The 576716-nt window shown below is 33.6% G+C and overlaps 6 protein-coding genes across 9 annotated transcripts; 2 read left to right on the top strand and 4 right to left on the bottom strand.

Moving 5' to 3' along the window:
- The first annotated feature begins 21973 nt into the window (after positions 1-21973).
- eya (eya transcriptional coactivator and phosphatase 2) lies at positions 21974-40898 on the top strand. The gene is made up of 13 exons (XM_085940052.1): positions 21974-22002; positions 28396-28577; positions 30888-31062; positions 32124-32280; positions 33079-33253; positions 33945-34038; positions 36067-36238; positions 38212-38301; positions 38481-38574; positions 38638-38761; positions 39172-39294; positions 40457-40578; positions 40717-40898. The coding sequence occupies exons 1-13, from the start codon at positions 21974-21976 to the stop codon at positions 40896-40898; spliced, it is 1719 nt and encodes a 572-aa protein (XP_085796178.1).
- A 9240-nt stretch (positions 40899-50138) lies between these two features.
- Positions 50139-65244, bottom strand: GAA1 (glycosylphosphatidylinositol anchor attachment 1). Its single transcript, XM_085961181.1, has 12 exons — positions 64923-65244; positions 64646-64719; positions 62484-62603; positions 61969-62128; positions 61353-61541; positions 59829-59943; positions 59499-59589; positions 57580-57799; positions 56632-56958; positions 54029-54293; positions 51905-52082; positions 50139-50378 (listed from the first exon to the last, which is right to left on the bottom strand). The coding sequence occupies exons 1-12, from the start codon at positions 65095-65097 to the stop codon at positions 50286-50288; spliced, it is 2007 nt and encodes a 668-aa protein (XP_085817307.1). The 5' UTR covers positions 65098-65244; the 3' UTR covers positions 50139-50285.
- Positions 65245-65547: 303 nt separating this feature from the next.
- Positions 65548-102815, top strand: pds5 (cohesin associated factor B pds5). Its single transcript, XM_085961180.1, has 22 exons — positions 65548-65801; positions 68532-68621; positions 74948-75148; positions 75708-75892; positions 77776-77983; positions 78800-78968; positions 80223-80451; positions 80814-81046; positions 82611-82785; positions 82922-83162; positions 83767-83985; positions 84130-84271; positions 87421-87514; positions 88708-88891; positions 89169-89396; positions 90442-90579; positions 91022-91241; positions 92634-92752; positions 98546-98689; positions 99618-99782; positions 101118-101240; positions 102568-102815. The coding sequence occupies exons 2-22, from the start codon at positions 68541-68543 to the stop codon at positions 102682-102684; spliced, it is 3615 nt and encodes a 1204-aa protein (XP_085817306.1). The 5' UTR covers positions 65548-65801; positions 68532-68540; the 3' UTR covers positions 102685-102815.
- Positions 102816-110616: 7801 nt separating this feature from the next.
- On the bottom strand, positions 110617-184994 carry LOC147078083 (clavesin-1). The gene is made up of 6 exons (XM_085961193.1): positions 184726-184994; positions 144747-144944; positions 132767-132988; positions 125521-125714; positions 114429-114545; positions 110617-111226 (listed from the first exon to the last, which is right to left on the bottom strand). The coding sequence occupies exons 2-6, from the start codon at positions 144922-144924 to the stop codon at positions 110972-110974; spliced, it is 966 nt and encodes a 321-aa protein (XP_085817319.1). The 5' UTR covers positions 144925-144944; positions 184726-184994; the 3' UTR covers positions 110617-110971.
- An 81705-nt stretch (positions 184995-266699) lies between these two features.
- Positions 266700-288722, bottom strand: DNAlig1 (DNA ligase 1). Of its 2 annotated transcripts, none has more exons than XM_085961179.1 (13): positions 288548-288722; positions 287963-288157; positions 282649-283807; positions 281399-281602; positions 278562-278646; positions 277589-277748; positions 274554-274744; positions 273259-273529; positions 272613-272775; positions 272326-272489; positions 271010-271251; positions 268336-268482; positions 266700-267440 (listed from the first exon to the last, which is right to left on the bottom strand). In XM_085961179.1, the coding sequence occupies exons 2-13, from the start codon at positions 288101-288103 to the stop codon at positions 267308-267310; spliced, it is 3060 nt and encodes a 1019-aa protein (XP_085817305.1). In that variant the 5' UTR covers positions 288104-288157; positions 288548-288722; the 3' UTR covers positions 266700-267307. The 2 variants fall into 2 exon arrangements, with proteins under 2 accessions (XP_085817305.1, XP_085817304.1); XM_085961178.1 differs by having other exon boundaries at positions 288573-288722.
- Positions 288723-292330: 3608 nt separating this feature from the next.
- On the bottom strand, positions 292331-562433 carry Rhp (GTP-Rho-binding protein rhophilin). Of its 3 annotated transcripts, none has more exons than XM_085961190.1 (17): positions 562092-562433; positions 533992-534919; positions 338512-338628; positions 330125-330252; positions 311003-311156; positions 303792-303933; positions 302647-302738; positions 301843-301992; positions 300347-300505; positions 299943-300021; positions 298015-298162; positions 296378-296530; positions 296152-296279; positions 294879-295819; positions 294287-294439; positions 293965-294003; positions 292331-293797 (listed from the first exon to the last, which is right to left on the bottom strand). In XM_085961190.1, the coding sequence occupies exons 2-17, from the start codon at positions 534802-534804 to the stop codon at positions 293582-293584; spliced, it is 3612 nt and encodes a 1203-aa protein (XP_085817316.1). In that variant the 5' UTR covers positions 534805-534919; positions 562092-562433; the 3' UTR covers positions 292331-293581. The 3 variants fall into 3 exon arrangements, with proteins under 3 accessions (XP_085817316.1, XP_085817317.1, XP_085817318.1); XM_085961191.1 differs by having other exon boundaries at positions 562096-562433; XM_085961192.1 differs by lacking the exons at positions 533992-534919; positions 562092-562433 and adding exons at positions 390008-390229; positions 427765-428050.
- Between the last annotated feature and the right edge of the window lie 14283 nt (positions 562434-576716).

Here is a 576716-nt window from a genome sequence, read left to right as displayed (position 1 = left end):
GATGAGCTTTTGAGACCTAGGTATAATTTTTCTAAAATATATAAACCACAACGAGCATTTTGATTTTAGCATTGATCGCATTGACTGTGTGAATCGCTACAAGATCTCTTTGACGTACCTTCGTTATTTTATATATTACCTATGTACGATCGTAGATTAGGTATAATAGTAGCAGTGACGCATACAGGGGGGGGGGGTCAAGGGGCCTTGGCACCCCCCAAAATTATCAGAATGATTTTAAACATTGAAATTGAAAGCCGATAAACCATAGCTTTGGGCTTATACAAATAAAAACACGCCAAAAATGATTTGTAATTCTCCAGCACTCTTTTTAGAAAAAATTCTTAGATTTTAATTTCTAACACAAAGATTTCGAAACACTAATGTCAGGTTTTTTTAGAAACCCAACCCCAATGGAACTGTCAAAAAATTCTCGGTATCCACCCGAATTCCGGAGTAGTATAGGTCATGGCTGGGGAGGGCTGACAGGGTTCTAGCCTGGGGGCCCGGCGTGTCGGGTTGACCAGATAAGTGAGATAAACACACATCATAAATTAGCTTTAATAGCAAAAATAGGCGCTATTATACTTCATGCCCATGAACATTTTCAATTATATAATTGTGTAATATATTTTTTGATTATTATGTGTCGATACTCGACAGCTTCATTATTAAAGTAGATGTATTAAAAATAGCCAATAATTCACTGTATGAGTACCCTTAATTTGAACTAAAACAAAATTTACGTTAATGTAGTGTTTCACACTGCCTTTAATCTTGGCGGTAGGTAGGGGGCCCGCCAAATATCCTAGCCTGTGGGCCCGTTTCAGGATGTAGGGACCATGGTGTAGGTACACCGAGTGCAATAGACAAAAGGCCGATAAACGAGAAATTAGGCTGTGAAGAAGAAAAAGATCCTATGGGGCTAATTTACATTATCCTCCTTGGCCCCCCCCAATATTAAATCCTGGGTGCGCCACTGAATAGTGGATATAATATATATAATAAGTACTTATATAATAATATGTATTATTCAATTAGCATTTTTCACAATCCACGTAGATATAATGTAGAGAGGGTTCAGAAGAAATTCTCGAGACTCCTTTATTTGAGGTTGTATGGATACTACCAGTGGCTTTGTCCAACTGTATTTATAGTCTAAGATCCAACTAATTGACTTTCTCTAAGGTATGCTTACATACTACAGTCTGCAATTTAGAAGAAATCTTTATTTAGCTACGTATTTTTTCGACGTATATGAGGTATAAATGAGAACTCTGCCATTCTGAGCAGTGTTGACCTGTGTGTCCCCGATAACTATCTTAGAAATAGCGAGGAAGGTGCAGAACCAACCTGCCACTGGTGTTGCCAATTGGAAGGGCGATAATTATGTTCAACCAAATTTCTTCGGGTGTTGATATATTCTACTTGCGCGAGGGCGAGTTTAGGTTCTCGCTATTTTATTAATTCTTAAAATAGGGTCTCCTTAGCAAATTTTGAACTTCTATAGATGTATAATTGTATTTTCACTGCTTTTGTATGTTTATATTATGTTCTCTTTTTATATTTTCATCTTTATCGATTTTATTAGGTACCTACGTTTTTTTCTAATGTTTCACGTCATGCTGTGAACGTCTTAAACTTATAATTTGTAATGTCACAATATGTTAAAAATAAATTGAAATTGAATTTGAAAAACCTATCTACTCGTAAGTACTATTATGATGGTCTGACATTTATGTTGACACAAATTACGGGGTGGATTGTACCTACCACTATGGAGCGGAGCACGGAGCACTGGAGCAATAGGATTTTACCCGGAGCACCGAAAATTTGTAGTCTTCCACTACTCCGGATGTTTTTTTTATTATTAAATTTTCGTCTTAAAATCCAATGAAAATACTAGTATATTTTTACACTTACTGGAATTATTTGAAATATGGCAACGCTGCCGAGTGATAATTAGTAACCCCACTTTTTTGACAGAAGGCAAACAATGAGAAACGATTTTCTGTAGGAATTTTGTTAAATATAATTAATAATGAAAATGACGATTATTTTAAAACTACTTTTTTAACATTTGTATAAGTCCAAATAATACTTTACTTTAATAAAACTTTTTACCCGGAGCGGAGCCGGAGCAAGTATTAGGTCCCGGAGCGGAGCAACTCAAAAAAGGGTCTGCTCCAACCTGTATTTTAACGCGTTTATGATGGTGGCACTGGAAACAGTGAGAACAAAAATACGACTGTATCAACAAGCCATTGCCAAGATTAGCGACACTTCCAAAGTCAACCGGCTCGTCATTATTTTTATAAAATATTTTCTGAGTGTTGTTCCACGTCGACTTTTATGTCCTCGCTCGTCAAACGACGTTATAAAACAAACCAAAACAAGATGAAGAGAATTTTAAATACTAAATGCTCGGATCAGCCATGACACCAGGTGGGTGCATGCTGCATCTTAGTGACAATAACATTGTTACTGAAACAAGTCATTAAAATTCAGTGACGTAAAGATGACACGTACGAATCTTTAATACTTGGTCCAGTTATTAAAATATTTCGGTCAAATAATATATATTTATATATTCATTTTCCACGTTTATATACACGCTATCGTCACATTACTATTAAAACCTCGTAAGTCTGTTTGAGAAGAATGTTGAGGGGAAGGAAAAAACATAATAAAAACAATATTTTAAACCCCTCTCTAATCGATGAATCTGCTAACACGTCTTGTTGTGACATACGAGGTTTTAGTATATCCACGTTATCGTCACATTACTATTAAAACCGCGTAAGTCTGTTTGAGAAGAATGTTGAGGGGAAGGAAAAAACGTAATAAAAACAATATTTTAAACCCCACTCTAATCGATGAATCTGCTAACACTTATTGTGACATACGAGGTTTTAATTCCATATTTGAAAACACGAGACTTACGAGTTTTTAAAATATTCGATAGATGGACAGCATACTAGTCTAGAGAACTGAGGTTTTGATATGATTTAAAATGTTTTTTTGTTTAAATTTAGTCGAACAAACTTAATTTTTCCATAATATCGGACTTACGAGGTCTAAATAGTAAGGTGACGATAAGCAGGTTACGTGTAAATTGTACCTACGTAAAACATTTCACCGTGGGACAGTTCGCCGTGAGCTTTCCATCGGAAAGAGATGACCGTATACTATACGGTCTCCAATTTTACTAGATTCAATATGGACATTAATTCAATTTTCATAGCTGATTTTGGCAAAATTCATAAATTCAAGAATGAAAACCAAACCTAACCTAACAAATAATCCAGTATATCGGCTATTTTCAAAATATTTATTTGCTGCTGGCTTCCTGTAAAGTGTAATTAAATCGACAAGAACCGTGTTTTATTAAATTTAGACATGATTTTTATGTCAGTATTATACGACCGAAAGAGGCTGGACGGTCTTTAATATACGGCCATATATTTCCGATACAATATTTCATAGTGAAGTAAGTCAGAAAATTCCTAAAGAACATGTTAAAAATCCTATAAATATGGGGAAACATTAAAGTGTAGGTACTTAGTAACTTTTAAATAAATGTACCTACTTGCGTTTTACCACGTTAGTGCCTAAACTGTTTTACAGAGTGCAATTATATTATTAGGTCGAGTACCTATGCCCTATGCCCCTCGGCGCTGGGATAAAAATGATGTAGGTAGGTACTTAATAATATATTCTAAAAATATTTGTTTTACATAATATATGTAATATCTATTCATTTATTTTTTACTAGATATGTTAATATAATTGAATATCATTTGATCTCATTTAATGCGAGGTAATCAAGCAAAGAGGCGTATCAGTATAGTAAAAAGTGCAAAAAAGGTGCAAAGTTATAAAACGTATAGGTACCTACTATACCAGGTAGCTTTTTATAAAATTCCGGGATATTGTGCGTCCCTGGTCAGCTTCAATCGGGATCCTGGACAGGGACTATAATTCAACTCCTACGGAACGATTCCGGCCAAACGGGGACATTTGGCTGGCGACTCAAGCGTCTGTCCGCTTGCTAGAAAACCTAGATGCATTAGCTAAATTAATTCAGTAATGATTTACTAGTAATTACCACTCCGATGGTGAAAAATTGACTACTCGTAACCCACTTTCGCGTTAAAGTTGACCCCTCGTAACCAATTTTTTGGCCAAAATGGACTATGAATGCCAACTTGTTCAGATTTTCAATACCTACCTATAATATGTTAACTCAAAATTACAGGAAACGTCATAAAACTGATTATAATAACAAAAGTAGTTACCTCGTAACCATAATGTACCTATAGGTGTTAACAGTGGCGGCTCGAAGACTCGAAGAGAAGGTGGTGGGGCCATTAATTATTAAATATACATACCTGCCTACTTTCTCATATTATCCTACATTATGTACTAAGCAACTGAAAATAATATGATTTTATTAATGAGGAAATGGGAAATTTTTCAGCAGAAATAATAATATAATCATATTATGATTATCTGAGTCGCTATAATAATTATTATTAGATTTATAGATAATAACCATTATCAGGTTTTGAACAACGACATAGAGCGAGCGTTTTTACTCACTCAAGGGTCATTCGATTCGCTCCTCAGTATGCGCATACTAACGCTAATGCATTCACATCCTTTGTAGAACGAGATTTGTACCGCGGCGACGGGATGGGACTGAGTGACCCCCGGTCAGCGAAAAATAGACGCCATAGCTTTCTTAATTTGTAAATAGGCGTCGCCATGAAATAGGGTGTATTTAATTGAATTAATTATTTTAATATCTCTATAAAATCGTGACGAGTTTACATGGATAAAATAAATTAAAAAGTTCAATTAATCATGTAATTAAGTTGGTATATTATGACAATGATAAAAATATCGGACGTATATTTTTGACATGATGATGTGGGGATGGTCCCTACGAACCCTTATTACTTTGGACGCGGAAGACGCACACGGCGCGTAATGACCAGGCGGCCGATCGATGTAATTAACGTGCATTTTAAAGGGGGCAATTAAAATCTCATTATCTCTTCAGCAGCGAAAGCGTTAAGGTAGAACCGCCTTAAGTTACGAGGAATCAACGTTACGAGGTGTCAACATAAAATATCTTAATTGCATTGTAGAATGACGCATTTTAAAAATTGATAGCTCGTATGTGACGCTTTTGGCAGTTTTTTCGAAGTTTTTTCAAAATTTCAAGATTTGCAGGAATTAAAAAAATTGGAATACCTGTAGAATGCCACGCATTCTATGATAGTCTCCCTCATCAAAATAAATCAAACTGATTGAAATGGGATTGAGAGGTTCCATTTAGTATGAACTGTTTCTTCGTATCATAGAATTAAGCTTCTTTTGTTGTATATTGTAACCTTGTAAGATATATTTTCGTCAATAACTTCTATGTTTCATGAAAATGTTAACATTATCTGATAAATAAAAACGTTGTTTCACTATTTAAACATAGCGTATTTTTGGTTTTGCTTTGTTTTCAATACTTTTCGTGTTATTCAGTTTTAATGCTCCCCTGTAAAGTAGCGAAACTGGGTTACGAGTAGTCAATTTTTTACCATCGACTCATTGGTTATCAAACAATGTGTCAAATATTTTGATAGAATCCATCACTAAGCTAGACGCGATTGTCACTACCGACAGGTGTATGAACCGTAAGTACCGCCCCGTCACGTCAATTAGTGAAATGCTTTTATTTTGTTTCTCTGTTTGTTTTCGTGTCTCGTTGTGCGCGAGATGTTGAGTGTAAACACGCCGGCCGAGACATCCAGCGTCTCTGAGACAGCCGTACACTAGTTTTAACTTTGATTTATTTAAATTTAGACGTCTCCCGATGGCTGACAGACCGACTTTTAACTGCTCAGTTTGATTGGTGTTAAATGGGAGTTTGTTGGGCGTTGAAATGGCGTTTGAATCGTTTTTTTTACGCCAATGATTGTCCATTTAATAATAATTAATTGTATCTCCCCTGTTATATCAGATATTTATTTTTCTTCTTTCACACTCTCACGCCTCAGCATTGGGGCATAGGGCAGGGAAAAGTTTACGCCACTTCCCTCGATCCATCGCTAACTCTCGCGACTCCCTCATTGCCAGACCTGCAGCGCGTATATCACTTTTGTAGTACCGCTGCAGGGTGAGGGAGGGCCGGCCACGGCGACGGAACTCTTGAGGCTGTGCCATAAGGGTACAGAGTGTCACCCGGAACACATGTCCCAACCACGTAAAGCGTCTCTTCGTGATTATTATTATACATTTCTAACTAATTTACTCTCCGTCGTAGTTGATATCCAACTGATCCAACCACTATTACACTTACATACTAAATTAATTCCGACTGTTACAATATGTGTCACTCGTATTTTCAGACAGCCAGTTTCGAACATTGGTTGAACACGCGTAAAAGTCCTGGGAAGCCATCTCCATTTATGTTAGACGAGACACTAGGTAATACGGGGCGTTGCGTGAATAACTGGATCCAATGATAATACATACATAGGCAATGTTCCTTGTAAGGTGTGCGCGTGTGCGCGCGCACACCTACCAAAATGTGTCCTCACACATGTTTTCATCCCCCGCACAGTCCTCTCACAAAAATATTGTAAAAGAAAGTTTCTTTTGCCAGATTTTAGTTTTGCTCGAATGCAAAATATAAAAAATGCTCAGATGCGTTGATGATCCTCACACACAATAGAAAAATTAGAGGGAAAACGTTGCATATAGGTATGAAAAAGTGGGAATAATATACCTACCGATTATCCCACAAATTAGTACAGCTTTAGCGCCGAGGTAAAGGTAAACGGTAGATAATGATGAATGTATCAAATAGAAATTAATGGTTAATAGTTTTAACGAAATGTTGCTGCATGTATTACGAACAAGTTACCGCATTTCCTTAGGCTTAGACTATCGCATTTCATTCGAAGACTTCAGTGCCACGGCCTGATTATAGTCTGCGTTGGATTTGACTGACCCCGTGTCGCATCTAGATGTAACATTGACAACACGTTGAAAACCAACGTGGTCATATCAATGGCCATGTCGTGAACATGGAAAGTTCAGGGCGTTTGGGCTCATCTCTCGGAGGGCACAACCAGGGAACTCAGAAATAATGGGAACTGAAATATCTAACGGGTAAGGCGATAGCAGGTAACCGACTCGAGTAAGGAAGAATCCGGGTTAAACTTACACACGTGTCAAGAATGCGTTGTACGTCGAATACTGAAAACTGCTCTCGGTTTATGCATTTACGCTCATTTAATGTTGGTGTATTACAGACACTATTGCACGTGCATAATGCGTGCTTCATTTTCGTAGGACACTCACAAATTCAAAAACCCTGCATCAATATGCGGCGTATTGAATATAGCCTATCGGTATTCTATTTATTATCAGTTCTGTGGACACAATCAACTTCAGTTGCTTACTGAAAATTGCAATAGAAATCATCCCTGTATGCAAGAAGTTTTACTGCAACTGCAGTTTTTCTTTGACAGCTATCAGCCAAACTTGAATAGCGTCATTAGTTCTAATTATTAATAGCAAGTTCAATAAACCCGACATACCTACCTACTTAGGTATATTTCATCTTTCTAATTATACACAATGTTATGACAAGACGTATCATTGGCTATACGTGTAAATAAATTCAATATATATTATAGTACCTAGTATCAAACGGCACACTAATACGACTGAAATAAAAAAGACACTATGAAATTCAACAAAAATAATACACATTACTATATTGTGTCTTATTTGTTGAATTTTAGTTCCAGGACAAATCAACTTCAATTCGCTAGGCTAAACTGTTAGCAGCATTATCGTTAGGCCCGTTTCAGACGGAATACCGGTGTCGCACTCGTATATAATAAGGATGCCTTTGTATTCGAATAAATGGGCCTTTGTATTATGTTTATGAACGCCCCAGATCTAATGAGTCAACGCGTGTCCGGTACACTTTTCCGTCGGCCGCTACATTCTCAAGCCGCCGATACACTCGTTTTTATTACCGCAGCCAGTTTTATGTTCTAATTTATAACGCGAAATTATGCGTTGACTCATTAGATCTGAGGCGTTCATAAACTTAATACAAAGGCCAGTTTATTCGAATACATAGGCCTCCTATATTATATCAAGCGCGACACCGGTGTCCCGTCTGAAACGGGCCTTATATTAAATATATGAGTATTACCTATATTATTATTTATTATCTACTACCATTTCAGCAATTTTCCAAGTTCAGCATGTATTTTTTTTTTGTGATCACCGTTCTAAACAAAATTAAGCCACTCTACATTCTACAATTTACATAATATATTTTCTAGCTTCTTGCAGTCGGTGAATTTCTCTATTTTCCCCGTCAACTAAAATTCTATCCAATACTACGTTCTGTAAATAATTACTAGCAAACAACAACACTAATGATATCAAATAACTTTTTCGTAAATATTTACATGTTATAAATAATGATTTACCTGCTATTCTCGTGCGTAGTAAACTCTAATTTTAATTTCTAAACTAAAACATGAATGAAATCAAAACTGTATTATGTAGTTATCGGTATCGGGTTTCAAAAGAAGTAACAGGATAACATCTCGGTGGTGGGGTGGATACATCATCCCAATACCAACGAGATGAGCGTGTATGACAAGTCTCTTTAGTACTCGCATACAATATTATTTTGTCTTCAAATAATATTACTACATTCATAAATAGAACGAACTGTGGGCGTGACGGACCGGATTCTCCAATTTCAACCTTCACGTATTTTCTGACAGCCTGATACATATTATTTTTTAAAAGGTCATCCACATGGGAATTTTTATTCGTTTTATTTGAAAAACTTAAATTATTAACGTTTGATTCATCATTGGGATAATAAAATTGTCTACTGCTCGATAGGTATATCATTCCTAATTACTGCAAGATACAGTTATATTTCAGTGATATGAACTTTACTAGGTACTTACATTTCAATATGCATCAAATCAACATACCTACAGTTTCTCATTTCTTTAGTTTCTTATTAGCAAAACTGTATATTTTTATTTTGTAAGTGAGACCTACCATTTGATTACAATACCAATGCAGTAAACTTTGTAAATACCTACAACTAGAGTTGGGTGGGTATTTCCCGAAAAAATCTTAATCTCGAGATTCGGGATTTCCCGAAATGATGAAATTTTGAATTCTCGAGATTCGAGATTTCCAGAAAAGAATTCTCAAAAATTCTCGAGATATCGGGAAATTTAAAAAAAAACTCTAAAAAATCCTAAAATCAGTTTAAAAACAGACGAATTCCAAAAAAAAAAGATTTTTATATATTTATGTAAGAAGACAAACAAATAGAATTAGGAAAACAAAAAAAATCAAAACATTACTTATTAAAATAGAATTTCAAAAAACACAAAATTCCCTGACGTCGAAAAATTGCGCTCATTTTGAGTCGATGTTGGCTTAATTGTGTTTAATGCCCCCGATCAGTCTGTGAACGTTTTATGTTTTCTGTCTACTTTTTTCATATGGAAAAATCGTTTTTCAATTAATATTTGATAACAAAGAAATCCCGATTCCCGAGAAAAGATTCTCGAAATCCGGGATTTCCCGAAATGTTAAAAATTTCAATTCTCGAGATTCGGGATTGAAAATCTCGAAAATCTCTCGAGAATTCCCGTCGGGAAATTCCCGAAACTCAACTCTACCTACAACAAACGGGAACCTAAGCTAACCTAACCTTTACCACGATAATTAGGTTTTGCCTCCATACAATACTTTTTAAAATCTTTAACACAGATATTTGGTCAAAATAAAGTTATATTCAGCAATTGTTTCAGTATTTTTTCCTCATGAAGAATACCAAAAATATTAATATCTACCTATTACGTATGTTTTGAGTTTTGACCTATTGACTCCGCCAATATCCGCTGTTTTGTAAGCTGGCCTGAATATGCAGCCACCGTCATAGTAAAGCAACCTCCTGTTATTAAATAGCTGTTGCTATGTTTTTAAAATTTTAAATAAATTTAATATACCTATATATAATATATATAACTATATATGAATGTAGTTTTAGGGGGGCCCCACCGTATAGGTATAAATAAATTCTGTGCTATCTCCCAACCTCTATCTCTAATACCTCTATGACCCAAACTCTTCAAACACTTTCTGCCGTCCATTCAAAAATTCAAAAGTAACCCTTAAAGCCAAGAAGGGTCAATACCTAGGGGCGGCAGATTATATGAAAGTATGGTGAAGCTGGCAAGTATGGTGAAACAGGCTGGTAATCAATTTGCGGCAAAATTTCCACGTTAACATTATATTATATGGGTACGTTATAATGACCAAAGTAAATTGTGTCACTACATTTCAAAATCAGCCAAGTCCACCTTTAGGTATTTTTTTACTTTTTTGTGAATTTCTGAAGAACTACTGCTTTCTTACATTTCTGCATTATCAAAATGGGGAATTTATTCATTTTAAATATTCTATAAACGAAATAATATAAACTTTCACCCTTGTGACTGTGTATTTGAGAAAACAAAGAGCTGTTTTTCTCCCATTCATCTATCATGGACTGATAGACTGATTTTGAAATCTAGCGTCACAATTCTCCGTGATGCCCTGCATTTTTTTTGTTGCGTCGCTATTTCTCGTAAGTTGTCGGCTATTGTTGGCCTGCTTCATTCAGTTGTATGAGAAAACCGATTCCTTACCCCTCTTTTTATTTAATACCTCTATGGTCAATACTCTGTAGGTATATAGGTACTGTGATAAAGTTATCTGCATGGCGTTTCATTTCAATTCATTCAAAAAATATTTATATCTTATTCCATCACTTTATTTATGTACCCTACCTCTGTGCATAAATATGATAAATTTTATGTGTAAATAGGTACCTAAGTATAGACTTTTTTAGAACCATTGTCTCCCAATTAACCAATATGGAATTGCAGAGATTTATTATAAGGTAGCAGAGTAATGAACGGATACTTCAGAAATGGAAACGTATTTCAGAAAAATAATTACAATTCATATCTTTCATGCCATTTTTGGCATGGTTATCAATATTGTATGAAAGGAGTATAGAAAAAAGGCTACGCCCATTGCAAAGACTTAGAAGTGAATATATTAAGGCTATACTTCAGTTGAGGCATGGTCTAAAAAGATCGTGGCTAGGCGATGCGCGGATTGTGCAAATGACGCGTGCCGAACGAAACATAATTTGTCATAAGAATCCAACATGCGTCCATTTAATGTTATGTTTATTGTTATATTACTAATATTAATAGTATATTCATTGATACGTTTTCTTTTTTAAGTACATACATAAAGTTTTTTAGGATCTTTACACGATTTAAGAATATTTTCATCCGACGCCATGACAAAACAAATCGACGTGCAGACACCTCGACTGTCGGTCTCCAATTGGCGACTAGTGAGAAATTTCGCTGCACCTACTGTTGAAAATTATTTGCCGTTTCACTGAAGTACGCTCTTAAGGCGAATTCTTTGCCTCAATTTACGATCAAATGTGACTTCAACGCCATCTACAGGCATCTACAGGCATCTACCATGAATTTCTAAAAATGTGTTACTAAAAACTTTCGTCGATCGCAACCAGATGGCAATAAAATATAAAATAAAATATTGTGTGTCGCCACATATTAAAAATCACAAGCTTGATAAAAATGCATTTAAATTTATTATATATTTACTTACCTATGTAAAAATATTTACAATTAATATTTTCCCCATAAAATATTTACAATTCTAACATATCTATTTGATTTGATTTAAAGTGTTTATGATTTTTACATTTTGTTTACCGTAGTTTTTTTTACAGTGGCAATACAAGGGTATCCTGTCCAGTCAATGAACCAGATTTTTTTACGTTGTCAATACGAATTAATATAAATATTTTTCTACAGTAAAATTCATTTATAGTAGTAAATGAACATTTAAGTACAAATGTTTATAAGATTGAGTTTAATCTTGTACAATTGACAATTACATCGAATTTCTACTAGAGGTGGAATAAAAGAATGATATGAAATGAAAAGCAAAACAAATGCCATTCGAATTATTATTAAACAAAATAAGGAATATACAGTTGTACTTGGTTATTACTAGGAAGGTTGGACCGGCTGAATGTGCTCGTTATAAGCGGTACTCGTTATATCAGAGAATAGGTATTTTTATTGTCGGCGAAAACAACAATTAGACACTTAACTAGTGTCATAAACGTAATCTGTCCCCGGCGGCATCCTGTCCGATCGGATTTTATTGCTTAGGATCGAAATGTCTTTAAACGATCAACACATTACCAGTATTTTAGCTCGGTATATCCGATAAGTATCTCGTTATAACAGTGAATAAAAATGTACGGAGAAAATCATATACCAAATGTCAACGACTGTTTCCTCATTACATCCGAGATCTCGCTATGTCCGAGATTGTAATAACTGAGTTCGACTGTAGTTATAATTATGACAATGTCGATATTATATAGACATCCCAATTCATTTCGTTTCAACCATGTCCGATCCTAATGGGTTCATATGGGCCTCCACAGAGTGGACGGTTTGTATTAACTAACTAACTATATCTGAGATAAGAATAAAGTAAGACACGCAACGAATTGAATAAAAAAGAAGTTGGAGGTAAGAAAAAACGTAAATAAACATGCGAACAAATCTTGATAAGCAAACCCAAGGACAAAATAAGTGACAAATTAAAAAAAAAATTGTAAAACGTAAGAAAAAAATTTAGAATTTGATGTAAGTGCACCACTGATTACATAATATTTTAAGAAAAAGACAGAACGTTATTTCTTTGAAAAAATCTAATGTCGATTTTAAAGAACAGTGCAAGATAAAATAAAAGATAGTTTTATTTATTTTACCTATAAATGTGTAAGTGAAATGGATTTGGAGATATAAAAAGAAACCTTATTGGCCCAGTGGTTTCTAGGTGTGGACTTTTGTAATTCCCTGAAGATCTCGAATAAATAATTAAAAATTATCAACACCTATACCATATTCCTAGGTATCTACTATGATTGAAAAGTAGATCTTAATTTTTTGTATTTATGATTGCTTCATAAAAAAACAATATTTACGACTTTATGATGTAGCAGATAAATGAGCAACTAAATAGTGATCCAAATATTATGAAATGTTCAACTATCAAAGCATCACGGCATAAAATTAGTAATACCACGGTTATACACAATTTATTGTACCTACCTATTGTTATAATTTTCTTAGTTCATTTAATCGTTTTTAATTTAATTTATTTTCAAATTCACCTCTTATGTGTTCATTCACTGAATTGTTTACCCTATATTTTATGGAGACTAATAATAACTTCTATTTTCTACATACTAAATTATCAACCTCCACTTTTTGACAGGACGGCATACAGTTATATAGGCACGTAGATAATAATTTTAAGGCCGTAGACAGGAATGAACGTTTGATGGCCCAAATATAGTACAATAATATGTATTTAATTAAAATTAGGGTACAAGTCGGTTATCCTGGATACAGCGGCAAAGACATTTTGAAAATAGCCTATATACTGGATTATTTTTTAGGATTACCTAATCTAACTTAAACTAACCCAAACTAACAAATAATCCAGTATATCGGCTATTTTCAAAATGTGTTTGCCGCTGTATCCAGGATAAACATATGGAACAAAAGTTAGTGAAGTGGAAGTTTGTCGAGGCTGTTTTGATCGGGTTAATTTGTCTTTGAATAATATTGTGACTAGAAATTTTAACAATTATTATTATTTTTAACATTGTATATTGTTCATAATTTTCGCGAATACCACGTGAATAGACGATTTTTTTTTACTTATAACATTTTAAACACTTAACATAAATATGGATAAATTGTACAGTTACTAGACAAAGATTAAATTTGATGTGTGTCAGAAGTATCTTAGGCATTTTCGCTCGTATGCTTTCTTTATATTATTATGAAACTGTATTTATTTTAAAATCGCTTTATAAAAGGTAGGTACGTCAAAACAGTAATAAATATCTGAAATAATTACACAACACTATTTCAGAAAGTGGAGGTTGATATATGTAGTCCATTGACATATGCTCCAATATCGCTAACAAAAATTATTGACAGCAGAATTAACACAGTTTTTGTCTTCGTACCTGGCGAACCTTTATTTTCAATGTATGTGTGTGTGTATGTATTTTTTAATCTATGCAAGTACTGTTTCAAAAATAGTTCGATTTATTTCCGCGTTAGCAGCATATGTCGATAAAGTCTTGTCAAATATTCATTTTATTTACAATCGATTCGTTAATATACAAAAATACAAGATTAAATTTAAATAACTAGCCTAAAAATTATTAAATAATATTTTTAATAGAAACGCTAATCGTTTTTTGCGATAAATTAAGTCTGAACCGAGATGTTTCGATTTTAATTGCATGCTTTCTAACCTCTAAATCGATGTTTTTTAAATTTGAAAAAAAAGATATAAGGATATAATAAATTCCAATTAACGTTTAGCGTTTCCCTAGGTAATAGATTTACGTACATTTTTATCGTTATTTTGATAATAAATCTTATGTCATTCATTCTTACCACCCGATAGAAATGTACCGAATTTGACACGTATTTTTGGTATATAGAACTCCACGATACATCTTAATTTTTTATTTTATTTTTCTCATTACTTTTGAATATATATTTACCGATTAATAAACTTTTCTAGCTATTTTTCGATAACAACTTTACCTAGAGACATCACCTTAACATAAAGTTTTGTGAAATCAGAGAAACAGAAATTAATTCAATTCAAATCAGTCGCCTACTAATTAATACAACCAGTGGTTTATTAAACATTTAATTTATATTTATTTCTTGTTTTAAAGTTTGGACAGAAAGATTTTGTCAAGGTGCTCCAATATTTATATATATCTATCTATGTATAGTTCACTATGCAGTTTCTAGAATCTTGGATACAAACTAGGCATAGATACTGCATGGGTTTTGGGGGGCTACAGTACCTAATTCCAAATGGACACACTGCCTAATTCTCTATGAGGTCTCGCTAAAAGGCCAAAGAACACGGGGAGTGTCCGTGCGATGCGCGTGGCGTGTGAGGCGCAAAGCAAGTGCCGTTTAAGCCTTCTGTGACGTACGCGCAACGCGCATTTCTTGCAGTGTGCTCGCCACAAATAGTCACGGGCCAGCTCTGCACATTTATACTATTATAAGTACTAGCTTTAATAATTATTATTAAAATTTCAAACATGAATAATAAAAGGTGAACAGCCAACAGCGCGAAAAAATGGGAGGGGTGATTACCATTTTTATGGTGGTTTAAAAATATTCAGTCGTTCCAGAGACCCCACTCAAAAAAACATTGGAGATTTATTATATCAAATTGAATAAGTAATACATTATTGGCAACATTTGGATTTTAATTCCTTTTATTCTCTGCGATGGTTGATGTTCTCTATTCAAAATCAGCCCACTCTCTATCATTACTAGTGTCATTAAATTTGATTACTTACGCATTCCCAAAAAACAAGTTTGTAAAATCCTTTCCGATCCATTATTTTATTCGACGTCTGTTTAAAAAATCAAAATGCTCCGATAAATCTTTGTTTTACAAGGCGGTTTGATTGTTTTCATTTAAAACAGATAAAAATCGGCAGCCATTACACTGATCCCATTTCTTTTCTCATTCATTTGTTTTATTTTATCAACTTTTCCCCCTCTCGTAGACAGTTTTAGATGCGTTTACACTATTCAACCAATTTGGATATCTATATCGTATCGTAAATCTACCTACTCGTTAACCTTTTTTCTCTACATTCACATTGTATAATATGTACCTATACATATATTATATACTGAAGCCAGTGAAAGCATTCTAGTTCTTCTTCTTCGAGTGCATCCCTTCAGAAGCTATGATATTATAAGAATGTACATATGTATATATGTAATTTACTTAATATGCGAGTTTTAAAAATATAATAATGGTGAATATAATAGGTACCTAGATATATTTTCATTGCTTTATAAATAGATGACCCCCGTTTCTCGGTGTACGTATCTTGCCCACCACTTGTAGGTATTTCCCTGTTTTTTAACAATAATGGTAGGTATCTTGTAATTGGCAATTCCATATTTGAAAAAGTAGCACAATTTAGGTACTTAGGAACTGGGATCTCTGAAAAAAATGATCTTGACACAGAGCTTGCCTGTCGACTGAAGAGTGGAAATAGAGCGTTCTTTGCATTGAAGAGCATATTTGGGTCCAAACTGCTGTCCAGAAAAACGAAATTTCGGATATACAACGTGATCGTAAAACCTATAGTTCTCTACGGATGCGAAACCTGGAGCATTACGGAGAAACAAGAAAAGGCTATCCAAGTATTTGAAAACAAAATTCTCCGAAGAATACTTGGACCAATCAAAGAGGACCAAGGGTCCATTCGTAAGAATGCCGAACTTTACGAGTCTTTCAAGCCGGAGTTCAGAAATATTCTGAGGGCAAGAAGGCTGAGATGGGCCGGTCACGTTGTAAGGTGCGAAGAAAGCAGAGCTCTCTACAGGGTCTACAAGGGAGTCCCAGTGGGTATCCGGCCTCTAGGCCGACCTCGGAAGAGATGGTCGAACGCCGTCAGCAGGGATGCAGCGAAGTTGGGTGTGACCGACTGGAAAAGAGAAGCTCTAGACAGAGACGCCTGGAGGGTGGTTGTGCAGTCGGCCATGGACCTAAATGGATCTTAGCGCCAGTTTAATCAATCATCATCTTCTAAATGAGGGTCATTAAGAGACACCTAGCTAGCTGAAGATTAATCATTCCTCGAGCAAGTAGGTACTTGGGATTTTTAGAAAGTGACCCTACGTTTCGAGGAGGGTGTCGGTAGGTAGGACATATTCATGATTCATCTTGAATGTCTCCATCGACGTGATGTGGATCACTCCATGATTTTTTCACTTACGTGATAAAATTTATGAGATATTAATTGTCGTATAGGTATTAATTCTTCCGTATTTATATGGGGTTAAATAAATCTATGGTTTAAATCACAGAACAGATAATAAATAGAATACCGATAGGCTATATTCAATACGCCGCACATTGATGCAGGGTTTTGAATGTGTGAGTGTCCTACGAAAATGAAGCACACATTATGCACGTGCAATAGTGTGTGTAATACACCAACATTAAATGAGCGTAAATGCATAAACCGACAGCAATTTTCAGTATTCGACGTAAAACGTATTCTTGACACGTTTGTAAGTTTAACCCGGATTCTTCCTTACTCGAGTCGGTTACCTGCTATCGCCTTACCCGTTATGTATTTCTGTTCCCAATATTTCTGAGTTCTCTGGTTTAAATGTAGAAAATCGTATGGAAAGGAAGGCGAAAATTTGGTTCACGGCAACATTGGTAACGTTCGGTATCAACCGGGGCGAGGACGAGAATTGGATGTTAGCCACTTGTTCAACCTATTATGTCCATACTTTGACTTGAATTGAAATTGAAAAACAATATGTGTATTTGCCAGACCCATGATTCGAACCTGGCCGAAAGCGTAAGTCGCTCAGCCATCGTTGGCGATGATGATACTTGAATCCAATTAATGGAAAATTGTGGGTTCTCTTCCGTCACCAGTCTATTTTATTTGAAATGTTTCTCAGTTTCCGAATAGACCAAACAGGATTTTAGGGAGTTTAAACTCGTGTTTATAAATTCTGCGACGTTTGTAAATAAACAAATTAAGGATAAAATGTGTAATCGTACAAATGTCAGAGAGCGGTGGCAAACAAACAAAAGACAATGCCAGGATTTTTAATTGAAACATGACTTAATTCATTTTTCCACGTTACATAATTACAAAGCTCACTCCTCCACCAGCGCAATTTCACTCTTGCCAAAGCCCTCAATAATCAAACTGGGAATAATGATTGAGGAGTCGCATATTCACGTGTCGCTGTTTTCATTTAGTCATCTTTTAACTGCTCATCTATTTCATTAAATTTGAATCCATTGCACGGTTCCAATAGGCTGAGATATGGCCCCCACAAGGCGGAGAGGGCCTGGGGAGGCGGTATAGCGATCAACTAGTTAAGTGAAATAAACACACCAAAAATGTGCTGTAATAGCTCTTTAGAATATTAACATCTTAAAATACTTGAGAAGCAATTTGACGTAATACGATGATTAAATTATAATTCACATGCAGAATTATATTTTATAATTTAGTATGTTTGCTATTTATCCAATATGGTGAAGGGTCACATGTTAGGTACTTGACTACCACAAAATGGGGTCACGACCAGTGCTTCATGATATGGTGCTGAGTAGGTACTGACGTGGATTTATTTAAATTTAAAAAATACAAAACATCGCTAAAGATACACAGAATACCATAAATTGTACCTCGCGGAACCCGAGGTTCCGCGGAATTCCATTTGGGGAACACTATTGTAAAACATCACACTGACCCTAAACTTGGCGATAGGTAGGGGGACCGCCAAACATCCTGGCGTGGGGACCCGCTTCTGTGTGTGCCATGGGATGATGTGGTGGCTAATGATCCATCCTCGTAAATAAACAAAGATTTCTCATAAACTAAATCACAAGCGTTTTAATTTTAAAGGGAAATATGCAGGTATATTTATATAGGTAAGCACTTCCTGCAGAATTATTATTGTAGGTATTTAAATTGTTTTCGAGAAGCAAACCAGTTTTCCAATCCGTGGTTTTGGGAAACGCACGTTTTTTGCAGAAATTAAGAAACCTCTGACCACGTTTTAAGAACTTCCCTTCGACGAAACCATACAAGGTAATTCTAGTTATATACCTACCTACCTACCTGCAGATTTCTTATTTGGCTTCCTCAGTTCACCTCTTGTGTTTTGTTATAAAAAAAATAAGACGAAACCTCGGATTTGCACGAAATCACGGATTTGCACGAAATCAGAAACTGTCATCAGGAAAGAGGTCGAGGGTTAAGAGCCATCAGTCCAGTGATGCCAACCTTACTATAATTATTAATAGTACAATACTTACTATAATTTTAATTCTGCGAAAAATTTAAAATACTATAATGTTACGCCAAATATACCAAAATACTATAATTTTAAAGGATTCAAGACGAAAAATGTTCCTGTACTGTATATTTTTTAGAAATACTATAATTTTTACGCCTTTGTACTAGGTATAATCAGCATAGAAAAAGATGGCAACACTGCATCAGTCAGTAACTCTAAAAGGAATTAGGGAAAAGAACTTGCTAAAAACTTAATATTATGAGTATGGCTATGGTTAGGAATTATATATATTATGTATATTATATTATAGTCTGCGGCAGGGATGGCAAATAGGATTTGATCGGCATGCCAAAATAAACCGGCTTTTTTTTAATTCGTGGCACGTGCCATTAGTTTTTAGGTGTACCTACCTACACATGATATAATCTAAATGATATTTATTGAATATAAAAAATAGGTAGGTAGGTACATTGGTAACAATATTTTTTATTGAATATATAAAAAATGATACACATAAAATAAAATAAAATAAGGAAATAAAAGGTAACTATTTATTTTTTTGGCGTGCCGTCGAAAACTTTTAGCGTGCCAAGTTGGGCACGCGTGTCACGTATTTGCTACCGCTGGTCTATGGTTTCGTCATTTTGCAGAATATTTTGAACGATTACCATCTCTATAAACTCTGTGATGGAGAGTGCCAACTCTAATGTATTATTAGGTAGGTATCTACTATTTTCAATAATTATTATTATTCGTTATCTATTTTCGATTAATTTTAACAGTTTCTACGTGTGCGTACGTTAAAATTATTTGCGATATTACATCCACAGATAATATTTTCAATATAACCCAACCTGCATACCATAGATAATAGACATTATTCTTATAGAAAATACATAGTGCCAACCGCTAAAAACAACACGCGATTTTGACATAAATCGAAAATGTATAGATAGGCATGTAAAAAATGATAAAAAAAAGTTCATTGCGTCATGCAGGTGTCGATGCAGTGCGGTACAACGTGAGGTAACCTCATTGTTGTTCTGGTGATTTCGGCAGAGACAATGTTCGTTTAAAAAGGTTCAAAATGTGCTGAGGGGTGGGAGCATCAGACTGATAACATTTTAAACTCAAGAAAAACGATATTAACCAAAGAGATTGGACTCTCTTTGATATTAACATTTTTTTCCCGTAGTGGCAGCTTACTGTGACGTCACGTGATAGTTCGCGACGTGCAGCATTATAATCACAAAATACAATACAATCTTACCAATTAATTCATTGTTAGCTCAGCTGAGCAACATAAAATTTGTAAATATATTAAATTGGACACGTTAGTAGAATAGTTCCATTTTCCATTACAGGAAAATTCGAAATAAGTAGGTATCTACGGTTATTCCAATGTTACAATATAATACCTATGCCGACACCATAACTGACTAGCAGCACTGTAAATAGGTACTTAATTACTCAATTAATAAGGGCCATTATTGCAATGTAGACGGGGGTGGTTATTTTTCCTTAATTTTAGAAGGTGATTTAATTTTTTACATGCTGTATCCACTAGGTAAAAGTATCAATGAATGATTTGTACCATAAAAATAATTTTACCTATTAATTTGGTTGTTTTTCATAGATATTATTATAAACATTTGTTTTGATTCATTCAAAGTTTTCTTTGATTTATGTGTATTGAATTTATTAAACAATAAAAAATACTCGAAAATACCTAAAGACAAATTTATCAATGAATTGCATCTCTGAGGATAAAAAATGGCTGAGGTGAAAAAATAAATTGGCCTCCTCCTTACTATCTTTTTTAAATTTTTTTTATACAAAATTTAATTTATTAATGCCTCAATAAACACGTCATATTAATCATATTAGGATAATGCAAAATGTTGTCATTACGAATATGTCAACACGAGCCATTGTCTTACGGTTCATTATCCTCTGGCAGCGTATCGTTTTTTAGGCGTTATAATTCTAAGAACTTTCCGGTATGGTCCTTAAATCTTCATGTATGGTGTGGCGCGAATAAAATGTTAACTTTTTTTATGAAATTAATGTTTTTTTTTAATAAAAATAATTAAGAAAATACTGTCACCTTCTTGATTTAATCAGTACGATCGCAAATGTTTTTCGTCTTCTTCTTTTACCTTTTCTACAGCTAATGATAATGGACTTTTCCAGTTGTCTCACCCCCCCCCCCACCATTACGAATCACAATGCCAAAGAAGTACGATCGCTGGACAAATCTAGTCATCCAGAATAATAGAACACGTCTGAAATTTATGAATAACAGTGCATCATTGGCTATTTGCAGGTGTATTGCTATCATTTGCAAGTTGCAACAATGCCCGTTCTAATCCTAGCAAGCAATACTAATACAACCGCGAATCGCTTTTGCCGTACCCATAGTGTCACTGTAAAATGATTTACCTATACGTAGGTACATGGCGACCAAAGACGAATCACACAGGACGAAGGAGGAGCAGTGGACTAACTCTAGGTTCTCTTCTGGCATCCGCAGCACGTGGCCGAGCTAGGTCCAACGTCGCTTCTTCACTCTCAGCGTGATTAGAGGCTGCTTGGTGGGTTCTCTTATCTCCTCGTTGCTCCTAAAGTCATACCACCCCACCGCACTCCCAGTATCCGTCGCAAATATCTGTTTTAGAAGCTCAGTATACGGTTGCTCTGAGTCTTCGTAAGGTGCCATGATTCGCTACCGTAAAGCAGCACCGTCAGAATGCAAGCGTCGAATATGCGGCATCTGGTTTTGACCGAGTACAATCGTGAGTCTTAGACATTCCGCTTTGAGTTAAACGTTGCTCCAGCCATTCCTATTCGGATAGCGACTTTTCTGCAAAAGGTCTTTCTGCAAAATGCCATTTCCCGTGATGTGCACCCTCAGGTACTTGAAGCTATCGATGCTCTCGATTTTTTGTCCTAATCAGAGGGAAATCTGGATCAGGACAGGTGCTATTACACAAAACGTTGGTTTTCTTCGCGTTGATTTTCAAACCAACGCGAGATGAGTTGTTATGTAACCTGTCGATTGTCTCTTGTATGCCCTCGATTGAGTTGTCGAATAGGACAGCGTCATCGGTGTATTCCAGGTCGCATAGCTTCACCGTGGGAGTAACAGGTATGCCTCGGTCGGTGGTATTGACTTCCGTAGTATAAAGTCAAAGAGGATGATGAAGAGAAACTGTGCAAGGACACAACCCTGTCTGACTCGGGTCGCGACCCCGAACCATTCCGTGACAGTCTATCCAATTCTCTATTCTCGTGCAGGCATTTGATTATGGCAATGATCTTGGGAGGGATCCCGTATGCTCCCAGTATCCTCCAGAGGGAGGGGCGGTGTGGACTGTTATAACACAATGTTTATTAATAATCAAGACTATGTTTATGATAATACTGTCAATTGTAGCAAACATGACATTTTATAGCCATTTCTCTATACAACATCGCTATGTAGTGATACTGATTATAAAATATTTTATTTTATTTAAATTATTGTAATACTTTCAATTTGATCAGCGCTGCCGAACTCACATTGTACCTGTATGCCGGTCCGCTGTTTTTTTTGGCTAGGTATATCTTAATTCTTTTTGTTTATCCGTGTTTGTTTAATATTAATAATGTGACAGTAATCTCTCCTGCCACCCTGTGCGGGCCAATAAAACAGTAAAAAAATATTTAAAAATTGAAAGAAAGAAAAAAACCAGTCGGGCACGGATTCCCGTAAAGATTTATTTTTATTACTCTTTCACAAAGTTATAACGTTTTTATTATGTGCCCCTTTTGTTTCGCTTTTGTCTTTTGTGTGACATTTTTGTTTTTTATATTTATTTATTTAGCATTCTTTATTTATTGCTGCTTATAAACTTATATTCTTCTTCTTTTTCTAAGAAATGTGTCGTGGATTATACAGATACGACTTTAGAACGGGTATCAGTGCCGTGGAGACGGGACACCTATAATAATAGATATACTATTCACTATATTATAAAATATAGATACAGTCGAACTTGGTTATTACGATCACGGAAATAGCGATATCTCGAATGTAATGAGGATACATTCGTTGACATTTTAGTTTATGATTTTCTTCATACATGGATTAAGTTTTATAACGAGCTACTTATCGGGTATACCGAGCAAAACTGTTAATGTGTCAATCATTTAAAAACAATATTTTCGATCCTAAGCAATAAAATCCGACCGGGCAGTTAACAAGACCCGATGCCGCCGGGATCGGATTACATTTATGACACTAGTTAAGTGTCTAAGTACCTAATAATTTTCGCCGACAACATAAGAAAAAGTATTCACGCATATGGTTGAAATTGCATGTGAAAAATCCAAGCTTTGTGAAGTTAGTAGGTACCTCCCAGCGTCGGCGGCTCACCACTTCATTACAATAAACAACTTATTTTGCAGTTTATGAATGCCATGCTTGTTTCGTAGATTTTTACGATGGTTTTCAGATTTTTTATGTTTTTTGCTTAAATAGAACGTGGCGCAAAAAATGTTATATAACGCGTAATGCTTATAACGAGCAAATTCAGTCGGTCCCATCTTCCTCGTAATAACCAAGTTCGACTGTAATCACTTAATTTAGTTAGACATACTGGCGATTTATTCCACAAGCGCAGGAGGCGCCTCCTTAAACGCGTATAAATGAGACTCAAAACCCCCATAAAATTTTAAAATTAGGTACCTACTCTACTTTTTTGTCTTTCGGATTTAGAATTCGAAAGAGATTTTTGTTGCGACAAAGTTCGCACTAATTTATTGTCCTCTGCCGGCTACGTGTAAAAAAAAAATAGAGATTTTTCTACCTTTAAACCTAAACCATTATCATGACTAAAATTAAAGATTTTTTATACCTTCATCCAGAAAAGGCACAAGTCTATTTACATATTATCAACTGGTTACGGCTGAATTATATAAATGGTCAAATGGAACTAGTGAATGGCCAGTCTATTATGCCGGATCACACATTATTATTTATATTGTGATCAGGGAACTCAGAAATAATGGGTACTGAAATACCTAACAACGGGTGTGGAGTAACAGGCAACCGATCTCGAGTGTGGAAGAATATAGGATAAACTGAAACACGTGTCAATAATACGCCTGTTATTTGTTTTGACAATTTCGTTTTATGCACCGGCGCTCATTGCATATTGGTGTATCTGAAGGTTGCAACACACACTATTGCACGTCTATAGGTAATGATGTGTGGTTCATTTTCATAGGACACTCACACATTCAAACCCCTGCGTCAAAATATGTAGTCTATTGAGGATCCGCTATAGGAATTATATTTATTAATCTGTTCTGTGATTGTGATGTAAGGGAAATAATTCTAAACATTGTTAATATTGCCATCAGTCAACACAAAATTTATCATTTCTTATCAATCGACTGTTGCTACTCGTAACTATAGTTAGGTATGTCATATATCAAAACCGCACAGTTACTCTCCATCTCTACTCTCTAGTTTAATCTCCAATAAACTTAAACTTAATAAATCCAACAATATACATATAAGTTATATGATAGAACAGGTCTGTCGATTAGAGCAATATATACGAAAACCAAGTGTATAACCTACTTAATATAATTTATTGTTTTCAATGATTCCCCAGCCTGGTACGCCAATGGCTTGTTGCCCCTGTCAAAAGAGATGAGCCGTTTTTTATTGTTATGTTTGAGATTATGTCAAATGGCCACCTACACTAATTAATTTTTATATTAACTTAAATTCTTTTCTTCACCTACCAGTTTACCATACAAATCAATGCATATTTTAATAGCTCTAACAGTAATTACGATTTCATTAATATCGACAGCAAACCGTTTTTTTTTTGTTTTTCTTACCGTCATCTTGCGTGGGACAATTTTTGGCATTAAATAGCCTATATTACATGTTTTAAAATTGTAAATAATGATAGGTACATGGTACCTACATTGTACATTACAGCATTGATTTTTAAAATTTGCGCAATGATTTGATTATTAAAGTTTTGTTAGTTTTTTACTTTTGCAGTGGACTGTAATTTTGAAGATGCTGGTTGGTCTGTAATCTAGGAGGGGGGTTGGTTTAACCAGGATGCCAGACACTGACCTTTTTATGTTGAGAGGGCTGGCGCGCGCTGGAGCCGGTTCAGTGTTCACGCACTCACGCACTGATAAACAGCGGTTCGGAATGTCACTCTCACGGTTTCACTTGGTTTTGGGATGAATGATGATATGACAAGTTCAGGATGGATGATAGACGCGACGTTCAAACCGTATCAGATTTAGCGCAACGAAGGTCGAATAGATGTGTTTTGTCTGATTCACTCTGTGGTTAACAAGCCTACACACGCTCGTTGTCCAGATGTAACTGCCTGTAACGTCGAAAGGGTACTCGATGGACGAATCACCCTATACGCACAGCGGTCTACGAACAATTCACAAGTGCCAGCGACGGCTAAGCTATAATAAGCCTGCACGCGTCCCCTTTCTTGATGTCACTCAAGCTAATTAAATGTTATTCAATCACGGTCGACTGAGGACCCGAAATTACTTGTTGCCTGGTCTTGTACAATAATAAGGGATTTGAGGTAGGTGGGGAAATAAGGAATGACGGCCACCACAATTGGCCCAACCAGTAATTATTATTTTAGTATTTATTAACATTAGATGAGAACATGATCGATTTTAATCTCATGGCAATTTGGAAAAATATTTTTCCCCTCGGCAATTAATTTATTTCTCAAGCGCCGACCTATTGCTGATTTGACCCCCTGCACTTAATTAAGTCCTATAGTCAATTAGTCAACAGTAAATCCAAGTCTGTACACATTAGGTATGTACTGCCCTTCCAAGGAAGAAGGCAGTAACTGACACTCACAAACTTTCGAGATAAATGACATACTTACTTAATGTGTTATTTAAAATTTTAGTACTGTGAACGTGAATTAATAAAAAATGGTTATATTTTTTATTAGTAGGATGTTAAAATACAAACAAAGTAATAATAAACAAGCAGTAACTGCAATAAATAGGTACAATGACTGCCTTTTTGCTAATAATTTAAGAAATGTGTATCATTTTAGCAGATGTCCATTTTTTCACTAAGGATTTTAACGGTATTTTAGTGATAATACTGATTTTAAAGTGAACATAATATATAGCTTTCAAAATTACCTAACGGATGACATTCTCATCTCAATTTCAATTTCACAAATTTTGCGAGTTACTGCCTTCTTCCTTGGAAGGGCAGTGTAGGTATGTAACTACTACGGATGTACTTTTTAAAACGTGTATTAGCTACGTTTACATTTTTTACGGATGTTCCTATTATTAGATTAATTTTATGGACCCTAAAAATCATTCCCGTTTTAATAGTTTTCATGGCGGAATCATAGATATCAAATTTCATGAAATAATAAATGACATCATCTATTTACGGGTTCTATTTTAGTATCACGTTTGGTTTTATGAATGTGTAGATCCTTTACCTACAATTTAAAGGTTTATATCCATATGAAGCAATGTTAATCATTTCCAAATATTGTATTAACTACACGACATCTGTGTACCCATTCTATAATTTTCGTAAGACTGAGTACCCCTCATCAAAAAAAAAAATGCGTATACTTTAACACTCAAAATATAATTATTTTTTCCTTTTTTAGTACCTACATAAACAAAATAATAATAAACGAAAAATAAAATTCATTCATAATAAAATATAGACACTTAAATAAAAGTTAAATAACATCCATTATAATCAATGAGAAGATTGAAATTGTTTATGTTGAGAAAGATCATCATAATTTGGTTCCCTGGTTGTTATTTTTGTAATCTGAGATGCGGTTCCACATCCAAAAGCATGTTCATTTTTTTTGACTTAATTGAAAAAGCAACTTCAGATAGATATGAAGTTGGAAAAGGCTAGATGTATTTCAGGACTTTCTCTGTTAAAACTGGATACACATGTTGCATTTGCAACCAGATTGATATTAAAGTACACTCCTTATATTTATTTTTCAAGAATCCGTTTGAAGCTAATTCCAACGATTGCTCTTCTTCTGCATGCGATAAACCTTCTAGCATGCATGTTGTATTGATGTCGTATTAATGCTTGTTGCACCAGGCGCAGCCAAAGCCCGGTGCAGCGCGTACCCCCACCAAACTCCTCCCGTACCCCAGGGGGTACGCGTATCACACTTTGGGAAACACTGAATTCTACAGTGATGTCCCTAGACAACGCCAAAATGCCGCTTCATTTTTTATACAGTATTTTTTATCATCCTTTCATGACTCCAATATTTAAGAAATGTGTTGTATGGATACATTACCAACAAAATATATCTACCACTAAAACATACAAAATTAAATTTATAAACATTTTTCCCCAAGAGTGGGGATTTTTTGACGTTGGTAGTACAGTGGGTTCTTATATGTCATTTTTGCAATACATTAACTTGCTCTATCTTGAGGAATTAAGAGCGATCTGTGTCGTTTTTCTTCTTCACAAATATTGGCAACATTTGTAATGATATTTTTAGCCTGAGATGGCAAAGGTTTAGGCATTATTAAATCGATAATCGATATAACGACGGCGCGACGCTTCAATACAGACTAAAATCATTGACCAGGAGCAGTAGGTGGGACGCTTTGTGAGAGGGGGATGCATTTTTAGTTTCGACTTCGAGTTTATATATATCAAATGGTTCTCCTAGATTTGCCGCCCTCCGAGTAACTGCCGCCCCCAAGTGACCCTCAATCTGCCTACCCCCACGGGACGTCACTGATTATCTATTACCTGTCGAAACCAAATTTTATATTCTTGACGTCTCTACAACTTTTACAAAGTAATTCAAGAAATCATTTTCTTTCTTTCCAGATCGTCATCTGACCACAGCGCGAGCCCCTGCCCGAGCCATCCAGGATCTGCGAGAGGCTCTCCCTTATCGTCGTCAATCTCCATCCTGCCAGACATTGACATCCACCCCGCGCTTCTTTCGTCATCAACTACGATAGCTCCGACACCTCTAATCCACTGTTCATTTTCATCTCTATACCCAAACCCACCTTCTCCATTGATACACACCTCACTATCTTTACTTCCCCCGACGACAGGCATTTCTTCTTCATCACTGTCGAACTCTTGTCCACTGTCTTCTTTACTATCCCTAGCACCTAATTCGTCATGCTTAGATAATATAGATCCCAATCATCATTACCAAAATTCCCATTCATTGAACCAAAATCATCATTCGTCTTCTTCAACGTCCAGTCTTTCCCCATCTCTCGCGCTTCACCTAGGGTCTCCGGCTTCATCCTCGTCTCTATGCTTGGCTTCTTCGGGTCATCATAATAGCGGAGGACTTTCAGTGGAGCAGCATCATCACCAGCTACCATCCAGCGAGGGGCTGTGTGCAGCAACTACCGTGGCGTGGTTAATGAATGATGCGTCAGGTACATAATTGTTTTGTTTCCCCATTAAAATTGAAAAAGAACTCGAAATCAATCAAAGGTTTAGCAATAATGGTGAAAATTATTGATTTTTTAATGCTATGTCTACCTATACAGCTAGATTTTATTCATGTTCAACCAAAGCTGGTCCAAACTTATGTAATTATATAAGATTTTATAATCGTAATCAGTAAACTTCTGTATTGGATTAGTAGACAGGGCACATGTCTCTAGATCCCTAGGTGGCTAATAAATATTCTTTTTAAAAAAGGGTATCCAAGAATTCTCAGGCGGTGTGGACCCACAACAAATCGAATAGCAAAATGGGAAAAATTATCAAAGGCACCGAACCCTTGGGAGAGACTTGTCCTCTTCACCATGGTTTCCCAAACTAAAAGAGCAAATATTGAGTGGGCCCTCGCCACTGTATACATGAATTATAAAAAAAATAATAAAAAAATAATACTTTTATTATTGAAAACCAAGTGCAGCCTAATATGAACGTACTGTCTGAAATTTCCAGTCATTTATCACTGTTAATAAATAACTTTGACGACTATTTTGGGGAAGAGATGAGAAAAGTTTGATTCGTTGCGTTGGATTTGTAACCCATTTCAAGACGACTTACCAACTAGTATGTCAACCAAAGCAAGTGAAGAACTCATTGATTTATCAGAAGATACGTCACTGAAAAATAGTTTCAATCGTAAACAGTTAACGAAATTCTGGCTCTCAGTTGTTGATAATTATCCTTGCCTGTTCGATGAAGCTATGAAAGTCTTCCTCCTCTTTACTACCTCATATCTATGTGAAGTCGGATTTTCAGCTATGGTTAACATTAAAACTAAATTCCGAAATAAATTGGATATATCAAACTCACTGCGATTAAAAGTAACTAAAGTTGAAGTTGATTGTAAAACTGTAATGAAGAAAAATAAGAAACAAATACATCCTTTCCAGTTGAAAGAACTTTGTAAAAAAACCTTGCAGGTGTAGGCATTTAAGTAATATTTTTTTTTTTATTTAAGTTGTGTTTCTTATTTCAACAGTCTTTTATTCATATTGGTAACACTTATAAAAAATATATTTTTTATTTCAATTAGAACAAAAGACAGGATTAAATAGTTCCACGACTCGCCACTAGGGAATCTGAGCATTACCAATATTTATGCCCTCTTTTCTCTAAGACAGCTAAGAGGTGGGTCCCAAGATTGGAAATTTTTGTTAGATGGGTCGGAGCCCAGTTAACTTTGGGAACCACTGCTCTACACGTATTATGATACACAATTTATTATCGATTAAAAATGTAGTGTATTAATTATCTAACATAAGATCACTCCCACTCCGATGGGTAGAATGCGCAGTAGCAAGATTAACTGATTTGTCGGTGAAATGCGTGCCTTCATGTGATAAATACACTATACTTACCGATATTATAAAAGATGGGACTGTCATCCTTCCATCATCTCACCTGTGAGAGTGAGATGACTTCATTGGGTAGGCCAAATATCATACCTAGCAGTGGCGAAGGGTGGAGGTAGGCTGTTAAGATCCGCCATAAACAGTGCACATTAAACTTTTTCAGACATAGATATTTGTTTTCGTTGAAATAAGACTACAATTTACAGATAGTGTTGGTTAGTTTTTAAAATTCAATTAAACCCTGAGAAACCAAGCCATAATAGATAATAGTCAAAAAATGCATGTATATCTATAAAATATCTAAAATTATGCAATTAAATCATACATAACTTTGAATATTATATAAATAGACGAATATTTTTAATTTATTATAGTTTCGTTTAGGCAGGGCTTAATGAATTTAAAAAAATAACCAACAATATATGCAATATGTATTTTTAATCCAACGAAAACAAATAATTATGAATAAAAAAGTGTGCACAATTTTGTCGTATTGCCCAAATTAGACCAAAACTATTATGGTTTCGTTTAGGCAGGGTTTAATTGATTTTTAAAAACTAACTAACACCATCTGTAAATTGTAGTCTTAGTTCAATAAAGACAAATACATATGACTAAAAAAGTTTAGTGTGCACTATTTATAGCGAATCTTAACAGCCTACCTCCACCCTTCGCCACTGATACCTAGTCAAAAACAGTAAAATATCCGACTAACTAAAAAAACAAAAAAAAGTGAAAAGAAGAGGACCTAAAATGAGATTGTTAGACCATTTACTTATTAAGAGATACACATCCTTAAAACTCAGGGAGTCAAGGGGGTTTCATAAGAGACATAAAACAATTATATTTGAAAAATTCAAAATATTAAATTTTAGGCTGGTTATTTTTCAGGGGGTGGAGGTGTGAAGAGTGAAGTTCGCAGCCCTGGAGGTAGCGGTGCAGGTGGGGGTGGGGGAGGCGGCGGGGGGAACGGGGTGGTCGATGGAGACCCCGGAGGACCCCTTTACTGCAGCGACCCGCTCTCCCCCACTTTTGAATCAACAGCTGCCTACAACTACTATCAAAGGTGAGTTTGTATGATATATTTTTCTACCAATTAAGTAACCACACACTCGAGAACCACAAAGACTTGCCTCAAATAGTAGGAAGTCGCAGACTAAGTGTTCATTACAGGGGCTGTTTGGATATTACACTGGAACATGTGGAGGTGCTGCACGTCCATCAATCCGGCAGGGAAGTTGTATGCTGGGAATGATGGCATGGGTTGCTTTATTTTAATGGATTCCTGCGACTTGATGCAGCGTCTTATGGTTCTCATGTGTGCGTAGCATAAAGCACTGTAGATTAGTATTTCGACTATTGACTTGTTAATGAGCAATGCACTTGAGGAATAAAATGGGCCCCATAAATGACCCTGCTCACAGGTATCTGGATCTCCTCATACATTTCATTATTCCGTAAACAGAGAAATACAGATGAATGTGGTTAAAAAAATTACCAGCATTGCAATAGTGGTGCGTATTGCAAATACACGTTCATGTCTTTACAGCATTGTCTTTCTATTGCTCAAATTTTGCAACATACATATAGCATGGAGTTGATATATGAATTTTGCTTACATTGTAAATAAGCATCCTCGACTATCAACTGAAAGGTTGGTGTTTCACAACTGATCGTGGCTGTTGATTTTTCAATCGACTGTGATGGTTTTTGTTACACATCAGCCGAATGAAATTTCTGTACCTTACAGTAAAAAAGTTTCACTTCAATAGTTAGTAGACACTATTTAAGTACTATGTTAGATAAAGCAACTGCTGGAATAGAGCAGTTGGGGGAACTATATTGAAGTATATACTTATTGTATTTTTTTCTTCTTTCCCTAGTATGCAACAGTATTCACCCAATGCCGCTTCACCATACCAGTTGAACCCGGCAGCTTCTTTTTATGGACAACCTCCTTATAGCGCTTACACTACCTCTACTCCTAGTTCAAGGTAAGAATCTACTGTAGTTATTTTTATAAAACTAATATTAAGAGTACCAAACTGAATTGAATTTCAATATAAATGAATTTGTATTTGAAATAGCGTGAAAATTGGCCAACTGTCATTTTCTTCCAACCCCCAGATCATCATGCAAGGTGCCTGCATCGTACTTGGGGGCATACAGCAGCGCGAGTGCTAGTGCGGCCAGCGGACTCCAGTCGGGATACGGTTCTCCATATACCAGCCCATACAGCGCCCCATTTCCTACAGCTGCTCAAGGATTCACAGCACCCCATCAGGTAAAGTTACTATAAACAAAGACAAAGTGTAAACTATTTTTTTCAAATCGCCACAGCCTACCTCCACTATGACAGTTTGGTTAGGCAGGGTTTTTTAATTGAATTTTAAAAACTAACCAGCGCCATCTGCAATTCGTATTCTTAATTCAATGAAAACAAATATTTAAGTAAGTATGACTTGCAAAGCTTATTGTGCACAATTTATGTCAGATGTCAACAGCATACCTCCCACCCTGTGCCACTGATACATAGATATTCTTCAGTGCGCTGTGAAAATTTTGTAATTCATTTAAATACTATATTGTGTCATGAAAAAGGTCTGTTTCTTGTGAAATGTGTTCTTGGTTCATCTAGCAAGCAAGCAGAATTATTAATGAATAGATATATTTATTAATAGTCATTAAAATGGCAGAGATTTTTCTTCCTATCTTCTCATTACCCGGTTATTTAATAAAACCAACAACCGAATCTGTGGGTTACATGAATATAACTAAAATATCGTCGCTTAAGAAACAACACCGCGGAAGTCAATTAATTAAAATTTTCAGGGGCAAACAAAAACCGTCTCAAAAAATTGAAAATTGATACCTTTCAACTTATTTTTTTTTGTGTTTAGTTAAAAAAACGGTTTTTGTTTGCCCCTGAAAATTTTAATTAATTGACTTCCGCGGTGTTGTTTCTTAAGCGACAATATGCATCCTTTCATACCCAATGATGTCATTTTCATCTTTCCACTTTCTTGCTCGCTAATATTGTATAATACAGAATAGGTACTAATGAAATCTGTAATCTTTGCAGGCATTTCTGACGCAAGATTACTGCTCGTATGGCGCAGGATACGCAGATAGTGGCGGTGGAACGGCACCACAATACACAACTCCTTATGCAAGCTATCAAAATTACCCGCCTTATGCAGTCAGCCCGCCCAGTTCAGCTGGCAGTGCCGGATATCATTTGGCATCTGCATTACCAGGTAATATATAATTATTTATTACTCAAAACGCCATAATTATTGGTTAGATATGTAACCAGACCTGCAGGTCTATTCTAACATATCACTTAACATCAAAAAAGAGCTAATTATTTTAAATATATCACATTTATCACTTTACATATTCTGGTGTTGACCGTCTGAACTGTCAAAAGGTAATATCTTATAACAGACCCTCACTTGGCCTTGATAACTTTGAAAACGAGACAGAGTATGTCAATTTTACTTATTGGGAATAGAGACGCAAGTTCCAACTGTTTTGCTGCAATCGCAATGACATGACTAATAAAATTGTAGGTTATGTTGATAAATCTAACGTGTCAATACAAAATTCTTGTGTTCAGCTCACTACCGACTAGATGGCACTGGTTCGGCTCTATCCGTTTGTATTCGGTCTTATCCGCTTGGGTTCAGCAGTACGAAAATATCCGAATTTGACCGATATGTCTACCAACCTAATTTTTTGCCATATTACGAATTAGATATAGCCGCAGCTAATCGTGTAGTGTAAAGAGTACCTTCCGTGCTAATTTGTAACAATGAAAATAACAGAAATATGCTAAAGTGATAATCGTTAAGAATAGACCTACTGAACGTTAAAGTATCTCTTATTTAAATATGCAATATTTCTTCTTCGAGGGTGTGTTTATAAAACTATTAATATTGTTTCCAGAATCTCCCTCATCAGGGTTACCCTCGTTGAGCGATACTAGCCCCCTCTCTCCTGTCAAAAGCGAATCTAGTCGAAGATGCAGTGGTGGTTCAGGGTAAGTGAATCGTCAACTTTATCCATTCTTTTTAGTTAACATACACGATAGTCATTTCACTTAAAAAATTGGTTGTGTGTTTTTGGACAACTAAGCTGACTCCAATCCAACTCCAACCTGCCGCGGGTGTTCAAAATGAGGATCATATCCGCAATAAATTTTCTATCAGAATGAGATGACCGTATACTATAAGGTCTTATTAATTCAATTTTCATGGCTGATTTTGGAAAAATTCATGAATTAAAGAATGAAAACCTAACCCAACCTAACAAATAATCCAGTATATCGGCTATTTTCAAAATTTGTTTGCTGCTGGCTTCCTGTAAAGTGTAAACCGACAAGAACCGTGTTTTATTTGGACATGAATTTTATGTCGGTATTATACAACCGAAAGAGGTTGGACTGTCTTCAATATATGGCCATATATTTCCGATAAAACATTTCATGGTGAAGTGTAATACAGCGAACAGCATACATACAAGTTTCCAGACATACAATAAATTATATTATCTCTATTCCACCCATGTTTGGATCGTGGATGATTCTCAGGAAATCATTTGCAGACGGGATATCTTTATTATTGGTCACAATCCTGGAAAGTTTGACAGTTCTTCGAAGATTTCATTGCGATCTTTTCCACGACACCTATCCACGCCCACGGTGGCCGCGCGGCATAAGCGTTGGACTACAAAGCCGTGGGTCCCAGGTTCGAATCCTGGGTCTGGCAAGTACAAAAAAAATTGTTTTTCAATTTGTGTGTGTCAGGGTATGGACCTAATAGGTTGAGCAAGTGGCTGACATCCATTTCTCGTAAAAAACAAAATCTGTCAATACAAACCTCCACTCTGTGGAGGCCCATATGATCCTATCAGGATCGGACATGGTCGAAAAAAAAAAAAAAAAAAAAATTATTCGAATACAATATACATCTTACTGTTGTATAGTAGGTATATAGAAATCGTATTTGTAATTACATTGTGAATATGTTTTAAAAGATACTTACGATTCCATACAATTTGTTTCATAGAGGTTTCGCATAGAATTGTTTAGCAGGTATTCATTTGTTTTTAAATTGACAATATATTTTTCTTGTAATATCTAATGTTAAAAGTTCTTTGATATTCATACAATAACAGTATAATTTTAATTGTATAGATATCTCGGTTGACTGACATCTTAGGGTGAGAAATATGCTGAGATAATATCAAACATTAATCACCATAATCATCCGTTATCCGCAAATCCATCGTCATATTATATTGTGAAATAATATAATCCAGCGATTAACCAATGACATATTTTCGTATTCTCTATGCATGCACGTTTCAAAAAGTCTTAAATAATTTATTAAAATGTGTATCGGCAATTCAATAATACAATATTTACCATGTTGGACAATCGGCGAATTTTTCTGGCGGGGATTCGAGTTGCCTACACTCTAGGATCAAGAGTAACCAAGATGATAATATTTCACGAATCACAGCACGATATATTGCACTCGCGGTGGGTACATGGAATAAAGCTGCTGAGAGGCAAAAAATCTTGAGGGATCTTTCAGAATAGAGAGAATGAAATGATTGTATAAACGAGGCTTAAAGTTTTTTCGTTGCTCTCTGAGACATCCTTACACACACAAATCATACAGAGACACTTTCAGATTTGGACTCACCTGCACCTAAGCGATATTAGGCGCATTGCACATTAAAATTCGACTCTACACCAACATAGTCATAAATCAGAATTGTCAAGAATATTGCCTTCACTCTCACGTACACAGATGCGACTAGTCGAAACGTTAAAAACTCATCTGTCAAAATATTCAAGCCAGATATCATTGCATGTCTGACAAAAAAACAGTGATTTGTATTGATTAATAAGGAAATAAAATACTCGTGGAAATAATGGGTACATTATAAATATACCAATACACACATTGTTGTACAATTTACACAATAGATTAGCAAGCGTTAATCTTTAATATGGAACAAAAAGATTAACGAATGAATTATAAAATTCTGATTTACTTAGGGATGGAGCAACGAAAAATAGCAGAGGACGGGGTCGTCGGCAGGCCGCTGCTTCACCCTCGCAACCGCAGCCGGAATCTTCCACCGAACGAGTCTTCATTTGGGACTTGGATGAGACCATTATAATCTTCCATACCTTACTCACCGGGAGCTATGCGACGCGTTACAATAAGGTGAGAATTTTGAAACTTGCATTGCAATACCATCACAAAAGAATCATAGTGGATACTTACTTACTTCATACTATCATGTTCTAGGATCGGAGCATAGTTCAAGCACTAGGTCATGCTATATTCTTTGATTCATTGACAATGAGATGTACCAATATTTTATATTATAATATAATATAAGCGTATCATAAATATATGAAAGTTAATGTGAAATAAAGGTTACTAAAATTAATAATACAATGTGCTTCAAGTCATTTCCCATCGCAAATTTATTTGTCGCAAAATTAACACCTTTACCGTTTGTATCTGTCAAAAACTGCAAGCATTTTAACACAACTTTAGATTGACTCAATCAGCCAATTCCATAGATATAACTATTTTAATTTGCTATGAATGGATGATATTATTTTATTCATTACTGCATACACTTCATTTCAGACGCGAAATATGTTCAATCAATAATGAAACCAAAGTATTGCATTTATAAAGCAAATGCATTGGAAAGGATAGACAGAAAAATAACCGAACCATTATTATTTAGAATATTTAAATGAACAAACAAATGAACAATAAATATTAATGAAATATCATAAAACAAGTGTATAGCAAACATTTTTTAATGCACTGATAAACCACACCATTGAGTGTTGTAATACAAAAAGCTTATAAGACTACCTCTAGGTATAGTAAAAACACCGTAAACTCTCTGTTTTATCTTTATTTCTGTTAGCTGTAACATAGGTCAGAACATTCCGAAAGTATTAACTACTACTGTACGACAACATTATTTAGGCTACAACAGGAAGTCGCTCTTATCGCATATAGAATATTTCACAGTGTTGTCATTTTTTGAGAAAACATATCCCGCGAAATTAGGTTTTAAGTTTATATCAATTCTATTCTCAGTAAGTTTATAAGTAGGTACATTAATTTATAAGTCTAATTATTGTTCAATAAATATCAATAGATTTTTTTTTTCAAATAATTTCACCTCTTAATTATTACTATTATGTTAATTAATACAGCGTAATTATTGAATTTGGAAGGAAATGTATCATTGAACCCACATTAACTGATAATATTGCTGCAGGTATTTATTAATTAAATAACTAGAATACAAATTATGAGTAAAAAAGTAGAAGTGAAAGATATAACATATTCAATATTATATTGATGACCCAATCACATGTTTTATAATTTACAAATGATGTCTTTATATCGTATTTTTAGTAAAATTGTTGTAGAAACACATACTGTGAAAATAATTTTCTATAAATTAAATTATATCCACCTTAAATAAATTTTAAAACAATATGTACCTACTTATCGGTTTAAAAATTAGGAAAATAATTAGGAAAAAATAGGACAATTCATTAATTAACTAATGATCATTTATACTTAACTATTATACGTCTAACAATATTAATAAAATATATTACGATACACATAACTTTATAATATACAAACATAATTTCCAGTATTTGGGGAAATATTTCTAGTATTACAACACTGAATTTTGACATACCTGACAATGACAGGAACCCGTAATATGGGCTTGTTGAAAGTATTGTATAGGCTCGCCTTTTAAATACGACTCTGTTTCTTCTTCGCAATAAATCAAAAGTTTACTGATAATAATTCGAACATCATTTCGTATTGTTTTAGACATCTTTTGAATATAAAAAGCTTCAAATTACGTAAATTGATAGATGCGTCCAATACGAAGTGTCAAAAATGTAATGAAAAATTTGGGGGCGTTCCTAATTTGAAACCGGAAGTTCGATTAGCTGTACGTAGTTCACAGATTTGCCACGTAGCCAAGATGAAGTTGCCGGACAATATGTCATTAATAACAAATGAAACACTAGTTATTGTTTATTGATTTAAATAGCAATTTGACGACCATAGAAAAATTATAACAATATTATTTACTGCTCGCTGCGCTGGCAACATTAATATTGAATCATATTTTTCAGGATACCGAACGAGTCGTGCAACTAGGATTCAGAATGGAAGAAATGATTTTTAGTATGGCCGATTCGCATTTCTTCTTCAACGATGTAGAGGTAATATTTTAGACACTTCTGATACTACATCTTATACAATATTTTAGTAGTGGGGCTCTGCCTCCCTGGCCACCTTCAACAGGCCAAAATAAACCCTGAAACTTGAACTGGTTGTGAATGTATGTTATAGTTTTATTAATAATTACTAGATATGTGACTATTTTTCTTTTACCTTTCAGGATTGCGATCAAGAACACATAGATGCTGTATCGGCTGATGATAATGGTCAAGACTTAGCCTCATATAACTTCCAGGCGGATGGCTTCCACGCTGGTGGAAGTATGGCAGGCGGTGGGAGCCTTAACCCCGGGGGGATCCAGGGGCCTGTACCCGGAGTCATCGGTCCGTCTGGAGGGCTGTGCGCACCCGGACAGCAAGTCAGAGGGGGTGTTGACTGGATGAGAAAGTTGGCGTTTCGATATAGGAAGATTAAGGATACTTATAACAATTATAGAAACAGGTACGATTATTAATGTTTGTTTGACAATTCGTAACCTAACAGTGTTGACGTTAACAAAAATTTTGAGTGCACCTGTGACGCGTGTAAGAAAAAGGTCATTCTAGATTTGTGGTGGGCAACCTTATTGCCAAAAGTGGTGAAATATGCATGAAGTGTAGCGAATTTAAGTTTTCTAGTTTCGCAGTGGTAAGTTTTACAAATACGTTTGACTGACAAAGTTTAGTGTGCACTGTTTATGTCAGATCTTAAAAGCCTATCTCCACTCTTAGTTTTAGTTTAGACAGTAAAATATCATTGATGAGCTGTTGAACTTACGATGTGACAAAATTTAAATTTTATAGGCCAGACAAAAACTGCTCTATAAGCACATTTCACATCACATATTATTAATATTGACTTTTTTGTTTTAGTGTGGGAGGATTACTAGGACCAGCAAAACGCGACGAGTGGTTGCAATTAAGATCGGAAATCGAATCTGCAACCGACAATTGGCTCACGCTTGCCTGTAAATGCCTCAATCTTATAAATTCAAGGTAAATAATTCACAAATTGATTACACAATAATGAAAATCGTTAGTCCATCTTGTAAATTCCATTTGAATGAAAAATCAGATACTTCTGCATAACATTTTTGGACCAATGATGTGATATCTAATCATTTAAGTGTATTAGTCACGAAGTGATCCAGTGCTGCAAACGTATGGATCTAAAAGTACACAATATTATGTCATTTCTTAATCTTAATTTTCCATGGAGTTCATTCAGAGTTTTTGAGTCATAATTTAGTAATTTTATGTTTAAAATTACTATCCGGCATGTGAAAATTTCTGCTGCAGAATTAACATCTTGCCACTTAGCTAGGCATCACCCAGCTGAATTATTTATGTTTTAGCGATCAAATTTCAATGTAAATCAAAAACTAAGTAATTTATCAATATTGGTGTAAAAACCCCAGGTGATTACAGCTTTTATTCCTTATATATTTTGTTGCAAACTTTTATGTTTTGCTTGTGTTTGGTTATAAAAATAACCTCTGAAAGTTGGATGAATAAACAAATATAATATTTAAATAAAATTCTTGATAATATATTGGTTTATTTATATGATATTGTTATCAAAGAAAACAAGTGTCTTGAAAAATTGCTATTTTGTGTGTGTTTCTTTCCTTACCCTCGTAATAAATCAACCCACAAAAACCGTGTAATTAATAATATCCATACAACAGAAAATTTTGCAAATCTCATTCATTATAATATCTCAGCTGTAGTTGTCATTTTCTATAGATTTAGCTGTTTATTTAATTTTTTCAATTTCGAAATTCTATTTCAAATGAAAATTAGACAGCATTAATTACTGTTTCATGAAAATATTTTTTTCTTGTTTCTAGAAAATATGTTCCTTTTATTTTGTTAACTGTCAATTCATGGTGGAACTGCATTGTATTGTTGTTTAATTTAATAAAACGCATTTTTTTTTTGTAGTACTTATTCCACTTTTAATCAATGAATTAGGACCGGTTTCGTCCGCCTCAGAGGGACATTTTCAACCTCTGAGGCGGACGAAACCGGTCCTAATTTATTGATTAAAAGTGGAATAAGTACTACAAAAAAAAAAAAAAATACGTTTTATTAAATTGAACAATGAAAAATATTCATTAAAATATTAATCCTAATAATTTCAATGTATTTCTTACAGAACGAATTCTGTGAATGTGTTGGTGACGACAACTCAACTAGTTCCTGCCCTAGCCAAAGTACTACTCTTTGGTCTCGGAGGAGTCTTTCCCATTGATAATATTTATTCTGCTACAAAAACAGGTTTGAAACTATTTATTTAATATATATATCAGGATCCAGCTTTTGTCTTATGAGTCAGCAATATTGTTGATTATTGATTTTGGTTAAGAGCTTAACCGACAATTCGAAGTATTCTAATGGATGAAACGTTTTTTTCAGGCAAAGAAACATGTTTTGAGAAGATCAAACAGCGGTTTGGCGAAAGATGTACTTACGTGGTGGTGGGAGACAGTCAAGAGGAAGAAACGGCAGCCAAGGCCAAGAACTATCCCTTCTGGAGAATATCTGGTCACTCCGACATGGCGGCTCTGTACAACGCACTGGATATGGGCTTCTTATGATCTGCTTTCGAATCTTTTCTTCATACTATTTTATATTCTATCAGTTGTAATATTATGTCATCCACCGTTACGTTATCAGGATATAATTTTGTATAACTGAAATTATTTACAATAGTTTCGGTAACACACAACTGAGGAGTTGAGGAATAAAGGGATCCAAGTGTAAACGTAACCGGATTGTGTAGATCGACTTTAAAGTTAAATATTATGTGATTGTAATTATAAATAACTGTTTTCTACATTTTATAAATGGCTTCTGGTTTTCAATTGATCCATTCAAGAAAATGTTAAAATCAATGTTAGTATTTGAAGAGGCAATTTGCAAGTCAAGCTAAAATAATCAAATAAGATACATTGTTGATAATATGAAAGTAACAGAAGATCATGCATAAACGGCTTATAACTTTTCATATAACAGTTATATGTTTGAATTCTTTTCCTGGCATAAATTGATATGTGATTATGTGAAAACTTCTCCAAACTCTTTGTCAATTTATGTCATTGTACTCCTTTAATCCTCAGCCACTCAAATCATTTAAAGTCCCAAAATTTCTACTAGTTTCAACGAATACGATTTACGCTTGCGTAAAACTTAGATTTATTTTATGACTTCTTTTAACATGCGTATTGAATGACGTGTTGAATGTAATAGTGAACTTGAGATTGTTTTATTTGTCACGTAAAACCATATAGCTCTTCTTCATCTTATTCAAATGTATACAATAAAAATGGATATCAAGAAATTTTTAATTGAATATAATGAATATAATGAATCTATAAAACTATTGCATTACATGCAGCAGAAATTGATTAACTAAAAAATTAATTTATAGATAAATAATGTGTAAAATATAGATTTAAGTATTATTATTATTATGTATTTCCTATCTATTTTATGTGATAGCATTTTGCAGAAGAAAAAAGTTTACGATATTATAAAATTATTATTTTAGTATACTTATTATAAATGCACATTAATTAGTTAAAAAGATTATTTTGTGTTTATGTTTATGCCAACAATAAATACAATTAAAATTAATATTTAACAGTACAGTTTTTTTTTTTCTATTCTCTATAATATTTTAATAACTATTAAAGGCCAAATATTTTGTAAGATAATTTTTCAAATGATATATTTTAAAAATATTTCGAATTATTGTAAATATTAGAATGAAATTAATAAAAAAATTATATAGGTAGCTCGAAATTATCATAATTTATATTATAGTAAGAAAATCTGTATTTTGAACACTTAGGGGCCTATTTATAGTCATGTTTATGTTAATATGTACGTGGGGTTTTGCGTTATGCATTCCTTATTATGGAGTGTCACTTAGACTCATTCCAGTTTCAAGTAGGTACCCATTTTCATAAGTATGACTATGCATTGGGCCGTTAGTAAACTATTGAAATAGAAACATTGCTACTCCAAGAATTATTTACCCCCTCCCCTGTTCACTGTTGTATTTCACTTTCTATAAGGAAATGGCCAGAATCAAATTACTTTGTAAACATGTTTTAACAATATATCGTAACACCATTTCTATCAAGTTGAGTAAAAATTACTTTTTGCCATCAGTTATCACAGCTGTGTATAGTTTTGGTCTCATTTGGGGGTCGTCCATATATGACATTATGGTGGGGTGTAGAAAATGTGCCTACACAAAACCAACAAACTCATACTATATTACTGTACTTGTTTTTTAATGAATGGGGGAGGATTAAATATGTGACATATTTCAGACAGGGTGTAAAAAAATTATGACGATGGAGGGGAAAAATAGCAAAAATTAGTGTAATGTCATTTATACCGGCATCACAAATATTAGGATTTCATCTTCAAATTCAATTAACTTTTAATTTATAAATAAACCACACTTACAGCAAGTTAGAACTGGGTTGATATACATATTATATATATCTAACTGTGTAATTTCAATTTCAAAATAAAATTATATTTTTTCTATTCTAAATACAAAAAAGTACACGCACATTTCCCCATCGTTGATTTTTTTAAATATTCAAAATACAATAAGTCTTACAGTTTAACATAATACCTAATATTATAGTAAAATAAAACATTTTTTTTATCAAAATCATTTTTAATTCAGCACAAATGGTGATTATTAATAATATCCGTATACATATAAAACATCTATTCTTTGTTTAAATTATATAAATTCTACTACTTACCTATATTTTCATTACTTACTTCAGAAGCAGACACTAATGTGATACTCTATCATCGTATTTATTATTAAATTTAGAAATAATTTTTAATCATTTGGGAAACTGCATTAAATTTCGAAAAAATCTAAATACTTATAAAAACTATTTTTGGTGTTGAAAGTTATTATCATTTTCCACTTTAATTGTCAAAAAAATAAATATTATCAATATAATACCCCGTTTACACGTGCATGGATTTACTGTTGACAGTAAGTATTATCACGGCCATAACAAGAAAATGTATATTTAAACATGTATTATCCTGCAGTTGCAAGCTTGCGTGTATGAATCAAAAAAGTTTGGAAGCTTCTGAATTTTCATGCGACAGTAGGGATTTTTTTAATCTGCGCCTGCGCAGTAGAACGATAGTGGCGAATCTGCCAGCAAAAAACGAACTATACTCATCTTGAGGTTAACCGATTTTCACTACCTGTCAAATAGTACCACAAAATGACAACATCGCGTTTCGCTTACTCTTGAAGAATGAGATTGGAGAGACAGTCGTCACTTTTACGTGTAAACAGTTATTGTCACTATAGTTTAAAATACGCACTATTGCTGCCAGTAAATCCATACACGTGTACAGGTGCTATAATTTCAATTTCTTCGTGTAATGTAATATACAATTAAAATAAAATCTATTGTAAATTTCTTCAAATAAATTTTTCTATTATGGAAAATAATCTATTCTATACGTACCTTGAAAACTGTAAATAGTGTATAATTAAAAGAATCAATAAGTACTTTTTATTAGAAGTTAATAATTAATAATTACATTAATATTTCTCTTGTAATAATTAAATAAATATGTATGAATATTAATTAATTTGTGAGGTCAAGGACAAGAGATTATTTTTTGGGTGTATGCTTATGTGTGTGTTTTCTGGCAAATTTTAAATATTCTAATATCTGAAAATAGTTATTTTAAATCTCGGTTAATTTTCAAAAGCAATATTTAACATTGTAATAATCATAAAAAACTGGGAAATATCAAATAGATAAAATATGCTAATATCACTATCGACTTGGTATTAATAACATCAACTATTTTTATACGCACTAATTCCAAGTGTTACCAGGCATTAATCAATTTATCTGTAGGTAAAATACTCATTGTACAATAAAAATAGTTGGCTGTATAGTTTCTTTTAAAGATATCAGTAAATTATAAATGAGTAATGTTTATGAATTAACATATTATATACTTATATATCGTGGTACTACCAAAAGTTGGTAAGTTTTGAAATCATGTTTTGGAGTAATTGCAATTTGATGTTTGGCATGCCCTTTAAAATCAGGCATACCTACTGGTAATTTCTTTCTGCTTTATGTGCATGGTCTATATTGGATGACCTTGATTTTTTTTCTACCATAAATATTAATTTATGGACACATAATCCGTTGTTAACTCTAAAAACCTAAATTATTATCGACTTACCAACTTTTGGCAGCAACCCAACAATGATATGTACCACTACAAATTATTGCCGACACAATCGTTGATTTTTAAATTGCATATCTACGAAGTTCAGTTATTCACTTTTGGTTGATTTTCATTGTACCTATGTATTTGTTTATTTAATTATTATTTCTCACAATCAAAATGATTATTAGAATGCCTCGCGACGTTTACCTATTAATCTATAGGAAGGGTATGTGTGTAAATGTAAATAGTATATTATAAAATGAATCTGACGATTTAATAAATTAAAAATAAACACTAATAACGTATTTTATTACCCTGATTTCCCTAATATATAATTATGTTATCTACTACAAACATCAAAAGGTTTTTTTAGTGATTTGGTATATCGTCATTGCGCCTGCAAAATCCGACAAACATTTTTTTTTGCGTTTTTACATTTTTACGCTATGTGATAGAATGAGACGCGACGGACGGGCCTGTAAAACCCGTTTTCTAATATCAACGCTAGTTTAGAAAAATGCAAAATAAGCTATGTATTTTCACTTAAAAATGGCTTGCAAAATACGCTATGAATATTCCGGTCACATATCGCATTTTAAAGTAAAAAAGGTTACTATTAATTGCGCCTGTTAATGACACATGACGGAGTTTGCACTGACCTTTGCTTCAGAATGCGCCTTTTACTACCAGCGCTAGTGCACATAGCGGATTATTTACGTTTGTCGACAAATAATATTTAAGCAATAAAAAAGTGTAAAATCACATTACAATGCGCATTTTTTGTGTTTACTTAAAGAGTGTTAATTTTAAAAGCCCTGTAAGTAGGTAGGTTATACAACTTTACTGTTTATTATAATCTAATGTAATTTTCTTGATGTGCTATAATAAATTTGTTTAATTATTTATCCATCCTACTCTGGATATTTTTATTTCCCCTTCACTCGATAATTATTACTTATTTATATGTCAAATTTTGGCTGGGAAGATAAAGGTTTGTTCGATACAGACTATTGGCTTGGTTAAAGATGTTTTACGCATAGAATTAATATCATTAAATTATGCAATTATCATTTTTTAGCCGGGGCAAAATCCGGTATGTCTAAAATACCCGTTAATTTAAATCCGCTATGTACTGCCTCAACCACAAAACGGATTTAAAGACCCAAATAAAACAAGCTATGTGCCTTTTACCCACAAAAAAAAATTGTTACGACTAAAGTGTTAAATATTGTATTATAAAATATCATTTATACTGAATCCAAAGTAATTATCTAATTTTCAGTTTATTTGCTTTGTAAAAAACGTGAGGCATTGTTGAGTAAATCAGTTTTTTCCTTCTCCTGAAAAGTTGTGTTTTATTACATAGCGGATTTTGCAAGCGCAACGACGATATATTAGTGGTTTTACCTTAAGGCTTAATTACACCAGTAGACTCGCAGATCCAACCAGATTCAACGATCGTCGACTTTAAATAGCAATTACAAGGAATGATTCAACTACCAACTCAATCATGTTGACATCATGTTGACGCTTGATTTAATTGGTTCATAATAATATACGCTCAGTTGCTAATCTGAACAATAATAATAAGTAAAGGAACAAATGAAATTTAGAGAAGTAATGAGTTGCTGATTGTATTTTTCCGACCATGTCCGATCCTAATAGGATCATATGGGCCTCCACAGAGTAGAGGTTTGTATTAACAGATTTTGTTTTTTACGAGAAATGGATGTCAGCCACTTGCTCAACCTATTAGGTCCTCACACACAAATTGAAAAACAATATGTGCACTTGCCAGACCAGGATCCGAACCTGGGACCCACAGCCAGGGGGATGAAAGTTCCATACAGCGAACGTGACCACCTAATACTCAGTTTTCAGAATAGATGGTAGCACGGTCACACACGAAGTCGCATAATACAAGGCCATTTCAATGACCAATCAGAGCTCACCCATGGTCCAGCCAATCAACATTCGAGCTTTCGATCAGTCTTTTCAAATTTCATGTTATTTCATGATATTTCCAAAACAAAAGCAGTCGTCCAATATTTTTCGAGTTGACATAATGTCAAGTTTCAGAATAATATTGCTGTTCGGCGTTTTTAAACCATATTGATAAAAAGGTTTTGCAATCCGATGGCTGATAAAATAAGTTAATGGGTAAGTCTACTTTTATTATATTAGTTTATAGGTATTATACGCTTGTATGCCCCTTGAAATTTCTTTGCAGTCGCATCGAAATAATGATTAGTACCTACTGTTATATCCCGGGACCTGGTGGCTAGCACGGGATGTTGGTGGGACCCAGGATTCACAAAAAATTAAAAACTAAATTGGTATTTTTCTCGAATTTTATTTGTGTCACTCTCCGAGTCGTGAGGGCCGGATGTACCCTTTGGCTCGCGGCCATAGACTGACTAGCAGTGTTGCCATCCTCCCCTCACATACTCCTTATTATTAATTTAATACAATAATTCTTATGTGCTAAGTACAAGTTGAATATTTTGACAGTTAATCAAGGAATAATGGACGTACGTACGCCCATTGTTGACTAGGAAGTCAGGTGACATGGTTATACCTAATAATTAATTTTATCTATCGGGAGAGGCCCAATGATCATGGGTATGACACTACCTATTGTAATTTTCACGTTTGCAAATCTACTAAGGCAAACATAAAAAATAGTTAGGTATATAAAGAAGATTATGTTTGAGTAAATTACGTACCTACCTATAAAAAATGTCTATATTATATTTGCGCATTCTTACAAAAGTGTAAAAGGCGACCATTGTCATTTTATATTTTGAGATTAAGTAGATTTTAAAATTATTGTTTCAGAATCTACATCAAATGTTGTCGATCGTTGGGGTTTTGACTGCGAGAATAACAGAAAGCGAAGAAAATTTATAATTTAAGTTTAATCCTAGATTATTATTAGCTTTGAATGCTACGTACGGCATTATTTCAGACAAAATTTATCAAAAAATTTATAATGAAACACAATATGAAATAATTAAGAAGTCATCAATCTGACAGGAAGTGCTGACAAATAATTTCCATGGTGGGAGTGCCTTACTATATTTATCAGTGGCGAAGGGTGGAGGTAGGCTGTTAAGATCTGCCATAAACAGTGCACATTAAACTTTTTCAGACATACATATTTGTTTTCATTGAAATAAGACTACAATTTACAGATAATGTTGGTTAGTTTTTAAAATTCAATTAAACCCTGAGAAACCAAGCCATAATAGATAATAGTCAAAAAATACATGTCTATCTATAAAATATCTAAAATTATGCAATTAAATCATACATAACTTGGAATATTTTATAAATAGAATAATATTTTTTATTTATTATACTTTGGTTTAGTCAGGGCTTAATGAATTAAAAAAATTAACCAACAATATGTGTAATATGTATTTTTAATCCAACGAAAACAAATAACTGTGAATGAAAAAGTATGCACAATTTTGTCGTATTGCCCAAATTAGACCAAAACTATTATGGTTTCGTTTAGGCATGGTTTAATTGATTTTTAAAAACTAACTAACACCATCTGTAAATTGTAGTCTTAGTTCAATAAAAACAAATACATATGACTAAAAAAGTTTAGTGTGCACTATTTATGGCGAATCTTAACAGCCTACCTCCACCCTTCGCCACTGATATTTATTGGGTATTTACTAGGGTATTATTATCTGTTAAATTCAGGCAGCCTTCATTATATAAATGTCAAATTTGTGTTGTTATGTCAAATGCAAGACATGACGATTCTTGGCAATCTTCGACATGATTGTGCCCCAAAAATAGGAATTGTTTCACATCGGTCACGACTCAAGTGACTTTTCTTGATCATGATGGTTGGCTTAAGAATCTGTCGATATAATTTGAGCTTGACCTTTATAATTTGATGCCCCTCGGGTATCACAATATGACAGCATTGTCCAGCAGTTGTCCACTCGTCGAGCAACATATCCACCCCATTGCCATTTCGTCTGCTTAGCGAATCCTATCATGTCGCATTCTCTCGTCTGCCTCCTTATCCATTGGTTTCTTTTGTGGTTTTTCCCGCTTTATGCCCAAAATGCACCATCCCATGCCACGTTACGTTACTTGTAATTTCTTGATTTCTCTTAAATTAAGAGTCCATGTTTCATCACACAGCAGCACACATTGGTTGAACACTTTACGATCAAGATACAATGGGAGGTTACTTTTGCAGATACTCTTCAGACGCCCAAACACACTCCATGCCAGTTGATTCTGTGAGTAATCTCATTAAAAATACTGCTAGTTGAAATTTTTGGGTTTCTATAATATATAGTTTATTTTTGTATAGAATCACCTATGTTTATACAGATATTTGTTACAATTACAAACACAATATTTTTTTTAAAGGTGTCATTAGTTTCTCATGTTCAAATTTCACTACAACGTCGGCTTACTATGCAAACAGTCTGTTTTAGAAAAAATGTCAGAGGTTTGCATAGTAAGACGACGACATACAAATTAATTCATGATATTCGTGTCAGTTGTCTTATAGGTATTAGGTTTAGAAAATTATTCATTTATAATTAAATTGTTTTTATAAGTCAACGTACAATAGCATAATATAAAGTCTTTGCCATTGCTATATTGTGGGGTACTGCCAAAAGTTGGTAAGTCTCGAAATCATGTTATGGAGGAATTGTATTTTGAAGTTTGACATCCCTCTAAAATCAGGCATTATGCTAATTTCTTTGTGCTGTATGTACATGTTCTATATTCATATTGGCTGATTTTTTTTAGCATACATATTTATAATATATAGACACACAATGCATTGTTAACTCTTTATACCTAAATTATCGACTTGCCAACTTTTGGCAGCAACCCAACGATATACCTAATAGCGCCTGTACACGTGCATGAATTTACTTACAGCAATAGTGTGTATTTTAAACTATCGCGATAACTGTTTACACGTAAAAGTGCTGACTGTCTCGCCAAATCCATTCTTCAAGAGTAAGTGAGACGCAATGTTGTCATTTTATAGTACTATTTGACAGGTCGTGAAAATCGGTTAATCTCAAAATGAGTCTGAGCGGTGAAGTTCATTTTTTTACCGGCAGGTTCGTCACTATCGTTCTACTGCAGAAGCGCAGATTTCAAACAAATCCCAACTGTCACGTGAAAATTCAAAAGCTTTCGAAATTGTTTGATTCATATGCAATCTTACAACTTCCATGATAATACATGTTTACACATACATTTTCTTGTTATGGCCGCGAAAATATGTATTGTCAGCAGTAATTCCATGCACGTATAAACGAGTTATTATATTCTAAAATTATTGAAAAATCTGTAAAATAATATAAGAAAAGAAAACACTATTTTTTTTTTCCAATAAATTTTAATCAGTTCATATTATTATTACCTTACAAATAAACTTAAATTAATAATAAAATTATATTACTTTTTGTTTTTCGTATAAAAAAATAAATAAACACAAAAATTCATATTTTATTTACTGGAATGATATAGTACCTAGATGTATCCCATATTCATCAACACATTATTTGAAATCTCTCATCACTTCCTTGTGGTAACACCATGGTGATAAACTAATAAACAAATTCTAATTACATCTTTCATTAAAAACCATTAAAGCAAACGGCAAAGTATGGGATATAAAATAGAAGATAAATTAATAATCTAAATTTTAGACTAGGTATTTGAAGTATCTCTCTTTAATCAGTTCTGGCATTCAGCGTCTGCCAGAATAACATCCATATTGGGAACAGGATTGTGGCAAAAATGTTGAATAGCCAGTTGCCGTAAATCTGGAATGAAGAAACCCAACCATTAGACATTAGATGAATCAGTTCCAAGATGAACATGAAATCGAAAACAAAGTTTACCCGCAGTCTACCATACCTAATTACAGTGGAACCCCGATCTACGGATCTCACATAAATCGTTTTTCCGCACGGATCGTTCATTTTTGAAAGTCCCACCAAAGACCCATAAGAACAATGTTAAATAATCTCACATTAACCGTTCCCCGATTTATCGTTTTCCTCAATCTATCGTTTAAATATTATGGTCCCGTCACAAATATTCTGGCGAAATTCACATCTTGTTTTTCAATATGTGTTTGGACTCAGAGTATGGACTGGTATATTTGAGCAAGTGGCTAAATTCCATTTCTTGTATAAAATAAAAATCTTTTGATACAACCTCCACTCTGTGGAGATCCATATTATGATCTTCTTATAATCGAACAGGATATAAAAAAAAAATAAGAATAATATGACATCTATGTCTGATTGTTTCACCACTGCAATTGTTATATAATGTAATGTTAATAATATACTGTTAAGAGGGAAATGTTTAAACAGAGCTAACTACTGATTTTCCAAAAAAACAATTGTGTGTCATATTATGTTTCTTTCGATATCGTTGCTAATTTTCTACAAACATGTATCCCAAAAAACACAACTTTTCAGGAGAGACAAATAACAACTTTATTCTCTCAGTTTTAAATTCAGAAATAAATTTTCTTCTATGAAATATGCATTTAGTATAGTTAAGCCTCAATTACATTGAGCTTCTTTACGAGCTGTTTATTGGCGAATTTAATAGCGGGCGATTCAGCTACTGCGATTTGATGATTACACACAAAACTTTCCATTCGCTGAGAAGCCACAAGCCAGTGACTATTTTGACGGAACGTAGTTCGTTTTTTTACCAGGAGGTTGGTACTGCGCTCTACTGCGCAGACGCAGTAGGCCTACACGCCGGCGTGTAGCATGTAAAGTTGACCGGCTTTCAACTTTTCTCGGTAGAGTGTTTACAACCTGCTTATTAGCTTATTCGATGATTACACTGGGCGACTTTACAGGCAGATTGTAAATTCGCCAATAAACAGCTCGTAAAGAAGCTCAATGTAATTGAGGCTTTACACATATTTTCATGAAAAACATGATATGTTTCTTCAATCTATTGCACTACACTTTCGACCGAACAGTCATATTGTCGAATATACGTGAATGCGTTGCCACTTTACTGTGAATCATTCCACAATATTATCGCAGTAAACACGTATCTTGACTTACGAGAAAGAACTCCAGTGTAATCATCTGTCTGAGTTCAATATTCTGTATACTTACAAAACACGTAAGATACGAATATGTGTGTATTCAAATTCTGAATTCATTACATCGAACAACTCAAAACTGACAAAAATTGAGATACGTGTTTGTAGAAAATTAACGACGATATTCAATGTAAATAAAGAGATGAACGATTTGGTTGTCAAAATAAATATGAAACCCGCATACATCAAAATAAAAAATCTCCCTCTTACCATTCCATCGACAATGGAGAACATGATGGCCTGCTGTGATGCGAAGAACGCTTTGTTGACGAGTGTCTTGACACTTTCGTCAGGGAAAGCCATCACCGAGTAGACCAGCACAACCAAGCAAATAAGGACGAAAGGATGGACCAGAAGCCACAGTACTTTGTTTATAAACGCCTTAGCTCTGGAAGAAAAATATTTAACATTAAGCACATAAGTATATTAATTTAACGTTGTTAAATTATACCCCGTTTACATGTGCATGGATTTACTGTTGACAGTAAGAAAATGTATGGGTAAACATGTATTATCCTGCAGTTGCCAAGATTGCATGCATGAATCAAAAATGTTTGGAAGCTTCTGAATTTTCATGCGACAGAAGGATTTTTTCGATCTGCGCCTGCGCGTAGAACGATAATTGCGAACCTGCCGGCAAAAAAACCAACTACGAACGAATTTTCAGGTTGACCGATTTTCACTACCTGTCAAATAGTACGAAATAGTACCATAAAATGACAACATCGCGTTAATGAATGAATTGGAGAGACAGTCAGCACTTTTACGTGTAAACAGTTATTGTCACGATAGTTTAAAATACGCACTGCAATGCGCAATGCTGCCAGTAAATCCATGCATGTGTACAGGCGCTATTATATTAATTATTGGTTACAATTATTATTAGTCATATTAATTAAAATGAAACACAATATAATATAGGTAAGTAGTAGGTACTTCTTCTTCCATAGCGCTACAAATCAAATCAAATACTGGCCTCCTACACTGACACGATATTCAGTCCTTCACCAGCGACAGATCCCTGATGTCTTACATCCCTCCCCACATTGTTTCTCTTGTCTCGGTCTTCCTAAGGGTCTTTGGAATGCGGATTCATTCATTGCAGATTGTACCATCTAAGTCGGAGCATTTTTATATGTATGGATCCTTGTATAGATTATACAGTTCATCATCGCGCCAGAATCTCCATACACATTCATTTACTGGTCCAAAATCGACCCCTTAGCGATGGTGCCCACAGAACGCGTCAGGCGCCGCACTCGCGCAAAATTTCTACAAGTGGCGCATAAATCATTGAAAATACAACGTAATCAAATATGCCAGCGCCCACTGGATATGGCGACGCATTATACGCGCGCGCCGCATGAATCATCGTTTTTTCGCGAATCACCGCTTCTCGGCGATACGAATGAAAGAAAATACAATGGAGTCCATTCATTGACCAAAACACGCTGCGCGAGGCATTGTCGATCGACGGGCGGAAAGCAATTATTTAATTACAGAGAAGTCATTGTTTTATTTTATTGCGTGTTCAGTTTATCGCTGGTTGAAGAATGTCGTCGTAAATTTTAATTACAAGCCCCGAAATAATATAATATTTTTATTGCTTTGTTATGAGAGGCGCTGTAATAATATTTATTTTGTGCTGCTTGGGCCGCTTATAACATAGGTGAAGGGTAATGCGCGGGAAGAGACGTGTGATTATGGTTATGAATAAACACTGCATTCGCCGACTTCGCGCGCCCGACGCGTCTGTGGGCACCATCGCTTAGGGTCAAAGAAACATATATAATTTTTCTCTACTGTACAGGAGACCACAAACACAAATAAATTTTCATTCCACTGACACAAGATCTTTTATCCGTTGAATGTTTTCATAGGTCTCACCTGAATTAATATGTTACTTTATGTACAGTATCACACATAACTCAAAATTGCAATAAATTGAGATATATTTCTTTGACACTAAGGAGTCGAAATATAGTAGATACACATAATTTAATAACACTTTGCAGATGACATTATAAATGCAAAAGTCTCAGCCCCTTTTCAGGATAAGATGCTTGAGCATGCAATTGAAAGCCACAATGAAGGTTTGAACATAAATGTCCCGAAGACCAAAGTAATGTTAAATTGTTAGGTTGACTTGAAACAGGTCATCACTGACAGCATAAAAATCAACCAAGTCAAACATTATGTCTATCTTGGACAACAAATGTCTTGCTTGCAAAGTAAAACACGCATAGACCGCATTCGAATGCCCCATTATGCAATGGCTAGAAATGAAAATTAATCCTTTTTATCAAAGATAATAATATAAAACATGTACATTACCTGGAAGATGATTTTCCTCTAATGTCAGCGTTAAGAGCGATTGGTGAGTAGACGGCAGCCAAACAGAAGGCCAACGAGAAGTTGTGCATTGCCAGTGTGATAAGAAGTGTTCCCAGTTCCAGCAGGGCGAGAGTTAGCAGTAGTCTGGCCTGCCCGACCCCCATACACGGCAATACTTTCGGCAGCAGTACTGTCAACAAAGCAGCGGCAATGCAGAAACCATAGAAGATGGACTGTTCTGACGGAAGTTCAAAGTGTTTTACTCCTGAAATTAAAAAGTATACCTTTGCAATATGTTGTCATCTATCATGGAAAAGTGGGTATAACACTGAAGGACCATGTTAGAAAATAGCGGTTAAGTACACAGTAAGACAAATGTACACGATGTGATAAATGTCGCCAAACTATTGAAATGTATTTCCAGTTAGTTGACAACCACTGTACAAATTCCATCATACAGTAGTAACAAAGAAGCACTAAATTTCCACAAGGGTTGGGGGTGAGGGTCTCAGAAGTCGTTAGATCGACAAATTGATTTAGCTGCATCAAAAAGCCATGTAGGGTTAGCTAACTGTGTCTTCATCCCGTAGCGGATTGACCCAGGCTGAAGTGAATAGGGTAATAATGAAATTATGACAGAAAATGTTAAAAAAAACCTTTTGGGAATATGCAAATTGAGTTTTTATATGTGAAAATGGAGCTGAAACAATGTAAAATGTCCGATTGCAGATTCATTTGTGGCTAAATTCTCACTTGTGTTCTTAAATGTATTTGCCAGAGTTGCACTGAGATAAAACAATATACAACATACATTAGTGTTAAAAGCCTTAAAGAAGTTTTTATACAATGAACCATCATTATTTAGATTAATAATTACATAAAATGTCAAATAACAGTTCGAAACGAAGGAACATACTGATTAATTGCAGTATAAAAACGGGCAACCAAATTCACCATTTTGGAAAGGGACGATTTTGCATAAACAAATATCACGTGGTCTGTACGTGCGTATAAACTTCGTGGGTGTTTGTAATTTTGTGTATTTTATGTTTGTGTATCACACAATATCGGCCATATTTGCCGGCCTTTCTACTTGCCGTGATTTGTAATGCTCTTTCCTTCTTTTTTTATTCGTAGGTTCGAAAGTAAGTGACATTAGTAATTTATTTGCAAACAATGTATTCAGCACAGAATATTAAGTTATGTATAATTAACAAACTAACAGCGTATATCAATACATTTCTTGATAATGGGCGCCGCAAAGAACCCAAAACATCTATGAAAGAATGAAGAAGAACACACAGAGTGACAACCCAAAAATCAACTACGATAACAAACAACCTTAAAAGTCTCGTGCAATATATTAGCACTTCAACCATACTAAAAACGCTATTAAGGGTTCAAAAACAAAAATGAATACTCATTCTTTTATGGTAGGTAGCAGTGGCGAAGGCTCCATACTAAGCGATTATTTAAAACTTACCTTCTATTTTCAAGTATTTAATTTATATAAATAAATATCTATATTGTAGGACATTGTAGGTTATAATAAAAATATTCATTGCCATCTATCATCGTTATTCATAAGTAGAGCTTTTAATTTAGTCATGTTTCGAATCAAAAATAAATGACGGAACGTCCAACGTGAGTGCTATTTTTAGAATTATTTCAACGATAATCCAAGCCGAATTTTCTACCGCAATTCAGTTGCCAACTTCATGCATGTCTGCGTTTTTGTTCGAGACTCGGAAGCGTTAACAGACAAGCTTATTCGAAATGTTGATTTGTTTATTGTCTTTGCTTATCTTTAAAAGCAAATAATAAATAATAAGGATGATTAAAAAAAATAATAACTATTGTGTTCGATCACATATAATTTATAAATTGTTATTAAAAATAAATATTGTATTAATTCGCGATTATTATTTAGGTTACTTCAGTCATAGACAAACATAACATGCTATTCACAGTTTATGTCATTTTGACATTTCAAAGCGGTGGTAAAGGTTTATTTTATAATACAAAATTCATTGTGTTACTGTGAATGTGGATAAATTATCTCATATTGTACCAAAATCATTCGCCAGTGCTTTAAATATATAAGTATTTATTAAATTGTGTAGTGTCCCGGTAGAAAATGTGCGAACCATTGCATTTAAAATTATCAAAGCTTGACCTTCCAAGGGTTCATTTAGATTTGAATACAGCAAAAAAACTTATATTAGACATTTTCACAACAATTTATAAATGATAAATATTTGTTTTTAACTGGCAGTTATACATTAAACAAACTTTTTGGTTGGCGATGCGTATTGTTTGGTAAAGAAAGTATGCTTGGAATTCTACTGCCATAAGTGATTTAAATAATTTGACAAATTCAGCGGTGAAACCTATGACCAGTGTGTCGTTGTCATTAGTGTGCACCTATTCATCAGTAGTAAAATCGTAAGTATTATCTTCTCGTAAGTTACCTGACAAGTGTGCTCTTTTTCTCTGATCTCCACAGCTTACCTCTTTCCAAAAGTCACCCTTCGCCACTGGTAGGTAGGTAGTTAAAACTCGCTGTAGATAAGTTCTTTACTGGTAATAAAAAAAGATCTTACCAATCTCAGTGATATATTGTGGGGAGCACATAATAGCGTATCCAATGGAATGGGTCACGAGGTAAGTAATTCCGATATTTAACAGATTGACATTGCTGGTCGGGTCTTCAATTTGATCTGCATCCTCTTTGGACTCATTAGCATCTTCAGACGCATCGTCATTCTCATTTTTAGCTTCATCATCAATATTGGTGTCCTTTTTGTCTTTTTTTGGTGATTTTTCAGGCTCCGTTTTCGGCGAGTCTTGCTTTTGAGTCGTTAGCCAAAGCGAGAATGCTCTGATGAACAGGGTGCCCGCCAGAATACCCAACGGCGGCATGTATTGGCCTGTAATAATAAGACACCATTTACTCAAATAAATGAATTATATAGCGTAACCATTGATCGAGCGAGTCAATAAATGTCAATTGACGGTGGTATGTATGACAAGATTGTTCACAGAACCAAACTGGCACAGAGTATATTTGGGCACCTACATAGTATCTTCAAAAGTGATCTCCCATTGTGTCAATCAATGTGTGTTACCAGTGCTTAGGTATATGTGTAAATCATGGATTCTTACTGTAATAAAAATAACATTACAAGTAGCGCAACGTGGCATGGAAAGGTGGATATTGGGCATAACGCGTAAAGACAATAAAAGAAACCGATGGATACTTTATGATATACCACTCAGCACTTATCAAGAAATTCCATCTCCTAGTTTCACTCGTTCATTCAAAAGTGGCCATAAGACATAAGGTATCAATTAATAGCCATTCTACATGTCACAGCTGCAATGTTTTGTGATTATGTAGTGTAAAAGACGGAAGCATGGGTCAGCGTGTACATAAAAGAGCGAAGGAAGCGGTATTTCTGTAGATTGCCACTAAGATATCTGGTCATAATATAATGGTTGGAAAATCTATTGATTCAGAGTATGTACTTTCAAACAAAAACATCACTTACCAATGGAAACAAAGCGATCAGTAGCTGGTCTCAAATAGAAGAAGAAGCTCTGATGGAATCTCTCCAGTAGATTGTTGAGACTTCTTAGTGTTCCTTCGAGGGCGTGGGCAGCTCTACCGCCGCCACCGGACCCTCCTCGACCCGGTGTCGCGTCGATACCTTCAAGTGTTAAGGCTTCAATGCCGTAGCGATGGAATAAACCATGGTTGCCGGTTGGAACCTGCGGGGAAATTCAACATGGCATGAGATGAGCCAGTTGCCATGACTAAATGGTAATATAGCAATTTAGCGCATCAAAAGAAATTATGCTTGAATCTCACATTGCTGCATAATATTATTGAGCCAGAATTTGGGTGGTAGAATTTCATTTTTCAATGGTTTAATTTTTAATACATGCATTCAATTCTACACAATTTAGGTGATAACTACATATGTCTACTTTCACACCATTATCAACATTAGTCTTGATCATAATTTATAAGTCGTACAGATTTAAAAAAAAAAAATGGTATATTATGTTGATTTTGGATTAATGTGATGGGTATTTGGAATGTTTTCTTCTCTCTTTCCACTTGAATAGGGATTAAGGGCAGACGTGCTTAGCGTGGGTCAAAATGGACCTTTTTTTCTATTTTCAAAGCATGATCCTGGACATACCTTAAACGTTGTAGATAATCTATTTATATAATTTTTAAGCCTTATTATCCGTTATATTTATTTTAAACATTTGATGACTGCATAAAGTATTTTTATTACATAAAATAGTATTCTTTTAAACCTCTAATGTTTTAGAATATGGTCATATTTAAGTACATAAATGTGGTGTTAAGATTTTTTACATTTATTAATTTTTAAACGCATTTATAAAACCATCAGTATAATTTATATCGACATTATTATAGTGAAATATTTACGATAAAAAATTATATTGATAATCTCTGTGATCCCAAATTTGACAAGAATTAGGCATTTTATTATTCAAAAAATGGGCAAGATTAACACATTTGAAGATAATTCTAAAGATTCTCATTATAAGCTATGTCTTTGACCATTCAAGTGTGATAAACATCCCACGAATAATGATTACTTTATAATAATTATTGACCTAAGAATAAGGTAGTGTTTTTTTGAAATATGCCATTTCTTTTGGCATTCCCCAGTGGTTAAGCTACACCATACGGCCGAACCGTTTTTTTTTTTTAAACGGTACATGTTCAAACACGCACGTTAACATCATTTTACTCCCTACTTCAATTATAGTTTGTCAATTTATGGCTACGGCCGTATGTTGAAGCTTAACCACTGGGGAATGCCAAAAGAAAATATTATCGCTTTGTGCAAGTAAAAATTATGGTGTCTGAAACAGTAACTGTGATTTTTACAACGTTTTTCTTAGCTCGTATTCTTATTTGTCCGGTACAAATCTTGCAATCGATTTTTAACTAACTTCCCGACTAGCTAGACATTTGAAACTTTTAGAATATATCAGAACAGGATGCCAATGCATTTTTTTAATACTTTTAGCCATCTTAAAGTAGAATTGAATTCATTTTCAGTTAATTCTATTTTGTATGAAAAGTTATTTCGACACCATTATCGGTTGCTAGGGGTCTGGGGACTTAGCAACTAAATTATTAATATATACATGCGTTACTATGGAAATCAATATGACATGTCAAGTACAAATTTTTTTGATCGTTTATGCTAGTCAAGTCAAGTTTATATGGTTCAACAGAATTTAAAAACATTGTATATAAAAAGATATTTTTATCTTGTAATTATTTTATACACAAAACATGATTGTCATTGGATGAGTTTTTATGGTTTATATGAGCGAACATCATCATCAACTAAACCCATTTAAACTTCGAAGTCTCCACCGGATTACGACTCAACACGCCTATACTATGTACACTTACTCCGGTAACTTGAGTGGTGACCATTCCAAGAAGTGTGCTCAACGAATTCAAATAATTTTTCCACGGTCCATGATTTCCAGCCCACGAGTAACTTAAATGTAAAAAGAAAAAATATTGTACACATTAATTACCATAAAAAAAATTGCAGAATTCTAGAACGATTGGTACAACTCAACAACAACGAAATAATAAAGCAGTCGCCTGCAGGTATCATACAGTCAATATTATCAGTAGCTTCTAAAGATAGAAGTGAGCACACAAAGAAGAATTTGATAAAATTAATAATAGATAAATGATAGAAAAACAAATTATTGACGATAAAGTATTTACCTGTTTTTATAAGCATGATATACGTTAGACTTGATGCACATCTTATGAACCAAGTTTACAAGATCCAGATTAGGGAGCTGACCATTGAGGCCTTCCACTTTTACTTCAATGTATTCTGAAAAGGCAAAATGAGGATCTGAGGATTGAAATGATCACACGTGACTACAAGCGCATATTGATGGCCTAATGTTAATATCCCGTAAGTACTTTTTACAAATTGTGCAGGCAGCTAAAAAAACTAAATATTTAATATCCCGCATCTGACTGTTAATTGCACACACATGTTGGAACTACATAGCATGCCAATAACCCGTAACGTAAGAAGACGTAAAGCAAAACGCCTAATACAATGATAACATCTAATAAAATGTAATATATTATAAATTATATAAAGATAAACATCCAAATTTGTTATAATTATTACATACTGTTTTTCCTTTTAAATATTTCGAAAGTGACATCGAATTCAACACATTTCATGCGACACGCTTGACAGCTTAGACGCTCAGAGGCAAGTTACGGGCTATTACAGGTTTATTCCTGCAATGTTCCTTTTAAATATTTCGAAAGTGACATCGAATTCAACACATTTCATGCAACACACTTGACAGCTTAGACGCTCAGAGGCAAGTTACGGGCTATTACAGGTTTATTCCTGCAATGTTCCTTTTAAATATTTCGAAAGTGACATCGAATTCAACACATTTCATGCGACACGCTTGACAGCTTAGACGCTCAGAGGCAAGTTACGGGCTATTACAGGTTTATTTCTGCAATGTTCCTTTTAAATATTTCGAAAGTGACATCGAATTCAACACATTTCATGCAACACACTTGACAGCTTAGACGCTCAGAGGCAAGTTACGGGCTATTACAGGTTTATTCCTGCAATGTTCCTTTTAAATATTTCGAAAGTGACATCGAATTCAACACATATCATGCAACACACTTGACAGCTTAGACGCTCAGAGGCAAGTTACGGGCTTATTACAGGTTTATTCCTGCAATGTTCCTTTTAAATAATTCGAAAGTGACACCGAATTCAACACATATCATGCAACACGCTTGACAGCTTAGACGCTTAGAGGCAATTTACGGGCTATTACAGGGTTATTCCTGCAATGTTCAGATATGGGAAATTACTAATATGGCTGTATCATTTTTGTTAAAATAACTATAGATATGGAAATTACAGTATTTTTGTTGTTTTATTATGTCAAAAAGTCATTTTTGTCACATATGTCAGATACGGGGTATTAACATTAGAACATCGATATGTAATCAAGATGAGTAAATCGACTTTAAAATTGAACATGCGGTTGTAAATTCTACTCATTATCATTTTCAACATTCTGTAAAAAATCCACGCAACATGGCGTCATACATTAAAGTCCGTAGAACATTTCTTCGAGACTACTCCACCATGGACTTACAGGTGGCCAGGAGACCTATGAGATTTTTAGGATGACCACGACCCAGAACATTAAAATGTCTAAAACTTAACGATATGATTTATTGACTTACTAAGCGCCAAAGAACTCATCTCCAGGTTAATAGCAGCCTGAATAGCTCCAGCACGCCCTCTCAAGTCTCCGGCCTTGAGACAAGAAGTGGAGTCGGACTCTCCATGGTAAGCTTCCAGCCACGCCTGAGCACCCAACTGCTCATGTTCTGTTACCAGGAATATCAAGTCTTTCGCCCAGTACTTACGAGCTACAAATGAAATAGATTTATTCATATACATACCTGTCTATTGCATTTTTGTATTATGTTTCTTTATTTGTGTTATAAATCGCATATTGCATCAAACATTTACTACATACTTCAAACATGTTTGATACTATTTATTCATACTACTATATATTTTATTTGGTGGTAAATATAGTACTTTATAAAATTTTCAATTTTATCAAATTTAATATCCTTTCCCACATTACATAGCTCCTTTTCTATACCGACCACATAGTATTGACAATAATAAATTAAAAAATTCTGTGCTTGTACTTGATAAACATGTGGGCGTAAAACAATTTCTAAATGTGGTGAATATATCTTGTGATAAACACATTTTGTAGATATTATGAATTTGAAAATAATTTATTGTAAATATCGACGAAAATAATACATCAACATGACTTACTTCTAGCAAATTTAGCAAACGATAACATCAAGGCGATACCGGCATTGGTATTTTTGTGTAGCGAAGAACCAGGACGAAAAGGTGAACTCAAAACTAGAGCTTCAGAGGAAGCAGTCCTGCCAGCACGAAGAATCCCATACACATTTTCTCCTCGGAATGTCTAAAAGTAAATAACTTAGCTGTTTGAATTTGGAATAGTATTTAACTGTTGACGAAATTCACAATGAGTAACTGTCAATAACATAAATTCAGTGATTGCCTAGATATCAAATAAGCCAACAGTACTGAAATGTCACAGTAATAACCGAATTAAAATTAATTATTTAAAACAAAATTTACAGTAACTTACTGAGTCATTCAATTGTCAAGTAAATTCATATGGTGTCAAATTAATTTTCAGCAATAGTCAGTGATTTAACTGTTAAACTAATTCATAGCAATTCATTTATAATCAATACGGTTGTATTTTAATTTAGACGATAGGTCATTCGATTCGTTTTGAGAAAGTCACCAACCTGTCCTTTCCCCATAGGATAATTCAGCGTGAAATTATGCGTATAAACATCCAAATTGAGTTGATGCATCTTTGCCGATAACCATGGCACTGGCATGGAATCTTTGGTGGCATAGTTCTCCTATAAAAGCAAAAACAATATGTAATTAAACGTGTTCTAATACAATTAACGGCATGTAAAATTATTTGAATGTGGGGTTCTAATGTACGAAAGTCTACGCGTTAGGTTCAGGCGGTTGCATAATGAAAACTACCAACCTCCACTTTTGACCATAGATAGACAATACAGTGTTGAAAATAATGTTGTAGAAGTTTCTAGTCACACGATTAAAAGACCAATTAGACCCACGAAAACAAATGGCCCGGTCAAAACAGCCTCAATAAAACTGTTCACACCACTATTTAATACAATATTTCATCCGTATACCAAATCGCGTATTGAAAAAATGCGTTTTAAATCTCTTCATAATAAATGTAAACACAGTTAGAAATATCTGAAATAATAATACAATACAATAATTTTAGGCTGCTTTGTCAGGACTATTTTATTTTGTTAATTTGTGAATTAAATGATTAAATATTTTTACAATAGTTGTCTATGGTCAAAAGTGGAGATTGATAGTTTTTATTGAATAACGGCCAGGAATCTAAAGGGTAGGCTTTCATACATTAGTGCCGAAAGTACTACTATAGTCCAGGGAGACCTTGGCAAGTACAAGCACTCTTCCATCGTGCTTTCCTTTTTCATTTATCAACCTCCAGTAGGTTACATATTGTGAATTATATGCACAAATAGCACATTTGAGTGCATGCCAACTTCAGTATTGGGTAACTGCTCCCGAGACATTCGCAGTCATAAAAAAAAATGATGCTTCACATCAAACGTAGAGTCCCGTGATACGCCCGATTAAGATCGGTTGTGGTGCGGGGCGGGGTTGGTGTAGTTTGGTTTGGCAATAACTTCAATGTACGTATTATATTTTGCCATATCACAGTTCAATAATGTGTCATTTTATGATCTCAATACTATATGGCTATTTCTTTCCGATACAACAACTTATGGTGAACTGCGGTACGAACAACTACATACGTACAAATTCCTGAACATGCCTCCAGTGTTAGCTGGTTTTTGTCGTCACCATTGAGCCACCGAAGTCATGGTTTTCAGGTCCTCTAAATGAATGTTGGTGCATGATCATCCGCCGGGGTATACATCCATTACCATCTCATCTCAAATGCTATGGTTTCAAAAATCTGACAATCGGCTTATCAATCAATTTATGGTACAAACAGTCTAACTTCATTATTACGAGGAAGATGTGACCGACTGAAATAATCTGAAAACCAGCTTTAAAATCCCCGAAACAAGCATGGCATTCATAAACTACACAAAAGAAGTTGTTTATTGTAATGAAGTGCTAAGCCGCCGGCGCTGGTAGATACCTACTGACTTCAAAAAGTTTGGATTTTTACATGCAATTTCAACCATATGCGTGGATACTTTTTCAATGTTGTCGGCGAAAACACTTTAGGTACTTAAACACTTAACTAGTGTCATAAACGTAATCCGATCCCGGTGGCATCGGTCTAGTTAACTGTCTGGTCGGATTTTATTGGTTAGGGTCGAAAATGTTGTTTTTAAACGATCGACATAGTTTTGTTCGGTATACCCGAGAAGTAGCTTGTTATGAAAGTGAATAAATGTATGGAGAAAATCATGGTAATTGTGCCGCAGAGGTGGACACGAGCTTTTATAATTTTTTTTTACGAAAACAGTTTATTCCATGTACTTAGACAATTATAATAAATACCTTTTTCTGTCGGCGCATCGGCTTTTGATCCAATAATCGTTAATTGAAAATTTTCATACATTTTGATACACCATTATCACAAACCAAGATTATATGAGGTAATATTAGGTTGGGGTAGGTTAGATTAGGTGAGTTATGTTAAGTTAGGTTAGGTTTGGTCTAAAAAGAATGCTATAAAATCTCATGTCCTCCTCTGTGGCACATTTACCAAAATCATAAACTAAAATGTCAACGAATGTTTCCTCATTACATCTGAGATCTCGCTATTTCCGTGATCGTAATAACCAAATTCGACTGTACTTAGCAAGTGATTGTAAGTCTTGTTGACATTCAAAGAAAATTATTGTTTTACCTTAATTTCTTCTTGAAGTTCTCTAAAAAATTGCTTGGCTGATCCGTCATCTATCAAGTCTGATTGAACCAAACCTAGAGAAAAAGAATAATATTATGTTATGTATTTGTAAACTCAAAACGTTTAGGTACAGAGGTGGCAAAAAAGAAGCAAGATTTTCTGCAAGGTAACCCTCATGATAACCCAATGTTTTCATTAGATTTTTTTTTGTGTAGGAATACTGAATTTTAAAAAGGTTTAAAACAAGATAGGTATAACATTTTTTTAAGTGTCTTACCAGGTAGCAATGCATTTTCTGAAAAATAGTTTCCATTGTTGAATGATTTATGGGCGAGGAGACAAAACCAGACGTAACCGATGATGCATAAAAGGAAACAAATAGGTCTGTGGAACTTTATGATCAAATGAAGTATTTTACTAGGTCCTGCTTCAGGATCCGACAAAAGCCCCATGGTTTACGTAAAATCAACGCCACCGAGAACTAAGATTTTGTACGATCCAAATTGACAGCCTATTAGAAGCGAAAAAAAAAATATTTCTATTTTTTTATTTTTGTATTATTTTGAAGTCTCTATAGGTTTTAATGGTTATGTTGCGGCACCGGCTGTCAAAAAAAATGGTAACTGTTTTATCATAATTCCGAAACTTTTTTACCAACATAACAAAAATAATGCTCGTTGCCAAGAAATGCTGCACTTCTATTTTGTGTTATCACAGAAGATTTGCATCATTTTGTGACTATTGATGCAGCAAATAGTCAATAGAAATCATTGCGTACGCGTATTTTCCCCGCGGATTAGGTAATAAGTTCTCTAAACTTGATTGAAAATAAAATCAAAGCGGCAATGGTATTACCGATGACCCTGAAATGACAATACCCAACTTGTCGCTATCTTCATTCTAATGTTTCCAACAAGTTCGGCGTCCGCTTTGCGTGCTGTGTTTTTGGACACATTTATCCAATATTTTCTGTCTTAAATCGCTGAATTTTAAAGAACAGTGCGGGCGCATGCTTGATTTTGTTCATATTCACAGTGTTATGTGAAATTATTAACCCATGATTGCTTGGTGAAAGTTATTTTCGTGTTTGAAATTTAGGCGTAAACATCGACTCTTACGAAAGCCAACACACTTCTGGGTCTATGATTTTTAACAGGTAAAGTTGTTCCTCCGTGTGCTTTTTATTAATTTAAATGCTCAAATTAGATTAAGTGTGTCATAATCTTGAAATATGCGGTGATATCGTGTCCCCAGTGTTTTGTGAAACGTCAAATTTTCCATTTGTTTACCATGAAATTCGTGTCAAATGGACGGTTCGTATTGCGACCATTTTAAAGACATAATTATGCCAGCCGAGATCAGCGAAGCGTTTGTTATTTTACTTCTTTATCGTAAATATGACAGGCACGACACGGCGATGGACTGAAATGACTCTCGATCGCACATTTCACGGTTCACTAGTTTCTTGAATGTTTGTCTTATTTTACAAATGTCTTGGCATTTTGTTGACATAAATGAAAACGTACGTGCTTATAGGTTAATCGAACTCATTCATCCTTCTATATTCTATACTATCGAAATCGATTTTAAATCCTAATTGCAATCATTATTCTTTCTATGTTGTACTTGCCCACATTAAAATGCTTTTTATCGTAATTTGGGGCCATTCGTTAAACTGAATGTTCAAAATATTGAACACCATTGTTTTGTTTTTATGAGATCATTATTTTTGTATATGTATCAGTTTTAATTGTACAGCATATAAGCACTACCATTAGTTGATTGTATCAATTTTACAACATGGGTATACTTAATTGTATAACATACACATTCATTAGTCATATTTTGTATATAGGTCAGTTTAGAAAAATGCATTGTAAATTACATTCAAATCCAATCGATGTGATAAAAGTTACCACAGCTTATTTTTGTGGACACAATGCTACAGGCACATGCTAAATATTTGTATAGATGTATATTTTAACTCTAACAGTGCTAAATTCTGTCAACACTTGATATAAATGATAAAATGAGCTTTGTGGAACATTGATGATTGCATATAATGATCACAAACACCTATGACTAAAGAACACACTGTCAATTCATACTCCAATTCAACACCCTATACTGTCTTTCATATTAACATAACAATGTGTAGATCACTATTGTAGCATCAACCAACCCAACAAGAGGATTGTAGCTGTAGCATTGATATATCGGTAATTTTATAGTAGGTACTCCCTATCGTCAGAAAAACCTCATGAAATAAGCCTGTAAGTCACATTTGTTTATGTAGAAATCACAATGACTGTACTTTACACTAATTTATACTGCATAAGATAATAGCGGCATGCACACGCACGCGCGTGAAAACGTAGTGTGCGTGATGTCGCGTAGCAAAGATCGTGTGCCTAAAGTTGCATAGCGAACAGCGGAAAGAGTGAGGTTAGTCGCGTCCAATCTTTCACGCGTGCCACATGTCAAATCGTTTTTTAGCGACCCTTACACGCACAATCTTTACCGCGTGCTCAAGAGCGTATGCGCCAGATGCATTATTAAGTTCTGAAATGTTTTGATGTAAATATTCTGAGAATTTTATAGATGATTACTGTTAATATATAATATTATATCCTTTATATATCTATTATAAACAAATCAAGCTACAATACAAACAAACAATAGTTTTTTATGAAAAATACACATGATTCGATCGATGACAGCCGCAAACACAATAATAGCCGACAGCGGGAGGTTTGTTTTGTCCATTGACAATTTTGCTCCAGTGTAGACAACCTGAAGGAAAATAATTATAGGATTGTAATAACATTATTTTTGAGGGACAAAAAAGTTGAAAAAGGTCCAAAACCATTAGTTTATAAAACAAAACTTAACATAACCTATTCTAACACAAAAATAAATGAAAACCTTTTAACGTAAAGCGTGGCCGTTTCGAGAACTACAATATTGACAATCCTTTCATAATATATCGCAGCGCCACGACGGCGGCCATGACACTTTAACTGATAATTTTCGCACTCTATGTCGCAAAGCCCACTGCAAGCGACGGGGCGATGCGCGCACAGTTTTCATTTGTTTTTGGGTTACAATAGGTTGTGTTAGGTTTTGATTTGGTTTTAAATCTCAAACGTCCACAACCAACAAACCTTATTTCCTGGATCAGGGACTATTTCGTGATTCGTTCTGCTGCTGCCCTCTCTCAGAATTCCATATCCATAGAAATATATATCTGACTAATCATAAAAGAATTCGTGCATGTGGTATTTATTGTTTTTTTCTTCGAAAAAGTTGAAAGTAGGTATATTATGTTGTCTATGATTTATATTTTTGACAATTCAATGCGTGTGTTGGCCATTCTGCAAGCGTCTTGGTGATGGCTGAATTCTGACAACCGCCATTGTAACATATTCGTCCTGTCCGTCAACTATTATTATAAGTACATTGCATAAATTGGTTTGGAATACAATTATTGTGATTTCTACGTCATAAAAAATGTGACTTATGCGCTTTTTTTTGACGATATGGAGTACTATAACTTTACCGAGATATTGTTTATATTTGCTTCATCCTAATTTTGTCTGTGTTTTTTGCGTTCATAGTTTTTGACATTTAATAAACACTTTATTATTTCACATTGCATTCGCATATGTCTGATAGCTGCTGCGAAATAAAATCTCATTTGGTTTTATAGGACGAAATAGGAGAAGCCTACATTTAGCAGATATTTTTCATTATTGATGTAATATGCAACAGGTTAATTCTTTGAGATTATAAAGCTAGCTGGTACAGGGGTGCTGATTTACGTGTAATCACTCCTGTTTAAAAATAAGAGAAGTGTTTGTAAATTATATTGTTTTTCTTTTGGCAGGTTGGCAACATGTCGGATATAGTGTACCCGCAGGGTTGCCGCCCTGTGACTGACGACCTCGGGCCAGATGAACTCGTTCGCCGACTAAAGGTACAGCAATAAATTCTCTTACAATAATAGTATAATTTATTATTTTACATGACTATTGTATTGTCCCAGAGGTGAGTGTGCTTCAAGAGAGTATTTGCTGATTTCATCATAAAATTAATCAGATTCCGGTGCACAATTTTACAATTAATAAGGCTTTATCTACTGGAAAAAATAATGTGTACAAAGGTTGTCGAAGAATTAAAGATCTTTATTCATTTTTGGCGACGCGGTTGTTATATTTCTCAAAATATGGCAGCTCTGGGGTGTAGCGTAGACTTCCCTCTCCAGAAAGAGTGGTGAGCCGGCTTGGTAGCTGCTTCAGTATGACCTTTGCGTCCGTTTGAGATGGACGCTCCGCTGTCAAATCCCGCTGCCTACGAGATGCATTCAACCATTCAGTTTCTCAACCAGGAGGGAGTCCACCCTGTTGAAATGCATCGTCGTCTCACATCCAATTATGGTAATGTGATGAACCAGCGGAATGTCAGGAAGTGGTGTACTGAGTTTTCGAGTGGTAGAACGTGTGTTCATGATGAGGGGAGAGGAAGACGGTCCTCAGTTGGTGACGTTTTGTTGAAGAAAATCAGTGATAAAGTCCGTGAGCTCGCAATTTTGATCCCAGACGTCAGTAAGTCGACCATATAAACGATTTTGAGAGGAAAATTGGGTTGTGCAAAGGTGTGCTCGTTGGGTGCCCAAAATGCTGACGGAAGCTCACAAACATAATTGTGTGAAAAGCGCTTGGGTCTTTTTGAACCTTTTGTCCTCCGTCATTCTACTCACTCATACCTGGCGCCGAGATATTTCCATCTTTTTCATCACCTGAAGCAACATTTGGCCGGAAACGAGGACGTGGAGGAAGAGTTGAGAACATTTGTGTGGACGAATGTAAGCGAATAATTTTCCACCGTGTTCCACCATCGTGTCTCCGCAATGACTGCCATCACATATTTTTAGCAATATTAAGATGAAACGCCATAAATAGATTGTTCCCTACGAATGATCGGTAATATAAACATTATATATGTAAATAAAATCAATGGCACGCGTCTGTCTTCGATGTTCCTGCTTCTAAATTTTGTGGTTATTATCATAATTTTACATACTGGTGTGCACGCGCATGGATTCGCTGGCACCAATAGTGTGTAAATTGAAATGAAAATGCTAAAATGCCGATTGTCTCGCCAATCTCATTCTTCAGGCGTAAGCGTCATTGTATGGTGCTATTTGATAGGTTGTGAAAATTGGTAAACGTCAAAATGCTCTACGCGTTTGTAGTTTGTATTTTTCTGCCAGGTTCGCCACTACCGTTCTACTGCACAGGCGCAGATATCCCACAAATTCCAACTATTGAGTGAAAGCTCAGAAGCCGAAGAACTTTGTTTATCCACGCATGCAATATTGCAACTTGCATGACAATATGTGTTTACACATACATTTTCTTATTATGGCGTTAGTACATACTGTCAGCAGTAAATCTATTCATGTGTAAACGGGCTATTAGCACCTGTCAGTGAGTGGAGTGTGGAGATCAGAGAAAAGGAGCACACTTATCAGGTATACTTACGGGAAATAAGAAGACAATTCAATATTACACTCGCATTTAAACTGACAATAATGACTGTTTGATAACGTGACATAAAAATTATTTTTGTCTATGACTGAACTAAGTAACTTAAATAATAATCACGAGATACAGTTATTTTTTATTTTTAAAAATAATTTATAAATATATCTGATTGAACCCAATAGAAATTATTTTTTTAAATCATCATATTTATCTATTATTTGCTTAAAACGGTAGTCGTCGACAATAAACATATCCATACAGAGTTTAGGCTGTTCGCCTATCGCTTATAAACTCCATACAAATTTCCAGACATGTCTGACGTCATGTAAGTGTCGGGCCATAAAAAATAGACCTGGGATTATTTCTCTTCTAAAAATACAGTAGGTAATTAACCAGTATGTTTTATTTGTTAAATTTTTCATATGAAGACGAATGAACTATATATTATGTACGCTTTGCTGCATGTAATATATCGAAGTTGCTAAACCTGGAAGGTGTAAGGGAGATTTTAGAAAAAAAAAATATTTGTTCGGTTGGTTAGGTTATTGAGAATGTTATCTTCAGCGTCACAAAAGTGTATTAGCGAGGCTGTTCTAACATCACTCAACATCCAATAAGTGATATATGAGATAAATATATTTCATTTATCACTATGTGTTCAGGCAGTTAATTTTATTATCACAAAAAGTTAACAGTCAAAAGTCTTTTTATCTTTTAACACCCCCTCTCTTGGCTATGTTAACTTTTAGAGCGAGATAGAATATTTCAATTACATATTGAAAATTGAGATGTGAGATGCGACTATTTTGAAAAATAATTTACGTTACTGGTAACGGCCGCCACCTCAATTTATAATTCCCTGCGAACTGTCAAATATCAAGTGGCGAGTAGTAACATTTATTTTTAATAATATATACTGCAATGACATGACTAATAAAATTGTAGGTTATGTTGATATGTTCAATTGTTATTTGACGTTTCAATACAAATTTTCGGGGTTCAGGTGGAAGAACCATAGATATGCCTGCACAAGTATCTCAGATAGGAGATGTATTTTACGCACAGGCATACCAACTTAAATTTTCATCATGTTACGAATTACCAATAAATTATGGTAGATAACTGCCTTTTGTATTGAATTGCTTCCGTATTAATTTGGACCAATAAAAATAAAGGAAAAGTTTTACCGTGTTGGCTGTTAAGAATAGCTTTGCTGCAATACTTATTCTGGTACGAAGTTACAACTTTTTTTCAGAAGGGTAGTTAGTGCAAAATGTATGAAGAAACCAATAAATTTCTTATTTCAAATTGCTCTCTTATACAGTTGGAAATCATCACTTGAGCTCTTCTGGCTTGGCGCTTTTGATATCATGGTCAGTGCTTCCCATCTGATTATTGGACAGGAGCACATTTGTGATCAAGAAGGGGGTGGGCACCTAGTTTCACAACAAAACTTCCATAATTTTACTACAATTTTACTAATAATAAATTGTGTATTTTTAATCAAACAAACAGCTTTTTTGACGATGTGGGCACCTAGTTTCACAACAAAACTTCCATAATTTTACTACAATTTTACTAATAATAAATTGTGTATTTTTAATCAAACAAACAGCTTTTTTGACGATGAATATGAAGCAAACAAAATTGGGCCTGTTTAGAAAAATATTACTTTTTATCTGAATTTACAAAAAATATAAGAGAAATAGGACTTACTTGGCGTTGGATGTAGTGACATCAATTGGCTAAAATAATAAATGAAAGCTCGACCGGTAATGCACTATACTGCATTTTCATTTGTTTTGAAACAAGTGAGTCACTTTTTCATTTGTTCCTTTTGATTCTTTCATTAAACATGAACTAGCAGAGCCAGCTGCCTCGCTAGACCTTGCAGGTTGCTTGGCGTCCTAATTAAATAGAAATAAGTCTAGTATTTTAATAAAATGATTTAAAAGTCTAATCACCATGAAACCCATTGACTCAGTACGTTAATTACTTTATGTATTGTACGACAACATCTTCTTGGCTACGTGAAGGAAGGCGCTGTTATCGACTAAATGGGAGGAGCTTGTTAGTTTATAATGGAAGTGCGGTTAAAAATGGGAGGAGCATTTTAGTTCACGGTTTTAACACGTAGCCAAGAAGATGTTGTCATAGAGTAGTTGGTAGTTTGGATAGTCATAGTTTTTTTATAAGAATGGATTTTTGCTTAATTTGTCGTACATTTAGATTATTGCAGTACAAATTATACGCTTTGTTTGTTCAATGGAGGAAGATCCCATTAGATTGAAAAAATGACTAAAAACTATTTCTCGTAAAGATATTACCACTCTGGTGGGGTGGGTCCATATGCTTTGCTTAGGGAGCAAAAATTTTATTTTTAAATTAGTAAGTACTTAATATACTAATGACTAATTTCAACATGCTTCATTTATTATTTAACAAATTATCTGGATGAGGAAATAAAAATGTTATTATTTTTATCACGTAAAAAATGGGGAAAATATAATTCTCATCATAAGTGTAAAATTGAATTGATTTTATTAACTATTAACGACATTACCATGGAGTGTCTGGCTTCAAACAATCCGGCATGTAACATGGATTATTCCGGTATTTTATAATAATATATCCTATATGATCACACGAAAGTCAAGAAAATGTATTCTAAAAATATTAATTATATTATGTAGTAGGTACTTACTTATAGTACCCAATTATGGCATAAAAAGGTCATAATTGACTATAATTATGTATTTTACTTAGAGGTGATAAAAGATAAAATAGCAAACAACATGCGTATTGTCATTATTTACAATATTAAATAAGAAGAAGCATTAAGTATTGCAATTTAATTATTATTAATAAATATAAACATGACATAATTACTTAATGTACTTTCCTATATTAAGTCTAAAATTATTTATTGATAGTAGTATTAAAATTCTCCATTGTTATTCGAATTTGTCGTAATTAAGTATGGTGCCTTTAGCATAGTGGTCTATGTGCATGGCCGTGAAACCCAAGAGATGCAGGTTCGATTCCAGCGGGATGGGGTGTCTTACTTTTTCAATTTTCTATTGGTTATAATATATTTTCTCAGAAGAGTTTTCAAAATTATGGATGTTCAATAATAATTAGAATGTTACATTCTTAAATCTAGTGAATTATTCGTTGAATATAAAAATAGTTAATTTTAATGTCTTCATTGGTTATTTATGCTAATAAAAATGTCACATTGTTCAATGTTTTCTCTGAAATTCTAAATTTTAAAATATACTGACACATCAAAGTTTATAATCGGTTTGCGAAAGAAAATATGACGATCAGTCTTCTATTAGTTTGAGAGCTGATGAGTTCCAGTGTCATGTTTCTAGACTATATCGTCTCTGTTCTGGCAGAACACACTAACTGGATAATACTAGTTTTGAGTAATTTGACTTTGAAGTTGTAAAAACGTTTGAAATAATGGTCTATCATGTAAGTTTATTAAGTGATCGTAGAAAGGATGACTTTAAAATAAACACTGTTTATATATTAAGAAGGTTTCCAGACGGTAAAGTTTGAAATGAGGAACATTTTGGTACTAACTCAATTCATGTCATTTTTTCGAATTAGTGTCTTCTGCCAGAACAGTAACGATATTTTCGTAGTAATTAGTAAGGAAATATGCAATTATTTCTTGTTAAAACTCACACTTACACCTATGTGCCAATATCATATTTAAATAGTTTTATAGAATAATATTTGTGATATGAGGCATCTAATTCCAAAAAGCGATAAGTCCACATTTGGTCAAAATCGAGAAAAAAAATACGCACGTATTCTTTGTATAATTTTACACAATATGTATTGATCAATAAATTCCAAAACGTGACATAACCCTATGAAAAAAACATATTTTAAGTCTCGATTTAATACAAAAAGCGCCAAGTCCGTGTTTCATATTATTTAAAGCTTGGTTGATTTCGCGCGTGTTTAAGTCAACCAATAAGGGAACGTTTAATATTGAAAAGGGCGTCTCCCATGCCGTAGCATCTGGTAAACTCATGACAGTGCCACGGAAATATGTGCCTTATGCGGAGTAAATTAAAAAGTGAAGTACAAATAGCGCTAGGTCCAATTTTATTTTGCCTATATTTATTACATTTAAGAGTTTATCGGCTGAAAAAAATTGCCATTTGGTTCTAATTTTGACATAGAATACAACGAAGAAAATAATCTCACGCTAAAACAAATAATTGAAGCTTGAAACACAAAAACGTTGTTTCCCGAAAATATTGAATTGTGGACTTGTCGCTTTTTGTAATTAGACGCCTCATATATTGATTATATACCTAGAAAGTATTAAGCGACATTATAATTAATTTGCGGTAGATAGACGGAAAGACGCGAAATACTATGGCGACGGATACAAAATGCGTTTTAAAAAATGCTATATGTCCGATTGTGTAAAGTTTTAAAAGATTATCTTTGATTCAAATTGAAGTAATTTCAGGACTCCAAAAATCGAATAAAAGTGCTAAAAAATAAACAAAGTGTCCTTTAAAAAAAGAAATTAGTGTGTACTCCAAAATGTTTTAGGATAATAATATAAGGAGATAATTAAAAATAGTTCATGTTTTTATTTTTTGCGAATATTCTTCCACAAAATAAAAGTTTTAATTAGTAGTAACTAAAGAATACTACAAATACTGTATCATACACAAATATACTGTTGTGAACCCCTGATCATAATGTATAATCTGTATTGCAGACTTTGGCCCACACCCTCCAAGGTTTAGGGCAGGATGAAGGGATGTACCAGCAGTACATACCCCTGGCGCTGCATCTGGCCGAGGAGCACTTCCTCTGCCACCAGTCCAGGGATGTCCAGCTGCTCATCGCCTGCTGCATTGCTGATGTGCTCAGGGTTTACGCCCCGGAAGCACCTTACAAGGAACAGGATCAAGTCAAGGTATTTAAAATAGGAATTAAAATTCGAGTAATTATGTCTGCTTTGATCATCTGTCGATGATAAATTTACATTTTATTTACGATTGAAAACGATTGAGAAATCTTATAGTATTCGCTCCTCTGCGACGAGCCCGAAATGTCAAGGATAGAAGGAGGAAGAACATGCGGTGAAAACCCAAAAATTTATTACGATAACATGACAACCGTGAAAGTCTCACACATTATGTTTTAGTAATATGCAATTTTGTCATATCTGAAATATCACATGCCCCAACAGATTCACAAATTATTGAAAACCATTACTTACTGTGATATTGATAAAATTGATAATCTCTGTGACCACAAAACAATAATTAATAACCACTTTGTTTTGCCATGAATAATGTTTGATAAGTTACCATAAAGTAAACGAAGAAATGGTAAAAGTCCTTGAATTTAAATATAACTGTTTTGTTTTTCGTTTGCTGTAAATTTTCTGTGAACCTGTCTTCTGAAATATATAGATCGTTTTATTTTTCTACCTTCATCATCATCATCTATAATCCCTTTCCTCTTTGCAGACGATATTCCTGTTCCTCATCAAGCAGCTGTCTGGTCTGCGTGACCCCAAAGACCCCGCCTTTAAGCGGTACTTCTACCTGCTGGAGAACTTGGCCTATGTGAAGTCATTCAACATGTGCTTCGAGCTGGAGGATTGCCAGGAGATATTCTGCGCCCTCTTTGCCCTCATGTTTAAGATTGTCAAGTTAGTAATAATTGATTTTGTTACATTTACACAATATATTATTTACCTACCCAGAATGCTGGAAGACCTACCATTAAAGCATTAACGCAGACTTTGTTTGCATCCTTGAGGGCAAGAGAAGATCTGGACGGCTGAAACTAAGATGGCTGGCTGGATTGCGCCATAGGGGATTTGAGAATTCTCAAATTATTTAAATATACTGGGATGTGAAAAGTTTCTAAAGGAGACCATGGCCCGTTTAAGAGTGTCGACCCAAAAACGATGATGGTTCGCGAAAATCTATATAGTTATGTATCTTTCAAAATAATCATGTTTCTTTCTTTGTTAAACTTTTGAGATATAGACTCTCAAAATGGTGTTTTATGTCAGCTTAATCTATAATCTATGATCTTAATCTAGAATCTATGCAATCACATTTAGCGTACTAAAAATATAAATTATCTCTCAAAAAATTTAATATGTTTATCTAATGTGTATTATTTTGGTTGTTGAGATGTGCGAATGAAATTTAATTTAATTGTTCAATCGTTTTGGGTGTTTCGAAAAGGCGAGTTGGCAACACGCGATGTGCATGATGAAACAAGGCAAAAAATCAGTCGGAGCAATTCTTATTGGGTGGATAAATGGTAGAATAAGTAAAAATTAAATGACCATTTTTGTTCCTTAGCAAGCATAATATGCTGGTTCTCCAAAACATTTACGACATATTATTAACTTTTTCGGGGAATGGTTTTTTCCACAGAACAGATAATAAATAGAATACTGATAGGCAATATTCAATACGCCGCATGGTGAAGCAGGCTTTTGAATGTGTGAGTGTCCTACGAAAATGAAGCACGCATTATGCACGCGCAATAGTGTGTGTAATACACCAACATTAAATGAGCGTAAATGCATAAACCGAGAGCAGTTTTTAGTATTCGACATAAAACATATTCTTAACACGTGTGTAAGTTTAACCCGGATTCTTCCTTACTCGAGTCGGTTACCTGCTATCGCCTTACCCGTTCCCTGGTTTTTTCCCATTGGGTCTTTGCACTGGATTAGATAAACTTTGAATAAGGAAGGAAAGAAGAAATTTTTGGTAGCTCTACCAACTCGGCCACCGTGGGTGCTGTATAAAATAGCTTAATATGTAATACAGTAAAATATAGTATTGATGAATTGGCAAAAATTATTTATGTCAGTTCTTGTAAATGTGATAAGTACACAATAGTCACTTTTACACTACTATATAAAAGCATGCATATAACAGATAATGTAATACCCCGTTTACACGTGCATAGCTTTACTGTGCACAGTAAGAAAATGTATGGGGAAACATTTATTATCCTGCAGTTGGCAAGATTGCTTGCATGAATCAAACAAGTTTGGAAGCTTCCGAATTGTGATGATTTTTTACGCGAAATGGCGAACCTGCTGGTAAAAAACGAACTACTCATTTGAGGTTAACCGATTTTCAATACGTCCTGTCAAACAATAGTAGTATAAAATGACAATGTCGCGTCTCGCTTACTCTTGAAGTATGAGATTGGAGAGGCAGTCAGCACTTTTACGTGTAAACAGTTATTGTCATGATAGTTTAAAATAAGCACTATTGCCGACAGTAATTCCATGCACGTGTTCAGGCGCTATTAAGTTGATGTGATTTTTTGATATTATTAGAAAGGTTTTGCCCTTTTATACAGGGGAACTTCTCTAGTTTGCATGCATATAATCGGTACACAAAGTAATTAAAATCAATGAATATGTGGACTGTAAAAATAAATCGGTAATTTTCTTTATACGCCTACGTACCAGTCTGAAAAATTATACATAAATGTAGCTTTCAAATATTCTGTAAGTGGGTGAATGACTAAGAATACGAATGTTTCTTTCTGCAGCGATGAGCACTCGTCGAAGGTGAAGTCGTTCATGCTGGACGTGCTGTGCCCGCTGATCACGGAGAGCGATGTGGTGTCCAACGAGTTGCTGAACATCGTCCTCATCAATCTGGTGGAGCCCAACAAGAAGGAGCGAAAGAACGCCTACTTCCTCGCCAAGGAGCTCGTCGTCAAGACCAGCGATACACTCGAACCCTACATTCAAACCGTAAGAAACATTACCGATCTCATTAGGCAGGTGACATATCGGTTTCATCAGAGTTCTGGCGACAAATAATATTTTAATGTTTGCATTGGTTATTGGAATAGATTTATGGACACAGCTTTCCGTATTTTTCTGTATGCCTAATCGTAAAGCACACGGTCCTACAAGTTGCAACAAATTAAAGACACACAGCGCTGCAAGTTACCGTGTTCGCGATGTGGATACTAGGTCGGTTTGGCTATGTCAGATGTGCATAGCATTGCCTATGCAAAGACTGAAATGTGAGGTGAAATATCAACATTTGAATGGTGTTATTATAAAACTTACTCGAGATTGATTGAGATTTTCTTCAGACTATTAACATTTAGCCTTTTTTTAAATTGCTTAGAAACTGCCGTCACACAAATGAAGGTAAGAAGTTCTTTTGGGTTAATTTACCGCTAAAAAGTCTCATGGTCGTGTTAAGGTGCATTTAGACCAAGCGAACGAATGTTCATTCTTCCCCCACTCCTTGCCAAAAAGCGTTTACGTCGAGAGAATTTCGCTGGAGTGGGGGAGAATGAACATTCGCTCGCTTGGTCTAAATCAGGCCTTAGGATTGGTTGCAATGTACAAAACTTTGAATCCATTACATCACTTGTTCCTATGGTAACAAGATGGTATCAGTTTCAAAATAATTTAGTGGAATATACTCTTTAGATATTCTCAACTGGGCTATTGTACCGTTTCGAGGGTTGTATATATTATGTAAAAGCTTGTGGATTAAGCTGACTTATTTGTTTCATGTATTTAATTATTGTTGTTTCTGTTTGTCTACAGTTCTTCAACCATGTTTTGATCTTGGGCAAGGAAGAGCGGATGCTGCCCATCTGCAGCAAGGTGTACGAACTGATCTACGAGCTGAACCAGTGCTGCCCCAGCGTTCTGCTCTCTGTCCTGCCACAGCTCGAGTGCAAACTTAAAAGTGCACACGAAGTTGAGAGGCTTAGTGAGTGCTTACCTACACTTACCTACTCACCCTGCTAACAAGCTTATACCGAAAGAAATATTTAATGCAGGATTATTATAATCGGAATATTGTTTCTTTATGTCAGCGTATTCTGCGAATTTTCTTTTCATTTTGCCACTTTTCTTCAATATATTTAATTTGAATGTGGATTAAATGGAAAATCTTTCATTCAGACATGCTCAATAACTATGTTATATTTTTCTTCCCATAAAATGTAATTTTCACTCCAATCCAAGTTGATGGAAGCTTCACTAATTTCCTGCCAGGTGAAATCCAAGGGAACAGGGGAAATCCAAATTTAAAACAATATTAGAGTAGATTTATTGAAACAGTTAAATCCATAGATTATGTTACCTGATTTTCGTCCGAGAACATATCGTGGGTATTCTGCGAAAAAGCACTAAGTCAAAATTTTGCTGTTTTGACTTAATAATGAGGTAATCTTATTAAGAGTACGCTCTATAGTCTACAAAAACACACACAGTCATATCTATAAAACTGGCGAAGATAATTTATGTTATAAGTCAAAAAGACATACATCAATTCAGAGAAAAGGCACTAAAGGGACTTAGTGCATTTGCTTCTCTCATTCTCAGGCTATATTCACAAAATTCTGCGTGCGAAACTGCACTAAGTCATACTCAAAGCAATATCGCAGAAAGGAATTTGCCTTTTATATATATAAAACAAGTTAAGACCGTCCAAACTTTCAAACTCGATTATTTCAAAACTAGTATTTTTGACTTAATGCTTATTCGCAGAATACCCACGATATTGGTAATCGTCAATTCAACTGTCACCGATCGTCGACGGAGTTGTCTGCCAAAATAGGAATTATTCTACTTAGGCCGTAAGTCTAGGGAATTCAAAATGACATGTCACGATCGTGGGAGGCGATCGGGGCAAAAGATATTTAAGGAATATTTAGACGAACCATCACAAATAATCATATGTCAAATGTGCAAGTCATTTCTCTCAGTTGTCGATCTATTGGTTTATACAAACTGCCTTGTTTAATTTCAATCTGCCATTTACAAAAAAATAATTTTGCTCTAGCTAGCAAATGAACCACACTAAAAACATAAAGAAATACTATGATAGGACTATAGGATGTTTTAATTCTAAATGTTAACATTTTCCTTTATTATAGTCTAACTCTTTGGTTCTTTACACAGTGTGAATTAATAACATTTACTACATATCAAAGCGGTATACTGAATTTTATTATTGCAGGCGCTGTTGCACTACTGGCTCGCATGTTCTCCGAGAAAGAGTCGACGCTGGCGCGCATGTACCCACCACTGTGGCGAGCTTTCTTGGGCCGTTTCAATGACATTGCTGTACAAATCCGCATCAAGTGTGTGCAGTACTGCATGCACTTCCTCGTGCATCACCCGGACCTGCGCAAGGACATTACAGACACCCTCAAGATGAGGCAGCACGACGGGGAGGAACAAGTCAGGTATATGATGCACGCCTCACATTGATCCACTTTGACAACACCAGCAATGTTTATTGACTTTTTCACCAAACTCAGATGATTGGCCTTGCGAATAATTGCAAATATTTACACTCTCTGAGGTATTTCAAATTTCATCAATAAATGCCTACCAACTTTGTAATTTAAGTCAACTGATGATTTATAGCTGAGTTTGAATCCCCTTTTTTGTATCATTGACTAAGGCTAAAAAGCATTACGTCCATGTTATAAAGACGAAAACTGCAAGATGTCTACTTCCTAGAAGCGGTCACAATTATCCTGATACTGTTTTCTAGAATTCAACAAAGTAATAAAGATAAAATAATATTCCATCTTCTCAACAGATATGAAGTGGTAATGGCGATTGTGTCAACGGCTCAGCGCGATTTCGAAGTGGTCTCTCAGTCGGATGACCTTTTGGACTTTGTGAAGGAGCGCACCCTCGACAAGAAGTTCAAGATCCGCAAGGAGGCCATGGCCGGCCTCGCCATGATCTACAAAAAGCACCTCATGGACCCCAATGTGCCGCAGGCCACCAAGAAGGCCGTTATGTGGATCAAGGATAAAATACTCCACGGTAAGCATCATAGCAATGTGTAATAAAAATGTGCTTGTATCAAAGCAGTTATTTTAACTCCCGTGTCTAATTTGAAGCAGTGGGGTATAGGAATAGGAATAAACAAAATATTTTTTTTTTTACTTGTGTCGCCTGCGAAAAAATGGATAAACTAGCCCTACTGATAAAATGGTCGTCCATCAGTGTCCTATTCTTCTTCTTCTTCGATGGCGCTACAGCTCAAGTCGAGCCCTGGCCTCCACCGCTGTCCTCCAGCCGGAACGGTCCTCCGCACGTCTCTTCCAGTTCCTGATTTTTAGCAGCTGGTTGGCATCTTTGTAACATTATCACCCCATCGTGTGCGTGGTTTTCCCACTGGTCTTTTCCCCCTGGTTTTCCTTCGAGGATCTTCTTCGGTATCCGTGACTCAGGCATGCGCTGGACATGGCCTGCCCAGCTTAGCCTCTGGAGTTTTATGAAGTTGGAGAGTTTTGAATCTTGGTATAAGCGGTATAGTTCCGTATTGTACCTAATTCTCCACTCCCCACCATCATTCATGGGTCCGTATATCCGCCTAAGGATCTTTCTCTCAGTCCTATTCTGTGTGTTAAATTTATAATATGCACATTCGGATTTGTTTAGCTAAAGAATTCTTCACAGAACTCTGCATTCGGGCCTTAGTTCTTTGACTAGGTCTTGCATTTAGCTTGCAACAGATCTGTCATTTTTCATTGTATGTATAGTAAAGTACATAACATGATGGCTTTAGGCTTAGGCCTTCCACTCATGGGAATATTCAAAAAAGACTGAAACTAAAATACCAGCCAGTATCTAGCTAATGTATTTCAATGGCGGCTCGCTGACGGTAAGACTGGAATCTCTGTTTCAAAACGTTCAAGACCGAAACCGAAGAGACGCGACATGCCAGTCTCCCAGTCTCAGTTTCGAGTCGCCCATAAAACAGTGGTGCCAATATCAGTAGATTCGATGAAAAATCATATTTTCTTACCAAAATTGGTAGCACTGAACTGAACTGAACAAGCAATAACAAGTCAAAAGTTAAAGATGGGCGAACCGATTTTTAATTTAAAATTTGTGGCAGAAGTTGAAAAATCCCCTGCCTGTATAATTACAGGCTGCCAGAATATTCCCGTAAAGATATTACGGAAAAAGCTTGGAATGAAGTAGGAAAGACAATTGGTTTTTAACAGGTTATGAGATTATTATTTCAAGTGGGTTTTAGTAGCGCCGTGTACGAAGCATCGGTCATTGGCCAGTTTATGAGTTCCATCACCAACCAGTTTGTCGGATTTTAGTTTATTCATGAGCGAAAGGCCTTAATGACGCTGAAATGTAATTATTTTATTAAAATTCTATCTAAATATTTGCAATCTTAAAACATATTTCAAATGTAGGTTATTGCGTCATTATAACTGTTGACGATTTGGCAGATGATATGCTTCTAAACCTTAAGACATCGATGGAATGCATTTTGCAAACCCACAATCTATAATATTTATAATATGTACGTACATACAATGCAATGTTGTTATGAAAATATGATGCACTACTATTTTTTTCATAGGTTATTACATGACTACAATGGAAGATCGCCTCCTGGTGGAGAGATTATTGAACACTTCCCTTGTACCGTATACCCTCTGCCCTGCCGACCGCATGAAAAAACTCTACTATCTTCTTGGAAACATTGATGAGAATGCCACTAAGGCTTTTGTCGTTTTGCAGAAGCATCAATTAGCGTGAGTTATCTTTACTATTTAGTGATCAGTCTAGGCTATGATGTAAAAACAAATTATTATTTGACACTAGTGTGACAAACTTCATTGTGTATCCCATTGTACTCCCAGTATTCTTAGAATAATCATCTTATTCCAGTGTAAGGAGGAGTGTAGCGGAATGGGTGGAGCTTCACAGGCAACCGCAGACGGCAAACGTGGTGAAAGAAATCAAATCGCGAGTCCATCTAATCTCGAGCAAGTTCCTACCGGAGCCCGTTAAGGCTCAGGAGTTCCTCAGCAAGTTCTCGGCGCACCTCAAACAAGACATGCAACTCCTCAAAGGGATGGAGGCTATTTTGAGTCCAGACGTCAGTTGCGAGGACTGTGTCAAGACAACCGTAAGTCTATATCTCTACATGACCAACTTATCGAAAAGGTAAAACTCTTCTTCTTTTGTGGCACCACAGCCTGGGGCGCTCGCAAGTTTTGTAAGCCATCAAGGTACTGAAATCTTAGTTATTCCCACAACCCGTTTTCCTTCTGGACCATTAAACCAGGGGCATTCTGTCAGAGCTTATTTATAATAAATGAATACACTAAATGAATTTTACTTCTGATATGACGAATGTTTTAATACATAATAATTTATTTCACTACAACATAATTAATATGAGATAATGAAAAAAGCATCTAGAGATTTGATAAATGATTTGAAATAAATAGCTACATTATTTTCCTCAGTGTAATCTTTCAATGAAGCATTGCAGTGCGTACCATATTTACCACTGTAGTAGCACAGTGAAGTCATATACTCTGTAATGATTATTAACTCAACCATCCAATATGAATAGTAGATACAAACACGGCAGTTTTATCAGTTTGACTTTAACAACCAATTTTTAAATGAATCCTTTGACTATACCTACCACATATTTTGTCTTAGTAGTACTTGTTCGCGTAATATTACATCAAACTTAACTTGCTTTATGAAAATTCTACTAGGCTTACGTTCTGAAGAAACTGGGCCAGCCAATCATGACCAACCTGTACTACAACACGGTGAAGATGCTTCTAGAGAGAGTCAGCTCCGTTATGATCGACAGAGAAGCTTTGAAGATACTAATTTCGTACGTGGAGGACTGCCTGCGAGGTGGAAACATCATTGACGAAGCGTGTCTCAATCCCAACACGGCTGGACTAAAAGGACTTAGACTCTTGGTGGTGAGGCTTCCTGTTTAATTCATTTTGAGAAACCATTCTAATCTGCAATTAATAGTTATTGAGTGACCTTTAACAGTTTAGCGCAGCCATTCTCTCTATAACTCTCAGCGGTTTAGATAAAATTTTATGTGTAATTGTTCTTAGATGCTGTCATATGTATTCCCGTCACACTTCCTGCACGAAGACATTCTGCAGCACCTCCTATCCATGTTGGAGATGGAAGACGAATCGGTTGCCCCACAAATTCTCGCCACACTCACCTTCCTCGGAAAATATAAACCACTCAGTAAGTAATGTCAAGATAATCTCGACCAACATAAATTGTACAGTGCTCAAATTTAGAACTAATTTAATTACAGTATTAACAAATACTGTATAGAATTCCAAATGTTGTTATGTAACGTCCTCATTCAGAGGGTAACTACCTTATACTGGTGTTCTTATACCAGTGGCGAAGGGTGGAGGTAGGCTGTTAAGATCCGCCATAAATAGTGCACATTAAACTTTTTCAGACATACATATTTGTTATCATTGAAATAAGACTACAATTAACAGATAGTGTAGGTTAGATTTTAAAATTCAATTAAACCCTGAGAAACCAAGCCATAATAGATATTAGTCAAAAAATACATGTCTATCTATAAAATATCTAAAATTATGCAATTAAATCATACATAACTTTGAGTATTTTATAGATAGAATAATATTTTTTATTTATTATAGTTTGGTTTACGCAGGGCTTAATGAATCAAAAAAATGAAGCAAAAATATGTGTAATATGTAGTTTTAATCCAACGAAAACAAATAACTATGAATGAAAAATTGTACACAATTTTGTCGCATTGCCCAAATTAGACCAAATCTATTATGGTTTCGTTTAGGCAGGGTTTAATTGATTTTTAAAAACTAACTAATACCATCTGTAAATTGTAGTCTTAGTTCAATAAAAACAAATACATATGACTAACAAAGTTAAGTGTGCACTATTTATAGCGAATCTTAACAGCTTACCTCCACCCTTCGCCACTGTCTTATACACATAAATTGGAAGGTTTGAACCCACATCTCGATATCGATTAATAGTTTTGACAATTAAGCTACTGACCCAAGTACTGTCCATGCTGATATTTCCTAATAAGTACGCATCGCATCTGAGGTCTTTTTCAAACTCCGTCATTAACCCTTTCTAAGCGTTACGAATCCCGACTTAGTACAACAGTGCGCGTTGTTATTTCAAGCATCAATAAATCGTAATAAATGTCAGTCAAACATACACAAATAGAGTAGTAAAAAATCGGAGTCAAGTTCAAAAATGATTATGACAGAACCTAATATTTTATGTGACTCTAAAAATAAACATTCGTCGCCTAAAACTGATAAGAAATCACGAACAAGATTTCTTCATTGAAAAAATGCCGGCTTACTCGAGCGGCGCCATGACACTTACGAAATGGTGCTGGACTAATGCGTCGATGACAGATTAACAAGTGTAAGAACAGTTCAGTATTATAGTCTACGGCTACGATTTCGACAAATATGTCATACACATAATGAATAATAATATGGTTTATGATTTTTATGAGCATTTTTGTTGAGTGTGTTAAAAAAATATCAGTCATAAATAGCTCATTTTTATAGCATCCAGGACATCTCAAACTGTGTAACTTTTATTTGAACTCCCATACACATTGCAGCACTGCAGGTCGAGTATAAATAAATCATCCTTGAGAACTACTGGCTATTTGAGAGTAATGTACTTACCACCAGTGCCTGGTTTGTACCTACCATTGACCCCGAACTGAATGGAATCGAATGACACATAGTTTATAACAAAACGGTTTATTTTTCGAATACCTATTAGGCTATTACAATTCGTAAAATATTAAATTTCAAACACTTTTTGCACTTCTAAATGCTTTATAGTCACCACAATTTTATTTTCAAGTTCATTTGTTTTTTTTTTTATTATATTACTTCAATAACCTGTGGGTCTATTCTATACTTATCGAACACTAAAGTGATAAATAGTATCAAACTTAGGGTAGGTTTGTATCAAAATATTAGCACTTATTGTAACAATTACACGAAGTTGGTTTTTATTGTTGCAATAAGTGCGATATTTCAACAGCAGCAAGATAGGTGCTGTTAAAATATAGCACTTATTGCAACAATAAAAACCTACTTCGTGTAATTGTTACAATAAGTGCTAACATTTTGATACAAACCTACCCTAAGTATGATAATATTTATTACTTTATCACTTTAGCGGTCGATAAGTATAGAATAGACCCACTGGTACTAGAATAGGTAATCTCTTATTTTATTATAATGACATGATAGTAAGTAACTCGAGTTATTTTCGACTATAAATATAAGAAGAATTCTCCATAAAAAAAAATAGTAGTCATGAATCAAACCCTTTTGAATAGTGTTACGAAAAAAATAATTCTCAAGTGTCTGTCTCACACCAGCAGACGATGATTTGCCGCGCAGTGTATAAAAATTCAGTAGCGCGGGACCTGATGTAGCGTAATACGACAATTTCCGCATTTATGCGGGAACGGGCATCTGATTGTTCGTGTCTTTTCTTTATAAATGGCTGATAACTAGGGTAAATAAATAATTTTTGTCTGTTTCACCTAATTCTATAACCAGAAAATAGTATTTAAAAATGTTAATCAATGATAAACAAAGAGACATATTGAATCGCGGACTCCTAGGTATATTTAAATGACACCTTGTTCAAATTATTTTCCGAAACTATTTACTCGCGGATAATATAATAGCAGATAGGCGAATGAATGCAATCTCCAAAAGCATTCCTTTTGTAAAAATATTTTGTAAATTCACTTTGATCAATGTAAATTTCGAATATTCTATTTAACAGTTTACGCACCAAATAGTTTTTCAATCATTAAAAAACAATATAACTTATTATATCGCAAACTCGTATCGTTACAAACACGTCAGTCAAATGTCTTCGACGCACATGCACTAAGAAGCGATAAGACACTATATACGCGGCAAATTTGAATTGGCCCGATGACTGATATTTTTTTATTCAAGACACGCTCCCGAAAAATATTTATTTAAATTAGATAGAACAAAAGTTTAGGCTATCCATTGACAGATGTCAAGAGAAGGATGATTTCTGAATAAATTAAATCAATGTTCGAATTATTCGCGCCTGGCCGAAAGGAGTACTAGGCAATCGAAAATCGAAATGACTTTAGTCAGCTGACGCGCGGATGACTCGCGCGTATAGGCTGACTAAAGTCAGTTGCCGCGTTAGAAAGGTTAATAACAACCATTTTATGCAATTTTGAATCAAGTTAGTCAAATTCTTTACTTTGATTCAGATGCTGTCTGTCTTTTTTTCTGTTTTTTGTATGTTCAATATTTTTTTTTTATTAACATCGAGTTATTATTTTATAGATGAATCGTGCCCCACTCTCTTCCCACGACTGGCAGAATTATGCAAAGCTTATGCGGAAGTCGGTACACCAAAACAGGCCAAAAACGCCATCAGGTATATGTTGTTACAACATGTTTATATACTAATTACCGAGTACAATGATGGAGAGTTATTTCCTCACTGCCGTTTTAAGGTCTGATTACACTCCAGGTTCGACGACTCATGCCGACCGTCGTGAGCAATCTTCAACCTTAAATGTCAATTTTAAACAATGATTCGGCTACCAATTTTTATCATGTCAACGCTTGGATTGATTGGTTCATAATATACGTATATCGTACTATAAATGTCAATGCAAACTATTCGAGATTACAATTAGACAAGACTGCTACCAAATTGGTCATTCATATAAACTCAAAGTAAATACAGTAAAACCTCGTTAATACGAATTCCATGGGACCGAAAATCGAAAAAAAATTCGAAATATGAAATGTATGGGGGGAAAATATTAAATTTTTTTTTGATTTTCATTCAGATTCATTTCAGTTTCCGATCATAATATGCCTACCAAATTTTAGATACAATTCTTTCAAATTAAAATCTGTGCAAATACCATGTCAGGATTATTTGTATTACCTTCAAAAAATAAGTAATTTTTGATGTTTTAAGAAAAGTCTTTCACAATTTGCAATGACTGACTGACTCATGAAATAGTGTCCTTTATACGATTATTATTATTATTATGATTTATTGAATATTTTTATATGCCCAGGACTCTGAAATCATTTCGAATTATGAAATTTGAATTAAAGGTATGGTTTTATATGAAAATAATGTTCAAGGGACTTTTTTTCGCGAAAATTTCAAATTACGGCGAATTTTAAATTATCAGGGTTCTTGGTTCTCACTAATGAGGTTTTACTGTATCACAGAACAGATTAATAAATAGAATTCCGATATGCTGTTCCCCAAAACATTACATTTTTATGCAGGACTTTGAATGTGTGAGTGTCCTGTAAAAAAGAACCACACATTATAGACGTGTAATAGTGTGTGTTGCAACCTTCAAATAGATCAATATTGAACGAGCGTCATCGCGTAAACCGGAGCAGTTGTCAGAATGAAGGACAAGCGTATTCTTTACATTTGTTTAAGTTTAACCATTTTCTTACACACTCGAGATCGGTTGCCTGTTATTTCACACCCGTTAAGTATTTAAGTTCACATTATATCTGGGTTCCCTGGTAAATACAATTAATAATAGCACATACATATTTTTGTAATTTTCAATCAATTATTTTTCGCAGATGTATATTTGTAAACATGGCAGACCAGCACGACACAATATTCCCCGAGATCCTGGACACATTGAAATCCACCCTCACCCCATCGTCAGAACACTACCGCACGGCCATCGTCACTCTGGGACACATTGCCTTCAATCTGCCAGACAAGTATCCCGTTCAGATTAAGAACATTGTCTCCAGAAAGGTACGACTATTTTACATGCCAATAACTTCATGATTACTTCACATATTGAACAAAACACTCTTTCTCAATGAAAATGTAGCTTTTATATTATATGAGCTTATGCAATAGTTTGAAAACCACTGTGCTGTAAGATAAATCAACGTCAGTGTCCTATTTCATGTTATGATATAATCATACACCCTTAATTGTCATCTCTCTAGTCATATGTGGTGCAAAATGAAATCCACACAATATAAGATGTCTAAATATGTGATTGAATTTTTTTGTTATGTTGCAGATTGTAAAAGAGCTTCTAGTAAAAGAAACACGAGAAACAGAGAGCGGTGAGGTTTCGGAGGGAGACTGGTGCGCGGAGGCAGACCTGCCCATGGAGACGCGCTGCAAAGTGGAGGGACTCAAGACCATGGCTCGCTGGCTTTTGGGCCTCAAGAGGGACGAGCTCTCAGCGCAGAAGACCTTCCGAATGCTCAACGCATTCATCCTGCACAAAGGAGACTTACTACAGGTATTATAGTTTCACTTCATTGTTTGTCAATATTGTTGCAGTATTGTATTGCTAATCGCTAATATGTAAAGTTCTTTGGAATTGGAAGACCAATGTTGGACTTCTGAATGTTGCCACTTGAAAGTTACTTTCCGTAGCGTCACCAACTTAATACTGCTCAAATTACATGAGCAGATTCACCAATCGTTGTGAGCGATCATCAACCTTTAGCAATTACACACAACAATTCAGGTACAAATTGGATTGTCCCAGTGCTTGTTTTGATTGGTCCATAACATATCATATTGTACCTATTACCACAAGTCAGAAAATGCAGATACAACTGAACTTGTATAGCAGAGACTTGCACACGTCTGAACAAATCACATATTTTTCATTGTGTTTTTCAACGACATTGTTCAAGCGTAAACTGACAGTCTTCAAGTATACTTTGCCATTTACAGTAAAACCTCGTTAATACGAATTCCATGGGACCGAAAATCGAAAAAAAATTCGAATTACGAATTATGAAATGTATGGGGGGAAAATATTAAAATTTTATAAAAAAAAAAATTTTTGATTTTCATTAATTTCGTTTCCAATCATAGATGTCCCTACCGAATTGGGTCATAAAATGTTAGGATTATTTTTATTACCTTCATAAAATAAGTAATTTTTGATGTTTTAAAAAAAGTCTCACAATTTTCAACAATTGGCTCATGAAATAGTGTGCTTTATTACAATTTATTGAATATATTTAGATGCCAGGACTCTCGAAATCATTTCGAATTACGAAATTTGAATTAAAGGTATGGTTTTATATGAAAATAATGTTCAAGGGACTTTTTTTTCGGGAAAATTTCGAATTACAGCGAATTTCGAATTATCAGTGTTCTTACTAACGAGGTTTTACTGTAGCTGGCTTTACAAAATCATGTTCTTAGCGGTTTCTCTGGTAACAAAATATGAAGCTTCATTTGAAATGCAGGCTGTTCACATGTTGAGTGTTATAAACAGGGGAGAATTAGCAACATTTGTTGACAGTGTTTTTGTAATTGTTTTGCAGCAAGGTCAACTGTCACGAGCGGAGATGTCTCATCTACGGCTGGCAGCAGGAGTAGCCATGTTGAAAATCTGCGAACAGAAAGGAGTCGGTGACCAATTCACCGCAGACCAGTTCTATAATCTGTCACAGCTCATGGTGGTGAGTTTTACTCTTTTATCGTCGTTGAAACTAGAAAATTGTGTAACTCCAAAAACACTACTTTACAGGAGAGACAAAAAACATTATGGTTTCCTATACAAATGTATGGTTTTGGAGTGAAATCATCCATGATTTAACAATGATACAATTTTTCTGGAATTATAAAATTTGCAAGACGGATATATATTATCAACGGCCACTAGATGGCATTCAAAGTCAATTTTCGATTAAAACGGAGTTACACAATTTTCTAGTTTCAACGACGTTATGTATATTGAATGCCAAAAAAATATCCCCTGACATTGTTTCTCTTTTTACACAGTGTTTTATCTGTTGTAAACCTATTTGTACGTGGAATTTACACATCCTTCATTACAGGCAATAATTTGTTTATGCATACAATGATAAATGACTAAAATGCCATCCTTATCTATTTCATCAGGACGAGGTACCTCAGGTACGTGAAGTGTTTGCCACGAAGCTTCATAGGGGCTTGTCAAAGGGCATCCCCAACAAATGTCTCCCGCTGGATTTCATGGGCGTGTACTCGCTGGCGGGTCGCGAACCCGACAAGCGTCTCCGAGCCCTCGTGCGCCAGTTCATGGTCGCCGATGTCACTCGCAGACGAGACTATATCAAAACTATCACCGTAGGAACGCAAGGTTTGCAATTTTTACTTTTCTAAACTTTGTTAGGTCTGCAAAGTACTTGCTTCTATTCTTTATTATTATATGTAATATCTCACTCACCTAATAGATCATCGTTTACCAAATGGGTTCTGTTAGAGGTGCATATTATTTTTGTGTGAAACGATTTTGATGAAGAAGCCTAGCTAAAAATATTTCACTCATACTTAAAACTCTGCTATACGAAGCGGTACAGTTTATTTATTTAATGAAAAATCGACCATTACAGTCACAATGACTTAAAATGCAGAAGATATGGGAAATCATTTTTGCATTCAGATATCTATTGGGACATGAAGTAAAGTTCTGATGGAAAGTTTCAACTGTGGCTAGACATATTGTGTACTTGATATATTTTCTGGATCATAAATTTCCATTAACTTGTTGACCGCGGAGCATTTAAATTACTAGTTAATCACCGCATTTAAATAACATGCTATTTATATCGAATGGCCAATTAATTAGTGTACAACAGGTATGCTGTCCGCGTTGAAAGGATTAATAAACTTTTTCTTGGTACATATTCTAAAATTGTATATTTGCTGTTATTTTCATAAAATTAAATGATTTATGTAGAAACTAACATTTTTTGTTGTAATACTAAGGCCCTCCTCCCACGGAGCAACTGAAGTCCAACGGAACTAAAACTAAAATTCCAACCAGTATCTAGCCAATGTATTTAAATGGCGGCTCGCTGACGGCGAGACTGAAATCTCTCAGCTTCAAAACGGTCGTGAAGAGACGCGACATGCTAGTTGCGCGGTCTCTGAAGTTTCCAGTCACCGTAAAACAGTGGTACCAACATCATTAGATTCGGGCAAAAATCATATTTTCTTACCAAAATTGGTAGCACTGCGAACAAGTGTCATGCTATAAAAACCATTAACAACCCAAGACATCAAAAGTACAAGATAAGCAAAATTGAAATAACCTAATTGTATTCGAGTAAACGCAGCAGCGTGCGTGTTGTCGGTTTTTGTACAAAACAGCTGATGGTCCAGTTTGACAGTTAGAGGTTATGTGATTTTTATTTCAAGTGGCTTCAGTAGCGCCGTGTGCGAAGCATCACATTGGTCAGTTTATGAGTACCATCACCAACCAGTTCCGCCAGATTTCAGTTGCGCCGTGGGAGGAGGGCCTAATGCAAGGAATTCCCATCTCAGTCTGGGTTCCAGAAAACAAATCTCTAAAGCACAAGTTTGAAGTCAGCTACAAATGAATCTGATATGCATAATGACACACTTTAGTTACCGTAGTATTATATATATACATATCCTTTTTCAGCTTCACTTTCATAATTATGTACGTAATCTCTTTATGCTTAGAAAATGGTTTTTTTCATTGTCTTTGGTTTGTTACTATTTTCAGTTGAGAAAGCAATCGGCCAGCTTCCACATATACTTCCCGACTACATGCTGGTCTTCTCTGTTCCTATTCTTGCTCACGATCCAGCTTTCGATAGATTTGACAGTGTAGAACAATTAAAAGTAAGTCAGACAACGATTAATATGTACTGCATTGTAAATATGATCCGATAATTGGGAATCACAAGAAAGAGGTGAGCGAGACAAGTCGATGCGTCAGGAGCCGTGTAAACTTTCTTTTTTTACCATATTCGATCTTAAGAAGATATATTAACCTTTCTAACGCGGCTACTGACTTTAGTCAGCCTATACGCGCAAGTCATCCGCGCGTCAGCTGACTAAAGTCATTTCGATTTTCGTTTGCCTAGTACTGCTTTCGGCCAGGCGCGAAAAAATCTAATATTGATTTAATTTATTCAGAAATCATCCTTCTCTTGACATCTGTCAATGAATAGCCTAAACTTTTGTTCTATCTAATTTAAATAAATATTTTTCGGGAGCGTGTCTTGGATAAAAAAATATCAGTCATCGGGCCAATTCAAACTTGCCGGGTATATTAGTGTCTTATCGCTTCTTAGTGCATGTGCGCCGAAGATATTTGACTGACGCGTTTGTAGCGATACGAATTCGCGATATAATATGTTATATTGTTTTTTAGTGATTGAAAAACTATTTGGTGCATAAACTGTTATATAGAATATGAGAAAGTTACATTGATCAAAGTGAATTTACAAAACATTTTACAAAAGGAATGCTTTTTGAGATTGCATTCATTCGTCTACCTGCTAGTATATTATCCGCGAGTTAATAGTTTCGGAAAATAATTTGAACAAGGTGTAATTTAAATATAAGAGTCCGCGATTCAATATTTCTCTTTGTTTATTGTTGATTAACATTTTTAAATACTATTTTCTGATTATACTAATAGGTAAAACGGACAAAAGTTGTTTATTTACCTTAGTTATCAGTCATTTATAAAGAAAAGATATGTTAAGTAAATAAACATTTTCACACAATTGAAAATTTCTGTATCGGAAAAATTAAAAACATTTTGTGATAGCATATTGTGTGTGGTCGATATTTTGTCATTATTTTAAAATGGATATCCCTGGTAATTTGAGCGATGAAATGGGAGAAGCAATTCATGATCCTGATTCAGATTATGAATTGAGTGAAAATGAGTACTACGATGATTCAGATACTTCCAGTGCCCCATCAGAAAGTGCTGCTGCCGCCGCCTCTAATTTAAATGTAAATCGTAATGTTGACGATCTGTCTTCGTGGACTACTGGACCTTTCATACCAGTTGTTCACGAATTTGATGATTTCTTTTCTGGAGTCAGCCCGCACACAAATTTATCAGATAGCTCTAAAGAAATAGAATTTTTTGAGCATTTTTTGAATTCAAATATAATGGACAGAATCGTAATCGAAACAAATAACTATTATACAGAAGACATTAGAAGACAAGAACCATCGCCGAAATCACGAATGCATAAGTGGGTCAACACAGACGTCCCAGAAATGTACATTTTTTTTGCTGTAAGTATGTTGATGACTAGAAATCGTCACATCACAATAGAGGAACATTGGTCAACCGATCCACTCTTATCCAGCCAAATGTTCGGGAAAGTAATGCCAAGAGACAGATATACTTTGCTTTTGAGGATGTTGCACTTTTCGGATCCCAATACTCAAATTCCTGGAGATAAATTACATAAAATTAAAATTCTGATCGACCATTGCCGAGAAATATTCAAAAAAACAATGATGCCGCACGAGAACTTATGTATCGACGAAAGCATAATTGTTTTCAAAGGTAGATTGCTGTTTAAACAGTACATTCCTTCAAAACGCCACCGTTTCGGCATAAAAATGTTCGTTCTTTGCGATGTGATGACTGGTTATATATTAGATTTCATAATATATTGCGGGGAAGGAACAGATATTGTCGATGAGCAGGGACTTGGCATTTCGGGAGCTGTGGTAACGACATTAATGAACGAATATTTCGGTAAAGGTCATACTATGTGGACTGACAACTGGTATTCAAGCCCAGACTTATTTAAACATCTTCACGAAAAAAAAACAAATGCTTGCGGAACAGTCCGAAAAAATCGAAGAAATATGCCAACATTTAGGAAGCTCAAGAAAGGAGAAGTGGAGTCAAAAAATAGTAGCTCGCTATTGGCTATAAAATGGCACGACCGGCGCGAAGTCCATATGTTGACTACATTGCACAATGATTCATTTACACCCACAGGAAAATTCAATAGGCAGACCGGAGAGCCTATACTGAAACCTACATGTGTTATCCAATATAATAAATGTATGGGATCTGTAGATAAAGCTGATATGATGTTAAGTACACTAAGTTGTATGCGAAAATCAATAAAATGGTACAAAAAGGTGGCTTTCCATATCATAGATCTGTTTTTATTAAATTCATATATTCTGTTTAGTACTATCACAGGCAAAAAAACAGGTCTAGCTAATTTTCAGTTAAAAGTAATCAGGCAAATATTTGAAAAATATCAAGTTCCAGCCACATCCCGCGCACAGCAACCCGTCGACCATCCACTGCGCTTATCAGCTAGAGCGATGGCAAAGCATATGCCGGACATAATTCCTCCCGCAAATAAACGGATAAATCCTTGCAGAGTTTGTCATCTTTGTGCGAATACAAAAAAAAAGCCGAAAACCAAAAAATATTCCAGATACATGTGTTCCGAGTGTAACGTGCCATTATGCGTGTATCCGTGCTTTAGAGAATACCATGAAAAGGTGAACTATTAAAATATTTAAGTGTTTCAAAAATACTAAAATGACCTACCTACATATCAGACGATGTTGAAATTTATAAATTAATAACATTTGAAACTATGTGGATTATGTGTTCTGTTTAGTGAATAGTGTATTGTCATGTTATCAAAATAAACCATTAATATTATCAAGTGGGGTGTAAAAAAGGATTTCTCATAATTTATTAAGGGGGGACATGCTCGTCGAAGGTCAAAATTGAGTTTTTATTGTATTTTCAAACCATGATCCTGGACACTCCTTAAACGTTGTAGATGATCTATTTATATAATGTTGAAGCCTTATTATCCTTTATAGTTATTTTAAACATTTGATGACTGCATGAAGTATTTTTGTTACATAAAATAGTATTCTTTTAAACCTCTCGCTCTAATGTTTTAGAATATAGTCATATTTAGGTACATAACTGTGCAGTGGTGTTAAGATTTTTTACATTTATTAATTTTTAAATGCATTTATAAAACCATTAGTATAATTTATTACGAGATAATTTTTGTAAAATATTCACGATAAAAAATTATTTTGATAATCTCTGTGATCCCAAATTTGACAAGAATTAGGCATTTTATTATTCAAAAAATCGGCAAGATTAACACATTTGAAGATGATTCTAAAGATATTTATTATAAACTATGTCTTTGACCATTCAAGTGTGATAAACATCTTATGAATAATGATTGCTTTATAATAATTATTGACCTAAGAACAAGGTAGTGTTTTTTTGAAATACGCCATTTCTTTTGTCACTCCCTAGTAGTTAGGCTACAACATACGGGCGTAGCCATAAAATGACAAACTATAATTAAAGTAGGGAGTAAAATTATGTTAACGCGCGTGTTTGAACATGTACCTAACCAAATTTTTTTTAATTTTTTTTTAAACGGTACATGTTCAAACACGCGCGTTAATATCATTTTACTCTATACTTCAATTATAGTTTGTCAATTTATGGCCACGGCCGTATGTTGTAGCTTAACCACTGGGGAATGACAAAAGAAATGGCGTATTTCAAAAAAACACTACCTTATTCTTAGGTCAATAATTATTATAAAGCAATCATTATTCATAAGATGTTTATCACACTTGAATGGTCAAAGACATAGCTTATAATAAGTATCTTTAGAATTATCTTCAAATGTGTTAATCTTGCCGATTTTTTGAATAATAAAATGCCTAATTCTTGTCAAATTTGGGATCACAGAGATTATCAATATAATTTTTTATCGTGAATATTTTACAAAAATTATCTCGTAATAAATTATGCTAATGGTTTTATAAATGCGTTTAAAAATTAATAAATGTAAAAAATCTTAACACCACTGCACAGTTATGTACCGAAATATGACTATATTCTAAAACATTAGAGCGAGAGGTTTAAAAGAATACTATTTTATGTAACAAAAATACTTCATGCAGTCATCAAATGTTTAAAATAACTATAAAGGATAATAAGGCTTCAAAATTATATAAATAGATCATCTACAACGTTTAAGGAGTGTCCAGGATCATGGTTTGAAAATACAATAAAAACTCAATTTTGACCTTCGACGAGCATGTCCCCCCTTAAGTGGTCTGGGATTACGGTTGCATTAACTCTGAAGTTTTGAACATAATTCTGTCATCGACGCACTTGTCCGGAGCCGACACGTCAACAAAATGGCGACTGAAACGTAAGTCACACGCTTTTTGTATAACGCGGCTTGTTCGTCATTCTTTATCATAATCAGGGCACAAATGTTTATTTTTAAGATCGTTAAAAATATTACGACTATTCATAATCACCGTTGAACACTTAAAATATTTTTGATGACTGTATTTGTACATGTTTGACTGACATTTATTGTGATTTATCACAACTTGAAATCATGACGCGCTCTATTGTATTAAAGCGGTATTCTTGACGCTTTGAAAGGGTTAACAGATTTTTTTTTTGTTTTTACGAGAAATTGATGTTACCCACTTGCTCAACCTATTAGGTCCATACTCTGGGTCCAAACACATTGAAAAACAACATCTAAATTATTTCCCAACCCGGGACCTACGCCATTATAACCACTCGGCCATCTTGGCCGTGTAAACACTAAGCGATATCGAATAATGCTAACAACCATGGTCAATATACAAGTTAGTGTCACCTACTTCTTGCGTAAATGGTATTTGTACACCTCATTTTAACAGTGGCATCTCTTCACTGTACATATTTGTTTAAAAATTTATTGCCCCAACTTTTACAGCATTTTGGAGTCTTTTTTCCATAAAGCCCTTCTGCACAAGTGGTAGAGTGGGTAGCTTCTATTGCCGTGGGTCATGTACTCCAATCCCGCATCTGGTAAATTCACATGTTTTTCCTGAGCCGTTCCTAATTGTTCGAGCAAGTGCTTAACATCAACGCCAGATTGTGGAGATACTGAAAAAAAACATCTGTATTAAATCGAAAGGAAAAAGGGCATAACCCTCGGTTTTTTCAAAATAGGTTTTATTGCATAATAATGTTGTACACTACTAAATACACGTTGTGTCCAAAGGATGTAAGCTGCAGATGCCGATTTATTATCTAAATTTAGCTTCCTGTTTTTAAAAAAAGAAGAGGGACGTGACATGGGAAAAACGACTTAACCATCATTTTTGTTGGATTTTTTTTTTATTAACTCAATAATATCAGATTAGGGATATATAAACCAAATTATTAATTATCATGCACGTCAAGGTTATGTCTATTTTTCATTTTAACTTTGACCGAAAACTATAACAATAACGTATTTGTGCATCCTGTTAAATTTAATTTGTGTGGATTACGCCCTTTTTTCTTTCCACAGTCGAAATGATAATATTTTAATACATTTGAAAAGTTAAGTATCATTCCAACTTTGTTTTCAATCGACGTTTTAGGTCTAACCAACAAAATAACAAAAAATTGTTATGAATTTATGTTGATTATTGATGTCGTATTGTAGAATTTTCAAAATGTAAATTTTTAACGGTTGGCAAAGCATATCCTTTAATTAAGTAGCTTGATATGTATATAATTATTTCATTTGGAAATAACTATGCTGTTTTTAATAGTTGTCGAATGATCTTTTGTTTGTGTTTTAACAGGTAGTGAAACAATGCCTCTGGTTTATCCTGGAGCCTTTGATAATGCGTAATGACTTCTATTGCTACGGCTTCTACAAAAATCTCATAGACCGAATGAAAAATCACAAAGACGCAATCAACGAAGAAGACGAATCAATGAATTACGTATGTTTCGTTTTATTGTACTTTACATGTATCTGTAGTTGTTGCTGGTTGACATATTACTGTCACTGCAAATATCATTGTAGATTCCACAAAAATGCCATTGTTGGAGTCGAATTGAATAAATAAATTCTAGCTCTCAGCTTGGTTGATTATTAATATTTTTAATAACCTAATGATGGAGCCAAATGGGCGGGCTATTCACAATTCTATATTATGCTATGTTATACTGCCCCCATAAGCAAAAAGGCAGTTATTTGCCAAAGTCACATTTTGAGATAAAGAGACATTAACGTTTTTTCTACTTTTCTTAAAAAAAAATTTTAAAATGTTAATGAATCATTTGATATATTATGGTATAAGCAAAAACCAGAATATTTTCAATCGATGCTGTGTTTTTACTTATGAAACTCGTTATAATGTCTTTTTATTTAGAATAACTACCGTTTTTGTGAAAAAAAACGAAAAACAATATGTCAATTATTATACTGAAATAAATTTTATACCGCTTTTGACTTTATGTCAAATGGTTCAGAATTTCACGTAGAGCAATATCTATAGACTAATTCAATTTGTGATTTTTGTCGAAAAGCTGCCTTTTTCCTTATGAGGGCAGTATACCACATCAGTGATTTATGAAATTATAATCGATTTACCACAATAGGCGGCCAAAAAACCTTAGTAGAATTATAAATTATAGGTCTAAATCACCTTATGTTATGTCATTACCTGAGTTATATTGAATGTGTATACATTTTTGAATTAGACATTAACCTTTGTGGTCTCAAAGATGGTACAATTCATAAATTGTATTGGCTGTTTCCGGTGACAATAGCTACTGAATAAAATTTTTTCCTTAATGTTACGGTGCTTCTGTATTCACTTATTATGATAGTTTGTAAGTTTTATGTTGGTTCTTTGTCTTGTCCAGAGATTGTGGGCGATCTGTGACCTGGCGATGAGCATTATCTGGTCGAAGACGACGAACTATGAAATGAAAGAGTTCCCCACGGAGACCCGCATCCCCACAATGTACTTTTCGCAGCAGCCAGAGTTCTTCGTCAACACGAGAGTCTTCCTGCCGCCCGAATTACAGGTACACCTCATTCTCCACACGTTTTGATTTTATGAACTATAAAATTTGTCTTCTTTCTGTGCTGTCTTCAGGCAAGAAATGTGTCTTCGTCCTGTAAAGCGGGATACCTTCTGGGTGAGAGCGCAATGCAGAACTTGAGTAATACCTCGTTAATACGAATTCCACCTGACCGAAAATCGAAAAAAATTCGAATTACGAATTACGAAATGTATGGGGGGAAATATATAAACAAATTTTTTTTTTTTATTTTCATTAGTTTTGTTTACGATCATAGATGTGCCTACCAAATTTCCGATAAAATTCTTTCAAATTAAAATCTGTGCATATACCATGTGTCATTAATCCATTAATTGAAGTTACGAAGTAGCTGGAATTATAGAAAAACAAGCAAGATTTTTTATTTTTCCAATTTGTCAGCACAATTGTTTGGCATTGGTTCTCTATTCTGTTCTCTAACTATGTGAAAATCCAATAAACAATCAACAATTAAATACCTACAACCCTGAAACATGTGAGTTATTGTTGTTTTAATGGGTCAAATATGTCAGGATTTTTTTTTTACCTTCATAAAATAAGTAAATTATGATGTTTTAGGAAAAGTCTGTCACAATTTTCAATAACTGGCTCATGAAATAGTGTACTTTATTATGATTTATTGAATATTTTTATATGCCAGTACTCTGAAATCATTTCGAATTACGAAATTCGAATTATAGGTATACATAGTTTTATATGAAAATAATGTTCAAGGGGCTTTTTTTTCTTGAAAATTTCGAATTATCAGTGTTCTTATTAACGAGGTTTTACTGTATCTGGATTAACTAAGAGGCAATCCATGGACTGAAACCGTATGCGGTTTAGATCCGTGTGCCATACTAAACTTATGATTTTTGTTCATGAAAATATATTTTCACTAAATTTGTAAGTGTATGGTATAAACGAATATGATCAGATGCTTATAATATACTTTGTGAAAATATATTTCCATGAACAGAAAAGATAACCTTAGTATGACACACGGTTCGAAACCGTATACGGTTTCAGTCCATGGATGGCCTATAAGTCACACCATCCAGAGTCGCTAATGTAGCCCGAATTAGTTGGCGTGTCTAGTCTTTGGTGGACTGTATCTCAACTAATTTCGTTCCCCTTTTCAATTAATCGTTCCATATTTAAAATTTCTCATTTCCTTAGTTTAGGTAAACTATTTTTTAATTCTCAAACGATGACAAAATTATGAAAACTGTATTTTTGTAGTGAGTGAGAACTTTCTAAATTTATTAACTTCAATTCAACATTGTCTGATTTGCTAACGTCTCGTGTGTTATGTTCCAGTTCCAAGCGATGAAAAAGAGTGGTATAACATTTGCAATGATGCAGGCTACAGAAGCATCACGAGGGAAAAGAAAAGCCAAACAGAAACCTGAGGGAACAGGACCGGACGGAACAGATGTCATGGTATGCATTTGTAATAAATCATTGAACTGTTTGCCAATATCCACTCCTCATATTTTGCAATATCTTATTTACCGCTGCTCAGTATTAATTGACAGTTTACTCTTGAAAAAATGTTGATTTCTGTGTATAACCAGATATTACAAGATAGTTTACTATAGTTGCATATTTAAAAAAAAATATATTTTTGAGACAAGAGACAACACCAAATCTATTTAAAATTATTTAGAAATGCTCTGTTGTAATAAATGTGTTTCAATGTGTAAAAACAGTTTCATTAAAATCTACATCATTTTCTCATCTACATTCCGTGTTATACGTAATAAATTAATTTCACTGTGACATCCTTCCATCTATTTACAAGCAGCAAACGGAAAGATCCAGAAGCATCGATGCTCAGGTATGTATCTTCTTCTTTGACCTGCTGATCTCCTAAATATTTTGGAATCTGTCTCGTTTAATTTATTTTAATCGTCGGCCATGGCAGTGTGATCGCTGACGTCACTCCCTTGTACCCCACATCCACAAACCCTTACTCCTCACTATGTATGATGTGATGTAATTCTTCTTCATTCATCACAGATGAGTATTTTGTTAAGAGCGTACTTCAGTGAAACGGCAAATAATTTTCAACAGTAGTTGCAATGAAATTTCTCATTAGTCGCCAATCGGAGACCGACAGTCGAGGTGTCTGCATGTCGATTTGTTTTGTCATGGCGTCAGATGAAAATATTCTTAAATCGTGTAAAAATGACTAAAAACTTTACTTATGTTCTTAAAAAAGAAAATATGTCAATGAATGTACTATTATTATTAGTAATATAACAATAAACATAATATTAAATGGACGCATGTTGGATTTTTATGACAAATTATATTTCGTTTGGCACGCGTCATTTGCACAATCCGCGCTTCGCCTAGTCACAATCTTTTTAGACCATGCCTCAACTGAAGTATAGCCTTAATGCGTAACTTATGTAGTATCGAGGGATTGATTCTGTGTTCTGTCCGCGACACCCTCAGCAATCATCACCAGCATCTGTATATAATTAACACAATCACTGCTGACCTTTTATTACCTTTTAATTACCACATTTAAATAACACATTAATTATATCTATTGGACAACTGCTCCAAACGCGCCAGTCCCGGTGTTAGCACTAAATGAGTTATTATGTATAAGTATTTGACTCCAAATATTGAATCAAAGTCCATGTAAATATATAATATGGAATCCCTGTCTTATTTAAAGATGGTGATTTACCTTACCTCATGATTAATTATGTAAGCTACGCTAAAGCATTACGTAATATGTCATTTAATTTTCCAGCCGTCAGAGGCATCAGATACCCAAATCCAACTTCCCGGCCTGACAGACACAACGGAAACGGACACCCTAGACGGGGGCCCCCCTAGCAAAAGACAAATGGTGGAGTTGGAGGAATGAGCGGCCAGACGCAGCCGCGCCCACCCCGTTTGGAAGCCTAATTTGGTGCTGCCCAGAATCTATCCTTTCCGCGATGCCGCTCTGACCTCTTCCCTCTCCCCGATCTCTCGAACTAAGGCGAGACCATAATTATTGTGTCAACACTTAATTGTTTAAGATGCGTCAGAGTCGTGTGCGTTTTGAAAAATGTTATGTCCAATCGAAGGTACGCGTGTAATATTTTTCAGATTAATTTTAGGACTAGTCAGTGTTGCTACCGGTCAGTGTTTTTTTTGTTTTTATTGCATATTTTTACTATGAAATTTCTTAAATTTTGATTGATTTGATCTGTTGGATTTTGTTTTTTCATCTGATCTATTTTTTTTTTAATTCTCATAATTATAAGAAAACGTTGATTGAAAGTTTATTTATCAAGAACAAAATGATTTTATTTTACAGTAGAACTTCGATCATCTTGATTTCACTTTAGCTTTGTAAAGAGGTTATAAGGGAAATAATTTATGAAAATAATAAAGTAAAGCAGGAAGATTTTTTTATTTTCTTTCAGTTTATCTGGATTTCCTTCATCCTCAATTAGTCCATATAATCGAGCTTCTACTCTATTAGAATCTTATAAATATAGTGTTGTTTATTTTTGATACAAACTATAGATTTTATTTGTGATTTAGTTGTTGACTTTCTTATTAAATCAATTTCGTCAGAGATAATACATAATTATTATAGTAAAAGTATGGTAACTTATGTCTTTGACAGCCATCGTCAACTGACTACAACAGTTATATGTTTTGTGGAAGTAATTTTCAATTTGGATTTTTTCAATCGATTTTGTTTTCAAACAGAACCAAATATAATTATTTTTACTCTTCAAATCTTCAATGGTGATATGAATTTTGTGAAGAAGAATGTATAATTTGGACATGGTGAATTTAATAATCCGAAGTTTGTATGCCTCATATACTAAATTTAGATTTGGAGTGAGTATAAATATAAATGTATTCTTTTGAATTTTAATATTATAACATTTTTATAATTAAAGCATATTTTTTATTTATGTTTTTATATCACATTATTATCTGATATTAATAGGAAGATTAGAGTTTATTACTTTTGTAATGAATGTACCAAATTAGTGAATATCATATAATATTTAAATTGTTGATTTTACTCACCTCTAGCCCTCTCTGTTGGCAATATAAAAAATGGTACACAATCGTGAAATCATAATTGACATTGATGACGAAATATTTTTATATGTTAACTCTCTTACATTTATGTTTGAAATTCCATACATATATAATTAGTAGTACTGTTAAAGCAATCATTGTAAATTTGTGGGTAATGCGTTAAAACACATTATGTATCAGTGAAATTATTCATGTGTTATTTATGTATATTTTGTCGTAATATTAATTTGGAACACTGAATGATTTGTTCACATAGAAACGTTTCATTTTACAAAACTGTCACAAAATAATTTTCATTTGATTATTTTGAATTGCACAATAAATTCGCATGTTATTTTTGTCTTTGTTTTGAAATATCAGTGGGAATGTTTAGTACATATTGCTATCATGGAAAATTAGTCTTGAGCTAGTTTAGTGACAGTTTTGTATGAAATCAGTTTCATTCAAACTTTAATAAAACACTGATCGGACGGCGGCACTCTTTAAAATGAAAACATCCACTCGACACGGACGTAATAAAGAATTTACAAATAATTATAATTTACTTAAGTGTGTTTCAAACGAGGCGTCTATGATGAACATTACGACTTACCTGACGGAGAAAAGTGAAAAAATGTGCGTGTTTTGTAATATTTATTTAAACGTAAGCTATATTTAATTATATTATAATTACATCACTGTACGGAACTGCTCGGGTGAATCGTGAAGGAGTTTTACATCAAGACTGGCAATTTGAACCATCCAAAGACCTGTGTTTATTCATCACCACCATAATATCTCTGATACCGTATTGATAAGAATATATTGTGGAATGAACCACAGAAATTTTACTATAGAATGTTGCGGTACATCTCCCTATCCTTGGCCAGTCTTATTAGACCACCGACACCTTTGACATTGAGCCACATATGAAAGGTATTAGATTTGGCCAAGTGTATCTCTGTCTGCCTATTTTGGAAGTCACTTACACGATGCGCAGGCCAGAATTAGTACTGTGTAGTGTTCTTTAGAGTTACTACTAATTGAAACTTTTATTGTGTGGAAGAATAATAAAAACACAGAATGTTTGATTGACCGGTTTGGTCCAATTGTTATTGGCCCAGAAGAGGAGCTGGTGTCTCCGGTATTGATCTAGGTGCCTCTGATATTGGTCTATGTGTCTCCGCTTCTGACATTCGGACGATGGTATTGCACGATTGCAAAGCAGACCCATTCGGTAGAATATTTTGAGCGATTTCACCAAATTCAGTTGTAACCGTTTGGTATTGTTAATAGGTGGTTGTGAAAGCTCGAACGGTAATGCAGTTTACTGCATTTTCATTTGTTTTAAAAATTAGATGAGTCATGCTTTCCACAACAATAATCTCAAAATGAACAGTATCGATTTGAAATAACAAGGGAAACATTTCTGTTGTCTAATAAAATTTAAACATGTGACGGCGAGGCCACATGAAAAGATTGAAGGTTAGATCTGCCTATCACTGATCTACATTAAAACCTTTTAGACTTGCACTATACCGGCCACTTTTATCTCAATGCAGTCCTGGCCAATACATACAGTGATAACCGTTGCCATTTGAAATAATCAGAAGCCTATTCATATTCGACAGTGATGTTATGAATTTAGTTGTACTTCAATTACCGGAATTATCATTTATGGCAGTCGATGATATGATTCAATTCAGAGGGATTCAACTGGTGACACATCCAACAATCTTTCATCTTGTCTTATATTCGGAACAGTGCGGTATTCGATTGGAATGGTTCAGTGATATCACACCACTCAGTTAATACAATATTATCTATACAAAAATAAATTTGATACAATGTGTATGACGAACACAGGAATTTGCGATGGTTATATTATTTATACGACTATTAATAAATGGCGACGTATGTTTTTAGACTTGCGATACTAATTGAATTGCAGTGATTAAAACACTGTTTTCCGAATAGAGGAACTGTGGGCGTGTGATACAAATGCTAAAATTATACCCTGTCTTGTCATCGAGTGATTGCGGAATCTATATTCAGACATTTTATGCAAAATATGATTATATTGTGCGATATTTGAATATTAAAATTTTTCATCGGAAAAGGTGTGACAATTTACGTAATACTCCAGTCCACTCGATGGTCTTGGTTTCAAAATCGGTCAGCTTCTTGAATTACTATTTCGAGGTAATCACGAAACAATTGTGCGTTTAGGTCTACAAATGTAATATGTTGTTTTTGGTAAATAATAAGAAAGAGCAAATGTCGAAATAAAAAGACCAAACACATGAAAATTATTAAAACATGTTTAAAGTTGGTTGACAAATACATAATTTGGGAACACCTGATCCAAAAATATATATTGCTGTACAGGACTCGAACCTAATAGATAATATATAGGTATATTTTAGAGGTGTCACCAAGGTTTATTTAATAAAGAATGTTACATTCTTTAATCTTGTGAAATATATATTGAATAAAAAAAATAGTCTAATAAACAATGGCGGCTGATGAATATAACCGACCTTCGAACCAACATCTGGTTTAATACAAAAGGAAATGGATTTGATAGTATAATAAACTTACACACGATGGAAAAGTACTTCGTGAATCAGAATCATAAATCTCAGGATAACCGTTAGTTGGCTGGCACATGTTTAGATAATGAATATGTGTCCATCTGACAATCTATCACCATATTCTTTGCTTCATTACTGAGGATGGTCACCACTGAAATTGCATACATTGCCAACAATCTCTTCCCACCTAGAGCGATCCTGCACTGATCTTGTAATTTCAGTCGCTCCATCTGGAAGACACATTCTCGCAATCTCCTCCGTTTGACGCTGTCAGAGTTTCTCTCCAGACTATATACCCTTACCTGGCTGGCACACATTTAGATAATTAACAGGGGTCTACCTGACAATCTTGGGTAATAGATAATTATTATGCTTAAATTATGCTTAAACAGAGATATAATTTTTCATTGCCTTTGTTGACCACAGGTAGCGAAGCTGATCGATCATTGGTTTTTTATGAATTCGTGACGGTCTGGTGTTTGTATCACACATCCATGGTAATTGTTTGTTTTGTATCGGTCCTATGATGTCGAAACGGAGCTTAGTGTTTATCGAAGTCCTATTTTTATTGTATGTTGTGTATTTACAGTTATAAGTATTCAATTATTGTTTATTTCTGATAATTATACGAGCGCTATGGCGGGCACTGGTTTTAAATTATGTATACTTATGAATTATAAAACCAGTTAGTTGGTTTTCCCACTCCTATTTTTCAATCCCTAAATCAATAAATAACTGAAAAGAAGATTGTTGACTATATGCTTGCCTTTGGCAAAAAACTCGATTAGTATTTTCAATAATTTATTCAGTTGAATATTAAAATTAATGATTCTTTGGCATCAAAACATTATTCCAAATTGGGAATAAAGAAAGGCTATCTTTTAATTTTAGTATTATCTCTGTATGTATTTATTATTTTTATATATTATATTATTGACAATAACAATCATAAATTTGATTATTAGCCAGTGTTGCCGTAGGGCGAAATGAAAGAAATAGATATCACGTAGAATTTATTTAATTGTCTTTGCTCATAGGGTCATTTTTGTAAACGAATGTCTCTATCACAGTCGCCTTACGAAATGTAAATTGTTTTTTATTTTGTTTGATTTGTGTTTATATTATTATAATAGTGATGTATACATTTTTTGAAGAATAAATGAAAGATGTCAACTGTCAGAATACATTTAATAAATTTATTCTTTAGCTGAAAATGCATTTTATTTACAACTCAACCAGAATGTAGCTGTAATATGAACTAGATTTATCTTAGAAGATGTTAGTGTTATGTATACAGGCGTAGCCAAAACAAAAGATCGAATAATATCACTTGACACGACTGCAGCATGTCTCATTTTGTCAGCATGCTGTTTAGGTATGCTGTAGAGATCTGACAAATAGTGTACATTTTATCAATAATACTTAATTGTTTTCATAGAATTAATAGTACAAATTGCAGGTAGTCATGGTTAGTTTTTTAAAATACATGTTACCCATTCATAAACCCAACCATAATAGATAAAAAATATTCTTCTATTTGTACAATATCTAAAAGTATGTATGATTCGAATCCTGGGTCTGGAAAGTACACATATTGTTTTCAATTTGTGTATGAGTCAGAGCATGGACTTAATAGGTTGAGCAAGTGGCTGACATCCATTTCTTGTTAAAAAAAAAGATCTGTTAATACTAACCTCCTCTCTGTGGAGGCCCATATGATTCTATTAGGATCGAACAAATGGTCAAAAGAAATAAATACAATGTAATAAATCATTTTTCCCCCCTTTGTCAAAAAAAACTTCAGTTCTTCATTCTTCACTTCCCAAAGTTCAGTCCAATTCTCGCGGCAAATCGTCTTGTTCCTTTTCATAGTGTTAGAGTCTATGGCTGAATGTCTTCTACTGAGTAACCACTGATCAACGTATTTTGGAGGAGTGTCAAAAGTGGTCTGACGAGTTGGATGAACAAAAGTGCCGAAACTTTTGGTCTTCAACGAAGCTCTTATTGCGGTAATAATTAGATTCATTTGCGAAAATTCACATTCACTTGAAGAAATGGTAATAGAATTCAATGCCTATATCAAATGCAATAATTTTTCAAGGTTTTTTCATAAAAAATACTGTGAAAAAAGGTGCCGGAACGCTGTTACACCGCGTAAGATGATAAAAAAGCCCTGGCTTTCAAAACATGTAATGATAGTAAATATTCAGTCCTTAATTTACCACCCCTAAGAAACGCATGGCCTGCCTACCCCCACGGCACGTCACTGTCTATATGCCACATTTTGGTAAGTGAATGCTTATGTAAGGACAACTAATACAAGACTGGGAAATTGGTTGGTAGGTATTAAAAAGGAAAATTAATTTTAACTTATTTTTTATTAAATGTGCCATTTCTATTACATAATAATATAATTAACAAAAAATATATCACTGTATTTGTAAAAAAATTAACTACATCACACACACGCGCGCACTTCATTATAATAATCAACTCATGCCGGTATAAACTTTATCAGAACATTTTTTGTAAAATTCAATGTATTATTTTCTTGGCATGTGTTTTAAATATATCACTTTTATTTATTTCTATGGGGCAGAGAGAGCGTATTTTTGAAAATAATAATATATTTCTAAACAATATTTCTTCTTCATTACAATAAATATTCAAACAATCACCTGCCAAATTTGCGTGGGATACATTGACAATTATTATTATATGCATATACTACTCGTAATATGTATTGAGCTCAATTTGACTGTAGGTTCCATAAAACATGATATTGACAGAAAAAAATATTTGCCAATATAAACTATTTAAAATAAAAATTAAACAGTGCACGGATACTATCAAGAATTATTTTTGGTAACGTAGGTCCACCTATGGCGTTTATAAAAATATAATTGTTTAAATTCATTTTAATACATATAGATCTGTGTTTTGAAAATAAAAGCTTTGTGTGAAATTTAAAATTTATTACCAAAGATGGCAGTGTTGGTCAATAGCCCATTTGAGGAAACAATACAATAAAAAAATATGTTTTATTATTCATTAGTCAATACCATTCAATAAGGAAAGCCCTAGCTATCTATGGGAAAGCCATAGAAGTTTTGATTAAAATTAATTATTTGCCTTCATTGGAACACATTCGTTTATTTAAACAAATCGATAGTATTACGGAGATATTAAGATCACGAATATTGTCAAATTGATTAAAAATATCCAATGAATGGTTTGTTTCATAAAAATAATATGATTATAGTTTTGAAAGCAATTTACTTTTCACCAATAACTCAGAAACACTCTGAAACATTTTGACAATAGAAAAAAGACAACAATTTACTTATTAATAGGTACAGTAAAATGGTAAAAATGTCTTTCATGAAATAAAAAATAATGCTATAAAATACAAATAGACCTGGAAAATCTAAAACCATTAATATTAATGTGGTTTTACCGGTAGGCGTGTACACATAAAATAGCATTTCATGAGCCTGATAATGAGACGTCTCAAATTGTGGTTATTGAAAGGCTTGTGTCTCGTCGGTCAGTATAATTTTTTACTGTCAGTATTACCTTACCATTGAAATAGAATTTTCAAATAACAAAAGCAAACAGATTCCATAGCTTCCCGCCACACTGGGTAAAACAAAAGAGCGAATTTATGAAATGTTCATAGAATTCCTAATATATTAATAATCCAAGTTCATAGTATGTGTTGGAAATATTTTTATTGTACTGATTTATTCGCTTTTAGTTTGTTTTGTATTTGATAACTACTTGTAGACTAATTCTAAATAAATATTGATGATTAATGATAATTTTCAGATGTGTTCACTATAACTAGGTATCTAATAATACATATAAAAATAGTTAAAAAGCTTAGTGCCCATTGGTGTTGAAAGAACAAATTTAGCCATAAACAATAAAGAATAATGAATATAATTTTTTTATAGAAGGAAATAGGGATAAGTACTTAATTCCTAAAGTACAAAAAAATGTATTATAATAACACAAATAAATGTTATTTATAACATAGCAACATCTTTCTCCCAAGGCTAATGGGATATTGATAATAATAATAGACATTTGGCATTTTAAATCCAATGTCACTGTTTTTCATTGGTGATATCTACACAAATTGAATTAGTAGGTAGGTATAATTTTTTTTTATTAAAATATGAATTCGGTGAACTTTGAGCAAAACTTGAGAATAAAATCAATTTATTTTATGCATAGGAATGTACGTGAAAGAGTTTAGAGGATTTTTAGTTCTATAGATGGCCGTGACTAAAAACTCACAACACTGACGATCTTAATGTTATGTCTATAATTCGATTGTATTTACTGTGCCACAAAAGTCTATGATATATTAGCAAACACTTCACTATAGACACATAAATAATAACTAGCGTTATGAGAAATTTTAAAAGCTATCCGCATGAAAGTTTTTTTTTTGCACCAATAGCCTCAAACCTTTTTAAATCGTATTCTAATAACTATTTCAATACACTAACACTCCGAATCAGATCAATCGACCTGAAGCTTTCTGAAGCTTCCAATGATTCCGGTGCCTAATTCCTCCTTCATGTCTCCTTCCAAGTTGAGTTTGCTTCTGTCGACGTCCATGGACATCTCGTCGAGAGCGAGGATGATGTCGCGCTTTTCCCTCAGCGTCTTCTTGAACTGGGCGATCATGTCGGCCATCGGGACTTCTCCGCCGTACTCTTTCGGCAAAATTGATATGTCTATTTGTTCGGTGAGATCATCAAGGGTTTTGTGGACCTGCAAAATAATAAACATATCTATTATTATCACTCTCCAACAGCAGCGATTTTCTCTGACGCGGGACTGGTAACGCAATCGATTCGTTAAACAATGTAAAAGGGGCCTCAGAACAGTTCAAACAAGTCATAGGTAAATTATTAAAACATAAACCTTAAAAAAGGCATAAAATATTACCCAAAGCATAACAAGATTCCTGCCACTACCATTAAAGACGGCCATAACATAAACACTATTCTTTACAATAATGCATTCGTTCTTGTATACAAAAAATAAGCCACTACATCAGTCATCATATATATATATAATATATCTTAGCGGTGTAAATGAGAATTCTGCCATTCTTGGTAGTATTGACCCGTGTGTCCCTGATAACTATCTTAGAAATCGGAGGCACCAGTTGTTTTTCTCCCAAAGTGCAGAACTAACCTGCTTTGTAATGCCAATTGGGAGGGCAATAACTCTGCTCAACCAAATCGCTTCGGATGTTGACATATTCCACCTACGTAATGATGAGTATAATAGGTGAGCACTTGTTTATAAATCCTTAAGATAGGGTCTTCTTAGCTCATGCTGTGTTCTTCCTTGTATCTAATTTATAATTTTTGTATTTTACTCTTTCTACTGTTTATTTCTTTTTTAATAATATAATACTGTTTTAATACTATTTCATTGTTTTAAAATGTCATGTTGTGAACGTATTAAATGAATACTTTGTAAGGTTCACTATACGTAAAATAAATAAAATTTGATTGATCACACTTATCTTCAATTATAGTTAATTTTAGTTAGAGCAAGATGATTCTAGGAAAGAGATACATTTATGTTTGTTAGGTACGTTGGTAGTTGAAATTTGTGTTTTTTTTATCATAGGGGTCCTCAAATTCAAGAAATTCCTTGGGTATTCACATATCTAAGCCTGCCATTGGTATCCAATGCACATTTACACTAACCAGTGGCGGTTTTCCATAAAGCAGACGATGCAATCACATCATCAGAAAATACCAAAGTCTAAAAAAGATACGTATTTTTCACTATCCAGGTGTACAAAATAAGGGTGTTATATTTTTAACACCCTGTGGTATTTTATCGCAAAGGAAGCTTTCTCGCAATGGGACTTCCAAACATAACAGGACGACGGGCTTCTACGCATCTAAAACCGCAGTGACGTCCCTAGACAAAATGCCGCCCCTAGGCAGTGCCAAAATGCCGCCCCATTTTTATACAGTGTTTTTTATCACCCTTGCATAATTCAAATATCTTAGAAATGTGTTGTATGGCTACATTACCAACTAAATACATACCACTAAATCTAATTCAAATGCCATCTCTACTTCAATAGACAATATTGCGAGTCCACGGTTTCAGTTACATTTAAAAATACACCTGATAGCTTTCAAAACTCGCGAATGACTGGCAAAAATACTTAATGATAAATTAATTAGTAAGTACTTATGTACCTACGTATAATTCAAGTATAATTCGCAAATCTGCACGTGTCATTGCTGGTCATCAAGGACGTGACCTCCAAGGATAACGGAAGAAAACTAGATATCGCGAACCCGACAAAAATTAGGTACAGTCCTGTTAAACCTCTTATATGGTTATTATTAATACATTTTGTTTCCAAGCAGTAGGCTACATTTTATAATGGAAAGATATTTCCGTTATTACTAAGTTTAGATACCTATTTCTACTCGGTTTGCCGCCCTTCGAGTAACTGCCGCCCCAAGCGACGCTTAATCTGCCTACCCCCACGGGACGTCACTGTAAAACCGCCGCTGGTGCCAAGAGAGAATAGAAAGCTTACCAAAAGAATGAAAAATAATAAATGATATCTTCTTTATAGTAGGTATTTAAAAGTAATTAATACGCAAGAAATTCTCAAAACAATAATTAAATTTATTTACCTAATGAAAAAAACTGGATTTTTAATTCTATTTTATTTATCTACAACTCTCTAATTGACTTAATTTAAATATATATTATAAACTAATAAATTTACAATAATCTTTTGATAAAGTTTTACTATTTGTTTTTTTTTTTAATTTTATATTACGCAAACGTACATTCGATTAATTTAATAATACCATACTTCCATTTTCCCATGGGATATAGGTAAAGATTAGTGTAAAAAAAAATATCAGGATATTTTAAACCAGTGGTTCTTAACCTTTTCGAAGTCACGATGCACTTTTGATTATAACGAAAAATTGCGGTGAACCAAAATCAAACGGTCAGAAAACAAAGAAAAATATGCGGACATAACTTTTACATAACAGTCAAAGAAAAAAAATATTAAAGAAAAGTGAAATTAAAAAATACAAACTTATATGGAAAAACTGTAAATAAAATTACCCTTAACAAAATGGAATTTATTTGATGTGAAAATCGATAAAATTAATGTGATACCTGAGCTTGTCGGATTTTGCAGATTTCAGAAATATTGGGTTGAATATTTGACATAGCTACCCTTAATAATTCTTCGTCTAAATTCGTAAGTCTTTCTCTTCTTTTAATTTGTACTTTTATTAGTTATTGTTGAGAAACCGAGCTCGCATAAATATGATCTTGAAAATTGTAACAAGATTTTCAGTACCCTTAGAGAGAAATCCAAAATATCTCCATAGTTATTTCAGAAACTTTAATTTTTAGAGTACGATCCGTTGACAAGGCGACCAATTCTTCTTCTTCTTGGTACAAAATTTCACAACTCGGTGTATCAATTGTAGCAAATGGAGTCGGTCAAATCCAGTCATAATTTTCTAAATTTAAGGAAGGAAAGTAAAATGCAATCTTTTCTTCCAATAAAGTTAAATGTTCTCTTATAGCGGTTCCCTTGGCAATGTTTTCGTTAAAGTCGATTCGGCAAAATCGAAATCACATTAGATCTTTCGTCGGCTTTCAAAATTTCGCAAAGGACTTTTTCAGTTTTCACTATTTCAAGGATTTTTTCTGCTTTTATCATTTTTTTCGCGGTGTACTTGCAACAAACTAGCGGTGCACCGGTTAAGAGCCACTGTTTTAAACATTCAGTGTGTGAAAATACCTACGCGTATTTTTAAGATTCTGGTAATAATTTCTGACGGAGATGTTAGGCCTCACGTGCTTCATGGAAAACTGCCACAGGTCAAGGTTTTACTATACCTAATTGAATTTCTTTGATTGCAACTTATCAGTGATAGTGGATGCAGTGACTCACCAAAATTCTGTTCTTCAGCTTGTCGCTGAGGATGGAGAAGATGAAGTCCAGCAGTTTCTGGGCATACGAAGGAACGTTGATGAAGTGCGTTTCTTTGTGTCTCATGGGTGTGGAATTCTGAAAAAAATAATATGAAAAGTTTTAGAAGCTAATAATAGTAACAGTGATTACAAAATTGCTAATATTCACTATATTTTTATGCATCATCTTCAATTAATACTTTTTTAAAAGATTATTAGATACATACATGATATCAATACCTACATTTAATGGAAAATACAATAGTTTGTAAGTTAATAAAAAAACAAGCGCTAACCACCATTGAAATAAAGTGAATGGGACAACTAGGCGTCAAGACAATTGGGCGCCGCACTGTCGAATGAAATAAATAGACGTTCATTACGATTTTATACTGAAATTAAATTAGGAATTCAATTTCTGTCAACTACTTAGTAGTTTTAATTCATTTTGCTCTTAACTTAATGTTTTTTTTATTGCGGATTCAGAATAATTATCATGCCTCAGGTTTAATATAAAAATAAAATAACTTTCGTCTCGTTGGAACTTAAACACATGCACAATTAAATCATTATTCATCATTGTGTGGACATTTTAAAATCTAACACCCAGTCTGGTATGTCCATGTTTAAAATGTTCTGGAATCTTTCCTTAAAATCATCGTGGAGGTTCTGCAAGTGCTATTTATTCTGCAAGTCCATACGGGACTCCTAGCATTCGAGTAGTAAATAGTATCTCAAGTGGTGTCGTGTCTAAATTCCGTCGGATTTTTATAGATAGAATTTGTCTGCCGTCGCCCTTCTAGATTTCCTTAACGCCCCCTAATTTTCTTTGAGCCTTCTACTGCCCCCTGAAAGCCTCCAGCGCCCACAAGGGGGCGTTATCTTTGAGATACTAGCACTTTGAGAAAGACTGTGTTAAATAATGAAAAAAATACTCGTTAATACGAATGAAAGATGAAATTGAAAATTTTACTTTACGACAAACAGTTTCCTGCATTGTATTAAAAGTACCTATAAGCAATAACTATTATTAAGATAGGAATTCTCAATTTTGCTACAATGCCTGACTATACCAGTGGCGAAGGGTGGAGGTTGGCTGATAAGATCTGGCATAAATAGAGCACACTAAACTTTGTCAGTCATACGTATTTGTTTTCATTGAACTAAGATAGTGTTTGTTAGTTTTTTTTTAAATTCAATTAAACCCTGCCCAATGCAAGCCATAGTTGATTTTTTTTCGACCATGGCCGATCCTAATGAGATGATATGGGTCTCTACAGAGTGGAGGTTTGTATTAACAGATTTAGTTTTTACGAGAAATGGATGTCACAGCCACTTGCTCAACCTATTAGGTATCCATACTCATCCACTCATTCACAAATTGAAAATAATAAAAACGTACTTGCGCCAGACCCAGGATTCGAACGTGAGACCCGCGACGCTATCGTGGGTGTAATAGAGTTTATATGCAGTTGTAGATAATAGTCAAAAAACATTCGTCTCGCTTATGTATGGTTTGAGCAAGGCATACTTTTAGATATTTAAATAGATAGAATTTATCGATTGGTTTGGTTTAGGCAGGGCTTAGTGAATTTAATACAACTAAGCGACACCATCTGCAAAATTGTGTGTTCTTAATTCAACGAAAACAAATAAGTATGACTGAAAAGTGTGCACTATTTTTGTCGGATCGCCCATAGCATACCTGGTTTGGTCTAGGCAGGGTTTAATTGAATTTTAAAAACTAACTAATGCCATCTGCAAATTGCAATGAAAACAAATAATTATGACTGAGAAAGTTTATGTTGAATCTTAACAGCCTACCTTTATCTTTCGCCAGTGCTATAGAAAATAGACGGCGTTTTAAGGAAGTAGGTATCTAATAATAATTAGTATTGTATAACACTAGATAATAAAAAAAACCCGTTAATCAACACACTTGTTCATTAAGTTGGTAGAACACCCATCTATGGAGACGTGTGTCTGGGCATAAAGATGCATGCTATGCCTTTGATCCAATACAATTAGGGAATCCAATCCCGAGCCAAAATTCTGATCCCGGGATTTCGGGATTATAATTTGACAATCCCGGGATCCCGGAACTGGTCCCGGGATTGGCATTTTTTTCCATTGTTAATATAAAAATTTTATATTTACAAATAACATTGATAAATTCGGTCAAAAATAAATCTAGTATAATTTATACTATTTAAGACATTTATTGTTATATCTTGGAAATAAATAAGTTTAATGGAGTAAATAATATTGTAATATAAATAATAATGTGAATTTAATATGAGATTGCTGTTTTTGATAGTAAAGACATAAGAATGGATTAGCGAGATTTAAAATAGTAAAGCAAATAATCATGGCGTACTTATGGCCTTTCCGCTTCATAAATCTAATTAGTCAGCCAAATATGAAACTGCCGTAAAACGTATGATATCATGGTGGAATTACTTTGTTAAAAGTGCGAAGCATTGTTTTTTCCAATCTTTCTCATTTTTAATAATTTATGTGAAAAAATTAAATGAATCGGCTACCTACACATGTGTATAAATCTAACTTCATTCAAACTCAGATTATTTCTAATGTAGTTATTTTTTGACGATGGCCGCGTGGATTAAGCGCCGGTCTATATTGTCGAGGGTCCCAGGTTCGAATCCTGGGTCTGGCAAGTTCACATATTGTTTTTCAATTCATGCACGAGTCAGAGTATGGTCCTAATAGGTTGAGCAAGTGGCTGACATCCATTTCTCGTAAAAATAAAATCTGTTAATACAAACCTCCACTCAGTGGAGGCTCATATGATCCTATTAGGATCGGAAATGGTCAAAAGAAAGAAGAAAGAGAAGTTATTTTTTATTAAAAGTATTTTTTCTGTTATATTTTCGCTTTTATTTTATTTTCCATAAAAATTGATAAAACAATCAATCCCGAAATCCCGGGATTATGTTTATCAATCCCGGGATTCATAGGTATCGAAAATAACTCGGGATCCCGGGATCCCGGGATTGGAATCCCTAAATACAATGACCTAGTAGTTTTAGCGAATGGCCAACAATATTTCTCGTAAAAACTCAGTTATTATTTCCTTTACGCTGTGGAGCATACATCAATTGAAAATGAGGGAAGTATTAGTATAGGTACCGATTGCATTGAAATGCATAGTAGTCTGACGAATCGGCTGTTATGAAAAAATAGTATGATCGCGTGTTTCGACGTCCATTTTTTATTCAATATAACTTTGGTGGAGGTTCGTATAATAATATATTAGACAGGGGCGAAGCTGATTATTAAAAAAGTTAATAGCAATAAATTGTTTCGTGTTAAGTTTAATTTCCCGCCAATAGGTATAACAGGTTTCGAATTTTTTAATATACATCAGCTGATAAAATGATAAATACACTTTTATACCTGCCACAAAGTAATATTTTCTATAAAGACGATGTCATAAGCCTTGGTGACCGCCTAGGTAACAAAAAGTGAAAGTTGACAGGTGAACAACAGTGAACAAAATGAACACTCGCTGTGCCAATGAAATAAAATAATATAAAAAATAAGATTTTTATCGGTCGTAATTATTATTGATATCGACGGTATCTACCTGTGTATTATACGACCGATTAGTTTAGGCGCATTCGCGCAGCGATTTAATTAATGTTAATTAACTGTTAACTTAATAATTAACACATGACGCAATCGATTACTCAAAATATTTGAAAGGGGTCTCAAAAGAACACAAACTAGTCGTACAGTTAATTACCCTAAATATAGTTACTCATAAAAATTTTCTACAACTAACATAAAACAGTTTATAACATAACGACACAAACTCAGCCTTGCATCTAAATCATATCCATCCTATTATAATCCACTAAAAAGCGCAGCCAATGGTAGTTGGGACTCAAAACCAGTCATTGCCTTGACCAGCGTGACATGTTCATTGACTTACTGATTCTCAATATTACCTATACAACTAACACGTTAGTCAATAAGTCAAAGATATGAAAGCAAATTACCAATATGAACCATAAACAATAAGTATTATACCGTATTTGTGTGTTATAATTTATAATATTTAACATATACGCGTAATATAATTATGATGACATGGTTATAAAAGCATGTACGCAAATTTTCCATATATGCACCCTTATTGTAATGACTAATGTATGTAGAATTAATTTCAACCACAAAAATAATCAATAATGCATATTGTGTATGTGCCAATGCTTAAGCGAATACGCGCCGAGATGTTAGCAGAATACAACAATAATAATGAACGCAACGTTACACGTTAACTAGAGTTGGGTTTCGGGAATTTTCCGACGGGAATTCTCGAGAAATTTTCGATCCCGAATCTCGAGAATTGAAATTTTCAACATTTCGGGAAATCCCGGATCTCGAGAATCTTTTCTCGAGATTCGGGATTTCTTTATTATCAAATCTGTGGCCGGGGTGTAAAACTACATTAGTCAAAAAACAACATTTTTCAGGAGAGTGTTTTTTGTGAATATCTTTTTTTTTTCAAGAAGCTTTGCTATTCAATTAATTTTTTTTCAGTTTATAGTTATTTTATATATAATGTATTCATAAGACAGTATGAAATATTTAAAATAAAGTAAATAGCTGACTTATGTGTATATACACATGAGTTTTTTTCTTGTTTGTCTGACTTATGTGATTATGGCCAATTATTAGAACATTAAAAAATATCATAATAATAATGAAAACATTTGATTTTTATCAAGGAATACCAGATTTATTGAATATAATTAATTATTACAAAGAGGAACCTAATCTATTATAACAAATGTGAGAAAAAAAAGAACCAGGAGATATAAAAAATAAAATTTTACTTCAAAAATCCACCAAGATACAAATGAAACACAAAAAATACATAAATCATTGAAAATGAAATATAATTAATATTTCTTCTAGTTTTCATGTTTCCACTAAATCTGGATCAATATCAGGTATGTTGCTGGAGGGCAGTTGATGATAAAACTTATGAGATATAGTTAGAATTAGCGGCAATAGAGATATAAGGTCGTTCTCTTGGCTAATAGGTAAAGGAGCGTTGGTTATCTGAGGAAAAGTTAGATCAGTTGTTTCCATCCTTTCTGGAACACCTCGCCGTCTTAAACACAGTATTTTGAAAGATTCTTCTTCTTCTAGGCTTGGTTTGTAATAAACAATTCCGAATTTTTTTGTATAGGTATCTCAGCCAACGAGCATCGTGCCACTTAAATGGGTTGCCAAATTCGTCTTTCTTTCTCAGCACAAGTGAGCCTTTCAACAAACTGGAAAATTCTAGAAAATCAGATTGTATCATTTCAACGACTTCAAATCTATTTCCGCACGATCTGACTAGCTGAAACCAATCGTACGGGTGGTTAATTTGACTAATAATTTTCTTTTTCTTTTGTTCAATCATGGTCCGAATCAACTTCCGAAGTCTGTGAAATTCCTCCCTGTAGAGAATAGATACATAATTCTCAGTTTCCGCTTTGTACATATCGAAAAAAAATTATGGTTAAATGTTATGGCAAGAGTATAGTGACTTTCATAAGATGGAAATTTATTTATGTGTTTAGAAACTTTCATCAAATTTTCATCGCTCCATTTATTTGAAAGGATATGCTGACCTAGATTGTCAGTGGTTTGTGTGCCACCTACAGTTGCTTATTTTTTTGTGGCGACAAGATTAACAAAAATGTCTATTTCACCAAACGTTTTTGGAAAACAACCCTTGCATACTTTAATTTTACTACCTTCAATATCCAAAGAATAATTATAGGATTTTAACCAAATTTTTTCCTTACTGGGATCCTGAAATCCAGGTCGGTGACTGGCCGTATTTTGAATGGAAATTAATGACGATATGTAAGCACTCCTTTTGTCATGCTGTGTAAGATTCAAATATTCTTCAAAAAGCTTGGTGCGATGAATTTCTATGATTCGATCTTGGCACAACTTTCTGCATTTAGATAAAAGGAGTTGAATACGTATTCTAATTAACTTCCCAGGCTATGAATGGTATTCTTGGCCACTGTTCCTTTTGCGTTTTCTTTCTTCACGTATACTTCTTGTGTCTTTTTTTGATGATTGTGGAGACTTTTGTGAGACTATTACTTCAATTTCATTATTTTCCAAACCTGGTGCTATAGTGTCAGTTTTAATATGGCATGGAGGAATATATGATGGGTCAATGACAGAGTCATCAGAGCTAGAGCCTTGTACTGTACTTTCATTTTGGGCATACACATATTTAAGTTCATGTGTTGAAGCCAAACATTGAAGATTCTGGCTCGATGTATCCGGATTAATGTCATTTCTGCAGTTATTGATATGGCTAGTATCACTAGAGATAAAAGGTCGATCTTGATCCAAAAACGCATACGCGGAGTCAAATGGCAACGTTTTTGATTGTGCTGAAATATCACAATCACATTAATATGTTGTTAACATTAACAAATGAAACTTAAATTCAAATTGTATATTGTGTGAAATTAAAAGCACACTCACAATAAAATTATATTTATGAAAAAATAACATAAAGTTACGAAAATGTGGTAAACTTACCTTGCAACTTTATCAATGATGTTTTATTGGATAATGATAATGCAAGTATATTTTTTTGATTTCTGACATTATTTTGTATTTAAGTATAACGTATTAATCAATTTAAATAGTTTACATGCATTTTATGAGTTCAGAACATCAATACTACACTCTACTAAATGAACTGTCTAACGGCGACTAACACCATAAGTCATCCGTTGTTGCCACTTTAAATTTAAAATTTTGTGCATAATCACATAAGTCAGACTTATGTGTTTTTACACCCCGCTTTTCAGAGGGAAATAACTTATGTCGTTGTGTTCATTTGTATTATAACACCATACTAACAGCATTTGACTTATGTGTTTATACACAAGTGTGCAGAATTACTTTGACTTATAGAATCAGTAAAAACCGAAAAATTGAATTTTTTGACTTATGTGGTTTTACACACCGGCCATAGAAATATTAATTGAAAAAAAAACGATCTTTCCATATGAAAAAAATTGACAGAAAATTCAAAACGTTCAACGACTGATCGGGGTATTTAACACAATTATGTCAACGTCGACTCAAAGTGAGCGCAATTTTTTAACGTAAGGGAATTTTGTGTCTCAAAAGCATGCGCGATTGTCAGACGCATCGATACAGTCTGTGATTTTTGAATTTCTATTTTAATAAGTAATGTTTTGAATTATTTTTGTTTTCCTACTTCTATTTGTTTGTCTTCTTACATAAATGAAAAAAAACAAACATATTTTTTGGAACTTGTCTGTTTTTACACTGGTTTTAGGATTTTTACAGGTTTTTTTAAACTTCCCGATATCTCGGGAATTCTCGAGAATTCTTTTCTGGAAATCCCGAATCTCGAGATTGAGATTTTCTCGGGAAATACCCAACTCTAGTTGTGACGTTGGTACGTTTTAAATGTAAAGTTACAACATCTACCTTTGAATATCTTCTACTGAGCCAATCTTATATATCAAGATTTATACCCAATGGTCCAAATGTATTATGTATCTAAAACAATTTGTCATCTACAAGAATATGTATTTAATCTCAATATTGGATTTTTAAACTATCGTTTTATATAATTTTAAAACTTTGGACTTAATACGTTAAGAAGCCAGGCAAATGACCTCAACATAATAATGTAATACATTATTGTTGTTGTTGAATAATATGCAACGTTAGTTCAGTGGCGTAGTAAAGGGGGGTGTTTCGTTGTGTACAACCCCCTCAATTGAAATAAATCTTGAAAAATGAATCAATGAAATAAAATGAAAATAAATATTTCAAAACCTATTTTTCGCATTCCAGTCAATATAAAAATAAAATAGTGGCTACTCATTAAAATACTTAATTAGTTTTAAAATAATAAAAAAAACATATAATTATACCCACTCTTTTGTATTCATAATTGAATTGGTGTTTACGTCATATAACTCGTTTCAAAATGCATTATCCTGTGTTTATAAAAAAAATATTTGGTATTTTTTTTAACTAGTAGGTATCTCATATGAATCTATTTTTCGCGTGTGTCGCCGGTTTCTTCTTTCGGCATCTGCAGGCATGTATACATAAATAATGTATGCCCACATTACTGCGCACATATTAGATTAATTTCTAAAAGTCTTATTTGATGGATTATATTATCAATTATTATTGATAGGTTGGTACTATTGAATAAATATAAAACTTCACGATGGTCATAGGAAGTTCATTGTTTTTTGGAATGTTTTAATTGAATTTTGCAATTTGATATTAAGTAAACTGTGCGAGTTAGGTACTTATTAAAAAATAACCAATTCCAAAACCACTTAATAATCCAAACTATAAATTTATCTTTGATTTTTAGATTGATCAATTAAATTAATTAGGTACCTATGTAATTTTAAAGCTTAAATTTACCGATTATTTTCTATTAAGTATACTTGTCCTTAACTCATTTAGTGCTAACACCGCGACTGACGCGTTTGAATTAGTTGGTAATTAGATATAATTAACATGATATTTAAATGTGGTAATTAAATATTAATTGACAGGTCAGCAGTGAAAAAGCACACTGCTAGTGGCTGTGCGATGCGCGTGTGGCGCGAGAGACGTAAAAAGCACAACGTAATAGTCAAGTGCCTTCTTCACATAATGGCTCCGCCACTAAGTGTACTGAATAAAACAGTATATATGTGTAGGTATACTGTATTTCAATTACAAATTGAGCATTTCTGCCATTCTTAATATTATTATTTCGCTAAAAGCCCCCTGGTTAAAAAATCACTCTTCCAAAAAAATCGCCTACTCAATTTATTGGCTATTCGAAGCATAAAAACAGTCACTCAACTGTGCATGTACCGATATTAGTGGCATACCTAATATTTATGATTATTATGACAAAATAAATTGTTAAGTTATAATCAATAATCATGCATGGCCGTCTAGTTAAATAGATACTTTTATTATTACGGCAAACTCTTCCTATTTCCTCAATAAATGCATGACACGCATGTTAGAAAAGTATTAGATAGGTGCCTACTTAGTAATAATATGTACTAATCAATCCAATCTACATAATATTATCGCGTTTCATATTTTGTAGAACTGTACGCGTTTCTCGAAAGTGAGATAATTAAGTTCATGTAGATGAAACGAGTCCAATATACAAAATAACGAACTTTACAAGTGTTTATAATACTGTTTTCTAATATGTAATCTAATTTGTAAAATATGCATCTGGCGTATGGCGTTAAATCTAGCGACGTCCGATAACGTTTAGTTACCAAAACATGAAAACGTAGATCCGACGTGTACTACAGCTAGAGTTGGGTTTCGGGAATTTCCCGACGGGAATTCTCGAAATTTTCCATCCCGAATCTCGAGAATTGAAATTTTCAACATTTCGGGAAATCTCGGATCTCGAGAATCTTTTCTCGGGATTCGGGATTTCTTTATTATTAAATAATAACAGAAAAAATGATTTTCTATATGAAAAAAGACAAGGGGCATTTAACACAATTAAGCCAACGTCGACTCAAAATGAGCGAATTTTTTGCAACATCTGGGAATTTTGTGTCTCAAAAGCGTACGCGATTGTCAGAGGCAGCGATTGACAGTCTGTGTTTTTTTTAATTCTTTTTTAATAAGTAATGGTTTGAATTATTTTTGTTTTCCTACTACTATTTCGTTTGTCTTCTTAAATAAATAAAAAAAAATTTGGGAATTTGTTTGTTTTTACACTGATTTTAGGATTTTACAGTTTTTTTTAAATTTCCCGATATCTCGAGAATTCTCGAGAATTCTTTTCTGGAATTCAAAATTTCATCATTTCGGGAAATCCCGAATCTCGAGATTGAGTTTTTCTCGGGAAATACCCAACTCCAACTACAGCGATGTATTGATATTGTTTTTCTGGATGGAATTTGATAAATTCGCAAGATACGCTTAGTTTTATTACTATTTACAATTATTTATTATAACTTTTATTAATAGTTATAAATTTTTAGAGATGAAAAGTGACTGCTAATCAGTAGGTATGTATTATTATGGAATATTTTTTATACATATTTAAAAGATTTTAATTAATTTATAGGTATAGTGAGGCACTGAATGCATGCATATAATATATAATTATGCATCTAATGGTGCAGAGTGGCGTGGGACTCTTTCTAACTAAAGCCTAATTATTGCAACATTCAATTTGGCATTGGATAAAAATATGTATTTCAGACGATTCAGTTACAAGTGCTTCTCTCAATGCCACAAGAGTAGATTTTCCAAAGATATGCCGCCCACTTTCCCGCCAAATTTGATTTCATTGATATGCACGAAATCTAAAATAATAGGTAATAACATTTACACATAACACTAGTTTTTACAAAATTAACTTTACACGCGGACTAAAAAATCATATAATTAAGATCATTACTCATTCAATTTATATTATGTAGATATGATTATATATCAAAATAAGTTAAATCAAGATTAAGATGCAATTTAATACAAGTATGCAAGTAAATTAAAAGGTCATCGTCATAGATTAAAACGTTTTTTATGACTATTGCAAAATTGCAAAATCATTAAACAAAATATGATATTAAATTCTAGCATTTATAATTTATATTCAATTCTGACATTTCTCAAATTTGAGGAAAATGTCCGATACATTTAATAGCGCACAGTTGCATGCACGGATTAATGTACAAGGTTAGTCAAAAAACCATAATCTAGAAAAAATAATTGTCTCGATGATATTACAAAAAAATAATTAGGTACTGTAAATAATGTATCATAGACAAAGTAATACGAATTGGAGTGTCTACTTTAGAGGAGTGGATTTTCTTTATATTAATTCCTCAATAATACAGCCTTAGATTACACTTAATCATTCCCATAATAACAATATTTCATCAGCAATCAATAATTATTCGTTCAGTAAAATTTCCGTGAACATTCCAAGGTGTTACCGATTGGCGGGTCTTTGTTAAAATAATAAACAGTGGAATATTCACCTGTATGCAGGCCAGAAGGCTTTTGATGTCGGTCATTGACCAGAGACTAAGGTGCCCCATTACGAGTCCGCTTTCGTCGTTGATGTATGAGTAACCGTGGATCTGATTGAGCTCGTCGTCCATGACTGCCTCGCAGACCAGCGCGTGAGTCCTGGCCATGTGCTCAGAGCAATGCTTGTAGGGATCAAAACGACCTGGAAAGCAAGAGATTTTACAATAATTAGAGTAGTTAGACTATTATTTTTCATCTGGAATTTCTTGTATGTACCTACCAACTTAGTAATGAATTTATAGTCTTGGAGAGTTTACACAAAAGTTGTATCTCTATTAAGCGTGAAGCCCAAAGGTAACGGCTAGGGAATCCAATCCCGAGCCAAAATTCTGATCCCGGGATTTCGGGATTACAATTTTTACAATCCCGGGATTGGTATTTTCTTCCATTGTTAATATATTTTTTTATATTTACAAATAACATTGATAAAATCAGTCAAAAATAAATCTAGTACCTATAATTTATACTATTTAAGACATTTATTGTTAATATTGTATACGTTCAATCTTGGAAATACATAAGTTTAATGGAGTAAATAATATTGCAATATAAATAATAATGTGAATTTAATATGAGATTGCTGTTTCTGATAGTAAATACATAATGGATGGGTTAGCGAAATTTAAAATAGTAAAGCAAATCATAGTGTACTTATGGCCTTTCCGCTTCATAAATCTAATTAGTCAGCCAAATATGAAACTGCCGTAAAACGTATGAGATCATGGTGGAATTACGAATAATAGTGCTAAGCATTGTTTTTTTCCAATCTTTCTGATTTTTATTAATTTATGTGAAAAAATAAAATGAATCGGCTACTTCCACATGGGTATAAATCAATCTTCATTATAACTCTGTTTATTTCTAATGTAGTAATTTGTTATTAAAAGTATTTTTTCTGTTGTATTTTCGTTTTTATTTTATTTTCCATAAAAATTGATAAAAAATCAATCTCGAAAGTTTCGGGATTATGTTTATCAATCCCGGGAATGAAATCCATAGTAACGGCACTAGGTTGACAGCGTACATGTAAGTTTTGGAATGGGCGACGTGATGTAATACGGTAGGTACCACTGGTGGCGGCGCGGGGCGGATGGGGTGCGCGGGTCGTTCAGTTTTCTCCCGTTTTAAATGCTTACCCCCGTTTCCATATCCTACAATATGTCGGTTAACAATAGTCGCGCGATAATATTTGCCCCATATGACCCCTAGGGGGTGACGTCGTCCAGACCAGTTGCCTATGTTTTTTTGATATTAGTTGTATCAATCTGAACTTTTCGCCAATCGATTCTTCGTTGTCGGTATTCAGATGTAAATGTAAAAACGTGTGCTGTCGATATACATTCTGAGATAACTAAGGGTAAACATTTCACTACTCTGATACTAACAAGAACAATGTTGGAAAGGTTTGCATTAAGCAATGCCTCGCAAATTCATACATGCATGTGAGCTGTCTCACATGTAATTATCGGATTCTTGAATTCCGCTTCATTTCTTGATCGTGAATACCCGGAATGGTATTTTATATGATTTTTGTCAAAAACAGATAAGTTTTTTGGCAAATAAAGATAATTTAAAGAAAGCGGTTAGGTAAAAGTAAGAAATATTAAGTATATTGAAATATCATTAATCTCAAAACTTTCACGGTGTTATGAAATCGAAAAATGCATCATAGACAAAATAAATTATAAAATTGGCTTTTTATTAAAATAATCATCGACCAAGATCATAATAAATGTTAAATTTCTTTTTTATATCTTGTCTTAATATATTAACTTATTTTTATATCGGTATCCACTAAAACGTTTTATGGCAAATTTTCAGAGGTTTCTGACTAATGAAAAAATTGAATTGAATTGGATTTAAATTTATGTCTGGGATTGCAATTTCTAATTTTTATGTATAAAGTAATGCTGTACGCGAAATACGAAACGCAATATTGATACCATTGCTTGATATTTAACGCGAATGCATAGGATTCCAAAGAGGACAAATAATGTCTAAACGTGAAAGACCGGCCTCTAAAATATGTCACAGAAGAGTTCGATACTCTTTGGACACATAGCCAGAAAAAAACAATAATTTGGAAAGGCTTAGGTCACCAGAAATATCCAGGGCTGATACGAAAGAGAGAGGTCGCCTACAACATGGCCTGGGCAAGAGAAGGACGCTACGTCCGCATCTCATAAGTACATTTTTTAAAACCGTAATTAACATTAATATTCGAAGTAAATTAGCGCGCAGACGATTTTTTCATTAGGGTCAATTTGTGATGTGTGTTTATGTCACTTATCTGGTGATAACCCTCCCCACCCTTGTTTATGCTTCAGAGATGGTTGCTCTAGTAACCACGCGTGGCCTCATCCCTTGTGGAGGGCGATGGGCATGGCCCTTGTGTATATTACTGCAACTTGGTCCGAGAATATTCATTCAAAGTAAATAAAGATATGCTCGCGAAGTAAAGGTTTATACTATGTACCGTGTCACAACACGCAAACTTGCTAAAAAGATTTCGCCGAATGACTAATATTTATAATTTGTGTGACTAATCTGAAATTAAAATGAAGCTTACAAAAACAGCCTACCTCCACCCTTCGCCTCCGTCGTGGACACAATACATAATATTATGATAATTTTGTAAATAATATTGTTCATTATAAATAAGTGTCATTACAAAAAATTATTATCGTGACACCTACATCAAATTTTAAGGTTTTTTTGTGATAATATGTTAATATTAATTCATTTTTTTACTGCAGATTGAAGTTCATCTACTTTTTTTTAAAATTCTATAATGCTACGTCAATGCATATTTTTTATATGCCTACTTTTACGAAAATAAAACACGAACAATACCTACGTCATAAACATGAGAGAAAAACAACTTTTTCTTGCTATAACTTTTATTATAATTTGTGCCCTTTTTTCGTGGTTGATAATTTTATAATGACAATTGAAATTGACATTATCATTATTTATTTGCAATCACTAAAAACAGAACGTGAGTGGTTGTGATCGAGAATTCTCGTCTTGAAAAGATTTTCTATATTTGCCGTTTTTCGAGAAATTATCAATGAAACTGTCAATAAATTATATTGAATCACTATTGGTATCAGTGGGTAAGGGTAGAGGTAGGCTGTTAAAATCCGACATAAATAGAGCACATTAAAATTTGCCAGTCAAACATATTTGTTTTCATTAAAACTAAGACTACAATGTATAGATAGTATTTGTTAGTTTTAAAAATTCAATTAAACTCTGCCTAATCCAAGCCATAGTAGAAAATAGTAAAAACATATTTTATAGATAGAAGAATATTTTTTATAGAGTATGATTTGGTTTAGCAGGGCTTAACGAAAAAAAAAATTAACCAACACCATCTCTAATATAATATAATTCAACGAAAACAAATAAATATGATTGAAAAAGTTTGCAATATTTTTGTCAGACCATCCAAACAATTATGGTTTGGTTTAGGCAGGGTTTAATTGATTTTGAAAAACTAATCAGCATTATCTACAAATAGTATTCTTATTTTAATGAATATGACTGACAAAGTTTAGTGTGCACTATTTATGTCGAATCTTTACAGCCTACCTCCATCCCTCGTCACTAGTTAGCATAACTGTTAGTTATTACCAATGTTAAAAGCATTTATTATTATAGGTTAAACTATTTATTTTATTCGAAGAATTATGCATAAGTATTATTTTATATTGGTATAAATTTTACAATATGTATTTCTTATAATATTATGAATCCGAAAAGTCTTTTTACATGTAAATTTCAAAAGAAAATATTCGATTTCCTAAGACCTATTTTTTTAATCAGCAGCACGGATCATCAAAGTAAATTTGAGACAGTCCGAAAATCCTCCCAAAACGTATTCTCAAACTATCTCGAGAAATCAAAAAATATCTCGAAAATCAATTATTTGATAATTATGTCGCATAGTGAGCACTTGTCAAATAGACAAATTTGTTAAAGACGGTTGTGACGCTGTTGCATATATTTTTTAAACCTTTCTTTATAATGCATTCATACTTTCCTACATATACGACAGATGTCGTTGGCAAATCAAATTATTTTTATAAAATAAAGTAATTATATTGGTACGTCAAAATGCAATGAAAAATATTTTTTTTAAGAAGGTAAGCTTTAAATAATCGCCTAGTATGGAGTCTTCGCCACTGGACGGTGAACTTATATATATGAATATGAAGATTATCAAATTTCCTATCGGTGGAGATCGTGATCCTCAGAAACGAGGATAAATGACTCAAAATAAAATACTATTTATTTCAGTATATATTTAATATTATAACTAATACAATACTAACATACCACGCATATTAATATAGTTTTAAGGATGCTTTTTTTAATGAGAAATAGAATTTTGATACATGCAAAAAATTACGAAAACTAAGAATAAAAATGTCCTCGACCTAATTTATCAAGGTTTGCAACTCGTACGATGATAATTGTAATTTATTTATTGCTAATCTTCCAAATTCAAAATTTAAAAAAATGAATCAGTATTCTAAATTTAAAATCGAACCCACTCTTTCTCCTTTGTGAACGATATTATAATATGGCACGACCGTTAATCTGAACTAACAGTGGCGTCCTTAATGATAGATCCGCCATAAATAGTGCACACTAAACTTTGTCTGTCATACGTATTTGTTTTCATTGAACTAAGACTATAATAATTTACAGATGGTGTCGGTTAGTTTTTAAAATTCAATTAAACCATGCGAAAACTAAACCATAATAGATAATTAATAGTCAAAAAATACCTATGCCATTAAATCATACATGATTACAGTGACGTCCCGTGGGGGTAGGCAGATTGAGCGTTGCTTGGGGGCGGCAGTTACTCGAAGGGCGGTAAATATAGGAGAATCATTTGGAATATATAGAAATAGCTATCTAAACTTAGTAATAACGAAAATATCTTTCCATTAAAAAAATCAGCTCACTGGTTTTATCGAGTTCGCGATATCTAGTTTACGACGTCCTTGGTGACCAGAAACGACACGAGCAGATTTGCGAATAATTAGTTTGATATTTTGTTAGTAAAGTATCCATACAACACATTTCTTAGATATTGGACTCACGAAAGGATAATAAAAATACTGTATAAAAAAATGAGGGGGCATTTTGGCGCTGGCTAGAGGCGGCGTTTTATCTAGGGACGTCACTGCATGATTATGGATATTTTATAGATAGAATAATAATTTTTTTCTATTATAGTTTGGTTTAGGCAGGGCTTAATGAATTAAAAAAAATAGCAAACAACATATGTAATATTTATTTCTAATTCAACTAAAACAGAAAAGTGTGCCTAATTTTGTCGGATCGTCCAAAATGTACCAAAACTATTATGGCTTTGTTAGGGAGGGTTAAAAACTAAACACGCTCTGTAAAGTGTAGTCTTAGTTCAATCACAAACACAAATACGTACGACTAACAAAGTTCAATGTGCATTATTATCTCCACCCTTCGCCATTGACATAAATTATATAAAATTTCCATTTTTAGCGTTCTGTGAATAAGTTTAATATGTTTTTTCTTCTTCATTGTTCATTTCCTTATTGGTGGACACCGATCATAACGTCGGTTTCATTCTTTCAATCAATAACTCTACACAGATTTTTTGTACTGATAAATCACAGTTTCCTCTACCAATACAGTAATACCCTTACTTGCGCGAACTCTGAGTTACGCGGTTCTTAATTCGATATTTCAGACCCAGTTCCACCATAAAAGCACGTCATGACAATTGCAAGCTTGACAGAAGGTCTCACCTCAATTGGAAATGGCTTAAAAAAATAAAAAATATAGACTCCAACGAAGAACGCGTTATAGCTACAAAGCAAGGAATAAAAAAACAATAGTTTGCTACGAAGAAATTCTGTGTGATAAAAGAAAAAGAATTCGACTTAATACTTTGGACGCTGAAGACGCACATGCGCGTAATGACCAGGCGGCCGATCGATGTAATTAACGTGCATTTTAAAGGTGCTAATTAAAAAGTCATTATCTACTCAGCAGCGAACGCGTTAAGTGATTTTCGTCGGACCCACCTATCGCGTAACTTCGGGGTATTACTGTATACACTCTGTAAATTCACGAATTTTGCCAAAATCAGCTATGAAAATTGAACACATTCACTTCTGACCAGATAATTACTAATTAATTACCACATTTAAATATCATGCTAATTATATATAATGGCCAACTAATGGTTACGCGCCTAGCGTGTCTTTAGCTCTGAAAGACTTAATGATCATTTATTGAATCTAATAAAATTGGAGACCGTATAGCATACGGTCATCTCTTTTCGATACGAAAGCTCACGGCGAACTGTGCCACGGTGAAATTTTTTACGTAAAATTTACATGTAGCCCTCGATTTAACTAAAATTCTTTATTCTTTGTAATTAATTAACATTTTTTATTATATTTTCATAAGAATATTTGTTTAAATTTATCTTCTATTATAATTCTCTGCTTCTATTAATGGAATAAAGTATTATGTAGTATGAATTTTGTGTTTTATTTTGTTTAATATCTGGATCCAAGCTATGAGGTGAAAATTTAAAATGGATCTTTTTGTAGAGGACAAAAGCCTACAGTGAAGTATGTAATGAACAGGGACCACTTTTAAATCAGGCTGTTCATTTTTGAATGTCAATGTTTTAAGTACAATTTACATGTAACCGTTTTATAATAGCGACCTTAGTACCTTGTATATTTACCTATATTTGTATAAAAAGCGTTTCTAATAAATCGTCGTATATAAGTCGAAAACATCATAAGTAACATAAATTTAAAAAAAAATCATGTGGACTATCTATCATTATTTTTTCTTTCTTTTTATTCGTTCACTGTTTGTTTATTATCAAACGTTACAGTTTCTTATATTGTTTTTTATATAATTTGAATGATATTGTTTCTACGGTTATTTAGATCTATTATAGATATAATTACACAATAATTAATGTACCTATTGTAATTATTGAATCCATTATGTGTAAATTAGTTTTTTCTGTTGTTTTACCCCCTCATTTGTGCACGGACATTTGAATTTGACTATGTTTATAGACATTTGTATAATTTTTTCACGCACAGATTTATTTTGTCATTATATCAGAAAATAAAATAAAATAAAAATTAAAACAACTTCTTTTACCTGCACATGACAAAAACAGTTGTCTGTTTTTTTTGTCCCTCTTAAGAAGTGGCAGAAGATATCCGCTATCAATAATGGCCTCGATATGCTCGTCATTGATGTCCAGATTCTTGAACCACTTGGGGTAAAGCTCCCTTCCGGTCAGGTATCTCTCCAGCAAGATGCACGCCTGCGGCACTGAAAACTTCTTTGTTCGGAGGAAACGCAGGAGGAAGTTGTCATCTGGAAGTCAAAATATTGATACAGTTAAAAGAATGCCAAGTATAAGAATATAATAAAGATAGTATGTCTAATTGGGGTTTAAAATGTTACTAGTCACTCATTTGTATTCATTTGGTAACATGTATTATAATTGGCATTGTATTTTCTTTGTGTTTCCATTGTATGGCATTCGGTGTTTACATAATACCTACAATTTAAAAATAAATAATTAAGTACATCAAATTGAGCCCGGTGATGGTAAAAATAAGTTTCGCGTAACGATGTCTAGACATATAAACGTATGAATGATTAGAAATTATTATACTTCTTTATTTTATAAATAAAAAAAGATTAAAAATCTTTGCATAAAAAAGCTTTTATTGCATTGATGTAGGGTCAGCGTTACGGAACTTCTACAGACTGTTCTAAACAATAGTTTTGAATCACGTAAATGTAAATAAGGGCAATATTTTAGAAACAATCAAAAACCAGTAAACTGGGCGCATAAATGCGAGGGAAGCGGTCAGACAGTTTAATTTTATTCTTAAATGCTTATAGGAAAAAGGGAACAAGCCTGTTTACTGGAAGCCAGGCGGAACAGATGCAATTTGTATACCCGATTTCAGCAAAATTCATGAATAATTAAATAATTATAACCTAACCTAACCAAACATAACCTAACAAATAATCCAGTGTATCGGATATTTTCAAAATTTGTTTGCCGCTGACTCTACTAAACAAACAAGAACCGGAAAATATATTAATCTTTTTTTACCTATCGTTAATCGTTGCCATTGCTGTTAAAATGTTTTCGGTGCCTACGTAAAACATGTACATATTATAGGGTGCTCGGGGAGGATTAGGACGTTTAAAAACTGCGATCCAGCACTATTTTATTTAAAATTACACAGCTGTTTAAACATTAAAGATAATTATGATAAAATTAAAACATATAATATATTTAAGGATAAGAAACGTCATTAGATAAAAGACTTGTAAAATTGTTAATGTTCAGTTATCAGTAGAAACGAGTTAATTTTTCAAGAAGAGAAATAGTTGCCCTTTTGTGAACACACACGTATACTTATTTAAATTAAATATTGGACGCTATTCTGTATTTGAAGTTTCAGATTAACGTTTGATCTATCTGCGAGAAATAGCTCGCCACCGAATGATGTTTATTGATAGTCCGAATAATTAGTATCGTTTTTATTGACAGATTAATTATGTTTAAATAAAGATAAAATATGCAAATTATATGACATGCCGACAATCATTTGTGCATATTAGAATTAGATGGTTAGGTAATTAAACATGATAGATAACAGATCCACACACACACACACATATATATATTATATATTAGAGTAAATTAATGTCATGTGCCACCATGTTGGATTCGAAATTGAGTTGCCATGGAGATAACAGCTAAACAAGAATATATTAATTCCGTAAAGGTGCACTGTTATATATTTAAGACCTGAATTAACCATTGACCAAAATAAGAACGTGTTTAAGGCACCAAAGAAAAGGGGTTACCCCATAAATATATACTTACATATAGATAAACCTGAAACATATAGTATAATATATATGTATATAAAAACAGCAGAAAGATTTTCTTGTGGTGAACGTCACTTCATAATCCACTAAAATTTAAAGATATTCTCAGCGTTCTCAAAAGTATATAAAAATTGTTGAGTGCGTTTTTCCAAATGTTTTCAGATGCTTTTAGGTATTTTCAACATCACAAATTGCTTAGGAGAACGTTCATTTTCCCACATGAAGTATGTAGGTATATGTGGTATAGAAACGTATTACGTGTTATTTTAAGGATTTGATCATAGATGAAATTACCATTATTTTCCATTTTACAACGTTTTTATTAGCTCGTATTCTTATTTGTCCAGTACAAATCTTGCAATCGATTTTTAACTGACTTCTCGACTAGATAGACATTTGAAACTTTTAGAATATATCAGAACACGATGCCAATGCATTTTTTAAATACTTTTAGCCATCTTTAAGTAGAATTGAATTCATTTTCAGTTAATTCTGTTTTGTATGAAAAGTTATTTCGGAAGAAATCCGTAATCCAATCCACTATTATTGGTTGCTAGGGGTCTGGGGTCCTAGCAACTAAATTATTAAAATATATACGTGCGTTACTATGGAAATCAAAATGACATTTCAGTATTATTTCTATCAAGTACAAATTTTTTTGGTCGTTTAAGCTAGCAAGTCAAGTTTATATGATTCAACAGAAAATTTAAAAACTTTGTATATAAAAAGTTCTTTTTATCTTGTAATTATTTATTTCATTCAAAAAATAATGTTTGGCGGTTTATTATTGTGTATTTTTAAGTAGATATACATACATAATATACGTGATCATAAAATTTATTAGGGTCTCTAAAGGTCTTTATTCAACCCTGCTAATTCATTACATTCATTATAATTAAATGATCAAATGGTTAGTGCACATGTAGTAATGTACATCCAGTTTTATATATTAAGTATAATATTTATTATATAAGTACCTAAAAATGCTTAACCTAACCTAATTTAAAAGAACCGCCTTGTTTATAATAGACAAGGCTTCAATACATATAGGAAATAATACCTATATGATGTAAAATTATTGTAACCGTTAACTTCAAAATATTAATAAACAAACATGGTCCCCACAAGGGGGGGGGAGGGCTGACAGGGCTCTAGCCTGGGGGCCCGGGCTCAGGAAGGGCCCGGCGTGACGAGCCGACCAGATAAGTGAGATAAACGTAGATCACAAATTTGCTCTTATAGTAAAAAAAGTCGCCTGCGGCGCTATTTTACTACAATGATATTAATAATTAAAAATATTTGGTTGTACAATGCAATTTTAACTGTATTTTAATGGATGTACATATTAAAAATACAAAAAATCGCTAAAATACACATTAATTTTACCACGTACACCATTTTGGAAACGCTACTTCAGCGCGCCACACTGCCTTTACCCTTAGCGATAGGTAGTGGGGCCCGCCTAACATCTTAGCCTAGGGGCCCGCTTTAGGATGTGGGGGCCATGCATAAGAACCATACCTAACAATATAACCTAACCAATCAAAGTATTGTGGCTGTTGGGCAATGGCCGATTTGTTTTACTGAAGGTTGGGCAGAATTATGTAGTTCTGACATAAGTATTATATGAAAACTCCAAAAGGTTCTCATCACTCATTGGTATATAAAACGATCCACCTCATAAGCATGTGTGGGTTTATTATGCATCGACGCATCGTATTATAAATATGGCCTAATATTTTAATGAAGCCCTCGAATCTGTATGTGGTATTAACGAAGGCGTTGACCCAGACTTACATCGTCCTTCCTCGCTATCCGACTGACCTACCTACGATACTCCTTATGACAAATACATTCGCGAATCGCGCGCCATGAATACAAAGACAATAATATAACAATATGACCTTTCACTGAAAGTGAAGATCGTCAGGCTTTATGTCAAGACAATCCATTATGAAATGATATATTTACATATTTATAACATAACCAGATAAGCTCATCATTTGAACTTCCTGAATATAAAGATGTTATGTTTCCAAAATTAAAATTTTGCAGCGTAGCAGTTTTTAAATGTGCACCACTTCAACTTTCGATAATAATATATTATATAATCATATGACGACAGCAAGACAAAAAAGAAAGAAAATTAAATGTAAAAGTATGATGCATCTATGTATATGTATACCTATGTAAATATTGGTGTATCTTGGAATCACAACTCACATTATCCCCACACTTGGAGTCATAACTCACATTATCACAAAGTTCGTGTCAAAACTCACATTATAAAAATTGAAATGCTTCCCGTTACCTTATGAGTATTATATATTAATAATGCAAATCGACTCACTCACTCATTAATATTCAAAGGAATTAAATACTTTTCTTCTAATTACAAAAAAACAGTGCTCTGGTGTTTTTTGCGATTATCTCAAAACTCGATTTTTGAAAGATGTGAGTTATGACCCTAGGCGACTCAATTAGTCTCAATATATCCACATAATATATGAGTTCCTCAAGGCATGGCGATTGTTTCACTGTTACTATATGTACTAATTTAATTGGGCCTCGAGGCCTAATATGGTATTAGAAAGAAATACAATATAGGTACAATATTTAGAAACGTACTTCGACTGACAATACACAATACTTGACTGTAAATACATATTCGACAATTATGGGCAATGACCTCTCATAAAGGATTATCAGGAAACCAAATTCATCTCATAAGATAATACGGTAAATTTGACTAATGACTCACGTGTAATGATTTTCCTAGTGGCCATTATATTTATTATTTAAAAACCTTTTGTGTAAACAAAAGTAGGTAAGTACATTTAATATTCTCACACTTAAAACGAGTAAGTACTTACGTGCTATATTGTGTAAATTATTACCATCTAAATGGCAAATACTTCGTACAAAGGAAAATCGTAAAAGCGTAGATCCTATTCTGTATTATGAATACCTACATCCGTCAATAGTACTTATATTATGTTTATCTTGAACGATTCTCGGAAGTAAGTTTAATTTTCTAATCTTCTTTTATTACCTATTAGTGCAGGATCCCATAGAATTTTCGTATACATAATATGCGGAACGCATTCTGGCAATTGAAATAGGTTCTAGGGGTCACAAAGATATATAATGTCGATGTTTCCAGGCGATATTAGTGGTAATTTATTTATTATTGAGGTTTTAATTTTTTTTCTTATAACCCACCAAAAATTGTTCTGTGCTCTTCAATAAAACCAAGACTGAATCAGGGATTGATTGAAAATGCAATAATTGTACCATGCCATCGGCAAGGTCGTAGAACGGTTCGACCCATTTGAAAAAATAAAAATAGCGGGTAGTGCAATGTGTTCAAAATTATCGATTCGTAGGATCCTCCTTGGCTTAAATTATTTTATTTAGTAGCATTTTTGTATAGAATCACCCAGTTACGAGAACATAATTTGTATCCAAGACAAATTACGAATAAACCTCTACCAAACTATTTAGTTAAACCATGCAAATGTAATTCTAACTGCAGTACATTATCATGTAGTTATAAGAAATCGGGTTTGGCATATATATCATTGCACAAATGGGTAAGTAGTGTTTGTAAAAACTGTGATCATGATACTTAAAACAGTTTGAACACTACTTGACTTGTTGTTTCTTTTTTTTAATAAATTTGTACTTAGTGGTTATCGTTATTTCATTTATTCACCTACCTATATATGCAACCTACACTGTTTCTGGATTAACCATAATACTAAAACTAATATCATATGCATAGATATAGTAAAGAAACTAATCTGGGTGATTCTATACAAAAATGCTACTAAATAAAATAATTTAACCCAAGGAGGATCCTAAGAATCGATAATTTTGAACACATTGCACTACCCGCTATTTTTATTTTTTCAAATGAGACGAACCGTTCTACGACCATGTCGATGGCATGGTACAATTATTGCTTTTTCAATCAATCCCTGATTCGGTCTTGGTTATATTGAAGAAATCAGGACAATTTTTGGTGGGTTATAAGAAAAAAAAAATACCACTAATATCGCCTGGCAACATCGACATTATATATCTTTGTGACCCCTAGAACCTATTCCAATTGTTAGAATGCGTTCCGCATATTATGTATACGAAAAGTCTATGGGATCCTGCACTATATATTATAATAGGGAATGTCAGAATCAGAGAACTGAAATACCTAACGGGTATGGAAAACAGGCAACCGATATCGAGTTTGGAAGAATATGGGACAAACTAAAACACGTGTGAAGAATACGCTTGTATTTCGATCTGACAACTACTCTCGTTTTATGCACTGACGCTCATTTGATATTGATTGTAACTTGTGCTACATTATTGCACGTCTATAATGCCTGGTTCATTTTCGTAGGACACACACATCAAAACCTTGCGTCAATGTAGTGTATTGGGATATAGCCTATCGGAGTTATATTTATTAATCTGTTCAGAATCAGAATATTTTCATCTCCAAATGAACCAGAAACTGAAATGAAGTACCTATATAATTTTAAATTAACAGTCGCGCGCGTAGAAAAGTGGTACGTGAGCAGTTTTATTTCGAAAAATAATATAATAAATAATTGTTTATTTATTGCAGTGATTCTATAGTATTTACCGCACCTTATGGTTTTCACAGCTGAATCCTGCATTATTGCTTTTCACATCTTTTACACAAGTGGTTGTAGAGTACACGTGACGTATAATTATTAAAACCGTTTGCATCGTCTGCGTCGCGCTGCACAGTCTTTTAGACAATCCGAATGGCATTATTACAATTATTACATTACCGCGGTGAATACTATTCTATTTTCCTACATAATTTGTGATTTTTTTCGTTGCTAGGTGGGGGGGGGGGGGGATTTAAGTAAATGCACATGCAGCACAAGTTTTGGATTGCCACAACAAAAAAATATATGCTCGACGGTCCACATTAAAGTTGATTTCCTATTTTGGGAGCATTAAACAGATTTTAGATGATCAAAATTTAATTATGCTTATTGCCAAAAATTTTGGACACCGCTGTTTTAATTAATAATGTTGTATAATATATAGATAAATTAAAATTAGCTTTTTATGTACGTACCTACGTATGTTTTATCAATTACATTTTCATAGAAAATAACCCCTATCCTGTTGATACTTTTCTGGATTAACTAGTGGCTTCAAAGACCGCGAAACCATGATAAAACAATGTGAATAATAATAATTATATATGAAGGTAAAGTAGGTGTCTGTAATTTTTAAGATATATGTATTAACAATTCGCACCTTGTCTATAATTGTCAATTTATTTACTTATATAAATACATTTGACAACTAATTATGGCTCATTTATGCATGCATTGTCTCAAAGAGCCTTGCAGATTGTTTATGCCAATGTCTAATTGTCAATAAAATCATTTATGATCGTTCCAATCCGGTCATAGTATTTTTGGCTGAAGATGTCTTTCTTTGGGGCTTAATTATCGGTGTTTGCCTTGGCCACACGGAGGTCAATCGAATCAATATGTCAAAAATCTATTTATAACAATAATGGAATCTATAAACTGATTCGCTTTTTTTGTAACTAAAAGTAAAAGGCTTATGCGCGACTGATGCGCTAATGCGGCAATCATTGAACTGACATCCGAGATATATTAATGAATAATTAACAAGTAACAATCCGAGATAACTATAATGCAGACAAATATTAATATTAGGTTTTATTTAAGTGGTGTTAATTAAATGTCCAAAACGATGCGTAATGTGTGTAAAAAACATTTTACCTAGTCCCACAATTCTGAGAAAGCGGTTCTCGGGTATATGAAGCCATGCTGGGAACAGAAATAATGAGTTGTAGGGAGCTCGCCTCTTGAGATTCGATTCGCTTCATTTGATTTCTCTTATGTATATAAAACAGTGACGTCCCGTGGGGCTAGGCAGATTGAGCGTCGCTTTGGGGCGGCAGTTACTCGAAGGGCGGCAAATCGAGAAGAATCATTAGATATATAATAGAAATAGGTACCTAAACTTAGTAATAACGGAAATATCTTTCCATTAAAAAATCATCTCACTGGTTGGAAATAAAATGTATTAACGTAAAAGGATTAACAAGACTGTAATTTTTTTATCGGGTTTGCGATGTCTATTTTACTTCCGTTGTCCTTGGACGTCATGTCCTTGATGACCAGCAATGACACTTGCAGATTTTCGAATTATATTTGAATTATAGGTAGGTAAATATTTTTGCCAGACACCGGCGAGTTTTTAAAGTTGTCAGGTGTGTTTTTAAATGCATCTGAAACTGAGGACTCGGAATATTGTCTATTGAAGTAGATATGGCATTTAAATATGATTTAGTATTATATATTTTCTTACTAATGTATCCACACAACACATTTATTAGATATTGTAAACATGAAAGAATGATAAAATATACTGTATAAAATATGGGGTGGCATTTTGGTGCTGCCTAGGGGCGGCATTTTGTCTAGGGACGTTTCTGATATAAAATAATTATTGTAAACTGCACGCTGTCTGTCTTGAACATAAAAATATAAACATTTTTCTACTCAAGTTCTTGTTTATAGGATAACCCTTTATACGCAATCTACATACTGTTATGTCCTAGTGATGAGTACTTTAAGAAAGCAGGTGATCTGGCTGGCAGGTAACCTATATAGTTTGATGGTATTAACATTCCTTAATTTCTTACCAGAGTTGGGACCCTCTGTGAAACTCCTTGATGTAATTCTTCACAGTTTTCTTGTACATTTATAGACTGTACGTCTTGAAGGTAATTTGTCAGGAGATTTGCCTTCTAGGATGCTTGAGCGGTGGATGTGTATACTTGATTGTAAACACGGGGAAATAATAGGGTTTTACGTAAAGTAAAACATTACTATTTATTTCAGTAATAATTTTAGTACAAAGTGTGTGACAGACAGAGGTTACGTACTGTACAATGGTTGGAAACAAAAGACAAACAGGGATGGATTTCCTGAGATTATATACGATTCACTTTAATGGGTTTTTTGACTTGAACAACTCCATTTCATCTGAAGGTGTTCATTATAATTTCTACTTACATCAACGAGAGATGACAGTGATAACTGATTTATGTTAGCTAACCCAAAAAGGTACACACGTGTGCAATCAATGTAGATAACATATTGCTTTACCCCTAGTGTGAGTATTAAACATGAGCTCGTAAATAATATTGATAATTACCAGTTAAGTGCATTTTCTGGTTTATTTCAATATTCACAAGAGAGTGGAAGCAATATAATAATAAATGCACGTGTTTAAATCAACATAGTTTAATCAACACTACTTTGGTTGAGATCAAAGTTTAAAAGATGGTGAGAATGCAGGTGTCTACCCCAAAAGGGTAGATAACAGATTGCATGAGCTCGTAAATAATATTAATAACAAACACTTAAGTGCATTTCTTTGCTCATGTCAATCTTTTAAAAGAGAGTGAGAATATGCACGTGTTCAAATCAGTATGGATAAGAGGTTGTCTTACTTTGACTTTAAAGTGCTACTTGTATAAATACATATATCATCTTATTTATTACTGCAGGTGTGCATTGGTTTAGAACGTTATCTTAGTTAATTTATTGCTTTTAGATGGTGAACTGAATGTTGTGAGACCCTTTTGAACATTTTTTAAGTTGACACAGTCAAGTAGGTACATAAATGTTTATATTATATTATATTGTTTATTTTTAAAGCTTAAAGTTTCTATGATGCAATAATCGAATGGTATTGTAAATTTGATAGGTGTGATGCATTATTAGTGTACACAACAGTACGAACAATAGTTGACGGATAACGGACCCGTTTAGCTCTATTAGTATGTTAGTTCAATATTGGATCTCGTTTAGAAGTGTTAAGTCAATACCGAAGAGTGCAAATGTTTTCCAACTTTAACCGACTATATTGTGCAAATGTATCACAGATTAAATATTATTACAAAAAATGACTATGAATCTACCCAGTGTATTTATCTGGAGCCATTATACGCAGGACTGATTTACTTTAATAGTGAGACATTGGATACTACCTAATTTATGGGCGATGTAACGTGGAAATATGGATAAGCGACCAACAATGAGCTGTAAATGTTTAACATATTCTTTGGAAGTACGCGGATGGGTTGTATGACAAGGATATGCGTGAAGAACTTAAGTATGATTGCTAAGAGCGATTGCATGTTTATTTGACGGATTGATAATAATACACTGAATTTGTATGCTAAAAATGTATGTACTAAACAATATTATTTTTCGCCGTAAGTATTTCTCACTGAGTAAACACTAACCGATACCGCTGACGACCTGTGAAAAATGTAAGTATATAAAAATAATTCAACAATATTTTCGTGATCGATTCCTATGTCACAGATTTTGCTGGCATGCTTGTTCTCACAGGACTCGTTGATCGCCACAATTGTTTGTAATATATTTAATAATGGACTGATAAATGGAAATATGATTTCCACGAGGGCTAATTACTTAGTAATTATTTGGTAACTTGACGGCATCGTACGCTGATAGAGAAAGTGTCTTGAAACAGGAAACTAGAAATCTTGCAAACTTTATTGCACGCCATTTACAACCAGGGTCTTGGGAAAATCTTCCTTGTATACCCTCAGCCCAAATTTGAAGGGAGACTTCTCGCTTGTTATAGGTAAATCATTCTACAGTGGCATCATAGGCAATACGTGCGTGTATTGAATTGCTTGCGACAATGCCTGTTTCAATGCTAGCAAACAATACCACTACAACTGCAAGCCGCATTTGCCGGACCCACGGTGCCACTGTAAAACGATTTACCTATACCCTCTGGTATATACCGGAAATTTTGTAGAGACGTGGCTGGTGTTGGGGGGAAGATATGTGATGCCATATACAAATGGTTAACTGAAAAAGGTCTGGTTGATTTTCAATCTCCATAATTAAAATTTATAAAATGAATTTACCACTCATCATTTCCACATAATATAAACATAATTGTTGTTTTACGATACGAGTTTCGCTTACCCTACGTGGTGACCTTTATCAATTTATTATTAGGTAACCCACCGAAATTTACAATTGAATAATGTATGCAATGTAATATTATGTATTGCCAATACCGTGCGGTGAGGCAAAAAAGGAGCTATATCTGTAATATTGTGGGAAAAATTAACTGATGATAAAATTATAATTGAGGAGAGGGGATGGGAATTTTATTAAAATGGTTATCCAATAGTTAACAATCGGAGGCGCGCAAGGGTGACTGCCGCCCGGGTGCCAACCCGAAATATCCAACTCATAAAAATATGGTTTATCGTGAAAGTATGCCAGAAGTCAAAAATTATTATATTGTCTGACATACTCCTGGACTTCCCATCTTCAATGGGGAGCCGGAATAAAGTTTTGTAGGCCTAAGCGTGCAGCTTGGTCACATAGTCAATTAACAAAATATGAAAGGCTTATGACGTATCACTTGGCTATCTGGATAAAAAGAAATAGTTTGTAATAATATTATGTAAGATTTTGTTTTTTTAAGTTTGAAAGAGATGGGCGTAAAAGATGTATGAGTGGAAGAGAGTGAGTATGAAAGTTTCTTTTGTAGCGACTGTACCACTCACTCAATTGTCAAGTGAGATTTTTTTTCTTTTATTTAAAGTCAGTTGGAAAAAATACGAGTTGCGAGCGGACGCAAGTTGAATTCGTGTACCTACTCCGCGCCAAAAAAATAAACTATTGTTTTAATTATTAGCATATAAGTGTGTAGCAAAGAAAAATCACTGAAAATATTAAGCTACGTGCTTATAACCAAAAAAATTTCATTTAACCCATTTTTTTTTGTGAATCCTGAGTTCGACACATACCCTGAGCTAGCCCAGAACTCGGGATATCTCATGTCATCAAAATATATAAAAAAAAATACTTATCATATAACACTATGGATCATAATTTAAAGCATGTTAAATCGATAAATATGTATCAATGGAACACGGAATTAGAATATATAAAAGAATATTTTAAGAGACGGAAGAAAATTGCGCCGCAGGCGATTTCTTAATCACAAAGTTCATTTTATGTAATTGAATAAGTAAGACATATTTTTAATAACGTCACAAATGTTTTTTTAGACTTTTGCCACTTGGGGCACCTCTGTAAACAATAAATAAAGCGATTTTTCCACAAACCTGTTCTGCACTTCTTAATCGCAGGATGCTTGTTGATCCAATCCCGCATCTGTGTCAGAGACTGTTCTCTGACATCATCGTCCTCTCGCAACTCTTGGAAGGCGACTGCCCTCGCGTCTTCGGATATCTTGGTGATGGTGCTCTCCCCACTGCGTGGAAGCGCTACTTCAGTTGCCATTTTGGATTATTTGGTATGATCTGGGGACAAAATATATAAATAATTAGTATCAAATATTAATACATGTTTGAAAATAATTTTTAACTAAACACCTGCTTTTGCAGTGACTAGAGTTCTTGTTTATTGCGATTAGGTAATTTGGAAAAACCACAGAAATGTTCAATCCTAGTTTTATTTTGGTAGCCATCGCAATCTGGGAAATGAGCTTTATCGATTAAGTTTCTAATACAACTGCTATCCATCCAGATTTTATCAATCAAGTATGCATTTAAGGCAGTACTTGAAATAAAAAAAAATACGAACTGGAGCGCTTAATATATAATTTTCAGAAAAAAATAACATAATAATTATCAATTTTATGCATATTTTAATAAAAATAAGTGTGTTAGATTTTATTACATTGCCTATCTAGCTCAGATGGTCAAATTATTTTTTCCACAATACGGGGCGATAATTCTAGGGATTTCATAATCCAGAACGATGCTCCGGTGCGCTCAGGCCGATTTCGAGCCCTGATTTGAGGCGGAGTTTTGAGGTATTATGTACTTAAAAGACTATTGTAATGATTAGCTATCGGCATACTGCTGAAATGATATTGGGCTGGAATTTTACTCGGCGACCGGATAACCACTAGTCAAATAATGTCATGCAGTTGTACGCAAATTACACAAATAACACAAATTGCCCACAATGATTTACGAATTGATTGCATTCCGTGAAAATGCATGATAGAGGTAAGCTAAGGAGTTGTATTAAAATTTTCTCATTTCACGGCGTCCGCAATGCAATTCAATTCGTGGGATGGGTGGTTCACAGTAAATTGGTTCAAAACTTCGAATTAATCTATTTCTATATACTCATAGATATACGATATGGATTAGCGATATTTGGTGATATTACTATATTTTGATAGTTTATTCATTCAAAATTGTTATTTTTTTTTTTTTACTTTTTACAGTTTTTTAAATCACTGAATATTTGTGTAGATGATGCATTTGTATAATATACATAATTGAAGTTTTTTGGATATCAAAACATAGAACTAGGTAGATATCTACAACTGAAAACGAAAAGTCCAAACATTTTAGGTACATACCTAATGAATCCAGTTCTAATGTCCATACACTAGCTTTATTTTAAAGATACTTCTTATTATAATGATCTATTTATTAAGAAACAAATTTTAAAATACTATTAGCCAATGCGCTACACCAAACAGAAGAATAATTTTTGTTTCATTTGTTCATTTATCTTAATTGTTTTTAATTTAGTTAAAATATTATGTACGTATGAATTCCAAACAATAAATAAATTATAATACCAAATAAAATATTGTCAGCTGAATGCAGAACTATTCTAACTTTCATTTGCTTTTTTTACGAGAGAGTTCATTGAAACAATTACTGAAATTATTTATTGTTTTAATGGATGTATGCATCATATTGTAGTAGGATTATTTAAAAAAAAAAAAAGGTGCTACACTTGTCTATATAAATTATAAATAACTGAAGTAGGCTGCTTCAAAAGACTCTTGTAAATATTTCAAATGTGAGTTAGAATAGTTAGTGATGCATTCATCTGACGATATGCGTCCTGAGTATTTTGTATACATATCGTTAATTTTAAAAGTGTTGTACCTTTATTAAAATAAATTTAATTCTCTTTCAATTAGCAATCCGTTGAAATGATCTTCCTTGACAAACCGAATGCCAAAGTCAATATTATTTAACGAATAAGTATACCTAACTACTATATAATATATAAATGTTATGTATACTGTTTAAAACAGAATTGACTAAATACAGTATTCAAGTCAAACAGATTAATAGCCTCTCAGTAGAGACAACAAAAGGTGTTATTCCTTGTGCATATTATATGCGTTGTTTTTTTAATTACTTACAGAATAAGAGAACTTGAATACAGACATACTAAACAAATATAATAAAATAATATATACTTATGTGAGTAGAAATTTACAAGCATCTAAGTTTGTTCTTTAGGTGACGTATTTATTTACAAATTATAATTATTAAACTCTTGAACATAAATTGTATATTATGCATGTTTTTCTAACTTATTCGATATTTTCTGAAAGAGTATGTAGCGAGTCGGGAATATCTGGCAACACAACACCAGTGGATCAAACGACGTTTCGTATACGTTGACCAAAGACGTTAATATGGACGACGCATCTGGAAAGAAAAATGACACTCACTTTCTTGTCGGGTCTGCCGAATGGCATAATCTGTTCTAACGCCATTACAATAAAAGTGATATTGCTATAACTCCCCGATGCTTTGTGTCGGGTCTGCCGAATGGTTTGGTTCGAACGGGTTCGCTCAAATGAAGATTGACACTAGAAACACTGTTCTAACGCTATTAAAATAAAGATGATATTGCTATAAATTCCCGATGCGTGATGTCGCATAATGGAAATTGCGTGACGTCTACCTATACATGTGCGAATGTCGCTGTGCGTGAATTTATTTGCTAGCTACTGTATTGAGTGCGTTGTCCATTAATAATGTCATTGACACCAGTGGATCGAACGACGCTTCGTATACGTCGACAATATAGTCATCTTTAATTATATTGTGATAAATACAATCTCCACTGCCTTGCGCTGCAAAGAATTTTCCAGTATTTTTCCAAGGCGTTTCGATATACCCTGGCCGAATTCAAATCGGCCTGATACGAGTAGACAAATTGGTTTCAATAAAGCTTGTTTTTCAGCAGTCAATTATTTTCTTTTGAATTGGCATCAAGTAGTGTAGTTTGCGTACCAAAGGCCGTAAAGAAACCTGAATAGTAAGCAAGGTAAATCTGGAAAAAAATGTTTATTCAAAAATTGTCACAAGGACACTTCCTTGTCAATCAAACTAAAACTACCATTTAATACGGTGCATTGGAATAATATTAATATGAATATAATATATATTACGTAGTTACTTTACTTGATGTATTTCGATTACAGTATGTTCAATAGTTTCTTGGAAATACATTTTATGTTATTATAAAACAAATCTTTAATAAACCATTCGATTATTTTTAATGGCAATGATCCATTTATGCAATAAAGGAAAATCATCTCGGCAAAAACACGTTAGAAAGTCGCCCGAAATTGACCCAAGGATAAAAAAACAATACGTAGCAGTTACTTCGACCATACACCATGACAGTAAAAATAATAATGTCAAATTGTGAAACCAATATCGCATAGTACACTTATACCAACCAAAGTTTATTGGAACCTCGCAAATATTTTACCAAACATGGCATATCTCTTTAATTGGGTTAACTATCAATTGTTGGCAGAATTTCGTATTATCAAGTAATTAAAATAAATCATAATAATATACTTATTCCATACAATTTAATAATGATCAGGAGCGGTTTCGTCATATGACATTCCCAACGAGTACGTTTTTTAATTTAGATTCAATTATTGACATTCATTTTATGTGCGTGGCTACAATATATTTTTTTATATTAGGTACTTACATAATGTTTTTTGTGAGGCGAGGTAAATTTAATTTATTAATTTAACGGATATTTTTTTCCTACTATTTAATTTAATTATTGTTTATATCTTCGATTTGTAAGAATTTATTTTGAGATTTATTATCATCGTGCGAGAATGTCCTATTAAGCGGATGATAATGGCCTTGTGGACCTATTCTATACACAAGGCGGCTATCGACGGCTAAGGTGATAAATATTATCACTTTATCATATGTATGTATCGAGGCGGATAATTGTTACAATAATTTAACCGTCTAAACTGCCTATATCGCTCTAAAAGTTAACACAGCCAAGAAAGGGGCTGGTAAAGCATAGCACTTTTGACAGCTTCCTTAGACGATTAACTTATTGTAACAATTAACTTCTCAATACATATATGTGATAAACCACCATCGATAGCCGCCTTGTGTATAGAATAGCTTTGTTGAATACAATACAATATTATCTGAAATATTTAAGTGGATATTATAATATATTGAAATTCATTTTAATTAATGTAATATGGAATGTCTTCTAATATTTTTGCACATAATATGAAATGGTGTCAGAAGACCTTAACATTGAGAATCAATGAATAAAAAATACAGAACATTGATAGACATCCACTATTAATTGAATGTTGATTGCAGCGAGCTATTCCATTAGAAATTCGTTGGTACTACTATACTATCATATTATTTTTCAGTAATAATGTATGACAAGGCATATAAAATAACAGTAACAATTTACGTTACCTACAAGTACGTATATATATATTATAATACTTACTAGTATTAGGCATCTACTATTTTGTATGTTAAGTTTCTGAACTTTGAATTTATATTTTTTGTCGAAATTTTACAAGATTCTACAAAAATACATTATTAATAACACGCTACTGATTTCCCAAAAAAATAGTCTCATATTTGTTTTAAAAACCGAATTTTGATGTAAGTAATAATAATGGCAGACATCGTTAATATTTTCATTTATGTCAAATTTCAAGAGAAATGTATGATAATTATATTATTAATTGCACGATTTATAAAGTATAGTGTATAAAGCAGAACAGTGACAAAACAGAATAGCCAGGGGAAAAATAAAACATTCATTTTTGTCGTATCTATTTATTAATTAAATACTTATAAAACTTTTTAAACGTTATAAAGTTTATAAACAATATTTATATATATTATATCACTGCATGTTGGCCATTCAGCATAAAAAGCTCAATTTATTTATATGCATTGTTTTGATAATCATGCACAACTCCACAGGATTATTAAACTCATTATTTCGTTGTGCCTACCTAGTCACCCAAGCATTTTGAACATATTAGTTATACCTAGCTTCCCGGTAACACCGAGTTGAGTCCCGTTTAATTGAGGCTTTGCAGCTATTAGGAATGCATAATTTATATAATTTGATTTTTACGGCGTATTGAAAACCTGTGTTATTAAAAATCTATACAACGTAATATAGAGATACGACAGTTTCAATAGTAATGTTATATTTTTCCTGAACGGTCATAGTTTTATTTATTTCTGTTCTGTTTTGTTACCGTTCTGTTTATTCCAGGGCTCGAAATGGACCGGAACGCACCGGAGCGCCGTTCTGATTAATAAAATTTCTCAGGAAAATAATTTGACTATCTGAGCTAGATCGGCCATAAAACAAAAAAACCTAACACTTATTTTTATAAAATACTTTTTTTTTTATTTATTTTACAATATTTTCGTAAAATCATCGAGCGCTCCGGTTCGTAAAATTTTCCATTTCGAGCGCTGGTTTATTCATGAAACCACTGTAAGACTTTTGCATTGATTCTTTTACAGATATTTATTAAAGCTCATAGACACGAATATTTCAAAATAGGTAAAACTTCCACCCATTATTTTTATCATGCTCATTATTTGAAATCTGTAAAAATTATTGTAGTATTATTAATTGAGAGTGATAAATTAATGTACAATTATTATTTGATTGAAACCATGATTATTTGCCAAAGATGAAACTACTTATCATGACTAGATAAAAATAACAATTTAAATTATTCGAAATATTCTCTCTATATTCTCCCTTTCTAGTCTCTCGTCGAACTGCAAGATACAATTAATTCTTCTGATAACAATAGATCCGAGCAGCCTGGAGAGAAAAGTGATATCTGATGGCGTCGAAGGGAGGGTGTTGCATTGCCGTGAGCCTTCCAGATAGAGCGACACCACCAAGAAAGCGACTGAATCAACAATAATTCAAGCAACAAGATCAGCACAGAATTGCTCTAAATGGAAGTAGATGCTTATAGTTTTAGTACATACCTATATGAAGTTATATAATGTTATATTTCTTAAGCTCTTAATAAGTATACACCTACTACTAGATAATTTCGTTGTAATTTGGTAGGACTCAAATAGTAGAACTCAATTCTGCCCTGCTAAGTAAAAAGACAGTGTTTTGGTTTTTAATGAAATGATAACCCAAGTTTTAAGTTACATTTTCTCTTATATTATGTAAAATTATTGGACTGTTTTGACATAATCTCTAAATAAACAGTTCCAATAATTTTACATAATATAATAGAAAAGGTAATTTAAAACTTGGGTTCATACATAGAACAGAAACAATAAATAGAATTCTGATAGGCTATATCTTTTGAATATGTGAGTGTCCTACGAAAATGAAACACGCATTATGAACGTGTAATAGTATGTGTAATACACCTATGTTAAATGAGCGTAAAATGCATAAACCGAGAGCAGTTGTCAGTATTCGACGTATGACGTATTCCTGACACGTGTTTAAGTTTATCCCGGGTTCTTTTTTACTCGAGATCGGTCACCTGCTACTCCTTATCCGTTAGATATTTCAGTTCCCATTATTTGTAAGTTCCCTGGGTTCTCATTTCACTAAAAACAAAAACACTGTCTTTTTACCTAGCAGGGCAGAATTGGTAAAGCACATTGGCGGGAATCCAGTGGATGTGTGTTCGAGTCACACCTGTTGTATTTGAAAAAAAAATATAGTAGGTATACCTATAACTGACGTGTTTTCAAACTATATACAATACTATTGTTATATTTTGGGGGTAGGTGCCTAATTGCTAACTCTACAGAGTGACAAATCTTCCGATTGCCAATATCCGCCGACGTTTGCAGAATTTCCGTCGTTGATTCAACAAGAGCGGAACTTGACAATGCAATAATAATTGGTCATTATTTGGACAACCTTTCGCCAAATTCAATATCGTGTGAAATCTTATTGAAGCAACAAAAGTGTCGACACAGTTTTGGCCTTTGACGGTGACCAACCGTGCGCGATGAATCAGGCGAAAAAAAACCACTATAAATTAATATCGGAGGTGAAAACTACAGTTTTTTTGCGAAAAGAAATCAAATCGAATGATATTGATTGATTTCTACTATTTTGTAGGTAGATATTATGTAGGTACTTGATTTCAGTTAAATTTCAAACTAGACTTTTTACACTGATATTCTCTATCAATTTTCTGTTAGATACAGAGAACACAGACATAATGAAAAATATTTTACCTTCTGGATGTAGAAAAAATCGGATAAACTTATACACGTATTTAAGCCATGATGGCTGAGCGGCTTACGCGTCTCGTAGAAGAGGATAATGTCGTGGGTCCCAGATTCGAACCCCGCGTCTGGCAAATACACATATTGTTTTTCAATTCGTATTTAGAGTTAGAGTACGGGCTGGAAGCGCTGGCTCAGTGTTGCCAACAGTACTATAATTTTGATTCTGCAGAAAATGTTAAATACTATAATTGAACGCCAAATATGCCTAAATACTATAATTTTAAAAGATTTAACCCGAAAAATGTTCCTGTACTATATTTTTTACAGAATTACTATAATTTTTACGCCTTTGTACTGTAATCAGCATAGAAAAATATGGCTACACTACGCCGGTTAGACGACAGCGACTTGCCTACGCGGTATAGTTCATGCAAACTACTTTTACAGCGCTTTTCGGTTTTGCGTGAGCTACAGTTTTCCCGTCCATACACACGGGCTTCCCGATACAAACCGGTTTGCGCAGGAAAGCTTGTGGTAACGCATGAGCGTCTAGCCGGCGCTTAACAGGTTTAGCAAGTGGCTAAGATCCATTTCTCGTAAAAACAAAAATCTGTTAATGCAAACCTCCACTCTGTGAAGGCACATTTTACGATTTTATTAGGATCGGTCATGGTAGAAAATATGTTGTTTCCAATATTTACGTATATCTCGTAACATGCGTTAACGTGTATCACGTAAACGCAAAGCGCATTTAATATGGCTAATATTTTAAGAGATGTAGGCGTTCTGTATTTTAAAAAATAGGACTTCAACTTTTCGACTCTACGATTCGATCGACAATATTGAAACAATATGTCTGACTTCAAATTCAAATTAATTGATTTTACATATTATAGTAGTGAGTTTCATAAATTACAAATTCAATATGTACAATATACAATGTCAATATACAATTCAATAAACAAGAAATGACAGTATTAATATTATTGTTTAAACAAAAAAAAACAACGTAATAATCAGAAGAGTAAAATCACCAAATGAGTTAAAACCAGACACTTAATTAGCGATTATTCGATTTTTGAAAATAGATACTTCAGATATTATAATATAAAAGTATTTAAAATTAATTAAACTACAATAAATTAAAAATAAAATAACAAGGCTGTATGGAGTCGTTTCCAAAAAAAAAATCACCAGGAAGGTGAAAAGAAAACCATGAACTTTGTGAGTTGTTCAGTATTTCAGTATTCACAATACTCTTGTGAACATTATATGATTAAGAATATTAAAATATATCTGCTCTGTGGACATCCATTTGCTCCGTCTTAGGATAGCAGTAATGTCTTTATTCACATTGATACTTTAAATAATTATGAGTATATTATCGTTGAACAATTATTAGAGCGAAGGTATTAAAATAAATTACGTTACAAACACTATTATAAACATACAACATAAGCTAATTTACTAAAATATCAATAATCATAATAATATACCACCTAAGAACATAAGCATGAAGTTTCGACAGAAAATATGACGTACCTATTAGAGCAATGCTGAGTGGGAGAAAACGATGCTATAATATGACACTATCTATACTATAGGCTTTATAATAATAAAGGTAATAGTAGTCGAACATTATAACGGAAACAATAATTAAAATTACGCTATATAATTCGTGCGCAGTAGAAGAGATCGCAATCTGCGCAATTTTAAGATTAAGTCATTCCACTATAGTGATAAATGACAAAAGTAATTGCACGGGTAATTTACCTATAATATATTTAATGATTTTATTTAAATAACATGTAAATTGGTTAGGATTATAGAAGTTATAAACGAAACATGAAACTTTAAAACAAATTCACAAATATTTAAAAATATAATATGATTATAACAACATAATATGCTACATAATCAGAGTTCATCAGATAATAATTATTAATTTATTCTGTAATCATATTTATCCGATAAATCTGCATCTTTTTTAGTTTTGTTTAAATATCAAAATTGTAATAATATTCATAAAATTAAGAAAGTTATAACATAACTAATACTAAATTATTCTTAAATCGTTAAAAGCTTTCATTGGATATTATTGTGTTTAGTGTGTGTTAATAAAGTCGTTTCTATCAAATATCTGATAATAATGACAGCGTTATTATCAGTTATTTGATACCGATCCATGAACGACGAGTTATTTTTTGATCTAAATGCTATACGGGCATAGATTTACGGCAAAACAGCTCACGGTTAACTGTGCTATGGCGAAATGTAATACGTACAATTTAAATGTAATAAACCTGCCACGCGCTGTCATACGTATCCAGTTTTCTCTCATAATTTTTGATAAAGCCCAGTATTCCAAACCATAGGTAGAAGGGTTTTGTAAAAATTAATTTTAGTTTTCTTTTTTATGTAAAGGAGTCTTAATTATTATGTTTATTAACAGTAGTGTGATTTATTGAAGTTATACTACTTTTGGCGCGTTTGGAAATCAGATCAGAGTGTATTTTTGGCGTGTGACATGTAACACATAATTTATTTTTTCATACGAAAAAAAACACACTCGATTCGATTTGAACCACCGATTGTTCGGTTATCAGCCGAACGCACCACCTTTACGACACAGTATGATACTGCAATCGTGACGATTATACAGTATAATATTATAGTTTAGAATTTTTCCGTTGCCTAGGCAGCGAATTTATTATTGTCGGCCATTTGCAATTCCTTACGTAAACAAACTATTAAAGAGTGACAGTTGGTACTTTAAAAATAAAAACAACGAAAAACCATGGTATATTTTAGTAATATAAGTTAAAGTGTATAGAAATAAGCTAACGACGTTCCAATAAGCGGTCCTATTTCTTGAGTGTGTAATTTAACAAGATAATTAAGAGCCAGTCAAAGAATCTAGTATATCACAAGTTTTGTTTTTTGGCATTGTAATTCTTACACTAATTTCTTAACTGGTATTGTTTCGAACGATATGTATATACGTTTGTATTTAAAATAATTAAAACATCGATGCTAATCACATTATTAAAATATTATCTACTCAAATTTTCAATAAAACTCTTTTTATGACTGTATTTATGTTTTAATTCACTTTGCATATAAATGCACAATAATACTGATTTATTTGAATTCATAAATATTTTAAAACAAACACTTTCTTCCTGCTTAACGATGTGTTACATAAAAAGATCTTTTTCGCGAAAATGAAAGTAACATTAACGTTTTTGTAATTGCAGATAACATCTTATTTGGTAATCGGTGACCGTGAAAAAGAATAACAATGGTCCTAAAACTGTGTTAACGTTAATTTTCTTCTAGATATGTTTAACGCCCACGGTGGCTGCGCGGCTTTAGCGTTGGATTATAACGCCGTGGGTCCCAGGTTCGAATCCTGGGTCTAGCAAGTACACATATTGTTTTTCAATTTGTGTGTGTCAGGGTATGGACCTAATAGGTTGAGCAAGTGGCTGACATCCATTTCTCGTAAAAAAACAAAATCTGTCAATACAAACCTCTACTCTGTGGAGGCCCATATGATCATATGAGGATCGGACATGGTCGAAAGAAAAGAAAGAAGATATGTTTCATAATATACAAATAATATATTTTATCGTTTTCTGTCTGCACAATTAATACATGAACCTACAGTCCATAGCTAAATTGAATTATGACAGGACACTTCCACGATCGTTAGGGTAGTTGCTTCATGGACTGACCATACGTGCAAAGCGAAAAATATAAGTTTAAACTCGGTCCATTTTTTATTATTACAACGTTTTTATTAGGTCGTATTCTTATCTGTCAAGTGGTTGTTTGTCCGGTACAAATCTTGCAATCGATATTTAACTAGCTTCCCGACTAGCTAGACATTTTAAACTTTTAGAATATATCAGAACACGATGCCAATGCATTTTTTAATACTTTTAGCCATTTTTAAGTAGAATTAAATTCATTTTCAGTTAATTCTGTTTTGTATGAAAAGTTATTTCGGAAGAAATCCGTAATCCAATCCACTATTATTGGTTGCGAGGGTCCTAACAACTAAATTATTAATATATACGTGCGTTACTATGAAAATCAATATGAGTGTCAAAATGACATTTCAGTATTATTTTTATCAAATACATTTTTTTTATCGTTTAAGCTAATTAAGTCAAGTTTATATGATTCAACAGAAAATTTAAAAACGTGGTAAGTATATAAAAAGTTCTTTTTATCTTGTAATTATATCCTATGATTTTATAATATGTGTATTTCTGAGGTTTTTCAGAATTACGTATTAAAGAATTTAGCATTGTTTTGTGAGAGCAGCGTCAACCGTTGTCGGAATAATTATTTATTTATTTATATACGTCCCCATTTGTTAAAGTATGGAATCAGAAGTGCTTAGAACTGCCAAAGTCTTGTAAAGGGGTCCACAAGTAATTGTAGTTTGAGAAACGACACAATAGTATTATTTTAAATACACTAATTTCGATTGTGAAAATTCGGACGTCGTTTTGTCAAAATTGTTTGCGCTTCGCACCGCGGGGAAAGTTGAATTATCTTTTTTTCAGTCAGAAAATTACATAAAAAAAGAAAATAACAAAAAAAAAGATTTAGAAAGCCACTGTGGCGTGATGAAGGTCTTTGTTGAAAATAAAATCAGCGAAGAAAGTTCAACAATCACGAAAAGTAAATTATATTGGACAATGGGTGTCTACTTGTGAAAACATAAATTTTAAACTCAACCGTTTATAATGTACTTATTGATTTTTTTATGTATCCGCGTTTGACATTGCTATAAGACAGATAATTTATTTTATTTTGTTAACTGTCAATTCATTGTGGAACTGCATTGTATTATTGTTTTATTTAATAAAACGCATTTTTTTTGTAGTACTTATTCCACTTTTAATCAATAAATTAGGACCGGTTTCGTCCGCCTCAGAGGGACATTTTCAACTGAAAGTTGAATTAAAAGTGGAATAAGTACTACAAAAAAATGCGTTTTATTAAATAAAACAATAATATAAGACAGATACTTCAGTGATACATAGGTACTTGTCTTGACAGATTTATTTTATCAATTGAGTACAATTCCGGCTAAAATGATCAACTAAATACTCCGGCCGCAAGTTTGAATCCCACAGATGATAAAATTCATAATATATAGTGTTTTTTAACTATGCTTTTAGATCCTAAGCTTAATGAATAACTACTATTTACCTAAAAAAAATACCAAAACAACCTCCACTATAAAGGTCTATAATTAAGCTCCACATTGGGTGGAAATGGTAATATCTAACATACATAATATTATATATTATTGTACGATGAAATATAAAATATCTTTATATTATATAATAAACCATTTTTTTTATTACACGAATATTTTTCAAATTTTCAGAATACTTTTTATTGAACATACGAGTGTTTACATTTCTTTTTAATTTTAATTTGTTTCTTTATTAAACACCACAACAGGCCGTGAAGCCCAATAATAGTGGTAAAAACTGCCAGACTTGAGGAATTTTACATATTAGATTATGTAAATATATTTTACATATAACACCCACGATGACCGCGTGGCTTATATATGTGTCTATAGTGTCGAGGGTCCCAGGTTCAAATCCTGGGTACGGCAAGTACACATTGTTTTTCAATTTGTGTATGAGTCAGAGTATGGACCTAATAGGTCGAGCAAGTGGCTGACATCCATTTCTCGTAAAAATAAAATCTGTTAATACAAACTTCCACTCTGTGGAGGCCCATATGATCCTATTAGGATAGGACATGGTCAAAAAGATAAATATATATTTGACCTTACGGGAATCGAACCCAGGGATGGAAGGCCAGTGCCTTACGCACTGAACCAAAATAAAATATATAGTGTAATTATTAGCAAGTGCAAGTACTTTATAACAAAAATTTGGAGAGATCCTGACACCGGTTATTACTTTATACTTTGATGTAAAATACAAAAGCCGATTGCCAAAAAGCACTGTAGTGAGAATTGTAAAAACACTAGTTAATTTCGTGACAATTAGATAGGACACACATAGCTTAATGGTGAATTACATGGGTGCTAATCGCACGGGGCGTGGGTTTGAATCCTGCCGGAAGTAGTATTTTTTTCAAAAAGACTTTTCTAGTGGTTATACTTATTCTTATTTCTCACAGTTGTCTGAAAACTATATACTCGTACCTTGATACATATATTATTTATTTCATTCATTGAATTGGCTTAATATTTTCTTGGTGTAACTTTCACAATGTTACAACTATAAACTAATTAATAACTACACTCTGGATTAAATTCATTAAACATTATTTTCATGTCACTATCAGTATCTACGGTTTTGTAGAATGAATTATTATCAATAGAATTGTCAGGATGAATATTGAATGGGTCAAACTCCAAAGAACTTCAGAAAAATAACGCCTCTGAGGCCTAAATAGAATTTGGTCTTTTAGAATTTCATTGAACGTATAAAAAGTGGAGCCCCGCGATGACCAAATAATAACGTAGTCGAGAGTCTAGGGTTCGAATCTCGGGTATGACAAAATTCATTTGTTGAATTTCAATGTGCGTTTGTATCCGGAACATTGACCTAATATGTTGCTAACATTCATTTTCTTGAACAAAAAAAATGTTACAAAACCTCTTCATGAGTCGGCCAAGATCCACATCGGATTGTAAAGCCAATTAAGCACAAATACAAGACGTCATTGTATTATGTGCCATTAAGGATCACAAGATTGCATCATCAGTCACTAAAATGTATTTGGAGTGAATACAAATCAGAATTCTTGTCACGGTGAATTTTACCAGGTAACAATGGCTACCAACCAACGAGCGCGCGACTTAGTTTAATAACATTATTTTATTCTTCATTTACATTTCATACTTCGAGATATTCCATCTCTAGTATGTTATAAAGACCACATGCAAAGTTTGGCGCCAAAACTCTGTGGTCCTATTTTCAAAGCTATCAAATTTTACCGGGATTTTTTATCTATATGGATCTTTATTAAACCAAGTGACTCGTATACCCTTTTTGATGATATACATAATTTTCAAAACACCTCAGCGCATCTATTCTAGACACAAGACTGCTATCGGCAGCTATCGAGGGTAGTTTTTCATATGTTTGTATCGAAGTGTTATAATTGTTACAATAAGTTAAAACACAATAATTAAATGTTATGGGCTATTTTTAAAAACAATTGTTATAAACATGGCCCCACACCCTGAAGCGGGCCCCCAGGCCAGGATCTTTGTTGGGGCCCCCTACCTATCGCCAGTCTTAAAAACAGTGTGACGTTATACAGAAACGTTTTCCAAACAGTGTTCCAGTTAAAATTAAGGGTACCTATTCAGTGTATTTTGAGCCATTTTTGTGTATTTTTCAATAAATATACTTGAGTTACGAAGTTTTAGAATATCGACACTCAATAATCAAAATTTGCATCACATAATATAAGGTAGACGCGCCACGCCGCGCCCCAGGCTAGAGCCCTGTTAGCCCCCCCTTGTGGTGTTATAAATACTTAAATTCTAATGGATTTAAGTTTTGTACTTACTCAAATAGAATAGTACAAAACTTAAATCTATTAGAATTTAAATTGAAATTCCATCAAGTACTTTTGGTCTATAGTAGTATTAATATTTTAAATACTTAAACTGAACTCTAGTTACATTGTAATAAGGGTACCTATTTCTTAAATTAATTGACAGATGTTTATAAACTATTCTAGAAAAAGTACATTATTTGTGTTCAGATACTCTATCTATGGAGATATATAAATGGGTAGACAGTAGGGAATCCAATTCCGAGCCAAAATTCTGATCCCGGGATTTCGGGATTACAATTTGACAATCCCGGGATTGGCATTTTTTCCATTATTAATATAAAATTTTTATATTTACAAATAACATTGATAAAATCGGTCAAAAATAAATCTAGTATAATTTATACTATTAAGACATTTATTGTTAATGTTGTATACGTTCAATCTTGGAAATACATAAGTATAATGGAATAAATAATATTGTAATATAAATAATAATGTGAATTTAATATGAGATTGCTGTTTCTGATAGTAAAGACTTAATGGATGGGTCAGCGAGATTTAAAATAGTAAATAAAATCATAGTGTACTTATGTCCTTTCCGCTTCATAAATCTAATTAGTCAGCCAAATATGAAACTGCCGTAAAACGTACGAGATCATGGTGGAATTACTTTGTTAATAGTGCGAAGCATTGTTTTTTTCCAATCTTTCCCATTTTTATTGATTTATGTGAAAAAATAAAATGAATCAGCAACTTACACATGGGTATAAATCAAACTTCGTTCAAACTCAGTTTATTTCTAATGTAGTTATTTATTATTAAAAGTATTTTTGCTGTTATATTTTCGTTTTTTTTTTAAATTGCATAAAAATTGATAAAAAAATCAATCCCGAAAGTTTCGGGATTATGTTTATCAATCCCGGGTATCGAAAATAGCTCAGGATCCCGGGAACCCGGGATTGGAATCCCTAGCAGAGAGAATATTATAATGTTTTATTTAAAATAATATTCAGAAGGTAATAGCAGTTTTCTGTGCGCCTATGCAATTAATTTGCCAGTAGATGATCGAATCGAGTGAATACATTATACCCCAATATTATTTGTACGTATAAATAAACGTCTTGAGGCAGTGAACACGGAGAAAGTTACGGTCGTAGGAAGTTCTTGCATAATTCCAGCGCGAGTCGTGCCGCGATATACTTTGTTCATACACCGACAGAATAATTTGAGAGACATCAGACATGTCTGAAAGTCTTTAAACTATAAAGGTCATGGTTTCGTTACTTAATCACTAAACATAAGTGAACATTTCGCTGCCTGATTTCCTGGTTGTTCTATGTCACTTTCAGTAAAATGTTCAGGAGAGCAATTTGAAAGTTCACATTGAAATAATAAATTTTACCACCAATATATATATCGCTGTCTGATTCCCAGGTTGTTCTATGTCATTTTCTGTAAAATACTCAGGAGAGCATTGAGATAATTGCACAACCTATAGATATTATATATTAAAAACTGTGTTCTGAATTTAAAAAAATAATTTATTTTCGAGATTATCGACAAATGCGTTCATAATTTTTATATTCTGACTAATGGGTTAAACAGAGTTCTGGAAATAGAACAAAATGGCATTAAAAAGTCATTTTTCTTAAAAATGTGAAATAGACCAACCTGGAAATCAGGCAGCGATTTGCTGTTGTTAATAAGGATCAGGTGAGAATCCTGGCTTTAGGCTTCCACGCAAATATGTCTGGACCTAAACCGGGGTGATCATTCCAGGCGTGCTTGAAAGAGTCCCAGTGGGTCTATTCTATACACAAGGCGGCTATCGGCGGTAGTTTGTCATATTATTTTATTTATTGAGGCGGTTAATTATTGCAATAAGTTAACCGTCTAAGCCGTCAAAAAGTGTTGTGTTTTAGCATGCTTTTAGAACAAAATAGACAGTTTTGACAGTTTAGATGGCTAACGTATTGTAACAATTATAACACCTCAATACATAAATATGATAAACTACCGTCGATAGCCGCCTTATGTATATGATAGATCCACTGGAGTAGATAATGCAATAAATTCATCAGAAAAATCAAAGGGGGCCTCGAAACAGTTCAAACCAGTCATACAATTAAATAGGTAAGTACTTAATTATACGAAAATCTTCAAAAGATGCGTATTTCTCATAAAGCATAACAAAATCCCTTCAACTAACAGACTAAACTAAACAGATACGCGCCTACTTGAACACAAAAAAGTGAACCAATAATATTGTTATGTATCACTGTCATCCTCAAAAACAATTAATTTTGATTGAAGGATGCGATTTTTGTTGTTTATTGTATTTTAGTCTCAAAACCAGTCAGTGCGTCGGGCCTCCACGTCCCAAAGCCTACCACTGAAGAGTCCCCACTTTGCGAGTGTGATAAGATTCAGATCACGGAGTATATCGTAGAGTCATGTACATGTATGCCTTCCCCGGATGAGTTTCATCCATGCACCGGGCCAAACCGGAAGTTATTGCGTGTTTTCATACCTCGCCGGTTCCACGGTAACTTTTTATATGACTAGTACTGTGATTTTATTATTTTATTGTCGAATTATGATGCACGATAATGCATGGCAAATGACGCCACAATCCGGTGTGGGCCCCGGCCACCCTCAAAAATTTTCTTCAGTATATCCTCTTATTTGCCCTATATTCAATATAACGTGGGATTAAGAGATGAAGAAAATTATATCGACATTCATATGATATACATTCAATGGTTTAGTTTTAGAGAAAACAACCATCGACCGTATCAGCTGTTTTGATGTACATAGTATTAACAATCTTTTATTGTATGTTTCGTATAAAAGTTAACATGTTTTAAGAAGTGTTATGCAACTGTAAATTTTTATATTAGTCATCTTATTGAAATTCATATTATGTTGTTATATTCGAAGAATCAAATTATGAAGTAGGTTCTTACAGATTTTATAAAACTATTTTGAATAAAAATAACATCTAACTTTCATAATATGACATTTTTGGGAATTGACTTACACTATTTATACCTACTAACATAAAATAATAATATTAGAGTGTCTATTTATTTGTTCGCTTATAAATAAAACATTATCGAACCAATATAATATATAATAATCATATTATATAATATATGTGTGTGTAACATGCACAGCTGATGCTCCACGATACTTTGTGTGTTATTTTATTAGTTTTTTTATTATCAAATTTAACGCACTTGCAACAATATGACATAAAGCGCGGATTGAGAAATAAGCTACCAGAAATATAATAATTACAAATAATTAATTATTAATCTATGTCTCTATTCTGTATACTGTTTATACTTCTAACCGTTCTTACATAAATACCACGCGGATAATATCGTGGGCGATTGCAAGGAATAATAAGATTATCCCAAATTTCTGCCCTCATAACATTGTCATTGTCAACTGTATGTATCCAGTTCGCCGTTATATCGTTCACCGTCAGCTGTTGTATCGTAAACAAATGAATATATTATAGCATTGAGATCAAATTAATTTAAGTATACATAAAACACTTAACATTACAAATAAACCCCATCGGAATGCAATAGAAAGACAGAAGAAAATAGATGGGTAAGTCAATCAAATCTTTTATAATATAAATATATAAAATTGTGAATAATTCAATTACACTTACGAATCAATGTTATTATTGAACTGTAAACAAGCATCGCACTAAATGATTTTGTAATAAACGTAAAGCATACTTCACAATGAAATGATCCATAAACAACGCGTCATTTTTTGTTGTCAATGCTATACGGTCATCTGTTTCCGGTACAACGGGTCATGTGATACGGCGAACTGCGTATATACATAAAACTTACAAGTAATCATATAATCCAGCTAAGACTGCTAGAGCTGGAAGATTTAATGACCACGCTTCTCTCACGCCAGTAGGTACGATGTTTTACTGATTTAACAACATCCAATACATAATTTATGTATTTTTTTTATTATAATGCTGTTTATATTTTTTTCTCTGACTCCACCCAGCTTTGAGTACGCCTTTGTTTTCGCACATTGCAAACTAAACTTTACTAACACATCCAATCGGAAGTAAACCCACACACATGCACAGAACTTTCACCAAAATTATTTTTTATATTGTTAATAATATTTTTGTTTGCACGCTAATCGTTAGCACATAGCCATTATGTAAGCGAGAATGTATTATTATTAGCATTTAAAGATGCGATACATAATAATTATATTATTTCGAGTTATCCGCGAGTAAAAGTTGCGTAACTCGAAAACCGGAAATACCACGACGTAACTCGAGTTAAGTTGGTCAATCAGGATGTAATTTTTGACAACGCTTTATAGTCTGTAATATTATAACGTGGTAACGAAAGTTATATTATTACTGACTCACCACAAATTGATTATATTGTGTTTGAGAATTATTCATATCATCATCATATTTTTAGAATGATATAAGTATGTAACCATTTCGATCGCACCCGATATTCCAATTTTAAAATTCATCATTCCGGTATTACAATACCTATTAATTTTTAAACCGTAATAGATTTTTGGATTGCCTCCACGTGTTCTTTTTGCAATTGCAACGACTATTCTCATGAAATTCTTACCTCTGTAACAAGACGAATCTATTACGATAACAACTAACTGTGAAAGTATCAAACATTATAATATACCTAATATTATTAAAAACAAAAGAACGTAGGATATAATGTCATTTGTATACAGGTGGGAATTAATAATTGTACATCGCATTTATTAGTCAAAATTCACACCAACAAAAAATATTCAAACATTAATTCACAAAAACTAAATTAAACCAAACAAAAGTAACGTACTTATTACATTTTTAAAATATAAGAAACCTAGTTTTGACAACTAATCACAGAGAAAAAGGACATATTCCGACATATATCGACATATTTCAGATCTCTCAAATAAAGTGTGACACTGCTATAGGAATTGTCGTTCGAATATGAATTGATGATTATTGTATCTTATTTTAACACTAGATTTTCTCAAAATTAAAAAGTCTAACTAAAATTTCAACAGAATGATGAAAATTATTTTGAGAAGAACAATATAACGAAGAATTATTTACACAATTATTTAAACAATGACTATAGGTACGAAATTTGATAATTTTTAAATATTTCATATTGTCATTTTATATTCAGATATCATGGCAAATAAAACTATTATACTGATTTTTAATCAAAAGTTTTGTAATATTCTAGCATTTTGCGGTGTCAACAACGTAATATTAACGTCATAAAACAGATGTGTATTTTTATAGATATGTGCCTATTAAAAAGGCTAGATTTGACAAGAAAGACGCTGATACTATCATGCATGACATATTATATTTGAATTCGATCTTGAATCTCGATTAAATTAAAACTAATAAATCTCACCTTACGTTAAGTTAGAACTGAGGTAACGATGTTATTCAAAAGATTTGATAATATAATATTATCTACCTACAATGTTGAGTAGAATCATATCGCAATAAACGGTTGTGATCAAAGTGTTGAAATAGAAGTTATTTCAAATACATTGAATTTTATAAAGATCAAGGGCGACAATATCAACATGCATTTAATTTTACCTTTTCGTCGCATCATTAGCATTTTAGAATTTCCCAATATATTTATCTCTGTCTTATAACGAAATATGACTACGTAGTTTTTTCAATGAAAACCTACATACCTTTTCTCAATTAGCATAACAAGCTTTTAACGACACGATTGACTAATAAAATTATTGAAAACAACAGCTGTTTGATACTACACAAAATAAATAAATTATATTACGCCAACTAAGCATCTACATAAAACAGAATTCAAATATTTAGGGGATAGACCTGCTCAATTACCAAAATATCAATTGTCATGTCGAATGACAATTAAATAAACCCGCAGTCATCTAAGGATGTCTTATAGTAACATCTATCAACATAAAATATAACTAAAGACCTCAGAAGATAATAATTAAGTACTCGTCAATCGTACTTATAATAATATTGCATTGTATTAGATAATATAATGATTAGTCGATATCAAACCTTTCAATCAAGCAGTTCACAAAATAATATCTCAATTAAATAATCGTTCCTCGCATACTGTGTTTGTTAAAAGGCTCGAATTAATATTTAATTACCACATTTAAATAACATGCTAATTATATATAATGGCCACCTGATGGAAAACGCACCAGCTGCGTTGGACGCAGCGAATGGGAAACTAGTAAAGCCATATTATTATGTAATATTAACATAGATATAATATGACATAATAAACAACCATTTAAAAAGTTATATGTTTATTAACAATACATTTTGTAGGAAAATAAAAATTTGAGGCTAGGGAAGACACGGATATAACTAGATGTATGTTGCGAAACCTACGGGGACACCCAATGCATCGTAGGCAAAACTCACAGTGATCACATAAAGTTGAGGATGTTGTCAGATGGGGAAGAACATGAAGATGCACCTAGAGCGGCATGAATATTAGATATCATAAGCAGGTGGATAGCTTAGACTTTAGAAGACGAGATCAGTCACCCAGTGAAACACGTGAGGCTTGAGTCCCACTTGATTTATTTACAATTGTCTCTGATAAATAATATGTATTATGAGGTGTTGATATTGTGTATATTCAGTAGATATTGCGGATGTATCCGTATATGCCTACTAAAGTTTTATTAAATCATTAGGCGACGTGAATAAAAATAACTTACATAAGTTAACTTGTTGAGTAAATGCAGTAACACCCCTAAACAAAGTGCCGCCCTTGGGCAGACTAAAAATGCCACCCCTATCATCTTTAGTCTCGAACTGTATGCAAAATTTTTACGTACCTAGGTACCTATATATTATCATATATCTAACATTTCCACGAAACATACTCTCGAACATCTACGAGTATGTTGTTAAGTAGAAGTAGACGGATTTGGACGTCCAATTTTGAAAATTTTCTTTTGCGATAAACCGCTATTGGCTACCGCTACAAAAATAAGATATGTTGCAAGGATATTTATACTTATAATTATTTTTCTAACTAAGGTGTCGATATTTTCCAACAAAGCAATCGCATCATCTGCTTCATCGAAAAATGATCTGCAAAGTTGTAATATTCGCATTCGTTCCTTCATTTAGCACCCTTTATAATGTGCCGCCCCTAAGCCTGCGGGACGTCACTGCGTGTTTATAAAATCTCTCAATTTCGTCCGTTCATTTGTGCATTTTACCAGAGCGTTGGAGCGGACCCTTTTTTGAGTTGCTCCGCTCCGGGTAAAAAGTTTTAATAATTATTTTTATACAAATGTTAAAAAAGTAGTTTTAAAATAATCGTCATTTTCATTATTAATTCTATTAAACAAAATTCCCAACAGCAAATCGTCTCTCATTATTTGCCTCTTCTGTCAAAAAAGTGAGGAAAATACACCCTAGCAGTGGAGCACTACAAATTTTCGGTACTCCGGCGCCGCTCCTGCTCCGGTTAAAATCCCATTGCTCCAGTGCTCCGTGCTCCTGTTCCGAGCTCTGCTCCAACGCACTGCATTTTACAGCAAACAATAAACATGTCATATCAAAAGAATTTAAACAACACTTGTCTTTAGATTTGTAGTTTGTACTGGGTCTTAATACGTATCAAGATCTAATTAAAAAAAAAACTATGTTGTTGGTCGGTGTTAACAAAAAATTCACCTAATTCATAATAACAAACACCACAGCAGTTTGCAGAACCGGTTTACAAAAAAGGCATTAGAAATATTCTGTGAACACGTGATTTTAATTAGACTCATAGTTTAAAAAAAATATTGAATAAGTACGTAATGCCTGAAAAACTTTATAAGTAAATAATATATTTGTTTTCACAACACGTCATTATAGCCATGATTGTAGTCAAGTTTTTAATTAATATACATTTTTTCAAACTTAAACTTTGGCATAGCCTTAGAAAAGCAAAATGATTTACTAACATCAATAATTAATTCTTAGTTGCAACACGTTCGGTCCATTAAGGAAGGAAATATACAGTGGCGAGCTTAGGGGTTACATGTAAATTGTACTTAAAACATTTCACCGTAGCACAGTTCGCCGTGAGATTTCTATCGGAACAAGATGACCGTATACTGTTTTTTCAACCATGTCCGATCCTAATAAGATCATAATATGGGCCTCTACAGAGTGGAGGTTTGTATTAACAGATTTTGTTTTTACGAGAAATGGATGTCAGCCACTTGCTCAACTTATTAGGTCCATACTCTGACTCAAACACAAATTGAAAAACAATATTCTATAGGTACGATCTCCAATTTTATTAGATTCAATATGAACATTAATATTTCAATTTTTATAGCTGATTTTTGCAAAATTCAAGAATTCAAGGCTGAAAACCTAACCTAACAAATAATCCAGTGTATCGACTATTTTCAAAAATTGTTTGCTGCTGGCTTCCTGTAAACCGACAAGAACCGTGTTTTATTTAGACATGAATTGTATGTCAGTACAATACAACCCAAAGAGGTTGGACGGTCTTTCATTTACGGCCATATATTTTCGATAAGGTGAAGTGTGATACGGCGAACTGTATACGTACAAGTTTCCGGACACGGAGCTTAGAAACTTCTGAGGCACTGCTTGATTTTGAGGCCATCTATGGTAAAAATACAATAATAACCATAAATTCCAAATACCAATGTACCAACTAGAAATATCAATGTACGTATCTTTTTCATAGAATTATGCAATGTAATCAAACAATTAAAAATAATTATTATTAATGGTTATATTGATGACACAAAATTATTTACATTGGTGTTATATTATTTTGTTGTGTGCAAGGACATTTCAGTTGCAGAGATTTTGTTATGCTTTGGTTTTATACTCAATTTGAAATTTAATTAAAGTATAACTCCATAGGATAGTTTTTATTTATTTACACTTTGAGCCGACGTTGGTCGCCAGTTATAGTATGTTATAGTTATAAAATAGAAACACTTCCAGTTTTATTATTCATTCCGCGTTCGCAGAGATTAATCAACAATAACAGAGAATACTTCAAACGGTACAAGAAAATAGATTAACAAGATAAGATGACTCGCTCGACCAAACAACCAGATGAACTTGCCAAAGGATTAGTTCAGTTCAGGTAGGTATCACATTTGAAAACTAGATACCACACTTATCACTATAAACGAATCTCGATAGTGTAAGGTGCTTAGTCTCAAAATAGAGGACCCGTATGATCAAAATGGTCAGAGCTAAGCAGACCAAACTGACTGGCTGTGAGAGATGTCAATTTCGGAGTCAACATAGAGTTAAATTCTAATATGTCTACATAGCACTTGCGATGTCTAGTCAATGGGCCAGCTATGGGTATCTCTTCGAAGTCATGCCTGCTATATAACTCAATTTTATTATTGAGAAGTTTTTTTTTAATTTCACCAATTATTTTATCCCTATCAATAAAACTATTATTTACCTGTATAAACTAGCTAATTTTCAGAGCAACAGATTCTTAATGATGAACTCTAATTTAAATATTTTGGCCGTCATAAATATAGTAAAAAAAAACGGTGTGTATACTTATGTACGCGCGTTAGAAGTTATACTTCTTAGGCGTAACAAAAACAAAACTTGTGATAAACTAGATTCTTTAACTAGCTCTTAATTATCTTGTTAAATTACACATCCAAGAAAAAGACCGCTTATTGGAACGCCGTTGGTTTATTTCTATACACTTTAACTTATATTACTAACTGACGTTTAATCGTTTGTTTACGTAAGGAATTGCAAATGGCCAACAATAATAAATTCGCTGCCTAGGCAACGGAACAATTCTAAACTATAATATTATACTATATAATCGATTGCAGTCTATACCGTGGCGTAAAGGTAGTGCGTTCAGCTGATAACTGAACAATCGGTGGTTCGAATCCAATCGAGTGCGTTTTTTTTTGTGTGATAAAATAAATGATGTGTTACATGTCACACGCCAAAAATACACTCTGATCTGATTTCCCAAACGCGCCAAAAGAAGTATAACTTCAAAAATATTAATAAATAATTATAAAGAAATTAAGCTAAGAATAATAATGGATCATTTGTCAAAAATAGCTCAATTTATTATTAGGTACAGAATGATTAAAACAGCTACATATTATTTAGAATTTACAATCGCATATTATATTTGACATAGAAGTCGATCAAATCAACCCCGTTTACCGGTGAATTTTATAATCGTTCTATTCTTAGTTACCTACTAAAAAAAATAACAATCTCATAGATAACTCGGTTACGTATCTACCTACTAGTTGTTTGTAATTGTGTATACAACTCTCGCTTCATATATATTATCTATGACTGCTTCTCCATGAAATAGGAAGTTTGTATTCGATTACCTGTAGCCACACGGAAAGTAAAAGTGAAGCTAATAATAATATGTTTATAATAATGCAATGTGCAGCAATTCAGAATTTACTTATATGAAAGTTTCTTTACTTTTTACGTTTCGTGAAAGTTCCCAAATTTAACACCAGTTTGTTGTGCATCGTTCTCATGACAATTTTTCTGATAAATTTAGCAAAAAAAATTAATCAGACGAAAGTAATATTATAGGTCAAATCAAATCAAATCAAATTAAATATATTTATTTTACATATAATGAACATAACAAATTACAAATTCAAAGCGTTCACGACATGACATAAAATAAGTGTTAACAATTTTTTAAATAAAAATACAGAGAAATGTGACTTAATAGACCATATCTTAAAAACCTATAAAACAACGTCCACCTAAATTCACCCTCACGTAAGTGGAATATATCAATATACGAAGCGATTTCATTAAACATGGTTATTGCCCTCCCAATTGACATCACTAATGGCAGGTTAGTTCTGCACCTTGGGAGAACAAACAACGGATGCCCACGATTCCTAAGGTAAATATCAGAGACCCACAAGCCAACACCACCAAGAATAGCAGAGTTTTTAATTGTAATAATTTAATTAAGTTAATAATTTTTAATTTTCAGAAAAGTGCAATTGAATCCTATGGATTCGGTTACTTTGACAAATAAATTTGCATTGCAAAACCAGCATTCAGAGAATCAATAGGCAAAGCATGTATCCATGTTTAATAATTTTAGCCGTCAGGGTTTAAGTAACCATGATCTGAGGGGGCCAGGGGGGGCGGAACCCCTCCCCAAGGCGCAACAATCTGAGAGGCCCAGGGGGGCAAAGCGACGAGTTTTTTTTATATTAAGATAATTATGACAATATAACTGATGAGAAATTAACGATAACTTTATTTATGTTCCCACAAAATGATAATAATATGCATGTTTATATTTTGAGTCTGCGAACATATTTTAATCGGGTACAGTATTTATGACAAAGATTGATAAAACACAGACATAAAAGATGAAAAGGCTATGCCTTAACGTTATGTCAAACTGTGATCAATTTGAAGAGCAGAAATATTTTAAATACATCTAATGAAATGTCTCTTCGTTCTAATTCACATAGTATTTTTAATTCAAATATACATAAAAAAACGTATTTTAAATGTGGCTACTGTGTAGGCGGAGAAGCTTCATGAAGAGAAAAATGGCCCAAAGCAATAGTACCATGGGTTTTTCAATAAAACAATAAATGTTTTTTGTATTTACACATTTCTACTGTTAACAACTTTTATATAATTCTGTATTGTTGTTTGATTTAATAAAACGCATTTTTTTTTTGTAGTCCGCCTCAGAGGGACATTTTGAACTGAGATTATAAAAGTACTACAAAAACTACAAAAAATGCGTTTTATTAAATCAAACAACAATACAATGCAGTTCCACCATGAAATTGACAGTTAACAAAATAAAAGAAATATTTGTTTTAATAATATTTCTTTGTTTCTGAATGTGATGTTGTGAACGTCTTAAATTAATAATGTGCAATGTTCTCTATATAAGTGAAAATAATATAAGAAACAAATTATTATGAATAGTAGAAGTGTTTGTGAAAAACACCTACCTTATCACTAAGTCGAAAGCGTATAAATCGTCAAAACCTAATAATAGATCATTAGTAATAATTATAAACAATAAACTCGGTGCTTTGGGCCTCGCGGGGGGCTCTGCATCCTCTGGGCCCCTCAGATGATGGTTGATTGTTACTTAAACTCTAACGGCCAAAATTATCAAACGTGGATACATGCTTTCCCTACTGTTATTTCTGCACCATGGGAGAACAAACAATTGATGCTCCCGATTTCTGAGATAGTTATCAGGAACATACAGGTCAATACTATCAACAATGGCAGAGTTATCATTTTCACCGCATATAAGTAGTCGGGAAAAATACGTGGCCTTGTCGGTTCCACTGTGACCAGTCTAGCTCTATGGTTTAATTTGTCAATGTCTTATTCGTTTTGAACAATATGTTTTACTATCGCCAAATTGTAATATTGAACCATTAATGAAAGTAAGGCGAAACGCAAAAAAATATACTTCATCTTAAACAATTATTAGGTACCTGCAAAGAAACTGATAATACTTTAATCTGCTGTTTCTAAAAATCTCCATATTATTATGTAGGTATACGAAATTGTTTGTTAATCTTCATTTTGTAAGATTATACAGAGAATATTAAAAAAAACTTATTACAACGTTTTTATTAGGTCGTATTCTTATTTGTCCGGTGGTTGTTTATCCAGTACAAATCTTCCAATCGATTTTAACAAACTTCCCGACTAGCTAGACATTTGAAACTTCTACAATATATCAGAACACGATGCCAATGCATTCTTTTAATACTTTTAGCCATCTTTAAGTAGAATTGAATTCATTTTCAGTTAATTCTGTTTTGTATGAAAAGTTATTTCGGAAGAAATCCGTAATCCAATCCACTATTATTGGTCTGGGATTGGGATCTGGGATCCTAGCAACTAAATTATTAATATATACGTGCGTTACTATAGAAATTAATATGAATGTCAAAATGACATTTCGGTATTATTTCTATCAACAACATTTTTTTGATCGTTTAAGCTAGTCAAGTTAAGTTTATATGATTCAACAGAAAATTTAAAAACGTTGTACTTATATAAAAAGTTCTTTTTATCTTGTAAGTAATTATTTTTATTCAAACCAGCAATTATTATTGTAATCTCCAATATCTGATATAATTAGTATTAAAACAGTAAAGTTTTTTTAATATAGTTTTGTTTTTAGTATAAAAGAAGTACACGAATGAAAACGATTAATCAAATCATATTCTATAACTCTGCTGTTCACGAAATAGGTATTGCATCAAAATAGTAATACAATAATAATAATTTAACCGTTTTATTACTAAGTGTTTCGCGATGTAAACCTGAAACATAATAATTGCATTTTAAAAATACACGATATACCAAAGATATAATTCAGCGAATAGACGGTTTTGCAGCTTGCACCATATTATATTTTACGCAATGTCCGGCGTAATAAACGATTATTTTAATACGTCTGAAGTGAACTGCGAGTATCTTGGCAGGTTTGAATTAGTCACGTAACAGGAAAACATTAGTTCTCATTCGGTTTTCAATACTACTTAATTAATTATAGGTATGCACACGTATTTCTGTGATATGTCATGTTAAATTTCTATAAACTGTCATTACCATAACCACAGTATAACCATTATTATTTTCACTTATTTATCTGTGTACCTATATGGATCTCAGAGTGAAAATGGTAAGACGCTATGTTTTGTTGGTCCTACCATATGAAGTAGATGCATGATTACTAACAGAAATAACTCTAAGAAAACTTAAAGCTTTCGAAATACTGGTATAGATTGATCATTTAGAAAGACCATAGAAATAATTAATGATTGAAATACATATTATTATGGACAACAACGATACTTAAATTTTAACATTTGACCGATAACTTTAGAGGTGGGTGTTTTTTCCAATAGAGCGCACTAGGTATACCTATATTACTAAGGATAGTGTGATATTATTTAAAACATAGTACGTAGTTGGTAGTTGGTACCACGAGAAGTCGCACCAAAGTTAGATATTGGTGCATACAAGTTTGATACGGTAGACAGTTTCATATACCTTGGATCTCTTGTAACTCGACATAATGATATTACAGAAGAAATCAACAAGAGAATCATGTCTGCGAATAAATACTACTTTGGCCTGTTAAGACATTTTAAGTCCCGCACACTATCTCGCCGAACTAAAAGCACTCTTTACAAGACACTTGCAAAGCCAGTGCTCACCTACGCATCGGAAACCTGGATATTAACTCTGCAAAATGAACGTTCCCTGAACATCTTTGAAAGAAAAATTCTCAGACAAATATATTTACCGATCAGGGATGGCACCAATTGGAGGAGAAGATATAATGCTGAGCTCTGCGAGCTGTACGAAGATTGCAGCGCAGTTCAATCAATTAAGATTGGGAGACTGCAATGGCTAAGTCATGTGCACCGTATGAATGATAATGAACCGGCAAAGAGAGTGATGTCCAGCAATCCAATAGGACGTAGAAGAAGAGGGAGGCCAGAGATTCGCTGGTTGGATGGAGCTGCCAGTGACTGCCGTATTCTGGAGGTACCAAATTGGAAAGCGGCTACACTGGATAGGGACAGGTGGAGGGAATTTTTGGAGGAGGCCAGGACCCACACCGGGTTGTCGCGCCCCTGATAATGATGATGATGACGTAGTTGGTAGTACATATAAGGTTGACTGTTAAGATCCACAATAAATAGTGCACATCAAACTTTGTTAGTCATGCGTATTTGTTTTTATTGAACTAAGAATACAATTTACAGATGGTATTGGTTAGTTTTTAAAAATCAATTAATCGCTGCATAAACCAAACCAAATTAGTTTTGGTATTTTTTGGGCGATACGACAAAATTGTGCACACTTATTCGTAGGGTTTAATTGAATTTTAAAAACTAACCAACACCATCTATAAATAATTGTAGTCTTATTTCAATGAAAACAAATACGTATGACTGATAAAGTTTAGTGTGCACTATTTATGGTGGATATTAATAGCCTACCTTCACCCTTCGCCATTGGTACATACATACTTAAAATATCATTGTATTATATTATTTGAATAGGTACTAGTTTTTACTCAGTTGCCATCGCAGATAATGAAATGAAAATATGTATTTGATTTATTATGGCTACATAATACTATGACCTTTAAGATGACGTATTGAGTTTTACCTGATTTTTTTATGTTGATACTTAATTGAAGTGTATTGAGTGGATAGGTAAATCATTTACATATTACAATAATAAATTATTGGCATCATTAGAAAAGGGGAAATGGAGTAAGTCTATTCTACCATCACCACGAGAGATGCCCTGGTTTGTAGTCTTCTTTGACGAGGAATGAGCTTAAGTTAATACCAGCGCTCGAAATGGAAAAGTTTACGAACCGGAGCGCTCGAATTTTTTCTGAGGATATTAACAAGATTATCAAATTTTATGTGTATTTTATAAACATAAGTGTGCCATATTATCTGTTATATCTATGGCATATCTAGCTCAGACGGTCAAATTATTTTATCCGTGAGACGGAGCGATAAATTTACAAATTTCACGAACTGGAACGGCGCTCCGGTGCGTTCCGGTCCATTTCGAGCCCTGGTCAATACTGAGGCTAAGGACAGGGCACACAATGGGCAAAAGATTTATGTCCTCATGGGAAGAAGCGAATCGCAGCTCTGCGATGAATGTCATGTTTTAGAGGACATTGTACATATAGCACTACAATGCCCTAAATATGAACTTCACGGAGTACAGCTGCGAATTGCGGATATCTCTGAGAATGTCGACGAATTGAAGTGTGTCCTGGCGGTAGGTAAGACGGAAGAGCTAGGCAAAATTGTAAAGTTATTTAACAGAATAGGAGTGAGGACCTGATCGACGGATCCCCTTCTAGAAGAGAAGAGGCGATATGACAGCGAGTCGCAGTCAAAGCCTCGGTAAAATCACAAAAAAAAAATATGGTTTTTCATCTCTGTCAATACTTATATACGTAAATAAATCTTATTATGCTTGTTTTCTTATGTTTTTTTTAATACGTATTAACAAACATTATTTCTGGTGGATGAATACAGCCCTGCGTAACAGCTATCAAACAACATTTCGGAAGCATTATTGTGAAAATCCACTTCCAACATCGAATCGCTGATTTGAGGTGAGTTGCGCAACCTAACATACTTCACCGTACTGTCGCACATGCTTAACAGTGCTCGCCAACCCAATATTCAATAAAAATCCAATTCAATTCGCTAATAATTATTAAATTATTATACTTGAAAACTCAGGTGTTTATAAGTATGTAGCAATCTGAAATTATGAATAAAAAAATCCGGCTAAGATTCTCTCAAGGTCTTCAGAACATTTTATAAATGGTTACATACAAATAATATGATTGTACTATAGAGCAGTTACAGTACCAGACAAGAACGATTAATTATAATATTACAAGATAATGCCAGTACATTCTAATGCAGCGTTTACCAATTAATTTTAGGCACGGGACCTTTTTATATTCTCTACATCAGGGTTTCCCAAACTTTTTTTGTAATGGAACACTTCGCAAACCCGGAAATTTTAACGGAACACTTTATTTTGAAGGTATTAGCGCAGCTAACCATTCTGCCAATTTTGGCAACTGTCGTTAAACTGACAAGACTTGTCAGCCGGTCAGATAAAAACAATATACCCCATCTTTTTCATGCGCATGGTGTGAGAAAAGATGGTCCTCCGTCTGTACCTAGATCATGGCCCCCACATCCCGAAGCGGGCCCTCTACTTATCGCTATGGTTAAAGGAAAGGCAATGTGACGATCTACAGTTAAATATTCCAAATGGTGTTCGAGGTAAAGTTATGGGTATTTTTATCGATTTTTTGTATTTTTAATACACCCACTTTTACGTTGATATGCACAATTGTGGACATGTCAAATATCGATAATAATCAAAAATTGTAAGCATGGCAAAACCACATATTATTAAATGTTAGTATGCTTGAAGTGAAACAGCGCCGCCGGCGACATTTTTTTTGCTATTAGTGCATGTTTGTGATGTGTATTTATCTCACTTGGCTAGTCAGATGCCTGTCAGTCCCCCCCCCCCCCCTTGTAGGAGCCATGACCTATCTAGATGCTTGACGTCATAAACATCAGTGGAGATTGATCATCACTCGCCTTTCAATATGAAGTCGATTCTTTAATTGTTTTAGTTTTTTCTTATTTTACTTCTACTTAGTAGAAGATCTTTCAATGTGTTGCAGTGTGTAAAACCTTTCCAAATGGTCGCGGAACACTGGTGCTCCGCGGAACATAGTTTGGGAAACCCTGCTCTACATAACGGAACCCCGTAAGAAACATGCGCCCCAGTATTTTTTTTCCTGCGAATTTCTTTTACAAGTTCAAGTTCGGATTTATCAATAGTGTGACAACAGAGCATTATGTTTCTCCATTGCTGAAATCGCAACTTACGAGACAGAGGAAATATTTTATCTCCTGCATTAACAATATTCACGTTTTCGTATTTGACTAATCAATCATTTTATTACTTCAGTTTGTTTTTCCAATATGTCGGCAAGATATTCATTTTGGGATAACCACGACATGTTGGTTAATTTAACACAAAGAAAATATGATAAAAAAAACTCTTGCCGCGGTTCAAATATTCTAACGAGAGCCTACCTTACCTCGTGATACTACCGGACTTCAGACTAGAAATGCATGGCCAAGTTATGATTGCCCATAACTTCACATACCTATTATGATTATGTATAATTTTAAATTGGGATGACTGTAATCGTCGATTTATTACCAATTAATAATCCGGACCGCTTCGTCTAGCGAGGTTTTAAGTGCGATTGACAATATAATATGTTCAATTAATTTAGTTGAATTCCTTTGCCAAAATGATGGATATCTTATAAAGCCTCACAAATTTCGTTTTAGAAAATGCTAACATATTTTTCCATGCATGATCGATTATATGCATTGTCGCACTATGATTGTGTAAAATAGAAGAAAATGCAATTTAATTCACTTACTGATAGGAAATCTTTCTTTTACCATTTACATACCTTCATAATATATAGCTAAATTATTAATATTACTAAAAAAATCGTCAGGAAGATATGTGAAAATTTTATCCAATAGTCTGAAAATTCAAAATGGTTGCTACCGGCTGCGTTACACGCCATCTGTCTTTCGGATTTTAAAATTCGAACACGCAAAACACAGTGCAAGCTGCAAGACACGAAGCGATTATATAGGAAAAGAAATAAGTACATCTGATTTTATTTCGAACTCTCAATGGAATCGAAACTAGTTTGTTCCTAATTTCCGGTTGATTTGGCGGGAAACAATATTCGACACGCTATGCTAAATAGATATTATAGTTCGATTTATATGTCTGTCATTATTTTGCTGTTGATCGAATCATTATTTGAAACCATTACATACAAAGATTAGACGAATAAGTCGGTACCAACCCTAGTATTTTAACTTATTATTTTAAATATTACTATGATCAAAAATATTCTAACCAATGATAAACGTAAGAAAAATATTACCACATAATATATATTTAGGGACTTCAAAATTATAATGTTTACGCTTGAAATAGTACGAATAATTCTTAGTACCTAATGCGATGGATCAGCCACGTTCGTCATTATAATCAAGGACGCGTCATGGGTGTCTGCCGCCCCCCCCCCCCCATCCCCAAATTAAAATTATTTGTTCACTGAAAATATGGCAAAAGTCAAAAAATAAAAGTTGAAAAATTATTTTATTTTCATCAAAATATTCATAACAAAAAATATGACATGATTTACCAATAAAAATATAACATTCTGAATAATAATGCAAAGCGATCGATTGATACGTAGATACCTATTTAAACACAGAATATTAATATATAAAATAATCTGTAATGATATTGAAAATAATTGCGCCGCAGGTGACTTTTTTACTAGAATTTTTTAGAAAAACTTTTTTTCTTAGGATTACCTTTATGGCGCACTTAATTTTTTGAAGACTGGTTCTTAGGACTTTTTCTGACCGGGTGTTTTGAACCCCATAACACCACCGCTTGGTGCGCCCCTGATTATAATTAATTAAAAAAACTATTTATTCTTTCAGATGAGAAAAACTTTAGTTAAAAGCATGAAACATAAATATTTTCTGGGCTAATCAAATTTCCAAGACGAGCGAATAAGCCAATATTACTAAAAACTCTAGTATTGTTTACTCAAGTTTGTAATGCATGGAAAGTAAAGGGCAATTGATACGTAGGTTTTAATTTTCTTGGCTATGTAACATCTGTAAGTGGCTCAATGTTATTGAAAAATTACAAAGGTTATTGGTGATCTATTACGACTGGGCCATGATAGAGTTAATGTACTGCAATTTCGTCGCCAACCTTCGGTAGAAGATCACACAAAAAAAGAAGATCTAACAGCCTGTTGTATCTTTGGGTGTTGCGAAGATTGAATACCACTGTAGTGTAGTGTTAATGTTTGATTACTCCAAATGTAATAATTCATCCGATTACTAGGAATAGGTATTCCATGATACGATTTATTTATTTAGATTCAGATGATCACGTTACTACAATGGGAAGTTACCTTGCTGTTATATAGCGGTAAGGATGTCACGCAATTAAAATAAATAATATGTGTACGCACGTTGAATGTTTAATACTTTTTGTGTGACCGCGACATAGTTTCACTGAATGGAAATCTTTTGGCCATTAAAAAAACCACAAACCTACACGAGAAAAATGGCTGAAGGCAAAACATTTTACGTTATCTTGTCATCGTCTGACATATTTTGACTATTCATTTATACGAGTTTTATTTAAAAAATATTTATTTATTTAAAACGTTCATAATATGACATGAAAAAATACAATAAACATACGTAATATATTATTATATAAATACAGTGATATATCATACTGTATGCACTTTATTTATTTAATAATTAATTATTTTTTATATTAATTACTCCTTACACACGTACACTATGTTTTAAAGCTGTTTCTATTTCCTTGTTATTTCATGTAATGTTGTAAAAGTCTTGGATTTGTTATTTTGTACTGTTCACTATAATATGTGAAATTTTAATTTGAATAAAAGAATAATTTTCATCTAGATACACCGCTGCTTAACAAAAAAAAATGTGTAGCACATTTTACACATCTATTGCCCTCCCAATCGGTATCACCAATGTCAGGTCATCTGTACAACTTAGTAGTATCAACAGTTGAATTTTTAAAAAAATGTATGCCTCGTCCATACCAAGTTAAATATGTTAGCATCCAAAATATACTGTCGTTTGTAAACTTTTGTCTCTATACACAAGTACGTGATCAATTTTTAAAATTTAACGCAAGTCTACTTCTGCAAACTTTTTTTATCAAATTATATGTAGTTTGGACAGTTTTAAACGTAAAAATTTTGCATGTTTTAATCATATATAATATATTAAATTGTGCTACTTCCGATAAAATAATGAAAAAAATCTTTCAATAATACACCACATTTTCTTATATTAAAGTATGTTTATTTAAAAAAAAAAAAACATTACAAATGTCTGTGAACAGTTTTATGCAATAGTTTTTGTTCGTTTATTTACGGATACATTTATTTTAGTCTGGACTGGATATTAATTATCAGAAACCTTTTTGTGCATACAAATTTAGTGTGCCCTACAGTGATGCCAACCGTACTATAATTTTAATTCCGCGGAAAATGTAAAATACTATAATTTTACGGCAAATATACCAAAATACTATAATTTTAAAGGATTCAAGACGAAAAATGTTCCTGTACTATATATTTTTTAGAAATACTATAATTTTTACGCCTTTGTACTACTATAATCAGCATAGAAAAAGATGGCAACACTGGTGCCCTAGGTCGTAGGTACCTACATATACTTTCAAAAATATACACGTAATACAATTAATATAAGTAGTTGACTTCAGCAACCGTGTAATGATATTCTCAAGTTTTGTTTTTATTGGAATAAATTATTTTTAAATCGGTAATAAGGAACAAATTTTTTGTATATAAGTTAATCTATGTTAGTTTTATAATTTATCGTAATAAAATGAATTATTTGATTATTTTATATCAAGGTTACTACATAACGACAACTAAATTTTAAAAAAAATATAATAAAAATATTATGTGTGTGAATAATTAAAATTACGCGGATTGAAGGTTAGAGAAATACCAAATATGTACCTACTTATTATTTACCTATATTATTTACCAAATAAAATATTAAGTAGGTATCTACATATTTAAAGCTATAGATTTTATTTAAAAAAATCGATAGGTATCTAATAAAAATATTAACGATTCAAAAATCGAATAGAATTAGTTTCTGTTTATTTACTTTTGTAAGTAATAGTTGTTTTCAATGGTGTAGTATTCATTTAAGTATTTACGTGACAAGAATAATTACCTCGATAATGATTTTGCCTAAGCGTATTGACAATATATCTTCAGTCATAAAATACAATCATCCCGGATTCAAAGACAATAATATTAAACTATTATGTCTCTCCATCTGAGGTCTTACGGAAAAGGGAAACAAATCAACAACATGACATTGTGGCGACTGTACGACTTTATATGTGACGGGGTTTAGCCATTAATTATTAAATATACCTACCTACTCAGTGACGTCCCTAGATAAAATGCCGCCCCTAGGCAGCGCCAAAGAGCCGCACCATTTTTTTAAAAACAGTAGATACTTTTTATCATCCTTTCAGTATCTAAGAAATGTGTTGTATGGATACATTACTAACAAAATACCACTAAATTTAATTTAAATGTCATATATCCTTCAATAAACCACCCGCGGTTTCAGATATATTTAAAAATACACCTGTCAACGTTCAAAACTCGTGAATGACTGGTAAAAATATTTGGATAAATTAATTAGGTAAGTACTTATATACCTACCTATAATCCAAATATAATTCGCAAATATGCACGCGTCATTGCTGGTCATCAAGGACGGGACGTCCAAGGACAATGAATGTAAACTAGACATCGCGAACCCGACGAAAAATAACAGTCCTGTTGACCAGTGAGCTGATTTTTTTAATGTAAATATATTCACGTTATTAATAAGTTAAGGTACCTATTTCTATATTATATATCTAATGATTCTCCTCGATTTGCCGCCCTTCGAGTAACTGCCGACCCCTAGCGACGCTCAATCTGCCTACCCCCACGGGACGTCGCTGTACCTACTGTATCATATTATACATTATGTACAAAGTTATTTAAAATGGTTTATAGTAATGGGTAATTTTATATGTTAAACACATTTTTTGGAATAAATAAACTCATTATCTGAGTCGTTACACAATCACATCTAGCAAGCTGTTTTTTCTCACTTCGGGGTTATTGAAATTGCTCCCCAGTCGGCGCGTACTAACGCTAATGCATTCGAATCATTTGTAGAACGAGATATGTACTGCGGAGACGGGATGGTACGCAATAATCCCGGTCAGAGAAAAATAGACGCGATAGCTTTCTTAGTTTGTACATAAGTACTAACTATTTTATTGTCGAGGAAAACCGATATTATATCATTAAATAATTTACAACAATTGCTTATTACAATAATATCGGCGGCTCTCGTTTTTCAGTGCGTAAGGCGCTGGCCTTCCACCCGAGAGTTCTGGGTTCGATTTCCGGTGAGGACACAATATTTATGTGATTTTGTCAAAGTTTAAGTGTTTGTCAATGTTCAAAATTACTAACCACCTTGTACGAAAAAGCAAGGACACGGTTATTAATAATTCTAAAAAATATATCTCTATAAAATAGCGACGTGTTAATAAATTATGTATTTAATTTAAACATACAATTAAGTATGTAGGTAATATAATGTACAATAATAAAAATATTAGATGTGTATTTTTTACATAATAGCGATGTGGTGATGATCCCTACAAACCCCTATGATAGAGCCGCCCCTGGACATTACGATGTATTTCTACGACAATTTTAAATAGGTTCCTTCAAATAAGGATATATTATAATATATACCATATAACTATTTTTTCTAGTAATCGACTTCTAATGATTTGTAGATTCTATTGACTTACCGTAAGTATAAAATAAGAGGTTTTTAGATAAATTTTCATAAGTTTAAAGCGTACAAAATATCTGACAGTTCGTAAAGTAAACAGAGCCGTTCATTGGTCTGCCATTATCGGTATGCAACCAAAGAGATTTTATATCGTTATGGCACAGATTTTCGTTTATCATGACATATCCATGAGGCAGCAAACAAATGAAAACTCGTTGGTATATTCTATACGTTGCAAATATGTTGTTATAGTCATGATATATTGAAAGAATGCCTGGCGACAGGATCAAAGAACCTCGAGTCAAATGGATATATCAAAGGAACTTGACTCTCCGTCAGCATAAAACAACTCAATACCCTGTTGTTTTGACTTAATTCCCATGTTATTGACAATGCATGAATATCTTTTAATTAATCGATTATTAATTCCAATGATTTCCAACAGGACACCAAACGCCCTGCTCAGGGAAAAAAAGACGTGAATAATTATTGATTGCGGACCAGGATTTGAGTAGGATTGAAACTATAGACCAGGGTTTCTCAAACTTTTTCTGCAATGGAACACTTCGCAAACCCGGAAATTTTAACGGAACACTTAGCCTATTTTTTAGATTGATTCCTACTAGATAAAATTAAAAAAAAGCTGTTATTAAAACACAAAATTAACAAATATTAATAGTCATGAAGTATAATAGCGTGGCAGGCGACTTTTTTTTAAAACTATTAAAGCAAATTTGTGATGTGTATTTATCTTACTTATCTGATCAACCCGCCACGCCGGGCCCACCCAGAGCCCGTGCCCCCAGGCTAAAGCCTTGTCAGCCCCCCCTTGTGGGGGCCATGAAAACAATAATAGCTTGTTTCGAAAAATTGGGGTACTCTTCTGACAAACTCGTCCAGAAATCATTTAAAGGCTGATCTTCAAATCAGAGTCAGTAATTAAATGAATAAGATTTTCATAGTCACTTGCGCTTAAGCCGACTGGTTTAGCTGTCACGGAAAATGAATTCCGAACCCAGGAATCGTCCTTACTAGTTTTCAGAAAATATTGCAAAAGTGTATAAACCTTTCCAAATTGTCGCGGAACGCCTATTCAGGTTCGGCGGAACATAGCTTGGGAAACCCTGCTATAGACTATAGAGGATTTGAGAAGAATGGGAATGGAAGACGATTGTTGAGGATGTTAGATCTTGGTCTACGACAGAGATGTTGGAATTTGTTTTCTTATTATAAATTTGACGTTATCCTTGCTATGTATATCCGTAAATACATAGCGTTGATTTATTTATACCAAATCTAGTCTAACTATTATGCTACGTCCAAAATAGGTTTAATATTTATTATTATTCTTTTCAGTCAAGACTGAATATGAACATTTAAGAATGTCACATTCTTATTATTGAAAAAATATTATATATTATTACGTTATAAATATATTAAATTTCAGCAGAGTTGTAGTCTAACAACGTCGTTCACGTTCTGGGTGAGGGCTCTATCCATTAAGCCACCGATTCAACTGAGCTTATTACGAATAATAACGAATAGCTACGCTATCTGAAGCGTTAAAATTCCGTAATGAAAAGACTACCAATCAATTTAAATAAAGGATAATATTATTTACATGATTTATAGATGGTTTTAGAAATAATCTATTTAAATATTTAATCATGGTGTAGGTATTGTCAGTTGCTAACCACTTATTAGTATACAGGTAATAGTGAATATAAATATATATGTAACGAAATTTATATATTTTACTATAGTGATTATTAAATATTTTTTACGGTCAATTTGACTATTTAAAATCAAATAATTTAATAGCATTCATTAAGACTAATCTTGCATGTGTTGAGTTTACTTTTATTACCAAGATTTGAAAGTAAAAGTATTCGAATTTAATATGAAACACTTACAATAAAATAGTAGGTCGACACTGAGCGCGGGAAAACAAAGATATTAACAAAAATGTACTTACCAAGAAAATTTCACTAGCAAGAAAGTTGACCAAAATGCAGCCTTGTCTACTAAATTACTTTGGGTTTAATTTCACTTTTTAATAATTATTAATATCAAAACGTAGCTTCGTTGTTAAGTGGAAAAACGGTAATAGTTTTTCTTTTGGTTTGTTTAGTTTTAAAAGTTTACTTTACGAAAACTTTTGTTAGGCCTGTGTCGCGAACTTACGAATTGTCTGAAAGATTTTACAAAGTGATAACCTTCCCGTACAACAGGCGACGCGAGACTGTCTCGCCGTCTGACTGCATTTGATTTTGAAATAAAATAATGACTTTTTGTAAGGCGGTGGAGGGATTTTCTTCCGGTGATGTTGAGTTTGGTTTTATTGTAGCAGCTGTTCGTCGTAGTCAGGTGTGGAAAGGGAAAATTTCAAGACGTGATTTTTTATTTAAGAAAAAATCAGCTTATCACAAAATATCAAAATCACCTCAGGTTAGAAACAGACGTTCTAAAATTGTGATTTATTAACAGCGTTCATTTCTAATAATTGCGTAACTAGAACTCGTCCGTGGTATCCACGAATGGTAACGTGTTTTCTTATGAAGTTGTGGGTCTCAGGTTTGAATATCAGCGCATCTATTCTATAGACAAGACTGCTTTCGGCCTTTACGGCAGCTAACTAGGATAGCAAAGTATCGAAATATTAACACTAATTGTAACAATTACAATAAGTTAGCCGTCTGAACTGTCAAAACTGTCTATCTCACTCTAAAATTTATCACAGCCAAGAGAGGTGCTGTTAAAACATAGCATTCATTGTAATTGTTATAAGCAGCGACGTTCCTAGACAAAATGCCGCCCCTAGGCAGCGCCAAAATGCCACCCCATTTTTATGCAGTATTTTTTTATCATCCTTTCATGACTCCAATATATAAGAAATGTGTTGTATGGATACATTACTAATAAAAATATACCACAAAATTTCAATTAAATGCCATCTCTACTTAACGCTTTCGCTGCTGAATAGATAATGAGATTTTAATTGCCCCCTTTAAAATGCACGTTAATTACATCGATCGGCCGCCCGGTCATTACGCACCGTGTGCGTCTTCCGCGTCCAAAGTATTAAATAGACAATATTGCAAGTCCACGGTTTCAGATGCATTTAAAAATACACCTGTCAACTTTCAAAAGTCGCGAATCACTGGCAAAAATATTTGGATACATTAATATACCTACCTATAATTAAAATATAATTCACAAATCTGCATGTGTCATTGCTGGTCATCAAGGACATGACGTCCAAGGACAACGGAAGTAAGCTAGACTTCGCGAATCTGAAAAAAAAATTTAGTCCTGTTAAACCTTTGATGTTAATTAATATATTATTATCTTTCCAACCAGTGAGTTGATTTTTTAATGGAAGGATATTTCCGTTATTACTACGTTTAGGTACATATTCCTACATATCTAATGATTCTAATCGATTTTCCGCCCTTCGAGTAACTGCCGCCCCCAAGCAACGCTCAATCTGCCTACGCCCACGGGATGTCACTGGTTATAAGTGCTAATACTTAGATAATTTCCTCTCCTAGCTAGCGGCTGAAAGCAGTCTTCGGTACAGAATAGATGCGCTGGTCTGGCAAATTCATAAAAAAGGCCAAATTCCGATTATAATCGACGATTATCAGTGTTGGGCGGTCATATAAATATGAAACGACTCTTGATTGATATAATATACGAGAGGAAAATCCTAAGAGAATTTTCGAAGCCACATAAGAAAATGACGTCTGCCAAACGAGGTATAACTTTGACCTCTATCGCCTATTTGCAGAGCCGAGCATAATCAGTGATGTCCCGTGGAGGTAGGCATGTCATGCATTGCATAGGGGTGGCACATAATAAAGGGCGGTGAATGAAAGAAGGAATATAAATATTACAACGTTTGCTAGCAGTGGCAGTTTTCAATAAATCGGATAATGCGGTCGCTTCATAAGATAGTAGGACGTACTTATTAGTTTTAAAATAATCGAAGCATAAAAAATCCTGACATCACAACTATTATATTGTAATACATATTTTTATGGCGGTTTATGGCACAGAGACTGAAGATAAAGGAACGGCTCTCGACGATATGTCTGAGAATAATTCTGCAGTTTTTTTGACATATTGTCAGGCGCGGACCGGACAACCTGGAGAGACTGGTAGTTTTGGGTAGCCTCCAGGGAAGGCGAAGCAGAGGAAGAGCGTCTGCGCGATGGAGCGACCAAGTGAAAGAGCTGACTGGGGGCATCCATTCTGCCCTGAGAGAAGCGGAAGATCGAGAAGGATGGAAAGTCTTGGCCGCTCAAACGATGGCAAAATTTAAATGTGGTCACGATCCTCAGCCATAAGTGCACGATCAAGAAGATCGCCCAGGAAAGATTTTCAGGAGGGTGCTTCCAAACCTCCGCGTTACGGACCTCCACGTATTTAAAACCGTTACTGTTTTCGAGTAGGCTTTGTGAAAATACTCAGGTGTAGGTATATGTCAATTTAAGATTGTTGGCTTAGATATTTGTCTGTTTAACATGTTTAAGAGAGACGAAAATAAATAATTAGATACATAGGTAAGTTGGCAAGTAGCAAATTTGTAGACAATTTGGAACTAAAAATAAAAGAGAACGGCATTCTAAGTCCGTTTAAGGGCGGCACTTTGCCTAGGGATGTCACAGAGTATGTAATGGTGAGATGCTTAGAATATGCAAGTCGTGTAGAGATATAGGTAAATCGTTCTACAGTGGCACTATAGGCGACACGCGGTTGTATTGGAATAGTTTTCTGCGATGCTTCTTTCTATTTTAGCAAACAATACCACTACAACTGCATGGTGGTTTTACCGTGTCCATATTGCCACTGTATACCTAATGGAAGAAACGCAACCCCTAGTGATTTTTAGGCCATGGTCTGAATCAAAGCCTACATATTAGTTTAAATAATTACATGAGAAGTTTACCCAGCTGGATGGATTCGAAACTATGACACAACCATTGACTTATTAATGAACACTGCAACTGAATAATTAGGCTGTCTTCGTCAACGATCCTGGTTAATAGACATCTGAGTCAGTTATAAAATTTGGAAAATAAAACGGCATTTTGTCTTATTCTGCTAGCGTGTCCGCACGTGTTTGTTTCAATACTGCCATAATAAATACCATATACGTGGTACTAGCGAATCTAGAAGACAGCCAAGGCGGTGGCCACTGGTCATTTAATGTCAATATAAAAACGTAATTCACAAAAATTCATTTATATACAAAATAGGCGACTTTAAATGGTATGATAGTTATATAACAGTGATATCCGACCTAAATAAAATATAGGTAGGTAGGTGATAAAGTTTTTACATACTTTATTTTATTAATTTATTATATAACTTAAAATTAACTGTATTCGTTCTCAGTATGTATTTACCATTGGTGAGTGCGCATTTGCCTGAAGGTGCCAAAAGGCGAAACTCGGGTCCAATACTTAACTTAAATCCATTAGAACTTTAAACATCAGTATTAAGTTAATAATATCGACCACTGCATTGGTGGGTAGATATACTTACTTATTTATTGTATATTAGGTGTATTAAGTTCTACAAAATTACGCCGTAGGCGAATTTACAAAAAAAAACTTAGTTTATGAGAAAAGTGAAGAAAAATATGACTTTACTAGATTGCTGGATACTTTCAATTCCATTCAAGAGCGGCTTCAAATAGCTTCGTGGGCTTTAAATAATCTTCACTGTTGCAATAATATGAATTATAAGCATTTAAAATTAATTTCCAAGGATGGTGCCTACTTGTGATAGTTGAAAAATGAATTCTAATTTCAATGCAATAAAGATGCATATTACAAAGTCCTCTTCAAGTATTTGATTTATTCTCTAATATTTCAAGTTAAGTTAAATAATATGAAGGTTTTGTATCTGAAACCATTTATTAGTAAGATTGAGAATAATTAGTCTTCTTACGTCAAATTACACGTATATAGATATTTCTACTTACCCGTTTTAAATATCCTACCAAGTAAAAATGTACATATGTATTTCAAAAGAATAAGTATGTAGTAGTTCTACAACCACGTCACGAAACCAATGGACTACGTACTTTATGTAAATACAATAATATGTCCGTTGTTTGTCAACAGCATTTTTGGATACGCGCGAATACGTACATATTACCAATGTATTATGTCAGTTTTTTGCAAAACGTTTACTGCAGTGATGCATAACCCGTGATCCATGGACTGAATGAAATATGCTAAAACATTTCTTAGCATATCTTTATAATTACATAGTCAAGTATTTTCCGTGAATTATGGTAATTCTTGATCGGTTAAGTAATAACTTATTGTACTGCAATATATTTCATTGTTAACCGTGCAATGATTGGAGCAAATACTAGGTTGGTACCTAACCTCACAAAACTTCTACTTGCCACGATAATGCACTGATTTTATATCACTGCATTATACACAAGTAAAATCTAGTTTAAAAAGATCTAGCTTCTCACTTTTAGAGGAAATCAAAATGTCTCCTTCTAACATATAATGTCAATGATCTTACTAGCGCTGATACTAAGTTTCATTTTGTAATTTATTGACGTGACGCGGAGTGAAGAATGGCCGGGGTATCTGGTTTATATATTTTAAATTAAAAATAATTATTTTTCCACAGAATATATCAATATATGCTACATATTTTGTTCTCTTCGCAGTCCACGAAGAACTATAAAATGGATAAATTGTAAAATGTTGTCTTCCTCTGGTTTACTGTATGTACGAGTTGGTAACTACATAACGAAGTATTTATAGATCGGGGTTGGCGAACCTTTTTACGTACACATGGCAAAATTTCCCAAATATTATTTTTCGACTGTCTGACGTGCCGAGCAGTGTTTCAAATGGAAAAGATAGTTTTTAAGAATTCTATTAAAAAAAATAAAAATTACAACTGAGCTCTGGAGATTCTATCTTTCACCGTGTTTCTAACCGAAAGCATATCTTTTATTCTTTGAATAATTATTTTTTCCTTGTTTTCAAGATTTTTAAAGATATCCAGGGAGCATTTTAACCACGCTTCTTTCTTATTATATCACTGAACGGTTTTCCATTTTTAGTGATTATATTTGAGGGAAATTAATGAACAGTATTACATTTGAATCACTGCCGATAAATTTCATTAGGTTGCTTGATTCAATATTTTTATTTTTAATTTCCCAATCAATAAATTCTTAAAACCTAAGTACTGACCGCAACTATATATTTACATTAAACGTAATGCTTATTCTTGAAGACAATGTGATATGTTTATGCATGACTTTCGTCGTTTCTATTTGTGCATCGATTGGTAAATATTATTGGTAAAAAAAATATTAAAAACCGAAGAAAATACGCATGACTATGTCGTTATTATTTTTGATGTTATCGTACTTAGGTATATATAGGTATTTATTTGTATAACTTTTGTAAAGGCGTATTTTTTCTCTTCAAAATAAAACATTGGCGTGCCATAAGCTCGCCAACACTGCTCTAGATTGTCATGCCAATTTATTACAAAGTTTTTTTTAGTTATTTGTACTAATATTTTTTTTTTCGACCATGTCCGATTCTAATAAGATCATAATATATGGGCCTCCACGGAGTGGAGGTTTGTATTGACAGATTTTGTTTTTACGAGAAATGGATGTCAGCCACTTGCTCAACGTATTACGTCAATACTCTGACTCATACACAAACTGAAAAACAATATGTGTACTTGCCAGACCCAGGATTAGAACCTGGGACCCACGACGTTATAGGCCAACGCTTAAGCCGCACGGCTATCGTGGTTGCTTCATAATATTATATTATTTCGCGCTACATTCTTAGAACGATGTTACATACCAAAATAGCGACTATATTAATTTTGGTTGAAATTATGAGCAATAGTAGGATAGGAAACTGGTCTCCAGGTCTAAGACGCGCTGGCTAGATGAACTCATAAAGCTTGGTAAATGCACGGGGCAGCGAAGAACGAGGGACCGATAAGAGTTGAGGGATCTAGGGAAGGCAGTGAATCCACCCCGGCTGACGATAATGATGCATAATAACATATTGAAATTAATCTGTGTTATTATTGTCATAATGTTTTACGGTGAGTAAAAACGAGATTTAAATATCCCTCTCGACATACTGTGATAAAAAAATAATATGCGCCAATTGCGGAAACCTGAATACAGCTCGAGTTAGTATAATATCATTACACCTGAAATAGTGATTTCAGTTTCGTTTGACTCGCAATTGAGTAAAACAGGCGCCCGGTAATTTTAAGATAACTGGTTTGTTTACTTGCGTGTAGCCGGTACCAATGCGTGTAGGTATATATTAACCATTGAAGAAGTAGGTAGGCGGATAATTCTCGGGCATAGAATAGTGCAAGTTGCAACCAGAAACCACAAACCTGAGGAATGGACAGTGCAATCATCTACCAGTCGATACAAGCAAGTACTTCGTTACAATTACTAGTAACACTCAAACGCGACTCGGTATAACTTTCTATGACCTTATTTGACGGTCTTGTATTGCAAGCGTGCAGTGTAGTTTAGGCCACGCAAAGTGATATATTTATTTAAAAAAAATATTTATTTATTATACATTTAAAAAATTAGTCGCGTTATAATGTCGTGGGTCTTAGGCTAAAATCCTGGAGCTGGCAAGTACACATAAGTCGCCTAGAGTCCTAACTCACATTTTTCAATTTTGTCATATTTGAGTTAATATTCTGAAAGAATTAATCTATGTAAAGAAAATTAGTTGGCTATCAAAAGTCAATTCAAATCATATGAAAATCGTTGACAAATTTGACTGTAGGTGTCATAAGGGTTCAAATAGACTATATGACGATCGGGCACATATATGCTAAGAGCGTTTTAGTGTCTATGCCATTCCGAAATATTATACATACATATTGTACGAGAGCTATGACATCGTATTTACACTCTGTGACACCCTGTGACACAGGACGCCAACATAAGAAACGGGTTTTTCGACATATATATGACCGTTCGTCATAGAGTGTATTTGAAGCATAACCAGTGGCGCACCCAGGAATTATTATTGGGGGGGGGGCCAAGGAGGAGAATGTAAATTAGTCCCATAGGCTCTTTTTCTTCTTCATATAAATATTTTTACATATTTTCACAATACATGGCGATATACATAGGGACATTTTCAACTAGTTGAAAATGTCCCTCTGAGGCGGACGAAACCGGTCCTAATCTATTTAATAAAAGTGGAATAAGTACTAAAAAAAAATTACGTTTTATTAAATTAAAACAACAATACAACATTTATTCCGAATTCCACCGAAAAAAATGTTCTTTTGATTTACACCACCACCGTAGTGGGTGTAGTCGTTCTTTTCGCAGAATGTTGCAGATTTTTGGTTTTTTAATATTGAGGTTCCAACATATTAATTGAAAATGGACACAAAAAGTATTATTGCCTTTAAATTATACACAACCTACTCAATACAACACAGCCTTATATCTCGTTTATCGGTCTTTTGTCTATTGCACTCGGTGTACCTACACCATGGCTCCCATATCCTGAAACGGGCCCTCAGGCTAGGGCAGTGGTCGGCAAACTTCGGCTCTTTGGCCCCTTGAGTGCGGCTCTGCCACAGATACTCTCTGTCATATTTGACATGGCTACAAAGAAGAAGCAAAGAAAATGGAAGAGGATAACCGTAAATACAATGTTGAATAGACCGAGACTTCGCGTTTATTCAAAACTTAAATGGCTTCCAGACCTGTATTTATGTGTCGGGAAAAATTGACGCATTCAAATTTAGAGAGATACTACAACTAAAAACTCGTAATATTGCGCTAAATATTCTGTCGATGATGCAAGGAAAAAAGCAGCTAAGAAAGTCAAGAAAAATAAAGTTCTGTATTTAATTAGGTACTGAATAAAATTTTTCAACAATGTTAATATTGCAAGTTTTGTGGTTAGTAAAAAGATTTCCAAGAGAGGAAATCAAGAGTAAATTGAGAAATCGATTTATTGATGAGAACCTGGAATCGTGTTTAAAATTAAATCAACAACATACGAACCTGACTTACCCAAACTTTACAAGGAGATGCAAGGCCATTATTCACATTGAGTTTGTCAGTCATTGTCATGATTCAATTTTATGGATACCTTACTTACAATTTAATTTTTATTAATAAATAAGATCATTATTACGTGTGATATTCAGTTTTATTCAGTGTACCTACCTATAATTTAATTAGGACTTTAACTAAACTACCTACGTATATAATTTAAGTTTAAGAAATTTGGCTCTCAAAAGAAATCTCAATCGTTGTACTGTTGATATTTGGCTCTATTGACTAATGAGTTTGCCGACCACTGGGCTAGGGCATTTGACGGGCCCCCTATCCACCGCTTAGATTAAAGGCAGTGTGAAACACTACATTAAAGTTTTTCAAATTGTGTTTTAGTTCAAATTGAGGGTACTTATACAGTGAATTATTGGCGATTTTCAGTACGTCATCTACTTTAATAATGGAGCTGTCGACACATAATAATCAGAAAATATATTGGACATTTATATAAATTAAAATGTTCATAGTCATGAAGTATAATAGCGCCGCAGGCGACTTTTTTTTACTATTAAAGCTAATTTATGAAATGTGTTTATCTCACTTATCTGGTCAACCCGACACACCGGGCCCCCAGGCTAGACCCCTGTCAACCCTCCCCAGCCATGACCACCACCACCACCGGAATACCACTCCGGAATTCGGGTGGACACCGAGAATTTCATTAGGGAACGGGTTTCTAAAAAAACCTGACATTAGTGTTTCGAAATTTTTGTATTAGAAATTAAAATCTAAGAAATATTACTAAAAAGGGTGCCGGAGAATTACAAATCATTTTTTGCCGTGTTGTTTGTCTAAGCCCAAGGTATAGTTTATTGGCTTTCGATTTCAATATGTAAAATCATTTTGATGATTTTCATATTTTGGGGGAGGCCAAGGCCCCCTGCCCCCCCCCCTGGGTGCGCTACTGACTGCATAACTCACACTTTTCTATGACTAATGTGAGTTCTGTCATCAAGGCCTTTCTAATCAACCAGGGAGCTCTATTTTTCATAGTGTGCTGTGTGTCTGCAGCCTTATATTTATATACATATATTTTTTTTTAAATAATGTAAATCGACTCACCCACTTATTAATATTCAAGGGAGTTCGATACTTATCTTCTAATTACAAAAAATCGTGCTCTGGTGGTTTTTTGCGATTATCTCAGAACTCGATTTTTTGGAAAATGTGAGTTATGACTCTAGGGAACTCACATATTATTTTTCAATGTGTGTTTGGAGTTACAAATGGCTAAAATTCATTTCTCGTAAAAACAAAAATCTGTTAATACAAACCTCCATTCTGTGGAGGCCAATATGAGGCTTATTAGGATCAGGCATGTTCAATATAATATATTATTAAATATATTATTTCAGAAAAGTATATCAATAGTAAAGTTAACATAAGAATTAAAATTACCCGACTTAGGGCCATTCTACACGAGTAGATAAAACGCCTCGAGTTATCGGCCACAGACCGCCTCTAAATTTTGCACACTACAGAAGAACGACCAAATCGCATTGACTAGCACAGTAGTCGACAAACCGCTGCTTTAAATATTGAAATTGAAAGCCAATAAACTATACCTTTGGGGTTAGACAAATAAAAACACGGCAAAAAATGATTTCTCCAGCACCCTTTTTAGAAAAATTTCTTAGATTTTAATTTCTAACACAAAAATTTCGAAACACTAATGTCAGGTTTTTTTAGAAACCCAATCCCTAATGGAACTGTCAAAAAATTCTCGGTGGCCACCTGAATTCCGGAGTGGTGTAGGTCATGGCTGGGGAGGGCTGATAGGGCTCTAGCCTGGGGGCCCGGCGTGTCGGGTTGACCAGATAAGTGAGATAAACACACATCATAAATTAGCTTTAATAGTAAAAAAAGTCGCCTGCGGCGCTATTATACTTCATAACCATGAACATTTTCAATTATATAATTGTTCAATATATTTTTTGAACTAAAACACAATTTGAAAAACGTTAATGTAGTATTTCACACTGCCTTTAATCTTAGCGGTAGGTAGGGGGCCCGCCAAATATCCTAGCCTGAGGGCCCGTTTCAGGATGTGGGGGCCATGGTGTAGGTACACCAAGTGCGATAGACAAAAGGGCGATAAACGACAAATTAGGCTGTGAAGAAGAAAAAGAGCCTAAGAATGGGACTAATTAACATTCTCCTCCTTGCCCCCTCCCCCCAATATTAAATCCTGGATGCGCCACTGCAACCAGTAAGTCGTAAATCTTGAATTGGTTTTAGCTTTATCAATAGCAGTTAAAGAGTCTTGTGACATCAATAATACAGTACAAGTTTTACGTTTTGTACGATTTATTTCATCTACAGGTCCTAAAGAAGAACTTGTACGATTATTGCCATTCAAATATCAAACACGTGGAGAGGATATTGCAAAATGTTGTAATTGAGTGAATGGAAAACATCATCAATCACCTTATCAAGAGTAAATTGAGAAGTCATTTTATTGATGAGAACCTGGAATCGTGCCTAAAATTAAAAACAACAACATACAAGCCTGACTTACCCAAAATTTTCAAGGAGATGCAAGGCCATTGTTCACATTAAGTGTTATCACAATGTCAGTCATTGTCATGATTTAATTTTATGGATACCTTACCTACAATTTAATTTGTATCAATAAAAAAGATCATTATGTATTAAGAATGATATCACGTTAACAGTGTACGTACCTATATAATAAGTTTAAGAAATTTGGCTCTCAAAAAAAATCTCAATCGTTGTACTGTTGATATTTGGCTCTGTTGACTAATAAGTTTGCCGACCACTGGACTAGTAGAATATAATATGACGAATCAACATTCTTCGTGTACTGTTTAGCTAACTATAATACCATATGCAAAGCAATATAAGGTAACAATTCTCATAGATAAAAAACGCATCGATTTTTATACCGATGTCGATAAAGCCGGTGTATTTAACGTAAGTTTAATCCAGAGTGAAAGTCGCATGAGAAAGTTACCACGCGGGTCCGATTATACCATCATTATTACTATACAGTGCAACGTTACAGATAGACAAATATATCAAGACAATTATTTAATGAAAAATAACTGTTTTCCTAGTATTTCATCATTAGATAATATAAATATTTTACTTTCTGTAATTGGTATTATTAAATTCTGTAATAAATACTTACATAGTCTGGCAAGTAAACAACATATTGGTTTCGATGTATGTTTGGAGTAAGAGTATGGACCTTATAGATTGAAGAGCTAACATCCATTTTTCGTAAATACAAAAATCTGTTAATAAAAACCGTGGAGGCTAATTACTATGCTCTTCTTAGGAACGGACATGGTCAGTAATTAAATAACTAGTAGTTAGTAACTCTATTATATTAGATACATTGTTATTTTGTTTTTATGGATTACAATAAATTATTTTTCTTAAGGGGGGACATGCTCGTCGAAGGTCAAAATTGAGTTTTTATTGTATATTCAAACCATGATCCTGGACACTCCTTAAACGTTGTAGATAATATATTTATATAATTTTGAAGCCTTATTATCCTTTATAGTTATTTTAAACATTTGATGACTGCATGAAGTATTTTTGTTACATAAAATAGTATTCTTTTAAACCTCTCGCTCTAATGTTTTAGAATATAGTCATATTTCGGTACATAACTGTGCAGTGGTGTTAAGATTTTTTACATTTATTAATTTTTAAACGCATTTATAAAACCATTAGCATAATTTATTATGAGATAATTTTTGTAAAATATTCACGATAAAAAATTATATTGATAATCTCTGTGATCCCAAATTTGACAAGAATTAGGCATTTTATTATTCAAAAAATCGGCAAGATTAACACATTTCAAAATGATTCTAAAGATATTTATAATAAGCTATGTCTTTGAACATTCAAGTCTGATAGACATCTTATGAATAATGATTGCTTTATAATAATTATTGACCTAAGAATAAGGTAGTGTTTTTTTGAAATACGCCATTTCTTTTGTCATTCCCCAGTGGTTAAGCTACAAAATACGGCCGTAGCCATAAATTGACAAACTATAATTGAAGTAGGGAGTAAAATGATATTAACGCGCGTGTTTGAACATGTACCGTTTAAAAAAAAATAAAAATAAATTCGGTTAAGTACATGTTCAAACACGCGCGTTAACACAATTTTACTCCTTACTTTAATTATAGTTTGTCATTTTATGGCTACGGCCGTATGTTGTAGCTTAACCACTAGGGAATGACAAAAGAAATGGCGTATTTCAAAAAAACACTACCTTATTCTTAGGTCAATAATTATTATAAAGCAATCATTATTCATAAGATTTTTATCACACTTGAATGGTCAAAGACATAGCTTATAATAAATATCTTTAGAATCATCTTCAAATGTGTTAATCTTGCCGATTTTTTGAATAATAAAATGCCTAATTCTTGTCAAATTTGGGATCACAGAGATTATCAAAATAATTTTTTATCGTGAATATTTTACAAAAATTATCTCGTAATAAATTATACTAATGGTTTTATAAATGCGTTTAAAAATTAATAAATGTAAAAAATCTTAACACCACTGCACAGTCATGTACCGAAATATGACTATATTCTAAAACATTAGAGCGAGAGGTTTAAAAGAATACTATTTTATGTAACAAAAATACTTCATGCAGTCATCAAATGTTTAAAATAACTATAAAGGATAATATGGCTTCAAAATTATATAAATAGATTATCTACAACGTTTAAGGAGTGTCCAGGATCATGGTTTGAAAATACAATAAAAACTCAATTTTGACCTTCGACGAGCATGTCCCCCCTTAAATGTGGGAACAGTACATAGCTCTTTTTATGTGAACACAAACACAATATCAACTCTTGGCTAATCTTCTGTTGGCGATAATGATAGCTTCGATTGTTTTAATTAAAAAAAAACTGGTAGTAGAAGACTTTAAATGTTTTACTTAAAGGGAGCTTATTTAAATATATATACATAATATCATGATAAAAAAAACAATTTAACACACTCCGTTTAAAAATTAATGATACTTACGTCTTTCGTCTTTTTTTTAGATACCTACTACCAAAGAAAATAATAATTTATGTTACTTACCTTACTTATGGGTCATTCATAAATGACGTCACATTTTCGGTATTTTTTACCCTTATCACACTTCGTCATAATAATATATTTTTTAACACAGATTTTTTTTCACAAATTATTAGTTATATTGAATTAAGGCGATACTTCAGTGAAACGGCAAATAATTTTCAACTATAGGCGCGACGAAATTTTGGACTCGCTGGCAGTCTGAGAGCGAACGTCGAGGTGTCAATACGTCATTTTGTTTCGTGATGGCGACGGGGGTATTAATTCTTAAATCGTGTAAAGATGACTAAAAACGTTACCCAATTACTTTAAAAAGGAAACATGTCAATGAAAATATTATTATTGTTACTAATAGAACATACGTTAAAGTGCCCACCACCACCCGTCATATATGCACAGCCGTGGATATGCACGGCCGCTTTCTATGACGCTTTAAACGTGTCTGAAAGAAGTGATTTTAAGTACTCATTCCGTCCCGAGACGGAGCCGCACGGGACTGATGCTGCAACCATGCACCGTAGTGCTTAAAGAAGAAAGTTAAGAAAGAAAATTTTTGTGTTTTGGACTGGCTCTAGAACATTAAGGGGGGACATGCTCGTCGAAGGTCAAAATTGAGTTTTTATTGTATATTCAAACCATGATCCTGGACACTCCTTAAACGTTGTAGATGATCTATTTATATACTTTTGAAGCCTTATTATCCTTTATAGTTATTTTAAACATTTGATGACTGCATGAAGTATTTTTGTTACATAAAATAGTATTCTTTTAAACCTCTCGCTCTAATGTTTTAGAATATAGTCATATTTCGGTACATAACTGTGCAGTGGTGTTAAGATTTTTTACATTTATTAATTTTTAAACGCATTTATAAAACCATTAACATAATTTATTACGAGATAATTTTTGTAAAATATTCACGATAAAAAATTATATTGATAATCTCTGTGATCCCAAATTTGACAAGAATTAGGCATTTTATTTTTCAAAAAATCGGCAAGATTAACACATTTGAAGATGATTCTAAAGATACTTATTATAAGCTATGTTTTTGACCATTCAAGTATGATAAACATTTTATGAATAATGATTACTTTATAATAATTATTGACCTAAGAATAAGGTAGTGTTTTTTTGAAATACGCCATTTCTTTTGTCATTCCCCAGTGGTTAAGCTACAACATACGGCCGTAGCCATAAATTGACAAACTATAATTGAAGTAAAGAGTAAAATGATATTGACGCGCGTGTTTGAACATGTACCGTTTAAAAAAAAATAAAAAAAAATTCGGTTAGGTACATGTTCAAACACGCGCGTTAACATAATTTTACTCCCTTCTTTAATTATAGTTTGTCATTTTATGGCTACGGCCGTATGTTGTAGCTTAACCACTAGGGAATGACAAAAGAAATGGCGTATTTCAAAAAAACACCACCTTATTCTTAGGTCAATAATTATTATAAAGCAATCATTATTCATAAGATTTTTATCACACTTGAATGGTCAAAAACATAGCTTATAATAAATATCTTTAGAATCATCTTCAAATGTGTTAATCTTGCCGATTTTTTGAATAATAAAATGCCTGATTCTTGTCAAATTTGGGATCACAGAGATTATCAAAATAATTTTTTATCGTGAATATTTTACAAAAATTATCTCGTAATAAATTATACTAATGGTTTTATAAATGCGTTTAAAAATTAATAAATGTAAAAAATCTTAACACCACTGCACAGTTCTGTACCGAAATATGACTATATTCTAAAACATTAGAGCGAGAGGTTTAAAAGAATACTATTTTATGTAACAAAAATACTTCATGCAGTCATAAAATGTTTAAAATAACTATAAAGGATAATAAGGCTTCAAAATTATATAAATAGATTATCTACGACGTTTAAGGAGTGTCCAGGATCATGGTTTGAAAATACAATAAAAACTCAATTTTGACCTTCGACGAGCATGTCCCCCCTTAAATTGACGCATGTTGGATTTATATGAAAAATTATATTTCGGTCGGCATGCGTCATTTTCACCCGCGACCCGCAAACCGCGCATCGCCTAGCCACGATCTTTTTAGACCATGCCTCAACTGAGATATAGCCTTAAACCCTTTCTTCCGTAGACCGTGTCGGCATATGAGTCAGCTAGAATAGTCATAACTCACATATTCAAAAAATCGAGTTTTGAGATAATCGCAAAAAACCACCAGAGCACTGTTTTTTTAATTAGAAGAAAATACGTATTTTCCCTTGAATATTAATGAATAAGAGTCGCTTTACATTTCATAATATATAATACACCTAAGGCTGCAGACACACACCGCACTATGAGAGATACAGCTCTCTGTTTGGTTAGGTTAGGTCATTATTCATTGAAAAATGTGAGTTATGAGTGTTATGACACCAAAAGTCAACATTGTCAACATTGTCAACGATTTTCACAATATGGTTTAAAGCAGAGCGTTGGAGCGGAACTCGGAGCAGGAGCACGGAACACTGTAGCAATGGGATTTTACCTGGAGCAGGAGCGCAGCCGGAGCACTGAAAATATGTAGTGCTCCACTGCTCTGGATGTTTATTTTTATTTTTAAATTTTCGTCCTAAAATCCAATGAAAATAGTATATTTTGACACTTTGCAACACTGGAATTATTTCGAATATGGCAACACTGCAGAGTGATAAATAACCTCACTTTTTTGAAAGTAGGGGCAAATGATGAGAGACGATTTGCTGTCGGTTTTGTTTATTAGAATTTATAATGAAAATGACGATTATTTTAAAACTATTAATTTTTTTAACATTTCGACTACCTCATGGAATAACACACTAACTCAAAATTATCAACTTTTCAGGAGAGCAAAAAACCATTCGAAAAAATGTGTAGCAAAATCCGTTTATTTTATGCAAATATTATTTAAATTATAATTTATATCTTAAATAATAATAACAATAACTTGTCACACCAACTACAGGTGGATTATTATTCCATTTTATTTAAGATACTACAAAAAATGTTATATAATCATAACTCTACTTACGAGTATTATTTTAAACAGTATTTTGGGTGTTTTTCAAGAAAATAATCCAAAAGAAATTTTGCTGGTGTGGTATTTTTTTCTAAGCAACAATACCTCAAAAAACATAAAACACACTATTTTGAGTTGGTGTGTTATTCTATGAGGTAGTCGATTTGTATACGTACATATTATAATAATTATTAAAACTTTTTACCCGGAGCAGAGCAGACCCCGGAGCGGAGCCGGACGAAGTATTAGGTCCCGAGGTGGAGAAACTCAAAAATGGGTCCGCTCCAACGCTCTGGTTTAAAGTGACTTTTGATAGTCAACTATTTTTCTGTATATAGATTAATGCCTTTAGAACAGAGGTTCTCATGTGCGGCCACCAGAGGATTTTGCTGCGGCCACCAGCGCTTCACAGAATAATATTTCAAAAATGTATTTATAAAATTATGAAATTGGTTGAATACACATGACTTTTCACGCTCAAATGATGCATACTGTGTTTTTGTGATGAGATGATCATGTGTGAAATAGTCTTTTCTGAGAATAAAGTCAAAGTAAAATTCAAAGAGTTGGCAACAATTGCTTTATTAATATTGTCGATTTTCCTACTACTGTATACTGTGAAAGATCATTCAGTGTAAGCACTTCATACAAAATAAATATCGAAGCCATGCGGCTCGCATTGAAAAAAAAGAGTACTGAGGAATTTCCTTTTGCATTATTTTTAAATAAATATACATGTACTAATGTACTAAAATATTCAAATGCATTTTATTAAATGAAATCCATTTTTTTATTTTAAATTTAGCTTTAATTTTTTCAATCACAACAAAAGTGAAATTTGGTGCGGCCACCAGACGTTTCCATAGAACTGTCAATGTCCATTCTGCGACCACAGTTAAATTTTACGTGAGAACCACTGCTTTAGAATCACTTGGTATATTTAACTCAAAAATGTCAAAATTGTAAAGTGCTAGTTATGACTCTAAGCGACTATGTGGATGGCTCCTTAGCGTGCGACACAAAACACCTCAATAAACGAGAGATCCAGAAACTTTGTTGTAGCAAAGTTCGGTATGGAAATGAAAAGGTGCATGTTGGGAATAACGCGTAAGGAAGAATAACGAAATAGTTGGAGTTAGAAACAAACGTGGATTTGCGATGTAATAGACTGAGTGTGCTGAAAACCTCAAATTGACAAAAATTATTTTAAGTTCCTCGTCTCGACCCATCATGGCTCATGTATGTACAGCCGTGGATATAAAGGGCCGCCTTTCATGACGCTTAAAACGTGTCTGAAAGAAAAGATTTTATGTGCTCACTCTGTTATCCCGATACGGAGCCTCACGGGAATGATGTAACAACCATGCACCGTGGTGCTTAAAGAAATAATTTAGAGAGAAAATGATTGGACTGGCTCAGCTAGTCTCGATGGCATTAAGTGTCCTCTGTATCCGCATACTGATTGTCAAGGTTTGAATGCGATGACGATTCCACGGAAGAATCGGGATCAACCCGATTGTCTGCTCTCTGCCTTAAAGTGGGCCTCCGTTGATATCAAGTCTGAGTAGAAGTTTGTCGAAATAATAAAATGATAAATTGTGTTGTGAGTATGGCAGGACATAGCTCAAAGAAAATACAATCGATGTATACGTCTGCTCATCCAGTGGTAGAAGAAGTAGAGATTCTTCTGGCATTGCGACTAAGACGAAATCATGTTGGAGCCAGCGTTCGAAATAGAAAAGTTTATGAACCGGAGCGCTCGATATTTTTTTATTATGTGCGTTTGTTTGTTATATACCTTAAACACCAACGTACACCTACCTTAGATGGTCAAATTATGTAATAACTGTCTTTAGAAATCTGATCTACACTACCTACTACTAAATATTTGAGTAAGCAACGCTTCTTAGCACATAAAACAATCACAAAATACGCTTTTTCTTTCATTTATCTGCCATATAATATTATTTTTCGACCCCCGCAGGACGTCACTGTTTTGTACTTATAAATAATGTATCTTTTACGATCGTTTAATTATATAAATTAATAATATCATACAATATCCACAGACCTTGAATATGACGGAAGGCGAATGCCGAAATACTAAATCCAAATCTTTTGGAATTGTACAAAACACTCATTATCCAGAATTTATGAACGCTTAAAACCTTTGTAGCAAAACAAAATTAAATCTTATCATTGTTTGTATAAATAAGTGCGTACAACATGTCAAGTTTCTTATTAAACTTTATTTTAAAAATGTAAAGTAGTGTAATGATTTTCATAATAATTTCCGAACCGGAGCGCCATTTTAAAATTTTCCACGAGGCGGAGCAGTTTTCTCGAGGATTTCACGAACCAGAGCTGCGCTTCGGTGCACTGTCATAAGAATCTGACGTCATAATTGTACACAACAAAACGTAAGGACGTAAAAACTGTCCAAAATGTGGACCCTGAGACAGCTGAATCGACGAAATAGTAAAGTTCTGCAGTAGTACGTTGCAATACAGCGCAAAGGAGTGAGAGAAATAAAACCAGCTTCATCTTTATTTACCTTCATTTAATGTTATTAACAAAGCTGCGCTCTAGTATAATAATTATGTTCTAAAATATTGTGCCCCCGTCTCCGTGCCAGTGATCATGTCAATAGTCTCGAAACATAATGCAACCGTGCGTATCATTAGTGGCACCATATTATCTTCTACGCCGCTTCTATAACATTTAAAAAGCCATATTTTAGTAAGTATATTAAATTTATAATATATTATATTATCTTCTCCTATCATATTTATGGTTACATGTAAGTTGTACGTATCCAGTTCATCGTGGGACACTTATTCGTGCGCCGCAGTACGTGAAACACGAGTTCGTATAACATTTTATCAAATGACGAGTTCTTCGTTGAACATTTCACCGTGGAATACGTTTGTACGTATCTTACAAAATGCGGCGATTGTTTGCAAATAGTACTGTTCCAATTAGACTAACCCTAACCTAACCTAACCTTACCTAGTAAAGACATGTTGTAGCATACGTACAAATATATTCCACGGTGAAATGTTCAACGAAGAACTCGTCATTTGATTAAAATTTACATTTACAATTCACAACATTTAACGTTACACGAACTCATGTTTCACGTACCTACTGCGGCGCACGAATAAGTGTCCTGCGGTGAACTGTTTATGTAAAAATTTCCGGATACGCATATTTATATACCTAATATAGCTAACTAAATAATATTAATCTCATTTATCGATCATTCATAATATTGGCCAAATATTGTCATTATCTAGTGCTTGCGAGCTTAAAAAATGACCTTTACAATATTAATATGTCACTTCAAATTTTAAATAATAATTCAACCACCACGAAGGCTCACCGCAATTATGTACATAACGTGGTCAATAATTAGTCCAGTAAAATGACTACCATTGTGCAAGGTTGATTAGGAGCCGTCCATGTATGACTTCATATTTTAGATGGGAGGGTGTTCGATATAATGCGACGATTTGTGACGAAGGGGGAGGGGGTAGGAATAAATGTGACGTCACGAAGTAACAAAGTAAATAAAAAAATATAAATGGATCTGAAAACTCAATATTGGGGATCGGGGATTTAAGGATAAATATTAAAAAAAAATATTTTTTTTCTGTTTTTAACGTTTTGGGGGGGGGGGGGTGTCAAAATAAGACGTAATATAGACTGGGTGGTAAAAGGCTATGTGAAGATGTGAACGGCCCTTTTTTATTTGACGTATTTCATAAACACATAATATACCTATTACTAGCCATCCGGAACTACTCGGTATGGGAGAAAATATGGTGTGGTGTGAGATTTGCTATTTGGTAGTGAACACTAAAATTTGTAAGTGGAAATTTCAAATTTTGGTTTCATTATAAAAAAAAGTGGTATAAACTTTTAGAATTTTTAAAATCTTGTATAACATGAGTGTATAATATCAGAATAATGCTTTTTGAATTAGGAATGGTTACATATTATAAAGATATAAACATGCCCCTAATTTATTTAAATATAATATTTTGATATAGGTACTTTAGATTTTCGATGTGAATTAGGGTATTTTTGTTTGGGTAGGCTTGGGTAGGTTTTAGGGATTGCAATACCGGTATTTCAAAACCGGTATTTGAATATTTATCAATACCGAAATACCGGTTTTAAAAATCCAAAATACCGGAATTTTCGGTATTAAGTTGTTTACGTTGTTGAAAATGAATTATAAGTTATGTGCTGCTAAAATGCAAATATATTGAGTGAATCCAACAGAGGTGAAAAAATAATAAAGAAATTTCATCAAATATATTTATATAGTAATTGTCGCGATGAATTATCATAATATTATTTCGAAATAGAAAACATCCGTGACAAAAATGTTCAATTATTCTACAATTATTGATGACTGTACAAGCGTTGAATTTAAGAAGCTTTCCCTGCAGCCGGACTTATTTGCACTTGATGAACTTTAGTTAAAATTATCAATATATTCAAATTATTTGTAAAAAATCACTAGTTCTACAATTATGATCAATACATATTTTTAAATGTCAACATAATAAATGTAGGTATGTAGGTTTTTGCTAAAAATAATATTTAAAAAATATTTAATTACTATATTTATTGATAAGCACCTACCTACTTCTGTTTTTTTAATGTTTGAGAAATACCGGTATTCAATAAAAAATCCCGAAAAACCGGTATTGACATTTTCATTCGGTATTGCAATCCCTAGTAGGTTTGGTGTCAGTACATACTTATATATTTTGATTTAGATGTGGGTATACATATTCTGGGTGCCTGCCTGATGTGTGTATACACAAGCTATGTATATTACTTTACATTGCAGCTGTCTATCTGAATATTAACACTATCAAAAGATAATATTGGTGTCAGAAGTAACCAGAATTGAGATTGTATGTTGATTAATAATACATCTGAAGTAAATTGCATTCAACTATTATTGCGAAAGAACGAAGCGGGTTTTAATTTGTTTAAATGTTGGTTCAGGAGAAGAGAACTAGTGGTCCACGTGCCCATTTTTTTTGACAATATTTCAATGATCAAACATAAACATAGACCTCTCCAAACCAACCGCCCGCGCCATACGCGGTCGCAATCAAGCGTAATATGCCGGCTCTCACATCAAAACTCATCCGCATACACCGTGTCGAATACGTCGATGTGACGTCATTGTTATTCGTAAAACAAATGTTGCTAAATGAATGGAGCTCCGCAGATTGGTCGAACTGTTTCGTTTAGAAAAAAACATCTGCTGTTGCAATCGACAAGTTACATGCTTCTCGGGCTCCGAGTCGAAGACGCCAGGTTGCAGACAAACACCTACGAATTTGTCATTCTTATATCGACTCGCCGATCGCCGCATTCAAATATCTAAGTATACGTTTTATAACTTTGCACTTTTTACTACACTGATACGCCTCTTTGCCTGATTACCTCGCATAAAGTTAGATCAAATAATGATATGTACTTTATTATTAAATATATAATATTTGTAAAAATATATTTTTAGAATATATTACTATCATTTTCATCCTAGAGCCGGAGTGCAAAGTTATGAAGCATATACTCGACGTGCGACTGTCGCTAGGTAGATGTGCGCGGTCTTCACAAGCAACACTGGATCGCCGTCCTCGGAAGTTTTGATTTATGGCTGTGCGGCACACGAAGCGAGTTTAGATGTGAGAGCCGACTATCACGTGGCCGTACGTTCAATGTGCAGCATCAGCAGTTTGTTACGCCTGCGAATATCTCAAGAATTAGGTCGCAATACATGCAAGTGTGCTTTGACTGAATATACAAAGATATACAAAAAATGCAATGGGAGAGAGGAACGCGGTGAACCAACATAAAACAAAATAAATATTTAATAATCAATAATTATTATTGAGTTGATATTTACTAACTGTACATTAACGAGCGACTTCACACTATATTTTTTTGGCTACAGCAAACTGCAGTAAAGATAACACCTTGCAAAAAATGCGTGGTATTTGTTTAGATCAAAGTTCGAAGAACCTCATTCAAGATGGACAGATCATAGTGTCATGTTTTTTTACAATCACATTGCTTGCGTCTAACTGAGACGTGTAGAGCCGAGCTGTGGAGAAAGCTAACTGACACTATTATTCATAACAGGGAACTCAAAAATAATGGGAATTGAAATACATAACGGGTAAGGCGATAGCAGGTAACCGACTCGAGTAAGCAAGAATCCGTGTTAAACTTACACACGTGTCAAGAATACATTTTACGTCGAATACTGAAATTTCCTCTCGGTTTATGCATTTACGCTCATTTAATGTTGGTGCATTACACACACTATTGCACGTGCATAATGCGTGCTTCATTTTCGTAGGACACTCACACATTCAAAAGCCTGCTTCAACATGCGGCGTATTGAATATAGCCTATCGGTATTATATTTATTATCTGTTCTGTGATTCATAACATCAAAATGTCACTAATAAGATACAACACGTTACGTTATTGCAGAACTACCCTTTGTGCTATTGAAGAAAACTCGAATGAACCAGTCCACCGCCATCTTTAGATTAATAAAGCCTGAGCATAACTTTTTGCACAAGTAACGAGTGGTCCACTTTTCAGCTGTCAAAATCAGATCTCAGATTGCTTGACATATTGATTCGACCTTACTCGTTTCAAATTTAATTATAAAAAATTCTCAAATCAATTAATATATTTACTATCAGTATTATAATAAATAATATACATTCCTGTTATTCATCAGCTGTCAAAGTCAGACTAGTCCTTCACACAAAAACCGGTGGTAATATCGATTTTCAAAAAATATGTGGCATTGATCTATGTATTACATTTGTAGAAAGTGTGTTAATGCTAGTGTATCATGTAACTTATTTATTCAAATCAAACCATTCCCTGTGTGAACACGACAGACGCGTCAGTATGAGCACTCTATAGAACAATGACAGGCAATGACAGTTCATACATAGACAACAACGGGAGGGGCGGAAAAAGTAGGACCAGTCGTTGTGAATGTATCGGCTTTCTACTTGAGTCAGCAATGACCAGTCCCAAAGCTATGAAGCAAAATCGTTTAGAAGTATCTACTCGTTTCCATAGAGTCATGCAGATTAACTATCATACATGGATATTCATATTATAAAATTAATATTTCTTCATGTTTTTTTGACCATATCCGGTCCGCAGTTCGAGCATAGTTATGGACACCACATAGCACCTCCAAGAATTCCTGTCACTCACCAGTCCTGGTCTAACGTCGAACACCATATTGAAGTATGGCTACAAATTAGAAATATATAATAAATATAATCATTGTCAATTATGACATAATAATATATTTCTTTTATTCAACGAATAATTGACAGTATCTGATAATGTAACATTTTATATGAATCACCTAGACCAGAGTTTCCCAAACTATGTTACGCGGAACACTAGTGCTCCGGGGAACCTGAATAGGTGTTCCACGACAATTTGGAAAGGTTTTATACACTTTTTCAATATTTTCTGAAAAATTGTAAGGACGATTCCTGGGTTCGGAATCAATTTTCCGTGACAGCTAAACCAGTCGGCTTAAGCGCAAGTGTCTATGAAAATCTTGATTTAATTAGTGACTCTGATTTGAAGATCAGCCTTTAAATGATTTCTGGACGAGTTTGTCAGAAGAGTACCCCAATTTTTCAAAACAATCTATTATTCTGTTCGTGGCCCCCACAAGGGGGGGGGCCGACAGGGCTTTAGCCTGGGGGCACGGGCTCTGGGTGGGCCCGGCGTGGCAGGTTTATCAGATAAGTAAGATAAATACACATCAAAAATTTGCTTTAATAGTTTAAAAAAAAGTCGCCCGCGGCGCTATTATACTTCATGACTATTAACATTTGTTATTTTTATGTTTTTATAACATTTTTTTTAAATTTTGACTAGTAGGAATCAACCTAAAAAAAGTAAGCTAAGTGTTTCGTCAAAATTTCCGGGTTTGCGAAGTGTTCCATTGCAGAAATGGTTTGGGAAACCCTGACCTAGACTCTTAGAGTCATAACTCACATTTTGCAATTTTGTCATTTTAAAGTTAAATATGCCAAGCTATTCTAAAGGCATTAATCTATATAAAGAAAAATAATCACTTTAAACCGTGTGAAAATTGTTGACTTACTGTCCAACAAGAACTTCTTGGCTACGTGTTACAACTGTGAACTAACAAGCTCCTCCCATTTAGTCGACGACAGTGCCTTTGGCTTGTGCCTAAATCTTCTCGTTGGACGATAGTTGACTGTTTGTGTCATAACTCACATTTTTCAATGAAGTTCTGTCACCAATCTAACCAATCATGAGCTATATTTCTAATAGTGTACTGTGTGTCTGCAGCCTTAGGAGTATTATAATTATATTAAAAAAAATAATTAAATTGACTCACTCACTCATTAATATTCAAGGGAGTTCAATACTTTTCTTCTAATTATTACAAAACAGTGATCTGGTAATTTTACGCGATTATCTCAAAACTCGATTTTTGTAATATGTGAGTGATGGCTCTAGGCAACTTATATATTAAACATACATAATTTGAAAACATGTCATGCATAATATACTCAATAAAAAAGTTTTTTCTGTATTATGACATAGTAAATAATTAATTTGTAGAAAACATCGTTAAAATAAACTAGTTAGTTATTCTCAGAGAAAATATAAAAACTATATGACAACTTGAACTTGAACAATTTGTTATTTAGGCCACTTTTAAAATTAAGGTGTATGATTAAATTTACAATACATCTAATATACAAAAATCAATATTTGTTTGTTTGTTTGTTCGTTTGTTCGTATTTTATGCGCTGCCATACCGTTCATCTGATTGCGATAAAACTGTGTGAACTTATTGCTTGCACTTTCGCGAAGAGTATAGGCTATATCTTATATATAACAATGAATGTCTGCCTGTCTGTTTGTCTGTCTGTCTGCCTGCCTGTCTGTCCCGTATGCGTTCCTATACCATTCATCCGATTGCGATGAAAGTTTGGTAAGTGGTTGTATGCACACCTGCAAAGGTTTCTGAATTAGAAAAATCATCATCATCATCTTCTTCTTCTTCTTCATTCTATTTTCTTTTATTCGTATGGTTCCTATACCATTCATGCGATTGCCACAAAACTTTCGTCAGTTGTTGTACGCACACCCGCAAAGGTTTTTGAATTAGAAAAACCATCTTCTTCTTCTTCTTCCTCATTATATTTTCTTTTATTCGTATGGTTCCTATACCATTCATCCGATTGCGATGAAAACTTCGTCAGTTGTTGCGGTAACACTTGCAAAGGTTTCTGAATTAGTACAACCATCTTCTTCTTCTTCTTCTTCATTATATATTCTTTTATTCGTATTGTCCCCATACCATTCATCCGATTGCGATGAAACCTTCGTCAGTTGTTGTGGTAACACCCGCAAAGGTTTCTGAATTAGTACAACCATCTTTTTCTTCTATTCTATATTCTTCTATTCGTATGCGTTCCTATTCCATTCATCGGATTGCAATAAAACTTTCGTCAGTAATTGTGCCAACACCCGCAAAGGTTCCTGAATTGGTACAACCATCTTCTTCTTCTCCTATGCCATCTTCTTCTATTCGTATCCGGTCCTATACCATTCATCCGATTGCAATGAAATTTTGATCAAGTGTTGTGCTCACGCCCGCAAAGGTACCTGAATTGATACAACTATTTTATTCTTCTTTTTCTTCTATTCTATCTTCTTCTATTCGTATGCGTTCTTATACTATCTATCCGATTGCGATGAAATTTTGACCAGTTGTTGTGCGCACGCCCGCAAGTGTTTCTAAATTAGTACAACCATCTTCTTCTTCTTCTATTCGTATGCGTTCCTATACCATTCATGCGATTGCAATAAAACTTTCGTCAGTAATTGTGCCAACACCCGTGAAGGTTTCTGAATTGATACAACCATCTTCTTTTATTTGTATGCGTTCTTATACCATTCATCCGATTGCAATGAAATTTTGACCAGTTGTTGTGTGTACGCCCGCAAAGGTTTCTGAATTAGTACAACCATCTTTTTCTTCTTCTATTCGTATGCGTTCATATACTATTCATCCGATTACAATGAAACTTTGATAAGTTGTCGTGCGCATGCCCACGAAGATTTCTGAATTAGAAAATCATCTTCTTCTTCTATTCGCATGCGTTCCTATACCATTCATCTGATTGCAATGAAGCTTTTGTCAGTTGTTGTGGGCGAAGGTTTCTAAATTAGCATTATATAAAATACAAAATTTTTGTTGTTCGTTCCATCCAATTTTGTTTTTTTTTTTACTACATATTAATAACTTTAATAACGTTTGCATATTTTGGATTCGATTTTAATTTAGTGTCTTTTGTTTGACCTTTACTCCTATTAGAATAATGTTCATATTGCCATATTGTAATTACACATATATTTTAATATTAAAAAAATAATTAGCCCTTATTATTTTTTAAATATCTAAGATAAATATAACGACGAAGCGACCCTGTGCGAACCCGGGTACTTCAGCTAGTACATTATAAAATATCATGTGTTCCGTTGATTTCAAGATATTGTTAGAAGGTTCGATCTGAATAATATATGTAGGTAGGTAGGTGAATTGTATGTTCCTTTGTTTTGGTCGATTTCATTATACACTGCGATACAACCTCTTGTTGTGTACGCCTGATTAGTGAATCCAACAAACAACAGACTTGAAAATATTTGTAATGCCTATGCCATTTAGAGTACATAACTACTTGACACAGATCGAGATGGTTCTGAAAACACTGTATGAGAGAATGGGTACACATTTATTAACTATTGAATTATATGGTAATACTATACATTTAAAGTAGCTAAAAAAGAATATTGAACATTTAACGATTCAAGAGGGGAGATAGTCTACTGCTCTCGAGGGTCCAACCAAGATAAGGACGCTACAGGCCACTCAGTATGGTAAATCATTATACAGTGGCACCATAGGCAATTCGCGCGTGTATTGAATTGCTTGCGACAATGCCTGTTTCAATGCTAGCAAACAATACCACTACAACTGCAAGCCGCATTTGCCGTACCCATGGTGCCACTGTAAAACGATTTACCTTATATCTACCTTCAGCTATAATAGCTGCAGGATCACTGGAGAGATAATCAAACGTCTTCATACCAGCTACTGTCTCACTCTAATTAAATTTACGTTTGTTTTAAAATAATAACTTTTAATTACGTATACATTGTAAAAGCCAACAAGGGACAACACAATACTAATTACAATATTACAAACAATACTTGGTGACATAACGTATTTATTTACCTTCATTGTGTATTGCATTCTAGGCATGAATTGTTATAGCACAGTTTAACCAAGCTACTATAATAATTGAAGCGCCTAGTTTCAAAAACCCCTAAAACGATTTTAGGTAGTTTTTAGAAAATTGAGAAAAACTCATATCCATAAAATCTGTGAACTTTGTGTATTTATTATTTAATTCGTACATTCTAAAGCAGTGGTTTCCAAACTTTATGTTACTACGCCTCCCTTTAAAAAAATCTAATCTTGGCGCCTACCCATTTATTTCATTAAATAATACAAACACCTTTTTAAATAGTCACCAATGTACTAATAATACAAAAATGAAAAAAAAATATATAAAAATAAACAAGACTAGGTACCTACTACTTATATTATAACCACATATTTAAAATATTTAATAGCCCTGAAACAAATCAGCGCTGCAGGCGACTTTTTTTACTATTAATAAAATAATGTGAAGGGTGCATTAGCAAACTAACCAAGAACTCAGTAAATAGATGTTTGTGTAAACATGGCGACTTTTTATTTTTTGTTATTTTAATTTCCAAAGCTCCAATTTTTTGTGAATGCCTTCACTTTGTCTTTTTAAATTAGTGAATGCATCAGTGGTCCGTGCAGTGACTTATTCACTCAATTATTTTAGAATTTTCAAATAGACAAGTTCAACAACAAAATTATCGTTTCTAAACAAATTTTCCTCAAATTTCAACTTTATGATTTGACCCTTTCAATTTTTCACGAGATAGCCGGTGCGCTTCACAATAGTATATAAGTGAGGTGTTATAAAATTAGTCTCCATATTTTCAGACAGGTTTGCAAACAACCTTTTATAGGACTGTTTTTTATGTAGTTTATAACTAGCGGCCGTTTTATAAACTATGCATTTGCAAACTGCAAACCTGTGGCTACATTAATTGTGTTAAACTGTTCGCGCCTCCCTTTGCATGACTCCGCGCCTCCCAGTTTGGAAATCGCTGTTCTAAAGACTATTTTGGCTTATCCATTTTAGGGGTATTTTAAAAGCACACCCAACCATCTTACCGGGTTTTGAAGTTTACCCTATTTTTTGATCACACGTATTGACAGTTTTTGGCGTTTTTTAAAGTTCAATCTTTGTATCAATACATATCTAACTCAAAAATGTTCATAATCCGTTTTAGGGGGGTTTGAAACTAGGCGCTTCAATTATCCAAATTAGTAATTAACGTGATTATCTTATTGGAATACTTCATTGGATTTAATTTACTGACAATTTGTAAATCAGGTATTAAACATAACTTAGCATTATGGAGTCTGTTACGAAAGTCCTCATTACATTAACTATATGCGCAATATGGTTGAATGCTGAACAGGAATTTATTGTTACTTGCGATGTTCCCGTGGACAAGAGTAACTATGACAATATCTAGATCCTTTATACAGCAGGTGTTAAACAATAACAGCACACACTATGAATTTTATGATGTGAACATTACAATAAATTCATGATACTACATCTACTTACAATATTTTATTTCTAAAGGAATTTATTACCTATTTATTGATTTAAGAATATTCCTAATGCAATAAAGTAACAATACATACTTATAATATATCATTATGAGAATATAGCTAGTTCTTAAATTTACACAATAAATTTTACTTAGCTTATTCTAAAAGTAGCTCTTATTTATTCTATAAAAACATTCCTTGCAAAAATATTTAACAATATAACATAATAGGTATTGTGTGAATTTGCTCAGTTATTAACTTAGGTAATTATTGATTCATGTCTAAAAATATTTTATAACACAATAGTTGTTTTAATAATATGTAAATCATATGAATTTGTCTCTAGATGTCATTTCAGGAATGCCTATTAGCGCTCAATGCTTATTACTACCCTCCGGTGGCGAAGGTTGACTTTCGGAAAGAGGTAGGCTTGGAGATCTGATAAAAAGAACACACTTGTCAGGTATACTTCCGAGAAATAAGAAGATAATACGATATTACTAGATACTAATGAATAGGTACACACTGATGACAACGACACATTAATTTAATGAAACTTCAAAAACTCACTGGCGACATTAAATTAGTTTATATATTAATAAATTAGTTTAAATTACTTACGTATTTTTTCAAAACATTTATACTTACACATCAAAAATCATTAGATAAAAGTTCTTTTTATTTTAAAAAACAGTCTATATTTATTAATATTCGATTAAACACCATATAATTTTTTTTTAAATTATCTAATTATCAATTATTTAGTTTTAGGCTCTGCGATCGGAGCTTACTTTAGTTCATCAAATTCGATAGACTGGGCGGAGCTACGTGACGTAAAGTTCATATGAAAAAAAATGAGAATTATTTGAAACATAATCCGACCTTTATTTACGTCAAGACAGATGGCGCGCTGTGATATATTTTTTAAAACCTTAACAGACTGTTTTGTAATTATCTGTGTAATACATTCTTACACACACGGCATCTCTCGTTGGTAAAATAAATTATTTTATAGAATATATTAAGGCTATGCCTCAGCTGAGTCATGGTCTAAAAAGATCGTGACTAGGTGATGCGCGGATTGTGCGAATGACGCGAGCCGAACGAAATATAACTTGTCATAAAAATTCAACATGCGTCCATTTAATGTTATGTTTATTGTTATATTACTAATAATAATAGTATATTCATTGACATGTTTTCTTTTTTAAGTACAAATGTAAAGTTTTTTAGTCATATTTACACGATTTAAGAATATTTTCATCCGACGCCATGACAAAACAAATCAACTTGCAATCACTTTGACGGTCGGTCTCCGATTGGCGAGTACTGCAAAATTTCGTTCCACATACTGTTCAAAATTATTTGCCGTTTCACTTATGTACGCTCTTAATAAAATCAAGTGATTATATAAATAAGTCAATATGCAATTAAAAAATACTTTTCTTAAGAAGGTAGGCTTCAAATAATCGCTTAGTATGGAGTCTTCGCCACTGATACCCTCACATTTAAATGCCTTTAAAAGAACCACAATTCTCATACACCAACAGTGAATGACACACATACGAAGAAGAAAAAATATTATTCTATTTTTGAATTTGATGACTTTTCCTGCCACGCAACCTGACGTTATATCCAATTACTAATCAACAATGTCGACAGATAATAACAATGGAAGAATTAGTATATTATGCATTACCAATTTTATTCTATCCGGAGTGGAATCAAACATAATATTGTCTGCAATGATGGCAACACATCATTATAAAACAGCAAGCCATTAGAAAATTGCATTAGTAAAGAATTTCATAAATTCATATGTTACAGTTTTCCACTCAGTTGGGACGACATTATTTACAATGCAATATTGCAAATTGTGTGCAATTAGTTTTCATACTATAATCAGCGGAAGTATGTCAATTGCCTAATTTATTGTATTCCCTGTTTTTTCCCCGGTCAGATATTGTCACATGGTCACATGTCATACGTGACATTGCTTGTCGATCTGACGCCTGAGAATCTACCAATCGACTGAACCGGCTAAGTTCATTTGGCAAATTTAACAATTCCAAAAATACACTTGGAAATATTTTGTATTTACAAATAAGCTGCATTATGAATTAATACACTATTTTTGCTTCCCTTTTATAATACGTATTATATAAAGAGCGGAGTTGTTTCATTTACGATATTCGAAATGTGGCGCCTGCAGTTGGGTGTTTTGTATGAAGAACGATAACGCATTTATTTATAGGTTTAGGAGTTTAATTTTTTTTGTGACCATAGAAAATGTGCTTTATAACAAAATGCCATCAAAATTTAATTTTTGGTCAAAAGTGCAGTTAGCTGGTTTGTAGATTAAGCAGTCGCAATGTAATTTGAGCTTAATAGGGTCATATGGGGCTCCGAGGCTATCAGCAGATTTTGTTTTTACGATAAATGGATGTTAGCCACTTGCTCAACATATTAAGTCCATACTCCTGGGTCCAAACGCACATTGACACGTCGCCGTCATGCCGTAGTGACACTTGTCAATTTACATTGTTTTAAAATTTACCATTTTTATTATAAACCCGAACTCTTATAAGGCAGTTCTTCACTGACAGTTTGTTGTTATCAAAATATTATATATAAGGGTTTTTTTATGGTGGGTGGACAACCTTTTAATTTTAAGGGCAGGAAATTTTTACTAATTAATATTATTAATCAACAAACTAAACTTATCTTTACGAAGATCTTCGTCATGATTTTCTGTTTGGCACGTTCTCCGTTCTTTGTGAGACTTTTGACGCAGTGGCGGGCGTAGCGGAGGATTAGGGAGTGCATGGCATATTCATTTGCGCCCTTTTTTAGGAAACCTTAAATAATATTTAAATGATCAACTATTCAACCATATTAAAAAAAACTAATTAACAGACACCATCTGTGATAATATGTATTCTTAATTATTCAACGAACATAAATAAGTATGACTGAAAACGTGTGCACTATTTTTGTCAAATCGCCCATAACATAACTAAACTATTATGGTTTGGTGAGATAGGGTTTAATTGCTTTTTAAAAACTAACCAGCACCATCTGCAATTTGTATTATTAGTTCAATGAAAACAAATATGTATGACTGACAAAGTTTAGTGTGCTCTACTAGTATTTACTACTACGCTACTGCGCCTGGTACTGTTTTTCATGCTTATGGCTACAGTTCGAGTAGGGTATTTCCCGAGAAAATCTCAATCTCAAGATTCGGGACTTCCCGAATAGAATTCTCGAGAATTCTCGAGATATCGGGGAATTTTAAAAAAAACTCAGTGTAAAAACAGACAAATTCCAAAAAAATATGTTTTTTTTAGACAAACGAAATAGAAGTAGGAAAACAAAAATAATTCAAAAACTTGCTGAAACTCCCTGATTTTGCTAAAACTGCGCTCATTTTGAGTCGACGTTGGCTTAATTGTGTTAAATGCCCCACCAGTCTCTGAACGTTTTGTGTTTTCTGTCCACTTTTTTCATATAGAAAATAGTTTTTTCATTTAATATTTGATAATAAAGAAAAGATTCTCGAGATCCGGGATTTCCCGAAATGTTAAAAATTTCAATTCTCGAGATTCGGGATTGAAAAATTCGAAAATTTTTCGAGAATTCCCGTCGGGAAATTCCCAAAACTCAACTCTAGCTACAGCTGAAAACAATTGAGTCCTCTCTATAATAGTTGTGTAAGTTATCATTTACTTATTATAGTTATGTATGTGCAACCTCTGTACAGAGTTCGCTAAGGCCTGGTTGTAGTTTGAAGTCTTTAAACACATTTTGCATGGAGTTATGTTCTTTTCATTCATTCAATTTATAATTGATTTTATTGGTCATATTTATAATATGACCTACATTTAAATTTAATATCATTATGACAAATAAAAATTATTATTGTATACATACCTTACCTTGTGTAAACTTGCAGCTTACAATACAATATAGTAATATTATGAATAAGTAGCTATATACCTACTGAGTTATAAAAAAATAATAATTAAGCAAGTAGATTTATTTCACGACATTACGAGGGTGGGTCAATAATTCCTTAGAAAAAAGCATTAAAACAGTTTTTATTTTTGTATTTTTTTTTTATTTCTCAACATAATCTCCTTGGAGCTCAATACACTTGGTTAGACGTTTCTCAATTTTTTTTAAACCGTCAGAAAAATAAGTTTTCGGAAGGTCCTCAAAATAAGCATTTGTCCGATCGATGACTTCTTCATTTGAAAAAAAACGTTGTCCACTTAGCCATTTTTTTAAGTTTGGGAAAAGGAAAAAGTCACTGGGGGCTAAATCTGGCGAATACGGTGGGTGGTCGACCAATTCGAACTTCAATTCTTCAATTTTAGCCATTGATCGTAAACATGTGTGAACACGGGCATTGTCCTGATGAAAGAGGATTTTTTTCCTGTTTAAATGAGGCCGTTTTTCTTCAATTTTGTTTTTTAGCTGGCCCAATAAAGATGCATAATAATCCCCTGTTATTGTTTTTCCTTTTTCCAAATAGTCAACGAAAATAATTTCACGTGCATCCCAAAATACAGTAGCCATAACCTTACCAGCTGATTTCACGGTTTTCGCCTTCTTTGGACATGGTTTGCCTTCGCAATCTACTGCTTTGACTGTTCTTTCATCTCGGGAGTATAGTGGTGTATACATGTTTCATCTACAGTCACAAAGCGACGAAAAAAATCATCCGGATTGCGTTGCATGAGCGACAACAGGGCTTTAGAGGCCACCACCCTATTGCGTTTATTGTCGACTGTGAGCAAACGCGGCACCCATCTTGCAGAAATATTTTTCATGCCCAATTTGTCATGTAAAATAGAAATGACGCTACCTTTTGAGATCCCTGTAACCTCAATTATCTCACTCAACTTTAATCTTCGGTCACTTAACACCATATCGTGGATTTTATTGATCATTTCTGGTGTAGTCACCTCTACAGGACGTCCTGAGCGTGGTTCATCCTTTGTTGATGTACGACCACGTTTAAATTCATTTAACCAGTTATAAATAGTTGCAAGTGAAGGAGCAGATATGCCGTGAACTAAATCCAACTCATTTTTTATTTCCTTTGCTGTTAACCCTTTTATATTAAAATGTTTAATAACAGCTCTAAACTCAATTTTCTCCATTTTCCATTTTCCCATTTTCCACAAGCAATTTTTTTTTTAAATGTACGAGAAACACACAACAACCCGACCAATCTGATTGAAACTTCGCAGCATACTGAATCGGTAGTGCCGCTGCATGAAAACAAACCGCTTACAGTATTAGTCGCGCCACTTGTCGGCTTTTCTAAGGACTAATTGACCCACCCTCGTATTACCATGGGCCTATTTCCAATATGTTTCAATGATACATACATACAATATGTAGCTTTCAAACAAGATAGTAGATACCTACACAGTGGAAAGTTTTCATTTATATTTTTTTTCGATAATATCTAAATAGGTAAGTATTACTAGGATTCTCAAATATTACCTACCTAAATATTTTTTAATGTTATTTGTAAATAAAATGTTAATTAGACTATATTTTTATTCAATGAACAATACACAACATTTATGAATTGAACATTCGTTATCGGACATACCTACGTTATTCGGAAACACCAGAAATACCTATACATTCTCGAAATTCAGGATTTCCAAAAAAGAATTCTCGACAAATCGGGATTTTTTAAAAATACTTGTAAAATCCTAAAATCTGTGTAAAAACAGACAAATTCCAAAATAATATATTTTTTTTTTATTTATCTAAGACAAGTAGGAAAACAAAAGTAATTTAAAACATTACTTATTAAAATAGAATTTCAAAAAACACAGACTGACAATCGCGTACGCTTTTGAGACACAAAATTCCCTGATGTTGCAAAAATTGCGCTCATTTTGGTTCGACGTTGGCTTAATTGTGTTAAATGCCCCGAGCAGTCCTTGAATTTTGTGTTTTCTGTCCATTTTTTCCATATAGTAAATCGTTTTTTCAATTAATATTTGATAATAAAGAAATCCCGAGTCCCGAGAAAAGATTCTCGAGATCCGGGATTTCCCGAAATGTTAAAAATTTCCATTCTTGAGATTCGGGATGGAAAATTCTGAAAATTTCTCGAGAATTACCGTCGGGAAATTCCCGAAACCCAACTCTACTTAAAGGTACAATTGGCGTTAATTCGAGTATTGGATATTGATTAAATATAAAGTGATTCAATAATACACATAATTTTGAACATCTCAGAAACATACATATTAGTAAAAAATCTTGAAGAAAAGTTGGAACGAGTGGGATTCGAATTCCCGTCTTTCACTTTACGGGTGAATGGTTACGCCTCTTAGCTATGATTCACGCGAATTATTTCATATATTTACGTTTGACGTGATGCAATTTGTAGTATTCAAGGAATACGGCCTGAAAAATCATCATTAGTAATTTATGTAAAGGGTTATCAAATTAGTACTATAGATTTTTAAAACGTCATAGCAACCATTTTTTTGCTGATTCCCACCAAAATTCACATTAATTGTGTTCAGTATTGTTTGGAAAATCATCGTGGAAAGATACATAGTTGTACAGCGTATAAAAATTGTCAATAATGAATTTATTCGAGCTACGTTTCTGGCATTAGGTGAAATTTATGATCAAAATAATTGACCTATAGAGCTTACTATTCGTAATTTAATTAAAAAGATTGAGTCAAATTGTAATGTTTGTGATGAAAATATCAGTTGTGAAGCAAAGTGAGAATGAATACCCAGAACAATCAATTACACGTCGTTCTCAAGAACTTTCTTTTGGCATCACATGGAACATTCTTCATAAAGATTTGCATTTGAAGGCGTATAAAATACAGTATACTACTACACCCCCGAATGGTCCCCATTTGGAGATGTGTCTGTGTATCTAGAGAAGCCGAGTCGGTATCAAACCAACAAATAGTAAGGGTTGATTGCGAAAATAATTAAATAATGTTAAATATCTGACCGGCAACATTGTCTGAATGCCGTTGCAAAAAAATATGAACGGCAACGCCGCATTTGTACCGCTCGTAAGCGGCCGTTTGTTTTAGCGGGAGAGAAGCATTTTTGATAGCAACGCAGTAAGCAGTGTTAACTTCGCTCTCCGCCAAAATTAAATTAAAAAGATAAGAATTTGTATAAAAATGTAACCATTAGATAATATTAAACGTAATTACATCTCGCCGTTTCCAACACAATTCCGGTGTGTTATTTGTCCACCTCGAAGTCCTGAATCCAGGCGAAAAACCACAAAAAATAAAAGTGACAGCGTGTTTGCACTTTCTAAAATGGAGGGAGATGACAATACCACTGAGATGAGATACAATAATATGACCACTGCGTCGAATTTTTGCTTATTGGGCTTTAGAGCGACTTGAAACAGACCCACATGAAAAATTCATCTCCAACGATGAAGCTCATTTTTTGGTAAATGAGTTCGTAAATACGCACAATAATTGTCGCATTTGGAGTTATGAAAACCCACATGTAATTCTTGAAATACATTTGAATTTAAAACAAACAGTTTCATGTAGTTTATGGTCATGAGATGTAATTGGACCGTATTTTTTAGACGATAATGGCAATACAGTTACTGTATATGGTATATTAGTCTATGGTTACTGTCGATGGAGAACGCTGCAGAAACATGATTGCTGATTTTACTGGCATGAATTAAAATGAGTTTGATGTGGACTGTGTGGAGTGGACCCAACAAGATGGCGCATCATGCCATATATCCAGCGCTCGAAATGGACAGGAACGCACCGGAGCGCCGTTGTGGTTCGTGGAATTCCAAAATATACCGTTCCGGCTCGTGGATTCATTTAAAATTGCGTTGCGGTTCGTTAGATTGAGGTATTTATGTGTGAATGTATCTTTTAAAGTTTTTCTCAAAATTAAAAATTAACGAAGTTATGTCATGCCGGGCGTGCAAGGGTTAAAAATAAAATTTATGACCTCCCTAAATTTCTTTCAATTTTCTTTTTTGTGTCGATACATCCGTGTCTAAATGCATTGTCTAAACACTCCAAATAATTGCATACTTACATAAAAAAAAGTAACTACAGCTGCAAGCCACAAAAGAATTGTGCCTTTGCTGACATTGTTTGAAAACCTTTTGTACTTAAATAACTTAAATTCAATAAAAAATAAAGATGGCACCTACATATTTGTATAATAATTTCTAAAGTATGAAACATCTCAGTACAGTCTCGCTTTTACCTTTGACTGGTATGCATTGCGAATTTACTTACCTACTAATTTATTACTTATATTTTATTGTGAGTGATAAAACTTATTTATTTTCATCGCCATCTAATCGCCGTGTTAATTTTATACCCACGTCTATTTTTGCGGGCAAAATTTTCGGTGGTAAAATTAATATGATAAAGTTTGGTAATTTAAATCGTACAATTCCGCTAAAATCTACTTATCAGTGATAATCGCTTGTTTTTTAAAACATTTTGTATTATTTAAATTTGTTCTCTTGAAATTTGGTTAAACATCTCAGCAGGCGATACCTTTCTATATATTACATATAAGTATATTTTTTGTCGTTGGTATCCAAACTGATTTAACATATAATGCTGTTGACCAGTGGCCACAAGCAGAATTTTTTCGTTTTGAAAATGATAAATATGAGTGGATATTTATAAATTTTATGAAGGTTTAATTAAGTAGTAGGTACTTCGTGTAAATCTGCTAAAAAAATAAGAATTCACTCCAATAAGCATTTAAGATCGACAATACTGTTTTGGTATGAAACTATTGAATAGCCTACCGTAATTAGTTTATTTTTAAGGGACGTTTCTATTGTGTTATAATTACATACGTTGTAACTTGCTACTTTAAAAATAATAGAAATAATAGATACCTACTATGTAGAGAACTTTTAGTTAATTTTTGTTTGTAAATTTGTTTTAAAAAAAAAGGAATATCGTCCAATAAAATTTTATTACTATCATAATAATAAATTATTGTTCTGTATTATCATTATTCATCACCGTGGCAATAATAATGACTATAATGAGACTAGGTAAGGACAAACATCACAAATTGAATCGTTTAGTTTAAAATACACTCACAAAATTAGGTAGGTAAATGTTCAGTGCGGACAACAAATAATTTTAGATGGTAGTCATAGATTAAATAAATACGGTGGTAAGTTCTTTAATCTGAGGTGGTAAGTGTACGTATATTACAATAATGGTAACCAAAGCATCATCATTGTAACATATAGGTCATGGTCTCCACAACGAGGGGCTGAAAGGGCTCTAGCCTGGGAGCCCGTGCTCAGGAGGAGCCCGGCGAGGCGAATCGACCAGATAAGTGAGATAAACACACATCACAAATTTGCTTTAATAGTAAAAAAAAAGAATTTTCTTACAATACTATTATTTATAGTTATGTGGTTATAGACAGTTATACGAAACAATTCTTAATTGTTTATCAATACTCGACATCTCCATAATTCGTATGGATGTTTTAAAATATACAATAAAACACTAAATATACAGATTATTGTTACCCCGTACATACTGCCTTTATTCTTAGCGATAAGAAGGGGGCCCCACCAAAGATCCTAGCCTGGGGGCCAGCTTCACGATGTGGGGCCTATGGTATAGGTATATACATACACTACAATATTAGTCCTTATAATGTTGAATATAGGTAGGTACCTACTGATTAATGACAATTTTATATTATTCTATAGGAATCGTGTTTAGCAACTCGAGTTGCACCTTCCGTCATGTTTTATCTTATATAATTAATGATACTTCTTCTTCTACCCTGTCATGTCCTAATATTGGGGCATAGGGCAAGCATTGGCGCCACTTCCCTCGGTCCATCGCCATGCGCCTCCCGCCATGTCAGACCTGCAGCAAATAGGTCGCTTTTGTAGCACCGCTGCAGGGTGAGGGAGAGGCGGCCACGGCGATGGAACCCTTGAGGCTGTGCCACAAGGGTACGAAGTGCCGCATTCTTTGGCAGCATCCGGAATACGTGTCCCAGCCACGTAAATCGTCTCTTCGTGATAACTTCAATCACCGAAGGCTGCTGTGCTCACGAACTCGGGTATTTGTAACGCGGTCGTACCAATGTGCCCCTAAGATTCGGCGGAGACATCGATTCTCAAAGCTCAAAAGCCGATAATTAATGATACACCATTGGTAATTTAAAATGCTATAATTACGTAGTTTGGTGATGATGGCTTGAAGCTTTTCTTAGAAGTAGGTATGACCTAATGGCCCTTATGGTGGAGAAGGTCCAAAAGAAATCTTTGAGGATCCTTTGTTTGAAGCTGTGTGGATGCCATCCATGGCTTTATCCGATTGATTTATCTTAAGAACGCTTACACACTGTGTTCAACCAAATCGCTTCGGATATTGGTATATTCCTCCTGCGTGAGAACGAGTTTATGTGAACGATTTATAAATTCTTAGTTTGATAACTTCTTAAATAATTAAATGGCGTAGTTAACTCTATCGGTATACAGATATGTACTGTATAAATTTTGTATTTACCTACTCGTCTCTGTATAGGTACTTACTATTTTTTCTAATAGTTGCTGCATCTATTTCTTTATTTTTAAACACTATTTTAATACTATTTCTTTAATTTTTTTATAAATATTCTGTGCTCGTCTTGAATCTATAATCTGTAAAATTTGTTATATGTAAATTAATTTTTAATTTGAATCTTTATGGTAGGTATGTGGATATGTTGTTTTTTAAGTTTAATTAATTAACAAACTGAACTATCCCAAATGAGACAGTAATATTAGTTATAAGCAGTGACGAGTGGTGGTAGAAGTAACATGCCTGCTGATTATGGGTGGTAGATAAAGTAAGAGTAAAGAATAATACAATTCTTGACGGTATACTTTGTTGAGACGAGGTTCTTTCGCCTGCGGCGCTGACAATCCTTGCCCACTTGCTCAATATACATTCGCGTAAGAAGTTCAAAGTTTATTGTTGCATTTATACATCCAACGTACGTACGTATGTAAAGAAAAAAAATTAAGCATACCGTTTTTTCGGAAAATTATAGAGCGTTCCTGTTCGTGAAATTTTCCATTTCGAGCACTGCATATATCTCGTGATACTTATTGAATGATCTCTTATTTGATAACCCTATACAATATGTAGATTGTATTACTAATTTCCTAATAATACACATAATTTATTACGACGTTATCGCTATAAACTATAATGAAACATAAATTTGGAGGAGCGTAGAATAAATAGTAAGAACAAAATAATACAGATTATTATTACCCACTCAAGTTTTTTGTTTGTTTAACAATAATACAATTATTAGAATAATTGGGTATGGTATGTACCTACTTGGCATTAGCATAATAGTATATATATATATATATATATATATATATAGGTACCATTTTAGAACGAATAATTTAATTGTATAAGTTTATATGACCAACCGGTTTCATATTTTTTCGACCACTTGCCAAATGCATAATGGAATATTATTTTATCTTATTTTGTTTCATAATAATTGAAAATACGAAATTAATAATTATTATTAATGATGATGCAATTAGATTGTTTCGGAGATATCGTTTGATTTATTTAATTACTAGCTGACCCGGCGAACTTCGTACCGTCTCAGAATCACTTATCTTATGTGTTAATTTATTAGCTGAATTAAAATACTCAAAATGAATTAAGTTCAATAAAATCAAAATGAAATAGATTACATAGTTTTGGTTGGTTCAGATTTCGAAGCATGATAACTACCAAGTCAATCTTCAGTTGTAAATTGTGCGGTGGCAAGCCAGGCAGATCCAATAAGTTTAAAAATTCAGTTGGATAGTTGGTTGCTTCGTCTTCGTTTATTACACAGTCGATAGATTTGAAGGAATGCATTGGACCAACGATTTGATTTTGAATTGTGAAGTTTAAATGATCCACATCTTTGTTTTTTGCCGCAAAAATTGCTCGTTCACTCAACCAATTGTGATTTTTGTGGTTAGCAATGACGTTCGGGAACACTTTGTTAATGAGGTCGTCCTTCGCTGAGACGAAATTTCAAAAATTCAGCGGAAACGAAATCAATCCGTTCGATTCGTCGACAGGAACACGGCAGTTACCGATAGTCAGCAATTGCTTAGAGAAATCTTCGGCAGCTGGATCGTTTAGCAATGCAACTAGCATGTTTGTCGTCAGATGAAGTTTCTTCACATATCGCCACAGAGTCTATGATTTGAGGCATGCGTTCATTTCATCGGCAGCGGTCGATCTTGGAATGACTGGTAGTGTTTGCCGGAAATTGCCAGATAGTAGAATCATTGCGCCACCAAAACATCTTGAGTAATTGCGCAGATCTTTCATAGTTCGATTGAGTGCTGCCAATGCGCATTTGTGCGCCATTGTGCATTCATCCCAGGTGATGATTTTACTTGCTACCAAAACTTTGGCCATTGCTGAGTGTATCGCAATACTGCTTGTCGGTGTTTCAGTCGTTTGAAGGTTTAACGGCAATTTCAACGCTGAATGAGCCGTTCGGCATCCTTCTAACAACGTGTTTTAATAGTTATTCTGCTATTCAGGGCAGAGACAAATCCAACAAATTAAAGATCACAAAAATCGGTCCAGCCGTTTTTGAGTTATAAAATAAATGGTGTAATTAACCCGACTTTGTTTTATATAGATATAGATAGATTAGATTTTCTGGCTCGCGGCATTGTAAATAACACTGGAAAATTAATCACACAATTCAAAATTACATAATGAAGCAATTATCGGTACGCGCACATTCACAAATTTGATAACCTCACAAAGTGAACATTTTAGAAGGCAACTTATCGTTTGTAAATCACGTCAAAATCGCTATTTGTCTACATCAAAGTCTTTCGGTATTATCCGAGGCTGAACTGAATCAACTGTCAAAAACGCCATGTTCATACTTTCTTTTGTTTGTTTGTTTCTTGTTTATTGTTTCTGTAATGTATCAGAGATGGCGTTGTATACGGATTTAATTTTTTTGTGATTTTCTTTTGTTTTCGTATGCGCGAGGTCCATCATTTAAATAATTCATCGATATCAGTCAAAAGCCGTTCGATACAAAATGTATGAGAAAATGAATTTTCTTCATAATTTATTTTTTCCGTGATTTATCCAATGTTTTAATAGTTATTCTGTTATTCGGGGCGGAGGAAAAACCAACAAATCAAAGATCATAAAAATCGGTCCAGCCATTCTTGAGTTATAAATGGTGTAACTAACCCGACTTTGTTTTATATATATATATATATATGTTACACCAAACGTGCGAAATTGACTATTACATGAAATGGGCAAAATTTTGGCTAATTCATGTAATAGTCAAGCCTGTTGCCTTATTCATGAATTAGGTAATTTTTCTGCTGAGTACATGAATTCGCCACGGTATGGAATTCTTGAACTGTCAACATGACAGAAGAAAAAGTAAATTTAATACGGATGGTTTTATTAGTTATAATTGGACATAATATAATATTATTATTATTAGGTTAGGTTAGGTTAGGTTAGGTTAGGTTTTGTAATTCTGAATTAAAGTATTCAACTGAATGTCCATTTTGAGGTTAGCTATCAAGTGTCAACAAACTATCACAAACATTCAATCGACCATTGCACAATTGATACCCAAGCACGAATCAAATCGCGAAAATACTTTTCAATAAAATTCTTCCGTTATCATATTATAGTTCTAGATTTTTTTGCGCATAGTAAATGGATATGAACGTCATTGTAGTTATTGATTGGTATATTTTTATATTATAATGATTATAATCAATGACATTTGACACATTTGTTTAGTTGCAAAAAACACCACGGAGCGCGATCATCTATTTTGACCATAGATAATATAAATGTACATTTTGACCAATCCATGAGCATTTGATACATTTAGTTTAGTTGCAAAAAATACCACCGTAGCGCTACTATCTAATTTGTCAAAGACATGAAGTAGGCAGAAAAATTACTGCCGATTTCACGCACTCTCCAGATATTTTGTCTAATTCATGAATAAGGCAACGGGCTTGCATTTTTCATAATTTAGGCAAAATTTTGCCCATTTCATGTAATATTCAATTTCGCACATTCGGCGTAACATATAGACTAGCTGACCCGGCAAACTTCGTACCGCCTCAGAATCAATAATCTTGTGTTAACTTATTAGCTGAATTAAATTCAGTTTTTTTATTAAGTTAAAATGAATACTCAAAATGAAAAAGTTCAATAAATGTGCAAAAATCAAATCAAAATGAAAAGTATTTTAATTTTATTGAACTGTACACACACGATGACCGCGTGGATTAAGCGCCGGCCTATAGTGTCGAGGGTCCCAGGTTCGAATCCTGGGTCTGGTAAGTTTACATATTGTAATTCAATTTCAATTCAATGGTGACTACCGAGCCAACCTTCAGTCGTAAATTGTGCGGTGGCAAGCCAGGCAGATCCAATGAGTTTAAAAATTCAGTTGGATAGTTGGTTGCTTCGTCTTCGTTTGTTACACAGTCGATAGATTTGAAGGAATGCAGTAGACCAACGATTTGATTTTGAATTGTGAAGTTTAAGTGATCGTCATCTTTGTTCTTTACCGCAAGAATACTCGTTCACTCAACCAATTGTCATGTTTGTGATTAGCAATGATGTTTGGTAACACTTTGTTGATGAGTTCGTCCTTAGTTAAATTTAGAAAAATTCAGCGGAAACGAAATCAATCCGCTCGATTCATCGACAGGAACACGGCCGTTACCGATAGTCAGCAATTGCTTGGAGAAATCTTCGGCAGCTGGATCGTTTAGCAATGCAACTCGCATGTTTGTCGTCAGCTGAAGTGTCTTCACATAGTACCACAGAGTCGATGATTTGAGGCAAGCATTTATTTCATCAGCAGCGGTCGATCTTGGAATGACTGGTAGTGTTTGGCGAAAATCGCCAGATAGTAGAATCATTGCGCCTCCAAAACTTCTTGAGTCATTGCGCAGATCTTTCATAGTTCGATTGAGTGCTTTCAATGCGAGTTTGTGCGCCATTGTGCATTCATCCCAGGTGATGATTTTACTTGCTAACAAAACTTTGGACATTGCTGAGTATTTCGCAATAGTGCATGTCGGTTTTTCAGTCGGCAATTTCAACGTTGAATGAGGCGTTCAGCATCCTTCTAACAACGTGGTCGCTATCCCAGAAGAAGCAACTGCTACAGCATTTTCGGATCTCGCACGAACAGTAGCCAAAATCAATGACATGAGGAATGTCTTCCCAGTTCCATCGGGCGCGTCGAGGAAAAATAAGCCACCATTTCCATCATCAATTGCCTTCATTAACGTATCGTACACTTCCTTCTGTTGAGGGTTCAACAGTGGTACATTCGTTCGAACTGATTGGTTCAATGCATCTCGATCATATTCACGATCACGTTCCAATTCTCGATTGAAAGCGTCGTTCATTCCATGATGTGGCGTTGGCATTCCTAACTTGACTAAAAAACTGCCACACATGAGGTAACACATGTATTCGATCAAAAGCAAAGCCTGGTTATGTATCTCCTCATTCACCTCGAGATCGGGATTCCCTGAACTGACACGAATTCGATGTAAAATGTCTTCTGACAAGTCATCCTTGTATTTGTTTTACAGTTCAGGTGGATTCGATGGGAAGCATGTCGAAATAATGATAGTAAATAAAGTGCGTATCTGACTTAGAGATGCAGAAACAATTGCTTCAGCGATTGTCATATCGCAATGAGTATCGTTTTCAAGCAAATTCAGCTGTTGACATGAAGCACGAAATGTTGGGCACACCACACCATTGTCAGTTAGACATTTCGACTATCATTCTTTCTTTTGTTTGTTTGTTTCTTGTTTATTGTTTCTGTCATGTATCAGAGATGGCGTTGTATACGGATTTAAATTTTTTGTGATTTTCTTCATTTACTTTTATTTGTAAGAAATAAAAAGGCTTTTTTATTTTATTTTATTTATTTATTTATTTATGTGAATTTTATGTTCCATTATTTTTATCGATTTCATTATACACTGCGATATAGCCGCTTGTTGTGTACGCCTGATTAGTGAATCCAACAAACCACAGACTTGAAAATGTTTGTAATGCCTATGCCATTTAGAGTACATAACTACTTGACATAGATCGAGATGGTTCTGAAAACACTATATAAGAGAATAGGTACACATTTACTAACTATTGAATTATATGGTAATACTATACATTTAAAGTAGCTAGAAAAGAATATTGAAAATTTAACGATTCAAGAGGGGAGATAGTCTACTGCTCTCGAGGGTCCAACCAAGATAAGGACGCTACAGGCCACTCAGTATGGTAAATCATTATACAGTGGCACCATAGGCGATTCGCGCGTGTATTGAATTGCTTGCGAAAATGCCTGTTTCAATGCTAGCAAACAATACCACTACAACTGCAAGCCGCATTTGCCGTACCCATGGTGCCACTGTAAAACGATTTACCGTATATCTACCTTCAGCTATGCAGGATCACTGGAGAGATAATCAAACGTCTTCATACCAGCTACTGTCTCACTCTAATTAAATTTACGTTTGTTTTAAAATAATAACTTTTAATTACGTATACATTGTAAAAGCCAACAAGGGACAACACAATACTAATTACAATATTACAAACAATACTTGGTGACATAACGTATTTATTTACCTTCATTGTGTATTGCATTCTAGGCATGAATTGTTATAGCACAGTTTAACCAAGCTACTATAATAATTGAAGCGCCTAGTTTCAAAAACCCCTAAAACGATTTTAGGTAGTTTTTAGAAAATTGAGAAAAACTCATATCCATAAAATCTGTGAACTTCGTGTATTTATTATTTAATTCGTACATTCTAAAGCAGTGGTTTCCAAACTTTATGTTACTACGCCTCCCTTTAAAAAAATCTAATCTTGGCGCCTACCCATTTATTTCATTAAATAATACAAACACCTTTTTAAATAGTCACCAATGTACTAATAATACAAAAATGAAAAAAAAATATATAAAAATAAACAAGACTAGGTACCTACTACTTATATTATAACCACATATTTAAAATATTTAATAGCCCTGAAACAAATCAGCGCTGCAGGCGACTTTTTTTACTATTAATAAAATAATGTGAAGGGTGCATTAGCAAACTAACCAAGAACTCAGTAAATAGATGTTTGTGTAAACATGGCGACTTTTTATTTTTTGTTATTTTAATTTCCAAAGCTCCAATTTTTTGTGAATGCCTTCACTTTGTCTTTTTAAATTAGTGAATGCATCAGTGGTCCGTGCAGTGACTTATTCACTCAATTATTTTAGAATTTTCAAATAGACAAGTTCAACAACAAAATTATCGTTTCTAAACAAATTTTCCTCAAATTTCAACTTTATGATTTGACCCTTTCAATTTTTCACGAGATAGCCGGTGCGCTTCACAATAGTATATAAGTGAGGTGTTATAAAATTAGTCTCCATATTTTCAGACAGGTTTGCAAACAACCTTTTATAGGACTGTTTTTTATGTAGTTTATAACTAGCGGCCGTTTTATAAACTATGCATTTGCAAACTGCAAACCTGTGGCTACATTAATTGTGTTAAACTGTTCGCTCCTCCCTTTGCATGACTCCGCGCCTCCCAGTTTGGAAATCGCTGTTCTAAAGACTATTTTGGCTTATCCATTTTAGGGGTATTTTAAAAGCACACCCAACCATTTTACCGGGTTTTGAAGTTTACCCTATTTTTTGATCACACGTATTGACAGTTTTTGGCGTTTTTTAAAGTTCAATCTTTGTATCAATACATATCTAACTCAAAAATGTTCATAATCCGTTTTAGGGGGGTTTGAAACTAGGCGCTTCAATTATCCAAATTAGTAATTAACGTGATTATCTTATTGGAATACTTCATTGGATTTAATTTACTGACAATTTGTAAATCAGGTATTTAACATAACTTAGCATTATGGAGTCTGTTACGAAAGTCCTCATTACATTAACTATATGCGCAATATGGTTGAATGCTGAACAGGAATTTATTGTTACTTGCGATGTTCCCGTGGACAAGAGTAACTATGACAATATCTAGATCCTTTATACAGCAGGTGTTCAACAATAACAGCACACACTATGAATTGTATGATGTGAACATTACAATAAATTCATGATACTACATCTACTTACAATATTTTATTTCTAAAGGAATTTATTACCTATTTATTGATTTAAGAATATTCCTAATGCAATAAAGTAACAATACATACTTATAATATATCATTATGAGAATATAGCTAGTTCTTAAATTTACACAATAAATTTTACTTAGCTTATTCTAAAAGTAGCTCTTTTTTATTCTATAAAAACATTCCTTGCAAAAATATTTAACAATATAACATAATAGGTATTGTGTGAATTTGCTCAGTTATTAACTTAGTTAACTATTTATTCATGTCTAATAATATTTTATAACACAATAGTTGTTTTAATAATATGTAAATCATATGAATTTGTCTCTAGATGTCATTTCAGGAATGCCTATTAGCGCTCAATGCTTATTACTACCCTCCGGTGGCGAAGGTTGACTTTCGGAAAGAGGTAGGCTTGGAGATCTGATAAAAAGAACACACTTGTCAGGTATACTTCCGAGAAATAAGAAGATAATACGATATTACTAGATACTAATGAATAGGTACACACTGATGACAACGACTCATTAATTTAACGAAACTTCAAAAATTCACTGGCGACATAAAATTAGTTTATATATTAATAAATTAGTTTAAATTACTTACGTATTTTTTCAAAACATTTATACTTACACATCAAAAATCATTAGATAAAAGTTCTTTTTATTTTTAAAAACAGTATATATTTATTAATATTCGATTAAACACCATATAATTATTTTTTTTAATTATCTAATTATTAAATATTTAGTTTTAGGCTCTGCGATCGGAGCTTACCTTAGTTCATCAAATTCGATAGACTGGGCGGAGCTACGTGACGTAAAGTCCATATGAAAAAAATTGAGAATTATTTGAAACATAATCCGACCTTTATTTACGTCAAGACAGATGGCGCGCTGTGGTATATTTTTTAAAACCTTTACAGACTGTTTTGTAATTATCTGTGTAATACATTCTTACACACACGGCATCTCTCGTTGGTAAAATAAATTATTTTATAGAATATATTAAGGCTATGCCTCAGCTGAGTCATGGTCTAAAAAGATCGTGACTAGGCGATGCGCGGATTGTGCGAATGACGCGAGCCGAACGAAATATAACTTGTCATAAAAATTCAACATGCGTCCATTTAATGTTATGTTTATTGTTATATTACTAATAATAATAGTACATTCATTGACATGTTTTCTTTTTTAAGTACATATGTAAAGTTTTAAGTCATCTTTACACGATTTAAGAATATTTTCATCCGACGCCATGACAAAACAAATCGACTTGCAATCACTTTGACGGTCGGTCTCCGATTGGCGAGTACTGCGAAATTTCGTTCCACAAACTGTTCAAAATTATTTGCCGTTTCACTTATGGACGCTCTTAATATAATCAAGTGATTATATAAATAAGTCAATATGCAATTAAAAAATATTTTTCTTAAGAAGGTAGGCTTCAAATAATCGCTTAGTATGGAGTCTTCGCCACTGCTACCCTAACATTTAAATGCCTTTAAAAGAACCACAATTCTCATAAACCAACAGTGAATGACACACATACGAAGAAGAAAAAATATTATTCTATTTTTGAATTTGATGACTTTTCCTGCCACGCAACCTGACGTTATATCCAATTACTAATCAACAATGTCGACAGATAATAACAATGGAAGAATTAGTATATTATGCATTACCAATTCTATCCGGAGTGGAATCAAACATAATATTGTCTGCAATGATGACAACACATCATTATAAAACAGCAAGCCATTAGAAAATTGCATTAGTAAAGAATTTCATAAATTCATATGTTACAGCTTTCCACTCAGTTGGGACGACATTATTTACAATGCAATATTGCAAATTGTGTGCAATTAGTTTTCATACTATAATCAGCGGAAGTATGTCAATTGCCTAATTTATTGTATTCCCTGTTTTTTCCCCGGTCAGATATTGTCACATGGTCACATGTCATACGTGACATTGCTTGTCGATCTGACGCCTGAGAATCTACCAATCGACTGAACCGGCTAAGTCCATTTGGAAAATTTAACAATTCCAAAAATACACTTGGAAATATTTTGTATTTACAAATAAGCTGCATTATGAATTAATACACTATTTTTGCTTCCCTTTTATAATACGTATTATATAAAGAGCGGAGTTGTTTCATTTACGATATTCGAAATGTGGCGCCTGCAGTTGGGTGTTTTGTATGAAGAACGATAACGCATTTATTTATAGGTTTAGGAGTTTAATTTTTTTTGTGACCATAGAAAATGTGCTTTATAACAAAATGCCATCAAAATCTAATTTTTGGTCAAAAGTGCAGTTAGCTGGTTTGTAGATTAAGCAGTCGCAATGTAATTTGAGCTTAATAGGGTCATATGGGGCTCCGAGGCTATCAACAGATTTTGTTTTTACGATAAATGGATGTTAGCCACTTGCTCAACATATTAAGTCCATACTCCTGGGTCCAAACGCACATTGACACGTTACCGTCATGCCGCAGTGACACTTGTCAATTTACATTGTTTTAAAATTTACCATTTTTATTATAAACCCGAACTCTTATAAGGCAGTTCTTCACTGACAGTTTGTTGTTATCAAAATATTATATACTTATAAGGGTTTTTTTATGGTGGGTGGACAACCTTTTAATTTTAAGGGCAGGAAATTTTTACTAATTAATATTATTAATCAACATACTAAACTTATCTTTACGAAGATCTTCGTCATGATTTTCTGTTTGGCACGTTCTCCGTTCTTTGTGAGACTTTTGACGCAGTAGCGGGCGTAGCGGAGGATTAGGGAGTGCATGGCATATTCATTTGCGCCCTATGATCTACTATTCAACCATATTAAAAAAAAAACTAATTAACAGATACCATCTGTGATAATATGTATTCTTAAATATTCAACGAACATAAATAAGTATGACTGAAAACGTGTGCACTATTTTTGTCAGATCGCCCATAACATAACTAAACTATTATGGTTTGGTGAGATAGGGTTTAATTGCTTTTTAAAAACTAACCAGCACCATCTGCAATTTGTATTATTTTATTTTATTTATTTAGTATTATTAGTCCAATGAAAACAAATATGTATGACTGACAAAGTTTAGTGTGCTCTACTAGTATTTACTACTACGCTACTGCGCCTGGTACTGTTTTTCATGCTTATGGCTACAGTTCGAGTAGGGTATTTCCCGAGAAAATCTCAATCTCAAGATTCGGGATTTCCCGAATAGAATTCTCGAGAATTCTCGAGATATCGGGGAATTTAAAAAAAACTCAGTGTAAAAACAGACAAATTCCAAAAAAATATGTTTTTTTTTAGACAAACGAAATAGAAGTAGGAAAACAAAAATAATTAAAAAAATTGCTTATTAAAATAGGATTTCAAAAAACCCAGACTGACAATCGCGTACGCTTCTGAGACACAAAATTCCCTGATTTTGCTAAAACTGCGCTCATTTGAGTCGACGTTGGCTTAATTGTGTTAAATGCCCCACCAGTCTCTGAACGTTTTGTGTTTTCTGTCCACCTTTTTCATATAGAAAATAGTTTTTTCATTTAATATTTGATAATAAAGAAAAGATTCTCTAGATCTGGGATTTCCCGAAATGTTAAAAATTTCAATTCTTGAGATTCGGGATTGAAAAATTCGAAAATTTCTCGAGAATTCCCGTCGGAAAATTCCCGAAACCCAACTCTAGCTACAGCTGAAAACAATCGATTCCTCTCTATATTAGTTGTGTAAGTTATCATTTACTTATTATAGTTATGTATGTTCACCTCTGTACAGAGTTCGCTAAGGCCTGGTTGTAGTTTGAAGTCTTTAAACACATTTTGCATGGAGTTATGTTCCTTTCATGCAGTCAATTTATAATTGATTTTATTGGTCATATTTATAATATGACCTACATTTAAATTTAATATCATTATGACAAATAAAAATTATAATTGTATACATACCTTGCCTTGTGTAAACTTGCAGCTTACAATACAATATTTTAGTAATATTATGAATAAGTAGCTATATACCTACTGAGTTATAAAAAAATAATAATTAAGCAAGTAGATTTATTTCACGACATTATTACCATGGGCTTATTTCCAATATGTTTCAATGATACATACATACAATATGTAGCTTTCAAACAAGATAGTAGATACCTACACAGTGGAAAGTTTTCATTTATAATTTTTTTTCGATAATATCTAAATAGGTAAGTATTACTAGGATTCTCAAATATTACCTACCTAAATATTTTTTAATGTTATTTGTAAATAAAATGTTAATTAGACTATATTTTTATTCAATGAACAATACACAACATTTATGAATTGAACATTCGTTATCGGACATACCTACGTTATTCGGAAACACCAGAAATACCTATACATTCTCGAAATTCAGGATTTCCAAAAAAGAATTCTCGAGAAATCGGGAATTTTCAAAAAAAACTTGTAAAAATCTTAAATCTGTGTAAAAACAGACAAATTCCAAAATAATATATTTTTTTTTATTTATCTAAGACAAGTAGGAAAACAAAAGTAATTTAAAACATTACTTATTAAAATAGAATTTCAAAAAACACAGACTGACAATCGCGTACGCTTTTGAGACACAAAATTCCCTGATGTTGCAAAAATTGCGCTCATTTTGGTTCGACGTTGGCTTAATTGTGCTAATTGCCCCGACCAGTCCTTGAATTTTGTGTTTTCTGTCCACTTTTTCCATATAGTAAATCGTTTTTTCAATTAATATTTGATAATAAAGAAATCCCGAATCCCGAGAAAAGATTCTCGAGATCCGGAATTTCCCGAAATGTTAAAAATTTCCATTCTTGAGATTCGGGATGAAAAATCCTGAAAAATTCTCGAGAATTACCGTCGGGAAATTCCCGAAACCCAACTCCACTTATAGGTAAAATTGGCGTAAATTCGAGTATTGGATATTGATTGAATATAAAGTGATTCAATAATACACATAATTTTGAACATCTCATAAAAATATTAGTAAAGAAAAGTTGTAACGAGTGGGATTCGAATTCCTGTCTTTCACTTTACGGGTGAATGGTTTCGCCTCTTAGCTATGATTCACGCGAATTATTTCATATATTTACGTTTGGCGTGATGCAATTTGTAGTATTCATTGAATACGGCCTGAAAAATCACCATTAGTCTATGTTTGTAAAGGGTTATCAAATTAGTACTATAGACTTTTAAAATGTCATAGCAACCATTTTTTTGCTGATTCCCACCAAAATTCACATTAATTGTGTTCAGTATTGTTTGGAAAATCATTCTCGTGGAATAAATAATTTGACCGTCTGAGCTGGATAGGCCATATAATAGAAAATCTAATACACTTATTTTTATGAAGAAAAAAAAACACATAGACTTTGATAACTTTACTATGTAAAAATCTTCAGAAAACTGTCGAGCGCTCCGGTTCGTAAATTTTTCCATTTCGAGCGCTGCTTGAAACACCTTTGAATTACAGTTTCGTGTGGTTTATGGTCAGGAGGTAATTGGATCGTATTTTTTTAAACGATAATGGCAATACAGTTACTGTATATAGTATATTAGTCTATGATTACTGTCGATGGAGAACGCTGCAGAAACATGATTGCTGATTTTTCTGGCATGAATTAAAATGATTTTGATGTGGATCCAACAAGATGGCGCATCGTGCCATATATCTCGTGATACTTATTGAATGATCTCTTATTTGATAACCCTATACATGTAGATTGTATTACTAATTTCCTAATAATACACATAATTTATTATGACGTTATCGCTATAAACTATAATGAAACAGAAATTTGGAGAAGCGTAGAATAAATAGTAAGAACAAAATAATACAGATTATTATTACCCACTCAAGTTTTTTGTTTGTTTAACAATAATACAATTATTAGAATAATTGGGTATGGTATGTACCTACTTGGCATTAGCATAATAGTATATATATATATATATATATATATATATATAGGTACCATTTTAGAACGAATAATTTAATTGTATAAGTTTATATGACCAACCGGTTTCATATTTTTTCGACCACTTGCCAAATGCATAATGGAATATTATTTTATCTTATTTTGTTTCATAATAATTGAAAATACGAAATCAATAATTATTATTAATGACGATGCAATTAGATTGTTTCGGAGATATCGTTTGATTTATTTAATTACTAGCTGACCCGGCGAACTTCGTACCACCTCAGAATCACTTATCTTGTGTTAACTTATTAGCTGAATTAAAATACTCAAAATGAATTAAGTTCAATAAATGTGCAAAAATCAAATCAAAATGAAAAAGATTACATAGTTTTGGTTGGTTCAGATTTCGAAGCATGATAACTACCAAGTCAATCTTCAGTTGTAAATTGTGCGGTGGCAAGCCAGGCAGATCCAATAAGTTTAAAAATTCAGTTGGATAGTTGGTTGCTTCGTCTTCGTTTATTACACAGTCGATAGATTTGGAGGAATGCGATTTGATTTTGAATTGTGAAGTTTAAGTGATCTACATCTTTGTTCTTTGCCGCAAAAATTGCTTGTTCACTCAACCAATTGTGATTTTTGTGGTTAGCAATGACGTTCGGGAACAGTTTGTTGATGAAGTCGTCCTTCGCTGATACGAAATTTCAAAAATTCAACGGAAACGAAATCAATCCGTTCGATTCGTCGACAGGAATAGTCCGAATAGGAATAGAACCGATAGTCAGCAATTGCTTAGAGAAATCTTCGGCAGCTGGATCGTTTAGCAATGCAACTCGCATGTTTGTCGTCAGCTAAAGTTTCTTCACATAGCGCCACAGAGTCTATGATTTGAGGCATGCGTTCATTTCATCGGCAGCGGTCGATCTTGGAATGACTGGTAGTGTTTGGCGGAAATTGCCAGATAGTAGAATCATTGCGCCACCAAAACATCTTGAGTAATTGCGCAGATCTTTCATAGTTCGATTGAGTGCTGCCAATGCACATTTGTGCGCCATTGTGCATTCATCCCAGGTGATGATTTTACTTGCTACCAAAACTTTGGCCATGGCTGAGTGTTTCGCAATACTGCTTGTCGGTGTTTCAGTCGTTTGAAGGTTTAATGGCAATTTCAACGCTGAATGAGCCGTTCGGCATCCTTCTAACAACGTGGCCGCTATCCCAGAAGAAGCAACTGCTACAGAAATTTAGGGTCTCGAACGAACAGTGGCCAAAATCAATGACATGAGAAATGTCTTCCCAGTTCGACCAGGCGCATCGAGGAAAAATAAACCACCATTTCCATCATCAATTGCCTTCATTAACGTATCGTACACTTCCTTCCGTTGGGGGTTCAACATTGGTACATTCGATTGAACCGATAGGTTCAATGCATCTCGATCATATTCACGTTCACGTTCCAATTCTCGATTAAAAGCGTCATTCATTCCACGATGTGGCGTTGGCATTCCTAACTTGACTAACAAACTGCCGCACATGAGATAACACATGCCTTCGATCAAAAGCAAAGCCTGGTTATGTATCTCCTCATTCACTTCGAGATCGGGATTCTCTGAACTGACACGAATTCGATGTAAAATGTTTTCTGACATGTCATCCTTGTACTTGTTCTACAGTTCAGGTGGATTTGATGGGAAGCATGTCAAAATAATGATAGCAAATAATGTGCGTATCTGACTTGGAGATGCAGAAACAATTGCTACAGCGATTTTCATGTCCCAATGAATATTGTTTTCAAGCAAATTGAGCTGTTGATATGTAGCACAAAATGTTGGATACACTACACCATTGACAGTTCGAAGTGATTCAAATTATGTCGGCCCACGAAAATTTACCATAAACAACCGCAAGTAGAAGCATTCGTCATTCTTCGGATGAACTGTGTAAATGCGACCAAGAGCATCATTAGAATGCACATCCGGATGATAAGGAACCGCATCGCCTTGCTTCTGACGTTGAAATATCTTCGATGAAGCGTTCCAAGTGTTATAACGTGGCATCTCAGAGTAGAGCAACGTTCGTGCAAACGGATCGTTTTGACAAATTGAAAAGAAACTGGTCAATGTTGTCGCTGGAGGTGTTACAGCACGTTGAGCAACATGCGATGCATTAAAATAAACTCGTTGACCATTCTCCAGATGCACCGCCAAATGTACAGCAGTGGGATGACGTTCATGAATAGGGAATGAGAAAATACGCAAAATTGCTTCATTGCAGCTCACATATCGACAAACTTGATATTGCGTGATTTCATCGTTGGTATTGGGAGTTTGAACGCCAAAAACCACAATTTGGTGACATATTTGCAGATGTATTTGATGTACTTTACTGAATTGCAATACTCATGTATCAGAGATGGCGGTGTATATGGATTTTTTGTGATTTTCTTACTTTTCCAATGCGCGAGGAAGCTTCTCGAGGCCAAGACAAACAAAAAAAAATTCATCGAAATCAGTCAATCAGTTCTATATCATCAATAGACATCATCAAAAAAGCCGTTCCATACGAAATTTGAAAATGAATGTTCTTCATAATTTCTTTTTCCGTGAATTTTTCCCATGTTTTAAGAGACAAATCCAACAAATTAAAGATCATAAAAATCGGTCCAGCCGTTTTTGAGTTATAAAATAAATGGTGTAATTAACCCGACTTTGTTTTATATAGATAGATAGATTAGATTTTCTGGCTCGCGGCATTGTAAATAACACTGGAAAATTAATCACACAATTCAAAATTACATAATGAAGCAATTATCGATACGCGCGCATTCACAAATTTGATAACCTCACAAAGTGAACATTTTAAAAGGCAACTTATCGTTTGAAAATCACGATCAAAATCGCTATTTGTCTACATCAAAGTCTTTCGGTATTATCTGAGGCTGAACTGAATCAACTGTCAAAAACGCCATGTTCATACTTTCTTTTGTTTGTTCAAGTTTTGTATCAGAGATGGCGTTATATACGGATTTAAATTTTTTGGGATTTTCTTTTGTTTTCGTATGCGCGAGGTCCATCGTTTAAATAATTCATCGATATCAGTCAAAAGCCGTTCGATACAAAATGTATGAGAAAATGAATTTTCTGCATAATTTATTTTTTCCGTGATTTATCCAATGTTTTAATAGTTATTCGGGGCGGAGAAAATCCAACAAATCAAATATCATAAAAATCGGTCCAGCCATTCTTGAGTTATAAATGGTGTAACTAACCCGACTTTGTTTAATATATATAGATAACATAAATATATATTATTATGGAGGACATGGAGGTACTTCTCGTTTATAAAATATATTCATCGTAAATTCAACACATCATTACGCCACCCCATCCGAACACCGCATGATCCACATCCGCCCAGACGGCTTCGAATCAAAAACCTTTCGGCCTGCTTCGCCAAAGTCCATTCCTTGAATGAATCGGAAAATCTTGATGGTTTGGAATGTTTGGATTATGTCGGGTTCCCCATAATCCTCGCAGACTCCGCGGTTGTGACGTATTCATACGCGGTTTTCTTTGCAGCAATCGATCTGTCAAATTGTTTATAAGGGGCCTCGAAACAGTTAAAAATAGTCTGGTTGGGCCATTTATATTCCCATTCCTCTCCTTATCTCCTCATCCACCTCCTAATTCCCAGTGTTATTGTCATCAGACATCAATAATCAATTACGGGTCATGAGAGACGGTGTTACAAAGAACATTCAGTTGCATCTCGATAGCGGGCGTGAGAGGGCTTCTAATAGCTTTCCGTCGCTGACTCAATAGATACAGACTCATCTAGAATCTATCATCATCACTCATACACCCTCACATATAATCCATAAAACTGTGTCACAAAGTGCGTGAGTGTACGAACCGGGTGACCCAAAACAACAATATCGTGCGAGTGACAGCTGAAACCAGATCACGGAGCCATCAAACATCATCACAAACGTCAGTGTCTGGCATTCTGTTCCATCGCAGGTACTTGTGTACAAAGATAAGCAGTGATTTGAACATCTGGATTTGTGTATCACTTTGAACTTTGGATGTTTAAAGATTCCAAAGACTTGTGGGATGTTTACTATAATAGCGTCCCCATATGCATCAACATAGCGACACGTATAATTGTATCTTTTCCCATATCAGCACATAAATATGTAGATCTCATTTGTAGCATTTTTACAGAATGGCGTATGTTAGGCTACAATACCGTGGGATTGGGCCACACGAGTGCGGAGTGTTGCACTGTCGACCAGCATGCAGAGGATATGCCCAAGACCGGTAAAGCTTACTTCGGTGATAACATTCGTCACTATAATATAACAGCTATGAGACCCGCAGAGGATCTAACTTCTGATGCAACAATAATTTGTTGCAGACTAATAGCGCCTGTACACATGCATGTATTTACTGGCACCAATAGTGTGTATTATAAACTATCACGAGAATAACAGTTTACGTGTAAAAGTATTGATTGTCGCTCCAATCTCATTCTTCGAGATTCAGCGAGACGCGATGTTGTCATTGTATGGTGCTATTTGACAGGTTCGTAGATAATCGGTAAAAAAATCTTATGTGTGGTGTAGTTCGTATTTCTTCCGGCAGGTTCGCCACTATAGTTCTACTGCGCATGCGCATCCGCCATGCAAATACCAATTATTGCGTGAAAATTTCTGAACTTCTTTTGATCCATGCATGCAATCTTGTAATTTGCACGATAATACGTGTTTAAGTTTGCACGTGCATTTTCTTGTTATGACCGCGATAATACGTACTGTCAGCAGTAGATCCATGGACGTGTAAACGGGGTATTAGCAGCCAAGTATAGAATAAATTAGTGTAATGCAGAATGTTCATATAGTAATTAATACGTGAAAAGTAACTAAAATGACTTACGTATCTCTAATAATAAAAATATTATAATAATATAAGATGCCGATTGCCCCACCATTTCAATGTTGTATACTATAATAATATAGTGCCTGTAGGTACATGTGGATGGATTTACTGGCAACAATAATGCGTATTTTAAACTAACGGGACAATAAATGTTTACACGTAAAAGTGCTGACTGTCTCTCCAATTCATTCTTTAAGAGTGAACGAGACGCGATGTTGTCATTTTATGGTACTATTTGACAGGTAGTGAAAATCAGTCAACCTGAAAATTCGTTCGTACTTCGTTTTTTTGCCAGCAGGTTCACCACTATCGTTCTACAGATCGAAAAAAATCCTACTGTCGCATGAAAATTCAGACGCTTCCAAACTTTTTTGATTCATGCATGCAATCTTGCCAACTGCAGGATAATACATTTTACCCATACGTTTTCTTACTGTCAACAGTAAATCCATGCACGTGTAAACGGGGAAATACTTTATACCTATTGCACATCTGGGAATCCTGGTCGTTCCACGAAGCAATGATTATTTTATTCATCATCAAATTCAATGTCAATCAATCGTCAACCCAGTACTCCACACTCCACAGTCACTCCATTTCTTCCCCTGTAGTCACAATTAGAGTTGGGTATTTCCCGAGAAAATCTCAATCTGGAGATTCGGGATTTCCCGAAATGATGAAATTTTGAATTTTCGAGATTCGGGATTTCCAGAAAACAATTCTCGAGAATTCTCGAGATATCGGGAAATTTAAAAAAGCCTGTAAAAATCTTAAAATCAGTGTAGAAACAGACAAATTCCAAAAAATATGTTTTTTTTTATTTATGTAAGAAGGGAAACATAATAAAAGTAGGAAAACAAAAATAATTCAAAACATTACTTATTAAAATAGAATTTCAAAAAACACAGACTGTCAATCGCTGTGTCTGACAATCGCGTACGCTTTTGAGACACAAAATTCCCTGATGATGTTGCAAAAATTGCGCTCATTTTGAGTCGACGTTGGCTTAATTGTTTTAAATGCCCCAATCAGTCTTTGAACGTTTTGTGTTTTCTGTCCACATTTTTCATATAGAAAATCGTTTTTTTAATTAATATTTGATAATAAAGAAATCCCGAATCCCGAGAAAAGATTCTCGAGATCCGGGATTTCCCGAAATGTTAAAAATTTCAATTCTCGAGATTCGGGATGGAAAGCCTTGAAAATTTCTCGAGAATTCCCGTCGGGAAATTCCCGAAACCCAACTCTAGTCACAATAATTACACCCCAATAATTACATTCCACTCACAACACAACTTTTGATAAAGAGTGTTAATTTATTTTAAATGTTGTTTTTTTGCGAACTTTGAATTTATTATATGTACCGAAAACACTGTTATATTTCAAGTACATACAACTAGAGTATATAGTTTTTGCTACTAGTTTTTATGGAAGTTTTTCAAGTGTCCACTAGAAGGCACGTGTCGCAAAAGAGGCTTTCGCGCGAAGTGTTTTGAACCTTGGTGACAGATAGTAGTGAGAGGTCACTGAAAAAATCAACCAGAGACGTTCGAAAGCATACTTAATGGAGGTGAGTAAATAATAAACTATTTGAGGTGTTATGATGACAAATATAAATTCAGTACCTATCACTATATTAATATTATATACTAAGGGGGCCTCGGGAAAGGGAAAGGGGAGAAAATGTGTTATCACAAGGAACAACATATATTATTGGTACTCGTATTTCTAAAATATAAAATATTCCGTATTAGTGATCAGGCAATTTTGCGATTTGTAATATTCCATACTTAAGTTAAATTAAACTATTCACTCTTCACGTGGAGCCTCAATTTTCCTTTTGTGATCTTTTTATCCATTCAAATTCACAATAGGTATATAAAATAGCATTTAATGTAGCTAAGGGTGTATTTAAAAGTAACTCATTTAAAAAAAAACTGCTTTGTGAAACTGATATTTTTGTCACCATAATTGAACGTAGTTATGCAGAATGTAGCCAGTCCACAATAATGTCGAGCTGAGATAATGGCACTTTAGCAACAACACGATATTAAAAATGTATGTAAAATGTAAAATTGTAAATAGTATTTTATTTCAAGAATAATTTGTTTGCGGCTTGGCTATTTTCAGCAGAACGTAGAGAAAACCTTCTCGCATCTGATCTATATCATAGCTCATTTTTTAATTTTTTTGTGGACTGGCTACTTTCTGCATAACTATGTCCAATTATATTTTTGTCACCATAAATATATTACAATATAAATAATATTCGGTTACTAGCGTGATATAGTAGTATAGGAGTGTAGGAGGTACTCTTTGAAGGAGGCCTTCACCCGAAGAGGGGTTCTTACAAACCAAACAAACTAATTACATATCATTGTTTAATTTATAAACATTATCTAATAGTATTATATACAAAATAAAAAATCCTAATATATATATATATATATGTGTAATATACAAAAATTTTAAAAATAATAATAATTAATATTATATAAACTAGACAATGAGTAGATAATACAGTCATAGATAGATATATATACATAATAGATATATTCATAGGTTATATATTATATATTCATTAGATATAGTCAATTAACTGTAATTTACTTTTGTTTGTAAGAAATAAAAAGGCTTTTTATAATTTATTTATTTATTATAAATAATATTAATAATAGGTATATAATATTATTATAATGATGGCGTATTAAAACCTTGGTTTAATATTAAGAGCGTACTTCAGTGAAACGGCAAATAATTTTCAACAGTAGGTGCGACGAAATTTCGCACTCGTTGCCTGGACTCGCTAATTGGAGACCGATAGTCGAGGTGTGCGCACATCGATTTGTTTTATCATGGCGTCGGATGAATATATTCTTAAATCATGTAAAGATGACTAAAAAACTTTACGTATGTAGGTACTTGAAAAAGAAAACATATCAATGAATATACTATTATTATTAGTAATATAACAATAAATATAATATTAAATGGACGCATGTTGAATTTTTATGACAAATAATATTTCGTTCGGCACGCGTCATTTGCACAATCCGCGCATCGCCTAGCCACGATCTTTCCTCAACATAAGTATAGCCTTAAACGTAACAATTACTGTTTCAAATGGCAACCCACTGTCATATTTTAATAACAGAAAATAATGACCATAAAAATAATTGTCATACTTCAAAAAACATCCAGCAAACATGTAACAGGTACAACCATAATAATAAATGCAGTATGCAGGTATTCATTCCTTATTAGTAGGTACAGATAGATGTGTTAGATCTAGACTCTAGATCAGCAGTTCTCAAACTTTTTAAAATTTCCTGCGTGGCGGTCCCTTTAAAAATTGTTCGATGGCTCGTGGACCCCTTAATAAAAAAAGAAAATCTATATAATTTTAAATAAATTGGGGGGGGGGGGCAAATACTTTGCAAAAGCGTGCCACATACCTACGGCGTGACACTGCTTATAGGCTGTTGTGAATAAAACATTATTTTACAAACAATTATGTATTCAGAAAATATTACATGTTATGTAGTCATTAAATTTTAATAAAAATTTTAATGGGATGGATGCATCTGCTTTGCCTGAACCAGTTCTTCTATGTTTGACTTTGTTTTGGCCAGTGCAACTCTCATCTCATTTGTCACGTATAATCTATTTCGAGATTTTGTCTTGATAGTAAGTAGTGTAGAAAAAGTCGTCTCACACTCATAGGTGGTTGCGAATGGAATCAGAACTCTTAGAGCCATCTTTGCAACATCAGGATAGGACTGTGCCATTTCAATCCAAAAATCACTACACGCTTCACAGAAAACATGTTTTGCACCCCCATCATTTATCAAATCAATAAACATTTCCTGAATTAAATTGTCCTCCGAAGGCAGATCACTAATAAATGTAGAGTGCAAATGGATTATTGATAACACGATGGTATTTGTCAAATTACCCTAGGTCAGGAAAATAGTAAGAAATGTCTTCGCTAAGAATTAATACATGCTGTTTCATCACCTGAAGGATATCGCCATCGCCTTCAAGCTCATTTTCATCAATATGTGTTCAGCTATGGAAATGGGGCAAAATTCTTCTTCTTTAACTTTACAATCCATAGTTTGAACTTCATTTTAAAAGCTGTCAATTTTTCGTGACAATGGAGCACTGTGATATCTTTTCCATGCAGCGCCAGGTTGATAGAATTCACAGTTTCAAATACGTCTACCAAAAATGTCAGGGAAATAAGAAAACGGACATCGGAGAATTTTGCGTGCGTGTCTGGTTTGGTATCTTTAAAAAAGTGCTGAATTTCTTTTTGTGGTATGAAAACTTTCTTTAAAACTTTCCCTTTGCAAAGCCACCTCACGTGTAAGTGCAACAAGAGTGTTTGAAATTCGGAATCACTTTCTTTGTATAACTGGGAAAACAATCGAGGTTTAAAAGCGTTTGATTTAATGAAGTTTATTGCTAAATAGTATAAAATATGCGTTCGTTTTTCGCGGTCCTACTGAAACCGCTTCGCGGTCCCCTATGGGACCGCGGACCCCAGTTTGAAGACCGCTGCTCTAGATGCTTACGAAAAAAATTAAATAATGAGTGGTATATTAATAATTATATTTTTTCTTCGTAATCTCAATATTAAAGAGAACAATTAACAGAATAGGACGAAAATAGTTAACGGGAACTTGCAATAATAAATGTAGATTTTTACAATGTCGATTCCAGGTAACAAAAAATAATTCCCTGTTCGATTCTCTAGTTCAAGTTGGAAACATCTCAAAAAAACTAAGGAAGGATGAGCGTACACGTCTGTACTTTATTCGATAATCCATCGCTTACCTCCTTCCACTGGGCAGATAAATAACACAAACGTAGCGTGCGACATCATTAGCCGGGTTTATAATTATACAGTTTAATCATGGGCTTCCGGTTTATACTCTGGGCCTTCAAATATCTTAAACAACCACTTCAAAAACGTCGATTGTATTTTTTCAGCGTGGATTTGAGCCAAGGATCTTTTGATCGCTTGACAAAACCGCGTTACGTATATTGTACAGGGGCGCCACACCCTTATGGGCAATGTGTGCGGCGCATATGGGTGACCGAATCAAGAGGCGGTCGCAGGCTCAATTACTCAACATATCCCAATAAAAACCAACAGCATTGCCAATATCATGTTAGTGTTACCACTGTTATCAGTTTTGGACCATAAAGCAAGAAATGTGTTATTTGAATTATTCTTTAAAATCAGTTACCACTATGTAGCATTTCTGAGACATTTTTAATTTTCTATCGAAGGTTATCGACATGCAGTGCAGTGTATCTCCATATTCTGGACCTATCGTAGCAGATGCTCAACGACTTACGGAAGTTGCGTAGCCAGTTTTATGAATCGGGGCGCTCGATAATTTTCCGAAAATATTTGTGTACGATTTTTTTGGTTATACATACGGTTTACCTTATATACCTACCTAGTACCTAATTACCTTAGAAAGAAAAGTGCAATAACAGTCTTTAGACATTTCATACGTACTACTACTAAATGGTATTATTACTTTTCCTTACTTCATCTGCCGCATGGACTCACGTCACAGACATTAAAGATATCGAAATACGAATGCAGGAATACTAAACCCAAAATCCTATGGATTGGTACTAAGCTCTCATTAGAATTTATGTCATATTAAGATCGCATAAACTCTTATTATTGTTGATAGTAATAGGCCTGTACATAATTTCAAGATTATTAAGCTTTATTTGAAAATGTAAATTGACGTAATGATTATTATAATAATTTCCAAACCAGAGCGCCATTTTCCACGAGACGGAGCGGTTTTCTCGAGGATTTTGCGAGCTGGAGTTGTACTCCGGTGCGCACCAGCCAATAACATTATTAATGGACAACTCACTTAATACAGTAGTAGTTAGCAAATAAATTCACGCATAGCGACATTCGCACATGTATATGTAGACGTCACGCAATTTCCATTGTGCGACATCACGCATCGGGAATTTATAGCAATATCACCTTTATTATAATGGCGTTAGAACAGTGTTTCTAGTGACAATCATCATTTGAGCGAACCCGTTCGAACCGAGCCATTCGGCAGACCCGACACAAAGCATCGGGAATTTATGGCAATATCACCTTTATTGTAATGGCGTTAGAACAGATTATGCCATTCGGCAGACCCGACAAAAAAGTGAGTGTTATTTTTCTTTCCAGATGCGTCGTCCATATTAATGTCATTGACACCAGCCCATTTGGAGCGCTGAAGCGTAGCCAAAAGAATCTCATTTCACCCATGCTTCTCCTGCCCTCTAAATTCACCTTTATCATACTTCTCATTGCAGGATATATGGCCAAGTATACATAGCTTTTGACGGATTTGCATGGGACAAATTGAAACATGGCATATTCAAAGCCAATAAAGGATGCGTTTGGCATATTTGTAATTGTTCATCTATAGTCTATCGCTATACAATACATATATGCAATATCTGCACTAGGGAATCCAATCTCGAGCCAAAATTATGATCTCGGGATTTCGGTATTAAAATTTGACAATCCCGGGATTGGCATTTTTTTCCATTGTTAATATAAAATTGTTATATTTACAAATAACATTGATAAAATCAGTCAAAAATAAATCTAGTATAATTTATACTATTTAAGACATTTATTGTTAATATTGTATACGTTCAATCTTGGAAATATATAGGTTTAATGGAGTAAATAATATTTTAATATAAATAATAATGTGAATTTAATGTGAGATTGCTGTTTCTGATAGTAAAGACTCGATGAATGGGTTAGTGAGATTTAAAATAGTAAAGCAAATCATGGTGTACTTATGGCCTTTCCGCTTCATAAATCTAATTAGTCAGCTAAATATGAAACTGCCGTAAAACGTATGAGATCATGGTGGAATTACTTTGTTAATAGTGCGAAGCATTGTTTTTTCCCCAATCTTTCTCATTTTTATTAATTTATGTGAAAAAATAAAATGAATCGGCAACTTACACATGGGTATAAATCAAACTTCATTCAAACTCAGTTTATTTCTAATGTAGTTATTTGTTAATAAAAGTATTTTTTCGTTATATTTTCGTTTTTATTTTATTTTCTATAAAAATTGATAAAAAATCAATCCCGAAAGTTTCGAGATTATGTTTATCAATCCCGGGATTCATAGGTATTGAAAATAGCTCGGGATCCCGGGATTGGAATCCGTACTCTGCACGTATTCTGCTATACTTATGAACTCACTTACATATCTATAAGATTCAATTCTATGGCCTCTATGATTAACTATACTTGAATCCACCAACTGCCATAATTCCTATGTATATATATAGAACATAGGAGTTTAATTGCACCTATTTTGTAATACCTAATGTAACTTTTCCGCACAGGGGCTGTAAACATCACGGCGGTCCTGATATCGTATAACGTTTATACCTTCAAGTCATAATAGGTAGGTATCAGAACTTTTTATAACGCAAGGTGTGCACAAAACTGCATTTTTAATGCACCTGCCTTTCCTGAATTTAATTTATTTTCATTGTTTTATTTACATTTAAGATACTGCCACAAGATATGTGTAACAGTAATATAACGGAAGATTGATAAAAATAAGCAAAATTCTTACAAAATTTGAACCACCATCATCAGCGTCTATAATTTATTTTTAAAAATCTTCAACATTTCTGATCATTGAATTCGAATGTTTATAATATGTCAGTTGTTCATAGTGCATCAACAAATGATAATAGCAGCCATATCGTTGGCGGTGATGCTTTTGAAAAAGTCTTTTGTTTATCTCGGTTTCCTTATCACTAACACCTTTTTTAATGGAAAGATATTTCCGTCATTACTAAGGTTAGGTAGCTATTTCTATATTATATGAGGGGGTCAGAAGCATAGGCAGCTTTCTGACAAAAAATGACTTTTTAACCTATGAATGCAGAATCATAAAGCTAAAAATTCTGCACGTTATGAGCTGATGTTTTACTAACAAACTTGGCTTTCTACCATAGAAAATCGTTGTAAAAATTAGCTTCAGAAGCAAACCCAGCTTTCTTCACTCTAAATGTTTCATCCCATACAAAAAGTCACGTGACAAAATGGCGGCTCAGTACATTTTGGCGGTTGCCGCGCGAGTTTTCGCTACGGCTTATAATCGTGATTATTGTGCTAAAATTGTGAATCAAAGTGTTAAGTTACAAAATTTTGAAAGATGGAGAGTCACCCTTTGTAAATAGCTTCAAATAAAGCTAGGAAACGTTCAAGATGTCCAGAAAACTGGAAGAGAAATATGACTAAAATTTCGAGGTATGTAACTGTCACTTGACCAATAAGACAAGCATCAAAACTTTTTTTGAACAATGTAATTCTTACAATTTTTTTTTTTAAGGTACAGTCCTAAGGAGATGCCGATTGCGCCGACATGCGACCACAACCAAAAGTCATTAAAATGTGCCAATTTAAAGATGAAGGATAATACGATGTGAAACTAATTTTAAATATTATTAATTGTTTTTAATTTAAGGCTATACTTCAGTTGAGGCATGGTCTAAAAAGATCCTGTCTAGGCGATGCGCGGATTTTGCAAATGACGCGTGCCGAACGAAATATAATTTGACATAAAAATCCAACATGCGTCCATTAATATTATGTTTATTGTTATATTACTAATAATAATAGTATATTCATTGACATATTTTCTTTTTTAAGTACTTAAAATCATTAGGAATAGTTTCATCCGACGCCATGACAAAACAAATCGACGTGCAGACACCTCTACTGTCGGTCAGTCTCCGAATGGCAACGCGGCCGAAATTATGTCCTACATAGTCTTGAAAATTATCAACCGTTTCACTTATGTACGCTCTTAACCGGTTAAGTAACCAGAGCGTCTTTGCACGCCTTAATTACACCGATTCTTACGTTAATTACTATCAATTAACTAATTGCGGCATAGAAAGGATTAATATCATTGTTTACCAAATGTATGTATTATGTTATAGGAATAATTATTACTGTAACATGTTTTTTCTTTAAGAATATTTTTATTTCAGTAGTTCATAGGCTAGACTAGATTATAGATATAGATAGGATTAACATTCTGGCAATTTATTGTAATCATTATTATATAAACTGAAGTAAAACACTGTTTTGTGTCTACCACTGTCATGTATTTTAACACAAGTATATCGAATGCTTACGCATACAAACCGATGCTTATTTTCATGTGTAATGCAAACAAAAAATCCTTTCCATTGTAAGTAATATTATTAGGTATATCTTATAATTAGAAATAAACGACTTTAATAAATTTGTTTTTTTTGTGCACGTAAAGATTTTTTTCATTTATTCAAGTTACAATATTTGTCTTTGAGTATTTTTACAATAAAAAACATGGCCGACAAGTTAAAATCTGAGAAGCAAACATGGCTTTCTTTCAAGTTGTCAAAAGCAAAGTCAGACTTCTTGATGGGTGAGAAGCAAATGCAGCCTTCTTGATATTTATTATGCATCTATCTTAAACATGTAATAAAATTAATGAGTTTTTAAAGTTAAATTGACTTTGAAACACAATATTCTACTTTTTTTTTTTTTTTTCTAGATGCCTTTATGGATACCTCGCATTTACTATCGAGGTTTCTTAAGGACTTTGGCACGCAAACTACTCTACTTGATGCTAGTCAAATGAAAATTGTGCCGGCTGAGAGAATATGCCTTATTGAAAACTGTTCTTCTACCCGCATCGGGTATTGCTAATTTGAATTCGGCCAGGGCCTATGATACCGCCTTGCAAAAACCCTGGAAAATTCTTAGTAGCGCAAGGCGGAGGTGATTCTGATGAATATTTTGTCGTATTCATTGGGAACTGAGGACTGCGATTTGTAGTCGAGTTTTTTCCCGTGGTAAAAGAAATGTCGCATTGGACTAATGTTCTAAGTATATACTTATCCTATCTTATATGATTGCAGTCACTGGATCTGAAAGGCATGAATCATCTTTACATGTCACCATTTATTATTTTTATTCTTTTTATTACATCAATACAGAAATTAAAAAGGGCATCTCTTCCGGCCTCGTTTGCCATGGTCCCCGGAAGGTCTCGAATGTCCGCATCTGCCATCTGTAATAAAAAGTTCAGGTTGTGCCGCTCCTTGCTAAAGATTTGACAATCTAGGAGTAAATGTAAGACGTCCTGGTCGCTTCAGTCGTCGCATGGACACTTTCCATCAGATGTTATTTTAAACCGGTGCAGGTATGCTCGCATGACTCCGTGACCTGTAAGAATCTGAGTCATCTCAAAACACAGTCCCTTATGCACCCTGACGTCTCGTGCTGCTAAAATTGAAGGTAAAAACTTTCGGGTCAACTCCCCTGTCGATGAGTTTATGTATCGTGAGTTCCATTCGTTTTTCACCATGTCTGAAATTGTAATTTTCGCGTAGCTCAGAGGAAATTTGTCATAAGCTACCGCGGTCTTGGGTTCAGAGGCACCATGCCGAGCCAATTTGTCAGCTCTTTCATTTCCTTCTATCCCGGTGTGTCCCCTTATCCACTTGAAGTGCACCTCGGGGTGGCGCCGTCTCAGTAGAGCGGACTCGCTGTGAATAGAAAAGACAATCGGATTAGTAGACAACGGATTTCCAATTGCTTGGATTGAGCTTTTGGAGTCCGAATAAATACAAATACTATGGTTTTCGGTGAGCTTTCGCTGAATTGGATCTGAGCCTGCCCACTCCAGAGCGCATTGGATGGCATAGAGTTCAGCCTGCATTACCGTACAATAGCTGGCAAGGCGGTACTTACGAGCCGCTATCTCACCGCCATTAATGTATGCACAATATTCTACTATAATGTATAGCTCACATAAATTAAATTAAATTGTAAGACTTGTTATCAGTTTTTGACGTTTTTCTCAAAACTACCCACGTGGTAGAAAGCTGCCTTTGCTTTTGGGCACCTCATATACCTAATGATTTATCTCGATTTGCCGCCCTTTGGGTAACTGCCGCCCCCAAGCGACGCTCAATCTGACTACCCCCACGGGACGTCACTGCCAGAAAGGCGGGCTATGTACAGCGACGTCCCGTGGGGATAGGCAGATTGAGCGTCGCTTGGGGGCGGCAGTTACCCAAAGGGCGGCAAATCGAGGAGAATCATTTGGAATATATAAAAATAGCTACATAAACACGTGCAGATTTGCGAATTAGTCTGATATTTTGTTAGTAATGTATCCATACCTCCTTGTTAGTAATGTTAGTAATGTATCCATACCTTTACCTCCTCGAATGGATCTCCACCTTGTCGTGGTGAGGAGGCTTGCGCGTTCCGAGGATTCTTAGGGTTATGCTGGCGGTAGTCTAACTACCGGAAGGGTCTCCCAAGCCAGACAGGTCTATGATGAGGAGCCAGACTAAGAGGGATCCACTGGAGGAAGGCATCAATTTCTTCAGTACTGACTAAGGGTGGTGATCAAGGGGATTGGAACAGCCTTAGAGCAGACACTTGAAGGCGATAATGAAAACATTATGAACGGTTTCAATATTGCGATGTGGAAGGCAACGGGAAACCACCACATTAAAATCCCACGAAAACCACATGAAATGAAACATCAAAATCGTAACAGTACGTCAGGCGATCCGGCTGACACCCGGCGCCACGCAGGGTCCGGGCCGCATGGTGTGAAATTGGTTACTGGGCACACGGGTGTGATTTATCAGGCAACGTGTGGGAAATCAGATACTGGTAAATCGGTCACGAAAATCCCAAAGAAAATAGGTACATGGAACGTAAGGGGACTTATACAACACCCCGGAAAGCTCTCAATCATCGAAAAAGAGATGCAGAGATACAACGTAAATATAATGGGTTTAAGCGAAACACATTGGAAAGGATCCGGACACTTCGAGACTGAACTTGGTATATTCAGGATAAAACGAAAGTCGAAACGGAGTAGCTTTTATTGTACCACGAACTCTCCGAGATAGTGTCATTGGATACAATTCGATCAGTGACAGGATAATAATAATAAAGCTCAACGCCCAGCCATGTTTGCTGAACATTATACAAGTATATGCGCCTACAGCTGCATTAACAGACAAGGATAGCGAAGAATTTTTCAACGAGCTAAGAAGCACAATCCAAGAAATACCCAAAAGAGAGATCACCGTTGTTCAAGGCGATATGAACGCCAAAGCCGGTAATACCATGAACGACAATCATCTCAGAGAGTTTATCGGTAAATTTGGACATGGCAATCGCAACGCAACGCAACATCACCCTAGGAGATTATATACATGGATCTCACCTGGTGATCGCTATAGAAACCAGATTGATTTCATAACAATAAATAAAAGATGGCGGTCATCAGTGTTTAATGTACAAACCTACCCAGGTGCAGACTGCGGTAGCGATCACCAACCGAGGAGGTGAATTGTAAAATGGCATCACTATACGTAGACCCCAGCGACAATGTCGAAACAACATGGAATAAGTTGAAGGAAGCCACCTTATGCGCGATGGAGGAAGTCCAGAAACTCAATAACAGTAAGGAACATCCGAAACGTCGCAAGATCTGGATATCTGATGAAACATGGTAGGCCATACAAACAAGAGCCGATCTTAGAAATAAGGGACTTAATTCAACTATACAACATGCAAGGTACTCTGAACAAAACAGAGTTTTTCAGCGACTCTGTCGGCGGGACAAGAATCTTTTCCTCAGAAATAAGTGTGAAGACATCGAAACCCATGCTGTCAGAGTAGAAACTCACAATCTTTTCCAAAAAGTGAAAGAAATCACAGGAGATTTCAAGAAAATGAACTGGGCCATCGAGGAAGAGGACGGCACACTACTTATGGAGTGGGATATGGTCACGGCAAGGTGGAAAACATATTGTGAAGCCATATACAGAGATACAGAAGAGGATGATGAGGTGGTTGACGTAAGTATCGATGAGCAAGAACCTGAAATACTTTTTAGTGAAGTGATAGAGGCGATAAAGAGACTAAAACCCACAAGTCACCAGGTGGCGATGGCATATCTGCAGAAGCCTTAAAAAAGGTCAATGATGACGGAAAAAGAATCATACATCAATTATGCAACATGATCTGGAAAAGTGGCGTATGGCCCAAGGACTGGACAGAGTCAACTTTGATCCCCCTGCACAAAAAAGGTTCCTCACGTAAATGTGAAAACTATCGAACAATCTCACTTATTCCACATGCAAGCAAGATCTTATTACATATAATCAGCAGACGTCTGAAGCATTTCATCGACCGACAAAAACCCAAGGAACAACCAGGTTTTGTTATGGGCAAGGGAACTCGAGAGCAAATTCTAAACATCAGACAACTAATTGAAAAATGCAGAGAGTTTAATACCCCTATGATGTTATGCTTTATTGACTTTCAGAAGGCATTCGACTGCATAAGATGGAACTGTATGTGGAAGGTACTTCTGGAAATGGGAGTTCCATCAAAAACTTATATAACAATAGCCACACAAAGGTGTAAATAGTGCGTTTTCTGAGAGTTTCCGAACCGAGAAGGGAGTTCGTCAGGGATGTGTTTTATCTCCCCAGTTATTCAATATATATGGAGAGTATATAATGCGAAGAGCCCTAGATCATTGGCAAGGCGGAATAACAATTGGTGGCCAGAAAATAAACAACTTAAGATTCGCAGATGATACCACACTAATCGCTGCTGATGAAAGAGAACTCACAGAGCTGCTACACCGGGTAGAGGAAGAGAGTCGCAAATACAGCCTCCTTATTAATAGAAATAAGACCAAATTAATGGTTGTTGATCGGGCCAACCTTCTACCAACACCAAATACACTCCAAAACCTCGAAACAGTCGACGAGTTTGTATATCTTGAATCGACCATCAGTGTGGAAAGGGCGGATGCGAAGCGGAAATAAGAAAGCGCACACAGATTGCAAAAAATGCGATGACGCGCCTTACCACTATATGGAAGGATCGGGGAATTTCGATTGCCACAAAAATGATGCTTGTGCAAACATTAGTGTTCTATATATTTATATACGGAGTCGAGTCGTGGACCCTGGAGGCAAGAGAACGGAAGGCAATTGATGCCTTTGAGATGTGGTGTTGGCGCCGAATGCTTTGCATTTCTTGGACGGAGCACAGGACGAACCAGTCAATCATCCAGAGACTGAAGATAAAGGAACGGCTGTCGACGATATGTCTGAGAAGAATTCTGCAGTTTTTTGGACATATTGTCAGGCGCGGACTAGACAACCTGGAGAGACTGGTAGTTTTGGATAGCCTCCAGGGAAGGTGAAGCAGAGGAAGAGCGTCTGCGCGATGGAGTGACCAAGTGAAAGAGCTGACTGGGGGCACCATCCATTCTGCCCTGAGAGAAGCGGAAGATCGATAAGGATGGAAAGTCTTGGTCGCTCAAAGGATGGCGAAATTTAAATGTGGTCACGATCCTCAGCCATGAGCGCACGACCAAGAAGAAGTATCCATACAACACATTTATTAGAAATTGGACTCATGAAAAGATGATAAAAATACTGTATAAAAAATGAGGCGGCATTTTATCTAGGGACGTCACTGGCTATGTATGATTCCTACAAGGGCAAAAGAATACCTGGATGACCGAAACAGGATATTTTAAGAATGGTCGCTAAAAAAAAGTTGGAGAGTGCTGGATCATCGATGATGGAGGAAGTTTTCGAAGGAGGCCGAGAACTGTCAAGAGTTGTTAGTAGCAGTGGCGCGTTTATAGACATAGAGGCCCGATGCACTGACTAATTTTGAGTCCCCATACGATAAAAAAATTAGCAACCTAATTTTATTTTTTCAAATAAATACACGCATTTAACCAATTCAGTATTCAATATAATCTACTTCTTCTACTTCTTTGTCAGAACTTAATAAATTAAGATCATAACCGAGATGCTTTGTTCCTTCTTTTTCTGGTATTTTACGACATGCAAGGCCAGTGCCAATGTAACTCACGAATTGGTGCGACTATCTGAGGTATCCAATGTTTTCTCTAATATTAAGAAGCAGCACGCATGCGCATTCGAATACCACTTGTGAATGCGACAGCTCGCAATAAATCGTAGGTGAATGTGCAGGCCAGGTTTTTATCACTAGACTCAAATTGTGGAGTGTCTGGGTATGGGGAAGGTATCCGAAAAGTTATAAGCTATAAGTAGTAGGCGGGGTAAACGAGGAAGTCAGTGGCACCTTCTCGATTTGTTAACTCCATCACTTCCCGCCGCCGTAGAAATCATTAAAAAAATATGGATATTTTTTGCTAAATAGAGCCCCCAAACCCATTTCTATGTGTGCGCGCCTTAGCCCATGTAATGTATTATATACCTGAGCCTAACCATTATAATATCATGATTGTGTACGTTTTAGCGGCAATCTGTGGAACTACAGATCTCCGCACTTTCGTGTATATACATTATTATCTCCGTACACGACCCCCGCCACTGCATAGGCCATATACGATATAGGTACCTACCTACCTACTAAAAACTTCTTCAATTCTTCTTCTTTTGCCATATCCGCCCCTTAACTGGAGCATATGGACACCATGCGGCGCCTGCAAGAATCCCTGTCGCTCGCCAGTCTTCTTGCTTCGTTCCAGGTCTATCTAGCATCCCGTAGCTCCGCCGTATACACTCTGCAGATTGTATTTAGCGGCCTTCCAGGGCGCCGGAATCCGGTCGGCTTGAAGAACAGGCAAGCCTAGTTGAAGTTCTCTTCTGACATCCGCAGCACGTGGCCGAGCCAGGTCCAACGTCGCCTCTTCACTTTCAGTGTGATGAGATGCTGCTTGGTGCGTTCTCTTATCTCCTCGTTGCTCCCAGTGACGTCCCGTGGGGGTAGGCAGATTGAGCGTCGCTTTGGGGCGGCATTTTTCCAAAGGGCGGCAGATCGAGGAGAATCATTAGGTATATGTACATAGAAATCTACCTAAACTTAGTAATAACGGAAATATATTTCCATTGAAAAATTCAGCTCACAGGTTGGAAACAAAATATTTTAATTAGGTATTTACTATAAAAGTTTTAACAGGACTTCGGGTGCGCGATTTCTAGTTTACTTTCGTTGTCCTTGGACGTCACGTTCTTGGTGAATAGCAATGACACGTGCATAGCTAATTTAAAATTTATCCAAATATGTTTGCCAGTCACTCGTGAGTTTTGGAAGTTGTCAGGTGTATTTTTAAATGTACCTATCTGAAACCGTAGACTCGCAATATTGTCTATTGAAGCAGAGATGGCATTTAAATTAGATTTAGTGGTAGGTATACTTACCTATATTTTGTTGGTAATGTATCCATACAACACATTTCTTAGATATTGAAGTTATGAAAGGATGATAAAAAGTACTGTATAAAAAAATGTGGCGGCATTTTCGCACTGTCTAGGGGCGGCATTTTGTCTAGGGACGTCACTGGTTGCTCCTAAAGTCATACCACTCAGTATTCATCGCAAACATCTGTTTTCGAAGCTCAGTATACGGTTGCTCTGAGCCTTCGTAAGGTGCCATGATTCGCTACCGTAAAGCAGCACCATCAGAATACAAGCGTCGAATAGGCGGCATTTGGTTTTGACCGAGTACAATCGTGAGTCCCAGACATTCCGCATCGAGGTGAATGTTGCTCCAGCCATTCCCATTCGGGTAGCGAGCTCTTTCTGCAAAATGCCATCTCCCGTGATGTGTACCCCCAGGTACTTGAAACTGTCGACGGTCTTGATGTTTTGTCTGTCGCTAATCAGAGGGAAATCTGGATCAGGGCATGTGCTATTACACAAGACGCTGGTTTTCTTTGCGTTGACTTTCAAACCAACGCGAGAGGAGTTGTTATGCAACCTGTCGACGGTCTCTTGAATGCCCTCGATTGAGTTATCGAATAGGACAGCGTCATCGGCGTATTCCAGGTCGCATAGCTTCTAAAATACCATAGATAAAACTAATGATTATTGAAAAACCTCCTCAATATGCCCAAATTAAGTTTCATTGAAATAATTAATATTCGCAGTTTTTCCGTGCTTGTCGTAAGCTTGACCGAATTTATCCGTTATATGACGTATCGAATATAATGATAGTAATCCAGTTTTATTTCATGAATCCTTGAGACAGATTCAACTGTTGTGTAAGAAAAAAACGTGGTTTATTCAAGACGTTATTTTAATTACATGCCAACTAAATGAGTGAACGACTTGGGTAATATTATAATATTGTGTCGAATGATGTTATCTTAATTTTAATTGGCACTGGGTATAGGTAAATCGTTTTACAGTGTCATCATGCCGGGTAGGTACGGCAAATGCGGCTTGCAGTTGTAGGTAGGTAGTGATATTGTTTGCTAGCATTAAAACAGGCATTGTCGCAAGCAATTCAATACACTTGCGAATCGCCTATGGTGCCACTGTAGAATGATTTACCTATACCTACAAGTTGTGATCGAGAATTCTCGTCTAGAGAAATATTCCGGAAAGGCCAAATTTCCGAAATTTCGAGATCATCAATGAGATCTCGAGAAATCGTGAAATTGTCACTAAACTGAGCCGTATACCGCAACCGGAATTAAAAAATAACTTAGTGGAATTTCTCAAGATAGGTAATCAAATTTAAACTATAAAGACAATAATAATCAAGATACCTAAACGGAATTTCATGAACTTCCCACTATAAAAATTTTGGCCAAAGAGTTTAAAAAGCTCGACTTTCTGTTTGAACGAGTTATAGCGCCTGTACACGTGCACCAATAGTGTGTATTTTAAACAGTAACTGTTTACACGTAAAAGTGCTGACTGTCTCGCCAATCTCATTCTTCAGGGTAAGCGAGATGCGATGTTGTCATTTTATGGTACTATTTGACAGTCGTGAAAATCGGTTAAACTCAAAATGAGTCTGTGCGGTGTAGTTCTGCGGTTTTTCGGCAGGTTAGCCACTATCGTTCTACTGCGCATGCGCATCCGCCATGCAAGCTCCAATTGTCAGGTGAAAATTAGGAAGCTTCTGAACATTTTTGATTCATGCATGCAATCTTGCAATTTGCAAGATAGGTAAAACGTGTTTACACGTGCCTTTTTTTGTTATGGCCTCGATATTTCGTACTGTCAGCAGTAAATCCATGCACGTGTAAACGGAGTATTAGAAGTAATTTCGTAATAACGTGGATTTCTCGAGAAATAAAAAAATGAATATCGAATCTCGAGAAATATATTTTTCAAAATTTGAAAAAAGAGTTCTCATTTCACGGGAAAACGTCAATCAGAATCTAAAAAGTTGTTAGTGGGGCAAAATGTGTAAAAAAAAAATAACAGAGAATTTGAAACTGTATAAGAAGCCGTCGACGACGTTGATCTGAAATCAGTTGCCATATTTTTCTATGCTGATTATAGTACAAAGGCGTAAAAATTATAGTATTTCTAAAAAATATATAGTACAGGAACATTTTTCGTCTTGAATCCTTTAAAATTATAGTATTATGGTATATTTGGCCTAAAATTACAGTATTTTACATTTTTCGCGAAATCAAAATTATAGTATTGTACTATAATTATAGTACGGTTGGCATCAGTGGCGCACCCAGGGGGGGGCAAGGGTCCCTGGCACCCCCCAAAAATGAAAATTATCAGAATGATTTTAAACATTGAAATTCAAAGCCAATAAACTATACCTTTGGGCTTATATAAACATAATAAAAACACGCCAAAAAATGATTTGTAATAATTCTCCAGCACCCTTTTTAGAAAAATTTCTTAGATTTTAATTTCTAACACAAAAATTTCGAAACACTAATGTCAGGTTTTTTTAGAAACCCAATCCCTAATGGAACTGTCAAAAAATTCTCAGTGTCCACCCGAATTCCGGAGTGGTGTAGGTCATGGCTGGGGAGGGCTGACAGGGCTCTAGCCTGGGGGGCCGGGCTATGGGGGGCCCGGCGTGTCGGGTTGACCAGATAAGTGAGATAAACACACATCATAAATTAGCTTTAATAGTAAAAAAAGTCGCCTGCGGGGATATCATACTGCATAGCCGTGAACATTTTCAATTACTTATATAATTGTGCAATATATTATTTGATTATTATGTGTCGATACTTGACAGCTCCATTATTAAAGTAGATGTATTAAAAATCGCCAATAATTCACTGTATAAGTACCCTTAATTTGAACGAAAACACAATTTGAAAATCGTTTAATTTTTAATTTTAATTAAGCCTTTAATCTTAGCGGTAGGTAGGGGGCCCGCCAAATATTCTATCCTCAGGGCCCGTTTCAGGATGTGGGGACCATCGTGTAGGTACACCGACAAAAGACCGATAAACGAGAAATTAGGCTGTGAAGAAGAAAAAGAGCCTATAGGACTAATTTACATTCTCCTCCTTGGGCCCCCCCCAATATTAAATCCTGGGTGCGCCACTGGTTGGCATCACTGTCTGAAATGGAAACTCAAAATTCCCCGTGGTAAAAAAGCACTCTACTTTGAACCGTAACAAAATATTTTATTCGCTGGAAACAAAAATATTGGACGAAAAACCTAATTCGACGGGATCAGCGAACCGAGTTGCTGTACATACGAGGGTGGGTCAATAATTCCTTAGAAAAAAGCATTAAAACAGTTTTTATTTTTGTATTTTTTTTTTATTTCTCAACATAATCTCCTTGGAGCTCAATACACTTGGTTAGACGTTTCTCAATTTTTTTTAAACCGTCGGAAAAATAAGTTTTCGGAAGGTCCTCAAAATAAGCATTTGTCCGATCGATGACTTCTTCATTTGAAAAAAAACGTTGTCCACTTAGCCATTTTTTTAAGTTTGGGAAAAGGAAAAAGTCACTGGGGGCTAAATCTGGCGAATACGGTGGGTGGTCGACCAATTCGAACTTCAATTCTTCAATTTTAGCCATTGATCGTAAACATGTGTGAACACGGGCATTGTACTGATGAAAGAGGATTTTTTTCCTGTTTAAATGAGGCCGTTTTTCTTCAATTTTGTTTTTTAGCTGATCCAATAAAGATGCATAATAATCCCCTGTTATTGTTTTTCCTTTTTCCAAATAGTCAACGAAAATAATTTCACGTGCATCCCAAAATACAGTAGCCATAACCTTACCAGCTGATTTCACGGTTTTCGCCTTCTTTGGACATGGTTTGCCTTCGCAATCCACTGCTTTGACTGTTCTTTCGTCTCGGGAGTATAGTGGTGTATCCATGTTTCATCTACAGTCACAAAGCGACGAAAAAAATCATCCAGATTGCGTTGCATGAGCGACAACAGGGCTTTAGAGGCCACCACCCTATTGCGTTTGCCGTTTATTGTCGACTGTGAGCAAACGCGGCACCCATCTTGCAGAAATATTTTTCATGCCCAATTTGTCATGTAAAATAGAAATGACGCTACCTTTTGAGATCCCTGTAACCTCAATTATCTCACTCAACTTTAATCTTCGGTCACTTAACACCATATCGTGGATTTTATTGATCATTTCTGGTGTAGTCACCTCTACAGGACGTCCTGAGCGTGGTTCATCCTTTGTTGATGTACGACCACGTTTAAATTCATTTAACCAGTTATAAATAGTTGCAAGTGAAGGAGCAGATATGCCGTGAACTAAATCCAACTCATTTTTTATTTCCTTTGCTGTTAACCCTTTTATATTAAAATGTTTAATAACAGCTCTAAACTCAATTTTCTCCATTTTCCATTTTCCCATTTTCCACAAGCAATTTTTTTTTTAAATGTACGAGAAACACACAACAACCCGACCAATCTGATTGAAACTTCGCAGCATACTGAATCGGTAGTGCCGCTGCATGAAAACAAACCGCTTACAGTACTAGTCGCGCCACCTGTCGGCTTTTCTAAGGACTTATTGACCCACCCTCGTATTATTAATTTCAAATAGTTCCCTGTCGTTTAAACATTGAGTCCATGATTATCTTTTCTAAAGAGATATTTAAGACTAGACAAAAGCGTAGCTTTGCCCAAGTCTCTTATGTATCCACAAGGATTCTGAAAAGTTTGTCTGTACCAAGGATGTTGAAGAAAACCTTCTTGCATAGATATGGATACCAAGCGTATGAAAGTAATGGCAAAAAAGGACCAATAATATTCACATGAATTTTCAGGATTACACCGACCTTATTGTTCTCTCATCCGTACAAAAGTGGCACTTACACAAAACTGAAACATACCATATAAGGAGACCACAAAAGGCACTATCCGCATTCAACGGTCGGTACTCTAACATTGCATTCAACGTTGAACATAAATACTTTGATCATATTTATTATTTCAGTGTTATATTTGTGTTTATAAGTGCCCAACAGTGGCGAAGGGTGAAGGTAGGCTGTTAAGATCTGCCATAAATAATACACACTAAACTTTGTTACATAGTCATAATATGTATTTGTTTTATTGAACTAAGACTGCAATTTACAGATGGTGTTAGGTAGTTAGTTTTTGAAAAAGTTTAATGTACACTATTTGTGGCAGATTTTAACAGCCTACCCCCACTCTTCACCACTGGTGCCCACGCTGGACGATTGGTAGTGTCTGCTAATGAAGCCGTGGCCTTATGACTAAAAAAATATATATATTATATACACACACTTATAAATATATATATTGTTTTTAGCACTACAACATGCTATGAGGCGCAACGACGTGTAGTGAAACTGTAATTTAGCTAGTAATAGAAGTGAAACAATCACAGACACCTAGACATTGAAATAATCTGGAATCAATCCTGGAGCCACCGGATGAAAGGCCAGGGTCCGAATCCTGTCATTGGCAAAATAATATTGCTTATTTTTCAATGTATTTGTATTCAGAGCATGGACTTATTAAGTTGAGTGAGTGACTTACGCAATCTCATTAAAAAAAATGTTGAAACCTCATCGAGATGTAGCCATATTCCACATTTGATTGTACCCAATCAACAACAAAAAAATTGGTGGTTATTTATCATTGACATTATATTATTATTGTAGTCTGCACTAAACAAGTGAATGACAAAGGAAAAAATAACAGATTATTTTTTATACAAACAAAAATAAAATACCATTTTTACAAAGTGTAGATTGTCTTGAGACTTTTTTCAAGAGGTTGTTGGCCATTCGTTCAAGCCATTGGACCCCATACACATATGTACAACCTCCATTTTTACTTTTTTTTTGTTTCTATTTCTGTAAGTACTTTTCCATCGTATTACTCATAAAATATCAAATCCAGCCTAGGTTTTTAGTTAAATAAAATTAAGTCAGAGGTCGATTGCAAACTCATTTATATTCGTCAGCTGCCATTTTTTATATTTTATGACTAAATTTGAGCACGATTTTTATCAATTTCAATGACATTCATTTTTTCTAATGGTTTAACTATGTAATATGTTTGCAAAAAGAAAATATTCTATTTGCAGTCCTAATGTGCTTGACGGTTTTTTGCGGTTATCTCAAAATGGCGGAATATGGAGATGTTTGACATTCAAAATCTAACAGCCCACACACATCCTATTCTAATTTATTATCTCAATTGTTCATTACATACTTCACTGCAGGCATTTGTCCTCTACAAATTAGATCCATTTTACATTTCATCATAGCTTGGATCCAGATATTAAATGAAATAAAACACAAAATTCATAAAAATAAAATTATCATTTATTCATAGTACATAATACTTTATTTAATCTCGCAGAGAATTATAATAGAATATAAATTTAAACAAATATTGTTATGAAAATATAATAAAAAATTTTGATTAATTACAGAGAACAAAGAATTTGAGTTAAATTGGGGGGGGGGGTTACATGTAAACTGTAAACACAGTTCGCCGTGAACTTTCATATCGGAAAGAGATGACCGTATACTATACGGTCTCCAATTTTATTAAATTCAACAATGAAAACCTAACCTAACAAATAATCCAGTATATCGACTATTTTCCAAATTTGTTTGCTGCTGGCTTCCTGTAAAGTGTAAACCAAAAACAAACCAACTGTGTTTTATTTAGATATGAATTTTATGTCAGTAATATATGACCCAAAGAGGTTGGACGGTCTTTAATATACGGCCATATATTTCCGATGCAACATTTCACGGTGAAGTGTGATACGGCGTACCGCATACGTACAAGTTTCCGGACACGAAATTGAGACCAACTGTGGAGGAAAAATTATAGATTTTATCAACATTATTTTGGAACAAATATAAAACATAACATGGGTAAACAATTAAAAAAAAATAGCTTTTAGATTCCAATAAATATTAAAATATAAAGAATACGACATTCTGAAATTTTTTATTATGGTCTATTTCATGGATAACGTTATTGTAAGAAGAAGATAAAGATAACAGCATATATCTAGTAATTAAGGTTCCAATAGCCGACTGGTCCAATAAAAGTGAAGTTTGATAGTTTTGACAGAAAATATGACGTGGTTATAACGCCTGTTCACGTGCATGGATTTACTGGCACCAATAGTGTATATTTTAATCTATCGCGATAATAATTGTTTACACGTGACTGTCTCACCAATCTCATTCTTTAAGCGTAAGCGACGTTGTCGTTGTGTGGTGCTATTTGACAGGTTCAGATAGGTCGTGAAAATCGGTTAACGTCAAAATGAGTCTGCACAATGTAGTTAATTTTTTTTCCGGCAAGTTCGCCACTATCATTAGATATCGCACAGTCCAACTGTCGTGTGAAAATTCAGAAGCTGCTGAAATTTTTCGATTCATGCATGTTATCTTGTATCTTGCACGATAATACCTATTTACACATGCATTTTTTTGTTATGGCCGCGATAATGCATACTATCAGCAATAAATCCATACACTTGTAAATGCGGTATTAGAGCGAGACAAAACGATGTAATAGGCTTCATGAGAGCAGTCGAAAATAATAACGGTAACGTTAATTAAATTTACAATATATAATTCGTACGCAGTAAAATAAATCGCAATCTGCCCAATTTCAAGTTGTTCCACCAGTTTCTTGGTTTGGTTGTTCTTTGAGATTCAGCCCAATTAAGCGGAATAGTCCGTCTCAAGATTCATTAGTACATGTCTTATTAGTAAAGTATACAATAATGATATCGCATAGTAAAGATGAAATATTATGTATATAAAAAATAGACTAACAATAAAAATAAAATATTATTGAATTAAAACTACATTTCCATGATTTTCATAAAATAACACGGCGTCAAAATCATTAGGTATTGAATTTTTTTTTAATAGTTAAATGAAATATTATGCAATGAATCAGTAAAAATCTTCTTCGATATTCTTGGAACCCGTCTGGTTCTTGACTTGATCCTGGTTGGAGTACATGTCGGCCACCTGCTGTGCCGATGTAGCCTCCTCCGAAGTCTTATCTTCGCGAATGCGTATGAACCTTCAATCAAACAAACACCCAAATCATTTTCTTTCTCTAAAACTCTATATACCCAAACAGAATATCCTCCCCCACGACAGCTCTCCTGACACTTTATCAGTAGTCTAATATTGCCAACTAGTAACCCAGTAGTGGAATAGTGTCATTAAACATAACAGAGAACCGATTGGACATGTCACCCGATATAAAGTCAATGCGAAGTGAGACTCAAGAAATAAAAACCAGAGTGGAGATAGCAAGAAGTGCCTTTTGTTAAATGAGATGCCTCTTTAGCAATCGAGACCTCTTCCTAAATCTGAGACTACATATAGTTTGCTGTTATGTTCTCTCAATCTTTCTCTATGGTATGGAAAGTATGGACACTAAACCCCAGGACGTCTCACAAAGTTCCTTGGACTGACCAGGTGACAAATGTTGACGTTCTCAAATGAATGGGAAAGGACGAAGAAGTTCTGCATAGTACAAAACCAGATAATATTATGAGGACAAAAGTTGAGTATTCCCTGATTTGTCATCCTAGGAAATATCAATGGTAAACGTAGCAGAAGACGACGTTGCATTTCGTGACTTAAGAACCTCAGTGATTGGGTATGAGTACAGCTCCATAGAACTGTTCTGGGTAGCAGATAATAAAGCAAATATCTGATACTGATGGTGGCCGACAATCATTATGGGATGGTATCATATTAATAATATTAGGTAGATAGTGGGCATCAAGGTTTATTATTGTTTATTTCCGATAAATATTTTGTCACCCCAGTTCTTATTATTTGAGTTAATCAAGGGTGTAGATTGAATCCAAATATAGTTTCTGTGACGTTTTCTCCTCCATCTTCCATTCTCCTAAATAGGGGTTTAATAAAATACTAATAACTAAGATACAAGGTAAATTTACCTGGGGAATCGTAGCGAGATGCCCTTTTCAGGATGGACTATTCCGAGTGCAGCCCTGTGCACAGGGGACAGGGAGAGATCAGCACATTTTATTTCCCACACTTGGGCTGGGGCGAACCAGTGATCGGGTTCCAATGTGGAGTCAAACCTAAAACAAGTAATAACTTTTAAATGAAAGTTCTAGATTATCGGAACATAATATATTTCATTATAGAAACAATAATTCGGCTGCTTCATGTATCAGCAGATCGAGGGTTTGATATGTATATCCAACAGAAACACTTAAGGGGGGACATGCTCGTCGAAGGTCAAAATTGAGTTTTTATTGTATTTTCAAACCATGATCCTGGACACTCCTTAAACGTTGTAGATAATCTATTTATATAATTTTGAAGCCTTATTATCCTTTATAGTTATTTTAAACATTTGATGACTGCATGAAGTATTTTTGTTACATAAAATAGTATTCTTTTAAACCTCTCGCTCTAATGTTTTAGAATATAGTCATATTTCGGTACAGAACTGTGCAGTGGTGTTAAGATTTTTTACATTTATTAATTTTTAAACGCATTTATAAAACCATTAGTATAATTTATTACGAGATAATTTTTGTAAAATATTCACGATAAAAAATTATTTTGATAATCTCTGTGATCCCAAATTTGACAAGAATTAGGCATTTTATTATTCAAAAAATCGGCAAGATTAACACATTTGAAGATGATTCTAAAGATACTTATTATAAGCTATGTTTTTGACCATTCAAGTGTGATAAAAATCTTATGAATAATGATTGCTTTATAATAATTATTGACCTAAGAATATGGTAGTGTTTTTTTGAAATACGCCATTTCTTTTGTCATTCCCTAGTGGTTAAGCTACAGCATACGGCCGTAGCCATAAAATGACAAACTAAAGTTAAAGTAGGGAGTAAAATTATGTTAACGCGCGTGTTTGAACATGTACCTAACCGATTTTTTTTTATTTTTTTTTTAAACGGTACATGTTCAAACACGCGCGTCAATATCATTTTACTCCCTACTTCCATTATAGTTTGTCAATTTATGGCTACGGCCGTATGTTGTAGCTTAACCACTGGGGAATGACAAAAGAAATGGCGTATTTCAAAAAAACACTACCTTATTCTTAGGTCAATAATTATTATAAAGCAATCATTATTCATAAGATTTTTATCACACTTGAATGGTCAAAGACATAGCTTATAATAAGTATCTTTAGAATCATCTTCAAATGTGTTAATCTTGCCGATTTTTTGAATAATAAAATGCCTAATTCTTGTCAAATTTGGGATCACAGAGATTATCAATATAATTTTGTATCGTGAATATTTTACAAAAATTATCTCGTAATAAATTATGCTAATGGTTTTATAAATGCGTTTAAAAATTAATAAATGTAAAAAATTTTAACACCACTGCACAGTTATGTACCGAAATATGACTATATTCTAAAACATTAGAGCGAGAGGTTTATAAGAATACTATTTTATGTAACAAAAATACTTTATGCAGTCATCAAATGTTTAAAATAACTATAAAGGATAATAAGGCTTCAAAATTATATAAATAGATTATCTACAACGTTTAAGGAGTGTCCAGGATCATGGTTTGAAAATACAATAAAAACTCAATTTTGACCTTCGACGAGCATGTCCCCCCTTAAGAAATCATGTCATTTGTTATTAATCACTAGCTTAAATATGTAACAACAAATAAAACAAGAAAAAACATTGATCCAAACTAATGTCAGTTATGAACCAAGTTCCAAAAATTAAAACACAACAGTTTTACACATGTCTTCTTAAAGCCGCGTTGACACGGTCCAAGTACGATCCAAGTACACTTGGACCGAGTGCCATCCAAGCACACTCGTATGAGACATCTTCATACTAATTATTCCTATCCAAGCTAACTTGGATGAGTAGGACGCGGTCCGAGTAGCTTGGATAGGAATAATTAGTATGAAGCTGTCACTTGGATGGCACTCGGTCCAAGTGTACTTGGATCGTACTTGGACTGTGTCAATGCGCTTTAAGTCTAGTCCACACCTATAAATATCTGCTCGCAAACAATTTATATAATTATTATTTGTAAACTTTTGCCCGATTGCAAAAGGCTGTAAATGTTTTTTGACATGTCCACACGTCCTGCAAACATTGCTATCAAATTAAATGTAGTTTGGACGATCCATATTATGAAAATATACACACTTTCATCTAACTAAACAATACTCCACAAAACCATGCATCGCCAAATATATCCACACTTGCTTGTTTATCCATCGATATGTGCACGTGTTCCATCTGTGATGGAAAACAAGTTTGTTTAATTTATGTAAATGTTTTGGGCCGTCGCACGAAAAGATTTCTTAACAAATGTTTATGAGAAATGGATGTTAGTCACTTGTTTAACCGACAACATCCATACTCTGGGTCCAAACACACACTGAAAAACAACATGTGAATGTTTAATGGAGACCTGGGAGTCGAACCTGGGTCCCACAATATTATAAGCCTGACGCACAACCACTCAGTGGTTTTATTTGTTTACGGGCATACATAAGTCTATACTAGGCTATACAGATTAATTTTATATATCTTTTAAAAAGTCTTAATATTATTATGACCTGTAAACATAATATGTAAATGTATTGACCTGTAGTAGTTCTTGGGTCCCTCAATGATGTGTTCCTTCAGTGTCTTAGAATGAGTCTGCAAGTCCTCGTCGCTGAAGCCGGTTCCGATCTTGCACAGAGTCTGGTACTCGTCCGATTGTCGATCGTGGCAGGCGAGGAGGAACCCTCCGTAGACCCCGGCGCGCTTGCCTCGCCCCAGGTATCCTCCCAGGACCACTGCATCGATTGTATCACCCACACCGTCCAAGTAGTCTTTCTTCAACTAAGGAAAAAATAAGGATATCCAAAGATTCTATTATAATTTAAGTTTTCCATTTTTTGCAAAGTAATGTCACATTTTCAGCAGGAGACATTGATTCAGAATAAAATGAAATAGGAAGATGTGAAGAATGCTATTTTAAAAACAGAAAACCACACACTTATAATAAATATGTTGTGGCTTAGACAAAGGAGATACGGTTTTTATTTCCTATTGTCAACTGTGTGTATTAGCTGTGTCTACCAACTCTAATGCTGCAATTACATTATGATCACGTCACGTACTGTCACATGCTGGTACGGCGACAAATTTAGTCTATGGGAAAGAAAATCCAGAGAAAACCACAAAAACAAAGAACACGTGATTTTGTCTGTTTTTGTGAACACGTGACATGAGAGTCAAAAAAGTGTAGGCATGTAGAAAATGATAAAAAAAGTTCATTGAGTCATGCGAGTGTCGGTGCATCACAGTACGCGTGAGGTGACCTCATTGTCGTTCTGGTGATTTCAGCAGATTTTGCTAACTGATAATGTTCGTTTAAAGGTTCAAAATGTGCTACGTGATGGGAGCATCAGTCTAATACCAAGAAAAATGACATAACACACTTTTTTCCGTAGCAGCAACTTACTGTGACAGCACATGAGAGCACTTACCGTGATCATAATATATTTGAACCTTAACTGTATTTTGCATTAACTATTAGATCTAGACTAGATCTAGACTAGACCCCACGGTGGCCGAGCGTTAAGGTGTCGACTTATTATGTTGTAGGTCCTGGAATCGAATCCTGGCTCTGGCAAATTCGCATGTTTATAATCACAATGTGTATTTGTGTGTTTGGACCCAGAGTATGGATCTAATATGTTGAGCAAGAGGCGGCTAACATCGATTTTCTCATAAAAACAAAAAAAATTGATAATACAACCTTCACTCTGTGGAGGGTCGTATATATCCAAAGAATACTATCTCAATTTTTAATGATTTTGAGTTACGTATGGTACTGGACATAAAATAATATATTACGTTAAGTGACAAAGAGACTTATCAAAAAATTAATTGGTCAGAACTACGACTTACTTTTAACCAATTCCTGGATCTCTTGGCAATTTCATAAGTGGCATCTTTGCCGTTGAGAGTTTTCACCATGAGACCTTCGCAATTACCTCGGATGCTCTCGTCCAGAAACTCCTGGATGCTTTCTGTGGTGTTGCAGTCAAGACTCGTTGCTGTATGCCACTCGCCTGAACAATAGAACAGCAGATGAGAAGTTACTAAGGCTAATTATCACAGTGGAGCATACCAATTTTACTCAGGCCTCTCTATGGATATAAATCCATTTCCTCAATTATAACATTTTTTATTACCTTCGACAAGATTGAAGTTTTCCTTCATCAGTCTTCGTCTCTCCTCAAAAGGTTTCTTAACGAGTGGTTCCCCGTTAAAATACAGCAAATCAAACATGAAAATACACACGGCAACTTTGATATCCGCCTCATTGGCATCTTTACGTTTGCGTGTCGATAAAACCTGAAATAATACGTATTATCAATGAGAAATATTACAATACTTTATTGTAACTATCAGAAACATGATAGATACAAAAATTATAAAGATAGAAACCCTTACAGATACACAGATTTGGTCAGCTCAGACAAGGAGCCGTCTATATATCATACATAACACCACTGCTAGCGTGATCAAAAATTTAGCAATAAAAAACAGGGCTAACGAGCTGCTACTAGCGACACCTGTGCGACTCCAAAAATATAATGTCCGGAAAGAATTATTGAATTTAAAAAAATAAATCGGACAAGTCTTGATGACGTTAAATCACAATCATAGTAATACATCGGTTTAAAAGCATTATTACGTTAGTGACAGTATGTAATATCGCCCAACCTTCAAGAGGCGTTACACGTATGTCGAAGAACCAAACCTCCACATGCAATCGGTATTTGTGGATGATCTGGATTACTTTACTTTTAAAAAGATTCAGTATAGTCAATTCACCTGGAATGGAAGAATTTGTTTCTTTTCCTTATCCCATGCAACCGCCTCGCAATCCAAAACGCAACTTTGCACAGACGGCTTCAGCGTATTGTGGAGCCTTCCCAGTATGTCAGGATACTTGCTCGTGTTGTTCTCCTGGTTGCGGCTGTAGATCGACGCACCGGCAATGTTGGCGGACACGACTCCGTTCTCGTCGCAGGTTGACGGCACATGGATCTGAGCACGCTCCCCATCGTACTTCCATTCGCATGTGAATTCTACATTCTCAAATCTAAAAAAATATTTTCATACACTAAGGGCATGATTAGGAATCGCAATAATGAATGAAAATACTAATACCGGTATTCGTGAAATATATGGAAAAAACAGAAGTATCTACCAATATATATAAAATATAAATCTCGTTAAAACATTAATATTTTATAGCACTTGCCATTACTGGTATCCAAAGGCATTAAAGGGCAACGGAAGTAAACCAGACATTGCGTAACCCGACAAAAAAATACAATTATGTTAAACCTTTTATGTTAATTAAGTAATACATTTTGTTTCCACTTTCAATACCGAATATATCGGTATTTACTGATTTTTAAAACCAGTATTTCGGTATCGAAAAATACTGGAATACCAGTTTTGAAATACCGGTATTTAAATTCCTAGGCCTGATGCATAGAATATCAACATTATGTAAAACTAGCTACACATATTTAGGAATGCTATGCATTGATGAAAATAAGATAACAAAATAGTGGACTAACATGTACCCGCAATAAGAAATGTTGTCATTTTTTATATTACGATTATCTGTAGGTTATTTGTAGGAAAATGTTTTTAAACAATTGACACATTAACAGTTTTAAGAAAATTTTTGACGATATTTTTGCTTGGTATAATATCCGATAAGTAGCTCGTTATAAAAGTGAGTAAATGTATGGAGAAAATCATAAACAAAAATGTCAACGAATGTTTCCTCATTACATCCGAGATCTCGCTATATCCGTGATCGTAATAACCAAGTTCGACTGTATGACGCATGTGCTTATACACAAATGTACAAAATGTTATTGATTTATTAATTGAATCAGTAATATGATAAATGTAATTTCAAGGCCAAATAAAATGTCGCTCAACAAATGGATAGTCATACAAAGATACTCAAACAGAACTAAATTACCAGACAGTTCCCCTTAAACCTGCTGGATCGACAAAATAAATAATTTACGGAGTGAAAAGAGCTTCTGATGGCCTTCATCCAGTAGTAAGTCTACCTCAGCTGAAGATAATGTATTATTTACCTATGTAGGACTTCATGCACTCCTTTGGTTGGGTGTGCCAACATGGGTTTGAGTGGTATTCCAGGGGTCAACTTGCAATGATTTGGCAGCTCCGAAATTCCATGTTCCAGCACTACGGGGATAATCATGTCATAGTTGGGACATTCACAGTACGTTGTTTTTAATACCAATGCCTTTTCATCGATTGCTGCCTGTAAGAATGACAGATGAAGTTAGCTACATGGAAACATTATGAGACATCAGGCAGGTTTCAAAATTAAGTTAACGGAAGATAAAATAGCGATCGGCTATTTTATTTTCAGTTACGTTCAAGGCAAGAAGAGCGTTTGAAAAAAGTTCATAATAATAAAAAAGAAAAGGGTTTATCTTATTTTAAAATACTTTAAAACAATATTTTTGATTTCAACTGATTTAATGATTTTCATAACCATACCTGATTGGGTTTTGGACTCTTTTTCAAGTATAAACACAAAAGAATCTCTAAAATCACAAGGAGACTTTATAGAAATAGCAACAAATGATGAGTTGAAATTGATATTCAAAGACAGCCACCAAAAGTTTTGGTTACAATTTATACTGAATGGACCATAGAACATTTCCTTCATTACATTTAATGGAATATGACTTCAGCATCGTCAAAAATCTGTTAACTAAAAAAGAAACCGACTGCACATAAATAATCGATATATGAATACTGCTGACAAAAATAGACCAGAACATTTAACATATTGCTAGCAGCGCATCGGGTTCATCCTTCTCATTAGGATTATTTTTAATGTTATTCTTAATTTTCTGTGTTTAATCCGAGTGAAATGTTATTATGGTTGATTTTAATAAATACTTTTATAATTTAAGCAACAACGCAGCGAAGGATATTTACAAAAAATGTGAATTAATTTGTCACGGAATAAGGTCATTAGTTTCAAAGTCGGTAACCTCCATTTTTTGTAGATTTTGATTCTGCAAGTCGTAACTGTATTTTAAATACTTCCTATATTTTTTGAGTCATATTCTGAGAAAATCGAAAAAAAACTGAAAAAATAATCGTAAATGATATAAGTATATCGTCTCTGTTCTGGCAGAACACACTAACTGGAGAATACTAGTTTTGAGTAATTTGACTTTGAAGTTTTTAAAATGTTCGAAATAGTCTATCATGTGAGTTTATTAAGTAATCGTAAAAAGGATGACTTTAAAATAAAGACTGTTTATTTATTCAGAAGGTTTCCAGACGGTAAAGTTTGAAATAAGGAACATTTTGGTATAACTAACTCAATATCTCATTTTTTCGAATTAGTGTCTTCTGCCAGAACAATGACGATATGTTTTAACATTTTTTGCAGATCCTAATCATAAATTAAAATTGGATAATCATAACTTTTTTAAAAATATTTATTATGAAATGGTAAAATCGTAGCTTTTCCCATGTTTTTATTACATATGATTATTTTTATTCTAAATGCACCGTTTTGAATCATGTGTAAACACGCCGTGTTCACATAAGATTATTTGGTACTGTTCGGTTATCAGGAATACAGCGGAAAACACATTTTGAAAATAGGCGATAAACTGGATTATTTGTTAGGTTAACCAAACCTAACCTAACCTAACCCAACCTAACCTAACCTAAACTAACGCAAACTAACAAATAATCCAGTATATCGGGTATTTTCAAAATGTATTTTCCGCTGTATTCCTGATAACCGAACAGTACCATTTTAATACTTATCTATTACGGTGGACGCTCACATAGGATTAATTACGGTGCATGATATTGGATGCCCTGGCATAGTATTAATTTAATATTGTTTTTATTTGGTGATTTAATTTTTTATTTGATATTTCCACAAGTGATATAATACGTCATATGGTAGAGAAAAAAAATGCGCATCACGTGGTATCAATAACTCATTTTCGTCAAAATCACCACATAGGAGGTATTTAATATACAACAACGGAGAACTTTACCATCATGTGTATGTTCATAAAATATCAAATCCAGCCCATTTTGTTAGTTAAGAATTAAATCAGAGGTTGATTGCAAAGTTGTTTATATCTATCAGTCACCATTTTTTATATTTTATGACTAACCTTGAATGTAATTTATATTAATTTTAATGATGTTAAGGACATTTTATTTCGCTGTTCATTTTTTTCCAATTATTTACTAATATGTAAATATTCTATTTGCAGTTCTAACTCTACTTGACGGTTTTTTGAAATATGTAATCTCAAAATGGCAAAGTTTGAAGGTTACTGACTTTGAAACTAACAGCCTCAATAAGGTATATTAAATCTATGAATATTATTTAAAACATCTCTTTGTCACATTCGAAAGAACTTATTAAACTATTGAACATACATAATTTTGAAAACACTTCTGAGAAAATATAAACCAATAGAAAAAATCTTTTTGAAAAAAGTAAGACACCGCAGGGTGGCCGCAGGAATCGAACCTGCATCTATCGGGTATCGGGGCCCACGCACATCACTATGCTAAAGGAGTCATACTTATACTCATAGCAACAAATTTTAACTAATGGCTTTTAATACTCACTGAAGCGCTTTCCAAATTAAGCTACTATTGGCGATCGGCTTTTGTATTTTAAATCAAAGTAGGTAGGTATTACTTTAATTACTAATCGATGTCACGGATCACTCCAAGATTTTTTATTGTAACTTACTTGAAATTCCTAAAAAATTTTAATCAACTATTATTTTTATTCAACGAATAATTCACAACATTTAACAATGTAACATTCTAATTCATTGAATAAGTATTTTCAAAATTATTTATTTTCAATAATCATAATGTTACATTCTTAAATCTTGTGAATTATTCGTTGAATAAAAAAAATGTTTATTATCTATATTTTTATAACAAAAGTAATTGTGTATATGTGCGTTATAACGTTTTTAAATTATATTAAATTCCATAATTCATATGCTATCGCTAGATGCTCCTAATAGAGTAGAATTACCCTAGCACAGCACTTCGCATTAAAGGAGATTTCTAATTATATAATAAATATTGCCTTGAATTGTTCAGCCGAAAATCCTTTTGAAGAGTTGATGATTTCAGGAGGCCATTTGTCACCCTGGGTAGCCAACGGCGGCGTAGTTGTGCAGGCCTGCGCCAAAGCTTGTAGCACCGACTGCTCTGCTAATCCTATCCGCAGCTTTCCAGCCAGAGACCTACAAACGCGATTCGACATATTCTATTTTACTTTTCTTATAGAAAAGAGTTTATAGCCAATCATAACACAAAGAAACTTGGATGGATCTCAATCTCCAGCAGAGTGGGAAGGAGGAGGGTTAGGTTATATTACAAACACCCATGCCTTGGATTCAAATGCCAAATTACTGGAATTTCTGGATTACTAAAATGTATGGCTACTGGGGTTTTTTTATAGATTTTATGGATAATGGCAAAACATAATGTTTTTCTAATGTTTACCAAAATAATCTCTTATCGATGATTCAAACGTTGTTTAAAACCCCTCTTCCGTAATTTACACAAAACCAAGACAGTACCGCATTAGTGTTAAATTAATGAGATTCCATAACATAAATATTATTTATTGCAAAACCATCATGTGAATTTTGACTCAGACTGAGAGATTGAATCCTGGATCTGTTCATCGCAAGCGGAGCTCTCTTGACGGTGGATGGTCATTTAGATTCACCATTAGCTCCACAATCCAAAGTGGATTGTGGCCACCTCCTCAGAAAAGACTGTTAAATGTCAATACTCTTGATCTAAACAACATGTGAATTAGTAATGAATAGACATTAGACGCGAAATTCAAACTCGCGAATTTCAGAAGCAATAAGCAGAAGAAATAACATGCAAATTATGCCATGGAACATTCAATCGCCAGGCTAGTACAGTATGAGAGGGCGTCATTTTTGTGGCACTTATGTCACAGCTTCGAAAGGAACGATCATGCAACAGAATTACTTCCTGACAAAACTTCTCACTTAGCATCAACCGTAAAATTTACTCACCTTATAAGATATCTAGCTTCTGAATGTCGACACGCTACGAACATTGACTGTATTTTGTCAACTTTTTTAGACATTGATGAGTGCCCTGAAATAAAATGACAAAGGTATTAGAAATAGAAGGAGTAGTTGGCAGGATACCATGTTCAAATCAGAACTGAGGCGATTTGTACACATAAATAGTACTCGAATTGCATGAAATTGACACCGGCTATATTGCGCAATATTCAATATCGCTAGCCAACTAACATTTGACAGTGGAAGAGAGTGGGTGGTGGACGAAAATACGCTCGAACAGGGTTGCACAATATTTATTTGACAGCAACGCAGTACATAAAACACATGAGTCACAGGCACAACATGAGAATTGTCATCACTATGTATAAGTCAATAAGCACAACATGAAAATAGTCAAGGCGAAAAAGTCAATAAAAAAAATTGATAGCCACACCAACTTTATGAAAATACTTCTCCCTGACACTGAAGTTATTTATATTAACGGTAACTGACCGGGCTATAAAGAGATGCACTGATTCTAACTGGCAGAAAAAAATGGTCGACGGTAATGGTGGCTGGCTGGCTGCGCTGGTTACCCTCAAGGGGAGTCGACCAGACTTACTAGGCGAGGGCTACTTGTCAAGCCGGAAACCTTCGTAAGGTGATAACCGTAACAAGACTGGCTGCTGGATGTGATCTACTAGCGTAGGCTGATCTCTGGAGTAGACTGACTGCACTCTAGAGTAGGCTGGAGTAGACTGCCTTTCCATAGTACTGATCTCGATTTTTTATACCCACGGCAGGAGCATGGCGTTTTTGGAGTGGCAATAAAGGTTTTATTTAAATAGGTATGTATTTGTATAGCTTCCTATGGAACATGCTACGCGGAACGGTAATTTAATTAATTTGTTCAACGAATTTTCGAATTCAGACGAAATAAAAATGACGTTATATAGACGACATGTCTGGCTATCTGCTGTAATTTTTATAAACATAAGGATTAAAATTTAGAAGGTTAAATTTGATTCCTAATAGAAAATAATAGTTATGGATGAACGAAATGACTTTCATATTATAAAATTGATTTTACAGTATCAAGGATTAAGTTAAGTAGGCGCTGTACGATTTTCAATTGATTTGACCAATAATTTGATATACAAAAATCGATTTAAAAGTTATATCTAAGGCATGATTTTAGTATATAAAAATGTTCGAATTATGATAAAACAATTGTTGGAGGCGATTAACTTTTGCTAGGTTTTTACGGCGTAGGTATTTTTAATTCGCGATGTGTTTAAATAAGTACCTAAAATTTCCTACATGTAGGTAGGTGCGTGGTGCGGCCCACGTCGTCTTCTTGCTTTGCACGTAATACCTTGCAGGTTCTGTTGGAAGCCCAAGGTCCTGGCTTCACGATGGTGTAAGGCGTTACTGTCTTCTGATGGCTTCCATCCTTTAGGAGATGTGTTACATAGGGGTCGGCGGTTTTGCATGCCTCCGTCATGATGTCATCGCTCCTGACATCGCGAGTTTTCACCAGATAGAATGGAGACTATTACTGTTCAATGCGCTGATTTCTTGCCAAGAGATGAAGATATCGTTTGTGTCCGGGCGGAAATGGCGGAATGTGAACGGCTGCTAGTGGTAAAAAATGCTTCTACCGTCGCGAGTAGGTATTTTGTTGTAAAAATGGCTGCGTCTGTCGACGAGTAAGGAAATAACATCCATCAGAAGCGTGTGACATTGAAGAATATGAATATGAAGATATATATCCGATATCTTGGTTAGAAGTCACTGTATCTTGGATTTAATGTGCCGCGGTTTGTAACGAAATTTGTGGTGATTTCATTAGCTGGAACTGCGTTGTCAGAGACGATCCGTATGTAACATTGCACGGGGTGGGGCATCTTCTTGTATCCTCAGAATAGTCGGGAGTCATTTGCTTTAAGGTTTATCATGTCTCCAAGTTGATCTATGCCAGTGATAGGGTGGTCGCTCGGACTTTGGCGTTTATCGGCTAACCGACTCGTTGGCCTTCCTAGTCCCCGCCGGTCGAGGGTAACCGATGTGCGGTCACTTGGGTGTGTACCGATACGCATTTCTGCGAAATGGCCGGGTCCGTTAGAGGCTGCGAAGAAAAGGTTGTCGGAGGTAGGTACAGCGGACAGAATTATCGTTTCGGTGGTGAAGCATTCATGTTAATATCTTGCGAGGTAGGTAAGAGGTACAATTTTTTCGGCGGCTGAAAATAACACCTAAGGCAATGGTTTTGGCGTAGTATGTATCGAAAGTGAAAGTCGGCCATCTTTAGTTGATAACAAAATGTATTCAATATGCTATAATATATTATTATGCTCCAAGATAATTCACATCATGTAAGAATATTGTCACATATATGGTGTTACGAGCGGCGAGTGTATCTATAGATATTTAGAAGATATTTTGTTAAAAATAAACTTACAATCAAAAAAACTGTTTAAAACATTCATTCATATTGTAATATTCTTTTATAGTTATTTTTATCATTAAAATGTAGTTTATTAATTTCTCTCGAACACTGCAGGATTTTTTTTTTAATGATATATAGTTTTGATGTACTTTTTATTTAAATTTAAAAAATGTTGATTTTTTTAGAAAATACAAATGTTTATAAATTGAAATCCTTTTCATTTATATCAAATCGAACTTTGGTGCTGTCATAATACTAACCTGCCGCCGTATGTATGATGATTGCAACATAAATATGAATTAATAGCGACCGATCTATTGGTAATTTTGAAAGTACACCATTTTGTACTTGAGTTTAAATGATTGCAACGGAAAATGAAGTACAGAGAGCTCACCGGTCATCTTTGCGATCTCCCTGAGTTTTTCGAAAACAACTCTGACGTGAAGAGGGGCCGGTTGAAACATCATCCTCTGGTTGGAGCGAGACTGCTCAGCCACCAGGCCCAGGTCTCCCGTGCTGTTGGTCTCGCTCTTGATCTGCGCCATCGCTCTGCCCGTTGACTGGGCGATGGCTTTCATCAGAGTGTGCTCAGCGATACCTGAGAATATATGGACAGTATTATGTACTGTATCGTGGTATGTTATACAACTATTCCATTGAAATTACTTAACATATTACCCCAGTCTCTGAAACTTGTAACTTGGGAATCATTTTTAGATCATAAACTGACTTTTAAAAACAAAGTCAATAAAATGCTTTGTTTTATCATGCGGCGGTGTGTTAATGAATTTAAAACATAGTCTGTTATGTATCCACTTTTGGAATACATTTTTATGATTTGGTTCCCTAATTATAAAAGTTCACATCTAAACCATTGAAAGATGTCAACATAAATTTCTACATTTGATACTTAAAATTCGGTATTCCAGTTGAAATTATAGTCTACAATAATTTGTTAATAGATAACTGATATATCCACACTAAAATGAATGCGCTAAACATCTGAATTTTTGGAAATGTGTAAAACTGTTAATTCAATCATTGACTGCCACGAGCTCTTGTATAATATGATTCAGTTTCGAGTACCCACTCGACATACGAATATCTTTAACTCATTTCATATTGATTGTATCATCTATCGAGGATTCATTCTTTTTCTAATAGTTGTAATTTTTTTTTATATACTTTTATACCTAATTAAATAATTATTGTAATATTGTTCATTCTGTTTTAGTTTAATTTTTTTATGACTAAAAACTTTTATTTTGATCGTTGTGTCACCTATTTTATCTAACTGTAACATTTTTTAAACTATCTACATATTTTTTTATTATATAATTGCGATTATTGTCTATGCCGTCTATTGCGATTATTGTCTAACTGCAAAATTTGATTCTAAGGTCCATGTTATCAAAAATTAATTAGGAAGTTAACCGATATGTATATAAAAAAACAATACTTAATGAATATTATCTGCTGGTAAACCTATGTCTTAAACATGAAAATCCGATGTGGACAGACATTTTTTTGGTCAAGTGCCATTGCGAAGACGTAATACACATTTGTATAAAACAGTTATCTCATTAATCATAAGTATTTATTTACTTAGTAGACTTCCATATTATTATACATGTCATAACTTACCAAGTTCCATGCTCTCATAGGCCGGTGCCAGTTTATTAAGACACAAATAAACACTGGGCAGCAAGTCTTCGGGGGTGAGCAGCATCACCGACCTGAAGAAGTTACTCAGTACCTCTACAATCTTCAGCCGAGCAGAAATCTTCTCGATCTCTTCCAGAGTCTTCGCCAGAGCCAAGTACGGAACCTTCTCCCCTCTCGACCAGAAAGCATCGTCAATCGGATGGTACTTGGCTTTTGATGGATTATAATTTACACTGTCAACTCCCGGTTTCTTGTCTTTGTTGTCGGCATCAGTTGGCGTTGTTTTTGTAGATGTGAAAAAACTGTGGAATGCTTGAGGCTTTTTAGTCGGTGGAGTTATGTCTTTTTTATCTTTTGACGATACTGTTTTATCCTCCTTCTTTACAGTCTTTTTTTCTGGTGATTTTTTGGCTGTATCGCCATCAGAATTGTCACTTTCTTCACTACTTGATATGGCTCTCTTTTTACCATTCTTTTTAGCTACAACATCATCATTTTTCTTGTCTTTCTCTTTGTGCTCAGATTCATCATCACTAGAAATATTACTACTTTTATTACTCTTTTTAGTATAAATTTCATCCTTTTCATCATCTAAATCTTCATCAGTGGAAATGGCATTTTTTTTCCTTCCCTTCTTTGATACTTTCTTATCTTTTGACAACTTCTTTTCTTTCTCTTTGTGATCAGATTCAACATCACTAGAATTTAAATCCTTGCTTTTATTACGTTTATTCTTTTTAATATCTTTTTCTTCATCTTCATTGTCACTGCAATCCATACTAGAGGCCTTCATATCCAAATCTTTATTACTACCATTTACTTTTCCTTTACTAGCAATACTTTTACTCGATTCATCATTTTCCACTCCCTTTTTCACAGCTGGAGATTTCTTTTTGGAGTCTTTAGACTTAGATTTAGTTTCTTTTTTATTTGCAGCTGCTTTTGGAGATTTTTTGGAACCCTTTGTTACTTTGGGTGTAGTAACTTTTGGAGAAGACGTTCCGTTGATTGTTTCTTTTGATTTATCCAATTCAGATTCTTTTTTGGGAGACTTCAGTGACGATTGGGTACTATTTCTCTTACCAGGCGGTGAATTTGATTCAGAATCACTTTCGATTCTCTGTCTTTTTGAAGTTTTCTAAAATTTGTATAACAATTGAATTATTATGTAAATGAATTTTGCACATCTGAGTCTATTATTAATAAATTTAAATAGTTTTAGCAATGGACAGAAAATTGAATAGTGATGAAAGTTATGTAGTAGTTCAGAATAATGGAATACAGAAATCTGGTTTTAGGATGGCAATACGTTGAAAAATTATATTATTCATGTAAGTTCAGTTATTGTGTGAAAGAAAAAATACGGACGAAGGAAGATGAGTCATTTATTTAATTATAAAAATTTCAAAAGGCAAAAATAACAAGATAATTTGTTTTGAGAGAGTTTTGAATGAATCACCATTGCACCAATCGTATTGATCGCATAGACCATGGTTTCCCAAACTATGAACCACTGGCATAGACAATTATCTCGATTCTGTTAGTTATTTAATCAACTACTGTACGAAAACATTTTCTTGGCTACGTGTTAAAACTGTGAACAAACATGCTCCGCTCATTTTTAACCGCAATTCCATTATAAGCTCCTCCCATTTAGTAAACAACAGCGCCTGGAAGTGTAGCCAAGAAGATGTTTTCGTACAGTAATGCACAACTTAGCAATATTCAGTCGTTCAGTCCAAAAAAACATAAATAAAGGGGTCATCCACACAATATGATGTCATGGACGAAGGGAGGAAAATGGGTCTGATAAAATATGATGATTTTGAAGAACCCCTTATTTGATTGTAGAAAATCCGACATCACAAAACCAACCAAATATAAACTCATATTTTCTAAGAATCTCCTATATATTAAATAATTATCCTATATATTAAAACGCACCAACTTTTTTATTTAAATACCATTTTGTTGATTATTAATAAAGGAATTCACTTCAATTTTTGGAGTCCCGAATCTACTTCCATTTGAATCCGGCACAATCTGATAAAACTCGACACAATCACAGATAATAGCGTTTTATATCCGTCACCATACATTTTCGCATCTTGCTGTCCGTGTACCTCAAATTGATTATAATGTTGTTTAATACTTTCTATATAATCAATATTTCACAAATCTAAATTAATATTCCACAAAACTATTCAAATCTGTAAGCGGCACATTGGCATACTCTTCGTTTTAACAAGAAATAAATACATATTTCCTCACTAATTACTACTAAAATATAATCTAAGCCAACGTCACTGTTTTTTATCTGTCAAACTAATGATTGTCATTTGTTTCCTTTTGCAAATCGCTTATAACAAGTTCATTTGACGTGTTAGAATTCAAATATAGAATTTGCAGAAATAATCGAAAAAATGTGACATTTCTATTAGCATATTAAATAATCAATTTCAATCAAAATATTTGAGTACCTTGGTATCAAAGTGGGACAAACGCCACCTCCCACTAAATTCATGTTTTAATTGATTATGGTAGTGCAAGTGAAGCTCTTTTCAAAAAATCCACCAAAAGTATCAAAAACGGTAGTTTTCATAGAAATTTTTGAGTTTAAAGTTGGTATGTTATATGAAAAACAGACACTTTTCACACATGTTTGTGAGTCTCCTGTAAAATTTTGTAAATGGCTTATGTCCCACTTTGATACCAAGGTACTCATTTTTATTGTAAGATGAGTTTTCTATTAATTAATAATCATAGAGAATTTTATTGATTATATGGTATGATGATATGCAATTATTCCATAGATAACGTAATTGTATTCCAAATTTGATTTTTTTTAAATGCTTCTTTGTGGCTGTTTATTATATATTATTATTGTATAGTTTATTGAATAATTACCTAGGCTACTAATTTCTATAGATTACAATATAGTCATATTAAGTTGCCATTGCAAACAATGAAAGAAATTAATACGAATTGTTATAATTAACAAAATTTGTGATATTATATAATATCTACCTATTTTTATCATCCTTATCATCATCAATCTAGACTTATCCACTGCTAGATGAAGGCCTCCTCAGCCTTATTCTACTCCTTACGTACAATGGATTATTATATTTATCAAAATCAGTGATATTATACTATCTACATATCTATATTTATAATGCTATTATTATCACGAGCCTCAATAAATCCACTGCTGGATGAAGGCCTCTCTACGTTGATTGTACTCTTGACAGTCTCGAATTTCATCATCATCATCATAATCATCATCATTAATCCACTGCTGGATGAAGGGTTCCGCAACGTGATTCTACTACTATAGGTTTAACGAATTTGTGATATTATACCTCGTCACTGTTCTGGCAGAAGACACTAATTCGAAAAAATGACATATTGAGTTAGTTATACCAAAATGTTCCTTATTTCAAACATTACCGTCTGGAAACCTTCTTAATAAATAAACAGTCTTTATTTTAAAGTCATCCTTTTTACGATTACTTAATAAACTCACATGATAGACCATTTCAAACATTTTAACAACTTCAAAGTCAAATTACGCAAAACTAGTATTCTCCAGTTAGTGTGTTCTGCCAGAACAGAGACGACCTATTTCTATCGTCCTTATCATCATCGACCTGAGCCAATCCACTGCTGGATAAAGGCCTCCCTAGCCTGATTCTACTCATTTATGTCATTTGAATTGCTGTATTTATCAAAATCAATGATATTATATTATATCTATTTATATTGCCATTATCATCATGAGCCTGAATTAATCCACTGGTGGATGAAGGCCTCTCTAAGTTGTTTGTATTTCTGTCGGTCATATAATTGCTATATTTATCAAAATTGCTGATATTATATTTACCCATTCATAAAATCGTCATTATCATCATCAACCAAGATCAATCCACTGCTGGATGAAGGTTATCCCAACATAATTCTACTCTTCTTAGTCATATAAACTGCTATATTTTTTTTAAATTTGTGATTTTTCATACCTACCCATTTATATCGTCATTATCGTCATCAACCTGTATCAATCCACTACTGGATGAAGGCCTCTTTAAGCTGATTCCACATTTTTAGGTTTTATAAATTCCCATTCTTATCAGAATTGGTCTATTCCTCTCAAATATAATATGTATTGATTTATTATTTGTCTCGATATGAATGTCCCGCACCGGGAAATTATATTGGTTAAGGTTAATTTTGATTTCAAAATTTGACTTTTTAAATATTATTCTATGGATGCAAGCATTTATTTTTTATAGACAATGAAACAAAACAATGTTTAAATTTGTTTTTTATGCTGCTAACCTTTTTCTATTATGTAAATGGGACCCGAAAGAGATTAATATTTGGATTTATATTGGATCGCTTTTTATGATAATCACACAATATTGCTGTATATTCGAATGAATGAGATGTATAATTATTTATCATATTTAAATGCACATACCTACACATATATTGTATTAAAATTAAAATGTCATTGGTAGCAATCGGCGATTGCCAGCTGTACTGCTAGGCCTAGCAGCCTGAAGTGATGTCAGACAATATTGTGAAGGCCAGACTCCAGAATAGACTACGCATATGACTCCAAATTTGTATTGGCAGTGACGACATGAAAATCGTAAAACTGACAAATCAGCGAAATGTCAAACTGTCTGACGTGAATGAAAATCCACCCCGAAGGGAAAACTATGGCACCGTCTATACATACTTTACAATTATATTAAAATCCAACACCATGTCATTATGACGAAAAGCTGTCTGCAAGACCTAGCGAGACAGACTGGCGAGAGCCAGCTGGCTCAGCTAGTAAATATTATTATAGGTAAGCAAGTACTGCAATTAATCATTTCCAATTTGTTTTTTAATGAATGTGGGGGCAGATTTAAAAATAAGCAGGTAAAAGATTTTTGGTGGGATTTAAAAAATGCTGAAAACTGGAATGTCAATTATGGATATTCCCAAAACTAACCCAATATAACCTATGTGAGACCTTTAAATTAAATCTTAGAAGAGACTCTATCTAACTTCACTTACATATTGTCTTAGAGATCATCAATACTGTACGTATATTGTACTTTTGCGATTAGGTATGGAAAAATCATTATCATATCTGAGAATACAACTAGGTACATAGTTTTAACTTTGAAATGTAAATAATAAAACATGGCGCGGTCTCTAATTTAATTGCTTATAATTTTATGAGAAATTTGACAATTCAAAAACAAACATTATTATGTAGGAAGAGTATTAAAATACTTACATTTTCGTTTTTAATCGGGGAACAGCTGTCATCCTGTTCATTGTTGATTTCTTTTTTAACATTGTGTTTTGTCTCTGCAGTTGTACTTAAAGGTTTTGCTGGTGCTTTTGTAAAAAAGGATGTAATACTCTTTTGAGCCATTGCTTCTTGATTAAAGATATTTCTCCTTACATGGGTTTGAGATAAATTGTATAGCTACAAAAAGGAAACCAAAATAACAGTTAGAATTTTCTTTCTATAATATAGGTAGCCATATTAAATTTAGGCAAGTAAAAGGCTAATGATTATTGAATTACCGGTACTCTCTATGAATATAAGTACCCACATAGTAATATTCGAATATATTGGCTATATTTTGAGCTCAATAAGTAAGACAGGTGGCAAAATCGAGATCTGAGGTCGAGACTTCATTTCTGGTTGATTTTATTGAATTCCTTACAAATGAAAGACGACTTGATGTTAAAGTATACATTGGACTAAATTACTAATAGAATAGATTCAAAATTCGAATGACAAAATTCATTTGTGAGAATTCTTTCAAACATAACCCCAAATATTTCGTTTGAAATATATTTAAGTACCTACCTCATAAATATAAAATGATTTGTACCTTTGGTATAATAAAAAGTGATCTAATTGGAATAAACAATATTTTGAACATTAGTTCACACGTCAGTAAAATAATGTTCACTCAGATAAATCTTTTACGCTTAGGTATTTGACAATCTGTCACAGTTGCCGCCAAAACATTTTGCTAGATAACTAAAATATGTTGCCATCTTTTTGTCACTGAATTATAATACAATAAAATGGTCCCAAAAATATAGTATTTTGTAAAAATATATAAATTGCATAACGATTTTTTAACTGCCGCAAAACAAAATGGATCAATCTTTTTAGGAGTTACAAAAAAATAACATATATATGCCGCGTAGGTAAGTACCATATTTTTTGCAGACATTTATTTGCTTTATTACCTACCTAGGTACGTTCTTTTTGCAATGTCTTTGATTACAATACTGTGAATAAAAGATGACAGCACTGACTTAAGGTTCAAATATACTATATTATGACGATCGGGCACATATAAGCTAAAAGCGATTTAGTGTCTATGATCAAATCTATGCCTTTCCGACATATTATACATACATATTGTATGACAGCTATGACATCGTACTTACACTCTGTGACACCCTGTGACACAGGACGCCAACATAAGAAACGGGTTTTTCGACATAGATGACCGATCGTCATAGAGTGTATTTGAAGCATTAGGGTTCAAATAGACTATATGGCGATCGGGCACATATATGCTAAGAGCGTTTTAGTGTCTATGATCAAATCTATGCCATTCCGACATATTATACATACATATTGTATGAGAGCTATGACATCGTATTTACACTCTGTGACTCCCTGTGACACAGGACGTCAACCAGCGCTCGAAATGGAGAATTTTACGAACCGGAGCACTCGATAATTTTACGAAAATATTAACAATGTTACTTATCCAATTCTATACATGATTGTGTTAGATTTTTTTTATTATATGACATATCTCGCTCAGACGGTCAAATTAATATTTACACGAGACGGAGCGATAATTTTAGGGATTTTATGAACCGGAACGGCGCTCCGGTGCGTTCCGGTCCATTTCGAGCCCTGACGCCAACATAAGAAACGGTTTTTTCGACATATATATGACCGATCGTCATAGAGTGTATTTGAAGCATTACAAAACCCATTGTCTATGCTCTAGACAGAATTTTATTAGTAGCAACATTCGCATTACGCGCCGTACAAATTTGTGGATTGTGACAGACAGTGACAGATTACTCCTCTCAGATAATTAAAGTTTAGGTGTGTTTTCATAAATTGGGCGAAAAGTATGCTTTATTTAAACTTTTACGTGTACACAACTTTAAATCAGTTCGTTGATATAATCGAATCGGCCCATTCAAGCGATTAAATGTAATAATTAGGAAATATAAACAAGATGAATAAGTTGCAATTTTTGTAAAATACAAATTTAATGATCATGGCGAAATGTTCTACTTTTAAATTAATTGTTATACTTTATTCGACCATTTACAAACACAAGCTTTGCATTTTAACATGCGTGACGTTAACGAAACGCTTGCTTTCGATAATCCTGCTTTGAAAAAAGAATCAACTTTTGTTTTTATTTTTGAAGTCTGCTGTTTTTTATAATCAACTATAAAATTGAATTTGGTAAATGTGCCACAGAGGTGGCCATGAGATTTTATAACTTTCTTTTTAGACCAAACCAAACCTAACCTAATCTAACCTAACCCAACCTAATATTACCTCATAATATAATCTTAGTTTGTGATAATGGTGTATCAAAATGTATGAAAATTTCAAATTTTCAATTAACGAATTTTGGATCGGAAAACCGATGCGCCGACAAAAAAAGTATTTATTATAATCGTCTACATGGAATAAACTGTTTTCGTTAAAACAAATTATAAAAGCTCATGCGGGCATCTGCGGCATAATTACCAAAAAGTTTGTAGATACACATATATCCTTCATATATCTTATAAATTACTACCAAGTAAACACTGAATCTCTTGAAAAGAGTTAAAATACATGTTTATAGCTATTTTTCTATCGATGATAGAAAACATAGCCTTATTTATTTTGTTTTATCCCACTTTCAAATACATAGTTCCAAAATATGTAAATAGTATGAACTCAGGCATATTATATATCCACGGTAAATTCACAGCGATAAACAGCTGGCCTTTGGTTATGTTTAACACTGTTAATTCAATCCCCGACTGCCTTAACTCTTGAGTATGATCCAGTTTTGTGTCCCCACTTTAGACAAAATATGTAGAAAATTGTCGGGAGAACTTAATTACAGATTCAAAAATACAATACAAGCGATTAATCAGTCCAATTCCTAAGTGGTTATGTGAAAATTTATTGTCTGTTTTACTATTTGCTTTGATTTTTTGTTTATCAATAATAATTGTCATTGCTGTTGGGAATTTTTTAGAGTCTATCCTATTATATATTTATGTTTTTCTACTAATAATTTCAGATAGGTATAAATTACAATGCTGAATTTTCTCATGGTACTTTTAATAATTAATAATAAAATACAGTACTTCTAATTTGTTATCTCTACGCAGAGTTGGGTTTATTATTTTTAACAAAAATATTCACATAAGAGGTATAATAAGTTATAAAAATTGACCGGCACTTTACGACACTGATATCGAAGGGGCTCAATACTACACTGTTCATTATAAATATTTGTTTAGATCACGGTGGCTCTTATGTTACTTGTTAAGTAAGGTAATTTCTAATGTTTTTCGGAGACGCGCCTGTCCGGGGCACCACTTTATGTGTATTATCTGTGAGCCTTACATCCCATAAGGGTGATTTTTCAACTGTCTTAACATTTTTTTTAAATTATCCTGTCTTTCAGTGAAAGCGGGGCGAAGAGGGCTAGATGAATTTCGGTAAAGATTACCATTTTAAAATTTAGCGCGGTGCATCGTTCGAGCGTCCGATTACCCAAAGGCGCTCGGGTATAATTTTTTGTTTAATACACATATAAATTTGTGCGTTCGATTGCTTTTGGTAATATTTATTTATGGGCCCAGTGGTTGTGAACTAGCATGGTAGGATTACGATTTTATATTATAGGTATTTTGACATTATAGATTTATCGATGGAGAATTGAGGTATGTTATAGGGAAGGGTAGATTTGGTGTTAGTATCTATTCTGTATCAACCGAGAAGAAGTAGGTAACTTACACGAAAGGAAACCTGTCAAGGGCAACGATTTTAAATGTTGTTATGCAATAATCTTTATTTATTGAAACAAATTTAATGGTATAGTTTTATAATTGAGTTGGATTTTACCTATTTTTCTTGAATAATTAAATAACTCATTTAATTTAGAAGTTATATAATTTACCTAATCTAAAAAACAAGACTTATCTACTTCTTCCAGGTTGATACAGTATTTAAGTAAAATAAAACATTTTCAAGAATCTAAATTAATTATAGTGTGTATTTTATTTTTCTCAATACTCCACCTCATATACAAAAAATACATAAATAAACACCATAATAATTAATAAAAAAAACCTTTGGTATACAAATAACAAGGCTTTTGAAAATATATATAAAAAATGATAGATTCAATATTGTATTCATAATATAAATATATATACAGTTATTTTTACACAATTTTAATTTAATTTACAATATAATAATAGTCATTAAAAGATATTTTTTAATACAATTTTCTTAATTATTACAAAATATGTCTACTTCATTTTATTTGAATTTTATAATATTGAATTCCTCTTTATAGAATGGAATGCATCCTTAATATGTGGTAAGTTTTGTGACAAATTTATTACAAAACCATTGCAATATTATATTACATGATTATGTTTTTATTATTTATAATATTAGGTATATAAAATCTACAAAATTAATATCAATACGATTACAAGTTCTATCTACTTCCATTTGCAATATCATTATATGTTTGTTACTTCTTAATATTGAATATTTGGTTACATTAAATTCTCCATTATTAGATTAGATTCATTTTTATAGTTTGTACCACTTACCTTAATAAATAATACATAATATTTACATTATAATGGCTTACGGGAATTATCCCAAATAAATTGATAATAAATTCATAGACAATAAGGATTATAATATTTCATTTTATTTATTCCCTGATAACGTAACATTAAAATTCATGCATTTAAATAAAAATTTGTTGGTTTGCATTGTACAAATTAAAATTGATTATAATAATAAATGATAAACAATTAACATTGTGTATCATCCATTGACCAATAATAATTATTGTTCAAATGAAATAGGATTATTGTCTCTACCGTAAATAGACAAAGACTATTTTTTAAACCGTACTATAAAATATTCTTTTTATTTAAATTATTATTTACTACTACCATACGTTCTGAGTGAAATATACAAAAAAAGATGGTGTCTGTGTTTACTATATTATGTTACTGACATTTTCAGCATTTTCCATTATATCCGCAAACTAATACTGGTTGAACTGGGGAAGAAGGATTGTAAATCTCTTGAAAATAATGGTCGGTTCTGCAAAACAACAAGTGCAGAGTAATGGAGGATAACATAGATCCCAGTGACGTCCCGTGGAGGCAGGTAGACTATGTGCCGCATAGGGGAGGCGTTATCCAAATGGCGGCACACCCGAGGAGAAATAAATCATTTTATAGAATTTACATATAAAATTATATATCATACATTATGTTAATTCAGTTTACTGGTTGAGCTTCTCTGATTTCTACCCATATACAAAGTTATTCAAATCAATATTATGTATCCCAAAAACATACCACTAATGAAAAATTACCAATTACGTCCAAAAAGGTGAATTTAGAGAAATAAATGGAAATGGTTACAAAATTTTGGATATAAAAAAGTGGAAATAGCTCGTAGCAGACAATAGAGTAGTCGAAATGTTTCTAGGATGCAGCAAAGTCCCTCAGTAGGACATAGGGCCGATGATTACAATTACCAGTTTGTGGCTATGTAAGTTGGAAAACGCTGTTCTACCATATTGACTTATCTAAATATAACATTACTGGAATGTGATCCTCTATTAGAGCTACTATCGCGAGATGCGTTGTGTCTCTTGAATGGATTCCAAGATGGGACCCGCTTGGCGCCAGAATGCATGCGGCCGCTTAAGCCGTTGGAGCCATTGCTTGATGCTGTAGATGCAGCTGACACAGAACCTTGGTTCGAGCCCGAGTTTTGAGTGTTTGAGCTGCCATTCAACTGGAAAAAACAATAAGTATTTAGTCATATAAATCAGCTCATTCAATTTTACGTCTTAGCATTTTTTTTTTAGCCTAGGGTCATTCATTATCTTAGAGAGATTAGGGTATAAACTATTCAAAGGGTTAAAATGGGTTTCATTATGAGAAAAAATAAGAAATTCTTACATTTGTTGTTTTGCCATCAGCATAATCCAGAGGAGTTGCCTGTAAAGAAAAATGATTTTTTTTAATACTAATCTATACTGTTAAACATACTGAAGCGGCAACCTCTAAAATGCTTAAATTTTTACTGAAGATTCCTTGGCTAAAATTTGGATTAACGTATTTATTTTAACTTTTATTTCACGAGAAATGAACATTTTGAAGTTTCCTATACATAATTAAAATTTGAATTTATGGACACACGATTCCGTAAATTGGTACCTATAATATTGACAAATAATATGTATTAATATTTCATATTTTCTTATCTGTGCATATGTCCTACCTTGAGGTAATTTCTATCCATTGGTGTGACGAGTTTGAGACTGAGGGAATCCCCTGAAGCTTTGATCAATCGAACGACCTCGTCATGTGGACACCATTTTACGTCCCGCTCTCCTATGGCCACTATGAAATCACCTTCACGCATTCCTCCCAACTGGAAACAATTATGATATTAATTTATTATTATTTCGGTAGTTTTAATAACTATTGATACTAGGTCCAAAAGTTTCCGGCCTAACGGATTTAAGAGGTACCTAATAGAATCAAACAATCATTTTTATTTTTAGATTGATTTATTTATTATTTTATTAGACCATTTATTTTGATACATTTTTAAAACGCCTTATTAACTTTTCTGTAACGCTTCAGTTATGATTAAAACATGAAGACAAGTGTTACAATTGTGTAATTGTGAAAGCTAATAGTTAAGATGAGGTAAATATAGACCAGAAAAGTACAACTGTATATTCTGAACGATATCAACCATATTACGTGACTGGTATATTTTGATTACATGGAAAGCATCTATTTATGTTGATTCATAGCTTAAACACTAGAATTAACGTTATGAAATATCATAATTATGTACTTACATCAGCCAGTGACCGCATTTCAACGCTGGCAATAATCACGGGTGCGTCTCCTCGAACAGAAAACCCAAAGCCATCCCCTGTATTCTTTTCGTACCCGCTATCCTCCACTCTCTCATCTTCTCCCGAATTCAAATTGCATTCGCTTGAAATCCTCCTTAGCAGATTGACGTCGCCATTCAAATGTCCACCATTTTGCTTCGGTGTCACCATATAACCGAAGTTCTCAGCACCAACTGATTTTTGAAAGTACGCATTTTTTCCGTTAATTTGATTCCCATTACCAATTTGAATTATATCATTTTTTATTCGTATTTTGTTGTTACCGTCCGTTTTAACATTGTACCTCAAATCGTTGGCTGATGAATTCTTTTCGTTGTATTTAGTTACGAAGGCATCACTATCGAACTGTTTTACAAAACTGCTAACCTTCTTCTCCCCATTGTTGCTACTGTAACCGTTGATATAAATACCGTTCGTTCGAGTGACTGGTAACTTTCCTACGCCATTACTGCTAGTGTTTCTTTTACGCGAATCGCCACCGCTGTCAAATCTTGTAACTTCCTCGTGATGCTTATATTTCTCATCATTCCTAATGATATCGCGCTGGTAATAATATGCGCTGTTATCTTCAGATCTGTCTCTCTTTTCATACAGCGATCCATTCCTTAGGACCTTCTGTCCATTTTTATATAAGGCGTCATCTTGCAGGTAAAGTTTACCATTGGCTCTTCCTCGTTCAGCTCTTTTGGACTCCCTCTGCATTTTATCGTTTCTGATTGTGCGGGTACTGGGTTGAGATTTTTGTAGCTGGATTAATCGCGGGGCAGACCAGTGTCGTTTAGCAGAGAAAATGGCGACCGGACCCAACGATTTGAATAGGTCTTCAACTCTGTGCTGTGCGAAGTCGGGTTGAGTGAGAGAAAGCTGGAACTTTGTTGATGCTGTAACAGAAAAATAGGTGTAATTTAATTGATACTACATGGTTTAATGGCGCTTCCGATCCATATCAATGGGTGTAATTCACAGATACTGCATGTCCAGTTTTTACCGAAATGAGTTATTATATTATATATAATATGCTGAACGCCCTTCTCCGTCATTTCTATATTCTAATGCCAAAAACGGAAATGACACAAAAAGAAGAATAAATAGGGTAGTTAGTACCTATTTAAAAAAAATATCATATTATTTAATATTTGTATACATAGTTTGTCATTAAATCAAAACTAAAAATGTAACATTTCTTTCAAATATAATAATAGTGTGAACTTACGCATAATTGTGGGTGAATCTAGTATCTCAGAGAAATCTGGTCCACCCGGTAAAAGGGCAGATTGATTTTCAGCTTTATCCAAGTGTTTTCGAAGCACGCGACACAGGGAAGCCTTTGACTTCAATTCCCTATAATGACAAGTGGAAAAAATATAATAAAAGTGTCATAAAACAAATAAAAAAAGATTTATATAATATTCTGTAATGTCTTAGTATTAAAAACGAACCTGCACATCCGCTGTAATCTTAAAGCTTCTTCGTAGGCACTGAGAGCTTCAGCAAGATGTGCTTTTCCCAAAGACACTCGCTGTTCCTCTCGGCTTGCAAGAGTTCCGTTACTTGTCACATTTTTCTTCCGTTCGTCGCCAGCGTCAACATTTCTGCAATAACAATCAATCCATGTTTATGAATACAAGAATTAATATTTCAGTGACTTAGTGCGTTCACAGTTCGATTATAACGATGATCAAATTATAGTCCGGTGGCATAGCTCCAAATGATGAACAGGCATATCCTAAGGGTCATTTTTTAAAAATTCATTTTTCTATAAATACCGTCTGATTTGATTGATTTTGTATTTGTATTTTATGGTTCTGAAATATACTAATTCAAAGTTAAACTTGATATTTTGTTATTAGGAGGCCATAAAGAACTTACCAAGATGGTCGCTAAAAAAATAATTTTTTTTCTGATTTGATTATTTTTAATACAATTATGTTAAGGCGATATTTTAGTGAAACGACTAATAATTTTCAACTATAGGCGCGACGAAATTTTGGTCTCGCTGGCAGTCTGAGAGCGAACGTCGAGGTGTCAATACGTCAATTTGTTTCATGATGACGACAGGGGTATTAATTCTTAAATTGTGTAAAGATGACTAAAAACGTTACCCATTTACTTTAAAAAGGAAACATGTCAATGAATATATTATTATTGTTACAAACAGATCATTAAATGGACGCATGTTGGATTTATATGACAAATTATATTTCGGTTGGCATGCGTCATTTGCACCCGCGACCCGCAATCCGCGCATCGCCTAGCCACGTCTTTTTAGACCATGCCTCAACTGAGGTATAGCTTTAAGAAGGAATATAAAAAGATTTAACACTTTTTTTGAATTTCGCATTATTTGGGATAATAAATTTACATCAATCTCAAGAACCAGATTTCATAATTACTTATATAAAAATTAGTAAAATATTGTTATTCTGTGGTTCAATGACATTATTAATGGACGACGCACTCAATACAGTAGCTAGCAAGTAAATTCGCATGTACAGGTAGACGTCACGCAATTTCCATTATGCGATATCACGCATCGGGAATTTATAGCAATATGACCTTTATTGTAATGGCGTTAGAGCAGTGTTTCTAATGTCAATGTTCATTTGGGCAAACCCGGTCGAACCGAACCATTCGGCAGACCCAACAAAAAGCATCAGGAATTTATAGCAATATCACCTTTATTGTAATGGTGTTAGAACAGATTATGCCATTCGGCAGACCCGACGATAAAGTGAGCGTCATTTTTATTCCAGATGATTCGTCCATATTAATGTCATTGCTGTGGTTACACTAAAAGTATATACTAATATGGCTATTTGCTATTAATTTGTATCGAAACACAACTTCAATTGGGTATTTGAAGGTTACATACAGTGTTACAAATATTAGAATGCACGTGTCATCAAACCCTATAGTATGTTTGTAACTTTGCTAACGATTAAGTAGTAAATTGTAATTCTGAATGATTCTTTCTATTGCAATAAACATAATCAAAAGGTTGAAAAATATGAATGAGCTTTTCAAATCCCAACTAAGGACAAAACAGTTAAAATGAAGACTAACTGTAAATAATTACCTGTCGTTTTTGTTGTAGTCACACCAGTCAGGGAGGTTGGGTTCCGAATTGTGTAGATTGGAGATTCTTTCTTGAGTTTTATTTGACAGAGATGTTCTGTTTGAAGTGGCGTTCAGGAGACCAGTAGCAATGTGATGATGCGCCAGACCTACAATGATATTAGCAGCATAGTGTAATTAGATTAGGATGTTATATTATCTGCACATGATATTTTCCATCGATAACAATGACTGTTATTAATAACACTACTTGTACACGTGTATTCATTTACTGGTTCTTTACAAATTGCAAGCTTCCTATTTTTCCGCTAGGTGCCTCTGTTAGGTAGAGGATTCGCTTTAAGTTTTCCTGTAGTGAATTTAACGTAATCACTGTTTTTATTATTATTTTGGTGCCTAGATAAATATTTATTCGAATGCTTTCATGAATAATAGTGATACCGCCTAAACCATGGCATCCTCAGAGGATCCAAGGCCATGAGGCCTGAATCATCATTGGGCTGATTCATGCAAACATGAACAGATCGACTGCGAGGCAAATTTCTAGCCCGTAAGCTTAGATGTATGGAAATTTATAGTCACCCTTTTGCAAGTTCTACAAAATTTAATAGAATCAGTCTAGCCCTTAATATAAATAAAATCCTGCATTTTTTTTATACCTACATTAATTCTATAAGCAAGCCAAGTAAAACGTAGCGTCATTATAAATTCTATACTTAGTCAATTTTAAAAAATACTTAAAAGCAAGCTGTAATTTTAAAGCCAATCAATAGCAAACGATTTTGTAGTTACCTATATAACTTAAAACAATTGTCAGCACAATATTTTAGATGCCAAAAATAGTATTTATTAAAACCTATCATTTTTAATATTATTACCTACATTTCATCCAATTTTGACCAATATTGGAAGGAAAGTTCCCAGCCATACAATGTACCTAATACCTAGAATATCTGATTTGAGAATATTTTGAAAAAAAAATGTATTGTATACCTAGTTCAAATATTTCAAAATATGTAGCTACAAGCAAAGAAATGCAGAAGGTAATAATAATTCCAAGAAATTCACAGCCCCTTTCCAAAGCATGTACCTAGAAAAGGTCTGAAATATGAGACCTGAGGTACCTACTTACAAGCCAGGTACATATGCCAGAGGCTGTTTTTGTCATTTTTCAGAGATAGAATAATTGTGAATTGTTTGTTGTGTATTATTACTACCTACTCTGCCCTACCAGCCCCTAATAGGGTCAGTCGGTTTTTGAACTCTCGAGGAGCGTGACGTCGGCCGTGGCGTCGCGCTCGCCGACGTCACCGCCATTTTAAATTTAATTATTTTTTTTTTTAAATATTTTCTACGCTGTACTACTTGACTGTAAATGTATTCCGACAAATAAACGCCCTGTTTTCGCCTATAATTCCGCGTTGTCAATCAACATAAGCATGTCCCCGAAAGAAGCCAGCAGACGATATCACCGTGACATTTCATCATCAGGGGGGTCCAGCGCTCTTACACCCCCCTGCAATTTTTTGTGTTTCACTCAACTTTTATCGAATTGGTGAAAGATGTAGGTATGTAACTACAGTATTTAAATGAAAATACCTATTTCGTTGGATATTTTTGATACTTAATTGAATGGAGCTTTGCATTAATAGCAACCTTTTAGAGAAACTTGTAATAATTATTAAATTTTCTTATCAATCACTGCTAACCTTTTAATTACCCTTTAGTTACCACATTTAAATAACACGTTAATTATATCTAATGGCCAATGACTCCAAACGCGCCAGTCGCGGTGTTAGCACTAAATGAGTTAAGTTAGCAGATGGCATTACCAAATATATTTTGAATGATTCTTAATTCGTTGTTGCATGATACAGACTAATTAATACTATGTTGATACGCTAATATGTACATATTGTGTTTCCTTACCTTTGTAGAATTCTGTTTTGATATGGACCAAGGAGACCCATGAATATGGCACGTAACTCATTACAGATTCGGCTTGCATCTATAAAAGGGGAAAAATTATGTAGTATCGACTAGGTACTTAAATTATTTAACATATTACATCGATTATAGTTCTGGATTAAAAAAAACTTGTAAATTAACTTACATGGTTTGTTTGCACATATAAACATTTGTCATTTTTATATCATAAATAATAATGGCAAAGACTTTATACCAAATGATTATTTAATCTTTACCTTGACTTTTGACAAATAATTTAGTTTATAAACACTTGCCACAAATAGTGCAAATTGATTTATTCATCGATCAGTAAATGTTAAAATTACAAGATTGTTTTGAAAACACTGGACTGGAGGTGTTATTACCTTTTGACTAAGCAGCTGGTATTGCTGAGCCAGTGTCCTGCTCTCCTGGCAGAGGTCCAAGCAGAGTGGCAGGTCATCGCACAACTCCTTCTCCCGAGCTGTGCATTCTTCTTCAGCTCCCAACACCAGCTTTTCGAACAGACATTCACGAGCTTGAGCCTGAAAGTGGATAATTATTAATAAATATAAGATAATCCCTTTTTAGTGCTACAATAGTTATTTAGTGATTTATTTTATTCATGTCTAAATCATTTTGTAATGGAGTACTAAATAGTTAGTATTTAGCAGTGGTGAAGACTCGATAGCAGATGATTAAACATTTACCTTGACAAAAATTTATTAACTGCCAAATGAAATTATTGGTGCTTGACATAATAAAATTCAATGTTTATTTGAGTGCATATTTAAATTACACATTGTTATTAATTATCTAATTTAATGATATCTCGGAATTATTCAATAGTATGTGTCAACACATTGAAAATATATTATTTAACTGAAACAGTGATGTCATCAAAAAATATTCACGCTAGATGGGAAACTAACTACACACAGAAAAACGAAATTAAAGAGAATTATTGAAAGAAGAGAGAAAGCAATAATAATTTGATGGTGGTATTATTCTTCTGCTGTAAACGTTTGGATCGAAACTGTAATGATATTATTTTAATATGCCTGGTTCGAAGTTGAATTTAAATAATTTATACTAATTTTATTGTTATTAAATAAAAAAAATACTACATTTTTTAATAGAAATGTACACATCTGAAAAATTACGTATTAGCGCCTGTACACGTGCATGGATCTACTTGCACCAATAGTGTGTATTTTGAAGTATCGCGATAATAACTGTTTACACAAAAATATGCAGACTGTGTCGCCAATCTCTTCTTCTCACACCTTTGTCATCAGATGAAGCATAGGGCGCAGGATTGTGCTCAATCTGTACTTGAGAAATTCAGGATGTATGCCATCTCCCCCCCCGGTGCCTTTCTGTTCTTGAGCCTTTCCACAGCTGATTTTATCTCGGCGTGCGTGGGCGAGCAATAGGAAATGTCGGTCACTAAGGGGATATCCAAAAGTAAGGCTTCCGCAGGATGTCAATGGGGTCCAAAGGGGGTGGGCGGATCAGCACTCCGCAGAAATGATTCTTCCAAATCTTCTTGACGCATTCTGCGTCAGACACTGGGGCCACAAACGGCTCCGGGAGTCGGGAGTCGGTGATTGCTTGCCGCAGACTTCACGGGTGATTCTGAAGAGTTTTCTGGTCTCATTTCTGCTTGCTGCCGCTTCAATTTGTCAATTCATAAATTTGCGCTTGTTGAGCCGCATGGATTGTTTGACTATTTGTTGTGCACACGTCAAGAAGTTTGTTTCGGTGCTTCAAGCTGTACAAGAAGTGGTCAATCCGACCATAACTTCTTTTACTATTTTAGAAACATGAATATTGCAATCCTTTACCACAAAGCATCAATAATAAAATTATTGTTTCTTACCAGCATCAAATTGACGAGCATGTCCAACATGTCAGGCCCAAGATCCATGCTAGGTGCATTGGTGAAGTTCTCGTGGATGTACCGGAACATTCCGGCTGCTCGGAGTAAGGAGTCAACTGCAGAGTCCAAACCTTTTGATTCGCAGCGATCCTATTTAAATAATAGTTATGAAGAATAATTAATTAAATAATTTGTAGTAAAATGGTTAATCTTATTCAAATAATGTGGGCTTATATATATAATCAATAGATGGCAGTATCTAAATGTAAGGTTACAGTAACTAATGATAGATGGCAGTAATAGAATTGATAATCTTTAAAAATATACATAGTACTCGATACTAAAATTAAATAAAATGAATTCGATTAGTGGCAGGTTTGTGGACTTGGAGACCCAAGGCACTGACCGGTTATGAGACCCACACGATAAAAAAATTAATGAAAACCCATAAATTCTAACTACCAACGTAACTAGTAAAAATAACAATGTATCTCCCTCTATCCAATTACTAGGTATTAAAGATGACAGTTATAGGTAGTGAAATTTATATTAATAAAGTGGTTTCCTTTTGATGTAAGTTGCAGGGATTTTGTTATACTTTGGGTTATATTTTATACGTACTCAATTTGTAAGAAATACGCATATATTTAAGATTTTTGAAAGATTTAATGATTGTATGACTTATTTGAACTGTTTCGAAGCCCTTTATAAATCGTCTGACGAACCGATTACGTCATTTGCGTCAGAAAAAAATCGATGCTTAAAGCTATATAAAAACTTTCATTGTATTTTCAAGTTTCTGACCTGCTTTGCTCCGATTTGTGTGTATATTGCTGCCATATTAAACAAGATGCAAGCTTTTTCAAAGGCAACAGTCCTCTGGCATGATGGTACACCTAGAAATGATACAAAATAAATAAATTAGTGGATACAATTTATTAATGAACTATCTACAGTCCAGTGTTTCCTAACCGTTGAAATCTTTGGCCGGTCCAAAGTTATGAAGTGGCAACTCTACCTAAGTACTATTATCTGTTGTTTGTTCTACCGAGGAGCAGATCTAACCTGCCATTGATGATGCCAATTGGGAGGGTGATATCTCTGTTGTCTGAACCAAATCGCTTCGGATGTCGATATATTCCACCTACGTGAGATGAGTATAGGTGGACGTTGTTTTATAAATTCTTAAAATATGGTCCTGTTAGCTCATTCGGTGTGCTTCCATGCTTTATAATAATTTATAATTTTTGTAGTTTTTACTTTACTTTTCATACTGTTTTTGTGATACTGCATATATTTATTTCTTCTTTACAATGTTTCTTTGTTTTTAGATGTCATGTTGTGAACGTCTTAAATTTATAATTCGTAATGTTCGCGGTATGCTAAAATAAATAAATTTGAATTTAAAAAATAAATTTGTCTACTTATAAAATAAAATTTAAAATCTAAATAACGAAAATTACTACTGTATAAATAATGTTTATTTCTAAGTTAGCGGTCCGCGAAATATTTCTCCCAGTTTTGCCGGTCCGCAGGTATAAAAAGGTAGAGAAGCACTGGTACATGTTATAATAATAAAATTATTGTAGTAGGTATCTGTCCATTTGTTCAGTTAAAACACAGAATTACCGGGCCAATACTGACGAAACTTGCAGAACTTAGGTATAGACTATATTGTTGGTAAATTATAGGTACCAACTAAGTAGATTTTCATTTCGATTCCAGATATCAAGAGTAATTAATCGAAAATAACGAAACAATATGGTAAGAGGCACGGGTAGAGAAACACGCGACCTGGAAATCGGGAAATCCGTATTAAATTTATTCACTGTATACATATCTTTCCGTATTTAACGCGGACGAACTTCGTGGGCGATCGCTAGTAGGTAATAAAATAAATATAATTTAAAAGGTTTGGGGAAATCAACTTTGCAAAGAATTTAAATTACCTGTCAGCGAATCGAACCACTCGAAATATATTCCTAAGCTTCTGTCAGGGGGAAAGAATCTTCTCTCGATGAAGTAAAGCTGGTTGTAATAGCGAAAGAGGAGGGCCACACCGCTGGAGTGCCGGACGGGAGTTCGTATTGCCTGGAAACATAAAAAAAAATAGTTATTAATTACTAGGTAAGTAACAGTAAGTTATTTTTTAAATAAGTTGAGGTTTTCGGTTTTGATCTAAATCTAAATCGTTTATGAAATCATACAGGCGCTTTATAGCAAATGAAAAGTAAGAAGAAAACGAATTGAAACGAAAAAGTTCTGGATCACAGAGTGGGATGTAATGAAAACTCATTTTTGCCGGTAAAAGAGAAAAATTAACTCTTTGTTTTCGGTAGGCACACAGCTTGTTTCGACAGAATAAAAGAGATAATTTTGTTTTTTGAGTCGTCTCTAAAAATGAAATTTTAGTTTAACCTCTCTGGCTTATAATTTGCTTATTGAATCAATGTGACTATGATCACAAAATCGATTGAATAAATATGACAATACTTTTTAAATGTATCTCAATTTATTCTAAATCAATGGTGATGAATCCAAAATAGGCCACCGTCATAGATGAGAGTCGTTTTTTGGTGCATTGCATTCATTCTGGATAAATTTAGTATGCTAAAACATTTTAATTTTTTTATCTAACGATTTCCCCTCATTTCTTTTTCTGAGAGAGAGAGTGTGTGAGCTACGTGAGAAATAGAGTGACAAAAGAAATCATCGATGAAAAAAATGCAATCTATTGATTTTAATCGTTTTCTTTTAGTGCGTATAGCAACACAGAAATGCGGACATGTCAACACTGAAAAAATGCATTCAAATAATAATAATATCAAAGATAGCTGGGTACTGCCGCATTCCCACCAAAGTGTTAAAATAAACAATAAAAAAATGTGCAAATAAATACGTTCGTAATAATAATTAACGGAAATGTTTGCTATAAAAATGTGGGTACGCTTAAAAATGCGCAATATTGATTCCACTGTGGTTAATCCAATCAAGTTAGGCCAGGCCAGTGATGTTAAATCATTTCAATGCCAGTACCCCCAATTTTTCGAGAAGAACTTTTACCGTTTTTTTCAATATTCTCCCATAAGCTAGTTAGGTAAAAATATCTTCTTAAGAGTAATAAAAATTGTCTAACGATGGTTTAGGTTGCGGGTTCGAATCTCAAATTCGCGCGCTATTTTTCAATGAGTGTTTGCATACTATATAATGGCCCAATAGTTGGTTTACTATATCATATATACATATAACAAACATTATTCGTTACACAATGTGCTAAGATTTATTTATTTATTCGTATACTTTCAGTTTGTCGTTAATAAAAATAATATAAACACTATTATAACCATAATTATAACATAAACAAACATACATCTAATTATTAGTCTAGCCCGGTGTGCACAGCTTTTTCTTATTCAGCGGTGTAATTGCTAAATAAAATAACCACTCCTCCCCCAACCCAAAAATCACATTCTTCAATATTTCAATAAGTATGTAGGTACCTACCTGTGTGAATATATCATTTATATACTCGATTTTTTTAAATTAAAAATTACAATGACACTATTTTCTTTAATATTTATATGTTTAAAAAATATTTGTGTAATATAATATTGTTGAGAATTGTTACAGTGTTGGAAAAATAAATTACTGAAGTGCATTCTGGCCTGGAATAAAATTCCCTGTTCGCTGACATGACACGCTCCGCCACACTACACCACTGCTATTTATACTCCCGAAATCGTGGCGGAGAACCTCAGGATGCAAACCATATCCTCTGGGGATGTCCGAGAATGTGATTCGAAAGGGAAGAGATGCTCAAGTCGGTTCAACCCAAGGCCTGAACAAAAACGATGCATGAGTGCGAGTGAGAAAGTATTCGGCACCCTTACAATCTCTGCGACACGAGCTAGAGTAAGATAAAAGGTCTACATATGTGTGAGCTAGTTTCCAAAAGTATCGCCATCAAATCGGGGCGAAACGCTTCACATAGCGTCGATAACTTGTGAGCTCGTGTTGCTAAAATTGATATTTTTTGTGTTAAACATAAAGTCAATGGTAAATATTTTTAGTTAATTAAGTAGAAAAGATGGTTCTGTGTGTTGTGTTAAAATGTGGTAGCCGTACTGATAAGCAAGAAGATGGTATTACGTTTCATAGGTAAGTTGATACATGTTCGTGATAATTTTTTTGTATTTTATTATATATTTTAATATCAGTGACCTAGTGTTTCTTTAAAATAACTTAAATTATGGATATCTTTATCTAATGGTTGCATTTTGACCGCTTAAAAATACTAAATAACGTAAAAAAATAGAAAATTATATTTTAATTCTGAGCGTCTAGTGCGAGCAATTTGGGCGAGCACTAGCGAAATGGTCTATGGTCTCGAACATTTGTAGACGAATGCGTTCGCTCGCCCACAAACCAAACGCAAGGCACGCGGCTTCATTTAGCAATGCAACGGGTGGCGTCTAGATGTATCTATAGTCGAAGGTTCAACCAGCTGTTGGGCCCTCCTTGCTGCACGCCACAAAGGCCTACTATAATGCTTTTAAAAAAAATGCATCGTCTTATTGCGTGAAGCTTCACATAGTTTAGTATGTCCGTAGTATTTTAGCTTAGTTTTTACATAAGTATGATATGTAAATTAATTAGAATCATTTATTTCTCCGGATTCCTCTCTCCCTTGAGCACGTTTATTAGAAAAACTCAGTCAAAGCACACTTGAAAGCGCGGCGACTTCAGACTTGGGCATCTGCTCGTACTGATGCTTCACACCAAACGTAGGGCCTCGTGATACGCTCGATTAATAATACATATATAATAATCTACGTTCATAGTCAAATAAAAGAACAATGAAGAACAGTTATATAAATGACTGAATTAATAAATTAATATCACTTTGTCGCGATATTGATCTCGCGACACAAAGTTTTGGTATTTCAGGAAGCAATGTACATTTCATTGAATCTATACTAGTATACTAGCTTGTGCCAGACAGTCGAAGCCATACGTTTACATTTCTTCATACATGTAATAAAATATAATTTACCTATTGCTAAGTAGGTGTATGTTACTCGGTGCAATTTCGCACAATCGCCACGTTTTCCGGTACCGTGAATTGACACGCGTTTTTCTGATAATTTGTACTTAGTAAATTTTACAACGTATGGAAACCGAGACTGGACTAATAATTGCTATTATAAATTAGGCAGTTTTTAAATTTAATTCAATCCACAAATACATTTATTAACATTACTTATTTTGAACGTGATAGAAAGTGATATGTTTTAGTATAAGAAAATGCAGCTGGTACAATATATCCATAATTATGCAGCGCTCGAAATGAACAAAAAAATTAACCGGAGAAGCACTCTCATAAGTTATATACCCCGTTTACCCTTGCAAGGATTTACTGCTTAAAGTACGTATTATCGCGGCCATAACAAGAATATAATTACAAAATTTGTATTTGATAGAAATAATACTGAAATGTAATTTTGACACTCATATTGATTTCCATAGTAACGCACGTATATATTAATAATTTAGTTGTTAGGACCCTAGCAACCAATAATAGTGGATTGGATAACGGATTTCTTCCGAAATAACTTTTCATACAAAACAGAGTTAACTGAAAATGAATTCAATTCTACTTGATGGCTAAAAATATTAAAAAAATGCATTGGCATCGTGTTCTGATATATTCTAAAAGTTTCAAATGTCTAGCTAGTCGGGAACAATTGATTGCAACATTTGTACTGGACAAACAACCACCGGAAAAATAAGAATACCGGACTAATAAAAACGTTGTAAAATGCACTGTAAACATGTATTATCGTGCAAGTTGCAAGATTAAATGCATCCATCAAAAAAATTAGGAGCTTCTGAATTTTCACGCGACCGAGAACGATAGTGGCGAACTTGCCGGAGACAAAAACTAACTACACCGCGCAGAGCATATTATTGACGTTTACCAATTTTCACAACCAGTCAAATAGCACCATAAAATGACAACAGCGCGTCTCGCTTACGCGTGAAGAATGAGATTGATGCGGCAGTCAGCACTTTTACGTGTGAACAGTTATTATCGTGATTGTTGAATTAACACACGATTGGTGCCAGTAAATCCATGCTCGTATACAGGCGCTATTGCATTGAATGGGCAATTAATACAATGGCTTCTTCTTCTTGGAAATCTTATTTTAACGTGTGTGTTTATTGAATAGCACGTTAATAATATATATGACTAAGTACATGCAATGTACTACAACCCTATGGGACCTAATATGTTATAATGGTGGAATATTATTATCATCAGCTATTAAAAATATCAATAACTAATTTTAAAAATGTCGCTTTCCGGCAATGCATAAATAAAAAATGCATGTATTTCTAAAATCTTGTGTCATCACGAGTATTCAGTATAAATAACTAACCTATTTTAAAATTCTGTTAACAAATTCGACAAAAAATGTTACATTGTGGTGCTATGGATTGAACTAATTCAAATGCACCGGATGACCAAGTTAAGTAGATGTTTGCGTACACGACCGTTTTCAATATTTTGTAAAAAAAAAAAAAAAATGAGGCTCTTGGTCAGTCGTGTCAGCGTCCTAAGTCCCAAGACTTTTACTACGTAGACCAGTATGGGTATGCTGTAGCCAATGACATTAATTGTAGCGCATAATCGCCATTCATCGAATGACTGTCCCATAGAGCAGCGATGGTGAACCTTTTTATAATTATATGCCAAAATATTCGTAATAATGAGAGAATTACGTAAGAATTAATCGATTAATATTGAGGGTAAATTATAAATTAAGAACCGCTTTATATGGCTATTAGTAGTGTTAATTGTTTATTATACGTTTAAGGAAATATATTTTTTTTATTTCCGCTTCCATAAAGTGATAGCCTATCGCATCGTGGGTCCCAGGTTCGAATCCTGGGTCTGGCAAGTACACATATTGTTTTTCAATATGAGTATGAGTCAGAGTATGGACCTAATAGGTTGAATAAGTGGCTGACATTCATTTCTCGTAAAAACAAAAAAATCTGTTAATACAAACCTGTGGAGGCCCTATGATCTTATGAGGATCGGATATGGTCGGAAAAAAAGTGATAGCAAATAAAAAATAATAAAAAAACAATTTTAAATGCGATTTTTGGTATAATGTAATAATATGACACATATTGGTGAAACCTCAATTAAATGCGATATTTGTACTTATACAGGCGAAATATTTGACCAGTTAAACATACATATTCATTAGAAAAACCGAGAAAAAACCGCAACAAAGACGATATTTCTGAATTTACAAGAATAAGGTATAACCACCCAAAAATGTCATGCTGGAGAAACCTGATGACAAGTGATTTACATCTACACCTACTTGTTTTATTAGAAATTCAACAACTTAAAAACGCTGAAACATTAAAAATCTATTTAAATGCGGCTGTCATACATTTACAATATTACAACTCAAAAACTTTTACTGGTTACAAACCATTTAACGCAAATGCTTTTTCATATTATTACAGTGACGACGGTCCGGCTGATTCAAACACAATTTTGCAAGTGTGATGATTTGATGAAGAGTAGCCAATACCCTCTTGTAAAAAATGCAAATTTATTTTATAAAATTGATTTCATCTAAGATTCTTTCGGGTGCTAGCAAAAATACCGCGCGTGCCATAGGTTCGCCACCGCTGCCCTATAGCTATGTCTCGATTGCAGAAGAGATTCTGATCTTAATCTCATGGTCTGGTCTCCAGTCTTCGTATAGACGGAAAACGAGATAGGTATTTTGTGAATTAGGTATTGTTCGTAAATGGATCAATTATTATTGTATTACTATTCAAAGATTTATATATATTTATATTTATTTTTGATACTATTGGTGTATATGATAGGCGTGCATTTTTGAAGCAAGTATTAATAGACAATTCTGAAAAGTTTTTAAATATTAACTGTCAGAATTTGAAATGAATGGTAAGTATTTATTTCAAAGTATCGGTACCTATAAGTCCGCCAGTTTTAATGTTGAATGTAAAATATTGGTACAGCAAGAAATAATATTCAAAAATCAGTAGTAAAAATAAATAATCATTATTTAAATGACATGGGCCAATAGATAAAACCAATAACCACATAAAGTATATTCGTCTATGCATTCATGAATATCGGTAAGAACAAATTATTTATGATTACATTATTATTAAAAGAAGATCAACTAAGAAGTCGCACAGGTGCAGAAAAAAGAGCTAGATAGACATTTCACACAAGATATGCGAATGACCTCAAGATTAAATTAATAATTGATCAAAAATATAGGTAATCTACTACAAATATTACAGAAATCATATTAATAAAAAAATCCCTATGCTTATTTAAATACGTCCATAAAGATTATTTTTATACTTACCAATAAACATTTTTTACTTGCTGTTAATATTAAATAATTGCCACCATTTTAATTAAATACTTGCTATTTTTTTATTAAAATACTTGCTGTTTTTGCATATATATATATACTTACCAAATAATTAGAAGCCTATATGATATTAAGGTAGGTACACAAAAAATTTACTTTATGAACATAATATAGAGACACCTCTGTAAGTAAGTAAGTAAAAATTATCATTCTGTGAGAGCGTACAGGTCTTTATAATTTACAGAACCGACGAATAATTTTATGCGTGAAAGTGTTAAGCATAAAAAAATCCGGAATTTCACGCAAAATCCTACAGCACGCAATTTATGACTTCGTTGATTTTTGTTGTAGAAGCTAGTTTAACACTCACTCAAAACAAATAAGTAACAATAGTGAGTTTATGCATACACTTAGTGAGTTTTCACCAATCAATAGAAAATGCTTTTGACATCTTTTTTTAGTGTTTGACTTTTAACGAAGAAAGTTGACACTAATGTGAATGGCAAATAAATCAATAAATGCACATGCCGGTCACTAAACTGATAAAGTAAAATAAATCATTCAGAACAGGTTCGTCTAAATTTCTGTTTTAATTGGTATAGGCTCCTTTTCACTTGTACTGCATTTCTTGAAAGGCAAATTCAATTCTGAATAGGAAGATTTCATAAACCAATAATCTCAGTATAATAATTAATTAAGAAACTATTCTGACATAACCTTACCTGTCTCATATCCATGAAATCGGAGATCGCATCCTGGTAGACTCCTGCATCTTCACTATAGTGCTCCAAGATGAAGTCTGTGAAAGGTTCGCGAAAATCTACTTCCTTTGTCTCCTTCAAGCCCAGTGGAATCATCGGCATTACGCTGTCCTTACTGAAAACAAATGAAAAATATTTTTATTTTTTTGCCAATAAATTTATAGTAGGTATCACACCACTACGTTTTTGAATACAGAAAATATTTAGATTTTTCCCTCACTAGTAAAGATTGCGATTTGCGATCGCCATGGTTCTAAAACTTGTGCTGCCGAATTTCTCTGATGATCATCTACTCTACTCTACTACATGACAGATATTAAAATATTATCTATGTCCTAGTTTTATGATCAGTGACGTTCCTATGCAGTGTTGTGTTTATGGTAGATTTTTGGTGTCAAATTGTGTGCAAATTTGTTAAACACATTCCTGCCTATTTTGTATCTCTGTATTATAATATTAAACTGACGAATGCAATAAAAATTGTAAAATAAATTACAAACAAGTAGCGAAGGGTGGAGGTAGGCTGTTAAGATCCGCCATAAATAGCGCACATTAGACTTTGTTAGTCAAACGTATTTGTTTTTATTAAATTAAGCTACAATCACTTAAAGACGGTGTTGGTTAGTTTTTAAAAATGAATAAAACCCTGTTTAACCAAACCATAATAGTTTTGGTATATTTTGGGCAATACGACAAAATTGTGAACACTTTTTCATTCATTCGTTTTCATTGGATTAAGAATACATATTACACATATTGTTGGTTCATTTTTTTTTAATTCATTAACCTCTGCCTGTTGTTTCTTTTCTTCGGTTAAACTACAAAAAAATAAACATGAGGTACGTACCCACTAGTTTATTCTCATTTTGTTTTGCACGTTATAATCTTGTGACAAGGCTTATTATTAAACCTACAAAAAAAAAATAAGTCAGGCACGGGTCTGTCTAGTTTGTTGAATCGTAATTACAGGTATTTTTTTTTATTTCGCGTGTTTCTGAAAACTGTTTATAGTCACTAATTAAATACTTAAGTTAAACTTAGTAGAAAGGTGTGGTAATAAACAACTGTAGGAAAGAGTTGCACGCAAGTTGCGAACAATCATAAATCAAAATACAAAATTGATTTAAAGATTTTATTGAATAAAACTTTCATCGCTTGCAGCGGCGTATTGGAAGATGATGTCATGCCGTGATATCAAACAAGATGAACACGCCGTAAAAAATCGCAAATTCAATCAATCAGTGGGATATTGTTGTAGTTCGAGAAGGATTTTCAAAACAGTGTGGGAATTTGAAGACATCTTATGGGAAATAAAATCGGCATTTGGATCCGCGATAACTATCTACATACTTGTCTCATTTTGGCAGTGGTATGCCACTGACATAGCCAAGGGGGTAAATTATATTCTCAACCATGAAAGCTTTATAGAGATTAAGATCTTTAGATAGACAACGATAGATTCCTGTGTTATTACAACGTTTTTATTAGGTCGTATTCTTATTTGTCCGGTGGTTGTTTATCCAGTACAAATCTTGCAATCGATTTTTAACTAACTTCCCGACTAGCTAGACATTTTAAACTTTTAGAATATATCAGAACACGATGCCAATGCATTCTTTTAATACATTTTTAGCCATTAAGTAGAATTAAATTCATTTTGTTTTGTATGAAAAGTTATTTCGGAAGAAATCCGTAATCCAATCCACTATTATTGGTTGCTAGGGGTCTGGGGTCCTAGCAACTAAATTATTAAATACGTGCATTGCTATGGAAATCAATATGAAGTGTCAAAATGACATTTCAGTATTATTTCTATCAAGTACAATTTTTTTTGATCGTTTAAGCTAGTCAAGTCAAGTTTATAATAAGATATAATTTAAAATTTAAAAACGTTGTATATAAAAAGTTCTTTTTATCTTGTAATTATTTTTAAACCTAAATCCAAGCATATAGTATGTATTATAGTATGTATATAATAGTAAAAAAAATATTCGCTTATCTATAAAATATCTAAAATTATGACATTAAACGAGATATACTTTATGATGTTTTATTATTTTATATTTATATTTTATATTTGTGATATTTTATCGATCATGGCTTAGCTTAGACAGGGCTTAATGAATTTTAAATAACTAGCGAACACCATCTGTAATAATATTACAGTATATTGTACAGTATTAAAAAAGGTGTGTACTACTTTTGTCGAGTCGCCCATAGCATACCTAAACTATTATGGTTTGGTTTAAGCAGGGTTTGATTGAATTTTAAAAACTAACCAACCACAAAGTGGGTTTATCCATCCCTGTAATACATATACTTTTTAGGGCGCCATCTTTATACAGGCATATACGATGCTGTGGAAGATAAAACGTTTGATAACTAGCATTTATGGTCCTGTTGCAAAACGAAACATGCGAAATTTGAATTGTTTCAACGAGAATACTATAATAATATGTAATATGAAGCGCCTAGTTTCAAAAGCCCCCAAAACGCTTTTAGGTAGTTCTGAGAAAAAAGAGAAAAACTATTTTAGGTAGTTTTGAGAAAAATAAGAAAAAATCATATCTATTAAATCTGTAAACTTTATGTATTTATTTTTTAATTTGTTAAATTCTAAGGAGTATTTTGGCTTTCCATTTTAGGGGTATTTGAAAAGCACACCCAACCATTTTAGCAGTTTTTGAAATTTACCCTAATTTTTGATCATACGTATTGACGGTCTTTGACGTTTATTAAACTTCAATCTTTAGCCATCATATAGGTAACAATAATATACATCTAAATGCATATATAATTCAAAAAATTTCAAAAACCGTTTTAGGGGCTTTTGAAACAAGGCGCTTCATATCTCAGTTAATAGGTAGATAAGTACAAAACAAATATTTTGGTGTCAAATTCTGGAGCTGCCACTGGCGAAACGACTGTCTCACATCGTGTGACGCAACAACGGTGTTCCTTCGGCAGACAATGGTGGTGCGGAGTCATCGACCAGCCGCGGCAACTTCCATGGGAATCCGACGATTATTATTGCCCATTGTTTCGTTTCCTACACAAAGTGGCATCAGCAAGCCAATAAGCGCTATTGTGACCCAACCCGTGGATGAGGTAACAGGGATTGTCAGGTTTCGTCGGTTTTTGGATTACAGCTTTGAAGCCTGAAGTCTCTTTCGGATGGATATTTCTTATATATTATAACTTGGCTCGCACCCCCTCCCCCCAAATAGTAATGCATCTAAGAAAAATGTGTCGAAAAACCTAATGGAAATACATAGGTCATGTGTCAAGGCCATGGACCCCTTATCCTGAAATGGGCCCCCCTACCTATTTTAGAGATTTTTGTATTTTTGAAACCATCTACTTCTACTTGAATGACGGAGTTATCGTGTATTGATACACACTAAATAGAATTCGTATCGCATAACCACATATTTTTAAATTTTATATTTTTTGAAGTAAAATAGCGCCCCAGGCCAAAGATCTGTCAGCCCCCCCTTGTGGAGGCCATGGTCAAGGTGCAAGCCGTGACACGAAACTGCAAAATTCTATGGTAGTGCTAGTTATTTAATTTTCTCATACTTCGAATTCTACATGGTAAAGTGTTTGTAGAAAATAATGATTTTTATAATATTATATTGAAATAAATGACAATAATTTGAACGAAATTTTACGAAAATCTTCATTTATTGTGACTATTCAGTGCCACGGCCGGAATATAGTCGGCACTGTATGCACTAAAGTTTGTCACGTAAATGAAACCCGCATTCCATATTCGTAATATTTGAGAATATTCAGGAGGGCTTTGTATGTGAGTATTGCGGTTTCGGGCCAGGCCGTCATTTACATACATAGTTGTAAACCAATGTGTTTTCTAAGTTTTGGTGTAGCTTTTGTATTTTAAATGTTATTAATTTGTTTTGTGGTCGTATCTATGGAAATAACATTTGGGTATGCTCACCAGTGCCGTAGGGTAATTAAAAACGTGTAGGTACATATTATCGCATTTTGAAACATCGGTTACAATCAGGAAACACTGTTAACTTTAAGACGGTACTTCAGTGAAATGGCAAATAACTTTCAACTATAACCGCGTCGAAATTTTGGACTTGCTGGCAATTGGAGAGCGAACGTCGAGCTGTGAACACGTCAATTAGTTTCGTGATGGCGACGGGGGTATTAATTCTTAAATCGTGTAAAGATGACTAAAAAACGTTACCCATTTACTTGAAAAAGAAAACATGTCAATGAATATATTATTATTGTTACTAATAAAACAATAAACAGAACATTAAATGGACGCATGTTGGATTTATATGAAAAAATATATTTCGTTCGGCACGCGTCATTTTCACAATCCGCGCATCGCCTAGCCACGATCTTTTTAGACCATGCCTCAACTGAGGTATAGCCTTAATGTTCTGTAATTAATTATGGTTGCCTATCTAACCTATTTTGAATAAACCGATAAGGATATAATATGATTGTGATTGAAATTGTATTATTTATTTATATGTATATCTTATACTTATTATTTTTTTACCAAGTCACACAATTTCCTGCCAGAATAGATTATTGCCAAGCGCCTTCACTAAAAAATCGGACATAAAAAACAACCATCAAATTAAAACTCCGGAAACACAACCGGAATCACCAAACGAATCGTTTCACTAATCATATCGAATAACATTAAAACGAAGATATACCAATTTCCGATACGTTTGGTACAGAAAAATCCCGCTTGGGAAAACCTGCCGCCGCTAAAAAAAAACGTGAGAAAACAACGTCAAAGGAAGACGTCTTTTGCTTATGGTAATTTGGCATCCACATTATTCGTAAGCATAGACAATGGAGCGGGCGGCGATACGCCTGTGTACCGGAAATCGTTTAGCCAGGATGACGGCCATTTTGAACGGTATCGTCTCGGTCACACATCTTGTGCATCAATCCGTCGATTGTTTGAGATGACACAACCGACCAGAAAATCTGAAAATTATGTTTCATTCTAATTTCCGATTGTTTAGAATTCAATTGCAAATTATAATTATATTGTGCCCGAATACCTATCTGCTAACGAACATTTTAAAACACCGCCTACAAACGATCAGGTAGTTAAATGTAATAATAATATATCTACCTACGTAGTTACCCATTTACGCATTAATATTATTTATTAGGCACTTGTTTGTAAATACGAATAATTGTAATCTAGTTAACGAGTAATTAGTATAATCGGATTACATATTATTATGACTTAAACGAAATAAATATTGTTTTTATAGCATATACATTATGATATTACTTCATGTTTAACAATCTAGGTATGTAAGTCTATAGAAGATGATAAAGAATAATAGGACGTCTTACATTTCTGAACGTAGGTACACCGAATGAAATTATGTTAGTCTACTCATCGTCGCTATAGGATTGGTTTGTCGAATATCCGTTGTTGTCAAAATCGACCTTTTAATGCAGAATCATTTTTTGTATCTAAATGGACCATCCTTCCTTTTCTTTAAATTACTTTGTAATGAAAACAACAATTTAAATTTTTCCATGTATTTAAATATAGGATAATGAAATTTGTTTTTCATCTCCTAAACATTTGACATTTGGTCTATTCGACAAACCAATCCTACAGCGACGTCATGTCACCCGTATAACCTCTTAGTCGGTACATTGAGGTTCGACAAGCAAATGCGATTCTACCGATTGAATATTATTTATGGCATTTATATTATATCATTGTCTTTTTTCAAATCGTGCATGCTCGCATATAAGGCATCCAGCGGCAGAGTACAATGACGTAATTGCAGGGCTCGAAATGGACCGGAACGCATCGGAGCGCCTTTCCGGTTCATGAAATCCCCAAAATTAGGTATCGCTCCGTCTCGTGGACCAATTAATTTGATCGTCTGAGCTAAATATATATAAAGAACAATTCTTAAAAAGAAACACGCTTATTTTACCACGTTTTTATTAGCTCGTATTCTTGTTTGTCCGGTACAAATTTTTTCTTGTGTGTCCAGTACACATTTTTTCCTGTTTGTCCAAGATTTGTATTGGACGATTGAAGATTTTTAGCTAACTTTCTGAACATTTGAAATTTTTAGAATATATCAGAACACGACGACAATGCATTATTTTAATACTTTTGGCCATCTTTAAGCAGAATTGAATTCATTTTAAGTTAATTCTGTTTTGTATGTTTCGGAAAAAAATCGTTAAAAGTAATATTTACTACTCACTATTATTGGTTGCTAAGGGGGTCCTAGCAACTAAATTATTAATATATAGTGCGTTACTATGGAAATCAATATGAAATGTCAAAATGACAGTTCAGTATTCTATAATATTTATTCAGTATTTCTATCAAGTACAAAAAAAATATTTATTAATACATAGAATTGTCAAGTTTATATGGTTCAACAGAAAATTTAAAAAAGTGGTATATAAAAAGTTCTTTTATCTTGTAATCTAATATATAAAAATTAATATTTGTGTGTTTGTTTGTTCGTATTGAATGCGCAGCCATACCGTTCATCCGATTGCGATAAAACTTTGTAAAATTATTGCTTGCACTTGCGCAAAGAGTATAGGCTATACTAATATATAAAAATGAATGTCTGTATGTCTGTCTATCTGTGTGTCTGCCCCGTATGCGTTCCTATACCATTCATCCGATTGCGATGAAATTTTGGTAAGTGGTTGTATGCACACCCATGAAGGTTTCTGAATTAGAAAAATCATTATCTTCTTCTTCTTCTTCATTCTATTTTCTTTTAATCGTATGGTTCCTATACCATTCATCCGATTGCAATGAAATTTTGGTAAGTGGTTGTATGCACACCCATGAAGGTTTCTAAATTAGAAAAATCATCATCTTCTTCTTCTTCTTCTATTCTATATTTTTCTATTCGTATGGTTCCTATACCATTCATCCGATTGCGATGAAACCTTCGTCAGTTGTTGTGTTAACACCCGCAAAGGTTTCTGAAATAGTACAACCATCTTCTTCTTCTTCTTCTTATTCTTCTTCTTCTTCAGTGTGACAGTTGTGAGCACGCCCGCGAAGAGTTCTGAATTAGTACAACCATCTTCTTCTTCTTCTATTCGTATGCGTTCCTATACCATTCATCCGATTGCAATGAAACTTTGGTGAGTTGTTGTGCCCTTGCCCGCAAAGGTTTCTGAATTACTACAATCATCTTTTTCTTCTTCTATTTGTATGCGTTCTTATGCCATTCATCCGATTGTGATGAAATTTTGACCAGTTGTTGTGCGCAAGCCCGCAAAGGTTTTTGAATTAGTACAACCATCTTCTTCTTCTTCTATTCGTACGCGTTCCTATACCATTAAACCGATTGCAATGAAACTTTGGTGAGTTGTCATGCGCATGCCCACGAAGGTTTCTGAATTATAAAATCATCTTCTTATACTATTCGTATGCGTTCCTATACCATTCATCCGATTGCGATGAAACTTTTGTCAGTTGTGTGCGGTTTCTAAATTATTATTATATAACATACAGAGTTTGTTGTTTGTTTGTTCCATCCAATTTTGATTTTTTTTTACTACATATTTATAACATTAATAACGTTTTCATATTTTGGATTCGATATTAATTTAGTGTTCTTATGTTTGACCTTTACTCCTATTATAATTATTTTCATATTGCCATATTGTATTACACAGATATTTTAATATTAAAGAAATAATTACCTCTTATTATTTTTCAAATATCTAAGATAAATATAACCACGAAGCGACCCCGTGCGAAGCCGGGTACTTCAGCTAGTTATTTATAAAATATACATACAATTGAATAACCATTCGAAAAATTATGTAGTGCGTAATTTAATACTTATGATAATTAACACTTTACTTAAGTGTTTTTAAATAATCAATAAGTGTGTACTTAAAAATACTTAAAGGATCATAGACAAACTTTGAAACCTGTAAAAAATGTGCGGTAGTTTTTTTATTATACATTATTTTATGGTTGCTTGTACCATTAAAGTATGTGTAAGCGAGATTTTTGAATAGGTAATTCAGTTTAATTAAAAAAAATCGATTGTGCTAGAAAATTAAAATGTGTTTTAAATCCTTTTTCTGTATATCGAATCGAGCTATGATACAGTCGCAATACCGTTTTAGTGTAGAAAAAAATCGACATTACAATAATAGATGTCTTCTTGTATGGGTATTGTATTTTGTATTGCATGACTGGAATATTGCATTTCCCGCGAACTTGACATTTTGCCGCCGCTCTGCAAAAAAAATGGCTGCATTTCCGCCAGCTGACTGGCGCGGTGCTTATTGCCTCGAGCCGGCGCGCGGTGTGTTCATTAATACAATGTCCCTGTCTTTTTTATTGTTTTTTAATTAGCGCACAGCATAAGCTTTAAGTCGCGGTGGGAATTATTTATTTATTATTGTTTTCCGGACGGTGGAAATCGACGTTGCAATGTCGCGCGGCAAAAAGACATCAGCCGTGTGACTTTTATCGCTATTTAGTCATCATTGTAATCGTGATCTACATTGACGAGATTGAATCTATGTCGCATTTCTTGGAAAAGTCGATACATTACATGCACCGCATTATAACGATATTTGTAGATCAACCTAAGGCTTAAATGTTTCATCGTTTCTTACAAATATAATATGCAATCGGTTCATTTAAATTTTACTCTCTAAAACAAGGGCGGATTTCACAATTCGAAGGGACCTATTCTCAGCACCAATTGGCGCTCCCTCTAAAAAACAAATTAAGTACCTACTACATATGGAATTTAGAAAGGAAAAAGGTCGTAATCCACACAAATTAAATTGTACAGGAGGCACACAAATGTTTCTGTTATGGTTTTCGGTCGAAGTTAAAAAACAAAATGGCCATAACCTTGAAGTGCATGATAATTAATAATTTGGTTTTCATATTCCTAATCTGATATTAATTAAAGAAAACCCAACCAATATGATGGTTAAGTCGTTTTTCCCGTTTCACTACCTACATTTTTTTAATTGTCAGCTTAATTTAGATAATAAATAGGCGTTTGTAGTTTACACCCTTTGAACACAACGTGTATTTAGTCGTGTATACCGATATTATCCAATAGAACTTATTTTGAAAAAACTGAGGGTTACGTCCTTTATCCTTTCTACAGTCGAATTATATGTAGGTACCTCAATTACACTATTTTTGGTTATTTAAATGAATACAATTAATAGAAACAATGCCATATTAAAGCCGCAAACATTTTAGTCTGCCTCGTTTAGAATCGTCTGATATAATGTAATTATTTTATAATACGCAGATAAATAGAGATGAAAGTGAAAAAGAAGTGAAAAATGAACTCTACCTGTATTGTAATAAAGACCATTGTTTCAAACTGCATTAGTTTGTATCTTTTTTTCGACCATGTCCGATCCTAATAGGATCATATGGGCCACCACAGAGTGGAGGTTTGTATTGACAGTTTTTTTTTTACGAGAAATAGATGTCAGCCACTTGCTCGACCCATTAAGTTTATACTCTGACTCATACACAAATTGAAAAACAATATGTGTACTTGCCAGACCCAGGATTCGAACCTGGGACCCACGACGCAGCGGCCATCGCGGACAATGCTATTGTTTTTTTCTCCTAAGCGCGTCTGTAGCAGAATGACATTTATAATTCTATGTTTCTGGAAAAAGTCACCACTTTTATGTTTAGATTGTATGGAATTGTGTATCATGTACCTACCTATATCATGACTCTATTGCTATTCTATACACAATGCGGCTATCGTCAAAACTGTATATCTTGCTCTAAAAGTTAACACAGCCAAGATAGGGGCTGTTAAAACATAGCACTTTTGACAGCTTAGACGGTTAACTTATTGTAACAATTAACCGCCTCAATACATAAATATGATAAACTACCATAGATAACCTCCGATAGCCGCCTTGTGTATAGAATCGACCGATAATGGTGATACGGTTTAAAAATATAGTATTCATAATATTAATACTTTCGACCGAAGGTACTTGATGGAATTTGAATTTAAATTTTCTGTACTATTCCATTTAAATAAAATATAATATAATAATATAATAAAATATTCCACTTAAATGGAATAGTACAGAGCTTGAATCCATTAGAATATGGTATTCTTTTGGTACTTACAGATCAAAACACATTCATTGGATTTCGGCCAATGTGTTTTATAATTTAATATAAAAAAATAGTAAAATTAAATGAAGGCAACAGTAAAAATATGACGATGACGTGCTGGAAGTATTTCATTTCAATTTATTACTCTGATTAAAGTGTACTTCTTTGGTTGTATGTAGCTATATCACTCTCCATCAATGTGTCAGAATATACTGACAACTTGCCACTCCAGATGAGAAAATTACTTAAGTAATTAAATCAACCCCTCGCATATCTGTCAATTTACCTAGAGGCACTATCGCAATGATAGTAAACTGGACTTACAGGATTGTTATGCAATAATGACAGTAGGGTTTCTCCTACAAATACACGGCTTGCCCTGAAGTTGAACATCCTGTGATGAACTCGAGATGGCAGTTGCAGTGTCACTTCCTCCCAGCCTCATTAACGGTTTCTGACCGCCATCTTGATTGACGGCGGCCATTTGCGACCGGTTTCCCGCGCAAAATTTGCTAAAGATAAGTCCAAACGATTACATTTTCTATGAATCTAAGTAGTGCCAACAAAAAAGTTTTAATCAAAATTTCAATTAGAAATATATCTACAGTTATTTGCAACGTGAGTTTTGCCTCCCGGAATATTTGAGCAGCTCCAAACATTTATCCGTTTTGGCACTAGAACTCTTGGTGGGTATTAAATACTTTTTTCATCGTGGAAGATTCAGCATCCACGTGTCCAGTTTATTTTGGCCGATTATCATTTCCCCCACTTTCAGCCAGCCAGGTAACCCAGGCCTTCTTTTGCCCTCATGGTATATGTACATTTTGCATTCCTAGTAACTCTTTCGGCATTCTATGCATACGGGCCATACGGCATCAGCTCAGTGTCTGCATTTTCATCTAGACGCATTGATATACTACTGGATGAATCATATGCTTCTTAAGATGACGCCCGATTTTCAGCAACTCGGCCAGTGTTAAAACTTACTATTTTAATATCAGCGGACTTAACTCGATATAAGCTAACTTAATATTTGTCTCGAAAACGACCTGGCAATAATTATGAGTAAGCCCAATCTAGCTTGCATCTTACTCTAACTAATAGTCAGCGCATGACGACTTGCTCTGTCCGCTCAGACATGAATTTTTGGTAGCTTGCAAGCTTTGGGTTGCAGACACCCTTAGGGTCACTATTCCAAGAACGCAAATTTAGTTTTACAGCCAGGGCAATACGGGTGAAATTCGGGAATCCATGTTAACGGTCTTAACGCATTATACCTACAACGAAATATTATATTGACGATATTCGTAATATCTTCTTTTGTGGTACATTTTTAAAATGACCCTTGTATGGGAACTCCTCATCTAGTAGTATATCAATGTCTACACGTGATATTTTTGCACACATTAGTGTGTACCTACATCTCCTTATCGCCATTCTTTTAACAGGTTCCAAAGATTCTTCTCATGATTCCCATGTCAAAGATATTAATCCTTCTCTCATCCTGTTTCCTGAGTGCTCACCCTTTCGATCCATACGTTACTGTATATGCACGGTGAACATCAGTGATATCATGTGGGAGCAGGCAGGCTATGCATTACTTAGGGGCGGAAAATTATAAAGGGCGGCAAATTAAGGAATTTACTACCTTTACAACTTTTGAAAGCAGTGGCGAAAGTAACGACATCTCTTAATTTAACGACATTGCAATGGAGACTACAAACATGTCAGTGTCTCAGAGATATATGTACCTAAAACCATCACTATTTGAGAGTAGGTTTCGTAGATATGCTCCAATCCTCAGTAGATGATTTATTATGTACGTCATTTTGTCAAAAAAAATGCATTTAATATAAAGTAGTAAAGTAGGCAGGTGCACCTAACAATTTGGCTTACAATGTGACACTAAAATACTTTTTTATGGTGTTAACTGTCAATTCATAGTGGAAATGCATTGTAATATTAATTAAAATAATACCGAAAATTTTAACGTTGAAATTTCCTCTGAGACGAACGAAACCGGTCCAATTATTTAATATTATATCAGTACCATAAAATGTGCGTTTTTTATTTAAATTAATATTAAAATGAGATGAAAAGGGGATGGCATTCTCAGCCTGCGTAAGGGCGGCACTTTATTAGGAATATCACTGGTGCATATGGACCTATATTATCTATTGAACGATATAATAAAAGATTATTTTACTGTTACAGGATTCAAAGCATTGCGATGGCCCTCACGGGTGTTGACGCAATGTGATTTCTGCCCAGTGCTCTGAATGTCAACGTGAAGAAATTCAAGCGAGCGCGGGTAAACGGCGGGAGTAACTATAACTAACTATGTTACAGGATTCATCGTTTTTTACGTCAAGTCACTATACACACAATACACACTATGTATATGAAATAATAATATATACATTAGGTAGGTATTATTTCTTTCATTTGACCAGTGCTTTACCACAGTCTCTTCCTCGTTGCGCGCATTGCTTTGGCGAATAGGAAAGCATTATTTACACCGACTGATAATAATAATTAGTCACTGCACTGCCACAACATAAAAAAAAAAACAAAGATTTATTACTGTTGAGTAAACATAACAAAGCAATATTATTACTAATTACTATAACATTGACGTTCTACTTTATACGTACTCTGGCTACTACATACTAGACACATTGGAATAGGTAGGTACTTTATTTTCTTAAAATATCTCCTGTATTTTTAAATCCTGTTTCCGGTTCCCGTTTATTTGCATAATAACAATTTTAAACTCAGTGTTGCTTACTTGCAAAACTAGTATACAATTTTTATTTCTCTTGAGGAACGTAATAACTGAATTTCGATATTAAAGTAAATTATAATATTTTTTTTCATAATCATATTATTATATAGTGCAAAAATAGAGGAAAAGGACGAATAACAACTATAGATGGTTAAAATTGTAAAAGTCTGCCATATTGATAAGGGTAGAAAAGGTTTTTTTAACTCTTCGTATCTAATACTAATATGATGTGACTTGTGATTCCAAGGTAAACATAAGTAGGTAAGTGAGAACTTACATCATAATGATATTTTGTTGACGAAATTGATATTTTAGTTGAGACATGTGAAATGAATGCTGCTTTATGTAACGAAAGAATAACTTACGTTGAAGGCATTTTCAGCATTGTCTGATTTATCAATGGTTAAATTAAATCAGGAAACATACAGCGTTCGAAATGTGCAATTTTACAAACCGGAGCGCTCTATAATTTTCCGGAAATATTAAAATATTTATGTAAGATTAGATATATAAAAAGAGTGTATGTACTTAGTAGATTTTTTGTTTTATAGGTACCTGCCAAGATTAGACGGTTTTGTGGCATGCAAGATTTGGGCATAATGTTGTCGGCAAGGTATATGAAAATTGAGTTTTCAGTTTCACATAAACTTTAAAAATTATATTTAAATGTGTAAATGGTTAATTCATGAATCCTAATGCAATTTTTCATTTTTCCACGGGACGGAGCGATAATCTCGAGGAATTCACGAACAGGAGCTGCGCTCCGGTGCGTTCCAGTCCATTTCGAGCGCTGGAAACATAGCATGGTAATTCTTAAGATAAATGTCGATTAAAATGGTTAATATTACTATTTAAGACTTTTCACAATATCAATAATATAATCAGATTTCATTTAACCAATGAAAGAAAAATAAAAATTAATTAATATCAATAGCATGTTGAAAAATGCGATTATCTCAGCTGGTACTTATGATCTTTTCTATCGGAATTACATAATTCATGACAATTTTTGTTTTTACTAATTTTTCAATTAATTTAAATATCTTAATAATTGTATCGTTATTTTTTTTACTAATAGTTGTGTAACTATTGTATGACAACATCTTTTTGGCTACGTGTTAATACTGTGAACTAACATGCTCCGCCCATTTTTACCCGGAATCCCATTATAAACTAAGAAGCTCCTCCCATTTAGTAGACAGCAGCGCCTAGAAGCTTAGCCAAGAAGATGTTGTCGTACAATACTTAACTGTATTTTTATCAGTTGGCAATAAGCAGAATAAACCCATCTTGATCTTTATTAAAATATTTACTAGGTGTATAATATTATTCTATTCAATGCATATTAATTGTTGTTGGTTTATTTAGCATGGTATAGACAGGGCTTGAAATTGATCGGAGCGTACCGGAGCGCCGTTCCGGTTCATGAAGTCTCCAAAATTATCACTCCGTCTTGTAGAAAAAAATTATTTGACCATCTGTGCTCGACATGTCATATAACAATAAATCTAACACGCTTTTTTTTATAAAGTTTTAAAAAATTAAAAAAAAAGATTTAAAAAAAAATAAATAAATTAGATAACTATGTTCATATTTTCGGAAAATTGTTGAGCGCTTCGGTTTGTAATTTTTTTTTATTTCTAGCGCTGGGTATTATAATATAATTATGATAAGAGGTAAAGCAAGGAATGAGACAATTATAATACAGGTAGGTACATTGAAGTATAAACATGTTGTTATGGTTAACACTTTCATAAGTCAATAAACCGATTATAATTGATAATTTAGAAAATCAGTGTTATTGTTGAATAATAAATAATATGCATCGCACCATATACGGTAAAATGCCAATAAAACATACATCATATAACATTATTTATACATATCAAGTAACGCACCTACAGACGTGATGTATTCGCAGTGATAATAAATAGTATTGAAATGTATTTATTCAATCACCGTTGACCATGCGTAGCGAAATAAACAATCAATCAGAAACTCTCTCGTGTTTACATATCAATAGAGAAAGGAAATTAATTATTTTTATAGAATATAAAAAAAATGTATTGATTTACAACCTGGTGCTGCCATACATATAATAAACAAGAAATTTTTGTAATAGTAAACTTAACTGGCCGAAAAGAATGCGCGGATAATAGTTTGAATTATAATTTAAAAAGTTTATATGATGACACATTCTGCCATCTATTCACATGCAGATAAATCATCGATAAAAATGGCCGACTGGTTCGGCGGTAAAAAGTGACAGGAGGTGAAAGCTGAAAGCTGTGTCACACTTTTTCATTATCATATTTTTTCATTCATCGAAAAGTTAAACTGTGCGAACCACATTCCTGGACAATTATTATTATTAGTATATAAGCGATACATCATTATTAAAACTTAGCCTCAATGCTCAAAGAGATGTTAAATAAATGGTTAAATTATGGTAAATATATTGGATTTATTGTGAGAAGAGAAGAGAAGCTTTGAATTTAATGAAAAAATATTTTGACGATTGTGTTAATTGATCTAAATGGGTATAATACCCATATGTACGGTACCAACGATGTTACATGAAATATGATGTATCATAATAGTTAAGTATATAAAAGAAGTCAAGTATTAAACCCCGTTTACACGTGCATGGATTTACTGTGCACAGTAAGAAAATATATGTAGAAACATGTATTATATCACCTGTACAAGTGCATGGTAATTCCATGCTTGCTTGCATAATTGCTTATTTTAAACTATCGCGACAATAACTGTCTCTCCAATCTCATTTTTCAAGAGTAAACGAGACGCGATGTTGTCATTTTACACTATTTTGACAGGACGTATTGAAAATCAGTTAACGTCAAAATCAGTAGATCGTTTTTTTACCGGCAAGTTCGCCATTATCGTTCTAATGCGCAGGCGCAGATCTTACTTGCGCATAAAAAATCAGCAGAATTCAGAAGCTTCTAAACGTGTTTGATTCATGCACGCAATCGTGCCAACTGCAGAATATTTTAGTTTTGAAACCTTAATACTTATATTTATTCATACGTATATTAATTAAAATTTAAAAAAAAACATGAAAATTCCATCTATTACTCAATAAAAATGCACATGGTAGAAAAATTTAATATTACCCAGCCACGCAAATATTCACCGTTTTGATTGTCGATAATTAGTGATACTTGATATCATACCCATTATAAATAGTGGTTGGATAAGTATAATTGAAGAGGTATTTATTTATTTTTGCAACTGGAAAGGTGAACAGATAGATACCTGATTTTTCCAACTGGATCTACAGGTGCCACAACATCGTCGCGATCTATTTACAGGGGGGGGAGACCAAGCGAGAGTCGCGGACATTGTTTTGAATTTACATTTACGAATTTTAATGTAATTAATTATTCGTAAAAAAAATATTACCTTTAGTTATTAGAAATATTACTTGTTAATTTTAAAAGCAATATGTTTCGTTTATAAATTACAATAGGTATGACGAGCGTTGAAGGAAAGATAGTGTAAAAGGGCATATTTATACTTATGAGTAAGAATATACGCAACACTTAAGATTGTGGCATACTTTCTATTCCAAGATGGTAGCCTTTTCTTGACAGAATTTAAAACACTTAAGATAGTGTAATTAGTAATTTATTCGGAAAAAGGATATTTATGTCGACGGGTCACTGATTAGCAACTGCGTACCACTGAATTAAAAAAGAGATGCATATGCGCCTTGGAGAATTCTATCACACATTCAAATCATCCGGGCTAAGATCGTCAGTTATTGGAATAAGAATCAAAAGCAATTGAATTATGATCCAGTGAGAGAATAAATTATATACTTATATATATATCACCTAAATCAATTAATTCTTGAATTATACGTAAACCTTGAAAGCTCCTGTCTAAGACAGGAAATGAGAAAGCTCCTTACTTACAACGGGTATAATTTAAATGTTGCAATCTCGCTGAACACGTTTTACCGTCAGCAATATCAACAAACGTTTAATAACGAGGATTTTTATGCGAGCTTTTTATTTAACATTTCTAAAATTGCAATCATGTCTACGGTTTAATAGGAATGCACTTTGTGTTGGTTTTACTATTGAATTTGCGGTATTAGGAAAATATATTAATTATGCCAATACTGATTGAATAAAGCGATTACGATTGATTGCTTTATGAAAAAGAATTTCTGTTTGACTTTCAAAGATAATTGTAATCTACAAGCAGAACTATTTGCAGAAGTTAACTATTTTGTAAGCTCTAACATTGTTTAGACCTACTAATATGTAGAATAAGTAGAAACCCAAATAAAAACCTATTCTGAATATATTCAGTCAATCTACTGCTAGATGAAGGCTCTCCATTCTTCTCGGTCCCTAGTTCTTCGTTGCCACGTAAATTCACCGAACATTATGAACTTGGCCATCAAACAGATGTCAAGACGTCCCTGTGGTCGCTTAGTGCCTCCTGTGTACCACTGTATGACAGTATTTGTAATTAACATGGGATGTTAATGTAACAGAAATGTAAAGATTACTAGTTGCGCAACGTGACATATAAAGGTGCATGTTGTTCATAATGCGAATAGACCACGAAATAAATCAATGGATAAGGAACTTGCAAGAGTACGCGATGTGATAGAGGTCGGTAAGCAGATCAAATGGAAATGAGCTAGACATATCGCTCGGCGAGTGGATAGCCGCTGGAAAAATGCCATCATACAGTGGCACTAAACGCAAACAGTTGACGCCCTGGAACCCGCTTGATAGACGAACTGATAAAATTCGGTGGGTGTACGTGAAGCGGTTGATGATGACTAGAATAATTTACTTATTAAATTTTAATCTACTGTGGATTGGCTCTCCAAAAGTTGATTTTTTACCGTTGACTCTCAGGGTGCCAAATGGTCTCTGGTTAAGAAACACTGTTATAGTATATGGGTTAATAAACAATTCTCCCGATTTACATACACCACAAGCTGGCTGATTTCTAATTATATTATGCCAAAAACCGCATCTCGGCTGGGAGGGCGTGTAATTCTGAGAGCGGTCGGTAAAACTGGCGCTAAATTGTTTTGCAATAGATAGGCATAACGGATCGCTTTGGCAACGGGGGGTGATTCGTAACGGCGCGTTAGCATCGCGCTGTCGTAACCCCGTTACTAACGACCGACGTCTCGGCACTGACAGACGATCAACGATTGTTAAAAATTTCAATAAATTCGGCGGCTCGTTATGTTTGACAAAATGCCGACAGAAACACGTAGATGTTTAAAGCCAAATTTTCTTTTCTACGTTTTTGACAAAAAATCTATTCAAGCAGTGAATGTGAAAAATATTTTTTACTGAATACAAAATTTCTCAAAAAGATCGCAATTGCAACCAAAATGAGGTAGGGGCCGGGTTAAAAACCACGCGTCTAGAAATCAAGGAATAAAAGCGCACCTAGAATCCAACAAACATCTGTCTATTTTTCATTCCGTATTTTCGACACAAATTACCGCGCGGTAACCGGCGACAGTTTCTCGAAGAGCGGCAAATCGAGGAGAATCATTTGGTATACATAGAAATAGCTACCTAAACTGAGTGCTTAATAACGAAAATATCTTTTCTTTAAAACAATCAGCTCACTGGTTAAAAACAAAATTTATTAATTAACCTAAAAGTTTTAACATGACTGTATTTTTTGTCGGGTTTGAGATGTCTTGTTTACTTCCGTTGCCCTTCAATGTCCTTGGTGACCAGAAAAGACACGAACACGGATGATGAAAAATATTGTACACAAAAATGGGGCGGCATTTTGTCTAGGGACATCACTGATATTGAATTTACAGAGACTCGTTACTAGGTTACTCCATCATTGAATTTACAGAGATCATGTTCGTTCAAAATATTGTGCAAAATGACGAAACCATAGACTAATTGTCGCAGTGACAACGTGACAGTACGCGACATGCATCTAAATATAATCAGAATTTTAGTTCCATAATGATGTATCATAATCCTATCAGTGAGATAAGAAACTCTTCAGCCCTTCACCGTATAGCACTGCATAGGGGGTGTCACGTGAGATCTCATTAAAATATATTATGTCAAAAGCGAACATGTTGAAGAAATTATTCTTCTGCTAGTTTTACCTGTCATTTTGGTAGAGTTCCACCGAGGAGTTGAGAGAAGCCAGTTGTTCTTTTAGGAGCTGCAGGTTGGAGTTGACGAAACTTAGCTCCAGAGCAACAGTCTCTCGGAGTTTTCTGTTGTGTGTGGCCTGGAACAAATAATCACACATGTGAATAATATAATGAATGAGTTTTCTAGATGCGACCAACATTTACAGTGGATTGTAGCGTAAGCAAAACTATTAGATCAATAGCTTTAATCCAGTGGCGTACGCACGATTTCCAGCAAGGAGGGAAAAAAACATCGTCAGGAAAATTTTCAATACTTATGCTATTTTTTTTTTTTTACAAAAAATACATATTTCCTATCAAGCTATAAACTATCGTGTTGATAATATATTAAAATCATTGCATACTTTTCTAGGTAAATACATTAGTTTTAGTTGTATTTTAATATTAAAATTATGTTTAAATGGTTTTCTATGTCACTAGTATTAAGATCAGAACAGATAGGAATACGCCACGCTATCGATGAAATGCCACGTGTGTGGCGTGATATTATAATATTATTATTTTATATTGAGTAATAATACACAAACTATATTATATATAAAGAAAATGATAAGATGTGATGTCACTCCACATACGTGGCGTTTCATCGCGTAGCGTGGCGTGTTCACAATGTGATATGATTACGTGTAGATTTAACTTATACATTATGCCGTGAACATTTATTCGAATTAGAATAGCATTGAGACCAGATGAGACATTCTTCGTCCAGCATTTCACTGAGCGGTAATTTGTACGTATTTAAAAATATCGGTATCTGTATAATATACGATATTATTGTATTCCGCACAGACTTTGCGTGCTTTAATCAAAACAACATTCCACACGACCACGCGTCACTACTTTCGACGCCACACAAAAAATCCCCCGGATATAGTTACACTAGCCTTTTTACATTTGTTTTTCATCCGTGGTGAAATACAAAAATTACATACTTATACAAATATTCGTTTTTAACCGTTTTATACAATGGCACTCAATTATTCACGAAACAAAATGTATCTTGATCTAAATATATTTTCACCTTTCATAATATATACAATTTCAAAGAATATTATGAAATTCATTTTGGAAAAATGGGCACCTAGCAGTGGCAAAGACTCCATACTAGGCGATTATTTAAAGCCTACCTTCTTAAGAAAAATATTTTTAATTGCATATTGACATATATATATATATACTTAATCACTTCATTATTTTATGTTATATAAAAATAATTTATTTTGCCAACGAGAGATGTCGTATATGTAGGAATGTATTACAGGATTACACAGTTTACAAAACAACTGCAAAGGTATTAAAAAATATACTGCAGCGCGCCGTAAATAAATAATAAACGCCGCGACGTCTCAACGTAAATAAATCTCCGATTATGTGTGAAATAATTCTGAATTTTTTTCGTATGGACTTTACGTCTCGTAACCTCAGCATGTCTGCTGATTTGTACGAAATAAGGTAAGCTCCTATCGCAGAGCCTAAAATATTCGCGCATAATAATGTTGTCACGACTGCGCACTTTGTCCAAAATCATTAATAATTAGGTAATTAAAAAAATAATTTCAACGGCGTTTAATCGAATATTAAAAAATAAGTAAGTATAGATTGTTTTTATAAATAAAAATAAATTTTATCTAATGATTTTTGGTGGGTATACATGTTTTGAAAAATACGTAATTTAAACACATCGCTTATTATTATGTCGTCAATGAGTTTTTGAAGTTTCATTGAATTAGTGTGTCGTTGTCATTTACTAGTGTGTACCTATTCATTATTAGTAAATATCGTACTATTCTCGTAAGTATACCTGACAAGTGTGCTCTTTTTATCAGATCTCTACAGCCTACCTCTTTCCAAAAGTCACCCTTCGCCACTGGCACCTAGTAATAAGGGTTGAAGCCTTAACCTTGGTCTGAGACTGCGTATGGTTCGTTGTTATTTTCTCTCAATTCTTTTCTATTGTATGGAAGTATGGACACTAAATCAATGGATGTCTCGGAGAGTTGAAGCTGTATATACGCATCCTCAAAATTCCAAGGACTGACGTAGTATCAAAACCTGAAAACCACAGTACCTCGGCAACATTATGAGAGGGAAAAAATACAACATTGGGCAATTTGTACGTAGCAGAGGACGACGGTGTATTTCGTGGCTTAAGAACCTCCGTGATTGATACGAGTAGAGTTCGACGAGCAGGTTGTAAGGCGGATATCAGATTATTATTCTAATATCTCCCTTATGATGGCCGACCTCCACTAGGGGATGACATGACAAGAATCATAATTAATAAAGGCGAATTTCACCCCCTGACGCCCCACTGCGCACGACACTGATATAATCCAAATTTTAATCACATTGCTATAAGAGTGTACTTATATAGTTACGTGTTAATATAATATTATGATTTCGCTCTAAAAGTGAAGTGGGTTAATGCGAATATATGGAATGCGAGTCAGATCTCATTCACCGGCCAAGCGAAAGTTATTGAGCTGGTCGACCGACAAGTGCTAATTACCATACTTTGTCGTTCTAAAGACCAAGTACCCACATTACTTAAACATGCCTCTTTTAAACGTTTCGATGCCTAGAGACGAGATATCAAGAGTGATTATTTTTCGATTAAACACTATTACAAGTTAAAACTAGACTGTAAACTTTGCAGCTATTAGCAGTGTTCATAAAATACAAACTAATAACCGGCCTAATGAGAGCTTTCTTTCCACTGGCATGACTCGAAGACTACGATGAAAAAATACATCATCACAAATTAAGGAATCGCAAGCAATTTTATATTCAATCATATTTGAGAATAGGTATAAATAATATACAAGAAAGCACATGCAAATTGTCAAGAAAAAATTTGTAGTGTTATAATAATTATGTATGGCTGACTGTACATAATATCTATGTGCTTAAAATATTACAAATGATATAATGGTAATGCGTATGTGCAAACAAAATAAGTAAGTATATGGATTGGACTTGACTCTTTTTATTTTAAATGTGTAGGTACATAATTACAAAACGTCTACCTACGCTATGCTATGTGTTTTATGTTCGATGAATTTCTTTCTATGGTAGGTTTATGGTATCTTGTTGATTTTTGACTATAAGACGATATCTTTGCGCACAGCTAATTTTCAGTCACTAATTTTTAAACATTTTGTTTAAATTTGACATGAAAACAAAACCGAAAATATTTTTGGCCATTCTCTAAATTCGGTAAATAAACTTAAGATGGTGCCAGGATCACACTATATTTTGTTTGACGACCTTATGCATATTAATAACCATTTTCTGTTATTAATTTTATTAAAAACTGAAGTTTTAAAATGAGAAGCAATTCTTTGTAAAATATATTTAATAAAATCTAGGAAAAAATCCTTGAATCTGGTGGCAGTGACGTCTCTTGGGGGTAGGGAGGTTATGCGTTGCATACGGGGGCCATACCTTAAAAGGCGGCGTATGAAGGAACGACTACAATTAATATAACAATTTTGAGAGCAGTGGCGGTTTTCCACATAGTAAATTACGCTGTTACATCAATAGACAGTGTCGTCAGTTTAAAAAATAATCGAAACATAAATATCCTAACATAACTATTATTGTATTGCACTGTAATACATATTTTAATATCGGTTTATCACAAAGGCAAAATTTTCACAAGGATTGATCCAACTCGTATCTAAAATTGTCATTATTTGAGAGTAGGTTTTGTGGAAATACTCACGAGATGGTAGGTATGGCATTTTTTGTTGGTATATTCGTCTATTAAATATAATCGAAAATAAATAATAAAATAGGTAATAATTAGGTACCTAATGAATTTTTAGAAAATTTGAAACTAAAAATGGAAGAAAATGGCATTCTAAGTCTGCTTAAGGGTGGTACTTTTGCCTAGCGAAATTACAATCTATGGACACATATTTTTTTGTTTGCAGGGTTAAGGTTCTGCCCACTAAGCTACTAATCCAGAACCTAGTATTTATTATAGTTATCAGTCTGTTTTAACCGTGATTAGAATCAACGGTTTTCATAAAGAACATTGTAGCTAACTAAACGAGCAAATCGCAATAAGAAGAAACTTCTAATCCAGGGCTCGAATGGACCAGAGCGCCGTTACGGCTCATGAAATTGGTAAAATTATCGCTCCGTCTCGTGGAACAAATATTTTGACCGTCTGAGCTAGTTAGGCCATCTTAATAATAGAAAATCTAACACACTTATTTTATATAAAATACACATAAAAATTGATAACTATATAAATAAATGTATTTCAATAATTCGTCAAATGATTATTTTCCGACTACCTTTCTACAAGGCATGCTTACTTTTCACTCTCTTGAATCTCGTCGGTCTCTTCTTCTCTTGAAACACTTTTGCTTATTAGCGTGAGGATGGTTTCCAATCCTGGTGTCCTAATAAATTTGAATTTACATGCGCCTGCCAATTACCTACGTGGTCGCAGCCATGATTTATTCTGGATCGGAACCGTTTCCTCGTGTCAAGCTTATCAGGCACCATTAGCGAATGGTGCAAGATTAGTAAATGCGCTACCTAAAGACATATACATTTTCAGTGATGTACTTTGCATTTTATTTTTGAAACTTTATTTTTCTGTGTAAAATTGTAGGTTTTTTGTTTTCAAAATTTTATTTTTCTGTATTAAATTGTACTTCAGTATGTTTTGATTTAATTTGTTTTTCTGTTATTATTATTATTATATTCTATATTCTCTTCTTCTCTCTTGTGAGGGTAATATTTGTTATAATGTAAATCTCATGTTGTGTACATCTTGAATTTAGATTTGTTATGTCCATAATATTTTGTATTCTTAAATAAATAAATAAAATAAATAAATGTCTTCAGAAAATTGTCGAGTGCTGTTCCTAATTTTCTTTATTTCTAGAATTATTATAGAAAAATTCAAATTAAATAAAATTTTAATTGAATGTATAGGTACATTTAGTATATGAGAATTTCTCATTAGGTATAAGTATCAGGGCAGCAAAGAGTTAGTTATGGTAAATTCTCTCTCATGGTGATAACATCAGTGGAAAGTGATCAAATGATGTATTGACAGAACGCACATTTCGGAATCGTCGCGTGCGCCATCTTTGAAAACGCCTTCTGAATAAAATATTATTAACTCGAACGATGCATGCATATGAATTATAAATAACTCAAATTAAGTTTTACTTAAATAAATAATAGTGATATACTCATATATTTGACAATAATGTACAGAATTAATGAGCATACCACATTTTTTATGATCGTGTATTTGATAATTTATATATGAACATGTTATTCGCCTGCACTATTCGTATTGAACATCGCCAGTGATGGACGAGTTGTTATGTTATTAGGGATTGCAATACCGGTATACCAGTATTCTTCGATATCGAAATACCGGTTTTAAAAATCAGAAAATACCGGAATATTCGGTAACAAGAAAGAGGAAACAAAATGTATTAATAAACATAAAAACTATTAGTAAACATAAAACAGAACTGTTATTCTTGTCGAGTTATCTTACCTTTACCTATTTTTCAATATTTATTATTATTTTGTTCATATTTAGATATTTTTGTAATAAAATATCAATATTTTAGAAAGGTTTTTATGTCTATGTGTATTGTAGATCATGGCCCCCACAAAGGGGGGACTGGCAGGGCTCTAGCCTGGGGACCCGGGCTTAGGAGGGGCCCGGCGTAGCGGATCGACCAGTTAAGTGAGATAAACACACACCAAAAATTTGCTCTAATAGTAAAAAAAGTCAACTGCGGCGCCATTACACAAATGAATTTTAATTCTATAATTATTTTTAGCGTGTTTCCTGACTAATAAAAATAACTATTTATCCAATATGGCCAAGAGTCGTATATGACTTTGCTATAACAGAAGGGGGTCGCAATAAGCTCTTCATAATAATATGATGCCAAGTGCCGACAATTCAAGTGATTTTCTTCTTAACAAAATCAGAATACCCTTTATTTTACCCGGAACCTGCAGTTCCACAGATTACTATTTAGGGAACACTACGTATTGTAGAACATTACACTGCCCTGATCCTTAGCGATAGGTTGGAGGGCCGCCAAATATGGTGGGGGCCCGCTTCGGAATGTGAGGCCCATGTTGTAGATGCTTCTATTTGTTCATATATTTCACGAATACCGATATTCAATAGGAAATAGGTACCGAAATACCGGTATTGATATTTTCATTCAGTATTGCAATCTTTAGTGGTAGCTTATTCGTTTTTGAAGTAATTGGTCTCGAATTGAGAATTACGGGTCTGGCAAATATGAAACCTCTTTCTGAGGTAGCCAATATCGACATAATATTGCAGTGCCAATGAATAATAAAAAATAATGATAATAATATGTATAGTACGAGGGTGGGTCAATAAGTCCTTAGAAAAGCCGACAAGTGGCGCGACTAGTACTGTAAGCGGTTTGTTTTCATGCAGCGGCACTACCGATTCAGTATGCTGCGAAGTTTCAATAAGATTGGTCGGGTTGTTGTGTGTTTCTCGTACATTTAAAAAAAAAATTGCTTGTGGAAAATGGAAAAATGGAAAATGGAGAAAATTGTGCTTAGAGCTGTTATTAAACATTTTAATATAAAAGGGTTAACAGCAAAGGAAATAAAAAATGAGTTGGATTTAGTTCACGGCATATCTGCTCCTTCACTTGCAACTATTTATAACTGGTTAAATGAATTTAAACGTGGTCGTACATCAACAAAGGATGAACCACGCTCAGGACGTCCTGTAGAGGTGACTACACCAGAAATGATCAATAAAATCCACGATATGGTATTAAGTGACCGAAGATTAAAGTTGAGTGAGATAATTGAGGTTACAGGGATCTCAAAAGGTAGCGTCATTTCTATTTTACATGACAAATTGGGCATGAAAAATATTTCTGCAAGATGGGTGCCGCGTTTGCTCACAGTCGACAATAAACGCAATAGGGTGGTGGCCTCTAAAGCCCTGTTGTCGCTCATGCAACGCAATCCGGATGAATTTTTTCGTCGCTTTGTGACTGTAGATGAAACATGGATACACCACTATACTCCTGAGATGAAAGAACAGTCAAAGCAGTGGATTGCGAAGGCAAACCATGTCCAAAGAAGGCGAAAACCGTAAAATCAGCTGGTAAGGTTATGGCTACTGTATTTTGGGATGCACGTGAAATTATTTTCGTTGACTATTTGGAAAAAAGGAAAAACAATAACAGGGGATTATTATGCATCTTTATTGGACCAGCTAAAAAACGAAATTGAAGAAAAACGGCCTCATTTAAACAGGAAAAAATCCTCTTTCATCAGGACAATGCCCGTGTTCACACATGTTTACGATCAATGGCTAAAATTGAAGAATTGAAGTTTGAATTGGTCGACCACCCACCGTATTCGCCAGATTTAGCCCCCAGTGACTTTTTTCTTTTTCCCAAACTTAAAAAAATGGCTAAGTAGACAACGTTTTTTTTCAAATGAAGAAGTCATCGATCGGACAAATGTTTATTTTGAGGACCTTCCGAAAACTTATTTTTCTGACGGTTTAAAAAAAATTGAGAAACGTCTAACCAAGTGTATTGAGCTCCAAGGAGATTATGTTGAGAAAAAAAAAATACAAAAATAAAAACTGTTTTAATGCTTTTTTCTAAGGAATTATTGACCCACCCTCGTATTTATTAGTTTGGTCATAATTTTTTATTTTATTTAGATATTTTTAGCCTACGCGCCAATTAACCGGTTAGTATAGCCCGAAGGATTGCACTCTTTCTTTTTACTCAATTATCATAGAATGACATCAAATATTGTATTTGGTTATGATATATTCATTACATTTACATATTATACTAAAGGGCCCACATGCGGCACAGTATGTCAAAATGGAGATTTTATGGTATATTCAGAGCATAAGCCTGGACATTTCTTAAACGTTGTAGATAATCTATTTATATAATTTTAAAGCCGTATTATCCTTTATATTTATTTTAAAAATTTGATGACTGCATAAAGAATTTTTATTACATAAAATAGTATTCTTTTAAACCTCTCCATCTAATGTTTGAGAATATAGTAATATTTCAGTACATTCATGTGCAGTGGTGTTAAGATTTTTTAGATTTATTAATTTTTAAACGCATTTATAAAATTTAAAAATATTTAAAATAAATATAAAGGATAGCAAGGGCTCAAAATTATATAAATAGATTATCTACAACGTTTAAGGAAGTTCCAGGCGTATGCTTTGAAAATACCATACAATCTCCATTTTGACCTACGTGACGCACGTGGGCCATTAAACATCGTAAATAAATGTATTTTACCTTGAATAGATTCTCAGCTCCCGCTCTTAATCTGAGTTCTTTGTTGATTTCTTGGTTTAGCTGACATCTTCGGTTTTGCAACTTCCCTCGACATGTTGCCACCCTGGGATCAGAGCCCTGAAAAAAAGAGAAAAAAATAATTAGTACAATGGAATAAACTTTTTGCTTTGACCACCATCTTTACTGTCTTCTCAACCACCTGAAAAAGACTTGAAATAATGACTGACAAACAGACCACAATACAAATAAAACAGTCTTCGTGACCTATTTGTATTGTATACTATACATACGTAAAAGTCAAAACAGACAAAACTGGTTCATAATGATAATAATCGGTTTTGTTTTCGAGTCGAGAGCTTTACGCGGTTGGTCGGCTGAATCGAAATTAAAGCGATCCACCTTGTTTGTTAAGTAGTTATATGTACTATTTTTTTAACACTAATAACGACGTCAATTGTGAATTTCGTAGCAAGCTTAACTATCAACTGAACGAATGGTAACTTTATTTGTTATTCGATTTTCGAATCGGCTATGATGATATTTCGTTACACAGCATCATGTATAACTTATATCTCAGTTTTTAAAATACGCCACTTGATTAAAAAAAACGTAGTCCTACTTTTATTAACTCGAAACTCATTCGTTGTAATCTCAAAATCAAAAACACAATGTGTAATTTTGACGTTTAAAGAATGCGTAATAAGCAATAATTTTGATGCAACGCTTAGATAACAAAAAATATATACTCATCATACGGATATAAAATCACTTAGGATGCAGTTGATATTGTACTCGTATGTTTGTTTTGTTTCTGAATAAACAAATGAAACTCGTTGGCATTTGATGACGCTAGTATCTTTCTTCTGATCAAGACATAACTGGAATGTCCTTTGTTCGGTTGAATCAAAGAAAGTTCGCATTTAATGTTTTCCGTATAACTTTGACGTTTTAAACGAACTACCTACATACGCCGTACACACGAACGTTCTTATAAGGAAAGAGTAACATACAGCAAATAAAAGTAGTGAACTTTCTTTGAATTCGTTTATTTTTTACAATTTCTTGGAAGTAATTGATGAGTATATTAATGAGCGTATCATTTTCCTTATATCAAGGAAGTGGGACTGATTAATTATTTCAAGATAATGTCAAAAAAAGTTTCGATACTCTGAATTACTTTAAAAGTTTGGTATGTATATTTTTCATTTGATACAATACTGAATTTAAATTCTAATGGATTCAACCTCTGTACTATTCCATTTAAGTCGTTTTTTGCGACCCGGGTTTCGCCTTTCGGCATCTTCAGGCGAAATTGAATAGTACAGAGCTTGAATCCATTAGAATTTAAATTGAAATTCCATCAAGTATCTTCGGTTGATAGTATTATTATTATAAATACTGAATTTGTTTACTAAATATTGATACCTTTTTTTAGATTCAGATACTAACACCGAGTATCAATTCTTTCTTTTGATTGGACACTGATACGGTTTATATCAATGAAAAATATTAATTTATTATTATGATACCATAGTCGAATGATGATTTTCCATCTTTTAATGTGATGCTCTGAAAAACAACTGAAGTTATTTGGTATGAGTATACTATTTTTTAACAAACGTTATAATATAGTGTGTTTGATTCTTATTTTGTTTTAATGTATAGTGACCAAGTCTTATTGTAAGATCTCAGACCTCACCGTAAGACGCCGTAAGCGGTTTGATTTTTTAATAAATTGTCTTTCGTTGTCGATCAGCCCAACTGAGGGCTGAACCAAGACCGAATACACTCTCTTATTAACGTTTAACCAAACTACCAACACGTGTTCGAAATCCTGTAATTTGCCAATTACATAAGTGAAAATGAGAACAGACACAGCAATAAGACAAAATCATTGTGTCTGCAGAAAAATTAAGACATTCAATAGTCTAGAGCTGGAGTTCATATATTTGTATCCGGGTACGTTGGTTTCACATCATGGTTTTAAACTAAAGGAACTGGGAGTCAGTAAATGACTGCATTCTGTCTGCCTGTAACGCAATATTATGCAGTTACTTGGAACTATTTATGGAGGAAAAATAAATTTAAAATACCAAAAGTTCTGGAAAGTATTATAGACAATAGAAAAGTAGTGAAAGACGTCTTTAGAAAACCATTTTATTCCTATCATTAGTCTAGTATAAGAATAAAATAATGAAGAAAGGTAATCAAGAATTTTACAATTTTATTTTAGGTCACAATAGCCAGTTATGAAAAAGGATAGATCATAATATCGTCGTATGCTTGATAGCCATAAACCAACCAATTAAAAAAAAATCACAATGTACACCCAAGACATAGCATATGTATATATTCACAGTAACAGTACGTATTATATACAGTGTGTTAACATTCGACTGTGTTTAGGAAAAAGGGCGTAACCCTCGATTTTTTTAAAAGTGCTTTTATTAGATATTAACAATGTATACAACTAAATACACCTTCTATAAAAAGGAAGTTAGCCGCAAATGCTGAATTATTATCTAAATTCAGGTTTTAATTGAGATTAATTAATTTTTAATTTATGGAAAAAAGCATTTAACCACAATTTTAATGATTTTTTTGTAATAACTTCTTTAATTATTATTAGATCGAAAATATATTACACCAAATCATCAATCATCATGTACCCAATGTCTGTGCCTATTTTTCAAAAAATATTAAACTAAAAACTCTCAAAAAACGTTTTTTGCCTCTCCTGTAAAATTTTTCAGTGAGGGTTACGTCCTTTTTCCTAAACACAGTCGAATTATAATGGTAGGTTATTTTTTTATTACATTTATATTTAACAAATCGAAGGTAAAAGAATCTTGGACTAAGGAAGAAAGAGACTTGGGCTTGAATATGGTAAATGTATCTTTGTGTACTCGTACATTCTTTACCAGATGCAGTTGCGTCAACCATTAATTCGCTACATACCTATCGTATATCAAATTAAAATATGCCTGACTGCAAGTTTAAAAAATACACGGACAGTTACGTTTTCTCAAGTCAACCATGTCAAATTATTAGTTCAAGAAAATGATCAATATTTCGTTAGTTGTTTCAGCGTCAGTGCATCGTCACACTACATTGGATTACCAGCGATTTAAGGCATTGTCAATGGTTTAAATAAAAATATTTTTTTTTACCGGCCAGCATTAATGTAACAGCCAAGTTAATCAATTCCCAAACAAATTAACTCGCAAATATTCATTTAGATTGACGTCTAGGTTAAGGGTACATACGTGGTGTCCTGCGATAGAGGTGTAAATAATCACAAGAATGAGTTTTAAAATACAGTCATAGATTTGTGATGCAATGATTTATTTACTCTTTACACTTTAAAAATCTCGGATTATGAAAAATACGGGAATCTTTAAATTTCTGACACTTCATTATGAAGCCAGGGCTTCCTACAATTAAAAAAAATGCCGCTGGTAGATCATTACTTGAGTCCGATTAAAAACGTTGATACTTCCAAATAGAGGAGACCATAGCCGCATGCAAGAAAAAGTGAGTACCTACATGTGGTTGAAATATATAATATTTTTGTGAAATATGAAGTCAGTGTTAATATTAATACTATCGACTGAAGGTACTTGATGGAATATGAATTTAAATTCTAATGGATTTAAGTGTTATACTATTCCGTTTGAGACGTTTTTGCGACCCGGGTTTCACCTTTCGGCATCTTCAGGTACTATGTAACTATGTGACAACGAATACAATTAACTCTAACTTATATAAAAAATCAACACAATAAAGTATGTAAAAACTTTATCACCTACCTATTAAGTCAAGGATCACAATAAAAAATATATAATAAAATTATGAATAGTTACTTGAAGTATTTGTAAAAAAACTTCCTACCTTATCAATAATAATACACTCGATAACCGTATAAAAATCGTCAAAACCTAATAATAGATTATTAGTAATTATAAACATTAAAAATACTATACTCAAGAGGTGTAAAATCGTCCATTCCGGGAACAATGGTAACATATTGGGAATTAATGGAGTTAACTAATGAGGTGTATCTATGATATCAGTCTTTAAAAGTTATTAGTTAAACAATTAATATTCAATAATATTCTTAGATGAAAGTTGGTGGTCAATACTTTTACTTAATTTAGTAGAAAATATGGTTTATTGTATTGTGTTTAAATGTGGTAGATACTGAGAAGCAAAATGATGGTATAACATACCTAACTTTTCATAGATAAGTTAATACTAATAAAATTGAGGTCGTGGTACGCAAAGAATACGGCTTCATATAGCCGGACGATACCCAATGTCTGGGGGTTCAGACCCTTCTGTGCGCGACTGTCATTTGATATACATCTTGGCTTATTGAAGAATTCATTTCACTGCGACACACCATTTGAGGGCAGTAACATAAATTACTGTCGGTTATTCCGTGAGGCATGACTGACGGTGGCAGGTTGCATGCCTCATTATACAGATGCAGTACCGAGTCGTTATTTCAGATGCACTCGCTGGCTTGATGGACTTTCTTTTGTCCTAATGGCGCGACTAATTTCAATTTTTAAATGCACGCCCATCAGCCGACGTCATGCGTAATACATTAAGCAAAGGTCGAAAATGAAGTAAACATTTAAAACAATAGAAAGATTTAATCAAAACAGTGTAAAATATTAATTAGTAGAGATCTTAATTAAAAATAAGGCATACTGTCGTATCCGTTTAATTATCTTTTCGACTTTAACCGTTCACTTTTGTAATATAACAATTGAACAATATCTGCTTGAAGATAAAACATGCAAAACGAATAGTTGAAAAATATTTGTATACATTTGTGTATCTACACAGTGTTACGTTACGTTACGTTAGTGATGGCACCAGGGCTCGAAATGGACCGGAACGCACCGGAGCGCCGTTCCGGTTCATAAAATCACCAAAATTATCGCTCCGTCTCGTGGACATGTTAATTTGACAGTGAGCTAGATTTGCCATTTAACGTAAAAATCTAAAAGTTTTGTCCACACTGGTAACCTCATTAAATTTCACGATATTTATCAAAATTTGTTTGACCAAAAATTATTTTAATCGAAATTTAATGAGGTTGCCAGCAACTTGTTGCCAATGTGGACACGGCATAACACACTTATTTTTAAAAAATACACAAGCAATTAGATAACTATGTTAACATTTTCATAAAATATTGAGCGCTCCGGTTCGTAAAATATTCCATTTCGAGCGCTGGATGGCACTTCTTTTCCGGGAGGACAATCACACGGGAGAGGCATTAGAAAGGTACGGATCATTATTGTAAAGTAAAAATATGTGCTCGTACTCAGCGGATCATTCATATAGGTAACATACAAATAAAGGAAATGGGTATAGCTGTTATAATATATTTCAATTTTAATTAATTTTTAACATATTTTGGACATTACAAATTATAAGTTTAAGACGTTCACAACATGACATGAGACATTATTATAAAGAAAAAAGTAATACAAACGATAAAAATTAAAATATAATAATTACAAGATAAAAAGAACTTTTTGGATACCACGTTTTTAAATTTTCTGTTGAATCATATTATAAACTTGACAATTTTATGTATTAATAAAAACTTTTTATTGTACTTGATAGAAATACTGAATAAATATTATAGAATACGGAAATGTCATTTTGACATTTCATATTAATTCCCATAGTAACGCACGTATATATTAATAATTTAGTTGCTAGGACCCACTTAACAACCAATAATAGTGAGTAGTAAATATTACTTTTAACGATTTTTTTCCGAAACATACAAAACAGAATTAACTGAAAATGAATTCAATTCTGCTTAAAGATGGCCAAAAGTTGCATTCATTTAAATAATGCACTGTCGTCGTGTTCTGATATATTCTAAAAGTTTCTAGCTAGTCGGGAAGTTAGTTAAAAATATTGAACTAGAAAAAATTAAAGGTAAAAAATTTTTACTGCGCAGGAAAAAAATCTGTACGGGACAAATAAGAATACGAGCTAATAAAAATGTGGTAAAAATAGAACATAATATAAACATACAAAAGCAGTGAAAATACAATTATACATCTACAAAAGTTCAAAGAAGTACACCGAGTTTGCTAAGGAGACACTATTTTAAGAATTTATAAAATAACGTCCACCTAAACTCACTCTCACGCAAGCGGAATATATCAACACCTGAAGCAATATGGTTGAACATAGTTATCGCCCTCCCAATTGGCATTACCAGTGGCAAGTTGGTTCTGCACCTTGGGAGAATAAGCAACCGATGCTCTCTATTTCTAAGATTGTTATCAGAAACACACAAGTCAACACTGCCCAGAATGGCAGAATTCTCATTTATATCTCGTATAAATTGAAAAAAAGTAGCTAAATAAAGATCTCTTCTAAATTGCAGACTGCAGTATGTAAGCATACCTAAGAAAAAGTCAGTTGGATAAAGCCACGGATAGTAGGTATCCATACAACCTCAAGTAAAGGAGTGTCAAGAATTTCTTCTGAACCCTCTCCACCATTATTATCAAGTGTGGGTAAATATGGAATATACCTTCTTAAACACGTATTAAAGAATCATGCTATGTTAATTTTTTACGTCTGTGTCATATTACGCATTAAAGTTTGTAACGTAAACGAAACGTGCATTCATTATTGGCAATATTTAAGAACACTAGTGGACTTTGTATTTTATGGCTTGGCCGTTATTGCTTCTTCTAAAACTGGCTTCAAAATTTTCGCCTATGGCGACTGGATTTCGCATTTCTATCTTATTAATCTGTTCTGTGAACCGTACTGTGGTTTCCAGAATTCGGGGTGGAGATTCCTGACGCAGGGTCATGTAGGCAATTAGAAATATAGAGCCTAATAGACAAATTAGTAGCACAATACCAGCCTAATAATTATCTTTAGTTATTATTTTTAATTATACCAATTTGATTTCTAAAACTAGTTAACAATCTAATGCATTTTCATCAGGGAACTCAGTAATAATTGGAACTGAAATACATAATGGGTGTGGAGAAACTGGATATGTGATTCATTTTCGTAGGACACTCACATATTCAAAACCCTGCGTCAAAATGTAGTATATTGGAGAATAGCCTATCTGAATTCTATTTATTAATCTGTTATGTGATTTTCATATTTGTTATATAATTTTAATAGATATATTTTGATAAGTAGGTAATTTTAAATCTTTATTTTATTTTATTTTATTTTATTTTATTTTATTTTAAAAGTAACTTGTCAAAATACAAAACATACGCACACCCAATATTGGTACATTTTTCTAATTATAGAAATTAAATTAAGTGGAATTAGAAGTAAGGTGGTTAATGTGTATGAAAATAAATCATGAAAAAATCAAATTGACACTTACAATATTTTATTATTCATTCTGTTTTTTATGTAAATAATAATCCATTGTCGTAGCGGTTTTAAATATAAGTCATTCTTCACGGTTGTTGATTTAATCAAAGGTATCAATTGCAATATTGATCGTCAGTCTTGTCATCGCAACCAATAGGTATAGCTAGCTGGTTGCATAAAAGAGAAATTAATGTAATCAGACGGCATCATTATATTAACTTGATTCGATTTTCTAGTCGCCTCTGGTAATATCAGTTTTAAACTCTGCAGTCAATGACCGAAATAGAAATTACCGATAAAATATCTACCTACCGAGACATATAAATATATTTATTCTTATAGAAATAGCTTCTTTTATTACATTATACTCGGACATAATATACCCATGACCTACGCCATAGCCCATAACTAATCATTGGAACAAGCCGAGTATAAAGTTTGGCGCCAAAACTGATGGATCTATTTCGTAACTTATAAAATAAAAATGCACTTAATTTTATTGCATATACATAATATATTGCAAACGTGATTTTTTAAAATACGTTTTGCCACATTTAGAAAAAGGATACATACGTATAGTAAAAAATATTTCACAATGGTATCAAAATTATTATTATCTAATAAGGTTTCGCTTTGCCAAATGCCGTCCAGGAGCGCGTTCTCTCGATCGCTCAAGCAATCATGCCTTGCAATGAGAATGCGTGAGACAGCAATAATATTCGTCTGAAGGTGATAGCGTGAGATAGCAATACTTCTTCAAGCGCCGCTCACGACTTGTATCGGCACCAATGACATTAATATGGACGAAGCATCTAGAAAATAAAATGACACTCACTTTGTGTCGGGTCTGCCGGATGGCGAAATTCATATTTTAATATCAGTATCCTACGCTCAAATGAACATTCTGCTTGCAAGCGGTCTGGCAACACCGCTGGGTCTGCCCATACAAAACTTCTGACTGTCAGGTTTCGACTCCACCGTTATTATTGTGTTACAAAATGCCAATGTGCCTAGTTAAAAATTGTAAAAAAAATCTACTAAACACTCCAAGAAAGATGGGATATGACTTTTCATGTGTTAGTATTATTTATTATTTATAAAATGCCATTTTAAGATGCAATGACAGAAACCATTGGACAGTCGCCTGTGATCGCCTGGCTCACTTGCGTCTAATATCTGAGAAGTCGTAAGTAACCGAGAATCTGTTTCTAACGCAATGAGTCATGACACTAATACGCCATTACAATAAAGGTTATATTACTATAAATTCTCGAAGCTTGTATCGCATAATGGAAATGGATACGTCATATGGTCACGTGACATCTATCTATACATCTGTGAATGACTTTCATGCACAATTTCTCGTGCGCGCCGGTATGAAGTGAGTTGTCCATTTAATATGTCATTGATCGGCACCGACACATTTACGAAAACGGTTTTACTATTAAACTTAATTATTTGCACTATTCCGATGAGATCAGTGGAAAGTGAAATATGTGTTTCCACACTCAAACGGATCAAGTGTTTTAGCAGAAACACCATCACGAAACCAAGATTGAACGCATTATATATGCTCAGTATCCAAAAAAGAATGATACAAGACATTCCTGACTTCAACAAACGTCTGATTGAAAAATTTGTGTCGATGAAAAACAGAATAATGGATTTCTCATACAAATGAACAATAACATAGGTACTTTAAAAAAAAGTGAACTCCCAGTAAAATAACTCACCGGTCGCCACTGATCTAAAGTATTATTCAACTTTTTCTTTTTTATTTGCCATCCCCTATCAGAGGTCAGTTACCATTAGGGTGAACTGCAGTTTATTGACTGCTATGCAATACACTTAAGTAAAACTCCACTCATATCGATCAGGAATATTCATAAGTCACGAAATGCAACATATTTTTGCAATGTAGGTGGGTATATCGTATGGCCGAGGTATTTTTCTAGTTTTAGTTAGCGCCAAACTTCTCGGTCTTTTCCTTTTTTATTTATAGGCTTATATCTGAAACCGTGGGTCATGGGTTCCATCCCGCGTCTATTAAAAAAGCTCGTTATGTTTTCTCTTCATATACCTCTTTTATCCAGTGCAAGGACCCAATATGTTTGAAAAACCGTTACTCGTAAAAACGTGTATCAATAATATATCCTTCATTCTGTGGAACCCTATTTGTTCCAGTTAGGAGCAAAAATTTAAAAAAAAAATCATATTTGCCATTTTGTACGACGTGTCTACACTGTATTGTAAAACCAATGAAAGAAATGTAAGTATAAATGTGTTAACAAGAGTTGAGGCAAAGCAATACTCACACAGACGCATTGTTTAGAAACAGAATGTTTCAAATGTTTAAATCGACATCAAAGTATACGCATGTTGTCCTCTTTTCGCTATATGTACAATACGTAGGCGTAAGCAAGACAAACGGTTGTTTCTCGTAGACGTTGTGCAATGCCTGTTGCCTCAGAAATGCACCAATACACACTATCTTTCATTTCTGTGTTCACATCAACTTTCATTGCGCGACCTTTACCTAACTATGTATTGGATTTTTAAAAATATTTAATTCATGGTTTCATAACGTACCTACTTCAGTCAATAATGTTATTTTCTTTATAGAAACTGCTGGGGATCGAGAGGAATCTATGAAAAAATTGACTAGGCTATGGGTTATAGGTTTTGAAGGTTTATACTTCGTAACAATTTGAGAACATCGGAAGTGTTTTACATAATAAGTATTTCAACTCACTGACCGACCCCGGAAGTAAGAAAATATATATTTAATGATCTCTAACAAGTTGCAAGATCGAATCCGTAAAGAGCCCACTGACCAGTGAGCAAGAGAACCAGTGCGTAGTAATGATACAATTTCACGCAATTGGCCGAATCGATCTCGGTACAAATGGATTTTTTGATTCATTTATTTATGTTTATTTGAAATAATTGGCGACCGCAAACCTCGACGCACCATTACAATGTGATATCTCGCAGACCGTTGCGATACGAATAGGCTTCTTTTTCTTTTTAGTAAGTTTTGCTTAAAGTTTTTGTGTGTACGCGACACGTAATTGGAGAAACTCCTGTTTGTTTTTATTAAAATTTAATAGAAATATATTTTACTTAAATAGTTGTTTAATTTATCAAAGTATGTAGGTGCGTAATACCAGTTTTTATAATCAACTTACAACCAGGGTACTATTGATGGCCTGGAAGTAAATAACAAAAAACGTTATAAAATTAATAAGTCACGTTATCGAATTATCGAATTTTCTTATCGTCTTTTCGTGGCGCGATAAAAACGTAATTACCACAAAGTTCCAAAAATTATTGCGTATCATTCAATAGTTTAAAATATCTTTAATAATATGTATTAAGGCTATACTTCATCTGGGATACGGTCTAAAACGATCGTGACTACGCAACGCGAAGATTGTGCAAACGACGCGTGCAGAACAAAACATTATTTGTCATATAAATTCAGCATGCCTCCATTTAATGTTATGTTTATTGTTCTATTACTAATAATAATAATATATTCATTGACATATTTTCTTTTTCAAGTAAATGGGTAACTTTATTATTTGAGATAGCATTTACTTGGTAGAATTCCATTTTACAAGAAATGGAAATATAATTAAGTACTATTAAATTTTCATTTCTTGTAAATGGGTAACGTTTTTTAGTAATCTTTACATGATTTAAGAATTAATTCCTCCGACGCCATCAGAAAATAAATTGACGTGTTCACAGCTCGACTTTCGCTGTCCGATTGCTAGCCAGGGGCCCTATGTTAGAACTTACGAGTGCTAGCTGCCCGGTCGACATGACGTCATATGACATCATTGTGACGTACTACCGGAGTGATAATAGCGATCGAGAATATAACGCTACTCCGACAGCGGCGCTATTCGTTGTCAACATACACATATAGGTGTTTCATCGTAATAATATCTACGGTGGGCACTGTGCGCGGGCGGCATGCCTGGAGCGTGTATTGGCTGACGTCACAATTACGTCATGTCGTCTGGTGCCACACGAGTCGATAGTTAGGAAATCGGGGCACAGTTCGAAATTTCGTCGCACCTATAGTTGAAAATTATTTGCCGTTTCACTGAAGTACCGTCTTAAGAAATAGTGATCATATTTTTATGGTTTCTGAATTAAATATTATTTTATTAGTTATAGTAAATTTGTCTACAGATGGCGTGCTCCTATTCAGCTGACCGCATGCATAGACCAGTTTCTTATCTACGTATGTTATGCAGTTTCTGTTACGTACCAGCGATCCTTCGTGAGATAAATGCATTATAAAAATTTATATAATTAAAAGAAAATTCTGCTCTCACATTACGTGGCGTAGTTGGTAAAGTGTCCGTCTCTAGAGTCGCGAGTGCGGGTTCGATTCTACGCTTGGAAAAAAGTATACAATTTTACAAAAAATATGTGTTAGATCCAGTACGGATAAAATTTTGTTCTCCACTATGGTCCGGACCTAAATTAATGGTCATTAACCTACTATTTATGGAAATATTTGGTAGTTCGAACACTGAGTAGATGTTGAATATATTTGTTACTCCCAAATTTTACTAATGACAGTTTAAAAACGTTCCATTGCGTTGCATTATTCCAACCCGACAAAAATGTTGTCAATAACTTCAATTTCCGCTTGCCGCGCCCTACAAGCGACAATCATCAGGTGCGACCAATTTATCTACCTTTACGCCGGACAGAGGTTTTAAGCATACATTCTATATTATAATAACTTTCAAGGTAAATCTTTACGTTCAAAATAATATACATATTATAATATAATGTATGTGAACACAGTTCCGTTCAATTTTTGCGGCGGTAACATACAAAAACTTCAATCCAATTATAATTATAAAACTTTAAATGAATGTTTGAAATAATTCATCATTAATCAATTTAAAAAACGGACTTGTATATTATGAAGCGGCTATAATACTTTCTATTCAGATTTCATAATATTATAATATAAAAGAAAGAAACAAAAATATCAGCGTATCTATTCTATACACAAAACTGTATCAGCGGTTATCGAGGGTACTTTTACATATTTTTGTATTGAAATACTATAATTTTTACAAAAAGTTAGTTGTAATAATTGTTACAATAAGTGCTATGTTTTAATAGCACTTCTCTTAGCTGTGCTAATTTTTAGAGCGAGATAAACAGTTTTGACTGTTACCGATAACCGCCGATAGCGGCTGATAGCAGTCTTTTATATAGACTAGATGCGCTGATTAGGTAAAGAAGTAAAGTGTAATGAATAAGAAAGCCTCCATAATAAAAGAGCCTGCTTATCAACATTTTAAATGGATAATTTTCCGAAAATATTAATATATTTATCTAATTTTGTGTATGGCCTACGTAACTAAGATGATTAAATTATTTTTTCCATGAGACGGGACAATAATTCGGGGATTTCATGAACTGGAGCAAAGCTCCGATGCGCTCCGATCCATTTCGACCCATTACAAACATCTTAGGTTACTCATACACATTAATTCATTATATCGAAAACAGATAAATACAAATCCCTGAAGTTGAAACGTTTATTCTACACCTATGTACATTGCAATAAGCGTTATTATTTAAAATCAGTGTTCATGTCTTTACAGCATTGTTGTATTACTCTGCCAACGCCAATACAGGTTTACGTTTAAAAAATTATCACGTCATGCTAACAAAATGCATTTGTATGTATTTAGTTGAAAAATTAAATCATTACCTACATGTGGAACATATCGAAAAACGGCGATCATGTATTTGACTTATCATACTAGCATATTCACTTAAGTTAATGTCGAATTAGAATCTAACGTTTTTAAATATGCATAATTTGCAATACCTCAAAAACTATTATAAAAATATTGTTTGCAAATATTAAATTTGTACCATCCATTCATGATCCATCAGATTCCGGTTAATGTGCTTTACTAATTAAGCATCATACTAATCACGTTTTTAAACAACTATGCATCTGAGGTAAGGCAGGCAATTCAATGTATAATACACAAGGTTTAGAATTGATAATTCGTTATTAAACACCCATACTAGAGAAACATACATTTTTTGTATATCAGAATATATTACCTACGTGGTCGCCATGACTTATTCTGGGTAAGAACTGTTTCCTCGAGTCAAGCCTATCAGGCACCATTAGCAAGGGGTGCAAGACAAGTAAATGCGCTCCCTAAAGACATTTAGTTTTTGAAACTTTATTTTATGTATTATTATTATTATTATTTTTCTCTTCTCTCTTGCGAGAGTAATATTTGTTATAATGTAAATCTCATGTTGTGAACGTCCTGAATTTTGATCTGTTATGTCCACAATGTTTTGTTTTCTTAAATAAATAAATAAATAACATCATTGGAACATGCCTAAATGATTGGATTTTAATTGGTTAAATTTCTATGAAACTTATTAAAAACATTTTGATATCATAACTGATAATGAAGACACCTGTTTATATACTTCAATCTACTGAAGCAAGTCGATGGAGCGTGAAGTTGCAGGTTCAACTCGTACTAACGGAACTAAATTGGCTGAGTCGCCATTACCAGGCTCTACCAGCTGGTATTAATACCTACCTACTCGAATACCAGCAACTTGTATAATAATAATATTGTAACTGCATGTTTGTTTATGTTTTGAACGAAACTGGCGGTTAAAATAACTCCAAAGGAATGTAAATAGTTAAATTCGTAAAGCGGTTTGCGATTAAATTTCATTTCTCTTCATAAAATTTATAGCAAAAATGTTCTTACTGGACAGCCGGAAAACTAACTATAATGATTTCTAGAATTCGAGAAACAATCGGTTGTTGCCATTTATTCTGCTAGGTACTTCACGTAGCATTTGACATTATTATGAAACCGAATAAAACAAATTATTTTTTTTTTATTCAATCTACAATCCGACGTGAATGTTCGATGTCTTACGAAGAGGATTCTCAATATATATATTATATACTTATAGGTATACTTATAAAATAATCGTATATTATATAGTTAGATACATTAAATGAAGATCTGAGAATTAAAATGATTTCTCTGGTGTGTAAATCAAATCAAATGACTATTCAAAGAAAAAATATTATTTCTTTGTTTATTGTAGCCCACGATGGCAGAGTAGTGAGGTGTCCATGGCCCCCACAAGGGGGGGGGGGGGCAGACAGGGCTCTAGCCTGGGGGCCCGGGCTCAGGAAGGGCCCGGCGTGCGAGTCGACTAGATAAATGAGAAAAACATAGATCAAAAATTTGCTCTAATAGTAAAAAAAGTCGCCTGCGGCGCTATTTTAATACAATGATGTTAATAATAAAAAATATTTGGTTGTACAATGCAATGTTAACTGTATTTTAATGGATGTACATATTAAAAACACAAAAATCGCTAAAAATACACCCTAATTTTACCACGTACCTACACCATTTGGAAAACGCTACTTCAGCGTTTCACACAGCTTTAACACTTAGCGATATGTAGGGGGGCTAGCCAAACATCTTAGCCTGGGGGCCCGCTTCAAGATGTGGGGGCCATGGAGGTGTCGGTACATAATGTCGTAAGTTTCCGGTTAAAATCCTGGGTAACAAATATCCATAGTGTTTTCAACGTGTTCAATGTGTGCAATGAGTCAAACTATGGACCTACTAGGTTAATCATGTATTCTAAGAGTAAAAATTAAACCTGTTAATATAACATCTTCTTTGACCGTGCCCATAATAGCCCTTCTTAGGATCGAACCTCGTTAAAATAATACAATTTGAGAAACTAAAGGTAGGAAGATATTAATAAGGTAAGTCGGGGGAATATGCCTTGATAGAAAAAAAAGAATTAACATAATTGAATCTAATATGAATTGATTTTGATGCGGGTTTCGTATGTAACCGATCGTTGAAATATTTCCTTTTAACGTTTTGTTTATTTTCCAGTTGTTAAGGGGGGACATGCTCGTCGAAGGTCAAAATTGAGTTTTTATTGTATTTTCAAACCATGATCCTGGACACTCCTTAAACGTTGTAGATAATCTATTTATATAATTTTGAAGCCTTATTATCCTTTATAGTTATTTTAAACATTTGATGACTGCATAAAGTATTTTTGTTACATAAAATAGTATTCTTTTAAACCTCTCGCTCTAATGTTTTAGAATATAGTCATATTTCGGTACATAACTGTGCAGTGGTGTTAAGATTTTTTACATTTATTAATTTTTAAACGCATTTATAAAACCATTAGCATAATTTATTACGAGATAATTTTTGTAAAATATTCACGATAAAAAATTATATTGATAATCTCTGTGATCCCAAATTTGACAAGAATTAGGCATTTTATTATTCAAAAAATCGGCAAGATTAACACATTTCAAGATAATTCTAAAGATATTTATTATAAGCTATGTCTTTGACCATTCAAGTGTGATAAACATCTTATGAATAATGATTGCTTTATAATAATTATTGACCTAAGAATAAGGTAGTGTTTTTTTGAAATACGCCATTTCTTTTGTCATTCCCCAGTGGTTAAGCTACAACATACGGCCGTAGCCATAAATTGACAAACTATAATTGAAGTAGGGAGTAAAATGATATTGACGCGCGTATTTGAACATGTACCGTTTAAAAAAAAAATAAAAAAAAATCCGTTAGGTACATGTTCAAACACGCGCGTTAACATAATTTTACTTCCTACTTTAATTATAGTTTGTCATTTTATGGCTACGGCCGTATGTTGTAGCTTAACCACTAGGGAATGACAAAAGAAATGGCGTATTTCAAAAAAACACTACCTTATTCTTAGGTCAATAATTATTATAAAGCAATCATTATTCATAAGATGTTTATCACACTTGAATGGTCAAAGACATAGCTTATAATAAGTATCTTTAGAATTATCTTCAAATGTGTTAATCTTGCCGATTTTTTGAATAATAAAATGCCTAATTCTTGTCAAATTTGGGATTACAGAGATTATCAAAATAATTTTTTATCGTGAATATTTTACAAAAATTATCTCGTAATAAATTATACTAATGGTTTTATAAATGTGTTTAAAAATTAATAAATGTAAAAAATCTTAACACCACTGCACAGTTCTGTACCGAAATATGACCATATTCTAAAACATTAGAGCGAGAGGTTTAAAAGAATACTATTTTATGTAACAAAAATACTTCATGCAGTCATCAAATGTTTAAAATAACTATAAAGAATAATAAGGCTTCAAAATTATATAAATAGATTATCTACAACGTTTAAGGAGTGTCCAGGATCATGGTTTGAAAATACAATAAAAACTCAATTTTGACCTTCGACGAGCATGTCCCCCCTTAACGTTTTATTTTTAAATAGTTATTTATGGTTACATACACAAATAATATTATAATATAGAATATCAACTTATTTATATTTGGTTTGTTTGTTTTATAAATAAAACTGAATGTTTTCGGGAAACGTATTTTATGGCAACACATTTACGGAAAATATTTACACAAACCGTTATCGAAATTGCTGTAAATAAATATAACAATATTGTCATTATTATCCAAACTAATAATATTACCTAAAATATAAGCAATATTATTGTTTTGCAGCGTAACAGTAAATAATATGGCAAGTTTAGTATTGTCTGTTTTTTGTTTCGATTTCGAAATTGGAACACTTTATTCAATTTGACACTTGACTATTGTTCAATTGTTTTAAGAACTCAAATACCACCATTTGTTTTATTGATTATTTTGAAATAATAATGACGCCATGCTTATTATATAAAAAAAAATATTTACTTAAAATTGCAATTTCATGAATTATTAGGACAACTAAATAATAACATGTATAGATAGATACACACGCCTGTACTTTTCGTAAGTAAGTAGACAATATAAAAGTAATGAAGTAATTAAAAAATCTTTCAATGAACCCAATCTTGATTTAATATGATGCTTATTTTCAGACTATAAACAAAAGAAAGTTGGTAGGTACATATTCCAGATGCAATTGCGATGGTATACGATGTGGATACTCTAATTTTCTTGTCAGTATAATATTATAATATGGAGGGATAAAGAACTAATATGTCTTGCAGTTCTTAGGTTATACGTCCAAGAAAGATGATGACAATTTTTAGAGGCTTTTTGTAATATTCAAAAAAGGAATATATCAGATGAAATGAAGGATGCTACAAATCGAAACCATATAAATATATTACTGGAGAGTTTTTTTTAATATAGATAGTCAATATCTTCAATAATGAGAAAAACGTCAATAACAAGAACTAAAAATTATTAATTTAGATTGATAGATGTACCTAGTAGCTATTTAAAAATGCAATAGGTATTACAATAAAGATGAAAATGTTGAAATCTGAGTAGGTGGGTACCTACGTATATTTATCTCGATGGTTGGTTACGTTCTAGTTGCCCATGCAAGCATATTTTATGGTTTAAATACTTATCAGGTTGAGATATATTATTTTTAATTATTATTGTCTTCGATTAAGTCGTGGGTAAGTATCTACTTCCCAGTTTAATTACTTCCCTATTGGTATTAAACTCAACGGTAAAATGGCCCACAAGGCAGAGGTGTATCGAGGCTTTGCGAAATAATATGAACATATTTAATATTGCTGAAAATTATATACCTAGTCAAATTAGAAATCACGTTAGTTTATTTATGTGAAGTATAATATTTCGTATTAAGTCACCAATTAATCACCTGCGATTTTTTCTTCATTTTTTAAAAAATAGTTTATCAAAAAAAAAACTAGTGAATAAAAGTGATGTTGTTGATTAAAGTACCTTTGGAGATGTTAAAAAAATTAATTGAATTGAATTGAATTAAGGCGAATCTTCTACCTACCAGAAAAATACAAAGCTTACAATTTGAGACATTTTCTTGATAATTTACAATGTAAACTGTGTTAATTTATAAATATGTATCTGAAAACATTAAAAAAAAAAATATTTTTTTATTTGAAGTCAAAGATAAACTTACAATTAAAAAAAATGTTATAAAATGTGAATTCGTTAAAGGGTCCCATCTTATTATTACAGATTATTTTATTGTCCTATTTTGTTATTAAAATTTTATTTATTAAGTTTTTTTTATTTTGTAATGATTAGGTTTTATACTAAATCATAGTTTTAATATTTTTTATATTTATTTAAAAAAAACATGGATTTTTGTATAACGTATAACTTGAAATCCTTTTTATTTATATCAAATCTTATTTAGATATGGTCCCACCCCACCACAAGTGTCCACAGTTTCCCGCACCACATGTATTCATAATAAAGACAACTACCCTAGAAGGGCATAATTAAAATGTAAAATTGGAGCGTATGGTCACCATTCCATTCTGTGAAGCGACCATAAAAATATCGCAATTTTTCAGTTTTCTGCGTTTTTGACACGTAATAAATAATACGACAAAATCTGCAGCATGGTAACACATGGAAATGAGAAAGATGTGGCAAAATTATATTCTGAACAGTAGATAGATGTTGGACAAACTAATAGTGTTTTCAATACCATTGTCACTATTACGTTCAGCGCATGTAATGTACGCATGAATTCTGTAAAAAAAAACTTTTGGTAGGTCCCATTATGCCCTGTTTTTTTTATTAAATATACAATTTTATTTTGTTGTAAATTTCTTTTTATGTAATATGCGCATTTAATTTATACGCGTCTATAAATAAATAATATGCATGTTGCTTCTAAAAATATATAAATTGTACAGTTGATATTAATAAGAATGAAGGTGGAGTGTATACGCCACAAAGTTGAAATCTAAAAGGAATTTAAGGAAGGAAATCATCATCATCAGCTTGAATCTATCCACTGCTGGTGAAGGTCTCTCCAACTGTGTGTGTTACGCTGATATGTAATTCCGCAGAACTTTATCATTTAATCGATCTAGCAGCTTCTAGGTCTACCTTGCGGACGTTTTGTACCTCTTGGATACCACTAGATGACTAAATTTGTCCAACGATTGTCCCTTCTTCGAACGATGTGTCCAACCCATTTCCATTTGAGTTTTTTGCGAACTCTGTCTCCTTATCCACTCATTCTTCTTTTTGCCCTTTCGCGTTTCGCCCAGCATGCACCTCACCATACCACGTTGGAAGGAAATAACACATAAAAATACATAACTAAGATGTGCTAGTTATTCCAGATCCAAAGATTAGACGTGGATCGACTAGTCCGGAAAATATTGGAAGACCCAAACTGCAATGGGTGGATGGCATGATCCAGGATGCGCGAGCAATTAGAAATCTAAATTGAAGGGTGATAGACCGAACTGGGCACGTTGACTTAAAGTGGCCAGTCTGTGTAGTATTCGAATGCCCCCTCTCAATTTGGTCCCGTCTAAACTAAGTAGGAAACTACTTAACATAAGTCCAGTACTCGCAGATTTTATCGAAGTACTTAATTCCTACCGTTATGTTATAATAAATACCTTTATGTAACGAAGGGTAACATACCTGAATAATACATAATAATATTATAAGCGGTTATATAAATAAAACAGGTGTTCGTGACCGGTCATAACATCGCGTTATTACGGGAAGAGATAATAATTAATATCGAAATGTTTATTTGCTATAACAACACGGTGGTCTTGAAGGATGTATCTTAATTATTAATAATGCAATAAAATGCCTTTCCGAGACATTTATCTTCATTATTATTATCGGAACTATAACCAGACGTGGGTCTTTGCCACGTTCAGAAAACGGCTCTATGTCTGTCGCAAACTTGTGCGTTAGCCTCAGCAATGCTCGTAAAGGGTAGTCAATCTTTTTATACCTACACAGACTTTTCATTTTTTTCAGTAATATTTTATCCCGTAATGAAGATGACAACCTTAAGAGCGTACATAAGTTAAACGGCAAATAGTTTTCAACACTATGTGGAACGAAATTTCGACCGCGTTGAGGCGCGTTGCCATTTGGAGAGGGATAGTCGACCTGTTGTTTGCACGTCAATTTCTTTTGTGATGGAGTCGGATAAATATATTCTTAAATCGTGTAAAGATTACTTAAAAACGTTCCGCATATACTTGAAAAAGAAAACATGTCAATGAATATACTATTATTATTACGAATATAATAATAAACATAACATAAAAAGGACGCATGTTGAATTTTTATGACAAATTATATTTCGTTCGGTTCGCGTCATTTGCACCCGCGACCCGCAAATCCGCGCATCGCCTAGTCACGATATTTTTAAAACTATGCCTCAGCTGAGGTATTGCCTTAAAAATAATCAAGCTATTTAATTAAGTCGAGGGTTGGAGAGAATGTAAAAGAACTCTTTACAGATGGACGGACGAATTAAAAACTCCACGGATTTTCCATTGACACATGCATTACGTGCCGCTGAATGTTGCTAGGGATGGAGCCGAGTCGTAGAGAAAGTCGTCAGTACCAGTAGCGCACCCAGGGGGGGGCCAAGGGGCCTTGGCCCCCCCCAAAAACATTGAAATTGAAAGCCAATAGATTAGACAAATAAAAACACGGCAAAAAAAATATTTGAAATTCTCCAGCACCCTCTAGAAAAATTTCTTAGATTTTAATTTCTAACACAAAAATTTCGAAACACTAATGTCGGGTTGTTTTAGAAACTCAATCTCTAATGGAAATGTCAAAAAATTCTCGGTGTCCATCCGAATTCCGGAGTGGTGTACACCGAGTGCAATAGACAAAAGTCCGATAAACGAGAAATTAGGCTGTGTTCTGTTGGGTAGGTTTGTGCACCTATAAGTTAAATGCAATAATACTTTTTTTTTCCATTTTCAATTAATATTTTGGAACTTCACTATTAAAAAACCCAAAATCGACGATAAAAATTCGGCGAAAAGTACGACTACACCCACCACCATGGGCTGACAGGGCTATAGCCTGGGGGCCCGGGCTTAAGAGGGCCCTGCGTGGCGGCTCGTCTAATTGTGAGATAAACACACACCAAAATTTGTTATATTATAAAAAAAAATCACATGTGGCGCTATAGATACTACTTCATCAAAATTAACATAAAAAATATGAAGTATGATGAAAATAATATGATATACGTAACTACATGATAATAATTCACGTGTATCATTTTATATTACAATTATTTTTAGTGTTTCTAGAAAAATAAAAATGTTTATTTATCCAATATCGATGGGTCGAATGCAACTTGGCTACCACAAGAGGGGGTCGTGACCAGTGGTCTATAGTATGATAACGATCGATAATATGATATGAGGTCCGACAAATCAAGAATTCAAGGGAATTATTTAACAATATAGATAAATCCACGGAATACCATTTGGGAACACTACTGTAGAACATCACATTCCCCTTAACCCTGGTGATAGGTAAGGGGGCCCGCCAAACATTCATGATGTGGGGGCCATGCCCACCACAGTCGGTGGTGGTGTAAATTAAAATTAAAATTAAAAAAAAACATTTTTTCGGTGGAATTCAGCATAAATATTGTGGCTCTTGACCAGTGGTTCTTAACCGGTGCACCGCTGGCTTGTTGCATGTGCACCGCGAAAATAATGATAAAAGCAGAAAAATCCGCGAAATAGCGAAAACCGAAAAAGTCCTTCGTAAAATTATGAAAGCCGATGAAAGATCTAATGTGATTTCGATGTTGCCGAATCGATCGCACGCGTCTAAAATCTAAAATATCATGGAGGAATTTGTATGGATGGTGCTCCGTCAATGTTAGGCTCATTTAAAGGATTTGTTACCCTCGCAAAGACAAGAAATCCTAACATTATATCTACGCACTGTTTTATTTACACAGGGGATCTATAGTTTCGAAAACATTACAGCAGTGCTAAAACCTGTACTAGACCAATATGGTAAATTTCATCTAATCCAGACCTTTAAAAACAGGCATTTTAAAAAAAACTTTGCATTTCTATGGAAGCTAAGTACGATTGTTTGCTTTTTCACACTGAAATGAGGTGGTTACAGTGGCGCACCCAGGGGGGGGGCAAAGGGCCCTGACACCCCCCAAACATGAAAATTATCAGAATGATTTTAACCATTGAAATTGAAAGCCAATAAGCCTTTGGGCTTAGACAAATAAAAACACTGGCAAAAAAACACAAAAATTTCGAAACACTAATGTCAGGTTTTTTTAGAAACCCAATCCCTAATGGAACTGTCAAAAAATTCTCGGTGTCCACCCGAATTCCGGAGTGGTGTAGGTCATGGCTGAGGAGGGCTGACAGGGCTCTAGCCTGGGGGCCCAGGCTGTGGGGGGCCCGGCGTGTCGGGTTGACCAGATAAACACACATAATAAATTAGCTTTAATAGTAAAAAAAGTCGCCTGCGGCGCTATTATGCTTCTTGGCTATGAACATTTTCAATTACTTATATAATTGTGCAATATATTTTTTGATTATTATGTGTCGATACTCGACAGCTCCATTATTAAAGTGGATGTATTGAAAATCGCCAAATCTTATGTATAAGTACCCTTAATTTGAACTAAAACACAATTTGAAAAACGTTAATGTAGTGTTTCACACTGCCTTTAATCTTAGCGGTAGGTTGGGGGCCCGCCAAGCCTAGCATGAGGGCCCGTTTCAGGTTTCATGGTGTAGGTACACCGAGTGCAATAGACAACGAGAAATTAGGCTGTTTTACATTCTCCTCCTTGGGCCCCCCCCAATATTAAATCCTGGGTGCGCCACTGGTCAGTACTATATTTTTATAATACCTAAACATAAATGCATTAGTAGAAAAATAATTCTCACATAAAATACTAATAAGTACTAATATGCATAAATTATTAGGTAAGTAATTAAAAGTACCCAGTGGCGTTCGTGCGATTTTATTTTTTAATTATTAATAAACTATTTTCTTACAAAGATCATACCGCTTATGAATAACTAACACTTCCTAGTTGTAGCCGCTAATAACCTGGGCAATTAAATTTATCAGAGCATTTTCATGCGTTTGTAATCTTCCAGCAGTCATCATTAGCAAATTAATAACACGAATAATATGTAATTGATTTATGAATATATGTTTTTATAAAAAAAAAACAAATATTAATAAATGTAGGCACTCTAGGTAAATAAACTACTGAGATTTTGAATTACAAAAACAGTGTTGACGACTGTAATTATTAATAATATAAAAACGATACTTGTAATATCAGCACTTTTTTTCGGTTGCCTGTTTCTCCACACCCGTTAGGTATTTTATTTCCCATTATTTCTGAGTTTCCTGTTATATACCTATTATAGAATACGTAACAGAATGAATGGATGTAACCATCTTCCGAATTAGCAACCTGAAAATTGGTATAACATAATAAATAGAGAAGCTCTTATTGCCAAAAGAAAATTCGCCGCAATCTTATTCTACTTTACGTTTATTTCGTTATTGAAAACATTGCCAGACGAATGAATTAAACTGTAGTATAAACAATTCCTTCTTACCTTTTCTGTAAGAGTTTTTTTTTGTAATTTCTTAGTACCTACAAAGTTTTGAGATTTCTCAAAAGCGCGCTGGAATTATCGGAGAAAGCCAGAATCAACCATTAGCGCTGTCGATTGTTAACGAATGTCATTCATATAAGGCAATAAATAATATTATTTTTAATGATTTTCAGTTCGTTAAAACATCACTTTCTAAAACCAAAAAAGCAATAACAACAGATTAACTTTGGCAACCGAGCCGCAACACAATAATCAACCATCACGTTACGCATAAAATATATAACAGAGGTACATATCACACGCGTAACTCTAAAATAGGTAAGTTTAACGAAGTACCCATACCAATGGAGAAGATTCTCCTTTTAACGATTATTATTTTGTAATTTTGTCTTGTAAAATATCATTGAGAATATGACTAGAAGACGAGCGTAAGTGACAAACGTTTGAAGAAATGTGCGTTACGACACCGGCATATAAGTGCGACAGAGAAAGTTTTTAATTAATTAAATTAGTAAGGTTATGAATTAGAGTGAGATGAAATCAATTGGATAACGTAAGGATAAGTTTCACTGCCGTAAACCCATTAATTTTATCTATGCAACTCACCTAAGAAGAACAAAAATTGTAAAATACTTTAATAAAGTAGATACTCTAGATTTCAGACTATAATTATCCATATTATTGATTATCCGATTTGTACAGTAATTTGTATGATTGTAAGAACAATATAATATGATATTACAAAAACTACGCAACGAAGTTTAAATAATGTAATGGAACAGTGACGTACCGAAACTATTTACGGTGGTACATTAAGTTACGTGTGTTTTGTGAATGACAACAAAATCACATTGACAAATTCGACGTGTTGCAATCGAGATGAGTTTCTATGTACTACCAGGCTGATAAGTCTGAAAAAATGTTTTAATTTGGCAGCTCTAATAATAATTTTATAAGTAATAGATTATTCATCTAATAAATAATTCTTGCTAAAAAATTACAGGGCTTGCGGATAACGAGTTAGATCAGTGTTTCCTAACCTTATTTCAGCCATGCCCTACCTCAACGCTTCAAAAATCCTCATGCCCCCCCTATCAAATTTTCATAGTTAGAGACCGACAAGTTTACCTTGTCAAGTTAAACTTGTCGGTCTCTAACTAACAAATTCTGAAAAAAAAAATAATTGCTTTAGATAATAAATGCACATAGGCAATATTATTTTTAATTTAACTTTCGTAAGTAAGTACCTACTATGTATATTAAGTAGGTGTACAACTCGGAAGATAATTAGTGCGATCCTTGTGCTTGATGTGAGCTGTAAAGAGTTTTTATGTGAGGTACTAATTTGGTAAATTTTAATCATAAATCTACGATTCTATCTATCGATCTGACGATTTATTGTTTTCAGTAACAATCATTTTTAGCGCTAATGCGCCGCATTCAGCTAAATATTATGATGGGAATGGCAACAGTAATTTTCTCGAAAAGTCATGGTTGCAAATTGCAATATCAAAAAAATATTTTCGAAAATGCATTTTTTGAATGATAAAATAATGTAATATGAAATGTATAGTTATTGAATTTTAGTAGCAGGTGTAATTCATTTTCTTCCGGTAGATACTACCTACTATAATCTATTTTAATGACCTTACTTTATGGTTTCATTGTAAAAAAAAAAGATCTTCCATGTATCAATACTAGTTACTTAGAATATTAAGTATTAATCATGATAAGTGTACGGACTGTTTACGAATGAAAGAGATAGAACACAACGAAATCAGCTTAACTATGGCCAATTCAATCTCAAATGATTGACGATAAACTAAATTATTTCCTAAAACAATTTATCTGGTGTTGCAATTCACAATAATGTATAAGTTACTAAAAAGGCTACAGATTATAGCGGAAGCCCTCAAACTATTTGCCCCCAGGATGATTAATAATGGCTGTCAATAAATTTTGATAATACAATATTTTAATCTACTCTTATATCTACTATATTATTTAATCAAGCGTTTGATACTAACAATATACCGATGGTGAAATGTCTATGGGTAACAAAAGACGGATATTGAACAATCTTGATCTGTCAATCAAAACTTAACTATATAAGTAATGTATTAATGTGAATTTAGTTTTTCTGTGTAGAATTAAATTTGATACAACCTACAGCCTTTCATAATGATTTTTTTTTTTAAAGACTGTCGTATTCTTACATAACAATATAATATTATCATTGGCTTCGCTCACAAAACTGGCAATGTATTTTTTGAAATACAGTTTATACAAAATAGGTGAAAACATGACAAATTTAAATTATTACAGTTTTTTAAAACAATTAATTGCCTATCCAGTGGGTCTATTTTATCCTTATCGACTGCTAAAGTGATAAAGTAAGAAATATTATCAAACTTAGGGTAGGTTTATATCAAAGTATTAACACTTATTGTAACAATTACAATAAATTGGTAATAATTGTTGCAATAAGTGCTATATTTTAACAGCAGCAAGAGAGGTGCTGTTAAAATATAGCACTTATTTCAAAAATACAACCAACTTATTGTAATCGTTACAATAAGAGCTAATACCTTCATACAAACCTACCCTAAGTTTGACAATATTTATAACTTTATCACATTAGCGGTCGATAAGTATAGAATAGACCCACTGGACAGTTTTGTAGACATAGCTGGTTTTGAACTCGCCACGATGATATTATTTTTTAGTTAATGTTTGATTGGAAAGTAAATTAAACACAAAACATTAATAAGTTTGCTAAATATAATATATATATTGAAAAAAACTGGTGTATCAGTACTGCCATTTGGTAACGTTTACGCAACTTGGATGTAATTTAGAGAACTAATAAATTTCAACCCTTTGACATCACAATGGTTATTCAAACCATCCCTTATGTCATGTGTATTCTAATCAACAACCCAGTGTAGTATTTTACCTCATTAGCATCCTACACGTTTTTGCCCGTGGGCTAGTAATTGTGAATAGATTTGATTGAAAGAAATTAGCTTATTTCAATGACTACACATTTAAAGCCCAGTCTACTATCGCGCTCTTTACAAGACATTTTCACAATACGTGCAGCTGCAATTTCTTAAGCGCAGATGACGCAATCAGTTCGCCAGAAGATTTAGAAAGGGGCCTCGAAGCAGTTAAAACTAGTCATATAAATAAATATTAAAACCAAAATCTTTTAAAGTTGAATAGGTATTTCTCATAAATTAATTAAGTATTAGTCCCTGCAATTAACACAAATAATAATAATATATTGATTCAAATAAATACGTACTTGTGCATAAATGTAATTACCTATCACCACTTTCATCTTCGCTTATAATCATTTTACTAGGTTAGTTATTTAATTTAATAATAAAATGTCAGTGACTTGGGTCTGCAAGTCCGTATACCCATCACTGAGTATGTGCTCATATACGGCTCGGAAAACTGGACATTAACCGTATGAATTTTGAAACATTTCTAAAATAAAAAAAATCTTGCAATACTGAGCTCAGTGGTATGTACGACGACGTTCAATGAATTAAAATTGAGGGAGTCGACCAATCCAATAGGGAACATACGAATAGGTAGACCAATATGTGCTTAGAAAAATAAAGCAACCGACTTAGAAAGAGCCACTTTGAATAGTGATTGGTGGAGAGACTTGTTGGAGGGTGCTAGAAACCATTCCGGGCTGTCAAACTTCTGATGATTATGATGATTTTTATTACATATTAAAATTGGTTTGATTATAAAATCCATCTTTAATTCATCACAAAAATAAGCAAAGTGTTATTGTAATTATCACTATGCGACTGCTTAATCCGCAAACCAGCTAACTGCACTTTGACCAAAAATGAGATTTTCATGTCATTTTGTTATAAAGCATGTTTTCTATTCTCACACAAAATTCCAAACTCTTAAACTTATATAAAATGCGTTATCGTTCTTCACATAAAATACTCAACTGCAGGTGCCAAATTTCCAATATCGTAAATGGAATAACTCGTTTTCTTTATATGGAAGCTAAAATAGTGTATTAATTCATACTGCAGCTTATTTGTAAGAAAAAAATAATTTCCAAGTGTATTTTTGGAATTGTTAAATTCCGCCCGATAGATAAACTATTAAGTTTTTTCCCCTTCCTGAACAATTTGCCCAAATGGAGTTAGCCAGTTTGCTGAATAAGCTAGTCGTATGGATGGTCTTTTGATGTAGATTGATATTGTTACCTAAAAAAAAATAATCATTGTTTCTTGTTGTGATCCAATGTTTTATAGTCATTAAGCGTCTTGAAGATATCTTCTGCGAGCCAAAGCTTGGGAGTAACTTTATTGAAATTATTTTGCAATCAACTGGTACTGAGATACAACGATTTACTTGTAAAAACATGCAGTTAGTCGACCGTGAAATTTGCATAACACTAAACAGGCCTCTAACTTTGCCCCTCTCACCTGCAACCGGTAAATTTAGCGGGAAACCGTACGATACAAAGTTATTGCGTAAACATTAAATCTGAATTGATTTCGCATTGCGTTTCTTTCGTGAGTTGTTGCATCACGGAAGATGCCGTGGAAAATTCACTAGATAATAACTAGAAGTACAGGTTCTAGTCAAGTCCAACGTTATCTAAACTTATGACAGCGGTTATCAGTATAAAATCGGGTGAATACGATGTTTACCTATCAACTCAAATTACACATAGTCAGTTTAATGAGTGATGTAAAACGATTTATAAGCAAACACAATTTAGCTATTTTAAAATATCTTCCAGATTCCTACACTATATTATCTACTAGCGATTTTCTTTAACGCAGACATCGCAATCGATGCATCATAAGATTTAAAAAGAGACTTAGAAACTCTTCAAAACACTCATACAATAAATATTATTAAATCATACCAAAATATTTAAAAAAAAATCGCATTTGAGTTGCAAGTTCACAAATCCTGCAACTAACAAAAGCCAAATTATAAAACATCTCAAACAGATACCAACTTGTAGGTACACAAAAATACGCTACTAATGTAATTAGTATTATGGACCATCACTGTCTTCATCAATAATAACAATTTTTAATTACATGAGTAATTCTAGAAAAGAGATACATTGATATTTTACTATATATGTTGGTAGAAGTTCAAATTTATAGGTTAAAATTTTGTTTAGTGGGATGCGTGGGAATCACCCTCTGACCTCCGAGTACCGAAACCCGTCACTAACTATATCGCCCTCTTTAAAGAAGAAAAATGTCAAAGATATGCATTTTTCTGCTAGTATGTTAGTGTTGTGCCCGTTAATATAGAATAACTATTTTTTTTTATGATTTTCCGAGGCTTTGACTGCGACTCGATGTCATATCGCCTTTTCTCTTCTGGAAGGGGATCCGCCGATCAGGTCCTCACTCCAATTATCTCCGTCTTACCCACCGCCAGGGCACCTTTCAATTCCATGGGATCCATGACGCTATAAGCCGACGTTTAAGCCACGCGGCCATCGTGGGTATTAAATATATTAAGATCATAATGTCTTAAATGCATACTATTAATAATTCATTTCCTGAATAATATTATTAATATGACTGAGTAAAAAGTCTCTACCTTATGAATAGAATGAATACATCATTATATAACAGAATAATGTACTTATTAAAATAAATTACTGGTCCATTCCGCATCCCTGGCTGTTGTGCATTTTTTTGCATTATTCACGAGTATACTGTGCATAAATTACCAATGCACTTTTGCACTGAAGCGATTTTTATGCTTCCGGGAAAATGCTGATGTATTAAATTTAATATCACTATAAAATTACCACTTAAAGATTACAACTGGATAGTAATGTGGGCGACACGGGTGATAAAATATATTATACTTAATAATAATAACATTTTACATTACACATGAATAATTTTCGCTGTGGATAAGTCATTTTTTTTAGTTTATGAACCTGCATAGCTAGCTGTAATAGATGGAGCACTTTGATCAAATGTTAAGACCTGAGTTATTTTTCATTATAAAACCAACAATTAAAAAAATGTTTTAATTTACAATCCATCACGATCAAATTAAGATATTCAAATTAATTACAGTTTATAAAGTCGTCAAACAGTCATCGACTCGGTAAATAACATTAATTGCTTCATATTACATCGTTAATAACCTAGTCTACTTTTAATAAATTCATTCTTTAAATTATGTCTAGGCCGATGATTATATTTACTTTCTACTTATATTTTTGTTCCAAAATTTGAATTAAAGATTCACTTTATGCATTCTTCGAAACGTAGATATGACCACCGCGATAAATGAACAATTCTTATTTTTTCTCTCTTTAAAAAACGCGCCAATTTCATGTATATTTGCAGCCTCGTGAACAAGAGCAAGTAGCGTTTTTAATGATAATTTGTAAGAACATGGTAACGCATATAAAAAATGTATTATGGTTGGCGATTAATTGAGCATATTCTGGGGCGTGTGCCACAAAGGCATGACTTTCCTCCACGCATGCGTGAACCAAACGCGCTCGTAAGCACACCAAGATGGTGCTGGACCAACAGCTGACCGAAATAATAATTATTTTTAAATGGTGACAATTATTGAAGCAGTCATTGAAAAATATATCTTCAACATTAAAATGGATTATTAGTATATTACAATATATTCTCAAGAACTTTTAAATATTAAAACGGATGATTTTATTATTTATTAGGTTACTAATCTTACACACCCTTGCCTAATCTAATCATACCATATTGTAATCTAACCTAACCTCACAATAAATAATAATTAAGACGAACTACAAGTTATTGGTTATAATGTTTGAATAACTATTTTCGTGTGAAAACAACGCAAATATTATGTTATTAACAGGGATGAATTTACAATAATGCCAAAGAGGAATAATAGCTTAAGAGCTTCCAAATTGGAGAGGCCCAAAATACGAATTGAAAATATGCGTGAAATAACCTCGAGATAAACTGTGCAAAATTATATAAGATGGGGGGGTCCAATAAATTACAGTAGCTTTCCGAACGTTAATATCCGAAGTAATGTAAATATCAAAAATAATATATTTTCATGTCATTCAGTGACTTTAAGAACGACAAATTAATACCTTGGTAATTTAAATAAAACATTTTCAAAATAATATTTAAATAATTTGTTTTTGGGCCCACAAAAATATTATGTATTCTTCAAGCGTAAATAAGACCATGGTTGTTGTATTTGAATGTGAAAATAAGCATTTAACATAAGGCGTATTTGAAGTACACTTATTCAAATGTGCAAATATTTTTTAAGCACCAACATAATGATATTATTTATTTTTTGTTAATTTGAAAAGAATAATTACTATTGCGACGCTCTCCCAGTTTCATTTATTATTTTGTGTGAACTGGTCAAGAGATAATGAACCCCACGTTTATGATTATTACTAAATACTTTAATTATGGTCATAAACAGTGGCGTGCACAGTGGTCAGAGCAGGGTAGACGGTTCTTAAATAATACCATAAATTAATATAATATATATTTTATACTGTGGTGTCTGTCCTTGATTTGTGTATGTGAAGTACCTAATAAAGTATATAATAAAAAATACCTTGACATAAAATCTAACTTTACTAGAAAAAAGCATGATCAATTTGTCGAAACTCGCACATCTCAGCCCAATATCTACCAATAAATACTTCCCTTGCCTCTTCCTTTTACGGATTTGTGATAGATATATGATAAAATAACTGCTTACTATAAATAAATGTACGAGTACCTACAATCTATTAGATGGAAATTGAAAATACTCTATTTATCATCATCGATGACTTCATGTTGATGTCTCTTCTTTTGTGGGCTTAAAATATTTTGCATGGTTATCATTTTTGTATTTTAATGAGTTTTTCGTAATACACAGGTAGACACACTGATATTTTTGAGTTAAGAGAATTTTGTGTTATTTAAATATACATATTAAGTATGGATTTTAATATTCAGATTAGAACTTTTTCGATTGGGCAGATGAATTATTCAAAACGAAATTTTGTCATTTTCACCCTACTATTAACAAGTCTTGCGCATGCTGCTGATCATACACTATTAAAATGATATATCAACCAAATAGCACTAAATTGTGTACAAACTATAGCAGTTTCTAGACTATATACCTATATGGTATATGTTTTGAGTTTAGAAACTTTGATATTTTGAAAATGTATTCGAATTTTTGTATACCAAATAATCAAATAAAGCCTTTAAATTAAAGATGGAGAGTTAAAGAAATCACATAAGATAGTAACTTACTATTATATAGATTCTGCGATTAATTAGTATTCGTTTTAATAATAATGGAGTATTTTGACTGCTACTCGCCATATTTTACTTTTAATGGTAATATTTAAAAAAGATTTTACCACCGACTCTATTAATACCACTACTTACAACTTTTTAGCGCCTTATAAGGGATACTTACGTGTGTTCGATAATTTTATTATATTATAAAATTGAGTTCAAGTTGCACACTTGCAAACACATTAATCTAACACAATTTGTAGTTTGTTAAAAAAAATAACGTATGAATAGAAATGAACAAAGAATAAAACGACCAAAGAATTCGGACAATTTTGGGTCAATGCCTGCCTAAAGTTACGGTAATTTACGAGTGTCCGCGTCTTACTTATAATAATTATATTATAACAATAAGTAAGCCAGTAGTAATTATGCCGCCATGTTGTGGCACATTCTATTGGTTTTTTCAACAATAATTCAAGGATGTATTAAAATGAAATTGTGCACATATGTGGTACACAGTTTATGAATAATTGAACGGAAAATTACAACAGTCATGCGTAAATAAAAACTTAACGAGACAAAAACAAAATAAACTACATAGCCTTAAGTACATGATATAAAGCGTTTATTCTTAATTTGAAATATTTTCTTCATACACTTTACCTGTTTAAAATTCGAAAATGAAAATGAGTTCTTCTTTATAAATCCAGCATTTGCGATTGTTTTAGATAATCAAATTGCCGTGAAATCAAGTTTCTATTGATCGAATTTATTATTATATTTCAGCGTATATAATTGACCATAGATAACATAAAATTTAAAGAAGTATTTATGGCGTTTCAGTAAATATTCTGTCTATTGTTGCTGAAATTTGCGTAGTATAATGTTACGGCACAAATCAACACAGTAGCGCTGTTTACAATATTATCTGCATGACGTTTTCAATAAATGATTTATTCATTGAATTTTGTAATAATTTAAAGAAGTTAAGGCTATACCTCACTATCTAAGTTGAGGCACGGATTAAGAAGATCGTGGCTAGGCGATGCGCGGATTGCGGGTCGCGGGTGCAAATGATGCATGCCGAACGAAATATAATTTGTCATATAAATCCAATATGCGTCCATTTAATAGCAATAGGGAGATAACCTACGACTCCGGCCCCAGCCTGATTCACAGGAGGACCACCATGGGGTGTCCTCAGGGCTCCGTCCTGGGACCCCTTCTGTGGAACATTCTGTTTGACGACGTTCTGTCCCTGCCACTGCCTCCGGGCTGCACGCTCGTTGCGTACGCCGACGACTTGCTCCTGCTTGTTGGGGCGACCAGCCGACCGGCACTTGAGCGTGCAGCCACGGACGCCTTGGGCAGAATCCTTAATTGGGGGTTGCTGAACAAGCTGACCTTTGCCCCGAGTAAAACGGAAGCTGTCCTCCTCAGGGGTAGTTCTCGGGTCAACATAACTCGACGGCCGCCCACGGTTCGTTTTGGCCAGACCTCAGTGCGTTTCTCCGAAAGGGTTACGTATCTGGGAGTAATTCTTGATGACAAGCTGTCTTTCGTTCACCACGCCAAGACGGCCGTCTCTAAGGCCAATTCGGCCTATCAGAGAATGGCCCGAATGGCGGGCAGCAATTGGGGACTTAAGCCTAGAGCCCTTAAGGTTGCATACGGCGCAATTTTCATGGGAATTGCCGGTTACGCCTCCAGCATTTGGCATTCTCGAGTAAACTCCTTAACTCTCGTGAGACGCGCACTATTAAGCGGGCAGCGACTTGCGCTGATCTCGCTTACCAAAGCCTACCGCACAACTTCTACTGACGCGCTTGCCGTACTCGCGGGGGTGCTACCCCTCGATCTGCACGTCCAAGTCAGAGGATCGATCACCCTCCTCTTGAGGGGGATCAGCACAATACTCGCCGGTGTCCATCTGACACCACCGCAGAGATCCGAGGACGTTCCTTACAGGAAGACTGTAAGTGACATTGTGTACAAGACCGCATTTGCGGCATGGCAGGCGAGGTGGACCGCCTCCCCCAAGGGGCGGCACACTTACCGTTTTTTTCCAGACGTATTCTGCAGGCACCAAACTAGAAGACTCCAACCTTCGCACTGGATTAGCCAGTTCCTCACCGGCCATGGCAACTTCGCCGCCAGACTCCACGAGTTTGGCTTGATAGTAGATGGGCCGGGTTGTACCTGCGGGCATGACCACCAAGATGTTGAACACATCCTCTGGGATTGCCCGCTTATGGAATTCGAACGAGCGGAGCTGTTTGCCAGGGTCCGTCCTCACACGGGCCCAATTGGTCATGGAGATCTGGTAGCAACCGAGGCCAACTTTGCGGCATTTGAGAAATTTGCAGCGTCGTATGGGGAGCGGGATAGTCCCGACTCTTCTGTAGACTCATCCATTTCAATTCGTGACACTCAGTATGCGGGTACACAAAGCGCTTAACGTCAGCGGACAGCAGAGCCAGTCCAAAAACAAACATTTTCTTTCTTAACTTTCTTCTTTCAGCACTACGGTGCATGGTTGCAGCATCAGTCCCGTGCGGCTCCGTCTCGGGACGGAATGAGCACTTAAAATCACTTCTTTCAGACACGTTTAAAGCGTCATAGAAAGCGGCCGTGCATATCCACGGTTGTGCATATATGACGGGTGGTGGTGGGCACTTTAACGTATGTTCTATCAGCCTATCAGAAGGTTGCTCGCCTGGCGGGCAACAATTGGGGCCTAAAGCCTCGGGCCCTGAGAATCGCCTACGAGGCTATATTCATGGGCATCGCTGGCTATGCCTCCAGCGTGTGGCACACCAAAGCCTCGCTGACAATTGTGAAGAGGGCTCTGCTAAGCGGACAGAGGGCTGCTCTGATTGGCCTTACTAAGGCCTATAGGACCACATCTTCGGATGCCTTGGCGGTCCTTGCGGGGGTCTTTCCCCTCGACTTGCACGTTCAAATTAGAGGATCGATCACTCTCCTTATGAGGAGGATCAATACAACTCTCGCCGGTATCCCTCTGACACCGCCATCGAGAGTGGAGGGCGTGAGCTACAGAAAAACTGTATCTGAGCTGGTCTACAAGACCGCATATGCGGCATGGCAGGCGAGATGGGTGGCCTCCTCTAAGGGCCGCCAGACTTTTCTATACTTTCCAGATGTCTCGGTGAGACACATGACGAGGAGACTGGTGCCTACCCACTGGACTAGTCAATTCATGACTGGCCATGGAAACTTTGCGGCCAAACTGCAGGGGTTTGGTTTGGCAGGACATGGGTCGGGTTGCTCAAGTGGACACGACCAGCAGGACGCAGAGCACGTCCTGTGGGACTGTCTACTTATGGGCCCCGAACGAGCGGAGTTGTTTGCCCGGGTCCGACCCCATTCGGGCCCAATAGGACACGCGGACATGGTGGCAACCGAGGCCAATTTTGCGGCCTTTACTAAATTCGCCAGAGCGTACGGGGGGCGGGACACTCTCGACTCCCCTTGCGACTCTTCAAACTAAAGTCACTCTGATAGTTGCCATATAAATTAACATCATGCATTCGCACTTCGGTGCAAGGTTGCATCACCAGTCCCGTGCGGCTCTGCTCGGGACAAAATGAGGGCTTAAATTCTTTGATCTGGCACACGTAAGGGTTATGTTAGCCGGCCGCGTATGACGTGGCTGCATATACATAACGGGAGCGGAGGTGGGAATTTTACACACCATGTTCTATTAGTAACAATAATAATATATTCACTGACATGTTTTCTTTTTCAAGTAAATGGGTAACGTTTTTAGTCATCTTTACACGATTTAAGAATTAATACTCCCGTCGCCATGACGAAACAAATTTACGTATTCCCAGCTCGACGTTCTCTCTCCGAATGCCAGCGAGTCCAACATTTCGTCGCGCCTATAGTTGAAAATTATTTGCTCTTTCACTAATTTATCGTTTTAAGCATTTAAGAACTAAATTTAAAATAAGTAACTCACTTACGATGTATACGTTATATTAGCAAATAACAGTCTTCATTCAAAATAAAACACAATAAATGTCAACAAAGATGAGTCCAAATAATGTTGTTACTAATAATATGTAATTACTAATTACTAATAACTGTAGTTGCTCTGATTTTTTGTCAAATAACGAGAAAAAAATGGCAACTGACATTTAAATAAGATGACAGTAAAGTTGTCATATAATTACGTACACCATTATTGTAAAAAAAATCAAGTAAATATAGTTAGCTTGTTTCCGACGAAGCAAAATTATTTTCAGTAACGAATATCTATATTATTCAAGCAATTTAAAGTACACATATTTCGACTGATGTAGTTAATATTGATTTATACTTTCAATTCAATAAGTACTATCCAAGTATTAGATATACCCAAGGCCTGAACAAAAACGATGCATGAGTGCGAGTGAGAAAGTATTCGGTACCCTTACAATCTCTGCGACACGCGCTAGAGTAAGATAAAAGGTCTACTAGCTACAAGCCAGTTTCCAAAAGTATCGCCATCAAATCGGGGCGAAACGCTTCACATAGCGTCGATAACTTGTGAGCTCGTGTTGCTAAAATTGATATTTTTTGTGTTAAACATAAAGTCAGTGGTAAATATTTTTGGTTAATTAAGTAGAAAAGATGGTTCTGTGTGTTGTCTTAAAATGTGGTAGCCGTACTGATAAGCAAGAAGATGGTATTACGTTTCATAAGTAAGTTGATACATGTTCGTGATAATTTATTTGTATTTTATTATATATTTTAATATCAGTGACCTAGTGTTTCTTTAAAATAACTTAAATTATGGATATCTTTATCTAATGGTTGCATTTTGACCGCTTAAAAATACTATATAACGTAAAAAAATAGAAACTTATATTTTAATTCTGAGCGTCTAGTGCGAGCACTTTGGGCGAGCACTGGCAAAATGGTCTATGGTCTCGAACATTTGTAGACGAATGCGTTCGCTCGCTCACAAACCAAACGCAAGGCACGCGGCTTCATTTAGCAATGCAACGGGTGGCGTCTAGATGTATCTATAGTCTAAGGATATACCTACTTGTATTCGTGATGTGTGCATTTATTCCATTAACCACTGATAATGCAAATATTAATTTATAATTATTCAATTTATACTTTTACTTCAATGTAATTTTTTTATGATTTACGGTAGGTACTTAAATCATAATTTAAAAAACGAAAACACTAAAAATCGTTGAAAACAACGTTGCCATGTTATTGATTGTTTTGATAACACTATCATAATAGGGTTTGTTAATGTTAATAGTTACCTTTACAATATAAAGTCGACATTATGCATATGCATTAGATCCGATGAGACTTGACTTGCAAGATCTTTTTTTAACTTATTTTTATCGAGGAATAATGGATTAGGAATTTGATATAGCTACATTGCTCGCCGAAAGGACGGCCGCTGGACAAATGCCGTCATCCAGTGGTACCCAAGGGGTACGAAACGGCCACAGGGTCGCCCTAAAAGCCGCTGGATTGACGAACTGGTAAAGTTCGGCGGAAATACGTGGCAGCGAACGACACAGGACCGAGAGAGTTGGAGAAAGCTTGGGGAGGCCTTCATCCAGCAGTGGATTGACCCCGGCTGATGATGATGATGATAGTATACCTAATTAATAATTAGATCGTGCTATTTAAAAATGGAAATGGCTGACATTTTGAGTTGCAACTCGTCAGTTATTTCTCATTAAATAATCATCATTAGAAATTACTAGATCTGACGTTTACGTCGTAGAACTAACTGCATGGCAATACTGCAACTATATTTTTTGTTGAATATACAGTATTGTGTTGTGTTGTTTCACACTAAGAATCTGACATCGAAACATTTTTGCACTACACAATATAAAAGCCAAAAACTCACATTAAATTCAAATTCAAATTTTATTCATTTATGACGTTCACAACATGACATTTAGAAGAAAATAAATATTTATAAATAAGTATTATATATATATAAAAAAGAGATATATCAGCATTAAATAGTAGAAAAGTATGATTACAAAAAAAATATAAATTAGACACTAGGAAGTACACCGAATGAGTTAAGCAGACCCTATTTTAAGAATTTATAAAACAATGCCCACCTATACTCATCCTTACGCATGTGGAATATGTCAATATCTGAAGTGATTTGGCTGAAGCCCATTTGGCATTACCAATGGCAGGTTAGTTCTGCACCTTGGGAGAACAAACAACGGATACTTTCGATTCCTAATATTCAATCTAATAATATCAGAGACACACAAGCCAATACCACCAAGAATGGCAGTTTCCATTTACGCCGCGTATATTAAGTCGGAAAAAATATGTAGCTAAATAAAGATCTCTTCTAAACTTTAAGCTACAGTATGTAAGCATACATACATAAGCATACAATTCTATAATAATTAATGATTCACAGAAGTTTAATCAAATTTATATCATCGATCTTAATAGTTATGTTTTTTAATGTAATTGTTTTTAATAAAAGTTCACACTTTACATGTTTCATAAAAGATCTTAATCAAATGTTAATATACCTTACTTACATTCCAGTCACGCATTTTAAACTTTAGAACATCAAAATTTGAATTACGATTATTTTATTTTGACACAACGTGTCGACTTATATGTTAATATTTTTAACATGTGTCATAAATTTTATATTGTTATTCGATTATACAGCATTGATAAGAATGAAAGAATCGCCGCTTGTAAAATAATAATAAAAAACATAATATGCAAATCAGCGTATCGATAATCCTACTTAAATAAAAATATGCATTTTTATTTTAATACCATATAATATATTTATAAAAGAATTCACAAAATGTGTAGATAGCACGTTTTATTATGTATTTTATTATTTTTAATATCTTCTTTTTCTTCTCATAAACATAAATTTTATTATTTTATAATATAGTAATAATATTTTCCGAATTTAAAAATACACGTCTGTTTATTTTGTTAATTTGTATTCATTTTGTTTAAAAATGATTTAAATATTATAATATATTCGTCATAATTATAATACTTTAATACATGTCAAACGTTTAAAGATTATTATCTAACAGATATGTTTGAGAATGTCTGAGGAGCTGTTACCCAAGACATTTAAATTAAAAATTATATATTGAATCTGATTGAACTTTACAAATTACAAATTCAAGACGTTCACAACATGGAATAGAAAAAACAAATAAATAGTATTAAACAATATTAAAAAATAAAGAAATATAAATAGTAAGTACCAATAAAAGAGTATAACAGTAAATTTAATAATTATAATGGGTATGCTTTGACTGAGTTCAAATCAACTTTTTAAATAAAATGTGCCCATGGGAGGTAAGGGCACACACAATTAATAAAAATAATAATATAAAACAACACTAATTCAAAACAGACTAACATTATATGTGAAGAGATCTTCATATTTTTTTTAAATGCTATAAAATTGGCCGTTGTGACGAGCAGGTCGGACGATTTTGCTGGGCTCAACAGCTAGTTGTAGACTTGAGCATTTCTTTTCTTTCCGTAAACATTTCAGAACATTCACAGAGGATGTGGTTTGCTTCCCGTATTTATATGTTACATGGACATAGAGCTTGACAGCATATCTACTGTGTCCAGTCAAAAAATGACTGGTATAGTGGTCAGACAATCGCCATTAAACATTTGAAAATAAACAAAGGTGTGTACTTGTCCTTGTTAGATGCTTCATATTTTTTCTACCTCTAGGATAGTTTTTCCAACATCATGGTTTGGAGGTGACGCAAGATGAAAGTCATCGACTATCACATTCTTACTTTTGAGAAGCACCGTTAATTTATATACAATTTAAGACTAAACAAAGAAGGGGCAGTATTTGAATTTGGAATAAAGGTGACACTTTGCCTTGCGACGCCACTTAAGATTGAGGTGCATGTCACGGTGCTTGTCGCCTGCTGTCACGGGCTGCCGCTACGGGAAAAAAGTGCGTAATGTCGTTGTTCTTGATGTTTCAAATTTTATCAGACTGATGCTCCCATCCCGTAGCACATTTTGAACCTTTAAACGAACATTGTCAGTTGGAAAAATCTGCCGTAATCATTAAAACAAGAATGAGCGCACTTCACGTTAAACTTCACTGCATTTGCACTTGCGTGACGTTTTGAACGTTTTTATCATACTCCACACGCCTGCACTTTTCGAATGTCACGTCAAACTGTCAAACTGACGTTCTTTTTTGGTTTTAGCAGTTGGCACTATGTATTTTCTATGGTCTGCAGGCTGTGTTCTATTATCTATGAATGTCATGTCGCATGTATTTTAACGTACGCACACGTAGAAACTGTTAAAATTAATTGAAATTAGAAATAAATAATTAATAATAATTCAAATTACTAATACATTACAGTAGGCACTCTTCATCAGTGTCATTATTCAGTAAATTTACGAAATAGTGCACGTTCAAAATATTCTGTAAAATGACTAAACCATAGACATTTTTATCGCCGTGACTTCACGTGATAATCCGCGACATGCACCTCAATGTGGGTGGGCCTTTAATGTAGAGCACAACTCTCTTTGAAAATGTGTGAAAAACATTATGTAAACGATGGAATAACAATAGTGAAAGATTAAGCTATTAATAAAATACGGTTACAGTCAATCATAGCACACAACTGTACATAAACAATTTGACACCTTAAAAATCTGTTACAAAATAATTGTTTTCCGTGCCACCACGGTCCATCAAATCAAATATTGCAAAACGCCACGAAAATAATAAGCTGCGTCGATTTTCCTCGACCACGTATTCAATTGAGTCAAGAATTTTTATTTTGGTTTCTCACTGATTCTGTAACTAGCGGGAAACATTTTTGGGCATGTTTATTCTGTGGATTGAGGGCGTTTAAAAATGTCGAAATTGTTCAACCTGCTGACAGTATTAAATTATTTTAAGTATGGATCACGACTTGATTTGTTGGTTTATTTCAGGTCTATTAAATCCAAAGACTGCCTTGTGAACGGTCAGATAATTCTAAGCAATTTATGCTAGGTTTTATGTTTAAAAATCTGAAATACTTTTTCTCAAATTGGCTCCCACGGCGTGTGTGTTATCTAAGTATTAAACGTTTTTACAAGGAACGGTTTTGGTAGATATTTTAAAAACCAATAATATTTTTAAATTTTGTATGCAGTATTTAATAAAAAAATAAATAATGAAAAACAATTTAGATATTAAATGGAAACCCACCAAGTTATTTGTGTAAAAGTGGATAGGATAGATATACATAAGTGGATAGTCTGCCACTACTCCACCGGAAATTCAATGCAATATAACCGTACAACATTCAATAGAAGGTGATATATAATAATAATGATAATAAGAACTGATTGGGTATTGGTTTATATTGTACATACTAAATGGTTCTTTTTTTTTTCTTTCTCGACCATGCCCGATTTTAATAAGATCATATGGGCCTCCACAGAGTGGATGTTTTTATTAAAAGCTTGCTCAACTTATAAGGTGTATACTTTGACCCTCACATAACTTTAAAAACAATATGTGTACTTGCAAGACCCATGGTTCGAACCTGGGACTCACGACGTTATAGGCCGACGCTTAAACCGCGCGGCCATAATTATAGCTGTAAATATAGTGGATATACAATAAAATATTAACAAACAACAATTCAATGTAATACGAAGTAGCCCAGTAGCTCAATACAAATATATTTCTTTCTCCTAATTTCCCGATCTGAATAATTCACCTCTATTTGATTTCGAACTTTTTCTTGATCATCAAGCCGTCGAATCAGACAGTCGTCTTTTTAATATCTTCGGTGTCAAATGAAAACTCCAATATAAAACATTATGAATCCTTATGTTCTTTGATGAAACTTTCTACATAAATAAATCAAAACACAAAAAATGATTATCTGAAGAATCTTCTGCCTAATTTATTTAGCAAAATATCGCATGTGTGCTACGTAGCGTTACAGTTGCCTCCAATAAGTTTTGGTTAATAATATTTTTCATTAATATTTGTTTCTATTTTGGATAAAAATATACCATTGTCCCAAAACACCCCTTTTTGAGCGATTTTTTTTTATTTTCATAATAATATAGCGTACTGAACTCAATTTAAATCAACATGAGGGTATTAAGAATAGTATACCATTTTATCCAGAGTTTTTTAAATATAGAATTAAATACTTCAACCAATATACGAGTATTATAATATAGGTACCTACTTCAAATAATAAAATAATATTTTAAGGTGACAGAATGATATAAATATTATTTTCTTACTCCATATTATGATTCTGATTAACCGTAAGAAAATATTTTGTAAAACTTGTAATTCGCATTTTGGCAAAAAATAGAGTATTCTTAAATATCGACTGTACAAAGGAAAAAGGACGTAACCCTCACTTTTTTGAAAATAGGTTTTATTGGATAATAACATTTTACTCAACTAAATACACACAGTGTTCAAAGGATGTAAGATGCGAACGCCGATTTATTATCTAAATTTACTGGAAATTTAAAGAAGGAAGTGAAGTAGGAAAAACGACTTAACCATCATTTTTGTTGGTTTTTCTTTAATTAACTCAATAATTAATGATTAGGAATATACATACCAAATTATTAATTAATTATCATGCACTTCAAGGCTATGTCTATTATGTATTTTAACGTTGACCGAAAACCATAACAAAAACGTTTTTGTGCCTCTTGTAAAATTTTATATATGTGGATTACGTCCTTTTACCTTTCTACTGTCGATTTGCTTTTGTTATCGAATGTCGTTTCTATAAGATTTTTGCACATATAACAATATGTCAAAGTATGTCACAAAAATCAATCCACAGAAACCACGTAAATCGTATTCATATAACGGAAAATTGTCCGTGCCTCGTAAATACAACGAATCATTGTCATGTTTTCTAGAGAGTTTGTTTTATTTTTTGATTTTAGAAACAATATTTACAATATAGACCAACGATATTTATCCAATTGTAGCTGTCAAAGCTAATGCTACCATCAGGTAAGTCATACGATAATCTACCCGTAACGCGATACATTTCCCTTAGATCTACAGAATTGTTTACATTCCTAGAGACGGACAGATTAACGAAGCCTGACTTTAGTTTATGTAATAGTCGCTTTGAAAAAATGCGCCGTTGACAGGTAAATAGTTGAGCATTATTTACAAACCTGAGGAGCCGGCCAATAGGTAATAATCGGTTTACTTTACTGTTATGGCTAACACTCGTTTTGTGTTTCGTCTTGGTTTTTTTTCAGAATTATTATCTAATAATAATATTGTTCTTTACTGTTCATCTTTTTTCGCATCCCAAATTAACGCTTTTACTTAGATTATTTTGTTTTTATTGATTTTAAAATAACTGCAGTTGATAATCGTGGTCGTGACCAAAGATTTGGAATAAAAACTGTTTTTAATGTAGATGGATATTTTATGTAATATTATACACTTATATAATCAAACAAACAATAAAACTGTAAGATATGTGCAAAAAATAAATAAAGTAAATAAAACAGCTATCTAGTATCTAGGTAGGTACTATTATACTATATTGTATTAGGATATTTTACACAATGTTTATCTAATTGACCTCTGTTTGGCACTGTTAAATGTTGTGGAGTGAAGTAGAGATGGGAGTTATCATCAAAATCATCATTTATCTACGAAAAAATGTTATAATGGGTTGTTGCGGTAACAACAATTTCATTTGTATATTTACATTTATTCCGATATTTAACGGATGAGTTTTATGATTCCAAATCCAATGTGTGTAATCATTAGCACCATAATGGGTAAAAAACAAGAACTGGCACCGTTAATCAATGATAATAATTATCAATACCATGTATTACGATACATACTGTCTTATATTTATATCTACTCTATAATATTAAAAAAATATGTTAACTTCTTTTCCTGTAATTTTTTAAAATTAGATTTGGTTTATGCCTACTTTCCGTATATCTCAGGGAACCTAAATTCGGTACAGAGATGTTAATGCGGTGACAGTACATTATATTAAATTTTGAGAATGGTACCGTACCTACTCCAAATATAGGCTGTCTACACAAAGTTCTTAAAAAAACTAACTTCTTTGTTAGTGACGCTGTTAATTTTAATCCTTCACTATCAATTTCTCGTAAACCGTTTTCAGATATAAATATTTACAAACATCGGTGTCATCGATGTAGTTTTTGAGATAATTGACTTTTAAAAAATCCATTCCTGTGCCATTAGTACAATACAAAGTATTGTGTTATTGCGTGATACACCAAAAGAAAGAAGCTACCAATCAGTATATTAATATTATACATTTTCTTCGTTGCATTTAACCTAACAGCTCGTAGGTAACAGGGTAGATAATAGTACAACGCAGATATGCGCTTATGCTGACGACATAGTAATTACAAGCAGATCCAAACAGAGGATGATCGACCATGGTGGCACTATGAAAATAAAAGCAGAAAACGCTGAGCTGCAAATAAACCAGTCAAAAACTAAGTATATGGTCAGTACACGCGATCAGGTACCGCTGCAGAATATAGACATAGGACAGCATGCATATGAAGGGGTGGACAAGTTTATGTATTTCAGATCCAGCCTAAATACCCAAAATAAGACAGCAGAGGAGATAAAAATCCGCCTTATCTCCGGGAATAAATGCTGGCATGCCTGCAAGCGACTGGTGGAAAATTCTAGGCCGAAGAAGTAAACTTCTATTATATAAAACAATTATAAGGCCAGTGGTCACTTATGGCTGTGAGACTTGGTGCTTAACTCAAAACGAGGAAAACAAATTAGCTGTCTTCGAGCGCAAAATACTCTGCAAAATCTTTGGACCCACGTTGGAAAATGGGAACTACAGAATAAAAATGAACACGAGTTGGAAGAGCTGATTGAACAGCAAACAATCATAAGATACTGTAAGTCCCAAAGACTACGATGGGCGGGACATGTGCAGTGAATGCCTGAAGTTAGAGCGCCAAGGATCATGACGACGTGGCTACCCCAACGGAAGAGACCCAGATTCCGACCAATAAGGAGATGGGCTGACGCCGTAGAAATGGACTGGCTTCGTATAGGAAGACCCGGTAACTGGAGAAGTGTGGCCTGAGTGGAGAGCGGTTGTGGAGGAGGCCAAATCCCACCCCGGGATGTGGCGCCGTGGAAGAAGAACCTAACAGCTCGTTAATTATTCCTGCAATTATACATAATTTAAAAACAAAATTAATACGTTATTCCATTGGGCATCTAACAATAAAATATGAAAAAACTTCTATTTTATTAAAAGCCTAATAAAGTAATCACAAAACTGTTATGCGATGACAAATTTATTCTTTTACGATCTCAAAATCGATTTTTAATTTTTTAATCCACACACACACAATAAAGTTTAATGATTATTGCCATTCCAAAAAAAGCTGCCTTTACGGCGTGAGATATTTTCGCAAGCTCGAAGAATCGCATTATCTTTGGACTACAGTTACATGGATGGAGTATATCCGTTAGAATTAGAGTGACATGGGATTTTAAAAATGGAATACAATTTACAGTAAAAACGTGATATTATATTAATATATCAAACGGCACAAAAATTTAGTCATTAGGAAGGTAGATTGTATCATAATGACGTGACAATAGCACCAGTATGACAGGCAATTACTTACCTACTCATTATAATGTGAATTAAATTAATTAACACAATATATTGTTAATAGACTAGATATGTCCTGTTTACCTACTCATTGTGGCATATCAAACGCTACGAAATGCAATACCAAATGAAAGCATTGATACCGGTTCTCGTTAAGAACTTTTGAACTTTCATGGCTTTTCTCATTACCGTCAACTTATCCGCCCAAAATAGATATGCGGTGCTTTATTGTGGTTATTTCAATCGAATGATTCAGTCAGTTTTTATAAGCATATTTTTTTCAATTTCTCAGCTCTCTTAATACCAAAAATACCGGTATTTTAGATTTAAAAATAACGGTATTTTGCTATAAATGAATACCGGGATCCCGGTTTTTGGAAAACTGGTACGTATTCCAATCCCTATCAATTTCACTAAATATTTTCCATGGAAATTACATTACGTTAAATGCTTTGCCTTGAAAACCACGCAATATCACGGATATATTGATAAGGTTTAATATAGCAATGTATGGAAATGGGACAACTGGGCATCAGTAAAATTGAGCGCCACACTGTCGAATGAAATAAATAAATGTTCGTTACGATTGTATATAGAAAGTAAACGAGGAATTTTAATCAGTTTCAATTTACAACTTAGTAATTGTACTTAATTTTTGCTTAAACATAATGTTTTTTTTTATTGCAGATTGAGAATTATCATGCCTGAGGTTTAATATAAAAAATAAAAGAACTCTCTTCTCGCTGGAACTTAAACATATACACAATTAAATCATTATTTACTTACATATTTAATTTCTCTCATAGTATTAAATAATAATATAATAATTTAAATATAAATAATAATATTAAATATATATTTTAAAAATGCCTATAATTCACGAACATTTTAGAATTTCATTCGATTGCGTGGCGCCCAGTTGTCCTGGCACCAAATCGTCCTAGCCCCTATTTATCGCATCGGACAAAGGTACTCGTAGCATTGGAAGTGTTACTACGACTTACAGATACTTCAAGTTTAGAAAATTCAAAATGCTCTCTCTACGCCATTGTCTATTTCAGGAATAACATCCCAATACCCTGCAAACTATACTACGGTCAAACGTACTTGATAAAAGGAGAGAGCTTCATCAAGATACGTTATTTTGTCATTTGCTTCACCATCCCCTTTGAAAAGATAATATTTTTCATTAATCCCTCCCCCGGGAAAATTATATCTTTATCACAACTCATTACAAAACTGTACGTGTAATATTTGAATTTCGAGAAAAGTTAGTTTGAAATTATTACGACTATGAACCAACTGAATTATTAAAATGAAATTTCACATAAACACATCCGATATCTCAATACTATTAACAATCAAATCAGTAATATTAAAATTAATAGCTAATGAAGAAGCTGGGTGTGCTATATATATGTAATTAATATGACAATGACTAAAGTGTGTTTTATTAATATTAATACTATCGACTGAAGGTGCTTGATGGAATTTGAATTTAAATTCTAATGGATTCAAGCTCTTTACTATTCCATTTAAGTCGTTTTTTGCGACCCGGGTTTCGCCTTTCGGCATCTTCAGGCTTCGTGTAAGACTAATATCTCATTAGTTAACTCCATTAATTATTTTTCTTAGAATTTACGATTTACACCTCTTGAGTGTAGTATTTTTATTGTTTATAAAGAATAATGATCTATTATTAGGTTTTGATGATTTATTATAATAATATGCTATCGAGTGTATTGTTATTAATAAGATAGGGTTTTTACTAATTAGGTTTTTTACTGACACTTGAACTATTCATAATTTGTTTATTGTATTTTTTATGACCTCTGACTAGATAGGTAGGTAATGGAGTTTTAACCTACTTTATTGTATTGATTTACTATATAAGGTAGAGTTAAGAGTGTTTCTTGTCAGTGTGTGTTTACCTTTGGTGAGTGTACACGACGCCTGAAGATGCCAAAAGGCGAAACCCGGGTCGCAAAAAACGACTTAAATGGAATAATACAGAGTTTGAATCCATTAGAATATAAAGTGTGTTTATATTCAAGTAAATGATTACTTTAAAAAATGTTAAAATACCAATTCTAATAACTTCATACTGTCCAGTTGCTCCATAACGCTCCCCCTTTTCTCCTAGATTCCTCCAGCACCCACTTTAAGATACTATGGGTTAAACAATAACTGTTACTAGTTAACTGTAAACTAAGAAATTGCATTGTTTCGTAAATGTTTATAATCTGATGAACAAAATATTTTCTAATAGAACAATCAAAAGTAAAACAACATGCAAGACATCCTAGTCATAGAGTCGTTCATGTATCAATTATTATTAAGTAACGTAAATTCAATATTGAATAATAATTACTTCGTGGTTTTTTGACCTTCTAAGGTTACTTAAGCAATGTATTAAAATCATTACTAATAAAAAGCGTGCGCAACAAAAATGCAGATAATCACGACTTCAATGTAATAGAAAAATAAGTCTATTGAAAAGCTACTGAGATATTATGTTGGTTATTTTTAATCAACGCAACTTGAATTGAAACTGTTTTTAATATGTAATATGTACACTTATATCACACGTATTGAGTTATACTATCCCTACATCTACTAAATTGTAATTTAGTGTGAATACAACTATCTCATGAATATGATCACACGATCAGCTTAAACTACTTGCGTTGACCTAGAAATCGGTCAAGGAATCATCAGTAATTACTTCAACACTAAAGCCTCCGAAACGGAATGACAAATTTTCAGCCTTATAGTATAGAATTACTATTTTAGATGATGTATTATGTACTTATGCATTCTTCTTCTTCTTCTTCCACCCTGTCACGTCCCAACATTGGGGCATAGGGCAAGCACAAGTTGGCGCCACTTCCCTCGGTCCATCACCAACTCTTGCGCCTTCCGCCATTTCAGACCTGCAGCACGTAGGTCGCTCTTGTAGGGTGAGGGAGGGCCGGCCACGGCGAAGCAACCCTTGAGGCTGTGCCACAAGGGTACGAAGTGCCGCACTCCGGCGGCATCCGTAATACGTGCCCCAGCAACGTAAAGCGTCTCTTCGTGATAACTTCAATCATCGAAGACTGTTGTGTCCGCTCACGAACTCGGGTGTTTGTAACGCGGTCGTACCAATGTAACCCTAAGATTCGGAGGAGACATCGATTCTCAAAGCTCAAAAGCCGAGACTCTTATAGGTGTAGGCGAGATGCATTATATGTTGAATAATAGGTTTCCTCAATATGTAGGATAATATAATACTTTTTTTTTTCGATTGTAATTTCTACTCTTAAAATGATTACTGCTGAAATTATCAGTTATAAAATGTAACGGTTACAAATCCTATAATTTGTAATCGTTAACGATGCCGGATTATAATAGAGTGGTTTGTTGGCACATTAAATTAATTCACTTTACATGGTTATTTGTTAAAGTGTTATCGTTTTCTCCTATATAATACACATAGATACTTAGAATAATAATCATGTTTGATACACTTAGACTGTAGAGTCTGTATAATGAATTGATTCCAGAGGTAATAAATAATATGGATATGATTACAGATGTGACTTATTATTTAAATTTCAGATTAGATTTTTCTTCTTCTACTTATTTTTGTGTATTTTTCCTATTCATTGAAAATCTGAATATCCATTCTGTGCTCTACTGATGCAGATTCTTCAGCCAAAAAATCCGTCTTTTTTACTAGTCTGATAGCAACACAGCTAAAGCAATGCATATTTGTGTCGTCTGGTATCAAAATTGGTCAAATCCATTATGTTTTTCATCTAAGTAAGCCGTATGAAACTTAGGTTTGGCATCAGCTACAAAAATAATTTATCAAAGTTGAACAAATCCAAAGATACCAAACCGAGGTTTTATATGGCTTACTTAGATGAAATGCATAATAATTTTCAAGGTTATGAAATTAAAAAAATGAATAGAGGTAAGTAATTCAGTCAGCATTTTGAAAGTAACATTTAATGCATGAATTATATAATTAAGTATGTATTATATTTGTCTTGATTTGTCTGGACTGGATGCAACGCTGCGCAACACACACACACACTTTCTCTATATCTGGCTGCGCATTGAACACATTGAACGCATTAAGCGCATCGACAAGAATATTGACCGAAGGCACTGCCACCTGGTATTTTTGCCTAGTAAGATATTATAAAGTATCTACAAAAGTACCTAGTATTAACGCCATACGCCAGATACAAATTTTCTCGACAATTAATACCTACCATTAAAGTGCACACAAAATTACTTATACCACATATTTTGTTCAGGGTTTGTAATATACGTACAACTTACTTAATGATGAAATGCTCCAGAACAGTGTGAACTGAATGCTATATGGCTATCTATTTCCGGTATAGCAACTCACGGTAAACTGCATACGAAGTTTGCATACTTTCAAAAGGTTGTATTCCCGCACATGACCCCCATATCCTAAAACGGACACACAGGCTAGAATCTCGGCCCTCCTACCTATCACTTAAGTTAAAGACAATGTGATACTATACAAGGATTTTCCAAATGGTATTTAACGATTTTTGTATTTCTGAAAACATCTACTTACTTGAATTATGGAGTTATCGAGTTTTGACACTTAAACTTGACATAAAACTTGTATCGCATAACCACATATTTTAAAATTTTAATAATTTAGAAGTAAAATAGCGCCTAAAAATATTTTTTTTTTATTATTAGAGCAAAATTTTAATGTGCGTTTATCTCACTTATCTGGTCGACCCATCACGCCCCCAGGCAAGAGCTCTGTCAGCCCCCCCTTGTAGGGGCCATGTTACCGCATTTACGGCATAGGAACGCTGTTGATTGTAGAAGAGAATCAAATCTCGTAGGTAATAGTATATTTTATTGACAGAATAATAAATTATATTGTAAAGTTGCAAACTTAACCGTTAAGTATAACTTATAAATATGATTCCTAATATGGAACCATATTCATAATGTACAGTTAAACTTCGGTAATAAGGGACATTCCTGCCACTATTTATAGAGTGGGTTATCATCGTCAGCTTCTGAGTCCATGGCGACTCGGAAACACATATTCTCTAGGGTGTGTTTCTCCAAAAAGATGCTCGGATTCAACCCCGAGTTGAGGTTTCATCAGTTAGCATTATGAATATGGTTTCATATTAGGAATCATATTTATAAGTTTATACTCACCGGTTAAATTTGCAACTTTACATTGTTGATGGACCCCATCGCTTCGACTGACACCAGCAGGCCTATGTTGTGATATAAAGTCACCCGACGACATGACGTAATTGTGACGTAAGCCAATACACGCTCGAGGCAAGCCGCCCAACACACATTGCTCACCATAGATATCATTATGCTGAAACACCTATTTGTGTATGGTAACAATGAATAACGCCAGTATTTGACTAGCGTTATTTTCTCGAATGCTATTATCACTCGGTAGTACGTCACAATGATGTCATATGACGTTATGTCGACCGAGCGACTACAACTCGCAAGTTCTAACATAAGGCCCCAGGAGCCCAAGCAGTGTCAGTGTAACATCGTTACAATATACAATATCCGTTAAAAATTAACAATATAACTCACCTGTGGCAAAGTAATGTCTGGAATCAGCAACATCCTGGATTATTCTTGACAGTAAATAGCACTTTAACTATTTATGCAACTTCATTCACAGGTTCACACATTTATATAAAATTGATTTAAATCACTTACTCCACTCCTGTGCTCCAACGATAGAGTTATTTAGTTATTTTCCGAGCACAAAAAACACCATTATTATTAATGTGAAAATCTTTTTTCTATTCTCTATAATAATAATAAATAATATACCATTAAACTTGGGATTATTATAGCAAATTAATAAAATATAATATTACATTGTAATGCCTACGCACCGCCAACATCAATCAGTTGTTTAAATTCAACTGTCTAGATTTTTTTTCAGTCGTGTTTGTTAAAAAAATACTTAATATTATAATGACTAAATTTATGAACTTAATGCCAAACTAAGACATATTATTTATATCATTGTTTTCAATTTAATGTAAATTATTTATTGCTTTAAACGAATTATGAACTAATCGTGAATTAATTAATTACCATTAAGTTAAAACCGTAAATGTTTAAATTTAATTTTTTAATCATAAATTAACATTTATGTTGTATACACTACGTAAACTATAATTTTATACGTGCTTGGTAGCGTTCTGGATAAAGCACTCATTTGGCAAGTAAAAAAATTAAATACTTTAAAGAAGGAAGTGAAGTTGGATAAATGACCATAATTTTCGTTGGTTTTTCTTTTAATTAACTCGATTATTAATATCAGATTAGGAATATAAAAACTAAATTATCGATTATCATGCACTTCAAGGTTATGTCTATTTTGTATTTTAACTTTGATCGAAAACCATAACAAAAATGTTTTTGTTCCTCTTGTCAATTTTAGTTTGTGTAGATTACATCCTTTTTCCTTTCGATGTGTATTTGATTACTTATTTAAAATTGAAAACTTTCTATAATGTTACCTTAATAAATTGAATAACATTAAACAACATTTTTTTAACATGAAATTAATCTTAGGAAGTTGTTTGTTTTTTTTTTATAGTTTTGCAATTATACCTCTAACCTAGCATAGATTTTTTTTTCAAAATCTATTTGTATAATCAACGTGTTCGAAAATATGTCCTTCTTAGCGGTCGAAACTGTGCATGATCATTTTTAAAATATATGCATTGAGTACTACGTTAAAGTTCCCGATCCATGAAGCTTTAAACGTGTCTGAAAGAAGTGATTTTAAGTGCTCATTCCGTCCCGAGACGGAGCCACACGGGACTGATGCTGCAACCATGCACCGTAGTGCTTAAAGAAGAAAGTTAAGAAAGATTTTTTTTTTGTTTTTTGGACTGGTCCGCTGACGTTTAGCGCCCTGTGTACCCGCATACTGAGTGTCACGAATTGAAATGGATGAGTCTACAGAGGAGTCGGGACTATCCCGCTCCCCATACGACGCTGCAAATTTCTCGAATGCCGCAAAGTTGGCCTCGGTTGCTATCAGATCTCCATGTCCAATTGGGCCCGTGTGAGGAAGGACCCTGGCAAACAGCTCCGCTCGTTCGAGTCCCATAAGCGGGCAATCCCAGATGATGTGTTCAACATCTTGGTGGTCATGCCCGCAGGTACAACCCGGTTTACTACTATCAAGCCAAACTCGTGGAGTCTGGCGGTGAAGTTGCCATGGCCGGTGAGGAACTGGCTAATCCAGTGCGAAGGTTGGAGTCTTCTAGTTTGGTGCCTGCAGAATACGTCTGGAGAAAAAAAAGTGTGCCGCCCCTTGGTGCATTGAGTACTATAATATGTTATATTTTATTTTGATTAATATAACGTTAAATTAAGTCTTAATCCATCATTTTATTTTTACGTCTAAAACGTTAGAGCAATTTATCTTCTAATCACCAAGAGGTTTAATTATTTAATCATATATATGTTTTTTGTAAAACGTCAAGATACAAATTACATCTAATATACCTTCCTTATATAATTACTGTAAGGTATTCTCGCATATCTTTGTTGCATAATCCAACATTAATCACAATTTTATTTGCTGTCAGAAAACCTCGTAATTATTAGAAAAGTTCATTAATAACATTTTTTTCTGCACTTGTTCGAAGATCTCACGGTTTAAAAAAAAGTACATGCTGATTTACTTCCAAATTTATGTGAAAATTGTGAAATAAAATGCGGTATAATTGGTCTAGATCTCACTACCAATATTATATTTTTGAATAAGAACGTTTGAAATTACGCTAGTTTAAATCGATACTTATCATAAAAAAATAATTTTATAAACTAATAATGAATTATCTCTTCTAACTGACTTCTATTAAAGATAGTATATTAGTTCATAGATTGATACCAGTGGCGAAAGGTGACTTTTCGAATGAAGTAGGCTGTGGAGATCAGAGAAAAAGAACACACTTGTCAGGTACATTTATGGGAAATAAGAATATAATATGATATTACTACTGATGGATAGGTGTACACTAATTCGATGAAATGAAACTCACTGAAGACATAAAATTAAGCGATGAGCTTAAATTATGTATTTTCCTAAACATTTCCATTAGATTAATCAAAATTATTATTTGTTTTTAAAAACAATCTATATTTATTTATATGTGATTGAATGCCGTAGATTTTTTTTAAATTATCATATTACCTATTAATTATTATAATAATATACTATACGCTTAGATTTTAATCTTACGTATTAGCGCCGATCATTTTGTATAGACTGTTCCAGACATCCTGAGGTCACGTGACATAAAGTTCATACAAAAAAAAACATATTCACGGTAAATAAGTATTAGACAAATTTGTTAAAGACAGATGTCACGCTCCTGTATATTTTTTAAACCTTTATTTATAATACATTCCTACTTTCCTAGATATACGACAGATGTCGTTGGCAAATAAAATTATTTTTATAGGTACATTAATATGCGATTAAATTTTAGCCTGGTATGGAGTCTTCGCCATTGTTAGATACAGCTATAAACATCAACAAAATAATATTTTACCATGAAATTTTATTTAACACCTTTCAATTTCAACTTTATTTACACAAACAGTTACATTCCATAATCAATAGTAACAGTCTAAATCAGTTATGATTAAGCTTTCTTTTAATCAAAAACTGCATTTAAATAAATATTATCTTATGTTTATTGCATATTAAAACTATTTAATAAAACAATACAATACTATTCACTCATTATTCAACATATTATTGTCACACTAAAAAATCCTCGATGGGACACATAAAACCATCCCGAGTAGGAATTGCTCATCACTGACAAACTATCATTATTTTCGAATGTTAGCCTTAACCATTTTAATGTATGTGCTTAGTTTGTTTGAGCAATAGATTATAGTATATCTAATCAATTTGAAGTTTCTTGAACATTTGATATTAAAAACGATTACATATAGTCAATGACATTTTTAATGGACAACGCACTCAGTACAATAGCTAGCAAGTAAATTCCCGCATAGCGATATTCGCAGATATATAGGTAGACGTCACGTGACAAAATTTCGCAATTTCCATTATGAGATATTACGCATCGGGAATTTATAGCAATTTCACCTTTATTGTAATGGCGTTAGAACAGTGTTTCTAGTGTCAATGCTCATTTGAGCGAGCGATATTGATATTAAAATATGAATTATGCCATTTGGCAGACCCGACAAAAGGCATTGGGAATTTATAGCAATATCACCTTTATTGCATTGGCGTTAGAACAGATTATGCCATTCGGCAGACCCGACATAAAAGTGAGTGTCATTTTTGTTTCCAGATGCTTCGTCCATATTAATGTCATTGCATATAGTTAACTATTTCTTTTATTCAACGAATAATTCACAAGATTTAAGAATGTATCATTCTAATTATTGAACAAACCTACATAATTTTGAAAAACGCTTTCTTATAGAATATAATATTATAACCAATAGAAAAAAACTTTTTTTGAAAAAAGTAAGCCACTCCGGCAGGGAAGCGATCCCTACATCTCCCGGGTTTACGCCCCATCCGCGCATTACCTCTATGCTACGCAGTGACATACTAATTGCGACAAATTTTAACTATTGGCCACTTTTAATACCCACTCATCAGCGGGTTCTCACTCACCCACCCACTCATCATCTACTTTGATTTAATAAACAAAAATCGATTGCCAAAGTAGATTGATTTGGACGAACGCTGATGAGTGGGTATTACAAGTGGCCAATAGTAAAAATTTGTCGCAATTAGTATGTCACTGCGTAGCATAGAGGTAATGCGCGGATGGGGCGTAAACCCGGGAGATGCAGGGTTCGATTCCCTGTCGGGGTTGCTTCCTTTTTTCTATTGGTTATAATATATTCTCTCAGAAAGTGTTTTTCAAAATTATGTATGTTCAATGATTAAATATAGATTTTATGTGCGTTCTAAATTCTACAACCAATTTTCTTTGCGACCAAATAATAGATAATATTATATTAGAAGAAATAGCCAATTCAATAAAAATGGCAAACTGAAATATAAAATGTTATCTTCATCTTAAAAAAAAGATTATTTGACAAAGCTTATCATTAATAATTTTAAATGAAAAACTAATTGATAAAAATATCCGATTTTATTTAAGAATAGCAAGAACATATCAATTATCAATAACGCAATCGATTTGAATTAAAATTTTATTCAATCTAGCACCTCCGGTCGATAGTATTATCAATTAATTCCATTGTAATTTATTTAGACACAAAGAATTTATTGTATTGTTATTTTAAAATAAATAAACACGTTGCCAAAAGCGGTCGTAAATTTAGCAAAATGTACAATTATTTTTGTTAATTCGTCCGCGTTTTGGTTTTCTAGTTAATGAAGGCCTTTTCGATTAATGCGTTAATTAATAAATGGAAACAGGCCAAACGTATTTGGCAATAACAATATTCTGTACAATAAGCAGGTAAAATTTGTAAACTAATAATTTATTTTTATTTGAAAAATATGTATTATTTAATTGCTTTTGTTCGTAAAGAAAATGATGATCTGGTTTTATTTCTCATATATATTGTGTTTGTTTGTTTACGAAGAAAGCAAACATAATAACTAAAAAAACATTTTTTTTTTATGGAATTGAAGTAAACCATGTGAATAATATTAATATGAAAAAAAATATAAAAATCTATTTGAATAATAAATGGTGTCCTTAATCTTGTTGTATTTACGACGTCTTAGAATAATACTCAAGATTTAATAATTGTTCATGTCTCATTGTATATATTATGAACAATGACACAAAATGTAGATTTAAAGCATTCGAATGAATAGGAAAGGACCAGCGAAGTAGTGATAATTAAAGTCCTGGAGCATTGATAAATTAAAATATTTGAAGGGTACACGGGAAAAACAAGAAATGTCACACGAAACTGAAAAATGATTTAAGTATGGTAACACTTACACGTGCACGTGTATTTTTATTGACATTGATGAAAAAGCGTAAAACAAATCATAGTCCTTCGAAAATGACGATTTCTTAATACCCCGTTCAGGTCCAAAAGTGCGAAGATCCCATGACGTGTAACTGTAACATGAATTGTCAAACGCCAACTTTTATGCCATGTGTTTACCGGTTGGCAGTTGGTGTTTTGTATTGTGTATTTTCGAAGTGTGTCAAGTTTTTAATTTTTAACTGCAATACAAGTATTGAGCTGAAGACGCAAAAAAGTAGTTCTTTTTCCACCAACAACAAAAACAAGGAATGTCCAATGTGTTAAAAAATTAAATTGTTAATTACGACAATTTTTGGTGTTTTGACATTTCTTGTTTTGCCCATGTACCCTTCATTTTAGATACTCATCCATCTTAAAATATTGCGTTAATAATATAGAATGCCATCGATATGAATTAGTAAGACAAGTCGTCGGTGTGTAAGTATCTACGTAAGGTGAGTGTGAATTTTCAAATTTGTTAAAGAGTACCTATGAAGGAACAAAGACTACCCAATAATAATAATTGTTCCTATAATCACATCGGAATTCGACTATTTAACCGCTTTTCGAATTTTTAAGTACAATGTATAGAATATGAGCATACGTATTTCGGTTCTCGATTTGTTTCTCATGTTACAAATACCAACAACCAATTTTTTTATATTGGCGTGATTCAACAATATTGCATGTAACGTAATATTGATTAAAACTGTTAGAATGGATTGCCCCGACTTCACCACACCACTGGAAATGCCAATAAGTTTCCGTATCATCAAAAATAGAAAACTATACTACCTCGGGCAAATTTTTAGAGGACAAAAATGACAAACATGTTAAATATTCCTCAGATTAATTAATATACAAGGAAATATCAAGTGTCAACACTCTCACTAACTTTAATAGTATACCATTTTTACGTAGAAAATGACTGAGGTAACTGATATTACAATATGCCTATATAATATAAAATATTGTAATAAAAAACCAAATGTATAAAAATTGAAATTTCTATCGACTTCCCTAGTATTATCGAATATAACTGCGTAAGATTTTTGAACACATAACTTCAAAAATCAGTACACAAAAATTTTAAGTTAATTTTTGTTCATACAACGTAAAACTTTACAAACCTCACAATTACCAGAAATTGTTGTCATGTTGTTCAGAAGGCTTGTTCTTTTTTAAAATTTAAATTTGTCTCATTCAATATTATACCGCTCATGAGAAAACAATACCTCGTATGCCACATAACACTAGTTGTACATGAGATGAAAAAAAATCTATATTAACTCTATGATTCCATCAAATTTATCACATATTTTTCGTATTCAACTATTAATCTTAATAGTGAAATACAAAAAATGAAGAATTTTTATATATTAATAGTATATATTGAGAGTTGTCTTCATCTCGTGTTTTGTGGCATACGAAGTATTGTTTTCTCATGAGCGATACGTTGTTTTATATCTATGAGACTTACTAGATAGACTATAGAGCTACATATCATTATCGATCAATCAAATATTATACTTTTTACTTTTTAATATTACTTTTATTGGTAGATCATTGCACCAAACTCCGTCTGGCAGTATTGTACAATATTTTATTTGAGAAATATGACAAGTCATAAGCAATGACTCTCTTTATGATCTACCATTTATGAATACTTGTAGTTATGTAATATCGAAAAAGTAATACGGAAACGATGATGGGAAAGACACAAATTACTGTCAATAAATTCTAAAATCCGAGTTTAAATTATTTGACCAGTTAGTTATTCCTGGCTTAAAGCTTATCGTCTGAACTTTCAAACTACCTAATATTATATTATTATGGTATTAGAAAACGTTGATTAGGGGGGGATTTGCGATCCGAAACAGCTGTCAAGCGTTTTGCTACTAGATTGTGTAATATTAGTGTCAATTATGTGTTCTTTTATCAGTTTATACAAACCAATGAAGCTATTTTAATATAATAAATTTACAGTAAGCTAAAGTAAAAAGAAAACCTGGTTCAAATATTGTATGGTTTATTTAAATTCACATTGAATAAGTGACAGTTCTGGAATCAAAAACGACAGTTACTAACATTTGACGATAATGGAAATTGCCGTTTTTTTCGAACCCCTTACGTTCATTTTTAATTAACCTTGACATATGGTCTATACTTTATTGTTTAACAGTTTAAATCTATTTTAAATCGTGATTTCACTTACTTTGAGGTTATAATCATTCATATCAAAACTATATTAATCTACTTACATACAATGATATACAAAGTAGAAATAACACATGCTTACCTTCAAACTACAATATTAATAAAAATGACACATTTAACCTAACCTAACCTAACACTTTAAAAAAATTCATTTTCGCCAAAATTGTCCATTACGCTCTTTTTGCTTAGAAATCTCAGTATATTAAAATATTCGTATTGCTCACAGTTTTGCAGCAAGATTTCGCACGGAATATTCTATTAATGCTATCATAAAAGTGATATTTCATTCAAGAGAAAGCTTGGTATATTAATATACATACATCCTGATAACCGAGCGATCACCGGAAGAGAGATTAAGTCGAGCCTTCGGAGATTCCGGAGCTCCAAATTACAAAATAAAAAACAAATTCATACAACCGCACTTACAAGAGCCAACAGAAAAAAACTGATTGATCACATTTTAAAGAACTAACAAAAAATACCAGCAACTCAAAGGTCAGGCCATATAACATAATATCCGACAGGCATTGAACGGGTATGGAATAGGGTTGCGATTTTAGAATCTCGGGATTCCCGTCAATTTTTTGTAGAAAAATACCGGGATTTGAAATGTTGGAGCCCTGAGATCAAAAAATGTGATTATGTCGTCCAACGAGTTATAAATATAAGACGTTCACAACATGGCGTTTAAAAATCCACGAAATAGTATTAAACAGTATAAAGATAAATATATGCAAAAATTATGATACACGTAAGTAGCATCGAATGGGCTAAGTGGACCCTATTTTAAGAAGTTATAAAAAAATATCCACCCAAAGTTATCCTCACATAGGTAGAATATATCTACATCCGAAGCGATTTGGTTGAACAGAGTCATTGCCCTCCCAATTGATATCACCAATGGAAGGGTAGTTCTGCACCTTTGGAGAACAAACAACTGGTGCTCCCGATTTCTAAGATAGTTATCAGGGACACACAGGTCAATGAAACCTCGCTTAAACCAAACCATAATAGTTTAGGTATGCTATGGGTGATCCGACAAAAATAGTGTACACCTATCAAGTCATTGTTTGTTTTTGTTGAATTTAAGAATACATAAGTATTACCGCTGATGTGTTGGTTAGTTTTTTTTTAAATATTCATTAAGCCCTGCCTAGCCCAAACCATAATCGATAAATAACATTTTATAGATAAACAAATATTTTTTTTACTATTATCTACTACGGTTTGGATTGGGCAGGGTTTAATTGAATTTTAAAAACTTACATACACTATCTACACATTGTAGTCTTAAATTAAATGAAAACAAATACGTTTGACTGATAATGTTTAGTGTGTACTATTTGTGTCAGATCTTAACAGCATAGCCTCTTAGCCACTGATGTATGATTAATATTGAATCATACGCGAGTGCGTTAATTTTATCGGGATTGCAAGATCGATAACAACAAACTTATACGTTACTATTCAACGTAACGATAACAGTGTTTAAGCGGCGGCCTATAAATAGCGTCGAATCCTGGGTCTGACAAGTTCAAATATTGTTTTTCAATTTGTGTATGAGTCAGAATATGGATCTAATAGGTTGAACAAGTGGCTGACATCTATTTCTTGTAAAAACAAAATGTGTTAATTCAAACCTCTGTGGAGGCCCATATGATCTTATTAGGTTGGACAAGGTCAAAGAATTCAACCTAATACCTACAACATCGATTAAAACTAAATGTAAAATACACATACGGGTGTTTTTACGTATTCGTTATATGTAGAGTTTCAATTCAAGCTAGAATCTCAATCTCGAGATTCGGGATTTCCAGAAAAGAATTCTCGAGAATTTTCGAGATATCGGGAAATTAAAAAAAAAACAAAAATCCTCAAATCAGTGTAAAAACAGACAAATTCCAAAAAAATATGATTTCTTTTATTTATGTAAGAAGACAAACAAAATAGAACGTAAAAAAAAACAATAATAATTGAAAACATTACTTATTAACATAGAATTTCAAAAAACACAGACTGTCAATCGCTGCATCTGAAAATTGCATACGTTTTTGAGACAAAATTTCCTGATGTTGCAAAAATTGCGCTCATTTTGAGTCGACGTTGGCTTAATTTTGTTAAATGCGCCGATCGGATTTTTAACGTTTTGTGTTTACTGTTCATTTTTTTCATATAGAAAATCATTTTTTCAATTAATATTTGATAATAAAGAAATCCTGAAGAAAGATTCTCGAGATCCGGGATTTCCCGAAATGTTAAAAATTTTCATTCTCGAGATTCGGGAATGAAAATCTCGAAAAATTCTCGAGAATTCCCGAAACTCAACTCTAGTTATATGTAATACCAAATATGTTATCTCCAGTTCAGATATTCCGGGATCGACGAAACGCCAATCCCGTAATTGATAATTCCGTCCAAAATAAATTTGTAATCCCTAATATGGAGTGTTTCCATTCCGAATCTTTCCGAGTTTTTACGATTTAATCGGATAATCGAACCCGCCCCGTTTACCCATTAACACCCAGTGTATTGATTAAAACAACATTATTATTTGATGGAAGAGGATAGCGGGTATTATTAAATCTTTACAAATTAAAACGGATGTGCTGATGTATGTTTTTTTCTAGTCGGGCGCCCGTACGGTTTAAAGAGGCATGTGCAACATTTGGAAATACTTCAAAGTAATATTTTAATATATTATGTACTTATAATTATATCGAATAGCATTTCATATGCGGTGCTCAATGACATTAATATGGATAAATCATCTGAAAAAAAATGACACTCACTTTTTTCTTGGGTCTGCCGAATGGCATAATCTGTTACACAACACCATTACATTAAAGGTGATATTGCTATAAATTCCCGATGCGTGATATCGCATAATGGAAATTGCGAAATTTTGTCACGTGACGTCTACCTATACATGTGCGAATTTCGCTATGCGCGAATTTACTTGCTAGCTACTGTACTGAGTGCGTTATACATTAATAATGTCATTGGCGGTGTTTCAGACTTTAGTCTTCTGCAGTGACGGGTATAAGGACGTGGAGACTGATGTGGTGACCCACGATAAAAAATACAATAAACACAAGAAATCACATTCTGTAATCAAAATCAATTATTGACGATGATAGTCATATAGGTATAAATATGTGTAATAATAGGGTAGGTACGTACTGATTGAGTAATTATGTTATGGGCCCGTTTTATTTTAGTTGAAGGGATTTTGTTATGCTTTGAGCAATATTGTTGCTAGATTTGTAAAAAAATACGCATTTTTTGATGATATTTATTGTAATTTACTAACTATATGACTGGTTTGAATTGTTTCGAGCCCCCCTTTAAATCTTCTGATGAATCGATTGCATTATCTGCATCTTCTGAGAGTCCTCTGGACGGCCAAGAAGACAAACGATTTGATTGTTAATGAGCCGGAAATCAAACTCTCCTCGGGTTTGAAGTCGACAGTTTGTAAAAAGTCGCTATGCTTAAGGGCCCACATGCCTAACGTAGGTCAAAATGGAGTTTTATGGTATTTTCAAAGCATAAGCCTGAACATTCCTTAAACGTTGTGGATAATCTATTTATATAATAATTTTGAAGCCTTATTATCCTTTATATTTATTTTAAACATTTGACGACTGCATAAAGTATTTTTATTACATAAAATATTATTCTTTTAAACCTCTCGATCTAATATTTTAGAATATAGTCATATTTCAGTACATCCATGTGCAGTGGTGTTAAGATTTTTTAGGTTTATTAATTTTTAAACGCATTTATAAAACCATGAGTAAAATTTATGTTAACATTATTAGTAGCCTGTAATACCCAGTAGGGTAAACTTAACGTGACCATTTTTTCCCTCAAAACGGGACATCTACTAATTTTGAATGTGTACCCATTCAAGAAAACGCATATTTCTTCATAGTATTTATTTATTAATGAAAAGAACAGGAATGAACACGTGAAAATAAATATTTTACGTGGTGTTGTATTTTTCTGAAGAACAGAGTATACCTATTTGGTTTTGATTTCAAATAAAAATTCTTTGCAGGACTTCTTAAAATTTACTTTGGTAATTAACATTGCTTCAAGATCTGCGACTTGCAACGGTGTTGTTTCAAAAGAGAAAAGACCCTTTCTACCGGTGCTTTTCTATCAATTTTTTGATTTTTCGCGCCTTTTTTTTTAAATTGTTACAGTAGGTTGCTCTCTTTCTGAAAATGGGACATTTAGGCGTCCCGAAATTGTGGTTGGGGACAACTGGATAGGCTACCTAAAAACAGGACGTATGGTCACGTTAGGTAAGCCAGTTCCCATCAATGTTGTGTTCCTGTGTTTATCTTTTAAATTTAGTTTTAATAACTTATTAGTTTTTTCCTAATAGGTACAGCGAAATTATTTTAAGTGATTAATTTACGTAGTTTTAATTTATTAAAAAAAACATCGATTAAAAAAATGTGTATTACTTTAAACCTATTCTGTGGATATGAAACCAAGTACTTAAGTAAAATTTAAAATGCATATTATTTATCTTTATCTACTTTTATATCTGTCATTCTGGTTGTTTTCTCATAATTTAGAACATATTTAGTAGAACAGCTTTGGAAAAAAATATATTTAAATAATTGTTACTTTTGTGTCTTTTAATTAAATACAATAAAATAACAGTTCGCACACCAACAGTTGTGAAGATATCATAATAATATGCAGCAGGTATTCGGGAATATTAATATTACCGTTGCGGTGAACGAGTGAGTCAAGTGAGTGTCGGTGAGTGTGAGTGAGTTTGAGTGAGTGTGTGAATGTATGCGATGCGAAGAGTGTAACGGGAATCTGTGTGAATATTTTTCATCTCAACGAACCAAAAGTGAGGTGGATCTACAGTGGCGTGCACAGATAGGATTTAAATAATTAATTGATTCATTGTATTTTTTATACTAACGAAATAATGTAGTGATAAATATGCAAAGTTATACTATTGAATATGTCATATTATTAGACTTATAAGTTATATAAATATACCATATACACGTAAAATTTGATAGTTTTGACAGAAAATATGACGTAGTTAGAGCATCGCCGAGTAGAAAAAACGATGCAACAAGCTTCGTGTTGTGAGAGCAATCGGAAATAATAACGGTAACAATAATTGTATTAATGTTACCCTATGTAATACGTGCGCAGTGAAATAGCAATCAGCGTAATTTCAAGGTTAAGTTGTTCCGCTATAGTATCAAATTAAAGTTGTAAGTATGGATCACGATCAGTCAGTTTATAATATGGTGGATCTCTGGTTCGAATACTGGGTCTGGAAAATACGCATATTGTTTTTCAATGTGTTTTTGCAGTTAAAGTATGGACCTAATAGGTCGAGCAAGTGGTTAACATCAATTTCTCGAAAAAACAAAAATCTGTTATTAAAAACCTTCACTCTGTGGACGCCCATAATAATTATATTCTTCTTAGGATTGGACATGGTCAAAAAAAGTATGGGATAAATAAAATTCATTCAAAACAAATCATGTAGGTATATACGTTTGATATCGATAATTTTGCTAATTTTTAATAATTAGTTTTAAAGATTAGGCATTTTTTAATTATGTAATCACAGTATTTATGACAAAATCATGATAATTGAATGAAAACATCAATTATAAAAAAGCAACATGCCTATTATCGTAAAGGTGATAACTGATTCGCTATTATCTAGGTCTCACATTCACAATGATAGAACATTTGAGGTAGAAATCAGAATACATAACATCGCAATCACCAGGAATGCAATGTTGCGCCTGGGAAAGATATTTAAAGATACATTTCAACGTTGATAAAAATGCATCACGTACGTTTGGTACGGGACTTAGTCAAAATTAAACATAAGACTATCAATCATCTGACCGACATTATAAGATATGCCGGCTTTGAGGCAAGACACGCTGGACCTTCAAATCAAGAATGCGGGTCTTCCTTCGCGACGGCACGCTTGTCGGGTAAGTGTAGGGACAATTCTACGGAATAGGAACTGTTCATAAAAACCATGATCTTCAGTAATGAAGTAACGAATGAGAAAAATCCATGCAATAACACTTCATACAAACTATTTAAAAATGTATATCTATATTGATGTTGAGTTAATAATATTTAATTTTACGGTTTTTTAGAATGCTAAGCTTTTTCTTACACTCCGTTATTTTTTTAAATCTACGCCACTGTATATCTAAAAGCATAATAACCGATTAGCAAGACGATGATCTCTGATACACGAATGTGTAGTATTACTTTAATAGTCATAATTACTATACCTTATCCAAAGAACGGTGCATTTGCATTGTTTTTGATAATATGTACACTAAAACCTGTTCTGTATTGTTTTTGGAATAGAAAATTTTATTGTATATAATTAAGATCAAATCTCAACGTATTTAGAGTCCTCTGCAATAACCATTTTTCTCATACATCAGCTTTTCCTGTGAATCAGTTCTTTTGTATTGTAACTGTATCCATAATAATTTGAACCAAATTATATAACAATATGGAAACAATATTTTCTCTAAAATACGCTAAATTCGGGGCGAGAGGTTGAAGCCTCCCCGATAGCGAGAATCCTCACTAGGACATAATGTATAAATTTAATTATGTTAAACGTATAGGTACTTAATCCAAATTTTTCACAAAAAAACTGTGCATATTTGTCACATGAAACAATTAATTATAACCGTAAATTAGAATGCTTCTATTTTTTTAAATAGTTAATACAGTGAGCGAATATGATCAAGACCGATTTAAGTTTCATAAACTGCCTTGTATTTGCAGGAAAGATCTGGAGGGGCGACGCGTTTTTTTCCATAGTTGTAGTACCTATAGCAGGGGCAAATACTGAACGCACTTCTAAACTTAACGTTACTATCAAATCAAATGTAGTTTAGACAGTCCACATCACACATATTTTAGAGATTTAATAAAAAATATTCCACAAGACCACACATCGCTACTTCCGATGAAATAGTAAAAAAAAATATCCAAATAGTTTCCAAGTTTTAAAAAAAAAACGGTTAAATAGTTTTTTTATACATTGATCATATCGTCACATCAATACTACAACTAGATAACTCTGATTTGGTCATTGTTGGGAAAATGAAATTTAAACTTTACTTGATTAACGTAACTCTAGGCAGGCTAAAATTATTATTTAAAATAAAAATGAAAAATTGTGCTCATATAATTGGGAAAAATTAAATAATGTTTAAGTGTATGATAAAAAATTGTAGATAGATATATTATTTTATTTATTTTTTTATTTTTAAAGTTAACTAGTATTTTCAAACACAAAATTAGTTCAGTTCCCATTAACTTCTGACTAGGGAATCCAATCCCGAGCCAAAATTCTGATCCCGGGATTTCGGGATTACAATTTGATAATCCCGGGATCTTTTCCATTGTTAATACTTTTTTTTTATATTTACAAATAACATTAATAAAATCGTTCAAAAATAAATCTAGTATAATTTAAGACATTTTTATACAATGTTTTCATTAGCTCGTATTCTTATTTGTCCGGTGGTTGTTTGTCCGGTACAAATCTTATAATCGATTTTTAACTTACTTCCCGGCTAGCTAGTGTATTTGAAACTTTTAGAATATACCAGAACACGATGCCAATGCATTCATTTAATACCTTTAGCCATCTTTTAAGCAGAATCGAATTCATTTTCAATTAATTCTATTTGTATAGAAAGTTATTTCAGAAAAATCCGTAAAAAGTTATTGTACAAAAAGACTATTATTGGTTACTAAGGCGGTTGTCCTAGCAACTAAATTATTAATATATACGTGCGTTACTATGGAAATCAAAATGAAATGTCAAAATGATATTTCAGTATTTTATATTTGTTTGTTTGTTTGTTTTTTATTTAATTCATACAAGTACAAGTTTGAGCATATTCAATATAATAATTCAACAGAAAATTTAAAAACGTTGTATATAAAATGTTTTTTTATCTTGTAATTATTATTGTTAATTATGTTAATTGTTCAATCTTGAAAATACATAAGTTTAATGGAGTAAATAATATTGTGATATAAATAATAATGTGAATTTAATATGAGATTGCTGTTTCTGGTAGTAAAAACTCATTAATAAAGCATATCGTGGTTGGTGTATGGCCTTTCCGCTTCATAAATCTAATTAATCAGCCAAATATGAAACTGCTGTAAAACTTATGAGATCATGGTGGAATTACTTTGTTAAAAGTGCGAAGAATTGTTTTATTCCAATCTTTCTCATTTTTATTGATTTATGTGAAAAAATAAAATGAATCGGCAACCTACATATGGGTATAAATACAACTTTATCAAACTCAGTTTATTTCTAATTTAGTTATTTGTTATTAAAAGTATTTTTTCTGTTATTTTAGTTTTTATTTTATTTTCCATAAAAATTGATAAAAAACCAATCCTGAAATCCCGGGATTATGTTTACCAATCCCGGGATTCATAGGAATCGAAAATAGCTCGGGATCCCGGGATTGGATTCCCTACTTCTGACTTACCTAGTTTTATCATATTGCAGAGAATGAAATGTAGAATAATATTCAATAGCTAACACAAAAACAGTGAACATCAAGTTATCTAGTTGTAGTATTGAGGTGACGATATGTTTAATGACGTGTGTATCTTGGTAATTATTAGACATTATCTAAAATTATCGCCAATGCATTTAACATTAGTCCATTGCCATGTTTGATATTTTCATCGAAAATAAGCGCCCTTACCGCGTACCTACACATTTCACCATTAATTTCCGTCGAATTAAAACACCATAACCGCCGATGGTTTCCCAATATCAAAAACATAACAGTAACCTGGCCTTCGGTGGAGCCGATTCACCTAACTGTGACCCACATACCGGCCAGTCGTACAACTTCGCGTCCGGTGATTTTTTTCTGTGTACATTTCAATACAATTTAATACCATCTTTTCTCGGAGCCGTGTTGTGCGACTCTCATCTCGACGGATATTTCGTCACTGCGGGTTTAGTGTTCCGGACATAGAGCAATCATGATGAAGAGCATTCAATCCTCAAGCGGTCTGGGATTCGTCACGATTAGTTTTTGTAAAAAAAAAAACATTCAAAGATGATGTGTCTTAGAAACCGTAGAAAAAAAAACGATTGGGTACTCGAATTTTCCGTTTAGTATCTATCAATAATGATGAAAATTATCAATATTTACCGTGGTTGGGATGTGGTTAAATTAATTTGAAATTTTACACATTTTTTTTTACCATCCAGTGACGATTTTCACCGTACCCTGAGGAATTCTATTGGGGTAGTTTTATGTAACGATCAATGGTTATTAACTATTTGCTAAATTTATTGTGACATTATTTGGAGAAGTGAACGGTCTACGGAGATTGAGTTTGGAATATAATATCTAGAAGGCTTCATAAGACAATACTTGGTGGCGGTTATCGTGGTTTAATGGTATTTAAAAATATAAACATATTTTTTTGTGACTTTGAATGTCTTGGCGAATCTATTCTATACATAAGAATGCTTCAGCCCCTACGACAGCTATCTAGGGTAGGTTTGTATCGAAGAATTAGCACTTATTGTAACAATTACAATAAGTTAGTCGTCTAAACAGTCAAAACTGTCTATATCGCTCTAAAATTTATCACAGACAAAAGAAGTAACAATTACAAATAACTTATTGTAATTGTTACAATAAGCGCTAATACTTCGATACAAACCTACCCTAGATAGCTGCCGTAGCGGCCCGACTTTAAGTTAAGAGTACCCATGGAAGAGAGGAGCACGTAGAGGCAAAATTAAAAATTGTAGTAAGTAACAAAAGTTAATGAGGGTACCATATTGTATTCAAAGTTACGCAATAATTCGCACTATCATCGGAACTCGCCATTTAGTGCCGCGACCTATCTGAATACGGTCTTGAAAGCTATGGAAGAAGTTTTATATTAGTGGAATAGCTAAATAAACTATTTCTTATATTCAACGAATAGTTCACAAAATTTTTGAGAATGTGGCATTACATACCTAATATATTGAACATACATAACAGGAAAACATATCGCATATGTACCCACTAGAAAAAATCATATTTAAAATAAATACGAGCTAGTGGGTATATAATATGTGAGATGTTTTCAAGTTATGTATGTTCAACATATGGAATGTTACATTCTCAAAATTCTTGTGAGTTATCCGTTGAATATAAGAAATAGTTTATTAAAAATTGTTATAACTTTATAACTAAAATAATTGTCGAGAGCCGGGCGTCGGTTAGTAATTAAAAGCGTACTTCAGTGAAACGGCAAATAATTGTCAACAGTAGGTGCGACGAAATTTCTCACTAGTCGCCAATAGGAGACTGACAGTCGAGGTGTCTGCACGTCGATTTGTTTCGTCACGGCGTCGGATGAAAATATTCTTAAATCGTGTAAAGATAACTAAAAAACTTTACGTATGTACTTAAGGCTATACCTCAGTTGAGGCACGGTCTAAAAAGATCGTGGCTAGGCGATGCGCGGATTGCGGGTCGCGGGTGCAAATGACGCATGCCAAACGAAATATAATTTATCATATAAATCCAGCATGCATCCATTTAATGTTCTGTTTATTATTCTATTAGTAACAATAATAATATATTCATTGACATGTTTTCTTTTTAAAGTAAATGGGTAACGTTTTTAGTCATATTTACACGATTAAAGAATTGATACGCCCCTCGCCATCACGAAACAAATTGACGTGTGTCCAGCTCGGCGTTCTCTCTCAGAATGCCAGCGAGTAGTGAGCGAGTCCAAAATTTCGTCGCGCCTATAGTTGAAAATTATTTTCCGTTTCACTGATGTATCGCCTTAAAAAAGAAAACATGTCAATGAATATACTATTAATATTAGTAATATAAACATAACATTAAATGGACGCATGTTGGATTTTTATGACAAATTATATTTCGTTCGGCACGCGTCTTTTGAACAATCCGCGCATCGCCTAGCCACGATCTTTTTACACCACGCTTCAACTGAAGTATAGCCTTAAGGTAATTCATATTCCTTGATTTAATACAGAAAAACCAATAGTCAATAATAGCGCGATTTGATAATCATTTTATGTATGACCTACTAGCTTAAATTGTCGCAATTGGATAGGATGCTCGTAGCATAATTGGTAAATGCAACAATTTGCGCAATACCAGTGGTTACACGGGTTCATATCCCGTCGAGCTTCGTATTTTTTTTCAAATATTATGATTCTTTCTAGTGGGTATATAATAATGTGAAATGTTTTCAAGTCATGTATGGAATAGCTAAATTTCTTCTATGATTGAGAATCACAGTGTGCATAAACAAGGTAGGATGAGATGAGTCGTAAAATGTAACGCAGGTTTTTTTTCAATATTAACATTTTTTTTTCGCTCGCCATGTATTTTATCGCTGTTAATTCGAGCGACGATTTGTTTTAACGACCGGCGATCTCGAGTTTTTTTGTTCGAATTAATTTCGAGCTTGCATTGGAAAAAAATAAGTTTCACATTTTTACATGTTTACCGAATTTACATAAATTAATATACGCATATATAAATGTTACATATTTTTAAGACATACTGAATAACAATTTTCTCAGGGCTATAGCAATTCAGTGGCGGGTACTGCCTGTTGAATGGAGGTGAGCGACTAGCGAAACAGAAAGAATAATGATAGTGTAGTAGTCAACGTGAGGGTCCGCAGTCAATTCCGAAAAGCAAAATATATTAGGTTTATTTTTCCTTTATAAATACCTCAATCTTTCTTACTTACCGCAGTTCTGCGCTAGTGGTTTTCATAAATTTATTAACTAAAGTATTACTAGATGAACAATTTCATATAATCGATTTTTTGCAATCAAACCCTTTACTGCATAGTGTCGCAAATTTGCGACATTTCAAACTATTTCGATATAGCCATTGCCATCTGTGTAAATTATCAAATAATATCCTTGCTTTTTCGATGCCTATAAACTGTTTTACCATAAACATCCTACTTTACCGATTTTGTTTGGACATTTCAAGAAATAAAGCATTTCTGCATTATAGTCTCTGCATTTCTGCTTTGACAGTTGACGAATTCGTATGTACGCGAAAATCCGCATTTGTAAATAAATAAATAAAAAATGTATAGAAGATTGAAATTGGTTGAATAAAAATATCTACACATCAAATAAGGTGTTTAATTAGTTTTTATAATTATTATCATTTGGTTTTGTATTTTGTCATACTGAAATGTAAGATTTCCTAATGTCGTAAATCTGCGACACCACGCAGTAACATACAAAATTTAATGGAATTTTCAAAAAAAAAAATATTATTTTTCCTTCATTCACAGGGCATTTTGACACCAAGAAAAAATAAAATTTCTCAAAAAAAATTATGCAGTAAAGGGCTAATAATATAAAATTTATAAACTTAAATGAACAAAAAAACCTCTATAATATTATATTTAACCAGGAATTTGATACAATAATATTACTATACAATAATATTACTAATAGAGATCACTAGCTTCTCATGCTGTGATTTAGATTTTTTTTTAAAAAGCTGATATATTACCATTTTCGAATGGAAAATTAATATCCTATATATTTAGATTATATTGAAGAAATTCTACATCTGCCAAACGGATCCTTCTATGGTTTCTTTATCAAAATGGCTGAAGCAAGTTCCAGTTTGTTGAAAGTGTCATTTTTCTATGCAAGCTCAATAAACTCCGCCTATATCTCTTCACAGTTTGTATGAAAATTAGTGTACATGGCGTCATTTTTTTGTTGTACTTTCATATTATGTTTAGTTTATATATCTACATCGATCACATAGGAATTTAAAAGTGTACATTCAGTTGTAATATAACTTCATTCATTCATATTTTCAAGGGAAAACATTCCTAACTTTGTTTTCTTAATCAACTTACGCGAAAGTTGTTTCCAAATTAACCACGACGATGCACGCCTGACTACTACTTGATTCGTATTGTATCATTCACGACCTGCCGCAGGAGTGTGAGAAATAGAAGATGTGAATCTCCACACTTGGGGCGTAGTTTATCCTTATCGCCACACAGTAAGACAAAAATTTGACGATTAGTGAAATCAATGCCCAAAAAATACCAAAACTTATAATTTCCACGACGAATGGGAAATTCAGTATTCCTTTGTGATGGATGGTAAAATACGAGTATCCTCAGGAATATATATTAAGTTTATTCAATTTGAAAATGATAATGGAGAGTGTGATAAAATTTAGCCTTCTTGAAATTGGACATGCCTGCTAAGGAATAACGTTTTCTTCAATATATTAAGCTGCATATTCCAGAATATGATGTGGTACGATTCATATATGGGTGGTTCACAATAATTATGGATCAAGTCCAACAAAATGGATCCTGAGATATTTGGACCTAAAGTTAAAACTCCTTTTGTAAAATTCAGGAATGTTTTCACTGTATATACTTAACATATTTTGATAGTACATGGATCAATTTAAATACATAGTTGAAACATAAAGTATATTCAGGCTTTATTAATATTAGCAAATTAATGTAACCTCTTTTATACTGCTTTAGGAACTGTCAAAATGGACATGATTCACATTCAATTTAATGTATTATCAATACTAATATTGTCATTTATGCGGAAAATTGTAGAGCTACGATTGTGATTTTAACACACAATATAGAAATCTGTTCTAGGTATGTAGCCATTGAAACAAAAAAAATCGAATTTTATGAAAATTGGACTTGATCCATAATTATTGTGAGCCACCCATACGTGTACTGTGATGTGTTTGCACTGACCATACTGAAATAAATATGCCTTTCATCAGTACATATTTAAAGTTTTTTTTATAAAATAAACGACATGCTTTGAATCCCGCCACATATTATGGTAGTTAGTCCCACTATTTTAGTACATAGTTAAATCTTTTTGATTGAAGTAAGTACTATTGAAAGTAATCGTGTCAAATACTTTGTTATGCTGTCAACTAATGATAATAACATTGATAAATGGTCGGAGTACCAACATTAGGGTAACGAAAACCCGTTGCTAAGTATTGGTCATATTACAACGGCGACAAGGTGGTCGAGCAATGCCGCCCCGTCATGTTTCGATAATGAAAACTGTCGTAAATATTGTCTGTCAGATAAAAACATCGATAGCAAGTAATTTAGAGTTGATTAGCTTTTGGTTTTCCTGTTATTAATTGCATGGCCCGATACAAAATATTTGGTTTGGAGATATGTTATTTATTAGACGAATTATACGGGTACACGGTGTACGAGAAATTCAGCGCTTTTGTATTATTGGACACAGTGTTGTTTCTACCATATCGCAGATAAGGTAAAAACATAAGTTATTTAACATAAAATGATAGATTTTATAAAAATCAAAAAGTGGCTACACAAATTGGCCGTTATTTAAATATCGTATGTTACTTTATTTGATTAAATTTATTTTGAAAAACCACAGAAAACATACATACCTACATCTTATGAAAAAAGAAAAACCAAGTAGTTTTCGAAGCACCTGTTTAAGCACATTTCAAGCAAATATGGTTTATTATTCTAGCCTTCTTAAGAGAACTTTTAAGTTGTTTGCAGTGTTGAAAAATGCTTGATAACTCCATTAGCCAGATACGTTTTTTTATAAGTTAGACATATTTTAAAAATTCGAAAGTTTTTGGAATCTTTCAAACAATAGTTGAATTCGAAAAACGTAATTTTTAGGATGAATTCGCATTATTCATGGACAGATCAGTAGCTTAACGAATAAGAGCACTGACCCGGGCAGTGAAAGATATGGATTTAAATCCCATTTGGTCCAAATATTTGTGAATTTAGTTAAACGAAGAATATTATTTTTTAATTAATTACTTTTTTTATTCAATGAATAATTCAAAAGATTTAAGAATGAAACATTCTAATTATTGAACATACATAATTTTTGAAAATACTTTGAAAATGAAAAAATCTTTTTGAAAAAAGTAAGACACCGATGAATCGAACCTGCATCTCTCGGGTTTCGCGCCCATGCACGTATACCACTATGCTAAAGGTACCATACTTAATTACGAAAAATTTGAACTATTTTTTTCTATTGATTAGACTATATTTTCTCAGAAGTGTTTTCAAAAACTATGTATGTTCAAGAATATTAATATTTTGATTTGTAAAGAATGCTATACGTTTTAGTACACGGTGCCCACTAATTAAACCGGTTGACCGGATTATACTAATCGCGAGCTTAAAATATTCGAATAAAAAAGTGCACAATATTTTATTAAATTAAAAATTAACAAATGAACGCCAGACCAGCTCATTGACCCACCAGTGTAAGCTGTCATTAAGAGGGCCTAGTGGTTTGTTTACCACTAAATAAATTACGTATCGTTACCATTTAATATACATACTTATATGCTAGCATACAAATTGTACAATAGTTTATAAACTTACTAAGGCCAATTATCTTGCTTTCAAAAAATTTGCGGCGTCTTACTACGGGCGTGAAGATTTCTTCACATAAATTTTGCTGCCTGTATGATTAGCTTCGTTCTTTAATTTAATAAACTAGTAGCTTAATTTTCTTTTTAGTAATTTCCATGTGCTTTTTCTCTCCCTGGCACTTTGCATTAGAGTAAACTCAGTAAACTCAGTCAGAGCTCACTTTGAGCGTAGCAATCTAAGTCTTGGGCATCTTCTCCCAGGACACTCCCAGGCCAATTCTTAGATGCTTCACATCACCAATTGATGGATCCCGTGATACTCTCGATTAAGACCGAGGGTGGTACGGGGCGGGTTTGGTGGAGGGACTTTAACTTAAAAAAAAAAAAAAGTTTTTAAACTTCTCTCCCTGAAATAATGGGAACTGAAATACATAACGGGTAAGGCGATAGCAAGTAACCGACTCGAGTAAAGCGTCAATTACATTGAGCTTCTTTACTAGCTGTTTATTGGCGAATTTACAATCTGCCTGTAAAGTCGCCCAGTGTAATCATCGAACAAGCTAATAAGCAGGTTGTAAACACTCTACCGAGAAATGTTGAAAGCCGGTCAACTTTACACGCTACACGCCGGCGTGTGAGCCTACTGCGTCTGCGCAGTAGAACGCAGTAGCAACCTCCCGGTAAAAACACGAACTACGTTATGTCAAAATAGTCGCTGGCTTGTGGCTTCTCAGCGAATGGAAAGTTTTGAGTGTAATCATCAAATCGCAGTAGCTGAATCGCCCGCTTTTAAATTCGCCAACAAACAGCTCGTAAAGAAGCTCAATGTAATTGACGCTTAAGGAAGAATCCGGGTTAAACTTACACACGTGTCAAGAATACGTTTTAAGTCGAATACTGAAAACTGCTCACGGTTTATGCATTTACGCTCATTTAATGTTGGTGTATTACACACACTGTTGCACGTGCATAATGCGTGCTTCATTTTCGTAGGACACTCACACATTCAAAACCCGGCATCAACATGCGGCGTATTGAATACAGCCTATAGGTATTCCATTTATTATCTGTTCTGTGCTTCTCTCACTATCACTATACAAATGCTCGTGTACAATCAACTATTTTAAACTCAACGCATATCTACACCTGCAAACTTTACAAATAAATTAAATAACCATTAACGATTCCTTAATTTAAAACACAAAAACCGATAGTCAAAAATAATGCGATTTGACAATCATTTCATGTAGGACCTACTAGCTAGAATTATCGTAATTAAGTAGTAGGCCCGTAGCTTAATGAGTTAACTCACAGTGGCGCGATACCAGTGGATATATTTTTATTTTCTTTTGACTATGCCTGATCCTAATAGAATCATATGGGCCTCCACAGAGTGAAAGTTTGTATTACCAGATTTTGTTTTTACGAGCCACTTGCTCAACCTATTAGGTCAATACTCTGACTCATACACAAATTGATAAACAATATGTGTACTGCCAGATCCAGGATTCGAACCTGGGAGCCACGACGTTATAGGCAGACGCTTAAGGCTATACCTCAGTTGAGGCATGGCCTAAAAACAGTGACGTCCCTAGATAAAATGCCGCCCCTAGGCAGCGCTAAAATGCCGTCCCATTTTTTATACAGTATTTTCATCATCCTTTCATGAGTCCAATATCTAAGAAATGTGTTGTATGCAGACATTACTGACAAAATAGCATACTGTAACTATTCGCAAATCTGCACGCGTCTTTCTGATCACCAAGGACGTCGAAGGGAAACGGAAGTAAACTAGATAGATATTGTGAACCCGACAAAACCAGTGAGCTGATTTTTTAATGGAAAGGTATTTTCGTTATTACTAAGTTTAGGTAGTTATTTCTATATATGTATTCCAAATGATTCTCCTCAAATTGCCGCACTTCGAGTAATTGCCGCCCCCAAGCGACGCTCAATCTGCCTACCCCCACGGGACGTCACTGCCTAAAAAGATCGTGGCTAGACGATGCACGGATTGCGGGTCACGGGTGCAAATGACACATGCCGAACGAAATATAATTTGTCATATAAATCCAACATGCGTCCATTTAATGTTTTGTTTATTGTTATATTAGTAACAATAATGATATATTCATCGACATTTTTTTATTTTTCATGTAAATGGGTAACGTTTTTAGTCATCTTTACACGATTTAAGAATTAATACCCCCATCGCAATCACGAAACAAATTGACGTATTGACACCTCGACGTTTGCTCTCCGAATGCTAGCGAGTCCAAAATTTCGTCGCGCCTATAATAGTTGAAAATTATTTGCCGTTTCACTGATGTATCGTCTTAAGCCGCGCGGCCATCGTGGGGTTGTCCAGTGGATATACGGGGTCAAATCCAGTCGGGCGTCGTATTTTTTTTCAAATGTGATTTTTTCTAGTGCGTATATCTATATGTTAGTTGTTTTCAAATTATGTATGCGCCACATCGAACAAATTTACGCGCTTTAATCAAAACAACATTTAAAAACCACACGTCGCTACTTCCGATGAAATAGTAAAAAAATCCCTCGAATTATGCTTGTTTGTCATGTACATTTGCACTTGTCTTTTTTCAGCGGTGGAATACAAACAAATGTTTGTTTGTTTACGTACTGGTTTAGGACTAGGCTTCACTTATCCGGACAAGCAAATAAAATAAACCAATGCTAATTCCGCGCAAAATCGCGAAGATTTCGCGGCTTAAAAAAATCACTGACGTACCGCCGTGGGGAGTTATGGTCTCGTAATTCTTCGATCACGATTTACTTAGCGGACTAAAAAAATGCTCGTTTTAACAATACCGATTATGATATTGATCGGCGTTCTTATCCAATAAGAAAGTTACTTGGGCATTAACGAATTTTACTTCACAGAGTGAAAGTTGCCAGCCTAGTAACAGGAGGTTTAATCAGAAGGCGTTTGTGTTTTATAAGTTCACTTTCGGATTATCTCGGCAGAGTACGAGTCTTTCTATAATATTACTATGCAATCCCTTCGCTGTCAATTATCAATACTCAACGTACCTGTAGAAAATGCTATGTCGAAGCTGCGACCAATTCGAAAGAAAAAAAACTACCCAGTACGACTAAAATGCATCTCATATCTTCCCTATCTATATATAAATAAAGGGCTATCAAATTGGTACTACAGATTTTTAAAAGGTCATAGCATTCATTTTTTCTGATTTCCACTATGACATTAATATGGACGAATCATCTGGGAATAAAAATGACAATCACTTTTTTGTCGGGTCTGCCGAATGGCATAATCTGTTCTAACGCCATTACAGTAAAGGTGATATTGCTATAAATTCCCGATGCTTTTAGTCGGGTCTGCCGAACGGTTCGGTTCGAACGGGTTCGCTAAAATCAACATTGACACTAGAAACACTATTCTAACGCCATTAGAATAAAGATGATATTGCTATAAATTCCCGATGCGTGATATCGCATAATGGAAATTGCGTGACGTCTACCCATACATGTGCGAATATCGCTGTGCGTGAATTTAATTGCTAGCTACTGTATTGAGTGCGTTGTCCATTAATAATGTACATTCGAATATTCACAATACATTCGAATTCAGTATTGTTTGGCAAATCATCATGAAAAGATACACAGTAGAACAGCGTTTACAAATATTTTTTAAATATATTACAACAATAATGAATCTATTCAAGCTGTGTTTAGGGCATTACGTGGAATTTACGATCAAAATTATCTACATATTATATAGCTTGCAATTCGTAATTTAATTTGAAATTTGAGTCAAATAGTATTGTTTGTGATATTAAGAATCTAACCAGTCATAAACGTAAACGTACTGCTGAAAATATCGATGTTGTGAATCAAAGTGTGTATTAAAATCCAGAAAAATCAATTACACGTAGTTTTCAAGAATTTGGACTTTATTATGGCACTACGTGGAATATTCTTCAAAAAGATTTGCATTTGTATAGAATACAGTTAACACAAGAACTTAAATCGGTACAGTTCGGTTATGAGGAATACAGCGGAAAACACATTTTGAAAATACCCGATATACTGGATTATTTGTTAGTTTAGGTTAAATTAGGTTGGGTTAGGTTAGGATAGGTTTGGTTAGGTTAAACTAACAAATAATCCAGTACATCGGCTATTTTCGAAATGTGTTTGCCGCTGTATTCCTCATAACCGAACTGTACCCTTAAATCAAATGACTGTTTGGTGCGTCGAAATTTTGGTGATTGGGCTTTTGAGCGACTTGAATCAAACCATTATTTCATGAAAAAGTCATCTTCAGCAATGAAGCTCATTGTTGGTTAAATGGCTTTGTAAATAAGCACAATTGTCGCATTTGGAGTAATGAAAACCTACATGCTATTCATGAAACACCTTTACATCCACAAACATTAGCGGTTTGGTGTGGTTTTTATTGAGATATATCTCTAAAATATATATTTCTTATTTGATAAGATATCCCTTTATAGTATATTATGCCTCTCTAAAGCAATAGAAAGGCAGAGGCTAACCGATTTTCTTTTCAAATATGGTACTGGAGATAGTAACTGCTGTAAGTTATATGGCCAAGAGTATTAACCATTCTATAATGAGTAACCTCCAAATTCGAGACGGACTCTTCAATGTTTTGGCCATAAACATCGTAGGGATGATGACAATCTGGAAAAACGTGTGATATTAAATTTGGTATAATTAATCCCATGATTGCAAATATATTAATACCGGGATTACAATCCTCACTATCGACAGTTTTTTTTACATCCCTGAAGTTGTTGTCGTTATTATTTAAATAGCATTGCATTTAAACCGGTAAATTTGATAACCATTGGTGATATATTTTAATTATTTCTTCCCTAAATGAGAGTAGTGTTCCATTAAGAGGATTTGACAGAAGGTTGGGATAAGTTTTGCGTATTACAGAATAAGGCTTTCGTCGTCGTGAGGACATCAAACACGGCACACAGAAGAAAGAAAATAATTAAAACTGAAATATGGCTGGCATTCTGGAAATATGTCTTATCCGATATTTTCGTCGCATTTTTTGCATGGATATGTAGTCAATCGACGTAACATAACTAATTCAAGTCGTAAGTGCCTAAAAATCTGATATATAATAATACAGTACTACGAAAAAACAAAATTTGTCCATCTGCATCGATAAAAAAATAATTTAGCTTCATATTAAATAAATGTTTGTAGTTTTCCGGTTTTCCTGTAAAGTAAGTTATTTTGTAGATATGGCATATTGCCAGAATGCCGTAAAGACATCGAGCATATCCATCCACCGAAGCGGCGATGCGTAAAAAACTATTACGATAGTTATTTAGACGCCATTTTCAAATTAAAATACCTTGATCATTTAAACGTCGGTGGATTATTAATTTCAGTTAACGGTAAGCCAAATTGCAATCGGCCAATTTGTTAAACTCCACTTTAATGACTCGATTTAGGTATAAAGTGAGTTAGTACGTATTTCTTTCTTTTTTTAATGCTTTTCTCTCGTTATCTTGTTAAAATTTTAACCGGTTCACGTCCGATCGACCGTAAATGGTTTTTTTACTCCAACGAGATAGTATATTTTATTGCATACTTACTCTTAGTTTATTTGTATATAAAAAATATAAGAATTTCTGTTTGAAGTCAACTCGACAGATAAGACTAATGTCTCTCATTCTTTAATTTCTAGAGTTCTGTTCAATTTTGTTTCCTGGTAACCTTCAGATAAATCGGGACCATCGCTTGTCAGAACCGAACGGCTATCGATAATGGTAATCGATTTTTTCAATTATTTCTTTGGATAATGATAATCCACGGGAATGAGAATAGAGATGGACAACATTTAATAATTCTTAAAGACTAAAGTTAGTTTGATCAATTATTGTGACTTAAAGACAAAAATAATGATAAACTGCTAAGTTGAACTAAAAGCGATCCTCATCTATGGCTCTCAAATCGATCGTCCATCTTGGATAACAATTAATGGTGGTATATTTGAATAGTTTGTTCACAGAACTAGACTTGCATGTAGTCCATTTGAGCCCCCGAATAGTACTATTTTTAAAAGAGACCTCTCATTGTGTCTTAAACGTAAAGCAGTGGCGAAGGGTGGAGGTAGGCTGTTAAGATCCGACATAAATAGTACACAGTTAACTTTGTCAGTCAAACGTATGTGTTTTAATTTAACTAAGACTATAATGTGTAGATTATTTGTTAGTTTTTAAAATTCAATTAAATCCTGCCTAATACAAACCATAGTATACAATAATCAAAAATGTTCGTTTATCCATAAAATATCCATAATTAGGCCATTAAACCAAACATAATTTTAGATATAATATTTTTTATCGATTATGGTTTGATTTAGGTAGGGTTTAATTGAATTTTAAAAACTAACCAGCACCATCTGCAAATTGTATTATTGGTATAAGAATACGAATAAGTGTTACTGAGAAAGTTTAGTGTGCACCATTTATATCCAATCTTAATAGCCTACCTCCACCCCTCACCACTGCTATAGGTGCATACTATGTATATTTGTTATTTCACTTTTATTATAAAGTATAATTAAGTAAATACATTCTTAATATAATATATTTTGAAAGTATTTTTGTGAACATCGAAAAATCACATATTTTTTATTTAATACGTACTGAATAGGTACACAAAATTTAACATAACATTTAACAATAAAATACATTATTATTATGTAAAAAAATATTAGAAACAAAGTTGAACTGAGTAGGACACAAAATCACCCCTTTGATTTTCCCGGTAAGTGCTCTATCCTTTAAGTCAAGCCATCAATCCGTCTATGATTCATGCAAATTATTTGTAATAAATACGTTTATCTGAGATTCTTACCAATAGAAAAGCGATCGGTTTTCAAAGTAAATTTAATTGTGGTCGACGATTTTATTATTGATGTTCATGTACTTCCGCATAATAGAATTATTATCTTTCGATTGAAAAGAATCAGGGGAATTGCCATTCATTGAAACTCTTTCGACAAAACTCTAATTTAATAGTTTTACTATCAATTGTTGTCGTTGTCGTAATCAATGTTCCCTGTAATGTGTCCGCACACATGTTTTCATCCCCCACACAGTCCTCACACAAAAATATTGTAAAACAATGTTTCCTTTGCTAGATTTTAGTAACAACTATAGGTGTGTTCAGTGTACGTAACAATTCAAGTGAACAATACGATTGCTTGCATAGTTACATAAATATAGTACAATTATATAGTACTAAAAGGAGTGGATGTGATATTTCAAATGCGATCATTAAGAATAAATTCTGCGATAAATTTAAATTGGAATGTCTCTCTGCAATCGTCGAAACAGACATGCCATCTTCAATGCATTCGCTAAAATTAAAAATTGGTGATGGGTATATTTGTTTATTCGGAAACAGATGATTGTGTCAAATGCATTATATATGCACCGCAGCAAATATGCAAGAAAAATTCACGTCTGGAAAGAGGTAGATTGAATGGAGTGCTTCTATGATTTATGTACAAAATATTCATATTCATGTAAGTATCTAAATACACAGATATTCCCGAAAGCTGGCGAAGTAAAAATTATGCGTTCGAATTTGTCGAATGCATTAATGCAGTCATTAGTTATTTTTTTTACGAATAACGGAAGTCTAGGTTTCATACATTAATAATAATTGTTGATGAAAGTACAGATATATCTGTGCAAAAAATGCTAATTTTGTACGTTATTAACGAAATTAATAAATACCTTAAAAATATAAGTTTTAAAAAAAAATTGTATGTGTGGTTTGTATGGGGGGGGGGGTGTAAATTTACCGCACCGGGTGACGAGTGACATTGCTCAGATGCGTTGATGATCCGCACACACAATAGAAAAATTAATTTGGCTTGGAAATTACATTCAAATAGGTTTAAAATGAAATAATAGATATATAAGTTTGTTACTTCAAGACTGAGAGAAATCATTTATATTACTAGTATAGTCCCAACATCATTATCAAAAATCACTATTGAATAGCAAGCAGGCCAATCACAACTGAATATTATAAATGATACACTTTTCTTCGTGTATATTTATTTCTCCGAATTCAAATCCCGTAAGGTATTCAGCTACATATGTAATACGACAGTCGAGCAGTTTAGTGGTGTGATGAAGCCACGGCCAACACAAACTGCATTTTAATTACCGGTTTCGTTTCCCCGTCATCATCATTCACAAGACAGGCACTTACACTAGTTGAACACGAACAATTTATTATTTTCAATGTACCGCAAGGAAGTTTGGTATGAAACTAAATAACCGGTCGCCGGATCGCTCCGCGGCCGTATTAGACGGGACGATCAGAAATCCGACGAACTCAACAATATCTATAATCTTTCAAGAAAACGCGATTATTGTTGAAATATTAACAGATTTGGCATATCACTGGGGACAATAAAATGAAACCCGATTACCAATGATGGGTTTTGATTTGATTTTGTAATTACACTGTTTTTTCTAATATTATTACATATTTCTTTGTTTTCCCCAAGCTCATGAGATATTCCCTGGGGTGAAAAATTGCTGACGCTTCACACCAAACATAGTGCCTTGTGATACTCTTGATTAAACCGTATTCATAAATAGCTGTTGTAAAATATTTAGAATCACAGAGAAGAAAATAATTATACCCAAAATGCACTAAACGTCACCGGTACAGAGCTGTTATTTAGATAATATGTAGGTATGTAATATGAAATCAAAATAAATGTATTGATTCTTCTTTGGTATCAGTATCATATATTATCAGAACAAATTAATATCGATACTTATTTGACATCCATGTGAGGAGTTAACATAAGTACTACCAAAAAACGAGGAAATGAGACAACTGGGCGCCAGGACAATTAAACGCCTGTCGAGTAAAGTAAATAGACTTTCGTTACGATTTCATACAGAAAGTAGACGAGGAATTTTAATCAGTTTCTATCTACTACTTATTAGTTTTAATTCATCATTTTGCTCTAATGTTTTTTTTTGCGGATTGAGAATTATCATGCCTGAAGCTTTATATAAAAGTAAAGGAACTCTCTTCTCGTTGTAACTTAAACATATGCACGATTAAATCATTATTTACGTGTACATATATATATATATATAATATATTTTAAAGGTACTTACAATAATTCACGAACGTCTAATTTATTTTCGAATTTCATTCGATTGCGTGGTGCCCAGTTATCTCGGCGCCGAATCGTCCTAGACCCCAAACTAAAAGTACTACCAAAAAAGTCAAGAGAAAGAATAAAGAAAAAAATAATTAAACATGAGTATGGTTCCATGTTACATTGTGTTTAAAATTAATCAACAGTATACCGTGTACATAGGTATCCATTTTATTAACGACAAAACTTTAAACTTTTCAGTTTCATGAAAATGTCGATTGGTCTACAAATTCAAAACGTTGTCTGCAATAGAAATAGTGGTTGCTTCATATTAATTCGCCATATAGTAATTTACCAATTGTAATAGTGTCGCGTCCACCAGTCTGATAGAGCCTCCAGAGTCTCGCGACTCAAGAACTGAAGAGTAAAAAATGTAGATCACAAGACCCGTTAACTACTTCGGCCGGCGACTGCGGAAGCGAATCGTTATCAAAACAACTACCACACCACACTAAGCCAAAATATAGTCAGAGGAAGTCGGATTGTCAAAATAAATAGCCAATATATTGTTATTGTTATCGAAGTTTTCGATAAGCCTAAAAACAGCGAGATTCAGCGGTTTTTATTGCGATGTCAAGCCTCGTGCCAAGACCAAGATACGTAATAATGTCCGCATGTCATTTGTTTGACTTTTTTGAAACTCAACGCACGTCCAAGTGGTGACATAAATAGTGCACACTAAACTTTGTCAATTATTTTTATTTGTTTTCATTTGAACTAATTTGCAGGTGGTGCTGGTTATTTTTTTCTTATTTGTCCAGTGGTTGTTTGTCCGGTACAAATCTTGCAATCTATTTTTAACTAACTTACCGACTAGCTAGACATTTTAAACTTTTAGAATATATCAGAACACGATGCCAATGCATTTTTTTAAATACTTTTAGCCATCTTTAAGTAGAATTGAATTCATTTTTAGTTAATTCTCTTTTATATGAAAAGTTATTTCGATACCATTATTGTTTGCTAGGGGGTCCTAGCAACTAAATTATTAATAATATATACCTGCGTTACTATGGAAATCAATATGGAATGACATTTCATTATTCAGTATTTCTATCAAGTACAATTTTTTTGATCGTTTAAGTCAAGTTTAAGTTTAAGTTAAGTCAAGTCAAGTTTATATGATTCAACAGAAAATTTAAAAACGTTATATATAAAAAGTTCTTTTTATCTTGTAATTATCTTTTATTCAACGAATAAGACACAAGATTTCAGAATGTAACATTCTACATACAGAATATGCATAATTTGAACACATCTCACACACTAGAAAAAATCGTTTAGTAGAAAAAAATACGACACCCAACGGGACGAACCCGTATCTGCTAGATTCGCGCCAGTAAGTTTTACTAATTAAACTACGGGCGGCTTAGATAATTACAACGATTTTAACTAGTAGGTGTTACATGAATCGAATTGCGTTATAAGTTAGGCTATCGGTTTTAGTATATTAAATTAAGGTAGGTTTCAATTAATTCCTTAATTACTAACCGACGTCGCAGACTACTCCATTATTTAATTTTTATAATGTACTTAGACTTGCATAATACAATTTTAATAAACTAATTCTTTTATTCAACGAATAAGAAACAAGATTTCCGAATGTAGCATTCTATATACCAACTGAATATACATAATTTGAAAACATCTCATGCATTCCACCCTACCTAAACCAAACCATAATAATTTTGGTATGACTATGGGCGAACCGACACATTTTTCAGTCATACTTATTTGTTTTCGTCGAATTAAGAATAGGTACATAATATTACATACATTATAGGTTAGTTTTTTTTTTAAATTCATTAAGCTGCCTAACCAAACCATAAGGAGTCGATAAAAAAATATTCTACTATCTATAAAATATCTAAAATTATGTATGGGTTAATGGATTTTTTTTAGATATCTAATAGATAAACGATTTTTTTTGACTTGTATTAGGCAGGGTTTAATTAAAATTTAAAAAAAATAACAAACACTATTTACACATGAAATAAAACATATACATACGTTTAACTCTTGAAGTTTAGTGTGCACTATTTATGTCAGATCGTAATAGCCTACCTCCACCCTTCGCCACTGGGCCACGTCCACACCAACGAACATTACTATCGAATTAAAAATATAGTTTGGACAGTCTACATCGCATAATTTTACACGCTTTAATAAAAAAAAAAATATTCCAAAAGACCGCGCGTCGCTACTTCCGATGAAACAGTAATATATTTCTCGCACATACGTGCAGCGCGTTTAGCTAATAACAAAAAAAAATGTAATTTGATTAAAAATATTTCAGATGTGTTTTTATACAAATATTTGTAATGAGTTAATATTTTTTTTGACCATGTCTGATTCAAATAAGTTCATATGAGCCTACATAGAGTGGAGGTTTATATTAACTGATTTGTTTTTACGAGAAATGGATGTTAGTCACTTACTTAACCTATTAGGCCCATACTACGACTCAACACAAATTGAAAAACAATTTGTGTATTTGCCAGACCTAGGATTCGAACCTGGGACCCACGACATTGTAAGCTGTTGATTAAGCCACTCGGCCATCGTGGGCGTCAAAAACACAATGTAACATAATATTATAGTATGATCAATGAGAATGTCCAGAAACTCTTTGACTGATTTCAATATGAAGCACTTATGCATAATAAGTAATGCTAAGACAGGCTTTATTTATATAATAATATTATTATGTATAGTATAGAAATGGCTTTAGCAAAAATGTCGCCACATACCTATTATGTGGTATTTTGATACATAGGTTATATTATTTATCTTGTTATCTATAAAAAAATATTTGGGGATACAGTGAACGGTCACATCTTGCATTTCTCATAAACCTGTATGAGACAAATCTACATTATAAAAGTGTACTTATCGAAAATTGGAAAAATAATTACTTCGTTACCATGAAATTATGTCAATTCTTTAAATGTTTTAAAATAGTATTTGTAATTGCCACAATAAACCGAAGTGTTGCAATTATCTCTGTGGGGTTTTTTAAATATTCACTACCTAAAACACGACGATAAATAAATACTCACGAACATGACCCCCACATCCTGAAGCGGGCCACCAGGCTAGAATCTTTGGCGGCCCCCCCCTACCTATCGCTAAGGATAAAGGCATTGTGACGCTCCACAGTAGCTTTTTCCAAATGATGTACGCGGTAAAATTAATGTGTATATTTTTAGTGTTTTTTTTTATATTTTAATACATCCATTTGAAATATGGAATTGTCGAATATACACAAATAAAAATTGCATCGTACAAACACATACTTTTAAATATTAACACTATTGAAGGAAAATAGCGTATATTTATATTTATTTATATTTTTACTGTTAGAGAGGATTTGTGATGTGTATTTATATCACTTTATCTAGTCGACTCGCCACGCCGGGCCCTTCCTGAGCCCGGGCCCTAGGCTAGAGCCCTGTCAGCCCCTTTGTGGGGGCCGTGCTCACGAATACTGCGAATACATCATCATTTGCGAATCAATATTACACTTATATTTATTAGCCCATAATCAATAATCACTTTTTATGAACAGATACGTCTACACCTCACTTTAAATTACGTTTATTAGGTACGTTTAATCATATTTAATTTATAAGTTAAGGATGTCTTAACCGACGTGAGATTTTTACTAAAAAAACAACAATGTATCTTGTGTAATATAGTATCTTGTAATTTTATCCGAAATATTTTATTGATACAAAATAATACATTTTTTTTTATTTTCATCTACGTATGTATGAATGTATAATATAATTTATGCGTTGTTCAAATTAATGTACATGGTTGCAAATTATGAATATATCGATCCTAATAGATTAATAATGATATCTTTGGACAAGTAGTGTAATAATTTGTTTTATTGTTGTTTTTTAAACATAGTATTATGCAATCGATAGAATTACAATGCATTTTAACATATTTGACTGTTTAGATCAGGGGTTTCAAACCTTTTATACCCCATATTAATTGGAAATGTTTGATTAATTTTCCTACACCCTTCAAAACTAATAACACATTTGAGGATGAAAATTTTATTAACCCACATACAATATCTACTGCATGTGAATAAATTTGACTACAAAATAAGATTTTATTCTTTCTTCTTTTGACCATGTCCGATCCTAATAGGATCATATGGGCCTCCACAGAGTGGAGGTTTGTATTAACAGATTTTTATTCTTACGAGAAATGGATGTCAGCCACTTGCTCAACCTATTAGGTCCGTACTCTGACTCATACACAAATTGAATAACAATTTGTGTACTTGCCAGACCCAGGATTCAAACCTGGGACCCTCGACACTGTAGACCGGCCCTTAAGCCACGCGGCCATCGTGGGGGTATAAGATTTTATACCGTTGCATAAACGCAATAGTACAATAAAAATGTACAGTACAGACACCATTCGCTATCACAACCCCTCAAATTGCATCTTGCAACCCCTGGTAGTACGGACACTGACACCGTACACCGCAAGTGGAAAGTATCGCGTGCGATTATCGAATTGTTACTATCTAGGGCCTATGCAGTTACCTAAAGTAACCAAGGTGATAACAATAATTATTCGATAATCCTGGCGTGACATATTCCACGCGCGGTGAGTATTTACATTGGAATAAAGGCGCTGGTTAATTTTTATATGATTTAAACATTTTAACAGAAGTCGTATTCATAACACAGTTTTTTTGATATGTTGCTTGATCAATCTAAAATTAATGCATAACGCTGTCCTATTATTAAACTTTAAATATTTAGTACCTATTCAAAATGCTGACAATTCAATTTTTTTTACTACAATGAACAATTGGTTATTATCATTTACCGTTTCTAAAATATAATACTATAAATCTTTCTTCAAATGATGCATGCATAGTAAATATTATGTTTGTTTAAAATACTTAATAACAAAAATGGCGTTTGCGTAGTGGAACTACATTATAAAATGTAGGTTTTAAAAAATATAGATTAATTTTACAAGGCTTTATGTTATTGGCAGTTATTTTGGACCCATCTGTTTTGTGTAGAATATGACTATGCATAACGACCCTAAGATAAACTACATATTTTATCTCACGTTATATCGCTCTGAAAATGGATTGGCAATTGAAAACAGATGTAAATAATTAATTAGTAAATAAATAATTTAAATACTAGAGAACTGAACAATAAGAAAAAACCATCTAATCAAAATTAGTATGATTATAATTTCAGTTTGAAACAACGCAGTTTGGAACATAATCTCAACGCTTCGAAGTCCCACTATATTATTATATATTTTTTTAATTTACTATAAAAGTATGTATGTATATTCACTTTCAGTTTACTACAGTAATACAATATTTACTGTTTTCCGAACAACTCACAATAGTAGTGTATAAATTCACAATATTTTTTTTCCAAAAAATCACTCACTAAGTAATTTAATCAATGTTTATTTTTATTTGCAATTTCATCGCGTCTGACGGTCGGTTAATTCATAGTGAGGCATTATCGCGGCAAAGTAAAACTGTAGTAAGGCAAATGCGGCTCAGTGCGAAGAGAAAGTCGACGGGGCGGCGGTAAATAGCGTCCGCTTGGACTGTTATGCGACTGCAGTCAGCGGCGGTCGAACGAGTAATGTTGACGGGAGAAAGAATGAGGTTTGTTTGCTAACTGTTGGACATGGGCGTGGAAATAGATAGGGTCTTCACTCTTCAGACACAACTAGAATATTTCCGACTATCTGTCTTTAAAGTTTCTCTTGATTAAATGTCAAAGTTCACTTTTTCTATTTTAATACATTTTTGTCTCCTCTCACGTGGAATGATTTCTAATCCTGATGTTCTCATTTTTTTTAAATGTGTATGCACCTATTAACTCATTTTGTGCTAAAACCGCGACTGGCGCGTTTGGAGTACTTGGCCATTAGATATAATTAACGTGTTATTTAAATGTGGTAATTTAAAGGTCGGCAGTGATTGTGTTAATTACACGCGTGACATATTTTTTTTTCAAACTTGTTTCCCTCTGTCAGGTTTATCAGGCACCATTAGTGAGGGCTATGCGGCTAGTAAATACGTAGATAATTTCAGTGATGCAATGTGTATTTTTTTTTAAATATTATTATTAGTATTAATTCCTCTATAGAAGAGACCACTTAAATAAATTGAAAATTTTTACATTCCCATCCTACAGCTAGGTAAACGTTGCAGATAAAATAAAAATATATTCTTATAAAATATGTGTATTTTAAAATTATATTTAACTTTTATCTGAAAATATTTTCAGTATTTTTGGCTGTTAATGAGGATAGATTTGAGAAAATTAAAATTAATCGTTATTTTACAAGATGGCGGATGTACTATGAGCGTTGATTGTTACTGGGTACTATCATTATATGCAATCTTCTCCAAGGGTTCTAGGTAGGTAACACCCTAACATGATTGGACTATAATTATAACGTGCTATTGTTTATATTTATAAAACTAGTCTCTATTTTTTTATACTATAACTTGGATTGGCTTTTTTAAAAAAATCTAAATGTCAACTCCGTGAATTCCTTCATAATATCCAACCTTCACTCAGCATGAAGCAATGCAACAATAGTGATCTACATATAAAAAATGCACAGAGAGAATATAATATATGAGGCGTCTAATTCCAAAAAGCGATAAGTCCACATTTGATCAAAATCGAGAAAAAAAAATTGTACATTTTTACATATTGATCTATAAATTCCAAAACGCGACAAAACCCTACGAAAAAAAATATTTTAAGTCTCAATTTATTACAAAAAGCGCCAAATCCGTGTTTCATATTATTTAAAGCTTGGTTGATTTCGCGCGTATTTAAGGCAACCAATGAGGGAACGTTCAATATTGTAAATGGTATCTCCGATGCTGTAGCATCTGGTAAACTCATGACAGTCTCACGAAAATATGTGCCTTATGCAGAATAAATTAAAAAGTGAGGTACAAGTAGCGCTACGTCCAATTTTATTTTGCATATATTTATTACATTTAAGAGTTTATCGGCTGAAACAAATTGCCATTTGGTTCTAATTTCGACATAGAATACAACGGAAAAAATAATCTTACGTTAAAACAAATAATTGGAGCTTGAAACATAAAAACGTTGTTTCCCGCAAATATCGAATTGCGGACTTGTCGCTTTTTGTAATTAGATGCCTCATATCGACTATAATTATCGAATAATTATTGATATAATAAAAACCGACCACCACTCTTTACATGCTGCATGTCATAGTATTATGTATTTATTTTACTAAATATAATACAATTTAAGAATTTACCCTTTTTAAGATAGTGATTTAACGGCCGTACTCTACTTAGACTAACAATGATACGATTGGGGTAAACTATCATAAACACATTCGTAATTCATAATATAATCCGTAAATTTGTATTAAAAAATGAAGTTACAAAAACATCTTCCCTATATCTGTAGAAATCCACCTGGGTACCATAGTACACCACTGCAGAACATGCTGTGTTAAGAGCAATATATATATATATTTTTAAATATGTATAGTTAGACAGTTTTCTTAATCCCCTTTAAAAAAATCTTTTGCACTGCAATGCTCTCCGCTGACAAGTGATCCAGTGATCGCTTCAGGTTTATTGAGTGAAAGAAATGGCCAATAATAAAAATTTGTACCGAATCACTCACCATAAATAATAGTATTACAAGCCAGTCGATTGTTAGCTGAGGAATTCTTTTTAAGAACTTTGTAAAGCCACGTTAAAGTCGTTATAAATAATTTATTAGTAACGATTTCGTTTCCCGCAGTTTAGAGTATTTTAATCTGTCGTTATAGAAGTTTTGTAATATTGGGTGCTTTCGACGAATTTTACAAAAATATTTACGACAAGACACAAAAACACAAATATATCAAATACCTACATAATATTGGTTTTATTATAAAAAAAGCAATGTCAACCATAATGAATAACGTTAACTCCATATTATATTGTGCCATGTTAGTTCTTAAGAAGATCATAAGCAGGCTCGCACATCTATACTCGCCTTGACTCGACACGCGGAATATGTCGATGCGACTTTGTTGGATTTCATAGAACACACATTATCTAATGGACCTTCGCTTACATTGAAACAAACATCTGGTGTCACTAGTAACAAATTTCACGCGATTCGCATCGCCTGTCGTTCGTCCTCCGTGTCACAGTTGCAGTGTTAACTGACGTTTATCTTTACAAGAAATGAGTGATAGCTACTTGCTCAACCTATATAAGTCCATACTCTGCGCCTAAATAAACGCATTAAAAAACAACATGTGAATTTTTGCCAGACCTACGACATGCTAAGCCATATGCAAACCGTTAGGCCACCGTGAGCGCTATCTTTGGGGGTAACAATAATATAATTCTTACGACGCCGCGTCCTAATAGGGTGGAGGGAGTCTGCTATAATGTGATGATTCGCGACGAAAGGGAAGGCATTGTAGAAAATATGACATTACAAAAGTAATAAAATATATACTCATTTTTCTGAGAATAAAATATTCAATGATAACATTATACTGAATTCGATCTTTTTGGGGATGAAAAATGTGAACTGTTTTTTTTTTATACAGTTGGGTAAAATTGTTTGTGACAAAATGTTTAAAAGATAGCGGAAAGGAAGGTCAAAAAATACTCAAAATCCTCAATTATTATGGACGACCTCTAAGTGATTAGAAGGTTAATAAATGGTTCTAAAATTTTAGACATACAATGCTCATATTTTTCCAAATTCGTTAAAAGAATAGTCATGGAAAGATGATGTTATGGTTTTTTTATTATTTTCCTAATGATATACACACGATATACTACTCTAAGAACCGGTTTCGTCCTCTTACAAATCCGATCGCTATTTGTACAAATGGGGTTTTATGGATTTTTTTGTAATACATGATCTCGATCATAAATGATTATAAAACATTTAGAAAATATAATAATATAGCACTATAATATGTAGGTACTCATATTATATTCATAAAAAAATTATAAAATATTATATCTTGAGAAATCTTTCAAATAAAATATTTTTTAAGGATTTGTAAAATAACTATTAGTAGGTACTTACATACCTATTTCGTTTTGCCCGTAAAAATATTTTTTAGTGTATATTTCCCAATATAAAATTGAAAATCCTTTTATGTGAGAAACTATATTTTTATCAACGTTTTTTTAATAGGTAATTAAAAAACCCACTTTACAGCAAAAATTAACAGAAAAAAACGTGGAAACAATATCCTAAACCTTGAAAAGTTTACACACTATTCTTAATTTAAATAATATCAGGGATTCCCCAAAAAATATAAGTATATTACTTTATAATTTTAATAGCCAGTATTCAAAATAAGACAGTTTTTTTATATGCGAAGTCTGAGTGAATATAACCAACAAATGCGAGGAAGTAACGTCAAAATCGAGAAGGGAGTTCAGCTTCGTTGATTTTCACATATTAATGAGTCTACTCTACATCAAATATTCGTAACATGTACCTATTATAAATAAGAATCTTTTTCGTAAGCGCTTTTGATTGGCAAGAAAGGATTGAAAGAAAATATCATAAAATAATGATACCGAAAACTATTTTTAAAATTACTTCATCTTATTAAAAAGAAACACATAATTATCATTAGTTAAGACCATCGTTATATATTTTTAGATTAAAAGAGCTCGCAATCCGAATGGGAATGGATTGAGTAACATTCAATTCGATGTGGAATGTCTGGGACTCACAACTACTGTACTCGGTTAAAACAATATGCCGCATATTCGACGTGAACATTCTGAAGGTGCTCCATTACAATAGTAAGTCATGGCACCATACGAAGGGTCATCAGAGTAACCGTATACTGAATTTCAAGAATATATGACCTGGCTCGGCCATATGCTGCGGGTGTCTTAAGAGAATTTCAACCTGGCTTGCCAGTTCTACAATCCAAAAAGGCTGCTAAATACCGTCCATAGACACAGGAAGACTGGTGGGCATCAGGGATTTTTGGAGGCGCCGTGTGGTGTCCATATGCTCCAATACCGGCGTCATCGTTATAAGATTCTCAAATGGACATGGTGTAGTGCGTAAGGCGCTGGTCTTTCATCCGAGAGCTACGGGTTTTATCCGGGTGAGGACACAATATATTTATGTGTGTTTCTCAAAACCTGGGTGTTTGTGATTGTTTCACTTCTATTACTAAATACACTACTGTGAAACTACACTATTGTCTTAGGGCCTTTAGGCCTGTTGTAATGTTGAAAAGAATATATATATTTTACTGTTAATTACTACTACTAAAAAACAGTGAAAGGTAAAGAAATGTAACAATAACTATTATACCAATGATAATGTTGTTGTTTATTTTAATAAGTGCTGAGTAATATAACCAAGAAACAATTGGTAAAGAAAATTAATAATATTATCTACTTAAGTCTCATTTTTCAAACTATGATAGTAGTCGTTTTTCCACAAAATATATTCTCCACTGAGGAAGTATATCTCCAACCAATAGTTCGTTATATTTTCTGGTGTTAATGCGCTTCATTCAGTTAAAGACGGCTAGTCGACGGCCAATCATCCTCAACCATGTTTTGAGGTCTCAGATCCATTCCCAGATGCGACTTTAGAATGCGCGACTTGAGGCTTTAGACCACAGATAGATAAGGGCTTGCGCAGACAGAGCGCGGTCAGGCGGTCTGCGTTCCGCGTTCGGAGTTCGGCGTTCTTTGTACTGTACGGACTTCATACTGTATGGGTACACAGCCGGCGGTCAGACCGCGCCGGTCAATTAGAACGCTAGAGTTCTGGAGTTCTATGCCCGGAATTACAAAGAACGCCGTACCTCCCGTCCAGTCCCGTCATAGGAATTTGAGCAGTCACACAACATAGAGCGAAACCACACGGGGGAGTGAGTACGCAACAGCGGTGCTTTCTCACTTCCACTCGCAGTCGGAATATAGCGGTCTCGCATTATGCAGCGCTTGTGTCAGTACAACGTTTGTAAACAAACGGAACGCTTATTGTTGACCGCCACCTGTCTGCTGTCCCTGAACGTTAGCGGTCAACGGTCGGTTGAACGCAGAACTCCGACCGCTCTCTGTCTGCGCAAGCCCTAAGAGTTCTATTTATTTTTCTTTTTATTTCTGAGTTCCCTACTTTAGACTCTTTAGGGGTATACGCTGTCCCCTACTTTGGTCACTAATATATTAACGAATTTTCATTACTAACCATACTTTTTATAAAGAATAGTTATTAGTTATTCGCTTAAATAATAATTGGGGTCATACTCTGGATCGCACACTCATTGACAATATCTGAATATTATATACTTGCAACATTGGGAACACATAACATACGAAAATTGATACACAGTACACACCATAAATATGTAACATATTATAAAAATTGAGAAGTAAATAAGTTTATGGTTTTTAGCAGTGGCGAAGACTCCATACTAGGCGATTATTTAAAGCCTACCTTCTTAAGCAAAATAATTTTTATTTTCATGTTGACGTATTTATATAATCACAAATAATAATATATATTTCAATAAGTACCATCTATGGCATCTCTCGAAAGCTTAAAAAAATAGAACACACTGCGTTTCGCTTCACATATTATTGTATAGGATTATTTTTGCGTGAATCGACGAGTTTTTTAATATGAAGTTTTTTTCTCATTATTTCAAAATGTCTGGCGTCCCGCATACAAATGTACAAGCTGTTTCGTTAGCGCTTACGTCGCGAGAGGATATTTATTCAAAATAATTAATATGAAGATAATTTAAAAAAATATTTTTATGGGATTCAATCACATAAATATGTATTGATTGTTGTAAAAAATATTAAATAATTTATCTCGTGATTTTTATTTATTTATTAGTTCACTCATTAGACAATTTAGATATCTTATATTGTACCTACCTAAGTCTGTGTTTTAAATATATAAGTTTTTTAAAATATCTAGTTTTACGGGTTAAATTATAAATTGTTATGGAACATAATATATATACAACAACGGATATTTTCATAGATGATTGGTAATATATTATGAGCGTATGTTACGTTTATAAATGTTTAGGAAAATACATAAGTAATTCAAGCTAATTGCTTATTTTTATGAACTAATTATAACAAACCAATTTAGTTTTTGAAATTTCTTCGTCTTAGCGTACCTTTTCATCAGTAATAATTTTGGGTTATCTTCTTATTTCCCGCAAATATATCTGACAAGCATGGCTACTCCCACAGCCTACCTCTTTCAAAAAGTCACCCTTCGCCACTGGTTTTTAGTCAATTTATATTCGAAAAATAGTAATTTTTATATTTGTAGGTATACAGTTTTACTGATCTTTGTGAGCTCACTACTATTAATTGAAATGGTAATATTATTGATGTTGATCTTTTCTCGGTTTACAAAGAGAAATTAAATGGTTATCCCGTACAATGAAAAATATCAGTTGTGCACTTTTCATAAATAAAATTGATCAAAGACCACAGAAATATTATAATACACAACTTTGTGCGATATCGAACCGCAACAATACTACAAAATAACTGTATGCGGTAACCATATTGAGTGCAGTTTTACGCTCGCAAAAAAATAAATGCAACGCTACGGTGCTCGTCTTGAATGTGTTGACTGAAAAATTAATTTAATTTAATGAAGTTCTTTTTTTGAAACAAAAAATGCAAACCAGACATTTTTAACTCTTTGTCAGTAAGTATATTGGTTAATACGGAAGGTATCAATTTAAGATGATTGAAATAATTGGGCCTTGTCTTAAAAAACACGTTTAATTATTGTGCAGATTGAATAATTATGGGCTTAAACTTGTTGAGATGACTAACTAGAATATTTTAAATATTAATAACACTTTCATGATGGTTATAACTGAAATGTATTATTATTTATAAGTAAAAGTGTCGATGAATTACTTGTTCATTGTCTAACTAAGTTATTAATCTATTTTTTTAGTACCTATAGTAAATATATTACATATTCTACATCCACCAAGGGTAGAAAAACAAGTATATCTATGCTTTCTAAATATTGAAAGACACTAGAAAAATAAGCGACCATAAACGATTAAATTTATTAGCTTAGAGGTAACCATTAAATACGCTTACGTGGCGAATTTGCAAGATGTCATTCACGTCCTCTGAAAGTGTATCTATAGAAAAACATCTCAAATTTGTCTAAACTTCTGTTGAAACCATCGACTATTACGATCTGGTCTCCAATAGTAAAAATATTTAGAATTAACTACACCTGTAGTGTCCAACGTTGAGAAGGAAGATCACGTTTCATGTTATCATGTTTTGTGTCATCGTTGTGAACGCAGGATTAACCCTGGAGGTCAGGGTGAAGAGTGATGAAAGTGTCAAGACTAGAGAGGAGCCGAACAGGATCGAGCCGGGTTGAGAAAGCTGGCGCAGGAAAGCCAAGACACAAATTAAGTTATAGTACCACCGAAAAAAAATATAACTGTATTTACGAGTAATATCAAATAATTCGTTATATGCACGACAAAATTACGCAAGTGCACACGACGTAAATATATATAATTTACTTTGTTCCATAAGGATACGCTTGAAGGCTTGCATGTCTGAAAATTAACCCTACATAATAATATGTATGTATACCTACTGTTTTTTTTCTTTATTTTATAAGTATGCTATGTCTCTCTTTAATGCAATTTAAATTTAAAAGAAAATAATGTAAAATATTATAACTACAGAATGTGAGCCAAAATGGTGCACCTACGCAATGGGTACGGCAGATGGACGCGAATCCCGCAGGATAATGTATTTTTTCTAGTAGTTATATTATAATATTGTATCTCTGATGTGTTTGAAAATAATGTATGTTCAAAAAAAAATAATGTTACATTTTTAAATCTTGTATATTATTCGTTGAATACAAAAATAGTTTATTAAATTTAATTATTTTCATATTTCACCATTTAAATTCATGGTGGAACTGCATTGTATTATTGATTAATTTAATAAAACGCAAAATTTTTAATTACTTATTCCACTTTTAATAAATAAATCTGGACTGCGAATGGCGGATGACACCGGTTCAAATTTATTTATTAAAAGTAGAATAAGTACTAAAAAAATCAATACTATTAAATTATTAGCAAGTACAAGTACATTATAACTAAAAATTTGGAGGCATCCTGACGCCGGTTGGTTTTTGAGATAATTAATACTTATTAATGCAATTTTGAATGCGCATTAGATAGAATAATTGTAAAAACCTACTGGTTGATTTTGTCACAATTAGATAGGACTGACATGGCTTAGTTGGTAGATCACATAGCATCGAATCTCAGAGATGCGGGTTCTAATCCTGCTGGGCGTCATACTATGCATTTCTCTGGGGTGTTTTCAAATGATGTATGTTCAATAAAAGAATGTAACATTCTTAAATCTTGTGAATTATTTGTTTAATAAAAAATAGTACGTGTATTAAATACAGTATTATTTAAAATATTAAGTTTTTTATTATTTTATGCCAGAAATAAATAATTTTATAAGTGAGATTAATAATAAAATAAAAAATATTGACGTTTCTTGGTGTCGTTATAATAAATATTATGAGCGTCATGACGTCGTCAGATTTATTAAAACGCGACGTCTGCTATTTAATATTGTATTTTATAACAATATTTTGAGAACTCTCGAGAAACCTCTGACATGGCTAGTGAAACCCCTGATACGGCTCGCAGAATCCTAGTTGGGTATCACAGTTTTATAGTAGGTATATAGTGCAAAAACATTATACCTTAAATAAAATCTTCACAATAGGTTATAATTCAGGTTGATAGGTAGGTAAGTATGTGATATTTTAAAAATATAATAAAATAAAATATAATATAATATAATATATAAACAATAATAATGTAACTATTACGAAATAAAATGGCCGGATTATATATTATGCGTCAGTGACTGTCACGTATATGATTCGAACATAATATTATGATGAAGCTCTTTTTTTCGAAAAACAACATTAAAACAATAGCAATTTACTTACAGCCATATATTGCGTAAATAAAAAGATGTATCACATTTAGGTAGTTGTATTGTAGGCTGGCATTAGCGTACAACCATTGGTAATAATAACTATAGAAGATCAAAGTAGTACATCTTCAATCTTTAATACAATTTCTATATTAAACAATATATTTTATTTTTGAAATTTGATTTTAAAGCTTCTAGTAATAACAGAAAAAATGTTGGTAGTAGTGATCATAAAACTCAATAAGAAGAGTCGAGAAAACATCTTCCTCTTCAACAGACGGGAACGGGAGAGGGAGGTAAGGGTACCAGGCATAGATGTATTAAGGCTATACCTCAGTTGAGGCATGGTCTAAAAAGATCGTGGCTAGGCATGCCGAACGAAATATAATTTGTCATATAAATCCAACATGCGTCCATTTAATGTTCTGTTTATTGTTCTATTAGTAACAATAATAATATATTCATTAACATGTTTTTTTTTCAAGTAAATGGGTAACGTTTTTAGTCATATTTACACGATTTAAGAATAAATACCTCCGTCGCCATCACGAAACAAATTGACGTATCCACACCTCGACGTTCGCTCTCCGAATGACAGCGAGTCCAAAATTTCGTCTCGCCTATAGTTGAAAATTATTTGCCGTTTCACTATGTATCGTCTTAAATAAAGTGCCAAGCCATGGCGAACCACACGTCGCAGAGACTTTCCCCCATCTGTATAATACCGGGCAACACACAATTCAGTGTATTGTTTCTACAATATCGCTACAGGGTTATTACGAAAAACGTCGTCGTTCTTTGCTACGTTTACCGTTAATAGATTCTTAGGTATTTAGTCGCGGAATGCTGTATTTTTGTCCTCTCATAATATGGCTAAAGTATTGTAGCTTTCTGGATTTAATACTACGCATAATGCACCTTGATTTAAAATTGCAAAGTTGGTAGCCTTTCCGTGGCATAATTTGAAACATCTCAGATAGGTAGTGTAGTCATTAGCACTTATTCGTACGCATCATAATATGCAAATAAATTGCTAAATGGATAAGAACACTCACCCAAGCAATGAATCTTGTTTGTTTCTAGGATTTTTTCTAATAGATGTGCTCCTGTGGTTTTTCAAAATTATTTATCATTATGTAAGAGGTTTCAGAAATCGACTGCTTTATCTGAAAATCGTCTAACTCCTCCATTAGGGCAAATTGTTCACGAAGGTGGAAAAACTTAATAATTTAACTATCGAGCGGAATTTAATAATTCCAAAAATACACTTTTTTACAAATAAGCTGCACTATGAATTTATACTATACAATATTTTAGCTTATTTTTTATATATATATAAAATTATATAAGATTGGAGATATTCCATTCACGATATTGGAATTTTGGCACATAGAAAACATGATTTATATCAAAATGCCATCAAAATCTCATTTTTGGTCAAAAGTGCAGGTAGCAGGTTTACAGCTGATTAAGTATTCGAAATGCTGAAATTTTGATAGTATCCTAGTTCTGTCATATTATTATGTTAAAGTCATAAATATTCAACATTGTTAGTTTACAATATCGATATATTGTTTTGGAGAAAATAAATGTAGGACATTACATTATTCTTCTTTGAGATTGGGGAATGATACCATATAAAGAAATATTATTATAATATGTGCCTATTATAGACTTATTTAATCGTATGGTAAACCATAGCTAAGACTAAGCCAAAGATGTTCCATCGCTGCATCAGACAGCGAGCGGTTCCGGAAGGATGCGCTCCACGTAACTCCTTGCCCTTGGAGCCGTAGCAAGCAAGAGTCTCGCTTGATTCGAACAACACCGCTGGACCTTGATGGTCTTTCGCCCCCGCTGGCCTCGTACACTCATGTCTTGGCAAATTACTGGTAACAAAATGGAGACTTATTCGCTTATTAACTGTAGGAATTCCCAAGTAAGATCCTTCTCACAATTACTCAAATGCATACAAGTATTTATATATGTACCAAAGAAAATTATTATTATCTTCATGCCGAATTTGGAACTAATATTACCGTTATCCAAAACTAAAAACGAAACTTCATTGTTATTTATATTTATTACCGTCTATGTCAGCGATACTCAACCTGCAGCCCGCGGGCTGCATGCGGCCTTTTAAGCTTTTATGTGCGGCCCGAAACACATTTATTATCAGGAATTTCGTATATCTTGAGATTCGTTTCGACTTTGACGCACAGATAGTGACACCAGAAGAGGATTGTCATTATGGTCCACATCAGATCTGGCATAAGAGTGTTGCTATTTATTGCACACGATTAATTTGAAAAACACGCATAATTTTTAAAATCTCAAAAATGTTTTGTAAAAAAGGGGGGGTTTCATGATTTTTTTCGTCACACCAGTAGTGATGCGGCCCGCATTACTTTACATATATATGTATTTGGCCCGAAGAAAAAAAGGTTGAGTATCATTGGTCTATGTGGACAAACAGGTAAACAAATTTTTTTTGAAAATTATGTAAAATTCGGCTTATAGTGTCGTGGGTTCCAGGTTCGAATCATGGGTCTGGCAAGTACACATATTGTTTTTTAATTTGTGTACGGTAGGTATAGGTTGAGCAAGTGGCTGACATCCATTTCTCGTAAAAATCAAATGTGTTAATACAAACCTCCACTCTGTTGAGTTCCATGTGCTCTTATTAGGATCGGACATGGTCGGAAGAAAAATATACCGTTATTATAGGAAGACAATCCTGAAATATTTTGTGTTATTTGGTTGCAGATTTATATAATATAAATAAAGGATTTAAAACAACACAAATATTGCCTATTAATAATTTTGTTTCTAAATCTTTCATGATCTAATAATATTTCATATACAACTAATAAAATTGGTACATAATCAATAAAAATGGAACTTAATACACTTTTTCTGTTTGAATGACTCCGTACGTTACCTCCCTATGTATTTCGAACTCATGGTAGGTACCTAGTGGTTAACGGACGTATTCTGGTGAGTTGGCAAGTTAAATATAAATATATTTATTATATATATATATAAATAAAAATAAATGAAATTCAGTTGATTCCAATTGACGGGCTAAGTCCGCTGATTCGAGGGTGCTCCACGTGGAAAAATCCCGATGACTTTAAATCGCTCGAGTTGCGTGGAAGCAGGGCAGATGCATAATATATCACCAAATGAACACATGAAGGCACCGCAACAATGCGATTTTAGTTTTAGCCCGTTTAAATAGTAAAAATTCGTAACATGTTTCAATATACTGACAGTAACTTGTTATTTATAAAAAAGCACGTACAGCAATGTGCTTTCTCTCTTCATCACAATCCTCCACCCATATCAGAATGCTCTAGAGTAGTGTTTCTCAAACTTTTTCTTACCACGGCCGCCTAAATCAGAAAATAAAAGTCCAAGGCTCCCCTCACCAAAAATTTTAGCACTAACAGTGCTTTATTTACCATTAATTATTATTATAGGTACATTTTTATTAAAAATAATAGAACATTTCATTAACTTGCTTGTAAAGCAAAAATTTAAAAAAAAATACATATATATAACTAGCCTACAAACACAATTTAATGAGAGGGGAATGATTGCACATTTTTACATAATAAATCAATATCCGGTAGGTACAATGTTTGAAATGATAATTCGCAGGGTTTGCACCAAAGTCACAGTTGAAAGACATGCCCTGTGTTGGTATTATTTTTTATTACCAGTTATGATGAAAATTCTGTTTCGCATAGGTATTTTGTCGCAATTAGGTTAATATAAATTTTGTATAACATTTTGTTTAACTAAAAAATCAAAATAATTTATACATATTAGTAATTCGATCATTTATCCATATCCGAAAAAGTGTTGTGATTGTGTGAAAATTCGTCCTCGCATCGAGTGATTACATTTTTATGTTTTTTTAAACACTGAAACATTTCGCGGCTCCCGGCAGCAGGTCCAGCGTCCCCTAGTTTGAGAAGAACTGCTCTAGAGGGCTGGGAGTCTTTGTGTATTTAATGTAAAAGGTACTGATTTTTCAGATGTGCAGGCACACCTTGCCCCACGAACTACGACGTCCGCTACCAAATGGTGTGTTTTCACTTTAAATTAACCCGTCCATTTAAAATGTTTTACTGCTGCCTCGGCAAAGACATACCACCACTTCGCCTTCTCCCGTCATCTGTAGTGCCAAATATTATTGCGTTATATCAATGATTTACTGTACCTATATTGGCAATAGTGTTCAGATAAATTTATAGAAATGTCACTATGTGTCGATATAATTAAATTCTTATCGTGCGGTCTCGTTAAATTTCACGTGGGAAGAAGAATATTTTATTATTTCATTTGTGATCCATAACATGAACAAAGTTACATTATAATATTACCCACAGTCAAATGAGGCGTAATACTAAACTGTATAAAATTAAAATATGTATTAAAGATCTCACAATCTAAAAAAACTCATCCTATTGTTAAGTATATTTCCATCTTAAATTTACGGAAGTAGTTTCAGTTAGTCAATTAGCGATTACATTTTATTAGTAATTAGTAAACTATCGTGCAGTTAGCAGTAGCCAACTAACTAACCGGCAGTAACTTTAACCGTTCCCCAGCGAACCGAGAAAAATCTTCACCAGTCAATTAGACACAAAGAATCACAATTTGAGGCCGCTTCAATTTGGTTATGCAAATTCACTGCATTTAATGGTTACTAGTTGAAGTAATGTTTTTTTTCGAAATGAGCTATTTCATCAATACGAGGCAATAAAAAACGAGACGAGAATAATCGATTTAACAGATTTACTGTAATTATTTTCAACAATAAATATTGCATAAATAAACTGTAATAAAATTTGACTTCCGCGTTTTTTAGCATAACTTTTTATATTTCTGTACGCATAGGATGGTCACGTAGGCGTTCGCGTTATTAGGCTTTCGCTTTTCCCCATAATATTATACTTATACATATATTACTGGCCCGCACGTACTTTGACCAGATCAGTGAACGATAGATCGTTTAAAAATATAAATATACCAATAATAATATGACGTATAAATACATAATTTTGAAAACACTTCTGAGAAAATATATTATAACCAATAGAAAAAATCTTTTTTGAAAAAAGTAAGTCACCCGGCTGAAATCGAACCTGCATGTCTCGGGTTTTGCGCCCATGCACGTACACCACTATAATATAGGCGCCATACTTAATTGCGACAAATTTTATCTAATCTCTCTCAATACTCTCTGAAGCGCTTTCCAAATTGAGTTACTATCGGCGATCGGTTTTTGTATTTTAAATCAAAGTAGGTATTACTATAATTACAAACCGACGTCACGGATGACTCCAAGATTTTATGTTGTAACTTACATGAACTTGCTAATAATTTTTTTTTCAACGAATAATTCACAAGATTTAAGAATGTAACATTCTAACTATTGAACATACATCATTTTGAAAACACGTCTGAGAAAATATGTTATATCCAATTGATAAATCTTTTTTGAAAAAAGTAAGACACCCAGCAGAAATCCTTATCAATTATCATTACATCATCGATTATTGATAGAATTATAAAGATCTTTCGTGTACATATTTAAACCCCGACTCCCGCTTTTTCCCTTTACAACATATAATAAAATTGCTGCGATTAATTGTTGGTTATATAACATATTATATTGTTTTAGTCAATGTATGTCGTCATAGTTGAGAACCTTTCCTACTGGAAAATATTGCGATACAACAAAATGACAAAATATTAATGGCATTATTACCTGTAGCAAGAAATGAATACCTCCACTTGACGTAATGACAGATAATACCAATCAAGCTGACCGCCATTTTGCATAATTCGCTTCCCGTTGCAACTGACGACTTTGCTCAACATGTTTAATAATAAATAAATATACAATATTTTCAAAGATGGGAGGGCCTAACAAGCGGATGAAGCTATTAAGGTATCCGGCTGGCTTCAATATTTTTTTGCGTAATTTCAATACAAACCGTATTTTGAAATAACCTGGTGATCTTGAACAATATTTCTGTAAAGGCAGAGGTAGTTCTTTTTATTAACAATTAAGCGCGAAATACATTATGGTGCATGTCGCGGACTATCACGTGACGTCACAGTAAACTGCCACTACGGGAAAAAAGTGTGTAATGTCGTTTTCCTCGGTGTTTAAAATGTTATCAGACTGATGCTCCCATCCCGTAGCACATTTGAACCTTTAAATGAACATTGTCAGTTAGCAAAATTAGCCGAAATCACTAAAACAACAATGAGGTCACCTAACCTAAACGTACTGCATCTACACCTGCATGACGTTTTGAACGTTTTTTTTATGATTTATACTTGCCTACACATTCTTATAGAAATCAGCATGAATAATAAATAATAATTCAAAATACTAATACATTAAAGTTGGCACTATCCATCACTGAGTTTACAGAGGTGGTAGTCATTCAAAATGTTCTGCAAAATGACGAAACCATATACTAAATTTGTCGCCGTGACAGCGTGATAGTCCGCGACATGCACCATAATGTATTTCACGCTTTAGTGTCCATTTTGATAAAAGAAACCCGACGCTTGCATTTCTCATTGGTCTTAATAGATAACGGTGATTTCTCCGCCGAGATCTGTCAGGTTGGATTAATATAACGTCGCCCTCAAGGAAGAACTCACCAAATACAGTTTTTGCTCAAAATGAGTTATTTATACTGGCAATCTTGTAATTTTTAGCTCTATCTTAGAAAAAAACACCAAAATTCTAACTATACGTTTTAAGTCAAAAAATATAAAATTAAAATAATTCACCAAATACAAAAGCCGATAAATTGTGTTATGGAAAAAGTCACCAAGGTACTTGGTGACTTCTTACATGCGTATTTTTTCGTATTGGTAACACTTGGTGACACATCTTTCACTGAGTCACTTGTGAGTTCGGCGTTGTGTATTATGGCGGTTAAGGTTTCCTGCGTTGTTTATCGTTAAAATACTAAATTGTCACGAAAATTTTATAATTTAGAGTCTCAAAAAGATTGCAAAATTACCCAAAGACTTAGAGCCCTATGCACAATCGTCTGTCATAATTACAACAAAATAACAACAAAACACTATCCAGAAAGCTTTTCATAGTAATGATCGAGTTGTCTATGGTCCACCAAATCTGCAATAGCTTCGTTCTGTTTTTCTATTGAAAATATTACCATATATAAAAATTCTCTTTTTCATAATTTAGGTAAATTATTTTGTAATTGTTAAACGATGACAAAAATATGAAAAATATACAAAATAAATTCAATAACTATAAATACACAATTAATATTTAATAAAAATGATTAAATGTCTCCGCAATTAGTGAATAATATAAGTTATTTTTTTACCATGTTTTTCCCGATACGGTAACACTTGCCGTTGAAATGTCAGATTTTGTCATTTACAATTATTACAAATATATGCCATGATGTGAATAATTATATAGAGTGATTAAAACTAATATTACCATGTTGGTGTGTAGGTAGCTAAGTACTTATATATTTCAACTACCTATCTATTGGTTTAATATTACATAAATATCTAAATCTGAATAAGAAAAGTTAATTCATAATTCATTGATACTGACATTTCAATTCGATAATCGGTTTTACTAAATTAAGACATGTACAGAATCAAGAAAGTAAAGGAAAATATTTCGTATTAAATGTCACGGATATTTAATAGTTGTTCAATACCCATATTGAGATCAATTGTTAAATGAATTTGAGTGTATTGGCCGTTTTAAAGACACGTCAATTTATTTTGACAGCAGCTGTTAGTGGTAAATGGCAATACGGAAGGGGGCGAGTTCATAACAAAAGTAGTCTATGGTTAAGGATTCCTTATCTCTATAATCTATAGTTAACAGATGGATTTCGGCCACTTACAATTTTTACTGTTATTTTATGGTAAGTACGAATTGAGCATCGCGCTCTTAGATTGCTCCGCATGTATTTACAAATGTCAACAACATTTCAACTCTGAAGATAGAGTGGAGCTATGCAAACATTATTGGGGTCTACATTATCAAGGACGACACAATTTTATCCTAAAATTTGTCACAAGTCACAAACCTATTCGCATGAAAAAAAATGCAAATCAAAATAGGCTGGCTTCACGGACTTATTGCTTTATGAAAAATGGTGAGAATATAAGAATATGCCGCGATTTTTTTCATAAAACGTTGTGCATAAGTAATGGCCCAATAATCACTGCCTTTAAAGGAAAAAGCGAAAAAGGTGTTTTTTTGAAAAATGACCAACGAGGTCCAAAGAAATAAATACAAATGAGTATTATCAAACAGCACATATACAGCTTCCCAAGAGTGGAAGCACACTATGTTCGCAAAAGTTGCCAGAGGCAGTATTTAGATAAAAATTTGAGTGTTCAAAAAATGTACGCATTGTATAAAGAATATTGCACAGGGATAAGTTGAACTCCAGTAAGTTTAACATTCTACAGATGTTTTTTCTGCAGAAAATTTAATTTGTCTTTTTTAGACCTAAAAAAGATTTGTGCTCGACTTGTACAAATTACACTAAGTGTACGGATGAATCCAAAAAAGCCAAACTTGAAGAAGACTATCAAGAACACCAAAGGCGGAAAGAAGACTGTAATGCAGCGAAAGCAGCTCACAAAGAGAGAGCCAAATCAGATCCTTCATTCATAATGGCTACATTCGACCTTTAAAGTGTCCTACAATTTCAGAAGTCCAAAGTTTCGCAATTTTACTATTCAAGAAAAATATGCATCTACAATTTGACTGTTTATGATGGAGCTAAAGGTAAAGCTGGTTGCTATTGTTGGAATGAAATGCATGGAAAAAAGGGCAGCTCTGAAATTGGCTCTGCTTTGATAAAATAGATGGAAAATCTTCCAGATGAGGTCAAAGAAATCTCACTGTTTTCTGATACATGTGGTGGCCAGAACTGCAACAAAAATATTGCTGCTCTATTTTTGTTTACAGCATGCATTCTGCGATAGAGCGGGAAGGTAAGAACAAGTCCGTCTATGGAATGAGTGGTTGGTTGGATATATTTAAAAATGCGAGAGGAAGAACGAGCGATCGACAGCCATATCTTGTTGAAGAGATGAAGTTCGACGACATGATGGATTTGCAATGGTGAGACCATAAAATGGTTGAAGATTAAGTGTATGATCTCGATCGAAAACTACCGGGTATTATCCAGTTTAGATATGGCCACCAGAATGAATATAAGTGTCTGGACATGGCAACTTTGAAGTACTACCAGCCATAAAAAAGGCATATCATAAAATATTGACAATAAGTGTGAAAAAAAATTACCTCTGGAAACTTTGCACTTCAAACAATATTCCAGAGGAATACCACGGCTGGTATGCACAACTACCAGTGTCCAGAAATGATCCACAAAATGATATTCCGATGAATGAAAACGAATCAGAAGAAGAATAATTGTTAATGTGAATGAGGTCTATGTCATCATCATCAGCCTGAATCTATCCACTGCTGGATGAAGACCTCTTCAAGTTGTTTCCATTTCTCTTGGTCCTGTGCATTGCGTTGCCACGTACTTCCGCCAAACTTCATCATTATTTTTTCATCGATCCAGCGGCCTCTAGGTCTACCTTGCGGAAGTTTTTCCGTTTTTCGGACGAGGTCTATGTATAAGACGTATAATATGTAAATGGACAAGATTATTTCAGTTAAATACAGTATATTATTCTTTTCTGATGTGTTTTATTGATACGATCATTCAAGATAAAAACTCACCATTTGAATAATGTCATACATTGAATGTGTATGGAAAAACTAACCAAGTACGAAAAACAGTTTTTCTAGATTTTTTCTAAAGAAGGTTACATGTTTTAAATGTAAGGTACATAAACACAAAAATAATCAATCAAACAAAAAAAACCGTTTCCTTCTATGTATTTTCGTTTTCTAATGAGAGCAATTTAAAATTTTTGAAAAAGTTTAAAAGTCGATTATCTCAGGATTTTACTTTTGTTGGTTGGTGAGTTCTTCCTTGAGTCCGACGATAATCCAACATAATATGCTCGTAAGGCAAATTGCCGGATGTCAATCATATCCTCTGGGAGTGTCCTCAATCCCCATACATCTGTTGAAGGGGTAGATATACTGCAGTTTGATCACCTTTCAATTACTCAAATTGCCTATTGTAATCTTGTTATTGTAATCCTCTCCTGTAAATTTGTATTGTAATAACTGTATGAGTAATTATTGTAATAATATGTATTAATAGTGTATGTTAAAAAGTAAAGCTAAATAAGACTCAATTGAGACTTCGGAGCTTAATAAAAAAAAACATTATATACACAGTGGTGTAGTGATAAAAAGAGCGCTCTCCATACAGTTCTCAAGTATATAAGTAGTATCAAGTTATTGATTATCTTCGAATACAATGCGGTAACCTGTTCGCAATAAATGAAGATTTTCGATTGCATATTTATTTCAAATTATTACTATTTATTTCAATATGCAACAATCATTTTCTAAAAACGTTTACCATATTTCATTGTATAAACATAAAGTATGAGGAATAACTAGCACTACCACCGAAGTCTACAGTTTGGTGTTACGGCCTGACTATATAGTGAATAAAGAAACGACATTTTTTACGAACGAAAAAAAAAATAGGATTTTGGAAATGTGGGTTACGAGATGGGGAGGGGGTTAAGAAACCAGCTAGGGATGCGCCAAGGATGACTGCGGTCAGGGTGCCAACTTAAAGTTGTCGACCCCCCCCCCCCCAAATCAAAAATATTTTTAGTGGAAATTTGACAGAAGTGAAAGAAAATTCGTAATTTAATTAAAGTTTAAGGGGGAGAGGCATGCCAGCAGAGAACCTAGCGGAAAAATACGAAGCTTGCAATTTGAGATTTTTTTTTGATAATTTTCAATTTCAACTGTATTAATTAATAAATATGTATTTGAAAAGATTGAAAAGATTTTTTTTTAAATTCAAAGATAAACTTACAATAATTGTAAAAAATATAATAAAATGTGAATTCGTTGCAGGGTCATATCTTATTATTACAATATATATTATGGTCATATTAATTAATATTAAAATTTTGTTTATTATGTTTCAATTTTTGACCATTTAGATATTTGACTAATTCATCGTTTTAATATTTTTTTATATTTATTTAAAAAAAAACATCGATTTTTATAAAAATATAAATGTGTATAACTTGAAATCCTTTTTATATTATATATTTAAACATCTTATACCTAATCTCTAAAAGCTCAATCGAAGCATATGTCAGTATTAAATCTCAATAGCTTACTACAAATTGATGAATTAGCGCCTGTACACGAGCATGGATTTACTGGCAGCAATAAACTATCGTGACAACAAGAAAATGCATGGGTAAACATGTATTATCCTGCAGTTGCAAGCTTGCATGCATGAATCAAAAAAGTTTGGAAGCTTCTGAATTTTCATGCGACAGTAGGAATTTTTCGATCTGCGCCTGCACAGTAGAACGATAGTGACGAACCTTCCGGCAAAAAAACGAACAACGAACAAATTTGCAGGTTGACCGATTTTCACTACCTGTCATATATTACGAAATAGTAGGTACAATAAAATGACAACATCGCGTCTGGCTCATTCTTATAGAATAAGATTGGAGAGACAGTCAGCACTTTTACGTGTAAACAGTTATTTTCACGATAGTTTAAAATACGCACTATTGTCGCCAGTAAATCCAGGCGCTATTACATTAAAATAATATGTTTAACAAAAGTTACTCACAATATTCTTAATTAATTGAGAAGTTACTTACATACTACGAAGAGACATTTTCACATCACCCCATACAATATATACATATTTTGATGTGAATTCAAATGAAAGATTCAAACAGCTTCATATTATGTAAAGATATAAGCATTTTACTCCTAACTTTAAATTAAACTTCACAAACCACCTGTCCATAAATGACAACATACGATTTTTATAAACCCTTGTTAATTAAACCCACGTATAAACAGGGTATAATTGTCAAGTATGATTTTTATTATATAAGAACGAGAGAGATTTAAAATCGTAATTTATTTCCGTATTAAAAATAACACAAATGGTGACATTAAAAGGTGCGGTCAGTACCTAAGCTACAAATATTTCATATCAAGATTTTCTCTTACTAACTAACTGGGTTAATTAAACTAGTTATTGATAAACAACCAATAAAATAGTAATGCACTTACTTACAAGTATTAAATAATTCGGTATTAAATAATACATTTTGAGTATGTATAATAATTCTGTTTGAATGTTATTTATTAAATACATCGCATTGCGTAATGTTGAGTGTTTGATGTTATTAACTTGGAATTATTACATAAAAATCTAAATAAAACATCGAATACGTTGCATCATAAATTATATGTATAATATTAATGATAATTATGCGGTGTTTGATATCAAATTGTCGACCTCTTCTATGAAAGGATGTAGCTAAATCCTATTTTTAATAACGTATATTTAATTCTCGTTTAAAAATCCATGTAACATACGTCAATGATACTATATTATTCTATTAGTGATGTAGAAATGCCTACCCGCATAACTTCAGCGGTAAATAATTAAAAAATAAAAAGAACTTTTTATATACGTTTTTAAATTTCCTGCTGAATTATTATGCTCAAACTTGTACTTGATATGAAGTAAATAACAAACAAACAAACAAATATAGAATACTGAAATGTCTTTTTGACATTTCATTTTGATTTCCGTAGTAACGCACGTATATATTAATAGTTTAGTTGCTAGGACCACCACCTTAGCAACCAATAATAATCTTTTACTTTTTACGGATTTTTCTGAAATAACTCTCCATACGAAACAGAATTACCTGAAAATGAATTCAATTCTGGTTAAAGATGGCTAAAAGTATTAAAAGAATGCATTGGCATCGTGTTCTGATATATTCTAAAAGTTTCAAATGTCTAGCTAGTCGGGAAGTTAGTTAAAAATCGATTGCGAGATTTGTACTGGACAAACAACCACCGGACAAACAAGAATACGTGCTAATAAAAACGTTGTAAAAAGTTAGAGATTATACGGAAAATAATTTTGTTAAAATGAAGGTAGGTACAGTTCGGTTATGAGGAATACGAGTATCTACAGCGGAAAACACATTTTGAAAATACACGATATACTGGATTATTTGTTAGTTTGGGTTAGTTTAGGTTAGGTTAGGTTGGTTTAGGTTATGTTAGGTTAACCCAATAAATAATCCAATATATCGGCTATTTTCAAAATGTGTTTTCCGCTGTATTCCTCATAACCGAACTGAACAAAATTTTCTTTTATCTACAGAGAAAAATATTGTGGTTCGATATATTATTTATAACCTTGGTGGACATTATTAAAATATAACTGTGTTCTTTATAGATGTTACCAACAATCTTCCTTCCATTTGGAGTAATTTTGCATTGATCTTAGTACTTCAGTTCAGTCGCTTTCTTGACGATGTAGCTCTATATGGAAAATGCACTCTCTCGACACATATTCCCTTCGATGTCACCAGCGATCATTCTTCTCTCCAAGCTCATCGGGTATCTTCTTACTATATGACCGAAGATTGGAGAACTTGTCTCTTGCAAGTAGATAGCCAATAAACCGTCTTCGAGTCCAAGCTTTCTGTATAGAGACGTGTGTTCGCATTAAAATATACCTATATAAATAAGTTTTAATGGACTTAAGTTCTGTACTATTCCATTTGAGTCTTTTTTTGTGACAGGCACATGCGCAATCACCAATGGTAAATACACACATACAACGAATACAGTAATTACCTAATTCTAATTTAAATTATTACCTACTATAAACTTGGTAAAAACTTTATCACCGACATATCAAGTCAAGGATCATAAAAAAAATATAACAAACTTCATTAAATTCCCAATACGTTACCCAGTAATTACGATTTTACGCCTATTGATTGTATTATTAGCGACCAGTTATCTAATGATCTATATTATGTAGGGTTTTGATGATTTATACGCATATTGAATGTAGTGTTAGTAATTAATTAGGGCTTTTTTTATCAAACACTTCAACTATTCATAATTTGTTTGTACAACAATGTATACAGACATAAAAACTTATCTGAAGAATGGAATGGGGGAGCCACTGTCGAAAACTACCCAATCAAGACTCGTAACTGGACAAAATCTGACAGTTGAATGAAATTTTCAAAATGGCGTCCTATGGCAGTTTGTAGTTCCATTTTTGGCCATTCTACAGTATGTTCTATAAATTTGGAGGTCTGTAAATAAGTGTTTGAGTGGTTTTTTAGATACCTGCATAAATTCCGGTATGGTTTAGAATCAGCTGGTGGCGGTTTTATATACGTGGAGGGTTTTAAGTGTCAATATATTTAAAGGCATTTTGCGTGTGCGATACTTCTCCATTAAGTATAAAAATAGAAAGAAGCAAGAATAGTCGAGTTAGCAGATTGTTTTGCTTCTGATTGATTTTCACACTCAGATTTCGAAAAATACTAAAAAGAATTTGAAACATACCTACTTCCTGAATCCTGACGTAAATTAAAACTCGTAAAATTTATTTTAAGGTTTATTCAAGAATGTTATTTACCGATTAAATTGTTTTAATATTTTTTTGTTGTAAAAAAAGTAGCCAATTTATGAAAATAAATTAAAATAAGACTAAAAAATAATTCAATTCAATTCAATTTTTTTTAACATATTGTGGACATTACAGATTATAAGTTTAAGACGTTCACAACATGACATTTAGAAACAAAGAAATATAAAACAGTATTACATAAAAAAAGAGATAGATCAGTAGATAGATTAGATATGTACAAGGAAGTACAGCGGATGAGTTAAGCAGACCCTATTTTAATAATTTATAAAACAACGTCCACCTAAACTCATTCGCACGTAGGTGGAATATATCAACACCCGAAGCAATTTCGTTGAACATAGTTATCGCCCTCCCAATTGGCATTACCAATTGTTGGTTGGTTGGCTCTGCACCTTGAGAGAATAAACAACTGATGCTCCCTATTTCTAAGACAGTTATCAAGGACACACAGGTCAACACTGCCCAGAAAGGCAGAATTCTCATTTATACCTCGTATAAGTCGAAAAAAATACGTAGCTAAATAAAAATCTATCATTACGTTCTATCAAAAATTCATCTATGGTATAGACTAGTGAATCCAATCCCGAGCCAAAATATTTATCCCGGGATTTCGGGATTACGATTTGACGATCCCGGGATCCCGGGATTTCTATTTCGATATTCCGTGCGTCAATCGTGCCTCGGCTTCGGGCCTCGGCGTCCCCCCCAAATTTGCCACTGAAATATACTGTACTATTTTCACAATCATTTGATAATCCTGGTTGAGAATAATTATTGACTCAATCCAACACAGTTTTTAAAATCGTTGAACAGGCCAGGCCAGCGTTTAAATTTCATTTTTTTTCAACATACCCAAATAGGACCTACAAATACTATTTTAAAATCGGCTTTCAACAAATCATCACATTTTTTTCAACTGACCAATATGGATTTCGAATATTATACTCGGCTCCGCATAAATCAAAATAACACGTAATCGTATTATTATGTATCCTATAAGTAGGCACTCAGTCGTATTAATAATAATGTATAGACCCACATGTTTTAAACTTTTAAAGCTTAATGCCCGTCGGCGTTCCTGTACAAAATTATCTTTTAGAAATAATGCGTAAAATAATGATAACCGACTCGTTTATTAGTAGTCTTTCGATGTGTATTTATAGTTAGTAGTTAGTTATTCAATAGAAGTAATGCAATATAGTCAGTGACGTCCCTAGACAAAATGCCGCCACATTTTTTTATACAGTACTTTTTATCATCCTTTCGTGACTCCAATATCTAAGAAATGTGTTGTATGGATACATTGCTAACAAGGTATATAATACCACTAAATCTAATTAAAATGCCATCTCTGCTTCAATAGATAATATTACAAGTCTACGGTTTCAGATAGGTACAGTTAAAAATACACCTGACAACTTGCAAAACTCGCGAGTGATAACCAAGAAAATGTTGTCCAAGGACAACGGAAGTAAACTAGACATCGCAAATCCGACAAAAAAGGTCCTGTTAAAACTTCTATAGTACCTAATAAATACATTTTGTTTCCAACCAGTGATTTTTTTAATGGAAATATATTTCCGTTATTACTAAGATTTGGTAGGTAGCTATTTCTAAATATACCTAATTATTCTCCTCGATTTGCCGCCCTTTGGGTAACTGCCGCCCCCAAGCGACACTCAATCTGCCTACCCCAATGGGACGTCACTGAATATAGTATTACCGAATTGATGTGGTCATATCTGTAACGTGCAGTGAATTTTGCTTGTAGTGATGTATACTGTAAAAATACGCTTATATCTACAATCTGTTACATAATATTAGGTATCTGCATAAGTTTTTATAATTAATTGAATCTTAGCGAGCAACCAGGGACGCGCCATGGGTAACTGCCGCCCGGGTGCCAGTCTAAAATAACCCCCCTTCATTATTTTTTAGTGGAAATATTTTAAACGTCAAAGAAAAATTGAGAAATTATTTTATTGTTACAAAAATTATGACATATTAATTTTACATATTAAATAATATAACATTCTAAAATATAATTCAAGCTACTTGAAACGATCGATACCTATGTATCGAAGGAGTACGGAAGCCTAAATTAATAAAATAATCTTTAATGACACTTAAGATAATTGCAGGCGACTTTTTTCCTATCCATGAAAACGTTCATGAGACAAATTGATTTTAATGAAATATTGTACCTTTATGACTTTATGACACCCACGGTGGCCGCGCGGCTTAAGCGTTGGACTATAACGCCGTAGGTCCCAGGTTCGAATCCTGGGTCTGGCAAGTACACAAATGGTTTTTCAATTTGTGTCTGTCAGGGTATGGATCTAATAGGTTGAGCAAGTGGCTGAAATCCATTTCTCGTAAAAACAAAAATCTGTTAATACAAACCTCTACTCTGTGGAGGCCCATATGATCCTATTAGTATCGGACATGGTCGAAAGAAAGAATGACTCAGGTAATTTTCTGGTGACTGGTTATTGGGACTTTTTCCTTCACTTAAATCCTGCTGGACATGTGTTTCGCACCCCTAACACCCCCGCTTGGTGCGCCCCTGCAAGCAACCGATGAAGTAGCTATTAAATTAGCTACGTAAAGTGAATGACCCGACGACTCCCCTGGGCTACGCAGTACTAGAACACAACATTTTAGAGTAGTTCAGTTAGAATCTAACTCAGGGGTAGTCAACCTTTTTATACATACCGCCCACTATTGTATCTCTGTTAGTAGTGAAATTTTCTAACCGCCCACCGGTTCCACAGTAATGGTTATTTATAAAGTAGAGAAGTAACTTTACTTTATAAATTTTATAAAGCAACGTTACCTACAGCAAGGTAAACATATAATAATAATAATTACTACAAATACTTTATGTCAGACTTTCGCTAAGTTTGGCAGAATAAATCTTTATTAAACAACTTACTGTAGTTAAATCTATCTTTTTATTTATACTTTGCATACATAGAAGCATGAAGTCTGATGAAATTACATTTAATTAATAAAATACTAATGAGATCCCTGAGGCTGATGCTGCGAAATTAAATACTGAATATCTGGCTCAATTTTTGTGAGGAACAAACGAAGGTCTTCTCTTTCGGAAATAAGGAATTTCAGGCGGTTTCTTTCTTTGGTCATAATATGATTAACAGCACTAAGGCCTGATTCCACAACATATGAGGTAGGGAAAGGTATCAATTAACTGAATATCATTTTGCCCATTATTTGGATATAAGACAGGTATTTTTTCATTTTGCCATAGGTTTTCATATCCACCACTATCGAATTAATGTTTACTTTCTTCATCATATCTAATTTCTAACAGTTCTTCTTGGCAAGTTGTATCAGCTAATGTTTTATGAAAACACGATGATAATGTTTTTAAAACCCCTACCGCCCACCATGAAAGCTGGAACGCCCACTAGTGGGTGGTAAGGACCAAGTTGACTACCCCTGAGTTAGATCGATCGACAAATTGAAGCGCGCGCTTTCATTCCTCAGCCTCCTGTATGTTTTGCGCTTAACCGCCTCGTCGTCTAGTAATCTAACAATCATTTCGTTCTCAATATCTTTTACTATTCTTAATTCACTTTCATTATGTAAGACCAAAATTACATTGCGCTCTAATAGTGCTTGCTAATTTTCATTATTCACTATAATAATAGCCTGGTATAAATTCAACAGTATTGTGTATAGAAATAAGGTGCCAGATATAAATCGAATTAAAAGACAGATCGAATTTCGTTCGAAGAAACCGCAACAATCGATTTTGTAATCGAAACGTGTCCGAATATTAAATAATTTACATCTAATAGGAAGTTCAATACATTTTCTCACAACCGAGCTTAGACATTGAAGTATTTTTGTTGTTAATTTTAAATTTATGTTACATAATGGCCTAGCTGAATATCTTAATATATGAGGTCGATCATATAATGTTATAAATTCAATCGACCGACCGAAGACAGTGGCTCTCAGATAAAAACAAATAAAACCTTCTTCCAAAAATGTTACATATTAATATTAATCGAAAGACCGATTCCAATTAGTCGAGTAATTTAGTAAAATCATTTAGTTGAGTCAATCCATTTTGTTCCAATTTTTCGGTCAAATAGCGACCCCCACCACCTCTCACTAAACTAAACAAGCCACGAGACAAGGCTGAAAACGCTATCTTTAGTCAAGTTCATTAGTTGTGGTAGAATTTCTTCCTCCAAATCTTCTAATGTAGCCATTATAAATTAAGTTATTAACTTATTAATTATTTTTTAAACATATGTACATAATTTTAAAACACTTCATATCAGTTTCATCACGCAGGTTCGAATCCTACTGGGTGTCGTATTTTTATAAAAAAATAGATTTTTTCTATTGGTTATATATTTCTCAGCAGTGTTTTTAAATTATGTATGTTCAATAAAAATAATGTTACATTCTTAAATCGTTGAATAAAACAAATAATTAAATATGTATTTTTGCTTTGTTACGTTGTGCTCTGTTCATTTTGACGTCACTCAATAATTTACTGTCTTCGGACACTTTTCAGTTACTAAATCATTTAGTGGTAACTAAATCACTCGCCACTCGACTAAACCACTCGATTAATCCGAACCGGCCTTAATGGGGGTTAATTATTATTTAGTTATCTTATTTTACTCTGTAAGCTTCTATATATTATTACAAGTTGTAATATTATTACCAACAACATTTCCCAATCTTTGTAAAATGCATTTCGTATAAAATGTCAATCATCAGCTGGTGATAACACTTGTGAATGTTTACTATAGGTACTCAATAATATGCATATTAATGGATTTGGTAAGAATAGTAGTTTCATAATTTTATTTAAATAATGAAAGGTTTTAAATTGTATTTCATTAATATACCAACAATACATATTCAAAGCATAAAACGTATTGTTACACTCCCAAATGGTCCCCATTTGGGGATATCTCTGTGATTCTGAAGAAGCCCGAATCAGTACTAAGCCGACAAATAGTAAGGGTTGATTACGAAAATAAATAATAATAAACCGCCAACGTTGTACATGTTTGGCGCCAAAATTTAATATTGGCAACGCGGCATTGGTACCGCTTCGTAAGCGGCTGTTTTTTTTTTTGGCGCGACAGAACGCTGCAGACAGTCAAAGAGTAAACATTATTAACTCGCACTACGCATAAATGAAATTATAAAAATGTAACCATTAGTAAATATTAACGCAAATAAATCTCGTCGTTTTTGACCACAATTTCGGTGTGTTATTTGTCCACCTCCATGTCCCGAATCCAGACGAAAAACCATACAACAATAAAAGTCACAGCATCTTTTCACTTTCGTAAATGTAGGGAGATGACAGTATTTAATATAATATCCAAGATTATTTTTTAAGTAATTAACATGCTATCTATAATGTATGGTGAGAAAAAAATGCTTCGTGCGTTTTGCAGTGATGGTTTCAATATTGTCTGTTTTCCAATAAATTGTCGGCTTGATAAATCTTCAGTGAACCGATTCACGATTGATTCACAAATTGTTTTTTTTTCACCATAGCATGTTATTTACTTAATGAATGTTGAATACTGGTTAAATATTACTATAATTGAATTTGGATGGAAAATCTTTATGGGGATAAAACTGCTCGAACAAAACAATAATCTTGAAATTATCAAGACACCAATAAGCCACTCAGTGACTTCCCTTGGCAACGTACTGCCCTTCAGCAGACTAAAAATGCCTCCAACTACCAATAATTTTAGCCCGAAATTGTTCGTAATTTATTTACCTTCTAGACAATCTAGACCAGTGGTTCTCATGTGCGGCCACCAGCACTTTACAGAATACTATCTATTGAATAACATCATTTTCAGTATTTATTTTAATTAGCTGGACTAACGTTAAATATACGTTATTGGTCATGACCAAATACTTTAACTAACTAAAAACTATTTTAATAATACCACGGTTGGTCAATTCATCGATACGATAAGTCAATTCCAAGAATTAGCAACAATTGCTTTATTAATATTGTCGATTTTTCCTACTACTGTCTACTGTGAAAGATCATTCAGTGTAATGCACTTCATAAAAAACAAATATCGAAGCCAGTTGACAGATGTAAACTTAGAAACAGACATGCGGCTCGCATTGGAAAAAAAGGAGTAGGTATCAAAATGTCTTTTATTAAATGGACTTGAATAAAATTTAGCTTTAATTTTTTTAATCATAACATAAGTGAAATTTGATGCGGCCACCAGACATTTCCATAGAACTGTCAATGTCAATTGTGCGGCCACAGTTAAATTTCACGTGAAGACCATTGATCTAGACTATAATATTACATAATATGCAGGATATATATGCAGGGTACTTGTATACATGAATAAAATATGCTATTAAGATTTTTTTTAAATTGTAATATTTAGATGTATTTTTTCAGAAAACAGTTAATTAAATAATAATTGAAATTTAAAATAAACATGAAATAGAAAGAAAAAATATATGATACATAGAAACACACGTCTTATAACAATATTCAAATTAGGACAAACCACCAACGCTATAGGCGAATTATTATCATCTTCAAGGGATCTACTGTAAAAAATGCTATTATTTGCGTTTTCGTAATGTTCTGCCCACAAGCAACACATAACCTGCATACCTCAACGTGACGTAAATTACCACTCTCGAAACTTAGGAATTAAATATTTGTTGTTTACTCGATAATCGAAAAAAGTTGACTATTAAGAAGCTCTAGTACGGGTCTTTGGCTACCCGCAATTGGATATTTTTGTATAATTTTATAGGAGCATTAATAAATATTTTATAAAGACTTTTTTGTGAAAAAAATAACCGTCGCGATGATAAATAAAATAGCCGCTATTAACATCAGAAACTACAGATAATTAAATACAATTTTAAATAGTCACCTTTCCTTGTGTTCTTAACAAATTCAATTGTTTTTCTATCATACCTATAGATTATAAACAGAATTATTTATCCAAGAAAATACATAGATATTGATTATCAACAAACAACAGCTGCCAATCTACCTAGCTATTTACAATCTATTATTAGAATTAATATTTGTTTTTTATTCTTGTTTTTTTTTTTTAATATTCCGTTTTGAGAATCATTGAAAATGATCTGTTACAAAGAGCAATCGATTTGCCACCGGTAAAAATCGGACATTTCGACCTAAACCGTTTTAGTTAAAACTTATATAACATTATTTGGAGAAAGCTGATTTTATATTTACGATAATAATTTATCTGACCGCTTCGAGATATTTTAGAATTAATATTTAAATACTTATCTACTTATCTTCAGTATTTCTCTAACTACTTACCTATGGACAGATTTTCTTTTTAACAATATTGGTAATATTTAATTACTATATTAGCTAGTTTTAATCGGTAATATTTATCTTGACTTCTCGATACATACTACTGCCTATATATTATTATTGTTTATAATAACTTATATAAATAAAAATTGTATATTCATATAGGTACTAATTATTTGAGTATTGATTAAGAGTGTACTTCAGTGAAACGGCAAATAATTTTCAAAAGTAGGTGCGATGAAATTTCTCACTAGTCACCAATCGAAGACCGACAGTCAAGGTGTCTGCACGTCGATTTGTTTTGTCATGGCATCGGATGAAAATATTCTTAAATCATGTAAAGATGACTAAAAAACTTTACGTATGAACTTAAAAAAGAAAACATGTCAATGAATATACTATTATTATTACTAATATAACAATGAACATAACATTATATGGACACATGTTTGATTGTTAAAAAAATAAATTATATTTCGTTCGGCACGCGTCATTTGCACAATCCGGGCATCGCCTAGCCACGATCTTTTTAGACCATGCCTCAACCGACGTAGCCTTGAGGTAATTAATTCTATAGTAGAATAGAATGATTGCATTTGTATCGTAGTAAAGTAACTGCAGTATTTAAATGTCATTTAGCGCCCGCGATGGCCGAGCAGTAATGTATCGGCTTAGAACGTCATGGGTTTCAGGTTAGAATGTCAAATCTGGAAAAATGATATGTTGTTGTTTTTAATTTGTGCTTGGATCTAAGTGGCTAGGTACCATATTATGTTTCGTAAAAAATCAAAAAAAATGTTACGAAATCTCTTCATGAGGCGGCCAAGATCCTCATCGGATTGTAAAACATAAAAAAAGACTGTCGTTTAGACCAGCGATTCCTAACTTGGGGTAACATGAAGTAAAGTTGACGGTTCCTCGAAGCAGAGCAGTGAATCCTCTCTCACATGGGCATTTTTTTATTAGAAAGGCTTTGTAAATCTCTTTTGTAAGACCTCAGTCTTGGGTATCTGCTCCTGAGACATTCCCAGACGTAAAAAACTGCTGATGCTTCACGTCCAAACGTCATCGTTATACGCTCGATTAAGACAGAGTGTGATGTGAGGCGGATTGGAGGACTCTATGTTTGTACTGACGGTTCCACGAAGACAACTCATAAATAATGGGAACTGAAATACCTAACGAGTGTGGTGAAACAATCAACCGATCTTGAGTGTGGAAGAATTTAAGATAAACTTAAACACGTGTTAAGAATATGCTTGTATTTCGTTCTAACAACTGCTCTCGTTTTATGCACAGACGCTCATTCAATATTGGTGTATTTGAAAGTTGCAACACACTATTGCACGTTTATAATGAGTGGTTCATTTTCGTAGGATACTCACACATTAAAAACCCTGCGACAAAATGTGGTGTAGTGGGTTGCCTGTTGGAATTCAATTTATTAATCAGTCGTCAGCTGAGTGCAGAACTATTCTAACTTACATTTGAAATTTTTGAGGAGAGAGTTTTTTTAAACTACTTACTGAAATTATGTATTATCTTTATGGATAAATGGATGCATCATATTTTAGTAGGATTATTGATGAAAAAAATGGTGCATACACATGTCCATATAAATAACAAATAACTGAAGTAGGCTGTTTCAAAAAACTCTTCTGCAAAATATATCAAATGTGAGTTAGAATAGTTCTGCATTCAACTGACGATCTGTTCTGTGGAGGGTAGCTTGTTTTAGTAAGATATTCGAACTTGCATTGGTAATGCTAATAATTGGGTAGACAATTACTGTGTTAAACCGCTTCTGTTATTGATAAATTTCATTTTCTTGACGTGAGTTTAGATGGACATTCTATAAATACTTAAAATAAGGTCGCTTTTTTACGATGATATTATGGATATATTAAAATATACAGTATTTATTTTATTACAAGTTATAAAATAATAAACAACTGTCAACCTAGTTATTGAGTTTTCCCAACACCTAATTTCTCCTATCGATAATAAATTATCATTATGTAAAATGAGGAAGTATGACATCGAAATATTAAAATAATCACCTACAAAAAAACAATAAACAAACCGATGTTATTTCAAAGAGTTGTCATGTAACAGATTAGAAATCGATTCCAATGTTCAATAAGATTCTTATTACCCACATTAAACATCGTTTTATAACATTAAAAGTAGACACCATAACATAATAATTCACCAAATGCTCTTACCGGTTTTTGAAAATGTTTAGCAGGGTGAGGCAACTGAGTAAGGTAGGTATTATGACTTCAGTAGCTCGCGAAGTACGATCAACACGAAGTCAAATTATAGTAACTTAGTTATAAATAATTACAAGATAAAAAGAACTTTTTATATACAACGTGATTGATAGAAATAATACTGAAATGTCAATTTGACATTCATATTGATTTCCATAGTAACGCACGTATATATTAATAATTTAGTTGCTAGGACCCCAGACCCCTAGCAAACCAATAATAGTGGATTGGATTACGGATTTCTTCCGAAATAACTTTTCATACAAAACAGAATTAACTGAAAATGAATTCATTTCTACTTAAACATGGCTAAAAGTATTAAAAAAATGCATTGGCATCGTGTTCTGATATAGTCTAAAAGCGTCAAATGTCTAGCTAGTCGGGGAGTTAGTTAAAAATCGATTGCAAGATTTGTACCGGATAAACAACCACCGGACAAATAAGAATACGACCTAATAAAAACGTTGTAAATTATACTATACCTATTTAGATCATTGGAGGGGTTGAACAGCGGATCCTCATTCTGAGAAGAAAAGATGTTATCAAAGCCTCAATAAAATTATATAAGACGTCTACAATGTAACATTCAGATAATTAATTTTATTTTTCATAAAAATTGACTTGAAAGTGGACTGATTAGGAACGATTACTTATATTTGTTAAATAAAAATTATGATAGGTACCTACATTTTAAACAATAATTCGGTGGTGCTGATAACTACTTTTTTGGTCATTTTATGTCAAGAGTAATTGGGTCACTATAGTATTATTATTATTTATTTATTTATTTAAAAAAGACACATTGAACACATAACAAATTATTAATTCAAGAAGTTCACAACATGACATTTAGAATAAAAAGTACAAGTAAATCAACTAGATAAAAAACAAGGTAGAGAAAAAAACAAAGCAAAAAATAATTTTATAGAAAAGAAATAAAAACAATAATTCAAAAAAAAAAAAAAAAAAAACAGCTTTCACCCAAAATAGATCATGGCGACCACGCATGTAATTGACGGGTGCATAAAAAATCAAATTTTCCAGAATATCGGGATTGGAAACTATTTACCACGTGAGAGCAGGGAAAAAAATGATCAAAACGTTATGGTAATAGTATGATAATATGTAAACAAACTCAACGCTTAGTCAAACCATGACCAAAAACCTTATCATAGTTTGACCACTGATAAGTGACATTATTTTCCTAATTAGTGCAATAACTGACAATCTAATTATTTTCATATTCTTCTTCAGTTATTTATTTTAAAATGTTTTCTCAATGTTAGATTCAAAGCTTAAAATTGCTTTCCTGTAAATTCAACATTTTGCAGTTAACAGGTTATGCCAGTGACGTTCCGTGGGGGTAGGCAGAATGAGCGTCGCTTGGGTCGGCAGTTACTCGAAAGGCGGCAAAATGAGGAGAACCATTAGGTATATATAAAAATAGGTAGGTACCTAAGCTTAGCTAAAATTCAGCTCATTGGTTGGAAACAAAATGTATTAATTAGCATATAGGTTTAACAGGACGATATTTTTTTATCGGGCTCGTGATGTCTAGTTTACTTCCGATGTCCTTGGTGAGCAGCAATGACACTTACGAGTTGTCAGGTGTAGTATTTTTAAATGTATCTGAATCCGTGGACTCTCAATATTGTCTATTAAAGTAGAGATGGCATTTAAATTAGGTTTAGTGGTATATTTTGTTAGTAATGTATCCATACAACACCTTTCTTAGATATTGGAGTGATGAAAGGATGATAAAAAACACTGTATAATAAAATGGGGCGGTATTCTGGCGCTGCCTAGGGGCGGCATTTTGTCTAGGGACGTCACTGGGTTATGCCCAAACAACACCGAATTTTACCGATAACAATGTAACTGTATCTGATAGCCAGTGTATAGAGCAGGGTTTCCCAAACTTTTTCTGCAATGGAACACTTCGCAAACCCGGAAATTATAACGGAACACTTAGCTTATTTTTTAGATTGATCCCTACTACTTCTTTAAAATTAAAAAAAAATGTTATTAAAACACATTATTTATTTAGTAATTACATATTTTTATAAGTATACAACTATAATATATATAATATAAACATAAACATATGAATAAATAAAGCACTAAGGTAATGACTTTGATAATTTTGAGTTCTTGAATTGCATATCTTCTTGATATCAGGCACAATATTGGTAAGTTGCATTCTAATATCTGATGTGGCGTCGAGCCTGTTCGTGCACTTTGACTTCGTTGCAGCATAAATAGAAAATCCCGCTTCGGATAAATAGGTAGTAGAAAACGGAAGTAAAACAATAATGGCCCCCACATCCTGAAGTGGGCCCTCAGGCTAGGATCTTTGGCGGGCCCCCTACTTATCTCTAATGTTAAAAGCAGTGTGACACATCACATTAACAATATTCAAATTTTGAAACAGCTCAAATTAAGGGCCCTTATTCAGTGTATTATTAACTATTTTCATTTCTATTTTTAATACATCTACGTTCATCATGGAGTTGTCGAGTAGAATACGCAATAATCAAAAATTACATCGTTCAATTATATTATTTAAAATTAACAAATGTTAATAGTCATGAAGTATAATAGCGCCGCAGGCGACTTTTTAAAACTATTAAAGCAAAATTCTGATGTGTGTTTATCTTACTTATCTGATCAAGCCGCCACGCCGGGCCCACCCAGAGCCCGTGTCCCCAGACTAAAGCCCTATAAGCCCCCTTGTGGGGGCCATGAAAACAATAATAGCTTGTTTTGAAAAATTGGTGTACTCTTCTGACAAAGTCGCCCAGAAATCATTTAAAGGCTGATCTTCAAATCAAAGTCACTAATTAAATCAACAAGATTTTCATAGTCACTTGTGCTTAAGCCTACTGGTTTAGCTATCACGGAAAATGGATTCCGAACCCAGGAATCGTCCTTACTAGTTTTCAAAAAATATTGCAAAAGTGTACCAAACCTTACCAAATTGTCGCGGAACACCTATTCAGGTTCGGCGGAACACTGGTGTTCCGCGGAACATAGTTTGGGAAACCCTGGTATAGAGTATAGAACATCCGTAAAGAACACTTTCAGGAAAACGCAATTTAAGATTTTTCAGCCGCTTAGTGTTTATACATGTTAGAAGGCTGTGAAGAAATGAAGATAATAATAATATGATACTTTTAAGTATGTAACCCATGTTCTGCGAAATAGTACAGAAGTCACACTGGCAGAACTAATTATTATTGGATGATGACTAATTTACGTCTAACATCCTCGACATGTATGTAGGTAAAACACGATGCAATTTATAGCCATGTTGTTGTTTGTTTGTTTGTTTTCCACGTCTCTTCTTTCTCAATGAAAGATACATACCTACTTTCAGTGACGTCCCGTGGGGGTAGGCAGATTGAGCGTCGATTGGGGGCGGCATTTACCTAAAAGGTGGCAAATCGAGGAGAATCATTAGGTATATATAGAAATAGCTACCTACCTAATCTTAGTAATAACGTAAATATCTATATCCATTAAAAAAATCAGCTCACTGGTTGGAAACAAGATGTATTTATTAGGTAAGTACTATAAAAGTTTTAACTGCACTTTTTTGTCAGGTTCGCGATGTCTAGTTTACTTCCGTTGTCCTTGAACATAACGTTCTTGGTGAACAGCAATGACACGTGCATACCTAATTTAAAATCTATCCAAATATTATGTTTGTCAGTACTCGCGAGTTTTGGGTATTTTTAACTGTACCTATCTCTAGACTCACAATATTGTCTATTGAAGCAGAGATGGCATTTAAATTAGATTTAGTGGTATATATATATATTGTTAGTAATGTATCCATACAACACATTTCTTATATATTGGAGTCACGAAAGGATGATAAAAAGTACTGTATAAATAAAATGTGGCGGCATTTTGACACTACCTAGGGGCGGCATTTTGTCTAGGGACGTCACTGCATACTTTTATAAACCGATTGATTTAAAATTATCTTTTGTCTCCGCATACACGATCGTCGCTCTATATAATTTATTGTTTGTTACGTAATCCACCGAATTGTCTCAGAATACCAATACAGAAGATCATGTAATATGGACTACATCTTGCCGGTTGCAAAAAAATGGTGAAACGTTTACAAGCACAAGTATGTATGTACATATTACAATCAAAAAGAATGCTGTGAATACAAATTAAATGTCGAGATAAAAAGTGATACGATTTGTTATTGGGTCAACGTTATACTTTACAATAAAATTGTACATATTAAAGACAAAAATCTATTGCTAGGATTTGGTTCGGTATTGCGACAAGGTTTTGATTGTAGAAGAGATGAAACATAATATAGTATTATATTTTGTAGCTAGATTGTAGATATTCGAATTTTTGATCTTTGCTATTTTACAACGTTTTTCTTAGCTCGTATTCTTATTTATCCGGTACAAATCTTGCAATCGATTTTTAACTAACTTTCCGACTAGCTAGACATTTGAAACTTTTAGAATATATCAGAAGACGATGCCAATGCATTTTTAATACTTTTAGCCAACTTTAGGTAGAATTGAATTCATTTTCAGTAAATTCTGTTTTGTATGAAAAGTTATTTCGACACCATTATTGGTTGCTAGGGGTCTGGGGTCCTAGCAACTAAATTATTAATATATACGTGCGTTACTATGACATTTCAGTATTCTAGATTTGTTTGTTTTTTATTTACTTCATAATATCAAGTACAAGTTTGAGCATATTGAGCATAATAATTGAACAGAAAATTTAAAAACGTTGTACATAAAAATTTCTTTTTATCTTGTAATTATTTAAAGTTAAAACTCCCATATTCACGGATGTTAGAAAATTGATTTTAACTAATAGTATTTAATGAGGGTAGGCACTCGGAATGCCGCACAAATTGATCAAAATATGCCAACTTTAGGGTTTTTATTTATTCGGCGTTTTTTATCCTCGACATTACCTTGACATTCATAACTTTGTATTTCCAGCTTATACGAAGCATGCGTCAGTACACCCAACTATATTTCGAACGCTTCAATCTTTCAAAGCTTCTGTCCATCGTTTCTGTGAGTGTCCCATGACCACTACATTTTGAGGTGGGCCACCCTACCTATCGCTAGAGTTAAAGGCAGTGGGACACTTTACAGAATCGTTTTCTAAATGTAGTTTCAGTTAAAATTAAGGGCAGGTATTAGGTGTATTTTAGCGATTTTTTTGTATTGTTGATTACATCCACTTGAATTATGGAGTTATCGAATACCGACATACAGCAATCAAAAATTGCATCATACATCTAGACATTTTAACCCATAGCTTACGGGCCGCACAAAATTGTGTTTTTGCTAATTACTTTTCAAATACAAATTAACACGTTAATTACAAAATTAATTAAAAGGGCCTGTAAGCTGTTACGACTCTACAAATAAAATAGCGCCGCAGGAGATTTTTTTCCCATTGGGGCAAATTTGTGATGTGTGTTTACATAACTCACTAAACAGGTCGACCCGTCACACCACCCCCCCCCCCCCCCCCTGAGCCCTGTCAGCTCACCACTTGTGGAGGCCATGGAGTTTCCACATTCCGTATAATCGAACTTAATAGACATGTCACCGTTTTAGGTCCTAGGTTTGTGTCGTGGCTACATAGTATTTTCCTCAGTCGTGTAAAAGCAGCCCTGGTTTTCTCGGTTCACCATTACAGTTCAATGATAAGGTCCCAGTTATCATCCAGCGTGTTCTCTTCAAGGACATTACATTAACGTCACAGGTTCTGTTACCACACCAGATCTATTACAAACACTCAGTAATGACAAGCCCCCTACTAGGTACTAGTTATTTAGAAAAATGCTACTCAATTCAGGGCTCGAAATGGACCGGAGCGCACCGAAGCGTCGTTCCAGGTCGTAAAATCGGCAACATTGTCGTTCCGTCTCGTGAGAAAAAAATAATTTAACCGTTTGAGAATGACCGTATAACAAAAAATCTAGCTCACTTATTTTTATAAAACACACATAAAACTAGATAAATATTTTCAGAAAATTAACGAGCGCTCCGGTTCGTGAAATTCTCCATTTCGAGCGCTGCTACTCATCTTCATTATTATACCTATAAAGCAAGCTTATGTCTCACATGTATAAACGTCCACAATGGCCGAGCGGCTTACCAGGCGACTTATGCTGTCGTGAAAAATACCCCGTCCTAGTCCGTACCTAGTCCCGGGTTGAAAAACACACGTATTATTTTCCAATTTGTGTTTGGAATCAGAGTATGGACCTAATAGGTTGAGCAAGTGACTAACATCCATTTCTCGTAAAAACAAAAATATGTTCATACAAATCTCCATTTTGTGAAGCCCCGTATGATCCTATTAGGATCAGATATGGCCAAATGAAAAAAAAAGTTTTAAATTTATCAAATAATGGGGTTTTACAGCTCAACGACGATACACCTTTCAACAAATTAATATGGTTTTTCATTATTAGTGGGAAGGGTCCAGACACAAGGACCCCCTTTGTGTAATCGCTTGGACGCCACTCTCTGGTAGGTTTTTTTACACTATTAAGGCTTGGCTCATCAGCAATGTACTTACGATACTCAGTTTACTTTCTCCATGTCTTGGATTCGACCTGCCGCGGTGACTTAAAATTCCATACCAACTCGTTTGTTGACATACTAATCGATGTAGGAATTATTCATCAACGCTTGTCACTTTTTACAGCCGGCTACGCGTCTCCATTTGCAATCATATTTTTTTATTGATAAGTTTGAGAATGATTATAATTGTAATTCTACGCGTCACCCCATAGATGGCTGGAAAATATTAATAATTAACTAATTCACATAAGAAACAGAATGTTTCCATGATGCGTATATTTTCCCCTTATTGTTGGATATCTATTAAAATTCACAGCAAACCTTTTTTTTATTTCTCTGGGTACCTACTTATACTACAATATAATATATATCTTTCTTTACGTACTTGTATCATTTAATTATATAAGTAACTACCATTTAACATATTTTATTATTGAGTGTTTCATTAAATATTTCCATTTTATTTTATAAACAGTCCCGCATAAAAATTATAATTTTTTTTTTATTTTATAACAGAGACATCTATCGGCTTGATCAAACAACACTAACAATATTTCTTTCATAGATGTCGCACTAAAAATTATGTTTTTTTATAAAAAAAAAACGTAATTCAATACTTTTTCTCATGTTTTGTATAATTTCAAAATACACCTAAATTATAAAAAAAAATGTATAAAGTAATACAGTGTTTAAATTATAAGGTATATAAAATAAAATGTTATTTAGTCATTATGGTTTATAAATGATTTTAGTATGTGCTGTAATACCGAGATGTCGTTGTCTCCCTAGTGAAATTTTCCATTTTCCGACAATATTTTAGTTATATTATATGAAATAATAAATAATATATTACAAAGGAATACTTTCAGTTTTGCTTACCAATTGGGTCGATGAATAACGAAATGTAGAATGGACTTACCTGTAAAAAAAAGAAAATTGAAAATTAGCAAACATATTATTATCAATTAAATAATAATTTATAAACTAGGAAACTAAATAAAATGTTTAAATAAATTTGACCCACAGTGTATTCTCATAGGTAATTTATTAACAAATTACGTGGAGTAAGTACTATTTGAAAAGTACATAATTTATATTATGAATTTAATATTACCTATATGTGAAGTGGTGGATTGGGATGCTGAAGCCGGGCACTGTCTAATTTTGAGGCACTTCAGTATAGAAAATTAAATAAAATTCTAATTCCCAACATACATACTAAAAATATAAATGTACATAGGTACATACATTTATCTTTCAAAGAATCAATTAAAATTAAAATAATAATTATTGATGATGACGCTGTGTTTTTTGTGTATAAGTGCGCATTTGTGTTATATTATAGGTAGGGATTTTGTTATTCTTTACGTAAGTACCTATATAATATTTGCAATATTTTTTAATTTCGGTATTTTAATAATGGTTTTACTCGTTTGAACTATTTAGAGGAAATCTTTTAAATCTTTTGACAGATCGATTGCGACATCTGCGTCAACAAAAATCGCCGCTGCATATTTGGTGAAATATTGGAATTGGAATGTATGTAAATATTTTAAATTAGACCATTAGTTTAAGGCTAGTAGGTATGTAGGTACCAGAAAATTGACTACGTATGTACAATATTATAATACTGCACAAAAAATAACATCGTGTTTATTAGATTATTTTGTTTATAGGTTGTTTACTCCAATAGCATGAATTGATAATTAATATTTTGGGTATGTACCCATGTGGGCTTATTTGTGAATTTGTTATATATAAAAAAGTAACATGTTAGAATATTTGTAACTAATATAACTTTTTAAAGACTGATATTATTGATTTATCTCATTAGTTCAGTGACGTCCCGTGGGGGTAGGCAGATTGAGCGTCGCTTGGGGGCGGCAATTGCTCTAAAGGCGGCAAATGGAGGAGAATCATTTGGAATATAGAGAAATATGATACCTACTTATATAGAAATAGCTAAAATTGTTTTGTTTGCATGCTGTACAATAATAGCATTATAAAAATGGTATGAAAATAATAAATCTGTATTGCTAAATGGTACAAACCAAATGTGTCAGAAATATCAACCAAATAGAACCTCAGACTGTGGTAATTTTGGTGTCTAACTTAATTACCTATATTATATTAATTTATTCGCTTTGTATACCTAAATTTAATTTGTGTGTTTTCTATATATTGTGTTTGTAATGTATACATACAACACATTTTTTAGACATTGGAGTCATGAATGGATGAGAAAAATACTATATAAAAAAATGGGGCGGCAATTTGGGGCGGAATTTTGTCAAGGGACGTCACTGCATTAGTTAACTCCATTAAATTTCCAATACGTTGACATTGTTTTCCAAGTATTGACGATTTTACACCTATTAATTATTATCTAATGAAGGTAGATGTTAAAGTTTTTACTTTATTGTATTAATTTATTATATAAGTTAGAATTAACTGTATTCGTTGTCGGTGTGTATTTACCATTGGTGAGTGCGCATAGTGCCTAAATATGCTGAAAGACGAAACCCGGGTCACAAAAAACGACTCAAATGGAATAGTACAAAACTTAAATCGATTAGAACATCGTCCATATAGTGCGAAAAGTTGCTAACTTACATTTTTTGCAAAAATTAGTTATTTATGAGGTGTTTTTCTATGTTCTCTATCAGTGCAAAAAGTGGCTAAGTGATATTCTGGGTATGGAAAAAATAAGTATCAAACATAATTAATATGCTTTGTTTATTTTTATTTTGATATGTTTTCACTAATAGTGGAAAACGCACTTGTCCGGTTTTTGCACTGCAAGTTATTGCAATATTAATTACTAACTTCATTACAATCACAATCTGTCAATGCGTTTCGAGCTGTAAATACGTTTAGTTTTTCATAGATAGATAATTCATTTTTATATAATTATAGTGCGTTTATCGATTTTACGTTAAATAATGTAAATAAATGACTTCAACTACATCTGCATAAAGTTTATAACTAAAAATATTTTTTTTGATAAAGTTTTTAATTGTGCGTTTTTTTAAGGCTATACCTCAGTTGAGGCATGGTCTAAAAAGATCGTAGCTAGGCGATGCGCTGATTGTGCAAATGACGCGTGCCGAACGAAATATAATTTGTCATATAAATCCAACATGCGTCTATTTAATGTTCTGTTTATTGTTCTATTAGTAACAATAATAATATATTCATTGTCATGTTTTCTTTTTCAAGTAAATGGGTAACGTTTTTTAGTCATCTTTACACGATTTAAGAATTAATACCCCCGTCGCCATCACGAAACAAATTGACGTGTTCACAGCTCGACGTTTGCTCTCCGATTGCCAGCGAGTCAAAAATTTCGTCGCACCTATAGTTGAAAATTATTTGCCGTTTCACTGAAGTACCGTCTTAAGCCTTTGTCTATAATAAAATCATTCCATTGGTCATATGAAATTGGTGTCAAAAAACAAAATTGTGTTTACGGAAAACTTCATTTGCTTATATCTTCAATATAATATCATTTTTGTCATTTAGCCACTTTACGCACTATAGGGACGATATTAGGTATATTATACGAATAGATATATTACGACCCGCACTAACATTTTTATATTCATTCGCATATATTTTAAGATGGCCTGGGTCTGGGTGTAAAATATAAACATAGGTGGTCCCACGCACCGTAAATAGCACTATTTATTATGCATACAAATGACATGGCTAGCTGGAAAAAATATTGTCACATATTGAATTTTGCATGCAATTATTATCGACCATGTTATTATTATTAAATGATTTTAATTCGAATGAAAATGACATGATACAGGGCTCGAAATGAACCGGAGCGCACCGGAGCGCCGTTCCTGTTCGTGAAATCGGTAAAATTATCGCTCCGTCTCGTGGAAAAAAATAATTGACCATCTGAGCTAGTAGGCCATTTAATAGAAAATCTAACACACTTATTTTTATGAAATACACATAAAATTTGATAAATATGTAAATATCTTCAGAAAACGGTCGAGCGCTCCGGTTCGTAAACTTTTCCATTTCGAGCGCTGACATGATATCCAAGTAGTAAAAAAAGACTTAATTTCTTTATCAACTGGCTCCAGCCTACACACATATATTTTCTTATTTTTAATTTAATTGTTTTGTATACAAGTCAAACTCAGGCATAGCTGAGAAAATTTAACAAATTGTACACTTGTGTGTATCAAAAATTGTACGGTTCCGAGTCATGGAGGGAGCGGAAGACAATTCATGTCATCGAAATGTGGCGTTGGCGCCGAATATTTCGTATTTCTTGGACAGAACTTAGGACGAACCAGTAATTGAAGTGGCACGGGACTGTGCGTTTGGATATGAGGCACCAGTATTTTTTATGAGTGAGAATGTTTCAGGAATAGTTACCCAAGACTGCTCAAGTGTGCTTTAACAAAATTCACATGTCTTTAAGTTAAGAGTGCCCATGGGAGAGAAGAGCACGTAGAAGCAAAATAAAAAAATTGTAGTAGGTAAATAACAAAAGCTAACACAAAACTGCCGTACAATCTAAGCAAAAATGTCTTCACGTTGACAATATGACGCTACAAATGTTCTAAACGCAGTAAAAATGGACTTTGTGGCGACCAGGTCGGACGGCCCGATGCGCTCAACACCTGCTGTTGAACCGACTTAACAACTCTTCCCTTTCCATACACATTTTTGGACATTCCCAAATGATGTGGTTTGCAACCTATATTTCTCCGCCATATGAACATATTATTGAACGAGTAACAAGACCAACCTCATAGAGCTTGCTACTGTCCAACAAGAAGATTTAGGTACAAGCCGGAAGGCGCTGTTGACGACTAAATGGGAGGAGCTTGTTAGTTTATAATGGAAGAGCGGTTAAAAATGGGAGGAGCATGTTAGTTCACAGTTTTAACACGTAGCCAAGAAGATGTTGTTCCACTATAGCAAAGCGACCATGTCCAGTCAAGAATTGACTGGTTTAATGCTCAGATTTCATTCGCCATTAATTGATATATGGGAAAAAAGCATAATGTGTGCTTATATGATGGACGCATCCCATTTTTTCTGCCAGGTATTCAACTCCACATCCAGTGTAATTAAACGAATAGTCTCGCTTGCAGCGTAGGCAGACATACCCATAAAAATTGCGACGTAGGCAATTTTAAGTGGCCTTATGTTTAGACCTCATCCATCGCCAGTCATTCCACTGACTCTCCGGAAGGCCGCACCGAATTTGTAGACGATCGAATTATTTATGATAACTTCTAGTTACACCCATTTGAAGTTTTCAGCTTTCTATATTTTGCATTTTGGTATTCATATTATAAAATAGGATATAAAATCTTTCGTAACAAAACTCAAACTTTATGAAAATCAATTACGGTCAAATAATTCAATTCATTTTCCATTATTATAGTGACCGTAAAGATTTTTTTTTTAATATTCTAATGAAGTCACAAAATTAATTAAAGAATTCGATAGGTACCAGATTCGCATTTATGCAAAAGTATGAGGAAATGTTCAAAATATTCTTAACTCCATTTAACGTGGAGGTGGAATCAGCGCCTCCAAATTCACAAATGGAGCTAATAGAACTGCAATCAAGCATAGAGTTAAAGTGCATGTTCGAAGGGAATAAGCTTGAGTTTTATCGGAAATATATCCTCGAAGATAAATTTTCAAAATTAAAACGACTGGCAATGAGCATTACAGCAGCATTTGGGAGTACATATCGCTGCGAATCGTTCTTTTTTTAAATTAAATGTAGTAAAAACGAAGTGTTGCAGCAGGTTGCTCGATGTAAACATGACCAATCAACTGCGATGCGCGTCGGCTAAATTACCAATCAATTTGAAAAAGATATCAAAAAATATACAAAAACAAGTGTTACATTAATTATAGGGTAATAAAATATTTTAAATAAGTTCATTTTATATTTTTTTTATATGTGTGGCCCACCTAAGCTCAGTAATATTTTTTTTGGCCCACCAAACGATTTAGGTTGGGCACCCCTGATCTAGTAAGTACTACACAACTACACCAGGATATGAAGCTTCATTGGATACCTTAAAAGTATCTAGTATTTCCCATGCGGAGTATGTGTGTCCACTTCATTTGTTTACCTGGTCCCTTTACGACAATGGCTTCAGTTTCTATTTGGTGCAAATGACAGTTTGTTCGGTTGATTTACTCCTAGCCGAGATGTCGACGCTTCGCCGACAGCAGTCTTATAATTCGTCCTGTTTTCTGGCTAATAATTTATTATGATCGTTATTAGTTATAAGAAGCGCACAAGTTATGATAAAATAGCAGACATAGGCTATCAGGTTCATCCACCGATGAATCAATGAACGAAAGAATTCTATTATGAAAGTGCGAATGATTCGTAATCGCGGACACCATTCACGCAATCAATGAGTCCATCAACCTCAGTCATGCGAATCAATCGGCGAGACAAATCGAGACAGGTTAGGGCTCATCGATCTAGAGATGAAAGAAAGTTGTCCGAAGAAAGATGCAGTTTGAAGTGAAATCGAATTTCTGCACCGGACACCCATCCGGCCGACCATATTTGCGAACACACTGACCGCAGGTTCAATGCCTGGGTGCGACATTCTGACATTAATTAGGTACATTTGTCGAGTGAAGAGTTATTGTAAAAAATATAATTTCCCCGGCTAACTAATGTTGATTTCTGTGCGCGCTTAGCTTCTCTCTTGACGTACAATGATGCATGTATCAATTCTTATTTTCTGGATCATAAATTTCAATTGTCTGACTGATTCATGAAAGAAATACCTACGTGTTACCAGAAAATTGCATATTTTTCGAACGTATTCATAATGTAAATATACCTATGTTTATCACTCTACGGAAAAAATGTAAACATTCCTAATTCATAAGATAAAATATTATGCGCATTTTTTTTGTAGTTGTTATTCCACTTTTAATCAATAAATTAGGACCGGTTTCATCAGCTTCAGAGGGACATTTTCAACTGAATACATTTTTTTTAAAAACAATATTTATCAAACAAAATTCAAAGCGACAGAAATAATATAACAACAGGTACATAAATTATCCGTCCAATAATACTTTCCCAATAACAAATTAATTTAAAATTAACGAGGTTGGGCATTAATATTTCATACTACATCAGGGGCACTAAACAAATTATTTTAAAATATTAACAAAACACAAAATATGAAACAATCAACACTTACAATAACATTAATATCAACAAATATTTATGATTAATCAAAATTTACAATAAAAAATAATAAAATAAACAATATTATCAATTGAAGTAAGATCGAATACAAAAACAAATACAACCAAAATATGAGTCAAAATTAAATAATAAATAATGCACAATATATAAAGTTATGTGGAATAAGTACTACAAAAAAATGCGTTTTATGAAATTCAACAACAATACAATGAATGCAGTTCCACCATGAATTGGCAGTTAACAAAATAAAAGAAATATTATGTGCATTGTCTGGTAAGTCTTAATTTCCGATCTGTGGGTGTATTCTATACATAAGGCGGCTATCGGTAGCTATCGACGGTAGTTTATCATATTTCCCAAGTGTTGCGATTCTGGGAGCGGTAGTAGCCTCAGTGGCAATTGGGAGAGCGATGAATACAGATAAGGGGGCGGTGAAAGCAAAAAGTAGAAGAAAATTTTGAAAACGGTTACATTCGTGAAATGCATATTATATGTATTTTCCAAATAAACATATAATATGCATTTAATTTTAAAATTCAAAGTAATTGTATTTTTACATCAACGAAAAGCTGTCCACGTTTCCAATTTCCGCATTTTACAAAACCCTAATGCTGTGATCAACGAGTTGTTGTGACCAACGAGGAGTGATGTATTTTTTTCAGAGAATATCTTGACTGCAACTAAGAAAAAAATGTAGATAATATGGCATTGATTTTCAACCAGGTCCGTGGAACCCTGGTGACCCGCGAGTATACGCACTTTTTACAAAATTTATTTTAGGTATGGTCCTAATATTGAAACTATAAATTAGTCAAAAATCTACACGGTGAAAAATTTAAAACTGAATAAACTAAATTTTAATAATAAATATGACCATAAAATGTAATGTAAAAATAACGAAACTGTGGAAATAAATATGTAACAAATTCACATTTTTTTTACAATTATTGTAAGTTTATCTTTGACTATTGTATTAAAATATTTGGTACTGTTCAGTTATCAGGAATACAGCGGAAAACACATTTTGAAAATACCTCATATACTGGATTATTTGTTAGTTTGGGTTAGTTTAGGTTAGGTTAGGTTGGGTTAGGTTTGGTTAGGTTAACCTAACAAGTAATCCAGTTGATCGGCTATTTTCAAAATGTGTTTTCCGCTGTATTCCTAATAACCGAACAGTACCAAATATTTTTCCTTTTAATGTTTTCAGATAGGTATTAATTAATACAGTTGAACTTGTAAATTATCAAAAAATGTCTCAAATTGCAAGCTTCGTATTTTTCCGTTAGGTACCTCTGCTGGTATAAGCATCCCCCTTAAAGGCTTTACATGTTAAAAAGCTTAAAATTTATGTTAGATGAATTATTCCATTACGATTGATAAAATATAAAAAGGCTTTATTTTTATACCTATTACCTACTCTATCCGTCGATGTGAAATATTCTTGACTTTTACAAGGTAAGTATCTATTTCATAAAATTGTACCCAATGCACCCATCAAATGCACGTAATGTCGATTAACTTCAATGTTGTTATGTGGAAGAGGAATTAAATTATCCATTGTCTTCGATTAAACACGACAACTTGTTAATGCTTATCTTCTTTTATATTGCTTACTGTTCGCCACGACCCATTGTCATGTCGAGTTATGGAAAGATTTAATCATTGTTGATATTACGCTGCGAGGTGTTTGGATTCAACACAGAATATGACGCAACATTCAGGAATAGTTTGATTTCAGTAGTCAGGCATAGTAGTTGATCATGCAATAATTGTTATTGGCGGTTAGAAGTTGTAAAGACAGTAATATTTCCGTTACAAGTTATATTAATCAGTGACGTCCCTAGACAAAATGCCGCCCCTAGGCAGCGCCAAAATGCCACCCCATTTTTATACAGTATTTTTTATCATCCTTTCACGACTAAAATATGTAAGAAATGTGTTGTATGGATCATGGCCCCCATATCTTGAAGCGGGCCCTCAGGCAAGAATCTTCGGCGGGCCCCCCTACCTATCGCTAAGGTTAAAGTCACTGTGACAATCTACAGTTGTGTAATACAATTAGTGTTCAAGATAAAATTTAGGTTATTTAATAGCGATTTTTTTTGTATTTGTAGGTAATATACCCACTTGAATTGCGGAGTTGTCGAATATCGATAAACAAACAAACAATCTAAAGTTCGCACAAGTAAATTATTTGAAATGTTAGTATGCTTGGAGTGAAATAGCGCCGCAGGCGACATTTTTTACTATTAGTGCAATTTTGTGATGTGTGTTTATGTCATTTGGCTGGTCGATCCGCCACGCCGGGCCCCCCTTAAGCCCGGGCCCCCAGGCTAGAGCCTTGTCAGCCCCCCCGTTGTGGCGGCCATGGTATGGATACAATACTAACAAAATATATAGATACCACTACCTAAATCTAATTTAAATGCCATCTCTGCTTCAATATACAATATTGCGAGTCCACGGTTTCAAATACATTTAAAAATACACCTGACAACTTCCAAAACTAACGAGTGACTGGCAAAAATATTTGGATAAATTTTAAATTAGGTTTTAGTTACCTACCAATAATTCGACAATCTGCACGTGTAATAATTGATGGTCATCAAAGACGTGACCTTCAAGTACAACGGAAGTAAGCTAGACATCGCGAACCCGACAAAAAATACAGTCTTGTTAAACCTTGTATGTTAATTAATACATTTTTTTTCCAACCAGAGAGCTGATTTTTTTAATGGAACGATATTTCCGTTATTACTTAGTTTATGTAGCTATTTCTAAATATACCTAATGATTCTCCTCGATTTGCCGCCCTTCGAGTAACTCCCGCCCCCAAGCGACGCTCAATCTGCCTACCCCCACGGGACGTCACTGATATTAATTATTCATAGTTGTAGGGACTTGATAATTTGACAATGACACTTTCATTCGGTTGATCAGCACACATTTATAAAGAAATTGACACATTCAAATAAATTGCATGTTAAAAATTGAGTTTTATACACAACTCCATACTTTTCCGGACCCTTGTCTGAATTAGATAAAAAATCATTGAAAGTTCGCTTATTAAATTTTAATACATTCTATTTTCCAAGTAAGTTATCAACAATACCAGCATTTTTCAAGGTACTTAATTACATCTAATGAAATCCTAATGTTTAAATTATTTATACCGTAGTAGGTATAGGTCTTTTAAATCATTTTTGTATCAATTGAATATGATATAGTGAGAAGTAAGGTACTGCCAATAAATGAAATTCACAAACATTTTCGTAAATTTACATTACCATAAACAACATGATATTCATACTATCGACCGAAGGTACTTGATGGAATTTGAATTTAAATTCTAATCGATTTAAGTTTGGCACTATTCCATTTGAGTCTTTTTTGCGACCCGGGTTTCGCCTTTCGGTGCCTTACAGTGCTTGAAGATGCCGAAAGGCGAAACCCGGGTCGCAAAAAACGACTCAAATGGAATAGTATAAAACATAAATCCATTAGAATATAAAAAACATGAATACAATTATGTTATTGGCTTCTTGCCATTAATAACGAGATTATGACGTAGGTATAAATTCAATGCAATATCAGTAGGTCTATTCTATACATAAGGCGGCTATCGACGGCTAAAGCGTTAAATATTATACAATAATTTATTTATTTATTTTATTTATTTATTTATAAAAAAGAGTATTACGGCATTACAGCTTTTGGCCAATGCGCCATAATACATAATACATACAAATATATAAAAATATCTTAATTACAAATAACAACTAATATGACAAGAAAGTGGAAAAGACAGCATGTGTAAATATTAAAGAAATATGATAATATATACAATTATAAATTTATCCTATTTAAAACGTCTACAAACATTATATAATTAATAAAAAACAAATCAACCTTTATGGTGCCATCAAATAAGCTAATTGCACGATACACAGCATCATGAAACATAACATCTGTCCTGCGACGAGGTATCTTGAAGACCGTGGAGCTGCGAGTGATATTGTTGGGAACATGAAAATTAATATTTGCCAGTATATGCGGATTGTAAATGAACCCACGAAGAAGTAAAAAGAAATGCTTTAAAAGAGCAATCACTCTTCGGGTAGACAGGGATTGCATTGATAGCATACCCAGAAGAAAACGAGTCGGGAAATTCATTTTATTGTCATTATCATAATATTCAAGAATACTCAACACAAATGATACGTATAATGTACGTAGCACTCGGACGTTTTCGAATGATTTTGAAACCCTCATTGATTGATTGTATATTGAGATATTATAATAATTGTTACAATAAATTAGCCGTCTAAACTCTAAACTATCAAAACTATCTATCTCGCTCTAAACGTCAACACAGCCGATGGGCTGTTAAACCATAGCAATTTTTTTAGCAAAGTTTAGATTAGACGGTTAAATTGTTGTAACAATTAACCGCCTCAATACATAAATATGATAAAGTATGTACCGTCGATAACTGCCGATAGCCGATTTGTGTATAGAATAGACCCGCATGTTACTATCTCATAACTACAGGCCAAGCGTTGCCAACTTAGCGGGTTTTTTTGCCGGATCCAGCATTTTTGAATAGGTTGAAAAATTTCCATCTGGCGTAATATGGTGTTAAATCTAGCGTTTTTCAGCACCGGAAGCAGCTTCTAAATCTCTCATAATATGGCTAGAAAATTAGAGCAGATTTAGAAAAATACCAGGTGGAAGCGTCTCCTGTCAAAATTCTTGTCCAATGCGCTCAATTCATTCAGTGTTTTCAATGCGCAGACAGATAATAGATAATGCGTGTTATCGTGTCCGGAAACTTGTACGTATGCAGTTCGCCGTATTACACTTCATCGTGAAATGTTGTGTCGGAAATATATGCCGTATATTAAAGACCGTCCAACCTCTTTGGGTCATATAATACTGAATAGGGAATCCAATCCCGAGCCACAATTCTGATCCCGGGATTTCGGGATTACAATTTGACAATCCCGGAATCCCGGGACTGGTCCCAGGATTGGTATTTTTTTCCATTGTAATATAAAAATATTATATTTACAAATAACATTGATAAAATCGATCAAAAATAAATCTAGTATAATGTATAGTATTTAACACATTTATTGATAATATTGTATACGTTCAATCTTGGAAATACATAAGTTTAATGGAGTAAATAATATTGTAATATTAATAATAATCTGAATTTAATATGAGATTGCTGTTTCTGATAGTTATGACTTAATGAATAAGTTAGCGAGACTTAAAATAGTAAAGCAAATCATGGTGGCCTTTCCGCTTCACAAATCTAATTGGTCAGTCAAATATGAAACTGCCGTAAAATGTATGAGATCATGGTGGAATTACTTTGTTAATAGTGCGAAGCATTGTTTTTTCCTATCTTTCTCATTTTTATTAATTTATGTGAAAAAATAAAATGAATCGGAAACTTACACATATAAATCAAACTTCATTCAAACTCAGTTTATTTGTAATGTAGTTATTAAAAGTATTTTTTCTGTAATATTTTCGTTTTTATTTTATTTTCTATAAAAATTGATAAAAAATCAATCCCGAAGGTTTCGGGATTATGTTTATCAATTCCGGGATTCATAGGTATCGAAAATAGCTCTGGATCCCGGGATTGGAATCCCTAGTACTGAAATAAAATTCATGTCTAAATAAAACACGGTTCTTGTCGGTTTACGTTTACATTTTACACAAAGCTAGCAGCAAACAATTTTGAAAATAGCCGATATACTGGATTATTTGTTAGGTTAGGTTAGGTTTTCATTCTTGAATTTATGAATTTTGCCAATTCAGCTATGAAAATTGAATTAATGTTCATATTGAATCTAATAAAATTGGAGACCGTATAGTATACGATCATCTCTTTCCGACAGAAAGCTCACGGCAAACTGTGCCACGTTGAAATGTTTTACGTACAATTTACATGTAACCGTGTTTGTCTTGCGTTGCGTTGCAGCAGATAAATCGCGACAAATATAATTTCATTAAAACACTAAATGTTACAATACAAAATGACTAAATAGCTTACCTCCATTAAATTAAAATTTTATGACCTATTCTATTACTTAGTTGAAAAATATTATTCGATTTTGTTCTTATAAAAACGATGTTTATAATTTATTGTGACACATTTTTTTGAAATTACACTCGTTTTTGAAAATGTTTGACATAAGTATATTTTGTGAATGACAGTTGGCAATACTGACTGCGGCACGTGTAGAAGATAAATAAATAATATAATATATGCAATTACAAGATAAAAAGAACTTTTTATACACAGCGTTTTTTAATTTTCTGTTGAATTATTATACTCAATAAACCAATAATAGTGGATTGGATTACGGATTTCTTCCGAAATAACTTTTCATACAAAATAGAATTAACTGAAAATGAATTCAATTCTACTTATAGATGGCTAAAAGTATTAAAATATTGTATTGGCATCGTGTTCTGATATATTCTAAAAGTTTCAAATGTCTAGCTAGTCGGGAAGTTAGATAAAAATCGATTGCAAGATAACGGACAAATAAGAATACGACCTTATAAAAACGTTGTAAAAAACAACTTCAAGTTAATTAATAGCTAATAAATATTACAGTTCAAAGTAAGTATACTCAAAAGATGAAATAAACTGTCGTACAATATCGACACAGGACAACTATCTATGAATAAACAAACTACCGTTTTTACTTACTTATTTATGTATAAACGATTGACTAGAAAAAACAAGGCATATTACTCGTAACATCTCATCATATTCTAATCCAGCTGTCTACACGAATATGGTGTTATTATGAAGTGTTTACTTTGACAAAGTCTTTTGCAGGTGTGTATGTATTACTTTATTTCCCTGTCAATAAATCGATTGTTGACTCTGCAGACACGAACCTTGAACCCCGTATTCAGAGTTAGTTCATATATGGGCTCTACGCAGTGGCGCACCACAGACATGCATACAGCATAGAGTTTAATAATATTTATAACTTTTAATTAACTATTTCTTTTATTCAACGAATAATTCACAGGATTTTAAGAATGTACCATTCTAAATATTGAACATACATAATTCTGAAAACACTCATGAGAAAATAATATAGCCAATAGAAAAAATCTTTTTTGAAAAAAGTAAGACACACGGCAGGAATCGAACCAGCATCTCTTGGGTATCGCGCCCTGTGCATTACCACTATGCTACGACTGCCATGCATAATTACGACAAATTTTAACTATTGACCTTTTTAATACCTGCTCATACTTTTTAATATTTTCTCATGGTGTTTTCAGAATTATTTATGTTCAATATTTATAAGTGTTGCGTGCTTGCTCATATAAACAAACTTCGCTCATGTCGTTTAATAAATATAATTTAAAATTTATTAGGACTTATTTTGTCCGCTTAAAAGTGACTTAGTAAATAGTAACCTATAATTATATTTTTTCTGACCATGTACGATCCTAATAGGATCATATGGGCTTCCACAGAGTAGAGATTTTGTTTTTTACGAGAAATGGATGTCAGCCACTTGCTCAACCTATTAGGTCTATACCCTGACTCACACACAAATTGAAAAACAATATGTGTACTTGCCAGACCCAGGATTCGAACCCGATACCCACGGCGTGATAGTCCAACGCTAAAGCCGCGCGGCCACCGTGGGTGTTAATATATACGTATAATAAATTATATTATAAGAAATACAGGGGCGAATTTAACGATACGTGGGCTTACTCGCCGCATTAATTGGGGCCTCACCACAGAACAGATTAATAGATATAATTTCCCATAGGATATTCCCTAATACACTACATTTTGACGCAGGGTTTTGAATGTGTAAGTGTCCTACGAAAATTAACCACACATTATAGACGTGCAATAGTGTGTGTTGCAACCTTCAAATACACAAATATTGAATGAGCATCAGTGCATAAAACAAGAGCAGTTCCCAGAACGAACGACAAGCGTATTCTTTCCACGTGGTTATCCCATATTATTCCACACTCGAGATCGGTTGCCTGTTTCTCTACACCTGTTAGGTATTTCAGTTCCCATTATTTCTTCTTTCCCTGGGCCTCACATACAAACAATATATTATATTTCAAATAGTTTTGACTACCTGTCTACAAATGGGGCAAAAACCTGGATTACATGATAAATGATTGTTTAATTTCTTAAATAGAGCAAAGTTATATCTTCCGAGCAGGTTGATACTAAATAATTTGTAATGCTCTCATTTTTTCACTTCTACACGAAAATTGCAATTTCAGAATTTCTGTTAATTGCTTCCATAATAAATTTATCATTAATTTTGAATGGTATATTTTTACGTTTTGTTGCATTTTGTTTTCTGAATCGTCATCGAGATTATCTATAAACTGTGTCAAATGGTCACACAGTTATTCATCAATAAATGTTTGGTAGACATATTAATTAGGTAACTGCAGAATTATTCTGCAACTCTGTTAACGGTTGGTCATTTTTTAAGTGCAGAATTTCATTAAATGCATTCATAATTTGTAAAAAACAATTTTAACATAGATTTTGATATTTTCGCTTAATATTTTTGACATTTTAAAATTCGGGGGCAAACTCAAAGTGCTGATAAATCTATACTTGATGAAACATCTGCATAATATAGTATGTAGTGTTATTTATTTTATATAATCATTAACTGATACTTTTCATGCTGCCCTGTCAAAATATTGCAGAATATAAGAATAAATTATATAATACTCGTAAAACGCATAAATATTTCTAAGTACTTTAGACGATATGACCAGATATATAATAGGTATTGTTATGGCTGGGCGGTGTGCGAAGTTCAATACCGACAACTTGCTGCAAATAAGTATTTATTTTAAAATAATGACTATTACAGCGTTTAAAATAATTATTAGGTAATAATGTAAATGTACTTATGCGTGCTGACACATCATGCAGGCGTGCTGAAAAGCCGAGTGACTTCTAGGCTAGGCGACTTCAGGTGAGTGTCAAGAGATGAAAATGTAATCATCACATTCTCTCTCTCGTAATTTTTGCCTGAAGCCAACTCATCGCTAAATTTCCGTGTGACCCTTTTAGAATTTTATATATGATAATATTCGATTAAGCAGGTATTCAGAAAAAAAAATACAATTATTAAAGCTAATCCAATTTGGACGGGAACGTAAAATACCATATTATTATTACATCTAAGCCAAATTATATGTATGAAGCCTCAACAAAAATAAGGGGACGTTTAGAAAATCTAGAGGGGCGACGGCAGATAAATTCTATCTATAAAAACGACGGAATCTAGACACGACACCACTTGAGATGCGATTTACTACTCGAATCCTTGTAGTCCCGTATAGATGGTTAAATTAGAGTCACTTACGCATGTAATAATGTGGATGCAGCTTTATATTTCATGTACATAGTCCATGGTTAATTTAAATAAATAAAATTGTCTGCGATTTCCGATATTTTTTTTCATACAAAAATTTTCGGTCGATCATCCCTATCCGAAATTATTGAGATGCGATTTAAGGCTTGAATGCTTGGAGACTCGCATAGACGAAAAAACTGGAGTCGCTTGCGCATGCACTAGTCTCGTTCCCGGTCTTTATTTCATGAATCTGGCATCTCCGGAAGTTGACCAAATTGCCGTTTTGGTAAAAGTCAAGGTTTTAGTTAAAAAATATGGGGAGCACTAGATTTTTTTTTAAATCTCAAAGTGGGCGGTGGTCGAAAAAGTTTGAGAACCTGTGGTGTAGTGTGTACCCATATAACCGAAGTTGAGTCAATTTAAGATTAGTAGAAACAAGTAATTCTTTAAACCTCTTCTTATAAGCAGCCCTTTGCTACGTCACTGGCATGCACGATGACTAAAACCACTAAACACGCCTGCATTTACCGGGCAAGCCAGCTCTATGACTAATATAACATCTGAATATTCGGAATGACAATGAACAAAATCTACTGTAATGCAAAGGTAGGTACACCGTACATGAGCATGTGTTCAAAAATAATTCGAATGTGGGAAGAATATTGTAACATACAGTAGGAAGTCTTGACAAAAATGTTTTTATGTATCCATTCTTTTGGTCACAATCCTGTTATAAGCTTTCAAATATTTCCGTTATAATCTAGTTCGAAATTTTTCGTTATCTGACTAGACTACGGTCACATCATTGTCACATAAGATAGCAATAATACATACCTACATCACATATTCAACTGGAGTGAGATAGATCTCAAGATAGGCACTGGAGAAAAACTTAAGTAAGTAACATACATAATTTTGAAAAACACTTTCTGAGAAAATATATTATAACCAATAGAAAAAATCTTTTTGAAAAAAGTAAGCCACCCCGGCAGGGAATCGAACCCTGCATCTCCCGGGTTTACGTCCCATCCGTATTCATAATTATTATTGTATCGTAGTATCGTAATTATAAATTATTAGCAAGTTCAAGTAAGTTACATCATAAAAAATATTGGAGAAATCCACGACGTCGGTTAGTAATTGAAGTAATAGGTATCTACTTTGATATAATAAACAAAAATTCGATTGCCGAAGTAGCTTGATTTAGAAGAGCGCTGATGAGTGGGTATTAAAAGTGGCTAATAGTTAAAATTTGTCGAAATTAGTATCTCACGGCGTAGCTTAGAGATAATGCACGGATGGGACGTAAATCCAGAAGATGCAGGGTTCGATTCCCTGCCGGGGTGGCTTACTTTTTTCAAAAAGTTTTTTTTCTATTGGTTATAATATATTTTCTCAGAAAGTGTTTTTTAAAATTATGTATGTTCAATAATTAGAATGGTACATTCTTAAATCTGTGAATTATTCGTTGAATAAAAGAAATAGTTTTTTTAATTTTAAGTAACTAAAATGGTCGTCTCTAAACCAGACTATAATCATTCAATATCAGCGTGAAGTTTGATAGTTTTGATAGAATATAAATTCATAGTCGGAGCGGCGTCGAGCGAGAGAATGCGATGGAATAGGCTTGATGTAAGCGAAGTCGAGAATAGTAACAGTAACCATAATCAAAGTCAGATTGTGCGCACGTGAAAAAATCGCAACTGCGAATGGTTAAATTGTATCTAATATAGAAAAAAAAAATTTTGAGTTAAGTTTATTATTCTATCAAAATTTTATCATCTGTCTAACGGTAAATACATACTTACTTATATACATGGCCCCCATATCCTGACGCCCCCCCCCCCCCCACCTATCACTAAGGGTAAAGACAGTGTGATGCTCTACAGTCGTTCCCCAGCGTTTCCCAAATGATGTTAGAGGTAGAATTAAGGGTATTATTTTTAGTGATTTTTGTATTTTTTAATACTTAATCCACTTAAATTATGGAGTTGTCTAGTATCGATGTATATTAATCAAAAAAGTGCATCACATAACATCATATTTTTAATGATTATAGTCTTGAAGGTAAATAGCGACTTTTTTTACTATTAGAGCAAATTTGTGATGTGTATTTTTATCTCACTTATCTGAGCCCGGGCCACCAGACTCGAACCCTGTCAGCGACCCCCGTCATGCTTATAAATATATGTATATCGCATCTGCGAAGCTATTCTATGCACAAGGTGACTATCGTGGTATCGCTGGAGTTATTAATAAAAAAAGTCTGTATTGGAGTAGACTAAAACTGTAATAGAATACTTATTACAGTTTAGCCTTGGCTCAATTATGTAGATAAATAAGCTATAAATGGATTATCTTAGAAATAATTATCAGTACATAGGTAGGTACTGTTATTTATTATCCTCAATGCTTCAACACTTTAAAATATGACCTGAATGATGAATAAGCAACAATATCAAAGGAGTATCAAGTAATATGACATATTAAAAGGCACCCATATGCTCCATCTTGAAATGTACCTACATGCTGATTTACATTCAGGTACTGAATAGTAATAAGTAAATATAATATTCATTCCCTTTTGAAATCAGAATAATGTGTTAAACAATAAATTTAATTAAAATATTCATGAAAATTTTTACCTAATTTTTTCTAGATTCGTTCACTCTCATCACATCGATATGATTATATAACCGATCGTTGCTCCCACTCCAAATAACATTTATTCAATATCACATCACTGCACTCTAAAACAAATTAATATTCCATTTTGCAACGGAGGATGTGTTGTAACCTTAATAGACGTTCAACCGTGACCATAATTCATATTTTTCGCGGTAAATAAATACAAAAAAAATGAATATGGAGATATTGGTAAGTAATTTAATTACGAAATCATTGACACCCACCTCAAGGCCAAGTGGTTTGATTTTGTTTTTACTTTACGTAGGAGGCCCGTGCTTAGGAAATGAATCTCAAGTATGCTAATAGGTACTATATTGTGGTTCTCAAAATGTGGTTCTCTTTCATCACAATTATATACTTACGGTTTTTTGTTTTGTCATTTTTTTATATTACGTAATCGTATTGAGCAGTGTTAGAGCCTAATGCAGAAACATTTGTCTTAACTAAAATTTCCTCAGTACAAAACACTATGCAGAAACATCGTCCTTAACTAAGATCGTGTTGTCTATGGTTCACCTCGTCTTAAAGCTTCGTTCGTTTTTTCTATTGAAAATAATACCATATTTAAAAATTCTCTTTCCTATAGTAGAAAATTGTCCGATGGAATTTTTTTTCTTCATATAAGGTCTGAATATCGTTTTGAAGGTGCTGGGTTTGGCGTCTGACTGCCCGTTTATATTATAATCTTCGAAGTATATAAATTTATTCAACATACAAAATACCTAATACGATTTAAATTTTATAACCTAATACGCACTTTTATTTTTTTCTATATCAATCAAAAATAGTTTGGGTGATTATCTCCGTTGAGCAGTGGCGAAGGGTGGAGGTAGGCTTTTAAGATCTGACATAAATAGTGCATTCTAAACTTTGTCAGTTATACGTATTTGTTTTCATTGAACTGGGGACTACAATTTACAGATGCTTACCATATTGAATACAATAATGTCAACATAAATTTTACTAATTGTTTTATAAATGCGTTTAAAAATTAATAAATGTAAAAAATCTTAACACCACTGCACATGGATGTACTGAAATATGACTATATTCTAAAACATTAGAGCGAGAGGTTTAAAAGAATACTATTTTATGTAATAAAAATACTTTATGCAGTCATCCAATGCTTAAAATAAATATTAATGATAATAAGGCTTCAAAATTATATAAATAGATTATCTAAAACGTTTAAGGAATGTCGAGGATCATGCTTTGAAAACACCATAAAATCTCCATGTTGACCTACGCGGCGCACGTCCCCCCTTAATAATTATTATATAAATTATTTAAATAATTATCATCAACAGCCTGAATCTATCCACTACTAGATGAAGGCCTCTCCAAGCTGATTCCACTTCTCTCGGTCATGTAATTTGCGTTGCCGCGTGCCTACTTCGGCAGAAATTTATCATTTCATCGATCCAGCGGCCTTTAGGTCTACCTTGCGGACGTCTTGTACCTCTTGGATACCACTGGATGACTAAATTTTTCCAAAGATTTTCCCTTCTACGAAAATCACTGCAATATTGAAAAAATAGTTTGACAAACCTCAGACACTTATTACACATGGTTAGATCAGAAAAACGCGTCCGCAAAAAAACAGAATGACAAAAACGATTCTGTTTAATTCCGGATTATATAATAATATCGCGATGACATAAAAAAAAATAACTACTGCAGGTCGTGCCCGGGGCATATGACCGCGTATTTTTTGATCAATATAACAAAATGTTATAGGCTTGAAAACACAATCTAGTTAATTACGTAATCCTACAAATATGTATATTTGCCTTTATTTTTGTTAAAGAATATTAAATTCGAATACGTCTACTCGCATCGTGGGTCTAAGCGATGGTGCCCACAGAACGCGTCGGGCGCCGCACTCGCGCAAAATTTCTACAAGTGGCGCATAAATCATTGAAAATACAACGTAATCAAATACGCCAGCGCCCACTGGATATGGCGACGCATTACACGCGCGCGCCGCATGAATCATCGTTTTTTCGCGAATCACCGCTTCTCGGCGATACGAATGAAAGAAAATACAATGGAGTCCATTCATTGAACACAGCGAGCAAAAACACGCTGCGCGAGGCATCGTCGATTGACGGGCGGAAAGCAATTATTTAATTACAGAGAAGTCATTGTTTTATTTTATTGCGTGTTCAGTTTATCGCTGGTTGAATAATGTCGTCGTAAATTTTAATTACAAGCCCCGAAATAATATAATATTTTTATTGCTTTGTTATGAGAGGCGCTGTTATAATATTTATTTTGTGCTGCTTGGGCCGCTTACTACATAGGTGAAGGGTAATGCGCAGCGAGAGACGTGTGATTATGGTTATGAATAAACACTGCATACGCGGACTTCGCGCGCCCGACGCGTTCTGTGGGCACCATCGCTTAGATTCGAATCCTGGGTCTGGCAAGTTATCATATTGTTTTTCAATTTGTGTATGAGTCAGAGTATGCACCTAATAGGTTGAGCAAGTGGCTGACATCCATTTCTCATAAAAACTAAATCTGTTAATACAAACCTCCACTCTGTGGAGGCCCATATAATCTTATTAGGATCGGATATGGTCGAGAAAGAAAAACAGGACTATTTTTTAGCAATGGACAAATATAGGTACCTGTGTAAAATATAATCCAATACCCAATCAGTTCTTATTATCATTATTATAATATATCATCTTCTATACACTGTTCACGGAAAATTGCGGGAGTGGGATCCGCGGTTGAAGCGACGAGAAGCTATATGTTATAGACAGGGAAAAAAAGTGGCACCTCCTAGATTTTATTGACACCCCCCCCCCCTTCATACAGTCTTAAAACATCAACAATAAATTATTGTGGATATTTTTCAACATTGACCCCCCCCCCATACTTAACAATTTTCTGTGTGCGCGCCTAATCCTGACTATACGGCGAAATAAATGAAGACATCTTTGTAATCCAATTTATTGTAACTAAACTGTAATACTTTGTAATTTATTTGATGATATTATGTAGGTACATATCCTTCCAAACGAAACACGTGTTGTGAACAGTTAAAACCATCACACATGTAGAAAAGCAATATTAATCAGCGCTCGAAATGGACCGAAACGCACCGGAGCACAGCTCCTGTCCGTGAAATCCCCATGAGTATTGGTCCAGTTCGTGAATTATTAAAAAATAATAACATTAATTTACTTTTTTTTAAGTTTATATAACACGTCTTGACGGAATCATACTAAAATATAATATTTATAAGTGACATAAACCTCAATGTTCGTTAGCAGCGCCGACAGCATTATGCCCTAAGTTTAAAGACAATAATTTTTAAAACAATTTGACTATTCGAACTTAGCAGATATATTATTATTCTATATAATACATACATACAATTATTATATAATTATGTAAATATTTCGGGTAAATTATCAAGCGCTCCCGTTCGTAAAATCTTCTATTTCGAGCGCTGATATTAATAAAATACCCTGTACAATGATGTAAACGTCAAATGAATTGAAAACATTACCCTTGAATGTTTACAGTATACCTACCCCGGAATCCTTTGAAAGAAAGAAATAAAGACAGATAATCTGCCTACATAATATTAAAAATACCTACTACACTACATTTCAAAAAGTAGGCTCTATAGAAAAAAATGAACAAAGGAATAAGCCGCGATATACAGCCTTCGTTGTGACTATCTTATATTATGAAAAGATCGACCTACGTAATCTCGATTTATTGAGCGATCGCAAAGAATAAATTATTATCTTTTAATATCTATCTAACCAGCGACAATATTTGATTTCGCAATCCATTACAAAAGTTTACAAAGCATGTGGGTGAATGACACATCTGAATAATAATGAATACGAATTATCTGCTCTTGAATAATTTGCTTGATAATTCAACCATAATGACAAAAGCGTTATACGTAATTATTAAATGTATACACTCTACACTACTACAATCTATTCGCTGTAAGAAGTCTCTCCATACTGTTTATGTCTTTTGACGTAGATTGCAGTGTTGCCATATTTTTGTCATCGAATTATAGTACGCAGACATAAAAATTATAGTATTTCGGCAAAAATATAGTACTCGTTAAATGACCCATACTATTTCTCTGCATTTTCAAAAAATTACACACCTAAGGTGATTAACGAGAACTTTTTTTAGAAAAAAATCTAAGGGCAAAATCAAGTAATTCCGTTTTACTCCTATGTTTCATCTATTTTTTCCGAAATTTCAAAATTATATTATTTTCAAACTTTTATATCGTACGTAGTACGCGGGCCAAAATTATAGTACAAATACTATAATTATAGTACGGTGGTGGATAGGTAACTTTGTTCAGGCGCGCACACAGAAAAATAGATGGCGGGGGGGGGTGTTGTCAATTAAAAAAAAAATATCCATAATATTTTTTTTATTTTTTTTAAGGCGACGTGAACAAAATCTAGATGGTGCCACTGACTTCCGCATTTACCCCGCCTACAACTTACAACATCTACAACAGCCCCTCGCACTTTCCAAATACATTCTTCATACCCAAACACTCCGCTTTTTAAATTAAGAACCTGGCCTGCAGCTTTAACTACGGATCCTTACCGACGCGTAAATATCGATATATTACACTCACAAGTGTTAATCTAATGCGCGTGGCCAGGCGGTCATAAGTGTTAGGATTGTTAGGTTAAAATAGTAAATCAAACAATGGATGCCAAATTTATCACTAACAGGTTTTGCTGGTCGTAGAATGCTGAGAAGAGAGGGGTCAGTCCGTTGAAAAGTCTCAGTCAAATCATCCGAAATGTAATATTCCATTCTCTTATAATTTCGTTCCTGAAGGTCGTGATCCAAAATCTTCTCCCCTTGTGTGTGAATCTGGATACAATTAATAGGTACTATGATCTACGATTAAAAAAGTTATGGCTTCACTGACTATTTCAACTAAATCAAATATCCGAACCAATTTTTTGCAGTATTGCAAATCTTCCGTCATGTGTGTACAGTGGCGCACCCAGGATTTAATATTGGGGAGGGCCCAAGGAGGAGAATGTAAATTAGTCCCATAGGCTCTTTTTCTTCTTCACATCCTAATTTCTCGTTTATCGGTATTTTGTCTATTGCACTCGGTGTACCTATACCATGGTCCCCACATCCTATAACGGGCCCTCAGGCTAGGATATTTGGCGGCCCCCTACCTACCGCTAAGATTAAAGGCAGTGTGAAACACTACATTAACGTTTTTCAAATTGTGTTTTAGTTCAAATTAAGGGTACTTATACAGTGAATTATTGGCGATCAATACATCTACTTTAATAATGGAGCTGTTGAGTATCGACACATAATAATCAAAAAATATATTGCACAATTATATAAGTAATTGAAAATGTTCGCAGGCGACTTTTTTATTATTAAAGCTAATTTATGATGTGTGTTTATCTCATTTATTTGGTCAACCCGACACGCCGGGCCCCCCACAGCCCGGGCCCCCCACAGCCCAGGCCCCCAAGGCTAGATCCCTGTCAGCCCTCCCGAGCCATAACCTACACCACTCCGGAATTCGGGTGGACACTGAGAATTTTTTGACAGTTCCATTAGGGATTGGGTTTCTAAATAAACCTGACATTAGTATTTCGAAATTGTTGTGTTAGAAATTAACATCTAAGAATTTTTTCTAAAAAGGGTGCTGGAGAATTATTACTAATCATTTTTTATGCCGTGTTTTTATTTGTCTAAGCCCAAAGGTTATAGTTTATTGGCTTTCAATTTCAATGTTTAAAATCATTCTGATAATTTTCATTTTTGGGGGGTGCCAGGGCCCCTTGGCTCCCCCCCTGGGTGCGCTACTGTGTGTGTACAACATTGATATTATATTTTACAAACATGGCTACTGTGTAAAGCGGAATGCACAATCTAAGATTTCGATCCTAAGGATAAGTCGCCGAAAAGCATGACTTAACTATAGACAATCCTGAGTATAGCGTTAAGGAATCCTTAACCATAGACTACTTTTGTTATGAACACGACCCCTTCTGTATTACCATTTACCACTGACAGCTGCTGTCAAAATAAATTCGCACGACTATAAAACAGTCCATACACTCAAATTCATTTAACAATGTATCTCAATATGGATATTGATAGTGTTAATTCGTTTGGCATGTACTTGCAGAATATTATTTTACTTTTATACGCCAGCCCGCAGAAATACAAGATACCAGGTGATAGAATGACACTTGATGCTATTGTTACCATGTTAAAAAAAATATCTTGCGGTGCCTGTGGAATCGCGTATAATGACTTATAACGGAAATATAAGAGTTTTATAATTAAATATTAATATGTATTTATAGTTATTGCATTTGTAAAATGCAGTTGTCATATTTTTGTCATCGTTTAACAATTATAAAATAATTTAAGTTTTCTGCTAAGGAAATTTTAGTTATATGACAAATGTTTCTGCATTCCGCTCTAAGTGTATGATACAAAAAAAATCTACATCCTCCACATAGAATATAGAAAGATATTAAGTAAACGACCCATATACTTGTTAGATATTATATGTATTTAACAAAGCAATAATTAATTCCCCGTGAAAGCCATCTTCGATAACTGCGATCGTTTACAAAGTTGTGCGATGTTCACTGGCAAGTGAAATAATAAATTCTAGTATGACCATGCGTTAATTAAATTACGAGTGACCCATTTCTCACATACGGATAGTAAAAAGAATTACTCGGCTCGTTCCACACGAAGTGACGGTAACAATGTGAAGCCGAGTACAATAAAATGTATAGCCACTTTGCTCTTTACTCAAGGTAGCTCTACAACATAGCATAACTCTCTCAAATTGGACATTACAGATTTTTAACGTAATAAATAACTTACTGTCAGACGATTTTGATGATTATCTGGATCGTATTTAATAAGCCAAACGATGGCCGAGTGGATTACGCGTCGGTTTTCAATGACGTGGATCCCAGGTTCGAATCCTGGGTCTGGTAAATACACATATTATTTTTTAAAGACTGTTTGGAGTCATTGCATAGAACTTATAGGTTGAATAAGTGACAAACCTCCATTTATCACAGTAAAAACTAAAATCTGTTTCTACAAACCTTGGACATGGCTAAAAAAAAATTAGTAGGCGTTGTCTCGGGTTAGTTTTAAACTCACCGCGAAGAAAACCAACGTTTTATCCAATAGCACCTGTCCTGATATAGAATCCCTCCTGGTTAGTGATGGGCAACACATTGAGAGTATCGACAGCTGTGAATAACTAGGGGGTGCACATTGCGTGATATAGTACATTTCAATGAGATCTCGATATCCGAATGGAAATGGCTGCAGACCAGGCGCGAACGTAGGGTCCGGACCCAAAACCCTTCACGATCGCGTAGCAACCGTATACCGAGCTTCGAAAAGAGATGCTTGTGACGGATACTGGATGTGCAGGTGGTATAACTTCAGAAGTAACGAGGAGATAAGAGAGCGGATCAAGCAGTCTTTTACCATACTTCGAGTGAAGAGGCAACGAGACATTGCTTGGCTACGTGCTACGGATGCATATAGACATAGAGAATGTAAACCTAGTTTGCGTGGTCTTCAAGCCAACCGAATTCCAATATACCTAGGTACTTACTGAAAGGCCGCTAAATACTGTCCATAGATGGAGCTACGGGATTCGAGATACAAGAAGGTTGGCGAACGATAAGGAACGGATGCTCTAAATGAGGAGCGATTATATCACTTATCTTAATATTAAATGATGTAGTTATTTATTTATAATTATATATTATGTAAGCATATATTAGTGGCAGGAGTACGCGATGTAATAGACGTTGCCAAACAGCTGAAATAGAGATGGGCGGGGCACATTGCTCACCGAAAGGATGGCCGCTGGACAAATGCCGTCATCCAGTGGTACCCAAGGGGCACGAAACGGCCACAGGGTCGCCCTAAAAGCCGCTGAATTGACGAAATGGTAAAGTTCGGCGGAAATACATGGCAGCGAATGACACAGGACCGAGAGAGTTGGAAGAAGCTTGGGGAGGCCTTCATCCAGTAGTGGATTAGCCCCGGCTGATGATGATGATGATAATAGTGACGTGCGGTTCATATATGCTGAAGAAGCGAATCATTCCGAAAAATATTCTAAAAATGACTGAATGCCAAATTTACTTCAAAAAGTTATATTATTATAATAATTATATTATATTAGTTGAGGATTTCACTGTTGAATCTTATTAACACTCTATAATTTAGAATATCACAGAGCCATCACTCAGAAATACCAGAAGGATGCTACTTCATCGGAAGCTCGTCATGATTCAATAAGTTATAAACTCATAGCTTAGTACAGGGGTCAGCAAACCGCGGCTCGCGAGCCACATGCGGCTCTTTGGGTATTGGCGTGCGGCTCTTTGCCAAATTCCCAATTCACATTTTATACAAAAAGGATTGTTGTCATCTTAAATCCGCCCATTGCAAAAGTCGACAAATTAAATTATTAAATTTTTCTCCATTTCATATTGACACGAGAATTTGTGGATTTAACAAGCAAAGAGTTATGTAGCTTCAAATTTGTAGGTCTTACCACCAAAATTGAGGATTTGGAGAGAGAAAAATGCAATTTAATTTCACAACACAGCGGAGTGCTCTAAAAGATCTACATAATAAGGTAGATACTACGATTTTTAATACATGGTATAGCTTTCCGAACTCATATTCGAGTCTACCTAATATGTATGTGAACAATCGTTTTAAAACATGAACAATATAAATAGCATTTAAAGAAGCCAAATAACCGATGAAAAATTGAAGTCACGCTTAAAATTGAAAACTGCAAGTTACATACCAAACATACAGACACTCTCCAAAGAAATGCAAGGAAGGTCATTGTTTACATTAGATTTAAGGAATGCGTGAAAATTGTATGTAACTCATTTTCTGTAAAAATTATATTTATAATTTCAACAATAAAAAAACTTATATTTGCGTTAGTTTTATTCGCAAAATCTTCTTCACTTGATAAATAAACAATAACATTCACTCAAATAAATCATATTTATAAAAATACATCTACATATGGCTCTCGAAAAAATAATTAAGTGTTTTGATACTCATATTTGGCTCTTTTGGTCCAAGAGTTTGCCGACCCCTGGCTTAGTAGATAATCAGTGAATAGTCGTTACATAAAATATGTAATGTAAATATTTTTCCAACAGCATCCCCACAAGCTGAAGTCTATTGGTGAATTTCATATTATTAAAGGTAAATTATAATTTTTAATTAAAATATCTGCCTGCACCTGCACAAAATACTCGAATGGACCTCGAATTTAAATATTAATTAAGTTTGTACCAATAATAATTAATCATTAGTGCATGGGAATTAAAAGCGTTCCATGAGAACCGAATTTTGCACAACTCGGCCATCAACGGTATAAATAGTAATAATTACCTATTGGCCTTTAATGGATTAAAAATTCACCACGGCTACAATCTTTTATTAAAATTGTAACAGGTGATTAATTTAAATTTCAATATTTTCATTTCAATACTGTCGTATTTATCCGAATATTACAAGGTGCAACTTTTCATCATAATATTGATTCCTGATATATCAATGTCAGAGCCTGTAGGGAAACCTAATTTAAACAATTAAATTTAATATATATTTGAGATGTCACCATCATTATCAATCTAGACACTCCCGCATCAACGAAGGACTATTTACCATTTCAGCTCCAAGGCAGACGGCGAAAATGGACCTCCATAGGACGGAGGACTTTATTATATTATAGATCCTAATGATTGTAATACCGGTATTTTAAAACCGATATTCAAGTATTTATCGATACCAAAATACCGGTAAGTATATTTGTTATTAAGAAAATGTGACACATTTACTTTGTACTAAAATTTCTCACATTTTTTTTACAATTGTTACAAAGTTTATCTTTGACTTAAAATAAAAAAAAATATTTTTCTTTTTAATGTTTTCAGATACATATTTATCAATTAATACAGTTAAAATTGTAAATTATCAAAAAAATGTCTCAAATTGAAAGCTTCGTATTTTTCCACTGGATGCCTCTGGTAGGTAGACATCGCCTTAAGAGCGTACATAAGTGAAACGGCAAATAATTTTCAACTGTATATGGAACGAAATTTCGGCCGCGTTGCCATTCGGAGAGCGATAGTCGACCTGTTTGCACGTCAATTCGCTTTGTGATGGCGTCGGAGGAATATATTCTTAAATCGTGTAAAGATGACTAAAAAACGTTCCGCATGTACTTGCAAAAGAAAACATGTCAATGAATATACTATTATTATTACGAATATAATAATAAACATAACATAAAAAGCACGCATGTTGAATTTTTATGACAAATTATATTTCGTCCGGCTCGCGTCATTTGCACAATCCGCGCATCGCCTAGTCACGATCTTTTTAGACCATGCCTCAGCTGAGGTATAGCCATAATCAACGATATTTCAGTTTGATATTTGCGTGGCATAGCAATATATTCTTCTCCTGTACATACACTTCGATTACAATGTATAATAATACAATAATTAGAAGCTCATTTTTAGAAGACTACTTTATAAACCCAAATGCATTCTAAAAAAGCACATACAAAACACAAGCATAGACAATGTTAGGTACTCGTAATCTAATTCAACAATTTTATTTTAATCCACAATGTCACTCAAAAATAGTTATCACTTATTGATATAGTTAGTGACTTTTCCATCAATTAGCCTCAATAGATATAACTCTAATGAAATCATAACAAATATTCACCTACTTTTTTAATTAATACTTAAGTAAATGATAACAATTACTTTACCTAAGCAATGTTGAGATAAGGTTCCTAGAAATAAAAATACAATTAAAAATCGATTAACTTTACGGCGATGTTGATGTCAGCTTAAATTTTATTATTACAACTTGAAGTTAACGATAATAAGAACATTATAATAATAATAAGAATCTGTCTTTTAATTTTAACAAAAAACTAAAAAACCTTAAATACTTCTTGTAAAATATACGGTAATTTATCAGAATACACAGAAACGTCCCTAGATAAAGTGCCGCCCTCAAGCAGTCTTAGAATCAGCGCTCGAAATGGATTATTTTACGAACCGGAGCTCGATAAATTTACGAAGACATTAACATAGTTGTCTAATTATATGTGAATTTTATAAAAATAAGTGTGTTAGATTTTTTATTATATGGCATATCTAGTTAAGATGGTTAAATTATTATTTTCACGAGAAGGTGCGATTTTATGAACCGGAACGGCGCTCCGGTGCGTTCCGGTCCATTTCGAGCCCTGTTTAGAATGCTGTCCCCTTTAATTTTAGTATTCATACGAATACACCATGCATTTAGCTCATGAAAGTGAATAACAACATGAAATAGGAAAATTGAAAGACTTGATTAAAACCTTATAACTATGAATGGAATTTTTATATTACTAACAAAATAATTATTTATTTTATAACACATGGAATAATTTTAAACATTTTTTGCTTGATTAAAATACAATACAACTTCACATTTTTTTCACAATAAACTCTAGATTAATCCTTGCAATCCGCCATTTGAGCATAGTTTTGTCTTTTACTCTAAATTGGCCAATGGCCAAATACATCAGTCCGCACATCTTTTGATTGACCACAATTTGGTCTTCCTTTTTTGATAAATGTATTATATCTTGTCATTTTTTTCTTTTTTCTTGTATCTTCTCAAAGTCTGAGCAGGAACCTACCTATTTGTGATTTTTTCACTTCTATTATTAATTACACTACTGTCATTAGGCCCCATTGCCCGCTGTATTGTTAAAAAGATTATATCATCATCAAATGTTATTGTTATCAAGTGTTATTTATTGAATTAAAAGTATATAATATGTATAATTTAGTCGTTCAGTGCACATATATTATGAATAGCGAAAATATATTTTGCCTGAAGTGTAACGATAGATCCACACTAGCATCACTTCAACAATGTTTGAAATACAAACATACCATACGGCATACGCCATAAGGTATGCCAGTGTCAACAATAATTACAGCTGTTATCATCATCACATGCAAGAATGAATAAGTTGCATTTAAAACCTGATTTCTTGGCCTTGACTCCTATTCCTTTCCGCTTTTAATGTAAATTAAAATATTTAATTTCTTCGTGTGTATATAGGTACATACTTACATTTACATATAGTATTAGTTATAATAAACAACGTACAAAGTTAATTTATGTTCATGTTTATGATGTAAAATATTGACCAGTGTAAAATATAAATTATTAAAACGAAATATAAGTAGATTCTAAAATCTAAATAGAGGTCTTCCATTAACAATGACATGATACATTTTTTGTTAATTTTAACCCCCCCCCCCCCCCACATTCCACATTTTTTTCACTAAATATTTTATTGGAGTACGTGGGTACCTCCAAGAATCCCTGTCCCTCGCCGCTCCCCGGTCGCAGGTTACAGGTATATATTTTACCCCCTGTCTAAATTAGACCCCCCCCCGTTCAATACTTATATATAATACAATGCCATCTCAGAATTTTTTATTCTATATTTGTGTTCATTTTATATATCGTTTATATTATATATTATTTTCATCCTATTATAACATCACTTTATATATGTGTCGCTGAGTTTCAGAACCCGCTAAATGAAAAAGTGTTATAGCGGGTTTTGAAACTCAGCGACACATATGATTATGATATTAGTTTATAGAAGCAAGCAGCACACAAAGTGCAGGCTTACCAAGTAGATAAATATATATAAAGTACAAGATTGATGGACAATATCCAATCCATGGATTCAAGAAGAGAAATTTCCTCTAATTCAACGTCAAAGTAAAAAGGGTTATTTAATTCTGAATTTATCAATAACACCACCCCAACCCTAACTGTCTTTTTATTCTAGGTATCACACAAGTTTCGGTATTTTGACGCCTCCACCCTTCATCGTCACACTTTGTCACAAATATTTTTTATCCCTCTGTCATAAATATTATTTAAAACAATCGATTTCAGTGTAATGTTCTTACGGGAAAAAATAATTTTCTATGTCACATTTTCTGCAAACCCTTTATTCCTTCATACCATTATATCAAACTCTACTTCTTATCTTATATAATACATTATATTAAAATAATGTGGACATATTTTACTGAACATAGTGTATATTTTTTAACTAACTATGAATAAAAAACAAATTTTAACCAACCACCTTCAATCGATAGTTTCAAGAATTATTTTTTTATATCACGACCTTGCAATAGGTACTTAAATACTGCAATAAGCGTACAGATATTTGTTAACAAATAACTTATTCCATTATCTATGCATCACCAACGAACAGACTTAAAAAGTGGCATACCAACCTAGTAACAAGAATGACATTGCGAGCGACAGTAGTGCCACAGTGTCGCCACCTTAACGTTAATTACAGCAATTAAGATAACAATATGGCTGACGATTGCATTTAAAAAGAAATACAACGTTTTTGTGAAGAATCGTTAGCTGGACGTGTGACCAACTAACGTGACATTGGCCAGAGGAAATTGACTATTTAAAATAATCTTCTTTCTCCCAAGAATGCATAGACTAATACAGTGGTATACGAACTGTGTGCTGCGCCACCCTAGGCTGCCACAAGCTATCTAAAAAATATTTTTTTTTCAGGCAATCTTAATCTAGTACGATGATGCATGATTACAAGGATAGATGCACCAGTTTATGACCGCCATTGCTTTCTCTTACAAAATAAAATTTGTGTTGACCATCACTTATATATCTTATATTTTATATTCAACTGATTTAAAATTTACGTTCAGAAAGATACTATGAAGACGTTCACGTGTATTTAAAATCTGTGAAAAATGTGGTTAACTTATCGGGGGTTATCTCGAAGATGCAGATGTTGCCCCGATGTCATTAATATCTGTTCTGGAAGGTTGCGTTGGGTGTGCGTGATATGGTTATGTGGGTAGTGAGGAATGATACACAGTGGTTTCATTTTCTTGTTTTTATATTGTAGATATAAAGATTGGATACATACGGCACTAAAGCCGCGTTGACACGGTCCAAGTACCATCCAAGTACACTTGGATCGAGTGCCATCCAAGTGACAGCTTCATACTATTTATTCCTATCCAAGTGCACTCGTATGAGACATCTTTATACTTATTATTCCTATCCAAGCTACTTGGACCGCGTCCTACTCATCCAAGTTAACTTGGATAGGAATAAATAGTATGGAGCTGTCACTTGGATGAGATATCTTCATACTAATTATTCCTATCCAAGTCTACTTGGATCGTACTTGGACCGTGTCAACGCGGCTTAATACAGGACTGACACATTAGTTTTTATGTTGAGTTTGAAGGTTTACATTATGATTTGATTTGAGGTTAAATGTTACGCGGCCGAAATGCAACTGGTGGACTGTCATTTCCTGTTCGTATTATTGTATATGCTATATAAATGAGCTAGATACCTAATAATGCGTCAGTTGTAGGGTTGAGTAAACCTCTACAAACTGCAGTAACGCACGTGTGATTAGCAGTTCATGCATTGTTTGTAGTTGGGAAATTAAGAAACAAATACGAATAATACAAAAATGTTGAGAGAAGATTCCATAGATTCGAATTATTTTGCCTGCGGCACTAACGACATGCGTCTAGAAATAACTGTCTAGTTTTATTACATGATTTGAGAAACTGCATGAAGTACATGTGGCTACCCTATTCCTCTAAGTATAAGTGGTTTGTTGTTGGGGCGCGATGTTAGAAAATATTTAAACGCGAAGAGGGTCGCGAGGCAAAAAAGTTTCGAAACCATTAGACTTATAGTTCCTGTAGAGCTGTTCATTTTTTCCATTTACCAAAACGGGACATGAAATGACCCATTAATTTTCTAGGACCACTACCAGGGCTCAAAATGGACCGGAACGCACCGGAGCGCCGTTCCGGTTCGTGAAATTTGTAAAGTTAATCGCTCCGTCTCACGGACAAAATAATTTGACCGTCTGAGCTAGATATGCCATAGATATAACAAAAAATCTAGCACACTTATGTTTATAAAATACACATAAAATTTGATAACCTTGTTAATATCCTTAGAAAATTTCGAGCGCTCCGGTTCGTAAACTTTTCCATTTCGAACGCTGACCACTACACTATTTTCTATAGCCCATTTATTATAAACGTTTGCTTCTTTTTAGGTATAATAATATATATTTTTAATATACAGGCTTACATTTTTTTTACTTTACAATGAAAATAAAATACAGAGCTGTATTTTTTGAACAATTAGACAGTTAAGGTATCTTTTAATCACTTTTCATTGTTTTAAAACTCGTTAAAGTCCCAAACAATGTGAAATTTTATCGATGGTGAGCTGTTAAAATCTTCGATGTGACAGTTTTGACAAAATGTGTTTTTATATATTTCCCATTCCTTTCCAATTAGGCTGTATAATTTAGAACCATCAACGTTCTATATGCTACCAAAATTTTAAAACAATTTATTATATTTTAAATTTTCGATTTCACGTATCTCATTTTAATCGTGTCCGGAAATTTGTACGTATGCAATTCACCGTATCTCTTTTCACCATGAAATCTTGTATCGGAAATATATGGTCGTATATTAAAGACCGTCCATCCTCTTTGGATCGTACACTACTGAGATAAAATTCATGTCTAAATAAAACATGGTTCTTGTCGGTTAACATGAAGCCAGTGGCAAATAAATTTTGAAAATAGCTGTTATACTGGACTATTTGTTAGGTTAAGTTAGGTTAGGTTTTTATTCTTGAATTCATGAATTTTGCCAAAATCGGCTATGAAAATTGAATTAATGTTCATATTGAATCTAATAAAATTGGACACCGTATTATAGTATACGGTCATCTCTTTCCGATAAAAAGCTCATGGCGAACTGTGCTACGGTGAATTTTTTACGTACAATTTACATGTGACTCATTTTAATAAGACCTTAATACCAACAATTTGCGAGCATTATAAACGCTCGATAATGACGAACGCTCCACAACGTATTATTTAGATAAATCGATTAGTTATTCAGAGATTTAGAAAAAAAAGTCCAATAACTTTTGTCTATCCTGTAAAAATTCGTTCGTCCATTTGTACCGTCGTCCAGTTTTCCGGCGCGCAGTGTTCGTTCAATTATTGTCCGGTTATATGATTAATCAGTGACTTCACAAAATTATATACAAGTCAATCAACTAGTAAATATCTTCATAAGTTTTAATAAAACATAATAAGCGGATATTGCTGACGAATACAATAAGTGTGACGTAAGGAGGAGGTATAATATCTAATAATAAGTTTCGTCGATGTTTATTGACGGTTCGCAAAATCGTGAGATGCAAGAATGCCACTCGTGAGAACATTTGCAACAGGTAGTGGTCGGGAACATCAAAGGACAAAGGTAAAGAGACGGCAGTGTCGGTGTGCCATCGCCATTATATTATATTATTTGTTTGTGCAAGAGAAGCGAGAATCTAAAGGTGTGCCATTTCATAGCACTGTTGTAAATTCAATTAAAAGCAATAAATTTACGCAGACAAGCTATTTTAAAAATGATGGAGTCATTATAAAATCGACATAAATTTATTAGGAAATAAAACCAGATGGTAAATTATGATTTAGGTTAAAATCAGTTTTTCACAAAGTAGGCAAACTATCTCACCGCATCTATTCTATACACAAGACTGCTATCGGCGGTTATCGAGGGTAGTTTATCATATTTTTCTGTAGGGGTTTTATAATTGTTCCAATAAGTTAGCCCTCTAAACATATCTATCTCGCTCTAAAAGTTAGCACAGCCAAGAGAGGTTCTGTTAAGTACTTATTGTGACAATTATAAATAACTTATTGTCAAAATTATATTACTTACTTCAAGACAAAAGTATGAAATACTACCCTCGATAGCCGCCGATAGCGGCTGATAGTAGTCTTGTGTATAGAATAGATGCGCAAGGGTTGGTAGTAGCCTGAGGCGGTTAATTGTTACGATAAGTTAACCGTCTGAACCGTCAAAAAGTGCTATATTGTGCTTGGCTGTATTAACTTTTAAAGCAAGATTAACAGTTTAGATTGCTAGTAACAATTATAATACCGCCGATAGCCTCCTTGTGTCTATACAATAGACCTACTGAAGCAAGTAAGGTTGTATAATGTTTGAGGCTTTCACGGTTGTTTTTTTACCGTAATAGATTTTTGGGTTTCCACCGTGTACTTCTTCCTTCTTTCCTCGACGTTTCGGGCTCGTTGCAGAGGCCGAAACGTCGATAAAAGAATGAAGAAGTACACACGGTAGAAACGCAAAAATCCATTACGACAATTAAGGGTGTTACAAATAAATATGGGGCCGGTGGATGCAAAAATACAGCAGAAGATTTGACAAACTGTTTTAATTTTTATCATTGCGAAACATGCAGTTAAATTACCATATTTTACAACTAAATACACAAAATGCAAGTTATACCGATTCGCGTCCATGCCCGCCGACAAATACAAGCAAATACAACAGTTCCCATTAGAACTATTTTTCATGTTATTCATAATTTGTATTCAAATTTTGTTTCAATATCTTAATTTTCTGTGTTAAAATAATTAAAATGTTACTATGGTTGATTTTAATATGTAAATAATTTTATAATTTGGCAATGGGTCATCTTATTTTACAACATTTTTCATTACTATGTAGAAATTTAAATACGTACATACAAATTTGTCACAATCAGTCAAATTTTGTTTAAATAAAGTACATTTCCACGAGACAAGTATTTTTTTTCTGAAAAGCACGCAGTTGGTCAAATAAGTTTGGGAATCTCTGCAGTCTTCCGAAATTATTCTAGATGATTGCATATAACTACCTAGACTATGTTTAAAAGCGACCTGCGACTAAAACTCTATACATACATCATCACCCCAGAACTAACATAATGACGTAAATTGTAAATGATGCGCGCTGAATTCCTTGCATTGCGCAGCAATAAGGACATACCTTTTATTATGCATTTAAATTTATCATATGTACATACGTGCACCAATTTATTTTTGAAATCACAAAATTTATTTAGATTTTAAATCGATTGATCTATATTCGTCAATCAATTTATCCATGAATCATGATATTATGTGCTATTTTCAAAGCTTCTGAACGTGCAAACAATTGTAAGGAAACACTGATATAAGATATTATAAGTATCATTTAATCACTCTACAGTGGCACCATAGGCAATTTGCGGGTGTATTAGAAATTGTCTGTTGCATTTGCCACACCCATTATCAATGGCCGTACCCATGTTTTTATTTATTTTTATTTTTACATACGGTGAACATCACAAATTATAAATTTAAGACGTTCACAACATGACATTTAAAAGCAAAGAAATAGTATTAAAACAGTGTAAAGAAGAAAGAAATATATGCAGTACGCAGAACAGAATTATTTTTGAGTTCCCTGATTCAGTATCACAAAAACAGTATAAAAATTAAATAGGTAGGTAAGTACAAAAAATATAAAACATATAAAGCATGGAAGGACACCGAATGAGCTAAGTAGACCCTATTTTGAGAATTTATAAAACAACGCCCACTTATATTACCTAATCATCACGTAGGTGGAATATAATATCAACATCCGAAGTTATTTGGTAGAACAGAGTTAATACCCTCCCAATTGGCATCACCAATGCAGGTTAGCTCTGCACCTTGGGAGAACAAACAACTTATGTTCCCGATTTTTAAGATAGTTATCAGGGACCCACAGATCAATACCACCAAGAATGGACGAATTTTCATTTTCACCGCGTATAGTAAGTCGGAAAAAGTACGCGGCCGAATATAAATATCGTCTAGTGTTTAAACTATAGTAAGTATACCTAAGAGGAAGTCAGTTGGATAAAGCCACGGATAATATCCATACAACCTCAAGTAAAGGAGTCTCAAAAATTTATTTATTTTTCCTATGTTGCCAATACTGGTATTGTTATCAGTGATGTTTAACGCTTTGGTGACCTGACAATGTACACAGAAGAAGATTATATACTTACATACATCGTATAATGCCTACTCGAACCACTGTGGTATATAGTTTTGAGCGTGTACACAATTGGGTAATTTATCAAAGTGGGCAAACATCTTGCTTCTTTTTCTTTGACGGTTTACGCTGCATAATCTGCTAAATATATCCCAAACAATATCGTGCAATATATCATTTTCACCTAATGGGCAGTGGTGTCGAAAAAGAATCGATATTTTTTGACCGTTACTTCAGTAGTTTTCTTCCGATACAATACCAAAGGGGAAAAGAATGTTCCTACGATCTAGGAACACTGCACTGATAGTTAAAGAATCAATCGGTAAAAGCTTAGAGTGTGTGCGATATACCTATGTATATGTAATGGGAAGGGGCTCACCAATGTTATACCCCGTTTACACGTGGATTTACTGCTGACAGTACGTATTATAGCGGCCATAATAAGAAAACGCACGTGTAAACACGTATTATTGTGCAAGTTTCTGAATTTTGACGCAATAATTATTGGTACTTGCATGATGGGTATGCATGCGCAGTATAACGATAGTGGCTAACCTGGCGGAAGAAATACGAACTACACCGCACAGAATATTTTGACCTCTAACGATTATATACGAACTTATCCGAATTTGTTCGAACCTATCTGAATCTGTCAAATAGCACCACACAATAACAACATAGCATCTTGCTTACGCTTGAAGATTGAGATTGGAGAGATAATCAGCACTTTATCGCAATAGTTTAAAATACACACTATTGGTGCAAGTAAATCCATGCACGTGAACATGCGCTATTAAACTCTAGACTGCTCTGTTTGACATTGTTTTCATTACGCATAATATGAATATCGATAATATTGATCCAATCACATAACTAGCTTATATATACAAAAACAAACGTAGGCATACTGTGTCATCTATGCAAATGTGCAGTTTTTGTTATTATTAGTAGATTATTTTCTTCTAAAACAATTGAATATTTCGCGAATCTCTGTAATAAGCTTGGCGCGTCCTAGGCTAGTACGTTAGTACTGATCTATTCGATACTTTTATATTGATAGTAGTATCAATACTAATTATTCATATATACATCTCTACGAATGCGTATTAAGTGATGGTATTTACCTAACTAAAAAACCATGTAGACATTATAATTGTATTATATGACGGATCATAGTAACAAAAAAGATATAGGAACATTACTTTTTTTTTTATTAAATATAAATTTAGTTAAAGTTATTGCCAGTAAATCGTGAGATAACGAAGAGCCCACTGTTAAAAATGTTGTGATGGCAATACACGCAGAGGTCGTAATAGCCTAAATAAAAATACGTGAACTCTGAATTAAATAAATACCTACACGATATTGTTTATAGCGCTTCTTCTTCATGTACATTTTTTAAACAAGACCGTTTTATATTAGTAGTGTTCCGCTTACACCAAGGATTCCCAAACCAGGAGTCTCGCAAGGTGCATTCAAGGATTTAATTAACCAACTACATACCGACTAATTAATAATAAAATGTTTGACTACGGTGTAAAATTCTTTGAATGTTGTTTCCCAAATGATATACTTACTGTTAAATATAAAGAATTTATGTGACACTCAAAATATAAATACTGACTCCCCTCCATCTTGGGCAAAAAATTAAATAATTTGACTGAAAGTAGAAACAAATAGTTTCAGTAGGTATACATTTAATAATAATCTTCTTCTTGTCGTTCCATCCCCTAGCGGAGGTCGGCCACCATCAGGGTGATCTTTGCCTTATCATATTCTGTTACCCGGAATAGTTCAGTGGAGCTGCACTCGTACCAATCACGGAGGTTCTTAAGTCGCGAAACGCGGCGTCGTTCTCTGCTACTCTTTCCGTTGATCTTTTCTTGGATGTCTTGGATGATGAGAACTTCAACATTTGTCACACGGTCAGTCCAAGGTCCGTGACATCTATTAGTTTAGCGTCCATACTACCATACTACAGAAAATAATTAAGAGAATATAGTAATACAGGGGGGGGCAAACTTTTTGGATGGAGGGCCAAATTCAAGAATTCAAAATGAGCGGCGGGCCGCAAGTAAAATACCATTTTTAGATATACACTATTTATTATCACGAAAAATAAACATTACAAAAAAAATAATGAGAAGAATGAAACTGTTGTACATTTTTGAACATTTTTTTAAAGTCAGGTGTTAATTTTGTAGTTGATATTCTCAAAACTGCTTGTATGGGCATCGGAGATATTTGATCGTAAAGAATTTTTATTGAGGTATGGAGGAGAATGATTGAAAATGTTTGTTCACATATATAGGTTGATCCAAAAATAACGAATATTTTTCTTGCATAATCTTTAAGTTGGTCGAATTTGTCTGAATTAAGGGCATTGTAAAATTTGGAGATTTCTTCACGACAATGCAATTATCTTAAATCAGTGTCACACTGCAGATCAATAATCTCAAGTTGTAGCTCTGTCGGCACACTATCAATATCTATTGAAATCGATGTTCAACGTAGAAAATAGTGGTTAGATAGTGTGAGACGAGACGCAAGGAAGACGAACTGAGATAATACATTTAGGAAACAACAAATTCTTCAAATTTTAATCTATTGTCAATATTTTTTAAAAAAGTATAAAAAAATTATTCGTAATCAGAAGTACAATTAATGATCGCGGGCCGCAAAAAAATACCGGGGGGGGGGCACATGCGGCCCGCGGGCCGCAGTTTCCCCTCCCCCTGTAAGTAATATAATAACGTACCATACGCAACGCAGTCTCAGACCTAGGTTAATGTTTAGATTGCTAAGGAAGCGTCTCATTTTGAGAAAGACCAGTAAACTGAATAAAAATGTGATGATGGATGATTTACGCATAAAATTTGATTTTATGGTAAGTATTTTAATTTGTTTATTTCACTAGGTATATTAAAAATTGCTTGTTATACAAATGTGGCTGGGTCTCAGGTTAATTAGCATAATTTTGGGAAAAAAAATATACTGACAATATAAAATAAAAGCCATCTATACCTACATTAACAAAAATAATGATAAAATAATCTCAAAATTACTTATTAGTGACTATTGCTAACTGTAGTCACGTTGAAAATTGCCAAATCGCGAACCGTGACTGATCGCAGCAATTATAATTAAAAGTGAGTTAATTTCATATCTCATCTATCACAGAGTGTGGTTGGTGTATTGTCTAGTATTGCCAACTCTGTGAACAATAGTTTTGAGTACTATCACCTTCAACCTCTGATCGACATAACGGCCGGTCTACATCAATGGAATATTTTAAGACTCATCATAACAGATAAAATATATTATCATAACATCAACATATTGTCATATTCTTCTTCTTCTTCTTTGATCATATCTGATCCTTAGTTAGAGCATAATATAGATACCACAAGATTTGGCGCCGGTACAACTGGGCGCCACGCAATTGGATGAAATTCGAAAATAAATAGACGTTCATGAATAATTATAGATACCTACCTACTTTTAAAATATATATTTATATTTAAATTATTATTATTTAATACTTGGTGAGAATTTCAATATGCACACTTAAATAATGATTTAATTGTGTTTATGCATAAGTTCCAACGAAAAGAGGGTTCTTTTATTTTCATATAAAACCTCAGACATGATAATTCTCAATCCGCAATAAAAAAAACATTATGTTAAGAGCAAAATTAATTAAAACTATTAAGTAGTAGATAGAAACAGATTAAAATTCCTCTTCTACTTTCTGGATAAAATCATAACGAAGTATATTTATTTCATTCAACAGTGTGGCGCCCAATTGTCCTGGGATCTAGTTGTCGCATTCCCACTACAAGGCGCCTCCAAGAATGCCTATCGTTCGCCAGTTTTCTTGCATATCTGTCATATAACTTACCGTAGTAAATTGAAATGTCAATACTTCATTCGCGATAAACATGGTGAACATAATATATAATAAATTCATATTAAAATAGTATATTGACAATATTATATAGCATATATTGATGCAATAAAGACCACTTATGACGTAGTCAAGTATTCCGCATTATGCTGTGCTGTGGAAAGTCCATCCATTGATGAACGAAAAAGACATGATTTTAATTTTTATAAATGAAGTTTGTTACCGCATAAAAATGTCTTATTTATTTAAGAAAACAAAACATTGTGGACATAACAAATCAAAATTCAGGACGTTCACAACATGAGATTTACATTATAACAAATATTACTCTCACAAGAAAGAAGAAGAAGAAGAAGAATAATAATAATAATATAAACATTAACAATTTTATACAACAAAACACGCGATAACGTGGGTAATTGATAGGAGAATATAAATTTTAATTCTTTAGGACGCCAGGATTAGAAACCATCCCTCGTGATAGCAGGCAAAAATGTTTCATGATAGTGAAAAGTGAGCATGCCTTGTAGAAAAGCAGTCGTAAAGTAATCGTTTGACAAATTATTAAAAGTAAAATAGTTATGTATGTCTAGTGGTATGTCTACAAAGAAATTTCTTTTGGACGCGGTCTAAAATAAGCTTGAAGGAAACTTCATAACTACTCCATACTAGACCGATATTCAAGAATACTACGCACTAGCGAGACGTAGTGTGCGTATGACATTCGGATTCTTGAATGGTTTCGCTTATCGCATGATGAATCCTAGATTATCCTTAGGCATAAGCCCACCAACGCGGCACTCGGTGCGCTCTCTACAAAGTAGGCCCCCTCCCACCCGCGCATTATCCTTCAATTATGTAATAAGGGGCTCAAGGAGCACAAAATAATTATTATTATCAGCGTCTCTCATAACAAAGCAATAAAAATATTATTAAATTTCTCGGGGCTTGTAATTAATATTCACGATGACATCATTATACCAGCGAAATATTGGACACGCAAGAACTAAACAAAGAGTTCACTGTTATTAAATAATGGCTTCTCGCCCGTCTATCGACGACGCTTCCAGAAGCGTGATTTTGCTCGCCGTGTTTAATAAATGGACTACGTTGTATTTTCGTTAATTCGTATCGCTGAGAAGCCAAAAAACGATGACTCATGGGGCAGGCGGGCACAATGCGTCATCAAATCCAGTGTGCGCTGGCGTATTTGATTACGTTGTATTTTCGATGATTTACGCGCCACTTGTGAAATTTTGCGCGAGAGCCCCACTTGCTGCGTTAAGTGGGTTTTACGCCTTATAGAATTATAACATATAATGCCAGCTTAACTGTCAAAACAATGAAAAAAAGGCCGATAGTCTATTTTGGGTACACTGTCAGTGATGAGCGGTAATAATGTCGTTAGCTTTACAACATCTATCACGAGTCATTCTTTCGTCTGGATCTTTATCGATTAATATTGTTATGCCCGACATATTATACGTTTCCATGCCACGTTGCACTAATATCAATAATTTTCTATCTTACCAATGAGAGTCCATATTTACGGTTTACGCTTTAGACACAACGGGAGGTCACTTTTTAATAAAAATATAAATTCTGTCCAGATTTCAAAATCGATTATGTCTTAACCTGCGCTCTTTTAATATACCACAAAAATACGTGATAATTTATTATATGTGGTAAGTAACAAAATTCTCTATAAATAACTTTGACAATTGGATAATTTTTGCAATAATTTCATTACTCAAGAATCGCGGCACCTTTTTATGTTCTCCAATTTTTGACGCAATCTTTCATCGGCGTGGACCAGGCCCAGCGGTGGGTAACTTAGATAAGGTTATGTAGGCAGGCATGCCTTACGGATTTTTGCACAACAGACTCCGTTGGTTATAATAGCATATATTTTGTTATAGTTACCTAAATAATTTACGTCTGAATCGACACGGAAATCGTAAACATAAATAATTCCAGTTTATAAAAAATACAAAAAAAAAAACGTTGGCATATTGGGGAAAAATGGATCATATGAGGTCATCTCGAAAATCACTGGCTTCAGTCATTGATATACTACTGGATGAATCATATGCTTCTTAAAATGACGCCCGATTTTCAGCGAGTCGGCCTTTGTTAAAACTTACTGAGTAAGCCCGGTCTAGCTTGCATCTTACTCTAACTAATAGTCAGCGCATGACGACTTGCTCTGTCTGTTTTGCGTTGCAGCACCCTTAGGTTCACTATTCCAAGAACGCAAATTTAGTTTTACAGCCAGGGCAATACGGGTGAAATTCGGGAATCCATGTTAACGGTCTTAATGCATTATACCTACAAGGAAATATTATAAGACGATATTCGTTATATCTTTTTTGGTACATATTTAAAATGACACTTGTATGGGAACTGCTCATCTAGTAGTATATCAATGGCTTCAGTTCATTGAATTTCTCAGCGCTCACATTAAAAGAAGGTTTTAATCTACACTTATGTAAGTTTTGCGCATATTGAGTATGTCCACATCGGTAACCGGACAAAACAGAAGACGATATAACAGAACATGAATAAACAGAACATGATAAAACAGAACATTATATAACAGAACATGAATAAATAGAACATGAATAAACAGAACAGCGAAAAATAGAACTATGATATATTACCTTTCAGGAAAAATATAACTGTTTAATGTTTCTAACACTGTTTTTTCATTTTCTGTTTTGTCACCGTTCTGTTTATTCTTGTTCTGTTATACCATGTTCTATTTATTTATGGAACTGCCCACATTGTATGCGGTCATTGCCTACTTTATAACAGCAGAATTAATGATAATAAATACACACAGAAAATGACCGCATATTATAACCGTATATCCTTTCTCTATTCTTATTTCTTACTCTGAGGTGTTGTCTGTTTTAAAATATAATATAAAACTATAATAAGTATGTAGGTAGGTACGCAATTATGATAAGTCGCAATCTGTAATATCGACATGAATATGTATTAGAATAATTTGTACTTTGGATTACAATATATATAATAAGTACCTACATCAATTGTATACTTACCTCTATATTGTTTAATCATTGTAATTTAATGTAATTATAAACGATTTATCAAACCTACAATAAGAAAATAAAAAAAACCACTTGAATTGTGCACATTTCAGGAATTGAATAAACGTCTATCAATTATTAGATTAACCATTTCCTTTGCGAGGAGACAAGAAACGGCGGGCATAGGTGTCAGCTTTGAGAAGAATATTAATTTATTCGATTTAAAAATAAGCCCGTGTTCCATCGAGCATTCACATCCGACCACAGACAATATTCATTTTAAATAAATAAATTGTATTTGTCTAGTTCCGCTACGAATCGAATAATAAATAAATTGAATGCAACCGCAGACCGGAAATAAAGTGTAGACCAATCACGCGCGCTCAATCAAAACGTTACCTGTCACATTCGAAAGACGCCATCTTGTCAATCAAACGTCAAATTTGATAGTTTCATTGTTTTTTTTTGTAGTACATATATAATATTGGCAGCATGCTTATTTGATAACATTCGCAAATTGTATTTTATTGTATCGATTATAAAGTATTGCAATTATTATTTCGTAGGCTGCTTATAGAGAACCTAGCTTCCTTATTGTCCATCAAAAATGATGTGCAATTTACAAAGGTAGGTACAATTTCTTTTGCAATTTTATTTATTTTATTTGTAACGTCATATTTTTTCACAGGAGAGAAGTAATATTACGATTTATTGGATATTTTTTACGGAAATCGTGTATAGTATAACTGATAAGATATCTTAAACCTATGCCACCAAATTATAGACGTAGCCAGATGATTTTATTTCATTAATTAGAAATGAGATTTTGTCTTGAAACCTATTATACCTATTTTACATTTTTTATTAACTCTACAATCCAATGTGAACCTTGGTCGCCTGCTAAAAATGTTTCTTAACAAATTGTTTACAATAAATGGTTGTTAACGACTCAATCAACCGATAAAGTCTATGCTCTGGACTGGGTCCAAATACACTTCACGAAAAAAGGACATGTGAATTTGCCAGACGCGGGATCCGAACCCATGATACACGGTTTCAAAAGTGGACACACTCTCGCCCGTCTGCTGTGGTCATCACACATCTAATGAATGAAATCAAAGTAATAAATGGGTATATATAAATTATAAAACACTAAAATATTACCAATATTGAATGCGCATTTCGTTAACGTGACAAACTTTAATACATATTATGATACAGTCGTAACTATCGAAAAAAAATATTCTTTAATAACGTTTTTAAGTTTATCCAGTATTTCTCTAGACTCGTGAAATAACTTCTTACAGACGTACCCAGAAAGTAGCACACTTCTTTTATTATTTGTATTCCCTGAGTGAATCACTGTCAGACTGTATGACTATTAGGTATAGCATATTCAAAAAACAGACCACATACCACGATTTTATACCTTATTTGTTTATCGCCGTCTTTTGATAGTAAGGATGAAATGCACGTCCTAAAAGTGTTAGCATATTACTTCTCAATAATTATATATCGAAATGGCAATTTATACATATACATTATTGGCTTCTCACCATTCAACAGTCAATATTATATCATATTATCAAACATATTTTACAATCAAAGTAGGTATTTGGTTAAATAATCTATATCGCTTCGTCGGGCAATATAGCCTCCATCCGCAGGTCAATTGAAATTAAATACAGACAATTAGTATATACTACCAAAAGTTTACTACTGGATACTTTTATCAAGGATTTTGGTAAAATTATAACTGTATGTTATGTTCGAATTATTTGTGAAGGAATTAAATCCACATTAAACCGAATATTGGGCACGTTCTGATGTTTGTTTATTAATAATTGCACAATGCACTGTGTAAAGTAAACTTAAATGTGTAACTATTTAAGTACCTATCTGATAAGTAAACTTAGTATTTTTGGGCATAGAGAATCTTATCAATTAAAGTACCCGGCGATAATTTCTATTATCAATGGACAAATATATGTTTAGTACGGTTTGCTTTTAAATTTTCAAGTAGATATACAAATACGCTACTAACTTACTTTACTTAGCCCACGTTCGCTCATTAGTTGCAGGATAATTATGGACACCACGTCATGACTCCTACAAGAATCCCTGTCGCTCGCTACTTTTCTTGCATCTTCTTAGTCAATGAGTGTGGATGTTATTTCCAGGATGCAGGAATCCAGAAAAGGTAGGCGAGATAGACTCTTGAATCATCCGCAGTACGTGGCCGAACCAGATTCAACGTCGCTTCTTTACATTGGTCATATCACCGCATGGTATCTGCCACAAGTATCCGATCTCGAACCTCAGTACTATCATTAGGTAGGCGAGATAGACTCTTGAATCATCCGCAGTACGTGGCCGAACCAGATTCAACGTCGCTTCTTTACATTGGTCATATCACCGCATGGTATCTGCCACAAGTATCCGATCTCGAACCTCAGTACTATCAGTAGGTAGGCGAGATAGACTCTTGAATCATCCGCAGTACGTGGCCGAACCAGATTCAACGTCGCTTCTTTACATTGGTCATATCACCGCATGGTATCTGCCACAAGTATCCGATCTCGAACCTCAGTACTATCAGTAGGTAGGCGAGATAGACTCTTGAATCATCCGCAGTACGTGGCCGAACCAGATTCAACGTCGCTTCTTTACATTGGTCATATCACCGCATGGTATCTGCCACAAGTATCCGATCTCGAACCTCAGTACTATCAGTAGGTAGGCGAGATAGACTCTTGAATCATCCGCAGTACGTGGCCGAACCAGATTCAACGTCGCTTCTTTACATTGGTCATATCACCGCATGGTATCTGCCACAAGTATCCGATCTCGAACCTCAGTACTATCAGTAGGTAGGCGAGATAGACTCTTGAATCATCCGCAGTACGTGGCCGAACCAGATTCAACGTCGCTTCTTTACATTGGTCATATCACCGCATGGTATCTGCCATAAGTATCCGATCTCGAACCTCAGTACTATCAGTAGGTATACGGTTGTTCTCACTTCGTAAGATACCAGAACTCTCTACCATAGAAGCTGTCGACATTTCACTACCTTTTGATTATTTGTTAGTTTAATTGAGACCAGTTTAATGTGATTCATCACATATATTCGCAGCCTCAATAGATCGTGTATCTTCTAAGAGTGATAAAATAATAATATATTATAATAATATATGATACTCACTTTATTAAAAATATATTCCAATTGAATTTACTTAACTTATTTTTACAATTCAAAATATTGTCTTTTTCAAAATGTATAATAAACTAAAAGATTACTTTTCAATTGTACGTATTACATTTTGCCGTCTCACAGTTCACCGTGATCTGTCGTACCGGAGAGAGATAGTCGAAATGGCACGGTGTTCGTGGAGCATTGCGGACAGTAAGGTTCCAAGTTTTTTATATTGTATAATAACATTAATTTCATATTTTAGTACCTATCAAATATCGGTTAATAACTAATTGTATTCCTACTATATATTTTCTTCTGTCTTCCCACTGTATTCCGATATTTTGAAGTCTTTTATTTAGACATGAATTTCATCCCGATTTTATGCGGCCATCGGTTTACGATACAATCACAATTACAAACAGTTCATGGTGAACCCTAAAACAGCCTACCTGATTCCGGATTTGGTCAAATATGCTCTTGCCAATGACATTATCAATGAACAACGCACTCAATACAGTGGCTAGCAAGTAAATTCGCGCATAGCGACATTCGCACATGTATAGGTAGACGTCACGCAATTTCCATTATGCGATATCACGCATCGGGAATTTATAGCAATATCACTTTTATTGTAATGGCGTTAGAACAGTGTTTCTAGTGTCAATGTTCATTTGAGAGAACCCGTTCGACCCATTAGGCAGACCCGACAAAAAGCATCGGGAATTTATAGCAATATCACCTTTATTGTAACGGCGTTAGAACAGATTATGCCATTCGGCAGAACCGACAAAAAAGTGAGGGTTATTTTTTTTCCAGATGCTTCTCCGTATTAATGTCATTGGTTCTTTTGCATAAACACAATATTAGGTTGAGATATTAAATGGTTCTTATAAAATTATATCAGGCATAAAACGTCACAAAAAAATAGAAATTAAGCCGACAGTGATTGCGAAAATAGGATGAAACTCGTTTTGCGAGGAGATTGGTTGAAGAGTGGCCTAATAATTATTATAACTGGACAGTTTTGCTTGGAAATCTCGATTCCTTCTTTGGTGACACCAAAAATCATTTCTATCCGACAGAAAAATAATATTATGCTAACAGCAGTCAAAATGTAATTTAAATAATGACACTCCTTGTTTGTGTTAATTAGAAATGTTATCACGTTTTTCGGTGAGTAAAGTTTAACGCGATTCTCTTTTTCCCGGAACCTTAATTACTGATACTCCTTAATTATGAATTAATCGTACAAATTTAGATATAAAATTGATTTTACTATAAATAATTAATTATATTGTCATTAATATATTGTGTGAGATATATAGGTATGCATTTTTATTAAAATTGGTGTTTATCACATGGGGGCCACTGAGGGGTGAACTAATAGGTACAATGAATCACGTTACAAGACTTGTGAAAACTATGTACGCCGCACCAAATTAACACAATGTAAATTATATTATCTTTTTTATATACTTTTGAAGTAACTGAAAAAAACTTCAGGGTTCCTGATATACTTTTAATGTATGATGAATTCAATGCTGTAAAAAATATATCGTTTGTGTTTTTGTTTCTGAAATCTAGAGCTTCAAAAACTAGATCATTTTTTTAAAGTAAGTATATATTTTATTCGACAAGTGTTTTAAAAACGACTAATTAAGCTATATTTTAAATAATTTAAATGAATTAAAATATTGGTATTTTTTATTTTATATTATGATCGTAAAATAATAACTTCACCGCAGGAAACTTTATAAAAATACGCAGCTTTTCAACCTTCACTGTGTGGAGGCCATGTTATGATCTTCTAATGATCGAACATGGTGATGTAGATAAATATCGCTAAATATATTTTCAACCGACCGATTTTACAAATATACCTATAAACAGAAAAGGATACAATTAAAAAAAAAACATAAAGGACAATATGTTTAAGCAAACTGTAGTAGGTACTTATAGAGCATATTTTAAATACCTGTCAAAGTTAAAAAATATATTTTTTTTTTTTTTTATTCAACGAATAAGGCACAAGATCTGAGAATGTATTATAACATTCTATGTAATATTTAACATATCGACTAGATACGATAGCCGACGGATATTTAAGCATTTCATGTAAGGACTACTAGTTAAAATTGTCGTAATTAAGTAGGATGTCCGTAGCTTAACTGTAAAAGCACACTTGCGGGAATCCAGCGGTCACAGGTCCAAGTCGTGTAAGTAATGTTTAATATATATTTATTTTCATTTTTAAGAACATGCCATTTTCCATCGCAAATTTAAAAAAAATAATGTGTTCATCTTTTTGGGGTGTTTTTGTGCTAAGTAACCCCTGTCACTAGTTCGTAACTGACCATGCTTGTAAACATCAACCAAAATGGCCGCGGCAAATCTACAAAGCTTCAAAATATCTTACAAACATCGACGTAACGAGTGGTCTTGGATATTAGTTTGGTTTTGTATCCACAGGTCGTAAAAAAATATCGATTATGTCTGGACTTACCTAAATCATTCGGTCGCAAAAAAAACTATTATATAATTCCGAAAACACCTTGACATGGAATCTAATAATGAAGGCACTCCGATCCGCGTATTGTGGTGCTCATCAATAAAAAATGACTTGTAAAAAACTTGTTCAATGACAGACCTCCGAAGCGATTATCGTTCTGTAAACGGTTTCATAATGTGAAACTAATACACGCGATCGTAATATCAACAGAATTGAGTACCCGACTAACTATAAGAAACAATACATGATATTATTATCATCCAGCAATTTAGACCATTTGAAATTATATTTACCAGGCATGTCCAACAAGTAAGATGTAATCTACTATCTAGTATATATCACACTCTACCATTGCCATTCTTCAACTTGAACAAATGCATTATATTTAGCTGAGAATCACAAAGAAATACTCAATCTCTGATTCGTTGTGAAAATTATATGCTTTGGTCTTCTTTTAAGTACTCATTAGTCATTACTAGAGACCGGATCATATGCAATATAAAAATCTTGAAATATGCATGAAAAAGGCTCAAAACATGCATGAAAAGTGTTATTATGCAACATTATGTTATCATTAAATAATGAAAAGATACTAATTATAGTTTTCTTATTTCAAAATGAAATAGACGATGACAAATGTTTGATAGTAAGGCAGTGACGTCCCTAGACAAAATGCCGCCCTTAGGCAGCGTCAAAATGCCACCCCACTATACATTATTTTGTATTATTATTTCATGACTTCAATATCTAAGAAATACATTATTAACAAAATATATACCACAAAATTTAATTTAAATGTCATCTCCACTTCAATAGACAATATTGGGAGTCCACGGTTTCATATACATTTAAAAATATACCTGACAACTTTCAAAACTCGCGAATCACTGGCAAAAATATTTTGTTAAATTAATTAGGTACCTAAGTATGTACCTACTTATAATTCAAATATAATTCGGAAGTTTGCACGTGTCATTGCTGGTCATCAAGGAGTGATGTCCAAAGACAACGGAAGTAAACTAGACATCGCGAACCCGACAAAATACAGCCCTGTTAAACCGTTTATGCTAATTAATAGGTATGGACATTTTGTTTCCAACCATTGAGCTAATTTTTTTAATGGAAATGGATATTTCCGTTATTACTAAGTTTATGTACATATTCCTATATATATTTATTGATTCTCCTCGATTTGCTGCCCTTCGAGTAACTGGCGCCCCCAAGTAATGCTCAATTTGCCTACCCCCACGGGACGTCATTGTGGTAAGGTCACATCCACTGAGGTACCTAACTGGGCAGTATGTGAATTTGGGTGCTATGCTAGCACTTATTGTTTCTGGCAAAAGTTCACCCGTTTTATTAATAAAACTTCAATTTGACACAAAGGTTCAAAGCCAGGGTTATTCCTCAGAAGATTTTCAAACTTTCCTCTAAGTTTACGCGGGAATACCTCTGACAATGAGGAGTTTATTTGGCAGATTTTATTCATTAACTGAATAGATTCAGTCAACGCCAAACCTTGAGTTTCAAGCTTTTTAATTCTCGCAGGTATGTGGAAAAAATGAGTGCCAATAACAGATATGTTTTTTTTTATACTAGAAGCGTTAAATGCTTTCTTGGACTGACAAACTGCCATAGCCTCTGCACTATCTATCTATCTAATATTGTAAATATAGCTGAAATATGCATAATCACTAGATTTTATGTAAAATATGCAATAACCGGTGAGAATGGGCTAAATATGCAAATGCATATAATCCGGTCTCTAGTCATTACATTCATCGTCAAAATATTATTCTCCTACTGCACTACAGGAGGGGTCATATCTTCTCTTACGTCATAGTAAGGGGTCATCCTGCGACAGGCCATAAGTGATGCAATACAAATTAACTGATACGACGAGGTCATGGACTTCCTCGTGCCTAATTATTTTAAAACGACTTTCACGTAACTTTGATTAACGAAATAAAATTATGAATGGTTTATTCTTCAGCTTCAAAATCACGATAAAATCATATTATTATTACAACTACTTGTACACGATTTGCAAATATTCAGCAAAATCTATCCCGCAATCGACGCATTGGATTTTCCTGATGTTTACCTACGCCATATGTTATGAAATCGCAGAATATCCTGGGTCTGGCAAATACACATAGTATTTTTTAATGTGTGTTTGGAGTCAGAGTATGGACCTAATAGGTTGAGCAAGTGGCTAACATCCATTTCTCGTAAAAATAAAATCTGTTATTACAACCTCCACTCTGTGTAGGCCCATATGATCCTCTTAGGATCGAACGTGGCAAAATAGTACTATGTCTGGGATCTAATCTTAAAAGAAAAAAGAGATAATACGCCATCTCAGAAGTCGAGTCTGTTCCCTCTACATATTATATAATGTAATTACAAGGAAGTATACTTATTTGAGTACCAATTAATTAATTGTTATCTTGACTCTTCAAATTTTTCAAATAGTTTTCCATGTACCTCTATCGACTTTGCATTATCCAAGGCATTTAAATATATGTTTTTTCAATGGGAAATCCTCTCCAAATACAATCGCATTATAACGACCGGAAGAAGACAAATGGACGTCCTTGAATCAGCTGACCTGCTGTATCATTATTTCCCATCGACGTAATGTTCACAATCATTAATCATCAAACAATACGTGCGCACACAGAATGGATGGACTGGCCTTAGTGACTTATCCTATAGCAAGCACAATTTAATGAAACCTATAAAATAAATATTAGTAAAAGATTCCTGTGGGTCGGGTCTATTCTATACTTATCGACCGCTAGAGTGATAAATATTATCAAACTTAGGGTAAGTTTGTATCAAAGTAGTAGCACTTATTGTAACAATTACAATAAAATGTTTGTAATTGTTGGAATAAATGCTATATGTTAACAGCACCTCTCTTGATGCTGTTAAAATATAGCACTTATTGCAACAATAATTACAACCAACTTATTGTAATTGTTACAATAAGTAACTACTAATACTTTGATACAAACCTACCCTAAGTTTGATAATATTTAGCATTTTATCACTTTAGCGGTAGATAAGTATAGAATAGACCGACTGGAATAGGAAACAGACCCAAGTGGTAAGTAAGTTAATTTTATCTGGTTTGAGTCTTTATTGTGTTCATGGAGACGTGGCGGGTAGTAAAGGAAGCATATTTACAGAATATTTATAACTATTAAATGGTTCACAAGTAAAGTTATTACGTAAGGGAAGTCATACCCTTACAGAATAAGAAATACTTACTCAAATATTACGAGTATTTTTGAACCTAGCTTGCTCAAAAACAAAAATAACCAGAATGGACTTGGTTCACTATGCTTGTGAAGCACTCAAATACAGCTCAGTTAGCTAGGCACAGCGTGATATACAGGTTGATGGAATCTTCGGTAATATACAATAATTTACCTTATTGTCATCGTATTTAATCGCCATGTCAGGCATTTGGTAAACAATGCAATTACATACAATCATGTGTGTTATTACTGGGTTGTTACGACAATTATGCAGAGTTGTTTGGACGATCCTGCATAATGTTCGGTTATTGTGTTACTCTGAACATTTTGTTCCTGACCATACAATGACGTATTGTTTTTTTTATATTCTAAATCTAAATCAGTCGCAAGATAGTCATTCTTCGGGTACCAAGCAGAGTTAGAAACTGTACGTTTGCTTTTGTGCAACCCAAAATCTGCCCACAACATTAAGGCTTAATTACATTGGCAGACGCGCAGACCCAACCCGATCCAACAACCGTCGTGGCCAACGTTTTAACACTATTTGCAATTACACGCAATGATTCAATAGCGTTGGTCCTTGCTTTTGATTGGTTGATTTAAAATAAACATAGTGTTGCTATTATTAAAAATATAGGTTGACCAAAAACTAGATATTTCTTAGATTGGTGGCTACACTGAACGTAATCCCGCGCAATTTTACCTCAAAAAAACTGAGCTGTCAAACCTAGCGAGCATATGTTGAAATTTGCGCGGCCGTTTGACATTTATAGAAAATTTTGTATACTTGTTAATTTACATCATGAATAACTGGGCGAGCTTGAATCTCCAAGCCAATCGATTAAGACTAATTGTAGCGAGTATGGCTATATTTCAACTGCCGTGTATTCATTTTGACGAGGACCGTGTTTTCAGTGGTACCTAGTCCATACATTCTTTTGATATTTCGCCATCTTGTAGTTGTTGAAATCGAGCAGTAGAATGAACGACCGTTTGCGTGGATATTTTCGTACGCTTTCGACAATCTTCGCTGCTAATGAATGGATCGCACGACGGAATAATAGAAAAATTTCCACTTTTGTCCCGATCGCTCACGATCCTTGAAAACCACAGAGAATACCTAGAGTTTGACAGTCGTGGCAGACGATCGGGCCAGACGCAATCTGCCAATGTAGTAATCTGTAATTTGAGCTTTAGAAATGCATTGTTTTGTCCTAAAAAATGCGATATATTTTTAGTAGTAATACCCTCCTTCCTTACTCTGCAGTAGTACAACAAAAGCTGCCTACGCGCTGTAGGTTTCACATGGCAGGGGGGAACGAGCCTCGGCGATGGATCAAGGGAGGTGGTGCGACATTGTGCTTGCCCTATTCTGCAATGCTGAATCGTAATAGAGTGAAATAAGTAAGTCACTGTATGGTATGTATGAAGGCGACGTGGCGCAAATGAACTACCTGACATCAGTGACGTCCCTAGACAAAATGCCGCGCCCCTGGGCAGTGCCAAAATGCCGCCACATTTTTATACAGTACTTTTTATCATCCTTTAATGACTTAAATATCTAAGAAATGTGTTGTATGGATACATTACTAACAATATATTGGTATACCACTAAATCTAATTTAAATGCCATCTCTGCTTCAATGGACAATATTGCGAGTCTACGGTTTCAGATAGATACATTTAAAAATACACCTGACAACTTCCAAAATCGCGAGTGACTGGCAAACGTATTTGGATAAATTTTAAATTAGGTATGCACATGTCATTGCTGTTCACCAAGAACGCGACGTCCAAAGACAACGGAAGTAAACTAGACATCGCGAACCGACAAAAAATAAAGTCCTGTTAAAACTTTTATAGTACTTACCTAATTAATATATTTTGTTTCCAACTAGTGAGCTGATTTTTTTAATGGAAAGATTTCCGTTATTACTAAGTGTATGTAGCTTTCTATATCTACCTAATGATTCTCCTCGATTTGCAGCCTTTGGGTAACTGCCGCCCCCAAGCGACGGTCAATCTGCCTACCCACCCCCACGGGAGTTCACAGCCTGACATATTCGTAAGGAATATATTATTATTATTTGCTACGAATTGGCTACAACTGATATTTTGCGTTTATTGAATTCTACTGTATTATAACTTTATTTTGCGTAATCGTCTTGTATAAAGAGCGGTCGGCGGAGAGAGTATTTTTGCGAAAGGCGAAGGCCTGTGAAACTTTTAATACTAAACAGAACATGGAAAAATGGTAGACCTTTTTGCCACCCTCGTGCAATCTACACCCTCCCTGCACATAAGAACCGTGTCCAGAAACTTGCACGCATGCAGTTCGCCGTATCAAAGTTCAACGTGAAATGTTGTATCGGAAATATATGGCCGTATCGTATAGTACTGACATAAAATCCATGCCTAAATAAAACACAGATCTTGTCGGTTTACACTTTACAGGAAACCAGCAGCGAAAAAAAATTTAAAAATAGCTGATATACTGTATTATTTGTTAGGTTAGGTTAGTTTAGGTTTTCATTCTTGAATCCATAAATTTTGCCAAAACCAGCTATGAAAATTCAATTAACGTTCATATTGAATATAATAAAATTGGAGACCGTATAGTATGCGGTCATCTCTTTTCTTATAGAAAGCTCACGGTGAACTGTGTCACGGTGAAATGTTTTACGCACAATTTACATGTAACCCATAAGAACGGGGCGGTCCTGCCTAAAAATAATTGTTAAAAAAAATGTATTTGTAAACTTCACCTACCTATGCGTTTGCTGCATCTAGAAAAATAAATTAATTTTATAAATATAGATCAAATTTAATGGGACTATCGAAGAGGTCAGATACACGATAAGTATGCAGTATCATGAGATTGTAATCGAAAAATGTCATCTCGAGAATTCTTGAGAAATAATCAGAAAAGGTGAGTCTCGAATATTGAGAAATCAATTTTCTGAAATATCATGAATTCTCATTTCTCGAAAAATCAACATTGAGAATTTGAGAAATTGTTACTCGGCAATAACAAAGAAAAGGTGTAACAGAAAAATTGGACCGCAAACTGAATCGCCAAATCGATAAAATTAGGCCGAATGAGTTAAAACAATAAAGATACTTTGTCGAGATTCTCGAGAAATCAATAAATCAATCTCAAATTCTCGAGAAAATAAATATTCTTGAATTCAAGAAACGAAAAAGTCGAGAAATCACAAACTTTCAATGTATTATGAAGACCGTAGAATGTTGGATGTTATGACGTATTAGTGGGATTATAAAAATTACTACTTAATTACTAATATTACTATGTTTATAACCGATTTACACCTCGGTGTTTATTTTTTTTTATAAGTGGTTCATACAAACTGGTACGAACCATCAGAATAACACCACTGATTGGGCAAGTAATTTGAAAATACCTTAATTAATAAAGAATTTAGAAAACCATTTATATGGAGGTATTATTGTCTTTGGTATTATTTGCTCTCTTCTTATCAACGAGGCTAATCTCTCGTCTCAAGTGCTGGCGTTTTGTTTGAGACATGAATGCTATTGCAAGGAGCGTTCTGTTTGTATAAACGATTCGAAAACCATTGTTCTCTCGAGTGGACAGGTGGGAAAGTGTTCACATTTCAAAAAAAAACAATAATGCTCTGAAAATCGAACATGTGTTTTTTCATTGCAGAAAACGACATGGTCATACTTGATAATAATTAGGCGGAATTGCCTAACAAAAAATCGCTAATAAATGAATAAGAATCAATACTAATATTAATATATTAGGCTAAATAAATTGTGGTGAAAAGTTTATAAACTAATATATTATAGTATCATAGATTATTGAAGCGATTACATGTGATGGATAAAGTCATTTCGATTTATACTGTAGCTTTAACGCCCGACGTCAATGAGCTTCTGATGTAATGTCGCTGTTGGCAAGAGCGGCCTCCTTTTTCTTTCACAAAACTATTCTGCAGCAGTGAGTGTACCTTTTTACATTCCTTAAAATCGGCTTTTTCCGGTAAGTGCGTGTTCTTTGAATCTGAATGTATTTTCGTCTTATACCTATATACTGACACTTTCAAAACGATTTTCTATATAAATTTCAAATTTGGCATTTTTATGTTATGAATCAATGACACCTTTCTTGCTTTACTGCAACACACCGATCGGGTGCTACGTGTGGTGATTTTGGGCGGCTGACGACATTCACGTCTCCAACGTATTGTTACCGATGAAGCGTGCATTATCAAATTAAACATTTTTCTGGTATCTATACAACATCACCACATTCATTGCGATACCCTAAATAGTTTTAAATTATCGGCAATTTAAAGTATGTACTTCCAATTTCTTGATACGGCTTCACTAGCATGACACCCCATACGCACCACAATGACAGACCTACACAAAAAAGAAACAAACGATGAAACCAACTTAACCAACTATTGTCACAAAAACAACAATGATAATAATATTGAACTGTAACTTATCGGTTATAAAATAGACGCCTCAATGCGTGTTTGAATCCAGAGCATGGACCTATTAGGTTGACCAAGTAGCTAACATTTATTTCTCATTTTAAAAAATCTGTTACGAAACTTTTACGTGAGGCAGCCAAGATCCACATCGGACTGTAGACCCAATGGTAAAAATAATGATTGTAATAAGTCATTATAACAATTGGAATGTTGAAAGGTAAAACCGCACAAGTGATTTTTGTGTTTTTTTTTTTATTTTATGCCACACTTTATCATTTTGTTTGTTCTTGCGGTCTGTCAAATCAGCACACCGAAAAAGGTCTCCTATTTTTTTTTCAAATTTTAATCAAGACATCATTTATTATATCAAATTCAGATTGCATTGGGAATTCACTATCTTTGCTCCACTGAGAAGGTAGCAAATCTCTAGTCAATAATGTGGTTTTGCCTTTCAAATGGCAAACGAACTTATGTACCCTCTCAAAAATAGGTTTTTTTTTATTTAAAAAATAAATCAATATTCCGATAATTAGTTTCAAAAGATATCAAACATATATTACTGGCGAGGGATGGAGGTAGGCTTTTAAGATTGAACATAAATAGTGCACACTAAACGAAGAATACAATGTGCAGGTAGTGCTGATTAGTTTTTAAAAATCAATTAAACCCTGCCTAAACCAAAGCATAATAGTTTAGGTATGCTATGGGTGATCCGATAAAAATAGTACACACTTTTTCAGTCATTCTTATTTGTTTTCGTTGAATTGAGAATACATAAATTATGACATAATATTATTATGGTGTTCATCACTTTTGTCTTTGAGACATTTATCTTTAGACCGACCGTTTGACTGACATCCACGAGTTCTTGCATTCTACCTTGGAGGCCTTTCGGGTCTTGTGAGAGTATAACAATATCATCTGCAAAGCGCAGGTGACTGAGGTGCCCTCCATTAATTGGAACACCTTTTTCCTCCCAATCAAGTTTCCTAAATAAGTCCTCAAGAGTAGCGGTGAATAGTTTAGGTGAAATGGTATCACCTTGCCGGACACCCTTGGTTTGTTATTGGGGAATTTACACGACCGTTTGTGGAGTCTCACGCATGCTGTGGCATCACTGTATAATACTGTTCAATAATTATGTTTATGTAGCGTCTGGAAATTCCTTGGTTGCTAAGGGCGTCTATGTTTGAACGGTTTTTCGGACCCTGCGATTATCTGTATTTCTGGCACCCAACTCGAGCAAGTCAGCAGCTACGTCGATCTCGGACAGCAGGTGTCCATACACGGAAGCATGCACGATGAAATTGCTCGAAGAACAAAGCTGGGATGGAGTGCTTTCGGACGTCTAAATAGTATCTTCAAGAGTGACCTATCATTATGTCTTAAGCGTAGGGTGTTTAAACAATGTGTGCTACCCGTGCTCACGTATGGCTGCAAGACGTGGACCCTCAACACGAGAGATGTCCAAAGGCTAAGAGTCACACAGCGAGGCATGGAGAGGTGCATGTTGGGCATCACGCGAAAGGACCGTAAGAGAAACGAATGGGTTAGGAAGCAGACAAGAGTACGCGATGTAATAGACGTTGCGAAACAGCTGAAATGGAGATGGGCGGGGCACATTGCTCGCCGAAAGGACGGCCGCTGGACAAATGCCGTCATCCAATGGTACCCAAGGGGTACGAAACGGCCACAGGGTCGCCCTAAAAGCCGCTGGATTGACGAACTGGTAAAGTTCGGCGGAAATACGTGACAGCGAACGACACAGGACCGAGAGAGTTGGAGAAAGCTTGGGGAGGCCTTCATCCAGCAGTGGATTGACCCCGGCTGATGATGATTATGGTGTTGGTAAGTAAGTTAGTTCTTATATCTATAAAATATCTAAAGTTATGTATGGATTAATGGCATACTTTTAGATATTTCATTAATAATTTTAGAATTTTTACTATGGCTTGGAATAGTCTAGGTTTAATTGAATTTTAAAAACCAGTAATAACACTATCTATATATTGTAGTCTTAGTTCAATGAAAACAAATACATTTGCCTGACAATGTTTAATGTGCACTTTTTATGTCGAATCTTAAAAGCCCACCTCCACCCTACGTCATTGATCTATATGCATAAACAGATAAATCTAACAAAACAATTACTATTATAGACTATATTATGTGGATAAGTTCATTTTATTCCCAACAATAACTAAATACAGTAGGTATTACCATTTTATTAACATCTGCATAAATAATGCCAAAATAAATACTAATTTACAGAATGAATGCTGATTAAAATGATTAAGTATAAATTGATTTACATATTAATGGCTATTTAGCAATTTTAAGTGCATTATTAATTATAAAAAAATGTATTTAACACTTAGAACATTATTTGTAAGTATCTAATTTTAAGTAGGCAACTGTTTAAATAAAAAAAATACTGTTTAATTTGGTAATCCTGATTTATGAGTACAAATAATCTAGTCGCAGATTATTACTCAATTAGTAATGTCGTATTACTTCAGCATTAGCACAATCCACATTATTCCAAAACGAGCAACAACTTATAAATTATAATTGCGTTCGGGTGCGTTCCCAGCCTACCGCGCGAATTACGACCAACACAATCATACATTATGGTGAAATGCTCCATAGAAAGGCGAAACCGACTTTGGGAATTTTGCCGCCATTTTCGGCCATTGTTTTTTTCCCGCCAAGGCGTCTTTCTCTTCCTATGCTGATGTATATTCGTTGCAGGGATATTACACTCGCAATCCATTTAATTAGTTAACAAATGTTCTCTTCTTGAAAGCATCTGAATAAAATTTTAATTTGACAGATAAATAATGCAGTAATCACCACCAAGACCAATGACGGAGTGTTTGAAACTCACGCCTGTCACCAAAATTCGCATGTTTTCAGGAATCGCCACCCCCCAATTTGACACTGCAGTGTGACCCGAGTTGAAAAGGCAGCCCAAGAGAGGGACCCGCGACACTTCATGCATGCATCAAATGTGCAAAACAAGGCTAAAATTCAGAAGAAGCTTTATGGCGACATCCATACCTCTGACCGTCCCACTCGAAGAAGATAGACTATCCGCTTGGTAGGCGAACCTAGTGTCTAAGGGTCTCGAAGATTGGGTAAAGCCAGCATCTCCCACCCGGAGCCAGTCTCTGGTACCGTACATGGAAAGCCCTAAACAGACTGACTGCGCACTCGAGGCAACTTGGTGAAGTGGGGGTTCTCCGATGACCAAGCCTGTGAGTGCGGTGAAATGCAAAGCATGGAGTACCTTTTTTCATGGAAAGTTTGTCCAGTAAGCTACAATTTCGACGAGATCCTACAAGCCGAGAAAAATGGTGTTGCCATCGCCAACATCTGGAGTGATACACTGTAGCTATTGAATACCCGACACGACGAAGAAGACCGCCGAGAGAGGATGATCGACAATACAACCCAAGGTGGGGTTGGGTACTCTCAAGAATCTTATCCACTCACATATGTCTGTAGGAAGCTCTTCCACTGCCTTAGTAGTTGAGCACACTGCAAGAAACCGTGCAATGCGTGTGTGGCCCAAAAAGAGTAAAAAGCACTTGCTCGGCTCATAGTATAGTGCGCAACTCGCGCAAAAGAATTTAGAGAAAAAATAAAAAGTTTGGACTGGATCAGCTAGTCTCTGTGACGTTAAGTATCCTCTGTATCCGCATACTGAATATCATGATTTGAATTCGATGATTATTCTACGGAGGAATCGGGATCAACCCGATTAACCTGCTCTCCATACGACGAATCAAACTTTTCAAATGGCTCAAAGTTGGCTTTGGTTGATATCAAGATGGAGTAGCCGATTGGGCCCGTATGTGGACGGATTGGCAAACAGCTACGCTCGGCTGGATTTCATCAGCGGGCAGTCCCAGAGACCGTGTTCAAGATCTTGAGTGTCGTCCGGCCTATCAAACGAAAACCGTGCAGCTTGGCTGCGAAGTCACCATTTCCGATGAGGAACTGGTCACCCAGTTGTTTGGTCTTAATTGTCTTATTTAAAACCTGCGGGAGACATCTGGAAAAAACACATACGTTTGTCACCCTTTGGTGTATACTGTCCACCTCGACTGAGGGGTATCGAGTGCTATCTTATAGACTAACGTACTGACAGTATGCCTGTAAGGAATGTTTTCAGATCTCGGCGGAGGCGTCAGATGGTTGTCAGTACTTAGTCATCGCGATCGCGTCAGTATAACCCTCTACCCTGCTGTCATAGTTAGGTATTCGAAAACCAATCCGCCCAACGGACGTTAAATTCGTACGCGTAATGCCGGGTCCACACCGAAAACAAGTCGCGCGACAACTCGTTAAATTTTACGATAAGCATGATGATTATCGTAAAATTTCTTAAGCAATTATGATAATTATCGTAAAATTTAACGAGTTGTCGCGCGACTTGTTGCCGGTGTGGTCCCACTTTTATGCTTACACATATTTACGTAGTTACTTCCATACTTTCCTTGTAGGTACAAACAAGTAGGCACAGATGAATTAAATTGGAGTCGAGTATGTATATAATGTACAAAAATGGATTAAAACTATATTATGATAACTAATTGAATGAGACCATGCTCGTCGAAAGGTTAGACTTGTCATAGCCAACTTTACTATGCACTGAATTCGCAATATACCATGAAATTCGAAAGAATCGCGAATCGAATTTGACAACGATTTATGTTCAAAACAAGCTTATGCATTCAAAGCATCTGGTGCATGAATATTAAGTCAAAAAATTGAGCAAAGCGTGGGAAATGGAGAAGTGCGTAGCGCAATTTCCTTTATTTTAATTTTCAAGCACACCTAACACACAGTTTAATTATTATTATGAGACATTTATCCAGTGGCAGCACTGTATTTTACTTAATCATGAGGGTAAAGACAGTAATATATTCTGTAATGAGGGCCAGACTAGCTTATCTCCAAAAAAAATGACACTTTCATGCCATTAATATTAATGTAATTAACGTTTAAGAGGTTTTGGCCTCTGTCATAAATAGAATCAAAGCGTGAATTAGACGGAATGACAGATATAACATTTTCGGTGAAATTGGACAATAGGTTTTCTGGCTCTAAAATACTACTACTTCTAAGCAAAAAGTCACGCCTCTCGGCATGTGAGATCTACAGCGCGTAGACCATTTTTATAGCACTGCTGTAGGGTGAGGTAGAGTCGGCCATGGTGACGTAATCATTTAGATTGTGCCACAAGGGTACAGAGTGTCCGGGAGAAGCGCTTCTTCATGACTACACCAGTCTGACGTAACCGCTCACGTTTGTTTCACAGTGTTTATAATGCGGTCGTACGAAAGTACCCCTAAGTTCAGTGAAGGCATTGTTAAAGCTCGGATGTCGAGAATTATGGACCCTGGTACGATACCATGTCGACTCTGAGATACAGCCATAATATAACAGGCACATATTCATAATTTGGACTAACTTCAGAAACATACCTATAGGAAAAATATTTAAACCATAAACCAATATCAACATCGATTGTACCTACGTAGGTCCAAAATTTTACAAATTAAAACGTAAAGTACTCTCGAGTTCCGGAGATAAAATGCGACAAAGATTATGACAATTGTGATAATTTAATTTGAAAAAAGCATCTAATAAATAATATTCTGGTTTTCAGGACATTAAAATCTTCAAAAAACGGTTGTATTTCTAAAATATTATAATGTTCTATTAAAATAATTATATTTTATTGTGAAACATTATACTCGCCCACCCTTTTTCCCCGCCTCTGAATTTCCTGTCATCTCGAACGAACCGATTCTGATTCTTTATGGAAATTCATATTATTGTCTATGATGGCGGAAGACGTAATTAAATAACATTTAAAAATAGAAAATTGAAAAGAATAGCATTATTAAAGAAATTTTAATGTCCGTTGCTTTCAAATGTTTTTAAATTAAGAACATATTAGACTCAGTTGGAATCCTATTGTTGAGATTTAGATACGCCAATAAAACCGGAGAAAAAAATGATTTTAACAACCTAAAATACCCAAAACAATACGCCTTGAATGTCAGAAGCTTGATGATACTATCATAAATTGAAGTAGAAATATTTTTATTGTATTTTTATATCAGTAGTTAATCCACAATCTTATCTTCGAATAAATAGTGTTTTCTATTCATCGATTATCTACCTAAAATACGATTATTTAGGAATTTGAATACATGAGTGGTTGGCCTATTTGTTAGTATTATTCCTTATCTTAAATTAAGATTTTTCTGTTGAATAATTCGCAAATAGCTGATTTGTATGTTTATATGGACTTTTATAGTGTCGTTTTAAATAATATGCCAAAAGTGTCAATCAATGTGACCCCTGCTAAAAATAGTTTTACGGTAAAAACATTAATTTGTTGTTTTAATTTTTTTATAAATTCTGTTCTACGAGTTCTTCTCGTCGGGAAAAGATGATAGTCTATACTCTATGGTTTCATTGTAGTAATATTTTAAACCCAATTTGCAAGACATATGCATACTTTAAAGGTTTTGTTTAAGTTTAAAAACTATATGAATAGTTTGAATTGTTTTAAGGGCACATTTTAAATCTTCTGACAAATCAATTCCGTCATATGTTTCAAAAAATTGCCGCTTCGTATACCTGTTAAAAGTCTGTTTGATAAAAAATAATACAGTTTAAATTAAATTGGTCACATACCGACAGTTTAAGATAAAATAATATAGGTACTCACCCTGACAAAAGGATTCCTCTTTGGAAGTAAATCCCGCGGTAGACTGCTCAGATCACCAGGAAGTGACGCCAGCAAATCCCTTTTCCCTCCGCTCACATAACTTCCAGACCCCTGCGATGCGACACTTCCCGATTTAATTGAGTTTTTGGCGGAAAGCAGCGACGAATCGACCTCGTCGTTTGACAGACTCCCAGAATTTTGAGAAACCTTACCGGAGCTTCGCGACAAGCTGCCGGAATTCACTGAAACTTTACTCGGCGAAAAACTCCCCGAATTCAAAATTATCTTCCCAGTACTGGCGGAAAGACTGCCGGAGTTTATCGAAATTTTGCCAGAATTCTGCGAAAATTTTCCAGAGCTCGGTGACGACAGAACTTCTGAATTTATCGAAATAATATCTATGTTACTGGGAGAGTCTCTACCTACGTTGACTGTTATTATTCCTAAATTTGGCGGGTCGATCCCGGTAGCGATTGTAACTTTACCAGAATCTTGATAAATATTCCCGGAATTTACCGAAACTTTTCCCGACGTCGGTGATAAACTGTCGGTGACAATAGAAATTGTACCGGAATTCTGTGACACATTCCGCGTTTCAATGAGGCTGTCGGTAGTTATCGATATAATACCGGAGTTTTGAGATAATTTTCCCGAATCCGGTGACAGGCTACCAGAGTTCCGGGACTCTTTTCCGGATCTCGGAGATAGACTGTCTGAGTATTGCGGGGATTCTCTGGATAGACTGTTTGAGTCATGGGGAGAGTTGGTGACTGCACCGTTCATCTCCCCGTATCTGAAATCATCGTCACCCATTTTCGCTGCTCATTATATGACACAACCACTGATAATTATGGTTTTAAACACACACTTTTCACAAACTCACAAAAACTTTTCTTAACACACCCCTGTTAAAGAGTTTTGCCGATATCTGAAAAAAAACAGGAAAAAAATATGAATTAGTTTATTTGTTAGAACTACTATATTATATTATGATAGTTACAATATGTATATTTCTGATTATATAATATAATTATATCTGAATATACATTATATTCACATGCACAGATCAGATAATAAATATAATTCCGATAGGCAATATTCAATACACTACATTTTGATGCAGGGTTTTGAATGTGTGAGTGTCTTACGAAAATGAAACACGCATTATGCACGTGCAGTAGTGTGTGTAATACACCAATGTTAAACGAGCGTCAATGCATAAACTGAGAGCAATTATCGTCAGTATTCGACGTATGACGACGTACCTATTCTTGACACATGTTTAAGTTTATCCCGGGTTATTCCTTACTCGAGATCGTTTACCTGCTACTCCTTATTTAATAAGGTATTTCAATTCTCGTTATTTCCGAGTTCCCTATTCTCATTTTAACGGCGTAAATTAGTATATGTACATATTCGCTTTCGAATTTTGTGGGTAGGTAGTTATTTACAATAATCTATATATAATTTAAGATGGAACCATTATTTTTCATCCCATGTGAAAATCATTCATTTCCAAAGTGAATTTCATATTTTTAATGTTGTCGGCACTCAGTGAAAACAGTATATTTCACTGCCTTTACATATAAATTTTCCGCTAAAAAATAATTACAATCTATTTTTCTTATGAAACCTTTAGGTACAGTATTCACTTTATTTTTTACAAGAAATTGCGGTCAACGTATCCATATCTCATATTTTTTATTATTAATCTAGTTATTAGTACCTGTACCTACTATTTTATTTCTTAGGTAATAATTCTTTGTCGAATATTTGATAAAATAATTAAAAAGGGATCGGTGAATTTTTTTTATTATCTAAATCCAATTATGAAACACCTTCAATTTAAAAAGAACTTTTTTACGTGTAGCAGAATTTTAACAATGCGTCTTTTTTATCTTATTGGGAATACGATACTATAACAAAGAATTTTTATTATTGAGAAATCAGTACAGATATCTACTTAAAAAAAACTAATATTTAGTGTATATAAGAGATAAAGAAACATACTTTTGTATATATTCAATAGATGAAGTAATACGGTCCCGGGTCCTGTTATTCATAGTTCTACACATTGATTAACTTTAAATTGTCTTTGCAATAATCTATATTCTGTTATGAGATAATAATAATAATAATAATCAGAATAAATCACATTGCATAAAAATACATTAAAATCAAATCAGTATCGTATTTCATATGTATTTTAAAGTAATTTATTTTATTCCAAAAATCCCTGTAGTCAAAATAAAGGATTATCAAAGTCGTACTATATAATTTAAAAACAATATAGTACCTAACCATTTTTTTCTGATTCCCACCAAAATTTACTTTTGAGTTATGTATGGCAATTAATCATCATGGAAAGATACATATATATAGGTACAACATATACAAATTGTTAAAATTTATTACTAAAAAATAATAAATATAATCTATTCGAGCTACATTTCGGCCATTACGTGAAATTCGAGGTAAAAATAATCGATATACAGGAATTACTATTCGTAAATGAATTGAAAAATTCGAGTCAAACGGTATATTTTGTAATGTTAATAATTCAACCCATCAAAAATATAAACGTACTGCTGAAAATGTCGATGTTGTGAATCAAAGTGTGGGTGAAAATCCACAACAATCAATTACACACACAGCATTCTCAAAAACTTGGACTTTCTTACGACACTACATGGAATATTTTTCATAAATATTATAGGCGTGTAAAATAGTGTTAATATATGAACTTAAACCAAATAACCATTTGGTGCGTCGAAATTTTGCTGATTGGGCAGAACTTGAAACAGATCCACTATTTCATGAAAAAATCATCTTCAGCGTGGAGCTTATTTTTAGTTAAATGACATCGTAAATAAGAATTGTCGCATTTGGAGTAGGTAATCAAAACCTACATGCTTTTAATTCTTAAAACACCTTACATCTACAAAAATTAAGTTTGGTGTGATTTATGGTCTGAAGGTGTAATTGGATAGTATTTTTTTTAAAACGAAAATGCACGTTACGTACAGTCAATGGAGGACATAGAAACATCATTGGCATAAATTAGATGATTTTGATCTAGACCTAGGGCCGTATGTATCAGATTCCGAAATTCTTTATAAGCTATTTAACCGATTTTCCACCATATAGCGTATATCACTGTTTGTGACGTAAGCAATCTGACGTCACACGTCATTCAAAATGGCTGATTTATATGTCACTTTCAAATGTCATTTTAATAATGCATTCATTACAATAAACGTTTGCTTGAGGCCCTCGTTCATTTTGTAGACTCTGTAAAACATTTGCGAACTTTAAAAACAGTTCCTAGTCTTGCTATTTATTCATTTCATTTATTCTTATTCCGTTTTGACATCTCATAATTGAAGTGATTGAAGTGAAGTTAGTCATAATATAACTGTATGTATTGCCACCAAATGGAAATGTTTACTGGGAATACTCTATCCTTTCGTACGGTAGAATTATAAAATAAATGTGATAAAATAACTGATAAATTATTTAAAGATCATAATAATTATTAAATTTATATGGTACCGTTCGCACACTTTCAGACACATTTACAATTTTAAATTAATGATCGGGGAATGAAATTTTATAAGTTTGCCATTATATGGACGCCATGACACATTATGACGTCATATCGTGATGTCGCTAACCAACGGATTACATTTGCACTCATGCATACAAATGAGCAGTATTTAGCCTATAAAGTATTTTGGGATCTCATGCATACGACCCCTAGACGATATGTGGTTCTAACAAGATGGTGCAACATGCCATACAGCTCGTGACACAATCAACTTATTGAGAAAAAAGATCAGTATATATATTTCTTATTTGATAACTCTTTACTTAGTAAAACTTTCCGGTAGCGAAAGGGTTATTACTTATTAAACATTGCCAGGTATGTACCTATTCATTACATTCAAGAATAAACAACATCGTAAAAATCGAAGCGCGCACGTCATGTGCATTACCCAATGATGGAAAAATCAACATGATCGTATGTTATGTTATATAAGTTATAATAAACGTTATAAGAAGTAATAATAACGTGATGTTGTATTGACTAGCGATTGAAACAGTCATCGATACAATATTATTACAAAATGAAATTGCAGGTGTTGCAGTGTAAAAAAATTGTTGACAGCAAGCAAGTTGAATATTCTTGCAATCATATAAGCGTAGGTATCTCTTATATTCCGATTCAAACAGATCTCGTTTAAATGTATAATACTCGTAATTACTATTCGCCGGTAAACACTGCATTCAGTTGCATATTAAAACGCAAAAGATACGACGAATGGCATCAGGTATGGCAAAATAAATGGCAACACATAATATCATTAATGTTTTTCCTTATTACTTATTTATAGCAGTGATGAAAAGTGGAGGTAGACTGTTAAGATTCAACATAAATAGTATACACTTAACTTTGTTTTTTTATTTGACACTTGATTTGTCTTCTGACGATCTTAAAATGGTCATTTTTCCTCGATGTTTTATTTTCGAAAAATATGTAGTGTATTTTTCCTGTTGAAAAGGCACATTTTTGGCGATGTTTGGCAACACTGATCACAATGTAGGTCAGTCATACTTATATATTTTTATTGAACTAAGAATACAATTTGCAGATGGTGCTGGTTAGTTTTTAAAATTCAATTAAACCCTGCCTAAAACAAACCATAATACTTTAGGTATACTGTGGGTGATCTGAAAAGAAGAGTAGGTACACACTTTTTCAGCCATACTTATTTGTTTTCGTTCAATTAAGAATACATATTTCAGATGGTGTTGGTTAGTTTTTTTTAACTTTTTTTCTTTTACTTTTTTCAAAAAAGATTTTTTTCTATTGGTTATAGGGTCTAGGACGATTTGGCACCGCGAACTGGCCTCCGCCGATTGGCCTCCGCCGATTGGCCTCCGGTAATTGGCCGCCGGTACAATCGGACGCCGGCCCAATTGGACGCCGACCCAATTCGACGCCGACCCAACTGGCCTCCGGGAGATTGGACGCCGCACAGTTGAATTAAATGCGCAAAGGAATAGACGTACGTTACGATTTTTTGGAGTAAATAAGCAAGTCAGTTTAATATGCTTCTATCTTCTCAGTAGTCGTACCTTATACATTTCGCGCTTGACACATTTTTAATATAGATTGAGAAAAATTATTATGCCTTATGATGTTTATTAAAAGAAAATAATTCTTCCCTCGCTAAAACTTAAAGATGTGCATAATCAATTAATTTATTGTCTATACATGGGTACTTATTTATATTTACAACAAATATTAAAAATAATGTTAGATGTTAGAATGAAAATTACAATATATTTCAGCGTTTTATTGACTTAATATTATAATAAAGCTTAAACATGTATATTATTATGCATAAATGCGTATTTTAAGATAGTATGAAATTACAAACAAAATATTAAGTAAGTTATCTGCTAAGTATAAATGTTTTAGTTGTTTGATTGATAAACTACTTAGGTACTGGGTGCCGGACGAAATCTCGAAGGCCTAAATCCCGAAAGCCGAAATCCCGAATATCGAAATCCCGAACGCTGAAATCCCGAATGGCCGGAACCCCGAAGGCCGAAATCCCGAAAAATAAAAAAATACAAACATCAATAATTGCGCAATTTTTGCAAGAGACACAAAAACCCATTTTTTGTGGTAATATAAAAAAAATGTAAAATACAAATATTAATAATTGCGCAATCGTGAATTGCGCAATTTTTGTGAGATGCACAAAATCCATTCGTTCTACAAAATGGTCTCTCCTGAAAAAAATTGCGCAATCAGAAAAACCCATTTTCCGAAAAAATGGGATTTGTCTCTCTTACAAAAATTGCGCTCACGATTGCGCAATTATTGATGTTTGTATTTTACATTTTTTATATTTCCACAAAAAATGGGTTTTTGTCTCTCTTGCAAAAATTGCGCAATTATTGATGTTTGTATTTTTTCATTTTTCGGGATTTCGGCCATTCGGGATTTCAGCATTCGGGATTTCGGCCTTCGGGATTTCATCCGGCATCCAGTACCTAAGTAGTTTATCAATCAAACTACTGAAACATTTATACTTAGCAGATAACTTACTTAATATTTTGTTTGTAATTTCATACTATCTTAAAATACGCATTTATGCATAATAATATAAATATTTAAGCTTTATTATAATATTAAGTCGATAAAACGCTGAAATATAATGTAATTTTCATTCTAACATCTAACATTATTTTAAATATTTGTTGTAAATATAAATAAGTACCCATGTATAGACAATAAATTAATTGATTATGCACATCTTTAAGTTTTAGCGAGGGAAGAATTATTTTCTTTTAATAAACATCATCAGGCATAATAATTTTTCTCAATATATATTAAAAATGTGTCAAGCGTGAAATATATAAGGTACACCTACTGAGAAGATAGAAACATATTAAACTGACTTGCTTATTTACTCCAAAAAATCGTAACGTACGTCTATTCCTTTGCGCATTTAATTCAACTGTGCGGCGTCCAATCTCCCGGAGGCCAGTTGGGTCGGCGTCGAATTGGGTCGGCGTCCAATTGGGCCGGCGTCCGATTGTACCGGCGGCCAATTACCGGAGGCCAATCGGCGGAGGCCAGTTCGCGGTGCCAAATCGTCCCATTCCCTGGTTATAATATTATTTTCTCAGAAAGTGTTTTTCAAAATTATGTATGTTCAATAATTAGAATGGTATATTCTTAAATCTTGTGAATTATTCGTTGAATAAAAAAATAGTTAATTAGATAATATTATATTAAATTTAATACCACGGTCTTTTTACCATTTATTTATTGATTTCATTATAATTGACGTATTACTCAATTCAACGTAATTCATTAATTAAGTATAAACTTGAATTATTGAAAACACTAAATGAACTACTCCAATACTTAATATCAAAAGTTAGTTGCAGAGCGTTGGAGCAGAGCTCGGAGCAAGAGCAGTGGAGCAATGGGGTTTTACCCGGAGCAGGAGCTAACTAACTTAGTTAGTTGTGAATTTTGTCGTGAAAAACAATTGCTATTTTTTAATTTCAGAGAGATTATTACTTACCTTCAATATCCCAGTGAGTAGGTAATAGTCTTTTTTATAAACTTATGAACCTGTCTAGATGTGTATTATTCGGGTACGAAATTGGTCAATGGCCACTCAAGTTTCTTTAAGTTATTAAAAAAAAAATTGGAACGACTCGATAATGTTTCTAATAATTGAAGCAAAAATGTCGTGTTGGTCTTATTAAAATTGTGGGATTTGTTTGTAGGTAGGTTTTCGGTGAAACATGTGAAGGCATTTTTCATATTTGATTTGTTTGAATTGCATATAAGTAATGTTAATTTGTGTGCGTGACTGTCTAATATGCGCGTGCGTTCTCCGGGCCCTGCAATGTACTGAGTATATTTTTAGTATTTTTAACAGATTTTATTTAATTATTTGTTACAATGATACAAAAAATTAATATGACATGTTTATTATTCGCCATTTTATGTGACCTTTTAAAAAAGGACTTGTGCAAAGCATCTTCCTTTCGATAATTGTCTCTCGACTCTCTTGAATCTCGTAGGTCTCTTGAAACACTTTTGCCTGTTATTGCGAGGGATGGTTTCCAATCAGGGTGTCCTAATGAACTTGAATTTACATGCGCCTGTCAATTACCTACGTGGTCACAGCTATGTATTATTCTGCATCGGAACCGTTTCCTCGTGTCAAGCCTATCAGGCACCATTAGCGAGGGGTGCACGACTAGCCAATGCGCTCCCCAAAGACGTAGACATTTTCGGTGACGTGTTGTCTATTTTGTATTCAAAATTTTATTTTTCTGTATAAAATTGTACTGTTTTTATTATCATTATTATTGTATAGGAATATACTTATTTTCTTCTGTCCTGTGAGGGTGATATTTGTTATAATGTAAGTCTCATGTTGTGAACGTCTTGAATTTAGATTTGTCATATCCACAATGTTTTGTTTTCTTAAATAAATAAATAATAATATTATAGGTACCTAATAAAAAGTGTTGATTTTTTCAAAGAAACGCGTTTATAAAGTTTCTTTGCCGTGTGATGGATTATTTTCAATTATTGACTGCTCGATTGTGGCAACCCTAACATAATATAGTAATAATTATCACTAATGTTTGCGGTAAGCAGATAAATATGCCACGTGATTACCTGTAAACAATTATTGAGAAACTGCACGGGTGCAGGTGGAATGCCTGCAAGAAACATAATTATTCTAGGTTCAGTTCCTCATCGCTATTTTTATACCATCATACTTTATCATGAGGCTTCAAAATAGGGTTAAATTAAATCACTACTTATTCATAGAAAAAGTCCATATTCTATCAGTTATCACTAGGGAATCCAATTCCGAGCCAAAATTCTGATCCCGGGATTTCGGGATTACAATTTGACAATCCCGGGATTGGCATTTTTTTCCATTTTTTTTTTATTTTTTTCAAAAATAAATCTAGTATAATTTATACTATTTAAGACATTTTTATTGTTAATATTGTGTACGTTCAATCTTAAAAATACATAAGTAATGGAGTAAATAGTATTGTAATATAAATAATAATGTGAATTTAATATGAGATTGCTGTTTCTGATAGTAAAGACTTAATGAATGGGTTAGCGAGATTTACAATAGTAAAGCAAATCGTGGTGTATGGCCTTTCCGCTTCAAAATCTAATTAGTCAGCCAAATATGAAACTGCCGTAAAACGTATGAGATCATGGTGGAATTACTTTGTTAAAAGTGCGAAGCATTGTTTTTTTCCAATCTTTCTCATTTTTAATAATATATGTGAAAAAATAAAATGAATCGGCAACTTACATATGGGTATAAATCAAACTTCCTTCAAACTCAATTTATTTCTAATTTAGTTATTTGTTATTAAAGGTATTTTTTCTGTTATATTTTTGTTTTTATTTTATTTTCCATAAAAATTGATAAAAAAAAATCAATCCCGAAATCTTCGGGATTATGTTTACCAATCTCGGGATTCATAGGTATCAAAAATAGCTCGGGATCCCGGGATTGGAATCCCTAGTTATCACTATTTCCACTCCAATGCACAGCGTACCCACGTCCTTTGGATTATATGAGTTTAAATTATAATGTGGATTGCGTGCAGAACTAACCTTCCAATAAATTGGGAGAGAAAAATCTGAGTTCATCCAAATCGAGTCAGATGTTGATATATTCGTTCTAATTTTTGTGTCTGCTCTTATTATTAGACCGCTTTTTCTTTATTTATTAATAATATTTCAGCATCATAATCAGCCGGGGTAGATCCACTGCTGGATGAAGACCTCCCCTATCTACTTCTACTCTTCTCGATCCCTAGTTCCATGCCTCCCACAAGGCGGGGCTGACAGGGCTCTAACCTGGGGGCCCGGCGACGCAGGTCGACCTGATAAGTGAGATAAACACACATCACAAATTTGCCCTAATGTGGAAAAATATTGCCTGCAGCGCTATTTTATTTGTAAAGTCACAACATTTTAAAACCTCTAGTTGTGTGATGCATTTTTTGATTACTGTGTGTCGATATTCGACAACTGCATAATTCAAATGGATTTATTCAACAATACAAAAAAAATCACTAACAATACCCCGAATACCCTTAATCTTGCCTGAAATACCATTTAGAAAACGATTCAGTAAAAATTCCCACTGCTTTTAACCCTAGCGATGGGTAAGGAGGCCTGCTTCAAGATGTGGGGGCCATGCCTAGTTCTTCGCTGCAAAGCAATCCACCAAAATTTATGAGCTCGTTGAGCCAGCGGGTTTTGGGGTATTTATCTGATAGAGGTAAATTTTATTTTATTTATTTTTCATGTTATAATGTGAACGTCTATCTATAGATATTCATAAAATAAATATATTCGTAATTGGAAATTGGAAAGAATATCTACTCGTATAATTTAGTATAATAGCTTAATAGTATCATTTAGTCAACATCTTTTTAGCCAAATAAATCACTTTATAATAATTTTGATTATATTTCCAAAATATATACACATTCTTCCTTAAAATATTGAAATTGAATCCTCAATCTCAATCTAACCGTTCCTAGATTAACATAATGGTTTTTAGATGTAAGTGGGACAATATTGTTAATTCTTGTTTACTCAGAGAGGCGTATAAATTCCTTGCCAGTTTATCGTAGGACATCTTTCTATTTTCTATACCTGTTTTATAATATAAAACCACTGAGTGGATAGAGTCTAGCCTCTCGGTTCATCGAGCACCCGCACCCGGTCAATGGGTCAGTAGAGAACCATTAAAATACTTTGCATATAAATAGTTACATTAGTGAGGTGAGTATACTTTATCAGCTGTTGATCCGACGACTATAATAAAGCCAGTCGACTGAGACAACCCACTGAAATCGACCCAGCGTCGCTATATGGATAATGGTTTAAAAGAAAATGTTTTAATGAGACCTTTATCAGGCTGGTTTCAATAGGTTTATGAACATAAATAAACTTTGTAATAATAAACCAACGACGACTATATTCAGGAATTTCGAATTACGAATTACTAGTTATTAATTATAAATAATAAATGACGTTTTCAACTGCATACTTCATTCAAATTATTACCGTTTATTTCAATATGTAACAATCATAATCTCCTACAAACAGTTACAATATTATATTTTAAGTAGCAATGGATAGTACTAATATCGACATTTAGGCTCGTTGCAGTAGCAAAGAATGGAGGTAGGCTGTTAAGATTGGCCATAAATATTGCACATTGTATTTAGTTAGTTATACGCATGGCCCCACATCCCAAAACAGGCCCCCCGGCCAGGATATTTGGCGGCCCCCCTACCTATCGCTAAGTTTAATAGCATGTGTGATGCACATCATAAGCGTTTTCAAAATTGTGTTAGAGGTAAAAGAAAGTTTTTTTCAGTTTATTTTAAGCGATTTTTTGTAGTTTTAATACATCTACTTGAATTATATAGTTCAAATATGCAATCAATTGAATTCAATTATGCAATCAAAAATTGGATCTTACATTCTAAATGTTATTAACCCCGTTGTGAAAAAGCGCTTTATATAATACATATAAATATATATATATAAATACTTTTTTACTGTTATCTATTATGGCTTGGTTATCGCAGGGTTTAATTGAATTTTAAAAACTAACCAACAGCATCTATAAAGTGTAGTCTTATTTCACTGAAAACAAATACGTATGACTGACACAATTTTGTGTGCACTATTTATGGCGGATCTTAACAGCCTAACTGCACCCTTCGCTAATGGTTTCTTGTAATAAACATTCAGCAATCAATATATTATTATTCTTAGGGGTCTCTATGGTAAGCGTAATAGAACACGACGCCGCATTTCGTGGCCTAAGAACTTCTGTGATCGATACGAATGCAGCTACACCGAACCGTGACGATAAATTAGTAATGATGATGGCCGACCTAAATTAAGAGACGTTACGAAATGGAGAAGATGGTTTTATCTCCACACTGTGATGGTACGAATACACTATATTTGAATAGGAATGATAAGTAATACGGGCCAACTGTAAAGGTTTCGACACTACTTAACTTATTTATTATGAACCATACGCGTAGTTGATAGTAATACCCCGTTTACACGTGCATGGATTTACTGCTGACAGTACCTATGTATTACCGCGGCCATAACAAGAAAATGTAAGTACGTCTAAACAGTAGTAGGTATCGTACAAGTTGGAAGATTGCATGCATGGATGAAAAATGTTCAGAAGGTTCTGATTTTTCACACTATAGTTGTAAATTGCATGACGTATGACATATATTAATACATAATCGTGTAATTGAATGCTATTATAATAATGTATCTAATTGTTATAGACATTTTTTAAATGCAACATCAATACATAACAATGAAATGTTAAATATTATTTTTCACCGGTTTGTTAACTTCTCTGTGGAGTAAAGACAATGTAAAGATTAATTATAATCAAGTATACGCCACAATAATATTTTTTCTCAGTTTGGCAACATTTGCTTCCGACCGACTGAGATGAAAAATATTTTTTATTCACACGTTCACATAACTTAGATCCAGTGGCGTTTCTAAACCAAAATATGACGTTAGAAAGGATGCAATAGAAATAACTTATATAATAAACAAAATCTTCTACATACTATAGTCAACTATTAGAATATACTCGATTCAAATTGAAGAGATTTTGTGAGTAGATAGATTATAATGTTAGTGTTAAGTAAACAACAAAATGGCACTTAGATAAGAAATTGGTGCTTTACCCAATACACAATCAATAAAAAATAGAAACATTATGGTAGAGAAGAACCATCAACTAAACATCACTGGTTGGTAAATGAACGAGTTCGAGACACATTCAACAATTTTGACAGGTGGTACTGCCACCTGATAATATTTTATAGTACCTATTAAATTATTAGTAGTTACTTGTTGTTTTTATTTAATAAAACACAATTTTTATGTAGTACTTATTCCACTTTTAATCAAGAGATTAGGACCGGTTTCGTCCGCCTCAGAATTGCGTTTTATTAAATAAAAACAACAATACAATGCAGTTCCACCATGAATTGACAGTTAACAAAATAAAAGAAATTAGTAGTTACCCTAAAATATTTCAAATCAGTCGTATTCATCAGTCCTACCTACCTATTTTGTTAAATTAATAAAAAGAAAATTTAAATAATTACAAGATAAAAAGAACTTTTTATATACAACTTTTTAAAATTTTCTGTTGAATTATTATGCTCAATATGCTCAAACTTGTACTTGATATGAAGTAAAAACAAACAAATATAGAATACTGAAATGCCATTTTGATTTCCATAGTAAAGCACGTATATATTAATAATTTAGTTGCTAGGACCACCTCCTTAGCAACCAATAATAGTGGATTGGATTACGAATTTCTTCCGACATAACTTCTAACAGAATTAACTGAAAATGAATTCAATTCTACTTAAAGATGGCTAAAGTATTAAAAGAATGCATTGGCATCGTGTTCTGATATAATCTAAAAGTTTCAAATGTCTAGCTAGTCGGGAAGTTAGTTAAAATTCGATTGCAAGATTTGTACCGGACAAACAACCACCGGACAAATAAGAATACGAGCTCATAAAAACGTTGTAATACAATATATTTTCGATGGCATTCAATCACATAAATATAAATTGTCTTTAAAAATAAAAACATAGTTTATGTGTACTTTTAGGAAAATACATAATTTAAACTCATCACTTAATTTTACATCGTCAGTGAGCTATTGAAATTTCATTGTTTTAGTGTGTCGTTGTCATTAGTTTTCTTCTTACTTCCCATAACTATACTTTACAAATTTGGTCTTATTTTACCTGTTTCCAAAAGTTACCTTTGCTATATCCGGCAGGTGGAAGTTATTGCACGCCAATGCTATCAATCGTGAGACTATTTTGCATCCAATGCAATATCAAACTGGAGAGATAGCGTAGAAAAATTGGCCCACATCTCAAACTAGTACCAAGATGAATGGATAAAAACAACATTTTAATTATTACTACGTACCAAATGACTCTCTTTTAAAATATATTTTCTATTGTATAACACATGCATATTATGTTCCTATATTTTTTACAATATTATTAAAATACATTATAGCCCAACATTCATTAAAAATATTATAGTAATATTTATTAATGTATTGGGCACAGGTTGTTATTATTAACAATCAGCAGGTGTCAAAGGGGAGTTACCAAAGACGCGCCCAGTTGACGAAATCATTCATTAGTTAGGTAGGCAGTTATTTCACCTTACAGAAAATAATGCGTAATATAATGTTTTTATATAATAGCGATAGCAAATCTTTGAGGCTTTCAATTGTTATTTTCATATATATTTTTAAATAAGTACTATCTAAATTAAATTTTTCCCATCGATGAGAACAGGATACAACTATCGATTCCTATTAGATGGTCTGTGACTCGGTCAAATCTACATGTTGCTTTTTTCAATCAATATGCGTGGCTTTGTGGGAATATATAATATATAAGTAGCGAAGGGTAGGCTGTAAAGATCCGCCATAAATAGTGCACATTAAACTTTGTTATTCATACATATTTGTTTTTATTGAACTAAAACTACAATATACAGATGGTATTGTTTAGTTTTTAAAAATCAATTAAACCCTGCCTAAACCACACCATAATAGTTTCGGTATATTTTGGGCAATAAGACAAAATTGTGCCCTCTTTTTCATCCATACTTATTTGTTTTCGTTGGATTAAGAATATAATATATTATACAAATTGTTGGTTCATTTTTTTTAAATTAATTATACCCTGTCTGAACCAAGCTATAATAGATAATAATAAAATATTACTATATCTATAAAATATTCAAAGTCATTTATGATTTAATTGCCTAATTTTAGACATATTATAGACAGACGAGTATTTTTTGACAATTATCTATTATGGCTTGATTTTCGCAGGGTTTAATTGATTTAAAAAAAACAAACACTATCTTGTAAATTTTAGTCTTATTTCAATGAAAACAAATACGTATGACTGACAAAGTTTATTGTGCACTATTTATGCTAGATCTTAACTGCCTACCTCCACCCTTCGTCACTATATATTATATTAGATCATATGTATATTATCTATTTTTCTTGGTTTATCTGTCTGTTGTCTGTAACGCAGAGGGAAAATTAATCATGACACTAAACTGTACGAGGGAGAGCGAGAAAGAGAGAAGGAATATTATAATATGGTAATAAGATAAGACAGAACATACACGCAGGTATGAGAGAGAGGGAGACAGAGTTAAGACGTAGTAAAATAAATAGACATGGTGAGAAAAACATATTATATGTGAGAGTGAGATAATGAAATAGTATATCATAATTGGATAGTTTTATTGAGCGCATGGTCAAGAATGTTGACAGGCGACACTGCCACCTGGCATTTTTTTCTAGTTTTGTAATAATAATACTATACCAACTAGAGGAGAGCAGAGTCCACCTCGGGCTATTGCGCCACGGCCTACGAATGATGACGGTGCTATTATGTTTTCGTTTGCGAGTTTAAAATATCTTTCCAAATACATATTCATAAATATGTGTGCTTTCATCTTAATCATATTGCCGAGATAAATATGTCATAGCTTGAAATGTTCGTAATACACTCCCGGTTATATTATATTAGATTTTGCATTATTATGACTACGATGGTTGGGAGCCGCTGGTCAAGAGGATCTCCGCCGTAACGCGAATAAATTATGATCACACGCCTGTTATTTTTAAATATTTCAAATCGTCGAGGCATTTTCATTTCAGTGATTGGATTTGTTTTGTCTTTAACTCAAGGACTCGCTTAGCTATTTCCACTTGATAATATCAACAAATAAACTAACGTATTACAAGTGATCGATAATATTATTGATTCTTTTGAAAATATATATAGAAAAAAACTAAAAACTGTAGGTAGGAACCCACTCAAAAAAAATTTACTTTTTCAATCTGGATACATATAATAATGTGGATTGTGAGGGTTACAATCTAGGGCAAGATCATAATGAAGCACAAGCATGGTAGGTACCTATATAATGAAACATGTTAGCTTACCTAAAGATAGTAATTCGAAGAAAACAGAATTACCTTTCTTCAAGCGTCACCACTAGGGAATCCAATTTCGGGATCCCGGACAATTCTCGATACCTATGAATCCCGGGATTAGTAAACATAATCCCGACATCTTCGGGATTGATTTTTCTATCAATCACAATCAATTAGTATGTGTAGGTAAAAAATTATGTTAAAGGAAGTGTATGTACCTGCATATGTCACAGGGGGAATCGCCGGATGCTAACGGATAATAAACAAATATTTTTTGTTGCCATACGCAATCGTAAGAACATCAGAAAAATGATAAATTCGTTCATTCAACCAGCTAGACGCCACTGACGTTTCGGCACGCGAACGGCGTCTAACCACCAGCGCCATGGACGTGCCGGCAGGCACTTGTTTCTACGCCGAATTTTATGAATGTTATCTTTTCATGAATAAAAAAAACTGTTTTATTTCACATTATTGTTTACTCTATTAAACCCACGTATTTCCAAGATTGAACGTACACAATATTAACATTAAATGTTTTAAATAGTATAAATTATACTAGACATTTTTGACAGATTTTATCAATGCTATTTGTATAAATAAAAAAATATATATTAACTGTCGAAAAAAAATTCCAATCCCGGGACCATTCCCGGGATCCCGGTATCGTCAAATTGTTATCCCGAAATCATGGGATCAAAATTTTGGCTCAGGATTGGTTTCCCTAGTCACCACCAAGGTGATCAATATTATCACATAGTTTCTAGGTGATCACGTCGAACGAAGAACAAATATTAAAGCATAAGAAAAAGAAAAGTCTGTCTAAATCCAGTTTGTGTACTCGAATCCTACGTATGGCATTTTCATATTACGTTGTTTTTTATAGAACATACATATTTATTTTGTTGTATTATTATTATCTAGATCTAGGACGTGAATCTAACAGATTAGGCAAATTACAATCAATTTTTACAAAAATTATAAAGACAATAAAAAAATCAAGAATAATTTCCATTCTATAGTCGATTGCAGTTTTATTTGAAAGCGTATCATGTACCTATTTATAAATTAGATATTAAGGCTATCTACATAATATACAAAACGTACAAACAACCTGCCGAACGAAATATAATTTGTCATATAAATCCAACATGCGTCCATTTAATGTTCTGTTTATTGTTCTATTAGTAACAATAATAATATATTCATTAACATGTTTTCCTTTTCAAGTAAATGGGTAACGTTTTAGTCATCTTTACGCGATTTAAGAATTAATACCCCCGTCGCCATCACGAAACAAATTGACGTACTCACACCTCGACGTTCGCTCCCTGATTGCCAGCGAGTCCAAAATTTCGTCGCGCTTATAGTTGAAAATTATTTGCCGTTTCACTGAAGTATCGTCTAAATGCTTTGGTTATTTTTGACCCTTATTGGGAAAAATATTTAAAAAAAAAAAAAAATATTCTGATTTTTTATAACCGCCACTATTACAGACATCGAAATGTTCGAAGGCGTGTTGCTTACGTAAAAAAATATCTCACCTCTCGTATGTTAAACTAACAGATATTAAAGATTGTGTGAATTGTATAATATGTAGGTAAGTCTGTCAGGTGAATGTAAGGTCAGAAATCAACGCACGTTCTTTGGAATACAAATGCCAGCTCAGCGATGATCCCAGATTGTATATACTTAAAATTTAATATATAATCATATGCTAATCATTAGAATCATTTGTTCCCAAAAAAATATCGACGCTTGTGTGCCAAATTTCAACAGCCATCTTTCAATAATACCGTTTTTTTGCATTGACATTTTCCTTTTATGCGCTTTAAAAATAATAATACATTCGCCATTTTCAGAACATCAGTGTTTTATCATAACATCGCGCAATATTTTTTACTAACAAATGAAAACAAATTTACACACTATAATTAATGCCTGAATTTCCTTATCATAATATTCAGAACTAGTGTGAAAATACCTATAATACAAAACATTAATTTTATTCCGACTTCTCGCAAATGCATAACGTGTAGCACTAACTCTGACAGGTACAATGATTTGAGTTACCCCATCTCCACCCGTCATATATATGCAGCCGCTATTTGTACACGGCCGCCTCCCACGATGCTATAAACGTGTCAGAATGAAAAGATTTTTGTGCCACAATTCCTTGTCCCGAACCGAAGCTGCACGGGACTGATGTAACAATCATGCACCTTGGTATTGCATGTACACATGTTTTACATCCCTCGTCCTATAAAATAATTGTTGCAACCACGGCGAGCGATCACCAAAAATTACGAGGAATGGTTTTTCGCCATTCACCTTACCCATTGCTGCATTGCAATCGATGGAACACACATTAAAAAACTACATGCATTATTTGCCTAATCGTGGGTGGAAGTACTATTTAAACAAGCTAAAACTGGGATGACTATTTATAGATCGATATATGCACCGATGTTTTTACCAACGGCGTTTTTACCGTATATCCAGCATGGTCACATTTTCTAGACTTGCTTTTCCCTCCACCATGCCAGTTATGCTGGCGTATACCGTGGCATAATGAACGTTAGGCGCTCTTCAAAGTTGTGCCGAAAGTGTCTCAGGAGAAACTTCCCATGACCTTGGTCGGCGTGCACCAGAGTGTGCGCAATTCCTACATCGATACATGAATTAGCCAAGAATTAACTAGACTAACATTAATGACAAGGCTATGAAATTTAGAGGCGATCCGGTGCCCTAAACACGTAATTTTTATCGTTCTTGATCATTTTTTAATTTCCGTTCAATGTCAATCTTTTGTAATTGACAATCTGCCGCCATGTGCATGCGTACAATTCTGCTAAAAATATTACAGAAAATAAATACCTAGGTATTTGCAAACTCACGACATCAAAGTGCGACTATAAAAGTAAACATTTGTACTGTTTTCTCTATGTGTGATTAAGATTTTGCTGGAAAAACAATTAAATTTCTTATCACGTATGGAATAATCCTATGATGACTATATATATTGCACATTACTATTGAAATAATTTTAAATTTACAAGACTGTGAGTAATCATTGTATTATTATATCGTTTCTGTGGAGCCAGATCGTCATCAGCGACCATATAGCACTACCAACGAGAGTTTATACTGTTATAGTATAACCAGTGACGTCCCGTGGGGGTAGGGAGTTTGAGCGTCGCTTGGGGGCGGCAGTTACTCGAAAGGCGGCAAATCGAGGAGAATCATTTGGTATATATATAGACATAGGTAGCTAAAATTATTTTGTTTACATGCCGACAATAATAGCATACTTAGTAAAAATGGCGTGGAAATAATAAATCTGTGTATTGCTAAATTTAATGGTACAAACTAAATGTGTGTAAACCACATGGAACCTCAGACTCTGATGATTTAGGTATTTTTCCTACCATGTCCGATCCTAACAAGATCATATTATGGGCCTCCATAGAGTGTAGGTTTTGTATTTTTTACAGATTTTTGTTTTTACGAGAAATGGATGTCAGCCACTTGCACAACCTATTAGGTCCTTACTCTGACTCATACACAAATTAAAAAACAATACGCATACTTGCCAGACCCAGGATTCGAACCTGGGACCCACGACACTATAGGCCGACGCGTATATCTAAATTTGATTTTGTATATATTAGTGGTACCTACCTATATATTTTGTTAGTAATGTATCCATAGAAGAGATTTATTAGATATTGGAGTCATGAAAGGATGATAAAAATACTGTATAAAAATGGGTCGGCATTTTGTTTAGGGACGTCACTGATTATAACGAGCTTTCTCTCTTTCTAACTTCAATGACACCATTTTATGTTATTGTCAGAAAACTATTGTATGATGAAGCGAAACTTCTGATACCACTATTATAGATAGGCAAATAAAGGCACAGAAAAATCTTATGGGGGATCCATTTCAGAAAAATGCTCCTAATAAATAATTATTATTGATTTTTTAAAGTGATTCGAGAGGGTAGTTTAAATAAAATCTAACAGGGAAATTAACTTCCGCATTTACTCCATCTGTAACTTATAGTTTCTTATCGCATCAATCGCGGACCACCTGATTTTTCCGGGTAATTTCCTCATACCCAGACACTCTGAGCTTTGAGTCTAGCGATAAACACCCGGCGGCAGCACGAATTATTGAATCAAAACTGAAGTTTATAGTGTAGAGCGAATATAATATCGTCGATTTATCTTGTAAAACTCGTAAATCCCATTTTGGTCAAAATCTAAGATTCTTATAAGTACTCATAACGAGTCTAATCATTTCAAACATTTTGCAAACCTCATAAATATAGGGAATTTTGTATAGTGTGTTCATTATTTTTATTTTCGTCGGATTTTACGGTTTTCTGAATTTGTTTTGGACTTACGAGGTTTACAAGAAGAACGACGATATAACATTTGAAAATGCCAAGATTGACAGATCATGACTGCGAGCTATATAGCCTTGAAATTCCAATAAAAAGAAGAAGATTAAAAATAAACCACGATACAGGTAGGTACAATGGCATGCTACGTACCAGTGCCGGCAAAAACTAATAATTAACATGATGATTTTATAGGCAGTAAAAACGAATAGCAAACAAACACACAACAGGCTTCAAAGATCGTCTTAAAAATGACATTGGAAATCTTCTTGCCGCGTTTTTCTTTTGTTCGAAATTTAAAAAAAGTGAAAACAAAAAACCTACCTACATAAGCAAAGCAGACAGACAAAAAAACACTGACGTCACTTAAAAGGTTTTTTAACCCTTTAATTCGATTGATTGTATGCGGGTCGGGATTGTTTTGCTGAAGTGAAAAAAATACGTATATTTATTATCTTTTTTTTTAATAATAAAGAATAATTATAAGGCCATGTTTTTGATAATAATATTATTATTTGATCAATGCATCGTTACTAGTGATAATACGGACCTATATAAAAATATTGTATTTGTGGCCTCCACGTGCGGTAGAAGTAAAGTAAATCATAATGGGTATTAAAGTGCAAAATAACCATGACTTAACATTTTAAAAAAGGAAAAATTCACGGTCGCTTAAACAGAGATAATTTGAAAACTACTAAAAAAGTCTTTTTTTTCTTTTTAATACGACGCCCGACGGGACTTGAACCCGTAACCACTGGATTCGTGCCAATATGGTTGATTAAGCTACGGACTCCCTATCTAATTACGACGAAATGAACTAGTAGTTTTTTTCATGAAATGATTAAATTACGTTATGTTTGGCTATCGGTTTTTGTGTTTCAAATTAAGGTATCAATTTAGGTAGCCTAATTACCTACTAACTGACGCCCGGATCACTCCGAATTTACACGTACTTGCATTTGTTAATAATTTAATAAATTATTTCTTTTATTCGACGAATGCTTCTTTGAAAAGTTAAATCATATACTTACATTTTTTGATCATAATTATAGAATACTTAGTCTTACCGTCTGACACCGAAGAAATGTTTACACAATAATTGTGAGGATTTTATATTACATTCGATTCATTAACCTGACAGGATAGTTCCTTTCACTTGTTTGGAATATTCTATTTTTAAAATTTTTCTTTATTTTGTTTCAAGTTGTTTACCTTAGAATCAAATACTTCTTCGTATTCATGTTGCCCGGATATTTTACAATATTTCGTGATTAATTTTGGCCTCACATGCTTTCAAGCAGTATTACGCTATAGTAGGTAAGTAAAGAAGTAGTAAAGAAGTTTAACTTAAAAACAAAATAATATCTATCATTTAAATTAGAGTTCAGATCTATGTATCGAGTAGGTATATTTGACTTTTTGATAATAGTATACAATATTTGACACTTCCTAGCACAATGAACATGACCACTACTTGGTCACCCCCAAACTAGGTGAATAATAATTTTGAAGGATAATGGAATTATTAAACAATGTCGAATAATTTATGTATTAATGACCTTTGATTGTTTATTAGGTATTATCAATATGATGTCAGTATTATGGATACTATTGATAGATTTGCAAATGTTATAAAAACTATCATCTATCAAAATATTGACGAGAGATGACTTGCCTTTCAAAAAGCTCTTTGTGAGTTTAGTAAATAAGTAATTACTATTTTGCAAATATAATAAAGAAAACATACTTTAATGTATACATATAGGACTTATTGGCAGTGAAGCTAATATAAAGTTTACGAAAGCCAATGATTAAAGTCATATGAGTTAAGTCATTGGATACTCGTTTGTTCGCATGTGGATAATCTAATCTCACATTTATTTGCCAGAACCAAACTGAAATATAATTGTTTGCATTAGTGTGTCAATCCTATTTTTTATATTGGTACATATAGTGAAGCACCATTAGAAATTTAAAAAATCACAATCAGTAGGATTTTGTTGATTGATGATTTAAGTCAGGAACCTGCGACCTTTCATTAAATGTGGCCATTTTGTAAATGAACCGAATGTGTCTCTTTTGTTTATTTAAATTAAAATTAGATAGTTAAATAAAACTTCTTAAAATTGTAAATATAAGTTCGTAAGCAAGTAACTAAAATTAAACTCCAAAACAGACTGTCTACTATGCTGCCCTGCCAACAGAGAACAATATTATCTTTTTCAATAGTTAGATTGGAACACCTGACATCATTTTGAATTCCGTAATTCCGGAATTGGTGTTTTCCACCCAGGAATCCAAGGATTATACAGTTGTTATGTGTGACATGTTGCCAAAATATATTTTTATTTAGGGTGGTATAATACATCTGAACATAGATACTATGAAATTATATATAATATATTAACCAAAAAATACAAAAAAATCACAATCAGTAGGATTTTGTTGATTAATGATTTAAGTCAGGGTAAGGAACCTGCGACCATTCATTAAATGTGGCCGTTTAATGAATGAATCAAATGTTTCTCTTTTTTAAATATAGTTAGTAATTATATTATAGTATTTAGTTAGATTTTTTTTTAAATAAAGTAAATCGAACTAAAGTTTTTTGAATGCAGCTATCTTATGCGCCTTCTAACATGAAATGGTTAACCACTTCTGATTCAGTTTAAACGTAGTTTAATAATTATTAATTTATAAACCAAACACTTGTCTTTTTTATCAAAAAATAATCCATCTAAAGATTTTGTATTCCGAAATTTCTGGATTAAGATATCGAGCAGAATCTCGGGATATACAATAATCATAAAGTACCCAGGTACACCTTCCTTGTCCATAAAACTATTATCAACACGATAAGTCATTATTAAATTAATACTATGATCCAGTTTACTGTTTAATTGTTCTAATAATGTCGTATTATAATTGTGCAAAATCAGATAACGCAGCCATAAGTCTATAATTAACAATCTTCTCATTAATGCGACATAATTCATAATTTTTAATAATACATATTCATACTGTTATCAAATCATTTCATTCGCCAGATAACGTCGAAAGATAAAAGGTGAATCACCTGTTACTTAGTTTTGCTGTGAATGTTTGCGGAAATTCCTATATATTGACTATGTTATTAATTATTATCTACTCAGAAAGAAAAAAAATGATACCTAAATAGTTATGAAATGAGTATATTTTGATATTCATACGTTACCACATTAGTAAATATGATGAAATGTACATTATTGTAACAAAAATCCTTTGCTACTTACTCATAAGGAAAAAATACTGATTGAAAGGGTTAAAACTGCATTCTTAAAAATATTAAATGACGTCAGTAAAATGCATGCAAAATAATTTTTCTCACGTCTTGTATTTAACATTTATTTTTTGATGATGGATGAGAGATGAGGTAGGCACCGAATATGACCATAGATTATAGAGAGGAAGATTTATTTAATTTAATAATATTACCTATCTATTTTCAATAACTAAATAAGAGTTGTATATTGGATTGCCTACTATAAATGCATCTACATTGTAAATCGTGTGCCGATTGACCGCTTTTTTATAATTTATTTCCCTTTATTATGTTAAATATTATAATTAATTCGTGTTATTTATGGCAAATGACATTTCAAAAAATGGAGTGTTTTTATTTGTATAATCAAAGTTTACACATTTAAAAATAGATACACATAAGGCTGATAGATAAATTATTTTTGACATAAATTCAGACAGCCAGAGATATATACATATTACGTACCTCCATATTGTAATATAGAATTCTATATTTGAATACTAGCATCCAGTGACATCTAAAACAGTTTATGCACATTCAATAACTGTATGTATACTTATTGAATAATAATATTATTATACATTTTTACACACTACACTACAAGACACTTGAAATCAACGCAAAATTAAAGAAAAATGATTAATTACAAAGATTAAAATAAATAATCTAATGCCAATCTGCATACCAACCTTTTAATAATATCGACTGTGTTTAGGAAAAAGGGCGTAACCCTCGATTTTTCGAAAAGTGCTTTTATTAAATATTAACAATGTATCTACCTATACAACTAAATACACGTTCTGTAAAAAGGAAGTAAGTCGCAAATGCCGATTTATTATCTAAATTCAGGTTTTCATTGAGCTTTAGTTAAGTTTTCATTTAAGGAAAAACGCATTTACCTTCAATTTTAATGATTTTTCTGTAATAACTTCTTTAATTATTAGTAGATCGAAAAGATATTACACCAAGTCATCAATCATCATTTATCCAACGTCTGTGCCTATTTTTTTATTAACATTAAACCAAAATCATTCAAAAAAACGTTTTTTGCCTCTCCTGTAAAATTTGTTATGTGTGGGATACGCCCTTTTTCCTAAACAAGGTCGAATTGTACTTACCTATATAATATTACAATTGAATGTCAAGCATACTGTTATGCTATTTAAAAGTCCTGTTATGGCAATTAATATTTTTATTGCATCTATTTTCATGAACGTTTTAATGCAATATTGACCATTTTTAAAACCGTGTTTGGTATAAAACTATTAATTGTTTATCCATAATTATTTATTGTTGTAATATGACCGCGGATCATAGTTTTTTTTACAATAACTGAGAATACAGTTTGATAAGCGTGGGGGGTTTATTTATAGGAAATCTCAATTATTTTTCGGTTCTTGTCGATTTACAGGAAACCAGAAAATAGCCGATATACTGGATTATTTGGGTTAGGTTTTTATTTTTGAATTCATGAATTTTGCCAAAATCGACTATGAAAATTAGCGCTGTTCCCGCCTGACTTCCTGTAAACCGACTTGTACCTTTTTCTAATTCATTAGGCCGGTATTAGAGTAACAAAGATATTATTTGACAAATATATTTTATAAAATCTCTTATTTCAATTTCAATTTATTTATTTTGCATATTGTGGACATAACAAATTATAAGTTTAAGACGTTCACAACATGACATGAAACAGTATTATAAAGAAGAAAGGAAAAAGAAAAGTAATACAATGAAAATACAATTACACATAATATTATATAGTAGTTCAAAGAAGTACACCGAGTTTGCTAAGGACGCTATTTTAGGAATTTATAAAATAGCGTAACCTAAACCCACCCTCTCGCAAGTAGAATATATCAACACCCGAAGCAATTTGGTTGAACATAGTTATCGCCCTCCCAATTGGCATTACCGGTGGCAGGTTGGTTCTGCACCTTGGGAGAATAAACAACTGATGCTCCATTTTTCTAATATCAGAGACACGCAGGTCAATACTGCCCAGAATGGCAGAGTTCTCATTTATACCTCGTATAAGTCGAAAAAAATACTAGCTAAATAAAAATCTATCATTATGTTTTATCAAAAATTTATCTATGGTAATGACTATTGAGTATTTTCAAGTACATAGTTGTTTTGACAGCTCATTGCAATAAAATTTGAAATTATAGAATACTAAACCTATTAAATACTGTATAATAATCGCCATCCACATAACAAAAAAAGACTGAAAATAAACCTAAATACAAGCCGACATTCATTCATTGTCCATTTTTTAAACATAACTTCTATAAGTACGTCTTAATATATTTTACGTGGTGTAATATGCCCTCTTCAATATAAATTCTATACTTACCTACCTATAATTTGATAAAATATATTTTTCAAATATGTTTGATTGTCTAAATACCTAAAATACAATAGGTAACTAAATTTCCCATAAGTATTCATTAGTTAGCTTAATTATTGTGTCATAATTTTGTGATAATATACAACTCATGTTCTATTTTTTTCTATTAAGTATAACTATTTATTACCTACTTATGATAATGTATCGTCATAGAGACGTTCGTACTTATTATGAGTTATATTCCGTTTATTGGTTTATTGTTAACAACCGGATCTTCACGATGACTAATGGTGACATGACAACACAAGGATAACGACCGGCTCTCATGAACTCGAGCCTATGCTCCATAGGAATCTCCAGTATATCATAAATTTCATACATAGATTAATTAACAGTATACAAAAAATATTGACATTGATAAAATTCACAGATACGAATGACATGACCATGATAAGAAAATTATATGCACAATAGTAGTACGGTTCTATAATTATTATTAATAAGTTGACATTGATGCACGCGAATTATTGTTCATTATTAATAATAATTCATAAAACTTCATTCACAAATTGAATAGAAAAATCCTACAAACGTGTTTACCTACCTACAATATTTATAATAAATATGTATTTTTTTTTATTTTTATGCGTAAAATAATTTATTTTGTTGCGAAAAAAATATATTTATATTATTATTGAATGTTTCTAATATTTAATTGCTATAATGCCCATAACGATTTGTTTTCTAAATAAAATTAGCAAATTTAGAACGACATAATAATAATTAACGTGGGCGAATGTAAAATGATCATTCAGTTGCCATAAAAAATATGATATGCAAGATATGATTCCAAATTCAAACATAATTGACAATAAGCAGATATCAAATTTAACATTATATTTTATAATGTCATTCAATGATAAAATTATAAGTGTGTATGTTTTAAATAGGCGAAAAAATATTAATACGTTGTCTATATTTTGATAATTATTACAATTACGACTCTATGGTTTCTTTTCTGTAACGTCAAGCTTCGAAGAATAAATTAATATCGTCAAACCAATGACATTGCGTCAAACACACCCGATTTCAATTGATGTTGCGTGTACAAATGTAATTAATTTTATATACATATATTATGTGGGTGTCATTTATTATTATTATATTGAATATAAACGATAAAACCTACCATGATTTAGCTCAAATACTTACTAGTTACGTTAATTAGAATTCAATACTGAAATAAACATCAGCCAAGATATTTTATTAAGGTAAATTTATTTTATAAAGAATGGCTATTTTTTTGTTTGAATTTAGAATTAAACATTTTTGACAAGTAAGTCATAGATACTTAGATATTATCTTGAAAAGTACCAATAATATTATATAAACGAACTTAATCCGTATTATGTGATTTAATTTAGCAACACCCTATCGACGGTGTCTACTCAATAATCTACCAAAACTTAACATAAAATGTCAATATACCTAATAAAAATATATAATATATTTTATACTTATGTACAAATAGGGAAAATTGGGGAAATGTCAATGGTATTAATTACAGGCCGCTTTCATAGAATATTATCTCACAATACATAACATGACGTAATTAATGAAGGCTTTGTATCCATAAAAACAAAACAATGTAATTCATAGAATGTTATTTATTATATGGATCTAAATATTAATTAGCGTAATTCTTCACCCAGTGAAATCAACTTCATAAATGAATCGAAATATCTATTTAGAATTTATTATATCGATCGATAGGTAGGTAATTGTATTACATAATATAATGAATTTCTACTAGGTGTGTAAACTGTGACTTAATTTTATTAATATATAGATCATAGGCAATATAATATATTTGTGCGAAAAGAAAAGAGAGATAAATCTAAAATCATTACTTGTGGACAACTTTGTAAGTCAGTTTCTGTTTCTATCTGAAATGTACTAATTCAGCGGCGTTGATTCGACTCTACGTAGGTACAATGACAGTTTTCTATAAAGCAGATAAAGTCAGATATGTTAGGGTAGATAGTAAAAAATCCTCGTAATATTTTTCTATCTATCTATGCAAACCTTTTCACAAGGGGGTTTCCAAATATATCAGAATCTAATATCACCACGTAGCTACCTAAAACCGTCACTGTGTATGTATGTATATTAGATTATAGACTATGGTTAATTTAGCATATTATTATTTTAACACATTTTTCGGACGTATCTTTACATTCTTTTTGCGCACATTACTTCTTAAAATTATTCAATATTATATTTATACAGAGGAAAAAATGTTATATAGGTACACTATGCTAGATCACAGCATCAGAATATTCCACAAACATAATATTTAATTTCTATATTTACCTACATAAGGTTTCTTATCAGCAAAGTCCCGAGTGAGTCAATACAAAGCGAAAACACATTAGCGCAATTTATAAAGCCAACAATTTTATTATTATTTCGGAAAAGGCACAAATTTTCACTGCATTGACACCATTGAAATCGAAGAACAAACACTAAAACACAACAAAACTTCGAAAACTCGTATCTGTTATCAAAAATCACTGACATAAACATTCGTAATTGCGTTACATATGGAAAGGTTGTAATCTGCAATTCGCATCTACGTGATAATTATTTTCGACAGATAACATTCGTAAACCCACCACGAGCAGGTGTGCACGCCGCGATTCTCTGCGGTCGACTAGCTAACGGTTTGATATGCGCTGGTTGCATTTTTACCTGTAAATATTAAGCCAGGTGTGTACCTAGAAATGTCATATTAAATTCCGTCACGTATATTTTATGACAACCTACAGTGGATTCACAAGGAATTTCATTATTAAAATATTTTCCAAGAAAGTCCATTCAATCTTCATCTCTGTCTGTTATATTATAAAAAAAATATAGATCAACCTACTTGACTTAGCTTTCAATATTCTGTAGCATATTTTTCAATTAAAATAACTATTTTAAAAATGCTGTATTTTTCGACAGCATTCATCATCATATTATTATTAAAATTATGGCGTTATTGCTAATATTTTTTTTATTTTAATGAAAAGTGTATTTATTGACTATTCAGTACATAATATTATAATACCTACCTAATTGCGTACATAGTAATATGTATATTATATTAATACTATCGACCATGGGCAGTTGTTGGAATTTAAATTCTAATTAATTTGAGGTTAGTACTATTCAATTTGAGTATTTTTTTTATACATACAGCTATTTATTATTTCCATACAGTTATAGTGAAACAAATATTAATCTTTAAATGTCGCAAACTTCGATTTCATCTATTGCGCACAAATAACGTAGGGTAAATTAAATTGTTGTTACCATTATTATTTCCGACTTCTCTTACGTGAAGCCTATTGCATCGTTTTCGCTCGCTCGACGTCCGTCTAACTACGTCATACTTTATGACAAAACTATCGAACTTCACACTTATGTGATATGTTTATAATTATTGTACATATGCATATACATATCCATTGAATACAATATCGTCCTTCAAAGTGCAAACTTCTGCTGTTATGTTTAGCCTGTTTGATGGCACCATAAAAGTTGATTTCTTTAAAACTATGTAATATTCGTCGGTGTGTTAATAGGTTAAATCTGTATTTGTTTATTATTATTTTACTTTAATTACATAAACCCGGGTACTCATTAGCGAGCCGTAACTGTAGTAAAATGATATTGACGCGCGTGTTTGAACATGTACCGTTTAAAAAAAATAAAAAAAAATTCGGTTAGGTACATGTTCAAACACGCGCGTAACATAATTTTACTCCCTACTTTAATTATAGTTTGTCAATTTATGGCTACGGCCGTATGTTGTAGCTTAACCACTGGGGAATGCCAAAATAAATGGCGTATTTCAAAAAAACACTACCTTATTCAGGTCAATAATTATTATAAAGCAATCATTATTCGTAGGATGTTTATCACACTTGAATGGTCAAAGACATAACTTATAATAAGTATCTTTAGAATTATCTTCAAATGTGTTAATCTTGCCCATTTTTTGAATAATAAAATGCCTAATTCTTGTGAGGATCACAGAGATTATCAATATAATTTTTTATCGTAAATATTTCACTAGAATAATGTCGACATAAATTATACTGATGGTTTTATAAATGCGTTTAAAAATTAATAAATGTAAAAAATCTTAACACCACTGCACATTCATGTACCGAAATATGACTATATTCTAAAATATTAGAGCGAGAGGTTTAAAAGAATACTATTTTATGTAACAAAAATACTTTATGCAGTCATCAAATGTTTAAAATAAATATAAAAGATAATAAGGCTTCAAAATTATATAAATAGATTATCTACAACGTTTAAGGAGTGTCCAGGATCATGGTTTCAAAATACAATAAAAACTCAATTTTGACCTACGACGATCATGTCCCCCCTTAAGTAATATATTATTTCCATAAAAATTAGTTTCTTACGAGTAAAATATTTATGGATATATTTTAAAATATACCTATGAGCCAGGGAACTCAGAAATAATGGTAACTAAAATACCTAACGGGTAAGGCAAAGCAGGCAACCGATCTCGAGTAAGGAATAATACGAGATAAATTTAAACACGTATCAAGAATACGCCATACATTGAATACTGACAAACGCTCTCGGTTTATGCATTGACGCTCATTTAATATTGGTGTATTACACACATTATTGTACGTCTATAATGCTTGGTTCATTTTCGTATGATACTCACACATTCAAAACGATCATAATATTGTCTTCTATTTATACATAGGTTGCCGTTTATATTTCGGGAATTGGCAACACTGGTGTCGCTAGGTGCAATTTAAGTTCTGTATTTTGAAGTTTGACATTTTTACCGGCAAAAGTACTTAGAACGTTTTAACAAACAGACGCTTTTTATTTTTTTTTAAATTCATTTGAAAAAAATATTTCAGCCAAAAATGGAATTAACTCGTGAAAATTTTCTTGCGATTATTTTTCACAACTTTCGACGTGGATTATCGTGTGAACAGTGCATTACTGAAATTAGTGCTTTATATGGTGATGAAGCACCATCAAAAACTACGGTATATCACTGGTTCAGCGAATTTTATCGTGGTCCTCGTTTGCTCACAGACGAGCCGCGTGAAGGTCGTCCAAAATCGGTTGTTTCTCCAGAAAACATCGATGCTGTGCGTGAACTGACAATGCAAGATCGTCATGTGACATACTGTGAGATTGAAACATTTCTGGGCATTAATAACACCAGCGTGTATACGATCTTGCATGAACATTTAGGCGTGAAAAAGCTATGTTCGCGATCGATCCCGCATAATTTGACAATCGCACAAACAAGGCGCTTGTCGATTAATGCAATGAAATGATCAAAAAAATACGATCGAGGTGCTTCAAAAAACGTTTATAAGATTATTACAGGTGACGAATTTTGGATCTATACGTATGAGCACGAAAGTAAACAGCAGTCGACCGTATGGGTCTTCCAAAATGAGCTTAAACCAACAAAAGTTGCTCGCGCTCAAGCACTTCGAAGCAAATGCTTTAAAAAAAAGCTTTTGATGAAATAAGGAAACGCAACCGTCGGCGTCAACTCATCCTTCATCAAGACAATACGAACTCTCACACATTGGCTCAAACAAGTGCCTATTTGAGTACTCAAAACATCAATTTGATCGGTCTTCCGCCGTACAGCTCCGACTTGGTACCAAATGATTTCGTTTTATTCCCGACAGTCAAAGATAAATTGCGTGGTCAACGATTTTCTACACCAGAAGAGGTGGTCGATGCATTCAAAAACCATGTTTTGGAGTTACCTTTTGCAAAGTGGCAAACATTCTTTTCAGAATGGTTCAAACGCATGGAAAAGTGTATAAATTGTCGTGGAGAATATTTTGAAAAACAATAAAACTGTTTTCATTGATAAAAAATTCGTTTTTGTTCGTGAAATATAAACGGCTACCCTCGTATAATTACGAGACCTCAATCTTGTTGAAATGACATATAAACGTCCAGTATGAAGAACCTACCTACTTATACAGTTTTTATTGAGTTCAATATTATTTTTGATAGATTAATAACTTTTTTTTAAAGAATGTGAAAAATGTCACGGTGTTGTCCGGCTTAATTCAGTGGCGGCGCGTGCTAGTACAATAGTAAAATGCCTCACACAGAATATAGGTATACAACAGAGTCCAATTTATGAAAGATGACTGGTGGGTGTGTATTTTTTTAATATAAAAAATTACACCAATTTGTGGTAGGTACGGCGCAACTTTTACTTTTTATTTCAACATCCGTACATTTATTTATTAAATTAGAACCTAGCTACGAGGGTGGGTCAATAAGTCCTTAGAAAAGCCGACAGGTGGCGCGACTAGTACTGTAAGCGGTTTGTTTCCATGCAGCGGCACTACCGATTCAGTATGCTGCGAAGTTTCAATCAGATTGGTCGGGTTGTTGTGTGTTTCTCGTACATTTAAAAAAAAAATTGCTTGTTTTTTTTTGCTTGGAGAAAATTGAGTTTAGAGCTGTTATTAAACATTTTAATATAAAAGGGTTAACAGCAAAGGAAATAAAAAATGAGTTGGATTTAGTTCACGGCACATCTGCTCCTTCACTTGCAACTATTTATAACTGGTTAAATGAATTTAAACGTGGTCGTACATCAACAAAGGATGAACCACGCTCAGGACGTCCTGTAGAGGTGACTACACCAGAAATGATCAATAAAATCCACGATATGGTGTTAAGTGACCGAAGATTAAAGTTGAGTGAGATAATTGAGGTTACAGGGATCTCAAAAGGTAGCGTCATTTCTATTTTACATGACAAATTGGGCATGAAAAATATTTCTGCAAGATGGGTGCCGCGTTTGCTCACAGTCGACAATAAACGCAATAGGGTGGTGGCCTCTAAAGCCCTGTTGTCGCTCATGCAACGCAATCCGGATGAATTTTTTCGTCGCTTTCTGACTGTAGATGAAACATGGATACACCACTATACTCCCGAGACGAAAGAACAGTCAAAGCAGTGGATTGCGAAAGGCGAACCATGTCCAAAGAAGGCGAAAACCGTAAAATCAGCTGGTAAGGTTATGGCTACTGTATTTTGGGATGCACGTGGAATTATTTTCGTTGACTATTTGGAAAAAGGAAAAACAATAACAGGGGATTATTATGCATCTTTATTGGACCAGCTAAAAAACAAAATTGAAGAAAAACGGCCTCATTTAAACAGGAAAAAATCCTCTTTCATCAGGACAATGCCCGTGTTCACACATGTTTACGATCAATGGCTAAAATTGAAGAATTGAAGTTCGAATTGGTCGACCACCCACCGTATTCGCCAGATTTAGCCCCCAGTGACTTTTTCCTTTTCCCAAACTTAAAAAAATGGCTAAGTGGACAACGTTTTTTTTCAAATGAAGAAGTCATCGATCGGATAAATGCTTATTTTGAGGACCTTCCGAAAACTTATTTTTCTGACGGTTTAAAAAATATTGAGAAACGTCTAACCAAGTGTATTGAGCTCCAAGGAGATTATGTTGAGAAATAAAAAAAAAATACAAAAATAAAAACTGTTTTAATGCTTTTTTCTAAGGAATTATTGACCCACCCTCGTATTTCAAATATCTCCAATGTTAAATACCATAACATACATATCTTAGAATAGTTCTACATTAAAATTATAAAAACGAAACTTTAACTATGCATACGAAAGCGGTATGAAAACTAACGTAGTGCCGTATATTAAGGTACCTACCCAGGGTGGATTTAGTGACGACCCGTAGGGGTAGGCATGCCATGCGTTGTTTAGGGGCGGCACATTATAAATAAGAATAAGAATATAATTACAACTTTTGAGAGCAGTGGCGGTTTTCGATGAATTAGACGTGTCGATATCGGCCGACAATGGCAGTTTATCGCACAGGCAACATTTTAAGAAAGGGGCCTCTAAACCAGTCAACTGCCCATACCTTCAAGTAGATATCTAATGACACTAATATTTGAGAGTAGGTTTCGTAAAAAAAAATCTCTTATCATCAGTATATGATGTCTATGTAACTTTTTTAAAGATTTTTGTTGCATTTGTCTATTTAAGATAGCCGAAAATAAATATGTAGACAGGTATATATAGGTAATATAATTAAAGAATAAAAATGAAAGGGGTACGCATGCTAAGTCTGCATTAGGGCAGCACTTTACCTAGGGACGTCACTGGCTGGATTTATGCTTAAAAATACACTGGGATAAAACAGATATAAGAATACGGGGGCACAGAATAACAATTTATTAAAACACCATTCAACAAAATGATAAATATTTTTAACAGACTATTTGCTGTATGATGTGGTGTGATGTAAAATGTGAACACCCTTCAAACCAAAAATGTTTAGGTTTATGCGTGCAAAATAATTGTTAATTTTTTCATCTCATAACGTCTGAACACTACTTTTTAATATTTCTAAAATTCAAATTTGTCCATAAAAAATATTCGATAATAGTACATTTTGTTGAAAGTGCTTAGCTACTTAGTTTTGTCGATTTTTTTGTCCCTGCACCTTCATTTACAGTTTACACGGAAGCAGTTGCTTCGTTTGTTTCAAGATTTTTTCGTAACCGTTTTAAAGTTTTATTTTTCAGACATTGGACCCACGACCAACCTCGGGGTCCTAACCCATTTAGCCCCATGGTAAACCCGGCACTGTACCTCCCTGCATTTTGGTCGTGTCATGAATCATAAGGACAGGGAAATAAACATACAAGAGTAATGGCCGGTACAAACTACCAAATGACCGACTTTATTACTGCTGGATTGAATTAGATGATTTATTTCAATTTATAAAATGGCTCTCCAGTATCCAGCATTCAACATCATTAAATAATATTAACTTTATTGTTTAATAACGAAATATTATTAAAATGCATTTTTAGTATTTAAAATTTAGACCGGAAAATCGGTCATCTATGGTAAATTATCAAACAATGTAGGTAAGTACTTAGTTACCTGTCGTGACACTGATCTCACATACACTTTCACACATTTATCTTTTAACTCGCACACATTCAAACTGCAATGCACGTGATATATGCCATACAAATTAATAATTTTACTGAGAACTATTAGGTATGCAATATTTTTAATTTCTAAGAAAAATTGCCAATATCCTGCAAAACGATCTATTATATATGCTAATAATTAATTTAACGATATTCATTAAAGAATTTTTTAAATCTACTATCAAACTGAACTAGAGATTCCAATACGTAGAGGTAGACTTTTATTATGGTTTTATTGAAATTATAGTACCTAGGTTCCTAAAAATTATGTAATATAGTCTAAATTTCACCATGAAAAAACAGTCATTTATCATCCATAGTCGGCAAAACGTCCCTATGTAGCTCTTGACCACCTCCAGAAAATGTCTCCACTCTCATCAGTCTGCCGCAAGCGCCATTCACTGTATCTTTCTACATTGTCAAAACACCTCAATCTAAATTTCCTTACAGTCTAGTAAAAAGTAACCTTTAGGTGGTTGAGTATTTTCCATCCTTGAGACATGACCAATTCACGTATGAGTTGACAGAGAGATCTACGTTGCATACGGCTTCAAAGACCCTTAACGTCCATAACCAACATTTTCCTTTCAAAGATTGTCAGTACATAAATGTATATCTACCTATATATTTATATTATAAAAAAAATATCTAATATTTTTTATCATCGTCAGGTTCCTCACTACTACTTAAATTCTAACTTGATGAGTTCGTCGATCCAGTATATGTAAGGTACTATTGTGGTCATTTAGTACCTTTTTGGTATCACTGTATGGCTGTCCATTGCGATTTCATCAGCTTGATGACCTTTCTTTATATATTCTTATAAAAATGTAACATTATGAATGACAAACTTATAAAATATTGTAACGGGGGCAAAAATAATATTTGTGTAGGTGTGTGTATAATGAGACGAAAGAAAAATTGTGCCTCGGGCGACTTTTTTGCTATCTATAGAACAAAGTCGATTGAGTGTTTTTTTTTTGTGAAATAGTTAAGAAATTGAGAATCTTTCGAGTAAAAATTGTGCAGTATTTTACGGGAGCTGAATGCAGAACTATTCTAAGTTACAATTGATTTTTTTTTTAAAGAGACAGTTTTTTGAAACAACTTACTAAAATTATTTATTATCTTTATGGATAAATGTACACATCATATTTTAGTATGATTATTGATGAAAAAAATTGTGCATAATAACTGAAGTTGGCTGTTTCAAAAACACTTTCTGCAAAACATTTAAAATGTGAGATAGAATTAATAGTTCTGCATTCAGCTAACGATTTTGCATCTTGAAAATACTTTAATGATGGACATAATAATATTGTACGTTTTATTGGAAAAAAATACGACCTTCTAGGAATATAGTTTGGCATCTATTAGTTTACACAAACTGTGCAAAGGGGATTGATTCTCGGCGAGACTAAAATATCGATCGTCAGGGTTTAACGCTATCGTATGGTTGTAGTTAGGGAATCCAATCCTGAGCCAAAATTCTGATCCCGGGATTTCGGGATTACAATTTGACAATCCCGGGATTGGCATTTTTTCCCATTGTTAATATAAAAAAATTATATTTACAAATAACATTGATAAAATCGGTCAAAAATAAATCTAGTATATTTTATACTATTTAAGACATTTATTGTTAATATTGTATACGTTCAATCTTGGAAATACATATGTTTAATGGAGTAAATAATATTGTAATATAAATAATAGTGTGAATTTAATATGAGATTGCTGTTGCTGATAGTAAAGACTTAATGAAAGGGTTATCGAGATTTAAAATAGTAAAGCAAATCATGGTGTACGTATAATCTTTCCGCTTCATAAATCTAATTAGTCAGCCAAATATGAAACTGCCGTAAAACGTATGAGATCATGGTGGAATTACTTTGTTAATAGTGCTTAACATAGTTTTTTCCAATCTTTCTCATTTGTATTAATTTATGTGAAAAAATAAAATGAATCGGCAACTTACACATGGGTATCAATCAAACTTCATTCAAACTCAGTTTATTTGTAATGTAGTTATTAAAAGTATTTTTCTGTTATATTTTCGTTTTTATTTTATTTTCTATAAAAAATGATAAAAAAATCAATCCCGAAAGTTTCGGGATTATGTTTATCAATCCCGGGATTCATAAGTATCGAAAATAGCTCGGGATCCCGGTATTGGAATCCCTAGTTGTAGTACTAAATCAACCCCCTTAGTTGCCATCTAATTGGATTTAACGTACAGTAGTGAGTAGACAACGTCCCCAGTAAATGTGTCCTGTACGGGCAGACACGTGGCTTCTGATCCCCTTCATTGGGGAGACAATTTTATCGTCATCATCAGCTGGGTGGGTCAACTACTTAATGCAGACTTTCCCATGCACATTATATTGCACTTTCATTGATTCAGTGGATTTCTTTTTAGGACTGTATATTGCCAGTCAGCTTCCACTGTATGACGATCTTTTTATCCTTATCCATTCGCCGAGGTCAGCAGAAGGCAGAATTTCAAGATAATCGACCAAAAGAAAGGAACAATATTTCCAATGCATTGTCATAATATTTCTATCGAGTTGAAACAGCTAAACCTGAACAATCGATAAACTTTGAAAGAAATATATTTTATCATTATGATGGTTTATCTTTTCTCATCAATTTTTTTATGGCATTATTCCTTCGATTCCTTTAATTCAGGCCTGGGAAAACTGCGGCCCGCCAAGTATTTCTGTGGGGCTCACGAGGTTCGTGTTTCTGAAAAAAGTTTACTTTTTTCTACATTTGAACGCCTTTTTAAAAATTAAATTTGAATATAGGTAGTCATGAATTGCACTGTCGAGAAGAAATCTGCAAATTTTACAACACTGTTTACATATTACGGACAAATTCAAACAAGATTCTGCTCGAAAAATGTTCGTTATTTTTGGAACAGCCTACATAATATTATGTGAACAAACATTTTCAATTAGGAATATCAATAAAAACTGTTGACGATCAAGCATCACCGATGAACATTTACAAGCAGTTTTAAGAATCTCAACTAAAAAATTAACACCTGAAATTTTAAAAATGTTTAAAAACGTAAAACAGTTTCATTTTTCTCATTAAATTGTTGGCTATTAGAGAATTATTTATTTTTTATGTTGTTTTTGATGATAATACATAATGTATGTTTAAAAATACTATTTTACTTGCGGCCCGCCGTTCATTTTATATTCCTAACTAGCTGAAGTACCCGGCTTCGCACATGGTCGCTTCGTCGTTATATTTATCTTAGATATTTAAAAAATAATAAGAGGTAATTATTTTTTTAATATTAAAATATCTGTGTTATACAATATGGCAATATGAAAATAATTCTAATAGGAGTAAAGGTCAAACAAAAGACCATTAAATTAAAATCGAATCCAAAATATGCAAACGTTATTAATGTTATTAATATGTAGTAAAAAAAATCAAAATTGCATGGAACAAACGTTGTATTTTATATAATACTAATTTAGAAACCTTCGCAGGTGTGCGCACAACAACTGACAAAAATTTCATCGCAATCGGATGAATGTTATAGGAACGCATACCAATAGAAGAAGATGATGATTTTCTAATTCAGAAATCTTCGTGGGCATGCGCACGACAACTTACCAAAGTTTCATTGCGAATAGAAGAAGATAAAATAGAAGAAGAAGGATATGGTTATTCTAATTCAGAAACCTTTGCGGGTTTTGGCAAAATTATTGACGAAAGTTTTATTGCAATCGGATGAATAGAATAGAAACGCATACGGATAGAAGAATATAAAATAAAAGAAGAAGATGGTTGTACTAATTCAGAAACATTTGCGGGTGCTACCACAACAACTGACGAAGGTTTCGTCGCAATCGGATGATTAGTGTAGGAACCGTACGAATAAAAGAAGATATAATGAAGAAGAAGATGGTTGTACTAATTCAGAAACCTTCGCAGGTGTTGGCACAACCACTAACGAAAATTTCATCGCAATCGGATGAATGGTATAGGGACCATACAAATAAAAGAAGATAGAATGATAAAGAAGAAGAAGAAGAAGAAGATGGTTGTACTTATTCAGAAACCTTTGCGGGTGTTGGCACAATTTCTGACGAAAGTTTTATTGCAATCGGATGAATGGAATAGGAACGCATACAAATAGAAGAAGATAGAATAGAAGAAGAAGATGGTTGTACTAATTCAGAAACCTTCGCGGGTGTTAGCACAATTACTGACGAAAGTTTTATTGCAATCGGATGAATGGAATAGGAACGCATACGAATAGAAGAATATATAATAGAAGAAGAAGAAGAAGATGGTTGTACTAATTCAGAAACCTTTGCGGGTGTTACCACAACAACTGACGAAGGTTTCATCGCAATCGGATGAATGGTATAGGAACCATACGAATAAAAGAAGATATAATGAAGAAGAAGAAGAAGATGGTTGTACTAATTCAGAAACCTTCGCAGGTGTTGGCACAACCACTAACGAAAGTTTCATCGCAATCGGATGAATGGTATAGGGACCATACAAATAAAAGAAGATAGAATGATAAAGAAGAAGAAGAAGATGGTTGTACTTATTCAGAAACCTTTGCGGGTGTTATCACAACAACTGACGAATGTTTCATCGCAATACGGGACAGACCGACAGACAGACAGACATACAGACAGACAGACATTCATTTTTATATATCAGTATAGCCTATACTCTTCGCGCAAGTGCAAGCAATAAGTTGACAAAGTTTTATCGTAATCGGATGAACGGTATGGCTGCGCATTAAATACGAACAAACAAACAAACAAACAAACACATAAACAAACAAACAAATATTAATTTTTATATATTAGATGTGGTCCTTCATCCAAAAAGTTTGCCCAGACCTGCTTTAACTCATTACGTACGTTCAATGCAACTATTGCGTTGCCCATTAGATGGCTATTAGATATATTTTTTTTCCGACCATGTCCGATCCTAATAGGATCATATGGGCCTCCACAGAGTAGAGGTTTGTATTAACAGATTTTATTTATTTACGAGAAATGGATGTCAGCCACTTGCTCAACCTATTAGGTCCATACCCGTGCGAGACCCAGGATTCGAACCTGGGACCCACGGCGTGATAGTCCAACGCTTAAGCCGCGCGGCCACCGTGGGTGTATATATAATTAGCGTGTTATTTAAATGTGGTAATTATTAGTAATTAACAGGTCCGCAGTGAATCATAATCGCTAAATAGATATTAAGAGTATACGTACAAGCAATAAAAAGTCTTTTAAATCCCTTCCCACCTTATAAGGATCCAAGGTATCTAATTGGAGAATAATAATGGTAAAAACATCTAGTAATAGAATAATAGATCAACGCTGGATGAATCACTCGCCAGTCGCCACCTAAATTTAAAAACACACCACAGAATATGGTGCGATTTGTTCAAATTCGTGTCTGGTCACCAAATATAATTAATAATTCCATAAACGCGTGGACAGATATTAAATTTTAAAAAAATAATGAGTATTATTTATTTATTAGTTACAAAAGTTTACAGTTTACAGTTATTATTTTACATTAATATTCATATAACGATCGACGCACGCGTTCAAAATTTAATCCATGTCTCGTTACTTTACTGACGTCGAGTTTCATAATTATACGAGACTAATAACATGACTTAATTTTCAAAGAGAGCAATGACTGCTAAATACCTAATAGGTTATTGTTATTACATTATAGAAGTAATTTACTCACATTCAACATTGCAATTATAGTTTGCTGTAAAGGGCATACATAAATGTAATGCCAAAAGCTGTTTAAATTCATATTTTTACCTACATATTGTAGTATTACAACTTTGTATCGGGTCTAGGACGATTTGGCACCGGACAACTGGACGCCACGGAATTCGAAAATAAATAGACGTTAGGTACTTATAGGTACTTTAAAAAAAATATTCAATGTTATTATTTATATTTCAATGATTATATTATGATTTAATAGTTGGTGAGAATGTAAATATGCAGACGTAAACAGTGATTTAATCGTGCATATGTTTAAGTTCCAACGAAAAAAGAGTTTTTTATTTTATATAAAGCCTTAGGCATGGTAATTCTCAATCCGCGATAAAGAATACATTATGTTAAGAATAAAATGAATTCAAACTACTAAGTAGTAGATAGAAACTGGTTAAAATACCTCGTCTACACGTGTCTACGTCAGTGCGGCGTCCAATTGTCCGGAGGCCAGTCGTCCCATTCCCTTTGTATCTATATGGGTTTTAAAGTAAATTATTTAATAAAATCGTCCAAAGAAACAGAAATGCGAAATAAAAACGTATCAGGCAGCATGACAATATGCGAAGTGTTTTGAAAGTTTTGAAATAAACAAACCTAAACATTTGTTCATATTAAAACGTAAGAATTACTAGTTAAAATTATCGTAATTAAGTAGGATGCCCGTAGCTTAATTAGAAAAGTAAACAAGCGCGAATTTGGCGGTTACATGTTCAAGTCCGTCGGGTGTCGTATTTTTTTAATAGGTTTTTCTAGTGGGTATATGCATGAGATATTTTCAAATCACGTAGGTATATTCATTGTAACATTCTTTATTGAACATTTATATTTCGGAAATACCTCAGAAACACACCTTTTGGCGTGTCTCAAATAATAAATTATAACGCCCGAAATGAAAAAAACCTCCACAAATTAAAGCACAATTACTTTTGTAATAAACTATTTTTATACTCAACGAATAATTCAAAAGTATGTATGTTTCCGAATAATAAATGTTACAATTTTAAACCTATTAAATGATAAAATTATTCGTTGAATAAAAAAACTAATTTAATTTAAAAATTATTAGCAAGAATGAAAGTACGACTTTTAAAAAGATCCCGATGCCGGTTAGGAATTATGGTAAGTACCAGTTATTGGTATTTCAGCTACAAAAGCCGATTGCCAACATTAACAACACTTCAGTTGCATTGCTATTTGTAAATTTCGTCGTAATTAGATAAAGTGCAGGTGGCTAAATCGGAATCCGATGGAGAATTCGCTGGCGGATTAATTTGCGTAGACTATACATTTTTTTTACCAAAGCTGGATCTTTCTTCGCTCTGCAACCCTTGGTAGGTTTTGGCCTCTTCTAGAAACTTTCTCCATCCCGAATGCTTCAGCGCTGCCAATTTCCAATTATTCTGTTTGAGAATCTTTAAATATCCTGTTGCTATCCGAGTCATATTTTATCCTTTCACTTTCATGAGCCTTCTTCTTAGTCCATATCCGCTCCCTAGCAAATGGAGACTATAATGCGCATTAAACAATCTTTGTCGCTCGCCAGCTATCTTCAATCTCCCACCATACCAGTAAGCGTCTCCTAGTTCCGCAGTTACTCCGGAATCCATTTGGCTTGCTAAATGACAGACCAAGACGTCAGGTTGAGACTCACTTGAAGCAGCCGTTCCACAGATCAAGCAAAGCATGTAAGCTAAACATCATAGTTTGGTCGCCAGCTTCTCTTGGTTCTCTATCGCAGCCATGTCGATCAATGAAAATTATTGCGAATCCTAGATTTCGCAATAGTTTAAACAGGGATGCGCCGGGGGTGGATGCTGCCCCCCTCCCCATTTTTCTACTTATTCTATTGTCATCAAAATACATAACTAAAACTATCACATATTTTACATATTAATTCATATAGCATTCTAAATTATAATGTAAAGCATCTTAAATCGATAGATATCTATCGATGAAGCATAACACCACAAATTTTTTTTCAATTCAATTCAATTCAATTCATTTATTTTACATATTGTGGACATTACAAATTATAAGTTTAAGACGTTCACAACATGACATTTAGAAACAACGAAATATTATTAAAACAATATTAGGTACATAACAAAAGAGATAGATCA

Source organism: Rhyacophila brunnea, unplaced genomic scaffold (assembly GCF_057557595.1).
Source record: "Rhyacophila brunnea isolate RB1 unplaced genomic scaffold, BYU_Rbru_1.0 scaffold_12, whole genome shotgun sequence".
NCBI lineage: Eukaryota > Metazoa > Arthropoda > Insecta > Trichoptera > Rhyacophilidae > Rhyacophila > Rhyacophila brunnea.
The sequence above is the reverse complement of the archived record's forward strand: the minus strand, read 5'-3'. Positions and strand labels throughout refer to the sequence as shown.

What these genes read in the sequence shown, in the direction of transcription:
- eya (XM_085940052.1), top strand. Translation starts at nt 21,974, where the DNA reads ATGCCATTTCCCGTGATGTGCACCCTCAG. An exon ending in ATGCGACGCGTTACAATAAG is followed by an intron (nt 36,239 to 38,211) that starts GTGAGAATTTTG and finishes CATATTTTTCAG; the next exon opens with GATACCGAACGAGTCGTGCA. An exon ending in CTCAATCTTATAAATTCAAG is followed by an intron (nt 39,295 to 40,456) that starts GTAAATAATTCA and finishes TATTTCTTACAG; the next exon opens with AACGAATTCTGTGAATGTGT.
- pds5 (XM_085961180.1), top strand. Translation starts at nt 68,541, where the DNA reads ATGTCGGATATAGTGTACCCGCAGGGTTGCCGCCCTGTGACTGACGAC. An exon ending in AGGAACAGGATCAAGTCAAG is followed by an intron (nt 75,149 to 75,707) that starts GTATTTAAAATA and finishes TCCTCTTTGCAG; the next exon opens with ACGATATTCCTGTTCCTCAT. An exon ending in GACGGGGAGGAACAAGTCAG is followed by an intron (nt 80,452 to 80,813) that starts GTATATGATGCA and finishes TCTTCTCAACAG; the next exon opens with ATATGAAGTGGTAATGGCGA.
- LOC147078083 (XM_085961193.1), bottom strand. Translation starts at nt 144,924, where the DNA reads ATGGCAACTGAAGTAGCGCTTCCACGCAGTGGGGAGAGCACCATCACC. An exon ending in ACTGTTTTTGTCATGTGCAG is followed by an intron (nt 125,715 to 132,766) that starts GTAAAAGAAGTT and finishes CTTGCTTTCCAG; the next exon opens with GTCGTTTTGATCCCTACAAG. An exon ending in GCCTTCTGGCCTGCATACAG is followed by an intron (nt 114,546 to 125,520) that starts GTGAATATTCCA and finishes TATTTTTTTCAG; the next exon opens with AATTCCACACCCATGAGACA.
- DNAlig1 (XM_085961178.1), bottom strand. Translation starts at nt 288,623, where the DNA reads ATGTTCAAAATATTGTTTATTCCAATTAGATCACTTTTTATTATACCA. An exon ending in AACAAATTCTTCCATTCCAG is followed by an intron (nt 272,776 to 273,258) that starts GTGAATTGACTA and finishes GTATTATTTCAG; the next exon opens with GTTTTATCGACACGCAAACG. An exon ending in AAACTTCAATCTTGTCGAAG is followed by an intron (nt 272,490 to 272,612) that starts GTAATAAAAAAT and finishes TCTATTGTTCAG; the next exon opens with GCGAGTGGCATACAGCAACG.
- Rhp (XM_085961190.1), bottom strand. Translation starts at nt 534,804, where the DNA reads ATGGGTGACGATGATTTCAGATACGGGGAGATGAACGGTGCAGTCACC. An exon ending in TGCTCGTCAATTTGATGCTG is followed by an intron (nt 300,506 to 301,842) that starts GTAAGAAACAAT and finishes ATCCACTTTCAG; the next exon opens with GCTCAAGCTCGTGAATGTCT. An exon ending in CTGATGGCAAAACAACAAAT is followed by an intron (nt 293,798 to 293,964) that starts GTAAGAATTTCT and finishes TGTTTTTTCCAG; the next exon opens with TTGAATGGCAGCTCAAACAC.
- GAA1 (XM_085961181.1), bottom strand. Translation starts at nt 65,097, where the DNA reads ATGGGGCTTTTGTCGGATCCTGAAGCAGGACCTAGTAAAATACTTCAT. An exon ending in ATCCTATGGGGAAAGGACAG is followed by an intron (nt 62,129 to 62,483) that starts GTTGGTGACTTT and finishes ATTTACTTTTAG; the next exon opens with ACATTCCGAGGAGAAAATGT. An exon ending in TGATCGCTTTGTTTCCATTG is followed by an intron (nt 56,959 to 57,579) that starts GTAAGTGATGTT and finishes TTATTATTACAG; the next exon opens with GCCAATACATGCCGCCGTTG.